Source organism: Callionymus lyra, chromosome 3, assembly GCF_982586985.1.
Source record: "Callionymus lyra chromosome 3, fCalLyr1.hap1.1, whole genome shotgun sequence".
Lineage (NCBI taxonomy): Eukaryota > Metazoa > Chordata > Actinopteri > Syngnathiformes > Callionymidae > Callionymus > Callionymus lyra.
In genome coordinates this window covers 12,467,289-13,044,004 of record NC_141820.1, presented here as the reverse complement: position 1 = coordinate 13,044,004, position 576,716 = coordinate 12,467,289, and the positions used below count along the sequence as shown (strand labels likewise).

The window sequence follows — 576,716 nt, the reverse complement described above, 5'->3', positions numbered from 1 at the left end:
TGAATGGCTGTTGGCACGTCAGGTGTCAATGATTCCTCAAAACAACTTTTAGGGCTTAAGCTTTAAGTTTATTGTTAAAAATAAATAAACCTAACTGGAAAATAAATGTGCTTTCCCCCTTTTTTTAATTATTTTGTTGGGGTATATATATAAAAAATATATATATATTATAATCCTATTATTATTATTGTTCCTATGTTTTTGTTGTTGCTTATGTTTCAAATGAAGTCACTTAACTCACTACTTAAATGTATATTTTGTGTCTATCTGTATGTTAGTAAGATATCTATTTTTTAATATATTTAAATAAAACTTTACATTTTATTGTTTTTCTGGAAACAATCAAATGATTAGATCTTAGCGTTGTCCTGGATTTCCATTTGGATGGTAGTGGTTGGTTTGATGAAACGTCATAGAGCCTTCATAAGCCATATGTGTCCTCTCATGAGGTTTAAGATCATTTAGTTAGAAACAATTATATTTCGTATTTATTTCAATTATTCATTACTAGTCTCTAAATATTAATGGACTAGAAAAGCATCAAGCTCCTCCCCCTTTCGGGACATGCATGTAATATGTGAACCATGAGGAAATGACGAAATGTGAACCAGACTGTCATGCCCGAAATAAATTATTAATTCAAATATTACTACAGAGTTTGTTTATATATTTACCATAAAGATTTAAGTGAATCAAAAATATATACATTTGGGAGAAAATGCTTTCATATAATATTGTTGTTTTTTTTCACATTTCTTTAGATAAAATAAATTAAATTGTAGCATATTTAGCCTGAATTTATTAATTTATTTTATAGTTTTACCTCACGTTATTTTCCATATTCTGATTCAAAGAATTGGACAATGTTCAATGAGGCTTCATCAGTCCATTGCAAAATTAAAGGCTCCACTCTCGCAACCTCTTGTTCGCCGAGATTTCAGATCGGGGGGAATTTATAACGTAATAATAATAAGTAGTAATAAAAGAAATCATGATGAGGGACTTACTGCATCTTGGAGAGGAAAACTTCAACATATGAAACATGTGAGAGAGTCAGGAGAGTTGGGTTTTCACATTAGTTTCCCGTTAAATTACATTTAATAATGAAATATTAAAGTTTCTCTTTATAAAACAGCATTTTTTTTAATCAAAAACTAGGATTATTCCTGGAGAAGTTATGTTCTTGTTTATTTAAAAGTCACATCAGTGATACACACTGTTCTTGTTTTGAAGTGTTCATCCCGATGAGATTAGAGGAAAGTGAATCAAACCAGGCATTAATGATTGAACATTTGGAATGAACTAAATGAAATAACTCATCAATTCTAGAGCTCATAAGCTGATAAGATTAGTCCCCCCCCCATTTGTTAATGCACATCATCAAGTACTTAACTTTATAACAGTAAGCAGATAATAACACAAAGCCACAGCTCTTCTATCTACACTTCATCCGACTCATCTCGGGTCTTAAATTTAATTTCGGGCTGGATGTGCTGTGTACACATCGTCTTAGCGTTATCGCTGTGCAAGTATAGTGTAGCTCATTAGATGGTGGTATTACAATATTCTAATAAGAGCCACCACAGCTAGGCGTGGAGACACAGTGTTTGATTATCTCCACTCCGCCTTCGCTCGCTCCACCCCCTGCACATCGCGTTCCCTCGCCTCAGGTTCAGAGAGCGCAGCGCGTCGCTGTGTTCTGAGGAAGGCTAGGTGGAAAAACAGGGAAGTGATCATTTACATCAAAGTGAATGCGGAAATTCACAGCAGGCGGTGACTTAAAGGGGATCTTTTTTGCTCCCACAGTTCCCATTTGGCGGCCAACTAATGATTTATACATGGACCTTGTAAATCACATGTTTGGCTCGATACGGGCCATGATAGAAATAAAGTCATTTTTGCGATCGAGTTGAAGAAGCATTTTCAATTGATTTTGTTGTTATGTTGAATAGAAATATCTATGTGGCACATGAGAGTGGTTGACAGATGAATTCCATTGGATGTCGATATTCATTTAGGTGAGAAAATGAAATCATTCTTGGAGTTATGTCACATTTTCATTGGCATTCAGAATCTGAATGAAATAAAAAAACATGTCACAAGTGAGTAGATGGACAGATGGATTGATATGGATATGGAAACAGGAGTCCGAGAACAAGTCCCAATCCAAATAACTGCCATTTGTGTTTTTGTTTTTTTTACTTATCTGTTCTTATAGTGTAACATTACCCCATTTAGAAAAAAACCAAACATTCACCATGTATTTACAAATATCATACTTTCACTGAGAGAATGTAACTTCCAATTAATAACAATTTGCCCCCCTATAATACTGACAGAACAAAGACAAGATGTATTACGTTTAAAACAGGTTCAGTGTTTTTTCATTGGTAAATCATTTAAAGGGGTTTTGTTTTTATTTAAAGCTCGTTTTGGGACAAATTTTGCATTTATTTATTAGGCACTGGCAACATTTAAATACCACTGTTGATGATACCCATTCATACCCTTGAATAAGACAATAAGACAAGAAAAGGAGAATAATTTTAAAAGCATTTGAGGGAGGAGGTTTTTCAGCATTTAAGTGTTTAATAAATAAGTAAACTCATCGAAAAAAAAGTATTTAAAATATATTGGAATATATTTAAACTAAATCATAGTTGATTTTTGTAATACAAAATAAATATAACAGATATAAACAGAAGTATCTATTATGTTTTCTAAGTTATTTTTTTATTGAAGCAAATCAGAAGTTATTTCATCTTATTTCTGCTTTCTAGACTTCAAATGGTTTTATCAGGGCCTTTTTTCTTGACCATAAAGTTCAGACATCCCAGACGTTGGTTTAACAGGCTTTTAGTTACTAACTAATAGCAGATGATTTCAAACACTTTGGCCTTTTCAAAAAAACTGTAACTGTCGGAATAGTGTCTCCGAACTTTTATAACTCAAAGGGAAGGTCGTCATTATCAAACTTCAGCTTCTACAAAGCCTTCTCTTGCTGTACTTATTGATCCCTGGTAACTAAAAGGCAGTGAGGAAACTGAGGAACTGAAAAAATAATTCAACTCCAAACCTGTTGACTTGGCCAGAGTGTAGGGAAGAGACAAAAAAAAAGGTATGTTTTATCTTATCTTGAACCCTAAGTTGTCAAAGGTGATGTTTAAATCGGTAACCAAAAGTTGGTATATGTTTTTTACGAGGGGTTCACACTAAACCTAAACACATTGACAGGCCAAATTACAGCACAACTTCCTGCGCAACACAAATCCATTCACTTGGGGCTGGATCTTTGTCCCTTACCCTCTACTTAAGGGTTCCAGCAACGCTTCCATTTCTTCCTGCAAAGGCCTCTGTGGTTGAAAACAAAACTACATTTTTTACTTTAAGCTTTGCTTCACCACAGAAACTACATATCACAAAAGTTAGCATATAAGCTAATTTAAGCACTAAAGTACCAGAAAAACAATACATGTGTCACGACTCCTGCTCCATCCTCCATCCCAAAGTCCAGCCCTCCTCATCAACACCACCTGGCAGCAATCTCAGACGGAGTACATGAACCCGCTCAGCACTCCAGTCCGCGCCGTCTGGCCGTCAAACGACTACGGTTTAAAGCCAAGTTCATCGAGCTTCATCATTGCCTGCACCGGTTTTCTACTTGCCTGCCCAGCCATTAATACCGTCCCTTCTCCCACCTCAGGACAATCTGCCTTCCACCTCTACCTGCACTTTAGCCCGGCCCATTACTACCATAACTCCAGCACGGCCAAGGTCACCTTGACCTCGATCGGCATGAAGAACTACTTGAATCACTTTTATTGTTCACTGAAGTCTGGTCTGCAACTAAGTCCTCTGTGTTCCCAAAACGTCACAAAACGAACGTCTACACGTACTAGGAACGCCGCTTTTCTTACTGACTAGGCTGCAGTCAAGACCCTTCCTCTTTCTGTATCGACAGAAAAAGCACTTAGTATTGTAGTATAGTAAGTATTATTTTCATAAAGCATCAAGATACCAGCATTCATGTTGAGTACTCCATCTGCAAGTAAGTAAGTAAGTAAGTAATATTTATTTATATAGCGCTTTTCCAGACCAGGGTCACAAAGCGCTTTAACAATCAAAACAATACTAAAAAAAGGATATACTTTAAAGATCAAGATAATACTGAGAACAACACAGGAGTTCAAGAAAATCAAGGAAAAGCCTGAACAAATAGAAACGTCTTAAGATGTTTTTTAAAAGAGTCAGTAGACTCCATCAAGCGCAAAGAGAGAGGAAGATTGTTCCAAAGCTTAGGAGCAACAGCCTGAAAAGATTTCTCTCCTCTGGTCCTGAGCCGTGTGCTTGGAACCATAAGTAGATTCTGATCCACAGACCTCAGAGCCCGAGCTGGGGTGTAAGGCTGGATCAGATCACTGATGTAAGTCAGTCAACTGTGTATGTTCTGATAGGCTAATAAGTCAGAAATTGACGCTACAGTTTAGATTTTCATCGCTCGATATGCCCCCAAATTTTACGACATTTGAACCAATGCTCAGAACGTTTGGTGTGAGTGATGGTGGATAAGGCTTCATGAAGTTATCATCATACAACGTCTTCATTTTTAACGGCCAGATCGACCAAAGAACACTTTTGGCCGATCCTCCATCAAAGACACAGGCTTCCTGTAGCTCAAGATGCTCCTCACCACCTGCAAAGCCCTAAAGAACCCTGTCATTTCTTCATCAGGACCAAATACCACACCATGAGGGACAGAGCCTTTGTCATCACCCACCCTAACCCTCTGGAACTCCACCCCCCTGGACATCCATAACACTGATTCACTGCCTTCTTTCAAAAGTAATCTCAAAACCCATCTCTTGAACAGCTCTTACAAGACCTGACAAATCATTTTCTAACCCTCTCTATTTCTTTTTTTTCTATCTATTCTCTCAAGGTTGTTGTTTTTGAGTGTTCTGTTTGTGAATGTACTGTATTTATTGTCCATCTGTATCCTTTTTGTTTTGTGTTCTTTTAAAGTGTCTTTTGGGAAAACGCTATTATTACAGCTAGTGGCCTTTCAAAATGAAGACACTGTATCACGATACCTCACCAGCTGTTTCATGAAGCCTCTTCAACCTATCCCTAGTCACGATGGCGAAATCTGCCAAGAGACATGAACTGTTTGTGTTTACTTGTTCTAGTTACATTAACTCCAGTAGCACAAAATATTCTGTGAGCCTCTGAGCCAGTTGTCAGACTATCTGTCTTTCAACAAAATCGTTTGTCACACAAAACAAGTGCAAAGCCGATGGAACTTTGCATTGTTAATGGAAAATTTGCGGCTCACCATAAGGGCTGTTTTCACCACTTGTGCCTTGAACAGCCACAGAGAAGAGCGGTCAGTAAAAGTTGGGAGGATGACCAAGTTTTTTTTGTGAATCTGTGTCCAAGTATCATTCATTTGTTTTCCCCAACAGCCCTTGACGCAGCAGAGTTGCGCCACTTTCTGCAGCTGCCATTTAGATTGGAGTTGGTTTGTAGGAATTTAATAGAGCATTGTCATTTCCACGTCGTAATTACTTGAGACCAGCTTTGCTCTTTGTTTACTGTGATTTGATTTTGTGGGGTGAACCTGAAATGACAAGAGCAACCATCTGCTACAAATGAAAAACAAAAATCAACAGCGAGCACGCTCGTGTCAAATAATGGGGAAAAGGAGGATTTGGATTCATCATTATACGCTTCAATTTTGTTATTGATGATGTTTGGGGATACATTTCTTCGAACCAATGTACCCCTATAGTGAGAGGATTGATCATTTGTAGCATACACTTGTCATAACTAGCAACACTAACTGTAGTGACGGTGATTCTAACATATTGTAGGGTTGTTGAAACTGAAACTTTGGTCATTGCTCATGATGATAAAGTTCCAGGGTTGAGTCAGTACTTGGGTGACTTAGGCAGTCTGTCACACTGAGCCTTTGAAACCTGGGTGTTGTATTTGATAAAGACATGTCTCTAGTTCAACGCTGTAGAAAACTGACAGAAACTGTTTCCTTCAACTGAGAAAAATGATCTGGATCTTGTAATCCATGTGTTTGTGTCTTCTCGTCTGGACTATTGCAACAGTTAGTTTTCATGTCTTAATAAGAAGTTGTTTCGCCTGCAGATGATAAAAAACTCTGCAGCTAGAAGCGTTCTAGTAGAAGAACTCACATTTCCCCGATCCTTAAAACTCTTCCCTGGCTGCCAGTTTCTTCAGGATCAACTTAAAAATTCTGGTTCTTACTTTCAGATCTATTCATGGTCAGGCTCCTCCTTACATCACTGATCTGATCCAGCCTTACACCCCAGCTCGGGCTCTGAGGTCTGTGGATCAGAATCTACTGATGGTTCCTAAACACGGTTCAGGACCAGAGGAGAGAAATCCTTCCAGGCTGTTGCTCCTAAGCTTTGGAACGATCTTCCTCTGTGTTTGATGATCTACTGACTCCTTCAAGAAACATCTTAAGACACTTTTATTCGTGCAGGCTTTTCCTTGATTCTCTGAGACTCCTGTGTTTGTCTCGATGTTTTCTTGACCTTTTAAGTATATATTTTTTGTCGGGTATTGTTTTGATTGTTTAAGTGCTTTGTGACTCTGGTCTAGAAAAGCGCTATATAAATATCACTTACTTACTTACTTACCTTGTGATTGGGATAAGGGAAATAAACTAGACATTTTGTGAGAATGGGCTGTGCGCTTTGCCCCGTGACAAAAAAACGATGAAAGCTACAAAAGAGTAAACCACACATTGATAATTTGGAAGTTTATCTACATTTTAAAGTTTAAATGAAATTTCTACGTAAGTGTATGCCAGAGGCTGCAGATGTTTGAAAAATGACACAGATTCGCCACTTTTTTGACCTCGTCCCATTCATTCCTTAAGTGAAATTTATCATATTCCCAGATATTAGAGCAAACATATCTTGTCTCATCACTTTGAAAAAAATCTTTATCAATACTGTTTCCTCCAGTCGTTACTGAATACAAACTTCTTTATTGTCTCTCAACTCACTTAAACACTTTCACTGCATGTTCAGTCGCAGCCATACGTCAGGAGCTGCGTGATATCATTTCATAGCCATCTGTAAAGCTCATATTTTTCTCAGACTGAGAGTGTTTATGTGTTTTTGATGGATATTGGGCTTCGACTGGGATTCAGAGGCAATCAAAAACGCCTTTACTATATTTACCTGAAATTATAGTGTTTGCTTTTTATACCCATACAGACATAAACCAGCACGCGCTCATTTTATATTCCTAATAAACCGCTTTAATGCACTTTATAGCAGATCTTTATAACGGTCTGAGTAACTGCATTTATCACGATCATCTCACCCAGCGCCTCTTTAACTCCTCTTAAGGCTGGAAATATGGTAATCATAACCACTCGGCATGTGTGGCTTTAAACTTTAATGGGAAAATACTTTGAGGACACTTTGACTTAGAAGCTAAAAGTCGAGTGATTGATCTTAATGATTTGGTGAAAGATATGTTTTTCAGAAATTACTTTTACTGTGATGATACATTAACTGACGGAGAAATATAGATTATTCCTGAATGTTAGCAGAGCTGCCCTCTTCCATCTCTGCAGGAGATTTTATTATATTATTAATCATTGGGTTTTTTTTTATCATGTATATGTTTTATGTTTAAAATTAAATTGTTGTATTTACAACACTGGCAATAAAAGTTTCAGTCTTATTTTTATATTAAAATTATAGATACATTTGCACATTTTAATTATCTGTACAAAACAGTTTAACAAATCTTTTTCAATCTGATGGGGTCACCGCTCATCCTACCTTGCCTAGTTAGTGAAGTATATTTCTAAAGCACTCAAAGATTTGTAAAAAAAAAAAATGATTCTCTGTTATTAAACTCTTTTTTTTGTCAAAATACTGACTCATTTTGTCTTTTCTTTTTGGTTGTCTTACATGTTGAATGCTTTCTTTTGGTTTGCTTGATTGAGTCAATTATTTTAGAATTATCTTTCAACCTTGGGCATATTTCTTTTTGTTTCATGTATGTATTATTATCATTGTTATGAATATTATTTTATTATTAAGGACCGTACCATAGTACAATTCAAAGTGAACAAAAGTGATATTGACGTACTGTAGGTTGAAGTTATTTACTCAGATAAAAAAAACATATTATATTTACTGTATATAAAACCTTGTATCTCTGAGTTATTTTCCTGTTCCTTATTTTGACTGGTAATGCAAAAGCAAATACTTAATTTAATGTTTCTTATTTAAAGCAGATAAACTGAACCAGACAAATTCAGGCACCTCAATTTCTCAAAATAAAAGCGAGAGGTTGATGAGGCTTCATGAAACCGTTATTGGGGTATCATGATACAGTGTCTTCATTTTGAAAGGACGTTAGATTCAAAAATGAAGCCAGGCTTCATTGAGTTAGTAGATTATAGCCAAATATTATAAAGCAAAGAGTAACATCTAGAGGTCTTTCGAAATAGAGACATTGTGTCACGATGTCTCATAAGGACTAAAGGGTCTGAAACTTTAAAAAAGATTGTTTCTCACATTCCAGTAGAACACATCAGTATCATCATCGGACGTGTACGCTAGAATCTTCCCATGAGCAATTGAAAACTTAGATATTGATTAGATCTGTGGTGAATTTGTTGGACCAAACTAAAAAAAAAGCAATGTTTGAACAAGACAGTTGAATCTCAAAGAGAATCATTGATTGGGATCTGACAAAAAACTATGTAGTCTTTTTTTTTTTTCTTTTGTCAAATTCCCCTTTGTTGGAGGTTGATAAATAAAAGCAGGTGCTGGTTGATATCTTTTTCATTGAGAGCTATTTTCCTTCACTTGCATCATTTGCTGAAGTGGAACGGATGGTAGCTTACATTCTTCTGCACCCTTGCGCGCATCAACCCAGTGGCACACTCCCTAAAGCCGCCCCTACGACACTCATCCTGATCCTGTGCTTTGAAATGGAGAGGGGGGATACCAGTGTGATTGAACCCCTCTTTTATTTTTCCTGCGTTCCCTCGTTCCCCTCTGATTGAATGTGTTTTATCTAGTCACGTGGGGGGCGGGGGGGGGATCCCAGGAGGCAACTGGAGGATTTCGCCGCACAAGTCCCAGTGATGAAAGGCGACTTTGACTCTTTCTCTCTTTTCCATCGTTCCTCTTTTCAGCCATTTGTGGCATCACATCAAACAAGGCTGAATAGCAGACGTGACACTATCGGAGGGCCGTCCCACCAGAACCTCCTCACTTCTTGGTATCTAACCAACGCATCCTTCTTTCCCTCCCTATCTATCCCGAGTCTTCACTATTCAACCACCGCATCCATCTCTCCATTCACGTTCTCACAATGCCCCTCACTGACCACTGACAATAGGCTTAAAATAGAAAAAAACAGATCTGGCTTTTTTTTTTCCTTATTGGTATTGCTTTGTCACACCTAATAGCGATGCTACGTGATGCCTGGAGATGTTTTGTATTGGATTATTATTAATAGACTGAGACCCACACCATGGGTATTAACACCTGTTCGAGAACAATGCCACATGTGTACAAGGAGCATTCATTACAGCTGCTTCGATTCTTTTCTAATCAATAGAGAGTAAGACAAAGGGCAGGAACGCACAAACAGAATATATGTATTCAAAAGTCTTGCATACTGTAATAAGGAGCAAATACTAAGAGTGTTGAAGATGGTTAAATATCATTATAAGTAGATACAAATGTTAGGATAAGGCCACTATATTTGCAATTTATGTTTAAATACAATATGTAATGGATATGTAATCCAATACAAGGCGAAAAGCTTAAATGTATAAATAATGTGTAGTTCAACTCTTGTGTTATCTCAGGGTCAAAGGGACACGAAAACAAAATGTTCGGAAAAACTCGGACAGAAGACTGTGTGCTCTCTGGAAGGACCTGCAATATTTACCTAGGAAAACTTCCTGTCTGTTGACAACACAAGGGATACCTCAAACACATTTGTTTTCAGGAAACCGGGTCACCTTGACCCAGAGAGGGTTAAATTATGAACAGTTAATTGAAGTTCCCTTATAAAAACATGGCTATTTCTACCATTCTCACCCAACATTGTAATATTGCGACTATTGTAAAATAAGCGCGCATATAGGGAAATATCACTTCTAGACACTTCTGTACATTAATCAGATTTGTGACTCCCAGCAGAAGCAGTATGAGTCGTTTCATAAAGATGTAATATAAGTCAATAATAAATATTAATCATATCTAATGTAAGGATATATCTAATATCGATAAGTATTAAATAGTTCGCAGTATCTGGGGTGGGGGGGGGGTCTTTTTTTGACGTGCACACAGACGCAGCAGAGGATCATGTTTACAAGCTGTGTTTTCTCTGATGCTAATGCTGGTGATTTGAAGCTTCTAAAGTCGTTTTTGTAAGTTGTTTTTTTTTCCTGTATGTCTGTGTTGAGTTCCGAAGTTTTATTAGATTCCTTCGATGTGGCGAATGAGGTGAACTGTCTTTTTTTATTTTATTATTTTTGTGAGTTTTAAATGAATGTGTTTGCTTATATGTCCTTTATTTCTTTTTGAATATATATACCATTGAGTTTGTCCTTTTGAAGTCGAGGGACGTCACCAGATGAATCCAGTCGAGCGAACGGAGGAATGTGGCTCGAAAAAATTGCACGTTTTGTGACGACACTCTAAGAGCCAAACAATAGGACCCAATAATTACGTTAATGTGGGTAAACCAAAGAATAAAAGTTCAAATTAAAAATGTTATTTTTTTTCAGGGGAAACCAACATCATTGTAATTCTGCAACTGTAAGTCTAAGAACCTGTCATTTCACAGCTTACTGCTCATGTTTGTACCTTAAACAGTAGCTATATTTGCTGTACTAATATACCTGGCAGTTCTTGGGTTACAAATGTCATGGATACTGTGACACAAATATTTATAAATTGTGTCTGATCAACATTGTGAAGTCTAGAACATAAAGTGGCTACGAAGATCAGAAAAAATGCAAACGGCAATTGTGAATGACACAACACAACAACATTAAGACACATAACAAATGCAACTTAAACTACTCAACAGCAAATGTAAGTAAGTAATTAAGTAAGAGATGTTTATTTGTATAGCGCTTTTCCAGACCATGGTCACAAAGCGCTTAAACAATCAAAACAATATTCAATAAAGTATATACTTTAAAGGTCAAGATAATACTGATAACACAACAGGAGTTCCAGAAAATCAAGGAAAAGCCTGAACAAAAAGAAACGTCTTAAGATGTTTCTTGAAGGAGTCAGTAGATCCATCAAGCGCAAAGAGAGAGGAAGATCGTTCCAAAGCTTAGGGTTTGAGTCAGAAAGAAAAACTTTACTTTGTTTGTTTGAAATCTTCTACTAAATCTGTTACTTTTTGCTTCGGTTAGTTGAGTTGTATCAGCGGAAAACGTTGACAAGCAAAGTTGACTTATCTAAATATTGAGGATTTAACATACTTTTCCAGCTTTATTTCATTTTAATCATCCCCTACTTTTCACTTTTTTAGTTGTGTTATAGCTTGATATTGTTATGTTGTAGCCTAGGTAGTGGTGGCTCTTTAGTTGTGTTGCAACCTAATGTTGTTATATTGTTTCTTTTTAAGTTGCGTTGCTGCTTAATCTTTTTGTGTTGTGGCTTTTACAATTATTTTGCATTTGTTGTGAATTTTATCACAGTATTTCTACAGTAGCCATTGCCAGTTTATTCAAACATTCCAACTTTAAGGTTCATGGAGGAGGTTGGTTATTTCATTTGGAAGGAAGGTGAGACTAGAAAGGTTTTCTTTCCAGAGACATATTAATGGACCCTACACCAAAAATGTGGTAAAATTACACCCAAGATTTAAATCCTACCAGCATGTGCTGTAGAGCCGTTAGCTTCAAGCATCAAAAACACTCTTCAAACTTGCATCTGCAACTTTCTTTTTAAATATCTCAAATATTTATGCTGAGTGTTGCTAAAACAGCCTTTGGGAATTTGTTGGAGGCCTACTGAGCTCTCATCCTCAAGATCAAACCTGGGATAAAGCAGGCATAAAGTGGCCCAAGGACGCTAACCTAAATCTTCACAACTACTTTGATCCGACCAGTAGGGACCTGGTTCTACAAGAAACAAAATTCCAGAGACCAAAAACGGACTTGTTGGCTTCACTTGTTGCTCTGTAAAGATCATGACAGTTCATGAAAAAGCAAGCTTGACACTATAGACGAGTATATTTGGTAGAAGAGAATTATAAACTTTAAAATCAGGAAAAAATCATCTGATTGAAATCCCTGAATGTTTCAATGTCTTGTGTTTAACATTAAAAACCTGTTTTTTAGGAGTCAGGTTAGGAATCTGACTTACAATTTAAATAAACAAATAGATTTGGTTTAAAATAACACATTTACTTGTATAAAAGTGAGAAAGAACAACACAGAGTTTACGTGTCTGTCTGAATCCTTTCTGAAGCACAGAGCTGTTAGTTCACTGTTATATGTTTGTAGCAGTTTCACAAGCTATTAGTTATCTTACTTCAAAGGTTTCCACCAAACACAAACTTGGGTGAGTTCTTATCCTCAAGGTGGCGTTTATTCCTCTGGAGATCTAATCCTCACGTTCCCTTTGCACACAAGCAGTGATAAAAACACGGTATCACTGATGGTAGTGATACCATTATAATAATATTGGTTAATCCTTGTTTAATCTCAGGGTCAAGGTGACCCGGAGGCCCGTAAACAAATGTGTTTGTGGTATCCCTTGTGTTGTCTCTGGGTCAAGGCGAAAGACCTCCACCAATTGCATGATAAGTATTAGTATTATAAGTATTTGATAAACACGATTTAGCCTTAGCGCTTTCCCATCACTTATATATAAAGAATAGCTTATGTAATTACAAAGGTACTCATGCAGTTCACACCTTTGCCAAGGACCACATTTTACATAATGTTACAACAACAAAACATGCATTTAAATGAATAAAGCTTTCATGATTCAGAAAAAACGTGGGTTTTAACCTTTGCCTCTTAAAGCACTGTCCACTGAACAATATTTAACATTTGCTACCATCGTCACAAACAAATTGTATTCATATTTATTTTTAAATCATATTAATTGTATGCTTTTTGCTTGGTCCTACAAGGGTCGACACACATTAGTTGTGCAAAATGTACCAAAACAAACCAGCCTAACGACAAAGCTAATGTTAAAAAGAAGAGAAGGAACATGTACTTTACTCTCTCCTTCATTAAGCAAAAGTGTCTTGAGCTCTGAGGTTAAAGCAATCAGTTAAAATGTCATGCTGGATTTCAGATTCTTTTTTGTCTTTCACAGAAGATCACATTCAAGATTAATTAGTCCATATAAGGTGGATTTTTGTACAGTAATATTTTTGTTTTTTTATATTGATAACTTTACTACATAATTCTTGAAAATAAGAATAAACCAGAGTAAATGTTAATGATTTAAAAAAGCAGTAGGACGTCAGGTTGACAGGAAAGACGGGCTGGCGAAAGCTTTTTAGCTCTAAGAAACAAATTGTTGGCCATTGGTGTGAAAAAAAAACAAAAAAAACGGGGGTTAGCAGATATGTTTAAAAGGGGTGCGGAGGAGATGGATAAGGGGTGGAGTGAAATGATAGAGGGTGAGAGATAATGAGAAGGAGGCGAAAAAAGAGAGCGAGGGGGAATGAGAAGATAGAGACGATTTCCTATTCTGTCAGACGAAGTGTGGCTCATTCATTATATTCCCCAGGCAATTACTCAGGCCACCTGCTTTGTCTCTTTCCTCATTGTTTCCATCTCCCTCAGCACGCATCTTTCTCTCCGTCTTTTAGTCTCAGTCGATCCTCGCTCGTCATTCCTCCGTCGCTCCCCCCTTTATGAATGTCGTGTGATCCGCAGTCTACCAACTGTTTGTCTTTTCAAAGTTTTTTCGACCATCGTTTCTTATTTGTGCTGGCTCATATATAAAGATGGAAAATACAGACAGACTGGTGTGTTTGCATGTCTTCTGTGGTTAGTTCTAATGAGCCCCGGCTTGGATTTCGCTGGCTGCCAGGTTTGCGCTATCTTGCCATTTCTTTTTTTTTTAAATTCACACCAGCTCCATATGAACAGACACTTCAATTGGCTTCGATAAAAACACTTCTCTGAATTAACAAACTAACTAAACACTACAAATGTTTTTCTCTAGCTGTAAGAACTTTGATAATTATATCTACAAATCTAATTTAGATGTATGATCATGGAGGAGCAAGTTGAAATACTTATCTTAATCTACTTATGGGTAATAATATTTCCTCCTATTTAAATATTTATTTTTAAATACAATTGTCATAACTTATGAAAAAGTTTCTCACAAGGTCTGTTATGGTCATATTTTACTAATAAAAATGGAAATAATAACGGTATACATCATTACAAGGGCACCACTGTGTTTATAGTGAATACAGTTATTGTTATTAATTTACACACGGCACGATAACTTCATTTTGTTTGTATATGTTTTAAAAATTGTGCACACACAACAACAAAAAGAACAGCTTTACCAGAAAAAAATAATGACATGCTTTAAAAATAAGACAGAAATGAACAACACAACATTGTGAACGATACGATTATGAAAATACAATCAACAAAAATGAATTGGTGCTCTTTGGGGCCCCCTGCGGTCACCAATGCTTCATATACAACGCATATTTTCTGTATTGTGTTCTTACTCTTTGGTTAACATACTTATAATTAGGACTAACCTAAACAATGTTGGCTACAAAAACAATATTTACCACAATTTCCTATTTTAGCAGATACTTTTGGGAACTGGAGCACCAAAAATGTCCATTTTTTTTAGACCCCAGAACAGAGATTACATTTAGTGAAGTTATTTTTTGTTAGAATATTTGGAAATTTTACTTTCATGATCACACTTGGACACGTTTACAATCACTTGTAACACTTACTTACAATTATTTTGGAAGTAAAATTCTATTTTGTGTAACCATGTTCATCATCTGAACCTGTATTCTATGAGAGTCTAACTTCAGAAAACTCTGGCAAATACCTAGTGTACTGTATAGTAACTTGCAGTGGTTTTTCATGTTCATTCACTTTATTTAAATTTTATTCAGAAACATCCGGAAACACAATACTTACGGCACTATGAGAGTTTTAGTTACAGAAGAGTTAAGTTGAAAATAAGAAACTGATGAATCACATTTCAACCAGATATTCTGATGTTACACATGACACAGTTCAGTCAAAAACAGTCCTTTGTGTCCCTATAGTTTCACATTTTATGACTGAAATTATGTTGATATAACACAACGCACTATAGTTTCGACAACTACAACAGCATCCTTAAGATGTCAGTCGAATCATATTGAACAGAAAGAACAATATGTTGTGTTGCTGTCTAATAAAATACACATATCTCCACTCTTTTAGGATTTTATCTTTATTCTCCCCCCTCAACAGGAAGGGTTGGATGACCAATGGACAGATGTTTTGCTAACACATTTCTCCATTGGGTGTCAGAAGTGCCCAGAAGTTCTCTTAGTTGAGGACAAAACAACGCACTTAAGTTATAATAATATTTTAAACTAATCATTTGTTGAGTCCTACATGTGTTTAATGACTGTATTTTGGCTTTATTTAAAATATTAAGTTAATTAAACAGTATTTTCTATGCCCCTTTTTCTTTATCAGACAGCGACGATATAGTGGCGTCAACATCAAGAAAGTCAGAGTTGAACTCACTGTGATCTTCTTCCAAACTCTTGCTAATTCCATTAAGAAGGAACCATTAAACGGTGTTTAAGGCACTACGTGTTTCCTGTGGCCTCGAGAGTAGAGGTGTCCACCTTGATCAGACGACTTTAACCAAGGGTCCAGGTCATTGGCTGAACTAAATGTATTCGATTGATCGTTCCATCACAGGAAATAAGGGAGTAAACAGGATGCACAAAGAGTCTAACTTTTAATTATTGGAGGCTGATGTAAGTCTTTAAGCCCGCACCTTAGAAACAAGAAGGTTGCAGGTTCCATCGCAGGCTACCTGCCACTTACCAGTGTAGAGTTTGTATGTGTAGGAATACTTCAGGCACTGCAGTATTATTACTCCTGGTGACCTTTTAAAGGTGTTTCCTGCCTCTCGCGCTGAGTAGCTACAGACCCTTAAACATAGATAGAGGAAATAAGTGGTAGAAAATGTCAAAATTAAAGCTGTGATCTAGTTTTTGATACACATACTGTATACTGGATCAAATGTCATTGTAAAGCCCTTTAAGAGCCTATACAGTATATCTGGCCTAAAACATAATGTTGTACTAAAATGGATTCAGACTTTTTATTTTGAAAGATCCAGAGGACCACCTTGACTTCTTCAACTATTAAACATTCAAACAGTGTTGGGCAGCCTTAATGTATAACAACAAACTGAAACAAATGACCTGTAAATGTGTAAATAAATAAGAAAACCTTCAACTATTATCCATTCAAACAGAGTTTGGTAGCCTTCAAGTATAAAAAAAAACATTTTTTTTTACATTTTCTTTGGCTTTCAAAGGCTTCTGTGACTCTTAAAGTTGTAAGGGAAAAGGAATTACATTTATCTAAAATATGAGTTCAGTAACACTCAGGAAACGTCTTATAATGTTACTTGAAATAACTGTATTGTCACATTGCTGTAATGTAATGTAACGTATTAGAGATGTGCACCTCTGTAGTGAAGAGTCTCTCGATCAAATAATGACGTTAAGTTTAAGGTAAATCAGACTGAAATTGATTCACCTTGATCTCTTTAAACATGTCAGGCTGTCTTTCAAGTGTTTCCTTTTTACATTTCCTGAACTTCAGACACACGTTTCCAGGTCTGCAAGGGGTTAATAATTATTCCACATTCATCCGCCTAAAATCTAAAGTACTTCAAAATGCTACTCCGACAGGCGGGTTTATCAATAAGTAAGTAAGTTAGTAAGTAATTTATATTTATAGAGCACTCCAGACGAGGGTCATAAAGTGCTTAAACAATCAAAACAATACTCAATGAAATAAATAATTAAAAGGTCAAGATAAAAATAAAAATGTAATAACGATCTAACCGTGTCACTACATATGGCATCATAAACCTGTCATCTTTGACAGTGTCACATGACTAAAATATGGTGAGTTAATTATTAATTTGTTAATTCTAAATATAATTTTCAATATATTCTGTGAAGGGCGTACGGTGGCACAGTGTTTAGTGGGATCGCCTCATACATAAAGTTAAAATATATTCTCTAAAAGATCAAGACACATAAGACAAACACAGGAGTCCCAGAAAATCAGAAATAAAAATGTCTTAAGATGTTTCTTGAAGGAGTCAGTAGATCCATCAAACACTGAGGACGATCGTTCCAAAGCTTAGGAGCAACAGTCTGGAAGGATTTCTCTCCTCTGGTCCTGAACCGTGTTCAAGATCCGTCAGTAGGTTCTGATCCACAGACCTCAGAGCCCGAGCTGGGGTGTAAGGCTGGATCAGATCAGTGATGTAAGGAGGAGCCTGACCATGAATAGATCTGAAAGTAAGAACCAGAATTTTGAAATTGATCCTGAAAGAGACTGGCAGCCAGAGAACAGTTTTAAGGATCAGAGAAATGTGAGTCCTTCTACTAGAGCGGGTCAGAATTCTTGATGTATGTAATACACATACTGTATTATAATAATAAGACAAGGTGTCTTGTTATTACCAAAATACTGTATACTGCCCCTGTCGGTTCCACCAAGAACAAATTTATTTTGTAAACACGGTACCAAAAAAAGGTGTTATCGTTGTATTTGTTGCATTCTGGTACTCTAAGTATTGGTTCTTGTGACGATAACACAGAGAAAGACTTTTTTCTGGTTAATGGGTAGGATGGTTGAGAAATCTTCAAATGGGATGGTAAAGTCAATCTGGGGATGCAAAATAAAGTCTGTCATGCTATGTATTTGAAAAATAAACAAAAAAAAACAAAAAAACATTCAGATTGAAGGTTCCCAGTCCAGACTAGTTGTCCAGGCTCCTGTCCCCTGCAACATGGTTCACATATTTTCCTCAAAAAGAAAATGTACGTGCAAATTCATAATGGCCAAATCCCCGCAGGCCGATCAAGCAAGGATAATGGCTGAGCCGAGATCCCTTCTCCTGGTGATCCACGGTAAAGAAAGTGAATAGCAACAGTTTTAATTATTCCCATTAGGTCACCAGTGATTATGGCTCCAGAACTCGGGGCGAAGCTAGTGATTACCGTCATCAGGTGACAGCTCCATTCAGCTGTGACTAAAGCGTGTGATGTATGTTCTGAGAGTCGATGCTTTTTCTGTTGGGAGTGGGTTTCGCCGATGTGTACTTCAATAATGCATGACATCGTTTGCACTGTGCAAAATACATTTATATACTTTAATTATGCGCAAGGAAAGGAACCAAAACCACCGTCAAAGTTCCAACTTCTAAAAAGCAACACTTTTTTGTGTGTTTGTGTTTCGTTTGGTAGGCAAAGTAAACAGTTTCTTTATTATAAAAATAATTAAAAAAAAATCAAATGTTGCCGCTCATGCACCTGATTTAATTCCTATTATGTTTTTTTATTAATTATATATTTTATTTATTTACTTATTTTGAATTAAATGTACAAGTGTATCTTGTTTTATTGTATTTCATTTATTTATAGTTTGAATTCAATATATTGTTCTGTGTACTGCCAAAAGTGAATAGCTGCTAAAAACTGAATTTAGTGATACAGCCTTTCTGGAGAACTCTGATGATAAATCCATTTTGGGATGCTAACATGGATAGTTTTAAATATTGCTTTAATCAATGAATACACAGCATTTTCTAGTTAGCATTCAAAATAACTATTCTTCTCTACTTAAGTCAGCCTGTTTAATAATGTGTCAGTAATATTTGATATGTTGGTTACATTGTTTTGTCCATCAACTTTGTAGTTTATTCAATATAATTGGTGCAAATTCCAATTTGGATTTTCATCCAAGACAAGGCATTTCTTATAAGACACGTTATGATTTGACTTAGGGATAAATCTCTATTAATATCAACCCTTTTTATTGACATTTTACAGAGTAGATTAATTCGTCTTTATTATTCTTTAAGATATACCATAAAAACCTCATAAAGTCTTGATCTTCAACTTAATAAGAAAATGTAGATATTTTATTATCATTAGTTTTAACTGCCGGCTTCTAGTATGTAATAGCTGCATTTAACTTAAATATTGGTTAATTATGGTACCTTTTTGGGCTCCTAAGTTTCACTCACTTGTTTCCTGTAGTACAAGATTGACTTCATTTAGCACTTGCTAAGCCTCAAAAGCTTTGACAAAGTAGACCATTTTGGTTTGAGAGACAACATCTTGTTGCTGTGATGTCGTTTTAAGAATCAGTGTCTTTCTAATAGCAGGAGGTGTACAGGTTACAGTTTGATCTATACACCTGGAGGGTGTTCATGAATCATGATTTATGATTTATTGGGAATGGAGAAAAATAGCAGAGTTGATATGCCTGTAGATGGCACCTGGTGAGGGTGTATAGTGTTTAAAGGCTAAAACACTCAATGAGCCATAGGAACACTACAGGTGACTGGTGTCCTATATTCAATTGACCTGCCAAGGAATGTTACGTAAAAAGACTCAGGGCGTGGGACAATGCAGAAATAATGTATCAATGACGAAATATTAAATATTTTCAAGTTCACAGAAAACATGCTACTAACAAATTTCTAGAAGTTGGTGCCGGAGTTCAATCTCATAGTCAGAGTCCAAATCTCAATAAATCCAAAATAACAAAAAAAAGGAGGAAGTCTGGACGGCCAGACTCAAGAACTACTGAAGCAAAAGTACTTGGGAAAGTAAAAAAAAAACAGGGAACTAGAAATAAACATCAATGAAGTATCGATAAACAAATTACCAGAGAGGACCATACTGGCAGAACTGTGTAACGAGCTGACACCGGTCTATGGAAAGTTTGGGGTAAAAGAAGGGTCGCATGATGGGCTGATTTGCAACAACAAAGATGCAATAAGTGGTCCTGCCTCTCACACCATCTGGAACAATCCAGACAAATACCAACACAAGAAAGATGAAGCCAATTGGTTCCCTGCCATGATTTGCTCCAAATATTGAAGTTTACTGATATATCTCAGAACCTTATCTAAATATTTTAGACATCGCTGCATTTTAAGGACCTTTTTTGGTCTCTTTCCTTAGGCTTAGTGACAAACTGGAAAAGCATTGAGAAAGGGCATACATCAGCCAAGGAACCCATTCCGTGTTACTTTAAATGAAACAACGTAGACCTTTTAATCAGCTCCGTTTGAAACTAATACCACGTTACATTGAATTAGTAGATCAGAGACAAGACAAGACAGGAAATAATCTTCTAAAAAAAAATTTGGCTTTAACTCAACCAAGATACAAATTAGTCTGAGAATTCTTAGTGAACATGAGGGTAAGAAGAAAATTAGTATTTGGTAAAGTAGAACTTTAAATACAGACATGTTACTCTGGAAAACCAGAAAAATGAACGGTTTATATTTTGGTTTCATGGTGGAAAAACATGTGAAGCATCTTTTTATCGAAAACAATATATTGTGACGTCAGCAGTTTCAACCCAAGTCACCCAAGGTGTGAAAGTGTAATGGAGTGGGATGTCTCTCAAAAGGTCAGATGTCAAATCCTGGCTGCTCGAGCCCCAGCAGGGGTTTGCAGCTGGAACGAGTGGGTTTGGTGATGGGACAGCTGAGGTGTCATTAGGACACAGTGGGCTCTAACATTAGACCTCATTAACGCTCTCTGATGGATCGCTCCAAATTACTTCCCTAGCAAAGACCGCATCTGCCACGGAGGACAATAACAACTCTAGGGCTCTCTCGCAATCCCATATTGGCGTTCCACCACCTCCATTTTTGGTAATTATTGTAAATAATGAGTTTCACAGAAGTAACAGAATAATGCCGGCCCACTCTACAAGGCAAACATCGCCACGGCGATAAGTTATATTTATTGTTTTCTTCTTTTCTCAGCGAGATGTTCTCAACATGAGTCCTCTATCCCCCTCTGGTCATACTCTTTTATCTCTTTTATTCAGCATGAAGACACATGCTGCATACATGCGGCTCTTCATGAATATTTCACGGGAAAAATAACGCGTGATTCATCACTCTAACGGTTACAAAGAATCCAAATAGTCACTGAAAGATGAAGCCAATTGGTTCCCTGCCATGATTTGCTCCAAATATTTAAGTTTACTGATATCTCTCCGAACCTTATCTAAATATTTTAGACATCGCTGCATTTTAGGAACCTTTTTTGGTGTCTTTCCTTAGGCTTAGTGACAAACTGGAAAGCATTGAGACAAAGCATACATCAGCCAAGGAACCCATTCCGTGTTACTTTAAATGAAAAAGGGTAGATCTTTTAATCAGCTCTGTTTGAAAATAATACCACGTTACATTGAATTCGTAGAGACAAATTGCTATATCTCAACTGTTTTATAAGGCCTCATCAACACATCACCAGAAGGTTCGACTAAGAGTCTGGATTTCTTTCAGAGTAATAGTTTTAGGCGAAAAAATAAATGTCCATTTTAACATAACTGGAGCTCAGGCTCATCTACCTCTAAAAAGAAGCACTTGAAAACATCCAATTACCTTCAAGGTGCTCATCTGTAATGTCCATCTTGTATTGAAGCCTCTACATTAGGATTTTTTCTGGCAAATAAACTTAAACATGTGAATATTTTAAGTTCTTTTTTCCTAGACATTGCTAGGCTAGCAGCCTAAATCTTGTGCACTGAACCTTGCAATGTGTTTCAATAAGAAGAGATGTCAGACAGGAACTGAGAGACTAATAATTTCTGCTACAAATAAACTTAAAATATAGACTTTTAACAGTATTTTCTGAACAATTATTCTCTTTGATTCTTCAATAAAAGAGGGACTTTGCAGATGAGCAGTATGGAGGTATTTGGATGTTTTTTTTTTGTCTTTTGGACAATGATAAATATAGGTTAGGTTAGGTAGAACTTTATTGATCGATCAGGAGGTCTCCTTCGGGAAATTGTTTTTTTTACCAATTAGCCACATCAAATACAGAAAATTTTCATTAAAAAAAAAAGAAAAAGTAAAAAGATGAAGACAACTGAGCTCCAGTCGCTACATAAAAATGAACAAACATTTTTGTCTATAACTCTAAAACATATTACTCTCATATATATTATTAAAATAATCCCAACCCTGAGTAGACCTAAGAGTGAGTAGAATATAAGTGAAATTTAAATGTTCCCTTAATAATAAAATCTTGAAAACCTGTAATCTTAAATACAAATGGAAGTACGGTGCAGGGATTTTCTGTATTTTTTAAGGTGATATTTTTAATAAATTCTTCAAAATATTCCCGGAGCCAGACGTTTATAAAGAACACAAGCAAATTTTTTTTTTCATTTATTGTTATAGAGATACATATTAACCTTAAAACAATTTAATTGAAATATTTTTATTTACTATTTTTCTAAGCATTAAAGAGCATAAACATTGACTTCTTTGGAGGTCAACAAAAAAATATACAAGTGATGAGCGGAAACATTGAATGATTTATTATTTTCGTGTTTTGCGTCACTTGAGTCCGACATCACGGAGAAAGATCTAAGATCAACGCTCTACCAATGATATAAGAAATTCATCATCATCTGATGACGACCTCATAAGGGAGATGTTTGTGTGTAATACCTCTGGTGTGCCATGAAAGGATTATTCACTGGTCATTAATAGGAAGCCAGGATCTTGCAAAGGCTCTGCCCACTGGGCCTCACGACTCGCACAACAGGCCACTCCACGTGGAAGACAGCCAACCTTTCCAATGCATGCATGCCTGTTTATACAGAGTCCATTTCACTCGGCAAGGCATAATAAAAAGCTGGCGTGGCAGCAATGGCGTCCGCTGGGGAAGCTGGAGGAAGAAAAACAATTTATTAGCTTCAAAATAGAGTGTCCATCAAGAGCGTTTTGGGGGAGCCATTTTTGTGTTTCAAAGCAGTGGGGGATTTGGAATATATGTGGTGGAGGAACTCAGGTTTTGGATTCTATTAGCGATGCTTAATGAAAAGACACGTTCGCAATCCTGTGTCGGTGAATACATGTTGGTTCAATTAATTATGCTCAACTTAATAAAATAAAGAGATTTTGCGAAAACCCAACTCTCCTGACTCACTCACATGTTTTAAATTAAGTTTTCCTCTCCAAGATGAAGTAATTTTCTCCTCATAACAATGTTTTTAACTTTATAAAGTTCTCCCCCCCCCCCCCCCCCCCCCCCCGCCTGAAATCCTGGCGGACAAAAGGTTACGAGAGCGAGTTCTTTTGACGTAATAATGGCTTCACTCGTCCTCCAGCCAGCTGTAATCAAACCCCGCTTTGTTCATACAATTCTTTCTTTTGAGGTGGAAGACTTCCGGGATTGATGATGTGCGGTGACAGACCTTTATTCTTGATTCAAGTTTTTTGGACATCCAAACTAAAGTCTCACCCATTCCTCGGCCATATACATGGTCTTGAAGAATACTGGGGGTGATTGTTTTTGATTTATTCATATACATGTATTGTTCCGTCCTTCAGGGAATATAAGTTGTTTCAGTAGTTCACAAGAAAAATATTATGAATGCATACACAGTATATTAGGAAATGCAGTACACAGTACAAATAAACGTAATATCCATGATAATAATAAAACAAGAATAACATCAATAATAACATACTAAATAAAATAAATACTTTGCACACACTATATAAGTACAGAAGTAGGGGAAGGTTAAAAACAGTGATTAAAAACTCATGTTATATTCACCTTCCACCTATTTATTAAATAGGATAAGGTTTTTTTAATGTTCGTACTACTTAAATGTTTCAGAGAATGAAGAACAATAGATATTAGTCAAAGACAAGACAAATAAACACAAATTCATTGAGCAATTAATTATTAAAGAGGCTGGCACACAACTTGACAGTGTCAAATGCTGAAAACATATGTATTCAATTAACTAATATCGAACCAGAAATAGAGACATTAAATTAAAAAGCGTGAGTCAGTTGAAACCTGAAATATATTTAACTGAAAGGAAATAAAGATGGTCAAATGAAAAATGGACAAATGGAAATGAAAAAGCTAGTGAAGTGCTTTCAGAAACTTGTATCTAAAAATGCACTTGTAAATCACAGTCAGTGCTGGAAGTGTTTCAAAATAGAACGTATCGTTCAGCAGATGATGTCTCTTACTCATACGTCTCGATATAACTGGATATCTAACCTCGCTGCTTTGAAGTGACTCATTCGTGGTCAAAAAGATGAATAAATATAGAATAATAAAAAAAAATAAAAACAGTTCAATTTTTTTTGCTTTTTTGTTAGCATGCAAGCGCTGCCATCCACGATCAGTTAAATATAACCATGTTTTTCTCTTGAATAGGATGGGAGTGGGTGTATGTGTTTTAGAATAAATTAATTGGTTAAATTTGAGTGTAAACTCGCATGTTATATAAATATAAAAACGCATTCATGACTAAAGTATGTACTTATTAAGTAGTCCTTTAATAAAAATAATTGTCACATTAATCTATGCTTTTACAGATATGTATATTATTTCATTTTTGGTAAACAAACAAAAAAAAGAAGACTCAGGAGTTAAGGACAATGCAAAAATAATGTGTCAATGACCAAATATTTAATTTCTAAAACTCCAGTTCACAGAAAACATCCTACTAACAAATGTACAGAAATTGGTGGCAGAGTCTTATCTCATAGTCAGAGTCCAAATCTCAATAAATTGAAAACAACAAATCATAAAAGGAGGAGGTCCGGAAGGCCAGACTCAAGAACCACTGAAACAAAAGTACATAGAGAAAATCAAATGAAAAAATGAGAAACTAAAAATGCCAGGAAAGGTCCAGCAAATCAGAAATCCAGCCTCAATTAACAAACCATCAAAGAGGACCCTTACGAGACAGAACTGTGAAAAGAGCTAACGCCGGTCTATGGAAGGTTCGGCGTAAAAGAAGGGTTGGATGAATGGCTGAAAAGATCCATTCTTTGTCTCATCATTAAAATTTTCTAACAGATGTCATGGAATTCAACTCAGAAATATTGAAGAGTGACAAATAATAACACAATAATAAACGTAACAATGGTCGGTCTGAGACGATCCTGTAAGCAACAAAGTTGTTCATTAATAACAAACCCTTAAAAGAATGTAAAAAGACACTTATTAATCCAAAAGAATCAAATAATGTTTCAGTAAATTTTTGGAGTGTGTTAATGGACACACAAACTTTTCTTTTTGGTGGCACACAAAATGAGAAAGTCTTCACTTTTGGTGGAACATTTTTTACACAGTGGCGGCTTGACTCTAACGACCTTCGAGAGTTCATCTCAGTTTTCTGGTTTCTGTCAGAGCTGTGAATAATTGATCAGGCCAATCGCTTAAGGCGCGTCTAAATCTGGTTCATCACTGGCCCTCAGCTTGATTTTTCCATAAGGTCGCTAAACTGCTAACGGCGCGAAGAACAACCCAACAGACGTCGTTCACATACTTGGCTATTGAATTATTATTATTGTCAGAAAGTTGTGAATTCAATGACTTTGGATAGGATAAAAATGGGCAGGGTTAAAAGTTTGGTATTTTCTACACGCAGCCTTCATATAGGAAATATACTTCTTGAGTTCTCAAGGTTGTTTGTCAGGTTAGGACAGAGTTAAAGCTCAAACTCAAAGAACAGATATTGGATTTGGTTTAAAGTCACATTAATTTCACTTGTGTAAAGTGAGAGAAGTAATACATTCTAATACTCTGTCCGATGTCTCTCTGTAGCCAAACGCTGTTAGGTCGCTGTTATATTCTCACTGCTTTTACACAAAACCCTGGTCTAGAAAAGTGCTCTACAAATATTACTTACAAGTAGTCAATTATCCTACTTCAGGGTTAGCATTCACTTCTTCAGCTCCTTTCCCTCACAAGCAGGTTGGTAAATATGAAACATAAACATTTAAACTTTATCTCAGAACTTTTCAATAACTGTTCTTGTTTGCAATCGATGGTCTTTGGTTCTTTATGTCTAGGCCATGATTATTAAAACCCTTCTTTATATTGTAATATCGGTTAATAATGTTATATAGTAGCATTTTAATGTGACAAAAACGAGACAAGATGCAACTTAAATACTGGTCATGTGACAATGACAATAAATGAGCGAATTTGTGACAAAACAAAAACTGAAAATCTCTTAATTTATGTTTAACAAAACATGAAAATACCTTATCAAATGCCACAAATCTTAAACTTTACCATGTTGAAACAAACAAGTTTGGTGAGTTAAGTATTGGGCATTCTATCATGCATCCCTAAATAATTAAAGTTGACTCAATAGAAGATTTACTGAATGAAATCCAACCAAAAAATTAAATAAAAAGACATTTGTTTTTCAACCTTGCATCTCGGTCTAGAACACTTTGACTGAAAGAGTATAAATATATTATTATGCCATGACAATTTATAAATAAGATACAGTTCTTATTTTGTTAATGTACAAAAAGAATTAGAATCTGTTAAAAGGCCTTGGTTTTTTCTAAATATTTCTTAAATTTCATTCAAAAATTTTTGAAATGACAGGAAAACGACAAACAAAAAGAAGGAAAAACATTTTCTTAACCATTGTGTTATCTCAGGGTCAAGTTGACCCGGATGCCCAAATAACAAACGTTTTTTGTAGTATCTCTTGTGTTGTCTCAAAGGTCAAGGGACATCTCATGGTGTTCTTATAAGTTTAAATGATTCAAAAGATTAAATAATAATTGTTAAATGGCTAACATAGCCATGTCTACAAGATCTCTGTCCTCATGGCGGCCACATCAATAACTCAAATCTAGAATAGTAAGAATTCTGACCTATAGCAACTGAAAACTTGACTAAACTGAAAAATAAATCTACATTAATAAATCCAGCTAAAAGGACAAAAAACATTTTCTTGTCTCAGTTTCTGTCTTGGTCTCAGTCTTGGTCTCAACACTTGTTAGTCCTGCATGATGCCGTCTTAACAATGTCTAGCAAGAAAAAGCAAACTACAGAAAGCTTAAAACCACGTATAAATCATCACAATACCAGATTAATATTGTTTATCCAACATTGTTTTAGGAGACTTGAGAGGGATTTATGGACTGCAGAGGACATGTTCCACCATGTCCCTGGTGGCCTGGGTAGCAGTTCCTAAAAAGGGGAACTAATTTAGATTATTTGTCAACACTATGCTAAACTAGTGGAAGTTGATTGAATGCAGTTGTATTTTAAGTAACATAGAAAGAAAAAAATCATTCTGGAAGCAGTGAAATTGTGGCGAGAGAGAGGAAGTTTTCGTACCAAGGAATGTGTCAAATATTGAAGCCGGCTCTGGTTCTTCTAAAGTCGGAGAAACTCTCTACGCTACAGCACACAGCTCTCCCTGTTCTGCCAAACGCTTCATTTTCCTTCTGACGTCCTCCTTTGTTACTTTCTATGAGGTGTTTTATCATACTGTATGTTCCTCCCTAAGTCTCATTGGACTCATTAGTGTCCTTTATAGACGCTACATCTGCACAGCAAAGCCTGATCACAGTGTTCTCCCCTCTTCTCATATGCGTAAATATATTTTGTTCTTTTTTTTTATCACAGGCTGACTATTATTTAGACTGCGGATTAAATGAGGTGCTACAAAAATACCCAAATAATGTGTTGAATGTAAATTGCCATCATATCGGGACAAGTTTGAATTCATTCAAACTAACAGTGATATTATTTAATATCTGGTTCACTATATATTTTGAGGGAAACAGCATCATGTTCATGACTTTTATATTCCAAAAGTTGTTCTGGATATCGTCCACTTGGAGCCACATTTTAGCCAATCATAGAAAATAAATGGTTACTTACAACAGTTCCCCAATTTTCAAAAAAGGACATTTTTTCAAAAACTCACAAAAAAGAGCTTATTTTATTCTGTAAGTAAGTAAAGGTTATTTGTGTCTTTCTAGACTAGGGTCACAAAGCACTTTAAAAAATCAAAAACAATACACACTTAAAATATATTCTTTAAAAGGTCCCAGAAAATCAGGGAAAAGCCTGCACAAATGCCGCCACCATGAAAAATTCTTGCCTTATTTAATAACCAAATCTAATTTAATATGTGTTTCCTAAATTGGTTTAAAAGTAAAAATGAGATATGCTTCAGTATTTCACACACTAATCTAGTTAAAACAACTTATTAGGTCAATCTGCCTTTTCTTTTGCTATTAAAGCAGCTCTGGGTAGTTTTGGGTACCTTAATATTTTTGTACTAAAATAACTTGTGATGACACATCTACTTAAAACTAGTTGAATGACTCATATATCGTGACCTGAGTTGTTATTGTTTTCACTGCAAAAGTTGTTGGGGATGGTGTGAACATGCTACATATCACGCTGGTTAAAGTTAAAGTTATGTTAATTACAAAGCCATCAAAACGAATATCATATTTAATTCTCCACAATCTGATTCATTACCTCATCTGTATCCATCCTTCATTCAGTCAATGGAAGTCTGGAAACAGAAAATTCTTTCAACTTCTTCAAACCGGGACATGGCAACTTTTGCGACGTTGAATGAGTGCTCATGGGAAATGTGGTCTCCCGTCGAGCTAAACACTACCACTTAAGTCCACTGACCTCCACTTCGAATCGCATTGAACTACTTAAAAGAAACGTTTAATAAATCCAAACATGTAATCATGTTATTAACCATTTAAAATGTTGGATTTTCAATTTTTTCAATAATGGTTTTAAGTTCCCAACTTTTATTCTGAAATGCCTACTTAACCGGCTTGCTCAATGTATAGACAAAATAATAAAACAAAATAAAATGATATTTCAATCTGATTTTTTTTCTTGTTCCGATCACACTCGGCCGGGGGTTATTTATAGGAACATAGCGGTGGCGAAGAGCCAGGTCCGTTAAGTGAGTGTTAAAGATAGGGGTAGACATTGATTGGCGGTCATTTATAAATCATAGTGCATAATGTAGTACATCCCCTCCGATGGCACTGACAGGCTCAATAAAACATGAAGCCCCTTGTCAAGGGGATGAAATATTCAAAAGAGGTTGAAGGATATAGGAGCCATTCCTCTCAGAGGACAATAGTGTATGTTGTTTGTAAGTGAGGCAAGGATCAGGCAATAAATAAAAGCAAATTGTGTCTTATATAAAGATGAGGACTGACACGCTTTTATTATGAGATTCAAAGAAATATATTGCGCAAAAGCAAGACCATATAAATGTATTTTAGAAGTTTGATATTAAAACTTTATGGTCATGTTTATTCTTATGTGTCTCCAATAAAAATAGGAAAGGTTCATTCCTTTCATCTTATGTGTATAAAAGGTGAAATTAAATGAATAATTAATGGAACTATACGTCAATACTAACTTATCAACCAGTACGTTGACTGGAGAGCTCAGGATACAACGACAATGTGTTAATGATGACTAAGTTATAAGTCTATAATCCTATTATTTATCTTTAGTTTGTTTTACCGAAACATCATCATCAACATTATCTTAATTAGCTTTTTAAATGTTGGAAGCTCGTAAAAATTGTATTTATGATTCAAGAGTTTTTGAGTAGCATTTGTAACATTCTCAGTAAAAACAACAGAAAAACGAATTATTCAAACACAGGATTAATATTATAATAAAATAATCGTTATTTTCTTTAATTCAAAATATGGTAAAAGCCATGTTTCTTGTAAATATAGCTGCAATTTACTGTTATATTTTGTAACTATAATGTCCTGTTTCACATCTTTTTCTGACCTATTTTTAACATTTTCTTCAAAGGTTTTCACAATTACTACTTTTGTCTTGTGACTTTTTGGTATGTTTTTGTATATAACACATGTCATTTCCTTTGTACTTTTTTTAAATTGGGGAAAAAAAGGATGTTACCTGCACCTGATATTCCGAAAATAAGGTATGCATTTCAAAATGTTAAATTTCTTCCCATGACCCTCCCTGGACTACTGCCTTAATCTTTACTTACATTATCATCCCCCTCTCTTTTCTCCATCCCTGTGTCTACAACCCACTCTCACCCTCCCAGCAGGTGGCCATACACACTGAGTCTGGTTCTGCTCGAGGTTTCTGCGTCATAAAAGTATGTTTTTCCTGGACACCGTCACACTGTGATTCACTCATTGTTGATTCACTTGGATATGTTCTTCTTTTCTCCAATATAAGCTTATCTAAACTGTAAAGTTTCTTGAGATAACTTTGTAAGGATTTGACACTTTGAATTAATCGATTGGTAGGTAAGTTGCTTTTATTTTAGTTTTGTTTTCATATTGTTTTACCCATACGTCACTCTTAGCTTTCCTAATGGAACGCACCTTCAATTGATTTAGCAATCAAGTCACCTGGATAAAAACAGTGAAGTCCCGATATTCTGTTGCTTGAGCTTGATGTTTGTTTCCATGAGCTACTTCCTGTTCTGCCTTTAGTTTCTCTTCTGATGCTTTTATATTCTCTCACTTCCACCAGCCATGTGTTTGATTCACTTACCTGTATTCTCAGTCTTTTTTCCTTTCTCTTTTTTTCTGCCTTCTCATTGTTTCTTTGTTGTCTTTCTTTATCTTTCTCTCTTTCATCCTGGTTCAGCGACTCCTCGGTTCTCCTTATGCTTCAATAATTGGTCTGCTATATGTTTTCATCAAATTGATAAAATAGACTCTTCTTGTATTGAGCCTCCATGTAACCTCTATGAACCACATGCACTTGGGTTCCACTCCACTCTGTATACAAAATGCACACTCTACTGATTCAAGTATATTAGCCACGTAGATGTCCAGATACTCTCAACAGTCACCACATCAAAAACATATAGCTAGTAAGGGCTGGTGCAGAAGGAAAAAAACATGACGATAATATTAATTTTGATGATAAAGAAAGAAGCTAAAGAGGTCGTACGCACCAAAATGCGAGCACATACTTTTCCACGTCAAAGTTCATATGTATCAATGATGAAAAGAGCGTTAAAAAGTCTGGACTTCCCGACAAGTTTGAAGGTGACATACGCCCTTATTTACTGCTCAGATGTGATCTCCTTGAAAAACACACTTATATAAATACACTTTCACATGATTTGTTAATATGTCATTTGTAAACAAAATGCTTTTATTTCATAAATGTAATAAGAATTACTAGCTACACATTCATATGAAGCTCAGACGATCAGACCATCATAACATCATCATCAATACTCGTCGCTTAAAGCTACTGATTTAGAGTTTTATTCTCGTTAAACTCATTTTAAAGATGTTTCAAATAAGCCCCTGATCGCCTCTGGAAATAAAGTATTTGCGTTAATAACCCTTAATGTAAATTATAAAACATTTACACCGGAGCTCGTCTGCACTCATTTCAATTTAAGTATGTGATACAGGTCAGAAATTTTTAAATGAACGATTATAAACTGTTAATCCAGTTTAACTCACAAACTCTGGTTAGTTTAAATATGATTTAAACATTTACATTAGGGCGTGGAAAGTGGCGGACAAGTCTGAGAATAATTCCACGTTAATTGTGCTGTAAGAAGTGCTTGTATTTGTGTGAACGCACAGATTCATACATCTGAATATTTTCATACGTGCACCATTTTCTGGGTTTGAGTGTACGACCATTTTTATTTGATATTCTACGAAACTTCTTTGTACATGAGGCCCCTTTTTTGAAATACCCATTTCTCCATATTCTCTTAACAAGGGTCAATGGATGGAACGAAGGTCCCAATTTCTCTCCGTGTCCAGAGCACTCATTTCACTTCTTGACAAATGTGTTGACTTTCTCCTTCTAACAGGTGCACCTGAGAGGAAGTGGAGCATCTTCTGTCGAAACCAAATTATCTTCTGTCAACATACTGTAGTAGGAAGAGGCGGATGTTGCTTTAGCCGGTCATGTTTTCTCATGTTAAGACTTGTATATTTAGAACTTGACCGTTACAGGTCAATGCCTGGGAAGAAGATGAAAAAAAAAAATCCTCCCTAATGTGTTTGCACATGTCAGTTGCTATTTGGGTCGTGTCAACCACTACATTTTCAGCAAACCTGACACGAACCAGAGGACCAATGCAGCGGCTAAATACTTCACTAGATCTTTTCTATGGAGTTGACAGGAGGAACTGGTTCAATGGTTACTTCTGAGGGCAGCACAAGTTTTCTTTTTTTGTTTTACATCATAAATCATTTTTCATCAATTTGTTTGATTTTTGAGTCGGGATTGTGTCAACCGTCAAATTAAAGTTATATGGAGTCTACTGACTCCTTTAAGAAACATCTTAAGACGTTTCTATTTGTTCAGGCTTTTCCTTGATTTTCTGGAACTCCTGTTGTGTTATCAGTTTTATCTTGATCTTTAAAGTATATACTTTTTTGAGTATTGTTTTGATTGTTAAAGCGCTTTGTGACCCTGGTCTGGAAAAGCGCTCTATAAATAAATATTACTTACTTACTTACTTACTTCCTTTATACAGTATAGAAGGCACCCAAGATTCAGAAAATGAGAAGATTGAGATTCGAGAGTAATGATGCGCACAGGGAAAATAAAAAATGTAATAACGATCTAACCATGTCACTACCTATGGAATCATAAACCTGTCATCTTTGACAGTGTCACATGACTAAAATATGGTGAGTTAATTATTCATTTGAGTGGTTAGCGAGATCGCCTCACAGCAAGAAGGTTGCCAGTCCGCTTGCCGTGTTAACTGGGTTTACTCCGGGCACTCCGGTTTCCTCTCATAGTCCAAAACCGTAAATAGGTTGATTGGGAACTTAGGGAAATTGTTTTGTAGGTATGAGTGTGTCTGGCGTCCTGTCCAGGGTGTCCCCCCGCCTCTCGCTTGAAGAAACTGGGATAGACTCCAGCCCCCCCAAAGGTCAAAGTGGAACAGAAATGAATGAATATTCTGTGGATATTGATGATAACTTGAGATAATGGTTTATTTATAGAATCATAAACCTCATCTTTGACAATCACATATACGTGACAGACCTAAACTAAGATTGTTTAAATGATCAATTTCTCTCAACTTCTTCATTCAAATGATGTGATTTTTTTCTGAGACAGTAGTCAACATCTTATAGTCAATGATCGTAACTCATGGAGTTTATCTTAAAGTTGCCATTTTGAATGATCTGAAACCAACTAACAAGATGAAAATCTTAATTTGTTTAAATATGCGATTTCAGAATCAAATCCTTTTTTTTTGCCTGTGTTGAAAACACGACATAGGAACCATTTGTGGTGTCAGTAAAGAAGAAATATGACAGAAACAAGCACCAAGGCAACCATATGCGATGCCTGAATATAAATAAATATAATGGGAAGTAATTAGGTAAAGGTAATTTGTAAAGCGCCTTTCTAGACCACGGTCACAAAGCGCTTGAACAATCAAAAACAATATACAGTTAAAAGTATAGTGCTATATAAAGGCCAAGACATCAGACAAACACAGGAGTCTTAGAAAATCAGAGAAAAGCCTGAAGAAAAAAAATATATCTTAAGATGTTTCTTGAAGGAGTCAGTAGATCATCAAACACAGAGGGTAAGTCTGGATCAGATCACTGATGGAAGGAGGAGTCTGACCATGAATAGATCTGAAAGTAACAACCAGAATTTTGAAATGGATCCTGAAAGAAACTGGCAGCCAGTGAAGAGTTTTAGGGATCGGAGAAATGTGAGTTCTTCTACTAGAGCAGCTCAAGATTCTCGCTGCAGAGTTTTGTATTAACTTCAGGCGAGACAGCTCCTTCTTGTTTAGACGCGAAAATAAAATGTTACAGTTCAAACGAGAAGACACAAACCCATGGATTACAAACTCCAGATCCTGTTTTGACAATAATAACAAACATTAATTTTAAACGGTAAAGAGTATGACCGTGATAATGAAGGATTACAGAAAAGGAAGAGCTTTTGTCTAATGTCGTGCTCTTAATTTAATTAATTAATTTAATTTCCTCTTGCTTAAAGACCTTTTGAAAATATACAGTGAAGTTTTGCGAGAGCAATTTGAGAGCAGTGGAGAAACGCAAACAATGGAGAGCTTGATTGCAGAACAATGTCAGTGCAGTTGTGTTAACATTTTAAGTAACGACAACACGTGTTGTATTATGAACGATAAAGACACCATTACCCGCCTTATGTCGCTTCTGATTGGTTAATAATGCGTGGTGCCTTCCATGATTGGATAGATTTAGTGCCAAAGAAAATAATAGAAGCTTAATAAAGAGTGGAACTTGTTAAAAAACGAGTGTTCAATTGATAAATATAAGCGTTTGGAATGTCAAGTTTAGCAAGTGATTTCCTGCTCATACATTGATCCATATATTTTATTTAAAAACATCGGTTCAATTGAAATCCCAGAGTCAACCATCCTCCCGCAGCTTCACACATGACTCTTCCTAATACGCCGAGTTTGTTTTTCCGAGCCGCCCGACGTCCGCGTCCGCCTGTAAGTGCATGTGTCACTTCATTCCGCGGCCGCATCTATTTTTCATGGAGGTAAATTGCACGGCGCCGCTGCGCGCTGAACTCTGCCTCTATCATCCACAGAGATGACCTCTAATAACTCTGGCCCTCCACCTCGCCAACACATCAACAGCTCAAAAAAAACCTCCACGTCAGTGCAGATAGAGCCAGGCTTTTTATTTTAATGTGTTTTTGCTGGAGGGTTTTACCTTTGCTCTAAAGGCTAGCAAAAGTCCTTTTTGTCTTTTTTTTTCTCCCCTTTTTTTTTTTTTTTAACTTCCTCTTTCCATCTCTAAATGGCCACAGGGTTAATGCAGTAGCTTTAGAAGAAATGTTACACGTTTTTTTTTGGATTGTTTCGACTAAAAATCATGTCAGTAAATAATAAAAAAAAAACGCCTTTAGTTTACATGAAATTCAATGAAAAAAATGACACAGTTTTATTACTAAATAAATATCCAGACCATCTGAATGTATTGTAGGAGTCATGACTCAAGACGCCATCGACAATTGGAGGTGGTAAAGTGAAAAACGTAAATGTGTTACCCTGAATTGTGGTTTATAAAAGGTGAAATTGAAAGTATTATTGGAACAATGAGACCGAAATGTATTATTTTATCGACCAGTACATTGACTGGAAAGGTCAGAAAAGTTAAAAAAAAAATGTGTTAAAGATGTTACTAACAGATACAGATTAAAGCAAATATTAAACCCTAATACTATGATCTAATATTTTCACTTTATTCTGTTTTACTGAAACATAATCAACATCATCAATGGAAGCTTTCTAAAGAGTGGAACCTAGCTAAAAATGATTTGTTCATTTAGTTTTTTTCACTGGTACTTGTGCTTTTGGAAAGAAAATAACATTAAATTAAATAAATATGAGAAAATATTGTGAACATTAATATTTTCTTTTTTTTGTTGAAAAACAAGTGAACAAAAACCCGTCACTTGGAACCTTAAATACATTTTAAAAAGGATGATTATATATTCTTGAAAAAGGCAAGATACTAGAATATAGTACAGATTACAACTGATGGTTTATAGGATGGGTTTTTCAAATGTTGGAGACTAATCTGAACATAAACTTCTTGTCACTTCACTCTTAGATTTGTGTGTCTACCTGAAAAATGGATGGATTTCTTTGAACTTTTGAATTTATTTTGAGGCACAAAAGACCCATAAAAAAAAAAAAACTAAAGCCTGTTCTCTTGAGCTTAGCCATAAATTATATCTATAAAAAGTTAAAACGGATGGTGGAGTCCAAACCTTTACAGAAAAAAAAAATGGTCAGACTCGAACCAGACATAAGAGGAAGAACCATCTTTGTTTCCATTAAAATCCCTTTGCATATGCAACCCTTAAACAAACAAAAACATCCAAATTATTTGTGGACATTAAAAATCTTTACTCAAGAGAAATTAGCTTTTTGAATGAAAAGAAAAGAAAAAAAAATCCAAATTATTTGTGGACATTAAACATCTTCACCCAATAGAAATGAGCTTTTTGGACGAAAAGAAAAGAAAAATATAAATATAATCTATGTAGGTTATGATATCAACATCTAGTGGAGGTCATGAAGTTTAAATGAAAAACTAAATTTCTACTCACCCTCATGTTGACCAAGGGTTTGAAGAATTTTCAGAGTATTCGAGCTACAGTTTGGGTCCATATGTTTACATATAACGGTTGTGAATGTGGCTAATTTTTCTACGTCCAAAATGACACTTAAAAACATCCAAAAACCTCCACCTAAACTTTACATTTTGGCTCAATTTTCCACTTTAAGATTAACTTTAAATCAATATTTAATTGATTTTATTCCACCAAATAAATGTTATAACTTATTTTTCAGGCCACATGAAATGAAATGACCTGATTCAAGGGATAGCAACGACTTGTCATCAACACATGCGATTCAAAAGAAATCCTGGATGTGTGTTATTGTCGAGTTGGAATCCATTTAGTCTAGTTTGTGCTGAATCAGCTTTCTGTAAATCAACCTTGTTTTAAGTGTTCAGGTGCCTTTTTTTTTTAATTTTTTTATTTCCCTCATGAATATGCAAAGAGAATGAAAGAAGATAAAGATGAAAGCGGCGAGTGTGTGTACGTGTGTGTGTACGCGAGACAGCTGCGTGATGATAAATGGACTGATAGCCGATCTAGCTGAGCTTACACCCTCTAATTAGTTTTTAATTGACAGCCATTAAAGATTCCCATTCCCAATCCTGATTATCTGTTGCCCAGTGCAGCGATCTCCCTGCCCCCTTCCCTTCCACTCTTATTTATCATCTCCAGAGCTGACTCTCATCATTTCACCGAATCATGATTTGTTTTTTTTTCCCTTGATTAAGAGAGATTAAAAAAAAAACAACATTGGCCTCTTGAATTTGTGAGGAAAATGGTCATGAAAGAACAAAAAAAAGTGACATGTTTTAGACAAATGAATCGAGATAAATATACGTATTATATTCGTCTCTAACTTATCAATTCAAACTACAGTTTTAGTAGTTATTTAAATCTTAGTCAGTCTTTATATATATATAGATAGATAGTAAGTATCACTAATAGTAATATACTAATAGACTAAAACTAGAATAAAATGTATCTTGAAAAAGTAGTAATGTAAAATTATATATATTCATATATTTTGGAATATGGTGTTTACAAACTTGTTATCCAGCATTTGTTTTGGTTTTATTTTTTGTAATCTCATTGAAAAACAAACGTCAGTCAATTTTGACTTACAATTACAGTATATATCAATATTACAAAAAACATTAGCAGATATTTAAAACCAAATTTTCATAAATATAGGATCTTGAAATTGTATGTTGATCTGAAAGTACTTTGCAACTGTATTCATTACAAAATTAATATACATAAACATATACATACGGACACAAAAGGAGCCTTTAGAAAAAAAAGCTTCTGCTCTAATATGTCGCATTTAGAAAAAAAAAATTGATTCTATTTATTTATTATAAAATGTGATTATATTTATGAATTGATTTTGTTTTATTAAGGCAGCTTTTAATTCTGCTCACCAGCATTGTGTCAACGTTTACTTTTTTTTTCTTTCTAAATGTAATCCAGGCTTGTAAACATTGTGTAACTGGTTACACACATTTGCGCTGTACAACCACTCGAGGGTCCTGTTTCAAACACCTCTAATCCCATTACAGAAAAGCCCTTCCAGTAGTTATCAGACATTTTCTTATTTTTTTTGTAGACCGAATTAAAATAGTTAATGAATTTTAGCAAACATAACAGATAAAGAACCAGCGTTACGGTAAATTATGAATTATGAAGTGCACTTAAACCTTAAATTATTACGTTATTACTCTTCAAGGCTCCACAGTAATATAAATCATGGAATCATTCTACAGAGAGGCACTATATTTATTTTGTAATTTAAGAAGCTTCTATCTACCGTATTTTTTTTCGCCATCCTTTTCAAAAAGCTTGTGTGTGTGAATTATTGCTGTCAAAGACTGAGTCCAACATCACAAGATCAAATCACACCTTAATTCTTAACGGCAGCTACGCTAGACCTGAATGGAGGAACGATTATTGATTTTTCGAAACGGTTTATGATGTGTTTCCATGTAATCATTAACACATTTAGATGTTAGCACCCCTACTGCCAACCAGAACTAAATTACTTACTGTTTTTTTGTTTTTTTTTATCTGGTTGAAATCACTGGTTTTCTTTTCACACAGCTGAAATTGTTTCGTGTCATCTTACTTATCAGTTTGACTTTCACAATGGTATCGTGGTTTTATCGAAGGTGTATATAAAGATCTTGTTCCATGCCCTTGACTCAAAGATTTATCGAGGAATGTAAATGAAGATTTCAGAAATTGTGTAAACAGGACAAAAAAAACAACAACTGATGATTAGGTTGTATAAAGATCACCATCTGGATACAGATATTTTTAGGGTAAAACACATTCTGTTTCAGAAGAAATGCACCAATTTGTAATGCCATTATGGCTTGATGATGTTTCATGGAAAAGTTGATGAGGTTTCACAGCGTCTCAATTTCTCAGTTTCATTTAAATTAAGTCAGTGGTTCACAGCCTAAGAATAAAGAGCAGAGATTGTCAATTACAGCACTGTATTAAACTGTATCATGAATCTTCATAAGTTGTTTTAAGAAACCTTGGTGCTGCATACTGGACAAGATAACACAACCGAATCAATAAAACATGTTGATCTTGACACAAAATGTTATTTTGTTAAAATCCCAATTTAGACAATTGTATGAAGAAAATATTGGCTGAATATACTCACTGAGTCACTGCCTATTATTGTCAGAGAAATGTTAGTAAGTAAGTTATTAAGTAATAATTATTTGTGTAGTGTCTTTCTCAGACCAGGGTCACAAAGTACTTAAAAACAAAACAACACACAGTCAACATACATCTTTAAAAGGTCAAGACAACTTAGAGACAAACAAAGCAGCCCAAAAAAATTAGGAGAAAGCCTGCACAAATTAAAAAGGTTGTATTAGATGCTTCTTGAAGGAGTCAATAGACTACATTAAATGTTTCATAGCTTTGTTGAGGACAATTATTTTTGTTTTTCATTTCAGGAATTTCTCTTAGAATGACTGACTGAATTTTGTTTAGAGTAAGTTTTGGCGAGTTATGAAGCTAATTTCCTGTATATTTTGCTCATAATTTGCAATACTATCAATATATATATATATATATATATATATATATATATATATATAACCTAATCTTCACAGTTCTAAAGTAACAGAGGATACGGTAGGCCATATGTTTTAAACTAAAAAAACAAAATGAAGATATGGCTTCTAATTTCATAAAGAAAAAACTGGTATTTTGAAAGCAAATATTGTTTCATAGCTTTATATATATATTTTCTGTATCATATTTGACAGTCATTTGTGTTTAAGCTCATAGTTCAACTTTATATTAACCAAAAATATGTTGTGTGTTTTTGCTCTCTTAAAAAAAACAACTAAAAAAACACAACAACTTGAGCTACTATGACTTATTGAGGGCCGCATTTGGGTTTCTTACTATCAAGTAATGATGGATTGATGAGGCCTCATGAAACACAATGAGGTATCATGATGCAGTTTCATGATACAGAAAATTTGGAAGACCATTGGATGGCACTCTCTGCTTTATTCTAATTTTCTCTGATCTACTAATTGGCATCATTTTCAAACTGAGAGTGACATCTAGTGGTCTTTCACAGTTAAGACACTGTATCATGATACCTCATCAACTGTTTCATGAAGCCTCATCAACACATCACTAGTAATTAGCATCAACTACAGATGAATAAAAAAATGCCCTCTCTTCAATCCAACATCCGCCCGGCATGTTAAGGTTTAAAAAAAAAAAAGACACACCATGAAAAAGTGAACTCGTCTGAGCATCTTTCAAAGGCTCCGCTTATGTAAAATGTTGACCCACTTCCACACAACACTTGTCAACTACAAAGTCTTCAAGTTGTATATGCTTTGAACTGCAGATGACTGGGGACTAGTCGGACAGTTAGTTAGAAACTGATTCAGGATACTGCTCCTTCTTGTTGCTGGCGTGATGCAATGTTGCATTAGGAGAAGCCAACGGAGCAATAAAAAGCGGGGCGTCACTTCTGACTGTATATGTCGTCTCCTACAAACCAATCCCTTAAGGCATGTGTTTTGAGTTGTTACAATTAGATCTTGTGTTGGCTTCAGTCCTGCTTCACGCTTCAAGTCTTTCTCCCGGCTCTTTTTTTTTTCTGTCAAAGAGATGTCATCGGTATAACTATAAAGTAGGACGTAATGAAAGTTGTAAAAATGTGGTGCCACCTTCATTCGTCTTGCTTAAAGGAGGAGGGAAAAGTCCGTAGGAACTGGGTTAAAGTGTTGGCTCCATCTGAAATTGGCCTAAATTATGTTGGAATTTTAGAGACGGTGGTTCCAAGTAGACAACCAATGAGGGTCATGGATGTGTCCAAGGAGAAGATTTCGGAGGATAGATGAGACTGAGAAAAAAAGGGGGAGGAAGCCGACTCCTGCCTGAAAATGTTGGAAGAACATGTTAGGTGTGAAGACGTTTTAAAAGTGTGTTTCACACATTACCAAAAAAAGATTGTCATTTGCTTTACTGGCGGCAATGTTGATGGTGTTAATGGTTGCTTGAGAAGAATTTTGCTTTAAAAAGTTCATGCCGTTTCCCCTCAGGCGATGATGTGTATTTACACACTCGTGGGACTCCATCGAAAATTGCGTATTTTCAGTGAAACCTCCCATTGTAGCAGACAAAGAGAGGTATTTGTCGCCCATTTGTCACAATAGCTGTGTGTGTCCGCTTGTGTCTAGACAGGAGAGGCCTAATCTGTTTTCCATGTTCCCATCCGGTTCTGTTGGAGCTGTTGAATGGCAGATAAACAGAGAAGGGCTAAGGCTGAGGCTTCATCAAGAGGATTAATTCTGTGAGTCTTATCTCCTGAGAAGCCGTCACTGCCTCCTCTTTCTCCATTTTTTCTCCCCAAAGGTACCCAGAGCTCTCCCCCGCTGGCTCCGGAGTTCACTGCAGGTTCATGCTCTTCACCGCGGCGGCCTCTCGGAATCACACGTCGGCAAACCGCATGGCTGTTTAAAAAATAAAAAGGCAAGATCGCCTGAGATTACGGAAAAACTGCATTCAAGCAAAGTTGGGACTTCTGTGCATAAATGAGTGATGAAGAATGCGGAAATCCCAGCACAGAAAACTTGTCGTTTGAATATCTGTTCTGAAAAAAAAGGCAACAATTCTGACAGTCATCTTAATTATTTACCAATTCCAGTTATAAATGTATGCATCACAGTCACTTATCACATCAATGCACCATATTCCAGATGTTTTATTGAAATACATTTTTTGCATTAAGGGACGCCGACGACGGTTTATTTTAATGGAAAGCTCGACTAGTTACCGGCAGTGTACGTTTCATAAGCAGATGTTTGCCTTTAATGCTGCAAACAGCAGCTGTAGCAAGTCTTCATTTACTCAAACAGTTAGCATTTAAGCCTCTGGCTGAACGGCAGAAGATGTTGTTATCGATGAATAAACAGGTGGCGGCGACTGCCACGATGGATGTGAGGTAACCAGGAAACCAGAGTAAAGTGGTTGAACTGCTGTTTACTGATTCCAAAAAAACTTTTCTTGAGTAAGAAAGTCTTGAACTTACATGAACTACAGTGAAGTCTTAGCTAATAATCAATGTTATTTATGCTTTTTTTACCCTTTTATTCACGGAATTAAAATTTTAAATTCAAGCCTGGCACGTGAACTGGTTCCAGTTGTTTCGTGCCGCTACTTTTAGAGAGCGTTTTTTTTAAATGTCAGGAGAAAAGATCAGATCGGAAAATATGTGTTTTTTTTTTTTTGTGTGTGGGACCTTCTGCACAATGTGAACTTCTGAGGCTAATCATATCTTATATATATATATATATTTTAGTGATCTTAATCCTCAGTCAACGTGTTCAGTGGGCAGCCTATGTATGTCTCGTAGCTGAGAGGCAACATCTGACGATAATCTCTCAGAGAGGTCGATGTCGTGGTTGTCACGGCAATCTTCCCGAGGCTGATGTTAGCTGACGGCTGGTGTCACCATCGCTTTTCATCACGGGAACACTGATGTCTCTTGTTTTTTCTTCCCTTCAGTGGGAGAGTATGCGTGGCGGTTACGTGGTGTTTTTTCAAGCAGTTTTTCAAAAGGTGAAGCCAGTTTTTTTTTTTTTTTTTCAAACCGAGCCTGTGGGTGGTGAACAGCCAAACGTGTCAAAGGTTACTTTGAAGTCATCTCACACGAGAGGAATATCTGACAAGACATGTTTGGTGTAATGTATCTAATAGTTTCAGTGTTTAATTCTGCCTGACTCGCCTCCACTGTGTCAATGTCTGTGTGTTAACGCCTCTGGTACATCTCGACGAGGACTCAACCGCTCACTGTTTAACTACAAGAAAGTAAATATAAACCAACATTTTTTACTTTACATTTTATGGATAACAATATTATGCTTTAGCTTATGTTGTGGTGGGCACCAGTGACACCACAGTGTTCATTTAAGTGTGTCTTAAATGTATCTCTTTGTATCACCAGTATGTGTCTGTTTGCACAAAACTATTTAAATTTCAATATTTACATTAGAAAATGGGCTTAACGCATTGTTTTTCTGGTGATTACTTCTTGTTCACCATAACCACACCCACTCTGCTGTGATTTGTCAAGCAAGCATCCTCAATCCTCGAAGTCTCCACTTCCAAGGGACTCGTTGTATAAACAAAGCGGGGCAGATTACAGCTGGCTGGTAGAGGAGTGAAGCCATTGTTACGTCATAAAAGACTCCGCTCTCGTAACCTCTCCTTGGTCCATATCTCAGATGGGGGAGAACTTTATAAAGTAATACGTTCAAACAAGGTCATGATAAGGGACTTACTGCTCTTGGAGAGAAAGACTTCAACATTTGAAACATGTAAGTGAGTCAGGAGAGTTAGGTTTTAACTTTCGTTTCCCTTAAAACACCAAACCGATGCCCCTTGAATTGTCGGTTAGCATGGAGGAGCTATGAAACTTTAGCATTGAGCTACATTTAATCATAGGGGTTGTAGCAATATCTTACCAGACATGAACAATATCTTAACTAAACTAAACCAAACAGGTATTAACACATCTAACAGGTATTTAACTACTGTATGTTAAAAAGTGGTGTCTGAAATAAATGTATCATTATTTTACTGGATATAGAGTAGACCTACATTCATTTCCATATATGAATCCAATCTTTTAAAAAAATATTTTATCATTAGCCTTAACTCAACAGACACAATTATGACGAGTAAGTAAGTAAGTAATATTCGTATAGCGCTTTTCTAGACCAGGGTCACAAAGCGCTTAAACAATCAAAACAATACCCAATTAAATATATACTTAAGAAACAACACGAGACAAGGACAACACTATGTTGACAATTTATTTACTGATATACAAAACACACTGACGTAAATACACAGAACCCGGTTACAATCCCAGAACAAAAATAAAAAAATAAATACTATGCAGGAGAAAACACAAAAAGACAGAATATCAAAAGTATGACTAAAAAAAATAGCTGTCAACACAAGCGCATGGATAGAGGAGAAAATGCATAGCGGTTCAAAAACACACTCAAGGAATACATTAAGAAAAGCTCAAAGGCACCAGGGGAAAAAAACATGAGATAAAAGTATCAATGCAGTAGATAAAAAGATCCAAAACCACGGACTGGAACCAGGAAGCCTATGTAGCAGTTGCTACCGTTTACTACAGATTTGTAGTAACGAAATAATGAATACAAACATGGATCATGACACATTTCAAGCTAGTGCATTATTACCTCCATAAAGGAGCTCATTTTTCAAGTTTGTAAAGAGCATATCTTACTTATGATTGTTTTTTTAATCACATAAAAGTCATTATTGTGGTGTTTTGTATTACCTTCTGGATATTGGTTCTTAAAGATAATTTTACTGTTGGTCATGTGTGATAACACATGAAAATAAATGTCTTGTGGTTCTATTAAGTTTACGTATACTTGTTTCATACAAGTTTTATTTTTACATTGTTGATTTCTTCAATGTGTTTCTTGTCTTTGTCTGCACCTCTTCACCTATGATCTACAGTCCTGTTCACCTTCACCTGTGTGTGGCTGTTTTCCATCCTGCCTCAAGCTCTTCCTTTTACTATTGTCAGTCTGCCTTGAACCTCACTTGTCTGCCTTTCATCTTTTTTTTCCTGCATTTGGGAATTGATCGTTCCTATTTTGGATGCTTGTGCTGGATCTGACCTTTTGCCCTTTGCTTTTTCCTACTTCGTCTTGTTTTTTTATTGTATTATTTACACCACAGCTTCGAATTTTTTGGAAAAAGAAATGGGATCATCCATGTTGTTTACTTTGAAGAGCTGTGAAGTGATTTGTTGAACTTAATCTTAGTTTTGCTTGAATAGCTGATAGAATTTTAAAAGAATGTGCTTCACATCAACTCTACCCTATCCTGCTCATTTCAGGGCATTTCAAAATGATATTTGAAAACTCTTGTTTTACTCTCCTAATCTGGTTACTATGTTTTTAAGATTCTGAGCAGATGTTGATCTAATAAATCAAAGACTGAGTCAGAGTCTAAGTAACTAGTACCATAAAGGTTTATTATTATTTTATTTTTTTTAAATATTATACTGAAATATCTCTTAGATTCTTTGGCAAAGCAAGTCAGCATTTTAAAGCAAAAATCATCATCAATCTGTCACGAGGGGAGTGTCAGAGAGTAAATCCAAAGTCAGAGTCTTTAATAAATTAAATCCAAAATGGGCTCCAGCATGGGCAAAAACAAAAACCGGAACACAGGTGACAGTATCTAAAAAAAATAGAGAAAATAGAGAAGTCTCGGGAATTTCCAAAAGGTAACGATCGGAGTAGAGCCAAACCTGGTTAGGAGACACGATCAACTGGCGAACTCGGCCAGTATATGTTAAGTAACACAGATTATCCCTCTATGGCAACCATCGAGACTTACTACGAGTAAAACTGAAAGGAATTGGTATGTCCCGTTAAATACTTTGGCCCCTTGTGTGATTGAGTTTGACACCCCTGATGCAAGGCATGAGTTGATGAATATTCAGGTACATTGGAAAAACAAGATAAAACACCTAGTGGTGAAGCCAGAAAACTTTCAATTTGATTGTTAAAGTTTGTATAGTTTCTCACAGATCTTGCATACAACTATCGTCAGTAAATCGATGTAGATGTAGAGGAGGAAGAATTTAGGACAAAAAAAACAAACAAGTAAACACACACACATCTATATGTCATGTGATTACTAACTTCTGCTGCGGGTACTATATAAACACAATATCATGTCATTTCTCATGATCTTATTTTGAAACTTGTTTTGTATCTTCTTCAGTTTTTAGTAAATATTTAGTTTTAGTTTTTTTGAGCTGTTACCTGTTGCTTTTACAGCAACTGCAGCTCGTCACACTATCACAGCAGCAGAGCTTAAAGCCACCTTTCTTGCAGCAACAGGCGCCAGATTGTAATCGTCACTCCCTGGTATGTATGTTGTCTATTCTCTCTCTGTGGATTACCTTTTTTCTTGTTCTTAGTATTCTTGTCCTCCTTTTGCCTGAGCCTATTTTTTTTTTCTTATTTTATCCGGCATGTATGCTTATTTTTCTACTCTGTTTTTTCAGTCTCCTTGAGTTTTGTTCCCATCCGACTTGTGGTGTGCTTTTAGTTCCTTTGGACTGTGATGTGGACAAGTGAACTTTGTTTTGATTTTTATGTGAACTATTGTGATTAATCCCTTTTTGATTCTTTCTGTTTTTGTCTATTTGGTTGTTTACATCCATGCTTGGGTCTAGCTCTAATTTATACCTCACATTTTTGAGTCATAAAGTTATAGTTTAAATATATTAATGTAATTTGACCTTGTGAGTAAAAGCTCAGGTTGTCCCTATTACAGAATACCCATAAAAAAAACAAAAAACAAACCCGATAAAAAAAATATGTGGGAAAAGGAAAACAAGATAAAAGTCTTTTGGATTACCATCTGGATCCACAAGTCCTTTGAGGAATTTGCAACAGCTGCATCACTTTCTTACTGACATCTATGTTTAAAAAAAAAAGTCTAATAAAGAGAAATACATTTCGAAGATAAGATTTTTGTAACCACTTACTGATATTCATAGTCGTCCTGTTGTTGGCTACTTGTGTTAGAAGATCATTGATCGCCGTAATGACTCAACGCCGCACATTGTTAATAAACACTTGACTTTTCTTAACATTCCCATTCATTTCTCCGACTCAAGAGGACTTGTTGACCCGCTACTCCAGTAAACACACATTAGCAGCCAGTTCCTTCCGCGTCGACTCCGCCGAAGCTAAGATAGTGTGTGTTTAGTTCTGCGGCGTGTCCACTCCTCGATGCCGAATGCATGAATAATAAACAATTTCATGAGTGCAATTTATTTTCTATGATGAGTTTTCTGATTTAATTAGACAGCTTTGTTTCGCTCTCAGCGGGTTCATCTGCGGTGTGTGTGAAGCTTCATGTCTGCGCTCAGTGTGTCTTCCCGCCTGTCGATTTGACTTGCCTGCAGATGGCAATGTGTTACATTTCTATAACGGCCTCTGTCAGGCACAAGTGGTGCAGATTTTCCTCCCGCGGCTCCGGCTTGTACGCGTCTCCCCCCCCATTCCTCCTTGATAAACCGACAGAGGGGAAAAAAGGGATTATTTCCCACTTTCGGCTGCTCTTAAACTTCAATTTAAAGCCGCTGAACTACTGTGGTTAGACATGATGACACCACAATTGAAAGAATATCCACGGTTGCTTCCATATTCAAAGCACCTTGTTAAGAGGGACTCAATAAACACCGGCATGAGCCTACGCAGCCGTAAATCAGTCGGAATCGGTTGAGAAGCTGTAAAATTTCAGTCTAATTTTAAACCTGTGAGCGTTATAGCAGCTGTCAGTGTCTGCAATAATCGATGTTCGCTCGGCTGAGCTCGTGTGATGGAACGCTTTTTTTTTTTTCTTTCTGTTTCTTGCTCGATAGAGAAAAAAAATGGAGACAGACAGAACAAGACAAAGGGAGCATATGGAGTTTTTTTTTCGATTTCTTTTGCAAACGATTTTGAAAACTGACTTGTGTTGCTTTTATACGTGTGTGTCCTCGCGATGGCAGTCAACAGATGGTGTGTAAGGGTTTCGTCTGCACAGAGTTTTAGTATGTCTTAACATGTCCAAAAAAAAAAGAAGAAGCCCACATTGTGAACGCCTTCCAGACAAGCTGTTTACTGGCATTACTGCGCGGGAAGAGTGCAAGATAGTCAGGGCTACATGCTCGGCAGCCATGTCCAATTGAAATAGATTGGAACCGTTGAGTCAGGGTAATGCTGGGTGTGTATGCAGCCCTGATGTCGTCACCTGTTCCCAACACTTTCTTTATATTTTCATTGGAAATAACCGTTGTTGGAGGGAGTGAACTTGTGACTTTTCTGTGTGGAGTTTGTATGTTTGTATGTGGCGTGGGTTTTCTCCTGTTTCCTCCCACAGTCCAAAAAACATACAAAGGTTAATTGGGAACTTGGGGAAATTGTCCATAGGTATGAGTGTGTGTGTGTGTGAATGGTTGTGTGTCTTTAAACCTCCAAGAGGAATTAAGCAGCATGGAAAATTAATGAATAAATAACTCTTATTTATTACTGAGGCTTACATATTTTGTCTGGATAATAATGTGGTGAGAAAAGGAAAGAAAAAATAAATCAAAACATAAATATGTCACATTTTCAGATGACATAAAATGTGCGCTATCTGAGTCGTGGTCATGTGACCTGTGATGAACGATCCTTCACTCGTGAGGTCCAAGTGTAACTGAGAGATTTCTTTTTGTGTCCAAAGTTTCTCTTGTTAAATGTAACAATGTGTTGAAGAAAACAATTGTTTCTCAATGGTTTATTTAACAATGTCTTGATCTAAATTATATGTTAGCTTGTTTTATGCTCTGTTCCTTTTTTAAAATCATAATAACATTCCAAATCAGAGGGTGAATATCATTTCCAAATTTCCTACTTTATGTTTTTTGTTTTCTATTTGCATTTTAACTCTATTTTAATTTACTGTTAATGCTGTAAAATGATCTTGATAAAATAGCTCATTATACAAAATGATCTAGTCAGTGAAATTATATATTTTATAATATATATTTTGGCCCATCATGACCCTGATGGTTTATAAATCAGCCCCACAGGGAATCTAACTTCGCACTCAAGCAAAAGAAAGTGGTTAATTTAAACGGTTTTGTAGAAGAAAAACATCAAGGGTGGAAATGATCAGGTAGTACCATAAGGACACTCAATGGATTCAAGCCACAATATTAACTAACTGGTCAGCAAATAAAGTGATGTCCAACGGTCAGAATAGTAGCATTAGTAAGGGGCCATATTTCAAACTCCTTTCAAATCAAAGGTTGTGTGTTGAATAAAAAAAGCAATAGGAACCAGACTCAAGGAGGGTTCACACCAAATGCACATATTCACGACTCAAAGTTCAGCATAAATCAACAGCTTTGGGGCAGATCTGTTCGTCACCTCTTTTCCTTTAAGTAAGTATCTGTTCCAGTGCTCGCTCTTGATTGGTTCCCACTTGGTTTTCTACTACCTGCCTGTGATTAGGGGGACCCCTGTTCCTGTTCACCAGCCCCAACCCCACTTCTACCTGAGACACACTTTATAAAAACCAAATATAAGGATATGACAACTTTACTGTAATCGATCATCAAGGTTAAAAAGACATTTCAAATAATCAATTGATTAACAGATAATCTTTCATATTTAATTCATATTAAATAATCATTGCCTCTCCTTAGAATCCACTTTCTCTGCTATTCGTCAGGTGAAGTCGACACTCACAATGAGAGATAAAAAACAATCTGTAGATGATGCCAGCAAGTCTGGATTCTCTCTAGACGACATCAAACTGCGGTAATTTTTCCACAACCACCACGTGGCAAGACTATCTTAGAAGACAAGTAGAGTTACTGACCAATAATACAAACTGTAATGACCAGAGGCATTTTGTTAGAACTTTGAACTTGGCACAGAGGAAGACATCTCTCCGATAGATCTTAGGTTAGGTTATGTTTGATAGAACTTTACTGAAATTGTTTTTTTTTCCAATTAGACACAGCAATAAAAATAAAATAAGAACAAGAACAAAGAGAAAGAACAAGATGATACAATCTAAGTCTAAAGATAAAGAACATAGATTAAAGAAAAATAACAAAGACAAGGATAAAAAGATTAACATAGAACAGAACATCATGATACTTTCACTCCACTCCTGCCCCCAAACTCAGAGTTGTACAATCTAATAGCCTGAGGAATTAATAAGTCATTGTTCAATGATCTCCTCTTAGCAACTGTCATCAGCGAGTCCAGCTTCATGCCAACCACAGAACCAGCCTTTCTTATCAACCTGTCCAACTTGTTGACACTCCTCTTTGACACATTTCCACCCAAACACACCACAGCATAAAACAGGGCACTGTCAACCACAGTCTGGTAGAACATGCAGAGGAGTTTCCTTCAGATGTTCAATGATCGAAGCCTCCTCAGAAAGTACAGTCTACTCTGAACTTTCTTATATACATGGTCTGTGTTGCAGGACCAGTCCAGTTTATTGTCCATCCACACACTGAGGTACTTATAGTTGTCAACTATCTCCACCTCGTCACCTCTGATGAACACAGGACGTGGCTTTGTCACCAGCTCCTTGGTCTTTGAAGTGTTCAGCTCCAAGTGGTTCCTCTCACTCCAGTCCACAAAGTCACGTATCAGACTTCTGTACTCGTCTTCGCTGTTGTCCCTGATGCATCCAACAATGGCAGTGTCGTCAGCGTACTTCTGGAAGAGACTCAGCTCTGAGTTGTAGCAGAAGTCTGAAGTATAGATGGTGAAGAGGAGAGAGGCCAGTACTGTCCCCTGAGGTGCTCCTAAATCCAACTCCATCTGATTACTTATTTAACTTCCCTTTCCCCAACGAGCTGGTGTCGTAACAACAAACATTATAATAAACATAATAATATACAGATGTAAAAACTCAATCAGATAAGCAAGTGTGACTCATTTGCTTTCAGGCAACATTTCTTTTTCTGTGCAGGAATATTTGGGCCTCAAAAGACTTGGTCATACATAACTATGAAATCTTGCTTCTAAAGCCCCCAAATCAACTTTTTTATCTCGCTTTATTAAAACCAGTCGCTTTATCCTTTTGATGTGAAGCCTCTTCAGGTAGGTAAGGGTTATAACAAAGTTGCATGATAGTATTTGAATCTTTGAATTGTAAACATGTAGCTCCGTATTACCTCGTCGATTCCTCAAACTGTTTGTACTCCGCTGTTGTCATCATGTCCTGTTTACCGTTATTAAACTGACGATGAACGCCGCGGATTCCAAACTGAGATGGGCACCTGATAAGATTTGATGTTTTTATCTTTTCCTGTGACTGACAGCCCTCCTTTTCTCTCCCCCTGTATCCCCATTCCTGTCATTCCGTCCTTCCTTTTCTATCAGTCCTCATCTGCGAGGACAGCTATTTCAAAAGCGGATCTAATGGGAACGAACGTGATGTGGATCTTCATTCTGATGATTTTTTTTTAGCCCATAGGTACATCGACAAAATTGTCATGGTCTTACAACTTTTTACAGCAAATGTTGTGGTTTAGACGTAGTGTTGCCCAGGTGTACTTATAAAGATACAACGTCTTAATGTACAGTACATTTATGCCTATAAAAGATAGATTTCCTTTATTAGTCCCACAAAGGGAAATGTTTGGAAAGAAAAAGTTGCTAAAAGTTTTGTTTTTTTTACACTAGAAATTTCTAATTTAGTGTCTCAGTTGTCCACAGTCTTAGAGGGACAATTAAATAAAAGAAAAAATCAGAGCTGCCGTAAAATCTGTCGTCCAATCGGTGCCATCTTAGGAAAAAAAACTACGGATTACACTGAAAATAATTCGACATGAGGGTGAGTGAATTTGTGATATTTAATTTTTGGTGAACTATATGACATATATTCGGGTTGATGTAATACAGAGCTATTATTCAGTTTAAAACATTCCTTATTTCAGGGTCATGGTGACCCGTAAACATGTGTTTGTGGTATCCCTTGTGTTGTCTCTGGGTCAAGGTGAACAACCTCCACCACTGGACATGTATTCATGGAGACCAGGGAGGTCGTTCACTTTGACCTATAGGCAACACAAGGGATACCTCAAACACATTTGTTTTCGGGTCTTTGGGTCACCTTGACCCTGGCACAAGGGTTAAAGCTATAGATAACTTTTTATGTCAAAATATATGTCATGACTTATTAATCCATCAGCTCTTTAATTCCCAAAACAAATCAAATCTGATAAATTCCAGGCAGTTAACATACCAGAGCCCACGGAAATGCAGCAACAAAACGTCACTTGTCCGTCTGATCAGCTGATGTTGTCAGCATGTGTGCTCCAAGCCTTCATTTTTTTGTTTTTTTTTCATAGGAGTCCACAGTAATTCAGCCCTGAGAAGCAGAGTGCTCTCCGCTAGCAGTCAGAGACACTCAGCTCTCAGTGGCAGACAAGAAGATGGGACGCTCGAGTGTTGCCTCTAAACCACATGAATCCAAGTGTTTCTGTTTTTCATTGTGATTCCTGAAAGTAGATGCTTTCAACAAGAGAGTCTGGAAACCTTGAACCTTGATCAAATACCGTTTTCGAAGCTGATGTGATCTCTGCTTTTTAACGGAAAGTGCACTCAAGGGAAAAAAAAAAATAGAGAGAGAAAAACCTTGCTTTGCTGCTCTAAATGTCATTAATCAGAATTGAAAATGGGAATAAGTACTTTATAAAAAAATGTTTTTTGTTTATCACTGAATTTATTCCAGACACCATCTTGAATATTTTCAGACCTTATGTGCTTTCAACGGTGTAAATATAGGTTAAAAGATAGATATAACAATCAATAATATTTTTTTAACAATTCAATAAAACAAATAATGTATGAAACATTTATACGTTAATATAATCCATTAATGTTACTATAAATGTGTTTTGACCCATACATTTTTTTTTTTTTTTTTTAGAAAAAGATGTTCAGGATGCATTAATAGTAGAAAATAAAATTGAAAGAAAATGAGATTACATGATGTCAAGTAGCTTCATGTGAGAATCATCCTTCTTAGATATTTGACTTCTGATGTACAGGATTTACGCAAAAAAACAGGGGCCTTTTTAAAATGGCATATGTTCATTTACGTGTAATTTTTTTGGTCAAGATGTGGTCACCATTTAAATGTGTATACTCTTTGAATCCAGTTTAAATGTATGGGATCTTTACTAATGTTATTTTGATTTAATAGTTTAATCTTCAGTTTTCTACCTGAGCGAGTTCATTGAACATTAGTTCATTAACTGGTTCATAATTTGGACGATTGTGACTGAAAGTCGTGTATTATGCCTCATGATTGTTCCTATGGATAAACTCATTCTGGTGTCTGGGAACATCACATTCTCTTTCTTTATCTTTCTTTATTATTTCTACCAAAATGAGGATGGAAAATATTAATGTATAATAATTGTTGACTTTGATAATAGCAGCATATAGAAAAAAATAACTATGAACTAGTTCTTTGTTGGACTGGTGAACATTTGATAATTTTTGAATTCAATTAAACTTTGAACTGTACTAGTTCATTTTTAAATTTCGGGACTTAACTTTGAACTTGTTTACATAAAAAGTGAACTTTCCCAACACTGATAATCTCAATCAAAAATTTTTTTATAATTCCCTAGAGTTCAATTTTATAGTTGCAGTTACTCTGTTCACATGGTAGTATGCGGTGTGTAAAGTAAAACTTTGAATTTTCTAAAATCTTGATAACTTAATGTATAATTTATATACATGTATATAAATATATATTTTAAATATGAGTGTGCATTCCAGTTGAACCACACACAGGTTATTAATGCACTTTATAATTATATTATTTTACTTTATCAGCATTAATTTCTTCCTGGATGAGACTTTTAAGATTGAAAAACTTTACTTACAAACATAAAAACTTTAACACAGATGCATCTCTAGCTAAATTTAGGATATGAATATTTTGAAAGTATGCTTCACATAACAAATCCTTGCAAACTTTGGATTGACGGAAAAATATGTGCATCTCGGTATTTTTTCCTTCAGCTAATGGTCCAGAGGTCAAGGGTGACACGCTCCCGTCTCCGCTGTGCCCTTTCTTTCCACACTGATCTCGTAGCTTCTTGGGTAATGCTAGCTGATCCCACTGACATTTACCACACGAAGGCGCACACATTCGTGGATAAGACTGGCCTCTCATCAGTAGAAAAATAATAAAGAAATGGTCTGTATTTAAAGGAGTTTTATACAGCAATACTTGATTAAGACCTGTGCCTGTGCACTCTGGATGCACCTCCTTCGTATATGCATGATGAAGAGATAACGCTGGAAAGGTCAATTCCATTAGAAGATCACCTTTTAATGTCACAGTGCCTGCAAAGATCAACTCCCCACCTCTGCGTCACATCACAGCAGAATCACTACAGTATTCTGTCAACAAGCAAAGGCTAACACTGATGTGCCGCTGATGACACACTCCACTTCCATCACACGCAGAAAAATACTTATTGCTTTTGGAACAGGTTGCCACATTTTAAGGCTACAAAACAACAACCTGCCCTTTCTTCTTAAGCGTAAAAAATGGCGAAAAATACCGACCAGGAATAATGAAAGTCATTAGTAATACAGGCATGTTATTATGGAGAGTGATGGCTTTGACGTATTACACAATGTTTACTGAAACAAGAAACCAAACCTTTTCACTATTCCATGTTTATCTCAATTTTCATCTATTACCATGATGTCAGCGAGAGAATCGGCATGTCGTGACTCATTTACTATCATAGTGGTGGCATTACTTTTTAAGAATCCCTGACACAATGTTGGAAATATGCAAAGATAATACATACAATTATGATCGGCCATTTACAACAGAATATAAATTATACTTCAGGTCGCACTACCCAATATTACTTATCGATTATAAATTGGTCCTACACAAAAACATTGAAGATTCAAATTCATAGTGTGGCCCAAGTTGTGCACTTGTGCACTTCTACACTTAATTGCGTCCCAATGGGCAGTGTGCGAAAATTCAGTGCGCAATGAGCACTCAATTTGTGCACTCAAATGGCCAGAAAATGGAGTGTGGATCGATGGACACTTTCCACCGTCATAGTGATGTAGATGACGCTAAACGGAAGCTACATCCCTGAAGACCCGTCTTCGCAGTAGATACCGACGTAAATGTCTCGAGAAAACACATTTTACCACAAAACAACACAAAAACAGTAATAACAAAATGTAACGCAACTTAACATCTTTCAATTGGCAAAAAAAAGTGCTGTCAAGTAAGTAAGTAAATAAGTAAGTAGTTGTTATTTATAAAATGCCTTTCTAGACCAGGGTCACAAAGCGCTTGAACAATCAAAACCAATACACAGTGTCGACGATAGTGTTGCAATGGTTGGTTGCAATCAACGTTAAAAACTAGTAGGAGAAGAAGCTGTCGAGTCATTTCCGGTAAGTGTGTAGCAACAGTGTTTGATTTGAGACAGTACTACCTGTCTCTGCAACAAGTAAGTGCACTGTCTTACAGTGTACTGTAAAGCAGTGTACTTAGAGAAGTGTGCGACTTGAGACACAGCAACAGTGAGATGCTGGTTATTACAAACTTTCCCAACCGCCTGAATTGCACTGGATGCATATTCGTTACGTCTCCGTTCTCCAACATCTTTGCCCTGTCGGTGCCGTCCGAAAATACCCACTGTCTACTTTTGTGGTATAGTCTCTATCGGACATCAGGAGTCGCGAGGATCCAGGAGCTCTCATGGTTTCACACATTATCATGAGATAGTATAAGATGTAGTTTCAACCCCAAATGAAGAACATTTTGGAACGCCACCTGCTTATATAGGGAAAGTACTTGTCCATTATCAGAGGACTGAACCCTTGCTATTCAAGATGGATTATATATCTGGGGATCCTGGAGCGAGTTCTTGGACAGAGAGCACTGGATCAAGCAAGTACTCTAATATCAACCACAGCAACATTTCATTGATTCTTTCTCTTTGAACACTCAGTACTTGAAGGGGTTTATTTAATTATTTTGAACTATGGGAAATTGGTTTAAGTTACAGCTAAGTTTTTTTTATTGCGTCTCTTTAAAGAATGGGTTTACTTTGTGGGTTTTAGATGTGAGGGTCTGAGCCGGACCGTCTTGGTTCCATCTTGTTCATTTGATACAGCATTTTATCACCATTCAAACCGCCTGATAATCGCTCACATCTTGTTCTTCTTTAAGTTAAATACTTATTTTTAGATTACACAAAATAGATGTAGTTTCCTTTTTACTTAGTGGTGACAATGATATGTTTGTGGGCGACGTATCACGCCAGTGGAAATTCACTCCTTGATTTTTATGAAAAAAACATCAATGGTGACGTAACATATACATATTCAGTGTATTTTCAAATTAGTTTTGGAGATAACAACAGTAGTTATTCGTGTCAATGTTTTTTTTGTTTATTCAAAAAATTTGACACCACATTGTCTGGGGAGCGATGTTGTGAAGATCCATCTTTGACTGGAGCCCATGAACCAATAGGTTGCTTTATTTGTCCATTATTCGGGTGCTCTAAGATTTTAGTGGCCGTCCAGTAAAACAGCTGAATTTGCATTGAAATGATCACTGGATTAAAATAAGGGAATGCTATGAGCGTGACTGCACATTGCATATTCACCCTGATACATCCAGTTTAGAGTCAAACTGGAGTTCCTGGAGAATGCAAATGCACAAATTCGGTTTTCCACGCAGTAATAATATTGTTAGTCCTGTTATGTTTTTACTTTTATTTTGTTCTCTCACTTCCTGTTCTGCTCCTTTCCCATTTCCCCCAGTTTACTAATTGCAAACGACTGGACCTCATTCAGAGCATTCAAGATACCTACTTCAACCACCTTCAGTTCAGAACTGTCTGCTGGATCAAAGGTTTTTCTGTGCTGGTTTGTAGTTGTTGTTCTTGTTCCCTTCTGTGGATTATTCCTGTTGGATTTCTTGTGTTTTTGCCTCTGTGCCTGAGTGCTTTATTTTATTCTATATTGACTGTTATGACCTCCTTGTTTTTTATAGTTTCCTATTGTTTCCTTTGGTTTCATGTTGTACTGTATTTCCCAGTCCGATGGAGGTTTTTACATTAAGAGATTTTGGACTCTGGTTTTCTTCGTATTTGTGGTTTTGTTGTTTATTAAATGTTTATTCCAATCGTAGAAGTTGTCTGCTGGTAACTATCATCTGCACTTGGGTTCGGCCTTGTATGTATCGTGACAAGACCGGGGACGTGACGTCAGCAGTGTTGACTTCATCAAATTTTATTGTGGAAGGTTTATATTGATAGACCATTCAGAGGACATGAAAGAATGTTTTCCTCTTACAACTGTGCTGAGGCTGATTGCTACAGCCATGACACCATTTCTTGACCGGTCAAATAAGCTCTCCCTGCTCTGGACGAGAAGACAATATAATGCAGTATAATGACGTGAATTTTGAGGTTAAACCTTTGTGTATAAATCTGTAAAATAAAATAGAAAAAAGTATATGTTTAGTCCAGTAGATATAGGCTTTGAAGGCCTCGACCTCACATCATTGGGAGCTGAAGGCCAATGTTCTTCACTTACAGACAGACAATTACGATTTCTAAACTACACACAAACACACAGACTCAGAAACATTTGCAAACATTACACAAAAACACAGGTGTTTCCTCTGCGATCCTGCCACATTGTCTGAATGTTAATTACATGCAGGAGGCATCTGGGCTCGTCCGCTGCTAATCCTCTTTTAATTATATGTGTCCTCACAATGACACAAGGTTTACAATGGTGATTACAGCCGTATAATACGTAGCAAAAAAAAAAATAGGTAGGAGGATGTCAAGGGAAATCACAATCATTGCAACCCAAAAATGTTTGTTTTTGCTATGATGGAGAGACAGTTATTTGCTCATGTGTACGTATGTTTGTTTGTTGTTGTTTCTCAGACCAATCCCATCTTCTCAAAGAGTGTTCTGATCCTGGTTTGGTAAGTTCTGGTTTGGTCAGTTGTGGTAAGTATATGATACTAAAACGTGTCTTAAATAGACACAGCTAAAGCACAAATACAATAGGTCCGTGCCTGGTATTTGCATGGAAACATTGTGCGTTTCGGAATTATTTTTACTCTCAGCGTTGCACGAAGGATTAGGAAAAAGAATTCAGACAAAAATCCACATCATTGACTTTGTAAATGTAAAGTCAAGTTAACTTTTGAAGTGTTCAAGGAAAGGCAGCAAGGAAGGTTACATTGTGGTATATGATGCAAAAAAAGGTTTGTATCCTACCTTTTACTGTGTATGATGCGAGTATTTGGCTTACAAGGCTGTAGATGAAAAGCTTTTTTGGGCTCATAAAGATTTCAAACATCTAGAAATCATTTCCATTCGGATATATGGAGATTCACACCTTACAGTTCACATGAAAGGTTTTCAGTACAATGCAGGACACATTTTAACACCCACACCCACTTACTCTTACAGATCTTTTTTTATCAATAGATACAATTACTAAATAGCAAAATACCGGTTATGGGTTTAACAGAACTTTATGAAGTCTTATTTACGGGGTTCAGAAAGTGACGCCCTTGGTTTGAAAAAATGGATGCCATTGAAATATTGGTTTGAAACTAAAATTATGTAGCCATCTACAGGTGTTCAGAGATACTTATGGGATGTATGAATGTCATAACTGATAGCAATGGGTTGTTGAGGCTTCATGAAACAGGTGATGAGGTATCATGATACAGTGTCTTCATTTTGACCACTAGATGTTACTCTCTGCAGTATAATCTTTGGCTTCAAATTCAATGAAACCTGACATCATTTAAAAACTGAGCGTGAAATCTTGTGCCCTTTCAAAATAAAGAAACTGTATCATGATACCTCATCCACTGTTTCATGAAGCCTCATTAACCTATCACTACTATTTTCTCTATCTTGATTGCCAAATTGCAAAAACAAGAGCTTTCCTAGTACTTGCACACAACCAGTTACTAAAAATAAACTATTATAAAAAATAGGTAGACTACTGAATTAAATTTGAGACCTTGTTAACCATATCTAAAGGACCAGCCCACAGAACACAACGGAGAGGCATAGAATGTGGTGCATGGGCCGGACAATCAACATGACTCATCACAAAGGCATCCAAAGTTAAGTTCGCTCTTGTAATTAAAATATCTTGTTCGCGGCTACATCTGTGGTCTGTTCTCAACAGATCCAGCTTTGTTACAGAATGATTCGTCAATTATCCGCCTCCTCACTAAAAGGGTATCAACGAAGTCCCTGAGAACGTTTCATATGGAATCCTTCCCTCTAGCTTTAGTCAGCATAAACCTAGGCTGAACTTTTAGCTCAATGTGGTCGTCGTCGTCGAACTTGTGTGTCGTTGAGCGCGGCATTGACACAGCCTGTTTTCTTCCAATGACATTGAATGAGGAAAACAACAGCTGGCGCTAACAGGCTGAACAATGCTCACACTATCAGCAGCTCCACCAGACTTTTGGGAGAGAAATTCACCAGGGTTTAAGTCTTGGGTATTCATACATGCAACCGTAGACACACAGCATGGACGGTGATTGTCACTGCCAGAAGGGAACATGAATATTTTGGGGCCGAAGTTGCTCCCAAGTGTGTGCATTCTGGAGGACGAAACCGTTTTCGCACACATATTTCCTCCCGCTTTAAAGTGCCTCCAGGGAGCTCCTCTCAGTCTGTAGGAAGAAGCCATGAATAAAACGCCCATTTGACCCGTGCTGCTATAAAGCCTGTCTTTGTTGGCCCTCACAGGACCCCCTTTATCCCTCCTACATCCTTTTGTCCCTGCTCTCGCTCTCGCTTAGATGAAATCTTTACCCTTTGTTTTCCACTCCATCCTGCCATGGCTTCATGTAATATTCAGCGGGTCTTTTCTCCTGGAGATGTACAGTGAACACCACTGTGGTGTCCGACGTTGAAGTGACCCTCGAGTTAACCTCCGACCACTGCCGATGGAGGGCAGCGTCTTTTCACCGTCGCTCATTAATCACGAAGCCAGAAGCGGTCTCCGATTTCAGTATTTCCAAAAGGGGGGGTGGGGGGGGGGCACTACATGTGGCAGTGGAGGGAATATGTGGAAAGCTGTGTGTAAAAATCTATCTTCTCTCGTGGCCTTTTCTTTTTTTTTTTCTTTTATGAAAATCGCCTCTGGCCTCTTTATTTTACTTAAGGTGAATGTGTTTGTGTGTGTCTCAAAATCCACTGGTGTCTCCGTGTGCATGGCTGAGCACCGCCTCGGAAGGTTTCAGCCGTCTTACTTCACACAGTCGGATCACATGCCTCTCGAGCACATGCTAAGTGTCAAACCCAGGTCACAGAACGATATCTCACTTCGTCTTTTGATAGAAATCACATGTCAGTGGGGGAGTCACAGGTTCGGAGCCCTCGCTAGCTGTTTCGTAATACAAATGTGGGTGTTCTTGACGGTTTAACTTCTTCTGACTGCTTTTAAAAGCTTTTATTGTCATTGTTTTTTTTACTAGATCTGATTTTTCTCTGGAGAACCTTCTATTAGCTTCTGTTACGTGTGTGTTTGTATGTTTAATATAGTGTTTATTGTTGATGAAGCCTCGTGAAACAGCCGATGAGGTATCATAGTACAGTGTCAATAATTTAAAAGGCCACTAGATGTCACTCTCTGTTTTATGATATATGATTCTGATCTACTAATTCAATAAAACTCTATCCTGATCACTCATCTGCTGTTTCATGAGGCCTCATCAACACATCACGAGGACCTGAACTCAAGGCATGGGGGGCCAAACGTGGTCCGCAAAGTTATTTTAGTGACATTAAGGAAAACTAAAAAAAAAATCGTGGGACCCTCAAAATTCAGACAGGTATGTTGTTGGCAATATATTAAACAAAAAACATAAAGATAATCTTAGTACGTGTTTCAATAATTTTAACTAGATTATAGATTTTCTTTTGGTAAACTTGACTTACTTAGTTCATTTTTAATAAACACCTTTCAGACAGTTATAATCAACAAAACAAATTATATACATTTTACTTCCATTCTGTTTGTCCTGGTAACAAATTCCTTACAGACCGGTACTGGTCCCCCCAATCAGGGTTGAAGACACCCTGCCTTTTGTGATAGAGTTTGACGCCTATGGTTGTATTAAAAAAATATCTACTTCTTATTAACTTAATTTATGTTATTTCGGGTTTATGTTGATACATTTCTGTATTCGATTTGATCTTAAAGTGCAACTGTTTATTTAACTGTCTCCTAAATAGAATTTAATACTCTATTGTATCAATAGTATGTGTCTGTTTGTACAAAACTCTCTTTTCATTGAAATATTAACTTGAAGACGATCTAAAGCCCCGCCCACTGAAAACTCTTTGTTTTTCTGGAGATGTATTATTTTTCATCATAACCACAACCACCCTGCTGGGATTGGTCAAGCATCAAGGTTTGTCATCAATCCCAGAATTATCCACCTCCAAGGGACTTGTTGTATAAATAAAGTAGAGCGTGATTACAGCTGGCTGGAGGAGGAGTGAAGCCATTATTATATCATAATGGACTCTACTCTCGTAACCTCTTGTTCGCCCAGATTTCAGACTGGGGAGAACTTTATAAAGTAATGAGTTCAAAACATGGTCATGATGAGGAACATGTTGGAGATGAATGCTTCAACATTTGAAACATGTGAGTGAGTCAGGAGAGTTGAGTTTTCACATTAGTTTCCCTTTAACTTTACAACTGTAATGAATGAATATATTAGTTTGTTATAGAAAAATATTCAGAGCACACTTGATATCCCTGGTCTCTTTTCAGCAATCCGATTATGACCTCGAATTCAAAACTTTACTCTAAAGATGAATTTTAAAGACGACTCAAGCCCTGGTGTTACAGTTTCATTATTATAGGTTTTACCGGAGATCTACTTTGAGTTTGCGATGCAAACACCTCAATTCCTCGTCTTTTCACAGCGGAAAATACAAGAATCACATTTCAATCTTAAGGAATTGTATGAGTTTGACCTTTTGTCGGGAAAATTTACACATGGAAATCATCATTTTCATTACTTTTTGCTGCATATTTATTTTTCTTGACGGAAGAGCTGGCAGTGAAATACACCCACGCCTAAACTGGAAAAAAAAAAAAAAAAAACAGCTCAATGTGTGTCGCATTCACAAATCCTTCCACACAACAACACAAGCACAGACTCATCATAATCCGCCTGGGGGTGGCACCGTCTCACCCATGACCCTGTCAGAGCGCCTCGAACTGAGCAACACCCTTCAGTGGAGAACAGCTCCGAGAAATGGAGGATGTTTACAGTACACTTGTGTTACTGTCTGGTGCTGTTTCCCATCACCTCGTAGCAGACGAACCTCGGCATTTCAAACTCTATCAACATCTGTCCTCACCTTATCTTGGAGGTAATGGAAATATTTAAAGGCAGAGTTTGATAGAGTCGACTCCTCTCGTGCTACAGCGTCTCCCCCTTTTTCTTTTTTTTTTTTACTCATTCTACTCCCATATATCAGCGCTCTACTCCCACACAAAATTCCTATCTTGCACAAAGTGTTCAGCCTTGAGGTCCAGAGTGAGTTTTAGTGAGTTGTCCAGGAGAGAGCTGGTTAAATTCTTGCAGGAAACGGTGCGAAAACAAATTAAAATAATACGTTATAAGCTGGAAAATAAGATTAAGTGGTTGCACGAAAATAAAACTTAATAACCAAGTAAAGAGTAAATTGTTTGTGGACCAAGATGCGTTTTTCTTTGGAGGCCATCACAAGGTGAATATCTCTTGAGGTTTTCTTTAGGTATTCTAAAAAAAAACATTGTAATCGGTTGATTATAAATAATGAGTACGTTAAATAATTTGCTTTTATTCTATTTAACAGGCAGAATATATAATAATGCATGAATAAATTAATATACTGTTAAACTCAGCAACTCAGCACAAGTCAGTTTGACTTGAAATAAGTTTCTATTTCTCCCTCTATTCTGCCATGTCTTGTCTACTTGTGTGTTTGTTTAGAACCTCGGCGCCTGTTGCCGCAACAGCTGTAGCTCTTCAGCAGTTACTCCATCAGCTGAAGAGTATGAAGTCACGCCTTTCCCAGCAACAGGCACCAAAATATAATCGACGCTCCATGGTGTGTCATGTTAGAATTCTCCTCTTGTTCAGCTTTCTGGATTACCTTTTCTTGTTGTTCTTACTTCACCAACTGCCAGTGCCTGCTTTTTGTCATGTTTATTAGCGTTTGTGCTTTTCCCTGACCACTGCTCCCTTTGTTTTCCGGTCTTTCTTAGTTTTTTCTCGGTTTGTGCTGTGCTTTAAATTATCTTGGCCTTTGATGTGGACACTGACGATTCTTTTTGGGACTTTTGTTTATTTCGTTTTGGTGGTTCTGGCTTTTAATAAATGTGTTTTTAAATTCCATTTTTGCTTTTAAATGGGTGATATCTCTCCACATTTGGGTCTTCCACATTCCCAGACATCACATATTCTTCTTTATCTGTATTGTCTCAACAGTTGCCGCAAAAGAAAGAAGAAGTTTTCCAGTCTCTTATCAGTTTTATCTTGACCTTTAAAGTATATACATTATTGAATATTGTTTTGATTGTTTAAGTGCTTTGTGACCCTGGTCTAGAAAAGCGCTATATCAATAAAAATTACTTACTTACTTACTTACTTATTGTTCTCAGGGCACCAGCACATTTTGCACCTTCTGTTCATCCTCTTTGCGCACAAATGCACAAATGTTTCATAATTATATGTATTTTCTTATATTTTCATATAATATCAAATCTTATTTTGTATAAAGATCTACAATTCAAACACTTTTCTCCAAATAATAGTTCCAATTTAAGGGGAAACACTCGTGCAGAACCTTTGGCAACAAAGCATGTCTCAACAGTGCTCACACCTCTGGATCCCTCAATTCCACAATCCTCCTCTTCCTCCTCATTGCTCCTTTTTCCACCAGCTGTGCTTGGCAGGGTCCCAGACTGTGCCGGGTTCTGCTCGGCTAGCTTCTTCACTCTGGTGACGCACCGCAGGTCCATCATGCTGTGTGAAGAGGGTGTGTGTGTGGGAATGATGTGAGTCCTCATTTGAAGATCCTATTCCAAGCATACGAAGATAAAGGGATGTTTTTTTATTTTTTATTATTTGGTGCCTTCCTCTCCAAGTGATAGAAGGTTGAATTATTTATTGTGTGCATATACATTTTAAGAAACCTGTAAAAGGTAACAAATGTGAACAATGTAACAAACAACTTTCCCACCATGTTTCAAATGTTGAAGTCTTCCTCTCCAAGATGCAGTAAGTTCCTTATCATGACCATGTTTTGAACTTATTACTTTATAAAGTTCTACCTCATCTGAAATCTCAGCAAACAAGGGCTTACGAAAGCAGAGAGCATGACGTAATAATGTACTTCACCCCACCTCCAGCCAGCTGTAATTACGCCCCGCTTTGTTTATACAACGAGTCCCTTGGTGGTGGAGACTTCCAGGATGACATGTGGTGACAAACCATGATGCTTGACCTATCACAGCAGAGTGGGCCTGGTTTTGGTAAACAAGATTTCATCTCCAAAAAAAAACCTTACCAAACAAACAAAGTATTTTCTTTGGATCTCAGTTGGTGGCGTCTTCAGTTTTAAATTGAATAAATAAATAAACTCTAAAAGTGTTGAATCAATTTTGTTTTAGATTGCATCAATAGCAGTTGATCTAAATATCTAATAAGACCACAAAACATTTACTGCTGCCTAAACTTAAAGATAGTAACCCACATCAAACTTCACCTGCTCCCCTTGGTGGTAGTTTCAAGTAAAATCACAATCCTTCAAGTTTTTGTCTTATTTTTCAACTAACTAAACTATTCTCAAAAGCCTCTTTAAGAAATTCTCAATGCGTGGTACCCTCAGATGCAAAACACCCACTGTGTTACAAGTAGAGATCGGCTGATGAAGCTTCATGAAACAGTCACTTTCAATTCAAACCTTTTGAGCTTTTTTAAAACCCAGAATGCAACCAATTAGGTTTTCAAAATGAGGCCAAATAAAAATCATCAGTAGTAATAGGTATACCGTGATCTGCTTTCCCCTTAAACCATAAACAAAATGTCTTAGTAGTTAAACTGTTTTTACCCAATCAAAAGTATTTCTTGCAGTATAGTATTTTTTCTTACTTTAAATTTAAATATCTTTTTTCTTTGTTTTACACATTTTTTAAGAGGCCTTTTTTTATATAGTATATATTCATATATACCGTATTTTCCGCACTATAAGTCGCATTTAAAAGCCTTTAAATTTCTCAAAAAACTACTGCTTGAAGCCTTTTAAACATCATTTGAACATCGTTACCATGGGAGTCAACGGAGTTGTCAGAATGCTTAATAAAGTTTGACTTTATCTGACTGTTTTGTGGACATTCCCTTTAGCACAGCTTTATCTAGTAGATGCATAACGCAACCCCAATCAAACGTTTGACTGTATCTTTTATTCTATGCGCCTTATAATCCGGTGCGCCCTATTAACGAAAACTAACATGGCCATTCATTGAAGGTGCACCTTATAATCTGGTGCGCCTAATAGTGCTGAAAATAAGGTACCTGTATGTATATGATGAGCCAATCATGGGTGACACAAAAATATCCTTCAGGAAAACAAGTACTAAATAATTCATTTATAATAAGCATTTTACCGTTGGCAATTCACCCACAAATGACCTCGAGTCAAACGAAACAAGGCGTTTTTCAGTTCATCAAAGTCAAAAATCAGTCAACTTCAAATTTGTTAGTGAGCCCCCCCCCCCTCGAGCACAAACATAGCCCCATCTCCTCTGAGAATGTGAACCCTTCCATAATTCTCTCACCCCTGTGCTTCACAGCCTGTTCATCCCAGCCCGGAGGGCCCTCAAACCAGGTGAAGAGCATGTGATTTTCCTCCTGTCTCGCCTCCCACGCCGGCTGCCACAGCAGTGACCCCGGCCGGCAGTTTGTTTACTTTGATAGAGTACTTTATTGTCCCCTCATTATTCTTGCCAGCTCCTGGTCTGACTCGACGTGGACAATGACAATTTGGCAGATTGTGCTTGTTTACAAGGCAAAAGTCTCTCCTGGCATCACAGCGGTGTAATTCCTGCAGCTTGTTTTTCCTTCAACTAGCATTTTTTTTTTTTTTTTAAACATGTTGTTTGTGCGAGAGAGTTATAAAAACGAGTGAAGACGAGTTGACCCCGAAGTGCATAACTCATTTAGAGACGAGGTAAATTGAACAGAATAAAAACATGTGAACGTGGCCCCGGAAGAAAAATGAAGAGAAGCAATTGTTCAAGTTCATTCAAATAAATTAGATTCTAAATGCGGAGAAGATTGGATGAAGACGAGAGCCAGTGAAGTCAGGCCAATAATTTTAAATTACATAATGGTTTAAGACAATAATTACCTTGCTAAGGGCTGGTTATTATTTTTTCTTTTCTTTTTTTTTAACTCACTAAAAGTTATATGTTTTTGGTTTTTTAAGAATAATAAAGAACTTTAATACAATTATCAATGAAGTATTATTTAAACTATTTCAAGTTTAATACAAAATTCATCAAGATTTGATAAAGAGAGTGTGTGTGTTAAAGTGTGTATGTGCGTGTGTGTTAAAGTGTGTTTGTGCATGTGTGTATGTGCGTGTGTGTTTCTGTGTGTATGTGCGTGTTTGTTAAAGTGTGTGTGTAAGTGTGTGTTAAAGTGTTTATGTACAATGTGTTATAGTGTGTATGTGCGTGTGTTATAGTGTGTATGTGCGTTTGTGTTAAAGTGTGTATGTTAAAGTGTGTATGTACGTGTATGTTAAAGTGTGTATGTGTGTGTGTTTTAAAGTGTGTATTTACTTGTGTTTAAAAGTGTGTATGTGCGCGTGTTTTAAAGTTTGTGTGTTAAAGTGTGTAAGTGCGTATGTGTTAAAGTGTATATGTGCATGTGTGTTCAAGTGTGTATGTGCGTGTATGTTAAGGTGTGTATGTAAGTGTGTATGTGCGTGTGGGTTAAAGTGTGTATGTGCATGTGTGTTGAAGTGTGTATGTGCGTGTATGTTAAGGTGTGTATGTAAGTGTGTATGTGCGTGTGGGTTAAAGTGTGTATGTGCCTGTGTGTTAAAGTGTGTATGTGCGTGTGTAAAAGTGTATGTGCGTGTGTGTTAAAGTGTGTATGTGCGTTTGTGTTAAAGTGTGTATGTACTTGTGTGTTAAAGTGTGTATGTGCGTGTGTGTTAAAGTGTGAATGTGCGTCTGTGTTAAAGTGTGTATGTACATGTGTGTTAAAGTGTGTATGTGCGTTTGTGTTAAAGTGTGTATGTACGGATGTGTTAAAGTGTGTATGTACGGATGTGTTAAAGTGTGTATGTACATGTGTGTTAAAGTGTGTATGTGCATTTGTGTTAAAGTGTATATGTGTGTATAGGCTTTGATTCAGAGTAACTCTTGTTTAATACCCTCTGAGAAATGGAAGTGATAATGAGTTTTACAGATTGTTTAAGGAGCTCTTAAGTCCTACGATATTCTTAGAAATGTGGGTTGTGTATCCAGAAATATTATATTTTTCATATAAGAAAGTACTAATCAAAGGCTAAGAAATGTATACTTACAAAAGTTTTTTTCTGTTTTTTTTTAAAACATACCTCAATGGTGAAGCGTAACACCTATGTGTACTAGTGAGGCTTCATGAAACGGCCGATGAAGTATCATGATACAGTGTGTTTATTTTGAAAGACCACTAGATGTCACTCTCTGCTTTATAATATTTGGCTCTCATCTACTAATTCAATGAAACCTGTAGTAACGTGTAGTGGTCTCTCAAAATGAAGACACTGTATCATGATACCTCATCAGCTGTTTCACGAGGCATCATCAATACATCACTACTGTACACTCTCGCCCAGAGCTGGGATCCACCTGGACTGGACCAAGCTGCAGGGAGGAGTCACATTTCTTCAGTAAACATCCATATTCATAACCTTTACTTCATCGCACCATGAGCGTCATATTAACTATCTGACAAAAAACTGTGGTCAAAAATACATGACATAGTATCAAAACTAAAAAATATATTCCAAACTGCCATACACCCCCCTCTACAGATGGTAGTGCCCAATGACCCCACTGATGACATCATCCAGGTGTTAAAAGCAGGAAGTAATCAACCTCTCGAGAATTTGCGTACTAGTTAGTACGTACATATGATGCATACTAACTTCTAGTATACTAAAAGAAGTATGTGATTTGAGACAGAGCACTGGTGAGTAAATCATCTTTACATTAATATACCTGCAAAATTAAGAAATTAAAAGAACAAGTTGTGTTGTTTCAAATACTTAGTCACTATGGCTACTTGGCTAAGCTGTGTGTGTGTGTGTGTGTGTGTGTGTGTGTGTGTGTGTGTGTGTGTGTGTGTGTGTGTGTGTGTGTGTGTGTGTGTGTGTGTGTGTGTGTGTGTGTGTGTGTGTGTGTGTGTGTGTGTGTGTGTGTGTGTGTGTGTGTGTGTGTGTGTGTGTGTGTGTGTGTGTGTGTGTGTGTGTGTGTGTGTGTGTGTGTGTGTGTGTGTGTGTGTGTGTGTGTGTGTGTGTGTGTGTGTGTGTGTTTGGGTTTAACTTTTAAATAAGATTGTGTGCTTGCATCTGTTTTTAAATGAAACTTAAATGAAATGATGATAACATGGTTTTCCACAACAGGAATTGTTGATCTTCACAACATTTTTAATACAAACGTTCATTAAAAAAGTTGACTATTTACGTGTTTGACTGATACTCGTTTATGGCGATAATAATGATACGTTTTCATCGTGAACAAAGAGACGTCCCATAAATCAAACATTTCTTTGAGTGTCGTTAAGAAATCGGTTGTGGATTATTTTTTTTATCCCTCGGTCTTGTGAAAATTCTGGTCTCTCTTGAAGCATCTGTTTCCTCTGAGGCCAAGACACACACACACGCACACACACAGATGCAGGTGCACACACACAGATGCACGTGCACACACACAGATGCACGTGCACACACACAGATGCACGTGCACACACACAGATGCAAGTGCACACACACAGATGCACATGCACACACACAGATGCACACGCACACAAACACACTGATGCACGTACACACACACACACACACACACAATGATGCACTTTGATGCACACACACACACACATATACATGCGTACACACACACACACACACACACACACACACACACACACACACACACACACACACACACACAGATACACGTGCACACACACTCACTCTCACAGACACGCACACATGCACGCACACCTACACACCTCTATACACACACACTAACGCAAAGGGATATACGCACATACGAATGCATGCATACACAGGCAGACAGACACGCACAGAGACATGCACTTTTACACACTCTCACTCTTGTACACACACTCTTACACACACACACACAAGTATATACACATACACACACAATGACACACTGACTGACTAACATGCACTCTCACACACACACGTATACACTCACGCACACACATACTGTATATACACAGATATACTTATACACAGAGAAAGACACAGTCATACACACACACACACACACATTTACAAGCACACCTATTTTCAAAGAGTGATTCCACTGCCCACAGATTGAGATCTTCAGCTTCTCTCTGACTCTGTGTGGTCATGTGTTGCTCTGTATGTATATAACCCTGATTACACACTCGAGTGTGAACACTGTTCTCTCATTTCTCCGCCTGTTTTTATTTCAAACCTTTTCCTTTCCATCCACGAGCCTGAATTCTTTGACTCTGGAAACACAAACGTGAAACTGATTAGCCTCGGGGCGTAACTCAAAACAGACGCAGAAAACCCTCGTAATGATGTTCAAACTTTGAAAGTGTCCGCTTCACACACAAACGCATAAACGCCGCGGTGGCTTATGTGGTCACATATGTGACCGACATGTCTTTTTTCTTTCTTTTTTTTTCCACTTTCACTGTCAGTCAAAGAGCAGCGTTTTGTCTTCGACCACATGATTATTACTGAGAACAACTTGGCTCTGGACCGAAGTCTCAGACCACAGTGTTTTGATGACATGTAGGATGTTTTTTTTTAATGTGATGTTTTAAAGGAGCTTTAGATTTCACTCTTAGTGGTCTGTGGGTAAAAAATAATCCAGTGTTTCATCACATGATGACATTAGATAGAATTGACTGTCATTTGATGGACATTTTTAGCCAAAATAAAGCTGAAAAATAACCTTTACTTTGTGAAGTTGTGAGTTAAGATGTATGTCTCATGTTGGCAATTACTTTTTCTAATGGTTCTTATTAGAAACTGTTACTTTTCTGAAGACTCATGAGCCAAAAGAGTGAATTATTTAATTTAAATAACCTCAATATAAAAGTAACAATGACGGAATACTAAAGTAAAAAGATTTCGGACTATTTAATTTTGTACTTTTTTTTAATAAAAAGGTATAAAATGTCTCCTGTAGAATAAAAATATGTTAAAAATGATGAAGATAAAAAAGTAAAAATATCATTTAAAAATGGCTGCAACTGTCTATTTATACATAATTCAAATTTTGCGAAATCATTTTGACAGAAAATAACGTTTATTAATTATATCCGTTACATAAATATTAAGCTGAATCTTCACTTGATATTCACGCATAACTACATTTTTTTTGTAGAATTTTTGGTGTAAAAATCTGTCTGAGGAATGTATTTTCAAACCAAAAGATCTTTCAGGTTTTTTAGTTCTTGTCGAGAATGATGATGTGAAAAACATCCAACTCTATCTGGAAACGTTCCAAGAACATGTCATGACAACGATAAGATAACACTTTCTTCAAAGAATATCACAGGACATGAAGTAAGTTTGCTATTTATTTTAGTCCCTGACATGCATCCATTTTAGTTTCGAGACATTTAAGAAGCTTCATGTTTTTCATTGGGCGTCGTGAAATGGCCGCCTTCTGTTTTTTTTTTCGTTTCTTGCTTTGTGTGTCGTCTTATTTCAATCCTTTATTCTGTACTGACGCCACAAGAAATCGGTCGGTTGTGTTAGCAATACTGGAGATAAAAGTTAATAATGATTAAATAACGGTGAACTAGAAAATAGTCGCTTGTGGTTAAATCTGTGGGTCACAAAGAAGGCTAGTGAGTTTTCAGTCCTGATAAAATTTTCTGTTTTTAAATTCTCAATCTGTCCTTGTGAATCTTGGAGACGCAGTATTTTGGTTAAGCCAGACTTGAGTCAAGAGGACAAGTTAGGGAAGGATGAATTAGAAAAAAATACCATTCATTTGAAGCTACAGCGGCTGATGCTATTAGCAATCTTACTTATCACTAAAGTCGACCATAATGTAAGCCCTTATTTTAGGAACTGGAATTAAAGTACAGGTATTATTTTTTTATTTGTTTGGCTGCGTGTTCACTTCACTTCTAGAGCAACCGGTCAGACTAAGAGCATTTTCATACAGTGTGAAATGACCGAAAGAGCACACAAAGTGGTCAAAGAACAAAAGGAATTGTAGTCTAGTGTTTATATGTTATTTTGTATTTTTTTGTATCAATATCTTGTAATTTAGAACTTTAGAAATCTGAAACGGACATAAAACAAAGATAAATTGCTGTAAAAAACACAAGATATTGATACAAAAATATAATGTATCAACACTAGACTACAATAATAGTGTAAACAAGAGAAATAGGAACCTAAAGTGTGTGATGAATAAGAATCAGGTAAGCAGCGTGAATAAAACACCATACAATAGGGAGGTCAATGTAACCAGCATAGGGCCTCAAAATGACACCACGGACTGGAGCCAGTGCTGTGTCTCAAATCGCATACTACTCTTAGTATACTAGAAGTTAGTATGCATCAGTTTAGTGTACGTACTAACTAGTACGCAAATTCTCCACAGATAGTATGTCTCAAATCAAACACTGCTGCAACACACTAACAGGAAATCACATGACAGCTTCTTCTTCTACTTCTATTTAACGATGTTTCAACCAGCTGTTTGACACCTGCTGGCAGCACGTTTTGCAACTTTGGAAAAAGAAATAAAGAAAAAATATGAGAATCGAAATATTAAGCTTGTATCAGCAGTGAAGACGTGTCATCCTTCTACTGCTGCGGAATATGCACCTGTAAGTATATGAATATATATGCATTTATATATGACGTAACTTCCGTTTAAAACGTCACTAAGATGGCGGCTGTTTAGGGTGGTTAGTTTCCATCGAACCATGCTAGTTTTGTGGACGTGTTAGTATGCCAATTTAGTGTGCATGGCGCACTAAATTTCGCATACTAAGAATTGAGACGCACTAACGCACTAAAAATTAAAAAAAAGAGTACGCCTGTATGCGATTTGAGACACAGCTCAGGAGCCTAAAGTAGTTGCACTGTTTATTGCAGATCGGTTTTCTGCTCGGTGTACAACAAATGAAAGCAATGCAAAAAATTGAAAAGTTTTCTTTTTTTCACTTTAATTTGTCAGTAAATTCAAGTGCTTTGTAATTCCAAATTTTTAAGTCGACAAATTATACGACCACACCAGTCTCGTCACATTAATGTACAAGGCATAAGCAAAATATGTTCATTCAAAGGTTTAGTTTCTGTCTTTTGCTTAATTGTTTTTTCAGAAGGTTTGTGCCAATTTCATGATTTAGCAACATCCACTTAAGTGGTTTTGGCACTGAAAATGTATTTATTGGCCGTTTTAGCTCATTAAAGGGGGTGGTTTTTATGTATTGTATAAATGAGTAGATTTTAAAACTTTTGTCAGGAGATTTTTTTTGCACAAACTTGCTTATCTATAAATTGAAGCTAGATTAAAATAAAACATCAAAACTGTCTTTTTTCAATGTTATATTTGTGGTTTTCATTCACATCAAATTCACACGTGGCTTGAGTCCCCATTGAGCTTTTTTTTTGGTTCCTTTTCATACCTGTGAATCAGGATTTTGGGCTCGAGCAACATTCACTACAGTCACACTTTGGTGTTTCCACTGGCTGGGCCGTAATGAGGCAGGTGATGGTTCGGGTCTGAGCGACGGTGGCTCTCGTGACACATGGTGAAAAGGACACAAAAAAAAGTCGCTGTAAGAAGAAGCGAGGAGTTTCAGAACAGTTGGACTAAAACCAATGGCCCAACGGCTCAACATACCAATCCTTTCTTTTTTTTTTATTATTCACATTTCATGTGAGGTGTGCAAGATGAACCAAAGTCTGAAAAACAGAGTTGGTGGGAAAAACAAAAACAACTTTCCATAAATGTAAAATTCCATCTCAATAAAGCCTATGTTTTGACATTCCCTGACTAGAGTCTCTCCGGTGAGATCGTTGGAAGGAGAATAAACAAATGTATCTATAAATAATAAGAATGGAATAAGAAACTTTGGTTTCATCTGGTACCAATAAAGTTACTTTTATATATTTATATATAATAAATTATATTGGAAAACACTTTTAGGGGACAGATTACAAGTCAGCCAATGATGGTTACTTAGAGTTTCTTGCTGAAACTCTGTTACGTGGACTACGATTTGTGTTTTGCACCTCCAGGTAACCATGGAATATACAAATCCTTTCCATTCAAAAGAACATTCGATTCCCTACAGAAGTGGTTTTTTTTTAAGTGTGGGGGCTCTGGTGGAACGCTAGCGGTGGCCTCGGAAATTTTTATTTATTGTAGAATATTAAATATTTGCAAACTTCCTTTGGATTCTTAAGGTTATTATTTTATCTATTGTTCCATGATTGAACTTAATGATTAAAATATATACATATTACTGAAAGCTTTGAAATACACTCTTAAAGTTGAATTTTTTTTTGTTGTTGTTTTTTTTAAAGTATATGCTGTGTTTTCCTTGGGAAAAAAACTACCTTCACTAGGATTTGAACCATAAATGGGGGGTAATATTGATGCCAATAAGTTAATATAATAATTGTTTTCCTTCTTTTATTCTTTATTGTAACTCTGGATGAACTGCAGCAGTTGCTAGCCATAAAAGTAAAACACATTGTTGTAATTTGTCCTGTCAACATCCTGAATATTTCATGTACATGTTAAAAATTGGGCTACTAGACAGATAAACGTAGGCATTCACATGACATCTTTGGCAGCAGTAAAAACCTATAGACACAAAACGGGAAACAAAGGCACAGCTGGTGATGGGGACCAAATACCAGCAAATAAAGACAAAAACTAAATTGAACCCAAAGTGCTGGCAGAAACAACAGTAACATTTTACAAGCAAGAGAAAGGGAGATTAGCCAACACCATGTCTTTAGACTTGATTATCCGTTGGTTTCTGCCAAAGCAGGAAGCTCCTTGACACGGAGGAAACGACTGCATTGATGCCATGTTTGCACAGATGTTCATGTGGTTTTTACCCCAAATTCTATTCCATGTCTTTCTTCAAACGTATTGTCAACTGAGAGATTGATGTTCTAAACAACCATTAGAGTCCCGTATATCACACTGTTTCTTTGCTTACAAATAAAATGCTGTTTTTTAATACTATGAAGCCCCATACTCGTTATTTTGGCCACACATGACATTTTTATTTTTACCATGTCATGTGTGGCCAAAATAACGAGTTAGCCTATTCTCCATTATTCCTCGAAATAATGTATTTTATTGTGGCAAATGTATAAATAGCCGCGTTATGAGATTTAAAAAATAATCATGAAATAATGACGATACCAAGTCAGGGATTTGGGGTCTAGAGCTGTGTGCTATGGCCATGAGTTATACAGAATGATGAAGTCATTGGGTAAACTGCCATCTATAAATTGAGTTGTTTTATGGAGTTGATGGTTTTTTTCTACCAAGTCATGTCCAGGGCTCCATACAGTAATAACGAAGCAAAGAAGGATCATTAAGGCTAAAACAAAAAACATTTCTCCGGGATAATCCTTGTCCAATGCAGGTTTTTTATTCATATATGTGTATGGAAGTAGGTCAGTGCCATTAGAGAATTGAGTGGTTGAATTTAACTATTTCAAATTTTGAAACCAGACATGTTAAAAATGAGCTTGATATTTATTTTTGTATTGTCTGGTGAAAGAATAAAGATGTTTCTTAAAGGAGTCAGTAGATCATCAAACACAGAGGGAGAAGAAGATCGTTCCAAAGTTTAGGAGCAACAGTCTGGAAGGATTTCTCTCCTCTGGTCCTCAACCGAGTGCGAGGAACCATCAGTAGATTCTGATCCACAGACCTCAGAACCCGAGCTGGGTGTAAGTCTGGATCAGATCATTAATGGAAGGTCTGACCATGAATAGATCTGAAAGTAAGAACCAGAATTTTAAAATTGATCCTGAAAGAAACTGGCTGCCAGTGAAGTCTTTTGAAGATCGGAGAAATGTGAGTTCTTCTACTAGAGCGGGTCAGAATTCTCGCTGCAGAGTTTTTTATCAACAGCAGGCGAGACAGATCCTTCTTGTGTTTTGTGTCAAACTATGTTTAACATTTTGAGAACATTCAAATTACCTGTAATTAATTGTTTAGAAAATTATTTAAACGTGAAATTTTATATAAAAATCAAAGTTTCAACATTTGATAAGTTGAATTTAACCGTTCAATATCGTGATGAAACTGATCTACTTCCATACTTCCTTCTACCAAATCGTTCTTTATTAATATCCACTTTTTTCTTCTTCTTCTTCTGGGACACATTCCCACCAGCGGTATCCATAAATATTACCGGATCTAAAAGACTCATTCTGTCAGCGGGCGACTAACTCTCCCTAGAATACGAGGCCTCCCTTTGCCAAAGCGCGACCACAGTCTGACCACGTGTTGAGCTCTAAAATAGAACTTGTACGATTTGCCTTTAATCACGTCTTTGTCCTTCTCCTTCAAGAAATATCTCCTGCTCTAGTTTCACTCGCGCGGCATCGACATCACCAGCGAAGCCTGCATTACCTGTCAGAATAACAGATTATAAAAAAGAAAAAAAAAGGCAAAGAATCAACACAACCATAAAAGTAATTGGTGTGAAATATGAGAGTGAATAATCCTAATCGAATGGATTATCCCGGGGTTTTGATACGTTGCAAATAAACCCACTGTAAATTGATTGTGTACAAGTCTTATCAGCTCCAACACAGGTTGTAGTGCTGCAATGTATCCTCCCTAACACCGTGTGTACACAAACACGCTCACATTCTCCAGCCGCGAGGGTCTCTCTATTGGGGGATCATCATTATCCTCCCATCTATAAATATCACTTTTTTTTTTCTCTTTTTTTTTTTTTTCTCCCAGCTTCCTTCTCTCCTTCCATCTCAGTCGGCTCTGTTTCTGGGTCACCTGCTTCGACTGAGCCCTGACTGAGATATATTCCAGCTGAGTTACAGTTTAGCGCGTAAGAAAAGAGGAAGATGCACAAACACTTTTGAGGCGATGCTTTGGATTCCCCAGTGAATGGATTATCACACTCGGTTACAGCTGACATACATATTGTAAGGATCCATGAGTTGAATACTACCTGGGGATTTACCATAAACGCTCCATATATTGAATACGGAGCAATATAATCTTGCTTTCATTCTTAACAATTTATGGATTTAATTCATGAACCGCAAATGTACATTTTTACAAGTATCAATAACTTGTAAGAGGGGGAAATACTTTGTACAAGGAGGAGAGAAAATGTGTTCTCTCCAGGAAATGGTATGTGCAGAGAAATAAATAAAAAAAATGCAACGTGAAAACGCAAACTTCAATTAAGGAACCCATTTATTGTGACTTCATGAAACGGCAGAAAATGAAATCGATAAAAACAACTTTCATTATTCAAGGATTGATTAAAAATTTCGTGCTCTCAACAGGAAACCACTCGACTTGGCGCCTTAATGGTGTCGATGATTTTATTTTTATTTATTTATTTAATATTTCGTTGATGTTGCAGCGGATCAAAATTGACAAAAAATCTGTTGGCGATGCCATCAAGATGCCACTTCAACACCAGACACAGTGGCAAACTGTATAGTCAACAAAATGGACTTAGATTTCATCCTAAAACTTTGGTATTTGGATCTAATAAATCAAAATTACAATCTGAATTATTAATCTTAAATATTGCCACTGCAATAGACAAAACACTAGATTTTTTTTTTGTGGTGACATTACAAAATAAAAAGAATGAAAAAATATTTGATCATTAAAATACTAAAAGTAAAATAAGGGACATCAATGACAACATAACATTTAATATAAATAATGAATAAATAAAATATTTTTTTATTAAATACTATGCAGAATTATTTCAACATATATTTAGTTGCAGTATGTTACATTTTACTGCCAACTTTTACATGAAAAGTCATTAAGCCTAATCTACATTTTTCTTTTTGTTGTGCATCAACCCACTTCCTTCTACTTAACCCGACTCTCAAGACGTTACAATTGCTTCAGAAATATTAAAATCCAGAGCGTGGTTGAAACTACTCCTGTGAACGTTTGTGACCCTCCCTGCTTGTGAAGCCAGAGGCTAGAAGGTCTTCTGATCAAAAGATAAAGGGAAAACAGCAGAATTTGCACTTCAAACAACATGTTTGGGTCTAAAGAAAAAAGGCAACAGGGGAATAATGAAATAAACACTCCAGGTTTGCTAGGTCAGTGCATACCGGGAGCAGCACAAGAGCCTTTAAACAGCAGATTAGGCTGATGAAGAAGAAAATAAATTAGTATTTAGCATCTCCATGAAAAAAATAAGGATTTTTCTTAGCTTATTTTTCCATGTCGAACTAAAAATGGTCTTTCTGGTGCAATTTTTAAGTTGTACAATTATTATTCGGCTACTAAAATCCACTAAACAATTACTTTTTTATATATATGTGTATTAAACATTTTTTTAAAACATTCTTGTTTATTTGTTGTTGTTTTTTTTAAAGACGTTTTGAATTATATGAGATTTGAAATTAAACTAAATTATTTCTTCCTCCTACAATAGTTCCTGTCATGGGTTGTGTGTTTCTTTGTGACACCTATTACTGTCTGCCTTCCATACTGTGAAGGATCCCAGGGCACACCAATTTGTGTGTAGTGGGGCAAAGAAAAAAAACTTTAAAAAAGAAATGACTGTTTGTAGCTGTCGATACAAGTATAAGGCAGAAAGTGGGAACTTAAAGCGTAGAAACGGGGACAGTCTGACACCACGGACTGGAACCTGGAAGTTGAAGTAGCAGCTGCAGGGAGCTGATCGCTGATTGGTTCCAACCAGGGAATTATTAACCTGTAGCAGGAGAAACGCAAGAGAGCAGTACAAAAATGAAATACTACAAAATAAAGCGCAAACTCAAAATGTATCATGACAGACAACATCAAAGGTCTTTTGTATTAACTTGATTTGCTTTATATGGGAGTATCAGTCCATGTACAGAATTATAATTTAATTTAATTTTCTATAGTTTGTTTATTGTTCTCCAAGATGTTTACCATCAGTCACAGTCTTTAATTTCATATTTTACATTTCTAATACACTTCGACGCAAGTAATGAAAAACGTAAAATGACTAATAATATTTCACTTTCTTTTGTAGAAGAGCTGCTTCTTCAGGACGAATCCATGTTGAAGAAATGTGTTATAAATAAGTTTAAAAGGGAAATAACCATGAACCTTTTTTTTTTCAGTTATGGGGGCCTTTTTATAACTTCCATAGTGTGTTATTTGAAACTATAACTGCAGGTACACTGTACAACATAAGGCCTGAAAAGTAAACCCTCTGGTATCCAAGAGGACGGTAATCATGCTGATTTTGTTTGTTAAAAATCAGTAGCAGGGGGGGAAAAAAAAAAAAGAATTGTAACAGCGGTAGAATGGATCACAAATGCAATCGCCAGCTTAATCTCGGTGTGCATTTCACTATTGGCCATGGGTCTACCACGGCGAGTCAAGTAGTCGTCGAGCCAGCCATCAGCGTCGAGTGCAACTTTACTCTTGCTCGCCTCTCAAATCGACCACCTTACAATCACCCCCGGTGCTGCCCTTCCACTTACTGACTTGGTCTAATCAGAAGTGAGTTTTGCATAATCAGAGATGTTTTCTTATTCTTTTTTCCGAGTAACACACTCTTATCAACAACCGATCTGCTATTTTAGCCTCACCATGAGAGAGTTTTAAAAAAAGAAGTCTGGGATGCGTATTCAGGCCATCTATGTGTCTTCTTTACTTGCCAATGAGTGTCACGGTTCCCACCAAAAAAAAACGATCTCAGTGCGTTACACACAAACTGCGATGTTTTTGACATCTTGTGGATAAAACGGAATAAGTTGAATAATACATCATATTTTAAGCTCAAGAAGCGTGTCTGGGAGTCTAGTTGCAAACTAGAGGGACATTTCATATTCTTTCTGAACACACATTTCAAGAGTCCACCAGACGGGAAAAAAAAAAAATCTCAAAACTATAATATTCTGATTTTCCAGAGTTTCTTTGGACATCAAAACTTTGATATACCAGAGATGAATTTCTATCCCATGACCTTGGGGTCATCGGGATGAGATGTAGACTTTTTCTTAAGACTTTCTCTGATAATTCTGCTGACTGAAATGTGTCTATTAAAGCCCAAAAATGTAATATTTTCTTCGGTTTATGACTTAGGAAAAGTTGCAGCTCAGTATCAAAACTGCAAGGCTTTCTCTCTGCACTTTAGGTTCCTTCTGGGGTTGTTGCTTTGTACCTTTTTGACTATAGTTTATAGTGTTTCTATTCATGTGAACTTGTCTACAGCTACTCATCCCCTGCATTATCAAGTCTTGTTAAAGGGATTAACCTTGAGGTACCGAAACCTGGCACCAAAAAACGGCATGTTTTTGGTACTACCGAGGCATTTCGGTCGGTACTTCCAAAGAACCGAAGTTTTGTACTCGGCCATCTTGATATCTGCAGTATCCATGAGAGCAATGTACTAACTAGAACTCTATTCAAACCAGAAGACTTTTGGGATAGTGTTGAACGGTAAATTTCCATCATGGGTCATAAGCATATTTCTGAAAAGGAATTAGTTCCAAAGTTAATGGGTTGACGAGGTCTCATGAAACAGCTGATGAGGTATCATGATACGTTGCCTTTTTAAAAAAAAATGATGCCAAGTTTCATTGAATTAATACAATAATATTATTATTCAGAGTGCGACCTAGTGGCAGAGTCTAGTCCAGTCTTTAAAATTAAGACGGTGTATCACGATACCTCATCAGCCGTTTCATGAAGCCTCATCAACATCATCACTAGTACTTTCTCTCCTAACCCATCCAACTTGCCTCTCTTTTATCTCGTTGAGCAATACGCGTTCATCTCCTGTAATGTCTCCTCCATGAAAGGGTTACATTTAAAATGTTTTGCAAGATTGTGTTTTATCAAAGTAATAATAATAATCCGGCAACCATTTCAACACAATATTGTCACTAATGAAAGAACATTTGAGGTGAACATACGAACAGAAAATGATTCAATATGTTCTCCCTCGGCACCATTTATGCGAAGACCAATATGCGGCGGCAAATCTCCGAAAAACCTCAACGAAGTTAAATGAAAAGCGGTAATATAACGGATAAACATAATTTTGTTTGAATCACAAGGTTGGCAGTATATTTTATTTTCTCACGCTCCAGCTCATAACAACTATATGAGATCGGAGTTTATTACATTAATCATGTAAACGTTGCTCCTGTGATTAAAGCAGAACCGCTGTTTATTGCCTGTAATTGTATTCGGGTCAGGCTTTGCTCCCAGGAATACCGCATGCAACATTAATATTAAATGAACTGACTCTGGATCAGGCGCTGGCTTTCTGTTCGGTGAGACGCGATGCGTGTGTTGTAGCCGATCTCTGGTACCTTCCGACATGTTGTAACACGATCTATAATGTTGGTGCCATTTGGTGAAGAAAAGAAGTGTACGTTTTGTGTTGAGCTAGAATAGATTTGGAATTACTTTAACAGGACAGGGCTGTACAATTAAATTCAGTTGCATCACTGCTTATAGAAAACAATACAGTACAAACAAAAAAAGTAAATAAAGGCATAAATAAAAATCCATAAGTAAATATAAAAAAAGAGTAAATATACAGTGTATATATACATACAAAGACGAGTAAATAAAAAGTAATTGAGATTATTAATGAAATGAGTGTATAAATGGATAACCATCGACACAATAATATATTTTATATATATATATACTGTATATATATATATAAATGATCAGTACCATCTGCTTATGCATGATGTAGTACTATGACCTCACAGTGCAATTTGTTTTTAAAATTGTGGTAGGTGTCAATTCAGTAACCATGACACATTAATGAAGCCTTATAAAGTCTAATTTTTAACTCCAAGACAATAACACTTTTGGCTATTATAGTGTTCATTACAAAACTGTTAAGATTAAGGAACAAACAAGTCCTTTATCAGGAGTTACACAAATAATTTCTTAACACAAACATCCAGAGATTTATTTGTGACTTTTGTAAGTGGTTGCCAGTCTTAATGCGTCCTCTATCTTACCTCTTACCCTATGGATCTGTAAAACCCTTACAACCCAATGAAGGCGTCTTCTAGATGGTGCTTTCTTTTCTATAGTCCTTGTTTCAGAGGAATAATTTTTGAAGCTACTTATTTTTTAACACTGAGGACCACAGAGCTTTGAAAACAAGGACACGGCTTTGTCTATTTCGTGACAAAGAGAGATTGAATGAAGAAAGGCTGCTGGCTGGTGTATGCTTAACACATAAAACTAGGAATTTTACATTTAATAATACTGTTGTTTTTTTTGTGTGGGAATGTACTGCCAAATTCTTAAAAACACTTTTCAAGATGGCTCTCATTGCTGCAGTCAGAATGCCAACTGCACACTTCCTGAAAACTTGTGGCATTGCATGACTAAACTGAGGTGCACAAGTGCATCCCAATCAGCAGTGTGTGGAAATGTAGTGTCCAATGGTGCACTCAAATGGGTGGAAAATTGAGTGTGGATCGATGGACACTTTCCACCCTTAATAGCCGCCATCTTAGTGACTCAGATGACGCTAAACAGAAGCTACGTCACTGATGGCGTTTTTTCAGAGCAGATACTGACTTAAATGTCTCAATAAAACAATAATTTTACACAAAAAAACACAAAAACAATGATAACGCAACAAAACACAACTTGATACCTTGTTTCTGTTGGTGAAAAGCGCTGTCATGTGTCAGTGAAAGTGTTTCAAAGACTGGTTGCAATCAGCGTTAAAAAGTAGTCGAAGAAGAAGCTGTCGAGTCATTTCCTGTAAGTGTGTAGCAATGCTGTTTGATTTGAGACAAACTATTTGTCAAAAATTTGAACACTGGCCAAGTGCGTGCACTGTCTTGATGTGTACTATAAACAAGTGCACTCGTAGAAGTGCGCAATTAGGGACACAGCCTACTGGTTTCTTTTTTTTTTTTTCTCCAGGTTTCTAATGCCATTTATTCTCCATTATCAGTCGGATAAAATCTGCCTCCACACATAAATTTGAGTGTTGTTTTTTTTTTTTGTATTTCATTATAGCACTTAAGATATTTTAGAGACTTTTGTTTAGTTTATTCTGAATGGAACGTCGTGAAACTTGTGAAATTCAGGCAATAATGTCAATGGAATGAGGAGATTCCAGTGGAGTTTTTATTTATTCACTGTTTCACGTAACTGTCGCCCGTTATCATGCACATGTTTAATAATGGATATGACTCATAAATAATGTCTACTCTGCACCACATTGAGTTTCTACGCTACATCAACAAGATAAAAAAAAGTGGGTTATAACTATTTGAAGCAAAGAACGAGTATCATTTCTCTGATTGTGTTTTTGCCCTGAAATAAAAAAGCTGATTTAGTAGAAGAAGGAAGGTGAGAAGAGAGAAACGTATGTAAGATACATCTGTTAAAATACAACATTGATCTTTCTATTTGTTTTTCTACTTCAACTGAAGTCTTCTTTAGAGACTTGGAAATGCTATTATCTGGTAATAAACTTCAAACACTGCACATAAAGTTCAACACTTACACATAAATCATAGCACAGTAAATTATATTGGTCCTTTCATGTGACATTGGATTTATTGTAGGCTTGGAAGTAAACACAAGACTTCACTGTGTATATATATAAAATCTTTAAACACATGTAGAAGAAATGAAAGATAAACTTGAAGCGTTCTTTTTTAAAACTGCGACCTTTTTAACATGAATTTAACAGCAACAATTTATTTTTAATCACTTTTCACACCTACAGAGTCATAAGCCACACAGATGGAAGACCAACGTTTCAAACAAGTTAAGTGCTGGTGCATTATTCTTGGATCAGTAAATAATATATTAACTCACAAGAAAATGTTTGGAATTAACATTCTTGTTCATCTTCAATAATTAAATGCTGCACTGGAGAGTCTATTTTAAGACCAAATCATGTATTGCAATTTGGCTAGGCTGCAGAAAAAAAGAGTAAAAAAAAAATTTAATTCAAGAAATAACAAATAAAGATTAATTATAAAAACATTCATTATATGCAGCTGTGATTGCCTTTATATTTGGTTATTTACTAGCTATAGTTTGATACCTCATGAAACAGCTGGTGAGGTATCATGATAAAATGACTTCCTTCTGAAAGGCCACTAGATGGCACTCCTTTGTTTAAAATATTTGCTTCTGATCTACTAATTTAATTCAACCCGGTATTATTTCAAACCGAGAGTGACATCTACTGGCAACTCTTTTCAAACTCTGAAATTGTAGTATGATATCTCATCAGCTGTTTCATGAAGCCTCATCAACCCATCACTACTACTGATTCACGGTGTCGGCCATGATGGAAATTCCAAAATAACTTAATTTTCACATATGCTGTGTCTCAAATCGCATACTTCTCTTAGTCGGTTAGTATGCATCAGGATAGTGTACGTACTAACTAGTACACACATTCTTAACAGGTAGTATGTCTCAAATCAAACACTGCTGCTACACACTAACCGGAAATGACATGACAGCTTCTTCTACTACTATTTAATGATGATTGCAACCAGCTGTAGGAACACTATCGACACCTGCTAGTAGCATGTTTTGCGAGTTTGGATCAAATAATATAAGAAACAAAATCTTCTGTCAGTGTCAGAACAAAAGACGTGTCGTCCTCCTACTGCTGGCTGAAAATGCACTCTATTTGAGTGGTATTGACATCACTTCCGTTTACAACGTCAACGTCCCTAAGATGGCGGCTGTTTAGGGTAGAAAGTGTTCATTGATCCAGTCTCAGTTTTGTGAGCGTGTTAGTACGCCAATTTAGTGTGCATGGCACACTAAATTTCACATACTAAGAATTGAGACACACTTATGCACTAAAAATACTAAGTTTAAGTATGCAAGTATGCGATTTGAGACACAGCTATAGTATAATGTAGAATAAACGTATTGCTTTGCTTCAAAGGACATTTCTAAATATCAACTTTAAAAGTATTTTCAAACTATCTAAAATGTGTGGCAAGTAAAGTTTAAAAAAAAAAATAGTAGTGGCTTCTGACATTAATTGGACAGGTGTCGATGCTGAGCCAAAAGGTGACAGTACTTTCCGTCCTTCCTTCTGTCTGCATCTCCAAACCTTTGGAGTCTTTGTCATCCCTAGCCTACGGACTTCTTGCTGTGTTCATCTTGAATGCTTAATCTCGAAACATCCCTTCTTCCTCATTCACATGTCTTTTATTGATGCATGCTTGTTAAAAGCTTCTCTTGAGAGGACTATGATGCAATTATACTCCATTCATCAATATTACATGGCCATCTGCGCAGACATTTTACCATCTACTACACGAGTATACGCTCAAACCACTTTTCTGTGTTTGCAATTAGGAATTTAACTCTAACATCCTTGTTTTTCGAAGAGTCCCTTTGATGCTTGGACGGTTTATTTCAAACCCCTCGCAAACATCAGGGAAGCTAACATTGTAACCAGTTGAATCATCAAATCTTCAAACTTGAATTAAGACTTTCACACTTCCCAGCATGTCTAGATTGACGCACTTAAAATCCCCCCCCCCCGCCCCCCCCCCAGTCTGCTGTTTACCCTTGTTCCTATTAACTTGGGAATTTTGGGGTTTCTGCACACGCAGATAGTGCCCACGTGGTCTCAGACAGCAGTGAAATGGAAGCTCCTGTGGAGTAGATATTCCAGATGCCCTGCAGGCATCATGTCAGAATATGCTGAATATCAGCCGGCGGCGGAAGTAGGCTTTTCTAATCTGAGCTGTATCCACAGCATCATTTTCTGACCACTTTGCATGTGCTTGAACCCGCCAAGCCACAGGTAGGCCTAGAGCTAACTAATGGACTTTGATGGTATTAGTCTTTGAACCTGCTTATTGTTTTTTGTTTTTGTGGTATGAATCTTGGAACAAAAAGGGTAAGAAGATTCCAGTGACATATTGAGGAATTGTAGATTGTAAAATTGTTGCTAGAGAATGTTGTAGTGTTTGTATACATGTGTCTACAGTATGTTGATAGATGTATGCATATAAGGTGTGAGCGGATGCGAGTGTGTATGTATGAAAGGTGGAAGGCGTGATGTAAAGTATGCAAGACGATGGATGGATGTGCAGATAAGACTGGAAAAAGTAGAATAACTATTATTTTAAAGTGGAATAACCATTTGTAAAAGTTGAATTCAACTTATTTGTTTTTTTTGTTTTTATTTTTTGGGAATGACAAAGTATTTTAATCTGAATGTCAATGAATAACTTGATGATTAAGAGACCCCTTTCCAGTTTTCTGTTATGTATTTTTATTTTGAGAGTTTTTGAAGGTTTCGTACAGTGGCCCTAAAGGGCATAAAACTATAAAAAAAAAAAAAAAGCTCAAACCCCAAAGCTAAAAGCATGCAAGATCTTTCCCCCAGTGTACCTTTACCCTGCTGGCACTCAGAGCACATCATGTGCCCGGGTACCCTGTATGAGTTGCAGTCCAAATTTCCAGGAAGATTTTGCTGGGGGAAGTCCTGGTGGGTAATGGCCTAGATCTGTCCTGGGATTGGTCAACTGGTGGCGGATCTTTTTGCCAACAAGAAGAATCTTCAAATGGTTATCCAGTTCTCCTCCAGAGCCAGTGACAAGAGGGTACCTATCTCGAGCGCTGGCTCAAACAAAGTGACCCAGCCGGGGTCCTCTTTACTCCAAAGCGGCTCCAAAGCACCACGATTTAGAAGCCCCTCGGTTACCTATCGTTACCACAGTTCTATGAATACTTTAAATCCCTCTCACCACACCCCTAGTCGGTTGCCCTTCTTGGCTGTGCTTTAATACATGGAAGTGTGGCAGGTACCCACTGCCCTCAGTTGCAGAGCCTTGATGATTATTACAGGGCTTTGGACTATTCGTAGAACTTGGGTTACGATTGGGTATCCTAAATGTGTGATGTTACAATATTTCACCACTGATTGGAAAAATTAAATTTGACTGATTTGAAAACCAAGCCGGGAAGTGTAAGCGTGAGTGTGTTGAGGTGCTAAGTTCGCAGTCCAGTGAAATGAACCTCAGAATGAACTGTTGTTGTGGTCTTTATATTTCACATGCATTGTGATGTTTATACTTTTTATATTATTATTAAGGAGAAGAGAAATCTAACTTCAACTCCTTAAAGGAGTTTTCTGTCTACCTTGTCACAAACTAGAGATTTGTACAGAGAGGAACTAAACACTGCGAGGCAAGTGGACGGAGGGAAGTTGGGTTTCGTGGCAGTTCAACAAAATTCCGATCAGATTAGAAACATCTGCTCTTTCTCTTACAACATCCATGTGTTTGCCTTTCTCTTACAATTTTATTGCTTGCACATTTGGATGACCAAATACTGTACTTTGGCAGGGTGACGACACATCGCTCACTTGGTATCTGTTTTTTTCAGGGCGCTCACCTCCCCCTCCTCTGTTCCTTCTTCTCCCATCCTTGCTTCTATTTCCTCTCCTTGGCCTGCAGCGGGTAGCACAGAGGTGAATGTGTGTGGGATGCCGTTGCTATTGGACTGACAGAGGAGCAACGATTTTCTGTTGCCAGTTAGACCAGCTCATGGTTGTCAGGAGTGGTACCAAATGTTATGAAACAATATCTTGGCAGGTTGTTTCCTCAACCCACCCACAGGATAGAAGTAAGAAGTCACATACCAAACTTCTAGAGACTTTCGTTTCTTCTCCGTGTTCTTATTACTGCTGCTCTGCTTAGTTACAAGCTGTTTTTAGCTGCCTTTGTCAGCCTCCTACTCTATCACAGACGTGTTATAGTGTTGTTCTTGCCAAGCTTTTGTAATTTGTTTGTTTAAAGACGTGCAACAAAGCCACAGAAGATATTTTAATTTTTGGACATGAAAGCTAACGTTACATGCTGGTGTACTGTCGTACCCTTGCCCTAAAAACGTTTTTGTTGGCCAAACTATAAATTTGTTGTAATAAAATATGTTTTATCACATTTGGGTATGGTCAAAAGATGCTGTAACCCACAGGGCCCCAAACCAGAGACGCATTTTGATTTTTCTTTTGATATATGCCTGACAAAAATATAGGACCAACCAATTTAACGGGGGAAAATACGTTTTTAGCGAAATAAAAATACTATACTATACAAAACAAAAATACCTACATACGTTTTTCGATCTCAGAAAGTCTCATTTGAAAGATGTTGACATTTTAGGGCCTTAAGAAAATTAATATTCAATGGGCTTTTTTCTGTGAATAACTAAGATAGAGTTGTTTGGTTATTATATATTTCCTGACTTTTTCTCCATGAAGAGGGTTATTTTTTGGTTTAAGTGCGGCTTTCTGGAAACGATGCATTTTGACATTTAGGCCCCCCCCTGCGATTGTCACACTTTTTCTGTTAAAAACCGAACCCAGCCCCCCGCCCCTCAACAGCGAAAGAAAAAGTTATGTGGCCCTCAAAGGAAAATGTGTGGGGACCCCTGCTGTAGCCGATTGATCGAGTCTTCTGTGAATGTTGTGGTTAGAGAACCGAGCGGCTGGAGGAAACCGGATTAAGTTAAAGTCCAGATTAAAACAACATAGGAGGACGAGGAGAACCACTAAGGTCACCAAACAGGAAAAGTAAACACAAACAAAAAACAAGGGGATATGAAACGGACAAACTAAAAGTCAGACACAGAAGAATCAGAATTATAATGATTTTACGTCATAATTGCATATACAAAGTGAATAAGAATATACAGTTCAACTAAATGATATATGATTAGAACGCGCAGCAGATCAAAAACTTAAGGAGTTAAAGGATCAATTATACAAATGTGAATAACGTAGCGGATTACACACATGTAAGACAGAAGGAGCAAATGTATAATAAACAGAAACTGTTCGGTGTTCTATGAAAAAATAAAGCAATTAGAAACCATTTAAAATGTCAACTTGATCAACATATGACATACATATGGACAGACAATGCTGTCAGGGGACTGGGGAATTATAGGTGGGGAACGGAAGGAACTGAACAAAAGTTATATTTTCTTTTTTTTTTAAAAACCAACACAAAAAGGTGTCATACATACCTAGACAAAAAAAGAAAAACTTGGTGTTTGAATCTTTATTCACAAGATTAAGAGGAAAGTTTAAATATGGGCAGAAATGATTGGTACGATATCAGGGACTTTATTTTCCAGGGTTTGGTCAACCACTCAAACAGAATTATTTTGTATTTATTTTTTAAAACAAATCATCATAGCTGTTCATTGGAAGGTGTGTACCTGAACACCCCGGCATCATATTTTTCATTCATCGCTTCTGATTAGATTGGATTTTCAAGTAGCTTTCTTTCTGCTTCCACAACCAGCACTTGTCTTCAATCCACCATCATTTAACTTTGAAAACACTTTGAGTCCCTTCGAGCACTCGTAGATCACTTGGCTGGCTTCTTGTTTGATGTAGTTTCTCAAGCAATGGAGGTAAACAAATAGCAGACATTTCAAAAATAGAACTGGCTCTTGGGTCATTGAAAATATGTTGACGGAAACTAAACTCTGCAAAACAACCAAAACACTAAAATGTAACTTATGTGAGTGTGTTGACACATTCTAGAGCTGCTAGTTACCAGCTTATTAAAGGAAGATAACATACCTACCTGTTGGTAAATGTAACACATAATCACATAAGAGGTGTGAGTTCAATTGCTTAAAAATAATTTCTCAGTAAATACAGTTAAGCCGTGACATTTAATCAAAACTGGATGTATTTACAATTTTCATTCTACCCCCCTTGTATAAAAGACAATAATGTTTTGAAAATTGTGTAATTTATTTATTTATACGTTAAGTTATGTATTCATACATTAATTTAATTATAATGATATCATTTATCATCATAAGATCAGGCGGACACACACACACACGGACCTATTTTATATCTATACATTAAAACATACACCTGATGAAGAGCATGACAGACTTAGAGGTTGGAACCACTATTGGGCAGATTAACATTTCAGTTTAAGGATAAAAATGCATTTTACCTACTCACCGACAAAACCTAACCAGTGTGATTCATGTATTTGCGTAAGAACTTCAAGAATACTCCAACTAAGAATACATAAAAGGTCATGTGAATTTGGAAATATACAGTTGCACATGACACCCATAATTGATCACCCTCAAATTGTATACTGACACATATTATATATACTGGATGAACGTGTGAGAATGAAATGATTTAAGGACAAGATACGATTCAAATTATAAATAAATTATAAATAATTAACATTGTAACTGGTGCCTCCTTGGATTAAATCGCCTGAAGTCGCTTGTTTCATTGTGTAGCACCTATTGACTCAAATCCCACTCAATGAATAATGGTCCACATATATGCTAGCAAATCAATAACTACCCATATATTACCATTACTCTTTCTTTTCATTCTTTGATAGTTAGTTGATAGTTGTGATAGAAAAAAAATCAATTGCCTGGCAGCCTTGGAAGGCGAACACAATGCAGACTTGGAATAACACCGTGCTGTCCTTGTTAGCCGATAACAATGTCCAAGATTCTATATGTTAGCTTAATAAATACTACAATTTACACACAAAGAATGGGATTCAAAGGAACAGCGGGGGAACAGGTGCTCCGACGTACATGCCCTTGTCCATGCGATGTACACTAGCAGCTATCGTCGACCGGGCCCTGAAGTCACAGGCCAGATGGGATTGCTGTTGTTTCATCCGACCGCAGTCCCTTTAATTGGCTGCTGCTCTATCTGACCTTTGACCTCATGGCAAAATGACCTAGAGCGCCTGAGAGAAGAGAGATTTCCCATCAGGTGTTTAGTGAATAGATTTTCTGAGCAGTTTTTTTTATCTTTTTTAATCAATGGGTCACCAGGGGGGGAGGAAGTGCTTTAACACTAACAGACTTAAATTAGCTTGATGCTCCTTTAAGTACATTGAGCTAAAGTATGTACATCAAATTTAATCACGTATAATATTATCCTTTCACTGATTGTTAGTTTTCGCCACTGCCTGTATGGTAGGTTGGATCTTTGTAGGAGTAAATGTAACCCCGACCTTGAGGGTAATGACTCATTCAAGCTTTCCTTTTTTCTGGAAAACGTCTGGATTAAGATAATTAAAGGTATGTCAAACTGAAATGAAGATATAAAAGGGAAGGAACAGCCATCTTTCCTTAAGAATTAAATGAATGGAAAACATGTGACTTTGAACCAGACCTGATTTATTTTCTTTGTTTGAGTAAAAACGTTTAGTCAAATTCCGAACTTGACAAAGATGTTTGTAATTTATGTATACATAGATATATGCACTTTCTAAAATTGTTATGTTATTGGATTCGATTAAGTATTTTTTAATTTTTTTTAATCTTATAATAATGATTATCTTTTATATACCGAATTTCCGCACTATAAAGCGTACTTAAAAGCCTTTTATTTTCTCAAAAAACATTGTGCCATATAATCCGGAGCGCCTTATATATGAACATTACCTGGTGGGTGAGTTTTTTACAAACACTTTCATGACACTGAGCCTAAACACCGTGGGCGGGATTACGTCACTGCGTCATCACGGGCTGGGATTTACGACGCACATAATGGCAGTCGTCTATGGAGTGATATTACTGCCACCGGTTTGAGCGAGTGTGTCTTGGTTGTTGTACACCCAAAATCACTCTGCTGCAGGCTCAACCAGTCATACACGTGCGTTCAACATGTCATACATGTGCTCAACTTGCTCGCTCTACATTTGTCTACTCACAACACCAGTCTCGCTGCTGCTTGAAGCCTTTTAAACATCATTTGAACAGCGTTACCATGGGAATGAACGGAGTTTTCAGAACGCTTAATAAAGTTTGTATTTAGCTGACTGTTTTGTTGACATTCCCTTTAGCACAGCTTCATCTAGTGAATGCATAACGCAACCCCAGTCAAACTTTTGACTGTATCTATTTTATGCGCTTTATAATCCGTTGCGCCCTATTTAACCGATAATCCAACTACTTGAAAAAACTTATTTTGACGTAAACTTTGTTTTAAATAATTAAAATCAAAGTTAAATTTAGATAGATACATTTGAATGGAATTTGTGACAAAAGGTGTTAAGATTAATACAAGTTTAAATACATAAATGAAATGATAACTGTGGACAAAGATCCTTATACAAAAACCTAATCCTATATCAATATTGAGTTTAACTAGTAATGCATTACTGATAAAAAATGTTTAGTAGTCAATATCATCTTTGACCTCTGCAAATGTATTTTTTGCATTTACCTTAAGTAGTATTTTTTTAAGGAAATGGTCTAAACTAGTTAAAAATGGTGTATACCTTTTAGGAAAAAAATGTTTCAGAGAATGAGAATTATTCCTTACAACATATGCGATGGAAAACTTTGGTGACTTTCAGTCACTGAAGGCGCTGGCTCATTCCATTTCCTCTGCGTGTCTGCAGACGGTTGTTCAGTCCAGTTGTATTTCATTCAAACTGATGGCGCTCATGATATTAGTGGCTAACATGCTGAGTTCATTGTTTTTAATTAGCCTCATTATATCACTTGCATTATCACGGTCAGCGTTCTGTCTGGCAGCCAGTTCCGCTAACACATTGTTGCCGTAATTGTTCTTGTTTTGTCCGCTGAATGGAATCAGGAACACATACTAGAACACTTTGTCCATATTTATCTACCTAGAAATGCAAGATGCTGATGAGTATTGAACTAGGAGGAGAATATATTTACTGACAATATGAAGGTTTTCATTCATTGATACATCTTTTAACAGAAACTATTTTTTTCTGTTATTTTATTCGCTTGCAATCCGGGACAGAAAGAAAAGTGAAAATATTGGCCCAATATATCTATCCTAAAAATACAGATATCGCTATCTGCTTTGAAAAAAACTCTTGTGAAACCCTGTTTAAGGCCCCGTGCGACTGGTAGCATTATTTTATTCATGACAAGAGTGAACCAGTGTGATGCATAATGCTTTTAAAGCTATTCACGCAGAGAGGAGAGATGGAGAGGAAATTGGGTGAACGGCATGAAACAGTCGCTGAGATGGAGAAGGGTTTTGAAAGTGTGGGAGTGAGAGACGACCACGTTGACTCTAGGACAAGGGGAGGGGAATAATGCGCTGGATTTATGCAGACGGCAATAATGTCGGATACGGCTGCTCTGGCCCGAGGCAGGAAGTCGGAGTCCGACCGCTTCCTGTTGAAAGGTTGACCAACAGCTTTTATAAACCCCTCTTCGAATCGGCGTTCGACTACAGTCAGCAAACGTGAGCCTGAATGCCAACGAGATCTTTAGTCATCAAACACTTGATTCATAATATTTTTCAAAGCTAAATCCACAGGCTTCTTTTATTGTACCTTCAAGAGTTTTAAAACGCACTAATCTTGACTAAATTTGATCAATCAGAATCAAGTTAATTGCCAGTTGTGTTAAAATCAAACTTCAATTTGGTCACACAAATGAGGAAAAGATCACATGAGAAATGGTGTGTAGGTGGAGAAAAAAAACAGGCATCATACCAAAAAGAAAAAATTGAAAAAAACGTTCAGATTCTGTGTACTTTGGTAATACGACGAAAGCTTTGATTCATTATTTGAAACCAGTTTTGTGCAGGTTGTGTTAAAACAAAAACAACCTTAAACTCAAACATGCTCTTGGAATAAAGTTTATATTTTAGTTGACACATGAATAAGTCTGAGAAATAATTATTCCCATACTGTTCTATAGCAAACCATTGGTGGTTTTCTCAAAAAACTATGGTGTATATCATTTGTGCCTATTAATCACACAGAGTCCAGGCCTTGTCATTTCAAAGGACAAAACGTTATTTGCAGATGTTAATTCATTTTTAACTCCATAATCATAACCGTTGTGCAAGCACCGACACATCATTTGTGGAGAATCTTGCTTTACTTACTTGACTTGAATAAGGGTCACAAGAACTGATATACTACAATACGCAAGAAATACAACGGTGCCAGCTCTTTTTAGTACCAATACGCAAGTTCTCAGAGGACAGTCGACGTGTGCTCTCTGTGAGCGCTGAAGAAGACCCTCTGCTATTGCGAGGGTGAATGTGACAACTCATCTTATTGAAAAACCTGCCACTCGGAGTCGCATTTATAAAAATCCCTTAAATGTGAGGGTTGTCAATTTTGTCTGTCACCAGGACAGGGAATCGGGAGCACGAGGTAATGCCTCATGGTCTACTGCAACTGAATTTGGCATGAGTACGGAGTCGGTCAATGCTTCAAAAAGGCTTTAGAAGTTTAGATTAACCCAATTGATCATTTTTTTCACGGATGTCCGAGTATATTCTAACAATGTTTTTTGGGTGATGTGGTGTAAAATAAACGGGGACGGCGAAAATGGATTCTCAAGACGGTACGTCTCAACTGGCGATTCAGAGGCACACTCCCACTAGTGTTGGTACATGAGAAACCAAAAAAAAGAGTCCCTATCTTTCGATTTTTAAAAATTAAAACGGCCATTTCGGGAATTCGGCTAATTCTAATTGAAACTGAGCCTGAGTAACCTGGGTGTTGTAATTGACAAAGACATGTCTCTAGTTCAACACTGCAGAAAACTGACCAGAAACTGTTTCCTTCAACTGAGAAAAATCCCTAAACTTAGGAAAATGTTGTCACAACATGATCTGGAGTTTATAATCTATTCGTTTGTGTCTTCTCGTCAGGACTATTGTAACAGTTTATTTTTGTGTCTAAACAAAAAGGAGCTGTTTCGCCTGCAGTTAATACAAAACTCTGCAGCGAGAATTCCGAGCAGCTCTAGTAAAAGAACTCTTTCTCCGATCCTTAAAACTCTTCACTGGCTGCCAGTTTCTTTCAGGATCAATTTTAAATTTCAGAGGTATTTGTGGTCACGATCCTCCTTACATCGGTTATCTGGTCCAGCCTTACACCCCAGCTCGGGCTCTTAGGTCTGTGGATCAGAACACAACAGCCTCATAAGCAAAGGACTCATCCAGAAGCAAAAAAATATTTTCAGAATTATTGCTTTAACGAACTAATATTTTGATTGTTAACAGGCTGTTGAATAGCAAAGTCTTGACTTCGATTTTATACTTAACCTTTCCAGGGTCAAAGAAACTAATAAAATTACTCGGCGGGTAAGTTTGACCTCCGGAACATTCCCGAAGCCAAAAAAAAACCAACCCATTCTCCCGGTCGCCTCCTACGAAAACCCACATTCCGCTTCTCTCAGGTGATGATTTCCTATCGATCAATGGTTTCACACAATCATTTGGTCAATGCTCTAATTGCCTTTTCGCTCTGTGAGGGCTTCCCAGGGAAGAGGATCGATCATCAACTAATGAGAGATGTTGGACGGAAGAGGCGGGAAAGAGGGATGAGGGTGTGTGGGGGGGAGAAAAAGGCAGGTGTCTTAAGAAAGACTACTGTATGGGAACAACGCCTCACCCGTTTAAATGACCTCGTTATCATCCCTGCATCCACATTCATTATATCCCACACAGTATTGACCAAGAGTCAGGCTTATCAATAGTTACACAAAAACAAACGTAATGCATGTGGATGATACAACAAACACACTGGGATTTGATTTTAAGTTTTGCCTCTGGCAAGTATTTATTTTCGTTGTAATATTTAGTTGGTTGTATTGTCATAGATAGATGGAGAACATAAGATAAAAGGATACAAAGATTAACATAGAATAATATCATCCTTTCACTCAACTCCTGCCCCCAAATTCAAAATTTTAAAGTCTAATAGCACAAGGAATTATTGAGTCCCTGAGTCTATTAGTGTTACATCTGGGGAGGAGCATTTGTCCACGTAATGCTCAATGCACGTGTATTAACGTACATCATACAAAACTAAACTTCATATAAAATGTATCCTTAGATGGGAGGTTATGTTTTTGCGAGTGTAATTAGCAGCATAACGTTTTATTCTTCTGTAAATGACACACGAAATGTATCAAGTGCTAAAAAGGGTTTCTAATAAAAAAGGGGTTTGACAAATATATTGCATTAAAATACAGGTATTTAACATTACAAACGTGTTTTTAAAACTCTCTCCAGGGCCCCAGAGAACATCAAGTTCATGCCCTCGTTCAGGAAAAGGATCATCCAGCGAGTGCAAAACGCAGAGATTTTGAAAAATCGCTGAATATATCGTGAAACTGACCTTTTAGAAATCCACAAATTACCATACTTTGATAATTCAGCTGATGCTCTTCCCCGAAAATGACTCATGAAACTGCATTAAAGCCTGAGATCAAAAACACAGGAGGAGAAGCAGCCGTTTACTATATCATAACTATGTTATAATTGATTCTATTTTTTTTTATATTAGAAACCGAACAAACGTTTAGTGAGAGTTATAGTCTGTTAATCAATTTCTATATCCTGAATGAAAGTGATTTAGATGGGATGGAAAGTAGGCAAACATTCAGTTTAAGTTTATTTATTTTTTTATTATCCAACATAAAACAAAAGGATAAAAACATCCCTCCTTTCTCTCTACTGCTGGGATTTTAACTCTTTTAACACATTGACGTAGAAAAAAGATCATTTAAAAAATAACGCAGTTAAATTAAACTAGTGGGTGTTCACTGTATCCATCACTTCCGTATGTCCATTCCGATGTTTTTTGTGTTTAGTTTTTTTGTCTTCCTCTGATCCATGGATGGTTTCAGTGAGCGAGTGGGCTGCATATTGATTTTTTTTTTTAGTGGTGAACTTGCGTGACTCTCTCTCTCTCACACACACACACTCACACACACTCTCCGTTTCACCCCCACAGACACAAACTGACGGAGAAGTTGATTAGGAGCAACTCTAAATATATCCACCACCTCTTCCTCCTCCTCCGCTTTTTTTTTTTTTCCTCCCTTCTCGCTGGTTTGGGAAGGCACCCACTCGCTCTCCCACACCAGTTCAATGGCTCATTCTCTCATTTTCTCAACCGATCTGCCTGGACACATCTTTGCCAAATACTTCCTCTTCCTTTTCCTGTTTTGGAAATGAATATATCTTGTCATTCCAAAAGGAAAAAAAAAAGCAGTAGACAGATTGTACTACATAGATTGACTGTGAAATATATGGTGATTTGACAATTTGTTGAATCGTTATGGTTTTTCTTTGAAATTGATTGTTTTGTTTTTGTCATTCAGATATTATTAGAATAAGCAACTGCACACAACACAAGGTATCATAACATTATTGAAATGGTCTTTTCTTATTTACCGTTTCCTGTTTTTGACGACTCAAAAAAATCTATGCGTTTGTGTCTTCTCGTCTGGACGATTGTAACAGTTTATTTTCGTGTCTAAAAAAGAAGGAGCTGTTTCGCCTGCAGTTAATACAAAACTCTGCAGGGAGAATTCCGAGCAGCTCTAGTAGAAGAACTCACATTTCTCCGATCCTTAAAACTCTTCACTGGCTGCCAGTTTCTTTCAGGATCAATTTTAAATTTCAGAGGTATTTGTGGTCACGATCCTCCTTACATCAGTGATCTGATCCAGCCTTACACCCCAGCTCGGGCTCTTAGGTCTGTGGATCAGAACACAACAGCCTCATAAGCAAAGGACTCATCCAGAAGCAAAAAAATATTTTCAGAATTATTGCTTTAACGAAAAAATATTTTGATTGTTAACAGCCTGTTGAATAGCAAAGTCTTGACTTCGATTTTATACTTAACCTTTCCAGGGTCAAAGAAACTAATAAAATTACTCGGCGGGTAAGTTTGACCCATGTGCTCCGGAACATTCCCGAAGCCAAAAAAAAACCAACCCATTCTCCTGGTCGCCTCCTACGAAAATGTGAAATATATGGTGAAATATATGGTGATTTGACAATTTGTTGAATCGTGATGGTTTTTCTTTGAAATTGATTGTTTTGTTTTTGTTATTTAGATATTATTAGAATAAGCAACTGCACACAACACAAGGTATCATAACATTATTGAAACGGTCTTTTATATTTACCGTTTCCTGTTTTTGACGACTCATGAAGGGATCGATTTGTCATCCAAAATGTGTGTACGTCCAACAAGTGTTAAATAAAACATACATACATACAATTGTGAATATTTTAAGAAATCCCTTTCAAAGATATTATCACCATCCAACCTCTAATGAGAATATTAACAATAAAATATTTTCTCATGAGAATTCAATATTCATGATACACTATGATGCAATGTCCTCATTTTTAAAGACCACTAGATGGCACTCTCTGCTATCATGTTTGGTATTTAACCATTTATTCAATTAAACCTCCAATATTTTCGAAAACAAATGGGTAACTACTATTAAAGGGTTGTTGAGGCTTCATGAAACAGATCATGATACAGTGTCTTCATTTTGAAAGACCACTAGATGTCACTCTCAGTTTAAAAATGATGCCAGTTCTCTTTAAATTAATAGATTGGATGCAAATTTTATAACACAGAGTGACATCTAGTGGTCTTTCAAAATGCAGACACTGTATCATGATCTGTTTCATGAAGCCTCATCAACACATTGCTAGTGGCAAATATATTTGATTGAACTACTAATGAACCCTTCGGTTACGTTCTGATGTTTCACCAGGTCCAGATGAGGGATCTGGAGGACGCTCTGTCCAGAGAGCGAGACACCACCCGGCGTCTGCTGGGGGAGAAGGAGAGGGAGATGGCAGAGATGCGGCAACAGATGCAGCAGCAGCTGGACGAATACCAGGAGCTCCTGGATGTCAAGCTGGCTCTGGATATGGAGATCGGGGCCTACAGGAAGCTGCTGGAGGGAGAGGTAATGGCTCTAGATCAAATGAAAGCTGATGATCGTGAAAGGTTATTGACGAGGCTTCATGAAACAGCCGATGAGGTAGCATGGTACAATGTCTTTAAAAGCCACTAGATGTCACTCTCAGTTTGAAATCGATGCCAGGTTTTATTGTATTGGTAGATCAGAGCCAAAGGTTATAAAACAGAGAGTGACATCTAGAGGCACTTCAACATGAAGACACTGTATCATGATACCTCATCAACTATTTCATGAGACTTCATCAACCCATTAGTCATTTGTAGTGGTGAAGTATTATGAAGCTTCAGGACATGAAACTTGTAGCCATCCTGAAACATTACAGAGAAAACCATAAAAACTACTGATGAGTTAATGAAGCTTCATGAAGCAGTGTGCTTAATTTCAGAGACCACTAGATGGCTCCCTCCTGTGTATAATGTATTTCCTTGAACAGTGGTACTATTGTAACCTTTAAAAACTGCAGGCATCACCTACAGAGCTTTAAAAAAAAAAAGCAGGACACTAGTTCATGCAACTTCAACATTTTGTAATGTAAAGTAATAATGGTCTTATTTAGGAGCCATGTTTACTTGATAAGCGCTCAAGGAATGGCTGGTTAAGTATCATGATACAGTGTATTCATTTTTAAACGCCATTTTTTCATTGAATTAGTAGATAAGAGACATCTGCTGTCATCTAGTGGCCTTTCATTGTTGTATAATGAAAGATAATCAGCTGTTTCATGAAGCCTCATCTACCCTTTACTAGCTTTGAGTGACTTTTATAAAAAGGACCTCACATTTGAAAAAGAGCATCACCACTATGCGTTTTAAAGTGAATGAAGCTTCATGAAGCTTCATTTAGCATTCATGTCTGAAAAAGTGTATTTTCGGGGCATAGAATAACACAAAATGAAAGAAAATGGAAAAGAGATCTTGGGAGATTGATAATGTTACACACATGACATTTTCTTTTATTTAAAATTGAAAGACTGCCTCTTTATCTACAGAATCGCTGAAACGTCAAAAGTTCAGGTTTTCGGTACAGATTGTAATTTAATCTAGATCAAGGTGGACTTCACCTGGGTCACAGTAATCTGGTCGTACCAAATGAAGCTTTGCAATCACATATAAATGAGCAACCCCAAAACACAAGCGCCGAAATCTAGCTTCCTCATCGCAGGGTGGAACAAACAAACGTTTGGATCGTGTGTGTGTGTGTGTGTGTGTGTGTGTGAGCCACTTTGCATCCCGCGATTTAAATCTCATTTAGTCTTTTTACGGGTGATACCGAACACAGCCGTGAGTTGCTGTGCCGGCACTTCATTGTTAAACGAAAGATGGGGGGGGGGGGCGAATATTCTCATAAACTGAGCATTTCTCAGACAATGAGCACGTGGGCGTGTGCCTTTAGGCATATTTGACGGGATCAAATGACTTGAGCGAAAAAGGAGAATTCTTCCGTTCATGAAATAATCCCTTTATATTTATTTCATCCACATCCTTTACTATGCTTATTTTTCCCTCTCATCTCCCACCCTGCTTAAATGCATCAAGGTAAAATCGGTATGCAGTGGGTGGTTTTAAGATGCGCCGACTTTGTTTCGAATTTGAAATGCACATCATATATGTATGATGACATAAACCTCAAGGCTTGTCCTCAGATCTGCCAGATTCCGGGAATAAATATGGCAATTGAGAACCAAGGTGTTAATGCTGATATTGTTTTTGCCCGGTGTGTTTTTATTTACCAATGCATGAGCTGGTAAAAATAAGCTAGTAAGCGTCTGAGGGGCCTTAAATTCTCTGCTGAATAACGGCTCATTGACTGTGTGTTTGCCAGCTCATTTTGCAAATCAAGTTCACGGAAGATTCTAGACTGGGGCGACACTTTTTCACCCCCTTTTCTTCTATCCCGAGGCGTCACAACATTCGTTAATGTTCCTTAACCACATTATTTATGCGTTCCCTCTGGGAATCATTTTTTCCCCTTTTCTTATGACACTTTTCTAATTTGCTAAACTTTTGTTTATTGGTGGATCTGCCCCACTTTTTTTCTTGATGTAACTTTTTTTAAGGATTTATATTTTAATCTTATAAAGGAATATTGAAGAAAAATACCAACCGAGTCCAGAGACTTGTCCCGGTCAAAAACAAGATTGTGACCAAAAAACACAAAAGTACGCTCTCATGTTCAAGTGAGTCTAGTCTTGGCTATATTTTAAGTTCATATCGGTTCCAGTAAAATGTATAATATTTTTTTTTCTTCTCCAGTTTTATCCCACTTAAAGTCTGAAGATATTTGTCCAATTTTTCTCGGATAAATCTGTGACTATTTGAATGTTTTAGTGAATTTTAGATTAATGTATTGAAGTGTGTATCAACAACTTTTTCATCTTGGTCAAACCCAATTTAAAACTTCAAATATATATATTTTTTTCATCATTCAAGATGGAAATTAATTAAAAAAAAAAAAATACAATTAATGGGGTGCTAATAAAAGCACTATAACCAATAAACATAACACACACACTGGTAAATATGATGAAGGAAAGTCTTTTCTTTTTTAAAGGTGTTTTTCAACCTTTAAACCTAGGAGAATATAATAATATAAAAATAACATAAGAACATTTAAAAATTGTATATATTTAATTTAATATAGTTTTCATGAGTCATCAATTTTGCTGTATAGTGTCATCGTTCTTATTTGTACGTGATAAAGGTTCTGATCGAGACTATGACGAGACTGAGACCAGAAATAAGTGGTCTCTAGAGGAACAGTAATATATAGACGTGGTAACATACGTCGAGGAAAGCCTTATAATGGTGTCAGGAGGGAGTGAGCTCCTTCACTATCTAAAGATCATTAAATAAAACTGTCGTATTTGTAACACATTTGTCAAATTTGAAAAGGTGAGGAAGTGACGCTTAATTGATTATTGGGAAGTCGTGACATGGAATTTGACCAAATCGATTTGTCCCGTGCAGTTACAACTTTCTCTTAATATATATATATATTTTTTAATCCAGACATTGAAAGAGTGAAGCAGCTTTGCTATAGTCGTGCAATTCTTGCTTTAAATCAATGATAAAACATAGAGTTCCCCCTTATTAAGAACAACCTTCTGGGACAGCCTGTGGAGGGCGGAGTACTGCATGAAGTAGAATCCCAGGGTTACTTTTGTAACCATGGTTCTACGAAGCCCCTCTACACATGTGGGCCACTTCCATTAGTAACATTTTCTCTTCTCTTCTCCACCACCTCTTCAAGTTTCCTCAGCACCTGGTTATGTCACCATCTGTATCCTGCCCTCAAATAGCTTGGTCTTGCATTCTGGCAGGGTGTGTTGAAGGTGTTGTTGTCGGTTGGTGGAAGTGTCATATGTGGAAGCGGAGTCAAGCCTGTTTCAGTTTCCAGAGGTTTGACCAGCTAACTACCCAATCCATAACCCCATCCCACATGGTCCAGCATACCTGCTCCCCCTGAGCCACTGCATAGGCCCTATATTCTTTCTCATAGATCAGAAGGTCCTTCCTCTACTCAACCACCTGGACAGGTCTACCTTTCCAAGGCCTATCCTGTACCCTGCCAACCTCCTCTTGGTTCTGCAGCCTGGCCACTGCCTTCTGCTCTCCTAAACAATCTCACCAACTAGAGTTAAGCTTTGTCTAGACTGTACCACGCCAGGTTTTCTGCAACAACTCTCTAAGGGACTTGTCTTTTTGCTCTTTGGACAATTGATCCTCATCCTCTGCTTTTACTCATTCAGGATTTTGGTCATTATGGCTTAACTGAGTTCTTGGCTTGCTTGTTACTTTTCAATTTTTTATGATGTCTCCATAACATCCCATCTGTGAGGAAATAAACGTTAGTCGACTGATGGTTATTCTTAATACAATGTAAAATGCGTAGTGGTCTTTTTAAAATTAACTCCACCGGGAATCAATGTAACATTAACTAGGGGAAAACCCCCAAATAAAGACCTTGAGATATAGAATAGTATAAAGAATACTTAAAACTGTTCTATGTGATTTGAAGTCGAGCGACTCCAGTGGACTAAAGTGTTTGTGTTTAGCCTGACGGGAGACTACATTTCCCATGAGCACTCGCTAAAGGTCGCAAAAGTTGCCATGTCCAGGTTCACACCATCCCCAAGAACTTTTAGAGTGAAAATAAAAATTACACAAAACACCTAAAACACAGTTTACGAGTCATTCAACAAGTTTTATCAAAATATTTTAGTACAAAAATATTAAGGTACGCAAACTACCCAGAGCTGCTTTAACATTGATTTAATTTTAAAGAGAGATTGATTTAATTAAAAAGAGAGTAAAATAAAAAAAATATTGATATAGCATGAAATCTATACTTTTAACATCCCAAAAAACATAATGAGTCAAAGGGTGAAAATTAAATTCAATTAATCAATATTTCAGATGTAAAAATGACAGACGACATAAAAAAACTTGGAATTTAAATAATCTTCTAAATACAGGAAGTCTATTATACACATTAAGTTAACCTGTGTTGTGTAAGCGGGAATTATTTCACCTTTTCCTTCACCTGGTTAAAATGCAAGCAGTGATCCACGTCTGTTTAAAGGTTTTTCTGGACAATAAGTAAGTTACCTAAGTAACTACTAAGTAAGTCTGTGTGGTCACTGGAATAAAACCAGAGAAACATTCACTTTGCAGTTAAGCTGGATGTTGTTTTGCTTCTATACAGGGAAACTATAGTGACTTTTCAAGACAAGTAGCTAGTTTAAAGCCATCAATTAAAAACCATTATTTGCTCTTCTTTAAGTATTCTTGAACTAACCCGTTCACGGTTAATACAAAGCTAGTCTTATTCTTCTCTTTTGAGCCACAATCCTCCTTAAATGTGGGTTTTGTGAGCACCATCACTCAGCATCCTCCAAATAAAGTACCTTTCAAAAGTAACAGCTACTTATAGTGGAGGTAATCCCAGACTCTCCGAAGATGTCACAGAATGATGGCGGTGGATGACATGGAGGAATAGATTTGGAAGAATTGCCTCAAAGTGGTTGGATTTTTATATTGAAACGTTATTGTGACATGTCCATGTATCAGAAAACAGGCAATAGCTATAGAGTGGCAACTTTTCACTACTAAATTAGAACTAGTACACCTTCAGTGCCTGTTGTTTTTGTGTTTAATTAAGATTAGAGTGTGCGATATTTCTTATTTAACTAGGTGTTTAGGGAGATTTCGATTGAGACGTCGAGAGACTAGGACAAAGTTAGGGAGACCAGATGGTTTGGACACATGCAGAGGAGGGACATGACACGTTAAATATGAAGACTGGCTGCCTTTCCAGGGAGTCCTATTCTCAGTCAAAATTAGTTTAAGTCTCTTAACAAAAGAGCTTACATTTTGAACATTAATCATTCTTGTAGACTTATATTGAGTTGAGTTGTTTTTGAGGAAGGCCACATGTGAAGAAGTGACAACAAGTGAGGGGGAATAGTGACATCATACCAAGAGTTTTCTCAATCAGGACTTTATATAAGCCCTGATGTCTGCAATCAGTTCAACATAATATTGACAACTTCAAGGAACAAGGAACATGGGAAAACAATTTGAGCTTATTCGATGACTCGTCCTAGACTTACACCGGGTGCAGGGCAGAAAACGAGTTATAAAAATTAAGTGTTTTCCGGCCAATTACCAAAATAAAACACTACATTAAATTTGCATGTGATGCAGACTGCAACGTAAGGATTATGTTATACCAGAGGAACTTCACCACCATGTGATATTTAACAAACTAAAATTGCTCTGCAACAGATGAAAAATTCAACAGGTTGTTTAATCACATCCCAAATGAACACAAAATTGTGGCATAGCAAATTTTGAGAAAAGTTCAAAGATATATTGCTGCCTAACGCTTGGAGTCAATGGTCCAATTTGTTGTCTTTTTATTACTATTATTTTTTTCTAATTTTTTTATCTTCTGGTTGAAAAATAGAGTTCATGAGGGAGAACTAAAATAACCATGATTAAGGGCCCAAAAATGGCCCCCGGAGCCTAACATACATGTGAAGGCGTAAATGCACGTCCGCTTCTTGAGACGAGAGCTTGATCGCTGAATTGTGTGAACAGGTCTTCAAGTAGAAATCACAAAAATAGATACTGGTAAAAGAGGAGTTTGATGCTGACACTTCCCTCCTCCCCCTCTGTCCTCCTCAGCCAAGCAGATGTCCAAGCTACAGTCTATTTTAAGTGCTGCTTGTGTGAAGAACATTTTGTCTAATTCTCTGGTTTTTCTCAAGACGTTTGTGCACTTTGGTCACGCTTAGATAAAGTCCAACCAAACATAGAGAATTTTTTATATTTTGGGTTTTAATTTGCTTGAATACAATAATTATTAATGGACTTCATTATCGTAGTACAGTTTGCATCTGCTAAAACATTTGCTGAAACCCACAATGGTTTGTGTTTTTCAAAGGGAACACATTCTGGTTAATACATTGTAATGAACATTTGTGGTGTTATAACACATTTAAATGTTTGGTTAGTTAAAGATTAAAGGGTTGGTTCACCCCAAATTTAAATTTCACTCATTTTCAAGTCAGCCTCATGTCGACTAAGGGTTGGGATTACTTTCAGAGTAATCTGTTCCTTTTAAGAGTTATAGACAAAAATATTTGTTCATTTTAATGTAGCAACTGTAGCTCAGTCGTCTTCATCTTCGTCCAAATACCTCCATACTGCTCGTCTTTAACGTCCATCTTGTATTGAAGCCTCGAAATCAGGAATTGTTACCAGAAAAATTGATCAAGTCTATATTTCAAGGTTGTTTTTAGCCGAAGCTGCCAGACCAACATCCTACACAGACAGAAAGTACTCTGGGTAAATATCTGGAGCGCTTCCAGTGTAGACGTTTTGAATTTTAGGTGAATTATCCCTTTAATTATAAATTGATATATTAACCGCTATTATACAATGTATCAAGCCTTTGCATGTACAAGTTTATTTATGTATAGTGTATATTTCATTTGTTTGCAAAAACCTTGAAAACATGCAAAATAAAGCAGACGTTTTTTTGTGCCATATTGTGTTGCAACAACGTCATGATGTAATATTTTGCAGATTTATTAAAAGATAATAACATACGAAAAGATAGTGATGTGTTCATGAGGCTTCATGAAACAGCTGATGAGGTATCATGATACAGTGTCATCATTTTTAAAAGACCACTAGATGTCACTCTCGGACCGGTTTGTAAAATGGTACCGGGTTTCATTTCAATAGAAGATCAGATCAGAGCAGAAAGTGCTATCACGTTGTCTTTTTAAAATGAAACTGTATCATGATACCTAAACAGCTGTTTCATGAAGCCTCATCAACCCATCACTTATTCGAACGACCTTTCAATGTCACTTGGAGAAGTAAATATAGGTGTAAAATACATTGGTAAAGCTATAATATGAATTTGTTTTTCAAATATTACATTTAAAGTGAGATTTTTGTGAATCCTAAACTAAACGGTATCACCCCATTAATCTTAATTCCAGTCTTTGATCGGTAATTTGTGCTTAATGGCACCCACTGTAGTATTTTAGCATCATCATTCACTCGGTTTATTTTCATCAAACGTGATGAAAAGAGATGATTTAGTTTGGACTGATCAACTACGGGGGATTCATTTACAAAGTCACTTTTGCCTGTTCCTGCATGACTGACTGATATCCCAGAATAACAAAGCACTTGTGCAACACTGATGGCTTTGGCAGAGATGTTGTGCGCTTCTCTGCTCTGTTGTCCCAGACAATTATGTGATACAGACACTGCTCTGACACTACCCTCGCTTTTTTTTTTTCTTTTTTTTCTCCCTGCTATCGGGGCTCATCTGGTATTTTTCCTCCCAATGAGGAAATAGATCAGAGCTCAGAATAGGCCGGATTTGGCGGTTGCCTTGTCCATCTAATCCAAACATGACACATCTGCTGCCCGGAGCAGAAGAGGAGAGGAAAAAAAAAAAGAGGGGGAACAACGTTGTCAATAGGATATGGCTGGGGTCGGAGAGGAAGTTGGGCAATAGCTTGCGAGTTGCTCCGCGTGCTCGTGGAGGCATCAGACTGTGAAACCGTGAAAAACACTTCCTGACATCGTGTCGCAGCTCTCGAGCGTGGAACACATGCAACACTCTTGTGCAGATGTTAATGTGAGGTTCGTACTTTGAGATTAATATGCACATTTGTATCGTGTCATTTACACACTTCTTTTTTTGATTTAATGTTTCTATAATGTACGATCTTAGTGTTCTTGATACCAGGACGTGTCGTCGAAACTGCTTTTTCTTATGAAACTTTTCTAAAGGATTTAATGAAGCTTCATGAAGAAGTTTCCTAGAAGGTGGCGCTCTTGAGTTAGAAATGACGTGAGGTTAAACTAGAGTAACTGGTTAAAGCGGTAGATTAAGAGCAGAGAGCGCCATCTAGCGGGCTTTGCAAATAGGGATGTTGCTTCATGAACCCATCAGAAGTTATCTTTACATGTAGGGTTGATGACGTTGCAGAAAGATTGATTTATTTGGTTCGAATATATTTTGTTAAAAAAAACCCCCACACATATAAGGCCCTATATCATCTAACATGCATTTTATCATTGTGATGCCTTGAGATGGGTTGATAAGGCTTCATGAAACAGTTGATGAGACATCATGATACACTGTCTTTATTTTAAAGGACGAATATTAATAGTAATAATATAAGGTTTTGATCTACTAATTCCATTCAACCTGGCGTCATTTTAAAGCAAAATGAAGACACTGTATCATGATACTTAATCAGCTGTTTCATGAAGCCTCAACAAACCATCTCTAGTGATGCCCAAAATATGTCCAATCCGAGGTCTGTCATGTAAGTAAGTAAGTAATTTTTATTTATATAGAGCTTTTACAGACCAGGGTCACAAAGCACTAAAACAATCAAAACAATATTCAATAAAATATATACTTTAAAGGTCAAGTTAACACTGATAAAAACACAGGAGTTCCAGAAAATCAAGGAAAAGCCTGAACAAATAAAAACGTGATGTCAATGGCAGTAGACGTTCCTTATTGAAACGGAATCTAAAACTTTTGTAAATTGGAAAAAAAAATAAAAAAAAATGCATATGCTCAACCCCTGGTTTCTGTTAGACAATACGTATAACCCTCTCCAAAAATTTAGTTGTTAACCCTTGTCAAATATCAAGTTCCACCCACCTTTTGATACAACAAGATGATACAAAGGACAGACATCAATGAATAAAAAAAATAAATAATAAATAAACATTACAGTGAGTGCGGAAAGTTCGAGGACATTTCTTTTCTTCAAAAGTTATTCCTCCCTTTGTGAATCACTGTTCCCAGAACAAGCCGCTCGCTAGAGTTCTGTAAAGGGTTGGTTCTATATCTGTGACGAACAGACAAGGGTGGGAAAAAATGGAACACATTTTATTTTTTTTCCACTTATGAAATATTCCAAACGAAGCTAGTTATGCCTGATTGGTTACATGTTGCAATTCATTTCAATAGTATATTCTTGTATGTAAAAATGTTTAATAGGTTACAGTAAAGTACACAAATCTATGACTATTTCTTGTTTCTGATGATGAGCATGACCCAAATACTTGGGATGTGGACTTTCATGGACTTTTGAAAGTAATGACTCGATCTCAATCTCTAATTATACATTTAAACTGTGATCCTTGGATATTTAAGATGACACGGATCAGTTAGAATAAACTAATTTGTTTCTTGTTACAATTAAAATGTAGTTTGAATGAGAAAAATAACGTTTCTTCCTTTAATTGTGTAGAAGACGATCTCAAGTTGCCACTGGTAAAACACTAACTCGATGCATGTTGGACTAGCTTAAGCCGGGGTAAATGTTCTTTAAAACATTGTGAGCAAGCTGTCAGTGGGGAAGGAGGACGGAACAAGTGGCGGCTTCAGTTTGATTGACATCACTCTTTCATTCCCATTAAGCCATTAAAAATGATTTTTAGCGATAGGAAATGGTGTTCCAGGAAAAGAAAAATCTTTTACCCTACTTAACCTTCTGTGTATATATATTTATATACATGATATCTAGCATTCTATAATTTTCATACTCGGAACTGAAGCATTTGAACACAACAAGTACAACTTGTAATTATTAAAAAGAATTGCATTGTAATTTGTTGTGCTATTGTTTTTTCTGTTGTTGTTTCTCTTGTTCCTGTTGTTGCTCTTTATGCCACAGTTGTTGTTGCTAATGTTGTTCTTGTTCTTGTTTCTGTTGTTGTTGCTCTTGTTTCTTTTGTTGTTGCTCTTGTTGTTCTTGTTACTTTTGTTGTCATTGCTCTTGTTGCCGATGTTGTTGGCATTGCTCTCTTTGTTGCCGCTGTTGTAGCTGTTGCTGTTGCTCATGTTGTTGTTGTTTTTATCGTCGCTGTTGTTGTCCTCACAATTGTTGTTGCCTTGGTTGTTGCTTTTGTCGCTGTTGTCACCGCTGTTGTTGTTGCTGTGGCTCTTGTTACTGCAGCTGTTGTCACTGCCGCCGTTACTGTTGCCGCTGTTGTTACTGTCGCCTCCGTTGTCACCGTAGCCACTGTTTTTAATGTTGTTGATTTTAATGTCGCTGTTGTTGTCGTAAAGTATTTTCAGCTGATACCGTAGCTTCGGTTTTTACTTTCGCCGCTGTTGCTACCGTCGCCGCCGTTTATACCGTCGCCACCGTTGTTACCGTCGCCGCTGTTACCGTCGCCGCTGTTACCGTCGCCGCTGTTACCATCGCCGCTGTTGTTACTGTCGCCGCTGTTGTTATTGTCGCCGCTGTTGTTACTGTCGCCGCTGTGGTTACTGTCGCCGCTGTTGTTACTGTCGCTTCTTCTGTTGCCGCTGTTGTTACCGTCGCCGCCGTTGTTACTGTCGCCGCCGTTGTTGCCGTCGCCGCCGTTGTTGCCGTCGCCGCCGTTGTCGCCGTCGCCGCCGTTGTCGCCGTCGCCGCCGTTGTCGCCGTCGCCGCCATTGTCAACGTCGGTGCTGTTGTTACTGTCGCCGCCATTGTTCCCGTTGCCGCTGTTGTTACTGTCGCCGCTGTTGTTACTGTCGCCGCTGTTGTTACTGTCGCCGCTGTTGTTACTGTCGCCGCTGTTGTTATTGTCGCCGCTGTTGTTACTGTCGCCGCTGTGGTTACTGTCGCCGTATTTTCAGCTGATACCGTAGCTTCGGTTTTTACTTTCGCCGCTGTTGCTACCGTCGCCGCCGTTTATACCGTCGCCACCGTTGTTACCGTCGCCGCTGTTACCGTCGCCGCTGTTACCGTCGCCGCTGTTACCGTCGCCGCTGTTACCATCGCCGCTGTTGTTACTGTCGCCGCTGTTGTTATTGTCGCCGCTGTTGTTACTGTCGCCGCTGTGGTTACTGTCGCCGCTGTTGTTACTGTCGCCGCTGTTGTTACTGTCGCTTCTTCTGTTGCCGCTGTTGTTACCGTCGCCGCCGTTGTTACTGTCGCCGCCGTTGTTGCCGTCGCCGCCGTTGTCGCCGTCGCCGCCGTTGTCGCCGTCGCCGCCGTTGTCGCCGTCGCCGCCATTGTCAACGTCGGTGCTGTTGTTACTGTCGCCGCCATTGTTCCCGTTGCCGCTGTTGTTACTGTCGCCGCTGTTGTTACTGTCGCCGCTGTTGTTACTGTCGCCGCTGTTGTTACTGTCGCCGCTGTTGTTACCGTTGCCGCTTCTGTCGCCGGTGTTGTTACCGTCGCCGCTGTTGTTACTGTCCCCGCTGTTGTTACTGTCGCCGCTGTTGTTACCGTTGCCGCTTCTGTCGCCGCTGTTGTTACCGTCGCCGCTGTTGTTACTGTCCCCGCTGTTGTTACCGTCGCCGCTGTTGTTACCGTCGCCGCTGTTGTTACCGTCGCCACTGTTGTTACCGTCGCCGCTGTTGTTACCGTCGCCGCTGTTGTTACTGTTGTTACTGTCGCCGCTGTTGTTACCATCGCCGCCGTTGTTACTGTTGTTACTGTCGCCGCTGTTGTTTCTGTCGCCGCTGTTGTTACCGTCGCCGCCGTTGTTACTGTTGTTACTGTCGCCGCTGTTGTTACTGTCGCCGCTGTTGTTACCGTCGCCGCCGTTGTTACTGTTGTTACTGTCGCCGCTGTTGTTACTGTCGCCGCTGTTGTTACTGTCGCCGCTGTTGTTACCGTCGCCGCCGTTGTTACTGTTGTTACTGTCGCCGCTGTTGTTACTGTCGCCGCTGTTGTTACTGTCGCCGCTGTTGTTACCGTCGCCGCTGTTGTTACTGTTGTTACTGTCGCCGCTGTTGTTACTGTCGTCGCCGTTGTTACTGTCGCAGCTTCTGTCGCTGCTTCTGTCGCCGGTGTGGTTACTGTCGCCTCTTCTGTTGCCGCTGTTGTTACCGTCGCCGCTGTTGTTACCGTCGTCGCCGTTGTTACCGTCGTCGCCGTTGTTACTGTCGCCGCTTCTGTCGCCGGTGTGGTTACTGTCGCCTCTTCTGTTGCCGCTGTTGTTACCGTCGCCGCTGTTGTTACCGTCGTCGCCGTTGTTACCGTCGTCGGCGTTGTTACTGTCGCCGCTTCTGTCGCCGGTGTGGTTACTGTCGCCTCTTCTGTTGCCGCTGTTTTTACCGTCGCCGCTGTTGTTACCGTCGTCGCCGTTGTTACCGTCGTCGCCGTTGTTACTGTCGCCGCTTCTGTCGCCGGTGTGGTTACTGTCGCCTCTTCTGTTGCCGCTGTTGTTACCGTCGCCGCTGTATTTACTGTAGCCGCTTTTATCACTGCCGCTGTTGTTGTCGTAAAGTATTTTCAGCTGATTTGGTATTATATGTTTTTTTTTCATTTTTAATTTATGATATCCATAAAAATAATACTTGGATCTGAAGCATTTCTTTCTTACAAAAACAACAAACTTTTTATGTGATCGTGTTATGCTGCTGTGCTATTTTAATTCCTCACGTAAGCCCTCTTATGAGATAAAAACACATCAATGCTATTCTTATTGTAGTGACATTTGTAAATGACTCATGTTTCTTTTTAAATGATGCTCTACTTTGTGACCACTGTCAGCTGAAAGGTGCTACATTAACACATTATTATTCCTTATTTATTGTAGTTGAAAGATCAACAGTTTACTTCTGATATTCTGCTTTCATGTGACCGTGTTGCTTCCAATAAATAAATAACATATTCATCTATCTATATTATATCTATTTTTATTTATTTTTCTCACATTCACAACCCAATTGGATGCATCACTTGATACTAAACAGAATCAGCTTTTATTTTAATGAGAAATAAGCTTAAGAGTTATAGATGGATACCATGCGATCATCGAACTCAGGGAGAATGACTTCACTCTCTCGGGCGCATCTGTAGCTCTGAGGGGGGAGAGAGAGAGAGAGGGTGGGCGGAGGGAGAGAGAGAGAGAGAGAGAGGGAGAGAGAGAACATGAAGAGGAAGAGAGAAAGAGAGAGGGAGCTCTGACAGCGCTCATCACCCACCGAACACAACCAGGACGGCTTGCATCTGAGCATTTCGCTGTCATTCGCAGACGGAGTTTACAGCCCTTTTTGCGTCGCCTTTTTCTTTGCAAATTCTTTTTTCTGTCGCACCCCCTCCCTGTCCCGGTGCCACCCTCCGAACCATGGTTTCTATAATTTCTGACCTGGACCCCCTCAAAAGCTGGAACGTATTAAGGTAAGAGCCCGGTCTCAGCCCTTCGGAACTGTAAAGATAGAACGAAAACAAGAGAGGGAAGAGGGAAGAAGAAGGAGAAGTTGCGCCAGATGGTGACGGTTAGTGCGCGTTTTTGCGCAACAACTTGTATTAAAGCAATAAAAAGTAAACGCACTAGTGTCAACCCCCCCCCCCTCCCCCCCAAAAGTACTTGACAAAAAATAAGTTACCCCGAGGGGTTGATTCATGTTGAGATCGCAAACTTTTTAATCATGAAAAAAAAAAAAAAAAACACCAGAAAAAAAGAGAAGAAACTCCAGCAGAGTTCAGAAATGACTATTAATACATTCACTGTCATTAAGCACCCCAGCAGAAAGAAATATCGCTCCATCCATCCCTGAATATTTCAACCATTCCATAAATTAGTCATTATTCCCGTGAGAGATTGGGTTGGCAGCGACCTCAAATTCTTCTTTCTTTTTTTTTTTACTCTCCACAATGTCCATATGAATGTTGAACTCCTATAGTTGATTTATTGTTAAGCTTGTTTTGTTTTGATAAGAGTTTTAAATAAAGTTTTTTGTAAATAAATTGAAAAAAATATCTTTTTTTTTAATTGTATACTTTCATTTTTATTATATTTATTTCAAATCCATCACTCAAAACAAAAGAGGAGAATAAACAAAAACAACAACAAATAGTAACATTTAAAAAAAGAAGATTTTCAGATCATCTAATAGTAGTTTTTATTACAGATTAATATCAAAAATCACGTTTAAATATTTCCATAGAGGGTCTTCATCGTTGCTCTGTCACTCATAGACCCCCCCTCTCCTCCAACCACCAACTGCACTGACGCCCACTTGTCACAGTGAACAGTCTCGGCAATAACAGCAGTATTTTTAATTTTTTTTCTTCTTCCAATGAGTCAAAATAGCGAGTTGCTGTCGTCGAGGCTTTTAATTTATCCTCTTGAATTATGGTTCACGTGTTTACGATCCATAGAAGACGCTCAAAAGGTTTTTAACTTGGAATAATACAACTAAATGTGAGGTTTTTGTTTAATTTTCAAATATCCTCCTGGACTGGACAATACATGTATGTATTCAAACCCCTTTTTTTTATTAGGGTTTGATAAATAAACTTATTTTTTTTATTAAGGGATAATATTGTCGCTCTCGTTCTGAATGAGCGCTTGCATATTGAAAACCTGCGTCACACGTGACATATCTGAAGTGCACTTCGGTTATTCCAGAATGAGAAACTGCATGCATGTTAATTCCATCTGATTACCCACACACACACACACACACACACACTCTCCCTCACACACACACACACTCACAATCAAGGTGCATTCAATTAGAGCCGAGGGAGCGCTCGTGACGCCGTCCTCGCCGCTTTTTAATAAAAAGAAAGATAGAAATGTAGTCGACGAGTTTAAGCATCAAATCTCTCCGGAGGGATCGTTATCGAAGCTTAAGGGAGGAAGCAAAAAAAAAAAAAAAAGGGCAGGATGAGGAGGATGACAATGAAGAGGAGGTTGACCTTTGACCTCACAAGTGTTCGTTTTAATTAATCTACTTACTTAGAGTCGCCCCCATCCTCACCCCCCCCCCCTGGATGCATCATGTGTCACTCTCTTATCCCGCCGGACCGAGCCGAACCCACAGACACGAATCCATCGGCCTAATTACCGCCGCGATTGTCCGGCTCTTAAATCCCTGATGATAAGAACGCATTCCCGGCTCTATCCACATATTTACATTATTAACTTCCTGGGGTTTGATAACGTTTATCAATAAATATGCAGTTTAAATTAATGTAAGCTTTTGGTTCTTCGCTATAAAGTGGATGTTTTTATCAATTAAATGGAAGTTTTTCTCCACAATTTCGAGCGTCGGCATCAGTATATCGTCATCCTTCTCTTTAAATACTTGTTTTTTCTTTTCGCAAATCAACATTCCTGACTGATATTTAACCCCTTTTTTAATCCCGTTTATTGTTATTGTTCAATTGAATTCCACATAAATGCGATTTCTCTTGTTTGTTTTGCTGGAAACCTTAGCGTTTGAATTCATAATTCCATTTTTTTTATTGTTTTTTTATTGGAAGTTTTGACATGATCAATAAACAAGTCAGAAATGTGTCATATACGAGCAAAACAAATGTATTATTATACGAGGAAAAGGCTGGTCAAGCTTCTTTTATACAATATATTTAAAAAAAACTCGCCTGAAGAGAACAATTAGAAATAGAAAACACAATAATACTAATAATCAAACATTTTAATTAGAATCTTTGTATGATACGAGTGCAAGTACTTATGAGACAAGTGAAAGAATAATTTGAATTATATTAACTTTACCTTTCAGTTTCTGGGTTCAGAAAAAATTGTGAAGTGAAACGTTTATCGGTAAAAGGATGTTCTTTTAACAAGACTTGTGAAGAGGGTTTTCTTGCTTGCAGACAACAGCTGCGGAATTCTTTCTCTGATTTTCTTTTTCCTCTCCTCTGTCCACCTCAATATTGCCCGTTTAACAAACCATAAAAAAGCTGAAAAAAAATCAGCTGCACATGTTCAATCGCGAAAAAAAAACAACCCAGATTTAAACAGGGCGACACCAGAGATGAATCATAATTAAAAACATGTTGTGATCGCCACAGTGTGTTAAAAAGCTGCGTTCCAGAGCTAATTCTGCAACGCTGACGTAAACAAGAGATGATGGCGATGGGGAGGGTTTTTGGAGATGCCACGGGACAGTTTTTTTTTCTAGATTTTCGCTTTTACACTTCCCAGTGCTGTCAGTCACAGCTCGCGGTAACAATGCATCGGCGTGATGGAGGCGGACAGCCCTAGCGGACGGAGAAAAGGGAGGGAGGGTTTGAGTTTTTTTTCTCCTCCTGGAAGCAGCGAGAGATAATGACAGTGGAAGTAAGTCACAAAAGAGATAAACGCACAATGAGAATCTAAAAACAAAGAAAAAAAAAAAGTTGATGAGGCGTCTCTGATTGTTCCACATTTATCGTTCAAATTTTGCGATCAGCATGTTACGTTGTGCGGAGATGCAGCCCCGGATTCCTTCCCTCTTTTGATCCGAATGCCCTTTCTAGCGATTTTCTTCTGCTCTGCCGAGAGTAAAATTTACTGAAGAAAGGGAATAAAAGAGTTTCTTCAAATGTCAAAGACTGGCGTGTGCATCTCCAAACTTCTAGGGCTGCTTTATAAGTCAGCCCTTGAGCCTTTCAAAAAAAAAAAAAAAAATCTTCACGGGGGGTTTGTGCGACCCTTGACCTCCTGCCACGATCGGTCGCTCGCACGACACGTTTCCCATCAAGTCTTGTCGCTCGCACGGATCCGGAAAAAAAACCACGAGATTCTCGTGACCTTCTAATCAGCGGCGAAGCCTTTTTGCTTTTAAATCAACTAAAAACTCCACTTGATTGTTTCTGTTTTCTTTTCATCCTCCCTCTTTTTTCTCTCTCTTTCATATTCCCCCCTCTGAAAAAAAAAAAGCGTCCGCTATGCATTAGCCCACCCAGCGCTCTCTCGCGCAAACACTCTTAACACCGATGGCACAAAGTGACAAATCTGTTTAATAATGCACCACCTGGAGCACGGGCGCTCTATCTCTCTCGCCTTCTCCTTCACCAAACCTCACGTTCTGTCGTTCCCTCTCACACTAATCATTCCCTCTGGCTGTATTTCAGTGCCGCGCTTTATATTAGTCTTATTCTCAAAGGGATTGCTGTCATGTGCGCGACAGCCGGTCCAATAAAATCGCTTGAAGACCTGTGAGTATGCGTTCAGGTGTAATGTCACACGGCTATCTTTTTTCGCTGCTAAGTATAGACTCGGCTCTCGTCCACATATTTTCTTTTTAGACTCCTACTTGTCTTTTCTTCTTTTTTTTTTTTTCTTTTTTTTTTTGACAACTCCACCTCCCTATCTTTTATCCCGTCGCTCTCCTTCAATGAGATCGAGAAGCGCTTTCTCTCTGAAGAATCCGTAAAGTAACCAAAAAAAAAAAAAAGCTTCGGGAATAAGAAGTAAAATGTAATAAATCGACTCGTCCCTGGCAAGAACTGTAGGGAGAGAAACGGCATGAAGGCATGACGGAGAGTCTGGCACGAACCCTCAGCTGTGTGTTATCGCATCAATCCTGAGAAAAACTGGCTGCACTTGAACTCACCATCCTTCAGTTTGCTTTTTAAAAATGACGATTTCTGTTTTTAGGTTTCCAGAGTGACTCTTTTAAATCACAAGTTTCCACTACTACATACAAATGGTGCTGTTTTCTTTAAACCCTTGTGTTATCTCAGGGTCAAGGTGACCCGAAGGCCTGAAAACAAATCTGTTTGCGTTCACTTTGACCTGGAGACAACACAAGGGATACTACAAACCCATTTGTTTTCAAGCCTCTGGTTCACCTTGACCTGGAATCAACACAAGGGATACCATAACACATTTGTTTCCGGGCTTCTGGGTCCCATTGACCTGGAATCAACACAAGGGATACTACAGACACATTTGTTTTCGTGCCTCTGGGTCACCTTGACCTAAGAGACAAAACAAGGGATACCATAAACACATTTGTTTTTGAGCCTCTGGGTCAACTTGACCTGAAGACAACACAAGGGATACCTCAAACACATTTGTTTTCGAACCCCTTGGTCCCCTTGACCTGGAGACAACACAAGGGATACCTCAAACACATTTGTTTTGGAACCTCTGGGTCCCCTTGACCTAGAGACAACACAAGGTATACCAAAAACACATTTGTTTTGACCCTCTGGGTCCCCTTGACATGGAGACAACACAAGGGATACCACAAACACATTTGTTTTCGACCCTCTGGGCCCCCGTGACCTGGAGACAACACAAGGGATACCACAAACACATTTGTTTTCGGGCCTTTTGGTCACCTTGACCTGGAGACAAAAAAAGGGATAAAAAGGGATAAATAAGGGATTAAAAAGTCAATTGGCAAAACTAACAAAAGCTGCAGTTCATAGAGTTTCCACTTGAGGCTGGCGGCAGGAAATACGTCATACACAGCAGTTTCTTGTAATTTGAATATGTTCTGTCCTTTACGTGTTTTTGAACTAGTAGTGATACTTCCATGTACACATTTTTAACCCAATATCTTAACCGCTACATTGGCAAAGTTGAATCTGTGAAATCTTAGTATGGCTGACTTCATTGAAACAGTTTTAATATAAAACTTTTCCAATTGGAGTAATAATATGATGTAATCTTCATTACATAAGAACAGTTAGATTACGAGGTTTTAAAGTAATAGTTCACCCAAAATTCTCTAAAATTTCTACTTACCCCCATGTCGAATAAGGGTAGGATTAATCTGTTCGTTTTTAGAGTTATAGACAAAAACATTTGTTCATTTTAATGTAGTGACTGTAGTTCACTCGTCTACATCTTCAACTTTGTCCAAAAAGACAAACTTTAAAACCATCCAAAAACCTAAATCAGTAGGTAGACTGTATGTATTCCTTGTCAAAGAACCTGGTTGTCAACACTAGTGTTAAATAACTGCCTTTTGTTTTAAGCAACAACAATTATTTGACCTTGTTTCTTTGAAAACAATATCAGAAAAATATAATTTATTTACCGATGTCTCACAGAAAGATAACTTACTCCAAATCCTGAGGTAAAACTAATCCAACTCAAATAGTACTCGAGACAACCTACTGATAGATTCTATTTGACCCAGAGCTCGTGTTTATTTCCTCTTTTAAGTTACAGTCACAAACAGTCTCTCTGACTGTAACTTGGCTTGGAAAATTCCCCAACTTAAGCACGTCGAAAGGCAGCAGTGTCAGCAGCTCCATTCCAGTAAACAACCAAGAGATCTTCCCCGAAACGTGCATCGGTCACAGTGCAAAGAGAGGGGAAAAAAAAGAAAAAAAAAAAGTATACGGGGAAGATGAAAGGGGAGGCTAATGAATTATGGTCGGCTGGTGAATGCAGGGGAAGTGTGGGGTCTCTCCTCCGTTGCTCCCTCCCCCGTGGGTTATGGAAGTGTCACGCTGCGAGTGTTGCCATGCAGATGGTGACCCTGAGGAGATGCAACAAAAAAATAAATAAAACGGAAGGAGAGTGTGAGGGGGGGGGGGGGCGAGAAAGAAAAATCTGTTTGGATATGCACGGTTTAACCTTCCAGATGAAAACGGGGGGTTCCTTGTGTCACTCCTGGAAACACTGGCAGGGACGTTCGGTGAATGATGTTTAGAGGAGCTGGAGAAGTACAAACTCACTCCCACACGGTTCGAAAAGGAAATTCATCGACATCATTTCCTGGAGACTATATGCATAACCCCCTTCCTTAGCTTAGCTCTAATCCTAACCTTAATTTTCAAGCAAGTTCCTTGGATTTATTAGTTCTTCCCCCCCCCCCCCCCCCCCAAAAAAAAAAGCCCAGACTGCAAGCGTGTAAACAACTGTCTGACTCTAGAAACATCCAGCACATATTAAAAAAAGGGATGTGCTGCGAGGTGGAGTCCAAAAAAAAAAGAAAAAGAAAGAGAAAAAAAAAGAGGGAATGTTTATGATGTAACAAGCAGAGCTAGTTGGTTCCAGATTTTCCTGAGTCATGGTGTGTTTTGCAAGTGACCAGAAAACCCCATTGTTGCGAGACTGTAGAAGACCATGAATCCCTAACTAATGCTTAAAAAGTCGCTTACGTTCAGTTTTGTGTCGGCTTTGGGTTCTTTGAACGTGTTTGAAAGTAGCAATGGTGATTTAAAACGTTCACCAAGACGTACTTTTGCTCCCTTTAAAACAGCTTCTCGGCAACAGAAGATGGTTTAATGTTCACTGAAGTTGATATTTAATCGTTAGTAACTGGAGGTTTGATTGGAAATAACAACAACACAACTAATATAACACTTTTGTGACGGTGGAACTTTTTTAAATGCAAAAAAAGTAACTGTAGACATCGATGCCTATAAATATTGTGGAGATAAATATATCCACTTGTATCACTTATGCATTATTTAAAAAAAATTGTATTTTTAATTTATTTATTTGTACATTTTAGTAAACATCTTAGTGATCAGATCACATTTGACTTTCTGAAAATGGGGAACTTCTCAAAAAACATGATGAAGATTAATTTTTATTTATTTATTTACCTATTTTTTTGTCATTAGAAGTATGATTTGATAAAAGATTAACTTAAAACATATTTAATTTTTTTTTGTATATTAAGGAGTACAGATATTTACTTACTTACAATTCTAAAACCTCAATAATACACTTTATAACACTGTATAATGTGACTGTGATGAGGGGCCGTCGAGCCAAAAGAGAGCTGCAAAATGCAATATGATGCAAACACTTATTTTTAATTTAAATTTAAAAAATAAAATGTATAAAAAATTTAGGAGACAAAAGTATTTAAAAAAATGTATAAAAAGGACAATTAATAAACATTGACATGCCAAATAGTTTGTTAAAAGGAAAATTATTTAAAATTAACAATGTTTTCTAAATATACTTTTAACATTTACTCAAATTATTTTGATGGGAAAGAAGTATTCACATAAAATGTACACAGAAATAAATGAACTCAAGTCCTAAACTGAAGAACTTAAAATTATATTTAGAGTTATTACAATAACAAATACAAAATAAAATAAATATCTGTCAGAAAGATTGTATTTAAAAGCCTATTTAATTATATTTGAATCTAGATTTTTTTTATTTCTTATTATTGGAATTATAATATAAAACATTATGTGTAAAATGAAAATATTCCATTTTTAAATTAAATTATTAATTTATAAAAATAATTAAATATCGATTCAATATACAATCTATTGAATTCAATTTAAAAAAAAAAGAATAATAAGTTGTCATTTTAACATGTTGAATTCAACCTTTCAATATATTGATGGCACTGATGTACTTTTCCACATGGTTTAATCTGACCTTATTAGGGCCTCATAATATAGTCCTAGGGCCGTATGTGGCCCCCGGGCCGCATTATTTCCTGCTGTAACTGTAATACTTATAATATGTTTGCCCCTTGCAGGACTTTAACGTCTCTGTTTTACAGGTATGAATATTTCAAACCGTGCTCTCATACTGTCCAGAATGATCCCGAGTAAAGATGATTTTATTCAAGAGGTAGACATGACAGTTAATATACGATTATAGAAACGTGGCTTTAGGTCAAAAAAACGCATTTGCACATCAGTGTCACCCGCTTTATGCACGCTTCATTTCCCCTCCGTCAGCTGACAGACCGTTTCCGACTCGCAACATCCGATCACGTTCCTGCTGCCGACTCGACCCGACACCTTCTCCCTGCTTATCCATTCTCGCCGACGCCTCGCCGCTCGGCGGACTCCGCCGGCCGCGGCCCCCGTCTCTCTGATGTAATTGACCTTATTCTAACTCTTTAATGTTCATGTTATGTTTTTGAAAGAGTTCTTGCTGAATCATCGGCAGCTGCTCAGACTACTCAAGAGCCTCTCCTCGAAAGCTCTTACAATCCTAGATTATGTGTCTCCAAAGACCCTTTTTGCACTGAATGCTGAAGGTGGCAATGCAGAGCTGTTATTAAACCGAGTCTGCGAGGCGATGCCGAGCTCAGACGCCGTTTTGAAAGATGTTTTTGAATGTTTTGGCAGTTGATAACGTCGTTGCCGCCGATTGGTTTCACTTTGTTTTTTTTTTTGTTTTTTTTATCGCCACGGACAGCGGAAAACTGCACAAGGAAAAGGTTGTAGCCGCGGGCTGTATTGATTTTTATTTGTTGTACAGTATAAGAACTACATGCAAGTGATGTTTGAAACGCTGTTTTCGCTTCATTATTGTTGCTGCACACAAAAAAACAAAGAGGCATAATCCGGCGTTTTCTAGCCGAGGTTCACTGACTGTTATGTATCTCTTAATGTACTCGCAGTAAAAAACATGAGGCCCCCTCAATTGTGCTGTTGTTTTACAGCCACAAAAGTTGACTGTTTCTTTGGATGGAAAATCCATATTTGGATATGTAACTGAATATTTCCATGGCTTTAGGGGAAACATTCACCCTGTTATTGCTTTGATATCTACACTTTATTAAACATTTATGTTGCAGTTAAGATGAAGTCCAATCCAAATCCCTCTTAAATCCTATATATACTGAGTAAAGTAGATTTGACTGTACTTACTTGGACCTCATATTTCCAAAGTCAAAGTATGTTGTCGTAGAATAAAAACACACATTTATAATATAATTAAATAATAATAATATAATATTTTTGAATATCAAACTGTCCCATACTGATGCTATTTCTGTATTTTTTATAAAAAAATAAATAAAATAATAATAATAAATAAACCTCATTGTACAATATTTCTAATACAACCAGTGATATATTTGAATTAAAAAATCGAATTTAAAGTTTTTTAATTTGAAATAAACCATAATTTTTAAGTCAGAAAATTAAAAAAACAATCATAATGAGTTTTTTTTTTAAATTTTTTTAATTTATGGTACATTTTCATATTTAATTTAATTTAAAATGACGTTTATTTTCATACAATTAAATGCAAAATAATAACAATCAAAAGAAGATTTTTAACAAACACAATTATATATATTTTTTGATTTAATTTCCAAAAATATCATGTTGTTTAAAATGTTGTTATGCATGTAATAAAATGTATATTATTTTTGCTATATTTTCTCTTTTAATATGCACAAATCTTGCAGAATTCGGACCAAATAATGAGGAAACAAGGTAGGACAGAAGAACTGAGGTACACGGTGTTACTGCATCTGCAAAAAAAACAACAATCCTGTTTCATGCGAGCGGACCTTTGCTGGATGTTCTGACCAGAGATGATTCAAGAAATACTCAGAAATATTGCTCATTACATCTCCGAGTGCGTGCATGTTTCAAAAATCCATACAAGATAAGAAGCAGCCATTGTTGTTCTTCTGTCGCTGTACTTGACCGTGAAGGGACTTGCAGACCTTCCGTGATCCATCTTAGAAGAAGAAGAAAGAACATACGATTGGCCACTTCATGGAGATACTCTTGTTCAGTTGCTTGGCAACACTCATTTCTAATCAACCAATCACATGGCAGACATCAGAAGGTCTGACTCTTCAGATGAATGGTGAAAACAGTAGAATCATAACAATAGAATTAAAGAAAATAAACTTTAATGTGGCTTCAAGATCATGAAGAACATGAGCGCTTGGTGTGGTGGGAAAGTACCAGAACATGGTCCAGTTAAAAGTGAACGATACATCAGGAAGTTTATTTAGTCCGTTCCCTTTGGTTGTTTGCTCAAACTTTCCCTTTTTCCTGGGTGACAATCATCGTGTCCATGAGGATAGTATCAACTGAAGTACTATATACTTTATCACTCTTGCCTGATTTGATACGGATATATTTTGTTTCAGCGTAAAAAAAGGGGGCAAAGTTTGCACACATTAAAAACTAACTGGATTCAATGTGTCTCACTTCTGACTGAATTATAAAATTCTTGTTCATTCCCAGTAAAAAGATTATGTAAAAATGTACTTATTATTCATGAATGACTCTACAAAGCAAAATACTTAATGAAGCTTCATGAAACAGCTGATGAGGTATCATGATACAGTGTCTTCATTTTGAAAGACCACTAGATGTCACTCTCAGTTTCATTGAATTATTAGATCAGAGCCGAAGATTATAAAGCAGAGATTGCCATCAATTAATATTACGACACTGTATCATGATACCTCATGAGCTGTTTCACGAGGTATCATGATACAGCGTCTTCATTTTGAAAGACCACTAGATGTCACTCTCAGTTTCATTGAATTATTAGATCAGAGCCGAAGATTATAAAGCAGAGATTGCCATCAATTAATATTACGACACTGTATCATGATACCTCATGAGCTGTTTCACGAGGTATCATGATACAGCGTCTTCATTTTGAAAGACCACTAGATGTCACTCTCAGTTTCATTGAATTATTAGATCAGAGCCGAAGATTATAAAGCAGAGATTGCCATCAATTAATATTACGACACTGTATCATGATACCGCATGAGCTGTTTCACGAGGTATCATGATACAGCGTCTTCATTTTGAAAGACCACTAGATGTCACTCTCAGTTTCATTGAATTATTAGATCAGAGCCAAAGATTATAAAGCAGAGAGTGCCTTCAATTAATATTACGACACTGTGTAATGGTACCTCATCAGCTGTTTCATGAAGCCTCATAAACCTATCGCTTGTTCCGAGTTGTGGTCCTTCTAAATGAAGACACTGTGTCATGATACCTCATGAACTTTTACACGAGGCCTCATCCACACATCACTGTAAGATGGTGTTTCCTGAGGCTTCAACCAGTATCTTTTGAAAAACCTTTCTTTCGTTCCAAAAGGTTTTTGTGGATTGGATGATAAGATGTGTTACAAAAGAGCCACGCTAGTGCATGCTGGGAAAGAAAGACAAATGAAGAGCATCCGTGGAAGCTAAAATAAGAGCTCATAGGCAGAACATGAATATAAGTGAATGTCTTATTTGTATTGTTTTAACAAAACGTATTTGATAAACTTGTATAAACCTTTAAAAATTACCCCCTGGATTCGACTCATGAACTTGTTAATGAGCTTTGACTCCTTTAAGGAGTCTTAACCTGATCTTACCTACAGAGAAAAACATGTCTAACTTTCACACAAAGTGTTTGTACTTATAGTTCGGGGACATGCTTTTTGTAGCTGTCTGGAACGAGAGAATTAGCCCACATTGATGTATTCACAGTGAGATTATTAAGACTGCGGCAGAAACGGCAAATCCTGCCCCTGTTGCTTTTAAGGCAACTTTAGCATTTATTTATTTTTATTTTTCTTTGTGTTGTTCTTTGACGGTAGTCCTGGTGTCTGTTGCCGTGGTAACGTCTTAACGCGCTATTGATGTGACTATATATATCACAGCTTTGCTCAGCTACATTTTTTTTTACTTTGATTTTCAAAGTACAAGTTTTAAGTTTTGGTTTTAAATTGAAAAATAGGAAAAAAGTTTTTAAAAAGGTTAAAAAGTACAACGGTAAAGATACATCACTATATAAACAGAAAATTTGAGCGCAAATCATTATGAGTATTTCTTTTTTCTTTTTCTTGTATTCATGGAACATTTTCATATTTAATGACATCCAAAATGACTGTTTTACCCAAATTAATCTTGTTTATTTTTTATCCAATTGAATGCAAAATAACAACAATAAAAAGAAAGATTTTAACAAACACTATTATCAACATTTCCTTTCACTATAAAATATCATGTTGTTTAAGTTTTACACTTATAAAACTATATATAAAACCACATAAATAACAGTACAGTAAAGTTTAATATTCAATATATATATTTCCTACTGATTCTATTGTGTGCCTGTAATACTTTAGTTTTTCATAATATATTATTGTATTCTTCATACTAAATAGTCAATAATACAAGTTTTTCTTCAATATATGTATTTATGTCTATATATATATCTATATACTGTATATATATATAGATAGAGGTATATTGTATCCTCCATATCTAATATTCACTGTACTGATATAAATGATAATAATGACGATTGAAATGAATAATATTTAATTCTAACATTATGTTTACGACAGGGTTCCAATCAAGCATCGTCTCCATGGAGAACTCCAGATTTTACTGTCTTTAGAAAGCCGCAGTAGAAAGTCTGAGATGTCTTCGTCCTAAGATAAATGGTGAAAATAACTCCTTTGAAAAGCTGTGGAGTGTCAAAATAAAGCTAAGGAGCGGAGGTGAAACGCTATACTGTTGGTTTGACAAATTTGAATCCAATGGAGTATTTAATGTAATCTAAGTGAGTGTAATGTCTTATTTTATTAGTCGGTGTCATATCTTCTGGCAATTTATAAACGGAATGTGAGGGCACTGAGCTTCACCACGGCAACATTATGACAACATTTTATCTCATCCCCCGGATGCCGTGCTTTGGAAGATGACGGTAATTTGGATGAAATGTTTCAAGGCCTTGGGTTCTCTCTCCTCGCTGTCAGTCGGTCCCCAGTGTTCTGCCACATTAAAGTGAGACTGGAGCGTGAAGGTATGGCCGGCTATTAAACGGCAATCACACACAGAAGAGCTCTTTTATAGACGAACACATTTCTGCCTAATGGCTCTCTGTACAAAGTCGTCCAAATATGGTGGTTCCAATAAAAGCTCGGCGAACATTAGCCCCTATTAAAATCTGATGAAATCTTTCAATTGGTCAGCTCCTTCCTCCCCAATGGAATCTTCTGCCTGGTTATACGACCGGATTTTATCAATTATACAAGCTTGCACGGTGCATCAGGGTCACCGACGATTCTCACTCCGGAAAAGGATGCATCAGCCACCGGCTCAGACCTTCTAAAACTTATTGAGTAATCCCGTCCTTTGGTTGGCGGAATCCCTTGCCCGCTATTGGCTGCTTAAGGGTGAACTTTGTGTCTTCACTGGGCCTAGCGGAGACCCGTGGGATTCTCATTCCACTCTGCCCCATTAATTTCAAGTACTACTTATAACCTTGGACCCCATATTTTCTATCTGGCAAACCCCCCCCCCCCTCCCGCCTTCCATCATCACGTTGATGGGCCCGGCCCAATCCCAGTACTCATTTTGAGCTGTAATTGGACAGGGTTCCCCAAGGAGGGTTGTCAGCACGCCCCAGTGCTTCGCGTCCCGTCTCCAGAGTGGAAACACGCCCGGTCCATGGTCGATAAGCCCTGCTCCCCGTCAGTTCAACATTCTCGTCTCCGCTGACTTTCAAGCAAATTCCTGTTGCTCCTATGGTCATTTTTTCCAACACTGACTTAAACACATGCGTCCGATAAAAGGCATCTTTAAGTTGTTTGGTGAGTCGTCAAATGGTGAATCTCGAGTCAAGTTGGCTGTTCCAAAAGATTGAAGAGAAGAAGAAAAGGACTCAACAGTGAGTCGATTTAGTTTTGTCCAAGATCGGGTTAGTCCAAGATTTGTTGGTTTGTTGTTACAAACATAAGACAAATGGTTCCAAACAATCAAGTCTAGTTTGAGAAAATTGGATCTTTGGATGGCATGGTGTCTAGCTTTTATAGGTATGTTGCTGGGTACGGATTATAGTCTTGACTTTACTGAGAGGAGCAGTAAACGGTGGCAGTTGTACCTGAAAAACTTTGGGTCTTGGGTTCATGAAGCCTCATGAAACAACTGATGAGCCACTAGATGACACTCTTGAAAATAATGCCAGGTTTTATCACAATAGTAGATCAGAGACAAAAAGGATAAAGCAGAGAGTTCCATTTTTCTCTGTTTTTTAAATAAAGACACTGTATCATGATGCCTCATCAACTGTTTCATGAAGCCTCATCGACCCACAATGATGATGAAGTTTCATGAATCACTATCCCAGATCCCCCTTGAAAGGCAATCTGTATTCTAAAGTAATGCTTTAAAGAGGTATTCTATTGAATTGTCACGTCATTTTTTTAAACCCATGGCGCCACCTACTTATCTACAAAGAATAGGATACTGTTTCATGAAGCCTTGTCAGCCAATCACTGGTATGTCGTAATGGTTTTACTAATTCTCGTGATTCGTGATACATGTGTCTTCATTTTAAAGGGCCACTTGACGTCACTCTCAGTTTGATGATGCCAAGTTTGAATAAGTAGATCAGAACCAAAGATAATAAAGCAGAGGGTGACATCTAGTGGTCGTTTGGAATTAAGACACTGTATCATGATACCTCATTTACTGTTTCACCATGCACTGCTGGTAAAAACAACAACAACCTTAGTAAAAATGGATGTATTAATTGTTAAATGAATTTGAAATTAAGTGTCACACATTAATAAACAGCATTAAAAACTCATATTTTTGGCTTTTTATACCCCCCAAAACTTGGATTAAGCTAGGAAATAGTCTGAACATTTACTTTCTGTTAATAGTAAGTACATTGATGCCAGAGGATTAATTCTAACTATATTAAGAGCTCCTTCCTACATTCATTGAGTATCGAGTCAGCACTTTTGACGTAAACATAGTAACGTCTATTAAAGTGGAATATTTTGGCAGTCTTTCAACTCTTTTTTTTTTGTTGTACCATATGGACTGTCTCTTTCACAACAGAGTGACACCCTAAATCTCGCTGCTTCTCCCTGATTGCCAGAAGATAAATCCCAAGCACTGTAAATCCCTCTTCTTATGTGCTTCGCTTTATTACTGAAGCCTGACGAGCACCTGACAGTCGAGGATGAATCTCCTAATTGGAAGTTGTGTCGCTTGTTATAGCATATCTTCAGCTCTCCCCAGAGCCCATTCGGATTCACATTGTGCAAAAAGCATTTACTTATCTTTTTTAATAGAGTTATTTTCTTATAATATTTTCTTATCATAATCTACAACTCTACCTACGGGGGACGTGGCTGACCTGTCCTTTCTCTGGGTTTTTCTGTGATAACGGCTCATTACTGCAGGTTTTTCTTTTTTTTCTTTCAAGAGGTGCCGTAACTGTATCGGCATCGGCATGCCAGCAGATGAAAAGCAGACGCCGCGTTAATAATTGAAAGTGTACTTAACGACAGGACGACTGCCCTCACAGGACGCCGCTTAATAACCAGGAAGGTCTCGTATTTCTACTTCCTTTTCTTTTCCCATGAACCCCTATAGCTCAATCTGTCAGCGTGTCACTAATTTTCGTGAAGAAACAGCTGTCTTCCTTCTAAAAACATTTAAGAAGACGTGGTTTGTGTGTTTGTTAAAGTAGCACACAATGCTTCTCCCGCTATTGATGATCCTGTTTATGGCATCTTATCCCTCCATCCCTGTCGTCTAGTTGAGAGATATGTATTTGTTTATGAAGAGAAGCGTCGGCTCCCGTCTTAATGTGCTTTCCGCTCGCCCTCATTAATTCACTTGATGATGTTTGATTTGCCGGGCATCACTAAGTCGCATTAAGAAATATATTTCCCAGCTCTTACTTAACGACGCTTCCAGAACCAACCCAATTAAATGTGCATTTAAATGCTCAAGGTTTTTCCCTTTAAATTCATGAGAGGAGACGATGCTTGATTGGAACCCCCCGTCGTAAATTATGCGGCGGCATGAAGGTGATGCTTTTATGGTAAATGTCAGTCAACGAATGCACTTTTTTTTTTTTTTTTCTGATAGCGGTGGTGATAAGACATTTTAATCAGGCTTACTTCATCTTCATTAGTGCGTTTTCCGCGACGTGAAGATCATGTCATTGGATTTAGGTTTGAGTGGTATGGAAGGAAAGCTTACATATCAAATATGCATTAAACTTTTTTTTTTTTTTCAATTAAGCGGGTACTCTTATTTATTTTTTTGCGCAGAAAAAAAGTGTGTTTTCCATTCATCTATTCATTTAAAAATATCTCAAACCGCTATCACAACATTATATAATTTAAAATTCTCAGAATAAAAGGCTATGATTTGCTACATACTTATCAATTTAGAAGCTACTATTGGGGGCGTCTTGTTTGATCTATTGGTCTCTAGTGCCGTCTGGATATTCTATTTATTTAGTTAAAGTGCGGACCCAACCGTTGGAAACCACTATTTAGAGTTTTGTCATTAAAGTAGACTTGAAACCGATTGAAAATGTAAGTATTTCAATGATAAAATGTATGTCCGCAACCTGTGTTGATACATTTTTTTAAGTACTTACAATGGCCCTTTCTTTTATTCTTTTATTCCTTTATTCTTTCCAGAGTGGGTTGCTTACCTCAAACTAAATTGCAACTTACTTTTTCCTGAAGAGTACAGAAAATTAATAATTACATTTAACGTTACATTTTCCAGTAAGTAGAGTAGTTTTAGAAAAACATTTCTTCTAAAATCTACTGTTTTTACCCTTCTGCTCTCCAGATCATGAATTTTATTGAATTAAATAATATTTGAAATATTTGTATTTAATTCCTGTGTTGTGTTTACAACTCTGGCAATTACGTTTTATATTCTAAAAATAATAAGGGATAACAGATTTTTAAATTGTAGTTTGTGTTCAAATCTTACCTTTTTCCAGTCTTTCACTTTTTCAGTCTCCAGTTTCTTCTGAGATGAACTGTTTAGACTAAACACAAATAGAGTTTCAACACAAATACAGTTAGTTAAACATGGGAGCAATTATTGGGTCTTTTTTTCAAATATTATACTTCAAATTATGTTCTTTATTGATTGAAAGGTGAAGATATATTGGACTATGATTTTTATTTGATGCTAACCTTGATTCTTCGGGGAAATTCAAGAATACAAGAAAGCCAACAGATATAGTAACTGGAACTGTTAACCCTTATGTTAGCTCTGGGTCAAGGTGACCCAGAGGCCGATAACAAATGTGCTTGTGGCGTCCATGGTGTCGTTTCTCGGTCAACAAGGTGAACAAACTCTGCCACTGCATATGTATATCTGGAAGCCAGGGAGGTCAGTCACCTTGACCCAGAGAAGACACAAGGGTTAAGGAATCCATTGTTAAGTTCATATCTAAACCACATTGATTCTGATTATCCATATAATAAATCCTTCTGTTCATTCAGTCTCCTGTGACGCTACACTTCCTCCTCGACGAATGCTTACTCATCTGATTTGCATCAATCTATATCTCTTGAGCTCTGGAGCTTGAATGGACCTAATTGAATAGTTGATCACATCGTAATTGAATTAGTCTGGTTCAGTCGTGGTCATTGTGCTGTGAATTCCTCCCATATTGTTATTCTATTCTCTATGGCTGGAGGCCAGCTTCTGGTCCCAGATGGTTTTACTGTAGTGATCGCCACTGATCTGACTGGAAGCCCTCCCGCTTTGACCACAGATCACGCCGCCATACCGCACTCTGATCACGCCCGAAAAAGACTGCACACAAAGGGTAGAGCAAGAGGTGTAAAAAAAATGTATAAAAAGAGGGGATTTTTCTGGGAGAAAAAAGAAGGGAATTGGGAAGGATGGGACAATTACCATTCATGGTGATCATCACCATTTCAGAGTTTTCCATGAAAAGGCAACAAGTGGAGTCTAATGGGAAATATGCAGATGTATGCAAATGGTAGCTTGATGCGTCGCCCAGAGGCCCAGTGGGGGGAGTTAAGCTCTCCGGTATGGAGAGGCTTGTGAAGCTGAGAGAAGTAGTGATGCTGTGTTGAACACTGGAGTGTTTTTTTATGTTTTGACAATCGTCTTCAACATCATTAGGCTTATTGATACGAATGCTGTTGTCATTGAACTGAGGAGAGGTCAAGCTGTGAGGGCTATGATTATGGATGGGATGGATACCATCGATTCCATCTTGTTTCTTCTCGTATCAAAGGATGGCTGACGCAGGAATCGGCCTAAAGAAGGAGAGGAAAACGTGGCAAAGATCTTAGGATCATGTTCGGGGTAGTCCATGGCGTCTCATCTCGGACAATACCTCAGCAGATAGACTTCTTTATTCTTGATGCCCATTCTTTCATAGATGGATTTTCTTGACGCAGAGCAACAACATTTTAAAATCTCATGGATAACCGAGCCTTTACCTCCAGAGAAGCCGAAATAACACAGCAGTAAACAGGTATAGCATCACAGTATCTAGGACTAATGCTAGACAATAACATGGGGATCGCTATTGCATATGTCCTTTTCTAAATTTGGGGGCAGGAGTGGAGTGAAAGGATGATGTTAATCTTTGTAACCTTTTCTTTGCGTTATTTCCTTAGATCTATTCTCTTTATATTTGCACTTTGTCATCCCTTGTACTGAAGGAGATCTCCAGGTGTATTAGTAAAATATTTATCCACAGAAATGAGACGATTCCTGAAGTAATACCAAAGAAAAAATGCTAAATAACCAAACCATTCATTATCATTAACTTCTATTCCAGCTAAATCCACAAAGATGGAATTGGCAGTTCTTATTGGGAAGGAAGTAAAATAACCTTTGGTTCACATGGCCAGTATCTATTTTCACGATATTCCATTTCTAAAGAGCAGAGTGGTAAAGAAAAATTGCATTAAAGAGTATTTTTGACACCTACACAGCTATATTCCTACCAGACAACTTGAGAACCACTTTGCCCGTCTGGGTTTATATTTCCAGGAGACATGATTTACAAAATAATGGGTGAATAAAAAAGCTTTTTTGCTTCTTAGTCAGTTATTCAAACTCAGATTTCAGTCCAAAATTGAAGTGATATTTCACTCAAAATGTGAGTTTTATTTTCTACTCACCCTCATGTCGACTTAGGGGTTTGGATTATTTCCAGAGTAATCTATTTCTTTTCAGAGTGATAGAAAAAAACGCTTCCACTAGACCTTAGAGCAGAAGTACTTGCAATGTTTACCCTGAGTACTTCCTGTTTGTGTAGCATGTTATACTTTAAACAACTGCTGCAAACAAGCTTAAAATATAGACTGTTTGAGGTATGTGGATGTTTTTTAAAGTTTGTTTTTACTGCCATTTCAAGCTCCAGTTGCTACAATAAAATGAACATACGTTTTTCTAATGTCCCTTTAATAAAGTAGTTATTATTGTTAGCATGAAATTTGAACTGTATTACAACTCTCAAAATATTCTATACATGTCCTTCCCAAACCGTATAGTGTCAAAGTCGGTGGAAAAAAAACATTTTGCACAAAACTATAGTGAAATGTAATCTATGATAAATGATCGCACTCTCCTACTGTGAAAATCCATTTCTCCGACCTCACCCAATGCATTTCTAGAATCATGTTAACTCCCCCGTATAAAGGTGTTCTACTCGGAGTAGGTGGTTGAGGTGTGGGTCTGGGGTGAGAGTGGTGGTGGGTGGGTGGGAGGTGGATCATGCCCCCACTGCTACGCCTCAGGAGGCAGAGCAGGATTAAAGGCAAGAAAGTGTGAAAAGTCAAAATTGCCACTCCGAGTACATTTTGATGAAAAGCGGCTTCCTTTTTACATTTTGATGTGTTTTATGATAAACTGCTGGACTGTTGTATTGACTGTTAGATTAGATAGCGACATTTTTATACTCCAGTGTCCAGAGCCTGAACGTCTCTCCTCCGCGGCAGGTAATGCATGCGTTAAAAGACTGTCCGGCAACTTATTTAACCCAGATTTTAAGATTATTTTCGGCATCTTATGGAGCTTCTCGAGATTCCCAGCCGTACCAGATCCAAGATATACCCGGCACTTATTTGATTGAATCGCAGTGGAAATAGACTTTTCTTTTTATTGTTTCCCTGTGATATCAGACGTGGCCCCTCCAGGGTCTTTCCGTGTGAACTTGATGGATGACATCTCGGAGGTGCTGTTCCACACTCCCCTTGTTTGATCCTCTATCTGAGGAGAAGAGGAACAGACTGCCAAGCTGTGTAGACTCCAACCGTCTTTTGGGGTTAATCTGTCATGTCGATCCACTCGGGTGTCGTAGCGTGACATGCAGAGAGGGTACAGTATGTCTAAGAAATGATGAGTAACTATTGCCGAGCTGCTCCGTGAGCTACTCGTGCTGCGATAACGGTCAATAAAAAACACAGTTAACAGGAAGTAAGCAAACCCTTTGACAGTACAGTAGTTCATAATTGAACATGGTTACATAACTGCAAAATGAAAATAAATGGTTGTATTTTGCAGGCTAAGAGAAATTAAAATGTCAATGCTAGCTAGACAAACTGAATAGATATTAGATCGGAGGACCAATCCGCACCTGCTCTCGCTTCTGGAGTAGCTGGAAAGTAAGCCTAGACACTGCACAGTTCGCCTGGTCTTTGTGGATATCAACTGAATTATTTTCAACCATTTCATTGTTGTTAGAATGGCCTATATGTAGATGTATATACAAGATCATTTATTGGTTCACAGGATCGTTGGATATACTGACAAACTCAAGTATCTCTTAATACAAACAAAACCGATAGAAAACATTCATTTTTATTCTAAACGCAACAATACATCTTTCCAAATTTGGAACATAAAAGTAAAGCAATAAATAAAAAAGATTTCCTATCATTTAAATTCAGTTTTGTTATTACAAAAAAACAATGTTTTGAGTTGTACTCCTCAGTATGTGTCAGTTTGTCTTTTAATTAAGTTTTTTTGGAGATTAAAATCTTTATTGTCCACAATCCACCCACTCTGCTGGTACTGGTCAAGCATGGAGGGTTGTCACCACGCATACTCAATCCCGTAAGTCTCCAACTCCAAGGGACTCATTGCATAAACAAAGCGGGGCGTGATAACAGCTGGCTGAGGGAGGAGTGAAGCCATTATCGCTCTCGTAACTTCTAGTTCGCCCAGATTTCATACGGGGAACTTTATAAAGTAATAACTTGATAACGTTCAAAAAATCCAAAATTGTTAATAAAAGCTCTGGAATTTAACTCTTGTGGGAAATTATCTACTTATCATTATAGCTGTCCAAACAAACGTACATCTCAGTGATACCAGACATTAAAGAAACATGAAATTAAAGAAAACAAAAGTCCTCTAATTGTTTTATCCATGAGTGTTCTTGATGAGTCAGCTAAATGAAATAACAACAACCGCGTCCGCCTTGGCCGAAACCTACTGTGAGCAGCAATATGGACTCACTCTTTGGCATCTCACTCTTTAAACTTGGCTTGGACATCAGGACAAGCCCAGAATGGGAATCTTGTATGGAAGATCAACAAAGAATGCAGTAAATTCAAAGCATTTTTGCATTTTTACTACTAGCTACAACCCTGTTAAACACTCAAAACTATCCCTTAAGTTGCACACACCATATTTAAATTGCTACATAAACGTTTGTATGACAAATTAATTCAGAGTACCGAGTACAAACCATCTACTGAACCTTAACCAAGTGGCTCATAGTAAATGTTTGAACTGTATGTACTTTCTTTTTTCATTACACCGTTCAAGGTACGACATGTCATGTGTTCACATCCCATAAAAAGAGCAGGATAAATCCATAGCCTACTGTTGGGTTTCAGCCCAGAGCAAACCTATAAATCATTCTCAGTCATGTTTAAAGGACCCTTACGGGCTATGGTTGCCTTTAAACTTTCTAAAGCACTCAGACGTGTATGAAATGAGAATCTAAGTCTTTTTAAAACTCAACACAGAGAATAATATGTTTGTTGGCTGATGTAGAGACTTTTGAATATAGCTCAGTTTAGTAGGTACAACTAAATTATTGAGATCATTTTTTTTTAATCTACTTTTTGACCAAGACATTTCTAAAGAAATAGTCAAGAGGAAAAAAACATCTTCTCCTGTTTATTTCAAAGTCGTTCAGCCACACTTCAACGCTCCTCTCTGTGTCACACAACAGCTGAACCAGGATGAAGTGAAACAAGATGTGATCAAGCCTAATGGGAATCTCATGTTCCAACAGTCGGCTCGGCTATGAACTTACATAACCGCTTTAAAAAAAGAAAAACACTGGACTTCGCGTATCCTAATTTTTTCAGGCATGTTCTCACGAAGAATGATGTCGGTGCCGTTTCCATGGCGAGAAACTAAACATTGTGATGAGGCGAACACATTCAGGCACTAGTCCACGGAGCTCTTACCTCACTGATAACAGTTTGAGATGGTGCGTCGTGATTAATGAAGGTGATGCACGGTTACCAAGGTGTTGCTAAACTTTAGAAAATGTTAACAGCATGAGAATATAGTACAGTTTTATGATGTGTTGATGAGGCTTCATGAAACAGTCAATGAGGTATCATGATACAGTGTCTTCATTTTGAAAGACCACTAGAAGTCACTCTCTGTTTTATAATATTTGATTCTGATCTACTAATTCAATAAAACCTGGCATCATTTACAAACTGACATCTAGTGGTCTTTCAAAATAAAGACACTGTATCATGATACCTCATCAACTGTTTCATGAAGCCTCATCACTTACATACTGATGAGGGTCACTATATACACTAGTTCTTTCACACTTGTGGTGTATTTTTAAGATCGAGCTTGACCATATTGTTTTAATCAAAGTACAATAACTGTAGTAGTACATTATTAAATGTAATATTTTGAACTCCGGATTGCCAACTACTATTTGGTGAGATTTGAAGAGAAATAACAAGTTCATAAAAACATAATTTTTTTTCTTTAATTAAGATGGAGTGCACTTGAAGAAAATGGCATTGTTTTGTATTTGTTTTGCTAGATTCAGTAGTGGGATAATTCTTTGTGAAGGTCGGCTTTCAATGTGAATTTAACTACATATTCTTGGTTTTTAAAATAACAGAACAGCTGGTAACTTTATTCCACCAGGGAAATTAGTGTTCAATTTAAGTTTTTGATGAAAATAACAACATAGCTTATTTTGAGTTATCTCTTATTCATATTCACTATTTTGTTCAGATAAATGTAGAAACAACAAAAATAAATCAGAGAAAAATCATGAATTGCTTTTCCTTATTTTTTATGTATCGGATATTTCCTGTTTTTGTTTGTAGGCCATATAGCCCAGCCCTTATTAGTAGTATTTTTGATCAAAGTTCTTTTGGCAAGTACTACAATAATTCTGGTTTAATGGGGCCCCTGCTGAAATTCTTCAACAGTATCTCGCACCTGTTTGGGCACTTAACTCAAATTAACTACCATAATATCATGGAATTGTATTTTTTTGTAGTAGTATTTTAGAGAAAAGTAGAAAAGGAAAAGATGGATTATAGCTACCTCGACTTCAATACTATCAGTTTTCACTGTTAAGTCATTCAAATTAATACAATTTAATGTGATCTTACGATTTCTTATTCACTTACTTTGTTCTAGCACTTCGAAGACACTTTAAAAAGGACTTTATTTTTGGATTTTCCCCCAGCTTTGTTTTTCCTTCATGATCCAACTCCCAGGAGTTTCTAAGGCCCTCTCTTTCTTTTTTTTTTACTTCAAACAGACTGTGAACAGAGGAAGGCAATTATTTTGGGATATGTACTATATTTGTGCTCCTTTAATGTCTCCCAGAAAAGAAAGTTTAAAAGCATGTAAGCAGCATCAGAAGGTAAACTTTTGATCACCTGTCGCAGGAATGTCATTCTTTGTAGTTCGTGTTCACCACTGAGAATACACTTTGGTCTATAAGAAAAACTCCACTGATGATTTGTCTACTTTAAAACATCCCTTTGTTGATCTCCAAACTCTTGTCGGTAGATCTTCAGAGAATGTGTTTTTTTTTTTCAAGTAACACTTTCAATGCTTAACTTAAATGTGTGAGAACCGAGTGTACTCTGGTCGCAGCAGATCTTTTAAAAAGTTGGAAGGGATTTCGGGTAACAGAGGCACGTTTCTTGGAAAAAAAAAGGAAATATTACCTGTTTTCTCTGACATGATTCTTGCTTGAGTCGGTAACAGGCATTCATCGCTCATTTCCACAACCACAGAGGAGTACAAAGTTGTTTTTAATGAGTGAATTTGTAAACTTTTAAGTCTTGTGGTGTTCTATGCAACATGTTTTTCCTTCATAAGCTTAAGTGGTTCTAGTAAAAGCCTCTAATAGATGACAAAGCTCCTCATCATTTCTCATAGAGATACGTTTTAATCAATCATGAATCGACAAAATAACATAATACACAAAGGTTGACTGTAATCCAGGTAGGTGCAGAGAACAGTGCGGGCTCTGTAGAAAAAGTGGAGATCTGTGAGTGATCGCATGATAGTCCAGTTCAGACAGTAGACCATAAACATTTGCGATATATATACCAACGGTACTTCCTGTCTGTGTAGGTTGTTGGTCTAACAGCGTCCAATAAAAACAAACCTTAAAATTTAGACTTTTTAAGTTTGTCCAACGATTATTCTCGCCGACGCTTCAATACAAGATAGACGTTACAGACGAGCACAATGTTTTAATGTCATTAAGTTTGAATTTTTGGACGATGAAGACGAATTACTTGCAATTAATCCCAACCCTTAGTCGACATGAGGGCAAGTAGAAATAGAGTGAATTTTGGGTGAACTATCACTTTAAACTTGGATTACCTACAAAACATGGTTTTAAATTAGGTTCAATGTAAAAAAAACTTGAATATTTGCGGTGATCAGGAAGATATACTGTCTCTTGTGTTAGTTAGTAGATGCTAACATGAGCGTAACCAGATTTAGTTTGAACTATTGACCTGGCATTATTCTCATACTGAGTTTCATAAGTTTCATGAGGCCTCATAAACCCATCACTTATTCGTCGTAAGTAGGAACAAAATTTAGTCGGTACACACTTGTTTTTTCACACTTGTCGTGTATTTTCTTATGATAGAGCTTCACCATATTGTTCAGATCAAAGTACAAAAAACTGTAGAAGTAAATTATAGGATTTGTAAAAGACCTATCGTATACATAATTTATCACATATTGATAATATCTTTAAATCCATTTACTATATATATAATCAAATATTTTACTCTACTAGTTGTTAGGATTTCGATTTTCAATTTTATGAAGAAATATAAGTTAAGATGGAGTTTGTAGAGAAGGTACCGAAGAAGAGGTAGTTTGGTCATGAGGAGAGAAAAAACGGTAAAAAGAATGTGAAAAATGAAAGGAGAGAGCACAAGACGACTTAAAAACCCACTGTATAAAATAGTCATTAGAGCCTCCTCTTCGTCTGAACTACAATTCAACTCTGTAGTTAAATTAGATTAGTTTTCTCTAAAAAGAAAATCCACTTAAGAAGAGTGTTTTATTCACACCAAAAAACAAAAACTTATCTTTTTGAAAGGCACAAAATGTGACTAATTCTGTCTCTAAAGAACATGGTCTATTTTATTTGGTTTCTGGTCCAATCAACCATGAAGAGACTTTAACTTTCACGAACTTTCCTAAAAAAAAAAAAAAAAAGCACTCTCATTCACTTGACATTTAGATTTCAATAATGTGAATGTCAGCGACACAAGTGTTTTTGTTCAGGGGCAGCTCTCCACTTTCGAACAAAACCTATGAAAGCAGCTCTTGTCTGATTGTCATTTGTTTTGTTCCCTCCTTGTACGTGGCCGACGGCGAATGCCGACGCCTACATCTCAAATGAGGGGAGACACTCACCGGGTCTGGAGAGGGGTTCTCGTAGAACCAAGTGGACCTGATTATGCAAATCCCTGCTTCATCCTCATTGGCCGATGTCAACCCTGTGATATTAATGATTAAGGAGCCAAAGAGTGACAGCGACGGGGTTAGAAAAAGAGAAACGCTGCTGCGCCTTTTCCAAGGATTAGAGGAAGACGTTTTTTTTTTTCTTCCGCAAAGTCTATTTCAGTGTGTGTGGGGTAACATCCCCCCTTCCTCTTTCCATATTCTTGCCTTTTTCTCTGAGATGTGTTCAGCAGGGGGAAGAATCAAGCCCTTTATCTCTCAGCAGTCGACACTTCCTGTTTCCACAGCGATGCACTGCTGCGTAGCTCGAGCATCTGGGTTGTATCTGTAGCGACCCCAGAACCCCAACAGGCCCTAATCTAAAGTCACAGGCTGCAGCCGCGCACATTTCCGTCGCTCTCTGTTTATATGATATTTAACTTCAGTTGTGGAGTGAGCCAAATACCTCAAGAGGGATTTAAAGGGGAGAAAAGCGGTGAACTTTAAACAACCTTTTGGGTGCAGTGTTATCGTACTTCAGAGCATTAACATATACATTGACCACAGACTGTTGTTTGCGATAATTTAACGGTGTATTTCTTTAAAAAAATATGTTGGTCTCGAACTCTCAAATTCAGTAGTTTTGCACAATATGGGCCCGTATTTCTTATAAGTAAGTAAGTACTAGTTTTTTGCAAAATGCCTTTGTAGATCAGGGTAACAAAGCGCTTGAACAATCCAAAGCAATACACAGTTAAGGATACATACGAATATAAAACTCTTAATGGCCAAAACAAACACAAAATAAGGAAAAAGCCTGAACAAATAAAAAGGTCTTAAGATGTTTTTTGAAGGAGTCAGTAGATCCATCGAACACGGAGGGAGAGGAAGATTGTTCCAAAGCTTAGGAGCAACAGACTGGAAGGATTTCTCTCCTCTGGTCCTGAACCATGTGCAAAATAACCATCAGCCGATTCTGATCCACAGACCTCAGAACCGAAGCTGGGGTGTAAGGCTGGATCAGATCACTGATGTAATGAAGGAGCCTGACCATGAATAGATCTGAAAGTAAGAACCAGAATTTTAACATTGATCCTGAAAGAAACTGGCAGCCAGTGAAGAAATTACAGGATCGGGAAAATGTGAGTTCTTCTTCTAGAGCAGGTCAGAATTCTCGCTGCAGAATTTTGTCATATATCCCTCATGAAGATGTGTAAAGAGCTCCTGACTTTCCTTGTGAAGAACGCACTTGAATAAGATAAGAAAACATGGTGGACTGTTTGGACTTTCTTTTCAATGGCTCATTGTACCAAAGGTCACACTTTGTGAATCAGGAAACTGTCAAACTCAAATATCTACAAATAAATTACAATGTTTATCTCATTCTTTGCGATCTAATCCTTGAGAAAAGGTAGATGTCTGTTTGACAGTCAGTGGCCTTGTTGGTCGCACGAACAATAAACGTCACCAATATTAGGACGAGCTAAATGAGTCTGTGTGGTGAGAACTAGTACCTAATATAGAGTGTACCATGAGGTTATTTCTTTTGGAGTTTACAAGGTGAATATAGTGGGCGATGGTTTTATAGAAGCTTGGTCGGACCAGATTTACCTTCTGTTCCAGAGCAGTTTAGCCGCTCACACTAAGTAACCAAAGTGTTCTCCTGATAAGATAGGCGCCATTTTTGTGATACCAATAACCCAGAGTTAACGCTGAAGCAATCTTGCCAAGACATTAAAGTTTACATTTCCCATTTTAAAGGACCCTTTTATTTTAATGTGAACTTCTTATGAAAATAAGGAGCTGTCTCACCTGCAGTTGATACAGAACTCGGCAGCAAGATGTCTGACCCCTTCTTGTAGAAGAACTCACATTTCCCCGATCCTTAAAACTCTTCACTGGCTGCCAGTTTTCTTTTCAGGATTTCAATTTTAAAATTCTGGTTCTTACTTTCAGATCTATTCATGGTCAGACTCCTCTTTATATCAGTGATCTGATCCAGCCTTACACCTCAGCTCAGGCTCTGAGGTCTTTGGATCAAAGAAAGAATCTCTGAAGTTGGATCTTGATATTACTTGAGATTGCTGTGGTTGTTTTGTTTCAAGGAACCGGATAAAGAGACTTGTGTTCGAGGTTCACCGGTACTTATTTGTATATGACAGGGAATCAAATGCAGACACTGAAGTGTTCGTTGAAGACGCAGATGTGTCTGGGTCCATTTCATTAGCTCTATAAAAATGTGTCAAATGTATTACGACCCTACAGGCGGTTTGTCTTTGTTTCTGCTTTCTGGTGATTCAAAGAAGCACTTTAATAACTTATTGTCTGAGTGGGAATTGGTGTCAGAATTGAGTTGCTTTTACTGAAATTGCCACAGCGGGCGTCCATCTTGGTTTGCCTGTCAACCAATTTATGTTAGTTTAGCAAATTACCTTCCATTACAAAACTTATGCTTGAAAATTGAGCACCAGATGACATCCATATTGGACATACGGGGACTGGTAATCATCTACCACAGGGCCACTTCTCCCCCAAATTCAGTTTTGATTCCAAACTAAGCCCTTTGTATATCATATTATGTGACAGCAGATCTGTTTGAAAGTCTCACACAGATGTCTCTCAGCTTCTCGAGCATCCCTGCATGTCGGTTAATAAGTGTGTAATGTCGTTTCTGCTGCGTAGGGATCGAGTGCAATAGAATTGTATCTCTAAGTTAGCATCGTTAGCTTGCAGCTGCCGAAACCAGAGCCGGTCTGTCAAACTGCCTCGTCCCTGAGAGGCCCTGGCGATCCTGCCAAAACTAAAGCTCCCCCCTTCCCTTCCCCGCCCCAAACCAACGCTTCATTCTACACCTCTTTCTACTTTATTCTCCATCAGTGCTCTTCCTCCTTTTTTCCCCTTCTTCTCCATTCCCCAAGCATGAGCAATTCACAGTTAATTCAATTTTCCCCCGGCTGGGCTCACATGGGACAGCATTGGAATTCCGGTTTGTCATGATAAAATGATTACACGGCATTGTGTTTCTCCGGGCGCCTCCCAGTGCATTTATTAGAATCTGTCAGTGTCGATGTAGATCGGGCGGCCAAAGTGCCTGTCTTTGCCGCGCCTCCTTGCCACATCGCTTCCCCTTTCCCTCCCTGAAACTGGTTATTCCTTATGAAATACGTCGCTCCTGGCAGACGTATAATCTGATTACATCCGCAAGATTAAAAATATATTGAATTTCCCTCCTCCTCTTCTCACATTTTAACCCATGTTTCCCTTCTTTCCCTTCACACACCTGCTTTATCCACGACAAGAGCCCCCTTTTTTTCTAATTTGATATCTAAGGTTTGACTGATGTGACTTTGCCCAATAAAGGGCTTATAAAAAATGCAATATCAGGTCAAAAGAAGGAAAAAATAATGATTGATATGTTTGATATTGCGATGTTATGATAGCGGCAGTAATGATTATTTTTAGCTCTCAAAGCAGAAGCTGTGACATCTGACAGCAAATCCAGAAGTTATAGCGAGAGAAAGGATATTTGCATTTCTGCACTTTATGAATTATTAAATGTTTTCTGCGCTAAAATTATCTTCTGAACTTGACAGGGAAGACAATTCTGATTGTATTCAGTGGTTGTGTTCTTCAAGCTAGTCTAGTTCACTGTGGAACATTTTTAAAATTTTACTTTAAATCAGTCCAGATATTGGAATATTTTGGTGTCTGTGGTGCAGTTAGTCTAGTGCAGGGGTCAATCCGACAAGGGGCCATTGACTTGTCTAAACAAGAGTCGGAACAGAATGTGAAAGCCCTAAGCAAGGGTCTCAAGGGACCAATACGTTAGACATAGCTTGTGAGGTGAACAACCTTTTTAGGTAGGTTTGACACAAAATGATGGGCATAAACATGAAAGCATGCTAAAAACAATGGGGTGAATGGTGTTTTTTGTACACTGTACAGTAGTATTTAATCCGTTTTTTTGACCCAACTATATATTTTTAAACTTATTGCAGGCCCCTTAAATACAAACTTGGCAGGATTTGGTCCCCGCGCCATGAGTTTCCCTCTTGCAGTTTAATGAGAAGACTTATTTTTATTTTATTTATCCAGGTTAGTCTCATTGAGATTAAAATCTCTTTTACAAGAGCAACCTGGCCAGGATGGAAGTATAAAAAAAAAAAGCAGAGGTAAAAGGAAAAAATAATGACTTTTAGTCACTTTTAAACATTCGATTGTAGCCACTAGCGCAACTGTCAGTAGGTTTACGTGACAATGAACTGGCAACATTACAACATTTATATCCCTCACACTTTAGAAATAAAAACCAGTAATCCTAAAATGTAAAAAATACTATTTAAAATGTAGTCTTAAATGACTGGTAAGAACAAAAAAGATACATTAATAACAATCACATAAACTAATGACACTTTTGTTTATTTATAGACAAAAAAATTGCATTTTTAAATTGTTTTTAATGCCATAATCTTTCATTATAAACAATTATCTTCTTTTAAATTGCTTTTGATGCTAAAAACTTCCCCAAAATGTATATTGATCTACGTTCAATATGTTTCAGTAAAACACTTGACTTGTTAAGGTAGTCCCTTCGTAAGTAAGTAATATGTGTATAGACCAGAGTCAATGGTCAACAATACCCTATAAAATAGATGCTTAAAATTTCAAGACAACACAGAGACCAACACGGGAGTCTAAGTAGCCTTTATACTGCAGCCTTGAGCACTATTGTTAAGAACAAATGTATACACTTAAATATACATTTGAATGAATTCTCTGCAAGAGTAAAATCTCCCAGAAATACATTCTAAATGTATGATCTGTGGTGTTTTTTCCCCTCTTTAGTGTGAATAAAAGTGCGACTCAAAGCCTCTACGTGGATAAGCCACTCTCACTCACTTCCCTTTTCTAAACGACACCACCTGCCTCACAACCCCTTCACTCTGCCTGGATTATATACAGCTTATTATTTTTCATATTTCCATCCCTCCCTGTGCCCATACCGGCCTGTCAGTCAAGCTGTCATGAGTGATTTGGAGCTGTCACTCCAGCTGTGAGGGTTTTTTTTTTTTTTTTTTTTGGCGTGCGAGGTCCAAGAGCTTGTTTACTGAGATGTGACTGGAGGTGTCACAGTGCATAAGCCCGCCTCACCCCTGTGGGAAGACCCTTTACTGGTGCAAGTGCTTGGGTGGCAGAGAGCTTGTGCCAGGTGGGATGTGGCTAATGACCATCCTGGAGTGCCATTGTCAATTTTGGGGAAGAGGGGTTTTTTGGCCTCAGGTGCGCACGTGTGACCGTGCATGTGTGTACGTCGGTCCTTTCAGCCAACCAATTACTGTCCCGAGGAGCAGACAGCTGTCGCCGCCATCCTCTTCTCCACCTCCGCCGTCTTGACAGAGGGAGTCTGAGGGGAGTCTCAGCCCCTGGTCTCTCTCTCTCTCTCTCTCTCTCGCCCTTTCCCTTGGGGTGTCATTACACCACTATGGGACTCCATCTCCCACACATGCACACTCTTGCATAGAACACATAACTGTCTCCATCTATCAGCATGTCGCTGGATTCTTCGATTCAGCTTCTGGGCCACGCTTTACGGATTTGAGCCAAATTCACACGGACGGACGTGCTTATCTTACCCTTAACGGCTGACCAGGTGACTTGCCACGATGTTGGAAACAAGTGCGATATTCGATATTGGTGTCTTGAATTGCGATGTCGATAGTAATGACAGTCTTTCACCTATAAATGTAGTCGTATCACTTATAACGCTCACTTTCCCGGGACTTTTCATCAGTTTCCAATGAAACTGAGCGACATCAGAGAGGAGCCGCCAGCGCGTCGCCATGGCAACCGGGCCTAGCAAGCTGCGTCGCACAGCTCACAGACAGACAGAGACGTAAAGGACAACGAGACATAGAAGTACACATTGACAACTTTACAGAAAGTGACACTGATTGGTCAATGTGCTCATTTAAGAGGTGCTTGATTAATACAATGAAAAATTACAAATTATCCCACAACTTTTTGATTATGCATATCGCACGTGCCAATACAGATATCGATAATTTTACGATATATCATGCACCCCTATTGCCAGTCAATAGCTAACTTATGATGAGTAAGTTATGTGTTGACGAGGCTTCATGAAACGGCTTGACGCAGTAGCACGATACAGTGTCTTCATTTTGACACTCTTACTTGATCTTTGGCCTCCTTTTCAATAGTTTCCTCTAGTATGAATCTCAATAAAGACACTGTATCATGATGCATTTCCTGCTGTTTCACAAATTCTCATCAACCCAACACTAATCTTGACTGTTTTTACCATAAAACAAATGTCATTAGTTTCTCCACTTCAACTAAAAGTAGTTAATCCTAGTGTTGTCTCAGGGTCAAGGTGACCCAGTGCCTTGAAAACAAATGTGTTTGTGGTATCCCTTGTGTTGTCTCTGGATCAAGGTGAATGACCTCCCTGGCTCCCATAAATACATAGGCAGTGGTGGAGGTCGATCAAGGGATACCACAAACATATTTGACTAGCACTTTGTCCCAAAGGTCCATGGCCAAGATAGAACAAGGTTGTTTTTTTTACCAAAAAAAAACAATGCAACTAGTTACTCTACTTCATTTATCCTAAATCTATTATTGACAGCCATGTCACCATCTATAGGATGTGTAATTGCCCATTTCAATAACAGTTTTATCTTCACCTGTAAGGACAGAACAGGTTGCCCATAGGATTCCTGAAGTAACGGCACAAAAAACTATACTTGTTTTTCAATAGAATAACTTCATACATGCATACATGATGAGTTCACTGGGAGGGTAATGTGTGGATAGAATTGATTGGTTAATAAGGCATCAAGAAAGGTGTCATGATGTATCATGATACAGTGTCTTTATTTTGAAAGACCACTTGATGTCACTCTCAGTTCGAAAATGATGCCTGGTTACATTGAATTACTAGATCGGAGCCAAAGTAACTGTCATTAAAAGCAGAAAAATGTGCACTTTCTAGTGAAATTTTTCATGTAAGCAAGACATGCAGAATACGGTTAAAAATCTTCGAACAACTTTAATACATGAGTTCACTGAGAGGGAGATGGAGGCATTTTTAGGCTACACATTTGTAGTACAGGAACTGTTTCAAGTCCTACCACACCAGCTTAAAACACTTGAACATTGAACCATTAAATATTAACAATAACAAACTATCATCGTGGGCTTTTATTATTCAGTTTTTTCGCCAAGTCAAAGTAACTTTTTTAATGTTAGACCTGAAAAGATTAATATAAATCAAATGTTTTTGGTCTTATTTTATATGTACTCATAACTCCAAGATATGGAAAAAGGGCCGAAATACTCACTAAATCATAATCTCTTATATAATCTTAGCAGTAAAAGTCTTCACAAGTGTTTCCTTGAGCGTCTCGAACCTCCCCAGGTGGATGAAGCAGAGGAGAGCGACGCCAAACTAGCGTTTTAGTGGAGAACATATTTCACTGAAGGAAGAACATTGTTCTCGCTTGGCTCTGGTACCATATCTCAGGTTGTTGCTTTTTTATGGGATCCTTGCTCGAACCAAAAACCACATTTTTGGCGAGTTCTCTCTGTCAGATGTTTCTTTTGTTTTCCTGTTTCTGGGATTGCTGACAAACTCTCACATAAATGGAAAATTCTCTACAAAAATACAAATAAACTGTGATTATTTAACGTCTTTCAGCAAAGTTTATGTACTCAATATGTCTCTATTTAGACTTTTTTTTAACTGGATTGTAGCAGGGTTAGTTTATGGAGGACATGAAGACACCGCCTGTTTACCTTTGTAATCTGTTGGCGTAGATGCCAGTCTCAATAACTTTTGTATCTGGTACTTGGGCATATAAAGAACCTTTTATGAGACAGTTCTGCACTTTTGGTCAGCCGTCATGAAGCTCAGTAGATGGCGCTCAAAGCAATAGACAATAAAACAGGATACTATCTGATGCAGGGTTTAATGTCAGATATTTAAAAAAACATATTCAAGACAGTAATAACCAATGGAACAGACACTATACTTTTTTTTCTGTCCCGGCCCAGTCCAAATATCTTAAGGACCGGTACTGGTTGGGGTCGACTGTTCCAATGGACTCTGATTGGTGAAGCCTCACCAATCAAAAATTAACTCTCTGTACAACCTTATTAAGTTTTTATGCTTTATTACTCCAATGAAAATCTTTCTGAACAATGACATAAGATTTTAAATAATAAGTCGGAGAGAAAATGTAAAATTCTGATGCTTATAAAACGTGCAGCTCCAAATACAAGCCAAGGGTCCCCAACATTGTTTGCACCCTGGCAACTATACCCTTTTTTTTTACAGACGACCTTTAGATCGAAATGGTAAAAGTAAAATAACTTGACCTGCAAAAGAAAAAAGAACATTAAGTGCATGAAATAAAATCTCACCATAACGCTGAATCAGCAGAAATTCTGGACTGGTGTGAGTTTGTTTTTCACTCATTTTAACTAGTTTAACAGCTTATTTTTGGGCAAACTTGACTGAAGAAATGTCTTTATAACACATGGTAATTTGATTTTCAAAATAAAACACTTTTCACTCAGCAATATTCAATACTACAGAAATTAAACACTTTTTTTTCCATGCATTGGTTTCTGTATTGAGTAAAAAGTTTAGTTTAAATAGTTGAAATGTAATAAGTGGGTTGTATACTGTAGGAGTTGCAAGGTTGTTTAAATGATGTTTTCCTATTCAACGTCTCCCTTTTAAAGCTCTCAAAGTCCCTTTGAAGTTTTCTTTCGCAAATGAATAGTCATTAATGTTGAAATGTACTTGTCTTTGGTGGATTTTTTTTCTTTTATTTGTATTTGTCGTCAAGACTTCGGCTTCCTTGAGTGAACGAGGCACCACACACACACACACCACACACACTTGCGCAACACCTCGCTATCTTCCCTTCACCACTCTTTCTTTATCAGAGACTGTAATACAAACCAGATTGGTCTTATCTTGCAACTCTCACCGAACACACACACACACTCCAACCTCCATGTATAATTCCCGCCCGCTTCCACGAGTAAACACACTCCTGTGAAGGAGCTAACGTATGATATCAGCCGAACAATCTGAGAGGGGATATGCCAGCTGTTTCACTTAACCACGGCGGGATGCTGACAGTTGAAGGAGGGTAAATCAGAAGAAAAAAAAAAAGAAAGAAAGTGGTGAATAAAATTCAACCATGAATGTGCGGGAAGATAAGCGGCAACTCTCCGAGTGTGTAGCGCCATATACGTCTGTGCATGTCAGTCTTTTGTGCACATCTACCTCCGACACTCCCGTTAATCACAGAATTCATTAGTCACAGACTCTCTAATTGTTTATTTTCCCCCGTGGCGGTACAACACAAGGTTGCTGGCCCTGCCTGCTCCCGTTTTGGAATAACGGTGATGAATGCATTTTTCCGAGTCGCTCCGATTCGATTAGTCATTTCTAAGAACAATCTATTAGCAGGAGAATAGTGTTCGGGGTCAATATGGTGAAGGATGGGTCGGGAAGAGGAGAGTTATACAGAAGAAGTCATGTTGGACAATAGACGTCATGGGTACAGTGCGGCCAGGGGCCCACGTTCGGCCCCTTTGACTTTATTAATGTGGCCCTTAAGATGAACAGTACAAATATGATTATATGTATGTCACAGTACAGATTACAATCCAGTAGGATCTGGAATCCTACTAGTACTGATTGGAATCCTAAAACTGAACTAGGATCTGAATATTGGAATTCTAATCTGTACTTGGAGGATTCCAGATTCTACGAGTGAATTCCAATCTGTACTAGGAGAGATTGGAATCCTACTACTGTATAGGGATTTAAATATTGGAAATTATTATTATAAAATATAAAATAAAATCAATATGTCAACATGTTGCCACCATTTTCAAGGTATTAATATTCGAAATTGTCCTTGTAAAAAATATAAAAACATGCATATATATTCTTTTATTTGGAAGTATTTATTTTTTTGTAGTGACAGAAAGATTCATATCAGCAATACATAATGGTAAAAATACTTTGGGAGTTGTTGTAGGGTGCTCGGAAAATGGATGGATGAAACATGTCAGGCAGTATAATGTTTATTATTTGGTCATGTGACGTCAATAAAGTTTTTGAAACTTTATTGACAGCGACGACTCACAAGCTTTTATGAACAATTATGGTAAGAGGTATGACAAGTACGAGTATTTTAATCATACATAAGTGTTTAAACAGGGTTTTTGTCAATTACAAATTAAATATAGTACTTTAATATAATACAATACTACGGAACCTCACAGAGTAATACTAGTGTGACCCGTGCTTTGGCGTTATACTTAAGCAGCATTTAGATTTTTTTGAGCTACGTGAACAACATAAAAATGGTTTTGTTTTGAGTCAGTAAGTAAATGCTGTTATTTCTTTTACAGACTAAATGATTTATAGTCTGTAAAGTATTATAAATACATTAAGTTATTTGATCTGTTATGTTGGCTATAATTTACTACCTATTTGTTGTGTTGTCTAACTACTGGAAGGGCTTTGCTTGTTTGGGAGGTGTTTTAATTGAGACAGAACCCTCTAGTGGTTATAAAGTGCAACTGCGTGAAACCAGTTACACAACTGCTCGACTACACGGGTAGAAAAAAGATTCTTGAGTGACCTGAACAGCATGAAATCAGTTTTAGGTCAGCAAAGTAAACCAGAATAAATGGGTAAGGCTTATAAGGTACAACATCGTTTGTTAGGAAAATTAAGAATTTGAATTTTGTCTTATAGTCTGGAAAAAACATGATTTATTTGTTATGTCAGCTATTATTTAGAATAATTTTTTTTCCCCCGCCTGATAACTACTGGAAGGGTTTTGCTGTAATGGGATTAGGAGGTGTTTGAATTGGGACAGAACCCTCTACTGGTTATATAACGCAAGTGCGTGAAACCGGTTGCAACACTTGCCTACACAGGTAAAAAAATAAACCTGTCTTTTTTTGGTCACAATAATATCCTTGAACCCTACATGAACTTAAGCAACATTTTGACAGAATTTCTAGTGACCTGAACAACAAATCGAAAACAAAATCGATTCAGGGTCATTATATAAAATTATTATATAAGGCACATTGCCGATTTTTGAAAAAAGTGTACCTCATATTGCGTGAAATACGGTAAATACAATAAACTGTTTGTTTTATTTTTCGTCTGATAACTACTTGAAGGGCTTTGCTGTAACGGGATTAGGAGGTGTTTGAATTGAGACAGAACCCTCTGGTGGTTATATAGCGCAGGTGCGACTACACAGCTAGAAAATATAGTCAACACGTCTTATTTTGCATCAAAAGCATCGTAGAACCCGACAGGAACTTTGAAAAAATAATCAAAGGCTTAATTGAAAATGGTAGCAAATCATCGGAGATTTAACAAGATGGATTAATGTTTCCATTTTCTGTCAGCACAGCAGTCAAAGAAGTGCTCGCCCGCTCGTGGAATATACGCTGACATATTCTGCCTCCTGGTGATCGCCACTCTTTGTGCTCTAGTTTTCAATAACGGAGACAAGAATCTGAAACAAACTGGTTTAATTGGCTTCTCCATGTCCAAGTGGAAAGTATATCCCCGGAGCCAAATCCTTTGCTTGCACGTCCATATGAAGCATGTATGGACGAGTTTTTTTTTCTTTTTTTTTTATGTGTCACAGCCCCGACTTGCATATGGATGAGCTAACGCGAGGTAATCTACGCTCTGAGGCTCATGCGCACTCGACGCAAACTCCTATTCCTAGTGTTCTGAAACACAGATGCAATATCACATGAATTTACACAAACTATGCATTATAGATCAACACTCGCTCTTTCTTTCTCTCTCTCTCTCTCGCACATAAACTCCTCCTCGTCTTCATTTCAATGAGGCCCAGCACGTGCTCACATGACACATCACAGATGATGGGATTTAAACACCAACAGTATGAAATATTCATGTTTCGGTGCCAGCAGCTCAGGCAGAACTAACACCAATGGGGATTTGCCTTCAGATCCGAGGATAGCTCTGCACAAGCCCCCTTCTTTTTTTTCCTTTTTCTTCACCCCCGTTGCGCCGCGGCATTCCGAGCCATTTTCACGGATTTGTGTTCCGGCACGTTCCGGCGTTTTTTTTAGTTTTTTTTTTTACCAATGGTCTACGATGGTGACTAATGTGATCTCGAGTTGTATCTCTGTTTAGAGGGATACAGTGAGGTCTTGAATTGAGTCTTTTGAAGCTTTTATTCTGAAATAAAAATGTGTCGTTCATTAAGAAAGTCAAATCATCAATCGGAGCAAGTAATAATGAAATATATACAGTATAAAGTTGTATCACCGTCTATTGTACTCATCAGTATGTGTATATATCTGTGTTTGTACATTGAAATATTGACATTAGAAAATGATATCAAAAGTTATGGCTGCCCAATGAAAACACTTCTGGAGATTAAATCTAGTTCACAATAACCACACCCACTCTGCTGTGATTGGTCAAACATCAAATATTGTCACTGTGCATCATTAATCCCAAAAGTCTCCACCGCCGTGGAATCGTTGTATAAACAAAGCGGGGAGTGATTACAGCTGGCTGAAGAATGAGTGAAGCCAGTATTACGTCATAATGGACTCCGCTCTTGTAACCTCTCGTTCACCCAGATTTCAGACAGACTTCATAAAGTAATAAGTTCAAAACATGGTCATGATGAGAGACTTACTGAATTGGAGAGGAAGACTTCGACATTTGAAAAATGTGAGTCAGGAGAGTTGGGTTTTAACGATAGTTGCCTTTTAAGTTATGAAGAAGACCCTCCTTTGATGTGATTGGATTGGAGGAAGAAATTTAAGCTCAATGAGGAAGTGGGAAGATACTTTACATTGCAACAAATAAAGTGAAAGACTTAATATGTGATGTGTTGATGAGGCTTCATGAAACAGTTGATGAGGTACCATGATAGTGTCTTCATTTCGAAAGACCACTAGATGTCACTCTCTATTAAAAAAAATGCTGGATTTAATTGAATTAATAGTTTAGAGCCGGACATTATACAGCAGAGAGTGACATCTAGTGGCCTTTGAAAACGAAGACACTGTATCATGATACCTCGTTAGCTGTTTCACGAGGCTTCGTTAACGCCAAAATGGTCCATCCTGAGCAGTATGTAAATTGAATTTACAACAACTATTTTTAATTTTACTTTGAAATGTTGCTGAGGCACCTACACATCAGAACCCATTATTTAAATAACAAGGGTCATTTGAGCTGTAAGGTCAAAGAAAAGCGTCTGTTTTGTAAGTCCTTTTTAAAAAAAAAAGTTAATTATTTCCTTAAATACTGAATTATCTTCACACAACTTTATTGGTAACCAGACTGAAGCCAAAAGACACACCAAATAAGCCTCTGGTTGATGACATCACTCCTATTATGTTTCTCTATTTACTTTCTCTGAAGAGAGCGACTAAGAGGTAGAAGTGGATGCTGGTCTCAAAAGACAAGGAATTGAGTGACAATGGCGCTACAGAAGCACTTTGGCAGGAAAAAAAGGTGACTCAGAATGTCATGAAATTAAGGACAATTTAGGAGAAGTTCAGTACATTTATCGCAGTTCAATCGTTCATGAGTATATTTTTCTTGTCACGTCTGGAATGGATTAATGGGATTCCAGTTTATTTCACTGTGAAATATTGATTTGAGCAAGTGGAGGCACCACTGTATGATTGTATTGATTGATAGATGTTTCTTTTAACTCCTTGTATGAAGCTAGACGTGGAATTTTCATTTCGTAGAAACCTGCTTATATGATCATACATAGCTGTGTAAATATATGAGCTTGTTTTTCTTTATAGAAAATTAAGATGGATTGTTGAAAAATGTAAACATGATGGTTACAATTTTTTAATTAAATTGCAGTTTGTTGCAAAAAGAGGTTCGATCGGGTTTTCTCAAGCTTGTTGAGCTAAAACTTGTTTTCTATTTCAGTGTATAAAGTTGCAATAAAAAGATGTTTCAAAGGAAAACCTCCCTTGAACTGACCTGTTTTCATTTACCAAAGCAGACAGTCATTCATGTACGAACATTTTACCCTTGAATGGTGCAATCGCTCGCTTGAAGAGACACTATGGGAGTCTTAAGCAAGAACTCTTTTGAGAGAAATACTTTGTCCCTGATTCAAAGAAGTCCGCTGATTCAAATGGCCCGGCTCTCAGACACACCATCTATCAGGGTCGGTGTGAAACGCATGCGACATGAACATTTCCATGCACAGACAGAAGGTCTTCTTCAGGAAGCAGTTTTCAGATCACAGAATAAGTGCCGGAATAAAGACGTCTTCTGTTCCCAGAAATGATGAAGATATGGCAGTCATTGTTTCTTTTTACGATTTATAGCTTTTATTTAAGTGTTCCCACGTTGTTTAATTTACTGCCAGTACTCAACTCTACTTGGAATGTTCCTCAACAATTGACTTTATTTCCTACTATATAATTACTTTGAGTGAATAGCTCCGTCAAGGGAGTCATGGGCAAATATATTAAAGTTTAAGTTTCGCCGAGAGGCGACTAACCCTCCGATCGCTTCAGATTGCAACACAAATTTTATCGCTTCAAGTCCCTACTTGGAGAAAAAAAAAAGGTATTTTATAGAACTGAAGTTTATATTTCCCTCTCTGGTTGTTAAAAATTGCAGTTTCAACTTATGTTTATTGACACACTTCACTCAACTTTGCCGCAAGACATGACGCAAGCTAGGCGTAAACATACAACATAAAACTTTTTTTTACCTAATTCAGATTTGTGTTAGGACAACTAACTGAAAAAATAAGAACTTGAAAGACTGAAGAACGAAAATAAAAAATAAAAATGTATAGCAATCATTTTCAAAACATAGGCAATACGTTTTATAGTCAAAACCAGATGTATAATGTGTGAGAGTATATAAAAATATATATAAATATCCCAATTTTCTTTCCAGCTTGATCTGAAGTAAGCGTTAAAGATAGAAGCCGTAGTGAGTAAAATAACATTTTTAACTTTCCTAATCACATGTATGCCTCTCAAATTCCACTAAAATGTGATTTTATTTTTATTTTCCTTCTGTCCATCCTTGGGATATTCTAAATATGTTTTTAAAATATGTTATACCACTTTATTTTGATAGATATCTTCTTGGTAGGGATGGTTATCAAATAGATCTGCCCTGGGCATTGTATTCTGTATATCGTATAAAAGGTATCCTGTATATCGTATCAAAAGTATCCTGTACATCGTATAAAAGGTATCCTGTATATCGTATTAAAGGTATCCTGTATATCGTATTAAAGGTATCCTGTATATCGTATCAAAAGTATCCTGTATATCGTATCAAAAGTATCCTGTATATCGTATCAAAAGTATCCTGTACATCGTATCAAAAGTATCCTGTATTTCCTCTCAAAAGTATCCTGTATATCGCTTTAAAAGTATCCTGTATATCGTATCAAAAGTGTCCTGTATATTGTATCAAAAGTATCCTGTATATCGTATCAAAAGTATCCTGTATATCGTATCAAAAGTATCATGTATATCGTATCAAAAGTATCCTGTATATCGTATCAAAAGTATCCTGTATATCGTATCAAAGTATCCTGTACATCGTATCAAAAATATCCTGTATTTCCTCTCAAAAGTATCCTGTATATCGCTTTAAAAGTATCCTGTATATCGTATCAAAAGTTTCCTGTATATCGTATCAAAAGTTTCCTGTATATCGTATAAAAGGTATCATGTATATCGTATTAAAGGTATCTTGTATATCGTATCAAAAGTATCCTGTATATCGTATCAAAGGTATCCTTTATTTCGTCTCAAAAGTATCCTTTATATCGTCTCAAAAGTATCCTTAATATCATATCAAAAGTATCCTGTATATCGTATCAAAAGTATCCTGTATATCGTATCAAAAGTATCCTGTATATCGTATCAAAAGTATCATCTATATCGAATCAAATGTATTTGGTACCTTATTTTTAAATTAAAGTTAAAATAACGTACCAAAATATGTGTCTATCTTTGGTCTGGTTAGTCGTGTTTATGTCAGAACGGGTCCAATACCGGCTCGTGTCGCGAAGCCTCTGGAAAGTTTTGGGTTGGGAAATTTTTTCGCTGAACCTTGGAATTGCTTCCCGAAAACAGACAAGACAGAGTACACAGAGCTACACACTCCTTGCCTATGGGAAAGAATCAGATCCTGGTCCACTGGTCATTCTTCCTCCTGAGATTCATCCCTTTTTTTTCCTTTTTTTTTTCCCATTTAAAAGATGTGATTACCACCGCGACAATGCGCACAGTCTCACACATGCGCTGCTGGCGCCGGTGATCCAATTTAGGAGGTTAGAAGGGTGGGATAAGGAGATGGAGGGGAGCAGAGTGGAGAGCGGCGGGGTGAGAGGCAGCCATGTAAGAGGCGCAATGAAAGAGTGGCGGCGAGAGGCTCCTCGCTCACCCTCGTTTGTCATTCTGTCAGCGCCATATGCAGATGAGGAGCTAATATGATATCTCTGCTGAGCTGATGGATGTTTAAAATGATATAGCAGCCGTGATCGGCCTCGCCGCACACACACACACTCACACACACACATGTTTGTGTGTCACACGTTCACATTTATTCAGATAAATGTCCTAAACTTTTACCCGACAGCACTTTTTGACACGGATAATTGGTGACCACGGGGTGAGAACGACCTCACAAAGACCAGGGGTTGTTAGACGCCCCCCCCCCCCCAAAACATGATTATCTGAGTCAGGGTGCTTATTATGGCTTCCATTAACACTCTTGCAGGTGACCTTTTGACCTCTTACATTTGTTTTTGTCAATATGTATGCGGTGGATAAATACCTTAATGTGAGAGAGCTCAAGAGACAGTTTTTGGCCCATTATTATTTTTTTTACTCAGCGATACGTTTTATAGTCTATTCAGATAAAAACCTGCTTATTCTTAAAACAAGTGTACTTAATACACATAAATGTTGTGTATGTGTATGTTTATATATATATATATATATATATATATATATATATATATATATATGTATGTATGTACTGTATGTATTTCAAGTTCAAGTTTTTATTTGCTAAATATACTATATGCACGACATACAGCACAGATCAAATTGAAGTCCTATCAGACCCACGGTTCAAAACAGGAAGTAAAAGTGATAAATCAAATTCTATAAGTACACATAAAGTATAAAAAATTAAACCCTAACCCACAACATAAACCCCAAAATTATATTTTACAATTATCAAAAATATTTACCCACATAACACAATTTTAACTTTTTTTAAGAAATATTGGTGTTTCAATATTATCCCAAAAATGTGTCTACCTATAATAACACAATATAATTTGCATGCTTGTTTTATTTTATTCATCTAGCATATTGTAAAAAATATATACATTTTAAAGCAACATTAGTGCTTAATGGGAGCAAAGAGTTGTTCTCCAAGGAGTAAATAATCCTTTAAAATACTTCTTGATACATACAGTAATATGGAACACACCCAATGCAAATACAATAATCATTTATTTGGTAGTAGTCACTTAACTGAATTAATAAAATAATTTTGCCGAGGAAAAACAAATCTCTAAGTAATGTTTAAATGAAAACAAACAAGGAATTTAATGTTAAAAAAAGTTTGGAAATGTACAGAAAAGATTTGTTGTATAAATTATATTTCTAAAAAATTTTAACATTCATTTTTTTTATTTCTCTTTGATATCTTTTTGTTCAGTATAAGAAGCTATTTTTTGAAAAATGTAAAAAAGGAGACTGTAGGAATTGTTCATGTTGACCTTAAATACCTCAAGTCCTATGGGGAAAAAAAGCCTGGCCTGAATTGGGGAAAAAAAATCCACATTAATAAAAATAAATAAAAATGTGTTCATTAATTTTGATGATTATCTTCATTATTCCTACTTATCGTCATGGTGCTAACCAGAAGTAAGGAGTACCGACCTGTGAATGAAAGGCAGAGGTTGGGACTGATCGGCTCGTCCACAGACTTCATTAGTTAAAAACAAAGCCAGTTGTCCGCTCAGGCTCCTCCTCGTCCTAATTGATATTGAACGACTGATTTGCTCGAGGGAGATTTTAAAGCTTGTTGTTCGAATCGGTGCCGTAACGATTAAAACGACTGTATTTCATAGATACCTGTGTCTTTCGGTATTTCCAGGTCAACTCTTTATTGATGAACCACACACAGAATTTGACATTTAGGATTAGTGAACACCTCAAAAGGTTATCCGATCTGGGGGAAAAAAAACAAAACACAAGTCGCATCGTGCTCTTCTGTTATATGAGACACATCCTGAACACAGACCAGGTCATCAAAGAATTACATTCAGGACAAAGACCTTCGAACAATCCCTGTGATTATAATAAACAAGCTTTCCAATCACGTCTGACATATGGAAGATGATGGTAAAAATCAGCTCAACGCATGAACGTACAGTGATGAGATCACAAACGTGAGTGAGATGAACAAAGAGAGGAATGGTCGAAGTCACACATTTCCTTTTAGTCCCAAGCCTTTATTTATTTATTTATTGTGATATAAGATCAGTTCAGAAATAGTTTGAAGTCCTAAACCAGCTCTAACGCTTGGAAATTGCTCTCATTTTGCAAAAAAAAAAGCTAAAAATTAAAATCCCAGGTGTTTTTTAAATTTAATATATTTTGGATTAAAGTGTTTATTGTTATTGATCATTACAGACCGTTTTTCTTTACAGAACGGTCTGTTCTGATCAATAACTGAAAAAGAAAAAAGGAGACAAATAAAAATAAACGCAGGATTTGTTTAGAAGCTTAGAGTTATCTCCGGAAGGCTTGAAAACAAAATGTATTGATGAATGAACGACCTCCACTACCGCATATGTATTCATGGAAGCCATGGAACTTGTTCACCTTGACTCAGAGACAACACAAGGGATGAAACAAATATATTTGTTTAAGGGCCTTCGGGTCCCCTTGACCCTGGGAAAACACAAGGGATGAAAAATATACATTTATTTTAGGGCCTTCGGGTCACCTTAACCCAGAGACATAACCAAGGGATTAAAAAAATACATAAGTTTTAGGGCCTTTGGGTCACCTTGACCCTGGGATAACACAAGGGTTGAAAAATATACATTTGTTTTAGGGCCTTCGGGTCACCTTGACCCAGAAACCACTCAAGGGATGTAAAATATACCTTAGTTTTAGGGATTTCGGGTCACCTTGACCCAAGGACAACACAAGGGATGAAATAAATACATTTCTTTTAGGGCCTTCGGGTCACGTTGACCCTGGGATAACACAAGGGCTAAAAAAAACATTTATTTCAGCGTCAATAGATGGTTAAATACGTAGTGGATTGTAGTAAGAAGAACGTTTCAAATGATGAATCTGTATCTAGCCGATGTGGGGGAAGGCGAATAACCCGAAAGAGAGATTCTGGGGGGGATGAATGGACGGATGATGAACGATGGACAGAATTAACAACAGATGGATAAACGATTAGAAAGGTTAATGACAGTTTAAATGTCACGCGACGAGGAAATGATGAAGAAAATAACAGGTGAAAGGATGGATGAAAGATACGTTGATGGTTATTTGATTGAAGGACGGACAGAAAAATCTACAGTTAAAGGAATATAAAGTGAGGAATGGATTGGATGAACGACAAACAAGCAGATTAATCAAGTCCAGGATACACACTTGCTATTGAATGATGCCAATAGGAATCTACTGCGAGATTGTATTGGTTGTATATTGACTGTATTATAGCAGTTTTTATCGTGATTTTATTTATTATTTAGTTAGTGTTAGTTCTTGTGGGTATTTTTTTACGGCACCTTATGTATTCCAATGCACCTTAAATCTTTTTACCTAACTTTGACTTGAGAAAAATGCCACAAAACCTTGTTCTGTAAGCACTTGTGGATACTTACATGACAATAAAGTATGTCTTGGTCTAAGTAAAATCAATAAAAGTATTTGATTGACAGCTGAAATAGATAAATAATCTATTAAAGGTATTTGAGACGGGTTACGAATTTCGGTTCTTTTGTGGCACCAACAAAAGTAGAAAAACATGCTTCGTATTTTGGCCATTTGCTCAACTATGGTATGTAAATAAATGCTCCACATACTTTAGCAATATATTTAAAATTGAATTAAAAAATGACCTTTTATGCCGACTTTGACCTGATTTACAATAGTACCAAATATTTAAGCTTAAAAATGTAACTTTGTCTTGCACATTTATTTTTATTTTTGTCAGAATTTATAGTAAAATAAAATGAATAATACAATTTAAACAGTATCATAACAGAACCAGGAAGTGAAGGTTTCAATGTATACCCAGCCCTAATTTATAAATATGTTATTATTTTATGTGACTTTACAAATGTACCACAAACGATGTAATTGTAACTTTTGTGAAAACGTATTTTATATTACCTGAAATGGGACTCTTTACCTTCTATCGTGTCCTGTTTCCATCGACTCTTCCCTCTCAAGTCACCTCCTTGTATACGTTTAAATCAACGTCGTATTGTTTTTTTACGACCTATTAGGAAATTAGTGAGTCAGATAATGTTTCCATCTCAACGTGATTTAACTTCCACGGCGAGTGTTTTCGAGACAGACAACCCCAGCGAAGAAAGATCCATATTTAAGCCATAACAGGATAATAATAGTTATCATTTACGGTTTGGAGGTTAGCTAAGCATTGAGATCAATGGAGGTGGTGTTGGGCATGAAGGAGGCCGTTTATCATCGTGATAGATGGCAGGCCTGTCTTTAATGTGACATGTTATGATCATATCAATTTGCTCTCAGTTCTCATCGACATCGCTTTATTGCCTCCGAGCCTCTCACAGTCCATCACCTCACACTGTAAATTCAAACTCGAAATGGCAGCGTGCCACGACGCTCCATAAACCAACCATTCCTCTTCTTCTTTTTTTTTTTTTTTTTTCCCCGGCTATCTCTCCTCGTCCTCCAACACATTTTCCCCCCCTCTTCATTGTTCTCTCTTGTCTTTCCCCCTCTTTAATCCACCTGATTGACTCTCTTATTTTGATGCCGGCGCACCTCTGCTCCTTGACTGGGCCGGGCCCTGGCGAAAGATGGAAGGAATAAGACCGGGATTAAAATGTAATAACAGACTATTAAAAGAGATTAGTGGTTGACATTTTCGCCGTCGGAGCAACCACCACCAAATTTGATGAACTGGCATTCAGGTTATTGATTCCGTCCCCGCGCTTTTATTGGTCCACGCGAGCGGGACCATAGATCTGATAGCGTCGTGGCCTTTTCTCTGCGGCACCTTGTCATCGTTGGCCTCGGCGCTAAGTACCTGCCGACCGGCTGCCAAAAATGATTGTTTTGAGCCGGCAAAACTTTATTCATCAAGTCCCCGGGTTTTGCGTATGAGCGGCGAAAAAAACAAGAGGGCGGAGAAAGACGCATATCCGTCTCTGGAATGGACATGAAAAAAAAAGAAAAAAAAGCCGCCGTCGGATTTTGTAATGAAACCTTCAGAGGGAACGGTTGTGTGCGCACAAAAGAGCCTTAATTATTTCCAATTATGACAAACTATCATTTCAGCTCAATTATTATGCGCATCTGTCAAGGCTAACAAGGTGGCGGAGCGTGATGGCGGTTCTCTATTAGTCAACGCCCACGGATTGACGGCCTCGGACAACATTCTGAAAATATCAGCCACGTTTTGGCTTTTGTTTCGCCGGTGCTGGTTTAAACCTGTTAACCAGTCATCCGGGGAGGTCCGGTCTCCAAGTGTTTTCACTAATTCACTCTTATCCTTAGAGCTTAGAGTTGTAGGCTGGAAAGAAAAAGTGTATTATTCTTTGTACTTGACACATGAATCATACCCCTATGTTTAGTCTTTGACCCTTGGGTTGCCACTGGGTCAATGTGAGCCGGAGGCTCGAAAATAAATGTGTTTGAGGTATCCCTTGGGTTGCCTCTCGGTAAAGGTGCTTGAAAAAAAATGTGTTCGAGGTAACCCTTGCGTTGTCTCTGGGTCAAGATGAACAACCTCCATCACTGCATATGTATTTCAGGAAGTCAGGGAGGTTATTCATCTTGACCCAGAGTCGACACAAGGGTTAAAAAAAACTAAATAGGCTTTACAAATAATACTTACTTACTTACACTGATATATTTTGATACTTTTCCATCATCGACAAATACAACATCATAGACTTGGCAAGAAACGTACCTTTTGGAGGAATTCGATAACCATACATCTATGGTTACATAGATGTGTGACTTAGTCCAAACAAAGAATACCCAGAAAAAGGCTTGGACATCAAACAACCTTGTAGTGATGTGTTGTTGAGGCTTCATGAAACACCTGATGAGGTACATGTAAACATCTCAAGAGATCACACTTCCAGTATTATTGAGTTCATCAGACAGGATTTACAAAAAAAAACACATTTAAAACAAACAAAACATTTAATAAAAATTGAAAATCTTTTGAAAAAATGGGTTGTTCTTCGCTCTCTTTAATGTTGTTTACGATGTTTAAAAAGCGTGGCATTAGTGAAGGTTGAAAAGGCCTCGATAGTGTATCATGATACAGTGTCTTCATTTTGAAAGGCTGTAAGATTGAAAATAGTTTTTTATTAAATTATTAGATCGGGCACCTAAAGTCTGAATACTGGTGATGAGGCTTCATGAAACAGCTGCTGAGGTGATACAGTGTATTTTATAAAAGGCCAATAGATGTCACTCTCTGTTAATTTCAAACTTTTGTACCGTGTCAGATCAAGTCAATAATTTGTGGTTTAAACTTTTCAAAATATATATTAAATGATCCATATATAAGTACAACTTTCTTGCAAAGAGTTCGGAGTGTACGGAGTTCACAGCTCTTAGATAATTTTGTCGCATAAAACCTAGATACATAAGACGACGTCACTTTGTATTCTTTCTGTGCATCTGTTGAATAGAATCAGAAATGCTTTAGTAAATTCTGCTGCACATATGAGATGATTTTTTTTCCCAGTCCTCACACACTGGGTTTTCATCTATGAACAAAATAATGTTATGATAAATGATGATGTAAATGGAAACATTCCATCTACAACAAAAAACACCAAACCAGATTTTTTATAAGCAGAAATAATTTTAATCTGGTTTAATACACAATCAGGACTTTTTGTCAGTTGGGGGCTAGTTAGCAACATACCTAACCTACCCAATATGTATGCACTGTTCTTAGGGTTTATAGAGAAGTATTGTTTTTAATCAATTCTAACTTGGTTAAACGCATATTAAGGATTCCCCAAAACACGCATAACCAGGCTATTTAGAGAAGAAAGTTGTGTTAATTAACAACATTTATCTAAAGCATTTTGCGACCAAATGATCTGCCTTCAATTTAAATATCCCTTGAATTTGAATTTGAGTTCTCCCTCTTGCACAGCTGTCTCTGCTCTTTGAGTGGCCATTTCAGTTGGTAAAGACTTTATTTGTCACGCTCACAAAACTGTGCCTACCATTTTGTATGACGCTAGCGAAAAATCTGGTACTTTTCCTGCATTTCGTATGTAAGTTTTTTTTTTCCACACATTGCCATGTCTTATGGGAGAGTAGCGATGGCAACTCTAGTATTATCAATGGTACTGTGGTGTTATTGTAACCAATAAAACTTTTTTGTCTTCAGTACAAACAACAAACCAAGAACCATTTAAGAAAATTTTAAAAACGTCATGAAACATTAAATAACATGTGGGTCTTGCCATTATTGACCCAAAAAAATTATAATACTTTGGGTTAGCGAAGCTTCATGAAACAGTTGATGAGGCATCATGATACAGTGTCTTCATTTGGAAAGACCAATAGATCTTATCTCTGATTCATAATGTATTTTCATTTTATCTTGTAGCATTTCTACATGAACACACTGTATCATGATACCTCATCAGATTGATGCCTCATCATACAATAACTAGTTATTACAATATAATGAAGTCTAAAAATCCTTTTTTTTTTTCTTTGTTGTTACACATAAATGTCGATATAATAATACCATTAATAACTGTAGCAACTAGTGGTGGGTTGATAAGGAATCCTCTGCTTTCTAATATTTGGCTCTTATTTACTATTTCAGAAAAATCTGGCATAACTTTTAAACTGAGAGCGACATCTAGTGGTCTTTCAAAATAAAGACACTGTATCATGATACCTCATCAACTGTTTCATAAAGCCTCATCAACACATCACTATATTGAACCTAAAAAAAAGTAGAGAATGAATAACTGTGTGTCATGAAGAAGAAGACAAGACACAGATCAATGACCAATTGTTGAATACACGGAAATAATTCATGTTATTAATGCCACGTTTCAAAGAATCGAGGACAGACGACTGATGGATCTACTGACTCTTTCAAGAAACATCTTTAGACGTTTTTATTTGTTCAGGTTTTTGCCTTCATTTTCTGGAACCTCTGTGTTGTTCTCAGTTTTATCTTGACCTTTAAAGTATATAATTTATTGAATATCGTTTAGATTGTTTAAGCGCTTTGTGACCCTGGTCTGGAAAAGCGCTATATAAATATAAATTACTTATGACTGAAAGTAAAACCGAGCGGACGATTCAGAACAATAATCCTGGCGTATAAGACGCGGTGATGCACAAACCATGATCACAAACATGTCTGTTAATTGTGTTGAATCCTACCTCTCATCAAACCTGTTTGCCCCCCCCCTCCCGGGGTCCCTTCGACCTCAATCATCCATCCATGTTCACTTTGTGTGATCTTATCAAGCTGGTGCCCCGATCCCGTCTCGCGCCGGCATTGTTACCGCCGTAGCCCCAATCAAAGCCCGGGCGCATCTCAATTTAAAACCGCTGTTGTTACACCTAAACGCGCATGGACGCGGTCACACGTACACACACACACACACACACACACACATGCATGGTGGAGGGTTAGCGTCGGTAATGCGTGACGCGTGTCGCAATAATGCCAGCCTCATCTGCATGTGTGAGGAGGTCTGGGCTAATGGAGCTGATCTGTTGTTCTGTTATTAAATGGAAGAAGAAGAAGAAGAGGCGAGGCGGTGGTGGTGGGGGGGGCGGGGAGAAAAAAAAAAAGGGAGTCACAAAAAGAAATCTTGTGTTTCTCAGAAGCATGATAGATGACTCGGAAAGGCAACTTCTTCTGGCGTAGAACACGCACACGTTTAACCGTGTGTGTGCACTTTGACTGTAAAAAAGGTTGAGTATCACGTGGTAAATGGGGCTGAACGTACCACGACCACTTTCCCCCCTTTTTTGTTCACCCTTTTGCCATACAGGTCGATTCTCCCGCTGCGTTTAATGTCCTCAATATGTCACGTATCTATGCATGAATGCGCACATTACCGGTAATGCATACGCACACACCTGAAGAACACAGTTCTACTCCCTATGGTCCCACATGAACCTTTTTTAGATGATCAGGTTCAAATGTTTCGTTTTTTTGATTTTGAACGAAAAAAGATTGGGAGCGTATCTTGTTGTTCGAGTGCATAACTATGTTTTACACTTGCATCACATGACCATAATGAGCCAATCAAACAGTTTGTCTACTGGAACAGATTTGTAGGATTGGTGTTACGACCTCACGCGCAATCTGGTTTACAAACTAACTGACTAAAGTACCGTGAAACTCTCAAAGTATACACCCATGGCTTAAAATGTACCTTTCTTTCTTGTGTAACTTTGAAGATGGAACAGGGATCCTTGTCTTGTACTAGTTTACTGCATATTTAAAGGGCAACTAATGTGTGGATTTAAGTGTGTCTTAAATATATTTTGGACCTCTATTGTATCATCAGTATGTGACTCTTATCATTGAAATATTTACATTAGAAAAATGTGCTTAAGCCCCGCCCACTGAAAACACTTGAACCATAACCACTCTGCTGGTCAAACATCGAGGTTTGTCACCGGTCATCATCGATCCCGGAAGTCTCCTCCTCCAATGCACGTTTATAAGAATTTCGTAACCTCTTGTTTGCCGAGATTTTAGACGGGGGTCGGACAACTTTGAAAAAGAAACAACTTCAAAACAGGGTCATGATGAGGGACTTACTGCATGTTCAACATTTGAAACATGTGAGTCAGGAGAGTTGAGTTTTAACCTTAGTTGCCCTTTAATTTATTGATATAACTGGTTTAATTTTTAGCTTGATGCAGAGCATCTGCGATAGAAAGATGGATTATGGGAGATCATAACTCGCCCTCGTTGTAGCCGGTTACACAACGGTTAGAAGCTTCGGGTTGAATGTTTTTTTTCCCCTAAAAACTCAAATAAATTTTGTGGAAAATCAACATACAGCTTGGATTTTATTTTAAGACACCTTTTCAACAAGATCCATGCGTAACATTATGACCACAGACATTGTAACCTGCATGAACCCTTTTTTTTATTATTCCCGGAAGTACATTTTTGTAAATTGTATTGTAATTCTATATTGTAGTAATTGGCTGGTTTCATAAATAGAGGAAAATAGAAGTAAACTTCTTGGTAATGAAGTCATGAAAAAATAAGAAGTCGGTCCAGGAACTGGTGGTATCGGGCCCTGGTCCAAGTGATTCTGAGCGGATGAAGAAACTCGCCAAAGACTAAACAAAGACAAATCCCTTTCCTTCTCCATAACTTAACTCCTCAGTTTCCACGACTGGCTACATATCCATATATATACCGTGACCAGAGCTGTCTCTTAAAAAAACATTTATGATCTTCTCATCATTCAATTTTCACATCAACCTCTGTGTCAAATCCTGCACAAACACCTAAAAAAAAAAAAAACTCTCTCTATGCCGGTAAAATAAGCGACGGCGCCACCTTTTTACTCGCCTGAATGGAAGAAGTCTGAAGCCTCTGGCTCTTTGACACGAGCCGTCTGTAGGAAGGCGGGGATGTAAACCAACGCAATCGCGCGCACATGTAAGGATGAACACTTCAGATGGCGATGTGAGAGGCAGGTGAGAAGTCCTCGCCAAAAAGGTGTGAGAGTCGGGTGTGTGAATGTATTAATCAGTGTTTAAATACGAGCGTGTTAACTGGCTGGGAATCGCGGCTATGTAAAGTCGTCAGGATGGATGGAAGGAGGAGGGAAGGTGTGAGAACGTCACAGATGGGCTGCTGAAAAGGAGGCAGACGAAGCAGAGAAAATCTCTTTTGTCTGAGCGAGACAATTAATATTTTCCTTTGAATGTGAAGCGAGGTGGTAAAAATTAACAAACCTGAATAAATGACTCGTTTGTTCGTTGGTTATGGTGGGAACTAAACGTTTACTTCTTCCTTTTATCTCCTTATTTTGTTTTTATCTTGTGCTTCTACTTATCAAGTCTTTCTTTCAATGTTTTCCTTTCTTACCTTTAACTTTTTTTTATGTTTTTTGCTTTTATGTTTCTACCTTTTTTCTTTTTTTTTTTACACTGGACCAGTTTAATGTCAACCAATTTTTTTTCACAAGGTGACCTTAAGATAAAAACAGGGAAAAATAAAATGGTACGACAGGAATAAATGGAAGTTATGGACATGAAAAAAGGAAAAACTCTGGAATTATTTGTCTGCAACAATATGGTCACATATAGAGTGACTTTTCGACCTATTTTCACTAGTTTTCATGGTTATTTATTGAGTAAACTGTACTGAATAAAGTATCTTGATGTGTCAACCGTCACACCCTTTTGTTACTTTGAAGAAATCCAGTCTTTTTTCAAAATAAAACACCATTCAACGAGTTAAAATTAATAAAACAGAAATTAAATCCTTTTTTCTATGTGATCTAGTATAAAATGTATTATTTATTTTAATGCACCTGACCATGGAGGAGCAGCTCCTTCAGTGGCACCCCCAGTGTAGGACGGAGCGTTATAGAAGGTCCTTCATCCCAACTGGTGTCAGGATATTTAACTCTCTACTTTAAATATCCTGATGCTAATCCGTAGTGTGTTTTTCTTCTTGTGTGTTTTATTTTATTTTTTGTTTTTATTTTTATTTTATTTTATTCTATTTTATTTTGTTAATAGTGTTAAATTTCTAATTTTGTAAATAATTTGTATATTTTTAAGATCGTTTTTATTTTATTTTGTATTATCTCTTTTATTATTTCTTTTTCCTTGCACTTTATTTTTTTCAACTGTGCTGTTGTGAAAGTGTGTTTCCCCTCTGGGGATGAATAAAGATTTTCTATTCTATTCTATTCTATTAATTAAATAGCCATTTTGTCTGTCAAAATATCCTTAATTTCCCCCAGTTAGAACTCAATATATACTAAAATTAAATTATTTTTACTTTCTAAATGTGTATACAGTGGAAATGTAGGGATTACTTTCTAGATATCTACATTTAAAAGATGTTTTTATCGTGTATTCATGACCTTTATGTCCAAAATCTCGACGTGATTTTGTAATGAAATGTCCCACAGTTGTTCAGTCGTCCTTCCGTCTACTTCCTAGTGACCCCCATGGCACGGCACAGTGTGTAACGTCGTGCACATTTGTCTGCGCTTGTGTCACATCATCCGCTAATCACGATGTGTCCAAATGTGCCCTTGGTACCGGGCTCTGCCACCTGCTCCGACTCTGGCAGAAGCACTCGAGGACTCCCTCACGCTTCAGCTTCGCTTTTCGTCTCCTAAAGACCTACGGCGTCTCCGGGCCAGCAAGAGTCTGAACTCCTGGGCTCACAATCGCCACCGAAGAAGAAGAAGAAAAAAAAAAGGAGCTTGCCATGTAGCATAAGTTTGGCTTGTTTCCACCTGGATGCTGTTTGACCATCTGCTGTCACCCCAGTGATCAGCTCTGACCCCGAGTCTTGCCAACCCGTCTGAGCAGGACCCGTTGATGAACTATCCTGTTTGCTTCTCAGAACCAATCGTTTGCCATTGATTTTTTTTTAACACGAGTTGTTTGAATAATGGAAAGAAACTCTCAGGGATGAAAATATTCAATTGCTCATAAAAGATACAAAGTGTAAAATGTCAGATAAGATCATCAAAGAGGACTCTCTGAAGATATTTGTTACTTTTGACATTTAATATTAATTTAAACTTTATTTTCTGTTCCATTTTCTTGTAATACATTGTTTCCACTTCAGTCTTGTCACTAATTAAAAAAAAGGATTATCTGAAAATAATCTACTGAGAGGTAAAATTATATAAATTGTTTCATAATTCAAATCAAATCTACCGATTATCAACTATGACTTTCTGAATATTTATTTAAATATATATTTTTATTATTATTTTTATTATTATTATTTCCATTTAATATTAATTTCAACTCATAAACCACTTCAGTCTAGGTCTAAACTATTTTATGAAAACTAAAATAATCTGAGTGGTTTAATAAAATAAATATATATATTCCAATAATTCTTATATACAAATACTGTTTATTCTCATTTATTCTTAAACACACACAAATATATATTTTTTTGATTTGTTAGTATTCTTTAGTTTTTGTGAATATTTAGATTCAAACAGAAAAATATCATTTTTGTTCAAAACTTAATGTTAGATGATCAACTTTAACTTTATTAGGATATTTGTTTGCTCTTTAAAATGAATATACATTGAAAACAACCTTTTCCAACCAGTTGTATTTATATTATTAATTCACTTTCCGAGTTCAGTCCAGTTAAAAAATATATTTTCAAATTTACCAAATAATTTTCTGAAATAGTCTACTTAATACTTCATGAAAATAATATAATAATTATTATATACATACTCTTTATATAGTCATGTATTAACTTGTCAATGGAATGTAAAATACAATATTTTTACTGTTTGTGTCCATCCCCTATGCTAAGGACAAGAACAACAAAAATAAATATATATATATATATATACACATACACACTAGTAATTTTTTTTTATATATTCAGCTTTTGATTCCTGCTGACTGACCTGTAAAAGCTCCCAAAATCCTTGAATATGCAGCTCTAATATGCAGGTATTAGGAAGTACTCAATGTAAGCAATTTGCCATGATAGAGATGGTTTGTGTAGTCAAGTTTTTTTGTGCATCAAAGTGTGTAGTGTGGCTTAATGTGTGTGTTTATGTGCGAGTTGGTAAACCTTTGAATGCGAGCAACGTGTGTTTGATGTTCCATTTACCCTTTTTCATAATTGATGGCTTGCTGAAGAAGAACGGAGGGGAGGGGATGGTTGTGTGTGTGTGTGTGTGTGTGTGTTTACCAGTTTGTATGTCAGGATATCAGGATGAGAGTTCTGTGGTCAGAGATGAAACAGACGAGAGTGTTTCTTTGAAATGCAGAGTGGTGGTCGAAATGATCGGTTGCAATGTTGAGGAAGATTTTACATTTTTTATCATGACTAAAAAAAAAAACACATGTTAACACCAACACGCTCGTTACGAACAACATGTTCGTCGTTAAATTCACAGGTAAAGTTTTCCTGGTGCAACAAACTCACGTAACTCGGCGTCTTGTAAAGTGTTGTGACTTTCACAAGCTGCCTGGGGACCTGTTTTATTTACATGAAGTGACGATAAAGGAGAGGAAGAGGGGCTGGAAAAAAAAAACAAAGTGAACGGAGAGAAAATCAGGGATTTTATGAGGAAGAAACATCCGCGGTTGCCAAGGACGGATGAGACCAATTAATTATTGTAATAAGAACGTGAAAGCGTTGCACGAAGTTCCCTTTAGTTACGCAGAATTCTCCAGCACTTTGTCCTTCAGAGGCAAATCTGTTTTAAAAAGGACATCATCAAACAACGGATTAATTTTGAAATATTTTCTGCTTTCTCGATCATTAAACTATGTATTAATCCAGTTGATCGATCGATACAAGCTCTGAGTTTTGGGTCGTAGGGTCAGCAACCCGGAGAAAAGAAACTTATACTTTTTTCTTTTATACTTTTTTTATCTTTAAAAGTCTATAGAGGTTTTATTAGGTCACCATTATTTCTTTAACTAGTCCTGGGTCGAACCTGAGGCCTCCTCCCAGTCGGGCATGGGCAAGGAGTTATCTGAAAATAAAAAAAGGTGCCAGATCTACTTTGAGTCTCTCACTGAGCCCTATTTATTTTCCTTTCATCACAATTTTTGCCTGATGAATTATAGCCTCTGTCCAATAACTACCCTAAATAACTACCCTGAAAGTATTGATTTCAAACTGAATCATTTTTTTGCTAGCTAGAAGTGATCAGCTAATGAGGTATCATGATCCAATGTCAAAGTTACTATAGTTATCAATAGTATCATTATATCAACTATTATATCAACAATACTTTGAATGTTTTACTGTGTAACTACAAAGAAAAAAGGGACCTTTGGATTTTTAGACTTAATAATATGGTAAAATCTAGTTATTGGATGAAGAGGCTTCATGAAACAGCTGATGAGGTACCATGATATAACGTCTTCATTTTGAAAGACCACTAGATGTCACTCTTTGTTCAAAAGTTATGCCAAGGTTTTGCTCAAATAGTAGATTAGAGCCAAATATTCGAAAGCAGAGCATTCAGAATGACGACACTGTGTCATGATACCTCACCAGCTGTTTCATGAAGCCTCATCAACCCATCACATGTTACTATACTTATCAATGGTATTATTATATCACATGACTTTAAATCTTTTACTGTGTAACAACAGAATACATTTTTAGAATTTATAATATGGTAATAACTAGTTATTGGATGATGAGGCTTCATGAAACAGCTGATGAGGTATCATGATACAGTGTCTTCATTTTCAAACGTCACTCTCTGCTTAATCTTTGGTTCTGTTCTATGAAATAAATGAAAACTGGAATCATTTTGAAGACACTGTATCATGATGCCTCATCAGCTGTTTCATGAAGCTTTATCAACACATCACTTACTAGCATTAAAATATACAGTATCTGACTTGGGTCAGATTTAATTTATATTCCAAAAAGAATAGTTTGTGATGACTTGTCACATCTCTTATCCACAAACCATGTTTTTAATTCTTCCCTTTTTCTTCTCGATTGACAGGCAGGACGCCAGTGACCTCTCTGGACCGATACAAAGGTACTGTTCAATTTTTCTTTTACCTCTCACTGGTTTTTAAAATCCTCGTATTCCGGCGCCACTTTTTTTCTAAGGCGTCTCGAGCTTTGGGCCAAACATCGCCTGTTTGGTTTATTCTTCTCACCTTCAACACCGGTTTGGTTGTCTGCGCTTTTGTCCGGGGCGACAATACGCGACGAGGAAGCGGAGATAAGACAGGACAGTGGGCAGGGAATCAGATCTGAAGGACCTGGGAGAAATTGGAGGAAAAAGAGATGGGATGTGCAGACGGATCTTGGGCCATTAAACTAAACCCTTTGGCGACAGAACGACAGATCAAGTGAAGGTAGAGGAAGTGAGAAAGAAGCTTTAAATGAAACGCCGGTCTTAAAATAGCCCCTCCTGTGTCTCATCCGAGGCAAGGTTAACATGAAAAAGATGAATCTCCCGCCGTGGAAAACCATCAGTCAATTGAAGGAGACAACGCGTAGTAAATCATAACTGCACTCATAAAGAGGTATAATAGTCCTATAATGCTTAATGAGCTGAATTGTAATTACAGCCAATGCATATTGTTGCAGCCATCTTATAATGGCGCAGTTGGCATGATAAACCACTGCGAGCGTTAATTATGGGCACAGCAGCTTCTAGTATCTGAACAATAATTAGCATTGATAGGATCAAGAATGGATCAGCAGGCAATTCCACGTGGTCATTAGCTGTCCTCGCGTCCAAATGAAGACGCGCAAACGCTGTCCGGACATCTGCTTTTGGAGGCGGCGATTGATTTGATATCAAGCGCCTGATTGGTTCTTGGCAGGAAGGGAAACATTGGATTTGATCTTGTACTTTAGATCTTTATGTTTGTATCTTGTATGTTATATGATGCGCTCCAGTATAGAGAGTGGTGTTTAACCAACTGGGAGAAGTCAAAAGTGTACTAGATTTCACTTTTTATAAAAGATAATGTGTACTCTTTTTTTTTTTTTTCAATTGGAAGTAAATAACATAAATGCTGGGTATAAGACTATGTTTTTATGATAGGTAAATAGAGTATTCTTTCAACTATATAGCAATAGATTTTGTGCTAATTGTGTCAAAAAGAACCAAATATTTATGGTCATTGAATTTATTATAAAAATATTTTGACCTGAAACCTTTTCAATATTGATTAATATGTTTTTTTTCTTCTATATTTTAACCAATTAAGTACATGCTAAATCAATAAATGAATACATTCAAAAATGTAGCACCTGTGGCAGGGGTACCCAATGTTTTTAGTCCTATGGTCTGGTATTACGCGGGCATTATATTCACGGACTTACCTTCAGGGAAAAACGGTTAAAATAAATTTTTATAGAGTTTGTGTTTCTCTTATTATTCACTAGCTTTCAGGTTCATTTTTTAAAATAAAAATGACTTAAACAGACCTGTCAAGAGCCACAAGCTTATTTTACTTCAGAGTAAATATCATATTTTTGTCAAAACGAAACCCCTTTCAGACAAAAATAATCAATAATACAAAGTGTTATTCTTTTTTGTACAGCTCGGTAAGAAATGCTTCACGGAGAGATATAACGGTCCCCGGACCACTGACCTGTGGGACAAAGAATACTAAATTTAAAAAAAAGGACAATTGAATGAAATAATCATCTTGTGTTTTCAGGTATTTTCTTGCCTCTTAGCAGTGAGTATGTTTAAGAAATCATGCTGTGCAGATCTGGAGTTATGACTTCAGAGGATATTCTGAGTAAAAAGGGCAGCACTATGTAATACAAGAAAATAATAAATAAAAAATGAGGTTCAAAGCAGTGATGTGTTGATGAGGCTTCATGAAACAGTTGATGAGGTATCATGATACAATGTCTTCATTTTTAAAAGACCACTAGATTGCACTCTCAGTTTGAAAATAATACCAGTCGAATTGAAGAAGTAGTTTAGAGCCAAACAGTATAAAGCAGAGACTGACATCTAGTGGTCTTTAAAAATAAAGACACTGTATCATGATACTTCATCAGTTGTTTCATGAAGCTTCATCAACACATCACTAATTCAAAGCAATGCACTGTATCAGTCAGTCTACAAGACTCAAAAGATCAGGATACTGCTTCATAAAACCCCCAGTAGTTGCAGCAGGATACCAGGTGGTGATTAAAGATGAATTGTGTGACAGGCAGGATATAGTATCAGTTGGAGCTACTTTAAGCTATAAATACTGTGAGCTAGTGATGTACAAATAGATGTCATGTTGTTTTAAATGTGTCCACTTGTGTAATAATCAGTGCAACAGTTTAATCATGTACAATAATAAGTGTCTTTATTTAGAGTAAAAAAAAGAAGATGATTGGCTGTTGAAGGAAATACAGCACTGTTTATTGTACTAAATAACGGCCTGATCAGTTTGCTACAAACAAGCTTTTATAAATAAAATAACGCCATTATTGTAGGAGAGGCAGTAAGTAGTATCTGTGATGGATTGTCGATGTTTAGCAAGATTAGTTTTTAGGGAGGTGAGAAATGAACTGAGGCTAATGGCTTCTCTGAAAACACCATTTAAGAACCTGCCGTGCTCTTTGGAATATGCCCACTAATGTAAAGTATATTAGATTTTAATAGTGAGCACGGTGGTCGGATCACGGAGTCAGAGATCCCAAGTATACTCTGGCGTTTAGCTCAAATTTTATTGAAAATTAAATTGCCCCACTAGGGGTATGAATGGAGAACACTGACTGTTTTCTATTCAATATTAAAGGGATAGTTTAACTCACGCTCAACTCTGCTAAGGGTAGGGATTATTTTCAGAGACATTTGATCCTTTTAAGAGTCATAGAGAAAAATGTTCATTGTTCAATGTTCATTTTAATGTAGCGACTAGAGCTCAGTTGACTTCATCTTCGTCCAAATAGACACTTAAAAACATTTAAATACCTCCATACTGCTCGTCTGTAACGTCCCTCTTGTATTGAAGGCTCAACATGAGAAAATGTTCCAAAAAAATCCATAAAAATCCATAAACAATTCAATATTTTAATATTTTTTGTAGCAGGAGATTCCAGGCTATCAATTATCAAGTGTATCCTCATTGAAAAGATCACATGGACCATATTTAAGCTAATGGGCTATTAGCTTTAGCTACAAACTAGCTTAAAATATTACGTTTTTAGGACAATACCTTATGTTTTTATTTCATAATACAGTGTATAATGACGAATAAAGCATTCCATGTCAAGGCTTCGGTACAATAGTGGCTTGAAAGACGAGCAGTATGGAGGTATTTTGGTGTATATTTTGGACGAAGATAAAGATGAAGACAACTGAGCTCTATTCGCTACATTAAAATGAACAAACATGTTTACCTTAACTCTAAAAAAAGAACAAATTACTCTGAAAATAATCTCAACTCCTAGTCGCCATGATAATAAGTAGAAAATGAGTGAAATTTTAATTTTGCTTGATCCATCACTTTAACAAAACGAAACATTTTCGGTCATCTACATGAAGACCACTAGATGTCCCTAAAAGTGATTAAAAAAAGCTTTAACCCAAATCTGCCGCCCCTGGAAGAAAAGGTCAAAAAAACGAAAAAAGAGAAAAGACGTAGCTGTGAAAAATGTAAGCCTCCCACTTTTTTGTTTCCCCCTCTTGATTGAAGAAAAACAGGCGACGCTGTGACTGTCACACGAGCCCACTCATCCACATGCAAACGAATGCTGTGTGTTTCACACTAATCCACCACACAGCTGCAATACTCCAAAATGTGTGTTTACTTCATCCACCACCAAATCCACAATCACACAAAGAAGGGAAAAACTCGGCACATAATTTGATCCTGTGTGCTCCCGTCTTCTAATGAAGCTCTCTGGCGGTTTGACTGACACCCGGCTTGTTATTTAAGTCTGTCTTGGGCCGAGAGATGGAAGACAAGCTGGAGGAGAGAAAAAAAAAAAAAGAAAAAAAGGAGACAGTAGAAGGTAAGGGAAGAAAAGTGAGAAAGAATAGGGGGATAAACAAGGAGCGGAAATGAAAACGATGGGAGATATTTAGCTGAAAATAGGGAAGAAGGAACCAATTTGGGAGGGAGAGGATTCTGAAGGAAACCGATAAAGGGGCGTGAAGGGATCATGTGTATATCCGAGAGTGTGTCTGTGTAATTGCGGGTCTTTGTGGTGATAATGTGCTTTGAAGGCGCCGCGCCTAATAATTTGTGCTGCTTTTCAGCAGTCGGTCATTATGAGGTGCAAACCCAGCATTGGCTGTGACCTCCTGCATCATGAGGATGGGGGGTGGGTGGGGGGGCGACACATAAGTGGGCGTAAACAAGTGTTGATTAGCGCATGAATAGCGTCAGCTCATGAAGGGAACGTACACTTAAAGGCTGTTTTTATTTATTTATTATTATTTTTTTTTTTCCTTCCCCCCAAGGCTGCAGGTGTGATGCTCACATTCACACACTTCCTGTTTACGGGCGGAGACGCACATCCACTGCAGAGAGTATAATTACAGACGTGCACACAATGTGGTGGTCCCGGTACGCTGCGTCCGTTATTGCCTCCCCCGTTGCCACATGACAACTGCGGTCCCTCGCCACAGCTACTGCTCGTCGTTTTTTTTTTTTTTTTTTCTCCTCCATTCCCACATCTGAATATTTATAAGATGGAATCAGGGGGGGCCCAGGATGAAGTGCCCCCCCACTAACACACACACACACACACACACACACATAAGGCTTCTTCCCCCTCAGACGGTTATCAGTGTTAAAGGATTCTACCTGAGCTTTAATTTATCCCCGAGTGGGGGGAAATGTCCGGCTAGTCTGAAGGACTCCAGGAAATGCTCTCCGTCAGCAAAACGGGCGGAAACTGTGCGGTCGTCACAGGCGGCTGGTTTTTAAAACGAAAGTTTCCGTTAACACTTGTGTGGTGTTTACTTTAAGATAAATGATAATAATAAGTGGTGATGGGTTGACGAGGCTTCATGAAGCATCTGATGAGGTATCATGATACAGTGTCTTTGTTTCATTGAATACCTATATTAGTCTGGAGCCAAAGCTCATGAAGCAGAGAGTGACATCTGGTGGTCTTTCAAATTGAAAATATTGTCATCAACTGTTTCATGAAGCCTCGCCAACACATCACTAGTAATCAGTAACATAAATAATTGTTACTCTACTCTACCCTAACTTTTACCATTTTCAAACTGAGAGTGACATCGAGTTGTCTTTCAAAATAAGGACACTGTATCATGATACCTCATCAACTGTTTCATGAAGCCTCGCCAACACATCTCTACTTATCAGTAACAGAAATAATTTTGATTGCAATATGCTTCAGCGTCAGGGATGAATTCATGGAGAGTGGAGGAAGAAAAATGTCGGAAAGTAAATTTAACCCTTTGGTGGTCTCAGGGTCAAGGTGACCCTTTGGGCCAAAACAAATTTATTTGAGGTATGCCTTGTGTTGCCTCTGTGTGAAGTTTAACCAGGTAGATTCAATTCAATCAGTATCAGCCAAATTGTGAAATAATGACAAATAATTCAAACGATAATGTTTAGTTATACACATGCACATTAATATTTTGAAAGGTAACTTGTTAACCGCTGTGCACGTCACAAAAGTTTTAATGCATTATACACCAGTACAGCGGTATACAATATTTTCTGTACGAACTGTCCTACTCTACCCTAACATCTAACATTTTATAACTGAGAGTTCCATCTAGTGACCTTTCAAAATGAAGACACTGTATCAGTTGGTGTTACAGGTGGTGTGAAGTATTATTCATATACATTTTTCTATCAAATACAATATACGTTTTTATTTTATTAAACATATATACTCATGCATTAACACCGCAGAAATTTTGTCTCCATAGCTTCTTGCCTAGTGCTGTGAGAATACACAACAAAAACATAAATTAGTTTAATAAATGAGTATTTCCACTGTTTATTTTTAGTGCAGTAATGTGCAATAGGGAAGTACTATTATGTATAGTAAGTAAGTAAGTAAGTAATATTTATTTATATAGCGCTTTTCGAGACCAGGGTCACAAAGCGTTTTAACAATCAAAACAATACTCAAAACAGTACATACTTCAAAGATCAAGACTATGATATAGTCATATCTTTGTTTTCGCTTTGTAAAATATATGCATTCTATGTTTACATTTTTTCTCCTGCGACTTTGATATGGGACTTTACTCATCTTATATTTAGGGATATATTTCTTTTAGAATGTGGTTCCGTTCAAAAGTAACCATTTTAAAATATTATGTCAAATGTTTTACTTTCCGTAAATGAGAAAAATCGTCTTTTTCTTGTCGTCTCCTCGTATTTAAAATGAAATTAAAACGTGAGTTTCTGTTTCTTGAACTGACCTACATACACCTTTCGATTATTTTCGCATCATGAAAACCGCAGGTGGAATCTGATACGTTCCCGTGAACGAGTCCTCGCAGGTGTCGACCGCGGCTCTTACGTTCGTTTACAATGAATTATGATGAAGCGCTAACGACTCCGAGGCGACCGCGGGGGGTTTCGCTTGGAAGGGTTGTTTTTGCTCGGAGCTCGGACAGACTTTTTAGGCGTCTTCTCTCTCCCTTCGCTTCTCCTCCATCTGTCATCCGTCTCCGAGGAGTGTTTTCGTTCCCTCTGAACGACACGGGGGTTCAATCATGGAGCAAAAGCGAGCGCTCGCACACACCCACGCGCCCGGCAACACACATGTACGCCTGACGGAGGCAGGTGAACATACTGTGACTCGAGAGGCTTACTTCTGTGTGTGATTCAAACCGTTGACCTGGAACACATTGGGTACTGAGAGAATAAAACTATTACACACAGTCGCACACACGGGGAGCCTCGATGCATGTTTACGAACCCTCTTATTGGCATCGCTGCTCCTATGTACATTCGGCCAAACGTGGTAATTACGGAGTTAAAAACCGATATTTGTTCGCTCAAGCGACGCCGATATTACACCCAAAGTATATGAACCACTAGGAGAAGCGAGTACGACCAGGATTGACGTCACTGTGTTGTGTCGTTCCTACAGAACTGGTGCCTTTCTTTTCATGAGCTTTAACCCTTGTGTTAACTCAGGGTCAAGGTGACCCGGAGGCCTGGAAAAAAAATGTTTGTGGTATCCCTTGTGTTGTCTCTGGGTCAAGGTGGACCTCCACCACACTTTATGCATTAATGTATCTTGTACCTTGGTCTTTATATTTGCAATTTGTTCTTTTTAATTGCACTTTGTTCTTTTAATTTGCTCTTTGTTATTTTTATTTACACTTTTTCTTGCTTTTATGAACTTATTTAACTTCTATCGTCTACTGTGAGTATTGTTTTGATTGTTTAAGCGCTTTGTGACCCTGGTCTGGAAAAGCACTATATAAATACAAATTACTTACTTACTAAAATCTATAAAAACTGACAAGCCAAGCATCACAAACTTCAAACAACTTCCAAAAAACTGCTCTTTTTGCACACTACTTTTGTAAGCATCCTGCCACGGTTCGCGATCCGCAAAAGTGTAACAGGATTTTGTAAACAAATGCATCAGCTGTGATGACACCGTCCCCCCAGTAGGGGGCGGATACACCTCCGTGCATCTGAATAGAGTTGACATGGACGATAAAGACGAACATGACATAGTAAAAAAAATGGAAATTAATTTGTTGCCACGAAATGATTATCGAGTGGTATCAGAAATGAATTTAAATCTTTTTACCCTGATGACATCGTCAGCCAGATTAGCTCGTCGCTACGCTATATGGCACTTCACTTCAAGATCGCGGGTTCGAGAACCATCTAGTTTTTGTCATTTTTACGTGATTGTTCTAAAAATCTTACTGTGATGTAAAGAATATTCAGGTAAGTAGGTTACTAACTTACTTACTTACTTACTAATCTAATCTTTATAGATGACAATATCCGCATGAACATTCATCTACTCAGCTTTTCAAGCATCTGATGGGCCACATTCAAAACTCGACAGGCCACACATGGCCCTCGGACCAGAGTTTGACACATAGTGACATAGAGTGTAAATATCAATAGAAGATCATGATTGATTATAATCAAGACTGAGACAAAGACAAAGATAAATAAACCAAAAAAAAGGGAAAACACATAATTTGTCGAATAACTTGCTTATATTGGAGTTGATTTTGATTGACACAATGTCAATAGAGACTGTTATGCTTGAGAGACCGGACGATACGGACAGACCACAAAAAAAGCGAAACCAAGGGGAAAAACGATAACAAAAAAAAGGAAGAAAAAATAATAAAACCGATAATTATTTTATAACTAAAAGTTGTGTTTGGGAGCCTGTTAAGCCACCGCTCCCTCGTCCATTACAATCATAATAAACGTCAGCAAACGGTGTCTCCCTGGGCAAAAAAAAACCAAATAAACAAATGAATAAATGCACAAGCAAATCCATTCAAATCTTGCCCATTATACCATCTTTTCCACACCCGTGTAAAAACGTGCATAATGAGCCACGCCATAGGCTCGTATGTAGCGGTCGACTGTAATGGTTTAAACGAGTGGATCATTTGTCATCGTTCCCTTACGATGCTACACGTTGTAAAAATCAATTCCACATCCACATCGATTCCGACAGCGTCGTGATGTTGACGTACTGATGGACTGAGGGACACATTACAGAAGGTAATGTAACAGTAGTGCAGAATCACTCTGAAATATTGTGTGTGTTTCTGTGTCGTTGTCGCTTCCCTGTCGGTGTGATGATGTTGCCGCGTAGTGAGACTCGCTAATTGGCTCACCTGTCTCTCAGCCATCTGGAGCCTCTCAAAAAAAAAAAACACAAACATACATAAAACAAAAAAAAACGTCACTCTGAGTCCCTCCCCCCCCCCGCTTCCTCTCGCACACACTTACACAAAAACACACACACACACAGACGTGAATGAGGGGGATCTAATGCCGGAGACAAATATGGAAATGTGTAAATGAGCGAATGTAAATGAGGCGAACGGCAAATTGAAAGATATTCTTCCACATCATGCTGGGGTTTCTTTATTTATTTTCTCCTAGGTTTTTTTTTTTTGGTTCGGAGAAGTGATTTAGAACAAGTGTTATTCTTCATTCTAAGTGCTCATCACACCCACAGCTCTAAATTTATGTGGTAATAATTAATCCAGACGATAACCAGAGTAGGAGCCTCTTCAGCTGCGGATGGTAATGACGAGAACGACGACGACACTGTTTTTTTTTTTGTTGTTGTTTTTTTGTTTTGCAATAAAATGTCGGCATACTTTTTGTACTCGCCCCTCCCACCCCTGAGGGTGTCAGCTGCAGAGAAAAGAAGAAGGAGGAAAAAAAGAAAAGAAAAACAGCATCCTGGAGATCATTTGTTCATAAATCTGTGAGCTAATGATGAAGGTTCGCTGCTGCTGTGGCAGATTTTCCAAGAGTGTTTTCGAAGATTAATACATATATTATAGTGTCCTTATAGTGTCCATACCATATATATCCATCTCCCTATAGTGTCAAAATCAAGGGGGTGAGGGGGGGGGGTCACAAAATCTAAAAGAAAAATGTTAGCTAAATTAAATTGCAATTGTCGATATAAGCGCTTAGGAAGATTACACAAGCTTTGGCAGTTCCATCGCGGCAGAGATTAGCAACGTCAATCACTTGGGCAACTTTGGAAAAGTCCAAACGGATGGAAAAAGAGGTTTAATGAAAGATATTAATTATTGAGGATGTGTGTGCTTCATGAGATAAAGAGTGTCTGCGATGAATCGCAGAAATAATAAATAAAAACATTAGCAACAAACAATTAAAATGGAGTCAGATATGGCCGCCTTCTTTTTTTTTGTTACAGGCTTTTATAATTATTTATAAATATTAATTTGATTCTTCAGGGTTTCAAGATAAGTAATAAGTAATCCTTTTCCTGCAATAACCATTGCCTTTATTTAAAAACCCAAAAGAAATGTGTGCTAGAATGTAAGGGCTATAAACCTCATTTTTGTTACAGAATTGTACTTTCGTGGGAGAGTTTTACCGTTTTTAAAATTGTTTTATCAACTTAAAAAAAAATCTTATGCGAAAACTTCCACTTTGGATTTCTTTCTTTCTTCGTCTCATTCCAAGGAAGGTTTTAAACTAAACTAGAGCTCTGCAAATGACTTATAAAATATTTATCAAGTTACAGCCTTTTAAATGTTTTCCAAACTTTTTGGCCTTAGTTCACCCAAAAGTTTAAACTTCACACACTTTCTACTCACCCTCATGTCGACTTAGGGTTTGGATTATTTTCAGATGAATCTGTTCCTCTTTAGAGTTATAGACAAAAAGGTTTGTTCATTTTAATGTCGCGACTGGAGCTCAGTTGTCTTTCATCTAAAAAGACTCCTAAAAACATCCAAATACCTCCATTCTGCTCGTCTGTAACGTCCATCTTGTATTGAAGCCTTGACATTGGGAATTGTTCCAAAAACCCATAGAAAATCTATATTTTAAGTAAGTTTGTAGCAGAAGTTATTAGTCCACAGCTGCTGCCTGACGCCTTTCCTCATTGAAACACATTGAAACAAGTGTCAGTGCGCAATATTTATGGTGCTAGCCTAGCAGTATTTGCTATAAACAAGCTTAAAATATAGATTTACCTATAGTTTTTGAAACAATACAAGATGGACGATACAGACGAGCAGTATGGAGGTATTTGTAGGTTTTTAAGTTTGTCTTTTTGGTCGAAAGATGAAGATGAAAACAACTGAGCTCCAGTCGCTATGTTAGCCTCGATTTTTTTGCGTATAACTCTAAAGAAGGAACAGATTACTCTGAGGGTGAGTAGAAAATGAGTGAATTATGGGTGAACTATCACTTTTGAAAGCTTCTACTACATTTTTCAGAACCTTTCGCGACCGGCCAAAAATGGCGCTATAACCTTTTTAATTCCATGCAAGCATGTTAAAGGGACAATAACATATTTAGAAACTTAAATGGTGTCTGCTTTTTATATAAATATATATAAATATAAATATACACACAAAAATGAACTAGTTTAAATTGTCAATGCTGAATGTATAAACAAATGTAGTTTGTTTATTGTTCATATAGCAATTACACAAACTTTATCTTAAGTGTTATATCATGTTAAAAGTCAAAAGTTTTTTGTGTCTCCCAGTGTTTTCTTCACGGTGGGAAACGGGTCCAAATGAATATCCAAGGTCTTAAAAAAATATCTTTATTAACGTGTAAAAATATAAAAATAAAACGATGTCGATGCATTGAAATCCAGCCTGTAGCATTTTCTCTCCATATAATGGGAGCCAAAGAAAGACAGTTTCAGGGTTAATATCATTTGCTCCTCAATAGTAAAGACGATTTAAGGGCTTCGACTGTGAAATAAAGGTTGGAATCGGCAAATCCCAGGAAAATAATCAACCCCGGGAAAATAAACCACTTTGCTCGCTACCCCTGCACCCGTAGAAACACACCTGGAATGTTTAGTCTTTGGAGAAAGGGGGCCCCGGGATGAATGTCATCCTATTTTCCCATCTTAATAGCCCGTGATCGCCGCCGCCGCTCTCTTCGGCTAAGCCTCTTCCCCGCGAATGACCTCCAGGGAAGATTGTGTTGCCGCCGTTGGAGTACAGAGGAGTTGATTACGAGACATTGCATGGGCTTTGTTCTAAGCATATGCCCGTCCTTGGCTCTGGAGTCGAGAGAGAGAGGGAGAGAAAAGATATAGACGTAGTAAAAGATGAAGAAGAGGAGTCTTATCTCTCCCATGTGGGGGGGGACGGGGGGGCGGGGGTCTCGATCCTTTCATTCCAGATTGTCTTGGTGACCTTCTGGCCCCGCCCTAGTTCATGTCGACCCCCCCCCCCCCCTACCTCTGCGCCCGCATCACTTGTTTACTGTCCCATAATGACATTGTCAACGGCAACAATACGTGGGCTTATCACGAGGTGTTGCTCGCCACAATGGATGAATGGACGCGTAATGGAAAGGCGGAATCGTTCCCGTCGTCGTCGTCGTCGTGTGAAAGTCTTCCCCGGCGCCGTCCTGCTCGGGCCCAGTGCGTGTTGGTGGAAGATAAGATTAATTCTTCATATCGCCCGCTGATTGCGGAATCTTGTATCTAATGCAATTTTTATTTTTCTCTCTCCCATGTCCCTCCTTTTCTTTTCAAACTGCAGAGTCAAGCCTTTTTTTTTCCCTCTCTCTTTAGGGGAAAAAAAATCTAAATAATTTATCTGTGTTTTGGTGCATTTTTATTCCCGGAAACTCCTGTGCTTAAAGTTAGGGACATACAGAAGAAATAAGGGATTTTTTTTTTTTTTTTTTTCAATGGGAGGAACGTGAGTGGCGTGTTAAGAAGAGAAGGGAGTGAAGGATGGCAGAACCCTCACTTCCAAGAGGGAGCTGTAGACTTTGCTAATCCCTTTTTTATTAACGTGAAGCTTCGCTCAGCACATTGCATGTTCCCGCTGTCTGCCACGACTCGTACGCAGATATTGACTCGCCCCGTTTCCCCCCCTCCGCACCCCCAAAAAAAACAAAATGTAGCCCTGGTCCAGTGCCCTTCCACCTGGCGAGTCAAGCCCTCGAAGTCCTCTGATCACATCTGGGTCTCTGCCCCGGTGTTTCGCCACGAAAAAGCATCCCGAGTCCTCGCTGAGCCCTGCATGTTGCCATGACAACTCCCTTACATCACTCAGTGCCCCCCATGCAGCCAATGGGCATTGACCTTTCGCTGTCAGAGTGTGTTAGGGAGCTCGGGAATAGTAGGGGGGGGGGGTGAAGCGGGTGCTCGCTGGAAACAACAAATAGGTCATTAAATTGTAAACACAATTTAACAGAAGTTGCCAGGTTTGAGTCCAGGGCCCCTCAAGTCCAGCAGACTGTTGGTTGGATTTCTTCTTTTTTTTTTTTTGGTGAGCGACAAAGTCAAGATGCTTCGCTGCTGAACATGTAATGTCAGCAGGAAGGTAATGAAATAGAAAAGCCAAGTCCTGTTTTGGACCCCATGATGTTACTCTCTTGTCCTTGATATCGAATATATAAATGGTCAAAAACCTCTGAAAATACATGCCAGACTTTTTATTTTTAACACTGTCTTGTCCTCCATTTTTTTGGCAAATTTCTTTGACACAACTAACAGCGATCTGATGTATTGTGTTTTACAAACAGTTAGATTTTTTGAATTTTCATCTATTTTTTTCAAGCTTAAGTACATTTTCAAGTCAACTTTTTCAACTATTTACAACAACAAACGTGACTATTTTCGCGTGTATCATTTAGTTCTTTCTTTAAATGATACTAATGACTCTTCATAAAACAGCTGATGGGGTATCATGATGCAGAGTATTCATTTTAAATTACCACTAGATGTCACTCTCACTTTGAAATTGATGCTGGGTTTCATTGGATTAGTAGAGCCAAAGATCATGAAAACAGAGAGTGACATCTAGAGGTCCTTCAAAATGAAGACACTGTATCATGATAACTCATCAACTGTTTCATGAAGCCTCATTAATTCATCAATGGTGATTTATTTGGCTGGTAACTGTAAAAAACAGTTGCCAGACGTAACCTAAACCAATATGGTTTTTAAGTGTCTTCGACTAAAACTTTAACTTTCTTTCCATCATTGTTCTCACTCCCTCTTAGTGAAATCATCCCTTAACCTGAACTCAAATGGGTTTTTGGAAAGTTTTCTTGTTTGAAATACAGTTTGAATAATTATTATTCTTAATTTCTGTAGTAGGTAGGTAGTGATGTGTTGATGAGGCTTAATGAAACAGTGGGTGAGGTATCATGATACAGTGTCTTCATTTTGAAAGACCACTAGATGTCAGTCTTTGCATTATAATATTTGACTCTGATCTACAGACTAAATTAAACTGGGCTTCATTTTAAAACCCTGTCCTCACATAACTGGAGGGGGATTGGTGGTGGAGGAGATAGCCGATGCCAAGGCGAGGACATGGATGGCCATCAGAAAAAGAAGGAAAAAAAAAATAACCACACATTCAAGCCAGCCAAGGACATGACATTGGTTGTGAAATGCATCACCATTATGTGAGAAATCTTGAAAGCAGAAGTGGTTGCTGCACATCTTGTCAGCAGTTTCTCTCCATCAGATTACTCCTCCCTAAAAAAAAATCCCAGAGTTGAGGAATCGCTGAAGCCATAGTGTCCATTTGTGAGAGAGGTTAGGAAATGAAGCAATGCTATCTTACCTCTTAAAGTGCTGTTTATAAAGTGATTTTCTCAAATTTCATATGCCTCTTCCAAGGTTAAGAGCATTTTAAGAACTATTTCAAATGTCTACAAAAAAAAAAGACACTCTTGACCCGTTGTAATTCATTTGTTTCTCAAAATCAAAGTGTTGGGTTGATGAGGCTTCATGAAACAGTTGATGAGGTATCATGATACAGTGTCTTCATTTTGAAAGACCACTAGATGTCACTCTCAGTTTGAAAATGATGCCCGGTTTCAACAAATTACTAGATCAGACCAAAATATTATAAAGCAGGGAGTGACCTTTCGAAAATGAAACACTGTACCATGATACCTCAACAGCTGTTTCATGAACCCTACTATATCAATCACCATCAAATTTTACCAATATGTAGCTGGTATAGACTAAGACAGTTGAAAGTTAGCTTAAACCAATTTTGCTTTCTCTTTGGCTTTGAGTGAGACGCTGATATATCGAGTTAGGAAGTTCTACATTTTCCAATCTTCAACTTGAATTTAAACATAGTCCAACATTTTTCTCACCCCCTCTCATTGAATTCATAAATGTAGCTAAATGAAAATGCATCTTTGAATATTTCCTTATTTTACATACCATTCGAATTACAGTAATTTTAGGAGTTAGGAGAAATAGTGATGTATCAATGAGGTTTCATGAAACAGTTGATAAGGTATCATGATACAATGTCTTTATTTTCAAAGGCCACTAGATGTCAGTGTTTACCTTATAAGATTTGGCCCAGATATACTAATTTAATGAAACCCGGCATCATTTTATTGACTAGAGTGATATCTAGTGGTCTTTCAAAATAAAGACACTGTATCATGATACCTCATCAGCTGTTTCATGAAGCCTCATAAATCAATCATCATCATCAAATCAAGTTTTTAACTGGTATGCACTGAGACAGTTGCACAACTGAACAAGCTTTTGTGTTTGTCTTTGAGTGAGACACTAGAGTAAGAACTGGAACTTAATATATCGAACATTTTTCTCGCCCCCTCTCAGTGAATTCATCTCTGAAGCTAAATGCAGATAGTCTTTGGAAAGTTTACTTAATATCATAGCTTAGCAATACGATTCTAGAGTCATCCTGGCTTATGAACAAACGTATCTCTGGTGGAATTTATTCCAAAAGTCTCTCAGTGAGTTCCTCGCCATCACCATAAACCAAATCAAAACTCATGCCGCGTCACATGACTTCCTGCCAGCGTGTGTTTAATATCCCCGAAAATCCACGAGTTCATTTGACGAGCGCTGGTGGCGTCAGCGGCTCAACCCCCGTCACCACTTCTTTGTTGACGCACTCGCGGCGTGTCAATATTTGTGACTGTTGCGCGCCCGCCACCGGTTTTTTTTTGGCTGAGTCAAAGAGCACGAGAGGACGATCCCATTTAAATGGTAAACAATGGGGATGGAAATGGGTAATTAAGTTTGAAGTTAGTCAACGTGTCTGCCGGATTTTAATGGCCAGCGGATTGCCGGGTAATTTTAATTGCGGTTGTTTTTTCGTGGAAAATGCAGGTGGTTTTTGTGCAGACAGACGATTTTCTCGCCATGCCAAACATTCTAATGAAGCTCACGTTCATTCCATAATTTTCACTATTCCCCACCTGCCAGCCACACACAAGTACACAAACTAGGATAGAAGCCACGGACATACACACAATATGCTTTAATGAAGCTGTTCTCTTTTTTTTTTTTTTTCCCTGGCTCAGTGGAACATGCATAAATCATAATAAACAGAGAGATGAATTTTTAATCAGTAGTTCGCTGCCTGTGTCTTCAGCCAAAGCTTCCTATTGCGAGCAATGGCTGCGATGTGCCAGGTATATAGAAGAGGATCTGGCAGCGGCTCCTCTGGGAAGGCCGTGCTTGTCTGGGCTCATGTACCGGACCGGGCCGGCTCTCCAGAGATGGGAGTGGAGTGGTCCAAACAGGCTGGTCGAGGACAGAGTGGACTTTGAAGGATTTGTAGGTAAAATAACTTATCTTGTTTTTATTTATTTTTTAACCTGAGCATCATCCCGAACTGAATTTTAGTTACTATTAGAAAACATATTTCTTGTTTTTACTGAGTTGGTATATTTTGTTTTGATTATTTCTGCTGTATTTCTGAGGTATTGTGACTCTATATAGATTTTCTTCTAATCCAAATTATATATATTTTTTAACGTACTCAAAGTACTACTTTAAAGTACTTTTTATTTTTGTTGAAGATTCAGCGAGGTATCATATTGAATAGATATAAATCATTAACTTTACTTTAAATAACACAGCACAGCACTATCGGTGGAAAAAAACCCACAGCAGCCCTGCAAAAAAAACAAAAAAACAAAAGGAAAATTCTCATAGAAAATATACCAACAGAGAAGTCCATTTTACAGTAATAAAGCTACACCATATCATTTTACAATGTGTGTTTAGCGTCTGTCTCAATTAAGAACCAAATATGTATAATTTATTAAATTTGCATTTAATAAAAATGTAATAAATATATGAATACATATTCTTTTAAATATGAATTGCACAGTCAATGCATATTCAGTCATATTTTATATAATTTTTCTCTCAATCCTTTCACCAATAAAAATAATTTCTTTTAAAATACAATTGTTTTTCTTTTATTAGGAATCATGATGTAATATTCCTTTGTTTTGCTGGGCTTCTTTACAAACGCTCTGACTGCTTGAATTCAAAATGATTGTGTTTGCTGATGACATAGGGATTTGTAAAGAGTTGAAATCTTTCTTTTCTTATATTAACTTTAGATTCAAATCAAAGGTCATCAAGTTATTGACCTTTCCACAATGTTTTAACGACATATTAAAAAAGTATTAAATATATTATAATAAATATAAACATAATATTAAATAAAGCTAAAAAGGAATCCAGTCTGCATTTGCGAACATTAAAAATAGCAGATTAAATACATTTATCTTATATAGAATATCCTTTTTCCTTTTTTTTTAGAAGCCTGTTCTTTTTTAATAAAGTGACTTTGCTCCATCTTTCTGCCCCATTTGTTTAAAACTCTAATGGATAGTTAGAGTTCGGCGGATGAGACGGCTAGTTAGGGTGTCATGGCTTTCTAATATCATGTTGCTGTACTGCCAAGTATGCCGCAAATAAAAGGTCAATCAAATTACGACGTGTTGTTTCCATCTGATATCATCCGATTATAGACACAAATGACTTCATCCGTGCATCCATACTAATCACTAAATAAAGATGCAAAGCGACATGTTTGGAAAAAAGGGAAAATAAAGGACGAGTTCGTCTCATGAAAAAACAAACGGAAGAGAAATAAATCTATGTTTGCATTATTATATCCGTGTCGATGGTTTAGCATCTTTTTCTTCGCTGTTGACAGGAAACATCTGTTCATAAGCTTCGTATTATTTCACTTCAGTGCTTCCAAAAAAAAGTTACCAAGCTGATGCAAATGATGTTCCAGTTTCTTATTATATTTTAGTCTTCAAGCTGCAATACACACTATTATTGTTTTTTTTTATTTTATTTTATTATTTGTTTGTGTTTAAAAAGTCATGACTCATGTAGTGGAATTATTTAGCTAGTATTTTACCTATGCTAAATATGTTATATTTGCTAAAGTACTTACTATTTTTATTTATTTATTCAATTTTACCTACTGCCCCTTTAAAGAAAGGGTTTTGAGCATAAAGTAGTGATGCGTTGATGAAGCCTCATTAAAAGGCTGATGAAGTATCATGATACACCTGGGGTTGGCGATAGAATTAGCTACATACTGTGACTTTTATAAGGGGCCCTCAAGAAGGGACAAATAAATAATTTGATATGATGGGAAAACAAATCTTAATCTTGTAATTAATTGTATGTAAAGACTCCTAAAGAAAACCAAAAAATGGATTAAAAATTAAATGTATATCAAGTTTCCAAGAATAGTCATATTTTATTTGATATATGTCACAGTACAGATTGGAATCCAGTAGGATCTGGAATCCTACAAGTACACATTGGAATTCCAATCCTGCTACTGAACCGGGATCTTAATATGGATATGGGTTAGGGTTTGATTACATCTGAATTTATCTTATTAGAATTAGAGATTGTCCTGGTAGAATTCCCATTTGTCCTATGGGACAGATTGGAATTCCAATATTCAGATCCCAATACAGTAGTAGGATTCCAAGCTGTACTAGTAGAGATTCCATATCCTACTGGATTCTAATCTTTACTCTGACATATACATTGATAAAAGCACTGCTAACAAAATAAAAACAATACCTATAAAAGCCATTGCAAACATTTATAAATGATCAGTTTAGTTCAGTAGAAGTATTATTTTGACCTGTGTACTTTGCCCAGGTATCGTGATACAGTGTCCTCATTTTGAACGACCACTAGATATCACTCTTTTTAAAAATTATGGCAGTAAATCAGAGTTGGCTCTGATATTATAGATCAGAGACTGACATCTAGTGGTCTTTAAAAATGAAGACACTGTATCATGATACCTCATCCACTGTTTCATGAAGCCTCATAAAAACTATATATTATACGGCCAACACATCAACATTATACTCCTTTATTTATGGACATATATTCAGGATATTAATAGAAACAAGCTGGTTCACGCTCGGCTTAATGTTGAGCTAGGATGTCAGAAGAAGTAAACCACGATGTGCATGATTTATTTACCCCATAAAAGCTGCATGAAGGGCAATCCGAGCCGAGTCGAGGGCAGTTCTCTTTCCTTCTCATGATGGCACAGCCTCAAAGAGAAAACACAGGGAGAAAAAAAAAGAAAAGAAAAAGTGAGTTCCATTGACACGCAGCCAAGTCAGACCCCGGCCAGACCCGAGCAGGAAGTCGAGAACTGCACTGGCTGTTTCATGGCTGAGATATAAAGCTCAAATAGGCCCACAACATAACAACATGAGCTGAGCTGTCACAGGGGATTACTTCAGCCAGGGAAGCCAGCAGGGTCTCCGCTGCTCGGCTGCTTGAGCAGAGAGGGTGGCGGGAGAGCGAGGGGCTTCTCAGTGAGTCAAACAAGGAGTGGAGGGGAAAAAAAAGGGGGAAAAAAAAGCTGATAAGTTACATTTATTTATGGCGATTTTTCTTAAAAAGAGCTTATTTCGGAATGTCAGCGGTAACCAGGACCTGGAGGTGGTCACGATGTGTTTTTCTTTTTGTTGTTGACCCACTTCCCAAATAAACGCATGACTTTCCCTACATGTATGAGGGAAACAAAGTGTAGGTGATTTGAGAGGATTTCATGTCTGCGGTTAACAGGTTTTACAGTTCCGCCTCCTACCTCGAGCACGCTCTCTGTGTTGTTGCACAACTGTCTGCACAGCCAAGTGTTACATCCTTCCAGTTTACATTTTCTCCTTTTCACTGCTCCGTCTTCCTCTTTATCCAACCTGCCGTGTTCCTCATAAATGTCTTTTCTTTTTTTTCCATTTCCAAACTTCTCCTTTTCCTTCATTGACTCTCAACCGTAAACATCCGAGACAAGCGTCCTGAATCCAAGTGTTAAAACTCCACCGTTTCTACTGTTAATTTCCATTTTATCCTCTGTTTTATTCCTCCCACACGTGCATGAATATGTATTATTCTTTCTTTCCTTCGTCTCAGCTGAAGACCAGCAGTGTGCCAACTGTTGTTTGGATAACATAAGTCACATCTGGACGACACACTTATCTTTAAGCATTAACTAAATCATGATAAGTTCCCATTCACAGTTTTGTCATTTTCAAGATTCAAATTTCAAGATTCAAGAGCAGCTTTATTCTCCACTACTTATTGCTATACATACGTGGAATTTTACCCTGGTTGTGGACGACTCCAGAATTGGTAACACAATTAGAATAGGATAAACAATATGTATGAAATATACAAGAGAATTTTCAGTAATGTTTTAAAATCTGTTGCAAAATACTGACTCCCAATCATTTGTGATGAAAGGAGTCGAAATAATTATATTTCATTTACATTATGTGACCATCACACTTATTATCCTAACTTTTATTTAAGCCATCTAATGTAATTTTACTATAATAATATAATATTATATGAATTTATTATTCCAACATTAGGGGAAATAAGGCAGTTCATGAATTAATTATTAATACAAACTAATTATATTAAAGACACACTTACAGTACACATATTAAAAATAATAACAAAAACAATAAATACATCAGAAATAATTCACAAACGAAATAGTACTAAATTATATTAAACACACACATACAGTAAACATATTAACAATAATAATAAAGTTGTAGAAAAGTAACAACTTTTATTAAAGAAACACATACAGTACACCTATTAGCAATAATAATACACTTATAGAAAAGTACCAAATTACATTAAAGACACTCAATTATAGATTGAGATGTATATCCTTATTGTGGAAGTTAATAGAGATGAAGGTTGTTTTATGTGCTCATCAACATGCACACTCCCCCTTATTTTGGATTGGCCAAAGGTAGAGAGAAACTAAATGTCTTTTTACCAAACTGTCCTTAAAATTAAGTTTGGATATTGATATCAGTATGAACTCTTAGTGGTCCTTTAATAATATACAGTAACAGTAAGAAAGTAAGTAGGTAAAGGTTATTTGTAAAGAGCCTTTCTAGACCAGGGTCACAAAGCGCTTTAATAATCAAAAACAATACACATTCTTTAAAAGATCAAGACACATAAGACAAACACAGGAGTCCCAGAAAATCAGGGAAAAGCACAAATACAAATTTCTTAAGATGTTTCTTGAAGGAGTCAGTAGATCATCAAACACACAGGAAGATCGTTCCAAAGCTTAGGAGCAACAGTCTGGAAGGATTTCTCTTCTTTGGTCCGGAGGCGTGTTCAAGAACCATCAGTAGATTCTGATCCACAGACCTCAGAGCCCGAGCTGGGGTGTAAGTCTGGATCAGATCACTGATGGAAGGTCTGACCATGAATAGATCTGAAAGTAAGAACCAGAATTTTAAAGTTGATCCTGAAAGAAACTAGCAGCCAGTGAAGAGTTTTAAGGATCGGGGAAATGTGAGTTCTTCTACTAGAGCAAGTCAGAACTCTCGCTGCAGAGTTTTGTATAAACTGCAGGCGAGACAGATCCTTCTTGTTTAGACACAGAAATAAACTGTCACAATAGTCTAAACGAGAAGACACAAACTGATGGATTATAAGCTCCAGATCGTGCTTTGACATAATTTTCCTACTTTTAGAGATTTTTATCAGTTGAAGGAAAAGGTTTTAACTACTTCAGTTAGCCATCTTTTTTTTGTTTGTCCAAAGTAATAGCGACTTTCTTTCAAAAATGAAAGAGACATTCCAGTATTCAGTTTTCTGGTCTTTATATATAAAAATAAATAAATAAAAAAGGAAGCAGGTTCAGAAAGGAGGCATCCACTCAAGCAGAGTACAATTTGACATTTTCCCCCAAAAAAAACTGTTAACTGGGCCTCAAAGGGTGATTTTTCTTTCCACAAACAGACGATGGGGGATTATTTCTATACTCTCCATGCCTTGGATTTTTCGAAAATAAAATGGTTAAAGAGAAAATAGGTTAATAAAGAGGAATGGCAGCAGGGGAAAACGAAACAATGCCCTGCAGGCTTGAAAACAAACAATAAAAACGCCCATCTCCCTTCAATTTGACTCCTGCTATGTATTTTTCTCCCCAAATGTTACATTGATACCCCACCGTTAGCAATTGCTAGTATAAAAAGATTGAGAGGAACAAGCACCTGATCCTGGAAGACAGTCATGCCCGGGTTGTCTTGTTTTTGCAACATATTTCATCAACGCTTCCAGGTAGTGATTCATTGCTCTGTAATTTACTGTTTGGATGGACAAATGCTTCATTGAGTGACAAATGAATCTGCTTTTGAGGCATGCACTTCATTTGCAATTTCCTGATGAGAAATGCGACTTTGAACGCTTTCCTGTGAGGAGGTGGATCACAGCGGATATTTCTCACTAGTTTATCAGTAACAGAGTTGAATTCATCGTCAGAAAAAAACATCCAGTGAAGTATAAAACTGTACAATGTGTCAATATGGAGGCTTGATGGTAACATATGTTGCTAATTCTATCATGCGTTTGTCGAGCCATCTTTCTCCAAATACTTGGATATGATACCATGTTATAAATAGGAAGATTTATTGCTTAATACTATTTTGTTTTTATGAAATATTTGGTTTAAAGGAGGCAAAAGGTCTGAGGTTTGAATCCATGTAGATGTGGCGATAAATAGGTAATCAATTAGAAAGATTTTGAATTGGTTTGGCCCTTCTAGGAAATTAACATGAGATCATATTTAGATAAGCTTTCTGCTTTCCAAACATTGACCAGATTCACATGGATATGTCAAGAGTTAGGCAGGTGTATTAATCAGAAAAAACTTGTTGGAAGTTCTTATAGTATTAAGCCACGATCTTTCTGTCAGGAGTTCTTCTTCTGTTTTCCCCTGTGCTTGCATGGCTTCTCAGGGCTCCACCAGCTCAAGACACCTCGACAGTTTCCTATTGAATAGTTCAAAGTTTGACATTACTCGCTCAGTTTGCCTATTCAGGTTATTTTCTTACTATGTTATACATGATACCTCATCAACTGTTTCATGAAACCTCATCAATCCATCACTAGTTTTTTGTTATAAACTTTGTATATTCAAAGTAATATTGATAGAATACAACTATTAATAACACAGTTTATAGTATAGTAAAACTGCTTTATACTTTTTGGCTCCAATTGACTATTTTAATGGAACCTGGCAGACATTATTTTACCTAAGAGGTATCATGATACCTCATCAGCTGTTTCATGAAGCCTCATCAACCCATTACCACTTCTTACCAATGGTATGAAGTTTGAAAATCCAATTGTTCTTTTTTTGAGTTGGTATTACACACTAAACATTCAAAGTAATGTTGATATAATAAAAGCATTAATAACTACAGTTACTTGTGATGGGTTGATGAGGCTTCATGACACAGATGGTTAGGTTTCATGATATAGTTTCTTAATTCTGAATGATCTGCTTTGTAACATTTTGGCTCCGATTTACTATTTCAGCAAAAGCTGAAGTGAGTGACATCTAGTGGTCTTGCAAAATGAAGACACTGTATCATGATACCTCATCAACTGTTTCATGAAGCCTCATCAACACATTACCACTTCTTACCTATGGTATGAAGTTTGAAAATCCAATTGTTCTTTTTTTGAGTTGGTATTACAGACTAAACATTCAAAGTAATGTTGATATAATAAAACCATTAATAACTATAGTTACTTGTGATGGGTTGATGAGGCTTCATGACACAGATGGTTAGGTTTCATGATACAGTTTCTTAATTCTGAATGATCTGCTTTGTAACATTTTGGCTCCGATTTACTATTTCAGCAAAACCTGAAGTGAGTGACATCTAATGGTCTTGGAAAATGAAGACACTGTATCATGATACCTCATCAACTGTTTCATGAAGCCTCATCAACACATTACCAGTTTGAAAAAACACTTTTATTACACAGTCAAAATGTACAATAATGTTGAAATAATAATACCATTTATCATTGTGGAGGCAAAAGGAGAAGAAGCCGGAATGTTCACAGAAAGTTTAAATCAAGGGTTCTTGCTCAAAGCCTCTAAAATCTGACAGTGTTTGTTTTTTATCTGTCGGCGTCACGCTCTTGGCGGCCTGGACGCCACCACTTCATTTTGAATATCTGTCTCTTCGCGAGTCCCCACGACACCCCAACCTCCCCACCACCCCCTTCACTTTTTGTGACAGTCTCCGGGAGCTCCTTTAATGTAAAGATTCACTCGGAGTCCAGTGTGCAGAACCAAAAGATCTGTCACTGTCGAGCGGCTGACGGAGTGTGCCCCGCATGTGTGGATGTACCCAGAGAAGTGGCTGAGATAATCAGCACATTTTCAGTGTCTACAGATATCGTGGCCTCCTCCTGCTCCGCCACGCCTCATCCCCCCGTCGGTTAAACCAAGCGTCTCTTCCCACTTACCCCGGGATCTAATGGTGTGGAGGATATTAGCCGACTATTACAGATATATAACTCGGATGTACACCCATTCCCACCCCCGGACGGGTCGCAGCTACTTCTCCTTCCTTTTCCACCCGAAAATAAAAGGGAAGATGTTTTAATCTGCCGGGCACCTTTTCAATCAAAAGGGGTGTCGGGCACTCCTTTTTTTCCCGCACGATACAATGCACGAACACATGCGTACAGGAAGTGAGGGGTCAAGTGAAAAAAGGAAAGAGCGAAGCGGCAAAATACTACAAGCCGGGATCGATACTCGCAATCATACAGGTGACAAAAAGGTGCACCTCGGCGTCATCGCCATTCACACAATTAGAGTTAGAAGACAGATGGGGAGACTGGGAGAATAAAAAAGAGTGGAGGGGAAACTGCGCACTGGAGCTCGCAGGTACATGAAATGTGTGAATATGTGCGTGAAATGAATTGAAATGGGTGTGAAAGTGCATCTATTTGGAAGTGTATACACCCATTGTGTTTATGGCGGGCGTCGGTGGTCGTGTGCATATTTTTTTTTTTTTTTTAAGAGGTGGTTTCTCTCCTTTATTTTTTTGTGGGAAGATATGCAGGTGTTGTGTGTGTGTGTGGGTGTGTGTTGGTTTGTTATCAGAATGACACCATCCTCTTTCTCTCTCCTGCAACCCTCAGAGGATCAGTGGAGCTGCAGCAGTTTCAAATGAAAATAAATGAGAGGCAGTGACCGCTACTGCCTGGGTCCCACTTTAATGAGGAAAAGGAGCAGAGAGAGAGAAAGAAAGAAGGGAGGGAGGAGTAAAGGGAGGATAGAGGATGGGACCCGGGCGAAAAGGGGGGAGAAATTGGAAAGCAAAAGGAGAGATTGGCCTGAACAGAGGGAAAGACGAATGGAGAATAGAAGAGAGGAGGTGGTGGTGGTGGTGGAGGTGGTGGTGATGGTGATGGGGGGGGTTGGTTGATGAATGGAGGGTCTTTCTCTGGCACTGATGCGACGGCCAATTACAGTTGGAGCGCACTCCAATGCACCGCAGGTGGAGCGGACAGTGTTTTTGAGTGGCCAGAGAATATCCCTCCATCCTCCATTTGGACCGAGAGGAGAAATCGCTGCTCTGTGTGGAACTTAAAGGCGCTGGAGGGAGGTTTCAGCGCGTTTCAATAGAAATCCTTTTTTTTTTTTTTTTTTTTTTTTGCAGTACCCCCCGAAAATTAACTTTTCCAGTTAGATTTAACAATCAAACGGTCAATTGAACGTCACCTGGCGATTATACTTTCACCTTCCGTGCTTTGACTCGAGGAGATCTCTCTGAGTGGCCGGACTTAAACCGGAAACTCAACGCTGTGTTACACTTTTTACAGGAAGTTCTTTTGCATTTTTTAGAACTGATGTCAACTGGCAAGATAAGACTGAGGTAAACAAACCAGAGTCAATATTTAGACAATTATAAACGAAGGTTCCAACATTGATTTTTTTTTTCTTTTTAATAAACAAGTGCATTATTTCTCAATGAGGATTTTGTATTCATCCTGTGCTGGTAAAAAAAAGAACCCAGTGTATAGTATAAATTATAAAATAAATATTTGGCTTGTCTTGGATCACATATGACAAACTTTGCCAGCCAGGTTAAATAATGTGGCCCCAAGTCAAAGTGGATGGTTGTTCCTGTTAATGTTTTACCCTATAAAGATGGCACTTTGAAAATGAGGAACAGAGATAATCAAAGATAACCACTCAGAAGAGACCAAGGTTTTCACAATACTCACATTTTCTAAATGATACCGATACACAGGAAAATATTCAATACCATTTCAGATACACTGATTAAAAAAAAAGTTGAAAAGAAAGAAAGATTCTAAAATTAACCTCTGAAAAACGTCTTGACAGGAACAAAAGTTAAAGAGGTAGCAAATAATTAATAAAAAACAGTTCACTGGTTGAAAAAGAAACTGCAACTACTATAACAAGGTCTGAGATGCAAAAATAGTTGGGTGGTTTGATACTATTGAAATTGGATGGATGGAAGGATAGATAGTCTTTATTAATTCCTCTGGTGATCTCCTTCAGGATATTGTGTTATTTTTCTTGGATCCATGTTCTTTATACTTACATATTGTGTCATCTCTTGAACTTTGTTCTTGTTTTTTATGAAACTATTGTCTGTGTTGCTGTGAGCTGAAAATACAATTTCCCAAAAGAGAGACCTCTAGAGGGATCAATAAAGTTTATCCATCTATCTAACTAGATTCCAGAGCACATTAGATATGTACAGCAAGTTTCATAAAGGCAAGAACAAAGTGCAAAGAGATAACCAAGTGCAAATATAAGAATGTAAAAATAAGTATTGTATCTGGACACAACATATTTGTATCAAAACTGTTTTGAGTTTCAATATTTTTTAAACAAATTTTGAAGTTTTTGGTAAAGAAAAAAACGACAATATCAAACTTACCAAAAAAAACATTCATATTTTTTAACATGTCAACTTGACTTGAGTTTGAACCCTTGTGTAATTGAGCTTGTACTTTATAAAAGTGTGTTTAAAATGTAAGGATATCACAATCTTAACTACTGTGATGCACTTTTTGTATAAATGTAATATTCACAATCCTTCAAAAAAGTAAAAGAGATTCTTTCTTATCAGATTTTCAAAGCAAGCAAACATGGAAAGTCCTGGTCTCAGCCATGAAACTGCGATGAAAGATTAAAAGTGATCCAGGCAAATGACCCGGGCCATCTCTTGTCTTGTCTTCTGACGCTAAACTTGTTGGTCTGATGTGTCGGGAGGTCACCAGATAATCTATGTGCATAAAAAAAAAAAAAAAAACGGGTCAAAGTCACGATGTTGTCAGTGAAGCAGCATCAATATGTCTGGTCGTCGTCGCAGCTGAGCGATGTCCACTTGAGTTTGGCCGCCGCCACTAAAAGGAAGAGACAACCGCTCGGTGACGCTGGAAGGCCTCTGAGAGTGTGTGTGCGTTCTTGTGTGTAGGTGTGTGTTTGTGTGTGTATGTGTGTGTGGTGGTGGGCGGGGTGGGGGGGGAACAAGACGTATACACTTAAAGTCATGTTCAGACCAGCAGTGCAGACATTAGCATGCAGGGGTCAGTGAACAGGTCAGGAGGAATTTGCTTGACAGGGTTTGACTTAATCAGAAAGCAACATGTGTTTGTGTGTCCTTTTAGTTACGTCAGCGATACATGAAACAATCCAAACAGAATTTTTTGTGTCTTTTATAAAACAGACTTGTGTTACACTGAGAAAAAATCCAACTTGTTGCCTTCATGAGATCAGGAGAGACTATTCTGCAAACAATAACTTGAAAAGATAGATAGATAGATAGATGGATGGATGGATGGATGGATGGATGGATGGATGGATAGATAGAGATAATAAATGTCAAGAATTAGAGTAAAACTTGAAAAAAACACAGAGAAAAATAAAATAAATTGAACCTCCAAGAATGACAAGTTAATAGCAAAATAAAACGTTTACACGTTTTGTTATGTACAGCAAATGTAAATTTGTTTGGCCCATGACTTGGCTCACATCTTAAGACACTTTTATTCGTGAAGGCTTTTCCTTGATTCTCTAAGACTCCTGTGTTTGTCTTGGTGTTGTCTTGACCTTTTTGAGTATCTTTTATTTGGTATTGTTTTGATTGTTTAAGCGCTTCGTGACCCTGGTCTAGAAAAGTGCTCTACAAATATTACTTACTTAACTTGTATATCTAAGTTTGATAACCCTGCCATAACGCATGAGTCATTCATTTTCTTTTGGTGAGGAATTGAAGAATATTATCTCGACAGTTAGTGGGTCTTTAACAATACCTTTTGTCGCCCAATAATAGGGTTATGCTGAGGTTTTTACAAAACCACTGAGAATGAAGTAAATACATGGCATGCCATGAGTTTTTAAAATTGGTGTTACTTGTACATTACATGATTCATTAATGCCAGCAAGAAAGTTAGTTGGAATCATTCTGATCTGATTCTGGTTTGAGAAAATGATTTCTTTAAAATTCATTTTGTGATTCTCTATTGAGCTTTTGCTCTATAAATCTTCTCTCTCCTCTCCTCCTGGTCTCCTTTTAATTGAACAAAAACTGGACCATTAATTTCCCTTAAATGACTGTGTAGAGTCAATAAAAGTTATATTCATGGCATTAAATACCAAAGTCAAAGCGCAGGCTGACCAAAATACTGTTACGGTTAAGGTTAATGTGACATGTTTAGTCTCTTTATTAAACATACATTTGACCAAATTCCCTTTTATTGACCAATTTATTTATTTTTCAATCATGAATTTATTGATTACTTCAAAATTTGGAATAACAGCAAATAAGAATAAACATAATAATAACATAGTAAATAAGCAATACATACAGCGACAAAAAGAACAACTCACAAAAAGACAGAACATTGTGTCAAAATAAATTGTGAAAAAAAAAATGTATAGAGCACTTTTCCAGACCAGGACAGGACAGGAGTCTCAGATTATCAAGGAAAAGCTTGCATGAATATCTTAAGATGTTTCTTGAAGGAGTCAGTATATCCATCAAACACAGAGGGAGAGGAAGATCGTTCCAAAGCTTAGGACTTTAGGAGCTTAGTTGTGCGAGGAACCATCAGTGGATTCTGATCCACAGACCTCAGAACCCGAACTGGGGTGTAAGTCTGGATCAGATCACTGATGTAAGGAGGAGCCTGACCATGAATAGATCTGAAAGTAAGAACCAGGATTTTGAAATTGATCCTGAAAGACACTGGCAGCCGGTGAAGAGATTTAAGTCTTGATTTATCGGAGAAATGTGAGTTCTTCTACTAGAGCAGGTCAGAATTCTCGCTGCAGAGTTTTGTATCAACTGCAGGCCAGACAGATCCTTCTTGTTAAGACAAAAAAAGCCTCATGTGCAAAAGTTTTTGTCCAACAGGTAACGCCAGCATCCATCGGAACTCTTTGTCCTGACTGAAGTCCAGCGGTTGACCTAAGTCGAACTTGGAAAAGGGGGGAGGGGGGGAGAGGGGTTCGAAATGGAAAAGCAGATCCATCATAAATATGGGAATGAGATTTCGAAGACGGAGCAGCGAGCGGCGTGGATGAAGTCGCGGAGCGGTACCGGTCCACTCCATCGCAATCTGACTTTCACTCCACACAGAACATGGAGGGAGAGACTAGATTGGATCACCTCAATCATCCTTTCATTTAGGAAGCGGTTCATGTGCAAACACACACGTATAGCCGCGTGTATGAGATCACAACATGTTTGCAGGGAGTGTTTGAGAAGGCAGGATGAATGGTAGCAGTCAGGGTCTGTCTGGTTCGGAGCTCCTCACATGTCCACTTAGACTCAAACACAGCTGCTTGCTTCACTGAATAATTCATAACCCTCCCATTAAATATTCACGTGTGAAAAGCCGGCACCATCAACTACCCAGAATGCTCTCCTCTGGGTGCAAGTAGGAAGCATCCAAAGGCCGAAATGATAGTTTATGTTGTCAACATCGTTGGCTGCTTTCGGATTTCTTTTTAATTTGCATTGCAATAACAACTATTTTCGTCCTCTTCTGCCGTTTCTAACCTCTTCTCTAAGTGATCGATTTGTATTGTTGGAGCAGCTGAGGCTCCCCAGCCCGAGGTGGTGAAGATGAAAGTGGAAGGGGAAGATAGAAATAACCAGAGCGAGGGAATGGCTGAGACAGACAAAAGTCTGAGAGCGAGCCAGGGCAGAGGCAGACCTTGCCAAGAGCCGGGTCTGGACAAACACGAGGCCTCGGGTGAAGTGATGGCAGGATAAGAGAGGTGATGGGTGTGATGGGAAGAGAACAACAGCAGGGAAAATAGTTCTACAACAAAGGACATGTATTGTTGGTCGGATCAAATCTCTGGCTCGGAGGAAAAGAACTAGACTGAATAATTATTAGAGTGTGTGTGTGTGTGTGTGTGTGTGTGTGTGTGTGTGTGTGTGTGTGTGTGTGTGTGTGTGTGTGTGTGTGTGTGTGTGTGTGTGTGTGTGTGTGTGTGTGTGTGTGTGTGTGTGTGTGTGTGTGTGTGTGTGTGTGTGTGTGTGTGTGTGTGTGTGTGTGTGTGTATATATATATATATTGTTTAAATTGGTGGACAAATGTCTGACTTATGATGTCAACAAATGCACTGCGACATCGATAAATCTGTTCATCATATTTAATATATATATCATATATCAATCATATTCATACCCTATTAAATACATGGAAATAAACATTGTCTATAATCTTATCTCGCTATGTTTGTTGATAATGCTGACCCAAAATCATAAAGAATGGGGAAAAGATGTAGGACATAAACAAATTCATAATTTGCGACTAGCTATCTACATAAGCTATTCTTTACTATATAAAAATACATTTTGTTCAATTGAAAATGTGGAAGTTTCAGAGATTATTGAGTCTTTCATTCAACTTTTTGAATATTTAAAAAGTTATACATTTGAGAACTGGTCCATATACAATAGATGCTTTTCTTGACCATTTAACTCTTGGAATTCTTTTTTTAACCATTTTTTTTAGACACTTAAGACTACTTATAGTTGTAACAGATTTAGTTTGTTCTGTCTATTCAATAGTTTGGTGCTATAAGGAAGTGACTTTCATTCCTGAAATAAATGTTAAGAGTTATATTAAGTAGGGTTTGTCTTCATGTCTTACTGAAATAACACAGAACACTTGTTTGTATCAACAATACAAACAGTTCCTCACAATCCTTGAATGAGAAATCTACGATTACATTCGAACATTGTTTATGACTTGACGTGTACGATTGTATGTAAAGCACAGATTCATCTTATTTTCCAACTGACATTGGAATAAACTTCTGGAACTTTAATTTAAAAACCTTAATATTATTAACTAGTATTTTAACAATGTATTTTCACACAGTCTTTTTAGTTTGTTTTGTTTGTACCCAAACCAACAATAGATTTATCGTCCTTCAAACCTGTGTTTGTTGTAGTTTTAACAGTTTTATTTTGTTCTTCTACTGATTCCCGAATTCATACTAGTGAGACTTTATCAATATTTGATTTGGATGATGTTTGGCAAACTGAATACAACTTTTCAATGAGCCAGAATTGACCCACATTTGGCACGGATTGCATAATCCTGATATGGAATTGTTCATATAGTTTGAGCATTTTCATATCTGTATCACATCCTTACATCCCGCATCCGCTAAAGGAAGCAAAAGATCGATTTCAAAGTGATTTTGTTTGCCTAAGATTTGAAGCAGTTCACTCACAGATTCTTTCTTAAACCTGAGAGCCAACTCTGCAAGCAAATCACATACCTTATATTTCATGCAATATTAAACAACCACCGCTCTAATTGCATATTAAAAAGTAGCCACATTTTACTCTGTAACCCATTCGTTTCACCTGGCTACGTTTGAAATTGAATACGATGATGTTTTATTAATGGCGGAATGTTTTCTGTTTGGCGAACAGGAGGGTGAGGATTTGTTCAGCGTTCAAGGCAAATGAGAAGATTTGATTGCGTGATTGTTTACCAGTCAGTCGTACCTGGGAACAAAAGCGAAACCCGCTGCATTTTCACAGAGGCTGACACGCCTGCACATGGCGAGACAGGTGTTAGTGAGCCGTAGGCAAACACGCTGGTTTAATGGCTCGCTACACAGATTATCATTACTAATGTTATTCCGCAATAATCATCCTCAGACGTCTCTGAGGGCGACACGGATAAAGTTTGGATCCTGGATGGTATTTGGCACGATGTTATCTCAAAGCAATGAATGTGCTTCAGATTGATTCATAGTTTAAAAATGTGACATTTTCATTACGGCTAATGAGGTATTTAGCTTGGATTAATAGAGCAACGGAATGGGAATAAGAACATCCACTCCTTGCATTGTTTTCCATCCATCCGAGGTCATGTTGCTGGGTAGGAATCGAAGCAAAGAATCCTTCCCTACCATCTTAAGACCATGTTTTGTTCACTGGAGCCTTGAGATTAACTCTAGCAGTTTGCCGGTTTGCTTCTGGCACAAATTTAACAAACTAGAAAAGTGCATACCCCTGACAAGGAGGTAATTTCACATTATGTTATAGAGATATAGGTGCCCCGAGCCCACTATTGTTCTTGCACTTTTCACGCCCAGCACTGTTGAGAGCACACAAACAAAAATTACATCAAAATGTTCGGCTCGATCAGACTCGCACTGCTATCATTTGTCTCACCAGATTATACATTTTTAGCCACACAAGTCGCGAAAAACTGGGATAAATTTCCGATAAGGAATGAATGGAATGAGTTCAAAAAGGTCGCAAATCTACAACGTTTTTTAAACATCTCCTGCTCTGGCATACATTCATGTAGAAACACCATCCAAACTTCAAAATGTAGATAAAAGTCCAAATTATCAACGTGGGATTTGACTCTTATGTAGCTTTCATAGTTTTTTTTTGTCACAGGGCAAAGTGCAGAGCCTGATGACAATTGGTTATTGTGTAAGGGATTCAAGTTTTATATCTTTTTAAACTCCTGTTTTTTCTTTTTCTAAACTGAGCTAGAGATGTGGACGGCAGCAGTTAGAAGCCATACAAGAGAATGATGCTAACATCAAAATTGTGGGTACTCCAGAAGAATCTCCAAAGTTCTTAAGATTTCCTGCATATTTTCTCAATAAGATAAAATAATGAATAATTATTTATTCATTAGAGGAAGGCTGGGATAGATCCCAGCTATTTCGGGCGAGATCCCTGAAAAGGTTACGAGTCTGTCTCAGGACAATGTATAGTTCCCTATCAACTTCTGTATGTTTCTTGGACTGTGGGAGGAAATCGGAGTGCCCTGAGAAAACCAACACGAACACAAGGAGAAAATACACACAGAAAGGCAGCAGGTTGTCTTAATCTGGAATGGAACCTGCAACCTTCTCCACCATACCACTACGTGACTGTGCGTCTTTACAGTATAACACATTGATTTAATTGTTCAAATAAAACTTTATATGCTACCTTTTTTGAGTAGTTTTTGCTAAAAAGGGGTTGTGTGGCCGACCCAGGTACAAGGGGGTGAAGGCAAGATAACCATTTCACATTTTCAAGCCATCGTAAAAGACAACCACCAGAACATTTTTGAAGTAAAACAGCTTATTTAACCATTCATGTTGACTAGGATTCTGTCGGGCCACAGTATAAAAGGACAAGTTTGTAGGATCTACATTCAGACAAGGTAATAAAATAGTATGTTTTTGTCGTTGAATTTTCATAGGTGAAATTGTTGACCATGACACGGTCTTGTCATATCTGACTCAGTTAACCATGGACAGCCCTGTAATGTGTACATTTAAACATGCATGTACTCGCAACAATACATCCATTATTTGTATTGTTGCTTTTTGTAAACCTCCCAACACTTTCTCTTTGTTGTGTCTATCCCTGCAGTGTGCTGTTTCCTTCACAGACCAGGGGACTGTACACAAAACAGCTCAGAGCTATATTCTGGTGAAATACATGAAACGATGAGGTTTATGCGCTGAATTGAATCTCTGAAAAAAAAAAAAAAAATGAAGTACGTTTTCTGCTGGACTATTTTCCCAGTGAAAGTTGACATTTGGTCACGCATCGTGATCCTGATATTGTTTCTGGAAAAGCTGTTGAGTCCGTGTTTTTTTTTTTTCCCGTTCTCAAAATGAATCTTATGTTTGCAGGCACCACAAACAAAATCCAATTTATTTATGCCGTTGTGGCAAATGCAGAAATCGGTGAGACAGGTGTCTCCGTGGGGGGAAAATGATAGCATCTAAAACACTATCTGCATGCTGGAGTCCCACCGGGGTAAATTTGAGCTGAATAGATTTTTTGATTGTGCAACAACAAGAGTGACGCCTGACATTCAGGGCAAAGAGAATCATGGGCGATTTTTTTGGGAAAGAAAGCTGTTGAACGACGCTGCCGTCTGTTGATAAAGGCGTCGGATTTTGCTTGCGGTAAGCTCTGGTATAAAAAGAAAAGAAAAAAAAACCTGCTACGTGAGCAGAACCGATTAGAATGCACGGGTTATATAATGTCGCGTACAGTCCTTGTTTCCCTTCGGTTGGGTCAAGCGCGGTGAAACATGCGAGCGCCGTCACCACTCCGGGGACACGGTTAGCCCCGAGGCGTCGATGTTGGATCAGCCTTTCCCATCCATACTTTTGACCCGGGTCCTTGCAAGTAAACAAGCTGACCCCCCGAGCTGAGCCGCGGGCCAAGTCCCACCCACGGCCATGCACTTACCCTGCTGTACGTGTGCATACTGAGCACTTTTTTTTTTCCCGCCTATTGACCCAGATACTCATATTCTTCCCCCTGAGATCCGCCTCACTCAGTCTAAGAGAGGCTCATTATTTTACTGAAGTGCCTTCCTTCGTTTTCTCCAATGGAGAAAGAAGGAAGTGGGGCAACCTGGTGCACAGGGGTGCATTCAATCCCACTTTGGCTCCAGGGGAGGCATACTGGATCCACACAATTAACGCAGCGTAAAATAGTGTCAGCAAATTTGCAGCAAATTATGGTTTGGTTCATTATTAGCAGGATATCCCCATGTGTAATTGCCCCTCTCGAAATTTGGCCAACTTATTTGATAGTAAATTATCTAATAGGGAAAGGCTTTCATTAAGTCGGCAAATTGAAGTACGTTATATTTTTATTGGACTGTTCTCAAATAGTCCAGCCAAGTATGATGCATGTTTTTTATTTTTTTTATTTAGGAAACAGTTGGCACTTAAGTATGTGATAACAAATTGAACTGTTTTTCATCAAGCCCACTTTTCAAGAGTTTCTTTTTTTTTTTGCAAGGCAAAGCAATCGAAGTGGTCATAATATTCATTACTTTTTAGGGGTTCTAAGAAATTTGAAAGCTGTCGAAGAGGTACTATCTTGTCAAATCCTTGGTCCAAATTAGGGACTTTATTTGGATTTTCTAGGAGAAAGTTATTGAACACTAAAATTCAAACATTTTGGTTCTTTAAGTGAGATTTTGTAACATAAAATGTAAACTAAATCACCCATTAGAACAAATGGCATAATTTGTAAAAGCAGCAATTTATGGTTTGGTTCATTATTAGCAGGATATCCCCATGTTTAATTGACCCTCTGGAAATTTGGCCAACGTATTTGATAGTAAATGATCTAATAGGGAAAGGCTTTCATTAAGTCGCCATTAAAGTACATTAAAGTACTTTGAATAATTTATTGGAATGTTCACCAGTAGTCCTGCCAAGTAAGATGCACAATGTTTTTCATGATTATTTAAGAAACTGTTTTTCACACTTAATATGTGATAAAATTTGATATATATATATATTTAGGGATCACTTCCTTTGGATACTTTAAATACAACTGTTTTTCATGAAGCCCACTATTCAATAGCTTCAGTTTTTTTGGCTACGCAAAGCAAAGGAATTGCTCATAATATTGGTTTCTTTTTAGAGATTATAAGAATTTTTAAGTGTGCCGTGGCGGTACCATCTTTTCTAGTCCTTGGTCCATGCTAGGGACGCCTTTTTTGTTATTTGAATTTTTTTAGGAGATGGTTATTGAACCCTAAAATTTAAATTGAGATTTTGTAACTTAAACTTGACACTAAATCACCAATTAGAACGAATGACAGAATTTGTAACGCAGCAATTCATGGTTTACTTCATTATTGGCCACAACTTATTTGATAGCAAATGGAAAGGCTTTAATTCAGTTGCCATAAAAGTATATTAAAGTACTTTTTATTGGCATGTTCACCAGTAGTCCTGTCAAGTTGGATACAACTCCCCTTGGATACTTTAAATATAACTGTTTTTCACTAAGCTGAGCTTCAGTTTTTTTGCTTCGCAAAGCAAAGAAATTGCTCTTAATATTGGTTTCTTTTTAGAGATTCTAAGACATTTGAAAGCTGCCATCTTTTCTAGTCCTTGGTCCAAGTCAGGGACAGCATTTCTTTATCTGGATTTCCGTGCCGATAATTAATTGAACACTAATTCCCTCTCACAATATTTGGCCGACTTATTTAAAAGTAGATGATCTGATGCTGAGGCTTTTATTAAATCGCTAAATTGAAGTTTGTTATATTTTTATTGGACTTTTCACAAGAAGGACGCATTATGTTTTTTCTGATTATTTAAGAAACAGTTTTCTGGCACTTAAGTATGTGAAAAATTGGATATTTATGTAGCGAATGCCTCGAATATTTTCAAGAGATTCTGTTTTTTTGTTACACAAAGTGAGGGAAGTGGTCATAATATTGGTTTCCTTTTAGGGATTCTTAGAAATGTAAAAGTTGTCCCCATCTTTTCTAAACCTCGATCCGATCTAGAGACGCTATTTAACTGTCGGTTCTCCAGGTGAGATTTTGTACCGAAAGCTTTTTAACTAAATCACCCATTAGCACGGATGGCAGAAGTCGCGTCGCGGCGCGACAGCTGGTCCGTCAGGAGCGAGCGTCTTGCTCAGGGACACGTCAACGTAAAGTGATCCACAGGTAGGATCGGAAAACCCAAAGGGAGACCACTCTACCATCTGATCTATGCTGCCCTCTGGCTTTTTGAGTGGAACTGGATTCAATGCCAGATCTATTTAAATCTCTTCCTGTGGGCTTCCACGCGCTCAGATCAGGGTAATTTATGGTCCTTTAATGACACTTTACCATTAGAAGTTGAAATGCTTGTCTTCCATCTTAACCTGGGAAGGACTTAGGGTGTTAAGTCTCCAGACAAATTGGTCATCGGCAAGACTAGGTTGTAGTATTCTATCAAAGTTCAGAAGAGTTTGTGAAGACGTGAAACCGATTCGCTAGACAACAAGCTAGTGTTCGCTAATACAGGGGTTTTAAACGTTAGCTTCTCAGCATGTTAGTCGCCGTTAATTGTCGGTATGTGTATGTTTTCCAGGGGATTATTTTTTTAGTGGCTGCCTCGTAAAATCTGTCTGGGCTTTTAAGTCGAGCCTTTGAGTTGATCTGCCTGTGTGCCTGGATTTATAAGAATTTTTAGTGTATATTTACAAACTCTCTGGTATCAAATTGAGAACATTTTAAAGACAAGTGAACATCTTATTTATCAAATGAATTGCATTTCAGTAAATACATATTGACATCTTTTTCGCGATAAAAAGGACAATGATAATAGTAGAGTCAAAAATAAAATATCAAACTTAACCCAACTTATTATACCCAAAAGTTAAATAACAATTGAGATTTTTGGGTGTGAAAAATAATTTATTAGTAGTATAATTTAAAAATATCACTGTGTTGGTTCCAGATTATGAATATAAAAAGGTCACATTTATCAAGTTATAATAAATTTGACTAAAAAAGAAAAACACGTTTAAGCTTTTATGGTGTGATTTTCTAAATACATATTGACATATTTTGTCACAATACAAATGAAAATGCTAATAAAAAATGTATCCCAGAGGTTTGAAAAATATAATAAAATATGAGATTATTAAAATGGATCATAAAACTGATGTATTACTTTCAATCATATGTTACAGCGACACATGAGGGTCACAGGTATCAATAAATGAATAAATGGAAAAAATGCAATAAACACATACACACACAAAAAAATCTTGGCTCGTATAGTGTGGTTAATAAATAAATGCATCATTATTGACACCTTTGTCAGGATAAAAAGGAGAATTATATAGATGTTGATAGTCGGAAAAGGAATAAGAAAACTTCATACAAATAAGACGTAGGAATGAAAATATTACCCTTTAAATCAATAACTTTCAAACATATGTCATGGGGACCCATGAGGGTTATAGATATTGATTTATTGATTCAAAGAAGCAAATCAACAAAAGAAAAAATGCCTTTATTCTCCCTACTTTGGGGAAATGTAGGTTGTCAGAGCAGCATACAAACACAAAAGTAGGACACGTATAAAAAAAAACCCAGATAAAATAATAACATCAATAAACAATAATAAATAAAGTAATAATAAATGTTGTAATACAAATCCCTGGTAATACTTACCTCTATGTGACCCCTTTTTAAAAATATTTTTTTTATTAATTATTTTTCTTGTTTGCAAACAAAGGTGTAGTATTTAAATGTGTACACTTGGCTTTTGATATAATCTCTTATTTTGTAGATGATGCTGATAATATTAGAGGCAGAAAAATCAATGAATGCCTGAAATACATTTTTGTTTATGACAGTTTTCTTACCTCGTGAATAAAGAATCGATAGAACCATAAAATCTCTTAAGAGAATAAAACAATAATAAATAAAGTAAAGATAATTAAAAGCCCTCATATATAATACTGACCTCAGTATTACCCTTTCATTTTATAATATGTTTTATTTGATTTTCTTATTTCTTAACCAAGGTATATTATATTACATTTGGAAACTTAACTATTGACATAATCTATTTTATCGGTGATATTGAAGTTTTTTTTTTGTTTATGGAATTAGAGGCAGAAAATGAATGAATGCCTGAAATACATTTTGGTTTATGTGACAGTTTTTCTTCCCTCGTGAATGAAGAAGCAATAGAACCATAAAATCTCTTAAGAGAATAAAATAATAATAAATAAAGTAAAGATAATTAAAAGCCCTGATATATAATACTGACCTCTGTATTACCATGTCATGTTTTTACTTTTTTTTTTAATGATTTTTTAATTTGATTTTCTTATTTCTTAACCAAGGCGTATTATATTACATTTGTTCACTTAACTATTGATATATTATCTTATTTTATCGGTGATACTGAAGTTTTTTTTTTGTTTGTTTTTTATGGAATTAGAGGCAGAAAGTAAATGAATGCCTAAAACATACTTTGATTTATGTGACAGTTTTCTTAACTCGCGAATGAAGAAGCAATAGAAAGATTACATCTCTTAAGAGAATAAAACAATAATAAATAAAGTAAAGATAATTAAAAGCCCTGATATATATTACTGACCTCTGTATATTACCCTGTCATGTTATTACATCTTTTTTTAATTTGATTTTCTTATTTCTTAACCAAGGCATATTATATTACATTTGTACACTTATCTATTGATATAATATGTTATTGTGTAGGTGATACTGAACATTGTTTTCCTTTTTGTATGGAATTAGAGGCAGAAAATGAAATACATTTTGGTTTATGTGACTCTCGTCTTCCCTCGTGAATAAAGAAGCGATAGAAAGATTAAATCTCTTAAGAGAATAAAACAATAATAAATAAAGTTAAGATAATTAAAAGCCCTGATATATAATACTGACCTCTTTATTACCCTGTCATGTTATTACATTTGTTTAAATGTTAATGAGTTTTTTTTGTTATTTGATTTTATTATTTCTTAACCAAGGCGTATTATATTACATGTGTACACTTAAATATTAATATAATATGTTATTGTGTAGGTGATACTGAAGATTGTTTTCCTTTTATTATGGAATTAGAGGCAGAAAATGAAACACATTTTGGTTTATGTGACAGTTTTCTTCCCTCGTGAATGAAGAAGCGATAGAAAGATTATATCTCTTAAGAGAATAAAAAATAATAAGTAAAGTAAAGATATTTAAAAGCCCTGATATATAATACTGACTGTATTACCCTTTCATTTTATTATATTTTTTAAAATGTTTTTTTAATTTGATTTTCTTATTTCTTAACCAATGGGTATTATATTACAAGTGTACACTTAAATATTAATATATTATGTTATTGTGTAGGTGATACTGAAGATTGTTTTTCTTTTATTATGGAATTAGAGGCAGAAAATGAAATATATTTTGGTTTATGTGACTCTCGTCTTCCCTCGTGAATGAAGAAGCTATAGAAAGATTGAATATTTTAAGAGAATAAAACAATAATAAATAAAGTTAAGATAATTAAAAGCCCTGATATATAATACTGACCTCTGTATTACCCTGTCATGTTATTACATTATTTAAAAAAAAATTTTAATAAGATTTTTCTTATTTCTTAACAAAGGCGTTTTATATTAAATGTGTACACTTAAATATTGATATAATAATAATATTATTTTGTAGGTGATACTGAAGATTGTTTCCCTTTTTTATGGAATTAGAGGCAGAAAATGAAATACATTTTGGTTTATGTGACTCTTGTCTTCCCTCGTGAATGAAGTAGCGATAGAAAGATAAGAAAAAAAAACACCTCATGGTGAGAATCTCTTCAATAAAAAAAATCGAGACTAAAAACCAAGACCAGCCTCGATCACGAGCGAGAAAACCGTCGTGCGTTCTGATGCCACAGAAGGAGAGACTGGAAGAGAGTGAGGAGCGCCAACAGTGGAGGATCAGCTGCTGCAGCCACGCCTCCTCCTCCTCTCCTCCTCCTCTCCTCTCCTCCTCCTCCTCCTCTTCCTCCCTCTCCTCCTCCGCTCGGGCACCTGGTTCTGTCTTCACACAGTCAGCCAGTTGTGCTGTTACGAGGCGGAATCCAGACACACACACACACACACACACAACACAAAAAAACCCGCCGCTAGAGACGCAACAAACGCGCATGGAGGAGAGGAAGAGGAGGATGTGACAACTGCTTGACGCGGACTGAGAGTGCGCGTGTATTTGCCTTTGGGGAGGCCTCGTCTCTTCTTTTTTTTTTTTGCACCTGTCCCTCTCCGTCTCCTCTTGGAAGAAGCCACGCTCCTTTATCTGCCCCTCACACACACACACTCTCCACCACACACACACACACACACACTTGAGCGCGCACACGCGGCACGAGCAGGGGGAACATGACTTCATCCTACAATCTGGATTTTCTGCCTGATATGATGGTGGAGAGCCGACTGCTTGTTCCCGGAGACAGAATGTGAGTTGTTTTAATCTTCTTTTTTTTTTATTTATTAAAAAAAAGATGTGTGTGTGTGAGGGGCTGCGTGTCCGACTGCCCCGCGCCGGGAAGATGGTGTTACTTGGGGGGGATGTTGAGATCCATCCATGCCGGTTTTTTTGTTGCGATGACTAGATCCTGCTCGTGAATATTCCACGTAGAAATCTTCTCTTTCTCACCTCGCTCCTCAAATACAAGTTGCGGCAGACGCCCATGTATTTATTTATTCCACCGGAGCTTGGACTTATCTGCGCCTTTTTACGCGTTGGTTACTTTGGGCACTTTTTTTTATTTGCGCCAGAAATGTGACCAACAAAAAAAAAAAAAAAAGCGACACAATGAGGGCTTAAGAGACGTGTAGGAATGCGTGATAAAAACTCTCTCTGCCAATTGGATTTGCTTGTAATTCAGTTACATACTCCAGGAATTTCTAGGACAAAGGGAGGTTTTCATCCCGACATCATGGTCATGCGGTTTTTCTCCTCCTCCTCTCCCAGTGCCTGTCCCACTTATGTCCCCTCAGCTCACAGAGCCAAGTTGTTGATGGATCGAGTTCTCTTTTTCACCCCCTTTTCTCTCTCTCTCTCCACTGCGAAGCCCTCCCTTTTATTCTGGGATGTAAGGTGCACTTAACTTCTTGTGACTGGTGAAGGATAAGACCATGTGAGTGGACTTCTTCAGGTAGTAGTGGGTTGGTGCCAAATTTTCGGAAGACATTTGTTTGGCGGTTGCCCCAGTTATCGCAGTGATCTTAAGTGGACCGGAAGCCTTGAGTTTTCAGGTTCTGTTGGTTCCTACCTTATCTTAAACTCTTCTAGACAAAGTGCAATGAAAGAAGCGATAAGTCATGAATGAAACCTGGTGATGACGATGCCTTTATTTATTTATTTTTTACTACTTACGTCACATTTTTTACCTGTTATATCATGGATCGACATCACCTTGACTTTCTTTTCTTCTCTTCCTTTATATCTAGAACAACATCTCTCGTTGTATTCTTGTGTAATTACACCTTAGTGAAAAGAGAAAGGATGAGTCTTCTCAGTGGCGGTCGTAAATAACACGATGAAGCTTTAGCAACGTCAAGCACTTAACAAAGAGAAATATAAGTAAGTAAGTAAGTAATATATATTTATATAGCGCTTTTCGAGACCAGGGTCACAAAGCGCTTCAACAATCAAAACAATACTCAAAACAGTACATACTTCAAAGATCAAGACAACACCGAGAACAACACAGGAGTTCGAGAAATTCAAGGAAAAGCCCGAACAAATAGAAACGTCTTAAGATGTTTCTTAAAGGAGTCAGTAGACTCCATCAAGCGCAAAGAGAGAGGAAGATTGTTCCAAAGCGTATATATAATATAGCGTCCTATTAGTCGTAACGTCGTCTTTTATAGTGTCTCTAATTTTTTGAATTGGAGCAAAATAACAAAACGCAATTTTTGGTGGAAAAAACGACAGTATTTTTGCAATAAACAAGTCTCACAGGTGGACTTTTATACATTATTATTAGTTACTGGTTCACCTTTTGTCATTTTCACCGAAAATTGCCGATATGTCTCAATATGAGTAGATTATGGTTCATTTTTAATTAATTTTAATCCTAAAATCCCTTTTTTTATTACCTCAAACCTTTATAGCTGTGAGAACTACCAAAGCACTCAGAGAGCGTAGACCCACACTAAATTCATGTCCACCATGTTTCTTTTACTTTTTTTTTGTCGCATTTTGTTAAGATAAAAAATGATTTGATACCTTTTTTACTTTTGAAATATTATAGGTTTTTAAGATTGGACGTTGAAATAAAGAAGAAAACGCTGCAGCTCAAATTGACAGATTCTTTGAAGAATCACTCAGAATTGAATCATCTTATTATAACATTTAATGTTTATATTAGATGAAAACAGACAAAATCGCTGTTGATCTTGTAACCAACTTGGTAAAGGTAACACCTGAAGAAGAGCCATACACGCTGGCTTCATCCTCAGGACGAGCATATGCTAGTGTCAGGAGAAAAAACAGGTACCTAACAATGCAAGGTATATGACATATAATGAATTGAATTCGTTGGTTAAAAGCATTTTCCTAGAACCAAGCACTTAAAACTAGTTAGTTAAGTAACTATGGATTAGGCTCTCGAAGTGCTGTCGATGATGATTCTCAAGGTCATTTGTCTATTTGTTTCTTTAAAGCCTTGCTGGCTCTCTGGCTTCGACCGACAGTGTTAGTCCTTATTGACACTCCCATGTCTATCTCAATATAGTCAACGTCTATATCTCTGGTACTGCCTTTTTTCATTCACCTAGCCGCTGCTTCAAGTGCACTCCCAGTATGCAGGAGCGTCAGAAGAACTTAAGAAGACGATGAAATGTACGTCGGAGACAGGCCTATCTGTGCCCTCTTAACCAGCTGCTGAGGAGGCGGACAGGCTGAACAGTGCGCTGGCTTATGGAGATGACGCCTTCTATTTACATGAACACGCCTCTTAATCTGAGCGAGCCGTGCTTCCGATTCGTGTCAGCCATGTTTAAGCAGCAATATTTTCCCAGGCTCCGAAAAAAAAAAAAAAACTTGATTCAACATCTGTCTGAAAAATGGCTAGATTCCCCCGAAGTAAGTTTCTTCGTTGAGCGCCTCTGACAGCATCAAGCTTGACAAATAGCGGAGATCATTTCAAACCTAAGTGAAACTAACGGTCTAATCTCTATGTATCCATCAGACGGGGAAAAAAAAGCTCAGAAAAAGGGGTGTGAGGGAGGAGAATCAGCTGAGCCGGTCGCTTGCCTTTCTCCCCTTTTTTCCACGGCGTATTGCGACTGTTCTCTGGGAAATATGTGACCCCCGTCACCTTTCGTTGTGTGTTGAATCCCCATTGATGCTCCGCAGGAGCTGTAATAATGGGTTTGTGAAATACCACGGGACCAACCAGGAATCGGGAGTAAACACAAACATGGGCTTGCTAGCTTTGACAATTACCCCGTGTGCACCGGTCACTCCAGGAAAAAAACGTACAGTCGCGTTTCCAATTGAATGTAAACCAACACGTCCTTGCGTTTATTTTTTTTTTGCACCCAGAGGGTACGTCGTGTTTATGACCGTCTCGATCCCACGCAACCAAATATCCCCCATAAAGCCCAATGGACACAAATCATGAGATCAACAGCTGGAGGGGAACCGAAGACGGGGAAACATATAGTTTACAAGAAGCGAGGAATGTAAAGGAAAGGATGTTATTGGATGATTTCTCTATTAACTTTTTATAAATCTTTATTGACAATCCTGTCCTCTCATTTAACAAGCTGTTGGCAAGTTTCTTTAAGTGCTAGTTCACCCCAAAATCCCTCGTTTTCTACTCATCCTCATGTCGACTAAGGGTTGAGATAATTTACAGAGTAATCTGTTCCCTTTTAGAGTTATAGACAAAAACATTTGTTCATTTTAATGTAGTGACTGGAGCTCAGTCGTCATCTTTGTCCAAACAGACGCACTTAAAACCATCCATACTGCTTGTAAGTAACGCCCATTTTGTATTGAAGCCTTGACATGAGTAATGGTTCAGAAACATATTAAACAAATCTATATTTTAGGTTGTTTTATTTAGCGGCAATGCTAGGACAACATCCTACTCAGACTTAAAGTACTCCGGGTAGATATATGGCGACACTTCCAGTATATATAGCAATATCTACCTGGAGCCTCTGCTAATTAACAAGCTTAAAATGTAGATTTGTTTAAGTTTTTCTGGAACAATTCCTCTTGTCGAGGCTTAAATACAAGATGGATGTTACAGACGAGCAGTATGGATGTATTTCGATGTTTTTAAGTTTGTCTTTTTGGATGAAGACAACTGAGCTTACTTTACTCTGAAAATAATCCCAACCCTTAGTCGAAATGAGGGTAAGTAGAAAGTGGGTGAAATTTGAATTTTGGGTCAATTACCACTTTAACTCCTAACAGGATCGTCATATATAGAAAATACATCTGAAAGAACAAGCGATTCAGCAGTTGGACCACCCAAACATAGACCAGGTTTTCCTGCACTTGCATCAAAAGCTAAGCTGGCTTCTCAGGACAATAACTCCTGGATGTTCAGACTGATAAAAATATACATATATATATATATATATATATATATATATATATATATATATATATATATATAATGATTCATTGCAATGCAAGATGACAGCGGAAATCTAGTCATCTGTGGGTAAAAATGTTGTACTTTGTGTTAAAAGTCTTTTTTTCTTTGGTCAAATCAAAATAAATTAATTTTAAAGTTGCTTCATTGCCTATGAAGATGCCAGCGTTTAAGATAAGTTGACAAAAATGACAACAATTATACAGAGACTTCCGATAAAAGTAAAGAATAATGTTGAAGGAAAGGAATTTGTTTGGATAGACAAGGACAAACACAGAGATAATTAAGAAATATTGAGACTCTTAGAATAAAAAAGACATGTGTCTTGTTACAAACGGTTTAATAAATATACAGGTTGAAGTATTTTAGTTCCTTGTGAGATGACACGTGTGCCACAAGGGATCAACAGTTGATTCTAAAACTATTGTATTCCCAATACAACAATAGAAGAAGCGGTGGTCTTGTGTTTTAACATTTATCTTTTGTACACTGTCAACTCTGTTTAACCACTATCACAGTACCTTTAAAATCACCTTTCCTTTGAAAGATCTCTTTAATAAACTGTAGTTTCAGCGGCAGGTCTAATCTCTGAATCTTCCTGGGCTCGAGTTTGATCAAACACAAGCTCGATAAAAGATTAAAATAAAACCCATGAAAGTCAATGTTGCGTACTGACAAAAGCCCCTACAGGAAGTTGCCATCTGGCGATCAAACGAATTAACACAGAATCCAGGAATCCCGGCGATGTTGTGTCACGGAGCAGATTGAAACAATTGCCAGTTTGACCCACTTAATAAAGAAAGGTTCGTTTTACTTAATGCTCAGCGCCGTTTCGGATGATTAATAGGTAAATTGAGCTGACGTAAAAAAAGGTTTTGTGTGTTTTTTTCGGGGGGGGGATGTGGTAAAGATGAAGGAGTGATGGCTTGACAGCTCACAGGTTTCATGGATGACGAGGAGTTGTGATGGGAGCAAATAAGAGGAAGGAAGAGGCAGCACAGCACTCATGGACGGGAGTTTATCTCACGCCCATTCTCCCGGCAGAACTACACGGAACAAAAATTGAGGGGGAAAAAAAAAAACGCTTCAACAAGCCATTTTTGCAATCATTGTTTTTGGTCCACATTATAGTTATTAAGGCGGGGAGAAAGCCCTACAGTATCCGAGATGTATGATGTGATGGAGTTGCATTCATGCATCACCGGCTACAATGTTGTTTTGTCGTTTCCTCTTGTCTCGGCCGTGTGTATGTGTGTGTCATAATGATGAATGTCTTTGCTTTGCCGGGGCTCAGGAACAGTTGTCTGCGGATGACACCACTCTGTGTAGGTGGTGATGTATCACGGCGATGTGTGTGTGGAGTGTGTGGGTTCCGGGGTGTGGTTGTGTGTCGGTAAGACGTGCAATGAGGTCACGCGACGGTGGGTAGGTAGGGTACGTCAAATACCGAGACACCTTGTTTCTTAAGAAGAAGATGATGAAGGGAACCAATGAAATATCCCGAAAAATAGTTGTTTTACGGACTCTTAAAGCAAAAAGCCTCATAAATCTTAAGTAACAATAATATTTTTTTTATTGGTACAAAGCTGTGATAATGTTGAAGAATTTTGTGCTGGGCTGAGAAATCTTTGTGAGTTCCCTCTAGTGGCGTTCCAAAATGGAGACACTGTATCATGATACCTCATCAACACATCACTGTGAAACAACAAAACTGGAATAGTGCGCTAAAAATCCCTGAGCCATCTATCAACATTTCATTTTTTTCTACCTCTGTACTTCAGGTTTGTAACTATAGTGTAACCATTCCCCTTACAACAAAGCCCTTCCAGTAGTTATCAGAACAAAAATGTATTTATTCTTGTACAACCAATTGAAATGGGTTCTTAATTCAAGCCAACAATAAAAGATTGATCACACAACTTAATTTTTCAGACTGTAACCGCAGTTATCCTATGATTATCTCGATATCGAGACTGTGCCTTATAATAAGTAAGTAAGTAAGTAATATTTATTTATATAGCGCTTTTTGAGACCTGGGTCACAAAGCGCTTAAACAATCAAAACAATACTCAAAAAAGTACATACTTTAAAGATCAAGATAATACTGAGAACAACACAGGAGTTCGAGAAATTCAAGGAAAAGCCTGAACAAATAGAAACGTCTTAAGATGTTTCTTAAAGGAGTCAGTAGACTCCATCAAGCGCAAAGTGTTAATTCTGGTTTTACTGACTGATCTCGAACCGATCTTTCATGGTACTATGTTTACTTTGTAATTTATCAGCATATTAAACCCTGTTAATTTCATTAAATACTTGTGTACTGAGAAAATTGTTGTATCTTTTATCATTCTTGCAATCTTGTGAGTCATCACATGTCTCAAAATGTACACAATAATACACACACGCCTCTTAGGTCAACAGCATCTTCTGTATAGTCGATTGCAATAAGGCGGCAATTCTATTGTAACCTCAAGTCATTTTTAAACTAACAGCGCCACCTACTGAGCTTCATTAATTATGACACTGCGTCATGAAGCTTCGCTGGTTCATCACTATTTAATCGAACAATTTGAGGGAATACAGTGCGAAAAAGCACATTTTTTAACGTGATTAATCCTGAAAATACATCCAAAGAAATGTTAATAATTTCCTCTCTCGCTTAAGTTGTATCTTCTTCACTCTTCATGAATGGAGACACGCAGTTTTCTGCATACTCTCATACCTTTTTTTTTTTCCGAACTATTTCATCACTCGCCCTTGAAACGACTGAAGCATGCACATGCTTTCATTGCTCCAAATACACATCGCCGCCCACGTAAATACGCAGAATATAAACCATGTGACAAACAAACACCACATTGGTGAACATCATGTCCCTGGGCTGAGAAGGGAGCCGGGGAGAAAAAAAAAAGAAGAAGAGACTATAGCACAATGATGATCTCTTCCCAGAATGTGTATATCTGTTGTCGTCTCCACTCCTGTTTATTACCCATCCTCGCTGTCGTTTTTGTCCCTGGGATCATCAATAGTCAGCCAATGTGTTAGCACTGTGCAGTGGCATTGCTCTCCGTTGCCAGAGGGAGAGCTTACCTCATGCATGTCTCTGTGGATTTCTTTCTTCTTCCCTCCATCCCTTGTTTTATCCCTCTTTGGCCTGTATCTTCATTGCTTCTCCGCTGCACTCCCACTCGCTTTCCCTCGTTCTCCATTCAAGCATGCTAAATGCTGTACCTCGGTCAACTCTCGAGTCTGAGAGGGGCTCATTATTTTGAAGACGGAGATGAATTTCGGGATTAGGGGCAATATTTTGGAGATCCAGACTTGCTAAAAAAAAAAAAAAAAGGTATCAAAACAACGGATTGAAAAGACTGTTATTGTTTTTCCAAAATTGCAGGTTGCAAATGACATTTGACGAAACATATTTCGTAGCAGATGTCGGGGAAAAATAAAGAAATATATATATATTTTTAAACGATATGCATTGAATTTATCTGAACACGTCCAGAGGGTCGGTCCAGATCGGTACCATTAGCAGAATAACAAGGTCCAGGACCAGAGTTCCACTGTTTCGTACCTGTGTGTCAAGAGGATTAAAAGCCACCTGAACACTGTTGGAACTCTTAAAGATGCTGTTTTAAATTCATGGAGCCTGCTGTATTCACAGAAAGACCCACAAGGCAGTAGACATAAGGCATTGTGAGTACAAACAAGAAACAAATGCACACACTCAGTTTTTCTTGCCAAGTACTTTTTACCTACGGGTTCTCTTTCTGATCAAAAACTATGGGGAATATTACGTGCTATTAGACTTTGATTATTCATTTTTGACACTGACTTTTTGCAGCATCAAAATCAGATTACAACTGGACATTATGAAAGATTACAGTTTACCACTATATTTATTATCCATTTGTTAAAAAAAAGAGGGTGAAAAAATAACTGCTTTTTTTATTTAAAGTCAGGTTTTTATACTATAAAACTTCAGTGTTTAAATGTATATAAATGCATATTAATTCAAATTTAAATTAATATTGAATTATTTATTAAGATTTATCTCACTGAATTTATTTATAATGAGTTTTACGTTTAATTTATTTTCATGAATATTTTTTACATTTAATTTTGACACTATATGTGTTTTCTTTTTATTATAAATATTGTACATTATCAGTCGTTTGTATACCAAATTTCTTTTTTCATTTAATGTTCTACATTAAATATTGTTTTTACATTAAAACATTTTGTTTACACAGAATATCTTGTGTTAGAAATGTCAAATTATACATATTTCAAGTCTGATGGCACACATTGACTTCCCTAAAAAAAACAACTCTTTATTACTTCTTTATCAGCTTATATGATCTTTGATTTCATATTAATGTCCGTCTGTTTTTGAAATAAGAGATTTTAAAAGAAATTTCAAACTAATTATTAAAATGTTTGACCATCTGGCTCCAAAAAAAAAGGCTTTTTTCTGCTTGAATTCCGCTTGATTTCGACCTCCAGTTTTGTATTTTCTTGCTGCTTCTGTGTGTGTGTGCGAGTGAGTTTCAGAGTGCTACCAACTCTTTTCCATTAAATCTATAATCAATAGCGCGACTTTAATAATGGATCAGCCTTGATATCTCCCCTTTGGGTTTTTTTTTCAACTAATCAAAGTGTTTTTTAAGGACTTAATATTGGATAAAATCCTTTTTTTTAATCACGCAGTGGGTCAATTAAAACATCAGTCAGTTCACAGTGTAAAAAGAAATAGAAAAAAAAAAACATGTACAAAAATATCCAAACCTCCAAGGCTTTGTTATAAAAGCAAGTCTGGACCCACTTTTCGAGCTTAATGGGTGAAGATCGTCTTCCATCTCCACAGAGATAGTTAGCGTGCAGTGACATCATCCGACTCCATGAGAGCCAAAGAACCCCAAAAAGGTCAACTCACTTCCTCTCAGTATGTTCAACAACAGCCAGACCTTTTTTTAAAATTTTGTTTTGTTTTCTATCAAGCTTTGCCAAAAGAGATCTTTCCAGTCACGTCTTAATCTCATTCTTTCATGTGTTACGAGGAAAAGTGGCACGAGTAATTGTGGCGTCTGCTTCGCGAGACCTTGAGGATTAAATGCAGCTTTTTATTGAAAGGAATTCATTGTTTTGTTTTTTTTTGGAGGATGCAAAGTTTTGCCTTGATCACGATTCGGTGCATCAGTATGTCTATATGATTGGCAGGTTGAGTCCCGGTTAAACAAGGTGGTTTGTGGGTAAACGGTTCCTGAAATAGATACGGTAAAGCGATGGTGATCGATTCAAGGAGGATTCTGAGGGGGTCAATCATTCATTGGAAAAAAAAAAAAACCTGTGAAATTGTGGTACATTTTCCCAATCATTGTAAATGCAGGAATCACAAATTGATCGCGTGTATGAATACATTTGTATTGAATACATGTAACCAGTGCGAGATGCCATTTTTAATCTGGACTGGCAAGTCATTTTATGTTCATATCATAATGATTCTAATGTTGGATTCAAGACTATAGATCATCAATGTCTACATTTGCTTGAAGAGTGGTGATAAAGGAGGATATTTGCAAGACATAATCAAGCCTCCAAGAATAAAAAGACAATATCGCAATGAAGCTTATGCTGCACGATAAATGTAAAGGTAGTTTATTCCTTTACTTAACAGGAACTAGTGTGAAAATCCAACTCTCCTGACTCACTCACATGTGTCAAATGTTAAAAAATTCCTCTCCAAGATGCAGTAAGTCCCTCATCATGACCATATTTTGAACTTTTACAAAATCTTTCCCCCCGTTATAATCTGGGCGAACAAGAGGTTACGAGAGCGGTGTCCATTATGACGCAATAATGGCTTCACTCCTCCTCCAGCCAGCCGTTATCAAACCCTGCTTTGTTTACACAATGAGTCCCTTGGAGGTAGAGTTATGGGATTGATGACGCTCGGTGAAAAAACTCCCTGCTTGACCAATCACAGCAGAGTGGGTGTGGTCATGGTAAACAAGATTTAATCTCCAGAAAAAACAAAATGTTTTCAGGGGGCGGGGCTTAAGACAATTTTCTTATGTCAATAATTCAATGAAAAGAGAGTTTTTTTTTACAAACAGACACATACTGATGATACAGTAGAGGTCAAAGGTCATTTTAATAGAGACTTAAATGAACACATTAAGGATTCTGTGGCTTGTATGAGTTTGACACCACTGTCTAAGCCTGTATTCTTGTTTTTAAAGACTATTTATATGAGTTATTTGTTCTACAATGTCTCCAAAATGAATCCGTTATTCCCTCAAATGTCTGTTTTAATAACAAAAAAAAATTAATTGAAAGCATTGAAGGTTCAATACTCTCATTCAGACGATTCTTTTCTAGTCGTGTTTATTTTTGTTTTTCCTCAAACCTTTTTTTTTTTCTATTGCCAAAACACACACACACACAGACACACAAACACACGTATCCATACACAGTTGCTGAGCTGTCAGGTCTAACCTTGACTCGCACAGTGAATGAATTGTAATGCAAAGGGTAGAGCGGGGTGCACAAACAGGATGTCAGAGAGCTGCTGCTCGTCTCTGCCCAACCTGCCTCTTTGTTCCCTGCAGAGTCCAACTCTGCACAATCTCTCTGTTAAAGCTTCTTCCCCCCTTTTTTTTTTTTTTTTACTTCCTGTGCCTCAACCATAACAGTTTCCACGTTTACATCTCACAAGTAAGAACTGCTCTGCAGATTAACATATGTTTGAAATACTGATAAGCAGCCGAGCCGGCTAAATGCAGGTGTGCTGATATCAGCTGTAAATATTGGAGTCCAGACCAAAGGTAAATATTAGATCTAAGATATCTTTGAAAAAGGTATACGTCGGTCAAAGAAGTATTTTTTTTTTCCACGTCATCAAAATGTCTCTTTATTGGTATTGCAGTCACAGCAGAACTGTACAGTTTGTATTCATCAATTCAGGATGTTTTGTGTGCTTGTTTTTAGTTTTTATTTTCTATACTATCTCGGGTTGACATGTTGTCAATCCCCCAGCCGCGTGTACTACACTCTCACACATACCCACAATGCATTTTTATGTTCCCCACCACTTGTCTTAAAACAGAATTCTTTATCAGTTGTGTTGGTTTTGAGACGTAAAAGAAACTTCTCTTGTTGTTTGATGCGGGTTCTCACATCAACGAGTAGTGTTTCGACCAGAGAGCGAAAAATAAAATCAATAAAAATACAATAATTGCAAAATAGCCTCAGAAAACTAGCAATTAAAAAAAAATGAAGTAAAATTAAATATGTATTTTTAATTAAACGCATGTACACTATTATAAAAAGACTAAACTGACATTTTCTCTGCGTATTATCAGAGGTCTCTGGGGATCTCCTTTGGGAAATTAGGTTTTCCAGCTCACAGCAGACGATAGTTTCATAAAAACAAGAACAAAGTGCAAACAAAAATAACAAAGCGTACGGGGTGAAAAAGTGCAAATATAAAGAAAGTAGATAAAATAAATAATAACGCAAAGAAAGGTATACAAAGATTAACGTAGAATAACCTCATCTGTTCAGTCTGCTCCTGCCCCCGAATTCATAGTTATTATATTATATTATCTATGGTTTTGTTATGGTTACATATGGTTTCCTTTAAATCTTTTAGTTTGTCATAAAATACAAGCGAATCAAGTGAATATTTGCACGTTAATCATAAAAAAATTGATATCGTGGATTTGATAGGCAAGAATCTGGCGATATAATACGTATCAGAGGCAATGACACGATATGTTAGATACTTATAATGTCTATGGATACTGTAGTAACAATGATATATGTGCAGTATTGTCGAGTACTTGACTCTGGTGTTCAGAATTTACAGAAAACATGACTCTTGATGAAGTCATAGCTACTTTCATTTGTTTTAAAACATCAGCTTTAAAAGCTGCTGGTGTCAACTGTATCCTCTCGTCCTCAGTCAACGCCGGGATCTCATTGGATTTCATTGTTCTTTTATGTTCTCTGAGGACGTAATGACTGCTGCCATCTAAGGGCCGGAAGTTAAATTAAAATAATAAAAAATAAACAAACATGGTGAATATCAGCGTGTGAATTGTTACCTGAATTATTTCATTTCATTGTACACAATATTTTGTACACAATATTAACCTTAAAAAAAGATTTTAAAGCCTATTTATCTATATATATATATGAAATAAATATATTTATAAAATTATAAAGGTAAAAAACTATATTTACAGTGCTTTTGAATAGTAACTTGATCATTTTTTTTTTGTTTTTAAATAAAATTATTTTTATTTTTTTAAATAAACTTTTTTAGAATATTTTAAGATTGTGTATCACACATCTAGTGGATGGAAGTGTAATTGCTACAAAAAAATTAACTAGCTGTGAATATTACAATGTTTATTAGAAATAAAATTAAAATAAAAAAATTTTTTTATACACGTTTATTGAAATACCAACCATAAGATAACTATGGTAAAAATACAATATTTAAAATATTTAAATCGATACATTGCTGTTGAATAAATATATAGTACATTTAAAAAGAAAAAATTTAATTAAGTGTATCAAACTCCCAAGTAAATTTTTTCGAATTTTTTAATGAAAATGTAATTTTTGCAGAATTTTGTTGTCTCCTGAAACAAAAGGTAGCTGAGTTGACTTGTGTGGAAAAAAAAAATCACCCAAAATGTACGACAATACAACTTCCTGTTCCGGCAGGAAGACAAAACGTGTCACAAATCTGTTCCGCATCATTTCCGCGACACATCCGTGCGTCTCGTAGAGTTGGTGGAAGACGCGCAACAAGACATCGGGCGGACACGCAGCCCGCGGTGAAAAAACCTCCCAAACAGTGATAGATGCTCGCGCTGGAGGTCGCCCGGTGATCGATGGGAGCATTGTTGGGTGGAGCGCTCAAAGTCGCCGTTATTGTGTTTCGGGGAGTCGGGGTGGAGCTCGGTGAGGAGAACTTGACGGGTTTATTGAGAAGCGTGATTTAGTGCAACGCCCTGGGACTCTTAGATGTAGTTAGAGAGGGCAAGGGAGGGAAGAAAAAAAGGCCTCGCTGTGTGAATGGAAGTTCAAATCGGAGAAGAGTAGAGGCTGAGCAAATAGAGGAAGAGAGAATGGTGCAGAGGTGGGAATAAATGTGCAGGTTATCTATTGATGTTTATCTACTGTGTCCTGGGGGCTCGTGCAGTCATAACAGTGATCTAATCTCCAACTCTGGAGAGGTGAAGAGGACACATACACATACACATGCGCGTTCGTTCCTATGCCACCAATCATCCATTTAAAATATCATCATCTCCATCATGGGGCCTCCAGTCAAGTCATAGTTTTTAATTCATTCCCCATTTCCGTGCAACTCAGGACCTTCCGTCACTTCCGCTGTTGACTCCATCTCTTTCCTCCCAGCTCTTCACATTCATCTCCTTTCACAGCTTCTCTTTACTCTTCATAGCAGGTCGATTCGATTTAAACAGGGGCCACATTATATACCGGGGCCATCAAGCCTAAAGACCGAATGAAGGCAAAAAATACAGTATATTGAGTTTTCTATAACAAAATAAACAAATAAAAATAACATCATAATGTTATTTTATTGCATTTCTCTAATTTGTCTTTACATTTATTTAAACATCCTTAAAGAAAAGCTTTTTATATATCCTGTAAGAAAAAAAATAGTTATGCCATAATATTATAAAATAAAGCTCAATATTCTTATGTTGATAGTTTACTTAGTAATATTTCTTTTTTAGAAGCGTTATATAAAAACCAAAATTTTCAAAAATAGTCACCCCCTTAATAACAAACAAAAGAAAGAAAACAGATATCATCAAATAAAGATCTGTTATGGCCTAAATAAGATATATAATAATATTGTTAACCATAAAAACATTTAGACATGAGCCTTGACTTCATTTATGCTTTGTTTTAGTGTTCTTTGTTCATATAATTATTCTTTCAACGCTCTTGGTTTCGTATTCAGTATCTATACTTTGTCGACATATATTCATAGATCAAGCCACACTTATGAAGCATCATAAACATCAAATTAATAATTTAAGAAGTAGACATTTAAGACAGTATTTCATTATGTATTTACTTATGCACTATGGTACCAAGGTTTCTACTTTTTATTTATTTATATTATTTTTTTTATTTTTATTTTTCTTAAGAAACATCAATACAAGTGTGAAGCATGTTAAATATATATTTCTCTCAGACAACTACTAAAATTACCAATATAAGTTCATGATTATTATTAGGGTGCGAGAAAATATATTGATGTATTACACTGATGTATCGCAATGTTTTATTCATTTTCTTTTAGATTTTTTTTTATCATTTGTGTTTTTTTTACTTTCAAATTAGATTGTTATCATAATTATTTCATGGTTTACATTTCACATTTCAAGAATGGTTAAATCGAAATAATTTGATTCATTATTTGCAATTGACGTGCAAAATTCACGATGTTTGTTCATATTTGTGTTGCAATTGAAACGTCTGAAACTTTTGGCCACAAGATGGCAGCGGTCATCACGTCCCCCGCAGCCAATGGAACAATGAAATCCGAACGATTGAGGACGAGAGGATACAATCTACTTGCAATATTTTGCCATTTATCTTTTTTTAAAAAAATGAATAAAAGGAATAGCGTTCTGAAATACCATTGAATGCAGTAAACGTAATGCAATAGCAGGGGAGAAAAAACGTATGACACAGTAATTAATCCTTCAATGTATTCCTAGGATCCAGATGGTAGAAACCCCACGAAAATTAATCATCTTTTCCTTCTCCCATCATCAACATTTCATGAAAATATGATTGTCAAATGTGTTTGGAATAAAAAAAATAAAGCCAGGCATTAGTTGTGAAAAATAATAACATCTCCAGGTCTCTTAACGCATCTAAATCTGCTTGAAACTGCCAAACATGACGAAAATGATGGCACCACCTAATCAAACAATTAGTTTAACTGCGTACCCGTGTGACTACACTCGGCGATGCCAGGGATCTTAATAGTCTTATTTTTAATCACGCTTTTATTAAACGCTGGCTTTTTGGCTGCCTCGCCGTGTGACGCACGATATATATCGGCTCAAATAAACCCATTTTCCAAAATAAAAGAAAAAAAATCTAAATAAAACTAACAGATTGCCGCGTTTTTCAAAAGAACAACCCACTCATTAAAATAATCGAATCATCGGCGTGAAATCGCATTGTTCCGTCGGCAACCCACGTCCTACTGTATGCCTGTGACGACGAAGATAGAATCTTAAATAGGTGCCTTCGTGCACTCCCCGGCTGTTGCTCCATGCAAATGAACGTACCCCTACCGTTGTCACATGACTTGAAGGTGCACGATAAGTGGGGCGGTGGAGTTTATATGTAGGCGGCGGACGAGATACCGTATGTAATGAGACCTTCCCTTCGCCCGCCTGGGGAAAATTGTGTAGGAGTGCGGGGGCCAGAGAGAGCGTTAAGGAAAAAAAAAAGTGTGTTTTTCCAACATTAGCCATTCACCTCTCTCTTGTATTCACCTCAGGGAGATTACAATATTCCTGTTTATGAATGCTGAGCAAACAGGCGGTCATAATAGAGGCAGTAGTGTCTTTTTTAACTTGTGCGCATTCAGGACTTGCCTGGATCGTTGGCTTTTTTTTATTTATTTTTTGTCATGTCTCTTTGTGGCACCTACATTGTGCAGAGGTCAGAGAGCTGAATGACAATAATGGCTCGGCTAAAAACTTAATGTGTAGCTCTCAGTCCACTCCAGACCAACAAAAAAAAACTCTCCTCCAGAACCGCCACTTAGGCTAGGTGGCGAGACCGGCGGGTGTCATTTGAGCCATCGATTTCTCTCTGCCTTGTTGTTTTGTTTTTTTTCCGGTGTTTTTGACAAAAAAACAAAAAAAAAATCGCATTTTTACCCAGAAAGAAAAAAAAGACGGTGTGAGTGTATGGAACATGCCTGGTGGGTGTTTCTGCTTATCCATGCGTGCTCGTGCATCCAACAGTGTCGCCTGTAATAACCTGCTACGAGGCAGGAGGAGGAGAAACGGCCTCTTAACCCCCGTCGAGCGTCGGATCTTTGTTCGCTCACACCACGAGCTGGATTTGAATAGTTGCCCGAATCATAACAGAAGTTATCTCACGGCACTTGTTCATATAAAGCTTCTCTCTAAACTTCTGGAGACCCAACACGCGTGATCAAACACTCGATGGCGACACGGAAAAAAAACCCCCAAAAAAAACATTCCCATGCGGATGGAGCCCCTGGAAAGACATTAACAAGAGAGGGAAAGAACCTTAAAGGAGGATAGTGGCAATCTCTCCTCCTCGGCTCATTTCACTCAGCACAGATAAATTTCACGACGTCTCAGACCATTTCCCTTTTTTTTTCTGGATTCTGGGAGAGTGTGATTTCTGTGTTTGTATGTGCGATGATCGACAGCGCTCCCTTCGGTCGGACCGCCTGACTCGTTCTGAAGCGACATTTTGAAAATGTTTTCTCCTTTATTTCTTTCCGATTATGACCAAAAAAGATAAGTTATTGAACAGAGAATAGATGTTGTGCGTTACTATGTTATAGAGGTGTTTACTGGCAATAAATCTGGTGATATGTATCGCGATACAGGGGCAATGATACGATATCATGATACTGTAGTAACAAGGATATACTTGTAGTATTGTCGAGTACTTGACTCTGGTGTTGCAGAATTTACAGACCACATGACTCTTGACGAAGTCGTAACTGCTTTCATTTGTTTTGAAACCAAAATATGTCCAAGTCAGCTTTAAAACCTCCTGGAGTAGCCTGTATCCTCTCGTCCTCAGCACCGTGAGGATCTCCCAAGATTTAATTGTTCCTTGAGCTGTGGAGGCCCTCATACCGGCTGCCATCTGTTGGCCAGAAGTTTAGTTGCGTAACAAAAACGAACAAATTCTGGATTTTATATTTCATACATACTTTATTGAAAATATAAACCATAAATTAACTATGATAGTTTGAAAGCCAAAAGGAAAGCAAAGTTGAAAATGCGAACTTTGTCAAAATAATGAAAGGAAGAAGTAAACGTAGTTCGAATGCACTTTGTAATTACACTTTATTTGTAAATAGAATATTTACCCAACAGTTACGGCCTATTTTTTTTTTAAATAACTTACCATGTAATTGCATTTAAATTGTATAATTTTGCACTAAAATCTATTTACGTATACTTTTCTTAATATATAGTTCGAATGTTTTCCCAAATACCAGATATAATTGTGATTAATAATCAAATAAACTCCAACAATAACTAACTATTTTTATGTCATTTCTGAAACTGGCGAAATGTGTCAAACAAAAACAAAAATAAACACTAACTAGTTCTGCACGATATTGGAAATGTTTGCGATATTGGTTCATCATTGGCCATATTGTTTTCTTTCAAAGCAAGACGCGTCGCCATAGCTACCATGCCTAGCAAGCTGCGACGCACAGACTGACGGAGACGTAAACGACAACGAGACAAAGAAGTACAAATTGACAACTTTACAGAACGTGACACTGATTGGTCAAAGTGTGCATTTAATAAATGCTTGATTTATACAATGAAAAATTACAAAATATCGCACATGTTAGCTCTAACACTAACCGTAAAATAATAGCAACTTCAAATCTGACACAAGAACATCTATTTTGAAACATTTTATGTTTCATAATCAAGCTCTGTTACGTTAGTAATAGGCCTTGAGAGCAAGGTGAAAATCCTTTTAAGTTTTTCACTTCTCATTTCCTCTAGCCTGTTTAAACTTTTCTTACCCTGCCTTGCATCAGATCCTATTTTTATAAACTTGTTTTTTTGCTGCCTTTTTTTTTTTTGCAAGTTGTTTCTCAAGTTGATCCTCTTTAAACCTCTACAGCTCATTAAACGTGCGAAAAAAAAGTCTTCCTGATAGTATTCGGGATGTATCCGACTTCATGTCATATGAAGCAACATGTTTATCTACTTCAACCTCCGAAAATGTGTTGTTCTGCAGCAAATCTTTTTTTTGTTTATATTTCATCGCGGCGTGTGCGCACAATAATTTACAAGCGCCGACTGGCAACCCGCCATCAACGCTGTCACCCGATAAGAGCCGCAAACCTATTTTTCACCCAACGCAGAGGCATCATTTTTGTTTCAACGAATGATTGTTCTGGTTTCATGAGACGATCCGTCACTGAAATTGATGACACAGAGTGGCAGCGGCTCGAAGGCTGAAAAACACGGTGGTTTCTCTCAACCACGGCCTGGCAGACACGGAAGCGTCTGCAATTATCGTGTTGTGAAAGGTTCCTATTTCATCATGAACATGCTTATTTTAAATACCGTAATCTGGCTTTCATGTGGAGTTAATTGAGCATTCAGATGATGAGCGTCGAGTTTTCCTTAAAGTAGACTCGTTAAAAGTCTATTTTTGCCGGCAAATATTCTTTAAATGACAAGAAAATGACTGAGGAAAAACTGAAATACACCTCCCTTACATTCTTATTATTGTTATTTTTTGTGTCTTTAAAAGCATAGTTTTCTTTATTAAACATTGTTTTTCTAAAAAGATTTCATACTCTCATTTGAAGTAATAAAACAATAGAAGATGTCGTATATATCAGACCTTTTTTCCCCCTCAAAAACATAACTATTATTTCTTTATTTAATTTGATACCTTTTTTGTTTTAATCAATGGATAGTAGTAGTACTAGCTTACCTAAAGCTGGTGCTGTCATCTCAGTCTTCACCACAGAGCGTGACACATCTTCAAATGATTCGTGGATCCAGATGGTTATTTAGAAAATCGCCATTTGTTGTATATTCATCAGTGTTTACAGAAGGGATGTAAGAAAATACCGATACACAGATATATTGCGATGTTTTTTTTCCGACACTGTATCAAATTCTTTTTTTGGGCTTTCAAATCACATTGAATTTTTACCATATTTTTTTCATGGTTTATATTGTAATGATGGTTGAGTAAAACAAAATAATTAAATATTTTATTTACAAACAACATGCAGATATAAGTGTTTGTTAATTATTTGTGTAGCAATTAAACTTCTTGCTTCCGATCATTACATCCTCCGCAGCTAAATGACTGAGGACGAGAGGATACAGTCTACTCCTGCAGCTTTTAAAGATGATATTTGGACATGTTTTGGTTTCAAAACAAAACGAAAAACACTTATGTGACGAGTCATGTGTTTACAGCACCAGAGTCAAGTACTCGACAATACTACAAATATATCCTTGTTACTACAGTATCATATAACCAGATGCTTGCCAATAGACCCCCCCTCCTTCCTAGATGCCGAGGTAATAAGAGAGAGACGGGTTCGAGTTTCTCTGGCGATGTTCAGTCTCAGTCCTAGTTAAGAATAATTTTAAGTATTTTAGAATAGGTCAACATTAATTAGGTTTTTATTCTTTTAGTCTCAAAACGATTTTGCCTTAAAAGAATATTATGCCACAGAATATTGTTTCGACAAATAGCCCCAAAACTTTAGCATAAGCAGGGTGTGTTCAAGTGGCTTCTGGCCATTTTATGATTCTGTTTTGGACCGGTGCCTTCATCCTGATGTCAGCAATCGACTCTCTGGCCTACATGGGCGAGCACAGGCCATCCTTTTTTTTTTTTCCCAGAGCAGGTCGATATAGACGAGGTCTCTCTGGGGGGAGAAGTTACAAGCTTTTGAACACACTCTCTTTGCACGTGCACACACACACACTAACACTTAGACCCTCCAGAGCTGTCATGTTCCTGGAAACATCTGGGAAGCAACCAGTTAGTTTCGGTACTGATGTGAGGTTAATTCGAGTGTTAGTGTTATCATGTTTTTTTTTTACGTGTCAAAGTCAATTAACTTTGTGTAACTTAAACAGCTGATGAGGTGTTTTTCATTTTGACTGACCACTAGATGTCACTCTCAGATGGAAAATGATTCCAGGTTTGTATTGAATAAGTAGATCAGAGACAAAGATTATGAAGCAAAGAGTGACATCTAGTGGTCTTTCAAAATTAATACACTGTATTATGATACCTTGTCAACTGTTTCATGAAGCCTCATCAACACATCACTAGTTTCTGGAACATGAAGTAGAACTCTGACTTATCGGAAGCCTTTGTATCATCGTAGATATCAATATTTTGAGTCACTTATCTTTTCTTAAACTCATAAACATGTTTATAAGTCCTGATATCAACATGATCTACTTGATTTGCCTTTGGTTCGACACATGCGATCTCATGTATCACAGTCGTATGTCGACTGTACTTGTTCTCCCAGGTATAAAGAGGAGCCTCCTTCATGCAAAGAAGCGCCTCCGAGTAGATATTCCTGTCCCCGTGGAAGACTTATATTATGCAAACCATCCACACATTTTCGAGTTAGATATTTATGGAGCAGCTTCAGTTCAGCCCTTTCTTTTTCTCTGGTTTCCTCTGTTACCAGATGTAGACATTGGAATAGAACTGACTCAACCCAATTCACAACAGCAAACATGTACAGTGATGGTCTTATTATCTTCAAACTAAGATTGTTCAATTTATATCTCCTTTAAGTCACTGCAAACTTAATGTTTATTTACTAGACAGGTTGATGAATCCTCATGAATTGGTTGATAAAGTATCATGATACAGCGTGTATGATTTCAACCCCTAGATGTTTATATTAAATCATTTAATTTAATTTAATAAATAAGCTATAATAAAATAATTAAAGTTGATATCAACTCTCAGACCACTTGTGATGGGTTGTTGTTGAATCTTGACACAGTTGAGGGAGTATCATGATGCAGTGTCTTCAATTAAAAAAGACCACTAGATGTCAGATGCCAGGTTTAAAAATGATCAAAAGACAATTTATATTCTGGCTTAATAGGATCTAATTCACCAAAATTTTAAAAAAATATAAAACGCATATCTAGAAAGTGTTAATATTGGGGTGAAAAAATTAATTGAAATATTCCCCAAAAATACTTACTCCTTTGTTTGTTTTCTGCTCAAATCATTATTTGAATTTGAATCAGGTGTATCAGGTGAAATAGTATTTTGTTTTTGTCTTTAATGTCTTAACAATATCTGATTATTCCAACAATCTATGACATTTTCAACGAGATACTTGAAAATAATAAATTTCTTTTACTTTTATTTCCTGACAAGATAAATCAACTGGTCAAGTGACTCTACAAAGGAGGAGGTGTGAAAACTGATGATGTGAATTATGAGGTCATAATGGTTTATGGGGACATGTGTAAACTGGATTTACCTTTTAGCATCATTTAGGGGTGAATTTGGCTTCTATTGCACAAAAAACTTGATAAGTTTGGTTCAGGAAAAGGAAAGATAGTGTCACCTGTGTTAGGAGACATCGTAGCTTCTTGAGACTGAAAACATCCTGGCTTCTGTTTTACAGCGACTCTTGTTCCTCTCCTTACGCCTTCCTTCCTCCTCTCGACTCTCTTTCTTCCACACCCCTCCTCTCCCAGCCTAACAACTACAGCAGTTATTACTACTTAAAGTACCGCGCTTGCTGACAGAGAGCTTTGTGGTTTTGTGTGTGTTTACGGTTGATGTGTGTTTGCGCTGTAAAACACTGGTCTGATGGCTCCCGTGGGGATTCCAGAAGCTGCAGTCGCTTCTCTAAAGTTCAAGCAATTACATTTTCCAAAGGGGTGCCATTTGCCAAACACTTTATAGCAATGTGTGTTTGTTTGTTTGCCTGTATGGGACCATGTGTGTTTGTCGACTCGACCATGTGAACGTATCAACATTTTGATTCTTTCCGACTCATTTGTTTGGGTTTGTAGTGAAGCTCACGTCGGCAGGCGTGTGTTCTAAGGGGGGAGTAAACACGAGCTACGAGGATTGCAAATTCAAGTCGGCATGTTGGGTGCGATGCAAAATTGTAGCATATTCTGCCCTACTTAGTGTGGGGTTGATAATAATCACAACAGAGGAGCTGGCTGCTAATAAACACTTGCATCACAATAATAAGCTTAACATGAACCACAAATAAACCAAAAAAATATTTAATACAATCATTTTAATTATTTTATTATTAATGTTAATGTACTACATATATCCTGCTGTGAAAGCTCTAAAGATGTTTTTTTTGTTTACTTTTGTTTTCATTTTAACAAAAAATAACAATTTATTTATTTTATTTTTGTATTTTTTATTGTATGTTTCTTTCCCATTAGAAGAAATATCATTCCATTAATGTTTAGTTTCACAAATTCCTCTACTAAAAAGCTAATTTTCTTTAATATAGAAGTAAACAAACAAAACATTAACAAGTAAAAAAGAGGAAGTAGTCAGAATATAAACTTTCTTTAACTATTGTCTCACACTCTAGTTGTAAGTAAGTAATTAAGTGAAGAAAAAGTAATTTGTAAAGCGCCTTTCCAGACCAGGGTCACAAAGGGCTTTAACAATAAAAAACAATACACCGTTAAAATATAGACTTTAAAAGATCAAGACACAAAATCCAAACACAGGAGTCCCAGAAAATCAAGAAAAAAGCACAAATAAGTCGTTAAATAGAGCAACGTGTTCAGGAACTATCAGTAGATTCTGATCCACAGACCTCAGAGCCCGAGCTGGGGTGTAAGGCTGGATCAGATCACTGATGGAAGGAGGAGTCTGACCATGAACGGATCTGAAAGTAAAAAACAGAATTTTAAATTAATCCTGAAAGAAACTGGCAGCCAATGCAGAGTTTTAAGGATCAGGGAAATGTGAGTTCTTCTACTGGAGCGGCTCAGAATTCTCGCTGCAGAGTTTTGTTTTACAATAGTCTAAACGAGAAGACACAAAGACATGGATTACAAGCTCCAGATCGTGTTGTGGCATAATTTTCCTAAGTTTAGAGATTTTCTGGTCAGTTTTCTGCAGTGTTGAACTAGAGACATGTCTTTGTCAAATACAACACCCAGGTTTCTCAGGCCCAGTTTAAAAAGACTGTCCTAAATCACCCTAGTACTGACTCAACCCTGGAACCTTATCATGCAGCCAAAACCGTGTTTTATTTTACCTTTATTATTTGATCATATTCTGGTATATCTTTCATCTTTTTGTCACAGTGATCAAAAGGTAATAATCAAAGATACTATTTTCTGATGGAACATTAGATTCTGTGATTCAAAAACCTTAAGACAGCCGGTTCTGCAGACCGTGCTGTTTTCTAAAAAGCCTGAAATTCAGCAGAGTCAGATTTTAAGAGCAGTAATGCAGGACTGGGTCAGAGGAGTGCGGCGATGTGTTTGGTATGCTGCAGTAGATTGTGGACATGACCGGAATGTGTCTCAGCAGCAGGTTTGTGAAGGGATGGAGTGGAATTACAGACTAGGATTGCACCAATACGGGCAGTTAAAGGCGAGCACATGTAATTTGAAGGGACAACTGTCGATGTCCTCGTTTTTCCGTCACTGACATCTGTTATATAACGGGCGAGTAAGTGTCTGAAATTGCTGGTTGGCGTTTTCCGGCTGTAACTTGACACATCACACTGACCTTGAGCTGAACGTGCTTAAACAGGTTCGGTGTTTAATTCAACTTCATCAACCCAAAATATTTCATTCATCGATTCAAAGTTACATTCATTTATTTTCACTCCGTGACTTCATTTACGAACAGAAATTGTTAATTTTATCAATACACTTAAGAGTAATAGTGAGTTAAACTAAACTGTCTTTAAATAATTCTCACACAAAGTGATTAATTGAAACTAAAACATTAATGCTTGCTTTTATTTTCCCCCTTTTTCAAAGTTAAACCATTTAAAATGTAAGATGGTTAAAAAGTATTTCCCTAAAAATAATAAATAACATGTATTTTTTTATTTATTATTAAAGCCCTTCTATGAGACTGTTGCCACTTTGCTATTTTCAAGGCTATTTAATGATTGTATCTCATATTTTGAAGATTACGATCTAATCTCCAATAACAGAAAGTGGAAGATAGTGGAAACAAATTAAATAACTGTAAGTGTGAATATATTTAAAATATAATAAACGTTTCGTTATACATTATGGGCTACATGATCTCCATCTATCCACCACAAGGGCACATAAATCACACTAAAACTTGATGCATTGCGTGGTAACTTGCCTGCTGGAGACCTGGGCTCCTGCAAATGTTTGAGTGATTTTGTCTATCTATATATTTTGAGGGCAGAACAAAAAAAACAACAAGTTTAAACAAGTTTCAATAAAAGGAATTGGATAGGATCATGTTGGACAGATGGGATTGAATAATTAAACTAAAAATATTGACCTACCGGATTTTAAATGATTCCTACCGACAGTACTGTAAATAGTTTTTTGTATATTTATATATTGCTTGGCAACTAAACTTCCTGCCGCTAGATGGCAGAACTCATTACGTCCTGAGAACTATGAAACCCACAAGATGACTGAGGACGAGGGGATACAGTCGAGAGTCAAGTACTTGGACAATACCACAAATATATCCTTGTTCATACAGTATCGCTCAATACAGTATATTGCAATATATCATATTGCTGCCCCTGTATCGTGACACTTGTCACCAGATTCTTGACAATACACACTCCTAATATTTTCACAATACCTTATCAACAGCACTGTTAATAATTATTGTTGTATATATGTATATATATATATTTCTTAGTTTTGGTTTGGTAACTTATCTTCCTACCACCAGATGGCAGCACTCACTACGTATTTCACAGCTTAAGAATAATAAAACCAGCAAGATCCCAACGATCACTGAGGACGAGAGGATACAGTCAACAGTCAAGTACTCGGACAATACTACAAATATATCCTTGTTCCTACAGTATCGCCAGATATCGCAATACATCATATTGCTGCGCCTGTATCATGACACTGGTTATGTCACAATAAACACGCCTTATATTTCACGATACCTTATCAACAGCACTGTTAATAGTTATTTATGTGTATATATATATATATATATATATATATATACATATCTTATTTTTGCTTGACAACTAAACTTTATGCCGCTATATGGCAGCACTCATTACATATTTCACAGCTTAAGAACAATAAAACCCACAAGATCCCGACGATGACTGAGGACGAGAGGATACAGTCGTGAATCAAGTACTCTATACCGCAAATATATCCTTGTTCCTACAATATCGCTAAACCCTTGTTGTCTCACCAGATTCTTGACACCTACACGTTCCTAATATTCTAATAAAACATGTATAACATGTAACAGTAATCATGGGGCCAGTAATTCCTCTACTAAGGGTTCACGTGAAGTCTGGGGCGGTCTGACCCGAGCTGACGGGTGCTTTGTGTGAAGTACGGAGGGCGGATCCGCGGCGGCTGTTAAGTTTTTTGCGAGGTGGTATGTATGTGTGTGCGAGTGTGTCAGCGAGCAGAACGGGCTGCCAGATCTGCCGTGGCTGCCATAGGTCTGACAGGATGACAGCTGTCACCAAGGAAATAGAGAGAGGCGGTGGAGAGAGGCCGCCTCCAGGGAACACACACTCTCTCTCTCTCGCTTAGACAAGAAGTTGAAGTGTGTGTGTCTCGAGTTTACTGTTGCATGATCGCCAAAGAATAGCTGCGGCATAATTGGTTTGTGTTTCACTAATGTACACACTTATCTTCACATCAGCCATTGTGGCGGTGAGGGGGAACAAAAGGGGGTATTGTTGGCATCCGTTTACACAATGTGTGTGTGTGTGTGCGCGTGAGTGTGTAGTGTGTGTGTCGGGCCGTGCTATGTATCGAGTTCGGTCTGCTTCATTAGTTTATATTGTAAAATCAATAGTGCCCACCGTGGTACTACCTGCCTTGGTTTCTGGATCTCAGCAATAAGTGTTGTGTGCACGCTCACTGATACCGACCCCGAGGTGAGAACATGAGGGGAGGAGCCCCCTTAAGTGACCCGGAAAGCAGACCCATCCATCAACCTCCTTCCTTTCCCTTCTCCTCTTCTTCTCTCTTGTCTTTCTTCTCTCTTTTTATGAGGCTTTTTACAGCAATGGCTTCGCTCAGAGCCCGGGTTAAGTGTGTGTGTGTTCAATTGAGTGTGTTTTTTTTTTCGGAGCCCGGCCGTTTCTCCTTTATAGCAGCATGAGGTTATGTGTATTTAACCTGAACTAGCTGGCCCCGCTAAGCCTAATGGAGTAAGATGGAGAGAAGAGTGAGGCGGAGTGAAACAGAGGACTGAAAGAGTGGAGACAAGCATGAGTGGAGGCAGTGGGAGGGATGCAGAGGCAAAAAAAAAAGAGATTTATTGTTAAGTAAACTCATCTAAAAGCCAGTGTGTTGCAGTAAGTGGAGGATAAATCAACGTAAATTAGAAATAACAACAAAGTATGGCTGTATCCCTTCAAATATTTACTAAGCCACCAAAACACAAAAAGACATGCCTTGTTCGAAACGCTCTGAAAATACTCAAACTTTGAGAGATTTCACTGACTTGTATGGCTTCTATTATTTCATATTACATGTCCTGTTCCTTTCAGAGCATCACAAAGGAAGCACAGTGTCATTCCAATGACATGACCTAGGTCGTGACAGTTTGCTGCCACAGTTGCCAAGTGAATTTGCTTGTCATACGATATGTATCACAATACAGGAGGCACTGATACAATGTATTGTAATACTGTAGTGACAAGGATATATTTATAGTGTTGTCACAGTGCTTGACTCTGGTGTTGCAGAATTTACAGACCGGATGATTCTTGACGAAGTCGTAACTGCTATCATTTGTTTTCAAACCAAAATACGTCCAAACGTCAGCTTTAAAAGCTGCTGGAGTCAAATGTATCCTCTCGTCCTCAGTCACCGCAATATTTTAATTTAACGTAGGATGTAATGACTGCTTTCATCTACCAGCCCTGAACTTGATTGTAAAAAGAAGTATATTCAATATATTAAAATTGAAATGATGAATGCTATTCTTAAAATAAAATTATTTAGTATAGTATATATAGTAATAGTAATAAAGTTATTTTTTATTTTTTTTACCTTAGCTTTTAAAAATGAATAAGGTGTCCTAAAAAAAATTAAATAAATATTAATGATTTCTTACACATTTTCTAAGATATCAGATCTGGTTTAAAGTCACACATTTTACTTGTATACAAATGAGAAGAATACAGAGTTTACATGCCTAAGTCCTTTCTAAAGCACAGAGCTGTAACTTTGCTATTATATCTTCATCCCAGTTTCACAAGCCATTAATTATCTTAATCTTAAGGTTTCCACCAAAAACAATCTCCGAGTTATTATCCTCAAGTTCGGGGGTGGCGTTGGCACAAAGTACTGCCACATTCCTCCCTTACACAAGCAATTACAAGAAATACAATCAGTGGAATAATAATATTATATGTGGTTAAGTACATTTTCTAAACATACTTTAGCTCAAGACTTTTCGATCAGACAGTATGATTATCATTTTATTTCTCAGTTTATATTGACTTTAATACAATGTTTAAAAAAAATTGTAATACAACATATTAAAGACAATACGATCCAATTATCAACAACATTTTCCCTTCATCTAAAAAGGTGTTTCATCTACAAGACGAGACAGACATCTGCAGACGGTGAATAATAGAAAGACTCCCAGGACACTGTGACGGCACAAGATTTCTCCTCTGATATTCTCCCATCACAGCTGGAAGTCGCTCGCTGACGTGAAATTCATTTGGACGCTCCGGCTCAGATTGTGAGCTCAGGTATTCTAATTTAATATCAGCAGAATGGACTTTAAAAGAAGTGTCACATCACACGTCGCCTTCATTTCGAGTGTTGAAATGTGCTCTGGGAGCGCGTTGTTGTGGTCGTGGAAATGCAATTTAAAAAAAAAAAAAATGACAGTGATGGTGAAGAGCAAACTTTGGTCTATTGAGACTAGATCTGTATTTTTTTCCTCTTCGATGTTGTGTTAACAAGCGAGACAAACAAACACTAGTGAAGTTATTGTGCACTTATTTTACCTTTTTTCGGACGTTGATTGTAAAACATACTTGGGCTCGTGGCGAATCGAAATCAGGATCACGTTTCGCTCGCCCAGGATGTTTCATCCTGTGAGGATGCGGGTGTGAAACTCTTGCAGAGTTTGGGGTTAAAAAGAGATGATTAAACAAGGGGGGGGGGGGTTCAGTGTGTGTGTGTGTGTGTTCACGGGGTGAATGGGGGTCTGGCATCCAAGCGGCGAGGTAATGAGTGAAGCCACAGTGTATGTGGACCTCTAGCCTCTGCAGTGGGAGAAAAAAAAAGGGGGGCATGAGTGGAATACAGAAAGGAAGCAAGGATCACTTCCTGATGGCTCTCTTGGTTATGGATGAAACCGCCTCCTTCTCCAGGCGTCCCGGTATCCCACTGTGGTCGGACAGATTTATGTCTCTCATCAGCATAAGAGATGCATTTCTCATTTAACAAGCATTATTACACATCTTTGCCATGTTGGGTTTCCTCAAATAGTATCAGAGATGCTTCATTTACCTCACTCGCTGAGGGCGTTCCGAGCTTCCACTCGCATGTTTTAGCTCATTCTTTTGAGACAAAGCCTCAGCAGAACTCGTTTTCTTCACTCCCCCCCCCCTCCCATTATCTTGTCTTTTTTCTCATCTAAATCCATCCAAATGGACTTGGTTAAATTATACCTTGCTAATTTGTATTCTTGATGATCAGTTGCAAGAATCACAAATACAAATTAATATTTACTTGTTTTTAGCTTATGCAAAGTATGCTAGAAACACCTTTGCCCCGTGAAAACCCAAATAGACACAAATGCAAAAGGAAAAATAAGTGTGTTTTTTTTAAATGTGATGTTTTAGTACGTTTTTAGAGAATTGTTTTAATATTGTAACATTGGGCTTAGTTGGGAGCAAAATCTCCTGTATTTTCTCAACAGCCGTACAGAATTCAGGATTCATTTTCAGGGTTTTTTGTTAAAAAAAACAGTACACAAATACACTCAAAACAGTATATACATTGAGTCAGTCATCCAACTTCACCTCAATACTTTTTCCTGGGCGATATTTTTTCTATACCAATACCGTAAGATTAAATGTAACGGGAAAAAATGACATTACACATAGTACAAAGTTACATTTTTCAGCCTTGGAAGGTTTCCAGGTGTTTTCGTGTAAAAAAAACAACAACAACAAAAACAACAAAATATCTCCAGTACAAAAGAACACTTGCTATTTAGGTAACAAATTAATCTAATGTTTATTGCCTTCATAATGTACCAGTTTTTATTCAAAAATATGAAGTTATATTCTTTATATATTTAATAATATTTACATTTAGGTGTTGTGCACACCTGATATATCTATATATATCAATTCATTTATTTATTTGGTTGGTGTGGTCAGCAAAATCAAAACTCTCCCCACTCTGTGTTGACTGATACACTTGGTGGGAAAAAAAAGCTTTAAATAGAACTGGCCCTCGAGTGTAACCGTCTTAACCAGGGTTAAGATCTGGCGGGCCACAGAAATAACTTGGCGGGTCCGGATCTGGGCCCTGAGCCATTTAGTTTGAGACATGTGGTCCAAACCTTTAAGGCAGGGGGGTGTGAACGGTGACATCATATCAAGAGTTATCACATCACAAATATTAAGCTTTTCTATCTGCAACCATCTAAGTTTGTGTGTGTTCTGGCTACGATGGTTGAATTGTTTGGTTTATTAAAAAAAAAAATTGCCTCTGGGCTTGACTTTAGACATTCCTGCTGTGACGGAATTAATAAAATATTCCTGGATAATGAGTGCAACGATCAGCGACGGCATGCTGTGAGTGGGTTTGGTAGGCTACACAGTCGGAGCACCTAGCTACCCGGGGGAAGAGACATTAATATGAGATCACACACAAAAGATTAAGATAAATTCTTAAGTTACGCAACAATAATATCTATTATGTTCCAACACAAGCTGAGATATTTCAAAAATAAAAGTAACACAGCTACCTAAAGCTAGTTAGCATTCAAGCCAACCCAGAGCTGAAAGTACTCTTTACAGGATAAAAAAATCCTCAAGTTGTATTTCATTTTAGAAACGTAGCTTTAACCAAAAATATATATTCCTTGCTGAGAATATTGGTGTTCCACTGCGAGATGTTTATAATCGCGTTAGGGTGAAAAAAAACAACAAAAACAACATTGAGTTTGTTCAAACTATTTCAAACGACAAAAAAAGCCAGACTAACACGGCGTGGAGGTAAAGCTCCATCCTCGCATCAAAAGTCTGGGCCTTTGAAGATTGTGGGATGCAGATGGAACTGGAGAACAGGTCACCCCTTGGTGATTACTCGCTATTTGCTACGGTCATGCTGGAAAATTTTCTGTTCACATAAGTGGGAGAACCCAAGGGATCTGTGTGTGCTGAGAACGCAGCGTTATTAACTCCCCCAGCCTGTTCTGATCTGTTCCCACTTGACATTAGCTGGAGAAAATGACATGCTTTTAGCTGCCGCCGCTTACGGGAGACGCTACCTCTGTCATTTAGAGTCCAACGTCGGCGAGGAGGCCCTGGTCCTCGAGAATAGACTAGTTCCGAAAGACATAATGGAGCCGGTGGGCGGGGACAGGAGACAATGTGCAGCATACCATTGGAAAAAAAAAAAAGATGTCCGTGATGATGGTGGATTCTTGGAACTGGCCCACTTGGCCTTTTCTCTAAATGGAAAACGTTTTCTTCTAACACCCTTCCTGACATCGCCGTTTCAGATTAAAAGAGTTGGGCTTAAGTGCTAGTGGTTAACATCTTACTGCAGTTATTTTCTAAGAGTGTTCGAGATGTCGTAGTTGAGATCTTTTTTGCTGTAGCGTGTGTTTATCCAGTTGAAGAAAAATCAGCCGGAAAGTGACTCTATTTTGGAAAGAACCTCATTGCATTGTTTCACAACTGTGAGTGTCACTAGTCCAGACACTGGAGACCAAAAAATAACGTTCAAAATAACTTTTATTATTTGTTTTATTCAGGTTGATTTAGAGAAGTTACAACATCTTAATAAATAACTGCATTTAATGTATAGTAATGAAGTAGATATTATGTACTAGAGGTATAGGAAAACGAAATAACCACTGGAGGGCTCTGTCTCCGTTCAAAAATTCCCTAACCCCATTACAGCAAAGCCCTTCCAGTAATTATCAGACACAAATCTTTATTGTTGTAGATCCACAAAATCAAAGCCAACAAAACAGATAACTCCTGTAACTTTAATAACTATATTTTAAATACTATTTCCTAAACCAAAGTTCGTGTTCATAGCCTAAGTCACCAGGGTATTACTTCGCAAGACACCCTAGTATTAGTTTACGAGTTTCCAAGCATAACTACGCAAGTCACCGTAATCTTAGTTGGCGAGACAGCGTAATATGACTCTGCTGTTCCCCTAAGTATTACTCTGCAAGTCACCTTAGTATTACTCCTTGATTCACCTTAGTATTACTCCGGGAATCACCTTAGTATTACTCCTTGAGTCACCTTAGTATTACTCCTTGATCCACCTTAGTATTACTCCTTGAATCACCTTAGTATTACTACACAAGTCACCTAAGTATAACTCTGCTAGACACCATAGTATTATTCCTTAAGTCACAGTAGTATTACTCTGCAAGACACCGTAGAATTACTCTGTGAGTCACCTTAGTATAACTACGTAAATCACAGTTTTATTACTTTGCGAGGCGCCAGAGTTAACTCCACAAGTCACTTTAGTATAACCCCATAATTCACTGTAGTATTACTCAACGAGGCTCCCTATTATTACTTTGTGAGTCACTCTAGTATTACTCCAGGATTGACCAAAGTATTACTCCTAGAGGCTCCATAGTATTACTACGGGAGTCATCATAATATTACTCTGCAATTCTCTTAGTATTACTTACTCACCTTCATAGTAATACGCCTGGAGTATTACTAACCGAAACAGCACTATATATTTATTTTGTCATTTACTAAAAATGTAAACCCTCTATAAGTACAATAAACACTTGCGTATGAAATTAATGATTGTATCTGTCTTCGCACAAAACTTTATTGACACCCTTGTATAAAGTCCCACATCACATGACCAAAACACACATGCCGCATTGGTCAACAGCAGTTTATATTAGAGAGAAAAAAACACTAAGGAGGAGAGAAAAAAAATGTTTATTGATTTTTATAAACCCTTTTTGTTATTTGTGTAACCTTTGGTTTGGACGCCGACACACCTATTATATAAGTAACTATATATAACTGCTTTCTAACGTTTCCTAAATCCTCCCTGATTGCAGAGATACCGGCGGAAAGGCGAGAGCGTCTTAACCTGAATCCCTTAAATTGAGCATTTTAGGACGACTCACGAGAGATCTCTTCCCCCCTGTTCTCTCTTTCGCCAAAGCAATCCAGGATGAACATGCTTAAAATCGATCCCGACTCTAATTGGGCCCCTGCCTCGCCTCACCTGGCCTAATGATGCCGCCGGCCTCATAAAATAAAATAAAAAAGCTTCCACTGCTTGTTTCCACTTCAAAAAAAAGCCGTCCTCCCCGAAGACCTTCGCTCGGCCGCCATTTAGCGGGAGGTCTTTAGGTTTTGTTGGTCGTCTGTTTGTTTGGTCATTAAAGTTGTCACACTCGGTTTCCATCAAAGGGGGCTTCAAAAGCGGCGCGAATTAACGCCCTAAATATTTGCGCTGACACCTTGTTAATGGGATGTTGGAGGCTTTTTTTTTTTCACCTCCTCCTCCTCGGGTCTTGTATTTATATTTTCCTCTGGATGCGGCGGAAGTACATTATGTCAGGTTGTGGTCGAGACTTGTAATTAGCAGCGCTGGCTGGGTGCTGCCAGACTTTCTTTTTTTTTTTTTTTCCCTTTTTTGCAGGTTGTCGTCTGGTGGGTGGGTTTGCTGATAAGTGATTGACGGTTAGTGGGCACAGCGGTGGGCATTGTGGCTGCGGCGGGTTTTGCCGGAGATTGGCAGGCAGTTCTGTGGAAGTGCTTTTCTGACTGGCAGACATTATATCCTTTTCGTGGGTTCTCAGGAGTGCTTTCACACAACTATCACCTGTTTGTGAGTGTATGTCAGCGCCATAATCCCTAAGAGGCAGGTGGTTTTCTCTGGAAAAAAAAAAAATCTTTCTGCAGGCACATGTTCCAACACACTAATGGATGAACGCTTGTGTTTACCTCGACTGTGTTTAAAACTGCGGCGACTCCCCGACACACACCGCAGATGCACTAATGAGAAAAGCCAGAGGATTTTCGTTTAATGAGAAGGTCACAGCTTTGTTTCACCTCAGCTGGTAAACAACAAAAACTCTTTCCATGTGTAAAGTAACTTCACGCGGAGAAGTTATTAGCCGAGAACAGACACCCGCAGGATGGTGTCTTGGCAGACTGAACTTTTTTTTTTTACGGTCTTCCCGGGGATAAGAGAATTCACAAATATTAGTTTTATCCGTCAATAAAATTGTTAAATGTTCTGTTTTTCTTAAGATGAGCTAGCCAGGAAAAAATGTAGTGAGTGTAGGGAAAGATTTAGGAAAATAAATCATCCTATTCAAGTCATTTTATAGTATAGGGATGTAAAAATATGTATTTATGTCATGACATTTAAGTGACAATGGTTATTGTATTATGTATAGAAAATAATACAAAATATGATGAAAGTCACATTCTTCCAAATATTTATTCAGTTAAATACGCAGAGAAATGAAAAATAATAAACTTTTAAGCTTGATTATTAACAATGCTTATTTTATTATATGAAGAAAATAATATTAAACATGAGAACATATTTTAAATATTTCTTCAGTAAAATACTTAATAACAAATCTAAAAAAGAAGGAGAAAACCATGTATTTGTGTTGACTTTTTACATCTAAACTTAATAAGCTACAATGCTTATTTTTTTATAAAAATAAAATAATATTAAATACGATTAAAGTATTTTGTCCAAAGTATTATTTCAGTTAAATACTCACAAAGAGAGAAAAAGATGGAAAAATCGAACACATTTTCAAAAGTCTTAAAAATGTGAACACCAGATGAATAAGATTTAATAATTTTCAAGTAATTTAGAGATTCTTTATTTCTTAAACTCAGGTTTTCTGGATTGAAAGTTTTTCACTGGGCAAAAAAAGTAATGTTTTAATGTTATAATAAACATCTGGGTAAAACACAGTAACACTGTGTAATTGACATTCTTTTAGGTTAATTTTATTTATTTATTTGTTTCATTGTCAAGTTGTTTTTAAATGTATGGCTGAATGACATCAGAAGTCAAAATTGAACTTGCCTTAAGCTGTAGGAAACTAAAAAACACATCAGGTATAGACAATGTAACAGATATTTATAAATATGTTAATATACGTTAGCGTGTAAAACCGTGAATGAAAATAAATGACACATACTTTATTTTATTTTAGTATTAGTTTTAGTATTGTCTATATATAAAAATCATTTTATTAAATAAGAGAAATATCAGGAGTTTGGGATGATTTGATCAATAAAAATTAGCTTGAAAAGTCTCCTCAACAGTCAAAACTGAGTAATCTTGCATTAAAACTAACAAATAAACATGCATTAATATCAATCTTCATCTTCCACACGTCCAAAAACCCACAAAACCTCAGCCTGTGGTCGGGGGGAAGCACGGGCGCTGAGCGAGTGTGACACCGCATTAGCATTAAACTTCTTTTCCATCCCCAAAGCATGGTTGTCAGTCCACACTTAGCTTTGCGTCTTCATCCGCCGATGATTAGCATGCAGCGCTAGCCGCCCGCTAGGAGCCGAGTCTCCCTCTCTGATTATGTCTGATGCATTTGAAGCCTCGGCGGTGAAGAGAGGACAGCGCTCGCTTTGCGTTGCTTCGGCGTATCGGCTCATTGTATTAAGCCGTGTGTGTGCAGGATGTTAAACAGATGTTTTGTGAAGTCAGCTTAGTCGAGAGCACCGCGGCTGACAGCAGGGAACCATCCGACTGGCGTTTGTGTTACTGTGTGTTCTTCTCACCCCGAGTACGGCTTTTAAATACCAAATGTTTACCGAAAATAAAGGGAGCCATGAGTCCTTTAGTACCGCAACTAAAATGTTGGAACTATAAGGATATATTTAGTACGAAATTAAAGACGTTCAAAAGTATTTAGATGTGAATTAAAATGTACTTTTACGTTTCACTACGCGATATTTCGCAACACGCCATCATGAAACATCGTACAGAAGATTGAGGACTTTGATAAGTTATCAATTTACCTATAATTGTATTGCTTTGAAATCATATTTTACTAGTATAATAGTCATTTTATGGTTAAAGATTAAAATAACTCAAGAGCGTTTGTTAATTTCTGTGTTGCAAATAAACTTCCGGCCTCTAGATGGCAGCAGTCATAACGTCCATCGCAACTGAAGGATCGATACTCCAAAACCTAGGCGATGACTGAGGACGAGAGGATACAGACGACCCCTTTTAAAGCTGATATTTGGACATATTTTGGTTTAAAAACAAATGAAAGCAGTTACGATTTCGTCAAGAGTCATGTGGTCTGCAACACCAGAGTCAAGTACTCGACAATACTACAAATATATATACTTGTTACGACAGTATTGTTGTATATTGTATTGCTCCCCTTATATCGTGATACGTATGTGATCGACCAGATTCTTGTTTAAAATGTTTAATTTAGAAAGAAATCGGTTTTACTTTGTCTGTAGATGCTTCAACGTGAGTTGGAAGTACGCGGACAATACTTCATAAATATTCTCCTTCCTACAGTATCATAATATAATATCGTATTGTTGGCCCTGTATTGCGCTATTCAAATAAAAATTACTTACTTACTTACTTACATGTCATATTTGCCAGATTTTTGCCAATACACGCACCTACTAGAAAGCAAGAAATATTGCAATACGCAATATCCTGAGACTTGTCTTCATGAAACATCGTACAGAAGATATTTCAGGTTATTCATTCATTTTTAACGCAGAAAAAGTAGTTCGGATTCCATATCGGTGAAAAGAATACTGGCCTCTTTTGAAGCAGCTGAATATTCCAATGGCTCCTGTGAACATATAAGCTTTTCTCAATCTTCAAATTGTACAATCTTTCTAAATAATGACCCGTAGTGTGTGTACTCCAGAGAGCTTGTGTTACTATTTCACTCCTCATTTTGATCACACCACAAGTATAAACAAACCTATTGGGTAGTTTTCTAAGTCATCTGCGCCATGTAGAGCCATGTTTTTGAAGCGATGCCTTCAGGGCTAAACTCACGTTCTTTAAGGACACTGACACAGTTTTATATTCAGCAGCCCAAACACAACTAGATTTGGTTTTTGTCACATCTTTTCTCTCCATACCCGAGCTGAGCCGCACACACATTGAAATGATCTTTACAGGGAACTTACGATTGAGTCAAAATTGCTTCATATTTGAACAGTATTTTTGGGGGATAGAGAACACGTTTATAGATTCACAGAGGCTACAAAACATGTTTGTGTATCTTGTGGATAATGTAAACGTTTTTAGCAAATTCAACAGAACAAACTTGGTGGACGATACAAAGTAACCTCATACTAAATATTAATGATCCAACATTGTGTCAAAGACCGTAATTAAATGATTGTATTTATGGTTCAACGATAATTAAAATATTCTAATTGTGATAATTTTTCCTAAATATCGCGATTAAATATGCGATTTATTTTTCAACGACCTCCTTTCATGTATTTTCTTCTCTAATACAATACATAATTCACTTTCCAATAAAATGTATTTTTTAGTGATTGTTAAGACGAAGTTATAAAGCTTTTTTTAAGATAAAGGCAAATTAAGTGTACATTGAAATAAACGGAGAAGGTTTGTTTAGTTTCTTTAATTACAGTGATAAACAAACATACTATATTCACTGCAAATGCAATATGTATATTGAAAACAATATAAATCAAGCATTTCTTAAATGTGCATCATGAACCATAAGTGTCACGATCTGTTAAGTTATCAGTTTGTACTTCTATGTCTTGTTGTCGTTTATGTCTTTGTCTGTCTGTGAGCTTTGTGGCACAGCTTGCTAGGCTCGGTTGTTGCGCATGCTCGCAGCTACGTTTTTAGGTGAAGGAAAAATTATCGCATTAATATATCGCAATTCAAGACACCAATATCGAATGTCGCACATATTTCCTATATGGTGCAGCCCTAATTTATTGTAAAATATATTAGTTTGGATTGTGTGATTAAACAAGCTAATACAATTTTGAGTAGCACACACTTAAAAACACGACAGAAGTTGTTTTTTTTTAAACAAAATGTGATTAATCGTTCAGCCCTATAGTTGAAGATGAGTCACTCGAAAAATCTTTTCTTAAATATTTAATATTTAATGTTTCAGTCTTTTGCTGAACAGAACGTGTTTGTAAAATGTACGTAAAAGTGAAGGTTGTTTATGCAGGAAAGACACTTTCTGTCAATACCCTAATAATTGATGAGGCCAATGTTGTTTATCGCGACTCTGCGTGGTATTTAAACGGCATTCTCAAGCCTGATGACAAATTACATGATTAGATATGAATGATATGCATCTCCGGAGACCGGTGGTAGATGTAGGCGCAGAAGGTGAGTGGGATGTGAGCGGGGAGAAGCGAGAGAAATGGCGATGAAGCGAGTGGTAGACGACTCTTTTTTTTATTTTTTCGTTGGCACCCTTGGGTGGTGTTTGCTGTCTTCGTCTGTGTGCGCCGCGAGATGAGTAATGGCCTCTGACGTGCGTGACTCTCTTGTCTCGTCCTCCATCCGTTTCATCATTACACGCCATCAATCTCCACATCTTTCCATCCATCTCTTCTCTTCGACTCCCCCCTTTCTTTTTGTTCAACCCCTTCCCTCCTGAACCCTGCTTATTATAAGTCGTCCGTAAATTCCTCCGGGTGTTTAACTCCTCATTGCCACTTTTTTTTACCCCCCTTCCTTCGTTGCTGAGGCGTTGCTTTGTTTCTCACCTGAGTCCCAGTTTAATTTTGCTTCTGGAGCGCTGTTCACGCGTTCAATCATCCACTCACATCCCTCCTAAGCGCAAACATGCGCTCCCTCAAAAGAAGCGATTAAGTGTAATGATCTATAGTGTAATTCACTGTATGACGCCTGAAAGAGACATAATGGCGGAGAGATATTTTCTGTCGTATATATACGGTGACAACATGGGTTTTGAGAGGTAAATGGGACCAACGTAAGCCGGGCTAACTAAGTGCTTGTTAGCCTCCCTCTCTTGGCTTAAATCCATGTCCATTACTTTTAACAAACCAGGATAGATCCCAGGTATTGATCCGTTGGCAGGAAATGCTTGTTTTGTCGGAGAGAAGGCCAGAGTGTGCAGTCATGTTGGAATTAAGCCTTAAATATGGTTAGACGAAAAGGCCCTGGTTAAAATTGCCACTGTGTACTTCCTGGAAAAGATTAAACATATTTTTTTTACTTCCAGTGAGCGATAGATCACTGGACATGTGGACGAGCGACACTATGAGCAGAGAAAGAGATGGTTAATGACTTTCCTCGCTACAGTATGTATGATCAATTTGGGGTCATACTGTAAATTAACTTGAATTCCAAGACGGCTGACAGAATACTCACTGTCTTTTGATTGAATATAATTCAATTTACTTCGCTTTTACTTATGTATTTGGATTTGTTGTGACTTAACTGGTACTTCCAGGTACTATATTTTCTGTTGCTGGCCGCCCCCGTAAACATATCCATGGAAATACACAAAGAAATGTGAGGTTTTTGTTGTACACTCAATTGTGTTGATCAGAGCAGGAATCTTTTTTGAATTAAATTTTTTTTCTGATACAAAAAACTATTCTCATAATTTAATACAGATATTAAATTGTTCAAGAAAAGCTATAGTGTCCATATTAACTACTGGGCAATACACTTTTTCTCCATGAAAACAAATGTTTAGAGTCAATTGGGATTTGATTTATAACCCCATTCAAGTTCAACTTTAATCTCAAACAAATGATGACATTTTCAATTAGAGAAAACACAAACAACACCCAAAACCTTCTGGTGACACCAGGAAAATCAAAATACATAAAAATAAATAAATGCATCAAACATTTACAGTAGTGTGTTGCACTTTCTCCTCCAGTTTGTGATACATTAAGTCCCAGTCTTTAGTTGTTTTTTACAACATATTTTACACAATGTTAGCCCTTGTGTTGTCTCAGGGTCAAGGTGACCCGGATGCCTGAAAACAAATGTGTTCGTGGTATCCCTTGTGTTGTCTCTCGGTCAAAGTGATACCTCAAACACATTTTTTTTTTTTAAGGCCTCTGGGTCACTTCGAACCTGAGATTACGCAAGGATTAAGCATAGAACATGTACATTTTTTCATTTTTTAATTAAAACTTAATTTAGTTTTCAGTGTGACGCATGGCCATCAGTACACTTTGATTAATTTAGAAAAAAAAAAAAGAATACGATGAGCATCTCAGAAAATAAACAAACAGATTGGAATAACTATTTGGACCCGTAAATGATTTGATGATTCCTAAGTCTCTGTGGTGCAGAAGGAGCTGCCAGTTCCCTTTTTAAGTGATCCCAACATGCTTTTCTAGATGATCCATTTGTTCGCAAGGTTTTGAAAAATTAGAAATCTGATGATCTGGGATGACAACCAGCTTTGAAATTGGCAAAAAAAACAAACATTTTAAATGTCATTATTTGAAGTTAAAATAGCTGATAATTGCTCATCACAGCTTCTCATTGTTAGCTTTTCAACCTGAGCACAGAGACAAACATGCACTCAAACACTTGAAAAATCGATTTAAAAAAAGCATATAATTCAATTGTGTGGTCAAATCTCCGACTTGTCCGTGTAGTTTTCATTTAAAAAAAAAAAAAAGCAATCTTAGCTTTGTGATGGGGGGAAAAAAAAAAGAATGTATCCATGAAGCGAGTTTAATATCACTTGTGAAATGAGTAATAAATAACGTGTAATGCTGCCAGGTTCCGGCGTGATGGAGTAATTGACTCCTCCGTGGTGCACCGGGGTCATTACCTCCCATGCAATGATTCATGTGTTCTCTAATTGCTCTGACATCACCAGTACTGGATACTGGATCATGTATTTATGTATCCCGACTCCTGGCTCAGCAGGAAGCATTCCAGCCTCGCTTGTATCTGAATTTACAGTGTTTTATCAACAACTAGTTTGCCAGGTGCCTCGCTTTTTTTTAAATCCACCACCCGGTCCGACTGTTCATAAGACCGTTAGTTAGAACAGTATCCCGCTAATTAACACACAGCCACTTTCACTTCCTCCCTGGCGCACACACACACACTCACTCACACACACACACACTCGCTCCCTCAACACTTCACGTTTGAGTTCCGTTTAATGCACCCGGTTTGATTTGCCCTGCGAAAGTAATGAGTTTGGAAAGCAGACAAAATTTCTGAAGTGTGTTTTTGGAGGGGCCTCGGGATAATTTGAAGTCCTGTGGCTGGGAGTTGAAGCACGCTCTCTTGCTCACAATCACTCGCCGTAGAACAAACTGGCAACTCGCACGCCCCCGTGTTTGAACGTCGTTTTTTTTGAGATTCTGGACTCGTTTTCGAGTTCCTGATACTTTTGTCGATATGCAATTTTCGCCCGAGTTGTCTTGACCTTTTCGAAAGTTTTTAAATTTGTATGATTTTTATCCGTTTATTGTTCTGTTGTTCAAGCACTTTGTGAACCTGGTCTGCGAAATGTGCTTTACTAATATAAATGATTTACTGATGTACAAGATCAATTCTAGCAATAATACTATTTTATTTCACATAATACTTATATTGAGTTGAATTTTTTGATTTGATACATTGACAACCGTCTTGTATCACAACCAGCCGTAGGAACTCTGATGTCGACACTTGACAGCGCTTTTCGCCGATTGAAACAAGTTATTAAGTTGATTTTAATTTTGCTATTATTGTTGTTGTGTTGTTTTGTGGCAAAATGAGTCTTTTTCTCAAGTCATTTACGCCGGTATCTGCTCTGAAGACATATCATCAGTGACGTAGCTTCCATTTAGCATCAACAATCTAGCCTTAGACGAAGCATCTTTTGCTACTAGCGTAGCATTTCGGTCGGTGCCAGGAAGTAAAATGAGGTTAGCTGCTAAAGCCCTAAAACTGTGAGACATGGTCTGTCCGGCATGTCCTTGGTTTCCCTCGTGGTCTAAATGCACTGGAAAAACTACCCATCAAGTTGTCTGAAACGGGTCCGGAGACCAGTACCAGTCCATGAGGTATATGGTACCGGGCCACACAAAATATCTGTTCTAATGATTATGAAGACATTTTAATCCCCTACGCTTGTTTCAGAAAAATTTTATCCAAAAAATAAACCTTTTGATGGTCTGTCCGTGGATTTAATGCCGACCTTAAACTGGTCCGTGGTGCTACAAAGGTTCCTGATCTAGGAGACATCCTTATCAGATGTCCAAGCCACCTCGACTGACTTCCTTTCCATGCGAAAGGATCAGCGTCCTCTACTCCGAGCCTCTCCCAGATGACCTTCTAACCCAATCTCCAAGAGAGTGGCCCGGCCACTCGCCAGGAGAGAACAGCTCTAGACTGTCAAGTGAAACAAATGTTTTAAGGCTTAACCATTTTCTCCAGTTTCTCAATATTATTCCAATGTTCAAAATCTCCTGAATAAATCACCAAATGTCTTGTGGTAAGATTTTTAATTGCGGCAATTAAAAGGTCCCACTCTGTGCTTATTTCAAGTCTTTTCAAATTGATATCCCAGAGGAGGATCATTGTAAGTAAGTAAGTAATGGTTATTGCTAAAGCGCCTCTAGACCAGGGTGGTACACGCCTATTAATAAAAATACACAATCGATCTTAAAGTAGACTTTTCCCTGCTTTAGGCTCTGATAAGATACACACATTTGAAACTACCGAAGCTAAATAGTCAGTCAAAGCGATGAATACATTTAAGGCTTTAAGTAATAACTAGTGATGTGTTGATGAGGCTTCATGAAACATTTGAAGAGGTATCATGATACAGTGTCTTCATTTTTGGCAATCGCTGATTCAGTATATTTGGTTCTACTAATTCAATGAAACCTGGTATCGTTTTCAATCTGATAGTGACATCTAGTGGCCGTTAAAAAAGATGACACTGTATCATGATACCTCATCGCCTGTTTCATGAAGCCTCATCAACTATACTTGGCGTTCATTTAACATGGGATCTTTAAATCAATCATAGCCGACCTTGACTTTTTTTAAATCCCTGTTATTCAAACGTTGGCCGTGAAGGACTTACACTGTTTGCCTAAATAGGATTAAAATGATTCCACTCGATCATCATTTCCGTGAAGCTGGAGAGACTTTCTCTCTTCTCTGTGGAAGTTTTACAACCGTTGTTCTCTTGTCTTGATCAACGGTTACCTTCTCACTTTCCCCCCCGCACTAGATAGAGAATCGCAATTGAACATGTAAACAATGTACTTAGAGTAGATTAGCAGCTTTGCCAGAGCTGTTAAACACATCAAAGCAGCTTATTCCGAGCAGGTAAAAAAAAAAGAAGAGATCGAGATGCGGCGTCTTCGGAATTAAGAGATAAAGAAGAGTGCAGTCGATTAGGCCTAATAAAACCGAACAGCACTCATGCAGCGCTGCCAAATATTGCAGTCTGAACAACAGCTGGAACTGTTCGCATGCTTCATGCCAGAAGAATAAATAACAAGATTCCAGTAACGTTCCAAGCATTTAGAATCTGGATCAAACCTTTCCTCCTGTGGTTAGCGTTAAAACAGACTTGAAGATACTGTCAACTGCAACCACCGGGGGAGTGTGCAGCCTCAGATTTCATGATTACAAACATGAAGTTTCAAATTCACCAGCAAAACTGAGTTTTTAACCAAAGGCCAACAGGGATTTATGGTAGGATTACTTCGATTAAAGTTCGACCCTGAAAACAAACTGGAATTAAACTAAATGCTCTATTTGTGTGATACTAGTATTAGTGAAAGTTTAGCTCTTTGTTAGCAATAATTTAAAGAAGTATTTTTTGTTACATTTGAAACATAATACAATACAATATATTAAAGTGTTGAAAAATGTACTATTTTTTTGCTTCTTTAACTCTTTATTATGAGCTACCAATGCTTATCAGTTAGCATCAATGCTACCAAATTAAATAGCTCTTTCATAAAGCAAAGTGCTGTTATATATATTAAGTATTAGTAACAATAAGAGTGACATCTAGTGGCCTTTTTGAAATGAAGACACTGTATCACGATACCTCGTCAGCTGTTATTATCAAGTTTACGCTTACTGTCTGACTGAGATAGTTGCTATCGATCCCCAAAAAAACGTTTATTGAGTTCATTGCACAAAGAAATACGAAGTGAAAGTAAACAGTTGGCTCTCTGAATGCTTCATTAGTTGTATATACATTTTCCCAGTAAAGTTTTACTGAAAATGTTGTATTCACTTTTATTTTATTGTTGTTTTTTTTATCACGAAGTACAAGGAAAAATTAGGTTGTTTTGATTTAACTTATACATATAATCAAATCTTGTGTCGTGTATTAGAAAGAATCTGATCGATATGATATGCATCACAATACCGGGGCAACAATACAATGTATTGCAATATTGTCGAAGTCGTAACTACTTTTATTTGTCCTGAAAACAAAATATGTCCAAACATCAGCTTTAAAAGAGAGTCGACTGTATCCTCTCGTCCTCAGTCATCGCCAGGATCTTACATAATTTACAGACCATGTGACTCTTGACGAAGTCGTAACTGCTTTCATTTGTTTTGAAACCAAAATATGTCCAAACATCAGCTTTAAAAGAGAGTCGACTGTATCCTCTCGTCCTCAGTCATCGCCGGGATCTTGCAGGATTCGATATGATATGATTTTATTTGTTTTAAAACATAGTACGTGACACATTTTACTAGGCTGTTTGATTTGAATACTTCCATGGATCGAGGCTGTCTTCATCTCAACAGATGACGTGTAGACGAACATCTGCAGTTCGGCTAAATTAGGAGTCGACGATGACGCAAAGAAAAAAATGAGTCCTGGTGGTGCGAGGAGTCAGATTTGGAGAGGAAGCCGAGCAGGAGACACACCAAGAGAGATGGTTCATTAAACATTGAGAAGGATGGCAAGTCGACAGGGCCTCTCCATTTCTCTCCACTTACTCTTCAGGAGATTTAATGTAGGGCTGTCTGTGTGCCAAAATACACCATCGTTACTCATGTACGTGAGCGCTCGTGTCCCCGCGGGTTCCAAGAAGGACTTCGCCTCGTCCTCGCTTCCACCGTAATCCAGTCAAAAAACAAACAGCAGATCTAAGGTTAGCCAAAGGAAGTACATGTTAGCTTTCTTGACATGTACCCTTTGTGAACTAAAGTGTGTTTACTCCGCTACACACCTCTGTGCATTGTCCCATTCCGCCGGGCTCCCGCTCATGCATCCTAATGGCCCCCGAGAGCCGGGGCAGTCCCCGCTGTCAATTATCAGTGAGCAGTGCCGATCAATGTGCTCCGGGACCAGAGCGCTCCACTGTTAGCGCTTAGCTATTCAGGAGCAGTGAGCCGTGGCTAACGCCGCGGCGAAAAAGTGTTTGCGAGCGTAAAGTCTTCAAAGTGGGAGGGAGGCGCACCTGTACCGACCCCTGCACAGGCAGATTTAAGACTTCTTAAAGCCGGGGCGAGGAGTGAGAGGATGACTGAGGAGTTGCACAAAAGGCCCTTTTGATAGGATGGTGTTTGGCTTTAAAGCTCGGTTGAACACGTATTACAGATTTGTTTTTGGTGTTGTTTTCATCTGTCATCTCTGCAGTGTTGCAGGTTAAAACAACACAACCTTTTATAACCCTTTCTTTTAATGCTAACACCTGATTTTTAATGATATCCTAGTGGGGATTTTGTCAATGTAGTTTGTTTTTACATACTGACAGACCATCCTATATAATGACTCCATGCTACTGATGTGTTGATGAGGCTTCATGAAACAGTTGATGAGGTATCATGATACAGTGGCTTTTATTTGAAAGACCACTAAATGGCACTCTTTGCTGTATAAAAATGTGTCTCTAATCCAATAATTTAATAAAAACTGGCCCTAATTTCAAAATTGAGAGTTGCCATCTAGTGGTTCAAAATGAAGACACCGTATCATGATACCTCATCAGCTGTTTCATGAAGTCTCATCGACACGCTGTCAGTAATTATTGATTTGCTGGTTGAAAAAACGTCCACTAGACATCTAAAATAAAAATGATTTGTTACTAAATAAATACAAATAAATTACAAAAAACTGACTTAAGTTAAGGTTTGACAAATTTGAAGTGACTTATATCTAATTAAACCTAACTTTCATCCATGGAGCTGTTTTGACATATTATTTTAGATTTTAACTTAAAAAAAAGGTTTCAAAATTGTTTTCACATATTTAATTGATCATTTTCTTGTCTTATTGGTATTGGTTTGTGAATGAGGCTTCATGAAACAGCTGATGAGGTATCATGATACAATGTCTTTATTTTGAAAGGCCACTAGGTGTCACTCTCAGTTTATAAATGATGCCAGGTTTCATTGAATCATTAGATCATAGTCAAATAATATAAAGCAGAGAGTGACATCTAGTGGTCTTTCAAAATGTCACTGTATCATGATACCTCATCAGCTTTTTCGCAAAAATAATATAAATAAATACGTTTTTAAGTCTGTTTTCTTAAATTAGTATAGAAATTTAAGTCACAAACATTTAAAAATCATTAATGTGTTTTTTTTACTACTGTTTCTTTTCATCCTCCCTCTCTTGTATAAGCGTATGAGCCGTTTTCATGTCCAAAACTCTACACAAACCTCCAGTCCCACAGCCAATAAGACGGATATTGAAGAGATGATTGATACAAATCAAAGCCAAACAGCGGTGAATATTAGTGCTCATCAGGTAGAGAAAAACATAATAGAATTGAATTACACTCCATTTATCCTCATGGCAACTGCTTGCTGAGGCATTTGTCTCATAAGGCGGAAAATTGAGTCTGGCAGCCTGTTCTTGATGACAACTTATGGGCAACTGATGATAGTGGATTGACTCCTTTTATCAACACAGAGGCGGGTAAATTGATTAAACATAACTTTTTCTTTTTTTTTGCTCTCTTCTCTTCTCTGTACGAATATGCTGCACAACTTGTTTAATAACCACGATTAGCATCATTATGATGTACAAAATGGTCCTATTATCTATCGCTTAGCACGGGTCTCTTGACAACAAGACTGCTGTTTAAGAAGCTGCCAAGAATTGAGTTGCGAGGGGGGGGTGGCAAAAACAAGCGAACGCGGACTCCAAAACATGAGGAATGAGACGTCGAATTAAACGTATTAAAGTGTGAAAATGTCACCAAGAAACAGCTCAAATGTCACTTATAGCCCCCTTTTTTCGGAAAAAGTCCATGTGGGGCCGAAACTATTGCATTAATTCGGCAATGTTTGCATCTGGGATCTCGCGGCACGCCGACAAACGCCGGTGCATAATGAGGCGCCGCCGCCACTTCATCAACATATGTCAGCATATGGTTTCCTCCTTAGAGACACTGTTCAACAGACTGACGCTGGCTTGCTCTGGAGGTCCTGACCAAGGATGCATACCCGGTAGAAGAGGTAGAAGTCGGCGGAAGGAGTGGAGAGGGGGTGATTGGAGCGGAGCGAGGCTCCTGCTCCCTTCAACCACTCCTGTGCGAGTGTGACAAAGCACACAACCGTATTGAACCATCTGTTCCACCGCTAATTGGTATGCATGACAATGTTTTTCCAGCCCATAAAACCTAATGAAAATGAGCTCCCCACCCGCCCTAATATCCCCTAATGCTATCACCCACTCGACGCCCCACCTCTCACCCCTCCTTCTGTACGACATTATAAGCATAATCACGCTGTAGTGGACTTTAGAGACCCTCTTCCGCGGGGCGAAGACGCCCCACTTCCCCCCTGCGTTTCCTAGGCTGAGATTACGCCTATAAACGCGGCGCTGAGTGGGAATCGTTTCGGCTTTTATGGAGGGAGGACACCCTGAGCTCGAAATGTGCGAGTGATTTCCTTGTTATTGCTGACGGCATGCTGAAGGAATCAGACTTCGCTGGGAGAGCCAGGAAGTCAAGATTTGTTTGTGTGTGTGTGTGTGTGGGGGGGGGGGGGTTCGCAACCCAAGTTGGGTATAGTAGGAAGAGAAACTATGGCAAAAGACAAAGCATTCTCGTATTGTATTGCAATTTTTTGACGTTTTTAAACTCACATTTGCGTTATAATTTAAATGACTAACAAGGGCATTCATATAATTATATTAGCGGTCAAATACACTGTTTTTTAGGGACGAAAAAAAAAGGTGGTTTGTTACAGTACAATTCTGACCAGTGTCATCAAGGTATAGTAGGTGAACCCCATATTGAAACATGGTGCCTTAAATTGTTCTACTTCGGGGTTAACAGACTCTATCGCACTAGAAGCCAAAAAAACTATTAAATCATGGGCTGGACAAAATGTGCCATGAAGTAAGAGTGCGATAATATCTTTTTATTCTTGAAGGGTTGATAAGTCTTAATTATATCTGTGTTTTTCTTCCTATGTCAAACACTCGCTAACACTCACTTTATTTTCTTCAATATTAGTTTTCCTCATATTGAGAGTTTCTCTATGATGCTTGACTTAACAAAAAACAATCACTTACTTTGTGTTTGTCACCTTTTCCCCGGACAAATCTATTCCCTTAATCTCACCTTTTACTCTTATTGAAGCTTCTGTATTGATATATATATATATATATATATATATATATATATATATATATATATATATATATATATATATATATATATATATATATATATATATATATATACGTAAATATTCATAGTCATTTATTTTATCTTAAACAAAGGCATATTTAAAGGCCATTATTTCATCGTGAAAATTGATCTACTTTGATATGAACCAACCATCAGGCGGGCCACATAAAATGACTCGGAAGGCCAGATTTGGCCCGCGGGGCAATGACACAGTCTAACACGTGTGTTCTACAGTAGTAGAATTCATAGATTCCTTGGGTTCCGATTTTAGTAAGTTCACTATAAAGAAATGTATATATGGCTAATTCTAAGAAGGATTAGCAAAGGTTTCTACTAGTGATGTGTTGATGAGGCTTCACGAAACAGTTGATGAGGTATCATGATAAAGTGTCTTCATTTTGAAAAGGCACTAGATGTCACTTTTAAAAATGATGCTTGAGACTTAAGACTTGAGAAATGAATATTCAGAAAAACATGGATGTATTACAAACTCAAATTGAAAAACCCCAGGAAAGCAATTTTGTAATTCTGTTTTTTTAAACCTGCAGGAACACTTGGTTGTTAAACGTGTAATTTAAAAAAAAAAAAAACTGCAAAATTGGTCTTGTTCAACGAGAAGTCAGTTATTTCCCGATGAGAAAATGACAGGTCTGTGTCGTGCCCTGAAGTTTGAATAAAATAACCACAGTTGGGATTCTTCTGGGCACTTTCTGGGAGTTATTTGTTGAGTAATTTCTAAGTAGTTCCGATGGATGCAGAGAGAATGAAGGCGCCTTGAAAAACACATTGTCTTATTGTTTTTCATGATTCTTGTACATTTTGTGCTGCAAATATACATATTTTTTATCTAATAGTACACCTGACAATTTCGTGCAGTGTCCAATTTTAGGCGTCTTTGAACTACTTAGCAAAAAACTAATGAAACCTGAGCTTAGTTTCTGCGAAATTGGTAACACATTTAGTGTTTTGCGCGGCAGTGAAAGGAATCATGAAATGGAAAAGTGGCAAGACAAGAAGGAAAACAATGGAGAGTTGGCACAGCGCTGCTTCTTTCACAAGAATCCCTGCAGGAAAGAGCTGGATAGCGGCATGAGCGTCTGTCCGACGACGTCACGATAGTGGCCAACGGAAAAAGCAGATTTTTCGGTCGACGACCAACGCCAATGATCGGTAAATGAAGCTACCATCAACGGCGTCCGTTCTTATTTAAACGTTGCGATCCTGACACGAGCTCCTGGCGTGCTCGCCCGCTAATCCACTTCCTACGATTATCAAAGGGTTTTAAGAATATAGGCAGAGATGTTGATGTGCACGTACAACCGACTGTCCTCTTTTCATCTCCTCCTGTTTCTCTGTCTGTGCGATGCCATTATTATTCCATTTTCACTCTCCACCCTGTGGTTTTCCGCTCAGCAGTTCCCTTTGGAGGTGCCACGACCAATGTGCCTGAACCCACCGGGGACAGTCATTGTTCAAACGGCACCCAGCTATTTGGGTTCTTGCATCAGAAGACACTCGGGGTTTAAAAAATGATTAAAGTTAAGACTGACCAGTTAAGACATAGTCCCAGAAATCCCTTGTAAGTCAGTTATTATATGACCTATTTTCTTCTTTTACCTTAAAAGTTAAGGCCTGGGGACTTCATTTTTTCCGCCAACTAAATTATTTATTTAAACAGGAATAGATTTCAGTAAATTTAACTCATTTTTATATCCTCACCAATGAGGATTCATCTGTTTTCTAATCAGCAAATGTCTTTTTTTTATGATTTTGAAACTCCCAAAAGCCGATGTGTTTAGGGTTTTCCGCAGGTCCTTAAAAAGTCTTGTAAGACGTTGTATTCATGAATCTGAAAACGAGGCCTTAAAATATATGGTAGCATTTATTTATTTTAAAATAAATTTAAATACAGATTGACTCTCGTGGCAACATCATACAATGACAAAAGAGAAAGTGTGTTTTCAGATGAGACTCTACTTGTACTGCGGTTTCTACTTAATGTGTTTTGACGTGTCGAAAAGAGACGTTTGCTTTGGACCCCATGGGAAGGTTCAAATTAAATTGGCTTTTCAATCAGCATTATTCTCCATGGATAAAAGTGGTACCAGGCAACATGTATGGAAATAGTAACATTTTACTTAACCCTATGTTATTAACTTGGTGGTATTTTTGTGGGGTTATTTTTAACTTCCATTTATTCTCTACTCGAATGGGTCTTAAATTTAACATCAAATTTGATTAAAAAGTCCTGAATGTATCTTGGTTTAAACTGTCGGAACCATGTATTTGTTGGAGGAGGGAAATTCAGGAATCAGAAGATAATAGAGTCTAGGGTTATATTTCAATAATTAAAATATAGATGATATATCAATTGAAACTTTGGTCCGGCCATTTGCAGTGATTGAGGTTGACACCCCAATTTTAAGGGGTTCCATTTAGCTTCAAATCATTTCTAATTTGAAAGATTCAATTTGGATTCTTAACAATTTTTTTTTGTTTCAGTTAATGGCAAGCGCTGCTTTAAACGGAGCATGTCTCAGACCCATCTCTTAACCCATGGTTTGTTTGGACCCTTCCGTGGAGTTGCATTAGTCAAATGGGCCGTCCTCCCTGTTGGCGGGTCAGTTGATGACTTTTGGCAGAATACAACGGAACGGAGATGCCAGACAATCAGAGCAGTTGCCATTCCATCTCACGGGCATACCAGCACACACAAACAAGCTGTTTCTCATTAGGGCCGCAGATATGAACGATTGAGTGCGAGGGGGCGAGGGGGCCGACGAGAATTTAGAGAGTTTTGAGGGAAACGGAAGAAAAATGCATGAGTCATCACAATTCTTAGAAGTTTCCTCGGTCCAAATATATACCGCTGCCTATCACACGCGGAGAAGTCTACCATCCCCATGGCCCTCCACCATTTCTGTTACCATAGCAACAAGATACAGCGAGGAAACAGGACAAGGGGTGAGGAAGAGTGTTTAAAGATTATGCAGAAATTCTGCTGCTGTTGCTGCCTGCGTTTGACCAATCTGCTGTTGGGTGGTTTTTTAGATGCTCTAATTTTTGCTTCCCTTTATTCCTTCTATCACAGCTTTCCATGCAGACACTTCAGCTTGCTAGGATGGTGGCCACTTTTTTTTTTACATCAGGAAACTGTTCTTGAATATGACTTCAAACTATCTAGGCACGTCCTGCCAAACGTAGCGAAAAGCTAGTGCCAAGGAAGGGATAATGGGAAGGTTTTATGTGAGTCCAATTGGAATGTTCCCAAATATAGAATATTTGACACGTGGAAGAGACTGATTGTTTGTTTGTGACTAAGTAAACTTCACTTGTAGTGCCAATAAGTTGTGTTTTTAAATTCAGATAGGGACTTCACTGTCTCTTTTTTGGTGGCAGGGTTTTATTTTTTATTTCTATGACATATTAGTGTGAAGTACAGCTGGGGCTCAAACCAGCTTCTCCAACTTTTGGCGCTTTTCTACTACACATATCAAAACCTACTAGACTTGACTCGACTCTGTGTTTCCAATGACCCCGCGACGTACCGACGGTGGGAAGGGCCGTCATAACATAACGCCACGAAACTTGGAAGCGATGGTGTACTTGCCAAACACAAACCTCGTCCACAGATCATGGAACAATTATTATATTTGGTCGAAATACCGTACTCCTTCTTGCTTAGTTTTTTTTAATGGCGTTTTCGTTTTAGTGTTGGGATTTGAATCTTCAGTCTCCGACCAATCAGGGGCCGTAAGACGTTCTGCCGGCTTTTAGTGCCGAATCGACTCACCTGGAACCAGACCGGAGCATGGTACCTGCGTTAACGTATAACCTTGCTGAAAAGGCAAAATAAACCAAGTAAAGTATATGTTCTAGTAGAAGAACTCACAATTCTCCGATCCTTAAAACTCTTCTCTGGCTTCCAGTTTATTTTAGGATAAACTTTAAAATTCTAGTTCTAACTTTCAGATCTATTCATGGTCAGGCCTTCCATCAGTGATCTGATCCAGCCTTACACCCCAGCTCGGGCTCTTAGGTCTGTGGATCAGAATCTATTGATGGTTCCTGAACACAAATCCTTCCAAACTTTTATTTGTACAGGCTTTTCCTTGATTTTCTGGAAATTCTGTGTTTGTCTCGGTGTTATCTTGATCTTTAAAGTATATATTTTATTGAGTATTGTTTTGATTTTTTAACAATTGTTTGACCCTGGTCTGAAAATGTTCTCTATAAATATAAATGACTTACTTACTTACTTACTTAAAGTCTGGTCAAGTAGAGAAGTGCTAAGACTTGCCAGAGCAAAAAAGGGCATTAACTTGAGAAAAAGGCTGATTCCCTACTTGTGCAACAACCTTGAGGGGTCACTTATGATAAAATAAATCATCCACAAAAAGTCAGTGTACCAAAATACTTGGGTTAGATAATCACAACTCTATTCTATCGATAGTTTCTGTCAGCAGCCTACTCGGGGAAAGTGTTAATCCCAGAAGTGTTGTGACTAAACAAGCATGAAATTCCACTTGGCCACTCAAAGTTCCAGGTGATTTAATATTGCTTCTCGGGACATATTGACCTTTTCCAGCAGATGGGCTGATTTAACCCTCGGCGTTACGGGACATGACGATGTTGATCATCGGGAACTATTCGGTGATATATTATTGCAGTGTACGCGGAATAGCATTAGGTGTTAATGAGTTAGCAGCTAGCTCAAGTCAAAAGGAACAACGTTTATGTAATTTATATGTGATTATAATGTATATACTTTTTTCTTTTATTGAATATATAGTCTTGACATTAAGGTCAGTCTGGGTAGGAGTCCACTGAGATTTGAAATGAGCGTCAGGTGAACTGTGAGTGATTCAGATCATGTGGATCGACTAATCCACATGTGACTTTCAAGGGCTTTTTCTATTAATATCTTTTTTATCATAAATCCTAACACAAACATATAGTGGGTTAAAGTACAATATACGAATGATCAAATCAAATAAAAAACTATTATTATTACTACTTTAGAGTTTTCCACTCAAGATGTTCTTGTTGGTTCTCAAAGGATTTTGCCCGACAGAACAATTAAAAAGCAGCTCTTGTGATAATGGCTGAGAGGCTGCATAGAGCCATCTGATAACTTTTTGCAGAATTAAATATAATTCAGTTACAGCTTTCTTTTAGAGGCGAATATTTTAATCATCAAAATAAAAGACGTCCAACATATGGCCGTGTCTGGTATCCACACGATCCATACCGTACCTTTTTACATATAGGAGCCTTATTCATTTGCGATTTTTTTGACAGTTTTATTTTTTTTCCCCGTAAATCCGAATGTGCCGCTGCCGTCAAGAAGGTATGTGTCTTCTCTCATTAGCTGGCGGCGGCGCGCAACAGCTCGTTAGCGCCGAGCTAGCTGAGCGTCAGGGCACAGGAGCAGCTTCATTAGCTACTGTGACATTTATCTGATCGTTTCCTGGCGTCGCCTGCGCCGCCACGTCTCCTTGGCAACCACCAAGTGTACACACACACACACACTATAGTCCTACTTCCTTTATCTGGTTATTCATGCCCTGCCTTTGTCAAAAAAATTGTAGAAATAATGAATATACTGAACGATCACAGTTGGCTGCCAGAAGCTCGAGTCAAGATGGGTGGTTTGTTGCCTTTTGTAAGTTTTAAGTGAATCACAATCAGCGAAGAGAAGCACTTGAGCTGGAAATCGACGACGTGCTAAATAAAGTTACAGACGAAGACGTAGGTAGTAGCCAAGTCACAAAGTGTTCTCTTTAATGTTTCAATGATTTTTGTCTTTTGGACTTATAAAAGATGAGGTGGCTGCACTTGAGAATTCTTGTCTGGCTTCTTGTCAGGATGAGTCACAAACTGTTTTATAATGCTGTCTTTTTTTTAAAATTGTTTCCTAGGTGATTGCCAACTCCTTTTTATTGTGTCTTCTTGTTGATCCGCAATTGTTGAAAATATTTTTTTCTATTTAGGTCAATATTGCTTCTCCATACCAAGGCTATTCAAACAATATGGTTCTTAGGGACAGATTCTCTGAAAAGGATGTCAAGTCGGTCAATCCCGCTACTACTATTTCTGGTTCAATGTTAAAGTAACGGATACAATACTAATCTATAAATAACTTATGTAGTATCTCCTCTCATTCTAATCTTTGTCGATCTTGAATCTCAAGTTCACTTTACAATACAACCAGTCGTTTGGTTCACATAATACAATAAAATCACTTAATATAAAATGACAAAATACAATAAAACAGCATTATTAAAAGGGTGTAGCATAAATAAAACACAATTGAACATGGTAAAAATTGATCAAATTGGTATTTTTCGATAGCTCAAACATCATGACAGGAGAAGGCTCTTGATCATGTTCTTTGTGTAGATATTTTTTCTTTCCGTTGAGCGTTAAATCTTCTGTTTTTCATTTAAAGTTCACCTTTTTTTTGAGAGGCTCATGTTGCATTATCTATTATCTATGGAGCTTCTCTGCCACCGATAGGCTTCCAGTAAAACTAGACTTTTAGTTGCTTTTTGATAACACAATCGTAGTTTATGGGTGTATACCAACATTACAGGTTTTTGGGTATCAACCGATATCAATCCGATACTGATGGAAATGGCTTAATTCGTCATTATTTTCTTCATCCAAATATCTAAAAATACTAATGTGACAAAGTATGAATAGTAAACATCCAGTATATCCTCCACTTATTTTGTCTTTTTGACCATTTTTTCGTCCAAAATCAAAACTATCAACAGTGCTGTCTGCGAGTAAAGTTGGATGCAAGCTGTAAAACCAACGACCATTAGAGATAACATTGCAAACTTGAACCGTAGTCATAAAGGGAACCAATGACATCATGACCATGACTCGAGTTTGACAGTAATCACGTCCATTTTCTTTAACCATTTTTGTGTAAATTGGACCTTTTACCGATTCAAAACATTGCATTTGTTGGTGTTCTTTGAGTTGTCGTACTCGATAGATTTCCATCCCAACCCTTGGGTTTTGGGGCTACAGCCGTCAACCATAAAACCTAATGATATTAGAAAAGTTACTTCTAGTTTCAAATAGAAACGTTTGTATCGCGGACACATTATCTTTCGGTCAGCAGGGATTCCTAAACGAGTTTGGAGATGTCACGTCGTCCCGCAAAAACAACATCTCTTCTCATTGGAATCTTTTTTTTGTTGTCACGGTGAGAGCAGTGAGTCAGATTACACCTGATGTGTCACTGACAATTGTTAATGAGCTGGAATTATCTTCCTCTCGCACACGTCCAAGGTTGAACCTTGTCTGAAAACCCTCTGAAGCATTTTGTTGTATTTGACAAAGTCCGGTGTGATAACATGTCAGGTGTTTGTGTGTGTGTGTGTGTGTGTGTTTGGAGCTGACCTTGTTGGTGCACCTCCCCTCGGGGACATCGGATGTTTCTCACTCCGCTTGTCAACAGCATTAATTCCCCTTTGGGAGTTTGACACACCCTGCGAAAAAAAACACTGTGCCAACGAGAAGATGCGTGTGTGACAGCTCGGCCCGACCGCGAACCCACTGAAGTGTGTGTGTGTGTGTGTGTGTGTTAGTGTAAAGCGGAGGGTTTTTTTTGCGCATGTGCTGCGATCGGGAGTTAAGGGAATCAGAGAGGATGTGTGTTTTAGAGCAGAAACAGAAGGGGGAAACAGCAGGAGGATGAGCGCAGCCAACCTGAACTCTAACTTGTGTGTATGCATGCGTAATTCATGGCTGTGTGCATGCGTGATATGTGTGTGTCTGCAGGTTTTTTTTTTTTTTTTTGACAGAGCCCACGCTGAGCTCTGAGCAGTGCTTACTCTTTAGACCTGCCTCATCGGCAATCCACTCCACCTCCCCCTTTTCTCTTTTTTCTTCCTTACACTCTTTCGCTTGGCTTTTTTTTTCGCTCAGATCAAATCGGGGTTGTGTTGCGGAGATCCTGCTGCGAACAAGGAAAACTATCCGGAAAAGCACGGGCGTTAATGTAGTGAAGTTGTCTCTGTGAACTTCGGGTTCTGATGCCGTATTTGAGGAGATGACTTCCTACAGTAGAGATGCTTTACCTCCGGGGTTTTTCTTTCATTGTGCGAGTTTACTGAACTTTTACGGGTCATTTTTCAGAGAAATATTTGAACAATCTTAGTGAAATTTTGAACTAAATCAGACCAAAAAAAGTTTATTATAACTTCCACCATTAGAAAGCCTTACAAATATATGAATTTTACATTTTTAAATAGTTCTTCAATTGGCATTAAAACGTATAAAACATTGGTTTTAAAATCTACAATATTTTGGTGTATTAATTAAACCATATATACTGACATGCATACGATAAGAGAACTAACAAAAGTGTGAATCATTGACTTAAAAAGTCATGTTTGTTTTATTTATAAATTAACTTATGGGTAAAATTGTCTATAAAAAATCTCAAATTTGGATTCAAATGTCTTAAAAAGTATTCAATGTAACTTTCCTCAAGTTGTAGGAATTGTGTCTTAACATTTTAAGTTCTAAATGTAAGATAATATTTATACATTTATTGTACTTAATTATGTTTTATTCAGTAATATTCAATATAAATGGGGAGTTATTTAAAATAATGAGGTAGGAAATGTGCGCATAAACACACTTAATTATATGTTTTTATGAATTAATTGAAATTCTCCTGCTAATTCACTTGTTTTTTTGGATAAAAAAACAAACATCTGCGTACTTTGGAAAACATGGGGTGAAACCTAAGGGTAAAGAAGAATATTCAATCCACACTGAAAGCATCAATGTTCATTTTTATGGTTGCCTCAAGCTGATAATAGATTTGAGTTTGAAACCTTAAGTATTTGACATTCAAATTTGTAATTAACCTGCCAAACTGTTGCTCTGTATTCATAGGAAAAAAAAGAAAAAAAGAAGGAATTTATGGCATTGTTGGGCTTCATGAGACCAGTAAAAGGAAAAGTCTTTCCAGGTCACATGTTCAAAAAAGTCTGAACTCTTGAGTTCCGCCCCTGGACTTCCAAGATAACCTGAGGAACCTCATTTCATCAGCTTGTATCCTCCATCGTATTCTATGAATGTTCTCAAACCTCCCGGCGGTTCAATCTGATGGTTATTATTTATGAAACGACTCTCTTGTGACGCTCTAATTCCCCAATCAAGCGTTGTACCTCGGTGACCTCGAAAAACATCTCCGCTGTCGGGAGCAGCATCTACTCCAAGATAATTCAACCATGTTTTCAAAGTGTTGGTTCATTCGACTAAAAATGGTGCCGTTTCGGAAAATAATTCAAGTCACGCATTGACGTAGAATTATCCTCCCACTTAAAAGACTATCCTGCTTTGAGAGAAACGATACGCTCCCTTCGAGATGTAATTGTTGAATCTATGGTACTATAACATAGTAAAACATAACATAGTAGAAAACGGCGGTTGCTAGTACAGTTATTGTTTTAGTTAAGCTGACAAGTATGCGAGTTTAATATGTCATTTACTTCAAATTAAATATGAAACCAACAGTTTTCTTTTCTATTATGCTTCAGATTGTATGGTCGAAGAAATACAATTTAAATAAATGAAAGTAAAAAAGCCTTTATATTATGTTTATCTCGCTTTCTATGAGGAAATACTGAGAGTTAAGTTAAAAATGTCAAATTTGCAGTGAATATTGAGGTTGGTTAAAACTATGCAGAATAGTCATGATACTTTAATCGCAAATAAAATGTCGATACTAGGGCTTGGTATCGAATTTCGGTTGTTTTGTGGCAAAATACTTTGCTAGTATCGAGTGTCGAAATATGCTTCACCTTTATCCAAACTTGATAACGTGTGGATTTATCTTTTTGATTGATTATTGATTATTTAACATTGATTGCATTTTTTCGCATTATAAATTATTTCTTATGTATTTTTCTGTAAGATAACAGTTTTAAATGGAATTTGAACAAAGCTAAAAGATTTGTACTATTCGTAATATAATTACATTTTTGATAAAATTAATCTTGTGACATCTTTATACTAAAATATAAAGTGTTGTACAGGAAACGGTATCAAAGTAAAGGTATCGGTATCAGTAACAGTATCAAAAATGTAAGATCGATACACAGGAATATATTAAATACTTAATACCATTTTAAATTTTCCTACAAAAGCGTTAAAAGGTTTGTATTAATATTTAAAACTGAACGACAGACAAATAATAAAATTAAAAAAATATGTGATATAAATATGTAAATAACAATACAAATAAAATAAATGTAAAACTAGAAAAAAAAAGCTCCATTTAATTCCAAAGCTTTAGTAGACTTGGTCATATTTAACAAAAAGTTGAATTCTTGGCAAACTAAACACAGATTACTATGGCCAACAACACAAAAGCCATCATTCATTGAGCAGGAAGCTAACGTGCTACAGTAGCTAGCTAGCCACAGCAAATATACCAAAAACAACCAATATTCGTGAGGGGCAAATTGCCAGCCACATTTTTTTTTTTGACACAAGAACCAGAAACTGGTCCAGACTCTTTATGCTGCCATATTTTTTTTTCTCCTTGTGGGTAATCATTGTAGCATTCATGATTAATTGTATTTCAATAATTTGTCTGGATCAGGAGGTTTTGATAGCCACTTAAATGCAGCTGCGGTTTTGAATGTAAAAAAAAATGAAAAAAAAATGAGCTGAATGTGAGAGCGACTTGGGGGAATAACAAACCCTCCGTTGCAGCTTCAAAGATATCTGAAGCATTTTTTTTTTTCGGCAGTCTAACCAATCGCACACACACACACACACACACACACGACATCAAGCCTCCGTCACAGCCCTGTGCTGCAGGGACACTGGAGTGATGGAAGCAATAGTTAAGCCATTAAGGCAAACAATTGGCTCAAATTGAGAGGGAGAAAAGAAGAAGAAGAAGAGAGGAGGAGGAAGGGGGGGGGGTAGACGGCGAGTCTATGGCAGGAGTGGATCCACTCAATGACTTAATCCAGGCCCCAGGACACTCTCCCGCTGAGCGTCGCACACTCACACAACATCCACACACATGCTCCTAAATCTCCCGACTGCTTGCAATAACACCTTGTCAGTCTTGGCCACGGGGCCCTGGTGGAACAGGAGGAACATTCCTTTGTAGCCCAGAAAACCTCGAACCCACCCCCGGGGGTGGAAAAAAAAAAAAAAAACAAGCCGGCGAGCAACACTGCGAGCGTCCAAACGCCTTATGGGTGTGAAGCCAGTCATTGTCTTAAGCCCGAGGCCAGAGTGAATGGCCGGACGGGTCGACACTGTTCGCTATTATGCAAAAACGCCAACAATGGGAGATTGTCTTTTCGCCCTGTTCTTCTCTCGCCCTTGTCGTGGACACAAGCTCGTCAGATACCAGGGGCATCCATCACTCGTGCGTCCTAGACAACGAGTGGAGATCGGGGCCCTCGCTTCTTCTTCCTCCTCCTCCTCCGTCAACGAAGGGGCGACCCCCTCGCGGGTCTTCCCCCCTTCTCCACGCCGCCCTTTCGCCATTTATCGGGACAGCTTAGCGGCGGACTCTCCCCGAGGACTGTTAACACACTCGCCGTGGCTCGTTGACTCTTTTCCTCGGCGCCGGGCGTTTTTTTTTTTTTATTTGACATGTCCTTTAAGTCTTTAAAAGAATTGGGCGGTTCTGCCGAGCGCCTTGGCTCTTTCTGCAAAAGATGGATGGCCCGTGTTCAAAGGTCTGCATGCCTCACCACCACCCTCCTCTTCCTCCTCTTTTTTTTTTTATTCCCCTTCGCTTTTTTTCTCTCTTGCTGAGCTTCATGTGCTGGTATTAGTGCTGTCAGCTAACCAAGCTCCGGATTTGGCTTTGTTTTGTTTTTTGCCTCTTAAGATAATGCGCTTTCTCTCTCCTGCCGAGAATAACAAAAGAGGAAGAGGAGCAATAAAAAAAGGGAGCACGCGTTGACTTCGGTTTCATTAAATTGGGTTTTTTTTTCATCCCATCTTTGGGAGACCACCACCACCGACGTTGGTTTTGACGCTTGTTATCGAGGGTGTGTCTCGTCCCCATGTCGGTTGCTTTTAATACAATAACCGCTCTTTTGTCCCCAGAGAAGAGAAAGTAAGGCGCCGTAAGAAGTCTTTTTTATACCGTCGTGGTGCCATTGTTGTAGTCGACCCGGTACGATCTGCTTAAATTCAATAAGACGGACAGAAAAACGATGGAGGTAGTAGAAGAAAGCGGGACCGGGAAATGTCAATATTGTTCATTTATTCTCTTTGATGCTCGGTCAAGTCGTTTTTGTGTTCTTCTTTAGACGGCGTCCTGAATTGTACACACAAATATCTGGCAGGTGACACATCCCTGTAGATCAGTTCTCTGTTATCTTGATGTGTTGATAGTTGGGAGATCAACTGAACGATGACTACAAGTAATATTTACAAAGATTAGACAGTTTTGCTTTTAACCTTTCCATAAAAGGTTGTAAAACTCTTAGAATATTCAATATCGACACTTGGTTGATAAACCCTGTTGCAAACCCTTAACCCTTGTGTTATATCATGGTCAAGGTGACCCGGTGGCCTGAAAACAAATGTGTTTGTGGTATCCCCTGTGTTATCTCTGGGTCAAGGTGACCCGGTGGCTTATAAAAACAAACGTGTTTGTGGTATCCCTTGTGTTATCTCTGGGTCAAGGTGACACGGTGGCCTGAAAACAAATGTGTTTGTGGCATCCCTTGTGTTATCTCAGGGTCGAGGTGACACGGTGGCCTGAAAACAAATGTATTTGTCTTATCCCTTCCGTTGTCCCTGGGTTAAAAATGAACAACCGCCAATACTGTCTATGTATTTCTGGAAGCCAGGGAGTTCATTCACCTTGACCCGGAGTCGACACAAGGGATACCACAAACACATTTGTTTTCAGGCCACTGGTTCAACAACACGGGGGGGTAAAATAATTGGATTCTACAGCTTCTCTAACCGGCTAAAATGACCAGGTAAAGTGTGATTGTGTAGAAGTTCCAGAGGTATTTTTTAACGGGAGCTTTTCAATGCGCTGTTTAGATTCCTAACATTTCCAGGGGTTGTTCAAAACCCCGGCCAAAGGAATTTCACTTCAGGGTTTAGAATGCTTTCTACATGCATTTTTTTTTTTTACAAAAAACCAACCTACTCAAAGCTTTTGCTGTATAATAGAAATAGTTAATGTTAATTTGAAAAACTTTAAAACCGTTCTTTGCTGATCAACATGAATTCGAAAGACATTCCAAATGTCATCGGGTTCGCGCCGACGGACACAGATATTCCTTGGTTAAGTAAGGTTGACTTCATGTTCTCTCTCCTCTGCTCTCTCGACAGTAACGGCACAGCCGGGAAGATGAACGGGGCGCTGGAGCATTCGGACCAGCCCGACCCGGACGCCATCAAGATGTTCGTGGGTCAGATCCCGCGCTCTTGGTCAGAGAAAGAGCTGAAGGAGCTGTTCGAGCCGTACGGCGCCGTCTACCAGATCAATATCCTGCGAGACCGCAGCCAGAACCCTCCACAGAGCAAAGGTACCATCTTCAGTAGCTGTTTCAAAAGCCTCTTTTTCTTTCACCTCCATTGGATCTGGTTGTTAAGCATAAGCGTTCTTTCACTTCTTTTCTTCATTGTACTTTTACTTAGAAACCTTTTTCTCTCGTCCCTTTTAAAGTCTTTTATTTTCCTTTAAATAACCGTCTTTTAGTAGCTTTCTGATTTCTCCTCATCTGTTCCAATTGCTTATATTTCTTTCTTGCTTTCCTATTCTATATTTTTCTAATAATTTCTGTTTTATTATTTTGAATCAACTTAACATTATTTTTCATTAATACCCTTTTAGGTTTTGAAGACCCTCTTCAATTATTTTCGGTCTTTCATTCCATTTTTACCTACAAACCCTTTTCTCTTATCCCATTGAAAGTCTTTTTTCTTTCTTTAATTTTCTTTCTCTCATTTATTTTCCCCTTTCACTGACTTTTTCTCATCTGTACTTTTTTCTTTTTACTATTTATTTTTACTTTTCTGTTCCTATTCATTTTTTTCTTTCCTTTTCTACGATTTTCCTTTCTGTTTTATTCTGTTGAATAGCTTTTATATTTATTTTTACTTTTTTTACTTTTATGTTTTTCAGTCCTGTTCAGTCTTTTATTGTACTTTCACTTAAATACTTTTTTTCTTTCATCTCTTGTAATTTTCTTTATCTTTTACTCTTACGTTTTCCTTCATCTTTATTTATTTTCTTTTCTTTTTTTTTAATAGATTTTACATTTATTTCCCTTCCTTATCATTTATATTTTTAACTGTTGTACTTTAAGTTTTTCCTTTTTCTCCAAATTCTCCTCATCATTTCCTTTTATTTTTCCTATTCTGTTTTCCTCCTTCTTACTTTCTTTTCCTTCCTATTCTACAATTTATCTTTCTGTTTTATTTTTTGGGACAGCATTTACATTTTTGGTCCTAATCAGTCTTATAGTCCTATATTGTATATTTGCTTTATTTCCGTTATTGCTTTCTATTTTTTCTCCTAATTCGCTTACTTTTTTATTCTTTTAAAAAAAAAAGATCTTTCTATTTGTTTCCATTCAAATGCTACTCCTCGATAGTACTTTTACGTTTCATTCTTTTCATTTTCATCTGTATTCCTCTTTCAAGAATTGAAAAACAGATCAATATGTTGTGTTTTTACCTACAAAACTTTAACGGCGACAATGGCGACACAATGGTACACGTTTAACTTCCCTGGATGACGAACCGAGTGGTTCTCGGCTTAAAGCGATGAGAGACGTGAGAGTAAATGGACCAACAGATGATTAACGCTCAAAAATTACACGAGCAAAACAAACGTGTGCAACACTGAAGACAAAAGCTCGCCTCAGCAGATTTGCGCTTTCAATTGTGCAAGAAGAAAAAAAAACAAAAAACGCCAGAATTGCAGCTATTCGCTCCCACTTGCTTTCTTTTCTCACTGTGATGGATTCATCAAGTGTGAGAGCAAACAATAGCGACAGCAGCGACGATGGAGCCGACAATAGCGCTGCCATATTAACAGGCATCAACCGCAGTGGAGGCTGATGACTCTCCTGATGAGACATGGGGAGTGGGAGGAAACAGGACGGCGGGAAAGAGAGACACTTCCAGTACATTTCAGGCAAAACTCTTTTGAGTGTCACTCCGAGCATAAAGAATAAGTGGGTAGGAACAAAGTGAGTTAACACTCGAGTTCTTGAGAATGAAATTGGATTAGTTATGCCACTGTTTTTATTGCCAACAAGGTCTTTCACAATAGTTATTGACGTTCAAATGCAGCAGAAAAACGCAAACTTTAAAAGTGGATACAATGAAGCGCTTGATTTTTCTCAGGAAAGAAATAACTGTTGTTGATATTTATTGACTCTTTAAAAATGATGTTCACATATTGTCCCAGCATATGAAAGAGACGCTTTACAGTTGTAAAACAACACACACAAAAAAAATGTACTTGGATTTTAAGACATCAAGATATCACAGTGCAACACAAATTACAGTGATAATTCAATGGTGGTGTTGCAATCAGGGCCCATAAAATAATCTGAAGGATCCAACGCTCTTGTAGAGTAATACCGAGCCATCAATAAGACAATATTGGGTGATCATATAGTTGAAAATGTGTGGCCAACGGACGTCTGCCCTCTTTTAGTGAGGAGAAAAAGCGAGGATTAAAAAGAAAGAGGGAAGGAAAAACTGAGCAAAGAAGAACAAGAGTTAAGGATGAAAGTGAACAAAGAAGATGGAGAGTAAGGAATAGAAGGAGCAATAAGGAGATATAATAAGGGAGAAAGAGAGCAAGGGGAAAAATGAGTACGGAAGAAGATAACTGAGGAAACAATACATAAAGGAAGAAAATAAGGAAGAAAGGAAGCAAGGAAGAAATATGTTGAGGAGGGAAAGGTAGCAAGGAAGAAAGCGAGTAAGGAAGAAAAGGAGTATGGAAAAAAGACAGGGAGGAAGGAAGAAAGTAAGTGAGGAAGGAAAGGAGAATGTAAGAAAGAAAGGGAGCAAGGAAGAAAGATAGAAAGAAGGGAAAAGTTGCAAGGATGAAAGCTAGTAAGGAAGAAAAGGAGTATGGAAGAAAGAAGGGGGGCAAGGAAGAAAGATAGAAAGAAGGGAAAAGTAGCAAGGAAGAAAGCGAGTAGGGAAGAAAGAAGGGGGGCAAGGAAGAAAGATGGAAAGAAGGGAAAAGTAGCAAGGAAGAAAGCGAGTATGGAAGAAAGAAAGGGAGCAAGGAAGAAAGAAAGATGGTGAGGAGGGAAAGGTAGCAAGGAAGAAAGCGAGTATGGAAGAAAGAAAGGGAGCAAGGAAGAAAGATAGAAAGAAGGGAAAAGTAGCAAGGAAGAAAGCGAGTAAGGAAGAAAGAAAGGGAGCAAGGAAGAAAGAAAGATGGTGAGGAGGGAAAGGTAGCAAGGAAGAAAGCGAGTAAAGAACGGCCTTTAAGTTAATTGTTATTTGAACCAGTATCTATAGTGATGTCTACCATAGTAGTTATAGTTTAACTTATCAATACTTTTGAAACCCATCCATATACAAACATGTATGTATCAACACATTTTCTTTTTTAGTTTCAATACTTTTGAACAACTCTAGTATCTTTGGATATGGACCAAATCAGATTGAAGTGATGTAAAAAAAAAGCTTAATAAAATATCAGTATTAACAGTGTTATTAGAGGATGTTCAAGGTTGAACAGTGACATACTTTAGCGTCTTCAAGAGGGAAGAGATTTGACATCGAAAAATTAAAAAAAAAATCCACATAACTTTCGATAATTATCCTCAGAGGGGCGACGACGACATCATCGTCCACGACCTCCTCTGTCGCGCCTGCATGCCTGGTCCACTTCTGTTTTTAGCTCTTCCCCAATTCCTCATTTTCATTTCTATGTCTCTCTCTCTCTCTCTCTCTCTCTCTCAGGCTGAGTCATTTGAGCTTATGAAAGCCCGGAGACAGTGTTTTGCCAAGACCCAAATCAACTCATATTTGCACACCAACACACTTGTCACGCGCCTTGTGTTTGTGCGCTCTTAGCCTTGAGATGCCTTCTTCTCCACTCTCCTCCCTTATCTGCCTCTCTATACCAGACGCAGGAAGGAGGGAGGGAGGGAGGGAGGGGAAGAAAGAACGAAAAATAAAAAAGGGGCTAAAGTTCCATCCACTGTCCTTCACTTCCATCGAATCAACCGCTTTATTTTCCAGTCAAAAGAGTATCACTTCTATGCCTACCTTCTATGCCTTTTTTTATTTCTCCCTTCCTTTTGAAATCGCAAATTCTCTAGTGTTCTTACGACGGGAGATTTCGGCGTTCGATTGAGCTCTTATTGGCCTCGTGACTCGCTCGCTCTGATGTGTTTTTTTTCCTCATCGTCTCGGTAACTCGTCGGCGCTTCGCCTCACCTTCGGGGGGGCGAATCGGTGGCCTCTTGTCCGCCGGAGCCGCCGCTAATTTTCGCCGGTGTCATAGGAACCGTGGCCTCTCGCTCGCCCCGGCTGTGTTTACTTTGAATCGGGTATCGCTTTCAAAAAGCGGCGCCGGTCCTTCGGGGGTAAACGATGACACCCGGTTGTTGACCCAGAACAGTTGTTTTCCCCCCTTTTTTTTTTGTCTTCACTATGTTAGTGGCAACCCCTGATAACGATTTCAGTTTTCGGCGCTTCCGTTGTGTTTGTATCCTCATTAGCTGACACGGTTCGTCCCAAAAATACAAATCCGAACAACAACAACAACAACAAGAAGAGGAAACAACATGGTGGATTAATTGACAGCAAGTGTCTAAGCAGCGGGAAATCTGAGATCGTCAAATGGCAAGTTGGATAGGAGTAGAAAATAACCCTGTTTTCATTCACTTCCTGTGAACTTGTGACGTTTTTTTCTTTTATCTCCGTCGATAAGACTCTGCGTGTCGTTTTCGGCGGAACAGTTGTTCCTCTCGATCCGGGGTTTTTTCAAACTGTAATCTTGTCCTCGGCGTGAGGTGTCTCGGCAGCTGGATGGAGTTGAAGATAGTATCGCCGACAGATAAGGGGGGGCGACAGAGAGAAATATAGGTTAAGAGCACCGCAGTTCGAAAAAAAACGTCGCAATCCACTGCCCCGGAGTGTGCTCGGTGATCTGTGATCCGAGGGCAGGTCGGGGATGAAGGTTGGATGAAAAGTGAGGGAAACGCCCCACGGTAGCTGTGGGGTCGCTTTAGTCTCTCTGTGGTCTGAAAGTTTGCCGAGCTGGCGAAACAGAAGGGGGGCAAATCTGACTCCTGGTTTTAAGGTGGGGGATTTATTTTTTCCAAAGGTTCCCCACTTGTTAGACTACTCTGGGCAATCTGGTTTCCTCTGCTTATTGTTCCCTTATTTGGGTTTAAAGGGTGGCCAGCGCTCTCCGACTGCTTAGGGCGACGATGGGGGACACCCTGGGATGGTTCATTTTGATTACATTTTGATTACACAAAAAGTAAAACTAACAATCGTCACCATTTAAATATAAATTGCATTCCAATCAATTTAACCAACACATTGCAGTGATTGGATTGGTTCACATATCCATCAAACTCAAACGTCTCTACACTGTTTAAGCCTTTTGTTAGCTCAGGGTCAAGGTGACCCGAAAACAAATGTGTTTGTAGTATCCCTTTTGTTGTCTCTGAGTCAAGGTGAATGACCTCCACCACTGCATATGTATTTCTGGAAGCCAGGGAGGTCGTTCACCTTGACCCAGAGGCAAACACATTTGTTTTTCAGCCTTTTGGGTCACTTTGACCCCAAGATGACATGAGGGTGAAGTATCGTTGTGCTAAGCAGTTCTTACGATATTACTCGCTGTTCACCTCTGAAAACGGGACCTGACGGTTAAGTATTTTTATTCTGAATTTTGCTCACGATCACCTACCCTTCCTTTAGACAAACTTGCTAAAACTAGAATTGAATGAATAGAATAGAATGGAATGACTGAATGAACACATTAAAAGGTAAATGTTAGCCATATATACCAGTTAGCTTGTACTAAATAGTACTGGCTAGATCTCTGGGGAGCTGAACCTTCTTCAGACTATTGGTGAAAGTTAAAGTGTGGAGAGGAAAAAAACAGGTATTTCACAATACTGCTTTTAAGAACCTCTTCTGAAAAAATAGGATTATGAAAAGTTGCCTGATTCATGAAAAAAATAAATAACTGGCGGAAACATTGCATAATAAAAAGTCCATCAGCTAAAGTTTGTTTTTTGCAAATACGCAAAAAAAAGATTGTGTCTAGTTGCTTATTTTATTTGCTTTATTTTTTTGATTGTTTCTTTTTGACCCCTGGTCTGGAAAAGCGCTCTCTAAATATAAAGTACTTACTTACTTAATGATTTGTGTTTTAACTGTTTTATAAAGTGTGTATTTAAACTGTGGCCTTAAGTCGAAAACTCACATTATTTTAAATGACAAAAAAGTAAATGCTAATAACAACATAAACAGTGATTCATTCTGTATTTTTAAATTCAGAATGTCACGGAATAATAGACGCTGAGAATACAAGGCTTCTACGCTGGATCATGAGATGAGATCACTGGATCTATGTAATCCCTCTTTTTTTTTTTTCTGTCACATGATGGACTCAGAACTGAATCTTCGAGCCTCACGTTAAGAATATTCCACTCCACTCCATCATGTCCTGTAAGTCACAACGGAGGAATATCAATCCTGATCCAATCATATCGCACGCTGAAAAAAAAAATCCATTTAGCATGTTTTAGAATTGATCCGTCTTTGGGTTCAGTCACCGGCCGAGAATCGATAACAGAACCGAAGCTTAGTTGACCAGAAAATACATTGATTGAGAATTGATTAGTGTATTAAGCGACTGAACGGGTTGCTTTACACCTTCTGGGCGGCGAGTCTACTGCGCAAAAAAAATTTTTTTTTTGAACCAGGTCCGAACATTTGTGTGTGTTTATGCTGACGGGGGCAGCGCAGGGAATATCATGGCACCGCTGTTTGGTTTTTATGCGTTAGAAGTTATTAACCAGATGAGTGTGTGAGCAGGGGTGCGGGGGGGTTGGTGGAGGTGAGCGGCTCGGAGGAAAAAAAAAAAAAAAAGCAAGCGATTTGGCGTTTTGTGCTGAAAGAGAGATGGAGATGGAGGAAGAGATAAAAAGAGAATGAGACAAAGAGAGCCAGAGGGGTAAACAGAAAACGGTCCTTTTGTAGAGACACAACCTTAAGCGCCTTGACGGGTCTGTTGCAGTCAGCGTGTGTTTGTGTCTGTGGCGGAGAATGTACTGTGTCATTTATCTTAATGATAGCATTCCCACGTGTGCCTGAGACACATTCACACACACACACACACACATACATTTTTTAATTCTGCTCGAGACAGAATGTGTCTAATGGGGTCATTAATGGGCCTTTTTACAGCATTTACAGGGTGGTAAAAGACTATGTTCTGTTAAACGCCCAATAGAAAGCATGTTAGAATTACTAATTAAGTCATTAAATTGCCTTTGATATTCCGAGCCACGTAATATAATGACAATGGGAGAAAGAAAAGTTGATAATAATTTGGTGTTTTTTTCTGGATTTTTCTGTGGCTTTAAGAAAGTATATGTTATTATAGTTCTAAAATACAAGCTCAAACATGTCCTCTTGTGCAAGCGAGCTCCCAAATGCAAAAGCAACCTGCTGTTAGGGTTGCGTATTGTCGTTACGATACGTCACATGATAAAGGGGCAATGATACAGTACATTTTAAAATATTAATATTATTTTAAAGACAATATTTAACATTTAAACCATGAAATAACTTTGATAAAAACATGATTTGAAAGGCTAAACATTTTTTATGTATTATTATTGATACAGTGCTGTTAAAAATTGATTCTATATCATGAAAAGGAATATCACAATAAATCAATATTTTCTTACAAACTGGAATGCACCCTGCCTCATCTGCTAACCCGTAACCTTACTCACTCGCTGACTAGGACTGTGATTAGTAATAAAAAAGTGACTTCCTTGACTTTACGCAAAGCTTCAAAACACTGTCAGAAACAGTATTGAGGCCTCATCAACCTATCACTAATGAACTGAGTGGTAAGCATGGCCAGTGAAGAAGAAAGAGAATTTGGTGATATGTCAAAGATAAAAGTTAAATTCAAGTTCAGACTGGATTAAACGATCAGTTCTTGAATACACCTTGTGGTGTGACGTGGACACATGGTCAGTGATGTTCCCAGGCTCATAGAGTTTTTCAGGTCTTACAACTGACCCACATAACCGGGCGACCCAGCCAGGGGTTATCCAACTTTTGTTCCAGCTAGTGCTCTAGGCCATGTGTCCAGCCTCCCTAACCAGAGCTTCCATGAAGCTCTCTCAGCAACTTCCAGGATATTCTTGATAGCCTTTGCGAATCCCCAAGAGTCCTTGGTCCAGGTAAACAGACTTGCCTGTGCTCGATTCAATAGGGTCACAGCTAGTCTTCCAACCATTTTTGACACTTTTCCACCACTTTGTCCTCTTCCTTTCCTGTGCTTCCTCCATCCGATCTACCTGCTTAGGTCTTTTTTTCTTCACCTGATGTCCCTAGGTTACACTAATCCAATCAGAAGAGGCCTTACAAACGTAAGAAGTTAGAGTTCCAAGCATCATTCCTACATGTCTGGTATTCTGAATGAAGTGATAAAAATCTTGCCGAAAGATGTGCAAAGGTGTACGCCATAGTTAAGAGATTCATACCAACCAAAACTGTTTTGTCATCCCTTCATACAACACTCACTTCAAGCTCAAACTTTCCTCTTTAATTGGCATTCGCTCCCCGTGGACGAGCAGGAGCCGCAACACTTCCTGAAGTGCCGGGTTCAGCTTTCCGTTACTAATACAAATAAAACTGTGGCACCTTTGAAAACAAAAAGCAGAATCAATATCTGCACCCAAGAGGCGATTTGTTTTCCTGACACTTGTCGTTATAAACCTCCAAATGTCATCTTGATGGACAGAACACCAATAAAGGTGGAGGGGCTGGGCATGTACCATGGGATGACAGGATTGTATTTTGATGTCTACTTTGATAGAGAAATAAGGGGAGGTGTGTGGGGTGGGTGTGTGGGGGGGTATAATCCCAGTGCTGGAGTTACATTAATGCCACATCCAGGGTGCTACAGCTTTGGAAATGCAAGTCAACTGTATCCTCTCGCTCAGCTGTGGCAACGCCAAGCAAACGCTTTGCTGTCCAAGGCAATTATCTGCTCTAATGGATTCAGTTGCGACGGGGCCGACCTGAGACGCAGGACCAATTTATTTCATTCTTTCCTAAAGCAGAGCGGCCAATTATATTGCTTTAACTAGATGTTAGCTTTTTCGAGCAGCCTACCCAGGCCCAATTAGAGTGCACCTGCAGGTGGAATTTAATAGGAGATGCGGCGGATTCTCATCACTTTTCTCTACGTTTATACTTTTGCATGCCTCAGCGACAGACAGAGTAGCTTGGTAAAAGTTGCAGAGCTGGATGTTTCGCTTTCTCCCCCCTCTCTCTCTCTCTGTGAGTAATATGGGGTCATCCAGAAAGCTGCTTTGATTCCCCCCCCCCAACCCCTCAAAAAAAGGCGCTCTTGTTGTTTGTGCAGAGAAGTAGGGATTTAGAAGGGTGACATTGGTGCTTTTCTAGCAGACTAACTAGTGGATTGTGTATATTTGTGAAGTGCTGCAAAGCTTAGCTGATTCCGACGTTAACAGGATTAGAACAGCAGCCAAATGCCTGTCAGAAACCAGCTATTGTTTCAAGCAATTCACTCCTTTGGTTTGTTTTTTTTTATTTAAAAAACATGCTTCGTAACTCAATCCTCTGTAAGATTCCCAATATGCATCCTTTTGTCTTTTTTTCTCACCCCCCTCTCCGCCGTCACTCAGCAGTTTTCTGACACACTTAAATTATACACTTTGAGAGAGAGAGAGGGAGTCAGAATGGTGAGAGGCGGATCGGACCAAATGAGGCGAGCTGGATGACGTATGCTCTTTAGCCCGGAGGCCGGAGCGAGCAGTAATTGCAGTTGAGTGTGGTTAATGTGGGTCAGCGTTTGAGGACGACTCCAGAGGTCAGTGGAAGTGTTGGGGAATAAAAAAGAGGATTGAGTGACAGGAGAGTTAGAGGTGTTGTCCAACCTCAGGTGGAAAAAGCGCTTTGGGAATAAACTTTAAACTTTGTTTCCCTTTTTCTTTTTGTTAACGAATCACACTTCTGCAGCTCGGTGTCCATGAGCTCCACCCGTCCCAGACATCCCGAGGGTTTTATCCGATAATTGTTGCGTAAAGAGTCATCGAGACGATTAGCTATTGGACATTCAGTGGTTTTTCACGACCTAGTTTTTAAGATAGTTTATTGGTTTAAAAATCATTTTATATAGTTTTTGGTTTGTTATGAAAGTTCTAACTTTGTTAAAGTTTGGAATATGTTTTTTTCCCCTTTGTTCTGATCAGAAAAGAACCTTGGTTATGTCAATACGGGAAGTTTACAGCACCATCTCATTGACTTCTATAGTAAATAGAGTATAGAGTGATTTTTTTTCGCTTCATAGGAGTTAAGGATGAGCCAAAAACTTGAGAATAATGGAAGATATTTTCAGCTGAACTGCTATGACCTCTAAACACAGTAGATGAGAATCTCCTTGAGAATCTTTCTGAAGCAGAAATGTACGACTACGTCTTCAAAACCGATCGTCATAAATGATTCTTATGAAATACTAAGCGCACACTGAAGAGGTGATGACTCATTAAAGATCTGTGTGAATTTTTTAAAAGAAGGAAGTTAAGTTGTTTTCGAAGTGCTGCGAAATTATTTTCATTTGTAATTAGCAGCAGTGTGAAGCCATTAGACTCCATTAACTCCATTGTACATTCTTCCAATATTAGGACATCAGGGATGTTTCTGGACTGTTCATGATAGAATATTCCTGAGGTAGGGCATCTATTGTACACGATCTATTGTATTCAAAATTATTTAACTTTCTCCAGTCCCATAGGATAGGGCATTGAACCAGTGAAAGTCAGTATGATTTATTACAAAAGATTTAAGTATACCACCTGGGTGGAATAACGTCCATAAATATTTTTGTTTTAAGTTATATCCCCCATTTCTCCCAAACTTGGCAAAATAAAAGTGACTTTAAATTACAACCATTTTGACAATCCCAACGGTGGTCACATAATTTGTTAATGTGAATATCAAACCCTGACTTCTTAAAGGTATAGCTATCTAGATAATTTTAAAAATCACGTTGTGCTCATTCAGCTGCTGTTACCATTGCCTGTGGCACTTCCACAGTTGGTCCGCCAAAACCCAGAGCAGCCTCTTCTGCCAATGCAGCCCTAGTTACTTTGGCTTCTCGTGAAAAAGCACATTTGGGGTGCAGGTCGGATAGTTTTGATTGAGTCGTAAACTGATTTCATTTGAGTTGCAAGACAAGTTATGAAGTATTGTTTCAGCCTTTGTGCAGTAAGTGTAATGTAATACCATGCATAAAGCAACATTGCATTTGTCAAATTGCAAGAACTATCTTTAATAAAATGAATTGATAGAATATTTCGTTTTTTTATCTAGTTTTAAAAATCAATGGATCTTCAACTAGTAGTAGTTCCTGGAACTGGAATTCATGCTGTAAAACCTAGTTGACCTTTGTGTGGTGAATACTTGACGGTATATTTAAATGTTACTTAAATGTTAAATGTCAGTAGTACAAGCTATTACTATCTTTAGTTTGCTGCTCTTTCCTGGTATCCCAGGGTCATGACAAGGTCACCCCTAGAAAGGTCGACTAACTATAGGTCAATATGTGTTAAAATGCATTTGATAGTAAAAGAGCTATATTAAAGGTCAACTCATGTGATAATTCAATTGTGTCTTTAATAGATGTTGGACTCTATTGTACTCAACAGTATGTGTCTGTTCTCCACCTCTGAGGGTCATGTTGTATAAACAAATATGATCATAGCTGGCTGGAGGAAGAGTGAAGCCATTATTATGTCATAATGGGATTCGCTCTCGTAACCTCTCGTTCACTGAGATTTCAGACGGGGGAATTTTAAGGATTGGGGGAATGTGAGTTCTTCTACTAGAGCAGGCTCAGAATTCTCACTGCAGAGTTTTGTATTAACTGCAGGCGAGACAGCTCCTTCTTGTTTAGACACGAAAATAAACTGTTACAATAGTCCAAACAAGAAGACACAAATGTAAATGTAAATAAGTAATAACAAAAAAAACGTTGTATCCCAAAATATGTAAGTGGAATTCCTTATAATGTAGGATTGAATAGATTCACTTCTTAGTTTGCTTGTTTTTGTCAACTTCCTAACTAACATAATTTGCAATATCCTGTCCTTGATCATCAATTTAATTGATCTGACTCCTTTAAAATGCAGCACATCGCTTGTGTGGTTTGTCTGAAGCTGAATTATAAACCACCCTCTTCTCACATACATTCATTCGATGTCTCCTCCAAGAACACCCTTGAGAGTTTGTGTATGATAACCTCCCCTGAAATATTCCTATCACTTTGTACCCTCTCAGCGCTCAGGTAAATATTTGCGCTTCAACAAAATAAAATACATCTCATGCTAGCGTGGAGAGCATATTCTTCACTTGTTCAAGGTTGTCAGCGGCGTGTTTGCTGTAAATAAAACACACAACAAGAGATACGCTTATTTACTTTAAACAGCTTTGTCAGAGCGCCGACTCCTTCAGAAAGAAGAAGGTGGAAGTGGTGAACGGCGGGGAGTGTTTTGTGCGTGTGAGGTCCACTTCCCCCTGCTCTTTGATCCCCATCTTGACAGCTCACCACCTGGGACGATCCGCCACACGCCGCATGGCTCTTTTGCCCGGGCTACGCCACAGGAATCACAAGGCGGGTGCGTAGCTAACGCGGCATTAACAGCCGACACCTCTCCACCACCATTTTTATGCCTCGGGAATGTTAACAGCCAAAACCAAAGCTGCCATACACCACATCATAATTCACTGTGTTGAGCGTGGAGCTTACTCTCATACGGTGCTATTGGAATTGCTAATCACACACAGGGGGGGCAAAAAGATTGAGCGCAGGTGCAATTGGAATTATAATGGAATTATATCGTACAATGGTGAGGCCGATGCTGAAAGGATCCCTCTTGTGTACACGTTCCGTACTCATCAGGCATGCAGCAGGTATCCTGAAGGCACGCCTCACAAGAAATCATGATAGAGGGAAGTGATTCGAACCTGCAGTATATATCCCGGTGTCAAGCCAGACGATCAACATAATTACATATACCGACATCAAGCTATTGAACAGCCATGCTGGAGTACATTTATGGCCTTAGTAAACATTGATCCGGAACTTGTTAAATGTTACAAACGCACTCTCAATACTTGTGCAGTTTAATAGATAAAAGAATGCATCCAGGAAAAAAGGAAACTAAGCAGAGAGAGATGACCAAAAAAGGTTCAGATTTAGTTACCGTTTCATGCGTATTGTCCTCTTTTATAAACCTCTGTTCTTCTATATTCACGAGTTTTAATGGCAAAGTTGTACATCAGCAACTACAGTTGACACTAGTGTTGGATCCATACAGTGATATTATTATTATATATTATATTAACAGTTGATGAGGCTTCATGAGACCAAGTCAGAAACTGTTAAGTTTGAAAATTAAGGCTACATTGAATTAGTAGGTTATAACTAAAGATTATAAAAGAGAGAGCGCCATCTAGTGGTCTTTAAAGATGAAGACACTGTATCATGATACGTTACCAGCTGTCTCATGAAGACTTATCAACCTCTTAAGTAAGTAAGTGCAAAATCAAACTTTTTAAGTTAAACAAGACGACCAATAGGTGGTCAAGCAAAACGGCAATTGTTTAATTTCAAATAGATAGAATCACACTTAAACATCAATGATAACACTAAATGGAATCAATAAAAACGAAGGTACATAGAAGAATGTTACGGCAAAAGAAAGAAGAAAGGAAAAATGGATTGTAAATATATTGGTCTTTAAAATGTGCTTTGTATGGATATTGAAAAGTGTAACTACGCCATGACATTATAATAAAGCATGCTTAAATTGATTATTTCATATTTAATTTTTTTCATTTAGAGTCTTAATGTAAATCAAAAAATGTATAAATAAATATTTAGCTCACTGAGTAGCAACGATAGCTTTTGCTGCTAAGTAAAACAACGTTGGCGTTACGATGAAATTACTTGGATATTGCCAGTTGCTTTGGATAAAAGTGTTTGCAAAATAACATGTTTTTATTTCGTTATGTCATTTAATTTCATCACATAAACTTTTCCTGTTCCTCCTCAGTCATATTAGATGGTACTGAATTGTATTTGGTGGATGTATATCACGATATTGTTGCTCTATTTAAAAAAATAATGTTTAATTGTATAGGGTCTTTTTAGACCAGGGTCGTAAAGCGCTTTAACAGTCACATTCCCCCATTCACACACACAATCACGCACTGATGGGAGTAGGCTGCAACGCAGTATGCCAGCTCTGCCATCAGGAGCAAATAGAGTAAAGTGTCTTGCTCATGGACACAACGCCACAAACTCGACCGGAGCTTGGGATTGAACCCAAAACCGCTAAGACCGCAAGCAACCACTCTACCATCTGACCTAGGTTTAGTGTAAGTATTTGCGCTTGCTATTTAATGTACAGCAATAGCATACGTTTTATATTTCTATACTTTTTTGTTGACAAAGCTACTCACACACTTTAATTGTAGCTCCTGGATGTTGAGAAAATCTTTGTAATAATTCCATGGCTCTCGGTGCAATCGCAGCACAGACCAGAAAAAAAAATCTCCAGCCATTATTTTAAAACTCCAATTAGTTCCTGAAGTGTTATGTGACCCCAAATAACTTTTCTATACACTAGCTCAACTCTGTCAACCTGAGCTGAAGTCAAATGAGCCTAATTAGCCAGCTTTGAGAAAGAGCTTGGTCGGAATGTTAAAGTTTGGTTTTGAAATGTTTGCGATTCCTTTTTCTTGTTTATATTAACGATCGCTTTTATCTTCATTTTTTTTTCTTACTTTCTTAAACATTCACTTTTCACTTGATCTAAGAACTTTTGATCAAAGCCGTTGAAATGTGTCACAGATCTTTCCATTAAAGTAGAATTGAGAAAGTTGAATAAGTCCAGAATACTATATTTGTTATAGCAGGGCTATTCCTGAAAGAGGTTTTATTTTTTAACATTTAATACTATATTTACACTTTTATTACATTCTCAACCCCTTTAATATACTCCAGTATTACAAGTCCTTTGGTCAAGATTCTTCATAAGGTATAATAGTCGATACATAAAGCAACTGCATAATGTTGCTGCTTTACATGCAAGCTTCTGTAGTTGAAAACGACTGTTTCCACAGATCTGTCCTTTCTTAAAACTAAAATGTATTTGTTAGCTCTAGTAGGAAAGGTTCCCAAAAGCCATAGGGTAAGAGTAAAAGGGAAACAATTGGTAGGGTACAAAATACTAGTGGTGGATTGATGAGGTATCATGAAAGAGCTATCATGACACACTTGTTTGTGAAATGCCACTAGATGGCACTCTCGGATTAAAAATGGTTCCAGGTGAATTGTAGATCAGAGCCTAAATATCATAAAGCAGGAAGTACCAGATAGTGGCCTTTCAAAATAAAGACAGCTGTTTCATGAGGTCTCATCGACCCATCATTACTAGCAACTTTTGCTTTGAAGTGCAATTATTTTCTCAAAATAAGGGCATAACTTTCTGAGCACCAAAAAAAAGAGGACAGTACTTCATGAAGATTCATCAGCCCCATCAAATACTCAAATCAAATAGTGGAGACTCACTGAAGCTCACTAAGTGTATCTAGTAAAAATAGACATTGTGATACAATAACAATGTGGACTTATCAGGTAAGTCTGACATCAACAGTGAAACCTTGTATTACTACTTTATTGAAATAGAACTGTCGACTAAATAAAAACTATTTTGTCCGTAACAGTAGGCCAAAACAGTTCTCAAACCTTTACTTAACAGCGTGGTACTCAATAGGTTGAGTAAATCTCCTTTAATGGTCCCTTATTACTAAGACTTATTTCCACAACGCAACACTCCACATTTCAGTACTAAGAGATGTTTACTGATAGAATAAGCCCGATATTGGACGGGGCTAGCTGAGCCATTTGTCAAATACACAGGCTCTCTTTGAACCACAACACCAATCATGTTGCTGATGCTAGGCTAACGGCCAACTATTCAATCGCACTGGCACCCAGAGGACACACAGGAATTCAGACCCATTACACGCCCAGCCTCATCAAAGAGACTCTGGGATTGGGATGCTAAACCTTCTCCAGATGCTCACTGTTGGATTCCACTAAGATACACTGCAGCCCCCCCTGATGTCTGTGATATTAGCAACAAAAAACAGAATCAGCCGGCCTCTCTCACATTGAGCTGGTTGGTGTCATAAACACAATGGGGGAGGCCGACCGAGCAGATGTGACCGTTAGAGTAGATGCGGAATATAAGTACAGGTGGAAGGTGTTAGCATATGTGCTGCCAGTAAATCCCATTTACAGGTTGTAACCCCTTCGCTGTCATGGCCATCCTCTGTAGAACTTGTGTGTAAATTGAAACTTGTGAATTTCTATGGCATCTAGTAAAAGTACCTTAAACATTTAAACACACTTTAGCTCATCCTGTTGGACCAGATAAACACAAGATTACAGATACACTGTCAGGATTGTGATCCTTCAGGATTGTATCCATCCATCGAAATTTAATATTTGGTTGATTTTTTTTGGGAAGTCGGAATTTCAGGCTCGTTGCAGCTTTCCTGTGTTCCCTGCACTCAGCAGGGGTAAGTCCTGTTTTGGTGGTCCTGAGTAGTGCAGCTTCCAGTCATATTTGAACTTCTTCAGCCTCTCCTGACTCTATTCCAAAATTCCCTCTGAAGGTTTTTTCGCCAACAGCCCATATCCAAAACACTTCTGTCTTCGTTACAGATGCAGATACAAAACTCTGCCATGGAAAATTCCTTATGGAAAAGCAAACGGGTTGGTGTAGAACCTCATGGAACATCATTTTTTTGAAGGGTCAGGGCCTGACAAGTAACGAATCACTCAACGCCCAGTCCCTCTCTAGTCTCTGCCAGCATTCCTACACAAATCAAATGATTGAGGAAGAGAAAAGTTCCTCCGATACTATCATGCCAAATCTTCTTTTCCTCACTCCTTAATCGAATTTTACTCAAGGGAACCTCAAGACGTCCCGACTGCAATGTAGAGATATATTTTCCGCCACTCGTTCCCCAGTCTGCCCACTGGTGTTCTTTCTTGGCAGTTCCAGTAAGATGAATAAAGCACTCAGTCTGAGCACCTTAACTGACTGTTTTATCTCCAAATAGCAGAGACCCTCCCTTAAAACCTTCTCCCTATCTCCCCGAGAGTCTGCCCGAGAGAGAGACTGGTTTCAATCCACAGTAAAGGATATCATTTTGAAAGCACAGAGGCATATTTCTCCAAAAAGGTGAAATAAGAAAAATACATTCTTGAACCTTGCCTAGAATGTGATAGGAAGTCTCAATACAGGAGGAGTTTTCTTGTTAACTTGTCATTTTGTTAGGGTCTTATGTGTCCTCAATGTGAGCTGTTACACACTTTGTGTGGAGACGGATACAAAAAAGATCGATGAGTTTTTCCACCCCAAGAATTGGCTCTTTTGAAGAAAAGCTTGGTCATCTGTGAGAGGCAGTGGTTGAGCCTTTTAAGGGTTAAGGTTTCCTCACTGGTGAGGTCTTCTTGGTGTGTCCTGCTGATGTTTCACCAGAGGCAGATCCAGGACATGCTGGAGTGATTTCGACTAAATTGAGCCTTTTTATTGAGTTTTATTGAGGCTTATCGGCCCTTCCAGGGCAACTAATGTTACCTTTTTACTCTGACGTATGACTTTTCTCCCCTGTCTGAAATCTCAACGAACGAGAGGTTACGAGAGTGGAGTCCATTATGATTTAATAAATGGCTTCACTTCTCCTCCAGCCAGCTGGAATCACACCCCGCTTTGTTTATACAACGAGTCCCTTGGAGTTATCGGCTTCCGGGATTGATGACGTGCTGTGACAAATCTTGATTTCTTCATCAATCACAGTAGAGTGAGTGTAGTTATGGTAAACAAGATTTTATCTCCAGAAAAAGAAAATGTTTTCAGTGGGCGGGGCTTAAGCAAATTTTCTAATGTCAATATCTTAATGAAAAGAGAGTTTTGTACAAAAAGACATAGTGATGATACAATAGAGGTCGTAGATCTATTTAAGACACACTTAAATCAACACTTTTACACTTTAGTTTCCCTTTAACTTGCTCTGCAAAAGTTTTAAATACATTTGACATTACAATTCCACATCCTTGTTGGGCTTTCAAGTTAATAATATATGATGGAAAAACTAGTCCATCATGTATTATAAATCATGTAAAAGGCTCTGACCACATGGTTGGTCATATCCTGGAGATGGAACATTTTGAAACCATGTTCTAGATAGATAGATAAATATAAACTAAAAATGCCGATTCCCTGTCCTTGTCTTTACAGCCAACCTCTATTATGAACTATATTTGAAAACAATAAAGTGTCTTCACAAAAACAATAATTGTTGATCTTACTGGAAGTTTTCACACTAAATCTTTGTCTACTTTCTGAAAAAACAGAAAAACAACTGAAATTCGGGTTCAAAAGTACAGACTCAACCGAGAAGCTAGACAAGATCATTATTTGAAGAATTTATTTTCCCAAATGTGAACACTGACAGAATAGTCTCCAAGGTAACTCCGGAACTATTGATTAATACACCTTTTTTTACTTTTTGCAACAGAACATTAAATCGATCAGCCGTAAAGAATGTTTCCGGAGAGGTTAAGTTGGCGTTGAGTTGTCTGGTATTTGAGCTTACGCCATAATACGCAAACCACTGAACAAATTGCAGTGTAATACTGTGGGGTTTTTACAAAGAATGACTAGAATTCTGTGTGAATTCGAATTAATGTTCTACTCACCAGGGTTGGGATTATTTTCAGAGTAATCTGTTCCTTTTTAGAGTTATAGACAAAAATGTTTGTTCATTTTAATGTAGCGACTGGAGCTCAGAGCTCTTCGTCTTTATCTTTGTGCACAAACTTAAAAACATCCAAATACCTTCATACTGCTGGTCTTGTATTGAAGCCTCAACATGAGGAATTGCTCAGAAAAAAAATAAACAAGTCTATATTTTTAAGCTTTTTTGTTACAAACGATCCCACCTACGCTTCAAGCAAGAGCTATAGGGACAGGGAGTACCTGCTACAAACAAAATACACACTTTTTAAAGCTTTTTTTTTTCGGAACTATTCCTTACATCCAGGCTTTAATACTAGATGGACGTTACAGACGAGCAGTATGGAGGTATTTAGATGTTTTGAAGTGTCTTTTTGGACGAAGATGAAGACAAAGACAACTCAGCTCCAGTCGTTACATTAAAATGAACAAACATTTTTGTCTATAACTCTAAAAGGAAACAGATTACTCTGAAAATATTCTGAACCCTTAGCCAACGTAAGGGTGAGTAGAAAATTAGTATAATTAGAATTTTGAGTGACTACTGGAAAAAAGAAGTCGAATACTTGTGAAGGGGCATAGTTGGGCTTGAACCTGTAGTGAAAGGTAATAAATAATACAATTATAATAGTTAAAAAATTAAAAAAAATGTTCTTGAGTGGTCATTTGGATTTGACTCATGGGTGAGAGTTAAAGAGTCTGAAATACTCGTCCATCGGACTCTGCTGAAGGTCCTGAAGCACGAACCCCCTCATGACAATAAACGCCTCTCATCGTTCGTTCAAACAAGCGTTTAAAAGTCCAATTCTATCCTCGTCACTGGAAATGACATCATGTATTCCATTCTCACTGCATCCTCCTCTTTTTTTCTTTTTTTTTTTAAACTTAACTCATTCCCTGTGGCTCGCAAAATAAGGGGGTCATCAATCCAGGCTGGAAACCTGACCGAGAAAGATATTTGCGAGGCAGTGTTTGACATAAATCAAATTACAGCCGATGTTCATGTGACACAGAGAGAGGAGTCACCCCTGTGAGTCTGGCCTAAATGGTTCTCCCGCTGCGTTTTCACCAGACCGGGCAGATTTGCATGCTGACTGAGATTGGCCTCACAGTGTTTCGGCTTCACTCTGCAGGGATTATGGACAGATTAATGAAGATGCTAAATCCCACTCTTCTCCAGCTCTTTTTTTTTTTTTTTTTTTTCACTTTCCACGTTTAAGTATGCGCACCGACCGCAGCCTTGAGTGAGTCAGCAACATTGGTAAGCTCTGATCTCAGTGATTTGTAGTTTCATTGGATAGGAAGGTTAAACGTACTCACAGCTTCCGCGCTGGTGCAAAGAAAAAAGTGTATTGGACAGAAAACGCTTTTATTTTTCTTTCAATACATTTCCTGTTTTTCTCTTTTTCTTCCCCCACTTCATTCTTGCTAATCATGAAAAGGCAATTGAATGGTAAAGTCAAGGCCTCTTTACTACATACCGAAAAAAATGTTCTGCTAAACTATCGTTTCCATAGCTTCCCATGCTTTCTGTGTATGCTTCACCGAGCTGGTCCTCTGTCTTAAACACATATGAAAAAATCAAAGAATAGATGGGAGACAATTGTGTTTATTCCTAACCCTAATGTCGTCTCAGGGTCAAGTTGTCCTGAAGGCCCGTAAACAAACGTGTTTTAGGTATCCCTTGTGTTGTCACTGGGTCAAGGTGAATGACCTCCCTAGCTTCCATAAATACATATGCAGTGGTGAAGGTCGTTCATCTTGGCCCAGAGACATTACCAGGGATACCACAAAAATATTTGTTTTCAGGCCACCCTTAAGTAAATAGGTAAGTAAGTAAGTAAAGGTTATTTGTAAAGCGCTTTACTTTGCCAGGGTCACAAAGCGCTTGAACAATCAAATATAATTCACAGAAAAAGTAAGAACAACACAGGAGTCCAAGAAAATTAGAACATTTTACAAATAAAAATGTCTCAAGGTGTTTCTTGACAGAAACTGGCAGCTACTGAAGGGTTTTAAGGATCTGGGAAATGTGAGTTCTCCTACTACAGCGGCTCAGAATTCTCGCTGCAGAGTTTTGTATTAACTGCATGACGAGACAGCTTCTTCTTGTTTAAACACGGAAATAAACTGTGTAAGTGTTGAATTGATTTGTAAGACCACGGCAAAGTCCTGTAGAGTAGGCTTAAGAGTTTTTGATGGTAATGGATAAAGCTTCAAAGGGAGTTTGTCAGAATCGACTTGAAGATTCCCTTCTGTGGAATCATCAGGACATTTTGACCTCGGAAACATCACCCTAATATTAAATTGAGTGGCTCAAAAGAAGGTCTTCACCAAGCGTATCCTTATCTGTAAATACATAGTCAAAGATCAGGTCAAATGTCTGAACTATATGGGAGCGAAAGCTTGTCAAGTCATTAAGGGTGACTCGCAAAGTGGTCGTCTCAGAGTCAACTTAGATTAATGTTCAATTTCATTTTGAACTGATTGACACAAGAACATGTTATTTTCTCAGTAATCTTCATATAGACACAGCCTCTATACAGCCTTTATACTCAAGTGTGATTTTTGATTGAATCCTGTGGAGAAAAAAAAAAGGGAGGGAATTGTATTGTAGCCACGACTCATTGTTATTATATCACGTGTGTTCAACGTTCTTTCACTGCTTGAAACAGTTTGTCTCAACTGTACTCACTCGTCACCACGTCCGTTTGTCATCATTGCCGTTTTAATTGTTCATTTCCCGCAGCACAACGTCCTTGGACAGACGTTATTAGACGATTTCAAAAGCGCTCTCCTCCTATGCAGGAGTATCTTCCATTTTGAAAATATCACTCGGCACATGCCAGTGTCGACAGGTGGTGCCAAGTGGATGAATAGAGAAATTTGCTCTTTGTTGCTCCTTATGCTCATCTTCCTTCTCTGTTTCTATTTTTCTCTCTCTCCCCAGGCTGCTGTTTTGTCACGTTTTATACAAGGAAAGCTGCCCTTGAAGCCCAGAACGCACTGCATAACATAAAGACCTTAACAGGGGTGAGTGCGAATCCTCCGAACTCTGCCGCAGACTTTCTTTTTCTAATCATACATGAACAGCCCAGCACCCTGAGGCGGGCGTCCACCAAACCTGAGCTCGTGCACATGGGACCAAACAGTGTCGAAGCGTAGCATTTGTTGGAATTAGTAAAGTTGAAGATTTGGGAAGCATGTCAAAATCAAGTCCGGCCCACAAGGTCATTCAAATGTGTCCTGCTGGATGGTTGTATGAAAATTAAAGTTCATTAATGTTCATTTTGATATGTTGACCTTAAAGATGTTTTTTAGATAAGATAAGGTTCAGATATGATGGAGGATAAGATTCAAACTGAAATGCGTTTGGTGAACTAGAACAAACTAAGGTAATTTAAGGTCAGCTAATGTGAAAACTCAACTCTCCTGACTCACTCTCATGTTTTAAATGTTGAAGTCTTCCTCTCCAAGATGCAGTAAGTCCCTCATCATGACCATGTTTTGAAATAATAACTTTATAAAGTTATCCCTCTGTCGTAATCTGGGCGAACAAGAGGTTACGAGAGCGGAGTCCATCATGACGACATATTGGCTTCACTCCTCTTCCAGCCAGCTGTAATCATGGCCCGCTTTGTTTATACAACGAGCGCCTTGGAGGTGGAGACTTTCAGGATTGATGACACTGCATGAAAAAGCCTGATGTTTGGCCAATCAAAGCAAAGGTGGTGCGGTTATTGCAAACAAGAATTAATCACCAGAAAAGGGCTTACGCACATTTTCTAATGTGAATATTTCAATGAAAATAGAGTTTGTTACAAACAGACAATGATGATACAATAGAGTCCAAGATCTATTTAAGACACACTTAAATCAACACATAATGTTCTCTTTAAGGTAAATCAAGCCTCAAAGAATCAAAAAACTATTTCAAAACCAGACTTCCCGTTCTCATATCTATGTCACAAAGACAATGAACCAGTCACCTACCAACAGTATAGGGTTCTAAAGCATGTGAAGAACATACCAAAACCACTTAGAAAGGGCACAGGATGCCTCAAGCTGGAAGTGAACTAGCAACCTTCTGGTTGTAAATGAGATTGCGCTAAAAATAGCATGTAACGTTTGAAGATTCAAATTTTTTTGTCAAAATGTTTGTCGTCAAATCAAATCACAGCAATAAGTTTCAACCTGAGGATTCATGAGTCTCAGATCCAGTCATTGAACTGGATTTACGACCAGAACCTTCTCCAAGAAAACCAGCAGAAGGATATTTGTTCATGGTAAAATAAATACAATTTGGCTTTGTATACGGTTTACGACTGTTTACAGTGTTGACTTGCGGGTTGCAAATTGGAAGGCCATGTTTACAAATGGGAATGAAATGCGTATCCCACAGCAAAGTGTTTGTTTGGATCACCATGTTTATTGCCTCCTGTTGGACCATTAAAACCTGGCAACAAGGTTGAGATTCAACCCTTCGGCATCTTGCTCGGAAAAATAATTTACAGTCATTCTTCTTCTTGAATAGATGCTAAGCACGTCCATATTTCCATGTATACAAATGTGTTTTTATCCAAGAAATTCCAATCCACGAACGGCACAAATTTTCCATTATCGGATTTATATTTACAAGCAATCGGATACTTTACTGGGTAACAACAATGACCCAGATATAGAAGTTTATGAGTTTATAGGTTCAATCTAGTGTAAGCTGCGTTGGTTAAAAGTGTTTCCTAAATGTCACATGATACAGTGTACGGAGGAATAATGCGAAATATATATAATATAATGACGTGTTAAGGTGAAAAATACAGTATATGATGAAAAGATGTGTACATACAAATAGCACTTATCCAGATATGGGCCAAAGAAAGTATAAACAACTAGAAATACTACACAGTGCATACCTTTGCCAAAAAAAACTTCCATGATTTCCAACAACTTCAGAAGTTGTGTTGGCTAAAACCAAAAGCTAAAGCTAAGATACATATTGAATATGTCCCACCTACTCCACTATTACATTAGTTATTCATTTTTGTGATTAGAATTTTACTTTATTGTGATTTATTCACGATTTTTGAGCAGTGAGAAGACAAAAGTGTCAAAACATTCCTAAATCGAGGTAACAAACTTCAGATCACCGATTTCTTATTAATCTCAACTGATATAACAAAAATCTAGGTTTGAAATGATGGGTTATGATGCATCCAAAACAGAGGAAACAAATTTATAGCAGAGATAAAAATGATTTCTGTCCTGTATGGTTTGAAACATTTGGGATTCCTTGATTTTATAAAAAGGTTTGGGTTCCCAGACTTTAGACTAAACACACCTTGAATGGATTACCAGATGGTGTTCTTTATTAAATTATTAGATATTAGTGTTCCACCTTTAACCTTTAAGAATTGGAATGATCTTCCTCTCCCTCTGTGTTTGATGATCTACTGACTCCTTCAAGAAACATCTTAAGACGTTTCTATTTGTGCAGGCTTTTCCTTGATTTTCTGAGACTCCTGTGTTTTTCTCGGTATTAGCTTGACCTTTTAAGTATATATTTTAGTGAGTATTGTTTTGATTGTTTAAGGGCTTTGTGACCCTGGTCTAGAAAAGCGCTTTACAAATACAAATGACTTACTTACTTACTTTGCTTTTGAACAATTTATTTTGCCTTATAGAAATGTTAATCTGGAAAGGTACACCCCAAAAAACGAAATATTGACATGAATGTAATGGAATTTAATCAAAGTTAGTACTTGGACACAGACATAAAAATGGATCGAACAGATCAACAGCATATTTGTTTAAAAAAGAAAACAAGATATACACTTTACCTATTACCTATTAAATGAAGAAATAGACGAATCTCATGAGTAAAACAAAAAATATTTCTTGAATATTCATGATGTTTTGAATAAATTGTTAAAATAATATGTTTATATCTTATATTTTCATGAACTCATAATGTATTGCGGTGTAAAGTTTATTATGGTAAATCCCCTTTGTTATATATATATATTTTCATATTTCTTTTCTTTTATTCACTAATAATAGTAATAGTAATTAAATTGAGGGATTTGAAATATGTATTTAGAACACATTGAAAACTATCAAAAAGTTATTAATCGTTAGTTATTCTAAATTAACCTTTAATAATTAAATTATTATAAATTATTCTGTCAGGATTTCAGGGCCAAACTCCTGCTATTATAGAGTTATTTATGTTTTGTATTCCTCAGTAACTGTTCTTTAAGGATCTCTCTTCATTGTTCCGAGGTTGTGTGGATTGGGTGAACAACAATTGTGGCTATATCAGTCTTTTGTCATCTTAATCCAATGTCGTTGTTTTTTTTTCTCTTTGGAATCTTTCTCGTCTTGACACCCAGGAGAACAATCGAAGAACTGGGCTGCAGATTACTCCTGCTCTCCTAGCACTGGGTGGGTTTTTTAAAGGGGCCCCAGATCCTTTCTGATCTGGCCATGGGCTACTTCCCTGCTGCTCTCTTTGGCTCCAGCAGCAAACTGGAACCTCATCAGTTGAGTGCCTTCGCCCGCTTTCTTCTGTCAGTTGGATCAGCGGATAACCCTCCTGGGCACGACCGGCTAGATACCACCGATCCCCCCCCCCCCCAACCCCCCAAGAGCCGGATGCAGAATTTGTCTCTGAGCTTCCAATTCGAAAGTCGAGCTTGTTGTTTTTTGCACAGAGTCACTGTGTTAATTGCTCGTGGAATAAGTATGTTAAAATGGGACCGCTTTCCTGCGCCATGAGACTTACTCGCTTATCCTGTTGTGGAGGTGTGAAATGGCCCGGGGGACGCTGGTGGTGTTGTGGGGGGATTACAGAAACATGAAATTGCCTTCTTCTACACTTTTCATTCTGGTCAACCTGCTTCTTTGTGCATCTCATTGTCATTTCTTGGCAGTTTTGAATGTTTTTTGGGGAGCAGACCGTCTCAAAAATGCTTAGTTGAAGTCGATATATTTCAAAATTTGCAAAGATAAACAGCGTGAAATGAAGGGATTTGTATTAGCAAGAACCTGGCGATACAATACGTATAATGATTCATGGCCAATGATACAATATGTTGTGATACTGTAGTAACAAGGATATATTTGTAGTATTGTCGAGTACTTGACTCTGATGTTGCAGACTTTAGTGACCACTTGACTCTTGACAAAGTCGCTTAAATTTGTTTTGAAACCAAAATATGTTCAAACATCAGTTTTAAAAGCTGCAGGAGTTGACTGTATCCCAGGGCCGGGTCTAGACAGGCATGTATGAGGGGGCAGCCACAAATCTTGAGGGGGCATTGTGCTGTTACTTACTTACTTACATGTAAGTTTGAGGGGGCACAACATTTATTTGAGGGGGCCAGGCCCCCTCTTGCCCCTGCCTAGACCTGGCCCTGCTGTATCCTCTCGTCCTCAGTCATTCCCCGGATTTCAGTATTCCTTTAGCGGCGGAGAACGTTATAACTGCTGCCATCTAGTGGTTGCCAATTTTAATTGCAACACAAAAAAGAACAAATGACGAAAATATTGTCTAACTAGTTATAACTGAAAAAACAACAATAATAAATAATGTCCTGTTGAATATTGAGTCAGTATCGTTAAACAAATATTGCGATATATCGGGAAACAGTTAATGTATATTTTCTTTAAGAAATGTAGTCATTTTCAAAGAAAATGTGTTGCTAATATGGTGGTTCATGGTTTTTAAGTTTCTCTTCTTTGGCCATTTTAGCTCATTTCAACTGACAGATCTGTATGACATCACTGGCCTCAGCCTCCATCTGGTCCCTTTTCTGCCAAACAGTTTCCTTCCATCTGCGCTAGAGACGTCCAAATCAAACGAGTCATTCTGAGGAAATCATGGAAAATCGCTCAGATGAGCTTGTGTTCAAATAATCATTGTTGGCGTTATAGTTATCGTACATTCTAAATAGGGATTAATGACCTCTTTTGAAGGATTGAAATGAGACTAATGAGGAACTGACATGTAGATCATGATGAGTGATGTGTCTCACATTAGTTAAACCTGGCCAGAAAACAGGTCATCCTTGATAGATCCTTGATTTTATTTTCCCCGAAAACTCCTAAAATCCATCCAGTGTGTGGTACAACCATTTAGAGTGGGATCATTATTATTGTTACTTTAATGTCCGCATGTATTTCTTTGTGCTTTCTTTGTTTAATTTATTTTGAATGGTTTAAAGTTTAGTACATTTTCTTGTGGTTTTATCTGTCAATCAAACATTTTGACAGACTTTAGGTGTTTTTTCAAGTAATTATCCATCTTTATTATACTATCAAAGCAATATAAATGATTTCATGTGATGGGATTTCATGTTTCCTTTCATAACAAGTTAGAAATCAAATGGGATTATCACTTCACGGGCTGCAAATGGAAGTAGGTGGTTCTACATCAAAAATCGATTTTAACTACTTGTTTTTTTGGTGTTACTATGACATCTATAAAATCACTCATAGATGTCAAACCTCTGCTAAACCCCTGATTTAACTTTTTTTTGATGTATAAGAAAACAGCTTACAATTAATAAATAACTACCTAAGTTTAATGAAATACTTTCTAAACTTTTTAAGTACATTTTCGCCCTATTCAAAAATATTCTTAAGAAAACTAGATAAATAGACATAAGAACCAAAAAAGACAATTGTAGAATTTAAAGACCACATGACCCTTAATAAAGTCGTATCTGCTTCCATTTGTTTTGGAACCAAAAGTATGTCAAAACGCTTTAAAAGCTGCTGGAGTCGAATGTATCCTCTCGTCCTCAGTCATAGCCTGAAATGAAGGGATTTGTATTTGCAAGAATCTGGCGATACAAAACGTAAAACGATACATGGCTAATGGTACAATATGTTGTGATACTGTAGTAACAAGGATATATTTGTAGTATTGTCGAGTACTTGACTCTGGTGTTGCAGAATTTACAGACCACATGACTCTTGACAAAGTCGTAACTGATTTGACTTGTTTTGAAAACAAAATATTTGCAAACATCAGCTTTAAAAGCTGCGGGAGTCAACTGTATCCTCTAGTCCTCAGTCAAACCCTGGATTTCAGTCTTCCTCTAGCTGCGGAGCACGTGATGACTGATGCCATCTAGCGGTTGCAAATTGTATTGCAAAACAAAATAGCCTGAATCTCGTGGGAATTTACTGTTAATTTGTCAAAGGAGTAGACATTGACTGTTGCCATCTAGTGGCTGAAGGTTTAATTTGACAAAAAAATTGAGAACATTTATCGATTGATAAACCATAATATAGCTCTGAAATAAGCGAAACTTTAAAAAAACATTAATATAACAATGTCCTGTATGCCTAACCATCCGAGTCAAGTTGATGCACTGACTGACAACATTGTGTGTAATCTAATTTCAGTATTGACACAGGGATCTAATAAGAAGCCCCTGGAGGGAAGACTAATAAATAGAGGACAAACTCAAAATATGAAATCGATTGTGGCTTACAGACAGATCAGTGTGTGCTCGCTGCTATTTGTGCTCGGAGAATGTTCCGGCGCGAGGAGGGGAAATTACCGGCTAAAAATACAGATGAAAATGCACGGGCGAGGACGATGAATTAATTACGGAACGATGTGAGCGGAGACAAAAGCAAGCGCTGGCGAGAGAGGGGAGGAGATATCGAGAGCGGTGAGTCAAGGTGACGGGCAGATGGACAGAAAAAAAAAAGGTGGAGTACAACACTCAAGCACGCTTGAGGGCAAAGCAATAAACGGGTCACAGTTAAAAACCAATACCTGCTTATTAACTTCCTCACTCTCCTGGCTTGTAAAAAGCTGGCGGAACAATGTTTGCATTGGCTCACGTCCTCGCGCTCCGTCTCCGCGGCTCCGGTACCGAAGGACCTAACAGCGATAGATGGAATCGGGAAGTGGAAAGCTGGGCCGGGGCCAAAATTTGTCGAAAAAAAAAAACCATATTGGCAGCCATGTTGAGCGAGAAAAGAGTGGAACAGCTGCGATTGTTTAGTCTGGTATATGGCGAGTGGCCCCGCTCTTCATGACACTTGAGAGGAAACACTGCGGGGAAAAAAAACCAAAAAAACAAAACGTATCGAGGATGAGGTTCTTGCAGGTGACACACCAGAGGAAACAGACGACACAACAAAACTCGGCTTTTTTTTTTGTTTTCTCCGGCAGCATCTCCGTCTTTCCAGCTCACTCGGCTGAACATTTGTCAGTGATCTGACGGCGCATGTTTACCAACTGCATGCATATCTGATGCTGTGCATAGAGGAAGTGAATATTTATGTCTCTCAACTCTTCTCTTAGGGCCATGAAAAAAAAAGAAAAAAAATGGATGATATGAATGAATGGATGGATGATAAAATCTTGGATTCTCACAGTTGATTGACTTCTGGTTCTAAGTGGTGACTGCTGTCGACTCACGGCTAGAAGACGAGAGGAAACTTGGGAGTTTTTGAGGACTTTAGGTCATGGTAGTGCAACTCAATCACACTGAGAGCCAAAAGTTACTTGCATCACGGAATATTGCGTCAATATTAGTGCCTTTCATTGTTCCCATCAATTTAAGCAAGCTTTTATAGAAGCAGAACATATTGAATTTTTGAAAAATTGTGAATAAATTAAGTTATTTTTTGTAGTAAGAATAAATTGCCTCGACAGAATAAAATGGAGAATTTGAAAAGGTCTCTTTTTTCCTTAGAATCCTTTTTGAATCCTTTTATTTTAAATTTATTTTGTAAAAATTGTACTGGCCTTCGCAAGCTGGTCATCAGGATATATATTAAACATACTTGATTAATATTGGGATTAACTTTTTGGGAATAAAACGAATAAAGAATGTAATATTATGTGCAAACTTAAAAAATAAATGATAAATACAATGGAAAAAATAAACTTTTTCTCTTTCAGTTGATTTTATATTATTTTATTTTATTTTATTCTGTTGATTTAAAGTTTCTAATTAAAAAAGAAACATTGTTTAGTTCAAATATTTTAACAATTTAAATCCATCAAATGTGTACTTTTTCCATAAAATATTTTGTATGATATTTAATGTTATGTATTTCATAAAAATATATATAAATAAATGCACTACGAACAATATGAAGCTAATACCAATTAAATTGACGAATGAAAGAAAGAAAAGAATATAAAAAAGGTTTTAAAAAGAAGTTGCATGTAGAGTTTAACTGGTAATAGGATTCTTAAATAGCCATGGGGAACATTTCTAATTGGTCAGTTTTCAGATATTATTTTAACCGACCGCACTTTATCCTTGACTCGTCTAAAGTCTTTCACCCTGCAAGTGGAATAAGGAAAGTAAAAAAAAAACACACACATCTCTTGAATTTCCTTAAAATGTTCAATAGGTTTTCAACGCAATGGACAAGCTGCGTGTTTACGACGACTCGCATCTATTTCCTGTGTGGTGCAGTGAAGGAGGCGCTCGTGTTCCTGGAGCCGCCTGCAGCGCCGAGTGTTCATGTCTGCGGCTCTAATGGCACTAGTTTGTTACCAGCTGTGACTTCATGTGGCTGCTGTTGTTTTCACCTTGTGAGTCGGCATGTGTGTTATCTTGGCAAAATGTGCTTCTTCAGACTCCTGTCATGGGAGTTCTGGAGCGTTCTGTGTGTGTGTGTGTGTGTGTGTGTGTGTGTGTGTGTGTGTGTGTGTGTGTGTGTGTGTGTGTGTGTGTGTGTGTGTGTGTGTGTGTGTGTGTGTGTGTGTGTGTGTGTGTGTGTGTGTGTGTGTGTGTGTGTGTGTGTGTGTGTGTGTGTGCGCGCGTGTGTGTGTGCGCCCGGAGGACCGGGTGTTACATCAGTAGAAACATTTTGGCCGGAGTGAGGTTAGACTAGAGTCAGGAATTGAAAACTTTTTTACGTAAAGAAGCAGCAACACTTTTGAACCGAGATATATATGAAGAAAACCAGGAAAGCACTGAGACAGTACGTACCTCTGCCAAGGAGCAGATTTCCAGTCAAATCATGACACAACAACACAAATTAAAAAAGTTAAATAACTATTGCGTTGCTCAGAACATAAACAATTTGATGGAGCATTCCAGATTACAACTAAAAAATAGAAACACACACAAAACAGCAACATAAACGCACACACAGATCCCTCCACAAAGAAACACAAACACAATCCCAACGAAAAAAAACAGCCACACATCATCATAACATGGGAACAAAAGACCACAAAAAACATCCCAACACATAAAGAGTAACACACAAGGATTTTTTTGTGTTCATTTTAACATAAACACAAACACACTTCCCCAACATGGAAATGGTAACATACACACAAACCACCCCAACAGGGGATAGAAACACACAATACTACGTAAAAACAGGTGAAACATAATACACACATCAAAACAAAGATATACAAATGCAAACAATCCACTTCATCACATAATGTAAACACATGCAAACTACCCAAACACAAAAATACAAACACACAACACCTCCACAAGAAAAAACAGAATTACACAGATCAACACACTACCTCCACACAGAAACAGAAACACACACAATCTCAACAAAGAAACACAAACACAGATATAGAAACACAAACAAACCACCTCAACATATAATATAAACACAAACACACAACACCTCCACAAGAAAAACAGAGTTACGCAGACCATCGCAGAAATAGAAATACACACAAACCACCTCAACCCAGAAACACACACTGCACCCAGCCAAGAAGAATACACACACCACCTCAATACAAAAGACACACACACACTACCTCCATGCAGAAACGGAAACACACACAGCACCCCAACCAAGAATAATAAACACACACAAACCAACTTAACACTGAAGTAGAAACACAGACACACACAAACATACAGACATACACATCATGCCCAACAAAAAATAAAAAGTGTACAAACGCATCCTCACTATAGAAAGTGCACACACACACAAAGTCACACATCATCCTGGTACACAATAATCAGCTTTTTAACAACAGTTGCTAGATTGTCGTCAGTTTTGTGCAGTCAAACTCATGTAATCTTTTTAGCGGCAGCAGTGAGAAGCCATACAAGTTACTGGAGTAACCTTCAAATTCCTGGACCCAGATGAAACCACTAAGATATAATATTTAGGAGGATTTCTAACCGAATCCCTTTGAATAATTATAAAACTACCATCATTTTCATTTCATTTTGACTCGGCGAATCAAATTGACTTGTGTAAATAAGACGTAATTATGATTGACGGCCCGTCCCGAGCCAAAATAGCCTCACGTTCAGACGTCTCTCTCCGGCCCCTCGACCGTAACACGTTTATCAACAAAAAAGCATGTGTCGGACCCCCGCGGCGGGTTTGAAGCTGCGAGACGTGACCCCCGCTGAACGGACTGATCCACGCCCGCCGCCAGACTCCGGGAACACACCTCAGAAGTAGTTTATTACATTACTTTTTCTTTTTTTTTCTCACTGCCCTAAATAATTTAATATGTTTTCTCCCGTCACACACACACACACACACACACACACACACAAGACAAGTTAAAGGCTGTCAGCTTCGCTGTCAGACAAGGTTGTTTGAGATTTTCCACTAAATTGAACTCTTTCATTAGTGGCTGACAGATGTCTAAAGGCCCGTTGTCTCCATCCCTTTCTCCCGCCCGACGGTGCCCGACCGCCCCGCAGACCCTTTTTGTCGTTTGAAGGAAGCGGGGAGTGCGAGGGGAAAATGATGAAGGAATGGTTGAGAGCTAATCGAGGATGCGTCCTCTAGTGTGCCCTCCAGCTCACACACACACACTCCCTTCATCTCCATGTTTACTCCTCGTTCTATGTCCTACACAGTTTCTAGGGCTCAGACTTGCAATTATTGCGAGAGTCGCTTTTGATACGGACTTCCTTTTGAAATGCTCATGAAAGATAGAAGTTAGCTTTACATGTGGTGTGTGATTAATGAGAGCTCTAGATCTGACGTATGGATGAATTGGAATAAGTACATGGATGACTTTGGAATGACATTACGTCCATCCATCATTTGTCTCTTTGGTGTTGAGCAGAACTAGCATACCGGCGCCCAAACTCAAGATTAAAATACATATAGTACGCTTGGGAAAATCAAAAATGTGGTTCCCAGAAGTACTGTTAAACCTTGGCCAATCCCCAACCATCTTATAGATCTTTAAATTCTACAAGGAATCTGTAAACTTAGAAGAAGATGTATTACTATAAAGGACATCAGAGGTAAAATGAAGGTGTTTTCTGTGTACAAAGGATGAGTTCCCATTAAACACTAGACTACAAACTTGAAAGTTATGCTTCGCAAAAGGATTCTAGAGTTACTACAGTTCGTTTTCGTCGTCTTCTCAACTTCAGGAGGGAAGACGAGACTTTCCGCTCGACATAGTCCTGGGCTTTCTGGAAAACCCTGAAAGGACATAGTCCATCCGTCATGTCATGGGTTGCCCCCATGGTCTTCTACTGGAAAGGTATGCCATGAACTTTCAGGCGTCCAGAAGAAATCGTAAACAGACGCCCAAGTCCCTGAAAGTCCTCTCGATCTGGAGGACCACTAACTCTATCGGAGAGTCCAGCCACACTGACTACCCACTGGTCTTGAGCATAGGTGAGGGTGGGGACATAGATCTACCAGTATGCCAAGAGCTTTGCCTTTTGGCTAAACTCTCTTTCACCACCAGCGATAGGTACAGTGACACAAAACTAGTAAACCTTCCCCAGCACTCTTTACTTAAACTATTATAAAAGGGTCTGATATCAGACTCTATAAAAAAGTTAAAAAGGGTCAGTTTTCCCACTGACTTGGAGATGGCTGTTTATGCGATTGTGACAAACCTGTAGACTAGGCACCAAAACGTAATAGTGAAGTTCAATCAATACATAGGTGCTCATTGAGATGCTTCTGTTGGTGAGTCTTAGTCTGTCCTAGCTAACAAGGTTAGATGGCATGTTTTTAACTAACTTTCCTTTTCCGTCATACGATTACCTGAGAGTTTCCAGGTAATTTCTGTTTTCATGGAGAGAAATCCGGAGGTCCCAGAGGTAACTCCAGAACAAAAATACACAACCCACCTCAACACAGACATAGAAACACACAAAAACCACCTCAGCACAGAAGTAAAAAACACACAAACCAGCAGAACACATAAACAATATCATACCCAAACACCTCAACAAAGAAACAGAATTACGCACACAAACCAACACAGACATAGAAACACACACAAACTATCTCAACCTACAAATAGAAACACACAAACCACCTCAACACAAAAAGAGAAATACACACAAACACCTCAAAACGGAAATAGAAAAATACACAAAACATCTCAACACACACACCACCCCGAAACAGTAATACAGTAAACAGCTCCACAAAGAAACATCATTACACATACAAACCAACACAGACATAGAAACACACACAAGCACCTCAACAAAGACATATAATTTTACACAAACCACCTCAACACAGACATAGAAACACACACAAACTGCCTTAACAAATACATAGTAACACGCACACACCAACACAGACATAGAAACACACACAAACCACCTCAACACAGAAATAGAAACACAAACAAACAACAACAACAAATACATAGAAACACACACAAACCACCTCAACATAGACATAGAAACACACACGAATCACCTCAACAAATACATAGAAACACGCACAAACCAACACAGACACAGAAACACACATAGAAACCTTATACAAAAGTTGGTATTCTATAGAATACTCAACATTATTTCAATTTTCATTCCACTAGTGGAACTGAGCCCATAATCAAAAGCATAGTTTTTAACGACACACTTTAATTCAAAATTACTTAGTAGTTTAACTTCCTAAAGCAGAGGAAACGTCCACGGAAACGAGGACGTCTGGTTGCCCGAACCTAAATCCATCCTCGATTTTATTTTTCCTTTGAGACGACTGAATTAATCACAAATATCCTTCCCTACTCTCTTATCTCAGCGGAATAATTATTAGTGGGTCTCAAGGCTTTTACTTTTCTATCCGTGTGTCTCGTGTCATTAAGAGTGTGCTGGCTTTTTTTTTTTTTAATCATTCATAATCCTCGCCTGAAAAAAAAGAAGTTATTCCTTTCCTTCCATCTTCTCAGTTTCATGATGGAATTCACATTTTGCTCGATGGCCGTCTTGATATCTCATGCGTCACCTTGTTAATATCAGGACTGATCTTGGGAATATGAAAGAAAAGCTTCAATTAATGACAAACAGCAAACAAACACTAAAGAAAACAGTCCAAAAAATGGAGAAAAATGCTACGTAATACGGTGAAACATTAGGGACATTTTATGCAACACGTTTTTTCTCCACTTTGGGTTTATTATCAAGAACACGCAATTGTGTAATATCTTTTTACAGCCATTTAACAACCTGAGAATAGAAACATACACAAAAACAGTCCAACACAGCAACAGAAAATCTCCTCCTCAAAGAAGCAGAAACACACAGACAATCCCAACAAAGAAACAGACACACCATCATAACATGGGACTACAAGAGCACAAAAAAACATCCCAACACAAAAAGAGTAACACACAAGGCCCTTTTAACAAAAACACACACACCACCCCAACACGGAAACAGTTACATATGCACAACCTCCACACAAACACACAATAAAAACCAACAGGAGATAGAAAAAGTACACAATACTTCTACAATGGCAACAAAATACACACACCAAACACAGATATAGAAACGCAAACAAACCACCTCAGCACATAATGTAAACACACGCAAACTACCCCAACACAACATTACAAACCCACAACACCTTCACAAAAAAATAAAATCTGAATTACCCAGATCAACACAGAAATAGAAACACACTCAGCACCCCAACCAAGAACAATACACACACCACCTCAACACAAAATACACGCACACTACCTCCACACAGAAACAGAAACACACACAATCTCAACAAAGAAACACACACACCATCATAACATAGGATACAAACACACAAACAAAATCCCAACTTAAAAAGAGTATAACGCACAACCTCTTGACAAAAACACAAACACACACACCACCCCAAAGTAATAACGTGTTTTTATATAGATTTATTCATCAGCTTTAGAAGCTGCTGGAGTCAACTGTATCCTCTCGTCCTCAGTAATCGCCAGGATCAACGCCCTAGTTTCTATAGTTGCGGCGGATAAAATGACTGCTGTCATCCATAATGAACAAACTGGATGAATAAGTAAGGATAAGAAATAATAATAAAAAATAATGAAACTTTATGTTTGATGATTCAAATAAAAGCGACATTTATTATCAACCTGCACAGATAGAGAAATTGAATAAAATATTATAATTAATGCCTAAGTGGTGTTTCATTAAGAAAATGAAAACATATTTTCTCTGAAATGACATAAGCATGTGAACAACACTTCTGTTTCAGAGTCAGCATTTCATATTAATACACAAACACAAACTCACACATTGGCACAAAGTATCTAAAATTGAGGAGACACACATACAGAACAACATCGTCGGCATACAATCAAACATACTTAGATGAATACACCAATCCAGAGGTTTTGCTGATTCTGCGTTATGGTGAGTTTGTTTTATGCACTTAATTGTGTTTTTTTGCATGTTGCACAATTGTATCTTTACTTGTGACCGTGAATATAACCCTGACGTTTGCAAAAAAAAGGTCGTGGACCCCTTCTTTTAAGGATATGATTATCGAAAGACGCCCGCTTTTTTGTAACCCCGCTTATAAACCCACATTTGTTCGTAATCAATGTTGTGCCGAGTGTAGACTCATTGTTGCGACCCGAACCCCTCTCTCCTCCTGCCGAATCTCTTCATCTTTCTCTCTTTCTTTCTCTTTCTCACTCTCTCCTAGAGGATGAAAAAGCCCTTTGATTCACGGTTTCTCTCAAGGATATTTTATTCACATGGAGGTGATGATGAGGAGGGGAGGATAAGAAGGGAGTCGGGAGGAGAGCGAGGCGAGGTGGGGCTTCAGACGTGAGCCTCCTCGTCCTCCATGTGGGCGGATCAGAGCGTTTGTTGAGCGCCTGAGCTTGATAAGAAACACGGGGCTCATTAAAAACTACCGTCGAGCGGGGACCCCACACACACACACACACACACACACACACACACACACACATACACACACACACACACACACACACATAGGTCTCCACCTCCCTTACCTTTCCACTGGTGAGATAATTAGTGACGCTCCGCTGCCGGAATACAAGTTTGTGTGTCTTCCCCCCCGCACATGAAAGCCGCTCATCAAAGCCAGTGTGATCTCGAGCAAGGTTAAGGTTTAAAAGGAGACGTTTATAATCCACGGACAGAAGCCGTTCTAATCGGTCATTTCTTATTTGGAGTTGTCCGACAGAGCCGGGGCGACGGAACGTGGCAAGCGGTAATGGGGGGCAATAACGTTCTCAATGACGTGGGAAATTGTATTCTTTCATTTCCAAAAGAGCCGCCGACGGTCTTTGAAGGCAGCACGGAGAGTGCACGCCGAGAAGTCTCTTCCCGATCTTATCGACGGAGAAACAACCTTTTTAAATCCGCTTGTTAGTTTTTTATCGGGCGATGCCGAGCAGGTAATGAACGTAATCACCTGTGTCCGAATATGATTGCTTTCCTCTTTAATTCATCGACACAAACAGATATATAACGTTTTTTACTTCAGCTCGTGAGTTCAGTTTAGTCCTTGATTTCTTTTTTTTACTGATTTCTTGCTCCGTCGCTCCAAAGATTTTTCCTTTCAACACATCCTCTAATGAGGGATCCAGTGCTGCAACTTTTTATTTGAAATGATAAATATTGGAAAAACAGTACAATCAAAGCATCTTCACAACAAAGTTCCCTTTCTCGTACAAAGGGGTGTGTATGGGCAAGAATCTATCACGATACATGGGCAAATATATTTCAACATATATGATATATTTGTAGTATTTTGTTGAGTACTTGACTCAGGTGTTGCAGAATTTACAGACCACATGACATTGACGAAGTCGTAACTGCTTTTTTGAAACTAAAATATGTCCAAACATCAGCTTTAGAAGCTACTGTAGTCGACTGTATCCTCTCGTCCTCAGTGATCGCCAGGATCCATGTCCTAGTTCTTGTAGTTTGGGAGGATGAAAGGACTGGTGCCATCTCTGGCCACAGGTTGATCACAAAACAAAGTAAACAAACATTTATTAGTTATAAACAGTTATTAACACATTATTTCTTAGTTAAAATGAAAGCTACTCATTTTTTGCAGGCTTGATTAAAATATAAACCACAACCAGATCTATGATAGTTATAACAGAGATTTGATTCATATATGTATTTATTTAAATACCATAAATGTACACATATTTGTACTACTTTAACTCTCTTGATGAGGTCTGGGTTTTTCTATGTTAATTTTATTTAGGTTTGATTAATGTATTGATGGTTATTGATCGTTCTTAAGGACGTATAAAGGCACTTAAGTTGGATTCGATTAAGAAGGAGGACTAGGTTTCCGAGGTGCATTCCTAATTGCCTTCTTAGGACTTTAGGATCAAGCCAATGATACCTGAAATGCCACAGGGTTGTTGATGTGTTTGTATGTGGATTTGTTATAAATCCCGTATTTGTATGTTTTATTTGGTTCATTGGATTGAAAACAGACGACTTATAATCTTTTTTTTTCATTTCATTATGTAATTCCTACGTCCATGAACGCATCATTGCGTATAATGATCGGTGCAGCAACAGTTTAAGGTTGTCTCATTGATTTATTACAGTGTATAAGTACAAAATGGTGAGTTTCAAAGTTGTTTTAAGGATCTTTAAGGTTTTAGGAAGGTTTTTGTCCTTCATTAAGAATTGTTTAATTATTTAGAAAAGTAAGTAATTAATTACGTAACAGTTATTTGTAAAGCAGAGGATATGAATGTCCCTGACGATTACTGAGCATGTGGTTGCTAAGAAGGCTCTTAAGAGTGGGTCAGCGCCTTCTTGCATTTCCTTCTTAGTGAAATACCTTCCTTAAGATCAAATATAGAAAACATATCCTTCATTCACAGCGTTCTCAAAAGCGCTCTTAAGAAGATTTTCGGCCGTCTTAACCAATCCAGGAGAACCGGCCATTGACGGTGAATGTATTAAAAGAAAACTGTGATATAAAGAAGGTGATTCTCTATGATTTCACTTCACTTCACTACCGACAAGTTGTGATAACAGTTATTTATCATCCCTGCTCCGGGAGCACTGACAAGTGAATCCCTGCCTCGCAGCTACAAAGAACACAAAAATCAGAAGCGTACAGATATTCTTTGGTTCGGCTCGGCGGCTCAGTGACATGTTTAGAAGTACATTACAAGTGTGTGATGGAGGTTTAAGCGAGTGATTCTTCACGGCAGCGCTCGTCTGTCGATATGTTGTTTGTTCAGGTGCGGGACGATTACTCATACCAACGCTTTATCACAACGGCGCTCAGCACGCCAATGGCGGGAAGAAGAGATGAAGAAACTCCCACCAGCTGACTAGACCAGCTGATGTATGCCGGGCCCGTGTAGCCACCCGGGAAGTACTCGCCGGTATTGCGCAACCTCCCCGCCCCGCAAAAAAAAAAACTAAAAAAAACAGCGTCCGTTTAGGATGTTCAATTTATCATGTACTAAGCTGCTCGTCATCAAACATTCATGTGTTATAGCCTGGAGGAGATTATGCAAGAGGCGGAAAAAAAGGTTAGACCTCGGACAAGTGGAGGATCGCGATTAAAGCACTTTTTTTATGTGCGGGTTCCAGGATCGTCAACGTTGATCATTTAAGGAAGGAAAAAAAAACAAAACAACTATAGCTCATTCATTGCGCACATCACGCTCATGTACACACACACACACCGCCATTCCCACAGCGGTGTCATTACAGAGGCTCATTATCGAAATCAATTCAATTAAAGGCTGTAATTGCCGTAGTGAAACCCAAACGCTATCGCAAACAGGGCTGAAGGAAAGCGAACCTCATCGATGCACAGCCGCCATCGCTCGCTCGTGTGTGTGTGTGTGTGTGTGTGTGTGTGTGTGGGCTCTTATTTAACGAAAAGAAATATGAATCGCTTCTTTCAAATTAACTTCGCTGACCCCTCTCGTCTCTGTACATTTATTGATTCTCCGGAGGTGCCAGTTAAAAGTGTGGGGGGTGAGGGTTGAGGCAAAGCTAACTACGTTAAACCGTTAGCGTCGGAGACGCGCCGCGGCATAGCTAATGCCAAATCCCTCAATCACTCTTGTAGGGCCGCGCACGCGCCGCTAACGCACACGCGGCGGGTTAATTGTTTACCGAGGTAAATGAAGTGAGGATAATGCAGGCTAACTGTGCACTAAGCACCGCTAAGACGACGGATAATGTAAAGGGGGCAATTTGATTGCCGGAAGACGATTGCTTACCAAATAAGTAGAGTCACTCTTTATTTGCATCGAGGAGCTTCGGGGGAAGGTTTGTCGGTCTTTTCAGTTTGTGGTTAAAGCACGGCATCTTGAAGTGATTGCACACCCGTTTTCTACTCACCCTCATGATTGTAGGTAAGTTAGTGAAGGTTATTTGTAAAGCTCCTTTCTAGACCAGGGGAACAAAGCGCTTTAACAGTCAAAAACAATACACAGTTAGAATATATACTTTAAAAGGCGTGGAGACGTAAGGCAAACACAGGATTCCCAGAAAATCAGTAAAAAGGACAAATAAAAATGTCTTAAGATGTTTCCTGAAGGAGACAGTAGATCATCAAACACAGAGGAAGATCGTTCCAAAGCTTAGGAGCAACAGTCTGTAAGGATTTCTCTCCTCTAGTCCAGAACTAGCGAGGAACCATCAGTAGATTCTGATCCACAGACCTCAGAGCCCGAGCTGGGGTGTAAGTCTGGATCAGATCACTGATGTAAGGAGGAGCCTGACCATGAATAGATCTGAAAGTAAGAACCAGAATTCTAAAATGGATCCTGAAAGAAACTGGCAGCCAGTGAAGAGTTTTAAGGATCGGGGAAATGTGAGTTCTTCTACTAGAGCAGCTCAGAATTCTCCCTGCAGAGTTTTGTAACAACTGAAGGTGATACAGCTCCTTCTTGTTTAGACATGAAAATAAACTGATAAAATTGTATAAATGAGAAGACACAAAAGCATGGATTACAAGCTCCAGATCGTGTTGTGACATGTTACAAAAATGCAAGTCAATTTTAAAGTAGCAACCGTTGTCTTCATCTTTGTCCAAAAAGAGACACATAACTTCACATAACATCTTATATTGAAGCCTCAGCAAGAGGAACTATTTTTCGAAAGGAAGAAGATTGTACCAAGTTTGCTTTTAGGTTTTCAGTTTTTGTCCGAAATAACTACTTGTAAACCACAGGTAAAATGCTATAAAAGACTGCAATCATATTCTTACACCTAGTAAAGATTCAGAGAGGGTTTCTTGAACTGTGTTCTCTGCGTGTAAAACTGGATACACTGCTACTCCTTTTGTAAAAACAAAATAAAATAAGACGGCTGCAACATTGTTGCAGCTGTGTCTTACTCTTATCCTCAAACTAGCATGAAAATCTGTACAAATGACCATGAATTCATGCAAACTCCGTTCCAGTTATTATCTCATGTTTGTCCTATTTTGTTGTCCAGCCTGGAGCCTATCCAAGTTCCACAAACAAGATTTATCTTCAGTCCATCATAGGGCATGTTTTCCCATTTCAAGTCTGAGTCATTATTTATGTTTGTTTGCAAAAAATCTTCAATATTTCAATTAAATTATGAAGAAAGATGGGACAAAAAAACAATTGGATTAGAAGTCATATCTCTCTGCACCTACACAAGTATAAAATGATACTGTTGTGGTATTGTTGCTCATTTTAAATTGTTTTAGTGTTGCTAGGTACGATTGGTTGAGCCTAGACTACTAAGGAACAGGTAAAGAAAAAAAACATAAATTTAGAGGCCAATTTTTCTAGATTCCAAAATAGTCATTATGAAAATAGGCTAAAAGAAGAAAAGGTGGTAGGCCATAACAAAAGAGCAATAGTGGCGGTCAACACACATCCACCAAAACAACTGATAATTAGTGAAATTATGAATCAATAAAATGGGAGCCATAAAGAAAAATTGAAAAGTAAAAAGCAGAATGTGAACCAATATGGCAGATGTTTTTAATGAGTTTTAAGCCACATGTGTAACTGTCCTAGATAATAACAGGCAGGAGGTATTTTTTATAAAATATAATCAAGTAGTGCCCTTGGTTTGATTCCCAGTGTTTTTTTTATCAACCGGTAGAACGCTTGAATGAAGAATTAAAAAAAAAAAAAAATTATATTAAATTATCTTAAGGATTCAAGGTCCAGTTCAGTAATATAAAAGCAGTCAATATCCCCATTCATATTCAAGCTACCGAGATCTGCATCATACTAGTAAAAAATTACTGCACATTCATTAATAATAATAGTAATAAAAATCATCTTGCAGTAAGAATACTTAATTGAATCAAGCTTTACAACTCGACCTTTTGTTGGCTTTTTGATTCAGCGAGTAACGGTGATGTGTTGATGAAGCTTCATGAAACAGCTGATGAGGTATCATGATACAGTGTCTTCAATTTGAAAGACCACTAGATGTCACTCTCTGTTTGAAAACAAAGTCAGGTTTTATCGAATTAGTTGATCAGAAATATTATTAATCAGAGAGTTTTTTCCAAAATGAAGACACTGTATCATGATACACCATCAGCTGTTTCACCCACCCATCACTAGTGAGCACCGTAGTTATGTATACAACTTGCCTAGTTACTTTTTAAACATGTTGTCCTGATCCAATCCAGACATAACCTATTGAAATCTTCTGTTTTGATAACCTGATTTTATTTACCTTATATACAATGATTTCTGGTCTCTATGGCGATAAATATATATGCAACTGATCCCTGCTGCCGCCACACACACACACACACACATTTATTAAAAATGATCAGTCACAGGGAAACGTATAAAAAAAAAATCAACTTCCACATCAATTAACACAGACATTCCACATCATCCGTCCTGTTGACTCCGTCTTTTCTTACGAGCGCCGGCGTGACCTTTGTAGCATCTTTTCATTGCGAGCGCCGAACACTTCCCACACTGATTTCGCGCGAAGCTTTGATTACTCCCAATGTCACTCGGCGCGATTAAATTCAGCATGAAGCAAACGCCGCGGATTTAAATAATTTTATTCCGGGGCATGACATGGGTGGCCAAGTGCTGTCGGTGTAATCAGATGGTTACCAGTTTGATCCTCGAGAGACAGTGTCCTTGAGATGACACCGAACCCCCTAATTGCTTTTGATTAGCAGGGGGGCCGCGATAGTGGGCTCTCCATGAAGGCGGATTTATAAAACACTCTACAGGATGTTTCCTAAAGGGTCGGGGAGTATGTGAGGAGCAGGGACGACTGAGAAATACTTGAGATGATGTCTGTTACGTATGTTGTTGGGTTGATGAAGCTTCATGAAACAGTTATTTTTAAGAGATCAGAAGTTGGTGACTAATGTTTAAACATGACTTGACAATAAAACTATAGATTATAGAGCAGAGAGTGCCATCTAGTGGACTCTGAGAATAAATATGCTAATGATGAGTAATGATGTGTTGATGAAGCTTCATGAAGCAGTTGATGGGGTATCATGATACAGTCTTTATTTTGAAAGACCACTAAATGACACTCTCTTTAACATATTTGGCTCTTATCTTCTAATGCAATACCTGGTATAATTTTTAAACGTACAGTGCCATCTAGTGGTCTTTTAAAATTACACAACTGTATCATGATACCTCATCAGCTGTTTCATGAAGCCTCACAACTACTAATGACCATTGTTTCTATAATATTATCGTATATTAATTTAACATATTATTTTTTAGAGTATATTCCTTTTAACCTGGCATTTAATTTTTTACATATTACAATGTTTAAAAATAACCTTTTAGTAAAAATGTGTTGAAAATAAAGTGATTATATGATCAAATATTATAATACACAACAGTACTTTAAATTTACAAGACTAATATTTATTTTAAACCTTGTGATTTAATCAATCAATAATCATTTAATAGGTGAACTATATATATTGAAACCAAAAAGTAAATGTGAAAAAATATATAATTACATATAATTAAGCATGCAATACAACAATATTTGTTTAACATGAAGGATTAAGCCAAATGTTAAAGGTCAAACTTACACACTGAAAATTGAAATAATAATATAATATTTAATTAAAATATAATTGAAAATATGTATAAATATTACAATTGAATAATAATATGACTATGAAAACAAAGATACAACTATGAATTTAGATCATAACCTTCATAACCTATGTTATGCTTTTCTAAGCTGTTCATATTTCCTTTAATTAAAACAACATGTGTGACGAACATCATGTGGACCATGTCTGGAGGTCACGCGTCTGCACCTCACGTCTGCACATGTGTTGGAGGTCGATCGTATGGTCTTGGTCAGTGGATCTTGGACCCTGGCTGTGAAGACCATCTGTCTGAAGTTGGCGCAGCAGCGTCCCGTCACACCTCCAGACAGAGGGGTGGAGAAATGTTGTGCTCCAGTTCTTCCTCGTGATGGCTGTTTATTACTCTAAAATAGATACCAGGTCACGGCAACAACAACAGTTATTATTTTGCAGGTCACAGGAAGCAACTAACTTTAGAATTATTCAATGGAACACAGAAAATGTAGTTAACTTAGATGTATTTCAGTTATAAAATTGAATTTACTCTTGTTTTACTTCTCAGCAGACAACATGACTTTTATGTAAAAGATGATGATGTATAAATATTCTCATTGTATGTTCTCTGAACACATTCTGGTCATTTTGCATTTTCTTATCATATTATTTATGTTTGTGTTTCTTCTTTGTATTTGTTGTAAAAAATAATTATATGATTTATTATTATTATTATTATTATCTTGTTCTTCTTTTGCTTTTTCATCTTCTTGTTCTTCTACTTTTTGCAATTGTTCTTCTAGTTCTTGCTCTTGTTCTTCTACTCCCTGTTCTTGTTCTTTTTGTTCTTCTCCTTTTTGTTCTTGTTCTTTTTGCTCTTGTTCTTCTTGTTCTTTTTCTTGTTCTTAATGTTCTTCTTCCTCTTGTTCTTCTTTTTGTTGTTATTTTTCTTGCTCTTGTTCATCTTGTTCTTCTTTTTGTTCTTGTTATTCTTGTTATTCTTCTTCTTGCTCTTGTTCTTCTTCTCCTTTTTCTTCTTCTTGTTATTCTTTTTCTTCTTGTTCTTCTCCTTGTTCTTGTTCTTTTTCTCTTTCTTATTCTTGTTATTTGTGTAGTTCTTTTTCTTGTTGTTGTTCTTCTTCTTCTTCTTTTTCTTCTGCCCATTTATTAATTTATTATTAATATCATGTTACATATTTTTAACCCACATTAGTCTGTAATCCTGGTGCTCATTTAGTATTTGTGGAATCAAGCACCTAATACCAGAATTAATTATTTAGTATTATTCCTACAAAATCACTTTTATTAATTTTTTTTATCGTATTTTGCATTTATTTGATCATTTTTTGACAGAATTATACCTACTTTTATGTTTTGTTTTTTTTTTAATATGAATATAAATTAATATTGTTATTACTTATATATTTTACATTTTGTTTCCCCTGTTATTCTGCAATAATTAAAATAATATTTAACAATATTTAATTTAATATCCACAATTATTCAATGATATTAATAGAATTTTCCCCTTTTGAGTCTTGGTTTTGTCAAATAAACCACCCTTTAAAAAACGCGTTTTATTACATTCAAATGACTTAAGCCTGAGGAGCTCTCGTAAGTCATAGCACTGTATTACGTCAGCGCGTCTAAAAAGAGGCTTTAAAGGTGCTAACAGGTGTTTGGGGGTCACACATGCTACGCTTACACTCCTCCTATTCCCTGCTTGAACTTCAACTCGGTCCCTGCTGGCTCTAAGACAAGCCGCCCTTCAACCCCCTTTAAGCACCCGCACATTCCTGGAAGATGTCAGAGTGCAAAAGGAGGGATATAATGTTAACCCGGTTAACGTTCAGAAAGTGTAGAATTTCCTGCACGAAATGTTCCGGGGGAGACAATTTCACAGTGAGCTGAGCAGGCAGATTCCCACCAGCGCCCGGTCGTGAGTGCAACGGACATGATTGGGATATAAAGATGAAACGGCTTAAGGGTGAAGAGAGAGGTTGTCGGGTGACATCTTATCAGTTCGTACGACAGATAAACACCTCGTCACGGTCGGGTGGGAGACGAGTGAAGACCCGTTCGTACACTCGAGTCGAGTAATAAAACTTTTATTTTTACAGCCAGAGTTAATGAATTAAAAAGCAAGACCAACATTTCTAAACAGATCCCTCTGAGTGGATTATATTTGTCACGCTATCAATAAAAAAAAAACAACTTTGGCCACAAAAAGGTCAGCCAAGGTCGTGGGTAACAGAGCCACTCTTGGCTGCTCCACGGATTTGACGTCCTTGTTAAACCTGAGCCTCTTAAGCAGATAATTGATTGATTCGATGTTTCAAATTACCGTAACGCATCGCATGGTAATTATATCTGGAAGATTCAAACACCATCTGAAAGTAGAGTGAAGCGGAGCATAGAGTCTTCACAGTAGTACTGTCCAAACGTACTGTATTTTCACAGGTGGGGTTACGTGGCTTCTTCAGTCCCAGTTCAAGGTGGATACCTGAGCAATCATCTGGAGTGATGAGTTCACTGAGAGGGAGTAAGACAAATGGAGAACAGCGTGTGGATTTCGGAAGTATAGTTTAATAGTTTAATTTCACATTTCTGAGCTTGAGTCTCACTCCATACTAGTGATGTGTTGATGAGGCTTCATGAAACACTTGATGAGGTATCATGATACAGTGTCTTCATTTTGAAAGACCACTATATGTCACTCTCAGTTTGAAAATGATGTCAGGTTTCATTGAATTAGTATATCGGAGCGAGAGATTATAGCATTGAGTGACATCTAGTGGTCTTTCAAAAATAAAAAGACACTGTATCATGATACCTCATCAACTGTTTCATGATACCTCATAATCTTTTAACACATCACTATGAAGAAACAAAAATAAATTGTGGTTGTACAGCACCTAAGTACGTATCATTTATTGTATTTAGATGGCATAGGTCTCAATCCAAACTAGTGATCTGTTTATGAAGCTTCATGAAACAGCTAATGAGGTATCACGATACAGTGTCTTCATTTTTGAAAGACCACTAGATGTCACTCTCAGTTTGAAAATGATGTCAGGTTTCATTGAATTAGTAGATCATAGTCAAATATTATGAAGCAGAGAGTGCCACCTAGTGGTGTTTCAAATCAGCTCAATCAATTTCATAACAGCCTGATAATGAAAATGTAACTTTTCTTATGAATAGGAAAAATCGACACTTTCTGGAACTCCTGTGTTTTTCTCAGTATTATCTTGACCTTTAAAGTATATTTTTTATTGTTTTGATTGTTTAAGCACTTTGTGACCCTGGTCTGGGAAAAGTGCTCTATAAATTCTAATTACATAGTTACTCATTCAATGAAGCACTTTTTTTTAAACAAATCTACACTATAAAAATCAAATAAACCCAGATGACCTCTATATAATTGAAGCTTTTAAAGGGTGAGCTGACAACTTAAAACTGAAATACAGATTTTCTCATTGTGTAGCCATGAGAGACACATTTATTAACGGAAATATTGCTCTTACACCGAGTGTTTCGCGGCCTCATCAGTAGCCGGCGACTCATTATTAGCAGAGCAAGTGGTGACTTCCCGTTAAGCACATTAACATGTAAATGAAATGTTAATCGATTTTCAAAGGTGTGCATTTATCATGTATTTTACTGCACGCCCGGCGCGACTCAGTCAATCAGGGACCCAAGTATGCAATTTGTAATAAGGCAACGGCAAGTGCTCCGAAAAAAAAAAAAATGATTAAAAAACAAATGGCGACACTTTAGCTGGAGTGGATGCTGTACAGGCGGGTGATAAAAAGGCACTCGAAAAAAAACCAAAAAAAAACGCTGGCAAACTTTAGCCAGAGATTAATCATCATTGTTCCATTTAACTTTTGTGTCATTAGCTTGTTCGGCTTCTCAAATTGTTTTCTCATTAATTATCATTACGTCGGCGCTTTTCGAGTGGTTCGTCATACCGCCGACCCCCGTCGGAAACCAGAGACGTTTTGAAGACGCGAGGAGAAGCGGCTTTTATGTACGCAGGTAAACAGGAAGTTGTTAACCCCGCCGACAGATGCGCTTGTAAAGCGAAAATGCCAGCGCGGCGGCGGCGTCGTGCCGGCTGGCACACATGTTGTCGGGGTTTTTAGTTTCTCCCTGCGTTTCTTATGAGCCAGAGCGACTTAGCGTTTTTTTTTTTTTTTCGTCGGGGCCCCCTGCTGAGCGCATAATGAATGGCAGGCTGCTGGTTCTCGGGCCTGCCAGGCAAGAAGAAGCGGCGCTGTGGAATGGTGGGATGGCGAAAGGAGAGGTTTTTTTTTTGGCTTTGTGGGTCTCGACGGGAGCTCACCCCCGGATCAAACGCGTCGACAGCACCGTCGCTCCCACGAGCGTCCAGGGGAGACAGACCTAAGAAGCGACAAAAACCAGACAGTTGTTGTAACCGTCCATGTGTGTGTGTGTGTGTGTGTGTGTGTGTGGCTCTTTTTTCAAGAACGTCTTGGTGGTGGCTGTCAAGGCTTTTTTTGTTGTTGTTTTGTTTGGGTTTTTGTGTCGTCAAAGGACAGGCTCTGAAAGGGATTAACTGAGAAGTGACATGATGTGACTCGCAAGGTTTTCTTTGACGGCTTTCCTCAGAGCGTTTGTACACGTTTTACAAACACACACACACACACTCACATTAGCTCATCCATGACCCAGCGACTTTAAAACCCAGACTGGTCCTCCAGGGTCAGTGTCTGTTCCTGCATCAACTTCCATCTGCTGCCTTTTTGAAAAAACAAAAAAAAACCTTTGCTGGCGTTGGTTTGTTTGTTTGTGAACCTTAAAAATGCGTTTATGGATAATCGTGAAATCTTTAAGTTGGTACAAAAAATTGGAAACTGAAAAAAATAAATACATAATAAATGGTTCTTCCAACTCTAATGTACTGTTGCATTTATATATATATATAGATATATATATCTATATATATATCTATATATATATATGTATTTACTGTATATATATATATGTATGTGTTGTGAAATATATATATTTTTACGATACTGTATCAATATACTACTGCACCTGGTCTGGTCTGGTCTAAATTACCTACTAACTTACTTACTTTATTGATTTATATATTTATTATTTACCCTTTAAATCATTTTACTTTAATATAAACATATTTTTTTTATTTATTTGTTATGAAAGGGTGTGTACAAAAAAAAAAAGATTTACAATATGCTCAGCGTTTGTTCATTTTTGTGTTCCAATTAAACGTCCGGCCACTAGCTGGCAGCATTCATTAAGTTTTCTTCTCTTCTCTCTTAAGAAACAATTGAATCAGGCAAGATCCCGAAAATTACTTAGGACGAGAGGATACAGTCAACTCCTGTTTGGATATATTTTGGTTTCAAAACAAATAAAATCAGTAACGACTTCATCAAGAGTTATGTGGTCTGTAAATTATGCAACACCAGAGTCAAGTACTCGGACAATACTATAGATATATACTTGTTTGTACAGTCATATCACAATATATCGTATTCTTGATCAGATTCTTGCCAATACACACCCATAATGTTCTCCATTATAAGAGATTATAAGGAGGTTAAGAAAAGAATAATTATTTTAACAACTGGATAAACCATTTCCCAAGTATTCTTTCTTTTGCTTTACTTTCACCAGCTTCAGCCTTTTCGCTGAGAAAAAAGTTTTTCATCTGAATCACAGTCAAGGTAGTCTTTAGGTATACTATAATAACTTGTGTATATGCAGATGAAAATGTCATCTTTTAATGTATCACTTGTGTAAAGTCTGTAAACTCTGCAAAACGCCAGAGTCAAGTACCCGGGTAATATTACAAATATACTTTGTCCCTACAGTATTGCAATATATCGTATTGTTGCCCCTGCATCTTGAAACGTATTGCATCGACAAATCCTTGGCAATACACACCACTAGTTTTAAATATTTTGTCATTCTCTTGTATGGCATATCTCTACTGCTGTACATGTTCCCAGAAACAGCAAGTCTCTAATGAAAGAAATAACTTTTCATGAGATATCAGCTTCAAAATACGTTGTAATTGTTCATTCTCCAAAAGGTTTCAAAAACTTGATGACAACAGTCCATTTGTGTGCCACCTACCCTAGCTACCCGGTGAGGTGGCGTTTCAGACAAGAGCAGAGTTTGATATCGTTATCTAACCGATACAAAAAGTGAAGTGATGGCTAAATGAGGTAGAACAGAAATGAACCGCGAGTGCCATAGCACAGGGATCGCAAACTCTGGCTCCGGACGTTAAGTTTGACACGATAATTGGGCTCATCCAGGTGTTCAGTGATTCACTCCACCTCTGCGAAACCTTTTAGCGGTGAAAGCTACAGCGTTGGCAACAATAGCGTCCATCGCCATTACGTGTTCGGAGTCGTCTCTTTTGTCCGTTTTATTGATTTGGGGAGTTTATTTTCTTTTCTTTCCACCAGAGTCAAATTGAAGCACTCCTCCTCTCTTCACAGGTCAGTGCCCCCTTCAGGCGTGGTTTGGTACTAAAATATTGGCAGGGCAGCTGAGGTTCCTGTCTGTAGTGTGTGAGTAGATATATATATATAAATATATATAGACGTGTGAGGACTTCTAGGGGCAGGTTTGGTTAAAGAAAATAAAAAAAAAGAGAATGATAAGGAAGAGAGCAGGAGTGAGGGAGCGAGAAAAAAGGTTAGAGATAGAATTGGAAGATCAAAGCCTTCTGTCACGGCGCTACTGAGCCCAGGGGCATTATGGGTAAGACGGGTTGCGCTCACGCTCGCTGGTAGACACACACACACCGACCCTCTCGGCTGGTATTTGACTCTGAGTGTGATTGATACAGGGCTAGATTCGGAGAATCACTGTCATTCGTCTTCCTGCAGATCAAACAGCCACATAATCTCCCATAAAGGAACCAGAGATGAAGGGGAATAAAAGGGGGGACGTGTGAGGGGAGTGGAGGAGAGGAAGGTGCTCGCTCTTACAGAAATGTTTGCTTGTTTTCCAATAAGTATGCCCACCTCCATCAAAGACGCCCATCGCCCGCCTCTCCCCGTCCTGATTGTTCCTCTCAAAGGATGACAAAAAGTTATCAAATCGAGGTCAACGAGGACACAAAATAGGTCTGAGATGAGCCGGTTAAAATCCTCTTTGATCTCGCCGCTAGAGTTATTCTTCACATCATAGCCTGAAAACTATGTTTGCTCCTTGAATCGGTGAGTTCGGATTGTCGGGTGAATAGGTCAAAAAAATAGCTCGAGACACATAGGAATCGGACTCAGTTTCCACCAAAAGAGTCTTTGGGGAATTTAAAAGTTATTTAGCAAGTACGACACATCCTCGCTTTTGGTTGGATTAATCTTTTTGACTTTTCACCCATGTTTTTACCATATTTTAGGTTATAAGTTAAGGGTATCAATCGAAAGGTTTTTACAGTACCTTCAATTGGATAACACGAACTGAACTACACTTTATTCAAGACCAATATAATGAGATTAATTCTAATTTCTTCATTTAAAAAGACAATTTAATTTCACAGTTGAAATCTTGAGTTCTGTTTTTCAAATAAATAGCAAATATTAACCAGCCTTTGTGCCATGTATATGTCACAGTACAGATTGGAATCCAGTAGTATATGGAATCCTACTACTACAGATTGGAATCCTGCTACTGAACTTGGATCTTAATATTGATATGGGTTAGAGTTAGTGTTAGGGTTTGATTACGTCATGTTATCCAAATTTCTACTATAAGAATTGGAGATTGTCCTGGTAGAATTCCCACTTGTTGTAGGAAAGATTGGAATTCCAATATTCCAATACAGTAGTAGGATTCCAATCTCTTTTAGTAGTGATTGGAATTCACTCGTAGAATCTGGAATTCTCCTAGGACAGGTTGGAATTCCAATATTCAGATCCCAGTTCAGTAGTAGGATTCCAATCTGAACTAGTAGGATTCCAGATCCTACTGGATTCCAATCTGTACTTTGACCTATATATGATTCAAATTAGGTCATTTATTTTAAATGACATTTTATCCTTACTTTTACTATTACTAGCCACATATTTTTCCCCGAATACAGTCAATCATCGCTTGGTACCTTATTGAAAAATGAAGCATTCTTTGATACTCTCTACTAGAGTCGTCAGTGCCACAAAAGAAGTGATGTTCGATACCATACATTACATACGTAGTAAGTGGTGGTGCATCTCTCTACCCCCAAGATAAACGCCTCGTTGTTCATGGTATCAAGTGAGATGGTGTTATAGGTGTAGCTTAGTGCCACGATCTATTAACTAAATGTCCATTTAGAACCTTTTAATTGATCCACTTCAATCGACTGACTTTCTTTTAGCGTGGGTGGGGGGAAATAAAGTGGCTCTCACTTCGGCTTCTTGTACACCACGGCTAAGCTATTGTTAGCTAGAACTAACGGGGGAGTGTCCGCTATTGTCAGAAAGGTTTTGAAGCCAATTTTCAGTCGTGATGGTTGGAGTCTGGTTTGGCCAGACTCCAGTAAAAAGGGCCAAGTTCAGGCGACCTGGCCATTACTTGACGGTCAAGCTACTATTACGGGAATGTAGTAACAAGAGAAATGTCGGAAAATTATTCATGGTACAAATACAGTGTTTTTGCTGTTGAAATAAGTGTTTAGGACACGGAATTATTTTTTATTAAAGCTTTAAATATGTTTTTTAATGTCGAAAAGCCGTTTTTTGTGACATGCATTTTTTTCTGTTGCCAGCCTCTAGTGGACACTTGACTAACTACAGCTTTTTGTACTTCTGCATTGACTTTTCTTTTATAAACTGGTGGATGCCCTTTGCTTAAAGGCTCTCTCTGATCCTTCAGCCAAATCTTCTTCACCCTTTAGTCACCTCCCTTATTAATAGAATTAGCGCCCCCCCTTATGGAACAGGAGAAATAAGGTATTGGCGACAGAGAGATGAATCCAATTCTTGATGATATATCGCACTGATTTCCTCCCACAGATGCATCTAAAATTGTCTATCCGTGTGAGTATTTGCTAGATTGCTTATTGGGAATAGTCACTGTTCTGGCTGTCCCCCGTGTAGCTGGGAAAAAGGCACCAGTCACGTCAATACCTGAGAAGAATAAAAAAAATAACGTTTTTGTTCCCAGAGATCTGACGTTTTATTTTTGTCCTTTTCATTCTTGTCTTCCAGATGCACCACCCAATCCAGATGAAGCCTGCAGACAGTGAAAAATCAAACGGTAAGTTGCCTCATATACGAACGTGCATCGATATCACCCACGTCAGTCAATAGTCTTTTTCTTTTCTTCCGCTGGTAGTCGCTCTCTCAGCCGAATGTAATCCTGCTGCTTGACTGACAGATGGGACAACGGGGGGGGGGGGGGGGGTCTGTGATGGTGGGGGGATGAGATTGAGCACAACAGAACAAGAGAGAATACAGGGGGAAATTCTGAAGCATGCGAATGTATTCTTATGTGATGAATTATTAAGGTGCTTCAGAAGGAGGTCAGGGAAAGTTGAATCATTTTGGCCTGGTGGTGAACCAGCTTGTCTTTCCCCCCGTGGCGGCAAACAAACCAGGCGGTTTTTTACTCTTCCTCCCGCCCCGGCCTCGATTCAGCTGTCTCACTCACTCTGTCCTCACGTCACCTCTCTCTTTTTTCCCGAATCATCATCGTTGCGAGAAAAACGCGATTTGATTGATTCATCCGGGCTGGAATCCTCTGCATTGTTGCGGCGGAAGCCGTCGGACTAACACGCTTCTACGCGAGAAAGGACGGTGTTTTTTTTCGTTTTTTTTTCTCTAAACAAATCCCATGAAAGGAAGGTCTTGCGTGTGTTTGCGCCGCTGTTAATACTTCATGATTCCTGTCTGAGGCGAAGCCGATTCCTTCGGAATCTTTGACTACAGGAGCAGAAAAAGGAGGGTCTTTTCCATGAAGGTCGAAGGAATTTCGCTGGGTGATTCCTGCACATGATGCGGCGTAAATGAAATGTTTAGTCAATATCTTTCGACCGTGTTGAACAGACTTGTCATCGACATGAACTTCAGCCGATACATTATGATAACCTGCCAGGTAGCCTCAGGTTTTCTATATCCCGGGTAACAAGGTCAGCAGAGCTAATGGCTACATTACATTTTAAACAATGAATAAGATTCAAACTCCTATATATTAGTCACACACATTGATTTTCATCAGAAATAAAAGATTGTCCACATCTGACGCGTAAGTATGGGAGAATAATTGAGGCAGTGCAGACTCTCTTCTCACTAATACAATCAATTTAATAAAACAGATCATTTGACTCAAGAGTTATATCGTTTTATTATCTACCATCTCTCAAACAAGTTGTGAAAAGAATAACATATTTTTTCCACTATTACCTCATGCACATTTTTATTGTGAATTTATTGCATGTTTAATAATTCATTTTTATTTTCATGATTCATTTTTTTAAGTGCATGAGCAGCATCAATGAGAAGGTATACAATTGAATGTTTAAGCATTTTAAACTTTCCCTAATCCAGATAGAACGGTAAACTAACCATCAATCAACATATACTTAAAGTTTAGTTTAAATATGTATGCTCTTTATTAAAAAAAATGTTATTTATACCGATTTGGTAATAAAAATACACACAAATAATATGTTCCATCCATTTTTGAGCTAATTTGCCAACAGACTCACATATAAATATAATAAACAATCTTGTTATAAGGGTCCAATTAAAACGTTGGTACAAAATGTATCTTGGCAAAAAAATCGACTGAAAATAAGTCAAATATTTGTTCAAAAAAGCCCACTTTTTGTCATAATATAAATCCTTTTTTTTTTTTTAACTATTGTGAATTTCTTGAAGCAGTATTATTCTTTAAGAAAATGTATTATTACAAAAATACAACTAGTACTGTTGCATTTGTTTTGCACTATTACTCTATTTTTACATATTGTAATAGTGTATTATGATTATTATATTTATTAAAACGTATTTATTATTGGTTTCTTATCATTTTAAGTATTTGTACTGTATGTTGAATCTAATGTTTACGTACGTTTAATCTTTCTTAGTAGACTTTGACAGCTGCTCAACTCAAATATTAAATCTCCAGTCTTAAGGCTTTTTCGGACTATTTGTAGTTCAAGAAAACCAACTATTTATGAGATTTCAATTTTTTTCTAGTTCCTGTTTTCGTTCCTTTCTATTCATGAAGTATTTAATAGTCATTTATCAACGTCAATAATTTAAAACCCATCCTCTTTTACCATCCGAATATCGCATATAAACTTCAACCACTGCCCACCAAATTGATACAACTCCCTGGGAGTGTTCATAAAAGTGACACCGAGGCGATGGAGTGACATTATAAACCACTCTGCAGTGTCACTGCCCACTGCGGGGAAATGCAATAAAATGGCAATATCTCGCGACACAGAATAGGAATGTTTATAAAAGCCATCAGCTCCTCCGCTGAAATATGGCAAAATACGACTTTATAAGACATAACCGTCAGGGTAACGACGGCGGAACTTAATAAAGCCGCGGCTGCCGACAGCCAGAATGTTGAAATATAGAGCAGACCATACGTAACGTATCCATCCACTTAATGGTAATGACCTTCAATAAACCAAGTGTTAGAGTCACTGTAACAGTGATGAATGGCTTCTCTGAGGTTTATTCATTTAGTCTGCGGGGGGAACGAGACAGAGATGTACAGTATAACAGCCAGATAACATTATTGCTTTTTTTTTTTCTTTCTTTCTTTTATCCTGCTCCTCCCTTTTGTTCTCTTTGGGTTCCTTGTTATAACTTTGAACTCGCCATGTCGCCAAATTTGCCGCTTTTCATCCCAGAATGCAAAGGGAGATCATCCCTGAGCTTTTACGAGCGTGATCAACCGTGCGCCCGCCTGTGCCGCCTCATCTGGAAAACAGAAAAACATCCAATTGTAGCGATATCTGCTCGCTTTCTTTTCTATCGACACACACTAAATTAATTACATTGCTGTTAGTCTTGTACTAATCTTCCTCTGGAGTGATGTGAGCTCACGCACACGCTGAGTTCCAGAGGCGGCTTCTTTCTTTTTTTTTTTCTTCTTCTTCTTCTTCTTTTTTTTTAAACACTTATCTTGGCAAAGAATCCCGATGGTTTGTGTTGTTTTCTTTTAAACACACAAACAATTTAAACAGTAGAATAAACAAGTGTGCTATTGATTTCCCAGAGTGCAACAGACCGCTTATCTCTTTCGCCTCGCAGTAAGAGCTGACAGTTCCCTCATTAAAAATGAATTGGATTAGCATTACGTTGAATGGTACACATGGATTCGGTTGAAGGATCGCACACGTTCATAACCTCACCAAAAGTTTCTCATCATTATCTTCAGCCCTTGCTTCGGTTTAAGAGCAGAAAAACAGAAATTATATCTGATGTCAGCGGTTCAGCGTTTGGATAGGATTCTGGAGGACATGTTGAGAAAATTCTTGTTTCCTGATACCTAATGACTAGTACAATGTGGTAACGGGTTGATGAGGTATCATGATACAGTGTCTTCATTTTTGAAAGACCACTAGATGTCCCTCTCAGTTTGAAAATGATGCCAGGTTTTATTGAATTAGTAGATCAGAGTCAAATATTATAAAGCGGAGAGTGACATCTAATGGTCTTCAAAAATGAAGACACTGTATCATGATACCTCATCCGCTGTTTCATGAAGCGTCGTGAACTTATCTTTCCTGCAGTTAATTCATTAATCTAACATAAAGTGTTAATTTGCATTAAAATGTTTTAAAGTTTCCTCAAGTCTTATATTAAGTTTAAAAATATTTTAATGTCTTAATGCCTATTTTATATTAACGTTGAAGTAGTATACTTGAAGTTTACTTCTGGAAACCCTTAGCAAAAATTATTTTAGTGTACTATGAGTATACTTATTTCATACAAAAGCTAAAGTAGTATACTTGAAGTTCACTTCTTGAATCCCTTAGCAAAAATGATATTTATTACTATGAGTATACGTATATTATACTGAAGTTGAAGTAGTATACTTGAAGTTTACTTTTGGAAACCCTTAGCAAAAAGAAGAATATTTAAGTGTAGTATGAGTATACCTATTTTATACTAACATTGAAGTAGTATACTTGAAGTTTACTTTTGGAATCCCTTAGCAAAAAGAAGAATATATTTAAGTGTACTATGGGGTATATTTATTTTATACTTAGATTGAAGTAGTATACTTGAAGTTTACTTTTGGAATCCCTTAGCAAAAAGAAGAATATTTAAGTGTACTATGGGGTATATTTATTTTATACTTAGATTGAAGTAGTATACTTGAAGTTTACTTCTGGAAACCCTTAGCAAAAATTATTTTAGTGTACTATGAGTATACTTATTTCATACAAAAGCTAAAGTAGTATACTTGAAGTTCACTTCTTGAATCCCTTAGCAAAAATGATATTTATTACTATGAGTATACGTATATTATACTGAAATTGAAGTAGTATACTTGAAGTTTACTTTTGGAAACCCTTAGCAAAAAGAAGAATATTTAAGTGTAGTATGAGTACACCTGTTTTATAATAACATTGAAGTAGTATACTTGAAGTTTACTTTTGGAATCCCTTAGCCAAAAGAAGAATATTTAAGTGTAATATGAGAATAGTTAATTTATACTAAAGTTGAAGTAGTATACTTGAAGTTTACTTTTGGATTCCCTTAGCAAAAAAAATAATATTTAAGTGTACTATGAGTATACTTAATAAATACTAAAGATGAAGTAGTATACTTGAAGTTTACTTTTGGATTCCCTTAGCAAAAAAAAGAATATTTAAGTGTACTATGAGTATACTTAATAAATACTAAAGGTGAAGTAGTATACTTGAAGTTTCCTTTTAAAATCTTGTAGCAAAAATAAGTATATCCAAGTGAATACTTATTTTGTACTAAAATTTAAGTTGTATACTTAAGGTTTACTTTTGACATACTAGACTTCAAAAGAGTACACTGATGTACACTTATACTCACGTATACTTTATGGATGGTGTTTTAATTGTGTTTAATATTATATGTACACATGTTTTGCTTAATTTAATTGTGTTACTTATTAAACAATATCAATCAAACATTGTTTTTAATCATGATTTCATGACATACTTACTAATTTTAATCAACATTGCTTGGATCAAATTCAAATTTAATTATCCATTTTTGCCTAAATTTATGCAAGAGTCAAGACCGATATCTGCAGGTGTGTCTCAGGATTTGGTCGTAAAAAGCTTCACTTCTTCTTCATGACGATCACTCAAAGACGTATTGTGGACATTTTTCTTTAAACACTGGGACTCAAGTGAAAGAGGCTAATTCGGTTTCATGAGCATTTGGACTCGATGAAGAGGAACTCCGAGTCCAAGAGGGGGAGACAGATGAACGGTGGCGCCTCAGTTAGCATTGTGCATCGAAGTAATAATAAGACGAGGATCCGAGTCTCACAGATGGCCGTGACGAAAACACACCAACTCTGTCCGTCTCCATTTCTTTCTCTCTGCCTCTCTTCTTGTGTGTTCTTCTTGTCTTCTCTTCTGATGACTGTTTTGTCGCGTCGCCTTCCATTTTTCCACTCGTTCTCTCCTCGTATTTTTGCTTTAATCTTACCTCTTTGTTCTCTCCGTTCCTTGTTTGTTGTTTCTTTTTTTTTTTTTTACCATTCTCTCTATCTGTCACGTTAGAGCCAGTCAAGTTTATTGTTGCAGCTTCACAGAAATCAAATGAAAGAATACCGCCTCAACTCCCTCTCGGGTCTCAGCGCTGCCTGGCAATATAAGAAACATAAAAATGAGAGGGATAGTAGACCCAAACTTTTCTTTCTTTTCCTGTGGTTGTGTGTCTTTATACTATATATACATATATATATTTACAACATATATCTACACTATACAGCACACAGGATTATGAAAGCGCACTGTCAGTGAATGGTCTATCTTCCAACTTTTTTGACATATAAAGCACATTAAATGAAACAAAAGAGTCGTATAAGTCAATCAATCAAACTGTATCAAACATGTTTACAATCACTTTCAACCTTGTTCAGTTGTACCACGTGAATAAACACCACCGTCTGCTAAAACAACTGTAGCATATTCCCAAATAACTCGATATTTTTCAGTTATAACACATAAAATACAACACAACAGTGTAACTCTGAACGCCCTGTTGACCCCAATGTTTAGCAGCCGGAGTTCTTTGGTTAATCCACCCGGAATGATGTGTTGCACGTTGTTATGGTAACGGTTAGTAACGCAAGGTCAAAGTTGGTCATCCAGCGTGTTGTGTTTTGTGTGTTTTGATGGTGATATGCACGGCAGGAACGAACTCCATCGGTTGTTGGGGGCCAAGAACACTCATTATAACTCCGTCTACTTCTTAAATCCTTCACACAACAACGGCAGACATTACAGTATATATATATATATATATATATATACATTACTAGCAAGGCAGCCGTATTGCTGCGAGCAGTACAACTCTGTGTTTTACCAAAGTTTTACTAAAACATTTTTGACAGATCGCCTTGACAAAAACGCTTCTAGGTCAGCAAGCACAACTCTAATGAATTTATTGATTGATAGGTTGACTTATTAATCCCTCTGGAGCTTCTTCTGGGAAATTGGGTTTCCAGTTCATAGCCGACGATACAGAAGGTTCATGAAACACGAACAAAGATCAAACAAAAGAACAAAGTTCAAGGGATGACAAAGTTCAAGTTTGAAGAACGTAGATCAAATATACGCAAAGAAAAGGATACAATGAGTCGCATATAATAATATTAATAACATTATAATAATAATATCATATATAAAGGCTTCGGATTATAAGGTGCACCGTCATTTATTTAAGAAAATTAAATGCTATTAAAGTGTGCCTTATTCTCCGGAAAATACTGTATACAGATCAAGGGGGCAAAAGGGGGGCAAAGGTCCCCCATGGAAATGAAAACATGCAATTTTTTATATATTTCAACTATATGTATAATGTAAAGAATAAGGATTATTTTTTAGAATTGTTGGCCTATTGTAAATTGGGTGCAAAGGGCAGTAGTAACTTGAACATTTGAAATAGTGTCTACATGTATTTTCCATAGCCGGGTATAACTTGGTATTTAAGTTAGTATATATTGTGAAGAAATTACAATTTTACTGTAATTAAAACCCCAACAATATCTCTATAGATAGAAATATATTAGTGATGGTTGATGATGCTTCATGAAACAGTTAAGGTATCATGATACAGTGTCTTTTTTTGAAAGACCACTAGATGTCACTCTCTGTTTGAAAAATAATTCCAGGTTTCATTGAATTAGTAGATCAGAGAAAAAAAGAGTATAAAGCAAAGAGTGACATCTAGTGGTCTTTCAAAATAAAGACACTGTATCATGATACCTCATCAGCTGTTTCATGAAGCCTCGTCAACACATCCCTATGTTTCCACACACTTGTGTACAGACTATACTTGTGTACTAAACATGTTTGTTTCATTCCTCTGTCCTTCTCTTTCGTCACAGCGGTGGAAGACAGGAAGCTGTTCATCGGCATGGTGTCTAAGAAGTGCAACGAGAACGACATTCGGGTCATGTTTTCTGCGTTCGGGCAGATCGAAGAGTGTCGGATCCTCAGAGGGCCTGACGGACTCAGCAGAGGTGTGTGTGTGTCTCTTTGAATCACTTCTACACTATCCCCAGCACTTGAATATCGTCACCACAACCGCCTCCAGAAAGTACTCTAGTTAGTTTTTTTTCTTTTAGAATCAACCCTCGAGGCCTTTTACAAAATAAGTATTTTACTACATGAAGGATTGGTCTGGATTTTTATTGGAAGGATGGTTTCAAAAATCCATTTAAATCAAATATTGGGTGATTCCAAAAAAAAGCAGAAACGGCACCAGTTTCGAAGAATGAATGTATTAGTATGTCTTACTATTTCTTACTATTTCCCTCTAGCAGACGAGCTAGAGCGCCATCCTGGGGCTGTTTTGGTGTAAAAAAAAAAAAAAAAAAGTCTTTCTCTCCACTATATCTCCTCTGCCTTTCTCTTTTTTTTTCTTTCCCCCTTCTATTGCTCTCTCAGCCTCAACCTTCCAAACATCTTCCCTTTTGTCTGACCTCCGACCCCCCATTCATGTCTTCCGCCATCCCTGCCGCTTCAGTTTAGCCGCCCTGTAAGCCGAGCGAAAGCTCTCTGATACGATCGCGGCCGAAGTCGGGGTGAAGTGTCCGACCCCGACGAGACATCTTTCCGCATCGGGTTGTCTGAAGGAGTTTAGTCAAAGGCTGTTGTTGGAAAATTTCAACCTAAAATGTTGGATTTCCTGAAAACAAATACGGATTTAAATAATTTGGTTTAAATTGTGTTGTGTTAAATTTTATGTTACTTTAGCCAAATTAAAATTATCTTTAAACAGCGGCCATGTTGGATATGTTTGGGGGATAATAACCTAATAAATACCCCTTTTTTTTAAAGTACTTTTGAGATAGTTATGGAAAAAAAACACCTGATAAAATAACTGTATGATGTAGGTGTGCAAATTGTACAAACAATTACCACTGATCAACATATAGTATGAAAAAAAGGTGTCAAAAAATTAAAATCCTTGCTAAGCTAAATATTTTCACAGTTTAACTTTCTTTAATAAATAAACAAGAACTTATAATTGAATTTAAGGTCTTAATCACATGAACATAGTATAACGTTATACGATACTCTAAAAATAAAATTACACCAGGTCGAACAAAACAAATTTGTTTACGTCAAACAAAAAAAAGCTTTGATTTTAATGGTTTTTTTTCTTATCGGAAGAAGTCACATGACAAACAAAGAAATATTAACAAAAAAAAAAGTCATGAATTAGTCAAGAAATTAATTATTTTAAAAAAGAAAATCGTTTTGCAAGTCTGGTTACTTTTTTTTTTTTTTTAAATATGATCGGAACACACACAAAATTAAAATGAATTCATTAAATTCCCAAAGAATATATATTTTTGGACTCAGAGAAGCATCTGAAAAATAAATAAATCTGATGTTTTTTTGTGAAAAGAAAAACATGTGGTGAACTGGTAAGACCCAAATATTACATTACATTACCATTAAAACTATTTTGCGCCAACATTTTCTACTTATTTTGTTATATTTTAGTTGACAGTAATGTTCTGAGTATTGGGTTAATACCAATAATATGTATTTTTATTAAGCTTATTGGGGTTGAAGATAATAGTTTTCCTTTTCCATATTTGCTGCATTTACTTACGATTGAATGAAAGAAAAACTTCAATTAAAAGAAGACACAGTCTCAGTGGAGAAAATGTCACTTTACTTTTTGTCGAGCTCATATTTCACAGCACAGATAAGTCGGTGTCCGTTCATGAAAACACCTTTTCCATCGCCCTCATTTGCCCTCCCTCGTCCTCCCCCTTGTGATTTCTATGTGTGTCCTCTGCCTCCTCCTCCTGTCATCGTCCACAGGTTCGATGTGTCGTGTTCCTCTTTTTCTCCGGTTGTCAGATGTTCTGGATGTTTTCTCGTCAGTCGATTTTTTTTTTTTTTTTTTTCTCATTCATCTCTTCTCCTCAAGGTTGTCTCTAACTAAAAACCAGTCAATGATTTTCTTTTTCCTTTTTTTTTTTTCAAGCCATGCCAAACTGTCCCAGAATCCTCTCTTGCATCAATTTGTCCTCTTTTTTTTTTTCTTTTTTTTTTTTTTTACCCAGACATCCCACATTCCTCCATCCCTCCCTCTCCGGCGCTCTCTTTTGTCCTCATAAATATTTCAGATGTGTCAGCCAAATTCCTGTAGAACTAATATAAACCACTTAACGAGTGATGCGAGTCAAAAAGGGAGAAAAAAAACGCCGGTTGTTGATCTTAAAATCTGGCTGGTAACCGATGAATTCAGCCGGAAATAAATAGGTCTTATAGGGGTGTCTATGTTCTCGCGCGTCCCAGAGGCCTTCACTCCCACCTAGCTCTGATTAAACTCCAGTATCAATCAGAGAAGCTCCTCACCATCTCACTATTAATAAAATATGGATCACACCACCAGTGGAATGGCTGGGCCTGGGGAGCTACCCTACTTTCATTAAAGGACTGTTTGGATCTCCTCTGACGACAGAATGCGGCCCGTGAGATATTTTTGGAGCTCCATCGCCGTCCTTTCTCTCCAGCCAAAAGGAGTTTCCACCTTTCCACGGCGTTCATCTGCTGTGGGAAGCTTTATTGCAGGAGCATCAATTGGATCATCGGGCTAAAGATAGGAAGCGGATCCAGTTTGACAGCGCACGACTTTGCAGCCGTCCGGCTTATAAATAGTTCTCCTAAGAGCTGAGTCTAGAGGGGTTCATTCATATCAAAGAACTGGTCCAGTTCTGGGCTGCGTAGACAAGGTCGAGGCTTCTGATGACCAGAAGAGAAATGACGGATATCATCCAGTTTAAAATAAGTGACCCTCTTTATAGATGAAGGAGCACTGCGCTAGTAAGTGCACTGTCTTACAGTGTACTGTAAAGAAGTGCACGATTTGAGACACAGCACATGCTACTTTACGAGCTCTAAACTATCCTACGTGTTTAAGATGAACCAGCAACCGGGTACTTCCTTGAATATCAACGGAAGATTGATTAAATCAATGTTACTAGTGATATTGAGACTTCAAACTAAGCTTAGAGACAGAGATTGTCCATTTCAATTATCAATAAACAAAAGAAACTCATGTGGAAGGAAGCACATTTAAAAACATTTAAAGTGATAGTTCACCCAAAAAACTTCACTCACTTTCTACTCACCTTCATGTCGACCAAGGGTTGAGATTATTTTCAGAGTAATCCAAGTGCATACAGTCTACTGTCTACACTGGAAGCACTCGCTATATTTACCTCGAGTACTTACGGTTTGCATCGCTTGTTATTCTTTAAGTGTCTGCCACAAACAAGCTTAAAATATAAACTTTTTCTTTTCTTCCCCGAAACAATTCTTCTTGTCGAGGCTTCAATAAAGGAAACTACAGACGAGCAGTATGGAAGTATATGGATGTTTTTAATCACCTTTTCGGAGGAAGTTCGTCCACTGAGCTCCAGTCGCTACATTAAAATGAACAGACATTTTTTGTCTATAACTCTAAAAAAGAAAAGATTACCCTGAAAATAATCCCTACCATTAGTCAACATGAGAGTGTGTAGAAAATGAATTAAGTTTGAGTTTTGGGTGAACTATCACTTAAAATGTGAGTGTCATAACTATGAAGGAAGGAGATAATAATGCTATATTTAGTCTCTAAGTAGTACAAGACAGACTTACAGTATCTTGAAATTGGACCAATTTTAGGCTGTTCTATTTGTGGTCGGTGTTTACAAGCTCAATGTTCAAGCTTCACTCATGTTCTTCTCCGCCTCACGTCAATTTTCAGAGTAATCTGTTCCTTTTTAGAGTTTTAGGCAAAAATGCATGTTCATTTTAATGTAGCGACTGGAGCTCAGGTTCATCTTCTTCCAAAATGATGCAATTAAAAACATCCAAATACCTTCATACTGTTTGTCTGTAACTTCCCTCTTGTATTGAAGCCAGGAAAAAAGTAATTGTTACAGAAAAACTTAAATAAATCTATATTTTTTAAGCTTGTTGAAAGCAGAAACTAAAAGGCTAACATACCACAAAATATAGAGGTTAAAGTTTTTCAATTCAAGTTCAACGTTACAGACGAGCAGTTGGGAAATATTTGAATGTTTTCAGGTGTCTTTTTGGATAAAGTTGAAGACAAATACAACTGAGCTACATTAAAATGAACAAACATTTTTGTCTATAACTCTAAAAAAGATAAATAATTCCAACCCTTAGTCGACAGTAGTTTAGTTTTAAATATTCTATATTCCCTTCAACCTGCTTGCTCAAAGAGATCCTGAAAAAATTATGTTAAAGCTGCTAAAGGCTGAACAGACGGCTGAAAATGTGGAGGACTTTTAAAAGTCTCTAACTTGCTTAATATTAGTTTGAGGTCTTAGTTTATCACCATCTTTGGGATGAGACGAATAAAATACTAATAATAAGAGAGTAGTTCTTGCACAACTGTTTCGACTAATAAGGGCAAAAAGGAAAAATCAGGTTAAGTCCAGACAGAGCCGTTCATGGAGGTCGTTTTGAGTCCACGAAGAGTCTTTGTAGACCCTGTAAAAGAACCAAGCTGACTAAATATAGATGGAGATAAAGTGATTATCTGTACTCCCTGATATCACCCAAAATAATCCTGATGAAAACAAGGTGTGTTTGGATCTTAAGTACAAAGACAAAGATGTTAGAATCCCAAGTCAATGTCGAGCTCTTCTCTTGAATGACCCCAACATATAAAACCCTGTTAGGCAGAAGGAAACGACCATCAGTCACTCCCAGCCCTTCTTCTCCCGCCGCCACCGCTAGATTTGATAGAGGTGGAAGAGGACAATCACATCAATTCTTCAAAATGTCAGTCCTTCACTTTCAAAATGTCTCTTATTTGCACCGTCTCTTCACTCTCTGTTTCATCACCTTCCTCTCCTCTTTCCCATTCTCTTCTCCTCCGAAATCATGTGGACTCGTTTTATTACTCCATCTTTCCCCCTTCGTAGCCAGGCCGAAACCTGAACGTGCTTGTGTGTGTGTGTGTGTGTGTGTGCATGTGTGTGTGTGTTTGCATGTGTTCAGGACTGGCGGCACTAACGTGGTTCGGTGAGTTGGTTAGCATATTATTAGCCCGAGGGTTGTTGGAGCACTCCTCACATCATCTCCTCTAATCACTCCCTAACCAACTAGACAAACACAACCTCCATTCACCCCCGACCCACAAAAAAAAAAACCAACACAATAACATCTCCTAGAAACAGCCCCCGGGGGAGCGTCCGTTCTTCGTTGGCTAGAATCAGTGTCAATCACTCCGGCTGTCAAACTCACTTCCCTTTTATTTGCACCAATCACGTCATGACGGCGCTAATGGGATTCTACCCGGCAACCAATCTTATGATGTGTGTGTATCGGTGTCATGTATTCCGTAGTGTACACAGTCAGCCACTCCAACAGTACAAACATGATCCAAAAAAAAATCGTCAGCACTTTATTAATGAAGCTTTAATTCAAAGTAGAGCCAAGAGATTAAAATGGGGGGATTTAAAAACAAAATATTCAATTTAAAAAACAGCTTGGAAGAGACAGTAATACCTCTCTAAATGTCGCCGTACATCAAATAATTTTCCTAATTTAAATATGACATTTAATTGAGATATTGTAGAATTCTGCAGCAGGTCGTGGTGTTACTTAGTTTGTCTGAATTATTCTGTACGAAAAACTTCAATACCCAAAAATACCCATTAAATATCACTAAAAAAATGAATGCTTTCATGTAGGATTTATTTTTAGAAAATCAAGATGTTCTTCAGAACCTCCACTGCCTACCAGTGAGACAGAGTTTATGTTATTAAAACATTTTTTAAATAAGCGAGAAACAAACAACTTAAATCTAATGTAAAAAATGTTCAATAGCTCATGCAGGATATAAATATTTCTCAAGAGCAGTTCAAAAATCAGATAAGGGACACTTTAATACAATTTTAAAGTTTTATTTAATTGTATTTAAATATTAGTTTTTATATGCCTACTTTATTTTACTAGTCCCTTTTTTTATTTTATTTATATCTATTTATTTATCATTATTGTTTTATTCTATTTATTTATTTGTGTAGTCTTGTTTTATTTATTCATCATCATTTCTTTCAGTCTATTTTATACTGAATCCAAAAGACCCTTTTTGTAAAGGGTCTCAAGAGAGGACGCCTGTGATACAGTACAATACAATAACAATTTCCTTATTATTATTTTTAATTATTTGTATTAAGAGAAAGTGTTTCTGTTCACAAAAACCTTGTTTTTTTCAAAGAATTAAAAAGCATAGCCATCCTAAAATGATTCCACTTTCACTTTCATGATAACTTAAACTAAAAAAAAACAACAATAAAGTCATGTCAAAATGTATAAAATAAAACTTAAATAGTATATGTATAACTATAAATGTTTTTGACAGACACTTCATCAAGACAGTCAGTGCAAAACAAACTTAACAGTCTGATTTTTCTGTCTCTTCCGACTAAAAGTGTCAGCTTACCGAAGAAAATAAATAAGCAGAATCCCATGATGTAAAAAAAAAAAAAGTAGATAAGTTTTACATGTACTAATGAATCAAATTTAAACTATTAAATAAAAATATCTCACCCACTACAATATGTGCAATATATCACCAAAGCCTAAATTCTGCTCCCTTTTATATTTTTATAACAATGTCTAAGTCATTTATTTTGAGTTTCAAATTTGAAAATATCCTTACGATGTAGTGGGAAAGGGTCAGGGAGGGCTGTGGTCGTCGTGACGTTGTCCCTTTTTTTCTCCGACTGTTGTTACAGCAACTGAGAACACTGTTGTCTGCCTGTTCTCTGTATCAATCTCTGTTATATGGGTCTGTTTTGGGTTATTTTTATAACAATGTGTCCAACCCTTTTGTCTTGTTTTTGTTCTTTCTCGTCTTCCCTCCTTCTCCTCCTTCCCCTTCCTCCCGTCCACTGTCCCTCCATCCCCTTCCTCCCCCTTCCCCTTCCCCTCCTCCCCCACCTACAGGATGTGCGTTTGTCACGTTTTCTACAAGAGCTATGGCACAGAATGCAATCAAAGCCATGCACCAGTCTCAGACCATGGAGGTACTGTACTCTTGTCCGTTCTTCTCGCTCTTTCTTTTGTTGTTGTTGTTGTTGTTGTTCTTTGAACCACCTGACACGTCATTCCAGTCCTGCCTCACACTCTCTGACAATCACATTCCAACCGAACACAGCAACACGTGGTACGTTGCTTGAACCCAAAAAAAAAAAAAAGGTCGCTGATGCCAGCAGTACAGGCCAACGGAATTGACAACCGTGACCAATTAGCATCTTGTTAGCGTTCCCCATTTTTAACTCTATTTGGAGTTGACACAGATGCTAACGTCGGGTAAAAGAAAGGGTGCCAACAATAATGTCTGCTCAGCGAAATAAAGATACCAAAACGCAACACTACATCAAAAATCCACTGCTCGAACTGTATTATTACATTAGCTTTTGAAGTGTTGGCAAGAAAACAAGCTTTTGTTGTTTTTTAAATAAATCCGTTTAATACTTTAGATATCTAAGTTGGATCTTTTTTTTAATGTACATTTGTCTGTTGTTTGCGTCTTTAGCTTTATTAGCATTTGCTACCAATACCGCGGGTATATCTTAGCTATTTAGCTTACTATTTAGCATAGATATTTAATATTTTCAAATGTATTTTTGATTTTAAGGATTTAGGATTCAGGATTTTGACAAAAAAAAGTCTTCTTTCTCTGTGAAAGAGGAAGAATCAAACAAACTACTTAATTGTAAACATCTTTTAATACATTATTTACAGCAATTATTAGCTTGAAAATGCTAATTAAAAGGGTGAAAACTAAATTGAATTTCAATTGAATTAATTCAAATTATTCTGTAAAATAAGATGAGTTGATATGTGTGGTGTTGGAAATTTTAGAACATTTTGAAAATATTGTTTAACGCTATCTGATTCTTTTCTTTATTCTGTATTTATGTTCTGTCCATGTGGGTCATATTTTCAAAAAGTCCCAAAAACACAAATAGCAACATTGCCAATCTTACAGAAAATCCTTTTTCAAAATAGGCAAGCAAATTATGCTTATGCTCCTTCAACAAACTTCCTATGGCCACCAAGTACTGGAAATATTAGTATACAGGTATGTCTAAACATTCTGACCTGCTCTAGTAGGAGAACTCACATTTCCCCAATCTGTAAAGGTCTGCATTGAGTGCCAAATTTGCAACAATCTTCCTCTCCCTCTTCGTTTGATGGAGTCTACTGACTCCTTCAAGAAACATCTTGAGACCTTTTTATTTGTGCAGACTTTTTCTTGAATATTTTGGGACTACCATTTTTGCCACTGTGTTGTCTTGACCTTGTAGTTTTTAAATGTGTATGTATTTTAACTGTGTATTGTTCTGTTGTTCAAGCGCTTTGTGACCCTCGTCTAGAAAGGCGCTTTACAAATAGCTACTACTTACTATTGCTTACTTACTTACTTTCAGTCCCTCCAAAATGCCTTCTGGGAAAGAGTTTACAAAATTATTCATGATTATTTGAATGATGGTGATGCAGTTTTACTACGTCTACTCTTTAATAACGCTAGTGATCATGATGCAAGGAATGCTTCTTGGCTCTTTTAATAATTCATTGCATAAATAAAACTGTATTTTGGACGTTTTAAACTGAATATCTGAGCTACAAAGTATATAAGTAATATGGTATCATCAGCATAGAATGAGGGATTAGCTATTTAAAAGCTAAAATGTTCTTTAAAGGACGTCTTGGATAAACAAAAGAGGTAGAATCCTCAATGTATTTGCACTCCTTAATATTCATAGGGAATGATGGTACTTCCTGCTCGTACTCACCACCCAAACAGAACTAATTTTAAGGTCACTTGCAGACGTTTCGCATTTAAAAAACTGGAGAAATCTGTGTGTGATATTTTTAGTTTTATTCAACTAGTCAAGGCAGATGGCCTGAGTCCAGCGCGCCGCAGAGGTTTCCTCCTGATAAAACAACATTTCCTCACCACTGTCGATAGGTTTACACTCAAGGGAGAGTGTTCTGGTAAATTTGTAAAGGTCTTTTAGAAAAGTGCCCTGAGATAGCTAGTTTTTTATAACTATTTTGTGCTCTGTTAATAGTAGGAAAATGAATTTAAATTGCCTGAGATAACAAATTTATCTTGCCGGTTTAAAAACCTCAACAACATACAAAAGCAATCACCTTTCAACACTCGATTTGAATAAGAAAATTGTCTGTGGTGGGAAAAAAAAGTGCTCCTAGTGCAGGAGTAAACATGCAGCTGATGCCCATAAATAGAAGGAAATTACCATGTGCCGAAATGAAATAACCGTATGTAGCATTTATCAGTCTGGAAATACAATCTTACTAAATCACCAGTAGTAATATTAAGTGGCAATGTTTCAGAACAGGAGGTCTTTTTTTTTGCTGGATAGTTCAGGCTCAGACAGATTTGGATGTACTTATTGCTAAAAGGATATTTTTCAGTTACAGCCAGTCGTTTTGCCAACAGCTCGCATTGTTGCACGGAATGTGTTTTAAGTAGATATGCAATACCCAAGGAGAGAAGGGTTTAGTGATGGAAAAGCATTCAGTGCGACGTCGGCTGGCTCTCGATAATTCCATAAAAGTGCCCATAGAAATTCTGTATTTAAAAATGGCTTTTCTGATGTTGACATGCAGGGTGTGTGGGGGTTTGCTCAGGGGGTGGTGGGGGGGCAACGATGACTAGATGCAGGTGAAGCAGTTATTCAACCCGTAAAAAAAGGAGGACTTTGTGTTAAGCTAGTCCCTGATTCACCTTGTGTTGTTGCCGACAGCTAATTTGAGGCGACAGGAATAAGACTTTAAATTGCTGTTTGTGTATTCAATATGTGACAGTGGTGCCAATTAAGCGAAAAGAAAAAGAACCCCACCAGCCACTACTTGTAGTTTGGTTTTTAAAGAATAAGCAGAGCTAAGAAAAAAACCCTTGTTAAATCCTTAAATGGACTAACAAAGATCGTTTGAATTGCATTGAATGCAAGGCATTATAATGTATCATTGTAGTAATATGCGACCAAACTACTCCAGTTAAAGCAAGTGGAAATACAGAGCACAAACTGGCGCTCTGTCATTTGATGAAGCCACTGGACAGTTAGCGCAAATGTAGATGTAAATATGGCATTGTTTAAAGTGATAGTTCACCCAAAATCCACTCATTTTCTACTCACCCTCATGTTGACTAAGGATTGGGATTATTTTCAGATGAATCTGTTCCTTTTTTAGACAACATTGTTTGTTCATTTTAATGTAGCGACTGGAGCTCAGTTGTCTTCGTCCAAAAAAAGCACTTAAAAACATCCAGATACCTCCATACTGTTCGTCTGTATTGCCATCTCTTATAGAAGCCTCAACATGAGGAATTTTCCAGAAAGAAATTAGTTTGTAGCGAAAGTTCCAGATATCTCTGCTCCAGCTACGTTTATCTTCATTTAAACACATTGCAAGCTTAATATGTGTTTAAACTTGTTTAGCCTTTTTAGTTGTTGGACAATACAAATGGAGGTGAACCAATACTTAAAGATAAGATAAAGAACTGCGATAATGAATGTCAACAATTTGACTTCTGATAAGAGTACAACTGATATTTGTGTAAAGTAACACACTGATCATTAAGATTAAGCATCCAACACACTCCCTGACAGTTTGGTGAATATACACATTTTTGGTTAGTGCTCAAAACTGTTCTAAGATGTTGCATGACTGAGTTTGACACACACGAGTTACTTGAAACCATCTTTCTAGCATGTACAATGGGGCTGTTTTTACAAAAGAAAGAACCATAAAATATTAAGAAATGGATGAATCCCCTGGTCTTGGGCGATATCTGTATTTTGGATTAATGAAAATGCAATATATTTTGTCACCTAGCCTCTTATATAAGCCTAGTTTTATTTTTTTAATAAATATAATTTGTTTTCCAGTAATTTTGTCTCCAGTTTTTTTATATTTCTACTGTTTAATGTTGTTGTTTTTTGTTATACTAAAGAATTTTAATCCGAAAATGTGCAAAATTATATTAATTTTTTAGCAATAGAAAGAAAATAGAGAAAAAATGTGGCTCTATCTCCAAATGGAATCAACCCACATTTATACAATGTTGTTCTAAATAACTAAAATAAATGCGGTTGTTTACATTTTAGTCCAGAAACCGGTTTCTGCTAGTTCTAGAATGGTGATCGCTTTGTTTCGTTAAGGCGCCATTTTTGGACATCTTAAGTTAAACAGGACGATCATTCTGTACTTTTGCAGTGTACCGACCATCTGAATCTGGGTCGTCTGATTAAGCAGCTTTTCAAAAAGAGAAGGAAAATTAAAAAAAAAAAATCTAATTACAGGGTGTCTTACTGAAAGTGAACTTGTCAGACATGGTTTTTATAATCATACGACCATTGATGTGAAACGACCCTACGCGCCGGCGCCGCTTCTAGGACAGGTCGTGGGTGTTTAAAGTGCCGCATTCCAATCGGAGAAGGACGTTCGTTTTCAACGGTGTTCGTTCACGCTATGCCATAATGAAACTTTATCCTCGCTCCCGAGCGTTGTTCGGCACAATGGTCCCGGTTAATACCGCAAGTGGCTTTTATCGGGTGCACGAAAGAAGAAAGAGCCTTAAACTGTAACACGGTGATATTGCAGTGGACAAAAAAGCGAAACACCTTCATTTCCATTTGAAAACAAGCAGTCTAGCCCCAGGCGAACTTAAATTACCGCATCCGTTTGTTAATGTTCCTCCGTTTTGCAATTTAAAAGTAATTACTTTGAGTCCGAATGAGTGAATGAGGTCTTGTAAATAGAGTTCGGTTATTGTCTTGGCTCGATTGCCCCCCGCTGTCTCGGAAAAAAGGGGCGAAATGGCGTGTCTATGTTCGGGTCGTTTTTTTTTCTGTTTTGTTTTTTTTTCTCGCATGGCTCTATCGGGGGGGGTGCAAGATACACTGATGGCCCTGTCACTGTCATATCCATTCTCATTACGGCCTGACATTCAGGTACACGCTGGCACACAAACACACATGCTCACTGAATGTCAGAGCGTAATGAAAGTGGATATGAGCCAGACAGGTAATTCACTGCCGAACCTTCTAAAGACACGCACAGAAAAAGGTTGTCTGTTTTTTTTTTGGGGTTGTTTTTTTTTTTTTTCCTTCCTCATACAAACTCATTTTTCTTTCCCATCAGCGCTGATTCCCAGTCCCCCCCCCCCCCGCCTAACGTCCCGCCCGGACATTATTCCTCCGTCAAACACATACACAATCCTTCAAGTGTGGTTGAGTGAGAGCTTAAGTAGAGCGTGAGAGAAATTAGAGCTGTTTAAGTGGTGAACAAACACATCTGTCAACATCGGTAAAGAGAGGTGGATTTTTCAGTCTCCCCACTCGGCCGCGACGGGAAGATATAAATTAGAAAACGCTGCCGCGGCGCTATACGGTGCAGGGGCTGTTATTTGGGGCTCCTTCAAACCTTGCTTTAATGTGGGTGGACAGTTCGGGCGCAAACGACCGTAATTTCACCGGCTGTCGTTGTAAAGGTATAGCGTGTCAAAGCCGTCAGTCCGTCTGTCAGCGAACAGGGGGCACGGATCTAATATCAGGGTTGCTTCACAACATGCTGTAATTTTAGTCGCCTTCAACTTTGGAAAATATGGCCGAGAACTTTTGAAAAAGAAAATAATAATTAGTGATATTTCTTTCAGGAAAAGTTCAAGAAAGTCTTAAAAGTGTTTATTGAAGTGTTCCTGCTACTGAAAACTCTTTGTTTTTCTGGAGATAAAAGGTTGTTTACCATAACCACACCCACTCTAGTGTGATTGGTCAAACATCGAGGTCCTACATCGATCCCAGAAGTCTCCACCTACAAGGGACTCGTTGTATAACCAAAGCAGGGCGTGATTACAGCTTGCTTGAGGTGGAGAAAAGCCATTATTACGTCATAATGGACTCTGCTCTCGTAACCTCTTGTTTGCCCGGATTTCAGAGCAACTTTATAAAGTAATAAGTTCCAAACATGGTCATGATGAGGGACTTGGTGCATCTTGGAAATGAAGACGTCAACATTTGAAACATGTGAGTCAGGAGAGTTGGGTTTTCCCATCAGTTGCCCTTTAAGGGGATTTTAGGTGGATTTTAAAATATACTTTGGTTTTCAATTTTGCTTATCACTATCACAAAACTGCTTAATGGCAGAATGAAAGTATGACTATCTTGTTTTTTTTCATAAAACTGTAATAATTGTTCTAAAGTTAGTGAGCCAGGGAAAAATATATTCAATCTAATGAAGTGCAGCTTTAAAGTGATAGTTCACCCAAATTTCAGATTTCACTCATTTTCTACTCACCCCCATGTTGACTAAGGGTTGAGATTATTTTAAGAGTAATCTGTTCTTTTTTAAAGTTATAGACATACATGTATGTTCATTTTAATGTAGAGACTGGAGCTCAGTTGTCTATATCTTTGTCTAAAAAGACACTTAAAAACATCCAAATACCTCGAAACTGCTCGTCTGTAATGTCCGTCTTGTACATCTCGGAAAAACTTCAATAAGTCTATATTTGAAAGTTGTTTGTAACATAAGATCCCAGCAGATCAGCGTAAATCTTGCATGCACACTGACAATTGCAACATGTTTCAATAGCACGCTCTCCCTTTAAGAAGAGCCCAAGACTTTGAGCAATGTTGAGTCATGGAGGCAGCGATTCTAGCCAAGACTCAGAACCCCCTTTACCCAGCTCCCAAGTATCCCCCTCCAGCTAATCGCTGGCAGCATACAAGTGTTTCCAGGACATGATCTGCTCTGTGTGTCCTGGGGTCTACCCAGGGGCGTCCACGAGTTGGACTTGCCCAGAAGACATCTGCTCTTGTCATGGCAGACGTTTCCATTGAAGGATTCAAGTTAGTTCAAAGAAGATTTCTTTATTGTCTTTCCATTAATTGGGTTAAGATCATTTTTAAAAGATCAACCTCACAAACCAATGATAATTGGATATCAGTTGGATATATATATTTGGATAATTCACCCAAACTTCACTCATTTTCAACAAACAACATGAACATAGCTATTGTTGACTCTAAATTAAATCCAATTCTGATTGCATCTCATGTTATTATGGCGCAAAAGGTGTTTTTCAAGGTTTCCAAATCTACTGTTTGTTTTATAGCAATTACAATTACAAAATGACAAATGATGAAAGAAAAATGGATAATATGATTTTGCTTCAAGGAGAAAAACAAGTGTTTACGAAAAAGTGTCGACGTTGGAGCAGGATTATTTTTTGTATTTTGAGACGGACCATTGAATTTGATAAAAACTCACATTCAGTCTAGACTCTTGCTTCCCGTTAAAAAAAAAAAGCTCCAGACAAATCAATAGAAATTCAGTTCAGACTTGGCCTCAGTTTAAAATTTTGGCCCTTTACATGATTGAGTTGGAGACCCCTGTCTTAGACTGTTTTATCGGGTTACTGCACCCAACTTCCACTGCACTTAAAGCAGTAACCAAAGTGAGCCAAGAGTGATACCTTTTTCAACGATTTAATGTTGTTTTTTGGCTTGTTTGGTACGTTGTACTTGATTCTGTCTCGCATGAAGACAAAGATATGGAGGACATACAAGGGTTTGGACATGGTGGGAGTGTAGACAGGAGGACATTTGCTACTGGGTCAAAAATAAAAGAGGATTGGACAAAGGTAGGTAAGTGAGCAATGGTTATTTGTAAAGTGCCTTTCCAGACCAGCTACACAAAGCACTTTAACAATCAAAAGCAATTCACAGTTAAAAATACTTACAAATTTAAAAACTCTAAAAGGCCATAAGACAACATAAGACAAACACAGGAGTCCCAGAAAATTAGGAAAAAGCAAGAATGTCTTCATATGTTTCCATGAATAGATCTGAAAGTAAGAACCAGAATTTTAAACTTGATCCTGAAAGAAACTGGCAGCCAGTGAAGAGATTTAAGGATCGGGGAAATGTGAGTTCTTCTACTACAGCAGGTCAGAATTCTCGCTGCAGAGTTTTGTATTAACTGCAGGCGAGACTTGTTTAGACACTAAAATAAACTGATACAACAGTACAAACGAGAAGACACAAACGTCCAGTATACTACATTCATATCTTGACCTTGAATTTAAGCCAACTTGTGAGCCACGTAAAATGACTGTTAGGGTCTGATTTGTCTTGCGGTTCTAGAGTAAGATCTGGAGCCATCGTCTTCATAGTTAGTGTAGTTGAACGACAGTTCTCACCTGTGTATCTGTTGGTTTCTCTGCTTAGTTTGAGCAATTGTTTGTTTACTTTACATACATTGTAAAGTACTCACTATGGCAGAAGTAATCGTAGCTCTGATATTGTTTAAATTGTGTAAACAGTTGGATGTAAACTTGTTTTTTGTCGTAATCTGCCTTAAACTTCAGCAGTTACATTTCATTTTATTTCCTTTCAGATGGATATGTAGCTAATTTTGTATTGTTTGTGCAACATTTTGCACTCAGCAGCAGTTCTTGTTACACACAGCAGTTCTTGTTTTTCTAAAAGAAAACTTTCTTCAACGGTCATTATTAGCAGTGACTGATACTTTAAACAAGACGGGGCTCCTTCTCTTTTTTTCTTCTCTTTTTTTTTTTTTCCTTCCTTTGGGGTTTTAGTACTTGACGGTGGTAAGCAAAACTCGTATCAGCCTTAAAAGCCTCAGATAAGGATCGGTTCAAGCTGTGTTTCCAAGAAGTTGTGTGTCGCTAACAATATTTAAGGGGTAATAAGTTTGAAGATAACAATTTAATGTCAGAGATTAATCAGGTTTCTGCTGTTGATAATAATCTTATCTTCACTTTTTTATTGAAAATTCCATTTATTCCCCAGCAGCCTCACATCCCACCTGCGTTGTTCTGATATTTTACAACTTTGGCAATTAATTCAGGGTTTTTAGTTGTTAGCCAATTTTACCAGTCTTTATAATTTATATAAACATCCACAAATGTTAGTAGTTATTTCTCCCAAATCAAACTACTACTTCCAAAACTCATTCTGATGCCAAAGCTCAGGAAATAAATACTGATGTTTGGATGATTTGAAAATACCGTCTTGACGATTAACAATGAGCATCATAAGAACTTTATTGATGTATTTCATCCATTCAGTTATATCTGTACTGTTGTTTAATGCAAAGCAATGAACCTGGAATTAGTTAATTTAGGATAAATTTGTCGAAGTCGAGCAGATTAACTAAAAACCTGGCTTGATAGCATTCCTTTGTTTTCACAAGTTATTTAAAAACTCTTGATATTAAAACTTACAAAATAGAAATAGATAAAGAATCAGATCAATGAAAGAAAAACATATATTTTTAAAGGGATTATTAATGTGGAGTTTGACTCGCTAGTTTTCTGGAAAATTTGCAAATTTTGTTCAATAAAAAGATACTTTAAGATCAATATATCTACATTTTTTATGACATTTAAGTGCTCATAAGAAAAACAACATTCATTTAATGTTGATGTTAATTTGATGGGAGGACAGACACAAAAAAAAACTATTCAAATGTCTTTAGTTGAAAATTTTCTTTCCTTTCCTTTGTTGCAATATTACCCAAAATTATAATCTACAGAAATTATACACTATGTCCAAATTAGCTAAAATTCTCTTCTTTAAAATTTCTTATTAGTGTTTTTTAAATAAAAAATGTGTTTAATAATAAAAAATGTTTTACATGTTTGTTTTTTTATCAGTCATTTAAATTATAAAATATAATAAAAACAAGGTCAATATATATACATTTTTGACGACACTGAAGTGCAGATAAAGACAATATTAACTTAATTTTGATGCTACTTTGATGGGAAGACAGACAAGAAACAAAGAGAATTTAAATGTTTTTAGATGCTCATCTTCTTTCCTTTTTTTTTAACAATGTAGCCCAAAAATATAACTTACTGGATTTTGCTTTCCCATTATGACTTGTATCATCCTAATGTCAAAGTTAGCCAAAACACTCTTCTTTAATATTGTTTATTTGATTTTTTCTATAATGAAAACATTTAGTTTCTTAACAAAAAGTAACATTTTAAGCAATCAGTAATTAAAATGATAATAAAATACAATCTATTAAATCTTGCAAGATGATGTTTTCTGTGAACCTTAAATATAAAGTAATTTAAAAACTTTTGATATCAAAAACTTCCAAAATAAAAAGTGATAAAGAGTAAGATCAATGAAAGATAAGGTACATTATTATAAATTATAAATGTGGTAATTGACTTTGGACATGTTGTCTTATAATAAGATACTTTAAGATCAATACATGTACATTTTAGACCAGAGTATAGTGGACGAGGAAGACAAAAATGATTTAATTTAAATTTATTTTTTAACAATATTGTCCTAAAAATTGCATAAAGTTATCCAAAATACTCTTCTTTAATTTTGTTAATTTTTTTTTTCTTTTATAAGAAGTTACATTTTTTAACCACCAGTAGTTCAAATTATGATAAAAACAACGTATTAAATCCTGGAAGACGATGTCAGTTGCACATATTTCATATTTTCCTGTTTTCAAAGAGACTGTTTAGTGACTTAAGGGGCGAATATGCCATGAAAAAGTTGAAGCTCACCTGTCAATTACAAGTTGTTTTTTTTCTCTAAACTTCTAATTGTAAGTTATTTAACAACTTTTGATATTAAAAACTTCCAAAAAATAAAAACTGATAAAGATCAATGAAAGAAAAGTACATTTTTACAGGGATTATAAATGTGGTTCTTGTCTTTGCAAATTTAGTCCTATAATAAGATATTTAAAGATGAAAATAAATTCAAAATATTCTTTAATTTTAATTTATTTTTTAACAATATTGCCCTAAAAATATAATCCACATGATTTTATATTGTTAATTTGTTTTTTCTTTAATAAAAAGTTGCATCTTTTAACCATTAGTAGTTAAAATTATAATAAAAACTATGTATTTAATCCTGGAAGACGATGTTGGTTGACATGTTTCATATTTTCCTGTTTTCAAAGATACTGTTTAGTGACTTAAGGGGCAAATATGCCTTGAAAAAGTTCAAGCTCACCTGTCAATAACAAGTATTTTTTCTGTGAACCTCAAATCACAAGTTATTTAAAAACGTTTGATATTAAAAACTTCCAAAAAATAAAAACTGATAAAGATCAATGAAAGAAAAAGAACATTTTTACAGGGATTATAAATGTGGTTCTTGACTTTGCAAATGTTGTCCTATAATAATATATTTTAAGATAAAAACTATTCAAAAAATGTATTTAATTTTTTAAGAATATTGCCCTTAAAATATAATGTACATGATTTTGCTTTGCCATTATAACTTGTATCATCCTAATTTCGGTTGCATAAAGTTATACAATATGTCAAAGTTAACCAAGTACTCTTCTTTAATATTGATAATTAGTTTTTTCTTAAATAAAAAGTCAAATTTTTTAACCAGTAATAGTTCAAATTATAATAAAAACGATTTATTAAACCCTGGAAGACGATGTCGGTTGCACATATATCATATGTTCCTGTTTTCGAAGAGGCCGTTTAGTGACTTAAGGGGCGAATATGCCTTGAAAAAGTTCAAGCTAGCCTGTATATAACAAGTATTTTTTCTGTGAACCTCAAATCACAAGTTATTTAAAAACGTTTGATATTAAAAACTTCCAAAAAATAAAAACTGATAAAGATCAATGAAAGAAAAAGTACATTTTTACAGGGATTAGAAATGTGGTTCTTGACTTTGAAAGTGTTTTCCTATAATAAGATATTTTAAGATGAAAAAAATTAAAAATATTCTTTTAATTTTAATTTATTTTTCAACAATATTGCCCTAAAAATATAATGCACATGATTGTGCTTTGCCATTATAACTTGTATCATCCTAATTTCGGTTGCATAAAGTTATACAATATGTCAAAGTTAACCAATATACTCTTCTTTAATATTGTTAATTTGTTTTTTCTTTAATAAATAGTTTCTTAACCATTAGTAGTTTAAATTATACTAAAACAATTGATTTAATCCTGGAAGATGATGAAAATGATGATGTCGGTTGCACATATTCCCTATTTTCCTGTTTTCGAAGAGGCTGTTTAGTGACTTAAGGGGCGAAATATGCCTTGAAAAAGTTCAAATGCTTTTTCAACCAGAACCCAGTTTTCCATCCAGAGCCGAGCACCGGAGAGGCCGCCGGCCCTCGCTCGCCTCTCCGGGGGCTGAACTCTCATTCTGGGTTGCGTTTCCTCCACTCACCGCGTGTCAGCTGGAGTAATGAGATATTTAGCAGCGAGGGATGGGAAGCGACTGTCTCATGGGGAATTGAGTGCAGCGACGAGGCCCCACACTGACACTCTTGCTCCGAATGCAATTCTCCCATCATGTCTCCGCTTTCATCTGACGGCGGTCAGATTAAAGAGGCGAAATGACTGGTGGAGCGCCGGAGTAAATATGTCCGGACTCGCCTTCAGACGCCCAGACGTGTCGGAAGATAAAGATGACGCTGGCTTTCACAGTCGGGAGAATAAATATCTCAAGTCAAACATGCTCGTGGACGGAGAGGTAGATACTAATCACTGTCGGGGAGTTCTTAGGGAATGTGAGACGATCCCGACGGCTGCCGTTTATACGTTTAAAGGATGGATTCTTCCCCCATTTTTTCGCCATTTCGCTTCAGGATCGCGAGAGTTTTTATTAAATCTTTCTGTCGCTCGATTTCGAATTACCGAGACGAATCAATCGACTTTAGGTTTTATCTGACGGTTAAACTGGTTTTAAAAGATAGTCGTAATACTTATTGGAAAATTATTACAATAATCTAAATGACTGCAACTCCATGAATGCGGCATCATAACAAGCATTCTAATTATTACGGATTTAATGCCGCTCTACGATATGAATGTTGTGGAAGCGATAAGGTCGTAATAATAGCGGAAAAGAAGTTAACTTTTGGGTCACGACCTTCGATTTGTTATGTTTATTACAATTTAAACTAAGTCCTTTAAAAAATAATCCTCTTTTTTATATTGTGGAGTAACTTCAGATTTCAGGTTTACTTCCTGCTGTATATGTCGAGTTGTGATGTTTGTACAAAGATAAACTACTATTACAATTTTCCCACAAAATGCTAAAAACTGCGATAATCTAAAGCGATTCCCCATAATCCTTTGCTTCAACATCACTATTACTACAATTCAATGTTAAAGTGTCATTACATAAAGATATCTTAAGACACTTTACAGTTTGAATAACATTATATACGAGGAGAGGCGACGGTGGCGAGGAAAAAAACGTCCTTTTTGCGGGCAGAAACCTCGAGCAGAACCAGACTCAGAAATCGAACGACCTGATCGGAGGAAGAAGAGATGGAGAGAGAAGAGAGACTAGTGTAGATGAAGCAACATTGTTCAGAGCGGGTCGTTTTTGGGTTTTAGTTTGTTGCGCGGAGTAGAGTGCGGACAGGGTGGAACGTTTGGATTCAAACTTTATCAATGTTAGAGTATTAAAGTCAAAGTTAATGGTAAATGTAGAATTATTAGGAGTAGAATTAGTAGAAGCAGTAGTATAGTTAATAGTAAAAGTACAAGTAGAATTAGTAGTATAAGTATAAGTAGTAGAAGCAGTAGTTTAATTAGTTGTAAAAGTAGAAGTGGTATAAGTAATAATTTTGTAAACCTAATTGAATATTATCATAAAGGTTAAGAAATCAAAGCTAAATACATTTAAAGTGTGAAAGTGGATTTTTCTTTTTTTGTTAAACCAAAAAAAAAATTCTGTTGAACACAAACTGTTTACAGCCTTTTTTTAAAGTAAAGTATTTTCTTTTAATGCAGGAAACTTTTTTAAGCTTCTTTAAGTTTCTAAATGAAGACACTGTATCGTGATACCTCAGTAGCTGCTTCATGAAGCCTTGCCATTATTTTCTTACTTCGAAAAAAAGCAAAATTGTTCTTATTTTTATTTTAAGTTCCTTATTAATGATATTGTTTCACTTTACACATTTTTTAATTAAAAACATGGTAAAAAATGATATGAGAAAATAAGCTAAAAGCAATAATTTGATTGCATATTATATAATTTCTATCTCATTTTATATAAAGATTTTTATGAAAAATGACATTTTCAACAGTTCATTTATTTTCGAACGACAACAAAAAATCTAATGCGAACATAAAAATGTTCCATGACATTAAAATATGAAGCCAAAGGAGCGAAAGTTGATATTTAATTGTGTAATATCTCCTTATAAATACATCTTATTTAGAAATATAATCTAAAAAAACCCTATAAAATATATATATTTTTAAGTCCTCAGATAAAGATCTTTAATGACTTAAACTAATACAATTGTTAGTCAGTAAGTACAGTTAGATATTCATTTATATTTAAATAAAAAATAGTGTTTAACTTTAATTGTGTTTCTGAAGTGAGCTTTTTTTAGTCTTTTAATATTTTATAATATAATATATTATTTATTTTGTTGAAATAGGTCATAATATTGACTAAAGTATTCTATATTTTTTGCACATGTCATTCTATACCTTCACGCTCAGTTTCCACACAACCCGGTGCTCGACTTCTTACAGTCGGCGGTTAATTTAAATGTTTTAATTTCGCTCCAATAGCTCTTCCGATCCCTCTCTCCCACGCCGAGTGCCCCCTGTGCCTCGACAAAATGTTTCAATCAAAAGGTTTTTGTTCTCCAGTGGCAGGTTTTCTTTTGTTTCCGAGCGTCTCGCCCCCAGTAAGGCTTTGATTGTGGTGTGTGTGGAACAGTGTGATGTGATAGATGATGATTTTCTCCAGCCCGGGCTGCTGTTGCAACCTCGTCCAGCTGCTTTTGTTCCGTTCGCACAAGTGTGTGTGTGTGTGTGTGTGTGTGTGTGTGTGTGTGTGTGTGTGTGTGTGTGTGTGTGTGTGTGTGTGTGTGTGTGTGTGTGTGTGTGTGTGTGTGTGTGTGTGTGTGTGTGTGTGTGTGTGTGTGTGTGTGTGTGTGTGTGTGTGTGTGTGTGTGTGTGTGTGTGTGTGTCCTGCCTCTAGAAATCTCCGACAATTAGATGCCGCTCTTCCGATTGTCCAAATCTTCTAAATCTTCCCGGTTGCCCTTTCAACTTCTGTGGCTGGTCAGCCCCAATTTTTGGGCAGCCGTGCACGAGCGTCGTGCGCCGCCGCCGACACGATACAAAGAAGTCCCTCTTCATACGCGCTGATGAAATAGTTGGAGAAGTCAGGAAATCTCATTCTGGTTAATGCCGCTCTGGACTGGGAGATAACGGAGTCCCTGTAGGGCCGAGAGTTTCCTGTGCCACTCTGAGTGTGACCATCAAAGTTGAGGCTTTTTTTTTTTTTCCACTTGTGAATTTTTTGGGGTTTTTTTTTTATTTGTTGTGAGTTCAAAAATGTAGTGAAATATGGGTTGGGTTGTAGGTTCTTATTATCGGGTGGGATGGCTTTAATGTACTGTTAGGAGAATATATATTTTTAATTGAAAATAATTCAATAAAATACCAAAAAACCCCACTGAAAACAAGAACTCTGAATGACAACGACTGCTGTATTGATGAGGCTTCATGAAACAGCTGATGAGTTATCATGATACTGTGTCTTTATTTTGAAAGACCACTAGATGTCACTCTCTACTTTTTAATATTTGGATCTGATCTACTAATTCAATGAAACCGGGTATCATTTTCAAACTGAGAGTGACATCTAGTGGTATTTCAAAATAAAGACACTGTATCATGATACCTCATCAACTGTTTCACGAAGCCTCATCAGAAAAGACCACTCTCAGTTTGAAAATGATGCCGGGTTTCATTGAATTAGTAGATCAGAGACAAAGTTGATAAAGCAGAGAGTGACATCTAGTGGTCTTTCAAAATGAAGACACTGTATCATGATACCTCATCAACTGTTTCACGAAGCCTAATCAAAAAAGACCACTCTCAGTTTGAAAATGATGCCGGGTTTCATTGAATTAGTAGATCAGAGACAAAGTTGATAAAGCAGAGAGTGACATCTAGTGTCTTTCAAAATGAACACACTGTATCATGATACCTCATCAACTGTTTCACGAAGCCTAATCAAAAAAGACCACTCTCAGTTTGAAAATGATGCCGGGTTTCATTGAATTAGTAGATCAGAGACAAAGTTGATAAAGCAGAGAGTGACATCTAGTGTCTTTCAAAATGAAGACACTGTATCATGATACCTCATCAACTGTTTCATGAAGCCTCATCACTCTATTGTTCCCATATTTATTTTAAAGTTACATTATATACTATTATATGACTGTCGTAAGGGGCCAAAAGAAAGAATGTACAATTAAAAGGAGCTTCAATATAATGGGAAAACTTAAAATATTTATTCTTAGACTACAAATGACTTTATAAAACAAGATTAAGCGGTAATTTTGTTGCAAATTATATCATTTGTTATCTTATTTTATTTTCCGATTGTTTTGAAAAATGACATTTTTACATTTCATATATTTTCTAAAAACAACAAAAAAAAAGTTTTACATCATAATACAAAGCCAAATGAGCTTATTGTATTGTGTACAATTCATTTTAAAACCATTTAATTTAGAAATATGACCCTAAAAAAAACTACATTTTTAAGTATTTCCCCCTAAAATAACAAATGAAAGAAAAAAGCTCTCAAACTATCACTGTTTTATGGCTTTTGTGGGTCACCTTGACCCTGAGATAACACAAGTGTTAATGCCTTAATGAGTTAAATAATACATTTATGTGACCTCATGACAGCCACATATACTATTCCCTTGTTAATATGTAATGAAAACACACTTGTTAGAATGTGTTTCTGAACTCTAGTCAAATGTTTCATTGATTTTTGTTTAAACGATGTTGACTAAAAGATATTTTTTAGGATACGTTATACTTATAACTTCACCTGCGCCTCAAACCTTCTTCTTAAATCATGGCAAACTATTGTGTGACGGGCAGTAAAACAAAGTGTCATCTGTTCCTAACTTGTCGTGATCGTGGACTAATTGTTCGCTCTTGTAATCACCACTGACCTTCTCTCTCTTTCTTTTTTCTTTTTCCTTTCACTTATCTCGACGTTCTCCCGCTCACCGCCGTCTCCTCTCTCTTCCCTCGGCAGGGTTGCTCGTCTCCCATCGTGGTGAAGTTCGCCGACACGCAGAAGGACAAGGAGCAGCGGCGTCTGCAGCAGCAGCTGGCGCAGCAGATGCAGCAGCTCAACAGCGCGACCACCTGGGGGAGCCTGACGGGCCTGGGCGGCCTCACCCCGCAGTACCTGGCTGTAAGTGAAACGCTTCCAACTTCCGTTGATCCCTCGCAGTGTGGCCTCTCTCTCTCTCTCTCTCTCTATCTCGGCTCGATCTCACCGGCTCCGACTCCGAATCATGTCGTTTGATGCACTTGTTCTACTTCTTATATACGAATAAAATGTAAGCCTGGGGCCACATTTTATTCGATTTTAGTCCATTAAATAGTAAAAAAGATGGATCTAAGGAGCTCAGAATAATCAACATTCTCTTGTTAGTTGCGTGCGGAAGACAAAAGCAATCAATTCACGAGACATCGATCTCCTTCACTTTATCAAAAATAAACTTACATAACTAGATCTACTAACTCAATGGTTCCCACACACTGGTACCAGTCCATTAGACATGTGTTACTGGAAAGAAAAAATAATAATAATTCTAATATATAATATACTGTATATATATATAATATTCTATTGATTATTACTGTCTGGAAGGTGTTTTATTTAAAAAAAAAAAAAAAAGAAACTGAATTTCTCTAAAATAACATTAGCAAGTGATTCTTGACTAGTGAAAATGAACGATTTTTGGAAAATAAACTTCTGGTATCGAGTACTCAATCGATATAAATAATGACAAAATACAAACGCACACATTGGCATAAAGTCTTGAAAAGCAGGGAGACACAAACACACATACAGAACACTATCATCAGCATACAATTACTGTACATAGATGCCAAAGCATCTTTTTGTAATCAGACCAGAGCTATTTGCTGATTCAGCATTATGGTGAAATGTATTTTTCATTCATTCAGGTTTTTTTTGCAGGTTACGTTATTGTATTTCGACTTTTTTTCTATATGAACATCGTTACATAAATATAATCGGTCGCAGCAACATTTAAGCGGTCCGTGGTTTGGGACCCCTTTTAAATCGACCACACAATGCTGTCTTTAACCAGGTCTTTTAATAAATAATAGTCAAAATTAGTCTCTTAAATTATGTTTTATACATTTTTATGTGTATGGTTCATTAAAATTGAGTGATTTGTTTTATTCATGCAATTGCATCACATCAAACAAAACAGATATCAGGTGTTGTATGCATTTATATAATAATATATATATATATATATACAGTATATTATGTATTTAATTGACTTTACCAAGAAGGGAAATGTATGTTGATGAGTAGTAATACACTAGTAGAGATCAATATGCTACTTGAGTAATCTGCAAATACAAATAAAGCTTATGAATGAATAATTTGGAGTTTATTCTCCATGTGGTTCATGAAGCTTCATGAAACAGCTGATGAGGTATCATGATACAGTGTCTTCATTTTGAAAGACCACTAGATGTCACTCTCTGGTTTACAATCTTCTTCAGTGACATCTAGTGGTCGTTCAACATGAAGACACTGTATCATGATGCCTCATCAACTGTTTCATGAAGCCTCATCGACACATCACTAGTTGCTAGTATTTTTTTAAGGTACACAAGGTAGTGTCTTCATGATCAGTAGGTGTCGCTTGTGGTTAAATATTAGGTTTGAGTTGTATACAATAGCGAAATATTATCAGGCTGACATGTAATCCGCTCTAGGACGATGCTTCATGAAGCCCCGTCACTCTTTGTAAGACCAAAAATTCCATCATAAACAAAATAATTAGTTTGAACAAAATTTATATTCACCCAGTGTGTGTGTGTGTGTGTGTGTGTGTGTGTATGTGTGTGTGTGTGTGTGTGTGTGTGTGTGTGTGTGTGTGTGTGTGTGTGTGTGTGTGTGTGTGTGTGTGTGTGTGTGTGTGTGTGTGTGTGTGTGTGTGTGTGTGTGTGTGTGTGTGCGTCATTTGAGTCAAACGAGCCGTAAACGCATTTTTATGAAACTACTTTCATACAAGAATCAATTCTAAAAAGCTCTTTTACGGCTCTAATCAAATGACGCCCCAGATTTCAATAAATGTAATTTATGACATCATAAACCCCCTGTTGTGTAGTTGTTTTTGTAATCACCACCTCAATATATTTCCCCGCACACACACACACACACACACACACACACACACACACACACACACACACACACACACACACACACACACACACACGACCGGAAGAGTCATTATTCACGCCGTAACTTTATTCTTCTCGGACTGTCATCGCTTCCAACGGAAGGCAGTGATCACCCGTGTGTGTGTTTGTAATATATTCACTAATTATGAAAAATCGACTCTCTTTTGTAATATTAAACCAAATCTTATTTAGTTTGGGACGGCGTCGGGCGCTCTCGGGATCGTTAAAATTGAGGAAGCGAGGCGGGCGAGGACGCCGGCTGCACCGCCCCTCATCAGCACTTTTCGAAAATCATTTGCCGCCGCTTTATTGTGCTTTGTTCACAAAAAAACCTCATTCCCCGGCTCATCCGTGTTCGCCATTCTTATAATCTTAAGCGGGGAAAGAAATAGATTTAAATGCACGTTAAGATTATTTTAATTCTTAAAAAAATCAATCAACCGCTTTAATCAGAAATTAACCAAGAGCTTCTTAATTATTTTTCTTTATAAAATAAAATATGTTGTTTTACAATCATCAGTTGATTTAAAGAAGAGGATTAAAACAAGAAGCTTAGAGAAGAAAAGCAAATAAGAAATCAGGGACTAAGCTGATTTAATGTTTTATTAATTAGAGCAGAGATTGATGTTCATGAACAGGACTTTAAATAAAGGTTTGCATTCAAATTGACGAGATATAAGTGAAGACATTTTACTAGGAAATAAAAGATGGTTAAAGTAATTCACTGAGAGACGGTGAAGTCTCCGTCGCTCGATAAAATACTTTTTTCGATCAGGTTACTGATGTTTTCTACGACGTTTGAATCCAGAGACTCTACTGTTTGTGATGTGTCGATGAGGCTTCATGAAACAGTTGATGAGGTATCATGATACAGTGTCTTCATTTTGAAAGACCACTAGATGGCACTCTCTGTTTGAAAATGATGCCTGGTTTCATTGAATTAGTAGATCAGAGTTAAATATTATAAAACAGGAGTGATATAAAATGAAGTCACTGTATCACTGTATCACTGTCTGTTTCATGAAGCCTCACCAAAACATCACAATACAAACAAACTATATCTATATTTATTTACACTCTATTTGGCCGTTATTTTACTATAATCCACGTGTATTATTACAATTTTGAATTTTTACTTAGTTTATACTTGTTATATGGTTTGACTGTGTAAAAATATTTCATTGATAGTTGACCTTGTGTGGTGGAAAAGCGTCTTACAATAAAAAAAAAATCAGACATAAATTCATTCATGTAAATATCAGGATTTTCCCATAAGAAAAAAATATGAAAAAACTCCATTTTTATGAAAATATATTTTCGAATTAGTTTGTGTTTATGTGTATGCATATTCATTTTAGTGTTTTGTTTTTTAATTATTTCCCTGCTTTGGCTTTTTGTTAGCATTAGCATTTCCTCAAGTGCTAGCTTTGTAAGTTCATGAGTTTATCTACATTAATAAGTTTCCAGGAATCTATTTGGAAAAGTATTTCTTTCTTATTATAGCATTAAGAAACAACACAGAAACTAATGGGAAAAGCAGGATTTAGGTCATCACCTAGAAAGTCATTCAATTTATACAGTGCAATAAGTACTGTAGTAACAAGGATATTATCGTAGTATTGTCGAGTACTTGACTCTGGTGTTGCAGAATTTACAGACCACATGACCTTTTGACGAAGTCATAACTGCTTTCATTTGTTTTCAAACCAAAATATGTCCAAACATCAGCTTTAAAAGCTGATGGAGTCGACTGTATCCTCTCGTCCTCAGTCATCACCAGGATCTTGTAGGATTTCATTGTTCTTTTAGCTGCCATCTAGCGACTGGAAGTTGAATTGCAACACAAAAATGAACAAAAGGCTGTGATTATTTGGAATTTAATATTTAAATTCGAATTATTTAATTCTTTTGCAATCTTTATTGAAATATTAACCACAAAATAACTATGATCAAAGTGATTTGAAAGCTAAAAAAAGCAGTGCTGTTGAATATTGACACAGTATTGTAAAAAACAACAACTATTTTCTTACACCTCACGCACAAAAACTGTCGAAGCCGATAAATCACTTCCTACTTTCACACAAGTGCGACTTTAAAAAAGAAAGTAATCCGTTCTTAATCGGACATTAGAAACCAAATGATTTCTCTTCCTCCGCGTGACGGTAAAACAAACGACTAATACCCAACAATGGTTTGTGCCAAACAGTGATTATCATTGTCATTTATTTCGCTTCCCAACCCAAAAAGCGCACAAACATCCAATCAAACAAGATGTTAATTTGCTGTTATTTCACGGCTTTGAAGGATGAGGTTTTTTTTTTTCTTCTTGACGGCATCAGTATTCCGGTTTTGTTTTTGAGGGAATCTAATTAGTCGGCGAGATTAGAGCTTTCATGCTCAACTTATCTGCCAGAATCGTGTCGGAATACAAACGGGCGAAGAAGAGGAGCTGGAAATATGTGAGCGACTTGTTTGCTCGTGGGCGCAAGTTTTTTTTTTTCCTGGAGTATCTTGTTTGAAGCTCCACTGACACTTCTTCTTCTTCTTCTTCTTCTTCTTCTTCTTCTTCTTCTTCTTCTTCTTCTTCTTCTGCAGCTCCTCCAGCAGGCCACCTCCTCCGGTAACCTGGGAGCCTTCAGCGGGATCCAGCAGATGGCCGGTGAGTCAAAATCCAGGCCCTGAACTCCTCCCCCCCCCCCCCGAAAAAAAAAAAAAACCTAGGGTCGATCAGTCGTGGCCCCCGACGACTCTTTGTTGCACCTCTTTGTTATTTTTCTTTTTCACAGACTTCTAAAGAGGACCAAAGAGCATAAGAGATGAACTCGCGTGGTGGAGCAAAGAGAGATCTTTGCCCTGAAGATTTATTAACTCTCGCTAAGATTTGTCTTGATCTTTTAATGAGGCCAGACAAGAGTTGTGCCCTGGGCGTGTAACAGTAGCACCGCGGCTTTGTCGGGGATGAATTGCAGGGAGAAGAGGAAAGAAATAAGAGAAAATGGTTAATTGTGTCGTTTTTTTTTTTTCGAGGTGATGTTGGACTGCGCGGTGGCGCCCTCTACTGTTGAGGTTTTGAAACGGCTCGTTTAGTTTTAACAGTCTGGAGCGATTGGGAGATATTTTTGCTTCTGCCTGCTTTGAAAAATGTGCATTTTTGCATCCTTAAATTACAGAAGCTTCACCTTTGCAACCATTTGATGGAAAAATTAAAAAAAATCAACCTGTAAGTGTGAATAATGAAAAATCTAATATATGAGAGTGAATTTATAATCATTAAATAATTGAAATCCATATTAGAAATCCGAATTAAATAAAAGCGAATTTAAAAGAATCAAATAATTGATAAAAAGACAAACATTAAAATCATGATTTAGAGAATAACCATTGATTGTGTTATTATATTCATTTAATTTTCATGTATTTTTCCACTTTTGCCTTATATATTTTACCTTTATTAATAAATGTGTCTAATCCAACGATGAACAACTTATGTCTCAATAATTATTAATGTATTGAACAACAGTTGCTGAAGTAAATTAAATTATAGTATATTTTATTTATTTAAAATTCAACTATAGACAATTACTAACACTGCTTTTTTCACATGGGAAAGTCTCAACAAATTTAATTGGACACACAGTCACAGCAAATACACAACCCACCTCCACGATACCACCTCCTATATACACTTGCTAGTGGGCATTGATAGCATTATTGATATTGGCTAATAAGCTCTTTACAGAGTTATTTTAGGAGGTTGAGGGTTCTAATCCCTCTGGTTAAACTAGTGCGATACGAATGTTTTGAAAAAATAAATGTATTTTTTCATGAATTTACGATAGAGTTTGACTTTTTCAAGTCAAGTTAAGTCATGAAATAAGCCTGTAAAAATGATAGAAATAATACACTATATCATTTAATTTTACTATTGCTATCTAAGAGGTCAGTCTGTCAGTATGATGCCGACATTAAACTGGTGCTTGTGGCCAAAAAAAAAAGGTTGTCGACCAAATCTCTAAAGGACCTTAAAAAGAGAATCGTATAATCTTTTCCAGCAGCTTTTTGAATGACACTGAGAATTATTCACACAGTTCCTGCCTGAGTCACTTCAAATCAATGGAAACCGATGATTATTGTTTTTTATAACAAGTTTAATTTGATGAAAAAGTGCTTCAAATAAATGAAACGCGAGGAAAATCATAATTAAAAAGCTGAATAATGAAATAGATTTGCTGCTTGAGCTAATTTTTTAGTTTACCTTCATTTTGGCCCAGTTAGGTCAGGATTCAAGTTTTTTTTTGGTACTTTCCCAAAATTCTTTTGACATTTTCCACCTTAAAACCACCAGTAAAGTCACGAGGAAATCTTTAAAATAAACTTTAAACATAACAGTTTTCCATGAAGAAAGAGTTCTTTAATTTACAGCCACAAAACAAACAGTAACAAACAATTCAATTGGCAATTTAATCAACCTGAGCTTTCCCTGTGTTGCGTTCAGGTACGTGGTAATTCCTCTGGTGGTGAGTTCAGGAAATTAGTTCATTGAAGGAGCAAAGTTTTTTCTCAGATTTTGCAGCAAAACTTCGAGTCACATCTCCAACTAGCGTTGATGAACTGATGAACTAGAAATATTAAGAATTAATGCAACATTTACACACAACTTTATTACGTATCTTATTGTCAAGAGAAATAATCATATGAATAATAATGTCTGAGATTTAAAATCCTTGATTCCTACACACAGCGATGAGGGATCGTCTAATTCTCTTAAGTGAAGCTGATAAAAAATGCAAAGAGTTCTATATTAAGCTCAGGGAAAAAAGCCTCCAAGTTACTCTGACCAAGATGAAAATCTTGAGGAGCTGTAATGTCTTTTTGGAGGCTAACCAGGATCATTTTCACGTCTTTTTTCTTCTCTCGAGCTTTGTTTCTATCACTCTTTCTCCAGCTTCACACGTTTCTTTTCTACACCTTCATCTGTTAATATTGATTCTCAACCAGGTTTATTTTTATCAACCACAATGCTTATTATATATTTTATTTCTACATGTATCCTCCATTGTATGTAAATGTATCCAATACCAATACATTTTTTTTCCATATTATCAATTTTGTTAGCAAAAATTGATGTATTTTTATTAATAATTTTGTACCGTTTACATGAATATAGATATTAAATAAAAAGATATATATTTATAAATAAGAAAAATATTCAGATTTCCAACCCCAAAAAAGCTCAATAACTTAAAAGTCGTCTCCCAAAATGCAATTTTTTTTGCGATACATTATCATTATTATTATTAAACATTTTTACTTTTTTTTTTCTTCCTTTTATATTGATATAGATGTACATTTTAATGTTAAACATAAGTATAAATGATATATTCTCTATATCTAAAGAATACAAACGTTACATTTTTATTTTATTTATTTTTTAGAAAACCCAAAATTTATACCCAGTACCTACATTTTTTCTATACTTGCAATTTTGTTAGTATATTTGGATACATTATTGTTATTATTGTTATACAGTTTTACTCTAACTTATTTATTTGGTACCTTTAACATGAATATAAATGTATAAATCAAACATTATACATAGATATGAATAACATATGTTCAATATATATTTAAAAAAAACACCAAAATATAGATAATTTGTATCAAAGACGTGCAGATTAAACAACCTCCTGTGGCCCTGTCTCGCTTAGAATTGTCCTCCAGTGGCCCCCTGACCAGTTGAGGCCCCATATTATGAATTTATTTTGAACGCTAATCTATATGAAAGACTCCATAGTTATTGTTTTATTATACCAGACCGTAATGCAATTTTTATTCTTAGTTGTTGCTCTTGTTATTTTAGCGTATTTACATTTGGTAAATACAAGGTTAGTAGATCAGTGCGTGGTAAAGAGTCTCTAAGTACTTCATATAAAACACAACCTCTGACCCTTGACCCCCATCGTTTAAATCAAAAGCGATAGTTCTACATGACTCATGACTGAAAATAAAAATGGATTAAATTAATGACAAAATCTTACTTATTGTTGCTTTAATACAAACGAAACTTCTCTCATTATCGGTGACTAATATAGATTAAAAAAAAACAACTGAATTGATGTTATTTTTCACATAGTTGTTTACAGTCCCACCCACACAAATGTACACACAATAGCTATAATTTCCCTTTAATTATTATTATTATTATTATTGTTATTTTGTTTATATATAACTGTAAATATTATTTTGGGATATAGATGCCAAAGACCACATTAATTTGTTATTTGTGCAGCCAATACCTTTACAATTCATAACTTTTTTTCCTCTCAAATATGATTTGTTGAAGCTGTTCTGGGGGTCAAATCCTCACAATAAGAATAAATCAAACATGACGTCGATAATATTCTTCTGAAAGTGTAAAAAAATGTGTAATTTCTTTGCTCGATCCATCCCAGGTGCCAAAGTAAGACACGGTAAATAGATATTATCTTGGATTTAAAGATTTCTCCTTCCTGTCACTGAGATCCGTCTCAGGATTGAACGTTGGAAAAAAACTAGCCTGTGTTTTTCGGGGGCTGGAAGGATCTGTCGGTCGTCCATCTGCGCCGAAGCGAGTGTGTGAGCGAGTGTGTGAGCGAGTGTGTGAGCGAGCGTCAGTGATTGGCGAGCGATGAGAGACATCTGAATGACATCTGGTCTCCGTCTTTAACGTGATGAAACGCAGAGCAGAGAGGCTTCAATTACACCAATGAGCATTCAATTAGACGACGCCGGCGTTTCAATGCAGACTGCAGACCACCAAACACACACACACACACACACACTCGCTCGCTCTTGCCATCTGCACGGCTCGAGCACTACAACTCCATTGTGGGAAGTAGATTTTTGCCTCAATAGTGTCTCTCTCACAGTGTGCAGCTTCATCTTCACTTTATTCCCATCTAACCCAGTTATTTTTATCTTCCGCCTGCTCCATCTTCCCTTTATAACTGTCCCGAAAATGTAAGTTCAATGAGAGATAGCCTTTGACAAATGTGGGGAAGAATCGGTGTCGGGCGGCGGCGGAGCAGAGATGTTGAAACACAAAGATATTTTTGTCAGGAAAGATTAGTCTGGAAGAACAAAAAAAATAACAACAAGTTTTTTTTATTTTGCCGTTAAACATATGGAGGTGTAAATACATTTAATTAAATCAAATCAAACACTGTTAAATACAACAATAATAATAATAATAATAATCATAATAACAAAAATACAATGAGAAAAACATGAAAACAGTTGCTAGGGAATGTATAATCATTAAGTGATTGAAATCCATACTAGAAATCTGAATTGAATAAAAGCAAATTTAAAATAATTAAATAATTGATAAAAAAGACATTAAAGAACATTAAAATCATGATTTAGAGAATAACCATTGATTGTGTTATTTTATATATATATATATATATATATATATATATATATATATTTATATATATATATATATATATTTATATATATATATATATATTTTTATATATATATATATATATATATATATATATTTATATATATATATACATTTAATTTTCATGTATTTTTCCACTTTTGCCTTAAATATTTTAGCTTTATTAATAAATGTGTTTAATCCAACGATGAAGTCTGGAAGATATATATATATTTATATATATATATATATATATATATATATATATATATATATATATATATATATATATATATATATATACATTTAATTTTCATGTATTTTTCCACTTTTGCCTTAAATATTTTAACTTTATTAATAAATGTGTTTAATCCAACGATGAAGTCTGGAAGAACAAAAAAATAACAACATTTCTTTTTTATGGAGGTGACATAAATTAAATCGAATCAAATGAACACTGTTAAATACACAATAATAAACAATAATAATAACAAAAATACATTGATAATAACATGAAACCAGTTGAAAGTTTAGGGACTGAATTATTTATATATTTTTTTAGTATGTGGTTAGTTATTTATGAAGTACAAGTTGGTGTAGTGGAAAAAAAGAAAAAACAAGGAATGAAAAAAGTATCCAACATTAATATGTCGTCTTCAATTAAGATAAAAATCATCCCTTTTACCATGTTCAATTGAGTCAATTGAAAACAAAAAATATATATTCACAAAACAGGGTAAACGCATATAAGGTAAGGTAAGGTAAGGTAAAACTTTATTGATCCCTCAGGAGGTCTCCTTTGGGAAATTGTTTTTTTACAATAGCCAGCAATTTTTCATAAACAATAAAAAATAATACATAAAAAATAAAATAAGAAGAACATAAAGAGGAAGAACAAGATGACACATATATTTTATTTTGAATTTCATATTTAATCTGGAATATTTAAAATTAATCTGTAAAATGTAAATTTTAAAATTAAAATTTAAGATGGATACAATGTTAAAAAGAAGGGAAAAAACAGTATTTTATACCTACCTGACAAGTCAATCTTTGCTTATCAAAGTTTCAATAATTAATTAGGAATTTCAGGATATTTTATAACGCAGACCTCCGCCAAGCAGCTCCCATGTTGTGGCTTTTACTAAGTGTGTGTTTTCTCTACATAGAGGCCTATTAGTCCCTTGAGTAAGTTACATTTAAAGGTTTTATTCTACATTACTGTTGTTGTGTCGTGAAAGTTTAACTGGATAAAATGAAATAAAAATAAAAAACACACAAGTTTTCCTCTTTATGACACTAAACTGACTTGAAAACAAACAAAGATTCCAAATTATTTTACTTATTTACAATAACTTTCACTCCTGTTCTTTTACTAAATAGTTTCCGATTGTACCCTTTTCCGCCAGAACAAATGTGGAATTATCTTTTACTGTATCTGTTGTGGTAGGACTTGAAACAGTTCTTAACCCTTGTCTTATCTCAGGGTCAAGGTGACCCGAAAGCCAGAAAACAAATGTGTTTGTGGTATCCCTTGCGATTAAGTCGATCAGTTACATTATTTGTTAGTTTCAATCAATTTAATCATTTAATAAATCAGTCATTATTATATTTTATTATTTTGTTCTTACATACAGTATATCACTTAATGAATTTATCATTTAATAAATGCCTGTATTTACCTTCTTATCAGTTCATTTATTTAATTATCCACGTAATATAAATGAAATCACTTCTCTAGTTCTCAATATATTTATATTTTATTTAAAAGTTTATTCAAGAAGCACAAAATCATCGCATTCAACAACTTAAAATAATAAAAATAACCTCTAGTTTCTCACACACTGTCGCCAGTTATCAATTTAATCATTTTTATTATTTTTTAACTTATTTAACACTTAATCGGCTGAATAAATTGATGCAAATAAACACATTTATATTTGTAATTATATTTCTAGCCTGACACCAGCTAACATCTAAGAAGAAAATCAGTATAATGTGGCGCCGTGGCCCCAAAACTACAGAGTCTGCAGTCTGACACCACCGCTATTCTGAGCTTGAGGTCTCTATTATGGAGAGAAAAAACAAATGAATCACTTGGATCTTTAATACTAGCATGTATATGTAGAAGAACAAACACATTTAAAGATGAGCAATGATCCCAGAATACAGTTATGCATACATTAATACATATTTTCTAGATTAGGAAACAATTGAATGAACATAATTTCCCTTTGAAAAGTTTAAAAAATCTTCAGAACCATTTTTTTTCCTGTAGAAGAATAGAGCTGTCACTCAGAGTTCATGTTGTTTTTGCAATCAGGACGGTTTGATTCTAATGAAAGAGGAAAACAAGTCGACTGATGCCAGCAAAAGTTTAAGAAAATAGGGGGAAAAAAGCAGGTGATGTTTTGATTGGAAAATTGAATGACTCTGTTGAAAGGTGAGAGAAATGACAGCGAAAAGCTTGATAATTAAAAAAAAAAAAAAAAAAAAGAGGGAAGGAAATTGGAAACGACAGAGGGAGGATTAAAAATAGAACAGGTAAGAAATGGAATTCGGAAGAGAAGAATTACGATAACGCGGAGGGTGGCTAAGAAATGAAATTGGAAGTGAAAAGAGAAAAGAGCGGAGCTGCTGAGAAATGGAATTGGAGAGGTTGGAGATGAAAGATTGTGAACGGGGGAAGGATCGGACACAAGTGGAGGAACTTAAAGAAGTAAATCCAGACAAACGAGAGGGAAGGGAAGAGATGTGGTTTTTTCGGTTGTGAATCTGTGGCGGTTGACGGCCCGTCAGAGGAGAAATGACAGTGACGGGGAATTTCATTCCTGGTCCGAGGAGAACGTGAATCACCACTTTTGAAGTCTTTTATTTTTGGGTGAAATAAGTGAGACACGAGTGGAAACAACGGTTTTTCCTCTCCTTGTATTTTATGTGTGGTCGAACGAAAAAATACCTGTCGACCCCTCCGTGGCCGAACTTTTTTCATGTTGTCCTGTTTGTGGGCGTCTTTGTGTGTGCGTTTGTATGCTCATGGTTGTGTATATACATCCCGCTGTATATACGACACATACACCTCAGTGTCATCCCTCTAACGTCTCTTCTCTCGAGTGGATTAAAGCAACTTTTTCATGGGAATATGAGCCATAAAAAAACAAAGGTCTGCCAATCGCTTGATGGTCAATGGATATCAATGGATGGTTTAATATCACTAGAAATCGGTTCATTCTAAGGAGATTAAGGTGTTTTGTTGCAATTGAGGATTATTCATTATCTAAACTGGTAATAAAAAGGATTAACAAAAATGTTCTTTAGCCATTAAAAAAGGATGTTGCAATCGGTTTACTTCTTCTTGAAGTATTTAAGTAGATATTTCTTTTCTTTGGAACATTTTTAACTCGAGAACAAACTGGTACTTTATTTTATATTTTTAAAATTCAAGATAAATACTACCAATGAAAGAGATCTTATTTAAAACAGTTTTAAAGTTAAATAAACATAATTTCAATGTTTATTTTTGATGCATTTATTATTTTGGTTTTAGTTTGACCTCACAAATATATATATATATATATATATATATATATATATATATATATATATATATATATATTTTTATATTATTATTGCAGACACCAGTGCACCCCGTTTAAAAAATAAATAAAAATATGAAAAGATGATTCATTTTTTTATTCAAAACAAAATCATACAAATGCTAATAGCTAAAAATAATTTAGAATATTTCCTGTTTTTGAATCAACATATGAACTAAACATTACCATGAATTATTGATTGATTAACTCGTTAAATACTAAAACTAAAAGTGTTTAAGTAAGAATTCCACGTTTGTGTTTTACATTTTAGCCGTAATGGTAAGTTAGCATGAATGCTAATAGCATCTTGTGTAAAAGTAGATCCTGGTTGTTAAAATGACTTTCTATAAATGAATGAAGAAGATCAAGATTGATGAGTAAAAATAAGATGTTTCATCTTTTCTGATGCTAATGCTAGAGAGAAGATTAGAAAAATAAAGAGCTTCAATATGAGTAACAATATGTTGCTAATATTCCACCTCGTTGGAATCGGAGTCGTATTTCCTTTGAGTTAACTTCTGGAATGATTCGACTTCTACTTCGGTTCTAAACGTTTCCGCTTGAAAAGAAAAAAAAAAAAGGAGGCAGTTAAACGGCAGAATATAGACATTTATTTGCTTCCTAGTGCCACTTAAATTACCCGTTTGTCGAGATCTACAATGTCTTGTTGTTTTTTTTCCAAGAGCGCACAAGTGTTCTCCAAAATGGAAAAATCCATACTGACACATGTTGAGCCATTTGGGATCCGAGAGCTGCGATAAACTCGCTGTATTTTGTCTGACGGCTCGCAGCTCAGGTGCACGTCTTGTTTTCTCAAAACATTTTGTTGAATTTTGAGATTCATAAATTATAGATTCAATATCAAAATGTATTAATAATGGCTATAAATGCACTTAAAAAAAAACTTGTTTAACATATCTGTGACCAGATGTGTTTTCAAGAGGATTAATAAAGTTTATTTATATATTATTAATTGATTAAATATTAAAGTTTTAATTAAAATACAAAAAAAAAGTTTATGTCTTTGAAGAAAACACTTTTTCTAAAAAACATATTTATTTTAAATGCACCGATTTTGTCTCTGAAAACAACAGCGCCCCCCTCAGGCGTATTGTTACAATCACGCACAAGATCAAACCATTAATGATAAAATTGATATGATGTAACTTTTTTTATCAAACAAAATCTTGTTTTTATTAAAGGAAATTATCTACAAAAATTATGAACAATTGTCTGGTTTAGGATCTCATATGTAAGACGCTTCTTTTAGTCGAGTTTTGAAGTTTTTAATTATTTTTATTTTTTTATTCAGAGATGATGGGACCAGGGTTTGGTTTACGATCTGCTTTTACTGATTTTGGATACTTATATATTTTTTTCAGCTTGTTGTATTTAAATGCTGCATTCAGGGCATATGAAAAAAAAGAATTACAACAAGCTGGGTTTTCATTAGAGAGACGATAGATTCATTAAAACAAGAACAAAGTGCAATAAAAAGAAACAACAAGATGACACAATCTAAATCTAGAGATAAAGAACATAGTTCAACTAAAAATAACAAAAACAAAGGATTCAAGGATTTACATGGAATATCATCTTTTCACTCTACTCCTGCCCCCAAACTAAAACAGTATAATAACACAAGGAATGAATGAGTCCCTGAGTCTATTAGTGTTGCATCATGGGAGGAGCAAATTAAAAAAAAATACAAAACAAGAACTAGTTGAAGTTGCTATTTCAGACATGAGTTGTTTTATAACAGTGTCCGTTTTGGGTTCATTTGCGTTTGTGATGAATAAAACAAAATGGTTTTTTTAGGATAAATTCGTTCAAAATGTAGTGACAACCCAGCTAATGTGAAGTTAAAACACTTTTAGAGGCGACCCTGAAGGCAGCATTTGCATCAACCTTTATTAAATCTTTTACGATGAATTAAAAAATAAATTAAAAGCAGACGATGAAACCAAACATCCAGAATATTTCTTCAAGTCTTTGACTGATGGTTGATCGAAGGTCGTTCACGCTCTTTTTAGTCTGAAAGCATCTTCTAAACTTCTCCATTGAAGTCGTGAACTCTTCACTAAACATGGGGTGCAGTTGGGACTCGCTAAAAAAAGAAAAAGAAAAAAAGAAACAGATTTGACTAAATCACAGAGATTACTGAAGCCTCCACGGCAGCAGCTGCTCCGACTGACTCGCACACGTCCTGGGACTTATTAAAGAAATCAGCTGCTGTTGCATCTTCACACACACACACACACACACACACACACACACACGGCGGTGCCTTCATGGTGTCGAAAGTTACAGTTTTCCAGGCTTCAAACTTTCACTCCCTTCCCTGCGGGAACCGCTAACGCTCGTTGATTTCCGGCTGTCCCCCGTTCCCCCCCCCCCCCCCGCCCGAGTCCACCAGCCGGGCCCTCCGGGCGCGCCTCGCTCCCCAGGTCTGACACCAAACCTCTCTGGCTCCTCTCTCCAGGTATGAGTGCTCTGCAGTTGCAGAACCTGGCCACTTTAGCGGCGGCGGCTGCGGCGGCCCAAAACTCAGCCAGCCCGTCCACCGCAAACCCCCTGTCCTCCAACGCCGCCTCCCTGGGAGCATTGGCCAGCCCAGGTAATGCCGCAGCCACTCCGGTTGGGTGAGGGAGGGGGGGGGCGCCAACGCCTTGCCTTTTGCTCTCCATCGTAAACCATCACCAGTGTTGTCGCCCATGACCCCCGGCACGCCACCAACTCCACCACCACCACCACCACCACCGCCAAAAAAAAAACCCATCAGCGAGTCATTGTCGGTGTCGTTGACTCCGGTGTGTGTATCTTCCATTTTCATTTTGGTTGTTGTCGTCGTTGTCGCGCCGCCCTCTTGTTTGTGATCAACACCCGCGTCACACACACACACCGTATACGTGTGCATGTTTCTGTGTGTACTTGTGTTGGTTTCTGTGTGTGTGTGTGTGCCTCACTTCACCTTCTTGGAAAAAGGTAGTTGTTCATTGGTGGAACTTTTTTTTTTTTTTCTTTTTTTTTAACCAGTTGGTCTCAGAGTCTACGAGACGTAGACGACAAGCAAATCGTTGTAGTTCACGTGTGTCCGGATCCAAGTGGTTTCCATTTATTCCTGCATGTTTATCATACGCCGCTTCACGCCACCATCTTTGTCCTCATCAGATAAGATATTTTCACTTTCTATATTCAGTAAAATAGGTATATATACCTTAAAGTAACCAATTATTTGTATTTGAACTATAGAAAAATATAATTAACTGGTTAATTTTATCATATTTAACATTTAAAAAGATTCATATTTTGTATATTATGTGTATATGATGAAAGGATATACACTGAAATTACATTGTATTATCACCATTTAAGGGCATCATTACTTTTTTAAGAGAATTTATTCTGATGTTATTGATCTATATTATATTGTCCTTTCTTTGTTTGGGTTTAATTGCCCACCCCTATTCTAAACTAAATAATTGAATTACCCGTCTACTCAAGGTTTTACGGTAAACCCAATTGTGAACACATTTAAGTAAACACTTAAATCGATTTTATTTTGTTTTGTTAATACACTAAAATATTGTTAAATCAGTAAGTAAATAAGTAAATAAATAGTTTTAAAACACCATATGTGACAGGCCGTAATGCTATGAGTAGAAGGGCAGGTTATTTATTTAATTTCCAAAGGTTTAAATATGTGTCTTAAGCTTATCTTTAAAGAGATTGTGATTCAAACTTTAATATTAAAAAAGATTTATACAATAATTGAAATTCCATTGGCTGTCTACTGGAGGTTTTATGGTAAAGCCAACTGTGAATGCAATAAATAGTGTTGTATCAATTTAAACAGGTATTTTAAAACATGCTTACCAGACTGTATTACTAGGAATAGATGGACAAACTTATTTTGAATTGTGTTAGGCTAATAAATATTATAGTTTTTTTGTACCTCAGAATTTACTTTTTTAAGTTTATAACGTGTGTCTTATCGTTCTGATACTACTGTCAGACTTTTTATTTTTTAATTTTGAATTAAAATAAATAAAATGTGATTAAAAATTTTAAAATCCTTAAATCAACCATTGGTGAACATATTTCTCAATGTTATATTTTCTCCTTAGATTCAAGTAATTCTGTCTTTAAAGTGAAATATCTTTTAATAACTTTCCCCTCAACTTTGTTATTTATTTATTTATCCTCCATTTTTTTCTCCTGCCTCATCCTCCTCCCTCTCCACTCTCGGGCCTCGCTCCACCAGCCGTGGTCTTCTTTTTCTTCGGAGCTCACTTCCCCGACTGAGCATGACTTTGAAAAAAACGCTCTCACCAGACTCTAAAAAGTCCTTCTTTTCTTTCTCTCCTCCTCGACATGAACGCCGCTTCCATCTCGCTTTCCACTGAGCTGTTTGGCACTTGTCTTTTCTTTCTCGTCCTCTCTTCCTCGCTCGGCTTCTCAGTCCTTCTTCTTTTTTTTTTTTTTGGTTTTCTTCTCTTTCTCTGTGAGAAACGGCAGCTCCGACTGTGCTGCATGTGTCGCTGAAACACCACCAATATTTTTTTTGTTGTTGTTGTACAACTCGGGGTCTTCAGCTGCTTCAGTTGTTCATTTAGATGATTTAAAGTACATCACAACTGTGTCTTTTACGTTTTTGAAAATGTGGTACCATTAAAAAAAAAGAAAGATAGATTCATGGGTCAGAACAGGACTAAGATGAATGGATATTATTTAATAAAATAATATCAGAAATTAAAGTTCAATGAAATAAAGGATTGAAGATAATAAAGAGTAATAAATAGAATTGTTCGAGACAATATACTAAAAAAAAAAGTATATTAAAGACATGTCAGTTGAAGTTGAAAAAAACAACAACCTTAAAATGTGTTCAGTAAGAACTAGTGATGTGTTGATGAGGCTTCACGAAACAATGTGATACAACATCTTAAAACGGCCACAAGTCTAGGCTCCGATCTACTAATTCGAATTGAATAATTTAATATGAGAGTGCCATCTAGTGGCCTTTCAAAATTAAGTCACTGTATCATGATACCTCATCAGCTGTTTCATGAAGCCTCATCAACACATCACTAGTAAAAACTATGAATAGCTTTTAAATTATTCATTAATTATTTGTTTGTGTTGACAAACTAACCAAAATTTAATAAAACGTATTTATTTAATTGAAATAAATAATTAAAATGTTGAATTATTGGTTATATATGTGTCATGGTACCAAATCTTCAAACTATTTGTTTTCTTATTGGAATGTTCATCATCTGCTATGAAATGTTGGAGTATATTAAAGACATGTCAGTTGAAGAAGTCGGTGCTACAAAATACTTTTTTAATAATTGTGTTTACTAAGAACTGCTGATGTGTTAATGAGACTTTACGAAACAGTGTATCATGATACAGTGTCTTCATCTGAAAACGGCCACTAGACTAGGCTCCGATCTACTACTTTAATTTAATAACTTTGAACTGAGAGTGACATCTAGTGGCCTTTCAAAATAAAGACACTGTATCATGATACCTCATCAACTGTTTCATGAAGCTTCATCAACACATCACTAGTAAAAAACTCTGAATTTCTTTGAAATTACTCATTTATTATCTTTATGTGTCTTGAAAAACTAACCAAAATGAAATAAAATATATTTATTTAAATAGAAAACTGGATTAAAAGGTTGAAATATTGGTATTTTTGCGATGTGTTGCCTATTTAAAATGTTTTATGGTACCAAATCTTCAAACTTTTTAATTTGTGTTTCCTTATTTGAATCTTGATAACATGCTATGAACTGTTTGAAATGCAACATATGAAGCGCTCTGCATGTAGACAGGCCGACGCTTTCTTTCTTTGTGCCCACATAACGCTTCCTTTATCACCCATTTCTTAATATATTCAGCGGCAATCCTGCTTTGGCCTCGCTTTGATGAAACCAAGGGTAAATGAATATGTTAAGTCTTATATTTATATCTGGACTAAAAAAAAAGAAAAAAAAAAAAAAAAAGACCTCCTTAACCGCCATCTCACCAGCAGTGTTGCACATCAGTGTGTGTGTACAGGTGTATGTGTGCGTGTGTGTGTGTTCAATGTGTATTGTCAGTGACGACCACGGTTTTGATTTAATTTGACGTGCATTGTTTGCTTTAGAATGCCACTTATTGTACTTGTGTGTGTAGCGCATGTCTCTGCTTGCGTTGGTCTTTTGTGATTTGGACGTGTTTACAGCCGCGAATCTCTCGCAGTTATCCGTGAATCTAACATGTGACCTGATAAATCCGGAGCACACGCTCAAGCTTCTTTTTTATTTATTTATTTGTTTCCCTCCCACAGTCTATACTGCAGCTCTTTCTTATTCAATAAAAGGAGTTTATGTTTAAGTCTTTCCTGCTAAACTGACAGAGTACGAGGATAAAAACCTCCACAGAGAAAGTGTTAGCCTTCAAGTTCAGATTCCTCTTAAATTGCTTCTAGTTTTCCTCCTTCCACTTAAAAGATGAATTTATTGATATTGTGATTTTTCCATTAGCCTCCCAGCCTCCGCAGCGTTAATGTCGTGGCGAAGGAAGCTTTAACTGGCGGTGGAAGGGTATTGGCCCGACACTTACTGATAAGGCAAATGAGAAGAGCGCGTCTAGCAAGGACGAGCGCTTTCCCATTATGATAGCGGAGAAAGTTCCGCTGAATATACGCCACGTTCCACTTTCCACCCCTCGGAGGTCTGGTGGTCTCCCAGTAGGACGGCCTCGCCGCCCGGTTCACGCTATTGTTTAAAACGCCCCAAATCTAATTTAAAGCCACATTATCTGAGCACGTTTTTAAAGAGTAGTTATATATGTCAAAACTCTTAAATGTGGAGTTAAAGCAGCAACGCGTAGAATTGTAAATATAGGTTCTGTCTCCCCCTAATGTCAGAACAATGTAACTGCAATTTTGCAGCCCCTCAAATGCGCTGTTGCCACGTACCACATGTTTATATTATAACTTTCTGCATTTCTTGTTTTTATCCTTCTGGTAACTTTAAAAATATATAATTTTTCTTTTTTTTTTTGCTGCTGCTTTAACAGGATGAAAAAATAAAAGTATTTATTTACTGTAATTGTTAAAAACCTTTGTATCTACTATTACATTTTGCTAATAAATGTTTATTTATTTATTTTATTTTTATCTTATTTTATATTTCTAAACTAGTAAAGCACTTGACCAGTGCATACCCCTGTCAAGGAACGTATATCACATGACATTTAATAAGTACTATGAACTTGAGTGACCACAAAGGATCCTCAAAATAAAATTGATTATTATTATTATTATTTAAAAAACAAAGAATTTAATTCCCAGATTCAACCATTGTTTTTTTTTTGATAAGAAGTTCCCTAAAGTCGGAAAAAAAGCAGGACAAAGTCAGAGCGAGACACGTAAACCGTGGAATTAAGAAGCCATGAAAGTAAAAAAAAAAAAGTTTGTAAATCCAGATTAAGTCTAAAATTCTTACATAAGCCCATTTTCTTTCAGTGAAAGTTTCATTGAAATATCTTCACGACAGATAAAACAATCAGTGTGTGTTATTATAATTGTATATACGTTTATACTTTACCTGCTTCATGTTGATCTGACATGTCCACTTTGTTTCTCTCCTACTATCCTTCCTTTCCTTCCCTACCCTTCCTTTTTTCGCCCATCTTCTTTCACCACCAGGAACCACGGCGGGTTCCAACGCCGGAGCGATGAACTCGTTGACCTCTCTGGGGACCCTGCAGGGCCTGGCGGGCGCCACCGTAGGCCTGAACAACATTAATGCACTAGCAGGTAGCGTCAACAGTGAGTATTCACCCTCCCATCCGCCACATCTCACCCCCTCCACCGACCACATCGCCTCAGGGACGAGGCGCAGAACTATTACAATTAACAATTTCCCGAAGGAGACCTCCTGAGGGATCAATAAAGTTCTGCCTATTAGTGACATCGACAGGTCTGTAGGTCGAATCCCTGTCACTCTATATTTACATTTTACTCATTCATTCATTCTACCACGTGCTTTCTGTCTCCATTTCTTATGGCGTGCCTTAGATTCTGGCCGTAACTTCGTGCAGCTCCTCAGCAAAACTTTGGATACGAGTCTTTTTTTTCACTTTATAATTCTGTCGTAATGAAAGGATTATTTAGAATTTTGATAGAAAACAAAGATAAAATGCAACAATAGATGTCTACATAAGTGTTCATAAATATTGTATTCATGCTTTATTATAAATGAATGAATCATAACTTGATAATGTATATGTACATATGTACTTTTTATATATGTATAGAATATTTAATAACAGAAAAATAAAGATTCCTTTTGCAATTCTGCATTTAGGAGATCTTATGTCACAGAGTCACGATCAAAAAAGTTAGCATGCTATTGTCGCTAGTTAGCGCAAACAGTGTTTTTTTAATAAATAAATAAGTTATAAAATCTATGGGAAACACGAGTTTGTTACAATGCTTTACTGCACAACAATACTGCAAAGTATTTTAACAAGAGGAAAATCAAAGAAAAACATTTTGGTTCAAAGATATCGAATGCTTTGTGTCGGCCATTTTGAATGAACTTTATGTCAAGGGAAAATTCTTTGGTTGATAATTGATCATCAATTTTAACCCTTCAGTTTTATAGATCCTTTAATTTTATGTGGATACTGAGGTCTTTTTTAGCTGCTACATGCTAGAAAAATAATCACAAAAATGGCCCATACAGATAAAAAGACAGTCACAAACCTAAGATAAGCTGCAATCTTTGTTGCCTTTTAGCATCACAACTAGCTCAAGATCAAATGTTTTAAACCTATGGCCTAAACAAGTCTTTATATTTGGCCAACTCAATTGACTCAAAATTAAAGTAAAAGTCATACTGATATAGTGACCTATAAGACGATTTATGTCAACACTTATAAAGCGAATAACAGAAAAATGGTTGTTCTTACTTAATAACTTTAGGATAGTTATGATAAATTGAGCCTCAAGAATTAAAGATAATATCACAGTCAGACTCATACTTCCTGTTACACGATACGATACATAGCAGGGTATCAGGGTAGGGATATGACTTTTTGCCATACTGTAGTAACAAGGATATATTTACAGTATTGTCGAGTACTTGACTCTGGTGTTGCAGAATTTACAGACCACATGACTGTTTACGAAGTCTTAACTGCTTTCATTTGTTTTCAAACCAAAATATGTCCAAACAACAGCTTTAAAAGCTGCTGGAGTCGACTGTATCCTCTCGTCCTCAGTCACGCAGGATTTCATTGTTCCTCCATCTGCGGAGTAACGACTTCTGACATCTAGTGGCCGGAAGTTTTATTGCAACACAAGATTGTTGTGATTTATTTTTGAAATGTAAATATTTTATTTTTACCAAACTTGAAAGGAATAGATACACTAAGTAAGTAAGTAAGTAATTTTTATTTGTATAGCGCTTTTCCAGACCAGGGTCACAAAGCGCTTAAACAATCAAAACAATATTCAATAAAATATATACTTTAAAGGTCAAGATAAAAACTGATAACACAACAGGAGTTCCAAAAATTGAATACAGTGCAGTTGAATATGGATACAGTATCTTAAAGAAAGATATTGCGATACATCAGTACACTGGTTGATTTGATTTCCTCCCACCCTAGTAAATATACTCTTTTCTGTCGCCCGTGGCCCTGGTCTGGTTAAATACTTTTTTGAGGGAAACACAAATATATCAAGCCATTTAACAGGAAGTACATTTTACTTTAAATCTAACTTTCAAGGGCAACGTTTTGTCATTTCAATACAGTTTGTGTTGGCGTGTACCTCACATATAGGGACTATACTGTACTGTATATAGAAGCGCTTAAAGCGTTTAAACACGGACTTCTCTGCTGGAAAACGGAGCCTCGGTTCGGGGGTGTTTACCTAAGTACAGCATTTATCGTGGAGACACAGTCTCACTTAGCCTCGCTCCGTGTCCTGCCGCTCACCTCCGGGGAGACGAGTCTGGGGGTCTTAATCAGGCCTGTTATGACAGCGCAGATCCTGTACTCGCAGCCTCTTCCGCCACATTATTCTCCTCTGACCTTTTACAGCTCGGCGCTAGAGTAGCTGTATCCTCTGTGTAAATCATATATGCTTCTAGTCGTGCGCACGCCGACGACGACGCGCACACATCCTCTCAAACAAGAACCCACCACCACCACCACCAGCACCACCACTGCCCTCAGTTAAACACATCTAAGCCTTAATTGAATTGCAAAGGTCACCGGTGCAATTATTCCTGAATAAATGAGTGACCTATAATCCGGGAGCTCTGCGCTGATCATTTATTTCACTGTGTCTGACGGCGAAAAGCGACAGGACGCCCCGGCCAATGTCAGACCCCCCCTCGTGAAAAGTCGCCCTGCGTCATGATATTAAACTGTTACATGTGGCTAATGAGCGTTTGTGCGACGTTACATCTCCACACACACACACACACACACCCTGCGGGTCCAGTTTTTTTTTTAACCCCCAGAAGGGAAACGTCACAGGCTGTAAAAGCAAAGATAACAACGGCAATTGTGGGTTCAGCTTCTCTAAATATTTGGCAAGATGGCTGCCATGGCGGAGAAATGCGAACACGATGACGGGATGAAGACAAGTGTGACTCGATGTCCAAGAAAGGAGGAGTCAGAATTGACAACCCGGATCGGAAATGCCAAAAAAAATACTGACTCTATTCCAGAGAACACCTACTAAGGCTATGATTCAATATAAAACTTAATAAATACAGTAGCATGTTGATGGTAGCTCATCTTTATTTAACAGTTATTGCCAAATTGTTTTCTTTCCCAAACCATTTCCTAAATCTGAGAGAAGGCGTTTTTAAAGACTTTCACACGTAAAATCTGCAAAACAAATGGTTATTTTTCATATAGAAAATAAATACATATATAATGATATATAATTCATGTATTTATTTAAATACATATAAGCATATGTTTTCTATTTATTTTGAGGTTTACAGAGTTAGAATTCTGTGTGTTTGCTTTCTGTGAGATCACAATTTACCCCAATGTGGGACGTAAAAAGGTGTATCGACCAAATAAACCGTGTCTTTGTAATAACCACACTAAGTCATTGGTGTTAAAAAATTAAATATTAACTCATAAAAGCGGCACAAGAGTAGGGGAGTGTGTTTTCAAGAATCTGGCGATACAATACATGGACAAAGATACAATATATTGTGATACTTTAATAACAAGTATATATTTGTAGTATTGTCGAGTACTTGACTCTGGTGTTGCAGAATTTACAGACCACATGACTCTTGACGAAGTCGTAACTGCTATCATTTTTTTTTTTAAACGAAAATACGTCAAAACATCAGCTTTAAAAGTGGTTGGAGTTGAATGTATCCTCTTGTCCTCAGTCATCGCTGGGATGTAATGGTTCCTTTAGCTGGGTACGATGTAATGACTGCTGCCATCCAGTGGTTGGAAAGTTTGATTGCATTGAAATATAATCCACAAAAAAGCTATGATACATGGTGTATGGCTATTTTATAAAACTCTTCCCAGAGAGCTAACTGAGATCAACAGTTATTATATTTATCCACTGAAGAGTCAAACCAAAAACTGAAGCGTAACAATCATGTCATTGTGTTTTATATCAACAGTGGGTCTTGCATGCTTCACGCTCTCATTCGCTTTGACCATATTTTGAAGTCGTGTGAAACGAATGTTTTGTTGATATTGTTAGATGTTGTAATTCGTCGGATATTATTGTGTGTCGTGTCTGATCTGGAGTCCTTTTTACCGATTTGATTGTTGGATCAAAACATGGAAACAGATACTTGTGGGTCGATCAGATTACAGGAGTTAGATTAACCCTTGTGTTATCTTTGGGTCAAGGTGACCCGAATGCCCAAAAAAAAATGTTTGTGGTAGCCCTTGTGTTGTCTTTGGGTCAAGGTGAACAACCTCCACCACTGCATATGTGTTTATGGAAGCCAGGGAGGTCGTTCACCTTGACCCAGAGGCAACACAAGGGATACCACAAACACATTTGTTTTCAGGCCTTCAGCTCACCTTCACCCAGAGAAAACACAAGGGATACCACAAACATATTTGTTTTGGGGCATTCGGGTCACCTTTACCCAATGATAACACAAGGGTTAATCTTATTGGGGTCACATCGACCCAGAAGCAACACAAGGGATACCAAAAACACATTTTGATTTTCGGGCCTTCGGGTCACTTGACCCTGAGATAACACAGGCGTTAAATAAAAGTGTAAAAGGGGCTTTAAAGTCAGATCTGTTGGTGTGTTGTTGTTTGTTTTGTCGACATGTGTTGAAAAAAAAAGAAAAGACTTTTACTGACGCGTTAATGAATAAGTGCATTTTTCTTCTTTTTATTGTTGGGTTTTATGTAAAGTTGCTCAAATGCTCTCAGGTATGGCGGCGCTCAATGGAGGCCTAGGCGGCGCCGGCCTCACCAACGGGACGGCGGGCACCATGGACGCGCTGACGCAGGCTTACTCAGGGATCCAGCAGTACGCCGCCGCCGCGCTGCCCACCCTCTACAGCCAGTCTCTGTTGCAGCAACAAGGGGCTGCAGGCAGCCAGAAAGAGGGTCAGTAGCTCGTGCAGGTTGACCCTCTGTTGACCTTTGAACCGACAATTCTCAGGTCACAGGAGACTTTGTGATTGTGCAATCTTTCCCACAATTGTTGATCTTAGTTTAAACTTGCATGGGAACATAAACGTTGAAACAAAAAAAACTAAATTAAATCAAGTTAACTATATTGTTGTCCCTTAAAGTATTTGATTTTCCAGGTTCTAATTTTCCCTGTAATAGTCACACCAACCCTGATTGTTGATGAAAATAATGATAAATGACAAAATGTTTCGCTCACGTGAAGAAAGCGAGATCAGCCACAAGATTAATTTTTTGTACAAAAGCTATGCGAAATATTTATTTTACAACTGTAATCCAACCATTTACAAATGTAATCCAACATTTTATAACTTTAATCCAACAATTTACAATTTTAATCCAACATTGTATAACTTTAATCCAACAATTTACAGCTTTAATACAAAAATGTACAATTTTAATCCAGTAATTTACTATTTTAATCCAACAATTTACAACTCTTTTCCAAAAATGTACAACTGTAATCCAACAATTTACAACTGTAATCTAACAATTTACCACTTTAATCTAGCAATGTACATCTTTATTCCAGCAATTTACAACTTTATTTGAACAATTAACAATTATAATCCAACCATTTACAACTGTAATCCAAAAATGTACTATTTCAATCCAACAATTTACAACTTTAATCCAACAATTAACCACAGTTATCCAGCAATTTATATCTCTAATCAAGCAATTTAAAACTGTTATCAAGCAATTTACAACTGTTATCCAACAATTTACAATTTTAATCCAAAAATGTAAGACAGTAAGTAAGTAAGTAATATTTGTAGAGCGCTTTTCTAGGGTCACAAAGCGCTTAAACAATTATGTACAACTGTGTAGGACGGAGTGTTATAGAAGGTCCTTCATCCCAACTGGTGTCAGGATATTTAACTCTCTACTTTAAATATCCTGATGTTAATCCTTAATGTGTCTTTCTTCTTGTGTGTTTTTATTTTTTGTTTTTATTTTATTTTATTTTTATTTTATTTTATTCTGTTAATAGTGTTAATTTTTTAATATTGTAAATAATTTGTATATTTTTAAGATCGTTTTATTTTATTATCTATTTTATTTTTTATTTTTTCCTTGCACTTTATTCTCATTGTGCTGTTGTTTCCCCTCTGGGGATGAATAAACGTATTCTATTCTATTCTATTCTAACTGTAATCCAACAATTTACAACTTTAATCCAACAATTGGTTTAACTTTGCCTAGAAAAAGACAAAAATATACTTTTCTGCATCTCAAAGACCCTGAATACTTGTGTGTACAAAATACAATTGAAATCGAACTAAATCTGCACAGATCATTTTTATTAAATTTAATATTTCAAGCGTTTCTTCTCCTCTTGTGTGCTCTCAACTTAGACGTGTTATTAAAGATGATAAAAACCACCACAGTTGCGAACCAAAGCCTCTCAAGAGAAAGAACAAAGTGCTGATATTCCTTCAATAAGTGTATTTTAGCAGCTTTTATCACGACTCTCTTGTTGCACCCGTCACTGAATACAAGCCACATGATAAAGAATAACCTGGCAAAAATAAACGTTATTCAACACCGTTAATATTTCTAAAGACCTTTTCTCAAATACGAGTTTAAAGCCTTTCATGTGGACTAATGCTCAGCGGTTTTCGAACACATTACTGGTAATAACAGGTGTGATGTAGGGTTACATTGACCTTTGAACCGCGTCTTTAGTGCGAATACATTTGGTGAAAGAACAAACGAAAGAATAGGAACAATAATCCAAACAAAATACTTTAAATGAAACGGACGCTTTCATCTCTTTGAATGTTTAGTTGGGCGGTGTGTTTAGCGGAGAAAGTGTCGCACGGGTCGTCAGATATTGTGCTCATGAGTTTCTAATGACGGCAGCACAATGGAGCTACTTTTTCCTTTCATAAGAAAAAAACTGAAAAAAGTGTTCATTTCATCCCGTCAGGTCCAGAAGGTGCCAACCTGTTCATCTACCACCTCCCGCAGGAGTTCGGAGACCAGGACATTCTGCAGATGTTCATGCCTTTCGGAAATGTGGTTTCTGCCAAAGTCTTCATTGACAAACAGACAAACCTGAGCAAGTGCTTCGGTACGACTTCACTCCGACAAACATCGTACACTTCGGCGACTTCTCTGTATCTCTACTGACTGTCCTTTTATTAACAACGTTTAAAGATTGAATCATCTTTCGACTTTTTTCTATTCTGTTACCAAAAGCAAGAGAAATGTAATCTTGAAGGGAAGTTTTCTTTTTTTGTTTTTTCATTCTTATCTTCTCCTACAAGTAAGAATAAGTGAGTAAGTAATAGTTTTTTTACACAAGCATAGAATTTATATCTAATATCAAACAAGTAATGAACTGGAATGAAACAAATTTCAGATGAAATCCAACACTTAACAACTTTAATCCAACAATTTCCAACTATAATCAAATAATTTACAATTGTAATCCAACAATTTACAACAGTTTTCCAACTATTTCCAACTCTAGTCAAACCATTTTCACGATTATAAAACAATTGACATCTTTAATCCAACAATTTACATCTTTAATCCAACAATTTACATCTTTAATCCAAAAATGTACATCTTTAATCCAACAATTTACATCTTTAATCCATCAAATTACAACTGTTATCGAACAATTTACATCTTTAATCCAACAAATTACAACTGTAATCCAACAATTTACATCTTTAATCCAACAAATTACAACTGTAATCCAACAATTTACAACTATAATCTAACAATTTGCTAGTATAATTCCACAATTTGCAACATTATTCCAACAATTTACAACTAATACATAACTATAATCTAATCATTTTCAACTGTAATCTAAAAAATGATTTTTATGTCCCCTGCAAAGTTTTCAAATATTTGATCTAATCTGTCTTCAGTTCATAGTTAAATAATCCGATGAGAACATCAGTTTTACTGACGGTTTTTCAGAGGTTCTTCTTAAACTGCCCTTTTGTCGATCCTATGTGTAAAGTGACACCTTTTCTAGAACCTATGACCCTAAATGTACTTTAGGGGTGCAATACTGAATGAACCACTTCCACTGTGTAGTGGTGAGACGCATATATATGATGGATTAGTAATCCCATGACCTACAGTTAACTGTACATAAAGGTCTGAAAGTACGTTGAAGGCTCTTTACGGTCTGTGTAGAATTCCCCACAAAGCAACAGCAATTTTCAAACGCTTCCAGGAACTTCTCATTCTGAATCTTCGCTATAATACATCTGAAGTCGATATACCCTTGGAGTTGGAATTGCTGCACAAATATAATCTCATGCTGGAGCCACTGCTGCTGCTGTTGCTGCTATTATTCTAACCTGTAATTTCCTTTATAACAAGTGAACCATGTTATTTGTCCTTTAAGCTTTCTCCCACACAAGAATACACACTTTTCTTAACCAGACTTGCCACTGCCACTTTTAAAAAAGTATACAATTAACATGGAGTCAGTTCACGACAACACAAAAACATGATGTAAGGCCATCAAAAGAAAGAGGCGTATGTTGGTTTGGACCAACAAACCTTTGTTTTTACTCACACTTTTGACACATTAAAGCAGACAACAGAAAGTGTAGACCAGGGGCCACATGAGGCCCCTTTGACTGTATTTAAAAAAAAAGTATATATGTCAAAGTACAGATTGCAATGCAGTAGAATCTGGAATCCTACTAGTAGAGATTGGAATTCGAATTTGTACTAATACAGATTGGAATCCTACTACTGAACTGGGATCTGAACATTGGAATTCCAATCTGTACTAGGAGGATTCCAGATTCTACTTGTGTATTCCAATCTCTCCTAGTAGAGATACTACTACTGTATTGGGATCTGAATATTGGAATTCCAAACTGTCCAAGGACAAATTCTACCAGGACAATCTCCAATTATATTAGGAGAAATTAGGTTACATCATTTTTTGGGGGAAAATAGACTGAATTATTCCAATCTATCTGTACTAGTAGGATTCGAGATCCTACTGGATTACAATCTGTACTGTGACATATACATTTTGTTTTTATTATACTTTAATTTAGGTTGTTTTTGTTGGTACTTTTTACTTCAATTTTATTTGATTTTTACTTGTTTCTGAATTTTAGCTTAATGGCCCCCACAACAGTAAAAGTATATAAGGTGGCCCCTGAGGAAAGTTTAATTGCCCACCCTTGTGTTATAGAGAGTGTTGACTGGGATTCATGTCAGTTGCATCTTTGTCTTTATAACCAAATATTTTCCACTGCATCCATTTCCGGGCTAGGTTACGAAAAGTTGCGTCAGTTTCTCGGACACAAAACATTTATCGTCTTCACGTCTTCACATTTGCCCATATTGAATTCACAATATTATAATTGATATCAAAATGTCGAGTAATACTGCATGTCCTTGACGGTAAAAAAAAAAGATCTGTAGAGTCTTTTTCAGCTACCACTGTACTAACCATCTTACCAAATGCTAGTGTGGGGTTGATGAAGCTTCATGAAACAGCTGACGAGGTATCATGATACAGTGTCTTCATTTTGAAGGGCCACTAGATAGAGTTTTAAAATGATGCCAGGTTTCTTTGAGAATCCAGATCCAAAGATTGTAAAACTTGAGTTCCATCGAGTGTATCACGATACCTCAATAGCTGTTTCATGAAGCCTCATCAACCCGTCACTACAACACTCAATGTAGACATACACCTTTTTGTTTCAAGCTTTCATACATTTTCTCTCTAATCTCCTGTGTCGTCCTCCGCAGGCTTTGTCAGCTACGACAATCCAGTGTCGGCACAGGCAGCCATCCAGGCCATGAACGGCTTCCAGATCGGCATGAAGCGGCTGAAGGTGCAGCTGAAGCGCTCCAAGAACGACAGCAAACCATACTGATCTTAGCACTAGGGTCTATCTGCTCCCCATGTTAGCACTGCTAGGGTAAGTCCCCCCACAGTAGAGAGCAAAAAAAAAATGACCAAAAAAGAAAAAAAGACAACAACAACAAACAAACAGAAAAACAAACCGAGCCACGACCTCTTGACAGATAGTGAAGGTGGGGGGGGGGGGGGAGGCGGGTTGGGGGAGTTGACCTACAACCACCCTGTGGGAGAAACACACGCCTTGTTTTTATTCTTTTTTTTGTTTTAATCAAACTTTCTTTAAAACTTAATTTATTATACTGTATTGTTTGGACACACATGAACACTTCCATTTCCGTCATTACTTTGTGCAATTATGAATGAACTTTTTAGCAGCTTTTTTTTTTTATTATTGTTCATGCCGATGGTTATTTATACATTTTTGATGACTTAAATAAGTCAGAAAACAGGTTTAAAGATTTTTTTTTATTATTATTATTATTCTCAAGGCCTGGTGTAGGGTTTTTGTTTATTTAAATATGTTAACCAATTTTTTTATTTTATTTTATTTCACCTCCTCGGTGTTGGTTGCAGACCCCCGCTGCTTCTCAAGATAAAAAAAAAAAATACAAACCTGCGAAAAAAAACCCGGGAGCGAAAGTGGCGAAAACATCAGTGGCCTCTGGTTTTGTGGCAACGTCAGCTCGACCACACAGCCACTAGTTTAAAAGAAATTAAACTCCTGCCTATTATTTATGTTAAAAACCTTTTCTTTTTTTTTGATGACGAACATTCGCAACGACTCCTCTTTGGTCAGATCACATTGGTCTGTGTTGCACAAGGGTATCACAGCATGTCAGACATTTTACTACATCCGGGAATTGCTTGATTAATTATTAACAAGGGGGGGGAAAAAAAAAAAAAAGCGATGAAGGGGTAACTGAAAATACTTGACGTTTGTTGCAAGAGTTTAAGAAAAAAATCACGTACAGAATGCCACAGGCCTGTAAATTTTATTTGTAAAAAAATGCAGTTCTATTTTTATACAACATTTTTACTGCCTCAGATGAAGAAAAAAAAAGGATTTTATTTATTGCCTATTGTTAAGTTATTGGACTAAATATTCCGTATCATTAAATAGAACCCTCGTCCAAAAGTCTCGTGAAAATTCGGTTCTTTGGCGTTTTTTTTTTTTTTCCGTGTTTTTTTTTTTTTTTTTTTAAATCAACGCAGAAACCTTGATCATAACTGAACCCACTGCCGTTGACTTCTACACACTTCCAGCTTATCCATCCAATCCCTTTTTTTTTTGTGCCGTGCTAGTAACTCATCCCTTTCTATACCATACGCTGTCTTTTCATCATGGGGCCAAATCTTGTGTCAAATATTTGCTTCATGTGTTTTGTTTGTGTCGACCCTTCCAAAGATTTAAGTGAAAAAAAAACAAAAAAAATCTTCTCCTTTAAGATACTTCCCCCCCTATATCTCACTGAAAGATAAATCTTTGGTCTGTCGTGTTTGTGCTAAGTAGTCGAAAGCTGTTGTTTCTATATCACTAGAGTTAAAAACCTGAAACGTAAATGTTGTTGTTTGTTGTTCTCTCTCCTGATTTACAAAAGAAATGCTTCAGTGGTGTGGTGTTCTGTGTGTAACTTTCTCCTCTCCCTTGTTTTTCTTTCCCTTTTTAGAACAACCCATCTCCATGCCTGTTAGCTCATCGTCTGCCTAGCATGTCTCAATGGTGTCCAAAAAAAAAACTTTGTCAAAAACCAACAAAAAATAGTAAGCCCCACCCCTTCCAAAAAAAAAGTGGCCTCCTTCCCCCGTCATTGTTTTTTCCGATGTCTTTTTCCGAGCTGATCAAAAAAAAAAACCTGGTTCTTCTTCGCCACCTACTGATATTTTTTTGGACTCATTCGATGTTATTTTTCTTTCGCCTAAATGTTGTTGTTTTTTTTCTTGTTATTTTTGTTTGTTTTATTTTGCATGTGACCTCATTTTAAATCCAGGAGGGATTCAGGGAGGTAGGCGACGATTTAACGGGGTACGTACGAATCAATGTGAAATAGATTGAGAGAAAAAAAAAACGCTGCATTCATAAGAAAACCTGAAAAAAAAAGACTGAGATTTTTAAGAATTCTTTTTTTTTTTGTTTTTGTTTTGGAGAAAAAAAAACTGTGGCAAAGTGTCCATTCAGTGTGCATTTTTTCTTGACCTTCTTCTTTCTTTTTTTTTTTTGGAAATCTCTCTTTTTGTTTTTCATTTTGTGTTTGTTCATTTAAAGTAAACTTGAAAGTTCACAACAGGAATTGGCGCCTCGTCTTGCTTCTGGTGCCGCGAGGAAAAAAAAAAAAAGGAGGAAAAAAAAACACAAAACAAAGCCGTGCCAGAAGCAGTCGGCGCCAGTTTCTCTGAGAAAATAAGACTACTTCCAAACAGTTTTGAATAAAAACTGTCTGATCAATATTAGACTCTCTCTCTCTCAGAGCTCTCTAATGGTTTTTACATTTTTCAGGCAGTGTAAAGTTTTTTGATAAGGCCATTTTAAGTGGCTCTGTTTCTCATTCAAAGTCTATATATAGAACCACTTTTCTAGTAGTAGTTTAAAGGTAAAACAAAAAAGAGACATTTGCCCTGTTTGGGGGGGAGAAATGCTACCTACTTGTGTCACCTTTTGCTGAACTGACTCACAGATAGACAATCCATGGTTTAAATGCACATGATGAAATGACCTATATTTTCTACTGTTTAAATGTATAGACGAAAGAAGAAGAAAAAAAAAACAGATACGTGTAAACCTGCGTTAACGTCAGTGCTTCTCGTGAGTTTAAGTTGTGGTTCATCACAATACTAACGGTCTTAAATGTCTCATGTTTTTTCAAGAGAAGACTTAAAAAAAAACAGTTTACTTGAATAATAGACGAAGCCTTTCATATTACTATATCTGCGTTGATTTCTTTTTATTTTGCCTCTTTTTTAAGGAGTCCCTATTTGATAAATTTCCTGTTTGTTAATTGCCTATATAGAATTACTAAAAATATATATGAATATAAGTATATATATATCTATATATATATATATATATCTATAAAATGTCGGCTTGTGAAGCATCAATGTCATTATTTTATTTCTCTCGTGGGAAACAATATTTAGATGTGTTTTTGTTGTTCAGCGAATTTGTCTTATAATGAAAAAAGACGAGATCAGTGGATTTTAGTGCCAAATTCTGAAGGTACTTCCTGCCTAGCGCGTCTGTGTACTTCTTGTGAAATGATTTGATAACATGGGTATTTTATTATAAGTGTTTTGTATGGATCCCTCATATTTAAAATATAGATTTAAAAAAGAGTTTGTTAACTTGCTATTCTGTGGTCTTGTTGCCTGAAAAAAAAATGTCATGTTTGCTTTTCTTTCTTTGTAAAGATGTAAAAAAAAAAAGAAAAAAAAGAAGAAAAAAAAAAGTGCCCATGTGTCATAAACATATATATAAATATATATCTATATACACTCACACACGGACACACACTCTCGTGCAGACCTCACAGTTTACTTTATTGTGGTACATGAGAGCCCCTGAGTGTGAAACGCCACTCCAGCGATTCGACCGAACCCGCGACCGTTGCGCACTCTTTACAATGCACACACACTCGAAAAAATCATGCACTGATATTTTTAGCCATTGTACAGCCGATCTCTTCATCAAAGCCTTACCACGAATCTTTGCACTCCTCTCTCTATTCTAACTCACCGACGTACATCCGACCTCGGCATGCATCGTTTTTTTTTTCCGTGGAGGCGAGAGTCTTATTTCGCCTTATTTCTCTGGATCCTCCCGTTTTTTTTGTTCGAAAAAAAAAGATTTTTTTGCGTCGTCGTCGGCTCGGTGCCATTTGTCTCAAACGCCGAAGGTCATTATGTCTTTTTTTTTTTTTTTCACCTCAGTCCAGATTGCTTTTTATGATGTAAGCATAGGGCAAGACCCGCCGCCCGTTGAGGGGGGAGAAGCACAGGGGAACGGTCCCCGTTTTTTTTTCGTTTTTTGAGAACGTTTGAACCTTTTAAGTGATGTTGTTAGGGGCCAAAAATCATGTGAAATGCCAAAGTGTGTTGTTCTCATAGTCAAACGGTTTACATGGAACGATACTGTCAGTCTATTTAACTGCCCCCCCCCCCCACCACCACCACCAACCCCCCCTTCCCTGAGAGACTATTTTAGGGTCTGCAAAAAAAAAACTTAAAAAAAATCTAAAAAAAAAAAGACAACATTATTTTCTACAGAAGCTCACCAGTCGCCTTAAACAGGGAGTGTCGTACGACGTAGATGTTGTGAGTCCGTCAGTCCAGGTTTCACCCTTCGTGTATAGTTTCTTACATTTCGTCCGGTCGACCCCCTCACCCGCCCCCCCAGAGCAGGGAGGTCCAAACAAAAACCAGTGCAGTGTTGGAAATAGAAATTAAAAAAAATACAGGGAAAACAATCCCTTTTTGAAGGATGCCCTTTTCCGTCCTGCTTGTTGTCTCCCAGGCTAAGCGCGGTTATTAGAAACCGGGCGATGTGGGGAGACATCTTATTGGAATAGCGACAGGGGAAATAAAGAGCCTGTTGGACGGGGGAAAGGAAGGGTCACGTTCGAGGGGTGGGTAGGGGGGCCACACACAGACGAGATGAAGCCAATACCGCTTTCATTATCTTCTCGGAGAGCGAAACCAATAGCTAAGTTCAAGTGATCTCACTGCCTGCAGACTTTTTATTTAGGGGGGGTTTAAAGTACGTACAGAAGAGCCAGATGAATGAGTTAAAGCTGTTTAAATGACAAGTATTAAAGCAGATTTTAAAACCACTGCAGTATTATTATTTGAACAATGGCGCCGATGCCCTGTTAGCATTAGCACAATGTCAAAATTCTAACTACAAATATAATTGCTTTGATGAGCACAAAATGCACAACATTATCATTGCAATAAAGGACAAGGACGCCCATTTATTAGAAGCACATCTGGGCGACATTAGGGCATCATATGAGTACGCATCAAGATAGGCCGGGTAGCTAGCTAACAGTACTAAGCACAATACTTCTTAATTTCAGCCTTAACACTGCATAGGCTAGTGCTAACATATCCAAACACAATCGTTGCCAAAAGTAGTTATTTTCCTTTGTCAGAAAAATATCAAGAACGTCATTGATATTCAAGCTAGGCTACTCGGAACAATCTTTCTTTACGTAACCTAGCATTGAGTACACAGCGGTAGCAACTTGGTCTTAAAGTGCCGTAATTATCAAAATATCACAAGTTTACATAACTTTGGAGAAAGGTCTCGTGACGGGCGTAAAAAGAAAAAACATCAGGGCAAAAATCGCAAACAATGTGAATCAATCTGTGACTAGGTAGTCATAGAAATACTTTCTGTCTTAATATTAAAGATAGCTTACTCGGTTCCCGCAAGGTACACCTTTTTAACCAGTTGCAAAAGTAGATCTTGTACGTAAACATCTAATAAGAACAGGATTTTACTTTCATTTTTAAATCGATTTTTCCCGTCTTGAATTTCTAGATCTCAGATTCTTATGCTACGTTCCATTAGCGCTTGAAACTGTGAAGTGAGAGGACGCCTGATAGTTTAAGAGATTCCTCATTTGTCGCGTCAAAAAGAAGCACAAAATAAACTCAACTGGAAGAATTATTAGGTTCAATTATTTGATGATTTACATCCTTGACGCCACCGTCGCTGAGTTTAGTACACAAATTTAAAAAAAAAAAACACACACAACTGGAGGCTACTGACGCCAAGCTGCTCGCTTTCTCCGCACCCGTCTCGTCTTCTCAACACATTTCTCACTTTTTTTCCGAAAAACGACGTCGTGAATTGCCAAAATCTCGCGCTCAGTCTGAAGTTTGCACAGTCTCGTGTGAAGCATCTGTCTTTGTTTCAATGTCGAAGCACAAACGGGGTCGTAGATCCGGCGGTTCCTGTCGAGCGGCTCACCTCAGGGGCTGTCATCACCAATGCTTGTTGTAATCTTTCTATCTTGTCACTGTTCACTTCTATGTTCTCCTTTCTTAAGTGCTATTTATCAAACAATGAAATCTGAAAGGATAAAAAAAAAAAAACAACAACAAAAAAAAAAAAGAACTTGTCGTTTCTTTGCATTATGGCTTATGTCAAGTTTTTTGGAGGAAAAATGTTTGCGTGTTTTCTCTTTTCTGTGCCGTGAAAAAAGAGCTTGTCGTCTGTAGAAATTATCAATTTATTCTGTTTGTTTTCCTTTTTTTTTTTTTTTTCCAACTCTCAAAATATATTTTATTTTCTCAGTAGTTTACTGTCTTGAGAGAAGCCAAAGTCAATGCATTTCAGTGGATCCTGTAAGCGTGATGTATGTTTGTTTGACAACACTTGGAAATCTGTCACTGGATGGGATTTAAAAAGAACAAAAAATGCAGGCTTTCCTATTTCTACAACTGATTGTACTTATGCATTTTGTACCAGTGGAATTTTTTATACTGGAGATTAAAGGATACAAGAAAAATCTTAGAAAAAAGCTGTGTGGCCTGGTGGGTGTGGCCTGAGAATGATTTCGAGCTGGCATCAAGAACGTTGGCTTTTGATATAAGATTTTCTAGAAGTTCTTTGGCTTTATTTCTTTATTTTTTCTTTTCCTCACTCAGTGTTACTTTCCACCTTTTTGTTCGGTTTCCAAAGAGAAAAAAAAAATACACAAAACAAGAATTTTTCTTTTTCTCTGTGACTAGCAAGTTTGTCTATACAACAGCGGTAAGTTTCATTTGACTTCTGTATTGTGCGTCTACACGATAAGACACTTATAGAAAAAGAAGGAATAGTTAATATTTAGTCACCTTCAGTGGATTAATGTATTAGTTTAATAAAGAAATCGACAAATTAGATTTTACTTTTTTTTTTTCTTTTTTTTTTTTAACTTTTTTGTTTTTGCTTTAGCTATTTAGATTTTTCCGGTTTCTCTGTCCTTCTCTGTGTACTAACTGTGTAGCTGAAGCAGTCAGAATTATTTTTGTAAACGTATGTTCTTGTGTGATGCAGTTTTTTGCTTCTGTCTCCTATATTAAACCATTTTTCCTAATACTTGTCTCTTTGTGTTGTTGTGTTACGGTTTTGTAGTCTGATGTCGTATTGTTCTACAAACCTTCTTCCCCTCCATGCTCTTGTTTTTTTTTTTATTTCATAGACTTGTGTGTATTATAATTCTATTTGTTTTTTAACCACCGAGTAAGTTCAGCTCATCACAAGTGACGACTCACTCACTGCTCTGTTTCAACTTATCGTCGTAAATATACATCCAGATTTTTGAATGTATATTTCTGTGTAGCCCAAGTGTGACAGTCGAATAAAAATATGAAAAAAACAGAATTAAACAATTAAAGTACAAATTGTTCTGTTTAGCGAGAGGCTTAAATGAATCTGTTAATAATAAAAACTTCATTTAATTTTACCTAAAAGTTTTGTTTTGCCAATGAATTAGGAATTTTGGTGGCTGGTTAGGCTAGCTAACAATAAGCAGATCTTGCTAGCAATAGCTTTTCAGGCATAACAAACTATTTAGAAGAAACAGAAATTTGCCAAATGTTAGAATTCTTAGCAAACTTCACCGAAATGTCAGATGTTTTCGCTGTTCCGTGAGCCAGGAAGTAAAAAATACTGTGCCATTGTTGGTTCTAGTCAAAGTTAGCTAAAGCTACCGCTGCATTTTATTATCATAGCATCATTAGCATTAACAGTTTTAAGTTTATTCTGACAAGAAAACAAGTAAAACTTAGTTAGTATTTACTTCACCTTTATCCATGACTGGCGAACAATGAAGGCTGGTTCTGTCCGCTGTAGTGGGCTACACTTTTGTACTTTGTTTGTTTGTTTGGATCCACTTCAGTCTGTCTCGACGTCACAACTGCATCACCTGTAGAGATGAAAGAGAAGTCAAAGGTTCACTGGTTAAAATAGGCACTTTCAAATATTAAATATACAGTATATATTTATGTATATATATGTATATATATATATATATATATATATACACATATGTTTCGCTTTATATATTACTGAATCTAAAAAGAAAAGCTTCAGATTTTAGTACTTGGGTATTTTTTTTTTGTTTGTTTTTTATACACTGTCATGACCTGGAACCTATGCCCGTGATTAACGTAACACTAGCAAACACCATCCATCAGTGTATATGTATCATGCTTGAATACTTCTATTTTAAATATTATATTAGAAAGATTTTGGGTCGGATTTTTATCCCATCTTAAAAAGTTACAAATGTAAAGAAAATACCAGGATTATTTATAATTATTTATTTATTAATTCCAAATTGTGTTTATTAAGTAAACACGGAAAAAAAATGATGTCAATTAATCACTCCTTATGTTCATCAACTCGATAATTGCTGCTTTCAATGTTTCTTAAATACACTCCTGAGTTTAAATGCACCTAAATTCGGACGTTAAAAATATTTATCTTGAAAAGAACAGAAGTAAATAATAACCATGAGGCTTCATGAAACAGCTGAAGATGTATCATGATATCATGATTCATTTTGAAGGATTTGTAGATGATGGAAATAATGCAATAATCAGTAGATCAGATCCAAAAATAATAAAGCAGAGAGTGATATTTCATAAATGAAGACACAGTTTCATGATACTTCAGCTGTTTCATGATGCCTCGTCAACCCATCACTAGTTCCAGACAACATTTTGCATTATTCGATCTATGTTTCACTGCTTTTCAAATCTCTTAAATATACTAAGTAATGACAAAGCTTCATGAAACGGTGTCATTATTTTCATTGTCCACTAGATGGCACTTTCTGCTCTACAACATATTGCTTTAAACAGCTATTCTGTTGAAACCTCACACTGTTAAAACTACATCAAGCTTCACAGGCACATGAATACAAAGTAACTCCAAAAGGTTAAGGATGTTCTGGACGTGTTTTTCTTCAGTGATATTGGCGATAGTGTCATGATCTACGATCTATAGACCATAATAATACGGCTGTCAAATGTGTGCTTACGGTGCATCATACAACATGTTCCTTTAATTGCAGCTCCAGCTCTGATATTAAATATTGATTTGAAGATTCAGGCACGCGATAAAATAAACTGCCCTGAGCGTGTAAAGGCTACACTTACAATGATACCTCGATTATTGGCAATATCTTCACGGAGAGTCGACTGAATAATAAGAAATATGGATGCGATTTCACTTTTCGCTCTCTCGATGGTTTATTATTTTTAATCCCGCCGTCTTTAGAGGAGCTTTAAAAAGTTGTTGAAATTTGAGAAAACGGCTGAACACAAGAGCGCATAACCTCCCGTTGAAAAGGTGAGTGTGAATGGAAGACCAGGACACATCAGCTGTTGCCCCGGACTCAAGGTAAGGTGTTTATAGTTTGCTTGGAACCAATGGAAAACATTCACCATAAATCCAGGGACAAACATAGAGTTTTAAGATTTCAAACAACACAGAGTGTGTGTCCTTTGGTTTCACTGAATAATGTGTGAAAGGATCCATTTGTGTCGTTATTTTATTTGGTTTTACTCTAAAAAGGTGTGTTGAGTAGTAACAAAAAAACAAAGCGATTTGCAAAAATGAAAAGCTTGTTTGAGATTAAAGTGTTAGTTACACCAAAATTGAAATGTTATACATTTTCTACTCACCCTCATGTCGACTAAGGGTTCGGATTCATTTCAGAGTAATCTGTTTCTTTTTAGAATTATAGACACAAAATGTTTGTTCATTTTAATGTGGCTTAACTGTCTTCGTCTTCATCTTCTTCCAAACAAAAACAACTTAAAAACATCTAAATACCTCCGTACTTCACGTCTTTAATGTCCATCTTGTATTGAAGCCTCGATATAAGAGATATTTTGAAAATATTTTAATATTTTAAGCTTATGTGTAGCAAAACTCCTAGACCTTCAGCAAATATCTTGGGCATTTACACACTGACACTTGAATGAGCTACAACCGAGTTTAAATATAGACTTGTTTAAGTTTCTTAGCAACACTTTCTCCTGAAATATGTGTTTTTGGATGTTTTTAATTGTCTTTTCGGACGAAGATGAAAACGAAGACTATTGAGCTCCAGTCGCTACATTAAAATAAACAAACATTTTTGTCTATAACTCTAAAAAGGAACAAATTACCCTGAAAATAATGCCACATGTTAGTCAACATGAGGATGAGTAGGAAATGAGTTAAGTTTAAATTTTGGGTGAACTTTCACTTTAACTCAGGGGTCGGCTATTAAATTTACACATATAATATATATATATATATATATATATATATATATATATATATATTTATATAGTGTGACTGTTGTGAGGGGTCAAAAAAGAGGAGTGAAGAGCTAAAATATGATGGAAAAAAAAAACAAGAAAGTAAGAATAGTAAAGAAAGAAATATCAACTTGATGGAAAAGGGACCTTTACCTCTAAAATTTATGTCAATATTTTCTCAATTATTTGTAGGGGCAAGTAATTTTCCTAAAAGTTACAAAAAAAAAGTGAAAGAAAAATGAAAGAAAAAGCTGAAAGTTGTATTTAGATGTGATAAAAAAAATAAACCAAAACAAAAATTGTAAGCTGTTGAAAAAAAAAGGATATTCTACTACGACACATTTCATAAACATGTTTGCAAATAGCTTATAATATATATAAAGAGATTCCAATGAAAATATTAAGAAAACGAAGTTAATAAGATCAGGAAATTATGATTCCTGATTCAACATTTTTCTACAGCGTTAAGGGAGCGAGTTCCAGAACTCTACTGCCACCTGCTGTTCCAGTTAGCTAATTGGAATGACTAGTTTGTTATTTCACATACAAAAAGATAACCACCTACTCCATTTAAGTAAATATAATATGAGGCTAACTCAGCTGCTTGGCAGAGATCTGTGCTTTTTGGGTGAGAAGGTCTTAGTTCACTCTTGTAGTTAATGAAACCACTGTATTATTACCTCGGCTAATATAATCGTCTGCTTGTCAATGTATTAGCAAAATCACTCATTTTCTGAAAATGTTGAATGGGTCAAGAAGCAGATCGATGTACCGGGTTTTTTCTGGCTTTTTGGCGCACCCGATTTAAGGCCCAATAATCTTTTAATGGGTCTATTTTCAGATGCGTGTCCTGGGTGCTGATCGGCTCATTGAGCACTTCATATCACCTGGCCAGACACTTCGCTCCTACTTTAGGAAAATGTTGTCACAGCATGATCTGGAGCTTATAATCTATGAGTTGATATAGCGAGACAGCTCCTTCTTGTTTGGACATGAAAACAAACTGTTGTAATAGTCCAAACAAGAAGGATCTGTCTCGCCAGCAGTTGATACAGAACTCTGCAGCGAGAATTATGACCTGCTCTAGTAGAAGAACTCACATTTCTCCTTAAAACTCTTCACTGGCTGCCAGTTTCTTTTCAGGATCAATTTCAAAATTCTGGTTCTTACTTTCAGATCTATTCATGGTCAGACCTTCCATCAGTGATCTGATCCAGACTTACACCCCAGCTCGGGCTCTGAGGTCTGTGGATCAGAATCTACTGATGGTTCCTAAGCTTTGGAACGATCTTCCTCTCCCTCTGTGTTTGATGATCTACTGACTCCTTGATGAAACATCTTAAGACACTTTTATTCGTGCAGGCTTTTCCTTGATTCTCTCAGGACTCCTGTGTTTGTCTCGGTGGTGTCTTGACCTTTTAAGTATATATTTGAATGGGTATTGTTTTATTTGTTTTAGCACTTTGTGACCCTGGTCTTGAAAGGCACTCTACAAATATTACTAAATTACTTATAAAAAAAGGGTTCAAATAAAACTGAATATATGTGGAGCTATATTATTACGATAGAAATAAAGTTCCGTGTGGAAATATTTTGTTGGAAGTTTGTACTCTCTAAGGATTTACTAGCTATAATTCGTTTTTTTAGTTTTGCATTTTTCCATAATTTATTTGATGTTTTCAACTTTTTTTTTTATCATAAATTCTTCTGTTATGTTTTCTCCAAACTAAAGATCTAACCAGATAAATCCAGTTTCATCCATATTTGAATTTCGAAAAAAAAAGTTTTTAAGCATTTGAAATTTTAAAAAGCCTCGTGTCAAATTACGGTTCCAGAACTCAATCGAACAACAACAGTAGACGAGCAAGAACTGCAGCTAGTGCTGTCGCTCGTTCTGCACCACAGAGAGTAACAAACCTTCAAAGGATTCACTGATCCAGATGGTAACTTACCGAATACCGAAACCACCTCACTATGTAATGCATCAATCTTTCAACATTCTTTCCACCACTTTGGTACTAACTGTGTTTTCCAGAGTTTCAAGAATAGAATAGAATAGAAGAACTCCAAAAATGAAATATAATTTTCATATTATATTATGTCAAATTCTAAAACATGCTTCTGAACTCATTCATTAGCAAAGGGAACATATTTCCTTTCGTAACGTGGCTCACGAGGGGCTTCAAGCGTCTCACAAGGATGTCAGTGATGACACCAGGTAAGTGGAGGAGGATTGGATGATTGAAAAAAACCTGATTTACAGACGTAGATATTCATCTTCCGCTGAAAGATCATCATCTCGCTCAAGAGGCCGACTCGAACGGCACTGAAGAAAGTCGTGGTTTAGCTTCTCTTAACCTTTCAAATGGAGCTAATTGAGAGTTGCCGCGAGTCCCTTAAACTCCGGGAGACGAATCGCGGGGTCCCTCGGCTACACTGGATCAATAGAACGGACACAAACGGACTGTTCTCAAGAAGCTACAACGCAACGTTTACGCTGCATAAAACATCTGAAGTAGCCTCTTTTTTCCGCGGGTGCACTGAAGGTTATTGAGCTCTTACTCCGGGACAATATTCAGGTGAAATATCGATGCATTATTCAGTGGGCTCAGCAGGCTATTTGTTGTCACTCTGATTTTAACTTTTGATGATATAAAAGGCTCTTGCCACCAATCCACACAGCTAGTTTATTATTCACGCCTTCACAAGAGAAACAAGGCTCGCCGCGGGGGCCGAGAACACGTTCGCACATCGCTCTTTTTAATCTGCCGCGATCCCGACGGAACCAGGAGAAGCTGCTTTTCCACCGAGGAGACTTTTCTTTTTTTTTTTTCGGGCAGGATGCTCGGCTGCTCACCGGAGAGGTGGATGGAGTGGGCCGGCGAGCAGGAAATAGTCGGGACGGTTGAGGAAGGATGAGAGGGAAGGGAAGTGTTTGATGTGAGCAAATGAAAATTAACAGCTAGCAGCTGATTGTCAGATCAGAAGATGGATTTGTTCGAGTTGAGACGAGGTCAGGCTTGACTCGTTTGAAGCCGAGGAACAGATTGAAAGAAGTGCCTTTTCACATGGGAGCTTCGGTTCTGAGGGTTTGGTTTGGTGAATAAATGGACCTTGAATAGTTCATTTACCAGTGATTTAATAATTTCTAGTGATGTGTTGATGAGGCTTCATGAAACAGCTGATGAGGTATCACGATACATTTTTAAAGACCATTAGATGTCTCTGCTTTATAATCTTTGGCTTTCATCTACTACTGAGAGTGAATGAGAGTGACATCTAGTGGTCTTTCAAAATGAAGACACTGTATCATGATACCTCATCAGCTGTTTCATGAAGCCTCATCAACACATCACTAGTCATCTGGATTGATTCAGAGCTATTGCGGTGAAACCAGAACCAACCAGAACAACCAACAAGTCCCTCTTTTAACCTGCATATGATACATTTATTTTAATTTTTCCAGCTTTATATTGAAAAGAAACAACATCTAGTCATGTTTTATACTCTCACAATACGTACTGTATGAACTGCTTCAGACATAAATAACTTTACATTTTATTTTTATCGTGATAAGCCTTCCTTTTTTAGGAGATCTAAGCGTTTTCCAGTCCCCAACAGACTAGATCCACTAAAGCTTTTTTTAAGTTTAACATTTCTTTCAATTTACATTACATCATTTTAAACTGCGCTGTTGTGAAAGTGTGTTTCCCCTCTGGGGATGAATAAAGCTTTTTCTATTTTTTCTATTTCTATTTTTCTATTACAGTGGTTGAGTTCACCTTGACCCAGAGACAACACAAGGGATACCACAAACACATTTGTATTCGGGCCTTCAGGTCACCTTTACCCAGAGACGCCACACGGGATGTCCCAAACACATTTGTATTTGGGCCTTCGGGTCACCTTGACCCTGAGATAACACAAGGATTAAAGAAACAGTGTCTTTGTAAAAGCCAAAACAAAATGCCAGAACAAAATGCAGGACAGAAAAAATATTATTATTATTATTATTATTTATTTGAATTATACATATATTTGTTGCTAATTCTGTGTCTTAATTTCCATGTAATGTTGATGTTTTCCTCAAAAATTAAAAAAAATGAGTATGAATACTATACATATATACAATGTGATTTAAATTCATATTTAGTCATTTTTATACATCTCAAATAGAGCACATGACATGGACCGGACACAATGACCCGTCAACCTTAAGCAGAGCCACGTCCAGAGCTACTGAGGTGGACAAAGAAAGACGAAGTTCTAAATCTCTAGATGAACCTGATCCGTGTTCAACAAGCAGGTGTGTGGCCCCAGTTACACAACTAAACATCCAACACACTCTCTGTTTTCATTTGTTATTTGTGTTAATCCATCAGAGAGACGAACTTTTTTATTCTTCCACTTCTTAACTTTCCCCTCATGGAGAGAAAACACTTCTGAGAATAAAACGGTGAATAAAGAAAGTATAATTAACTTATCATAATGATCAAAGGGAGACGTTTTCCTATACATTTCTTTGAAGAACAGCAGTGACTCATCTCCCTTTTTGGAAGAGGAATTACATTGAACACGCTGAGATTGGTGGCGTCAGGAGGTGGACATGATACAATGCTGCCATCTTCTGCTGAGGTTTGAGGTGCCATGAAGACAGAGATGTAGTTCGGAATCATTACGTTTATCGCAAAACGATAGTAGTCTCCGAATATTATGATGGGAGAATAATATGTTTACAATAAATAAACAATACAGTTGCCTATAATAGTGGATCTCAATATCATGAAACCCGATTATTCTAGCATTTATTTACTAAATCTATATTTTCTATATCTTGAAAATGAGAAACAATTAGGTGTATATGGCATGCAGTATCATTTTATTGGTCAACCGGTATTACAGGACATTTAAAAATATATATATAAAAGAATTGAATTTATTACCTCGACTTTTTGGACTTTTTGGACTGTAAAACGAACTCAAATTAAGTCTGAATTCATTGTATTACACTTAACTTGCCAAATAAAATTAGGTGTAAAAAGGTAATAACATATGTGATATATTCAATTAAAGTTGTTTTTCAAATGTTTAGATTCTACTGCTAACATTGGACTCACACCAAAATAAAATAATAAAATAAAACGTTTTTTAGGCACCTTTTCTAACCAGTCCAAGACTTTGGCTTGAATAATTGCAGATTAATTAAAAGAATATTGTCCATTAAATTGGTTTATTATTTATTTTGTTTTTTTGTTTTTTTAAGTATTATTATTAGACTTGAACAAGATAACTGTCGATTAAAATTGTAATTAAAATTTTATTTTATAAATGAATTCTATATATGTATAGTTTTTTCTTTTATTTCGAATATAATTGTATTTATTAGAATTGAATGTGTGCAATATGAGCTTTGTTTTTTCGTTAATGTTTGAACTTGGCAATTTTTTTTTTATTAAATCAATTTTGGCTCACGACTATGTGCAAGTTTTTATTAAAGTTTTAAACTCTTAAAACTTTAATAAACGTTTAAAACCACTAAACTAAATAATTAAAAAAAAAAAAAAATGTATTTTTATTCAAAAAGCACCCAGAGAGCGCCACAGTGTGGGCAAAACTCTTCACAACAGGGGTCCGGATTTGGAGTACCGTTTCGATTCCAGGCCCAGCCAACCTTTCTGTGTGGAGTTTGTATGTTCTCCTCATGTTGTGTGGGTTTACTCTGGGCACTCCGGTTTCCTCCCACAGTCCAAAAACATACCAAGGTTGATTGATAACTTTGGGAAATTGTCTGTATGTATGACAGTGTGTGTGAATAGTTGTCTGTCTTTGTGTGCCCTGCGACAGACTGGCGTCCTGTCCAGGGTGTCCCCTGCCTCTTGCCCTATGATACTGGGATAGGCTCCAGTCTCCCTGCAACCCCGGTAAGGGATAAAGCAGTAGACAATGAATGAATTAAGTTTAGATGAAACATAAATGGACAACAATAAAAGCTTAAAATAAAAGAAAAAGCATTAAATTCAGTTTAAACCACTTAACAAAAAATTAAGAAACAAAATATTAAATGAAATTTGGATCAAAGACAGAAGAAAGACCCCTAATCCGACATCCAAGTCTCGACAATCATTTACTTCTGGTGCGATCGCTTGTAGATGGAACTCAGCAAAACAACCAGCACCTGTTTCTTGATATCTTTCTTTATATGTCATCGACTTTTCCTGAAGCTCTTATTGAAATCCTTTACTTAGTTGTTGGCAAACAGACAGATCTACACCAGATGAAGCATAATCTCCTTGGCGGAGGTAGCTAAAGAGTTGGATTGGAGCGTTTCTAACACCTGAGGAAATGTCTTTGCTCACCCCCACTTATCTCCGTGTTGGACACAAACTGGGCGCGTTGGATTTCGCTCTTGTTGCTGGAACTGATGTAGAATTTGTCGCAGACGGCAGCCGCACAATCAGCGACCTAATAGACCGTGAAATCACTTGCCGCCGTCTGAAGTCGGAAACCTGTTGCTCGGGCGACACTCCATCCAAGCCACCGGACTCCTTTGGGTCATAAACGGGGCGTACACTATTAACAAGCCGTTGCAGTCCAGCCACATCTTTAAGTATAAAAGACTCGCGCTGTCACCTTTTTCTCTGGCCCCGCCGTGAAGCCATTTCCTGAGAGTCAAGTGTAAATGTTCACCTGAGTGAGAGCTCATCGATCGCTTAGCTTTGTTTAAATTGGTCGTTTGTTTGTGTGTTCCGCTATTTGCTCTTCCTGTGTTTTACTGCGCGATTCCCTGGAAACATGGATCCCTGACAACTGACGGACGTGTCCGATAAATGAACTCAACACGCAGCAAATGAATAAATCAATGAGCGACTCTCGCAGACTGTTGTTGTGGAGAAAAGTCAATAATCTGTCCCAGTGAAAAGCCCAAGTGCTCGTGCTATTTAAGAAACAGTCTGAGACCTTGTTGCGCTGTGGTGTTCATCTATTAAAGATATTTTCTTTTTAATAATAATAATTACGAATCTTTTAAGTTTAACTTTTTAAGATGTCTGAACAGGGTACATAACTTGGTTTGGTCAAGTAGAAAACTGCAAACTAAAGGTTTGAGTGGTAACATGTTGGGTATAATGGTTACTAGAGACTAAAGATGAGTTGATGAGGCTTCATGAAACAGTTGATGAGGTATCATGATACAGTGTCTTCATTAAAAAAAAAGCCACTGGATGTCACTCTCAGTTTAAAAATGATGCTAATATTAGTAGATCGTAGCCAAATATTGTAGTGAGTTCCATTTAGTCGCCTTTAAAATGAGAGTGCCATCTAATGGTCTTTTAAAATAAAGACACTGTATCATGATACCTCATCAACTCTTTCATGAAGCCTCATCAACAAGCAGTGAGTGATTATCAATCCTCACATTTTTCAGAGATTTCTAGTCTAGTATCAAATCTCTCCTACTCAGACTCTATGCTTCATTCCAGGATAAAAAATGAAGAGTATTTTGGCTGATCTGTCGAGTGGACCTATGCCTGGTTTGCCCGCTAATAAAAGTTGCAATGGTGTATTGTATGGTTTAAAGCAGGGCTGTCTAAACTTGTTTTGAAAAGGGCCACATTTGATAACATGAACAGTAACATCAGTTAAGTCATTAATAAGTTTGACAAAAAAATGCTTCACGTAGAGATGGATTTTTTTTTCTCAAGGAATTAGCTTCGACATTTTGCAGCTCGACCGTCTAATACAGGACCATGATCTTCCAGACATTTTTTATGAGATGAAGAAGAACACTAATCATTGACTTTGCCTATATCGGCTGTCAGTGTCACTGTACAGTTGTGAGTTTGTGTCGAGTAACGTAAAGAAATAGTTTGTCCTTGCAAAACTTGGAAGCTCCCAGTATACAACACGGTAAATAATTGTGTCATGTTTACAACCTAGGAGACAAATCCTGATGTTTATAGTAAATATACACAAAAACTCAATCATTTGTTTCTCTTTTCTTTTATAAAACTGATTCTTTGAGATTAGAAAATACATTATATTCTTGGCTATATTAATAAACTACACTTTTCCAACACCTATATTCAGTATTCGTCTTTTGTCCAAAGCGGTTTGCTATAAAAAAAAAAACATGGCAATTCCAGACATTTTTTCCACACGTTTTTGCGCAGATTTCTATGAACATATACTCACACCTTTTCATCCCAACCACAGCCCACTAACTGGAGCAGATACTGGTCAGATCTAGCTACATCTGGGTCATTACTGGGCCTGGGAAGTTCCCAAAAGTAATGTTAGAGCTGAGCCAGAAGATGAGAAGAATACATTTAAAGATGACAGATGATGTAGACCAGACACAGAAGGAAGATCAGAATGATGTAAAAAGTTTATTATAAAAGTGTTGCTAAGCTCAAACACAGTGACGCAGCATGCTAAAGCTAGCTTGAATAGAGGCCATATTTGTGAGGAGTAAGATCCAACTTCGTTCTGAATTACACAAAAAAAATACAAAAGGAGAACAAAGTATTTAAACAAAAGTAGTAAAGTCACAGGACTGGAGCTACATCGACGATGGCGAGACCACAATCAATTATTTCGAGACTTTATCGACGGTGCACACATTGGGCCGAGAGGTTTCACTCCAACTCATAAACGTGACCTACGACCTGCTGGACACAGAGCCAAAGAAGCATTTTAGCACCATGGAAAAAAATAAAACATTATTGTTTTGTCGCAGGTGTAGGACACAACTGTTAGCTTTTCCGAACAAGTACGCAATCAAATCACTACCAATAAATGTTCTTACAGTATCGCAATATATCGTATTGTTACTCCTGTATCGGGATATGCATGGTATCCCCAGATTCTTGACCATACACACAACAAGTGGGAGTTACCTTGTTGTTGTCCTTCTCATGGGCTGGGTCAGCAGGACCCCCGGTGAGATTGGAGGTCAGGACATCGTCTACCTTTGTTCGTTTCCCTGAGCGAGGGAAGCATACAGGTTAACCCTTGTGTGTTGTCACAGGTCAAGGTAACCCGGTGTCCTGAAAACAAATGTGTTTTGGGTATCCCTTGTGTGGTCTCTGGGTCAAGGTGAACGACCTTCATAACTGCATAGGCTTTTCTGGAAGCCAGGGAGACAACACAAGAGACACACACATATTTGTTTTCAGGGGTAACACAGGGGTTAAGGTCATTTACTGGATGTCCAGACTAGACTTTTCCAAACCTTTCGATCCTCTCCATTTAGCCAGTGAAACCACGAGGACCAGCAGAGTCAGAGCAGCTGCTTTAGCAGCAGCGTACACCCACCACCCGCCTGGAAGTCAGACAACCAGCTTCAAGGTCTCAACACACTCTTTGGTTATGTTCAAACTGCAGCCTGAAGTGAGCCTTACACCGGTATCTGATCTATTGGTGAATTTCTGACCGAGACGGATCCAAGTAAAATTGGAATTTTGGGTGAACTACCGCTTTTAGCTCTGCAGTTTGAACATAGCCTTTGAATTTGCTTCTATTACAACGACCAATGTTTCGACGCATCACAAAGTTTCTTACCTCCTGATGGGTTCGTGGCAGGTGCTATGGTTGTTGTTGCAGTAACAACAGGGAAAGAAGTCCAAAGATTAAGAGTAAGTAAGTAAGTAAGTTATATTTATTTATATAGCGCTTTTCGAGACCAGGGTCACAAAGCGCTTTAACAATCAAAACAATACTCAAAACAGTACATACTTCAAAGATCAAGACAACACCGAGAACAACACAGGAGTTCGAGAAATTCAAGGAAAAGCCTGAACAAATAGAAACGTCTTAAGATGTTTCTTAAAGGAGTCAGTAGACTCCATCAAGCGCAAAGAGAGAGCGCAAGAGGTGTGTATCCACCGTCTCCATGAACATCTGGACTCATGCACACACTGACTCACAAACGACTTAAATGACACAAGAAAGACTCACCTGCTGGTCTGAAATGGAACTTGTGAGTGTTGTTGTCTTCCGAGACTTCACAGGTGGCCCTTGCTTTGTTAAGGTTGGAAGATGAAGAAAAGTGAGCAACAGCTGGTTCGCAGTAGTTCTTCGACGTGGTCTTCTCTTCTTTGGGTTTTTCTTGACCATCAAAAAGCCACTGGACCTTCTTAGGAATGACACAAGGTGTGAAGATCTCACAAGTCAAAGTCACATTGCTTCGATTCTCCACACGAGTCACTGAACAAGACACAGAGAGAAGAGAACCAACAGTGAAAAGACAGTTTCCAGGCGATGTGTGTGTGCTGAGAACCAGCAGTGGCCCAGAGACTGAGCAGGTGAAGCAGCAACGTGAAGGAGGAGAAACAAAAAATGTGATGGACACTCACAGCGGACCACGATTAAAGATCTTTCATTGTCTTTAGAATATGATTCCTTTCCATTTTCCAGTTCACAGAAGTAACGTCCATTATCTTCAGTCTTCACCTCCTTGATGACCAGAGAGCAGTCTGGTTCTAAACTCAGTCGCTTCACATCGACGTCGTTCTTAAATTCTGTATCCTTGAACAAAACTTTGTATCCTTCATCTATATTTTCAAAGCGTGTCCATCTGATTCCATCACAGGACAGCTGGTCTGGTGTCTTGGAGGCACATGAGAGAGTGACATCGTCTCCCTCCAGAACGAAGACAGAAATTCTCCCATTTGCTGCTGTGAAGACACCAGTCCATCATCCATGAACATTTCCAAACAGGTGTTGGACGCTCTTACCTGCGCAGGTCAGCAGAATCAGCAGAAGAATAAAGAGTTTGTCTGACATTGTTCTCAAGCGTCTTTCTCTTGTGAAGAAATGACTCATGAGAAAAGTTTCCCATGTGATGTAATGTTATTCTATGATTTTAAAATGAGGAAGTGAGCAAATACTTCTTCTTCCTGTGTCGTTTTCTTTAACCAATGAGCAGCAACTATCACCACCATGACAGGCGGTTTGACAAACAAACTGGGTCTAAAAGAGTGAGAACTGATACTGGTTATTATTTATACCCAACATGCCGTTTCCACATTTTAAACCAGAATGTTGGACTAAAATGACTCGTAAAGAGTAATTTTATGGCAACCTGAAAAATTTCCAAATAGGAGAATGATACACAATCTGGGAAATCACCTAGAAGAATATTCCGTCTCAAAGTATACATACTTTCTAGGGAAAGGTTCTACTGCTCTGTATCCAAGATTGACTATTTGCCTTTTAGATTTAACCAATAGTAATGCTTGGCAAGAGGGCTACGAACTTTTCTTAGAACCTGGAAAAATTTGGTAATTTGGGGATTCTACTACATGGTGTTATGCCTTTCACCGAGCTTCGCTGTTCCTTAATCCTTGATGGCCAAAGGCAGAGCTCGGTTAAAATTATTGCACCATTCATACAACCTGGATTATATTAGATTTTTCCGCATGTCCGTTTATTGGAGAAAAAAAAAAAACGTGAGTCAAGTTGGTTTGTTCTGTGCATCGTAAAATTGTTTGCCCCTGCTAAACGGTGGATGATCCCAGAACATCACGGGGCAAATAATTGTTTCATGTTTTAGCTCACTGTACATAGAAGACAAAATATCCTGATGTGAAAAGGTAAATATCATATTTTGATAAAATTACTTATATTTTACAGTTGTTGTTTTTTTTACTTTTTGACACACATTTCAATAAAACACTCTAAAAACGAAATGTAATTTTATTTTTGATCAAGTTAACGTTTTCGTCCAGTAATTTGATGAGAGTGCAAGCTAGAACGTGTCAAAAGATTGTTCACTTGGAAGAAATCTGCAGGTAAAACACGCCATTGCAGGGGAAAAGTTGTCATTGGAGAGTTTAGAGGTTATGTAAAAAATGTTTACAGATTATGAAGCACGACTATTGAAAGAAAAAGAAATTCAGAAATCTGTGGCAGTGAGTGTTACAGCCGACATGTTATCCTCTTTAAACATGTCACTACATTAATAAAAACATGCAGTTGCTAAACTTTCCTCAAAGTCAAACATTTAATCGTTAAAAGGCATTTTCACGAATGTGTTACATATTTCAGTTTCGGCACCACAGCAGAGAGAAGCTTGCTCAAAGTGCAGCAACAGATGGATGGCCACTCCTTAAGTGAGCTAATGAGGTGCCCACATGTTGGTACGGCACATATCTGATGCTAGCAAGGATAGATGATGATGTCGAACCACTTCAGCCTCATTTACAGACACGACTTTGAGGCTTTTTTGTTTGTTTGTTTTTTTACACTCACACTGTCTTGCCTGCAATTGTCAATGTTCTTCAAATACTCAGCTGGTACCAGTGATGAGAAACAACAACATCAAAACACATTTCTTATGGCGGAAGGAAGACCGAGAGAATTAACGTGCATTGTTAAGAAATTGCAGAGAAACTACTATGGAAAGTTCAAGCACCTAGAAAAAAAGAAGAGTATGGACGATCTGACGCACAATGGTGGAATTGAGAAGCTTAAGCAGGTGACAGGATTAGTTCCAGCTGTTTGTCACTAGCAAAGAAGTAAATATAAAAAAAAGCACATGGATAAAACATATTACAACCCTATGGTGTGGCAAGAAGGCTGTATATGAATCTCAGAGATACAGTTGGTAATCACCACCTTTATAATAATGTATTCGTTGTCTAACGTTAAAATACTTGTTTTTCCACAGACAAGCAACATTTTCCTGGTATTGTCGTTTTTTTTTAACTACTTGCACTTCTTTTATTTTATTGAGGCCATTTCTGGGAAACTTGCAGGCTGAATTCAGAATTTCTGAGGGCTGGACGTCAAAGACAACATTATAACTCACATACACATGAACAGATACATTCAATGTTATCATGCAAACCTTGGCTCTGGAATTTGAATCCCTTCAATCTAGATTCAGTTTGGGTTTTTTTCTTTTAAGCTTCCAGTTGCCTTTTTCGTTCTAAACAATTGATAGCACTGCAGTTACTTTAACCCCTCGATGTTATCCGTTTCTCTTCTCTTCTAATTGATGTTAGTTGTTGTTTTATGCCGTTTAACCCAACTTGGTGTGTATTCCAAGTATTAACTTCTAGTCATTGTATGTGTCACTATTGTACATATTTACATTATCAAAAAAAGGCTCTTCATCTTCCAGATTATGAAGTTCTTAAACAGCAATGACATCGTAAATTCAATACAATTTAAGCAGCAGAGGTCGCTGTGGGACTTTCTCCACCTCAATGTCCTGCAGATCACCGGATAGAAACAACTCACGGTAAAATACAAATGGTTCACAGCAGTTGAAGGGGTATCACTACACTAACACTACCATTTTATAACTTGATAAACACTTTCAAGTCCATTAAATTATCTTTAAAACTCAACTTTTGACATCACAATATTTAAAGGAAAACTCTTTATTCTTGTCACACAAAAACTAGATAGATTTGGTTTAAAGGAACTGACACTCAAACGCATTATTAAACAAGCTGATTGAAAACCCTCGGAAATTGTCCATAGGTATGAGAGTGTGTGTGAGTGGTTGTCTGTCAGACTAGCGTCCTGTCCAGGGTGTCCCCCGCCTCTCGCCCTATGATACCTCGACCACGGTAAGGGATAAAGTGGTAGCAAAATAAATAGATTAATGATTTTATTTGCTTTACACTTTCAACATAACCTTAACTGGGACTGCCACCAGAGGGCAGTGAACTCAACACGCAGCAAATGAATAAATCATCGCAGACTGTTGTTGTGGAGAAAAGTCAATAATCTGTCCCAGTGAAAATCCCAACTACTCGTGCTATTTAAGAAACAGTCTGACACCTTGTTGCGCTGTGGTGTTCATCTATAAAAGGTATTTTCTTTTTAATAATTAATTACACATTTTTTAAGTTTAACTTTTAAGATTCTGAACAAGGACATATACTTGGTTTGGTCAAGTAGAGAACTGCAAACTAAAGGTTTGAGTGGTAACATGTTGGGTATAATGGTTACTAGAGACTAAAGATGAGTTGATGAGGCTTCATGAAACAGTTGATGAGGTATCATGATACAGTGTCTTCATTAAGAAAAGCCACTAGATGTCACTCTTAAAGATGATGCTAATATTAGTAGATCGTAGCCAAATATTGTAGTGAGTTCCATTTAGTCGCCTTTAAAATGAGAGTGCCATCTAATGGTCTTTTAAAATAAAGACCCTGTATCATGATACCTCATCAACTGTTTCATGAAGCCTCATCAACTAGCAGAGAGGGATTATCAATCCTCACATTTTATGAGGTTTCTAGTCTAGTCGTTTCTAGAGTATTTTGGCTGATCTGTAGAGTGGACCTATGCCTGGTTCACCCGCTGTTAAAAGTTGCAGTGGTGTATTGTATGGTTTAAAGCAGGGCTGTCTAAACTTGTTTTAAAAAGGGCCACATTTGATAACATGAACAGTAACATTAGTTAAGTCATTAAGAAGTTAGACAAAAAAATGTCAAGGAATTAGCTTCGACATTTTGCAGCTCGACCTTCTAATACAGAGCTTCCATGATCTTCCAGACATTTTTTTTAAAGATGAAGAACACTAATCATTGACTTTGCCTATATCTGCTGTCAGTGTCACTGTACAGTTGTGAGTTTGTGTCGAGTAACGTAAAGAAATAGTTTGTCCATGCAAAACTTGGAAGCTCCCAGTATATAACACGGTAAATAATTGTGTCATGTTTACAACCTAGGAGACAAATCCTGATGTTTATAGTAAATATACACAAAAACTGAATCATCTCTTTTTTTTTAAAAACTGATTCTTTGAGATTAGAAAATACATTAGATTCTTGGCTATATGAATAAACTACACTTTACCAACACTTATATTCAGTATTCGTCTTTTTGTCCAAAGCGATTTTCCATAAAAACATGTCAAATCCAGACATGTTTTTGCTCAGATTTCTATAATCATGTACTCACACCACTTCATCCCAACCAGAGCCCACCAATGGGAGCAGATGCTGGTCAGATCAAGCTACATCTGGGTCATTACTGGGCCTGGGAAGTTCCCAAAAATAATGTCAGAGCTGAGCCAGAAGATGAAAAGAATACATTTAAAGATGACAGATGAGGTAGACAAGACACAGAAGGAAGATCAGAATGGTGTAAAAAGTTTATTATAAAAGTGTTGCTAAGCTCAAACACAGTGACGCAGCATGCTAAAGCTAGCTTGAATAGAGGCCGTATTTGTTAGGAGTAAGATCCAACTTCATTCTGAATTATACAAAAAAATCCAAAGAGAACAAAGTAAACCAGATATTAACAAAAAACTAAAATAGTGAAGTTACAGGACTGGAGCTACATCGATGATGGCGAGACCACATAAATTATTGCGAGACTTTATCGACGGTCGCATAGATGGTGCACACATTGGGCCGAGAGGTTTCACTCCTCACCTCATCATAAACGTGACCTTCGACCTGTTGGACACAGAGCCAAAGAAACATTTTGGTACCATGCTAAAAAAACAAAACATTATTGTTTTGTCGCAGGAGTAGGACGCCACTGTTAGCTTTCCGAACAAGTACGCAACAACAAATCACTACCTATAAATGTTCTTACATTATCGCAATATATCGTATTTTTACTCCTGTATCTGGATATGCATGGTATCCCCAGATTCTTGACCATACACACCACTTAGTGGGAGTTACCTTGTTGCTGTCCTTCTTATAGAACACAGAGGTGTAGCCGGGTTCGTGTCCAGGATCGTCCTGAGTTAGACAACATCATCATGACACGCCTGTCAAGTACCCAGAGAGGAACGCAGCAGCACCATGTGTCTTTTTTTACAGGGTCAAATCATTCATGGTGTTGACTTACCGGGTTGTGATCCGCCTGGGCTGGGTCAGCAGGACCCGCGGTGAGATTGGAGGTCAGGACGTCGTCTACCTTTGTTCGTTTCCCTGAGCGAGGGAACCATACAGGTTAACCCTTGTGTGTTGTCACTGGGTCAAGGTAACCCGGTGACCTGAAAACAAATCTGTTTGTGGTATCCCTTGTGTCGTCTCTGGGTCAAGGTGAACGACCTTCATAACTGCATAGGCTTTTCAGGAAGCCAGGGAGGTCGTTGACCCAAAGACAACACAAGAGACACACACATATTTGTTTTCAGGGGTAACACAGGGGTTAAGGTCATTTACTGGATGTCCAGACTAGACTTTTCCAAACCTTTCGATCGTCTCCATTTAGCCAGTGAAACCACGAGGACCAGCAGAGTCAGAGGAGCTGCTGCAGCAGCAGCGTACACCCACCACCCGCCTGGAAGTCAGACAACCAGCTTCAAGGTCTCAACACACTCTTTGGTTATGTTCAAACTGCAGCCTGAAGTGAGCCTTACACCGGTATCTGATCTATTGGTGAATGTCTGACCGAAACAGATCCAAGTAAAATTGGAATTTTGGGTGAACTACCACTTTTAGCTCTGCAGTTTGAACATAGCCTTTGAATTTGCTTCTATTACAACGACCAATGTTTCGACGCATCACAAAGTTTCTTACCTGCTGATTTGTTCGTAGAAGGTGCTATGGTTGTTGTTGCAGTAACAACAGGGAAAGAAGTCCAAAGATTAAGAGGTGTGTATCGACCGTCTCCATGAACATCTGGACTCATGCACACACTGACTCACAAACGACTTAAATGACACAAGGACGACTCACCTGCTGGTCTGAAATGGAACTTGTGAGTGTTGTTGCCTTCCGAGACTTCACAGCTGGCCCTTGCTTTGTTAAGGTTGGAAGATGAAGGAAAGTGAGCAACAGCTGGTTTGCAGTTGGTCGACGTGGTCTTCTCTTCTTGACCATCGAAAAGCCACTCGACCTTCTTAGGACTGATACAAGGTGTGAAGATCTCACAAGTCAAAGTCACATTGCTTCGATTCTCCACACGAGTCACTGAACAAGACACAGAGAGAAGAGAACAGACAGTAAAAGGAAAGTTTCCAGGCGGTGTGTGTGTGCTGAGAGCCAGTAGTGGCCCAGAGACTGAGCAGGTGAAGCAGCAACGTGAAGGAGGAGAAACAAGAAATGTGATGGACACTCACAGCGGACCACGATTAAAGATCTTTCATTGTCTTTAGAATATGATTCCTTTTCATTTTCCAGTTCACAGAAGTAACGTCCATTATCTTCAGTCTTCGCCTCCTTGATGACCAGAGAGCAGTCTGGTTCTAAACTCAGTCGCTTCACATCAACGTCGTTCTTAAATTCTGTACCGTTGACCAAAACTTTGGGTCCTTCATCTATATTTTCATAGCATGTCCATCTGATTCCATCACAGGACAGCTGGTCTGGTGTCTTGGAGGCACATGAGAGAGTGACATTGTCTCCCTCCAGAACGAAGACAGAAATTCTCCCATTTGCTGCTGTGAAGACACCAGTCCATCATCCATGAACATTTCCAAACAGGTGTTGGACGCTCTTACCTGCGCAGGTCAGCAGAATCAGCAGAAGAATAAAGAGTTTGTCCGACATTGTTCTCAAGCGTCTTTTCAATAGTCTCTTGTGAAGAAATGACTCATGAGAAAAGTTTCCCATGTGATGTAATTTTATTCTATGATTTTAAAATGAGGAAGTGAGCAAAGACTTCTTCTTCCTGTGTCGTCTTCTTTAACCAATGAGCAGCAACTATCACCACCATGACAGGCGGTTTGACAAACAAACTGGGTCTTAAAATGGTGAGAACTGATACTGGTTATATTTATACCCAACATGCTGTTTTCACATTTTAAACCAGAATGTTGGACTAAAATGACTCGTAAAGAGTAATGGAACAATTTCAAAATAGGAGAATGATACACAATCTGGGAAATCACAATATTCAGTCTTAAAGTATACATACTTTCTAGGGAAAGCATCTCCTGCCCTTGAAGAATTTTTTCATGATTTAGCTCACTGTACATAGAAGACAAAATGTCCTGATGTGAAAAGGTAAATATCATATTTTGATAAAAGTACTTATATTTAACTGTTTGGTTTTTTTTGGCACACATTTCAATAAAATACTCGAAAAACTAAATGTAATTTTATTTTTGATCAAGGTAACCTTTTCGTAAAGTAGAGTGCAAGCTGGAACGTGTGAAGAGATTGTTCACTTGGAAGAAATCTGCAGGTAAAACACGCCATTGCAGGGGAAAAGTTATCATTGGAGAGTTTAGACGTTATGTGAAAAATGTTTACAGATTATTAAGCATGGCTAGTGAAAGAAAAAGAAGTTCAGAAAGCTGTGGCAGTGAGTGTTACAGCCGACATGTTATCCTCTTTAAACATGTCATTACATTAATAAAAACATGCAGTTGCAACCCTTTCCTCAAAGTCAAACGTTTAATTATTAAAAGGCATTTTCACGAATGTGTTACATATTTCAGTTTCAGCACCACAGCAGAGAGAAGCTTGCTCAAAGTGCAGCAACAGATGGACGGCCACTCCTGAAGCGAACTAATGAGGTGCCCACATGTTGGTACGTCACATATCTGATGCTAGCAAGGATAGATGATGAGGTCGAACCAGTGTCGGCATCTCTAGTCTCATTTACAGAGACGACTGTGAGAAATATATATTTATTTTTTTTACACTCGTGTCATTGCCTGCAATTTTTTTCAAAAATCCAGCAGGTACCAGTGATGAGTAACAACAACATAAACCCAGCGATCAAAACATGTTTCTTATGGCAGAAGGAACACCGAAGGGAATTAACGTGCATTGAGGTTAAGAAATTGCAGAGAAACTACTACTAAGCACCTAGATATGATAGTAAATACTAGAACGATCTGACGCACAATGGTGGAATTGAGAAGCTTTTGAGCAGGTGACAGGATTAGTTCCAGCTGTTTGTCACTAGCACAGAAGTAAAAATAAAATAAAAAAATCACATGGATAAAACATATTACAACCATATGGTGTGGCAAGAAGGCTGTATATGAATCTCAGAGATACAGTTGGTAATCACCACCTTTATAATAATGTATTCGTTTTCTAACCTTAACGTTAAAGTACTTATTTTTCTACAGACAAGCAACATGTTCCTGGTATTGCCTGCTTCTTTTATTTTATTGAGGCCATTTCCGGGAAACTTGCAGGCTGAATTCAGAATTTCTGAAGGCTGGATGTCAAAGACAACATTATAATTTACGTATACATGGCCAGATACATTCAATATTATCATGCAAACCTTGGCTCTGGAATTTTAATCCCTTCAATCTAGATTCAGTTTGGGTTTTTTTAAGCTTCCAGTGGCACATATCGTTCTAAACAATTGATAGCACTGCAGTTACTTTAACCCCTCGATGTTATCCGTTTCTCCAGTCTGGCATTGTTGAACTGTTTTTGTTTAATTGATGTTAGTTGTTGTTTTATGCCGTTTAACCCAACTTGGTGTGTATTCCAAGTATTAACTTCAAGTCATTGTACTGTATGTGTCACTATTGTGCATATTTACATTATCAAAAAAAAAGCTCTGCATTGTCTAGATTATGAAGTTCTTAAACAGCAATGACATCGGGAAATTAAATACAATTTCAGCAGCAGAGGTCGCTGTGGGACTTTGTCCACCTCTGTGTCCTACAGATCACCGGATAGAAACAACTCTCGGTAAAATACTTTTTCAACATGTCACTCCAAATGGTTCACAGCAGTGAAGGGGTATCACTACACTAACACTACCATTTCATAACTTGATAAACACTTTCAAGTCTATGAGATCATCTTTAAAACTCAACTTTTGACATCACAATATTTAAAGGAAAACTGTTTCTTGTCATACAAAAACTAGATAGATTTGGTTTAACACTAAAACGCACTATTAAACAAGCTGATTGAGAACTTTGGGAAATTGTCCATAGGTATGAGTGTGTGTGTGAAAGGTTGTCTGTCTTTGTGTGCCCCAGACAACCCTGTCCAGGGTGTCCCCCGCCTCTCGCCCTATGATACTGGGATAGGCTCCAGTCTCCTTGCGACCCCGGTAAGCGATAAAGCGGTAGAAAATGAATGATTGAATGATTCCATTTGCTTTACACTTTCAATATAACCTTAACTGGGACTGTCACCAGAGGGCAGCATATATCAGAACATGGTTAACAGCACCTCCCTTACACAACTCAATTTAACACCATATTACACCTTAGAACGTTCTCTACCTTTTGTTCAAGACTGTGGTCAGCTCCACGGTGGATATAACAGGAGTCCCATGTGGCTTTTGTTGATCCATGAGAGATACAACTTCTTTTTTATTGAGGATTTCTGTTTAAATCACAGATAAATGTCACAACGGATGACAAGAACTGTGCTCTTGAGTCTGTCACGTAGATGGAAAACCCATCTAGATGTCCAGGCTGGGCATCTCCAGAAAGGTATGTGCAAAAGACCTCAGCTGCATAATTTCCATGCCATATAGAAAGGGCTTCAGGATTACTAAAATACTAAAATACGTTAAGTCACGAGCCGAGGTTGCTATGTTCCCAGTTAGCTCATGGCAGGTCCCCATTCTAAAATGCCCGGAATCGTGAAACATGTCCCATTCATGGTAGTCCTGGGAAAGAACATGGGCTATATTCACCATCAAGGCCAGCCTAAACTCTTCTGGAGCTTTTGTGGAGAGCATGAGAACCTGGTAGTGGCGTGTGAAAGAGTAGCCGGAAGAGCAGAGAAATGGGGCATAGTTTTGAGGAATGTCACAATGGCAGAAGGTTCGATCTCAGTGGTGAAGCCAACCATTGCTCTGTCTCAAAGTGAGCACTATAAGTAAACTGCTTTACAGTAGACTGTGAGACAGTGCACTTACTCGCGCAGTGCTCAAATTTCGACAGGGTAGTCTTAACTCAAACTCTGCTGCTACACACTTACAGGAAATGACTCGACAGCTTCTTCTTCTACTATTTTTTAACACTGATTGCAACCGTCCATTGAACTCTATCGTCGACACTTGACAGCACTTTTCTCTAATTGAAAAAAGTTATAAAGTTGTGTTTCATTGCGTTATTATTGTTGTTGTGTTGTTTTGTGGTAAAATTAGTGTTTTCTCTACACATTTATGCTGGTATCTGCTCCGAAGACGTGTCGTCAGTGACGTAGCTTCAGTTTAGCGTCATCTACGTCACTAAGATGGCGGAGGTTGAGGGTGGAAAGTGTCCATCGATCCACACTCAATTTTCTGGCTGTTTAAGTGCTCACTGTGCACTACATTTTCACACACTGCCCATCGGGCGGTTTGGGACACACCCATAGTGTTTAAGTGTTGAAAAGGCACTTGACAGCCTGCATTAATGTTAAAAATCCAGCAGGTGCCAGTACTGTGTAACAACTTAATCAACCCATTAATGTTAGCAGTCAACACACACTTGTAGTGACATAAATAACACAAAGAGAATAAACTGTGCATGGAGGTTAAAAATGCATATTGCGGAAAAAAATTACTAGGAAACACTAAAGCTCCTATGAATTTTATAGAAATGACTAGGAAAACATTATAGGTGTGAGTTCATGAAATTAAGCGACTTGGTTTAACCCTCAAACAAACCTACCATTAGCAGTATTTGGGTAAGAACCTTGTGCAGCAGTAAAGGGAGTGTATTTTTAACCATATTAGAGTCACATGATAATAAGTGTTGTCTCATGTAAAATTGTGGGTCTAATCTGTCCATGTACATTAAAAGAAAAAACACATAAATGTTGCACTGTCAAGGCTGAATCATTCAGATGGTAGTCTTTTGGCTAAAAAGTTAATTTTAGCCTGATTGTGTGTCGACATAATGTGACCGTTTGTGTGAATGGGGAAGTGGGAGATTTACAGTAAATTGCTTTGAGTGATGAAAAAATGAAAGAAAGTTCTACACGGAAGAACAGAGAATCTTTACCACACAAGTTCAGGTTAAACAATTTATCTGACAAACATCAAAGCAAAACTTAATGTGTCAACAGAGTCAGACAAACACTATATCCAGGTAAACACAGCAGTAAACACAAGCATAGAGCAAAAAGAATGAATAGAAGAATCAATAATAAAACATGTGGTTCACAAACACTCACACGAAAGTGAATAAAGAAAGAGAAAACATAAAGAAGATCAATAGGAACAAGCTCAAACACCAGGAACTACAGTAAAGGAGACCAAAAGCCACATTATCAACAGAGTCAGGTCGATCTGAAACACAACGCCGGGGCTGAGAAGCTAAAAAGCAGGTGGAAGCTGATTGTAGAATTAGTTCCAGCTGAGAGTCATTATCCGTCTAAACAAGAGACGAAGAGAACAAACGGAACTGAAGAAAAATGAAGGAACAATCTTTCTTTGAAAACACTCAACCCTATGATCTTAAAGAATGAACTCAAACGATACAGTTCAGGCGAAAGGTTTGGAAAAAGTATTTTTTATTTAATATATTTTCTTTGTTTGACTTCTGAAGGCATCAGAACTATAGGTGGACACACCTGAGCTGTGTCTCACATCGCATACTTGCAACTTAAACTTAGTATTTTTAGTGCGTCTCAATTCTTAGTATGTGAAATGTAGTGCTCCATGCACACTCAATTGTCACTAAAACGCCCACAAAACTGAGTATGGATCAATGGACACTTTCTACCGTAAACGGCTCCATCTTAGTGACGTTGATGTTGTAAACGGAAGTGACATCATATATATATATTTTCAGCCAGCAGTAGGAGGATGACACTTCCGTGCTGATACCGGCGTAAATATGTCACGAATAATTTGGTTTCTCATATTTCTTGATTCAAACCAAACGTGCTGCCTGCAGGTGTCGATAGTGTTCCTACAGCTGATTGAAATCATCGTTAAATTGTAGTAGAAGAAGAAGCTTTCGCGTCATTTCCGGTTAGTGTGTAGCAGCAGTGTTTGATTTGTTACTAGTTAGTATGTACACTATCCTGATGCATACTAACCGCCAGTGCAAGAGAAGTATGCGATTTGAGACACAACAATGGAATAATTGGTGTGTCCCAAATCGCGCACTTCTGCACTTACTCTTGATATTTTCAGTACACAAGTGCGTTCACACTGAGCATTGTGCGAAAATGTAGTGCGCTATGTGCACTTAAATGGCACACTCAAATGGCTAGAACATTTCCACCATTAATAGCCGCCATCTTAGTGACGTAGATGACACCAAACTGAAGCTACGTACTATAAACCAGTGCACTCAGAGAAGGGCGCAATAAGGGACACCGATTTTAAATTGATACTCAGTGATGATTGGTCTACGAAGGAGCACCTGTTGGCAGTTAGAGTGACGAAGGGAATGACTAGAGAGAGGCTGTGTCCCAAATAGCGCACCTCTCCGAGTGCACTGATTTACAGTACACTGTAAGAAAGTGCACATACTTTCCCAGTGCGCAAATTTTCCACAGGGTAGTACTGTCTCAAATCAAACACTGTTGCTACACACTTGACTCGACAGCTTCTTCTTCTACTACTTTTTAACGCTGATATCATCGACACTTGAAAGCACTTTTTCGCAGATCGAAACAAGTTATTAAATTGTGTTTCATTGTGTTATTATTGTCGTTGTGTTATTGTTTACGCCGCTATCTGCTCCAAAGATGTGTCGTTTGGAGCTTCAGTTTAGCGTCATCTACATCACTAAGATGGCGGACTTTAAGGGTCCATCGATCCGCACTCAATTTCCTGCCTATTTGAGTGCTCATTGCGCACTACATTTTCGCACACTCGCAACTAATTGGGACACACTTGTACTCTCAAAATACTAAGTGTAAGTGCATAAGTGTGCCATGGCCCTGGACAGAAGTTTAGGATTTGAAAAAGAAAATGTTTTTATATTGTGACGTAGCAAAGTAGCTTTGGTAGTTCGAACCTGATGACTGAGGATCACAAGTGGTTCTGTTATCTGTGTATTGGTTATACTTTTTTACTCATTATGAGTTAACTAGAATGATTTAACCTACACTAATCTAAGGAAAACAGGTGCCAGCAAATCACAAGATCAACTGGCGAGGAAAAACTGCCGGTGAGGCAGAAACTTCAAACAGAACCAAACATGGGAGTAGAGGGAGTTTTGAGAGCAGAGCAGCAGTCTAGACGCTCTAGAGCAGGGGTCGGGAACCTATGGCTCGCGAGCCGGGTGTGGCTCTTTTGATGATTGCATTGCAGATCAACCGGTCGATCGCGAAGCTGTTGCGAGTAGATCGCGTGATTTAATAAAATATGATATAAGAAAATAGTAAAGAGAGCTCTGATTGGCTGCTGTGCATGTCAATGAAATGGTTATTGTGCCGATTGGTTGAAAATGTGATTGACATGCACAGCAGCCAATCAGAGCTCCTGCCTCTTCCACTGAACGCACGAAAAATGATCATATGAATCGAGAATAAAAAGAGCAAAACGTGCGTCATTTTACGCAATTCAGAAAAACGATATAGAATTATAAGCTTGTTTTTTTTAAATAATATATCGAACAAAATAATGCGCGTTTGATCGCTTCAGGTTCTTCTCTAGAGTCACAGAAACATGACGTCAGGTCCATCAAAGTTAAGCTGCAGGTTTCAATGAAAGCGCAACAAATGCTGGTTTTCCTTTTGTGATCGCGTCCTTAAAACACACTTGCATTAATACACCATCACATGATGACTATTTGTAAATTACCTTTATCTCACGAATGTAATAAGAATACGCAGAAACACAAACACGTTAAACAGGTGCAGGTGAACCACACATTCTAATGACGTCAGAGACGATCAGACAAAGCGATGATGATGTGAAGTTACTGATGAACAGTTTTATTCTCGTTAAACTTCATCTGAAATTTAATTAATCCACTTGTGTGATTCATATCAGACATGTTTAAAATTAACAAATATAAACTGTTAGTTTGAATTCATGTTTTCATTTGTTTTTGTTTTTCATGAACACAGAAATGGAGAAATTTTAGTCTTGAGCTTCATTTAAATATGATGGACATATTGAAATGGAGGCATGGAAAGGGATGAACCCGTCTGAATTCTTTGTTGATTTTGATGAACAAAGGAAAAGGGCTTGAATTCATGTCAAGCACAGATTCTTACATCTGAATATTATTTATATGGCTCTCACTGAAATAAATTTCCAAATATTTTGCTTTCATGGCTCTCTGAGTCAAAAAGGTTCCCGACCCCTGCTCTAGAGAGAGATCTTGAATCCATGAGGGCCCGTCTAGGGTTTTGAAGATGACTGCAGAGAGGAGGATCAGAGCTTCAACCACGAGGACTGGAGGTTCACAGGGAGGAGGGATGTGTTGCGCACCTGCAAGAGTGATTGACAGTTGGTGACACAGAATTAAATTTGACAGTCAGGGATGATTGGTTTACGGAGAAGCACCTGTTGGCAGTTAGAGTCCCAGCTGAGTGAAAGAGTTGTGTCTTCCTGATTTAACTTTTATTTAGTTTCATTTCTCTTTTCTCAGATGATTAGTTGTTTTCAAAAAATGTAAATGTCTGTATCAACCCATTGAATGAGCAAGTGTGTAAAAAACCCTTTAAATGGGACGGAAAATCCTGAAATGAATCACATTATTTTACACCAGTAAAACAAAACCTTCCACATTACCGTATCTGCGAAAACCACCAGAGGGCAGCATGGATCAAAAACAAAACTTCATGAGCAGGTCTAAACACTTAACAATTAAAATCAAGAGGTTTTTTTTCGATTTGTGCAAATAAATGTGGCTTAATTAAGGTAAAATTATAATTTTTATTATTATTAAGAATCATTTTGCTTTTTAGTCACTTTAGCTTTGATCAAATTAGTTTGGGTTAAGTTAAGTTAAGAAAAATGTCACGATAATGTGATAATATTCATGTAAAATCCAGTCTCAAATAATATTAATATTTAAAAAATAAATATTTTAATTATATAAATACGAATATGTAGTTTAACAAAATAGTTCATTATGAATAATAATAATAAAATATTATTCCTTTTTTTATTTTCAATAAAGAACATGAAAATTAATTAATAAATGTGTTTTAGATTCTGGCTACAAATAGCACCTATTTTATTGGGGCAAATGTATTGTTAAAATAATAGATTTAATTTTAAAACTTAAATTGGAAAAACAACACACATGTTGCTGCTAGAGTTAAAGTTGTAAAAAAGACCTCAGTGGGAAGTGATGGAGGAACAAGAAGAAAAACATGACTTTATATGATCTTATGTGATATTGTTCAATATTAAACTGCAGTAGCCTCGTACACCACAAGGGGTCAGTGTCTACAGTTAACATTTAATTCCAATCTGTCAAAATCATCTCAAATATTTTTTTCCATGAATATTTCTCTTCTTGAAGCAAACCACAAACTGTCCAAAAGATTAAGCGACTGATGATTGAAAGAGATTATTTATTGACAAACATGTATTCAGACTAATAAAAAAACAACAACTCTTTGGTAAACATGTCGTCCTCTCCAGACATTAAGACTCATAAATATATAGACTTTTAAGCGCCTTCGGGAAGTACAGGGACCACAGTGAGCAGGTACAAAAGAAGCTCGACGATAAACATGGTTGGACTGAGCGCATGCGTTACGAATAAATATGGATAACAAAGATCAAAGAACTGAAATGAGATGAAGAAAATGTTTCCCTTAAGTTTCTTTTTACAAAATGTAATCTTTGGATTGTTCTGCAGCCAAAATAACGCAGTAAAAAAAAATCTTGAAAGCTGGTTTAAGAGCGGAGACCCCTGCCAAGCAGCTCACTTTCACCCATACTGTTCATTTCACGCAACATATTTTTTTCGACATTATTTTATTAGCATAATAAAATACTTATTTCGTGCAAAATTACTGAATATTTTCAAATTGAAATGATCTTGTAGAAACTAAGCAATACAGCAAAACTGTCTAGGATCCAGATGGTAATTGCACCAAGATATTATCAGCAGAAAATGTAATTGTAATCTATTCATATACGTTTTGTTTTGGCTTATTATCAAAGACAAAAATTGTATCTTCCATTAGGGAATACATTTGTTAAGCAGACGAAAAATGTATAAAATAAAAATTGGACAATATCCGTCATACTTTTTTCCACCTGGTCTTCTCTCCTCGAAAGAAAACAAGGGATAGATATTCAAGGATTCTTCATTACTGCCAGTATTCACAAGTCTTTTCTTTTTCATTCATATGTATTTTTGTATGTCATTTATCTCTCGGCTTGTTCCGTCTGCTCGAATATAACTTCTGTTTTTCCGTGTCGAAGACTATAACGGAAGTTTTACTTTGTGGTTTCACTTCCATCGCTGGGTCTCCATCCTGTTCTTGTTTTTCGCCTGCTCACTACTATGACCACGAATCTCATAATGCACTGCAACAATTGATGCTCTCACAACAGAGTCAAAGGTTTAAATTAGTATTGCTGATGGTCAGTTATGAACTTACAACTTTCAGAACTGACTAGTGTATATATATATATATATATATATATATATATATATATATATATATATAGTCACAGTACAGATTGGAATCCAGTAGGATCTGGAATTCTACTAGTACATACTAGAATTTCAATCTGTCCTAGGAGGATTCCAGATTCTTCTAGTAGAGATTGGAATACTACTATTGTATTGGGATCTAAATATTGGAACTCCAATCTGTCCTAGGACAAATGGGAATTCTACCAGGACAATCTCCAATTCTTATAGGAGAAATTCGGATTACATCAAAATGTTATTTTGATGTAGTCAAGTACAGATTGGAATTCCAATCTACTACTACTAGTGAACTGGGATCTGAATATTGGAATTCCAATCTGTCCTAGGAGGATTCCAGACTATACTTGTGAATTCCAATCTCTACTAGGAGAGATTGGAATCCTACTACTGTATTGGGATCTGAATATTGGAATTCCAATCTGTCCTATAGGGCAAATGGGAATTCTACCAGGACAATCTCCAATTCTATTAGGAAAAATGCAGGTTATTTTGATGTAATCAAACCCCAACCAACCTAACCCATATCAATATTAAGATCCCAGTTCAGTAGCATTAGAATTCCAATCTGTACTAGTAGGATTCCAGATCCTTCTGGATTCCAATCTGTACTGTGACATATATATATATATATATATTTATATATATACATTGATTTGCTTTACCTGACTTAACATATCCAGTTCCACCCTTTATGTTACACAAGAAGGTTTCTCAACAGTCAAAGAAATATACATTTGAAGCTGGTGTGTTACCAAAGTAAAGCATTACATCATCAAAGGCTGTGGCTTTTGGACATTAAAGGCACTTTTAAAAATAAAAAAGATATGCAAACTGAAGCCCTCTAGATAGTGACAGTGTAAATAGTTAGGCACTGATTCATGAAATATTTGCACGTACAAAACATAGCTTGGTCCTCTTGATGCTACACATTCAATTTGTACACGTTCAAAGTCTTTCGGGGGGGGGTTGTTTTTTTTCGTATAAAGAAGAAGAAAAACAAGGCACACGTTGGACCCTGGTCCTCTTTGATCCGCACACTGGTTTATAAAAGCCTGCAAAGTTCGTCTGGAGTTTGTTTTTGTTTTTGTTCGTCTCCTTTGCAGGGAACTACGTGTGACTTTGGACGGAGATGCTGGAGAGGTCGTTCCTGATGATCTCGTTGACTGAAAGAGAAGGAAAAGAAAGGTTGACATGTGGATAATGAGTCATAACTTAACATTTTTTTGGAGACCCTGGAAAGGTTAGAACAGACACATGTGGAATATCTAACTGACTAAATAGATGTTTGACTCTATTGTATCATGAGTATGCATCTGTTTGTACTAAACTTTATTTTCTTTGAAATATTTACATTAGAAAATGTACTCAAGCCCCGCCCACTGAAAACAAATCTTGTTTACCATAACCACACCCACTCTGCTGTGATTGGTCAATGTTTGTCACCGCGTGTCATCAATCTCGGAAGTCACCCACCTCCAAGAGGATTGTTGTATAAACAAAGCGGGCGTGATTACAGCTGGCTGGAGAAGGATCAAAGATTATTATTACATCGTTATTGACTCTCGCAACCTCTTGTTCGCCCAGATTTCAGACGGGGGAGAACTTTATTATAAAGTGATAAATTCAAAACATGGTCAGGATGAGGGACTTACTGCATCTTGGAGAACCCTCATTTTCTGCCCACCCTCATGTCGACTCATGTCGAATTTTTAGAGTAAAGACAAAAATGCTTGTTCATTTTAATGTAGCAACTTGTGTTAAGAAAGTCGCTACATCTTCGTCCAAAAAGACAAACTTAAAAACATCCAAATACCTCCATACTGCTCGTCTGTAACGTTCATCTTGAATTGAAGCCTCGACATTGATAATGGTTCATGAATAAATTGAATAAGTCTGAAATGTGTGAAGCTGGAGCTGAGAGCCTGGGAGCTTTCACTTCAAACAAGCTGAAAATATATAGATTTATTGAAGTTTCTCTAGAACAATTCTTCTCCCTTTTCGAGGCTTCAATTCAAGATGGATGTTACATTCAATCAGTATGGAGGTATTTGAATGTTTTTAAGTGCATCTTTTTGGAAAAGTTGGCGCCAGTCGCTATATATTCTTGGACATGCATATTTGTCTATAACTCTAAAAAGGAGCAGATTACTCTGAAAATAATCCCAATCCTTAGTCGACATGATGGTGAGTAGAACATTTGATGAGAGTCAATCTGAACACTGTCATCTGTGAACAGAGAAGCAGATGGCGCACGAATACTCCTCCCATGATGCAACACTAATAGACTCAGGGACTCTATTACTATTAGATTGCACAATTCTGAGTTTGGGGGCAGTAGTAGTCCATCTAAAGTCTGTTATGTTACACAGAGTCAAACCATATTTGAAATTCTGTGACCTCATCAGGACCATCCAGAAGTTTCCTTTTTTTTTTCGTTTCGCCCATTTTTTTTTTACAACCAAATTTGAGCTTTGAATTTTCATTATTTGGTCTTTGTGATTCACAGTCCCTCATAAAAACCAAACCAGTCTCTGTGGTTTTCGAGTTTTACTGTCTGTTTCTTAGTCCTCTCTCTGGGAAACACCGTAAACATGTTTGAATCCCTTCAGCGGCTGAAAGTGTTTGGATCCGTGACTTCATGACTCCGTACAGTGCGATGATCAGAATCTCATCCCGAGAAGAAAAGCCCCGGTCTATTGTTCCGAGCAGGAAGAGCAGGAAGGGAAGGGAAACACGCTATATGCGATTGTGTGCCAACAGGCCAAGGGAGGAATTCCCTCCGAGTGAAAACACCCGGAAACCCGAGATTCCCCTCCACACAATTGTCTTGTTATTTTTTTGTTTCCCCCCTCGTTTTTCATCACTCTGCTCCCGTCACGACCCGGCACCTTCGGCTTTTCCCCTTGAAGGAACAGCGTCCGTGCCGCCCTCGAGAACAAAGACGTGGGAAAGTTGACCATAAATATGTCGTCGACAGGATAAAAGTCACAGCGACGGCAGCTCTCGCTATAATCATATGTTTAGAAAAAAAAAAAAACCCTCCACTGAGACTTCAGGGTGATAAAGCATGAGTGGACATGAAGCTCGATCAGTGTTTGCAGGTTTTAATGTCGACGATAAACCATCGACCGTAGAGAGGAAATTAGAGGAGACGTTCTGGAGGAGCTAGTGTTAGAACGACAGGAGGTATTATGTATCTGGATGAAATATTATTGGAACTATAACTGATTTACTTTGATTTATGCTTTAAAATATTATTGTTTGTTTTATTTATTCTATCTACAGAAGGACAGATGGAAGAAGAGAAACTTGTCTAAGAAAGTACATCATTTCATCGAGATTTGAAATGTTTCTAAAACGACTCAGACCGGTACCGGTTTTCGAGGCATTTAATATCAGGAGAGAAAGTTAATTTATTATGTATTAACTATAACTGTCTTAAAACATGTCATAAAGTCATACTAGCATGAGATTTTTGACACGTCAAGATGTTAGTTGGTCAAGTTTGCTAAAAAACACTAAAGTAGAGGAAAAGAGTAAAGTATAAACTCTATATATGACCAGGTTGTTGCAGAGAAAATCAGCTAAGATGCATTTTTATGCATTTAAAAGTTTGGTTTCTGCAGATTGAACCATTTTTTGTTTTTTGATTTTATCTGTGGAAAATAGTGCCGACATTTTACTGGTGCAAGAGAAGGTTGGAGACATCTGGATCAAACTCAATTTTCGTATTTGAACCTTTGATGTGTCGCCATTCCATCGCAAGATAAAAATGTATTTTTAAGGATGTTCACAGTACTGACCAAAGGTTTAGACTCTTCCATTCAATGTATTTTCTTTATTTTCATGACTCTTTAGATCACAGATTATCAGGCGTAATAAAGGCATCAAAACTATGAATGAATACATGTGGAATTATGTTCTCAACAAACACATTTGAAATAACTGAACATGTCTGATATTCTATTTTCTTCAAAGTAGCTTTTTAAAACTTTTTTTTAAATAATTATTGCTCTATTGTGTGTGAGATTCTTGACTTTTTAATGGAGTCACTGCCTTCAGTTGTGTTGAACAGAAGTCAGTTTGTAACACAGACGACATCTTTATTGGACCAATCAGCTAAATTAAGAGAAACCAGTGACAATCTTTACTTTAATAAACAAAGGTCGGACCAGAAAATTGGCAAAAAACTTTGAATGAGCCTGTTAGGTGTGTCCGAACTTTTGGCCTGTATTGTAATGTTTTCTGAGAAAGATGTTACTCATTACACTCAAACCTTTTATCAAATATATAATTATTTGTCATCAATGGTTCACACGAATTGCACCATCAGTCGAATTCATACGTTGATAGTCATCCTCCCTTTGTTTCCAACCCACGGCTTTCTCGGCCACATGTGTAAAGTAAAAAAAAATGTGAATTAAAAAGTAGTTGACTGTGAATGAGTGAAGTTTCTTCAAAGATATTTCAATGAAACCATTTTTTTTATTATTTTTTTCTATCCACAAAATTCCCTCCCAGCATTATATGTTATTGATTAAAACAAACGCTTGAGTTTAGCTCTTGATTTTACAGCTTTGTGTGAGTGTTAATTTGGCAGGTGACGGGCAGTTCTTTACACGATAAATGTTCCAGATACCTCGTCTAAGACTGTTACTATATCCACAACACAAAATCAAATAAGCTTTTGTGTGTTTGCTAAGCTAAGTGTTTTTTTGTGGGTAAGATCTTGGTCGTCTGACAAGAGTGACTTTTGTGTTTCCTCAATTTTGAGTCACATTTTACTTTTTTATAGCATATTTTGGATTATTTACTTCATTCTGTGATACACTGTATATCAATACTGTGTCGTAGCTCAACAGAGGAAGACTACAGTATTGATATTTGTTGAATTTTGAGTAGATTTCCTAACAAAATAATGGAAGTTACTTGGATCTCCATCAATTTGTTTCGCCATCCGGTCCAAGAACTATTTCCGTCTGCCCTACTATTTGGTTACTATGTACTTGATGACGTCAGACGCTGCAAACGCAAACGACTTATCATGATCTTATTTTGAGTGAACGAACCCGAACAATTAAACATTTGTATCAACAAAAAGACAAACGTGAGCTTTACCCCAAGAAGGCTTCATCAGATCCTATTCTACTTTCTTTTTTTTACCCACGTGCTTTCTCAGGGTCAGGTTGACCCAGAGGCCCAAAAACATGTTAAAAAACGTTCACCTTGACCCAAAGACAGCACAAGGGATACCACAAACACATTTGTTTTCGAGCCTTTGGGTCACCTCGACCCTGAGACAACACAAGGGTTTAACTTATGAATAATAATTTCATTTATTTTTAAGCGGCATCACCAAATGTAGCCTTAAGTGAAAGTCAACAGGAAGTGATAGATGGATGTTTGAAAAAAAAACGGTCCAATTGACAGAGATTATCTTTTTGTAAACATAAACATTTCATCCGTGGTACAAACTGTCCTTCCATCATTTACTTGAAGTTTCGTTTATTTTAAAAGTTGTTTGGCGTTTGCAGCATGTGAAGTACTTCATCATCAGGAAGTTCCCGGTCAGAAAATCACACACACCAATAACAGTCAATAATCAGTTTTACTGTTTTAAGTATAATTGTTCAAGTCCATTATATACGTTACTTAACTTATCTCAAACACTGACTTATAGGCCACGATACTAACATGAACATTAATGTACTTTAAATCTGAACCAACCACAGGGGTCACATAAAATAACTTGTGTTTGTCTCGAGTCCACACCTTCTGATACCATCAAATGAATCAGCCGACAACAATCCGTCTTGTGGTACCGTCGAGGAGGACAGAAGCGAAACATCGCACACTGATGCGAACGTTGGCCCACTTTTCGTTGTGCCTCCGCATGTGGCGCCGAGGGTCTAATTGAAAAGGCGAAGTCGATGTATTGATCCCTAAGTGTGTTGCTCCTAAAAATAGGGGCAGAAACAGCGTGACATCCGTGTCGGGCTCTCTGGTCACGTCGACCCCGATCGGTCCCGACGCGAGTGATGCTGTAAGCCGTGGTTACCATGGCGACGCAAGCACTCAGGAGAGACGAGGAGAGAGGGATGATAACCAGGAATCTTTTAAATCGATTCTTCTTCTCAACTATTAGCACCGAAAACAAAAAAAAAAATGATGGTAAATAAAACGCTTGAGTCGGCAGGATTTTAGTCGGCCTTGAGAAACTTCAGCCTGACCGTGATTCATACTTGGGAGCAGAGTGTGAGAACGTGGTGAGCAACAGAGGTCATGTAACGTAGCCCTGTCAGGACCACTTAGTCAAAGAGCCGTGTTCAACTTCTGCTCGTCTCGGCCATTAAACTGTGAGCGTTTGAGCTTCGGTTCGAGCAGCGAGTGACGCACAGGCCGAAAAGAGTGAAAATATGAAAGAGAAAAATATTCTAACCTTTACACCCACAACAAGTGAGGCGATGAAGTTTAAACCTAATCCACTAGTTGGTGACATTCTTGGATTTTACACCAAACGAGATTTTGACGACACAACCGGCGCTACGGGGCTGACGACAAAGAAAATGTTTTCTTACCTCAAAAAGAAAGAGAAGTCATGTAGCCTTTTTATCTGGATGAATTGAAATAGAATGAAAGAGATGACAAATAAAATCTAAAATAAAAGAAGAATGTATTTCTGTCCATCAGATCATTTGTCATTAAAAAGTTACGGGGCGGAATGTAAAACCACTGGGTGAAAACCATTGAAAAATATCAGAGAATTCATTTAAAAAAAATGAGAATTCTGTTTTCGTATATTATTTGTTGCTAATTGTGTTGCTAATTCAACTTTTCAAACGTGAAGAAATGTGTCTATTAGTATTCTTACTTAAATAAAAACGATAAACTATATATTTGTATTTGCAATGACTTTGAAACATCATGATGCAATTTCCAAGACTTCAATGTAAAGTTTGTATTCTTTAAAATAAACCAACTATTAACATGTTTTTGATGCAATTAAGCATTTTCAAGAACTAATGAACGGATCCGAAACAAAAGGTCAAAATTCAATAGAATGACCCGCCAGTTCGTAACATGGGATTCCAAGATGGTAGCGGTGGAATCTGACATGTGTTTATAATCTGCTATATCAGCTGTTTGAGACAGACTGGAGCTAGTCTGTTGAAGATGCAACCGAACACACCACTGACTATCACAAATGTTAGTAGTAGTGATGTGTCGATGAGGCTTCATGAAACAGTTGATGAGGTATCATGATACAGTTGAGGAGGTATCATGAAAAAGTTGATGAGGTATCATGATAAAGTTGATGAGGCTTCATGAAACAGTTGATGAGGTATCATGATAAAGTTGATGAGGCTTCATGAAACAGTTGATGAGGCTTCATGAAACAGTTGATGAGGTATCATGATAAAGTTGATGAGGCTTCATGAAACAGTTGATGAGGCTTCATGAAACAGTTGATGAGGTATCATGATACAGTGTCTTCATTTTGAAAGACCACTAGATGTCACTCTCAGTTTGAAAATGATTTATTGAATTAGTAGATCAGAGCCAAAGATTATAAAACAGAGAGTGACATCTAGTGGTTTTTCAAAATAAAGACACTGTATCATGATACCTCATCAGCTGTTTCATGAAGCCTCATCAACACATCATTTGTAAGCAGCGTTTTCATTTTCGTAGCTCAGTTGGTGACGCTCTTAGTTTAAAAAATGATGTGAGGTTTGTTCCAAAGGTACTCAATGCAAAGAGAGTGCCATCTAGTGGAATTTTGGAACACTTAATGATTCCTAATTAAGCTCTGTAACTACAAAGTCGTCAAAATAAAAGTGAATCATATAGAAATCAGGCGTCAAACTATCACACACTTTTTGATTCTGGAGTTTTCTTTTCTTTAACTGGTGAAGTGCATCATGGGACTCAATAAAATGTGTAATTTTCTTTCATCTCTGAACGCAACAAGAAATAAATTAATCTTAATATCGGCCGTTGTCCAAGTCTGAAAAAAAAAAACGTTTGACCAAAGCCGGACTGAGGCCATAAAGCATAACCAACCGAGAGACGTTTATGACGTGAGAAGCCACATGAAGATTAGTCTCTTCGGGGCGATCTGCCAAAGAAAACAAGTCGAATTTTCAGGCTTCAGCTTTTATTTCCATTACCGTTACGCAAGCGTATTTAAGGTTTTAAGGAATTGAAAAAACATTTGGAGCGGTGCGACACCTACTTTGACTTAAGAACACAGTCGCAAATCCAATGACATAACGAAGAAAAAGCAGCGACGCTCAGACAGAACTAACGTGTTAATGGATCTACCCAGACGCCGCCGGGAAAGACGAAATAACAGTCTGTGCTCCTACAAAAAGAGTCTTATTCAGCAGGCGACACGCTTCAGTGGCTGATCGAGGCATGACCGCCTCCGTCTCCGATATCTATCGCTGCTCCCATCAGAGGGACTTCTTGCAAGATAACTGCTGTCTCTTCGGATCCAAGAAGACAATTAATCCAGTTTATTTGGAGTCAGTACACAGCAGCGAGCGGACGCCAAACCTCAGCGGTGAGGCCTGGCGTCCCAGAACAGTGAGCTCATACCGTTTTGAGACCCGAAAAAACTCCTGCAACAGCATTTCCTCTGTGACTGATTAAAAGCAAAAGGTTACATTTGAATCTGATGTTTAATGGCTCTCTTGACCGAAAGTTCTGAAGCCGTATATCAAAGATGGGACCACCAACTTTTCTTTAACCATGTTACCACAGGAAGGGTTTGTGACAGGAGAAGCAGAGAATCCCGAGAATATTTTTCCATCACAACCTCGGGCGTGCGGCCAAGCTGCCGCTAACATCTCACTGTCTCAACATCAATTTTGTTTTCCTAAAGCGGGACAATCTTGAGCTGTATCATTTGGCCGGTTTCAGGATCCAATAAATGCGATCGATTAAAGTTGATGGAAGGTTTTGCCCGACTCACGGGTTACCTCAAGTTACCATTGATGGGACACATTATAATGGATTATAATTTTGAAATGGGTTTACCAGCAATCTTAGCATCAAGGCGTCAAACTCAATCACACGAGGGGCCAAAATGTCTACCAGAATCTGGGTCAAGGGCCAAACAAAAAGTACCGTATAATTTGTTGCAAATACAAGTAAATAACTTGCCACAAGTCCTTACGTAGATATCTTGATTTCAGAACTTTATCATCTATGTGGTTCCATTGTCTCTGTCACAATGCCATGGTATATAAAAAAAGTGTGGGCACGAAATACTTGTTTACAATACACGAAAGACATATTTGTGGCCAAAATGCTATTTATTCTTTGTCTTAATTTTATTTTAACATTATTTATTTGTTCTATTTTAAAATACATTTCACTATTTTCAATTTTAATTTATATTTATACTTCTATATACATTCATTATATGCAATATTCAAAACATTTATTTATTCTGTTTATATTATATTTCACTTTATTGCATTTATAACTTATTAATATTTATATTTATACAATCCCCCTATGCTGTGTTTTTTAAAAGGTTGCCAAGCAACGAAGTTTCATTGCCAGTTTTCACTGCTGTGCTCTTCTGTGCAATGACAATAAAGAAAGTCTAAAGTCTATTTATTAGGCGTTATTTATCCATTTGATGCTCCAGTCCAGATAGCTTAGAGCCTAGAGCACTCTGACCCGAAACTCCAGAGTCGGCAATCTTTACCCTGTATTTCGAAGTATTTCGTGACCACAATTATGTTTTTTTATCCATGTCATGTACAAACAGAAAGTCTAAGACAACCGTCAAGAAGTGAATTTTTGTTTTGGAAATAAGAATATAAAGAAAAGCGCCGCGTTTCCCAGTTTGTAACTTTTTATGCTCAACTTGTTTGCCTGGCCATGGACAATTAGTCGGCTACCATGGTCTTGGTTTTAAAGTAACATCTGGACCAATGATTAAGGAAGTTTTGGCTCTACTTTCCGCCAGTGAGTCATGTGTCTGTGTTCGCCCTGATTAGCAGCGATAATGACTCATAAATTGAGCCGCTTTTGTCTTTTTCTAAAAATATCTCCTTCACTCACCGTCATCAAGGTACATCTGGTCCAGCTCCTGCGGTTCTTGTTTAATGCTGACGGCGAGTGCAGACGGGCTACTGTCCTCCTGGAGGTCTGGCGCTTTCGGCGCCGAAGCGACCGGACTGCTGCTGCCGCTGACGGGCTGCGCCGGGGTGACGCAGTGGCTCGGCGAGAAGGACGTCTCCGGACCCGCTCCGGGCGTGGACGGCTGCGACACCGGCGAGGACGAGGCACTGCTGGGCGGGAAGAGGCTGGGGGTCGGCTGGTAGCATCCGGGCGTTTCCTGAATGATGGAGACGTGCGGGACCGGAGACGGTGCGCCGACGTGTTGGACCGCCACGCTCGCCGAGAGGCACTTGGAAAAAGGTGGCGGTGAAAGGTCGTGCAGTTTAGGGCTGGAGTTCGGGGAGGAGGAAGGGGGCAACGGGGAACCGGGCTTGGGCACCAGTCTCGGCTGGCTGACGGCGTAGGCTCCGCCGACGATGCACTGCCGTAGGTCCGAGGCCATCCCGGGGGTCAGGACCTGCGTAGGAAAGTATGGCTTGGGGTTCAAAGACAGGGCACGACTCTGCTGGGTGCAGACCAACGAGGCGTCGTAGTCGTCATGTGGCTCCGTTTTTATCGTAGGAACTGATGGAGGAGAAAAGAAAAAGCTAAATAAACAAACTTGTATTTTATGGAGGTGTGACTGAGCGAGCTCGTGGCTAGGATACACACTTTCAGCCAAACAAACACATCAGTGAGACGGGGTTTCTGAGCACGTTTTGCCCAAAGTATTCCAAAAAAGTTAAAAAAAATAACAGGGAGATGACTCATCAACACTAGAAACAACCAGCTGAAACAATACTAACTATTTTCTTTGGGTATTTCTCTTGTGTTAATAGCCACCGAAATGTGCAGCAGGAAATCTAAAACCAACACAGTTTTACGCTCACAGTTAAAACATGTAAATTGTTATTTTCCCAAGTTGTGTTGTTTCAAGCTCGGTACTCGTTTTTCTCGATCCGAGTAAAGCAAGAATCACTTTGGTCGAACCCTTTTTTTTTTTTAGGTGTCACCACTTATCCTACTTCTGCTTCTGAAATTACTAATACGTATAGAAACATTTGCTTTCAGAAAAAGTGTCTGGTGCTGGTGTGAAATACATGTTTTTTCTAGATCTTGACATCATTAAAGTTAACAGCCTATACTTTCAAACTCTTTGGCTGAAGAACCTGGTTAAAGTTTGGCTGAATGATCCAGGGACGGACTATGACAAAAATAGAAACTCATGTGGCATTAGAAGGAAATAGATTCTATTTAAAAAAATAAAAAAATAAATAAAAAGCAACAATCGAACTTGAGCTCATTGATTCCTTAACAACCATCTAAATAATTCAGTTGCCCTTTTAGCAGCACTTGCTATCGTCTATTTCAGAAAACTCACACTACAAATGTGTTGGAATCACTTCCGGTACCTTTAAAAAAAAAAAAAACAACCTCTCAGTTGTTTTACGACCACACAAAAGAAAAACTGTGAAACAGAAATAGCTCACAGGGTCCTATTCTGGGTGTTTTGGGAGGAAGTGTGTCGGTGGTGTCAGGCAGATGCTCAGTGGGAGAAGACGTGTAAAGCGAACCACAACAAAGAAGCCACTTCTGGTTGACAACAGATGACAATAATGAGTTGTTTTTTTCCCCCCTGTGTGCCGTGTACCTGTTGCTGGAGAGGGCTATATTGACCTGAGAACATCAAATCAGTGATGGTGACGCATCAAGTTAGTAACTAAATTGTTCAAAAATATATAATTGAATCTCCAGGCAATAGCACTGACTGGTGCCCACTGTTTTGGCGGCACCACTGGTGCCACTTCCAGAAGTTAACGCTGCCCTGTCTCACTTTAAAGGATTTTTTATATACGTTTTCTTTCCCTTCGTTTTTTGGAGGTCCCTGTTTTTAAGAGACTGAGAGCAGACCAGCAGACCCCGAGTGTTTCCCACCCCAGAACCGGAGGACAATGGTGCACTGTCACAGCCGGGTTCTCTGTCGCCCACGTACAGGGCCGGGCCAGCTCTGTTGAATCACAGCTTTGAACCACCCACTGGATGCTCACTCCTAGCCAGCGGTGCAATTAGCAGTGGTTTTTTTTTTACATTCTGGTTGATGGGTCTATGTTTATATTTAGCTTGGCAACCTCGCTTTCTTTTTTCAAATAACATGATTTTCCCATGACCCTCTTCACGCCATGGTGTGTCCACTTGCTTGCCCCGGCAGACGCAGGTACGGAAAAACAACAAGCTTTATGGATTTATTTTGTTCTTTTGTTTTACAGTTTTACGATGGAGGAATGGTGTTATTGCTTTGTTCCTCCCTTGCAAACCACGAGACATCACAGAGGACAAACAGTGTTTGTTCTCTTTTTCAGATGCCCGACTTCATTGAAAATGGTTTAAATTAGTCCAAGAAGATAGAGGTGATGGTAGAAGAGGAAAACAAAACGAGAAAATGCCACAAGGAATTTTAAAATCTTGCCTCTTTCCATCGAGTTTGTCTTGTAATTGCAGAGAAATGTTTCACACATTCAAGCCAAAACATTACACATTTTAAGCTTGTTTTCTTTGTGTTTTTCTGTGTGTGACTGCATGTGTATACTCAAAGCTGTTCAAACTGAAGTTCACTGCTGACAAACTACATGTCCACGCTAAAAAACTCTGGACGTATAGTAGGAAGACAATCTACATCTACAATGTATCCAAAAGGACAATTTGTTGAAGGGCACACGGCTGAGGGTACATCAAATAGCTTAAGCAGTGGTACTATTCAGACAATTTGCGTACTGTAATGGCGGTCTTGCAGATTATTTGGAAAAGCCTTATAGCTCGGACCATGACATTCGTCTTTATTATCCAAACTTTCAGAAGGCTGGTCAGTTTGTTAATAGTCAGTCGGCCAAAAGATGTGGCCATCTGTGGCCATCGCTTGTCAATGTCCAACACACCTTAAGTTTTGACAGAAGGTTGTGTAGTACATCTCTCTGTTGCCATTCCGACTCTTTCCACTGAACTTCAAGAACCTAAACATCAACTTTAGCAGGAAAGGGGAAAATATTAACAAGATGTTTTGACTTCTAACATTTTGAATAAAGGTTTTGGAGGAAGCTTTTTTGACTCATTACTTGATGTTTAAATTACTGAAAGTTCTTATGATTTCTGAACTAACACTAACTGTCAGTGCAACACACCTTTGCCCCAAACATCGAGACAATAATGGCAAATCATTTAAAAACATGTTAACTATCAATTCAATTCAATTCAATTTTATTTAAAGTGTCTTATCATAACAAAGTTATCTCAAGACACTATACAGTTGAAATAAGACTACAGTTGATTAAGGAAAAATAGATCCCAGCAATTCAACAAAGAGCAAGAAACAAAACACTGTACAGTGAGCTGTACAGTGAGCAATGGCGAGGAAAAACCTCGAGCGGAACCAGACTCATTGTTGACGGCCTGCCGCTTTGACCGGCTGGGAGGAAGGATGGGGGGGTAGACAGATGGATAAGGAGAGGAGTGAGGGAGGATATAGTGAGAGAAAAGAGGAGAGTATCAGCTCAATGTGGTTCAAAAGAGGACTTACCCGTCGACGGTACGTAGGTGAAACGCTGGTACTGGCTTCGTTTCCTCTTGCCGTTGCATACGTAAAAGTTCACTTGGACCGGAGTGGATAGTCTTTGGTTCCGGTAAGGAGGGATCTCAACCAAGAGAGAATTCTTCAAACAAGTAAAATAGAACAAATGATTAAGACCAATAAACGTTGTAGAGGAATCATGGAAGATAACTGCTTTAGAATAGGGAGATCTTCTGGAATAATACTAAAACGTATCTCACCTAGAGTGAATCATCTTTGGTGGTATGTTATTTTAATGTGCAGAAAGAAAATATTGAATAAGATAACCCTATTCAAGGTTATAACAGTCAAGATTCAAGAGCAGCTTTATTCACCAGTACACATACATGGAATGTATTATACTTTCCAGAATTGGTTTTAACAAAAATTAGAAGAGAAAATTAGAAATATATAAGCAGTATATACAAAAAATAGTGCAGCGGTGTCTGCATTAACCCTAGACTCACACCAATAGCAATCGTGGCACTGCATGCTTTTGTTACCTGGAAAATAGAACTAAAGCACATTTTCCATGTTGCTAGAATACGATAACTTTTCATTTTTTCTGTGTCATGGGCAGATGTCAATTCATAACATTACTTCATAACTGGCGCGTTCGCACCAACACATCCCACCGTGACGGTCTCGCCTTCTGGACAGAGAATCGGCTGTTTAAATAGACAGCTGGCGGATACAATGAAATATTCTTGCACTCTGACTCGATAGTAATCAGTAGTCAGTAAAGTAAAAGTCCTTGCAATGAGACAAAATACCAAAAGTGCAAAAGTAGACAAAATTGTTATGTTTTACGAGGATAATGTAAGTGAGTTAACGGATAAGTGTGAAGCCTCATCTCTGTACAGAAAATATAATTTTGGTGTGAGTCCAGGTTCATTTTTGTTTCCAGTGGAGAATGGGGTCCTTCAAGCTACGATTCTTTTGTTGTGAGTCTGTTGTAAAGTCTATAACTTGTTTAGTTGGCTTCATCCTAAATATCATCTTGCATCAAAAATCATTGTATCATTGATAGTTCAGTGAGACAGAAGTGATCTTTAGCTCTATGACGTTTACAACAAATCAAGCTAATGTAAATTAAGCTAATATGTAAATGGAAAAGTAGTGAACAAATGTACGATTCAAATGAATGTTAAAGCCTCATAATCCCTCCCTGCACTCTTTATAAACCTTTTAACTTTCATCAGTTTTTATATATTTACTAACAGTTTTATACACACTCCAAACCCCCCATCAAGTAAATATAAAATTAAGGTCTAAATTGAGATTTAACATATTTTTGTCATGCAAACCTAACATTGCATATAAAGGAGACCTGAACAGATCCTGCAATGCTTTGCCGCCCAGCCAATCAATCGCAGCTGTCGATGACTTTCGATACATAGACCAATCAGCTGTCACTTAATAGAGCAGTGTGTCGAAAGGCATGATGGGAGTTTACCGTTCTGACACTTGAGCCATTGCTGGACCTGCAACAGTTGGTTCTTCTTCTGATAATGTAAAAGCTAAAAGTGTTTGTTTAAAATGAGGGATCAGACAAGAGCTTTAAGGTCGGTTCTGGTCTTGACAGAACCGGCCCATGGCGTTATAAAATGAGGTAGCCTCATCCGATAAAGGTTATCGTTCACGTCTACTTGTTTCATATCGTCAGGACCACTGCTGGTCATTTCATTTTACTACTATTCCTCCTTTCCGTTGAGTGTTTCTCAGCAGATGACCACACCAGAGTGTTTTTAGGTCAAGACGTTGATGACATCAGAGTGATTAACAACAGCTGCGGTGTCTTCACTTTTAATGTCGAAACAACTGCCAGTTTGCACTTACAGGTTTGGAGGCGCCTCTGTCAACCTTGGCCTCCGTCTCCCAAAGATGGTGACCATCTGAAGGAAAAGAGACAAAATACAGACGGTGACCTTTGAGTAAACATTTTTGTGTTTAAATAATCACAGATATTTATTTCTGTAACGTCGTCAGAACCACGTCACTGTCGGGCCGACATCCCTCTCGGAACTAATCTGAGACGGTACAGTCTGATGCAATGGTGAAAAAAACAAGGTTCTGAGTCATACCAGAGGGATGAGCAAGGCAGTGGTGGATGAAACCTCGCGGCTGTGCAGACTCTCGACACTCCGGAGCAGCTGCTGCCCTCATTAGACCAGAGCAACCTTCTCCAAGAACGACGGTCAAACCATAATTGACCATTTTGGTGATAGATAGATGTTTCATGTCTCAGATCGTGGGATCCTTGCGTTGTTCGAACTAGAACGTTAGCCTTGCTCATGATGTGGGGTTGCAGGTGTGAATCCTCTCAATACTGGCTTAAAATCAAAGCCCAAGGATAAGAAAGAAAAAACTAAATAGATTTAATCAGTTGATTCTGTTAATGTTCGTGTCCTGGCTGTTATTTTACAGTGTTTTGAAGATCAAAGTACTGTTAGTACTAGACAATAGTTAGTATTAGTAGTAGTATTTGTTGACTTGAAGGAAAGTGAGCTGTTGTTACAATAGTAGTACAGTTATTATAGTAGTAAAAGAAGCAGTATTTGTAGTTGTAGCATATGTATGTAGTAATTGTAAAAGTAGTATTATTAGCCGTAGTAATTATACTTTGTTTTTGTAGTCTTATTAGTGAAGTAGCAGCAGTAATCGTAGTAGTAGTATTAGTATTATGGATTTTTTTTATTTTGGGACCTGCTGTTAATGAAGTAGTAGTAGCACAAATAGTAGTAGTAGCATTTGAAGTAATAGTTAATGGAGTAGTGGTAGAACAAGGTAAGAACAAATTGATGTTGTAGTCGTAAGAAAAATAGCAGTAGTAGTGATATAAGTAGTACAAGTAATAGTAATTGAAACCATAGTACTAATGGAAATAGTAGTAACAGTAGTGGAATAAAAAGTAATTTTCATTATTTTAGAAATAGAAGTATTAGTAGATATAGTATTAATGGTTGCTGTTGTAGTAAATGTTATATTGTATATATATTACATATCTACAAACAATTTCCCGAAGGAGACCTCCTGAGGGATCAATAAAGTTCTACCTATCCTACCTATTGTATTATAGTATTGCAATTGAACTTGTAAAATCTCAATCTAAATAATAGTAGTAATTGTTGATGATGTTTCAGTAATAGTAGTTATAATAGTAGAATACATTTTTGTTCTAACAGTAGTATCAGTATTAACATTAGGTGTTTTGTTTTTTATTTATTTGCATTAATTAAGGTTATAGTAATAATATTAGTATTAATTGTTGTTCTAGAGTAAGTATCGGTATCAGCATTAGTTTTACACAGTATAATTAAAACAAGAACTAAGTATTGGTAATTATTAGATAACTCAATATAAATAATAATACGGTTAAAAAGGTTGTAGCAGAAGTCACAGTTATGTAGTAATAATAGTAGTATTCACTTTCATTGGAGTTGAAGTAGTACCAAGAGAATCAAATCCAGAGGGTCTTACACAAGAGGAAGTGGCTTCTGTTGTTCCTCGACCTCAGATAAACACACGAGCAACATGGTCCAACCGTGAACGTAGAAAATTGACAAAATCCTCATTGTTCGCCAGGAAAGTTGCAAAGCGCTGAGGCAGCACCTCAGAACCTTTCGGGCCGTGTTTGTTTGAAAACAGTACGTCGGATAATTGATAACCGCAAAAAAAAGTAATTGATAACCACAGAATGTTTCCAGAGTCACGAGGCAACATCTGCACAAATCGACCAGTGAGCAAAAGCTTCGCTGCAACAAAAAAAAAAAACCCAAGGTTCTGGCCCATCTCCAGCACCATCCAAGCTAAACAACTCAACCCTTTAAAAGAAAAAAGTGCCATATAAACTCGGTACCCCTCTCCAGCGCTCACCGCTCACCTTGGCCGCCTCCCAGCTTCTCTGAACTCTGGCAATTCACATGGTTAGTGACGGTCTATACAAATCATTACTTTCCCAGGGCAGACATAACACAGTCCAGCCAGCGACACGGCGGCGGTGCGTTGCACCGGAGTCAGGGCGGCCGGAGGGGATCAAACAATATACAATACGCTTATTTGTCATGTCGGGTTTGTAAAAAAAAGCTCAAACAGCTCCTTGTGCTTCTTAAGTGGAGCTGGGTGGAGTCGCTGCAGTGCCCACAGTTGAGCGTGTTGGCCCGGAGCGCTGCTAACATACAGTAAATATAAACACATGCTGAAAGACTTCCCTTGTCCTCGCCCCGTTGATCCTTCCTTCCCAAGTCCTTCAAAAAGAAACCTGGACTTTTTTTTTTAGGGGTCTCTTACACACCGTCACAGCTTTTTGATTAACATTTCTAAACCGTGTTTCATTCATGCATCCGACGGCTCGAGGCTCCATCAGGGAGTTGTCACTTCCCCCTCGACTGTGCGACTTTATTAACAACAAACGAATGCCCCCCTCGCCCCCCCACTCCTTTTCACGGACCGGGTACTTGGACCTTCTGCTCCAAACCTGACTCACTTCTCTCGACCTTTTCCAACAACGCCAGAACTGCACATTCATCACCGACACCATCTCAGCTGTAACCATGCCTTCCCAGTGAAAAGTTTCCTGTAAAGTTCTGTTGGTTTAATTACTTTTAAAGGCAGGCTCCACGTTTTATTCGTCTTTATTTATTTTTTTTATGAACGCCAACATTGTCCCAAAAAAGCCAGCGTGAGGAATGACTCATTGTTTCATTGTTCTCATCAAATTTATTTTGTTGGTGTTTCCCGTCCTCCGTGAACCCAAATGTTTTTTCTCATCTTTTGTTCTCCAAATAATATATATTGTCAGCTCTTACTAGATAGATGGATCAACTTTATTAATCCTTTGAGAAATTGGGTTCCCAGTTCACAGCAGAAACAGACGATAGTTTCATAAGAACAAGAATAAAGTGCAATTAAAAGAACAAAGTGCACACATTCTGTAGTAGAAGTATAAAGAACGTAGATCAAAGAAAATAAAGAAAGGGACACAGAGATTAACATAAAATAAAATACATCATCTTTTCACTCTACTCTTTGCCCCCAAATTGAAAGGTATACAGTCTAATAGCACAACGAATTAATAAATCCCCAAGTCGATTATTCTCACTTAACAGTATTATTAATGCTACTATTACTGATGCATCATCAAAAATTACTACTATTATTTATTTTGACTAGTACAATTGCAATTTTCATATTATTTTATACTATATATAATATAATATAATATAATATAATTTAGTATATATATATAATATTACATTTACTGCAACAATTAATACTGTATCTACCAATACTGCCATTTCTAAAATAATGAAGGAGGTTCTGGGAGATGGGAAGGTTGGCAAAGTCAAGGATGTAGGCATAGACTAGTGAAGGGTTGATGAGGCTTCATGAAACAGCTGATGAGGTATCATGATACCGTGTCTACATTTTAAAAATGCCACTAGATGTCACTCTCAGCTTGAAAATGTGTAGATCAGATCCAAATATTATAAAGCAGAGAGTGACATCTAGTCTTTCAAAATGAAGACACTGTATCATGATACCTCATCAACTGTTTCATAAAGCCTCATCAACACTTCACTAGTCTGTGCCTACACCCTTGTCTTTGCCAACCTTCCCATCTCTGTCCAGAACCTCCTTCATCTTCAGGACAACCCTCCGTCCCTCTGATGTAACTCAACCATCATTTTGTCGCTGATGTCAAAAAGTTAATTCCAGATCATAACACCGCTGGTCCTTTTCACATTTTGAGTTCCTCTCGCCGGCTTAAGCCAACAACAATTAGACATAATTGTTGGGGAGTTCCATTTAGACGTCCAGGCTTAGTCAGCTCAGAGTTCAGGGCCCCGGAGTGATGGCCAGGATCCAAAGAACACGGACAAAAGGGGCTCGTTGGAAACGGCTATTTGTAGGCAGCTGATGTCCAGTTGCCAGGCCAGATGTTAAAATTGCTCTTTTTTCTTCCGGGAATTCCTGCTCCGTGAAGTTTTTTTTTTCTTCTTCAGAATCTCTCGCTGTATTCGACACGTGACTCAAACACAAACACAGGAATGTACGTAAAGTAAAAGTGCAGAGATAACTGCAGCAGATGTTTTTCGTTAACGAAAAAGAGTTATAACATTAGCACAAATTGAGTTCTCAAGGACGCACCCTTGTCCGCTCATCTCTAGCGTTTTCTTATGTGGGGGCCTGGACACTATCCCGGTGACTAAGGATGAAAGAGGGGTCAACCTTAACAGCTTATCACGATAAACCTATGAAACACCATTACTGCACACACTAGGATAAATGATTAACCCACAAAACTTCAGGAAATCCACACAGTCAATGAGATAGCCAGTGCTACTCAGGTATTCACTCACTATGGTACACTGTAGTCTATGGTGCTTCATGAAGGTATCAGCGGTAGGATTGATAATAAGGAGGGCAAAATACCAATCAAATGCATTAAGCAAAATAAAGTGCAGTATTTTAAAAATCTAATCCTTTATTAAAGGACAAGAAAGAGGGCACAGGGATTATGAAAACAGGAAACTACAGTTGCAAACTCATAAAGATGCCTGACAAAGTTTTCAAGAATCCTCCATGACCAGGTCAGGAGCAATGCACCTTACCATTTGGTAGAAGAAGCATTGGTGACCTTTGTTTTCTAGCCCTTTGCCATAGAACGGAAATGAGGATTTTAGAAGTTGGAAACCGAGGTTCAAGGGCAAATGAGAGGAAGAGAAAAGTTATCCTTCCATTGGATGTTGGATGGTAATGTTGGAAAGGGAGACAAAAAAGCCTTTAGAATTCACTTGTACCAATCTCTTTCTATAAAACTCTGTTGCTCTTTTTGGGAGATTGGATTTTGATATAACACTCAAATGGTTTAGGCACAGTTGATACAAAACTCTGCAGCGAGAATTCTGACCGCTCCAGTAGAAGAACTCAAATTTCTCCGATCCTTAAAACTCTTCACTGGCTGCCAGTTTCTTTCAGGATCAATTTTAAAATTCTGGTTCTTACTTTCAGATCTATTCATGGTCAGACTCCTTCCATCAGTGATCTGATCCAGACTTACACCCCAGCTCGGGCTCTGAGGTCTGTGGATCAGAATCTCCTGATTGTTCCTGAACACGCTTCAGGACCAGAGGAGAGAAATCCTTCCAGACTGTTGCTCCTAAGCTTTGGAACGATCTTCCTCTCCCTCTGTGTTTGATGATCTACTGACTCCTTCAAGAAACATCTAATGACATTTTTTTTTCGTGCAGGCTTTTCTTTGATTTTATGGAACTCCTGTGTTGTTCTCGGTGTTATCTTGACCTTTTTAGTATATATTTTATATTGAGTATTGTTTTACTTAACGTATTGTTTTACATGGAGAGAAGAGGGCGGGGGGACATATTGGCTGACGGTAGAAGAGAGGAAGAAGACTATTGAGGATGAATGAATGTGGTGAATAAGAACATGACGGTGAAAGACTTTCTATTGCAACACCTGTGGTCAGGTGAACAAAAATGCTGAATCTTAACATGTTTATAGGTTATTAAAACAACATGTCCACATTAGATGAAGACTATTTTGACACTCCTGTGCTTGGACTGTAGAGCGTATGTGGGTCTCCTCGCTGAAAGAAGGGATTATTTCCTGGAGATAGAGTGAGTAAGATACCTACGAGATGCTATCAAAAGGGCAGTGGGGGGGTTAATAACAGCCTACTGAGAGCAAGGCCAGGTTTAGATTACAGTCTGATTGTCTGGACACTGGAGGTCGTAGAGAGAGACGACCCATTGGCTGCAGCCAGGCAACGCTTGCGGTACAAGGATAACTAAAGAACGACATGAACGAGACAGTAGTTTTACTTGTGATTGATTTGGGAGAGAGAAAAATAAAGCAGCCTAAAGCTAGTTCAAGTTTAGTTAGCAGGCAGCGGTGAGACTTTAGACAAATCAATTTCCAAAGTATAATGTTCACCATTAGCTGCAGAATTGAAGGATGCATTTAAATACAGCTCAGGTATTGTGACACATTGAGCGACAATGCAGCCAGCACACATGTAATAGCACTAAAGCTACAGCGCTAAAATGTAAAATACTCTGGTTATTGTTCAGAAACTGTTAAAGAATTTATGTTGCTTATAGTTTTATCACATTAAGCATGTAGTCATGTACATGGAATGTGGCCAGTTAGAGTCTCGTTTCCCGAGAAATGACAGTTTGTGCATTAAGATACAGTGACCTTCAGCAAGATAAGGGAGCGTCCAGGCTACGCTCACTGACTCATACAGAAAACAGGTTCTTTGCTGGCTGCGTCCAGCAACAAATGAACAAACTGTTTGTATTCAATTGTGTCGTCATCTGAACTATGGAATAAAAAAACAGCAAGAAAACTGGATTCTGACTCCGTTTGTTATCCTAACACTTGTCTCTGTTCTCATTCCGATCGTCCGGGAGAAAATCCCTGACGTAAACTCAGGATACCATTAAAGAGCAGTGACGGGATTAAAGACGGAGACCATGATTACAGTAACACGGTGCACTGCAGCGTTTTGTTCTCCTCGGTTCCTCCCCTTTAATAAACCATCCAGAGCAATCACAGCAAACAAAAGTTTCAAGTTCACTGGCAGCGTCTTCAAGCAGGGAGACCCGTCTTTCCTGGTTATAATTGCAGGGAAACTCTGACAAACACACACATGCACACACACACACACACGTAATTGTAATGCAAACAACTTCCACGCTCACATCTGCCTGGGCCCACGTGTTTGGAACCACAGCCTTTGGGAGCTTTCCTTTCGTAGTGTTTGTTGGAACGCCCGCAGGAAAAATTGTCCATTGGTAAAATTAGCTGAATGGGCAACAAAAACCAACCGTTGGGGATTAACAAGCGTGATTGTTAAATGTTTTCTCACAGCTCTGGTGCAAGTGGAAACTCGTTGGCTTTTTTTTTTTTTTTTTTAGAAACATTTTTTCAGGAAAAAAAAGGTTTTTGACGATGATTGTTGTTGACACGTGTGTATTAGAAACGTTACATCAGGACTGTGTCCCCGTCCAGCTAGAAACTCTGTTCCTTAAACAGGAATTATGAGAAACAACAACACTTTTTTTTTACTTTTAACTTATTTGCTTCCAGTATTTAAAAAAAACAAAACATTAAATGTTAGGATTAGTTAGTTCTGAACAGTCATATTTCGCTTTGTAGAACTTTCTATTACTTTGACGGTGATCTTCACTACTGACTCAAAATAAAGACTCTGTATCACGATACCTCGTCAAATGTTTCATTAAGCCTCATCAATTAAGGGACCTATGACGTGTCACAACTGCTGAATCAGGGGGTTTTCCAAAGATGGGGGCCAAATATGACAGTAATATCACAATAAGAGTGATCTATATCTACATCTTCATCCAGTTTATACATCAAACAGCCTTACTGGAGATGGCGCCTGCATTTATTTCCATAAAGTCTGGAGTACTCAGAGGGCTTTTGATAACTTTAACAGATACAATCATGAACAAAACAAAAGTCTCTTGTTTACATGAAATGCAAGTGTTTATATCTTGAATTTAAGTTCAGCTAGTGTGGACACTAGTGATGTGTTGATGAGGCTTCATGAAACAGTTGATGAGGTATCACGATACAGTCTCTTGAAAGACCACTAGATGTCACTCTCAGCTTGAAAATGATGCCAGGTAGCATTGAATCGGTAGATCAGAGCCAAAGATTATAAAGCAGAGAGTGACATCTAGTGGTCTTTCAAAATGATGATCTAGAGGTAAGCCCAGAAGCTGTTGCTGGTGTAGATGGTGCAGATCTTTCAACTCCCCATCACTTTTTCCAAATCACTTCATTTCACTTCTCAACTCTCTTCTTGAAAACAGAAGGAAAACCCAACATGAGGAAGAAAAAAAACCCCTGCAGTTGGTCACGTGTCGAATGATTTTGAACCTTGGACTTTAGACCCGGGTTGACCTCGGCCAAGTCTTTGAACCGAACACACCTGTCCCTCTAGGAGCAAGACGAATTATTCTCCAAGGTTTTGCAGCTGTGAAGACGACACCTCCCCTAAGTCTGCAGCTCGCCAGCAAAAAAGCTGATAAATGTAGAGTTGACGGGGTGAAGAAGAGGAGGAGGAGGCCTGGCTTCTTGTTTTTTTTTTTCCATACTAGGATTACCCTGGAATCCATTTGCTGGAGCCAGACTTGGGGAAACCCTTGTCAAAAACAAAGAGCCATCAGAAATAGAGTTTGAGAGTTGTGCCAGATCTGATCGAGAAGAGCTTCTGGTTTTGAAGAAAACCGCAAGAAACAATATTTGCGTTTGGACGGTTACCAATAAAGAATGGTCTTTAAGTTTTTAACGCCGGATCCCTTTCTACAGGTACCTGGTTTGGTCCAGCGTGGGGGTATTGAAGGAGAATTCACAATGTCTTGCCCTAGATAGCTCCGATAATGAAGCAGAAAAGGCCAAATATCGCCCCAAGAAATCTGTGGACTGAACCAAAATCCAATAAGCCTCGATAAGGTTAAAACGTCTTCAGGGCATCGGTGGGTTCTTAAATACTTCCTCTCACAGGTGCAACGATGAATCCACTTCCTATCTTCTTTTTTTTCTTTCCTTTTTTCGGGATGAATGAGTCAGTGGGATGATGGGCTCACATGTGTTTACTCTGCTCGGCCCCGAAACTTCCAGCTCACGTTGCTTCGCTGAAGCTAATCAAGGGAAATTACTGTTTGTAAACCTCCTCGTACCAACATCTGGGAGCAGTCCCCCCACCAACCCCTCTAATCCCCCGCCTCACCCCGAACCCCCAGCAGCTTCCATTTAAGAATAAGAGAAACAAAAATTTCTGACACACAGAAACGGGGCAGCCACACACACGTTTTGTGATCCAGACCTGCGTCCAACAGGCAATGGAAACTTGTGCAAATGTAAATCTGCCGGGTTAAAAATACAGTGCATTAATGTGCAACACATGTGGCGCTCTGGCAGGGCCCGGGATATTTTGACGGCTGAGGAGGGAGGAGGACGGTGGAGGGGTGGGGAGTAGTCCTGGGGTTTCTCCAAAAAAACAGAGCGAGGGAGACACACACACACATGGGCTGAGACACACCAGCTTCCTTTTTTACCTTGAGCCTTTTCCACGAACACCACCTTGGAGTCGTGCTGGAAGTTGTGTCCGTCCAGCACCATGGTCTCCCCTCCGGGGGAGGGACTGGTCTCGGCGCTCTGCTTGTCCACCAGCGGCAGCTCCTGGGCCGATCGCTGAGCTGTGGGAGGGAGAGAGTCGGGATCAGCCACTCGGGTTCCCGACACACACCCACTCCCCATGCAGACCTGAGCATCCAGACTGACTCAATAGCTTCGCAGAGGTCCCGCGCAGCCCTGAATTACGTGCTGTTTATTTTGTCTTTCCCTTTGGACTGGATGTTTTTGGTTTGTGAGATTGAGTTACGAAATCTCTGTCTTCTCTCCGTCGGACTCCGGAGAGACACTTTAGCCGCTATTACTGTCCCTTTATTTATGAGTTAAATCAACCTCAAGTTAGTTACTATTTGATTCTATTAGCTCGGGACTCTCCTCGACAAGCTACTGTGGCGACTAGATCTTGGTCCACCAGAGCTAGCTTTAAACCATCCTAAAGATCTTAGTTTCAGGGTTAGAAAGCAATACAGCAGTTCCAAAAGTCGACACAGTTCGCTACGTTTTTAATTTGACATTATTTTCATCTATTCACGCCAATGCAAGAAATGGGTTGATCTCTCGCTCTCTCTCTCTCCACTATTTCTTCATCCAGGGAAATTGAGGAAAAAGCATAATTTCTACGGTTTGGTTTAATTTTAAACATAATGACTCATGTAGTAGAACTCTCTAGCCGTTATTTTAACGGTGCTCTTCAATACAAAACTGTGTCTAGACACTCTTCCAGCAAACTGCTTTCTGGGTCAGACAGAGGAGAGAAATCCTTCCAAGCTGTTGCTCCTAAGCTTTGGAACGATCTTCCTCTCCCTCTGTGTTTGATGATCTACTGACTCCTTCAAGAAACATCTTAAGATCTTTTTATTTGTGCAGGATTTTTCTTAATTTTCTTGGGGCTACTATGTTTGTCTCAATGTTGTCTTGACCTTTTAAAGTATATATTTTAACTGTGTATTGTTTTAAGTGCTTTCTAACCCTGGTCTGAGAAAGGCGCTTTACAAATAAAAATAACTGAATTACTTTTTGTTTTAAGTAAGAGCTTTTATCTTGTTTTGTAAAGAAATGTACATGCAGAACATTCTGAAACCATAAATGAACCTTGCTGTTGCACTGATCCAACAGAAACACTATTTAAAAAACTATGAATAGGGTTTTACAAAACTATTAAAGGATTTAAGGATTTCTTTTTTTTAATCCATTCAATATGAATGAAGGGAAATTAGTTTCTGAAGCCCAACATTCTTCCAAGCCACACAATCTTTTTGACTACTTGGATGAAGATCACACTTCAAAATTGTACTTTTTTAGTCACTTAATCAGAGTTTAAAATACAAAATGAATTGTTTATTTTTACTATAAAAACGCTAAAGTAATGAACAAACAAAATAAAGTGCTTTGGTACTTGTAAATGTTTGCCACGCTAAAATAATAATGGAGGTCTATTTGGGACTTTTAAGGCAAACACATCGTAATATTTTACAGCTGCAACCAGTGATGTGTTGATGAGGCTTCATGAAACAGCTGATGATGTATCATGATACAGTGTCTTCATTTTGAAAGACCACTAGATGTCACTCTCCGTTTGAAAATGATGCCAGATTTCATTGAATTAGTAGATAAGAGCCAAATAATATAAAGCAGAGAGTGACATCTAGTGGTCTTTCAAGATGAAGACACTGTATCATGATACCTCATCAACTGTTTCATGAAGCCTCATCAACACATCAGAAGCTGCCACTTAAAGTTATTTTTTATTATATTCAAATATTTTGCTGAACCTCGATTTGTTCCTACCATCATTCAATTATTGAATAGACAAAATATTAAAGCAAGTTTTGTTTAAAAGTCGTGCGTTGGTGGAAGAATGTTGGAGAAGGAGAGATAGAGGCCAGAGGAGGGATCATGGTTGTGGTGGAAGAAGAAATGAAGACTGGATCAGGAGGACCAGGATAAGGAGGTATAGCAGAAAAATGTTATAATAATACAAAATCATCACAGAAAGCGGAGATATTTGAATGTCGATCATAAACAAACCGTGAAAGACCGTTTCAAAATCAACATGTTATTGTTGTGTCACAGACGTCTCTGAGGTTCACGTCTTCGTCGACACCTCGTCTCACTCGGCGTCTCTCTCTCTCACTCCTTGATTTCTTTTCCCCCCCAAAAGTGTCTGTGGTGGCAGCTCCAGATTCTGACAATGCTCTCTATTCCAGGGGTCTGAGCTCATGCTTTTAACGACCCTCTTTCATTGACCTCACAGACTTAATCTCGATGGCATCGCTCGCCGCCAAAACCCACAAGAAGAGGCGAGTTTATTTCACTGCCACCGGGTTCAGACCCAGTTCACTCGGCGAAACATCGTCCACGACTATTGATTTTTATTGTTGAGGAACCACGAGGCGTTACTTTCATCATGTTTGAAAATAAGAAACGTATTTCTTAATAACTATATATATAAATAAATATTAGTTCATAATAACTTTCTTAACCTTCCCATTATTACTTAAATAAAACATTCCTGACTGTTTGACACAACTACAGGAAATTAAAGAAATTACTTTAATTTATTTTACACACATTTATCTTTAATTATTTATCTATATTATCTGAATTTTCTGAGAAAAAAAAAGAACGTTTTATGTTATTATGTAAATACAGTTTTCTAAATTTGTCTTTACATTATTTTCGATTGCATTTATTTTTTAATTTAATGATTTTATTAAATTAATCATCGACATTTTGTATCATTTTTGTTTAATTCCTAGTTATAGAAATAATTGTTTAATGTAGTTGATGTATTAGGATCTGATTATATAGTGAAAATAACTGCATATTATTACAATTTAAAGGTTTTTAAAGATGTAAACAGTTGTTACTGGAGAAAGAACTTAAAAAAACTCACAGCACTCGATGGGGTTGGAGGCCACCTGCAGTGACACGGTTCGGCCTGTAGGCTGGTTGAAGTGAACTCTGAAGACCATCCGCACTCTCGTGTTCTTGCGACCGATGTCCGTCTCTCCCTTCCGCAGCTCTATGTCGGAATTCCGCAGCTTAAGGATCCCGGCACAGTCGATTCTGGATGAGAAAAAAAGGAATATCTTTATTTAAAAAGATTCACAAGAGACTAAAATTGTGAGTAATTTCTGAAAAGATACTCTTGATGCCGTTTGATGTGAAAAATGAAATGTTGCGCCTTATCTACGACTAAATGTACGTCTATGATTGTGTAAAATGTGGACTCGTGTGAGCAATGCTGGAGAAAAATATGAAGGCTCTTATGCATCCGGAGTAACCATCAACACCCTCTGCATGACACTATGGCAGCTCAGAAGAGCAACAGGCTCCTCTCCACGCACTGCAGAATGGAACGTTTTAAGAATTCTTTGTACCTTTTCAACCTTATGCTTTACATGCACTTTTTACTATTTGTTGGCTACTTTTTAATTATTTATTTGTCTTTTTACATATTTTGAATGTGTTTATTTGATTATTTTCACATGTATTTATTTATGGATGTTTGTACGGATGTGTCATTACTGCAGGACAAAATAATGTATCCTCTGTCTGTCTGTCTGTCTAACAGGATTCTGATTCATGGCAGTTTCCTTTGGGTTTATCTGAATCACCAGAGTTGGACCTTTTCAGGCCCTTTGGCTGAAACTCTGTGGCCCTCATGAGGTCAGATTTCAAAAGCCAACCGTTTAAATGTTGTGTTTATTTCCATAATTCATTCTAGTCAGGAAATGTGTGGCCTCAAATGAATACTATAAAAGTGACCATTAAGAAATGTATCACTAGTTCAACTCTAAAAGTTGTTCAGGATCTTTTATACGACATATTCTTATTTTATTTTATTCCTTTTAAGTGTCTGTTTGTTTCTTATTGCTTTTATATTATACTTTTAAATTAACATATTTATATAAAATAGAATATTACACAATTTATCTTATAGCACAATAACAGAATTTTGTGTGTATTTTTATTTTGAATCGTACATTAAAATATATATGCTTGTTCCTTTAGAATGCATGTAATAATGTGAATTTTAAAAATGAGATTATATTCAACAAAATAAAAATGTAAGATTATTTTTATTTATTTTTATGTTTTCCCATCTTATAAAATACTTTTCAGGGCTGGTCTGTTATTAAAAACATCGTTGAAAACGATCGTCGTAACAACCACACATAAGGATGTGAGATCACGTGAAAGGGATTTAAAACAAAATGTTAAAAATATATAACACATTTGATATAATGGATCAGGGACGACAGAGGAGCGTAAAAAAGTTGCTTTCCTTCTAAATAAAACAGTGAAATTAAAGAGTAAACACAGAGAAATGTTTGTCTTAAATACTGTTGGAACAAACAAATGATTCTTCCATGACTTAAACTCCTGAAAATGTTTGGGAATGTCCATTACATCATAAATAACTGTCCCAAAATATTGCCCCCCCCTCTCTCTCTCCTGTTCCCTCCTTTTTTTACTTCTGGATTTTCCATCACTTTGCTACTCGACGCCGCATTCCAGGCGCCGGACTTCACGTCGACTTTACGCACATTATGAGGACCCCCCCCAGCCCCCCCGACATTCTTCTCCCCAGCCCTGGCGAAGTCATCAGGTGGCGGAGCCGAGGACCCGGGCGGTTCCACCTACGCAGACGGACTGAGCGCAAAACCACATTGTAAAATAATGTGCCTCCAGCTCGAGGAGGAAGCGTCTTGGATAACTCGGTTCTATTGAGTCACGATTGTTTCATGAACCTGAAATAACTTTGTTTTTTCAATCCTTCCAGCCATCGTTCCATTAGTTAACCAGCATGCAGAACCTTGATAGGCTGGAGGGACACGACGATGATGATGATGATGATGTAAAGGATGATGGTTTGGATATAATTAAGATCTATATGGTGAAGAAGATGAAGATGATGTTCAAGATTACCATGACAGGGAGATTGAAGGTGATGCTGATGATATTGAGGTAGATAACGATGATGGATAGAATGATGATGGGGATGATGAAGATTGAGATGAAGTAGATGAATATGATGATGAAGATAAATAATGAAGATAGGGACGTGTTTAATGATGATGAAAGTGGTGATGACGATGGCGGCGGCAGCGGCCACCGATGAATAAGATAAAGATTGAAGATGATGAAGATAAAGATTGAAGATTATGAAGATAAAGGTGATGATGAATAAAATAAAGATGAAGATGATGAGGATAAAGGTCATGGTAAAAATGATGATGAAGCTAAAGGTAACGATGAATAAGATAAAGATGATTATGATGATGATAAAGATTAAGATGATGATGATAAAGATTAAGATGATGAAGATAAAGATGAGGATGATGATGAATAAGATAAAGGTGAAGATGATGAAGAAGATAAGGTTAAGATGATGAAGATAAAGTTGAAGATTATGAAGATAAAGATGATGATGGAGAAGATAAATATGATGATGAAGATAAAAATGAAGATGATGAAGATAAATATGAAGATGAAGACGATAAAGATGAAGATGAAGATGAAGACGATAAAGATGAAGATAAAGTTGAAGATTATGAAGATAAAGAATATGATGAAGAAGATAAAGATGATTATGAGGAAGATAAAGGTGATGATGAAGAAGATAAAATGAAGATGATGAAGATAGAGATGATGATGAAGAAGATAAAGCTGAAGATGAAGATAAAAATGATGATGAAGATGAAAAATAATGATAATGAAGATAAAAATGATGACGAAGATAAAGATGATGATGATGTTGATGAAGATGATGAAGATAAAATGATGATGAAGATAAAGATGATGATGAAGATAAAAATGATGATGAAGCTAAAGATGATGATGATGTTGATGAATATAAATATGATGATGTTGATGAAGATGATGAAGATAAAAAAGATGAAGATAAAGATGATGATGAAGATAAAAAATAATGATAATGAAGATAAAAATGATTATGAAGATAAAGATGATGATGATCAGGATGAATATGATGATAAAGATGAAGATGATGAGGATACAAATAATGATGAAGATAAAGATGATGATGAAGATAAAGATGATGATGATGTAGATAAAGATGAAGATTCTCTGTTGGTCACAACAGACTGACTGATTCTCCCAGACACCTATCATGGTCTCAGATTTGGAGGAGCTGATACTCGTCACAGAAGCTTCACACACTGATGTACAGTATCTCTCGCCAGAGTCAGTCTATGGTCTTCACTTGTACAGCAACAGAGTCAATGCAACAACTTAAACCTTCCTCACAATGTCTCTGGAGTCCATACATATTTCTGACAAATCTTCCCAAATTCTGCCTCCATTAACAGTTTCTTCTTAATCACAGCAGACGTTGGTCTTATTCACACTTTGTAACCCACACCTATGAATCATCTTCTTCATGTCCGAGCCGATGACGCCCCTTAAATCCTGAACCCATTCTGTAAATACCCCGAAGTTATTCCTGCGTTAAAAAAAAATAAAAAATCTCTGCTTGTTATATAAGAAGCACTTTTGTGGTTCGACCATTTAAACACAGAGAAAGTGCTGAGGTGAGCAGGAAGAGCGTCTGCAGCTCAGACACAAACACTCACACACACGCCTCCACGGTAACATGATCGCTTCGCACACACACACACACACACTCTCACACACACACACACACACACACACACACACACACACACACACACACACATGGACGACACATTAGATAACTTCACCAGGACACATTGATTTACACCAACACTTGATTTGTGTTGAACACAGCACTTGATCATTTGATCCTCGGTCATGATTGTTAATCTTCTTCATAAATACGTTTAGAAATATTTCATAAAAACATGTCATGACTTATTAAGTAAATCATTTCCGAGGTCATAGAAAATACTTCTTAAAGGTGCATATTTCCTGCAAAATGTCAGACTATTTTTTCTGTTTGTTTTAAGTTTACTTTTCTTTAATAAAGAACATTGTTTTCCACAGTTTTTGATTGGATAACCGATAGCAGCTTTTTTTTGCTTTTATTATTTATTTATTTTATGACATTTTTAGGAAAAATACTCCAGTGACATGATTGAAATATACGTTTGCAAATTGCATCTGGATCTTTGTACAATACAAGTCAAAAATATGCAACTGTATTTTATTAATTTAACATGTATTTTATAACTCTATATTTAACTGGATTTTAAACATTTATAATACTGAAGACAATAAACATTATATACACTTTCTTGGGATTAAAAATAACTTTTGTGTGTCAGCAAATGTAATAAATCTAGAACTTGCCAACATGTGCGCCTTTATACATTTGTTTACAGGCCTTCGGGTCACCTTGACCCTGATATAACACAAAGGTTGAATAGAAAAGAAGAAAAATCCCCCTAAAGATAAGTCATCATGAAGCTGAACTTTTTTTGCTGAATGTGTGTGTATAGGAGGTTTTTGGGAGACTACAATTGGGTCACAGTGAAAAAGGTTATAGTAAAGGATGATTTTATATATACTTAGGACAAGAGGGGTCTCGAACTCAACTGGTCTAAGGGCCGACAGAGGTCAATTCTAGGAGATATTTTATTTTATTCAGCACTTCTTTGATCTAAAGTTGATTTATATTTTGTATATTTTTTATTTATTTTGATTTGGTTTCACTGTGGATTCGGGTGATTCTCTGTTTATTTTATGTGTGTTTTTTTAGATTTTGGTTCCATTTTAACTAAATAAAAACATTGAATGATCTTTATTTTTTAACCATGTAACGTTGCACAAAGATGGATTCCCACGCTCGGCCCTTGTTATAATATAGGAGGGCCACTGAAAATCATCCGACAGGCCTCAAATGGTCCGCCGGCCTCAAGGCTGTCGCTCTGCTCACAAAATAAATAACAAGTACTGCATGTGTTGGGGTCGTGGAAGGAAATTTCAGACCCGAAAAACCATCTGATTTAAGAACGAGCTCATCATCATCTCTATGAATTTCGTAATTTCAACATTGAAACACAGAAGGAACTCTCTGGGACTCACATGGCCCTCATGTTGTTCTCGGGCAGCAGGGCGATCTCCAAGATCTTGGTGTTGTTGTGGACGGCCTCGTGGCTCGGCGTGGACACCGTCTTCCCGGTGATACGGTGCACCTGGTAGAAGGCGTGAGGCCTCAGCAGCCGGTCGTCCGCGGTGCCGATGAAAAGCTGGAGGGTCAGAGGCTCGTTCTCCATGTAGCCGTGAAGCTAGTGAGGGGAAGAGAAGCAGGAAAGTTCTTAGACGTTCTGCTAGCGAGAAGAGACGCGTCACACATGCAGTACCGACCGACTCCGGCTGAAAAAGACATCTTTTGATAATAATCGGTAACTTGATCGGTGTGGGTGACTTTGTTTTCTTCACCCTTGGACCCTCAAGTGCTCCCAGACCGCCGGAGGTGTGAGCTGACAAGAGGCCTCCTGCCACCGTGACCTCAGCCGCCCGGGCCGAGTGCCGGCGAGGAGCCCAAAACCCGGCGGGCGGAAACCTGAGAACAGTGGCGACTACTGTGTGAGCCAGAGAGAGTGTGTCGGGAAGACGGCAATGCGGTCCAGCTCAGATCAGACGGAGAAGGAATCCGCCGAAAAAAAACCTCGGTGTCGGCTACGACGCTCTACAACTCTACCGAACAGAACTTCAGGAGGAGCACCCATATTTTTTCTCGAGACTGTAAAATGCATCGACCGCAAGGCGCAACATGTGATTTGGAGGAGGATCCTGGTCAGGGGTTAGAAGCCTTTTAGAAGTGACGTTTGTTTGTGCAAGGAAGTGTGTCGCTGCCTAGCAATGCTGTTTATTCAGGCAGCGACTTCTCGAAGGTTCTCGTCTGATTATTAAACCATCATCGGCGTATGAAAGTCTTTGGGTGTCTTGACGCCCCACACATACGTTCGCTTTATAGAAAATCTGTTCTCCATTAGGGGGGTTCTCGGGCTTCTGAAGCAGCTGCAGGAACCGCAGAACGGTTTGTCGATACGACTGAAGCGATCCAGTTAACCCAGAGGATCCCCACCCAAAGAGTTGGACGTTGGCAACGCAGCCGGCCCCTCCCAGCTCATTTTTATCACCCACGGGAGGAATGCCGAGACTCCAGCAGCACAAGGCACCGAAAGAGGAGGGAGAAAGAGGTTCCTTATCATCTAGAACAAACGCTGCAGCCGCACTTTTCACAACATAAACTCTGAAGAAGAAACACTCGGGCATGTATTTAGGACCACCCGTAGAGAAAGCTAAGCTGGTCCCACTTCGTCAGCTCAAGTTTCATTTCTTTATCTTCTCCAACTTCACATATTACTATTAAGTTTTAAAATGCACGTTGCAGTACCCCACTCTGAGCTGCAGGGGTGGACACTTCCGGTCCTTAAGGACCGCAGTGGGTGAAGATTTATGTTGCAACAGATCAAGCATATGTTTAACCAATGAGGTTTCAACTCAAACAAGCAACACCAGATTGACAATCAACCGAATACACTCCTAAGACACCTGATTGGTCAAAAAGTCTCCCTATTGATTGGTTGAAACGAAAAACCTGCACCCACTGTGGCCCTTAAGGACCTTAATTGCCCAGCCCTGTTCAAGGAGGTTAAACTTACACAGTACACAACCCGAATGTCTTCATCAAACAGTCGATAACAGGAAGTCTACATGGGATGTTATTTCATTCTTTGTTTTTATTGCTAATTCGATGCTAATCTTAGCACAAAGCATCTCCATGGTTGTTGCCATGATACGATGTTATTGTATCACCCTCCTTCAACTGCTTTCAAACGCTCAAAGCACTTTGCATTAAAGTTTTTTGTTGAACTCGCCTCCAACTAGTCCATGTTTATTGCTAGCATCAAGCTAGGAAACAGCCTTTGGATCGGCAAAGCTGGAATTCTGTGTGTCACGATATCGATATTTAACTCAGTGTTTTCTAGATTGAATTTAAGTGGATTAACTTACTCACTTTTGAACGTTTTCATTAATGTACTTAATATGATGCGCTAGGCTTTTAAGAAGAGAATTTTTTTTTAACTATATTTGAACTAACCTACTAATAACTACCGTTAAACTCTTAACTGGCTGCCAGTTTCTTTCAGGTTCAATTTTAAAATTCTGGTTCTTACTTTCAGATCTATTCATGGTCAGGCTCGTCCTTACATCACTGATCTGATCCAGACTTACACCCCAGCTCGGGCTCTGAGGTCTGTGGATCAGAATCTACTGATGGTTCCTGAACACGCTTCTGGACCAGAGGAGAGAAATCCTTCCAGGCTGTTGCTCCTAAGCTTTGGAACGATCTTCCTCTGTGTTTGATGATCTACTGACTCCTTCAAGAAACATCTTAAGACAATTTATTTTGTGCTTTTCTAATAATCTGGGGCTGCTGTGTTTGTCTTATGCCCTTTAGAGTTTTTAAATTTGAAGGTATTTTTAAAGGTGATTTGTTTTGATTGTTCAAAGCGCTCTGGTCTAAAAAGGCTCATTACAAATAAAGATTACTTACTTACTCACTATTTAAAAAAAAAAAAAATCATGCACAATCGTTTCTAAATAAACTTTCGGCTTCTATTTACCTGAAAATTATTTACATTTGAATATTTTTTTGGTGCATTTTTTTTAGCTGCGTTAAACTCAAACACACAAGCGGCCAGAATATTAAACAGAATCTACAACTCCAGTTGGAGAATAATTAATCAAAATACAATCATTGAATGATAAATGTTTACCTTTAAATTCCATTTTTTTTTTTGTATCTTTTTGAAAGTAACAGAGCGAATACTTGGCATATATTCTCTTCAAAAAAACTGCATGAAAAGAAAAAGCCTGCTGATTTAATAGAGTGTTACTCGAGGTCCACATAAAAACCAGGAGAATTGACCCCCTGAGTCTGGAGTTTGACGCACAAGATTCTAGATCAAAGAAGAGTCTAAGTCGACGAGACAGACGAGTGTATTTTGACTTAAACAACAGCAGTTGCCGTCCCTGGTCTCATGATTTTCTTTTAATTATCTTCAGATATTAAATTGAATCAGAAAGAACGTCAGCAGAGCTGGGCAGACACTTGTGATTCTAGTTAAGGAGATCAGGTCAGATATAAAAGAAAGTGCAGGACGAGCAGAGAACTTTGGCTGTGGTTTAAAGAAAAAAAAAAAGAGGGCATTTTTGAGTCTTTCGGAGAGGGTGTGGTGGAAGGGGGGAGGCGGGCGATGAAAAAAGAGGAGGCAGAGCGGCGTACAGCGGCGACCGCACCGAGCCGAGCCTTCCAGAATAAACGCTGTGAAGTCAGAGAACAGAACCGGAGGGACGGCCTACGCTGCCGCTTTGGTGTCATCAGGAAGTCGGGTGGAGATGAGGCGACCCGGGTTCTAGGGGCCCCTACGCTCCAACATCTCCAGCGAGGGGTGCTGCCAAAAACGTGTGTGGTTGAGCCACCGTTGGATGATGATGTCAGACCAGCACACAGGAACGTTCTCTAAACAAAGAGAGTCTGTGTGGGTTTTTTTTTTTGGGGTGGTAGCTGGCGGTAGAGGAAGGGGTCGGGTTTAGAGAACACACTCCCCTCTATTTGAGAGGCTGAACTCACCCCTCCTCACCCCTCGTCATTAAATCATTAACACCTTCCCCTTGACAAACATGTGCTCCGAGCGGAGATGTCAAGTATGGCAGCAACATCTCTGCTCTCTAACTCAAGATCGGACTCTCGACTCTTCACATCCCAATCCTGATGTCTCGCGGATGAAATGTCTGGAGATGAAATCTTGTTTATCATAACTCTGATAACCACTCTGCTGTGATCGGTCAAACATCAAGGTTTGTCACCGCGCGTCATCAACCCCCGGAAGTCTCCTCTTCCAAAGAAGCTGGCTGGAGGAGAAGTGAAGCCATTATTACGTCATAATGGACTCCGCTCTTGTAACCTCTCGTTTGCCCAGATTTCAGACGAGGGAGAACTTTATAAAGTTCAAAACATGGTCATGATGAGGGACTTACTGCATCCTGGAGGGGAAGACTTCAACATTTGAAATATGCGAGTGAGTCAGGAGAGTTGAGTAAGTCGCCCTTTAAACTGACAGGTTTAAAAAATAAATAAAAACAGAGTCAACTCTCTGTTTCGTTCATTTTCCACTCCATGCCGGTTAAGACAGTATTTTCTTTTGGTGTTTTTTTAGAGAAAGAAAAGTGAGTTTCGGTTACAACCATCATATGAACCTAAATGTATGCCTTTTACTTCAAAAAGACACGGATTACTCTGAAAATAATCCAACAACAACCCTTAGTCGACATGAGGGTGAGTAGAAAATGAGGGAAAATTTGAATTTTGGTTGCACTTTTTCTCCTATTCCATATGTCAAACGCATGGCCAAAATCAAAGTAGATCAATGTTTATGTTTTGACTGATAAAGATCCCAGTGTTTAGGAAAAGGGGAGTATCATCAACACATATACAGTGACTTCCAATCAGAGTAACGCGGTAGGAAAGGAATTTGATTAGAGTAGATGGATCGAGCCTCCAAGAATATACATTTTGTTTGACCCGTGACTAAATCTGCTAAAGTATTTTGCTCCCTTTTGTCATTAAGTTTGTTCTACTCCTCTAAGAAAAAAGCTGCCAAGATGAAAAATATGAAACTATATTAAAAGCGCAATTCAAACATAAAATGGCGCCTAAGAGCTGTTAACACTCGTCGTTGACATATTCATAAAAAATCCGAAGGTCATAATTTAACTGACAACGGAGCTTAACCGCTCACTTAAACCAACTGCTCGCTGCAGAGCTCTTATTTATCCAGTCTGGAGTTCAAGAGAATCAAGGAGACCATATGGGTTTCATAACTAAAACATATCTTGGGCCCATTTTTCACTCTCTCTCTTCTCATCTCGACCACCGGAGCAACTGTGGTCAAAGCTTATGACTAAGCTCTTACTGGCCGCGCTACATCACTGTGTAAGTGTCTGTGCAGCTCTGGAAGGACGCAATGGAAAAATCTGAGTCACCGCGTCTGGACAAGGAATGGACCCGACCTGGACCCGTCTGTCTATCACGGTGAAGGTATTCCATTCAGAAATGTTGCACCTTTAAATAGCGCCGCGGACGGGTCAGGCGGGCCAGAAGTCATTTGAAGATGTGAGAGATATAACTGGTTGTGAAAACTCTTGGGTCACGTCTCTGGTGATGGAATCCAAGACGGCCACGAAGTAGTCCGAGAAAACCTGAAGAAACTATTTTAAAATGATCGATGGCACCAAAAGAATGTTTCACGCTGAGCTCGTTGGCCGTAAATCTGTAGACAGAAGCTGACGTATCAAAGAGAAAAATGAAGTTCTGGTGGGCACCTGCACAACCGGGTGTCCCGCCGACAAAGCCTTCACGGCTCCTCTGCTGCCCTCCGTCTCGTAGTGGGCGCGGTGGTGGGACTTTGGCTGGACCTCAATCTGCAAGCTGTATGGACCCGAGCTGGACGGCAGCTGCCAATCCAGAGCTGGCACCGATGGGCTGTGAAGAACAAAAGATACACCTCTTTAGCTTGATGCTCATGCTAACCTTATTCCCTTATCTGGGGGTTGCTAGAGTACGCACTCACTCCCAAGAACAGTTTTTTGTACCTTGGGAGGAAACCGGAGTGCCTGGAGCAAACCACTGCAACTGGGGAAAACATATAAACACCTCTTAAAAAGGTCTGAGATTCCCTGAAGGTAGAAGTTAACCAGCATCTACTTGTGTCGAGCCAGCAGTGCATGGTAAAGAGTCATAATTTAAGAAATTCTTAGTCAGTACAATCATGAAGAACGGTTCAATTATATCCAATTCCAGGGCATCTGGTCAAAGTCAAGACACGAGGTTCATTCAATGAGGCCGAAAAGAGCCAAAAGATGTATTGTTTACTTTTTAACGTATCTCAGTTCGCTCAGGAGGTGTCTAGAACCGAGGTCCTTTCAATTGTAAAAAACAGGCACTGAGTGCACCAAAACCTAGATGACGTTAGAGGACTTTGCAGTACACATTCGCTCATGAAGGAGTAGGGTCATGAAGGGGACCATGTTAGAGTCTGACAACTCTGTCTCCTAAGGGAAAAAAAAGTAATCTCACCTGACATATTGCTTTGGCTTGGACCAGGAGTAGGGGTTGTGCGGGACGTCCAGATAACCGCCACAGAATCCTTCTTTCTTTAAAGACAGTCTGTTTGAGGGGTGCTCATCGTGGCCGAGATCCCCTTGGGTTAGCTCTTCGCCCCCCGGCTCCATCTTCAGGCTGACGGTGGCGCTGTGGTCCATGCTGGTTTTTCGGGCCTTTATCGGTATTCCCTCTCCGAGGTCCACCATTCCATCGGTGGTCAGAGCGTTGATGGCCGCCAGGATGGCAGAGTTGGTGTACTGGTTGGTGTTGGGCAGCCAGGATTCTTCGGTGACACTCAAGCGAGGGGAGGTCTGCGGGGATAGACCCGGGGAGTGGTTGGGGGAGAGCTGGTAGTGCTTCTGTAACACCCTCCCTCCGTTCAAGCTGTACTTTCTCTTTGCGCCGCAAGGAGAGTTGGGCCTGGAGTTCCGGTGACCCATCCACGTGTCGTCCGTCACGCTCGTGCGAGGAGAGTTTGAAGGGGAGTGTCGCGGCGACCCTACGGAGCCGCCGCCGCCGCCTTCGCCCGGTAACGCAAGGGTGGACCCCCTGGGGGAGCCGGACGGGGACTGCCACGGGGAGTTTTGCGGCGAGTTATTGTAGTTATACGAGAAGGTGGACTCGTAAGACGCATCGGAGTGGCAGCTGCGGGAGGAGATACTGCTGGCTGGACTCAGGCAGCTGGGGTCACGGTAACCGTCAGCACTCGGCAGCGTCAACGTCACTATGGAGTTCATTCGCTTGGCAACAGGATGGCCGCCTTCCTCCGCGCCATCCTCAGGAAACTGACCGTACGCCGTGATCTCGATGCGAGGGCTCTCCAGGGTCGGGGCTCCATTCGGTCGAACGCCCGGAGATGAAAAGTACCCGGACGTCCTCATGTCGTCCTCCGTGTCGTAACTGTTGGGCTCGCTCACCGACACGGATATGACAGGGCTGGACTGGAGGCTGTGATACTGGGAGGGAAGACAAGGATTTCCCAGCGGGAGAGAGAGACTGACGTTTGGCGTGTAGCCATATGCATCTGGAGGGGAAAAAAAACAGATTGAGTTTATTAGCGTGATAATCGGACACACATTCCATTGCTTCTCCTGGCCAGAACCGCTGCGTTTTTTGCGAGATCTTATTAGAGCTGGTGAAGAGGTGTCTTCTGTTAATGGCACCGGCCAAGTTGCCACTGGACGCGGTCCAGGCTATTTCCTGGAGCAATAGGTATGCACATTAGAGCTTAATGCCTCTCCAAACACATTTACAACCCTGCCAACCGAACGGCACTGGGAATACATGAATGGCTTACATTGTGTAAAGAAATTAGGTGCGAATAAAAGAGCCAAAAATAAATCCAGTCTGGTAGAAGACCAGCTGCGTTTCTTCTCCAGCGCTTTATAGCGCACGTTCGCTCCGGCAGTTTCAACTACCAATCCCCAACCAAAAATAAACACTTGAAGATTCTACTCAAGTGGTTTGTTTATCTGTCATCTCTACAAGGAGTGCTCGCTTTGCTTGATTGAAATGAACCTGTGATCCGTTGCCAAGACTCCCGCTGGCAAACGCAAGACGTAGTCGATCACTAATCCGGATATAAATTGAAAATAAAATAGCCATATTTCAGTCCACACAATGAAAAAATTTAATTATATTTAAGGGTCAATAGGTTGTTGGTCTTCAGTGACTTCCTTTCGTAGCAGTTTGCAGGTGAAGATACTAGATGTTCTTGGGTGGAACGGGTATCATGATACAGTGTCTTCATCTTGAACGACCACTAGGTGTCACTCTCAGTTTGAAAACGATGCCAGGTTTCATTGAATTAGTAGATCAGAGTCAAAGATATAAAGCAGAGAGTGACATCTAGTGGTCTTTCAAAATGCAGACACTGTATCATGATACCTCATCAGCTGCTTCATCACTAGTTCTCGGGGGTTGGATCACTAATGATGATGTTGTCAAAACTATAGTTTCTCAGAATAACATCTGGAATAATCATCCGCGTTGTCCTTTAGATTTTTCAAAAGGTCAAAAACAACTATTAGCTCTAAATTTCAAGATTCATGGCTCAAATGTTCTACTTTAAGCATCATCTGATGTTGTAAAAGTCAACAACTACCATGGCTACAGGACAGAATTGTCAAACGGGAAAACCTGGGTTTTTCTTAACTTAACATGTAATTTTCTTCTCTTGCTCGTGCTCGTAAGTTGACTGGTAAGTTCCAACTGCTATTTTTACCTTTTACAGGTGTTGTGGTATTTGTAATATGCATGTATATGTCTTTATATTTTGATATTATTATATCACAAGTAGAAAAACCTCAAGCGACAACACTTCTCTAGCAAGTTATAAATGTTATCCATGTATATTTTTACAATTTAAGACAGAATTTTTTTTTTTACAAAAAAAGGAAAAATAACGACTTTCTATTTAATAAGAAGGTTCCAACTCTTGATAGCTTCCCTGCCTGCTGTTCATTTAAGACTCGGGGGCCCCATCATAAAAGTCTATGACATCACCATTGCACCATATGACTCCCTGTCATAAAAGGAAATCATGTTTAGATTGAACACAGCCTGCGGTGTGTGACACACCGAAAAACATAACAAACACGGCTGCTAAGAATTATGTGGAAGGAGAAAAAAAAAAAAACAAGCTCCTGGATCAGCGTCTTGGATAAAGAAAAAAAAAAGGGGGATTAAAAACTGCGAGAATAGTCTTGTTTTTTAGTGAGTAGTTGGTTATTAATATGTGTTTAAGTGTGTAGTCAGGAGTCAGAAATTGTCATCTTCAACACTGGAGTTTTTCAGTTGTACACGTAGAAGAAAAGTTGCGCCACTATAGATTTTTCTTCACTTTTCTTATTTAAAATTCAATACTTTTTTCTTTTTTTTTTTGGAGAAGTTGACATTAAACAGTTATACAGCACCGGGTCGATCATACGAGTCTGACTCATGCTGCCTAAAGTCAGTCTCTGATGCCATTCCACTATTTTTGGGATCACGAGCAGGACCACGCCCACCGACGTGTCCTGTTTAAACAGCATCACTCGTTCAAAATATATATATATATATATATTTAAAAAAAAAAATGAAACTCACCTTCTTCTGCAGATTTCATCTTGTTCGTCCGGATCAAACTTCAGAACGAAGAGTTTTCTTCATCCATCAATTGGATTTTAATATTCCATAAAAATGAAGGGGATTCGAGTGAAAAAACGCTCGAATTGAAATCTTTCAGAATAAAGGCATGGCAGTGGTGTGGTCGCCCGTCTGAGGTTCTCCTGGAGGGGTGAAGGTGAGGAGGGGTTTCTCCTGCCTCGTTGGCCGTCTGTGACGCACTGCTCCGGCGCGCCGAGGACTCCTGCGCTTATGAAGGCGGGGAAACCCTCCTCAGCGCCGGGGCCCGCCCCCTCTGACGCAGCAGCAGGGGATCCTGCTCAGAGTCGCTCACCATGGAGAACCAGAGACAAACATTTGTCTTCAGCGACAAAACCTCTTTTTCTTTTGGACCAGAGACTGGCGAGGATGTGTGAAGTAAACTTGGAAAAAAATTTAAAAAACAAAATAAAAAGATTAGAAACTCTGGATTGTTTTGTGGTGGCAACATAAAGTAAAATAAAAATAAAATGTAAATAATTAAAAAAAAAAACACAAAAAAAATTAAATAAATAAATAAAATAAAACCAAAAAATTACATCAAATCTAATTAAATCATTTTCGTGATCCAGACAGAAGACGGGTGTAAATAATTCTTAAACCGTGATGTTCTGGTCTGTCCTACAATTAGAGTGTGGGAATAAATCCTGATATTCAGAAGCTAAATTTCTTGAATATGACTCACAAGAAACAGTATTAACAAAAAAACAACAAAAAATAAGTTATAAAAAAGTGGAACGAACCACCAAGGCAGCCATCAGCGTCGCCATCTTGAATTCCAGATGTGCATCTCTGTAAATATTACTTGCATAAAACAAAAATAAATAAATAAACAAAATACAACATAATAAAATGTCGTCATTGAGGCCCTTGTGTCAATTTGTGGTCCATAAGATGATTTTTCATGCGACCCCTCTGTCATCACATGTATTATTTAAAATAAGATGTTCATTTAATCGTCCCTCGGACAGGGGTATTTGAGTCGCCAGAAAATAAAGTTCAAAGTTCAAATGGAAAAAAAGATTCAACATAAACACATGTTAGATTAAACATACGGTGCAAATAAAACTAAAACACTATAATAATAACACAATAAGTAAAAGATACCACACTTATTCTTCCCCACATTGATGACAATTAGGTAGTCACAGCATAACAATGATTAGCAACATCACTTTACGTTCAGAAATACAGAACATATATAACTACACAGCAGTAAATTAAAAATAAAACATGAATAAATAATTATATAAATAATGATAATAAAATAATACAAATGAAAAATATAAAGTAAACATGATTAATATATAAACAACTACATTAGTACACATACATGTACACAAGTAAAGACAAGGGGAGGAGCAAGTTACAAAACTAATTAAGAATATAATATAATTACATAAAAATAATAACAATAATAACAACACAAATCATAATAATAATAAACTATTACACTAGGGCAATATATATTAATAGTGCAAAAAACTATACAAATACAACAATAAACAGTAGTAGTAGTAGTACGTTTGTGGCCAATGTAACTCCATTTTTTCTATTGGCAGGGCTTCAGTTACAATGGAAATTAATGAAACCGCCATCTCCCGAAAATGTCATAGTGAAGAGCAACATTAAAATAAAACCTGAAGACTTTTAATTCTCACAAAATATGAAGTAAAACTTGCCCTGATATACTGTCAAGGCCAAGTCAAATCATCAAACAAATAATCAGTTAAGTACGAAGTATTCTGTAACATCTCTCCAATTATTCCACCCCATCTGCACTCTTCTCTTTTGCTTTCCAAGAATAATAGTGGCTTTATTGTGAACAAATATCAACAAACAATGAGCACAACTTGCCTTTTTCTAGTTTTAATTAAAGTTTAAATCAAAGTGGACCATGTAACCTTGTTTCTCTGTAAGGGTTTGCCACTATCTTTGTCTGGTCGTACCTTTCAGCAACCGGGTCCAACGATGACAGCAGTCACATGGTGGCTCTGGAGAGGCTGCTTCATCTTATCAGTTCTTTTGGTGCGAGTTCGCAGTCGAGGGTGTCCATGAGTGGGACTCTCTATTTAAAGGTTGTCCTTCAGGTCAGTGTCCATAGGACATTCTCGCTCATTCGGTCTTTGTCGTGCTGCTACAAACGTTTAGAAAGTTTCTGAGGAAGGTGGAATCATGGGAGAGGTAAAGTGGGTTATATATAGTAATGAGGCTTCATGAAACAGTTGATGAGGTATCATGATACAGTGTCTTCATTTTGAAAGACCACTAGATGTCACTCTCAGTTTGAAAATGATGCCAGGTTTCATTTAATTAGTAGATCAGAGTCAAGGATTATGAAGCAAACACTGCCATCTAGTGGTCTTTCAAAATGAAGACACTGTATCATGATACCTCATCAACTGTTTCATGAAGCCTCATCAACACATCACCTAGTTTACGTATACAAGTTCTTCTAGAAAGTCAATATCTCCCAGAAGGTTATAGGTTTCTTGTCTCAAAATCAACATGTACTATTAAAATCTGTTCACTACTTTTTTAATAATTACGCTTACAGAATGCTAGCATACATTTCCAAGCTGTTAGCATCAAAGACACGGGTCCTGGAATATTCATGTTGAAGTTCAATAAGGTAGTCGGGAAAGTCAAACTCTCACCAGAGTGTCACTTTTGGTTTGCCGGAAATGTCGCCAGTTCACAACAACACAGAAGTCACAACATCCTCTCACAGGTACTCGCTCAGAATCTCTTTGTACCAAGAGGCATCTCCAGCGACTACAGGAAGTGACAACACTTGTGAAATCATATCTGTGTGTCCGTGACGTGGACCAGCGGCTCCCTGTCGTCAACTGGTGTCATGGAAATCCCTCACGGTGGGTAGGTGGGCGGGTGGGTCCATTGCCATGTGTAACTGACACATGTGAGCAGTAAACACTTTCGCCCGCGAGCGCCTCATAAATAGCTTTGATGACGATTGACTCGTGGACCCTCTGACGTCAACAGCGTGTCGCAGGGGTCCCACTTTTTTTTTTTTCCAGATGGTTTAAACATAGAACAAAACTGGGTTCAAAACATCCAAACGTAAGCCTGATAAAATGAGGTTTCCAACAGATCATTAGAGTCCATTTGGTGCATTTTACCAAAAGGTCCGCGTGAAAGGCTCTTCTTCAGGTGCTACAGTAAGAGTCAGTTGCATCTTCCTCCCCTGCAACGTCTATCCCTTCAACTTTCACTGGATCTTATTTTCACTTACAGGCAAGGACAAGCTTATTTGAGAGGTAAAAAGTACTAGTAAACTAAAAAAAAATGAGGGTACCCTTTAATGTATGCTAAGCTAAGACACTAGGCAAGCTTGTCTCTTGCTTTCTTGCCTTCCAGATTTGGGTAGTGGCAGGAAACGCCTGATAAATAGCCTCAAATTTACTCTCCCCGGCTACTTCCTCAAGATCACCAAGGGGGTCTCCAAGGTGTTCCCAAGCCAGTTAACAGATGTAGTCTCTGCAGCAGGTCCCAATGGTCTTGAACCATTTGAACCTACAATGAGTACCTCACCAACAAGGTTGTCTAGGAGATATAGTGATCAGAAGTCCACGCAACCTCATCTTAACACAGAGAAGCAGTGGCTCTACTCTTTGCTTAGCAAACCCATAGAAGGTAACAAAAAAAAGTAGAAGCATATTTCGAAACGCAATGACACACACAATGATTAGGTTGCTGGAGAATGGATTCCAGATAAGGCCATACACACTTGGTGAGAAAAAGCGTAAAAAAAAAAAAACGAATGTAGAGAGAAGAAAATCTATAAAAGAAGGGGTCCCATGAATCTGATCAGGAACCCTTGAACATCAGGAGGCCAAGACTCAAGACTTATCCTTGAAGTCAGTTTCTCCTTGACGTTCATTTATGACATTAATCCGTAGGAAACGATTCCAAACTCCAAACATTTTCACCAGTGTTCAGTGTTCTCCTCACTTATCTCTCTCTCTCTCTCTCCACATTCTCCAACTAAGCTGGACTCTTGGAGGGCTGAGAATCAGAGCGGGGTTCAGGCCTCGCCGTCACTTAAACCCACACATTCTTGCCTTCTGCAAAAAAAACCCACATGTGACTGCTGCCACAACTTTCAAATACCCTGCCTGGTATGATGCGGTTTTGGCCACGCTGGGATGGAAAAGACCTCGATCAGCTTCTCTTTTTCCACCATTTTTTCGAAAAAAAAACCTCAGAATCCGACGTCTGGCTCCATTTTTCATCGAACAAAAACATGATGGAACATTGGAGGACTTTGTGAGCGAATCCATGCACTGAGATACACAAGCGAGGCCAAGAAAACAACAGAAAAAACGTGGTGTTCCTGCTGCTGAATCACCTGCTTGTTTTGGAAAAACCAGCGGAAAGTTGAAAGAAAATAACAGTTTCTTTGTGTGCGCCATGAAAACCTGCACGTTTGGAGCGTTGGCCGCGAAGTCATAGAACGTGTCGTTGTCGCTTTTTTTTTGTTTGGCTTTAACAAGACGGTTCTCCTACTAGACCTTTAACATCTCACGAGGGAGGCATCCAGAGGGTATCTTGAACAGATGGACAGGTCACGTGCACTACTCTACCAAATATGTTAGTAGAATGTTGATCAACTACTCATGAGCTATAGTAGTGACGGTGTAAGTACCATTTCTGTCCACTGTGTCAGGAGATACTTTAGAAAGTGTATATTTCTTGTCGTTTTCTACCAGAAGGATTTTTTAGCATTCCAGCCAAATTCAATATTTCTTAAACTTCATATTTGTGTTGCAGTTCAAACAAGGTTTTATGTCGTCAAACGTCACAGTACGAGACAGGAACTCGAGGCGCAGGAATCTTCTCGCCTGAACTACTGTAACAGTTTGTTTTCATGTCTTAACAAGAAGGATGTGTCTCGCCTGCAGTTAATACAAAACTCTGCAGCGAGATTTCTGAGCCGCTCTAGTAGAAGAACTCACATTTCTCCGATCCTTAAAACTCTTCAATGGCTTCCAGTTTATTTCAGGATCAACTTTAAAATTCTGGTTCTTACTTTCAGATCTATTCATGGTCAGACCTTCCATCAGTGATCTGATCCAGACTTACACCCCAGCTCTGGCTCTGAGGTCTGTGGATCAGGATCTACTGATGGTTCCTGAACACGCTTCAGGACCAGAGGAGAGAAATCCTTCCAGTCTGTTGCTCCTAAACTTTGGAACGATCTTCTTCTCTCTTTGCTCTTGATGATCTACTGACTCCTTCAAGAAACATTTTTATTTGTTCAGGCTTTTCCTTGATTTTCTGGAACTCCTGTTGTGTTATCAGTTTTATCTTGATCTTTAAAGTATATACTTTATTGAATATTGTTTTGATTGTTTAAGCGCTTTGTGACCCTGGTCTGGAAAAGCGCTATATAAATAACAATGACTTACTTACTTACTTACTTCTTCCAACTAAACTGGTAGATGACTGGAGACCTAGTATCTCCAAATGTGTCCTGGGTCTTCCCTAATGTCTCTTCCGAATTGGACAGGCCCACAATATCAGAGGGAATTGTCCAGGAGTAAAAAAGGTATCGAGCCGAATCAACTGGCAGATTCCAGATCAGGGGCAGAGAGCAGATGCCTTGGAATAACAATCCCCGGATGCAAATGGTCTTTGCCAGTGATGTGTTGATGAGGCTTCATGAAACAGTTGATAAAGTATCATGATACAGTGTCTTCATTTTAAAAGACCACTAGATGTCACTCTCAGTTTGAAGCCAAATTTCATTGAATTAGTAGATCAGAGCCAAAGAGTATAAAACATCAAGTGGCCTTTCAAAATAAAGCAACTGTGACATGATACTTGAATTAAGGGCTGGTGGGTCCGCTTCCATATTCTTCCCCGGGATCTCCGAAAGGGAAGTCTCCTCAGTTCCATGATCCCTGGATCAGGACACCCTAAAAGACCGTCACGTCTAAATATAAAGTCACTCAGTCAGAAAACGTGCCTGTCTCGAGCCAGAGGAGATGCTGTGGATATTTCCAGCGCACAATAGGGGCACAGATGTTGGAGCTCGTCCCGACACAAGTTCATGTGTGAACGAGAAACGTGATCGGAAAGGACGGCCCAGGAGTTGCCGTGCAGCCTTTTTGTTTGTTTGGTGAGTCAGCCGTAACTCATTTAGGAAGCCAGGGGTCAGCGACCTGCTAGTCTGTGGTCAAGAATTGCCTTCTCTGATGTTTCAGGGGAACTGAAAAAAACAAACGTGTTGTCATTGAGGTTGTTGCTTTATACCTCGTGACCCTGACCGCCCACCCCTGCCCACTGCCGTACAGTCAGACTTCCTGTTTCCCATTAACGCTGCCGTCTTTCTTTTTTTTTTTCAGAGCCGCTGTGACGGAATTCCCTTTCTCTGTTTCCTGTTGTGAAAGTGGTCGCCTGGCAACGGGCCGTGGGAGGAGTTTTCGGAGCCGTTGGCCGGTTAGAGGTTGAGTTTCTCTACAACTGACGGTCGGTCAGAAACACTGAGCCGGGAATAAAAGACCGGACTGTCTTCGAACAGATGTTCTGGAGGTCGCTTGCATATGTTACGGAGGGAGGTCGGGTGGCTGAGGACGTGCGGAGAACACGAGCAAAATGATTGAAACATCGTTAAAAACTCAACTTTCTGTGTCTATGTTACGAGTAAGTTAGTTATATGACACTAAGATACAAGTACTATAGTTGAAGTGAGTTTTATCAGATGTACTTAAGTAAAAGTATCCTAAGATATATTTACTCGTGGTGTACTAAAAGTACACTTTTTTGATTGATTTGATTCAATTGGAACAGCTTACAAAATTATACTTTAAAGTTTACTCATCGTTGTACTACCAGTGAACTAGGTATACACTCCCAATTCTGTAGGTCAGTTCACAGAAGAATACGTTCACGTATACTTGTCTCTATACTACCAGTGTACTAATACATTCTGATTATGTAGTTTAGTTTAAAGAAGTATACTTTTAAGTCTCTCGTCTCTATACTACCAGTGTACTAGGTATACACTCCGATTCTGTAGTTTAGTTTACAGAAGTATACTTTCACATATACTCGTCTCTGTACTAACAGTGTACTAACTATACACTCAGAGTTTATAGGTTAGTTTACAGAAGTATACTTTCAAGTATACTCGTATCTGTACTACCAGTGTACTAACTATACACTCAGAGTTTATAGGTTAGTTTACAGAAGTATACTTTCAAGTATACTTGTCTCTGTACTACCAGTGTACTAGGTATATTCTCAGATTCTGTAGTTTAGTTTACAGAAGTATACTTTCACATATACTCGTCTTTGTACTACCAGTGTACTAACTATACACTCAGAGTTTATAGGTTAGTTTACAGAAGTATACTTTCAAGTATACTTGTCTCTGTACTACCAGTGTACTAGGTATACACTCTGATTCTGTAGTTTAGTTTACAGAAGTATACTTTCAAGTATACTCGTCTCTTTACTACCAGTGTACTAGGTATACGCTCTGATTCTGTAGTTTAGTTTACAGAAGTACACTTTCATATTTACTCGTCTCTTTACTACCAGTTATCTAGGTATACGCTTCGATTCAATAGTTTAGTTTACAGAAGTATACTTTTAAGTATACTCGTCTCCGTACTACCAGTGTACTAGGTATACACTTCGATTCTGAAGTTTAGTTCACAGAAGTATACTTTCAAGTATTCTCGTCTCTGTACTACCAGTGAACTAGGTATACACTCCAAGTCTATTGTTTAGTTTATAGAAGTATATGTTTCTAAATATTTGTATATAACAATAACATCTGCTTTCTGCCACCACCCATCACCCACTCCCATAATCCTTTGCACTGTTTACGTCTGTATCATCACAATCATACAGTTGCCCAAATAAATATTGTACTTGAAGTACATTACAAAAAGTATACTTGAGTATATTATATACTATTTTAAAGTATAGTATGTAAAAAGCCTACTACTTCAATTTTAGTATAAAGAATCTCATAGTACACTTAAACATCCAACTTTTGCTAAGTAGACCTTCAACTGTTGAACTGCATTATGGGAGCTCAGTCACTTCCTGAATCCATATAGGTTTCTAAACACGAGACGGATCCGAGCCGATGGACGCGAGTCAAGAACCGCTAAACGAAGGCAGACATGTGGCATCGCTACGAGACACGCAGCACTTTTAAAAGCCGCAGATCCTCAGCATCACTTCGAAAACTCGTCCACAGCAAACAAACACAACTTTTTTTTTCGGGCGCAGGAAGGACACGTGAGCCAAGACAAACCTCATCTCCATTATGGCGGAGGAATCATCATTACCAGCCAATCTTTGGAGCCGTTGATGCGTCTCCTGAATCCACTCAGCGGGCCGAGAAACTAGATAGCTTAATGGCACCAGTAAAAAACACCCGTTAATGTTTCCCGATGTGTTTTCGACAGAGTGATGCACTTCCAGGTTCTGAATGTTAGCACACAAACAAACACCTTCAAAGGCCCTCGTGACCAAAAGGGGGGGTTATTGAAGTCACATGACCACGGCTCCCGAAATTAGCCACGAAACAAAAACCCAGAGATGATGATCCTACATCAGCGGTTCAAGCTGCACAAATCTATGGACTTGGAGATGAAAGTGAATCCATCGGACCATCACACCCGGGGTCCGTGGTCCACAGAGAACTTCCTGTTTAAATTGATAACACATTATTTACCTCAATTACACACTCGAGCTTTTTTTAAGGAGGACGATTGAGCTGCAGGTTGGTTGCGTGACTACAGTGACACTACGTGGTCACTTTTTGCATTACACTTAACGTCTGTATATATGAGAAAACACATGAATTCAAGTACAGAGACAAATATACTTGAAAGTATACTTCTGTAAACTAAACTACTAAATCGGATTGTTTACCTAGTACACTGGTAGTACAGAGACGAGTATACTTGAAAGTATACTTCTGTAAAATAAACTACTGAATCGGAGCGTATACCTAGTACACTGGTAGTACAGAGAAGAGTATACTTGAAAGTATACTTCTGTAAAATAAACTACTGAATCGGAGCGTATACCTAGTACACTGGTAGTACAGAGAAGAGTATACTTGAAAGGATACTTCTGTAAAACAAACTACTAATCGGAGCGTATACGTAGTACACTGGTAGTACAGATAAAAAGTATACATGAAAGTATACTTCTGTTAATTAAACTACTGAATCGGAGTGTATACCTAGTACACTGGTAGTACAAAGACGAGTATACTTGAAAGTATACTTCTGTAAACTAAACTACAGAATCGAAGTGAATACCTAGTACACTGGTAGTACAGAGACGAGTATACTTGAAAGTATACTTCTGTAAACAAAACTACAGATTTGGAGTGTATACCTAGTACACTGGTAGTAGAGACGAGTATACTTTAAAGTATACTTCTGTAAACTAACCTACAGAATCGAAGCGTATACCAAGTACACTGGTAGTACAGAGATGAGTATACTTGAAAGTATACTTCTGTAAAATAAACTAATATTGTGTTCATGATCGCAATGAGGCGCAAACATTCTAATTATAACTAGTAGTACGAGATAATAGTAGTTCTGTAGGTGTTCAGTACAATGAAGGGTATAATAGATGTTATTTACACAAATATCAAAATCATTTTTGTTTGTTTTTAAAGCTACAAATCACTTACAAACGCTCAATGATGATAAAGAATGAGGATGAAATGCAGAAGAAGACATTAGTCAAAGCACATTTTACATTCATATAACAACATTTTCCTCCCTATTAATTGTTGAATAATATATATTAATAGAAACTATAATAATTAAACAAGATCACCTACTATTAAAACAGAGTGGGACATAATGTTCACAAGTTAAATCAAACTAAACAGCTATAATAATGTGAAAAATATGCCTTTTTTTTAAATAAAAGTAAACTTTTGGGTCAATTTAAAACATGAATGATGAACCAATTTAAATTAACATAGTATTTTTATAAATCTCGAGCGAGAACATGTTCATTTGAGTTTTAAAACCTTATTTATTTACAAAAAAACGTTACAAATAACAAAACATTCCGGTAGAAACAAGTTGAGGACGACGACCATGAACAGCAGAACGACGATGAAGGCGTTTGAACAGAAAGACGTCCGGATTGTGTAAAAAACATTCAGCAGCTCGACTCGACATCATCTTCTGACCCTGAACCCACATTTGACCTTCTCGTTTCCCAATACATTTTCATTTTGTGCCTTTACATTTGAGCCACACGGGGGCGCAATTTCAAATCTCTTCATTTTAAAACTGTGCTTTTCCGGAACGGAAGGAATGATAAAACTGATTCCTTCGTTGAATCGAGGAGGAGTCATTGTCAACCAAAGTGCTTCAGGGTCTTTCGAATACAATCTTAACACAAAAACATGAAAAAAAAACACTTTTTTTTTTAAAGCTCGACACGAGGCACAAAAAGAGTGGTCACACGTTGATGATGTCATCAGCGCAGTTCATGATGGAGACTGGAACTCAGTCTTGTGGTGTTAATACTTCAGAGACACGATTGTTGTGGCGGCAGGTGGAGGGTTCAATGCCATCACTAGGGTAAGGCAGTGAGCAGGTCAAAGGTCAGCAGGTACTTACTTACTTACAGGTCACCGAGATTTAAATCCCAGTTTAATGTGTTTTTTTGTTGTTTTTTTTATGCAATAATACAATCCACCACTAGGTTTCGCGGTTGATTGAGTATTTGGATTGTGGTTGATAAGAGGTCAGTAGTACGAATCCGTGTAAAAAAAAAATCTAAAAACGCAGTCAAGCTAAACACCTGGAATGTAAAGTTCAAAGCTACAATAGCGCCAAACTTGCAGGGTCCATTTCGAAAAAGCGACACTTAGTAGTTTTTCTCCGTTCAAGTTTTTTTTTTCGAAGATAGAAAAGTGCTGGAGAGAAAGGTCGCGGGCTCACGAGGACAGCTTGGAGTAGCTGGGAGGAGAAAACTTGCGCTTCAGGTACTTGATGATGTAGAGAGGAAGACAGCTGACCAGCGTGATGGACGACACCTTCCACAGGAACGGCCACGTGATGATGAAGGACAAGTCTGGGAGGACGAAGCAGTTGGTTGAAAACTTGAATCGTGTTCGAAAATCACAATCTAGCAGAACATCCTGCGTTCATTTAACAAGTTTAAACTTGCAGCCTGTTGTACGAATGCTACATGTTAGCATTAAAAGCTAAAGAAGCTAAAAACACTGTATTTGTTTTTCATGCTTTGCTGATAACCATGCGACAGAAAACAGACCAAAGAGTGACATGCATTGACGAAAAAAAGAAGCAGAGGAAATAAGATAAGACTAGACGACAGGAACACAGTCACGTCACAGCGCCACCTACCAAGAAAAGCTCCAAAGGAAACTCTTCCTATACCTAAAGTAGACACGGACACAAGAAGTGTGGCAGAAATCAAGTGGAAGCGAAGACAAGAGGATGAGGGGGAAGACTCACACACTCACTCACACACGCGAGCACACAAATGTAGCACAATGCTAACAAAGTTGCTAACATAATAGGTGCTAATATAGCATAAATGATAGCCTGTGAAAATATGGCATAATGCTAAGAGAGTTGCTAACATAAGAGGCGCTTACATCACATAAATATTAGCCTGTGACTGTTGTAACACAATGCTTAGATAGCTGCTAACATAGCATAAATGTTAGCCTGTGACAACGTAACATGATGCTTACATAGTTGCTAATATATACGTCGCTAACATAACATAAATGTTAGCTTGTGACAAATGAAACACAAGGCTAACATTGTTACTAACATAATAGGTACTAACATAGCATAAATGTTAGCCTGTGACAACGTAACACAATGCTAACATAGTTGCTAATATATACCGTGCTACCATAACATAAATATTAGCTTGTGACAAATGAAATACAATGCTAACAGAGATGCTAACATAAAAGGTGCAACCATAGCATACATGTTAGCCTGTGGCTAAGTAACACAATGCTAACATTGTTGCTAACATAATAGGTCTTAACATAGCATAACTGTTATCCTGGGATAAACAAAACACAAGGCTAAAATAGTTGCTATCATAACAGGAGATTCCATAGCATAAATATTAGTCTGTGACAAAGGTATCAGAATGCTAATAGATATGCTAACATAACAGGAACTAACATAGCATAAATATTAGTCTGTGACAAATGTATCAGAATACTAATAGTGTTGCTAACATAATATGAGCTACCATAGCATAAATATCAGTCTGTGACAAATGTATCAGAATGCTAATAGCGTTGCTAAAATAATATGAGCTACTTTAGCATAAATATTAGTCTGTGACAAATGTATCAGAATGCTAACAGAGTTGCTAACATAGCATAAATCTTAGCTTGTGACAAATGTATCAGAATGTTAATAGAGTTGCTAACATAGCATAAATCTCAGCCAGTGACAAATGTATCAGAATGCTAACAGAGTTTCTATCACATGATAGAGCAGTTGCAACATAGCATATATAAATAGACCATGATGTTACTAACACGAACCTTGGATTAGATCTAAAAAATGATTGACAGCTGTCACTTGAAATTTGTAGATTTGAAAAAAAGAGGGAAAAATGCAGAACATTATTTACCAAAATACTCGTTGAGGAAGGCCAGCGACGCCAGGTAACAGCCCAGACTGGAGAATTCCGCCACAACCATCAAGTAGTGCCAGGTGCGAATGGTCAGTGCCACCATCAGGAGCTCGGTCAGGACCAGAGCCGTGAAAGAAATGGCCACAACGTGCACGAACTCTGACTCGAAGAGCACCAGAGCGCCGTACATCAGGATGCCCCCTAGTGAGAGACGAGCGTCATTACGGCGAACGTTTTTATGGCTATTAACACACATGCATGTTATGATATCATCCTTCTTATCTCATTAATACTTTCTAAAATGTAAAAACTTAGATACAATTGGTTTCTAATTTATCAAAGTCTTTTTTTTAAATTGTGAATAGGACTTACCTTGATAGATGCTGATCAAAACCCAAACGAGGAAGGTTTTGAAGGACAGTGAGCGACCCTGAAAGAGAAAACATTACGTTTTATATTTATTTATCATTTAAATTAAGGAAATAGCCAATAATTTGCATTGATGGACATTGACACATCTATCTCAATATCATAGCAAATATAACTATTATTGTTATGATATAAAATAAATAATAAGACAATTAAAAAAACAGTTGAAAATAGAAACAAAGTTTACAATAGTTTTTTCCTTTTATTTTTTGTCTAGCAGTTACACACCGATTCATATTTAATGAAAAAAATCATTTGATTTAAAACTTCTTCAATAATAGGACTTGTCTCTTCATTTTAATAATTTACTTTACTTACTTACTTTTTGTAGTGTAGTGTGTTTTTTTGTTAATAAATCAATTAAATAAATAAAAACGAAAACAACATTTCATCCAAAAAAATCGCTTGCCATTATTCTAAGTTTGGTAGAAAGAATCTATCAAGCGACAAGCGTCTAAGTTTATATTATTTTGAGTTTGAAACAATTGTAAAAATGAAAAATATTGCTAGAAATAGAATTAATGTCAAAGAAAAGTACATTCTGAAGCAACAATAAAGTACAACAAAGTATAGCTGTGTTTAAGGAGAAGCTCTTACTTTTGTCATATCCTTGTACAGCTCGGGGTAAAGAAGGGCCATCTCCGGTTTGACGTCCTGATCCAGGACGAGGGAGAAGACGGGGAACATGGTGTAGAGAGTGGCGTACCTGCACACAAGTGGGTTCATTGAGGACAAACATGTCACCTGCATAGTCTTTGCTTCCGATGTAATAGTAACCGGCGAAAAGTAAAACACTAGTTACCCGACCATGAGGAATCCCTGGTACAAGGGGACGGAGGCGAAAAAAAAGATGGAGGAGAAGACGGCCTGAATGGAGACGAAAAGACAACAAGAGTATTGAGAGTCAAAATGTTAAGAGAGGAATATCTGTGACTTTACCTGCATGGTGGAGATGATCATCCCCCGGTGCATGACGAACTGACCCAGAGCCGCCGAGCGCTTGTAGCTGTTCCTGCCGTGAACCATCAGCAGTCGGCCGATGTGTTTGAACTGAGTGATGGAGAAGTCTGCGGCGAGCGACGCCTGTTTCCCCTCCTGGTGGACGAGACACGTCGACCGTCAAGAGGCGATTCAAAACATTTCTATATCTATTGATTATTGATCGACGAGACGAACCTTTCCTTCTATACCGATGCCACAGTCTGCAGCCTGGATCATACTGACGTCGTTCCCTCCGTCACCTGTCAGGAGAACATTTCAAAGAGTGAAGATTAAAGCAGTAAGGATATGGCTAAAAACTGTAATTGTGCACCAATCGCTTTTTAATCTAGTTTAAACAATGACTAAAATAGCAATTGACTGTCAAAGATATTTCTTACCTGCTGCAGTTATATCTCAATTTTACACTACCCTTGTTACCCTCAATTTAAAAAAAATATTGCCGACAAAGAGCAGGAAGTAAAGCATAAAACCAGTTTAAAGTCTCAATGCAATGTTATTAAAGTATTAAGAACTTTGGGTTGTATCTGAAATATATATTCAACATTTATTTTTAAAGGGAAAGTTAAGAAACTTATTTACCAAAATACTTTATTTTAATTATTATGAGGCCATTTTTTTAGAAGTTTTAATTTCCCATGTAAAATACACATATTTATGTTATTGAAAATAAATAAGTCATAAAAAATAGGATTCAAATATAAAAGAAAATCACATTAGAAGTCGATCTCCTCATTATACGTTATTTTGTTACTTTGATCGCCATCTTGTGGTTATAATAATAACTACAAGTGGATTAGACGAGGCTCACCTTTTGCATGAAGTGAATTTACCAAACAAATACTTTTTTTTTATTTTGTTCGTTATAGTTTAATTTAAATTTGTTGGATTATAATGTCTTGTAGACAGATTTAACCATATTGACGTGCAGTAAAGGTTAATCAATTTGACCCGCAAAAAATAATTTAATGTAAAATAAATGTAAAATAAACTTGTTAATATCTACAAAAATAATGCCTAATGTGTAAATAAAAATCTAAAGCACTGTATTAAGCTCTTGAACGTTTAACCTAAGATTAAAATATATTAGGTTTTTTCTCAGAGAAAAACGTCCTCCTCGCTCACCGATGGCACACGTCCTGTTGGCCGTGTGCTGCTGCAACAGGGTCACGATCTGGGCCTTCTGAGTCGGGGAGCAGCGGCAGCAGACCACAGCTGGACACTGACAGGCCAGCTCCACGAACTCGTGCTCGTAATACCGCAGACAAACCTTAAAATAAACAAAACAGAAAAAGATGTTTTCATGTTTGTGTTTGAGGACCTTTTACGTTTTTAATTGAAAAAGGCTGTTTAAGAAGTGGTGGAACGCAGTGGCGAGTTTAGAGTTGCACTCCATGTCTGAGATGTACCTCTAAGGAGTCCCCGGAGATGACTAAGGCGCAGTCGTGCTTCCTCCTGAAGGCGTTCAGCTCCAGATGGGCTTCTTCTCTGCTCGAGACCTGCTCGAGGAGCCGGACAACATAATTAAACACGATCTTAAGATCGCTCATAAACAACGCTGGCGTACCGGTTTGAAAACGTGGATGTTCTGGGTCCTGGAGACCAAGTGGGAACTCTTGGCGATGCATGTCGCCGTTTCAAGCTTGTCCCCCGTCAGCATCCAGATCTGGATTCAATACAGTCAGTTAAAAGGTGTCGATGGTTCGATGTGATCGTTGGGCACAACCTTGATGCCGGCGTTCCTGAGCAGCTCCAGTGTGGGTCTGACATCAGCCTGGAGCTGGTCCTCCACACCTGTGAGACAGAGAAGCTCCATCTCTCGCTCCAGACTTTCCACAACTGCAGCGACCTTGAGGGATCGATCGTGGATGCTGAGCTTCGCCTGGTTGTAGCGGTTCTGTCAGGACCAGACAGAAAACCATCATTTGAAAACTTTTACTTCTGTCAGTGACAGTTTCTATAGTTTTAAAAAAAAAAATGAATGCAAGCAGATGCTTGGCTAAAAATCAAAGTTGATCCTTGTTAATATGTTGATATGGTGAATAATAAAAAGCTGATGGATGTCAACAATACTAGTAAAACTGTTGTTTGTTTGGTAAGAGAACAAATATAATAATAATAATAATAATAATAATCTCTATTTATATAGCGCCTTTCTAGACCAGGGTCACAATTGTAATAATAATAATAATAATAATAATAATCTCTATTTATATAGCGCCTTTCTAGACCAGGGTGATAATTAAAATAAATTAAACCTTAATGAAAATAAAAAGACAATATGAAAAGTTGACTCCAATAACCTGTTATGTAAAAACACTTCTTTTTTTTTGTTTGAACTGAGAAAAGATTTGGGTCTTTAATGTGAACTTGGGAGTTTGAAAACCCTGACTTAGACTTTAACACAATTTGGGATTATGTCCACTTAAAGGGCAACTCATTTGAAAACCAAAGTTTCCTGATTCCCATGATTCAAATGTTGAAGTCTTCCTCTCCAAGATGCAGTAAGTCCCTCATCATGACCATGTTTTGAATTTATCACTTTAAAAAAGTTCTACCTCATCTGAAATCTGGGCGAACGAGAGGTTACGAGAGCAGAGACCATTATGACCTAACAATGGCTTCACTCCTCCTCCACCCAGCTATAATTACACCCTGCTTTGTTTATACAACGAGGCCCTTGGAGGTGGAGACATCCAGGATTAATGACGTGTGGTCACAAACCTTATTGTTTGACCAATCACAGCAGAGTGGGTGTGGTTATAAAAAACAAGATTTCATCTCCAGAAAAGTGTTTTCAGTGGGCGGGACTTAAGATAATTTTCTAATGTCAATATTTCAATGAAAAGAGAGTTTTGAACAAACAGACACATACTGATGACACAATAGAGGTCCTGGATCTATTTTAGACACACTTAAATCAACACAGTAGTTGAACCTTTAAGGAAAAACTCCAAAGTTAAACAAATCATCAAATATTTAAAAAAGTTAAGGAGAGTCATGACTTGCACAGAAGATAATGTTTTGAAGTTATAAGGGGGGATAGAAATGGACATTAAAGCAAGAAGAGATTTTCTCTTTTTTGAAAATCCAAACTGTGGTCTTCCCCCACCATTGCAATGACACTGATTTAACACTAGGAGGAACCAAAAACAAATATGTTAAATCTTCGGTAGTGTCAATTTAATAATGCTTAGTAGTGGTGAAAATGACAATTTTCCATAAATTAACTCACATCAAGAGCACATCGGAAGTGATGGGTTGATGAAACAGGTATCACGATACTGTGTCTTCATTTTAAAGACCACTAGATGGCACTCTTAGTTTGAAATAAGGCCAGGTTTCATTGAATTAGTAGAGAAGCAGAGCAGTTAACTAGTGTCTTAAACAAAGACTTACCTCAAAGTCCTGGTACTGCTCATCAGAAAGTGACTTCTTGGCCACGACCAGGGTTCTCAGACCTTCTCTGGCCATGTTCCCACACTGAGAAGAGAAAAGTTTGCATTTGTAAAATTGTAAACTATAATGAGTCGAGCGGTAAATAGGGCAGATCATTTCATCTACTGAGGATTAAGTACAGTATGAACGAAGCGGTCAATAGCCGCGTACAGTTAGCAACCTCGCGAATGAATCAATGGCGTATAACAGCCTCCGGTGAGACACAGAGGGCACGGTTAAACAAGGCAACGGACGGCCGTTTATTTTTGATATGAAAACACCGATGGGGGGCGAATCTGTGCTGCTGATTGGTTATTGACGAGCGGGGCGAGAGTGCGGGCGAGGAGCGTTTGTGACAGCAGGATATTATAGCCAACAGGACATCATTAGCACCGTTGTCGGGGAATATGACATACTGTAATTACTTTATCTGGGTCACTAATTAAATCAAAAGCTGCCCCCGGTGCCGCATGACTCAATAATGCCAATATAATTATGAACGTATGCACACGAGACCGTCCACCATCAAACTGGTGTAGACGTTCAGGGCCTGTTGATCGCTCTGGATTGTCCTAATTACAAGTTTGGAGCGACGATCGTTAATTATTTGTCTCTTATCTTCCTCTCAATACTTGTGTTTGACTCATAATAGAAATGTATTGAATATTTGTTCTTTGCAACCAAACACATTTGCTTTATCTTTATTCTTTTCTCTATGTGTTCAAGGTATTAAAGGTCATAATGAGATATACTGTACGTTATGTATTGTTAAGAGTGTCTATATATGATGTGTTTTTATGAAGATCTACTTAATAAATGCATAAATTTAATCACTGTTTGATGGAAAATTGTGTAATATAGAATATAAAAGACAAGATATACGTTATGTATAGCTATGAGTGCTTATATATTATGTATTATTATTAATATCTACTTAGTAAATTCATATATCTTATACAAAATAAGGTTATATTTGTAATATGAATAATACGAGACCCAATACATGTTATGTATAGCTGTATAGAGTGTCTATAAATGATGTATTGTTATGAAGATCTACTTAATAAATGCATATATTTATTTACTGTTTGATGGAAAATTGTGTAATATAGAATATAAAAGACAAGATATACGTTATGTATAGCTATGAGTGCTTATATATTATGTATTATTATTAATATCTACTTAGTAAATTCATATATCTTATACAAAATAAGGTTATATTTGTAATATGGATAATACGAGACCCAATACATGTTATGTATAGCTGTATAGAGTGTCTATAAATGATGTATTGTTATGAAGATCTACTTAATAAATGCATATATATTAAATATATGATTGAAAATTGTGTTATATAAAATACAAAAGATATATGATATGTATTGCTATGAGTGCTTATATATATTATGTATTTTTATGAAAATCTACTACAAGTTAATGTATATTTATTTTACAAAATCATGTTATATTCTGTAATAGATAAGATAAAACAAGATGAGATACACGTTTCATTTTTTATACGAATGCTTATATATTATGCATTTTTATGAATAACCACTTAGTATATTCATATATGTTATACGAAATCATGTTAAAATGTAAGTAAGTAAGTAAATAATTTATATTTATAGAGCGCTTTTCTAGACCAGGGTCACAAAGCGCTTAAACAATCAAAACAATACCCAATAAAATATATACTTAAAAGGTCAAGATAACCCAGAGAACAACACAGGAGTCTCAGAAAATGTGTTATGTAGAAAATAAAATATGAGGTATACGTTATGTATTTGCTACAAATGCTTATATATTATGTATTCTTTTGGACATCTGCTTCGAAAATGCAAATATATAATACGAAACCATGTTATATTCTGTAATATTGATAATACAGGAAGAGGTATATGTTATGTATTGCTACATAGAGTTCTTATATATCATGTATTTTTGTGAATATCTACTTATTAAATTAATATATATTATACAAAATCGTGTTATATTGTGTAATATAGATAATACAATACGAGATGCATGATATATAACTATGACTGCCTATATATATATTTTTTTTCATAATACATGTGGCGCGTTTAGCAATTTGGTACTAACGGTAACTAAAAGGTGTAGGACATAATTAAAAAAAATGTTTTAGTTCCATTTCATTTCATTTTAATTTGTACTCCAAATGTTGTACATATTGTAAAAAATTATTGATTTATTCAGCTACAGAATGTAAGATGTAAAAAAGGAAACATATCTTGTCTATCAGACAATACCTCTTCTTCCAGCCAATCATTGTACTGGACGATGCTCGCCATGGCAACATCTGCCCCTTTCATATAGAAGGTGATCTCGCCAGACGACTCATCCTGATCAAAGAACGAGAAGATGCATATTAGTTTAATCACGATTCGTTTAGAAAACATGAAACAAATCTAAATCGTTAAGTAAAAAGATGAAAAATCCCTTGCCTTCAGAATGATGCCCATTCGCTTGCTCTCTGACGTGAAGGGAAAGATCTGCAGGATGTGGAAGGAGAGGATCTGTCCTGATGCCGTTCTAAGTTGAAGGGAGTTCAGGTCTCGGTTCACCAGGGTGAGGCCCACACTCTCAGTCCACCGCACCAGCGCAACCTGCAGGACAACAACAGGCAGTCAAAGAATCGCTAACTTAAAATAAAATCTTGTTTTTACATTCTTCTAGGTCAACCGATGTTGAAATTATTATTAAGCAAGGGTTCCTACAGCTTCATTAAATAATGTTAAAGGCTTTTTTTAATACCATTTGAAATTTAAGAACTTGAAAATCTACCAAAATTGAAATAATTTAAATAAAAATTATATTATAACATTATTATAATAATTATTGCAATCAGAAACTTGTATTGCCGGTGTTGAAATTATTGATTTGTAAACATGTCTTTCAAAGAAGTTCTTAACAATATTCACATTTCAATTCAATAAATCTTGGTTATTCAGCCAATTCTCATAGATTCACATGAACCACTTGTATCTGCTGTGAGTAAGAAACTACTTTTTTTTTTACCCTTTCTTTAAGTTTAGTTTGTTGCTTTTTTTTTTTAAGTTTAGTTTTGTAATGGCGTGTCGATCTGTACATTATCTTGTAGAAAATCAATAAATAATAATAATAAATATAATAATAATGCTTTATAAATAATTAAACATTTACGTAAACATAAAATCATACTGATCGTGTGTTGACATTTTTTAGACTTTTATCATTTTGGTTTAAAACATTTTAATGCCAATTAAGGCCTTATTTTTTTTAATTCATTATCATGATGCCATGTGAAGGATATTTTTAAACTCTTCTGATAAAATACCTGAGCTCCCCAGAAGTTAATAACATCTTAACAACAACCATTAAGAATTAAAAAGGTGACGTATTTATCAACTTAGTTCACACAAACATCATGTAAAAAGACAGCTTAGTTCTCAGACAATCATGCTTTGTTTATAAAAAAAACGAGTGATTTTCTTGTTCAATTAAACCGTATTTGGATTGAAATATCAATATTCTGAAACAGAGGAGAAACATGAGCAGTTTAATGAACTTCATTTGCAGTTGAATGCATCAGCGTTTCGACACCTCCATACCACAAGATCTCTGGACCTCATTCAGCTCCAGATAAGTGTTTTCTGTTCCTCTTCCTCCCCCCCCTTTTTTTTTTCTTCCTCCTCTCCGCTGCAGGAACTGCACCCCCGCGAGAGCGTTCAGCTGCACACGACTTGATTCTCAAAGGCTTCATTTTCAATTTGCTGGCTCAAAGGTTGTTATTATACTGTGACCTACAAATTGGGACTTCCTGTTAATACCCCGTCATTTCTTCTTCTTTTTCTTTTTTTTTCGCCCCCTTTGAGCTCCGTTAAAGACCGTCTATCTGGGTGTCATTATCCCGTCGAGAGAGAGTTTATAAGGCGACAGACATGTATGAAGGGTCTTTAGAAATCTCCGCTGCCTGAGAAACAACTCACTGCTCAATACACGACACAGGTGAATCTCTACTGAAACAATGAGGTTTGGAAAGTTGTTTTGAAGCTTCTTAAACAACTGTGAAAGCCTTTTCTGGAGACTCTTGAGTCGCGTCCAGTGAACCCAACAGAAAATCAATCTAGTGTTTCAACACTTTCCCTCTGATGTATATTTATTTATACCTTCTCTCTTCTTTTCATTGCTTCGCCCGTGTCTTGATTGATCAATATTTAATTTGCTCTGGACAATGAAACGAACAAGTCTGTGATTATCTGGCTCCAAATAAACTCTTTATTCTACTCTTTGTTTCACGCGTTCACGGCACCGAAATCGACTTTCCAGTCAGATCGCAGGGAAGACAGGAGCTCCTTCAGGTCCGTCGTCGAGTGAATCATCAGAGCTTCGAGTGTTTTCATCTGACCTCCCAGAGTCCCCCCAGAGAACCTTTGACCCTCTTGATGTCAAGCAAAAAGGCAGCGCATTTAAAACTTGAGGGGCGTCAGGGTGCAGGTGGTTTATCATCTTTGAGTGGCTCGGGCCGACAGCCGCACAATAACAAGTTATTCAAGATGCCAATTTTAGTCGGGAGGTGACAGTTACTTTTGAAAGTGGTTACCAGGCTGGTAGCCAAGCAATCCGGATATAAATATTTTAGGGTGGATATATCAAGGCGTTTGTATTCCCCTCCAACGATTCCCACTGTGTGAATAAACGCAGTTTATAGAACTCTTTATTATGTAAATATATTCTCCCCGTGCTTCTGCAGGTTTCCTTCAGGCACTCTGGTTTCCTCCCACAATCCAGGAACATGCTTAGATACCGAGCTGAACAATTGAACAAAGAAAAGTGATTGTGATTGTTTTACCAATATTAAGAGTGTGATTAAGAAATGTGATTTTACCTTATTCTATAATAGGACCAACACAACATGATTACATTAGATTAGTTTATGACATAATTGGGTATTAAGGAAATATCTTGACTTATGAATTGTAAAAATAAAAACTATTATTTTATACTTTTCATTTTGGTGATATGCTGAGTTTGTTTTTGGTTAGCGCAGTATGAGGCACAGAGCTTCACTGCCTCACATTTCCTGACGACATTAGGAAATAAGCGGAAGAAGATAAATGGATGGATGTATATTTACTTATTATTGATGGGTTGATGATGTTGATAAGGTATCAAGATACAGTGTCTTCATTTTGAAAGGCCACTAGATGGCACTCTTTGCTTTATAACATCTCCGATCTAATAATTAATTGAAACCTAGCATCATTTTCTAACCAAGAGTCGAAAATAAGACATTTCCAAGTGGGTTTCTCACAAGAACTTTGGTCCCAGTACGGTACCAACATGCAAAAAGTAGAACTTTTTTTGGTACCACAAGTACCGAATAGACGAGTTCTTAACCGTACAAACAGGGGCGGTAAAAGCGTGAGCACACTGTGAGCGCTGAAGAAGAAACGCTGCTTTCTTCGAAACACTTCTTTCATTTAAAGTTATTAACCTTCAAAAACCCAACATATGCGTCTGAAATTTGGCGCCTAACGAGGGAAACACAAAGAATCCTGACTTGTTTAAAGAGTTACAGCAAAACTCCCTAAACACGCCCGTTTCTAATAATTAACATTACGTTAACGCAATGTGACAATACACTCCGTATGTCATGTAACATTATGAGATGCTTTCAGGGGATTTCTAAACTGATTGTATTTGAAATATAAAAGGAAAACATTTTTTTCCAGTATGAGCCGGCTGACATTGACAAGAAGCAAGAATCTCAAACTGCAGACCAGAGTCTCAGAAGTCTTTGAAAGCCAAAGAAAATGTGTGTTCTTTTGATACTTGAAGGCAGCTCATCATCACTGTTTGAATGTATAATAGTTAGAGGTTTTGTCTTTTTGTGCATATATCAGGAAACAAAATTGTTAATGTCACAACTCATTTAATGTGAAATTATTTATTGTTGGTTTTCTTGAAACATTTACTCGTATTGGTATTGACTACTGTTATCTCATGACAACCCTATTACCAACGACAAGCTATACTAAAATGTAACTAGATGGCATCTGGGACAAGTAGTACTATATTTGAAAGAGATGTGCTCATGGCCTTTTGAATATAATTCTCTAATATAAAAGCAAAAAACAATATGCTTCTTTGAAACAAAGAAGAAGAAGAAGTTATGTCTTTGTCAACGTTTTAAACTAAATATTTTGTTGTTTGTTGAAACAAATGTTGAAATATGGTCACTTCAATGAAGGATTCACTAAAGGAAGACAGAAAAGATGAGCCGATCCTTACCTCATCGGGACTGGAGGCCTGGTAGGTACGGTTGTCGTCGCTGAAGTCCTGGTCAGCTTCTGCGGTCTCTGTCTCTCCGTTTACAATAGTGGACGACTCGTAGACCGGGGTGACGTTGTGGCACAAGGCGATGGCCTTGACGGCCTCATGAATCCGACTGCTGACGCTCTTACGAACTTTTGGACCCGATATTTGGCCTTTCCGAAGTGGCGTGGTGCCGCTGGTGCCGCTGGTGCCGCCACTCGGGGGCTAGATCGACGCAAGACAAAAAGGAAATTCCCTAAGTTACAATAAATCTCCTTAGTGTTTCCATTAGACGTTTGGTAAACGCTCATCCATTGCTACTGAAATTGCAATGGCATTTTTTTTACAGCTCAAATTACACATGAGGGCGTCGGGGCAGATGGTTTTCAAAAGCACGAGCAGCTGTTTGGATCAGGCTGAGCGGAGACACTATCATTCTGTCGAGACCAGTCGAGCCACCCAGTGAGAAAAACACTTGCTGAGAGTACAGTCGGTCGCTGAGGGATGACACATGCTGAATGAACAATGAATTTCCTTCGCTGAACACAAAATCTGACTGAAAAGTATTGAGTTAGAAACTTGATTCAAACATCATAATGACATGTACGGCTGGTTAGAATAACAATATATCACAACATTTAAGGGTTACATTAATATATAGTAAAGACTCACCATCGCATACGACTGGACAATATGACTCTGTATTTCGTCCATGGTGTCTGTGCCGTAGGAAACTGTTCCCAAGTGCAGCCGCTTGAAGATCATTTCATTTTGTGTCAATGTTCCTGCAGGTCCAAACAGAAACTTTAACATCTTGGATTGATTTTGCAAACTGTACCGTTCACTGTTCTTAATATTTTTAAATAATCATTCACTTTACGGATAAACTACTGATTGTACTATAAAAGTATATCAGTGCTATCTGTATATTAAATGGTTAATTTTTTATTAATTATATTTCATATATATATATACGTTTTAATTGATTTATTTAAGTATAAAAATGTAATTTAATAATTTCTCTATTGAAATGTTTGAATCTGTTTTTATTATATAATTTGCATTGTAATATATTTATTTGGTTAACTTTATTTTTATTAATAATTGAATAAAATAAAACTAAATATTTGCTAAATTTAATTTATTAAACATTGAGTTTGATATTCGAATTACAATGATTCAAAAATAAAGGGCCTTAATTCAATATTGTTAATCTGTAACCTTTTAAATTCAGTAATATCATGTGTCAATATATATATTGTTTTTATCTTGAATTTAAAATTAAATTGGAACATCAAACTGTGTAAAAATGAGCATCCCTCTTGAAAATGTGTTTTAATAAAAATAAAATAAAATTCATTTAGAATAAAAAAAATAATAATAATTTAATTCCAAGACCATATATGCATGTCAAAGGCTGGGGGGCCATATTCGGCACCACCATTATACGATATGTGGCCCGCTTAAAATCAATGTTCATTATTGTCCATGTTGATATTAGGACCTATAAAGTAAGTTTTTAAGATTATATTAGAAATAAAGCAATTATAGAGATTTCCAATAGGAGCAAAATGTGATAGTTCACCAAAAATTGCTAGACTGAATGACTAATCTGGGTTGCGATTAACATAGTGATGATGATGTAGTAGTTTTACTTGAACTTTAAACTGCTACTAAAGGACAACTTTTTATTTTAAGAACTCTGTGACTTCTCTTCATACCCAAACTCTTACCCGTCTTGTCTGTCAGCAGATAGACCAGGCGTCCCAGTTCTTCGGGGATGGTGCTTGTTCTCACAACAGTCCCTGGGATGTTTTCATCCTTCATGATCATCCAGCCGTACGCCGACTTTCCCATGTCCAGATTTACACGCAGACTGCACAAAGAAAATATATATGGAGTCGTTATCCCTCAGAAACATACATTCATTCTGAAGTCAAAATGTTTATGAAAAGAAATGCATCAGACGTATATGCAGAAGGTCAGGGAGGCACAAAATGAAACACGTGTTTTATTTAGTGGCTTTTTTTTGTGTTTGCACATACGTTTTTCTGTGAAATAAATACGTCAAAGGTTCAAGTAGAATTTATCGCTAACTCAACTAAAATGGAAAAAGGAATAAAGCTCAAGCCGTGTAACAATATAAACAGTATATAATCTTTTTAGAAAAAAAAGAAAACATAACCTGGACTGAAAATGGCCTGAAAATGTGAATAACATGATGTACATCAAGTACAAATACATCAAGTACAAATACAGCAGTTTGATAACAAAGTTGTGAATCACCTGATTGGGATGATGTAGGAGAAGAGCACAACAAAGCGAAAAAGGTTGCGGAACCAGGGACCAACGAACCCCTGAAGAGCCACCATGACCACTGACAAAACCACCTGGGCCAAGAACAGCGCCTTGGTGAGGCGGTTCAACTCCATGTCCAGAAGGCCAACCTGGTGACGACAAAAGCGGTCATGAACAATCCATAAAAGATGATTTATATTGAGTTAATTCATGTTAGTTAGTGATGTGTTGATGAGGCCTCATGAAACAGCTTTTGAGGTATCATCATACAAAAAGACCACTAGATGTCGCTCTCTGCTTTATAATCTTTGGTTCTGATCTACTTATTCAATGAAACTTGGTATCATTTTTCAAACTTAAGAGTGATAGTTAATTCGATTTTGGTGGTGTTTTAGATCTGATTACTCAAATTCTTTGAGGGACTCTATAACAGAGATTCACTCTTCTTTGTTTCACTCACTTCATTTATCATTTATCACAAGTAAATAAAGATAGGGCAATGTTATTTATCCAATATGATAACTTAATTTACTTAGTCCAAGAGAATCTCGACATTACTTTTCTTTTGCCCTCAGTAGCTGGGAAAGGCTCCAACTACCCCATGATTTAAATAATTATTGAAATTCATGAGTGTTTTTTATGAATAACATAAAAACATACAATATAGGATGGAATAAAGTTGAATTGTCTTTCACATTTACCAACTAAATATTGTGATGTGTTGATGAGGCTTCATGAAACAGCTGATGAGGTATCATGAAACAGTGTCTTCATTTCATCTTTAAAGGTCACTCGATGCTTCATAATGTTTGGTCCTGATCTATAGTTCAATGAAACCTGACATTATTTTAAAACTGAGAGTGACATCTAGTGGACTTTCAAAAAGAAGACACCGTATAATGATACCTCATCAACTGTTTCATGAAGCCTCGTCAACCCATCAATAATGTTAATTCATGAATGTGCATAAAAAGGAGGAAATATAATATATGATAAATAAATGAAATAAAAGTGTTAAAACCTTTTCTCTATTGAACCATTTCTCCCTCAAAAAAGTTACAAACAGCCTTAGGCGATGTGGTTTTATGATGAAGCAAAAAAATCTAATAAAAAAGTCTCTTCTCCTTGAAAAGCTGGGCCCACAAACAGAAGGATAAATAAGATATTTTCTCACATTAATAAAGTAATCCGTAAAGAGAAACAGAGGGAAAATGCATAAGTATAAAGAAGGATAAATTCCTCTATTGCCTCACCGCCCAAGAGTGTTCCCCCGAGAACTGCGAGAACTGATTTACAATAGAGAAGGGTACGAGGACCAAACTGGTGGTGGGACCCCCGCCCGACTCTAGAGATGTAGAGGGGCCTTCATGCTTCATGGTTGAGTTATTACAAAAAAAAAGGGGGTTCGGGTGGATTGAAATAAAGAAAAATTAACACAGAGTGTGCAGTGTCTGCCCTGAAAAGCAAAAAGGATCCCCGTCTTCGTGAACAATGACTGGTCTAGATTTTCAAAGCCTTGCCGAGGATCAGATGCAGACATTCAGTCAAGAGGGGCAAGAAGGACTCAATTACCCAAACCACAAGATCTTATCAATGAATAAAAGTGCATATTTTACCACGATGACCTTACGAACATTAAGGAGCGAATCGTCCTAGTGGTTTGTATCACAAATATACAGTGTTGCGTAAATTAGTAGAAAATGTCAGCAAGATTTAACAAAATAAAAAAATCACATTTGGAATGTTGATTAAAAAAAATGACTTTAAAGTCCTGAATTAGAGATTGAATCATTCTATTCATCAATTGTAAAAAAAATATGGCACAATAAAACTGAAAGAGATGGGAAATATAACTAGTGATGTGTTGATGAGGCTTCATGAAACAGCTGAGGAGGTATCATGATACAGTGTCTTGATTTTGAAAGACCACTAGATGGCACTGTGAGTTTTGAAAAAATGATGCCAGGTTTCATTGATTTTTTTTTTTTTTAACATTTTTAAAAGGAAGACACTGTATCATGATACCTCATCAGCTGTTTCATGAAGCCTCATCAACCCATCCCTATGAAAAACAGCTTGACAGCATTAAAAAATGAACATGTTTTGCTTTGAGTTAACATTTTTCATGCAGCATCATATGAGAAAGTAGCTAAAACTCTAATTGTTTTTTTAACAACTGCTGGAGAGATATTTAGTAGATCAGTCCAGTATCAGAAGCTGGATATGCAATATAGTTATTGCTAAATGACGTTTTTCTTCTACACTCAAACTGATTTCTGGCTCAAATGCCACGAGCGAATCAATGTTCTGGCGGTTTATCAGCTTGATCAAGTGCAGGTATTGTCCTGGCCGGTGTCACAACAGATTATATGAGGCCAAAAGGATCTTGCGACTTCAGCTGCACCCTATTGACTTTCTCTCCCGATCTCCAGGCTCCGTATTGGCATTTCTGACATCATCTCCTTGAAATATTGAATTCCTCTCAGCTGTCAAGCTCATACAAAACACAGACCTGCATCAGTGTTCCTTAAAAAAAAAAACGCGGGCGTGTAAAAACGCATGAGAGGATTTAGAAGCACAAGGTTGGAAACAAAAGCGCAAAAATATAGATTTATCCTTTTCTTTCACATCTCCGTTTATCAAGATCAACTATTATCCAGGTTCAATCTGATATTTGAAATTCTCTTGAATGCTTTAAATCTGTAGGAAAAAAAAATTGAATAGGGATTCACATGGACTAACATTTAATGGCGGACTATCTAATTAAAATCCTTGTATTGTTCATTTCTAATAAGCATCAGGCTCCGACCTTTCAAATCGATATATTCAGCTTCCTTGTAAATGACCTGTACATAGAAAGATCATGGGTGTGTATATAGGAACCAAAAAATAAAGCTAATAAAAAACAGAATTCAATCGGTATTCAAATGATTCTTGTCATGCAATAAGCGAAGAAAAGTCAAATTCTCCTTTAGGTTTTTTTAAATTTGTATGCGAGGGGCAATTCAATAATCATCATTAAAAAAAATCATGAAGTAGTCCTTTCATTGATAATAATTACAAATAAATAAATAAGTATAATAGTAAAAAGATAAGATATGATAAAAAAAAGGCCATAATAAATAAATTGTTCATTATTAATTATGCCTTAAGTGTTGTTGATACAAAATAACAATAATAAAGATACTAAAGAATTGTACATTAAAAAAGAAAATGAATCCATGAATAAAATTCCAAACAAAATTAAAATATTATTAATTATTATGAAAATGACATGGACTTTAATTTAAATAAATAACACAATGGCATGTATCCACAATGAGTAGAATTTTTAAAATGCCAAATAAATTAGGTATTTTTACTCATATAAATGTCTTAATACATCTTTAAAAATAATTTAAATAGGTAAATACAAATAACTGACTGAAACCATAAATGACTGAACCCCTGCATCTCTTCTTGAGGGGTCGACTAAGGCCGATTTATTTCCAAATGCATTGACGTAAAAAAGAAAAACCTTTCCAACATTACAAGGTCAGGTGTTGTGTCCTTGAGCAAGACTCTTATGCCCGATCCCTCCTGATGGTGAGCTAGTGCGTTACAGCCTACTGCCATCAGTGTGTTGTTGGGTGAGAATGGGGGGAGAAATAAAATAAGGGAAGTCTCTTTTTAGAAGTGTTTTTTACATGAATTTAAAATGGGAAGTTACATTTTATTTACGGACTTATTAACAAATAAACAACATAAGATTATTAAAACGTGTTTAAGAATCACCTTGTTTTTGGCGAAGGAAGTATTCAGAACACTCCTGGTTTCTTTCCCCGTGTAGATCACCACGCCGATCACTGTGCCTGCAAACAACACGGAGCGGGTAAAGTAATGCTGCTCATTCGACATCACACACACACACAGACACACAGACACACACTCAACTCAAGTAAGATGAACCGCACGACAGAAAACACAATAAGGCTGAAGAGGCAGCAGTTTTGTCTTGATGTCACTCAGGCCAGTTTAATACGAGCAGACTTTTAGGTAACCTGGGGAAGCTCATAAAACCCAAATCAATACGTGGCCATCTTTATTCGCAAATTCATTACGGTGGCCTTAACACTGATAATTGATGAGTCATTAATAAAAAATGACCCGGACGGGTGTGAAATGGACCTTGTGAACCTCAACACACACCGTGAGGTCCTTAAGCCATGAAGTCACACAGAAAAGAAGCCAAAGAAAAAAGGAAGAGTAATTGAGTTTCGGCCCAAAGTTAGACAAATAAATAATAATAATAATAGAATAATTTGACAAATTGTTTGTAGCTCAACATGCCGAGGGAGCTATTTTCTTTTCACAGCTGGACGGCGGCTTGATCCAGGGCCTACAGCGGCTAATTCATCCATCAGGAGCTCCACCATGCGGGTGACGACATTCCTGAGCGAGGATGATGTAAGCAGCCAAGTCAGGCTTTTGTGCATTTGTTCTCCTGGTCAAGGTCAGGCCAAGGAGCCGAGCGACACCGCGGATCGATGGCGCAGCCGTCACTCGGGGTGTCACAAACATTCTCAACTGACATCAACACTTGCGTTGGTGGTGAGGGAAGATTATCTCCAGCCAGACTTTTGAATTATACACCGTTTAAAACTAGCCACGCTGTTGGAAGACATATTTTTAATGAAACGATTTGAAGGAGAGGAGTTTACTCACCTGACGCCACCACTGTACTGGCCCAGAGAGTGTTGTCAATACTCAGGCTTTCGTGTATCTGAGGGTCTGCATCTTCCTGCAGCAGAGACAAACAAGTAAAAGAAGTTCAGTCTTGGCTTCTTTGAACTGTGTTTGAAACGATCAATCACTGCGATCTTTATCAAGGGCCGGACAAAATGTAACATAAATAAACCTTCCAATTATTTAATAAAACTTTTTAGATTTCAAGATTATTCTTGCCATTTGAGACAACACAAGGGATACCTCAAACAGATTTGTTTCTGGGACTTGTCTCTGGGTCAAAGTGACCCGAGACAAGACAAGAAATACCGCAAACACAATTTATTCTGGGCCTTCGGGTCACCTTGACCCAGAGTCAACACAAGGGATACTTCGGACACAATTTATTCTGGACCTAAGGGTTAAGAATTGAATCATTTTATAAAATAATTTAATTTAATCATGCCTTTATTGAGTAAATGCATTTTTGAATGATAGAAATTAGAATATCAAACTCTTTGTGTAAAATAACGAATTAATTTTGAAAATATACAAATTTGACCTTTAAAATTAATGTAATAAATTGTTCAATAAAAGGTAATTTAAACTGTCCATACAGAGATTATTTACTTAAAGAAATCCTTTAAAATATTTATAATTATTAATAAAATAAAATAAAAAAAATTAATCAAAGTTTGAAATATTACATTAACAGCTGTTACAGGTCACATAAAGAGTAGGCGAGCCCCAAGTTTAACACATGAGGGAAAAAGACTTCTATTAACTTTTAGAGAGGTCAACAAAGTAAGAAGGCAAAAGAAGTTTATTAAATATTGTGAAACTTAAAAATATATCATTTAAAAAAGAGAGAGGATGAGAAATTGTTTTGTTAAATAAATCAAAAATACATTTTTCAATATACATGTCATTCCTCACATAAAAAAGGTATAAAGATAAGACTAATTTAAAAAATGTTGAAGGACTAGAAACAAATGTTTCGAAATTGTTAAAATATTTATAATTTCTATAAATATTTTTAGCCGTAACAGCAAATAAATATTAAAAAACAAATAATGGTTTTGCTATGTACTTTTTAACCATACATTACTATAAGAGTTTCATAATCATGTGCACAAACTCAAAATGGAGAGAAATTTTAAATAAACAAAACCAGTAGAAATGGTTTTCTTTAAATACTAAAAGTAACACATATAATAGTAAAAGTTCACATATTATACTAAACAGACTTTAGTGCCTCAGCTCGATTTTAAGCCTCAAACCTCGTAGTGTTATTGTGTTTTTATTACTAATTGCATTTAAATTAGTGTTATTCACACTCTATTTATTCAAAGATCTAAAGTGCTCCTCTGTAAACGAATAACAAATGAACGGACAGTATAATACAGGACCTTAAAGTGTGAAATATTTAATAAACCCATCAGCAAATTGTTGCTGAAGCCCCCTTAAAACGAGCAGGTCCTGAACCACTATTAAGAACTGGATAAGAACTAAAGAAGCTTCTCCATATGCAGCTCTCAAGCCTTGGTGAGTCCAAAGTGGCTTCTTTAAAAAGGGCAAACAGATGAGCGGCTGTGATAAAAAAAAAAAAAAGAAAAAAGCCCCATGAGGGTCTCTCGTTTCACCCGCCTGCCCTTTTTTTTTTCGCCGTCCCCTTAAATAAAGATGAACGCAGCGTCGGGAGTGCAGAGTCGAGGCTCCGGTTCCAGCTCAAATTCTCAACATGATATGATAATTATGATACCCAAGCGCTTGCATCCTGTCCAAATAAGAGCATGAAAAAAATCACTCTGACATTGGCATCATAACCGTCGAAGCATCTCCCCAAGAAACGAGCGACTCAAAAGAGAGGAAGAGAGGAAGAGAGAGAGAGAGAGAGAGAGAGAGAGAGAGAGAGAGAGGGCGGGCGAGGGGGGGAGAGAAAAGAGCCTCATAAAAAAGGTAAGTTAATTTGCTGTCGATCTGTGGGAACGCACTTTTTTTTCTCATCCTGCTCAGACTAAAAGCACACACTATGTAAAGGAAGGCCGTGGAGGATGAATGAGCGGAGGAAGTGCTTGCTCACTAAGCCTGGTGTGTGGCCAAGAGTGAAGACGGACCACAAAGCCTCCCTTTGTAACGCAGCTCTGCTCTCTGTGGGGGCTTCGCTAATCTGCTATTAATAAAAAAAAAAAGAAGAAGAAGAAAAAAAAAAATCACTGAGCAAGCAGCACAGGAGAGACGTAGCTGAAGCTGGGGGGACCTGCCTGTGATGTAAGGGGTTCGCCCGCTGCTGACAACAACAGGCCCAGATGGACACAGAAGGGCTTTTTGTCACAACTTGTCAACACACAAGAGTGATACACAATCCGTGTACACAAGCATCTGCACCGTTGGGGAGCCTCTGTCAACATTCGATGCATCTACAGTATATATATACATAAACTACCCCCCCCCCCCCCGCCCTCTCTTCTTTAACCCTCGTCTTACACCCCTTCAATTAACACAACTTCAATTTCCTGCCCCGACTGTGGGAACCCACTGATACGGTGTACAGTTGAATGGGCAGCTTACCCTCGTAAAGTTTCCCTCGAAACTGTGAATGTCCAGTTGAGGCTTCTGGGCGTAAACGAAGGCTTTGATGGAGAACAGGTCCTGGGAATCGAGAGGATAACGTGTGTCAACATAATAATAATAATGATAATGATGACAAAAGTTTGATTGACGTCAGGACCAGTTTGATAACAGTCCTGTTGCAGTGATGGTTTATATTTTTTTGTATTTTTATATGTAGGAAATAAAGATAAAAAGATATTACAGGAGTAAGAAAATGTCAGTAAACTTAAATTATTTTTCAATACATAGTATCAACATTGATTGTTTCAATTAACTGTTTAAAAATTAAAATAGTTTGTCTTTTTTTTTTACAATTAACATGTAAATATTTACAGCTTTTGTTAATTTTTGTGTTTCAATTAAACTTCCGGCAACTAGCCGGCAGCAGTCAATCCACATCTCAAGGATGGATAATAAAATACTGCTAGATCCCAGCGATGACTGAGGACGAGAGGATACAGTCAATTTCAGTAGCTTTTAAAGCTGATGTTTGACATTTTTTGGTTTCAAAACAAATTAAAAGCAGTTAAGACTTCATCAAAAGTCATGTGGTCTGTACATTTTTGCAACACCAGAGTCAAGTACTCGGACAATACTGCAAATATATCCTTGTATCATTGCCCCTGTATCATACTACACATTGCCAGATTATTGCTAATCCACATCCCTAAAAGATATAGACGAGAAATCAAACGTAAAAAAAATCAAACATACATTTTAAATAAATAAAAAATGATATTATATTAAGACGAAGAAGCTTAAATTGACCATAGTTTCATCAGCAGGACAGAAAACTAAAGTCTAAAGATGACAAACGTTTGGTATCAATTTCCTGTTGCGCAGGGAATTTCATCTGATAGCGATGCGTTCAGGGACATCAGGATACTTGTCTCTGATTCTCTGACATTCACTTCAGTGTCACGAGTCTCACCCCCACTGCTGGAAGCCTCTGTGTGCAGCTGACGGCTACTTTCAGCTTCCAGTCCGTTTCCCCGTCCAGCTGATCCGTTCTGATGAAACACGAACCTGGAAGAAGCGAGACGAGAGAAAATACGATGTGACGCGTGCATCCTCCACACCTGGATTTATTCAGTCAGAATCACACGGCTGACGGCAGTTTTAGTGACAACCGTACCTTGAATATGTTTAATAAAAATGATACGAGTAGGTTTTACACATGCTACAGGTTTGGGGAAACATGTTTTAAAAGTGCAACATCCATGTCATAAGGCCTTATTTACAAGGTTTTCATTGTTAATTTGACACAAAAACAAGCTTCACGAGGCAGAGGAATTGTGTTTCACGCGTCATCTACATGTTTTCTAATGCTACTTATATTCCTATATAAGTATCATAGAAATGTCAGAGTTAAGGTTTAAAGTAGGAGGAAAAAAACTACATTTTTAAGCATCACATTGGTGTAAACAAGAAAAAAAACGTTTTTCTGGTAGTTTTTAACTGTAAATAAAACAATTTAAAGCTCATTATGGATTAATATAGTATCGTATCATTGATATAACGTAGATAAATGATCTTATAGGAAAGGCTACGAGGGTTTAAACATAAATATAGATGAACAATTAGCCGTCGTGCAGCTGTGGTGTCCGCCAACCATTGAGCGAGTCATGACCTGTATTGATCTACAGTAATATTACATAAAATATGTGATTGATGAGATCAAACATTGGACAGCTGGAACAAAGGTCAGCTCTAAACCATCTCTGACGATTTATGGAAAACATGAAGACGATAACTCATGGATCCCTGCAGTAGATACTGGAGTATCGATAAGATCTATGTGCAAGTACATGTGTGTATGGAAGAGATGTGTGCGTGTGTGTGTGTGTGTGTGTGGGAGCATAAAGACATCCACTCGCCGCCGCGTTTATTGGCACATCAAAGATTGATGGACAGACTGTCCTTAAGATTGTTTCTTCACAAAAAGCCCTCACACAAAGAAACAGCCTATTGATTAACCACAACTATGTGCTGTAACTCATCGGAAATTGCGGGCAGTCGTCAGTGTGACACCGGAAGACTGTCGATTGAGTATGACGAGAAACATTTAACAACCAAATGATCTTGACAGAAAGTCAGAGGTGAGCAAATCCCCAACACAGAAAACAAATAAATCTTTTTTTGCTGCCATTTTTGCCATAGATATGAAAACCTAAATGTAGTAAAACGGGGAACATTAAATCAATCTGCTGAAGATGTCTAAAAGACTTAAATATATGAAGTAAAGTAAACTTTGGAAAATGCTTAAACTGTATTTTTATTTATTTTTAACTGTTTCATTTCCTCTGCAGGGAATTACTTTTGTGTTTCATTTCTCTTGCACTTAGATCTCCTTATTCTCGAGCATTTACACAAAAGCCAGCATTACAAAAAAAAGAAAAGGAAAAAGTGTAAATAAAATAATTTACTCACCAGTTTTCTCTGACGTTCTAAGAAAAATCATGTCTGCAGGAATCCTCTGATTCTGTAGGAAAGGAAAAGATGGAAGAAGAGATAATTGTGTTAAATATTATATAATTTACACACTATTAACAACCTTCAAACACTTTCATTGAACCTTAAATTTAAAGAAAAACAACTAAAAAAAAACAAAATCACTCTGAAATATGACATTTACAAATTCATTGTAGTGTTTGGAGAAGATACAGGATCAACAAGATCCTACCAAATAGACTCAAAAAGAGTTTCTTCCTGTAAGAAGTCAGGACACAGAAGAACTGATTTAGAATGTCTTACTTGTCAATTGTGTAAGTCAGTAGAACTGTGTATGCAACGATGTGGTTTATTATGTGCAGCACTGTTTCTAAAATGGGTCCTTGATGTTTTACCCTTATTGTATTTTCATTATGTAGCGCTGATCGTTTTTCTGTTTTAAAAGCACCTGTAGCTCTTGTTAATTGGGTTGAACTTAAAATTAAACTTTCTCTAATGTTGATCAAACGTTATGGATCATGAATATACATTTACAGTTTATATAATTTACAGTATAAATCATTTAATAATTCAATTTCTTTCCATGTAACCTTTTTTCTATACAACATTATTCCTACATTTTAATCTAAAATACATACAACAAAATATATATTTTAAAATATAATATTTATGGCCATTCCAAGACATAAACATGTTTATATTGAGTAAATAAGGGATCGGTTCTTATTATGTTTGATGAAAAAAAAATGCAAATAATTTGTAAATATTAATTTCAATAATATATTTTATGGCTTGGAAATGAGCTCTTACAAATCCATATTATTTTACAGGTTGTTATGGTAGTTTGTACAATGTAAATAATGTGTTTAACAACTAAAATAAGGGTATGACTTCAATTTCCATTTAAAAAATATACATATTGTTGACCTACCTTCTCAACGATGATCATGTCTCCGACTTGAATATCGGAACTTTTCACTTGAATTTTACCTGCGGAGAAAAATCAAGGAAAAGGTCATTAATAGATAATAAGAAAAATGAAATGACATTGACACATACAGTATATGCTGATGATATACTACTGTCGTTTGATGATTATGTGTGCGAAGGGCAGCAGTTCTGGTGCCATTTTTTCACGCATCACCTTTACTTTATGAGCTCCTCAGAAAACGTGAGTAACAATAATAATGATTCGTATATGGAAATAACTTAATTGTTACCTACTTTTAAAGAGTTCATTCTTCAGTTATAAAAAAAACAATAAAATGTTTATACTATCTATACTGGTGAACTCAAGTTGACTAAAACCATGACATACTTCAATAAAAACCTAAATGTTGATGTTTGTAAACTTGATAACAATGTCATCGATTGACCAAGAGACTCGTATTGTATGTTCCCAGAGACCATTAAGAGGATGAAGCTTTTGAAAAAGAGGCTCTTTTTAACAGGTGGGAAAATAGATGAGGAAATTGATTTTGAGGACTTGGAAGGTGACGTCTGCTCCTTGAAACCCGCAAGTCGGTTTCGCTCTTCCATCTGTCTTCTCGCCTTCTAACGGATTGATTACCAACAAGGTGATAAAGTAATACCCTTCTGTTTTTGTCTCTGGTCTGAGGCTCAGACAAAAACAACAGCACACAGGGTCACTCCGGCTATATTGACTCGGAGAAGTCTCTTCTTACAAAGTTCGTATGCAATCACAAGAGCAGATATAGAGGGTTGTGAGAGCGACATCCTCAGCACGGGTCATTGATATCACACAAGAGGATTGACCACATTCAACAAAAGGGACAGATCTTAGATCATAGAGTCCCAAGAAAGGGAAGGAGGGGAAGAAAATCAATGCAATTACAGCAAGAGGAACGACTTCTGTTACTAGCGAAGGTCCAGCGGAGTGTCGTCTCTTAATTGCATGGCGGTGAGAAAAGAGGGGGGCCGGTGGCGAGGAGTGTCACTAAACACTCGACTATCTATTATCATAATGTCAGCAAACACTCACTGGTGTGCGGTGGATGGATTTCACTCCTTTTCTCTCACTCACCTCGTAATGTCAGTTTGCTGTAGAGTTGAGAGTTCATCTCTTTGTCCCGCTGGTAGCGCCGGATTTCATCTGCCGCCTCACGGATCATCGTGACGGCTAAAACGAAAGCCTGTCAAAGAGAAACGTTGGATATTAAAGGTATGTTATCATGTAGTTAACTGTGGAAATTTATATTTTTACTAATGAAGTGTTGATGAGGCTTCATGAAACAGTTGATGAGGTGGTTGATACAGTGTCATCATTTTTAAAAGACCACTAGATGTCACTCTCAGTTGGAAAATGATGCCTGGTTTTATTGAATAAGTTGATCAGAGGCAAATATTATTAAGCAGAGAGTGACATCTAGTGGTGTTTCAAAATAAAGACAGTGTATCATGATACCTCATCAACTGTTTCATGAAGCATCGTCAACCTTTCACTAATTTGGCAAAAAAAAATTGCAGCAGATATGCAGGAGATCAACAATGACAACAGGACAATCAAAATTATTTATTTAAAAAACAATAACATGAATTCATTTAAGAGGATAAAATAATGCAACAAGAGATTAACCAAATAAAACGATCAAAGAAACGAATGAAATTATAGTTAATAAAATGCCTCTCAACATAATATCAACGCAGTAAAAATATAGCAATAAGCAATCAACCGGATTTAATACAAAATATAATACTTTACTATACTCATATATATATATATATATATATATATATATATATATATAGTAGAATAATAATAATCCTATTCCTGACTTCTTATTATGGTAGACTAGGTAAGTATCAAAAATAATTTTCAGTGTTGTTTTTTCTAACCAGGAAAAAATAAATAAACCTTAATATATACTAAGCAAAGGTGTAAATCAGGGGTTTCAATTCATTCACACAAGGGTCAAGTCAACAGTTTCTCGATCAAACAAAATGCTTATTTACCAAACTGTCTTCAACAAAAAGTACGATTTTTGAATCTTTTAATTCTTGGAAGCTCAATCTTTAATAATACTGTGTATCTCCTTCTTAATCAAACTCTTTCATCAAATTCCTTCAATGATAGTTTTACTCTTATTGGAAATCTCTGTATAATTGTGGAAAACAAAATCTCTTATTACTTATCGTACCTTATACACTGGCATATTTTATCGACATAAACAGAACAAACTTGAATTTTGAGCCAAAAAATCCAACAGACCAAACTGAATTAAATGACTTGGCGGACCTGATTTGAGTTCGACATATTTGTAGCGTTAAAAAAAGAAAAAAATATGGACTTACCAGTGGTGCCCAGTACGTGTACAAATATCCGATCTTGAGTGAGGGCACGAACTGGGAACAGGCCACCACCAGGAAGTAGAGATTGAGAAAGAACTTGAACTGCTGATAGAGAACCTGTGAGAAGACAGAAAAAAAGGGGGGAGGAGGAGATTATTTATGAACTCAATAATCTTGGGTACAACTTTCAAAAAACTTATCAGAGACAAAAAGGATCAATAGACTTTCGGTTAACGAACTTTCCAACATTAAGAGGAAATGCATGCTAAACTCATTTGGTCTGTATTTAATAATTCAGTGTGAAGGGAATAGAAACCCAACATCGACAGGAATATCTACTTCGCCAGAAGAATGGTAGCCTTTTATAGCTCAGGGAGAAAAGAGACTCTTAATTATAGAACCATTCGTCTAAATAAATGTGATTGATTTCTTTAGTCCCCTGCAGTGCAAATTCTTAATGACAGAATAATAGGAATAGATCCAGGGAGAGATGGAGTACTCATAAAACAGTTAAGCTATTTGAGACTAACATATTTTACACACTTTCAACGTGGAACATTAACCAACCCCAATCCAAGGAAGTTGGAAAAAAAAAACCTCATATAATATATTAGTTTCATGAGCCAAAACGTGAACTAAACGAGAGCAAAAACCTACCCCAGGCACGAAGGTGAAGAAGTTGTACTTCTGGTTTTTGATGGAGTTTTTGGGATATTTCTCCTCACATTTCTCAGGATAGCCGAGCCAGACCGTTCTGGCCTTCACCTCCTTCCTCCTCCGACACACTCGAGTGAGGCAGTCACAGCAGCTGACACACGGGAGAGAAAGAAGGTCAACCAAAAACCTTTAAAAAAAATGAACACTAGATTTACCATATTAGATACCGTTTGTATTTTCATTTTGACAGTTTAGAATCCCTTTAAATTTTGCTCAAGGGTACATTTTCTGTCATTGGTTCATTTGGTTTTTGTTTGTTAACTCAACTTAATTTTTAAGGGGGTTGTCACAACACTACCAACTAGCAACCACAGCATTCATTAATACATTAAACTTATACTTGTATGTGGGTTTGGGGTGTGTCGCTATTGGCTAAATAAAAAAACATTAAGTCACAGTTTTTGGGTAAAAATTGATAGAACTGAAAATCAAGGGAAAAGCAACTGATTTAGCTGCGTGGTTTTGTAGTTGTTAAAATACTTAAGCTAGTGATGTGTTGATGAGGCGTCATGAGACAGCAGATGAGGCATCATGATACCTCCTTCTTAGTTCTTTACTAGGAATAAATCAAACCACAAGTGTCAACTTTCAAACTTTGTTTCCTTTTAACATCTTATCCTCTTACACGTTTTCATGTTGTCAATACAACTAAAGAAGATTACAGTGAAAGAATATCATAAAACCTTATAATGCTTAATTTCCTTATAATGCCTTATAATGCTTAATTTCCTAAAACCTGTTCCAGAAGATCGAGCCCTTATACAATAAGGAGCTGTCTCGTCTGCAGTTAATACAAAACTCTGCAGCAAGAATTCTGACCTGCTCTAGTAGAAGAACTCACATTTCCCTGATCCTTAAAACTCTTCACTGCCTGCCAGTTTCTTTCAGGATCAACTTTAAAATTCTGGTTCTTACTTTCAGATCTATTCATGGTCAGACTACACCTTACATCAGTGATCTGATCCAGCCTTACACCCCAGCTCGGGCTCTGAGGTCTGTGGATCAGAATCTACTGATGGTTCCTGAACACGCTTTAGGACCAGAGGAGAGAAATCCTTCCAGGCTGTTGCTCCTAAGCTTTTGAACGATCTTCCGTGTGTTTGATGATCTACTGACTCCTTCAAGAAACATCTTAAGAGATTTTTATTTGTGCAGGCTTTTTTCTGAGACTCCTGTGTTTGTCTTATGTGTCTTATAGCTTTTTATAGTATATAGTTTTAATTATGTATTGTTTTTGATTGTTAAAGCGCTTTGTGAGCCTGGTCCAGAAAGCAATTTAGAAAGCAATTACCATTACTTACTTACCTGCTTAAGAGTTCTAATCTAGGCACTAAAACACATAAAATATCCTCACATTGGACCAAGTTTGACTCAATATATTTTGTCTCCTCAACAAAGTTACACAACAAAGAATTAGATATTCTAATTCATCGCTCACTTTTGCAACAGATATTTGACTTTCCACCAGCTTACTAATGACTACACGGGGGCTTATGCCGGATCCCTTCATGAAAAGCAAACATGGCGACGTGTGGAGGTAAATTACAAAGTGAACTGACCTGAACTGGCACCTGTTTGAGAGCGCGGCAGTGTATACCGTCATGCTCATCAGCTTGGCTTTTCCACTTTTTAAGCAAGTTGGCAAAACATAAAGCTAAATAAATCAACTTTGGTAAACGTCGTGTTTGTATTGGCTTGGTGCTTCTCTGCCTCTGTACACTCTGCATGCAGATTCATAAGAGAGATTATTTGAGCAAATGAATGCTATTTAAATAATATGCCATTTGAACAGTCGGGGTTTACGGAGTGTGAATTATTTGTGTTTTATAATCCCGCACAAAAGCACACACAAAATTACTGGAAAGCATCAAACTGGTCAGCTGTGAAAAATCCGATTTGTTCATTAGTTGAGGCAACCGGGGGGGTGGGGGGGGCGATCAATACGTGACTTCGACGGACGACGCACCACTAACCACAAAATTAAAAAAATTCAAGACTTTTTTATGACATCGTTTCATGTAGAACTGCTTGAACATAATCCCGGGACGTCAATAGAGGGGGGATTTCTCGAGAGGAAACAGAGTCAAATTAATTATAAGATGATAAAATGCACAGTTTTGTTGAAACAGTAAATCTTTTTAGAGCTGATTATGTGCTTCGTGGCGCTCCAACCAAAACACGACCTCATCCTCCTTTTGCACTTCATGCACAACTACCAGAGCGTGGGAAATCCAGATTGATAGCAGTAATCATGATTATAAATAATATGTGAGACACCAATATTTACTTGTAAAAGTGTGACCGCGAGAATATTAATCATCCAGACAAATGCTAAAGAGCAACATTTATTTGGATAATAATGAGAAAATAAGAAGGGAAAAGTGCTTCATATAAGTGTTTACTGAACGTGGATAGTGGACATGGACAAGTTATTTCAGGTTATTGGGTGTTACCTTTCAAAAATCAGAAGTATGGACAGGTATTGCCAACATCTATCACAACAAAAAATTATAGGTTTTCTATAGCTATAATAATAAGAATAATATTTATTTAAAGGCAACTTTATGGTCACTCAGGGTCACCATACAGATATACTGTATTTAATAAAGCAAAACACGTTAAAAAAAAAAAAAAATTAATCAGAAACACATTCATCTTAATTTTTAGCTAAACATCTCAAAAACCTACGCTTAAACTGTTTCCGGATCCGAAATTATACATTTATATAGTAACTAACATAAACATCTGTAACATGGTTTTAAATGCAGTTCTGACCAACAGGATCTACTTACAGGATGAACAAGTCATCATTATTTTATTTACATATGTTTTCCTTTAATAACAATTAATATAACGCAGTTTTTTAAAGTATTTAAAAGGTGAATTAAAAATAGTACATATTTGTACCCCTAAGAAAAGTGGGTACGTTGTTTGAAAAGTATCTGTGAAATAGTGTATGCTGCTCTATTTAACAAACAAAAAAAGTTGTTCCAAAATGTATCAGATCCAGCCGTCAAAAGTTTTTTCATACCTGGAACAGAGAACCTTCCAGCCTCCACAGAGGAACCAGCAGAGGCCTCTTTGTCTTTGGTTGACTCTGGCCCTGGGCAGAGTCTGGTAGTCGCTCTCATCGTTCTCAAAGGCTTCCTCAGACATCATGAGAGGCATTTCATCCAGGTTTGAGGGCTCATCGTCTATAGAAAATCTGTCAAAGAAGTTCATCAATTAGAGGGTTGAAGAACAAAAGTTTGTCCCAAACATTTGTTTTAGTTCCAAATCCAGCCCAACAAGTCATTTTACGTGGCCTGTGGATGGTTTGCTCCAAATGAAAGTAGATTAATATTTATATCGTATTAAGGTATCAGTATTTAACTAAAGCAAGGAAAAGGTTATCATTCTAAACTACTATACAAAGACTTTCAATAAGAGGAAAACTGATGTTGAAGGAAAGGAATTGGATGGTGTTTGGTGATAGCGGACAAAGAAAAAGAAAGTTAAGATAGATCTAGCAACCAAGAATGAAAAGACATTATCGCAATCAGACTGTAACTTCCTGTTACAGACAGTTTGGTCAGTTTACTTTTTGGGCCCCTGTGGCCTACAAGGGACTCCAAGGGGTAGCTTAGAAAATCTGAGGGATGGGGTGTAATATTTATTGAAAACATAATATAATTTTTTTATTTCTTTTATGTATTATGCTCAAAAAAAAAGGAAATATACCAAACGCATTCCTAAAAACACATTTTTAACCCTTCTGTTATCTCAGAGTAACCCGGAGGCCCCGAAAACAAATGTGCTTGAGGTATCCCTTGTGTTGTCTCTGGGTCAACGACTTCCCTGGCTTCCAGAAATACATGTGTAGTGATGGAGGTTGTTCACCTTGAAGCAAAACAAGGCTCAATTATTCCCTATTCCAACAAATAAAACATACTGCAATATGAATAAAATGAAGGAAATCCAAAAGAAAAGTTGGTCTTTCATTATTTATTTTAAAGCATGTTCTGTTTCGCTATTGCAAATGGAGTCCCTGGCCATAGGCTATTGGTGTTTGAAGGGCCTGGGTATGTAGACATTTGGAAACACCTGACAGAGACTGCATAATAATAATAATAATAAGATTTTGGTCTCTTGGGTGATTTAGTTTGACACCCCTGCTCTATATGATTATAGTAACATTCAGGGGATAAGCAATGACACAATCTTTTTTCCTTTTTATACATATGTTTTAGTTTATATTTAGACTTGCATGCTTCTTATGTTTCTATCTTGTAACACATTCAGGAGCTGCTGAACTGTGAATTTCTCTGTGAGATGAATAAAGTATCCATCTATCTATCTATCTATCTATCTAACTGCAAAGACAAAAATAGCAATACTGTAGGATCAATTGATGGATGTGGTAGACATCAACATTTAAGTGGATAGGTATAACTGTTTAGCAGTTCTTGAACTATAAATGAGCAATGTTTCATGTATTTTTACTGTAGAGATGTTGATTAGTGTCCACTAGTGAAGAGTATATATGTCACTCTTCATAAAACACAATATATTTCAATTAATATATAGAAATCTAAAGAAACCTTAAAAGTTGACAAAAACCTTTCTTGATTTCTATACTCAAGAAGTAAGTAAGTAAGTAAGTAATTTTTATTTATATAGCGCTTTTCCAGACCAGGGTCACAAAGCTCTTAAACAATCAAAACAATACTCAATAAAGTATATACTTTATACTTCCGCTTCCGGTGAGCCTTTGATCGGCTGCTTGAACGTGAGCTCCTGCAATAATTGCCAAAAACAGTCGTTTTAACGACTACTTGTCCGGATATTATGCTCATATCACTAAAGATATGTCTCAAGCATCTCGGATCTATGATCGTGATGCTCTTTTCAACATCAGAGAGTCGATGGAGGATTATAATCGCGACCGTTTCCAACGTCCGGTGAACGTGTTTCCGGCTCCGCTTCTCATCGACTCAGACTCTGTGGAATATCGTTTGATCTCTCGGGTACCGGGCGATTTCCACAAGCGATCGAGTCGGTCTGGAGTTCAGTTGAGGATGAGACGCGCATTCGCGATCGCTCGGAAGAACTCTGACGTCATCGATGTTTGATCGACATTCCTCTCGCTGAAGAGCATGACAACAAGTCAGCGCTGCCGTCTGCCCAGACCTCAACGAAAGGTGGTAAGATTTTTTCATTTCCTCTCTTTATTTCGGCTTTTACTACCGAGTTGAACGTGAGTGACAGCCGTCACCCACGTGACCGCTGTTCGCTTCAAAAGATCCCGCTCTGCGCGCCTGACAGTGACGCGGCGTCGTCAGTGACGTCATCGATGCTGAACGTAGGACTTCTAAATGTTCGCTCCATTACTAATAAATCCTTTATTCTTAATGATCTTTTCACAAGAGTTAATTTGGATGTATTATGTCTTTCTGAGATTTGGCAGAGAGAGGAAGAGTTTATTCATCTGAACGAACTCTGTCCAGTAGGGAGCGCTGTCCTGGGGAAGCCTCGCCTCTCTGGTCGTGGAGGAGGTCTTGCTACCGTTTTTAGGGAGAGTTGTTCTTGCAAAGTGATTCAGACACAGGAATTCACTTCTTTTGAGTCTCAGATGATCTTGGTTGGTTCTACAAGACCTTTCTATTGTGTGTCAATCTACCGCCCGCCTGGTCCGGCAGCGGTGTTCTTGAAAGACTTCAGTGACTTCCTATCTTCCATTATTCAAATGGAATCTGTTCTTATTCTTGGAACTTTAATCTTCATGTTGATGACTTCAAATCTTGTTCTGCTAAAGAACTTTTAACTTTAACAGAAGCCTTTAATTTTGAGCAACATGTTTCTGAACCCACTCATCAAAAAGGCCACATTTTAGACTTAGTTTTTACTCTTGGCCTGGACATTTCTAATGTATCTGTACATGATGTCCATCTGAGTGATCATTCTCTTGTCTTGTTTAACCTGGACTTCATCCCTGAACCTAAGCCTTTGAAAGTTAGGTCTCAGAGACGTGTCATCTCAGCCGATACTGCAGACAGTTTTTCTGCTATGTTTGACGCTCTTTCCTTTGCCCAGACGTGGACAGTTTGGTTCACTGTTTCACTACTCATTGTGTTGAAATACTGGATCAAGTGGCACCTGTTAAATCGAACTTGAAAATTCAGAAAAAACGGTGCCCTTGGACAAATGAAGATCTCCTGAGTCTGAAGAGACTTTGTCGAAAGACTGAGCGTCTCTGGAAGTCCACTAAACTTGAGGTGCACAGACTTCACCTCAGGGATCTGATGTCTTCTTACAATGAGATGGTAGAAACTGCTAGATCTGATTACATCAGAAAACTGGTAGCAGCAAATAAGAAAAACCCCAAAGTTTTGTTTGACACGATTAATTCACTCGTGTCTCCTGCTCCTCAAATCACGCCTGTCTTCTGTGAAGCTGACAGCAATGCATTGTTGAGATTTTTCGTTGACAAAATTAAATTGATCAAAGAGAAAATCTCTCCCCCTTTGTTTGGAACCCCTACTGTCTCTGAGCCCCTCTCCTCCTCTTGGTCCTCCTTCACTGCTGTATCTTTGGGTGATATTTCAGCACTAGTGAACAAGATGAAACCCTCCTCTTGCTCAGATGAGCAAACTGATAACACAAAAGGAGTTCCAGAAAATCAAGGAAAAGCCTGAACAAATAAAAACGTCTAAAGATGTTTCTTAAAGGAGTCAGTAGACACCATTAGTGAGCAACGTTTTATGTATTTAAACAGTGGAAATATTCATGAATTGCACAGTAATTACAGTGAAACGATGGCACTATTTATGTTGCATAATGCATTTTAATTCATATTAAAAAAAAACGTATAGTTGACAAAAATCTGACCTCATTTTCATGCTCAGCAGGTCTTGAACTGCAAGCGAGCAATTTTATAAAGTATTTACCTGTGGAAAAGTTGGTTATTGTCCTCTAAGTACAGTATATTGATGTCACTCTCCATGAAACACAATATGTTTATATATAAATATAAAGAAACCTTAAAAGTTGACAGAAATCAGGTCAGATTTTAATGTTTACTTCACCTATAACTAAATGAGCCATGTTTCATGTATTTTAAAAGTGGAAATGTTGATTTATTGCCCAGTAGGTATGATGAAATAATATATCTATATTGCAACATGCATGTTCATTCATATTTTTCTTAAACAAAGATGACCGTTCAGGAGTTCTCGAACTATACATGAGAACATTTTAATGTATTATTACTCCGAGTACTGTATTTTGTTGTCATTCTTAATAGAAACAAGATACATTTTAAATTCATATTTAAAAAAAGAGCTAATAGTTCCGTCTAATCGATTTTGACATCAACAGATTCCAGTAATACTTGCTATTCCAGGGAAAGTGAAAGCAACGTCACTCGTTTCTGAAGCTTTTGTGTTTCCCCGAATTTCGAAAGTAGTGAAATTCACGTGATTGACAATCTGATTCAATAACACATCCTTGTTGTCTCTATTAAACATTATCAGTATTTGAAGAATAGTTTAAGCTTTTTTTTAAAGCTCAATAACAACACAAAAACGAGGTTTACCTGATTTTCTGTGTGTCATCCAACTGACACTGTCATGTGACAATAATAAAACGACTAAAAAGGGAATACGGAGTTATTGAAGATGCTTTTAATATACAATAAAATATATTGTATCGATCCAATCGTCCATGGAAGTTCTGAGAAGGCAGGGAAGTAAACAAGAGTCAAGGATGTGACAGGGATGCGAAGGCTCTGACAGCAGCAGCAGCATTAGCTAACACATGCTAACATCAATAACAATGACTTGCAAACACAAGAGCGAGACAAAATGTCACTTGATAACGAGGCAGTTACAGTTCACGGTCGGGAAAACGAGTCCAGCGAGGTTTCTTACCTCGAAAGTCTTGCTCTGTTGTAATAGGGGAGCCTTTTCGAATTCTTCCGCATTGGACCTAGCGGAATGCTGTCAGCCATGATGGCTGGGCCGTACTATGGGTGACGTCAGAGACAGGGATTTGTGGTGCGTTCACGGCCCACTGAAAATACCACGTCCATATTATTTTCTGTGATATCTGTATTTTTTTTTAAGGTGAAATAAGATACATTTTTTTATTATAAGCACTGCGGTTGAATAGATACTTAAACTGTTTATTATTATTATAATAAGTATTATTAGGATTATTGTTTTTATTAAATAGTAGTAGTAGTAGTAAGCAAGTAAGCAAGTAAGTAAGTAAGTAAGTTAGTAGGTAAGTTAGTAAGTAAGTAAGTTAGTAAGCAAGTAAGTAAGTAAGTAAGTAAGTAAGTAAGTAAGTAAGTAAGTAAATAAGTAAGTAAGTAAGTAAGTGAGCAAGTAAGTAAGTAAGTAAGTTATATTTCTAGAGCGCCTTTCCAGACCAGGGTCACATTCGTTTGAGATCTCTATTTTTTTAGGTAAAATAAGATACATTTTTTTATTATAAGCCCTGCGGTTTAATCACTACTTAAACTGATTATTATTATTATAATAAATATTATTTGGATTATTGTTTCTATAAGATAGTAGTAAGCAAGTAAGCAAGTAAGTAAGTTAGTAAGTAAGTAAGTGAGTAAGTAAGTAAGTAAGTAAGTAAGTAAGTAAGTAAGTAAGTAAGTAAGTAAGTAAGTAAATAAGTCAGTAAGTAAGTGAGTAAGTTAGTAAGTAATTTATATTTTTAGAGCGCCTTTCCAGACCAGGGTCACAAAGCATCAGAGTCTCAGAAAATCGTGTGTAAGTAGTAGTACTAGTAGTAGTATTTATTTTAATAATATTGTTGCTGTTGTTATTATTGTTGTCATTATCATCACAGCACTCAAGGACAAAGTAGAGACAGATTAAAAAGTAACATTAAAAAAAGACAGAGTTATAAAGGTAAAGAGAGAAACAACACGTTTCTAAGTACATTTCTAAAAGGAAAAAAACTACAAAACATGAATTACAGTGAATAAGGTTGTTTTAAAAGTTGTTTTTTAAGTGAGTTTTAGAAACAGTTATTGAATTGATGTTACAGATGTGTTACTATCATTATCAGTGTTATTTGTATTAATATTATTATTATTATAGTGAAGTCATCATTTTATAATGACTATTTGGAATCTTTAAAAAACTATTTTCATTCACAGCTCAAACACTGCCCAGTTTAACTACTGTATCTTAGTAAGTTCAGACATGTTTATGTCTGTGAGGCTGTTTATGCATCATGTGAAGACTGACTGATCGAGTGTGAGGTGGTTATCGGTCTCAAACTTAACGGAGGTCAATTCTTGTCAAGTCTGGGCCACAGTTTCAGCTGTTTTGTATGTCTTTGAACCAGTAATGAACTCAAAATGACTGATGTGGTAAATGTTTCAGGTGCATGTCAAAAGAAAATCCACTTGCCCATCAACAGATCTTATAACATTAGTTGATTCTGAAGTTTAACTAATTTATTAATTAATTTTTATTCTACTAATTACCTTCTCGAGGTTAAGTTGAGTTGAGCATCTCCAGCATGGGGACAGTGTTGATCCATCACAGTGCACAACACACTCACACACCACGACCTTCAATTTAGAATCAACTTGTCACTTTATGTCCGTATGTCTTCGAACCGTGGGAGGAAATCAGAGTGCTAAGACGAGCGACACACAAGTACAGAAAGAATGTTTAAACTCCGACCGGGCTTTGAAGCAGGAATCAAATCCAGGACCTTCTTAATATTAGGCTGTCACACTAAATATAAATACTACACCTAAAGTATATGTACAGAAGTTTAAGATAAAGAAGACACTCATTTAATAGTAAAAATGTGGTATAAAGAAAAGAAAGGGTAGAAAGAAGGGACACAGAAAACACTAAAATGGCAAAGAAAAGTGAGAGAACACACAATAAAAAGTGTTTCAGGGTTACTGGGTTAGGGTTAGAGTTCGGGTTCGGGTTAGGGTGAGGGTTAGGGTTATTTAATGGTCACGGACAAATCTTTAAGTGTACAGTGTACACCTTATCACAAATGCATGAGGGTCTTGGAGGGGGAAAAAAAACGATTTGTTCACTTTTCTACCTGTCAATCTTTGTAAAAATGTGATGTAATGTTGGATATGATTTGAAATGATAGTTGAATGAATTGATTAACATGAATATAAAGGAAACAAATGTCTTAAGTCAATCAAACATACTGAGAGTGACATAGAGAATTCATTCAGAAGGCTTAAAAAGTCAGGTACACTGAAGATCTTTATAACATGTCAATAGACAATACAGTAAACAAAAATAATCTTTTCCTTTCTTTATTTCTTCCAAACATGGAGTCATCGCTACAGCTTTGACACGACAACAGTTAAGGACTTGAAACCATGTGCGTACACTGTCTGTGCTTTGCACTGCTGGGCAGCATTAAGAAGCTGTACATAGAATAAAGTGGTTTTTTTTGCATCTTTAAATAACATTTTAATATTTTTTAGTTCCAACAACATAGGAATTTTCAGGTACACAGATACTTAAACAAAAGGAAAAATCACATCCGCCTCTTTTTTTTAAAATTCCTATTGTTTCAAACAAAGTCTTTCTTTTTATTCCTACATCACATAAACTACCGAACAAGACATTTACAAGATGTCCGACATGTTCGCGTAAGTCCAGTTTAATTGATTCCGATATCCTTATTGTCATCTATTAGCTTAGAGAAATGTCTATTGTTCCCCAGGTCCATCCCATTTTTGTTCAGGTTGGGACTCCCCGCCGTCATCTGCTGAAGCGAGGAGATCCCTCGGTTCTGAATGACGGAGATTTCGTTGTTCTTCATGGATAAGCTGTTGGTGATCGCCGTCGCGTATCGGTTCCAAAATCCCGCGTCGACGTTCATGGCTCTCGCGGCCAAGTCCTTCTGGAAGATCTCCCCGAACTTAAGCGCCTCTCCTCCCAGGAACGCCATCGGGTTGTCCACGGAAAGTCGTCGGCCTCTTCTTGCCGGAGCGTTATTCCACATGTGGATTCCCATGTGAACCTGGAGCGAGAAGCATTGGAAATATAAAGATTATTTCTTTCCTGAAAATATCTCACTTCTACTTTTGAGTCTTTCAATAAACTTGGGGACATGTGAGGCCCTCTGAATGTATATATGTGGCCCTTGTGAGCTCACAATAAAATTATAAAAATTATATAAAAAATATATATATATATATATATATTTATATATATATATATATATATATATATATATATATATATATATATAGTTTTTCCTTTGGCCAACAAATGTATTATTTAACAAATTTAAGTTATTAATTAATCCCCCTTTATTCTTTGTTTTTTTTGGACCTCTGGGGTAAATAAGTGTTTTTAATAACATATTGCAAATTGAAATGTATTTAAAAGGAAATATTAAAAAATAAAATTAGACAACTTTCGTTTATTTAGCTTTATTTTACGATTTAATTGAATCTAGTGTAATTATTTTTCTGTTTTTGAAAGAAACTTGATGAAATAGTAATAATAATAATAATACAAAAACATTTTTTAAATCAAATTAAATGAATAAAAATTATATAATATGCCATCAAATTACAACTTCTTTATAATCTCGTTTTTCAAACTTTTTATTTATTTATTTTAAGTATTATATTTAAGCTCCTCTTATTCATGCATTTTTTTCTTTTGGCTTCATGGCCCCTAGCAACACCCACAGTATATAATGTGACCCCTGAGAAAATCAAATTGCCCGGCACTGCTCTTAACCAAATGAAAAATAAATCGAGATTAAAATCATTTTTTTAAACAAATGAAAATACCGCACCTTCAGGTTTCCTTTTGTCGTGAAGGCTCGGCCGCAGATGGAGCACACAAAAGGTTTCTCTCCGGTGTGAGTTCGCTCGTGGATCTGGAGGGCGCTGGCCGACGAGAAGTTCTTCCCACAGACGTTGCAGTTGTGCTGCCTGGCCGTCCGTCGCGAAGGCGCCGGCCCGAAAAGAGACGTGATTTCTGTGCTGGTTGTGACCGATGGATATGAAGGTGGGATGTGGACGTTAAACGCTGGATACATGTTTTCCGAGTTTGATTGACAGTACATGTCGGATTTTTCGGACGTAATGTTCATTTGACCTGAAAGTGAGAAGAAAAAATATTGTAAACTAGTACTTAATTTAAATTTAAATGCGTACATATAAAAATGCTTAATTGTATTTTGGGCTGAAACAATAAAGCAGATCGCTAAGACAATTGCATTATAGAAATAGTTTTTTTATATGTCTTTCTGTGAAAATGTATTTGTAAAATCTGTTTCATGTGTTTCTGTTGCGAACTTTGCATTTTCTACAGAAGACTTAAGCTTAAGCTTAAGGAAGAAATAAGCCTAAAACATTATAAAATATTTCAACATTAGAGTTAGTCCATGGTCAGGAGAAATTATGCTTATCTAAAGGATTTTGTTTTGACATGAGTTTTAGTGTAGGTTTTTGAAGGGCATGTTTATACTTTAATTGAGTTCACCTAAATTTCTATCATTTTTTACTCACCCTCATGTCGACTAAGGTTTGGGAGAGTATTTTCAGAGTAATATTTTCCTTTTCTAGAGTTATAGACAAAACTGTTTGTTCATTTTAATCTAGTGACTGGAGCTCAGTTGTCTTCGTCTTCATCTTCATCCAAAAAGACACTTAAAAGCATCCAAATACCTCCATACTACTCGTCTGTAACGTCCATCTTGTATTGAAGCATCAAAAAGATGAATTGTTGCGGAAAAACTTAAATAAATCTAGATTTTAAGATTCTTTGTTGCTTAAGATTCCAGGCTACCAGCGAAAATCTTTACACTTTGAATGTGTATCTATTAAGATAGAATAGCATCTGGAGTTGATAGAGCTGGAGCTTCCGCTACAAACATGTTTAAAATATAGAGACTTATTTAAGTTTGTTCAGAACATTTCCTCATGTCGAGGCTTCAATACAAGATGGACGTCACAGACGAGTAGTATGGAGGTATTTGGATGATTTTAAGTGTCTTTTTGGACGAAGATGAAGACAAAGTTAACTGAGCTCCAGTCGCTACATTAAAATGAACAAACATTTTTGCCTATAACTCTAAAAAGGAACAGATTAGTCTGAAAATAATCCCAACCCTTAGTTGAGGGCTTCCGTCTAGGTTGGATCACATCGAGCATGTATTTCATACGTTCACTTACAATCATCCTATTAAAGTCGGGCATGAAAGGCAACAAGTGAGCGTAGGACATTTGAAAACCGTTCAAGAGTGACAACATCAACTCACCTCTTTCTCTCGCCGATGATGACAGACCGAAAGGATTCTCTTCTTTTACGCGTAATTTGGCAGTCAGTGTTCCCTTCAGCTCCTGGGTCGTAGCAGCTGCCGGAGCGATTGTTGGCGAGTCAGACTCCTCTCTCTTCACCGAAGCAGTCAAGGCCTTGTCGTAGTCAGGTCTGTGGTCTCCCAGTTTGGACTTTGATGTTATGCTTTCGGAAACATGCTGAGCTGGTAGCGCTGACTCATGAGGTGAACGTGGAGACTCGGTGGCGTCTACGCCGCTTGTGCTGAGCTGTCCCTTTTTTCTTTTGTCGGAGGAAGAAGAGAGCAGTTTGTCAGGGTCGGTCCATCCGTTAGTGAAGGGGGTAAGACCAAAAGAGGGGTACAAATAATCTTTAGAGTCGACCAATCTTGTTTGGATTTCCATTGACGGAGGGGAGTTAAAAACACATCCTGATGTAACCTGTAACGGACTCGGACAATCCTCATCATTCTCTCCATCCACTTCTTCGGTATTCTCGCCATCGATGGACAGATCGTCCATGAGGTCGTTGTCATTGCTGCTCAGGCTGTTTTTCTCATGAACGGCCATATCGCCGTAGGTTTCTGGATGACTCTCGTCGGGAAACGGGCCTGAGACCTGGCTGACCATGTGCATTCGAATATGTTGCTGGAGCACGAGCGCATTGGTGAACTTCTTTTGACAAATGGGACACGAGTGTTGGACTTGAACGGCGCTGTCTTCTCTGTGAACGCTGACGTGAGTCTTCAGGTTGCCTTTGGTCGTGAAGGCCCGACCGCACACCTTGCATCTGAAAGGGCGTTCCCCCGTGTGAATCCGATAGTGCATCTTCAGTGCACTTTGACAGCTGAGGACACGGTGACAGACGATGCACTGATTTGGGTCCGTGATTTTCTTGTCGATATTCTCGACGAAATGCTGTAGCTTTGAGGTTTCCGACGTTTGCGTGGGATCCAGGAAGCCGGGTGTGATTTTCGCCTCTTCTGATGTTAGCGACACTGGTGGAGACAGAGAGGAAGGCGATGCTAAAGTCATTGGATCCTGTGAACTGACCATCGATTGGATTGTGGCGTTGAACGCTTCAGTTTTAGGAACATCTTTTGACCTTGTGTTGGAGTTTTGTTGGTTGAATGTAAAAGAGAAACTTGCATCACCGCCCTTTTGGTCGGGCGATGCTGATTCAGGGGACGGGGACAACCCAGATGTATTTACATTTAGAGGGACATTTGAGCTTCTGATACTGTTAATAGTAGGGGTTAGTGGAAGACCTACAGATGCAGGTAGCGTTGTACCTACAGGTTTACTATCGACCCAGTTAGAAACAGGTTTTTCAGGGGGGAAGGTCATTCCATATGGGATTCCATTGGTAGTTGGCACACTGTCTAGATACTCTGGCACTGGGTAAGGGTTCATTTGGACATGAGGGTACTTGTCTTTGTGCCTCTGGAAGTGTACCTTTAAGTTCCCTTTCGTGGAAAAGCGATTGCCACAGATATTACACTTGAACGGACGCTCTCCTGTATGCGAGCGCAGGTGGATCTGCAGGGCGCTGTCGCTGCCAAACACTTTGGCACAGAACCGACATTTATGCTTGAAGAAGGGCTCTTCTTGGCTGGGCTTGGTTTCAAACAAGGACACGTTCTGCAGCTTCCCTCTCCGGTTCTTCATGAAGGCGGCTAACGGGTCAAGTGCGTTCGCGGTGGCTGCAATGCTCGCCAGGGGATTCGGGAAAATGACACTGCTGGTGGGGCTTTGAGGTAGAAACGGTAGATTAGGAGATGAGCTGAGGAAACTATTCTGAGCATAGGAGATGGAGCCTGAAGAGCTTGGTGTCGGGGTGCCACTGACGCTCGTACAGCTTGTATAGGGAGGTAATAATGTGTTGGAAAGTGATTGAGTGGATATTTCGGAAGAAACTGAGGTACCTGTGTTTTTCTTAAATAAGTACTGCCCACAAACAGGCTGTGCTAACTTCTCAGACGTGGACGTCAAAGCGTTGTTGCCGTCGATGACCGAGGGGATCGTACCAGACAGGGGTAATATGGGATGCGAGATAATGCTATGGAAAGGATTTAGACCCAGAGACCTGGTCGGTGGATATACCGCCTCCTCTGCCGGCTGCTTGTTGATAACAGACACCTGGTTGCAGATCTGTTCAATGAGCTGTAATTGGTGAACCTGCTGCTGTTGCAAAGCTAACAAATGTTCCAGGATCACCGGGATGACAGCGGACGCACCTTTTCCTCCTGCTCTGCTGTTTCTGATCCCCTGGGAAAACTGAGCGACGGCCACCCTGGTGCTGTGAAGGATCTCCAGGGTCACGTTCGTGCTCGGGATGGCGTAGTCGGGTGGAAGCGGCGGAGACAAGGAGTCTGTTGGATCCAACTTCTGTAAAACGGAAGCAACGTTGTTGTTCTCCTTTGGACCGATTTGAACTTCCATAGGTTCCTCCAAGTCTCCTCCTTCCTCCAGATCAACCAGGAATTCGTTATCATTGTCGTCCAGGTCAAAGCAACCGTCCAACGACTCCGACACGTCACTGGAGGCGAGGCTAGGTCTCGTCGGGGATTCCTTCAAAACGGGCGTCCCGTTACCCTCTTTCACGATCAGAACCAACGGATCTTCCACGCAGAGGCGCTGATGCTCCCTCAGCTCGGTCCAAGTGAAAAACTCGGCACAGCATTTGTCGCAGACGTGCGACTCCTCGCCGCTGGTGGAACCATCGAGTTCAGTCAGCTCGTTTAAGTCCATGCCTTCCAGAGGGTCTGGAAACAGACGACAAGATCATGTTAAAATACACATAAATGGCGACTGATTTCGAGGGGAAGACAAGAAGATGTCGGATAAAAATGAATTTAAGGTTCACAATGTATTTTCTGGTAAAGTCTAGAAGTCCCTGGTACCTTTATACTATGAGGTATATCTGAAATACCAGATTTATTTAATAGTTACTCGCGGCACAGAATCGTTTATAAAAAGTTAATTTTCTGATTACTACAGTATGTGTCAAAACACAGAACTTAGATATTGTTCACATCAGCATCACAGCATCGATTCATCTGTTCAGGATTTGCTCCATTAGGAAAACAGACAGCGATACCAGATGGAGAAATCTGCAATAAATCAATAGAAAATGATAGACTCAGGCTTCTCCAAAGTCACATTTAACTTTAAACTGGATATTAAATTCAAATGTATTTTTGATTTGTTTTGGGTTAATTGTGTCAGAAAATCTTTATCAAAAGGGAATACATAGTTGTTATGGGAACCCCAAACGAAAGAAAAAATGACCCTTGATTTAATCTTTTAATGTCATATTGACATAATTTGCACGTTAATAACCAAAAATGTAAAGTTTTTAAAACAGTGTATTGCTAATTTTGCTTTATTTGCACAAAAATAAAAGCATTTATCTACACCAAGGTTGGGAAATTAACGTTCCTCATGTGCCACAATTTATTCTGTAATAGTCGTTATTTTCATTTCTGTATAATAAAACGTGATAAAAGGCATGGTTTTTTTTTTAAATATATATATCTTCAATTAACGCCAAAATGATTTTGAGGAAAAATAAATACCCACAAAAAAGGACAAATAAAAAGAAGCAAAAGTTGTAAAACAAAAAAAAAGACGTGGTTGTGGTGTCGTTATATGAAATAAATACAAAATAAAACTCTTAAAAAGCATCATGACGTCTTGAGCGTCACATAAAAACAGTCAAGGGGCCACATGTGGTTTGATCTATAGTCTAACTCGGGGGTTTTTTGACAGACCAGTATTATGTCGACGTCACATTCACGTACCGACCTTCAGATAAAAACGGTAAAAATAAATAGTTTAGAGTTTGTGTTTCACTCATTTTCACTTGTTTACAGGTTGATTTTCTTTAAAATAAATTTCACTTAAACAAGCATCTTGATGTGTCAAGAGCCACAAGCTAATTCTACTTCCTTTTTGTCAAAATAAAACACATTTTTAGACAATAATAATCAACAATTGTTATTTTTTCGGACCCTACATTTAGCTGTTGTAATGTTTTTAAAGCAAAAACTTGTTTTGTAAATATATATCCTTAACATCAGTTTTCCCCAAAACCCTGGTACGGGGATCGGTACTGGTCCGTGAGGCATTTTCTATCGGGCCGAACCGAATAAAAGGAAATATTTACCTTTGTTTTAGACGAAATGAAACCGATCTCTTAACTAACATTAACATGTGCCTCTTATAATCGTCTAAGTCAAAGTAGCTCAAAAACTAAACATGAAAACTAGTAAAAAGGAGGGGGAAAAAAAACTCTTTTTGATTTATTTAAACAGTTTTTTTTATCAGAAGACGTTCCGTGAATAAAATGCCGACATTAAACCGGATCCCTGACTTACACTGTTTCTTTTTTTTACTGGCTTTGTTTATTTATTTACAAACTCTTTTCAATCAAGCTTCGAGTTTGGTGCGATTTAATTAAAATGCAAGGGCAAATAAACTTTTAATTTCAAAAGAAACTTGATGTGGTTTAAAAAAAAAAAAAAGAAAAAAATCCTTTTGAATAATCAGAGTTACTGTCTCACCGAGTGGGTGGTCTGCAGCTCGCCGGGGCGATACAGCAAACACCAGAACAAAAACAGCCTCACTGTTCAGAGCTGAGGTTCGTATCCACGTAAATCCAGGGAAAACACTGACAAAGATTGAATCGTGAGCTTTTGATCATCGACCCAAAAGAAACAGCGCCGAAACTGAAGTTTGTTTAAAATTTGCACCCTCGTTATTCACTCCGTCCGGGAGGGTAGTGGAAACAGATTTATGTCCGTTTTTTCTCTTCTTTTTTTTTTATCGCGTTGTGTGGTTTGGCAGCCGGGACGAGGACAGAATCATCATGGCTGCAGCTCGACAGCAGAAGCGACGCTAAGCTTCCCTTTTTTCGCCGAAGGGCCTCGCAGGGGTCGACCTCCAGGGGTCAAGCGTTCAGATGTACTAATTATGGGATGTAGACGTGGGGGCACTCGGCCCTCGGTGACAAAGGTTAAGTCAGCTCGCTGTATCAAAAGGCCTGAGACCCTGAGTGACGGAGATCCGTCGGACCTTGAGCATATATCAGCAGGGACGACTGCAGGGCCTGTTGTTTTTGGTTTTTATTCTCTTTTAAAACCTTGTAATTGATGAATAACTCAATGATATTAGTGGCTTTAAAACCCTAACATCTTGTTTGGAAGTTACTGGGTTTATATCAAATAGGGAAGTATACGTTTACGTTTATTTTAAATAGTATACTATTACTACTAAAAAGAAGTGACACGTTAATATTTATTTTGATTCTAGTGTGACCAACTGAACGGACAATGACGTCGGGAGGATTTTTAATCTGATATAAAACAACAGTTATATATTCTGGTGTCGAGTTGAGACAATATAGAACAATTTCGCTTGTTGGGAAAAGTTTCAAATGTTCAAAAGTATGTGGAAAAAAAGGCACAAAAAGTAGGAAATGTATGTTTTAACGCTTGAATTATGTGATAAAATAAAGTAATTATTCATTAGAAATGAAGAAGCAGGTATACCAAGTCAAAAACGTCGCAGTCAATTAATTATTTGATCAAATGAAGTCATTTATAAGAAAAAGTAGAGTAAATATAACAATAAGATAACGCAATTGTCCAACAGAAACATCTCAGAGGGACTACAATAGGGTCATTTGGTTTCTTGTTTTTTTTTCACTTACGAACTGTCTAAAAACTTTTAGTTTCAGAGTTTTTTCAAGTTAATAAATGACTAATTTATATGAATATCTTTTAAACTGCATCTTGTTTTGAAGTTACTGGATTTAGGTTAAAAAAAAATGAAAGCAAACTTTCACTTTTATTTGAATAGTATACTAATCCGGGTTACAAATTAATTAATAAATTAATGTTTAACTCGACTGTAATGTGTCCCATGGAACTGGAGGATTTTTAACTTAATATTAAATCTGTAGTGTAAAGGATTTACATTTTCTGATGTAAATTAAGACGAGAACTTAGCTTAAGCTAGCTAAGAAAATGTATTACTGAATGTGAATAAAAGCATTAAAAGGTATAGAATCATGTTTTAACGTCTAAATTATAAGATAAAATAAAGTAATTCCAACAGGTTTTCCACTAACACTGCAGACAATGAATTGTATAATCCAATGAAGTCATTTATAGAAAAAAAGGGAAAGTAAGTATAAGAGAAATTCAGATGAGTCTGCATTAAATACGACACCAGACGCTGAAATAAATTTGATTCTTCATCAATTAGCAGCCATAGCTATACGATCCAGCTAGTTATTACCATTCTACATTATGACATATGAAGATGCTACAGATTGAATTGCTACTGCAGAGATTCTATAATTATATTATATTTATTAAATAAGACGCACAAACTTGTGGGGATGGAAAAAAAAAACTGCTGTATCTCTGAACAATTTGATTTTTTTCATGTGATATTAGTGTCAAAGGAGGACGTACGAGTTGATAAATAGAACATTCGAGTGATGAAAGTTGAGAAATTGATATCATCCATAATCTGATAGCTGGTGTTAGAAACTATCAATAAATCAAATTGCTCTCAAATAGAGATGTTTAAAGTGTTTTTTAAGAATTCATTGTGCAGTTTACAGTTATAAGAAAATGCATCTGGTTCATATCGTTCTTTTAAATACAATAATCACTTGCTTTTTTCGGTTTATTAGTCAATATAACTGTATTACAAAAATGAACACAGACGACAAAGCAGATATTAGTTAGATAATACTATAACGGTGTGAACTATCGATTCACTTTTTTGTCAACTACTCAACTTTTTTTTTACGTTTTCTAAGCATCAAATATTGTATTTAATAATACATTATTATAGAAAACGAGTCTTATAGACTTACAGTATCACAACTTACATAGTTTACTTTTAGAAATATTAGTCTATATAAGTTGACAAGCTGTAAATATAAATAAGTTTACAATTTAGGTTTATTTGTTGTGTCGCATTTATTACACATTTTTACATTTTTTTTTAATTTAAATGATTACTTTTACTATTTTCCATCTTTGATGACAAGTTCGACATTTTTAAAACCGTCGTTTGAATAAAAATGCTACTCAATAAAAACTATATAGAGAAAAAGAAAGTAAATAAATGTTTATATACTGTATATATTATAACATTTCATTAGTTACTGTATTCGCTATTTAAATGAAAAAAAAATTTAAGATGCATGGAAGAATTTGTACATCCAAATATTAACATGAAGATAAGTTGTAATAATGAAATAAATGTTAATTAAGTGGTGGTAAAAAAAAAGCAAAAAAATAGCACAGTGTGTGTGGCTCCAGGACACGTACCTTCTGGACGCAGCGGTCCACTCCGAGGCTCCTCGTGGCCGGACCAGTGCTGCCGGGGCTGGGCTTGTTTCCTCCGGGACATGTCGAGCCCTTTTCACCCGCGAGGAACCATCAACCAGCCGCCGTGTTGAGGGGAAGGATGTTGCGAAGAAGAAAGGATGGAGAGAACACTTCGATTTTCAAATAAGTCCCTCCTAAAAAAAAATAATAATAAAGTCCTGACGCTGTACTTTAAAAAAAATACTTTTATTTATTTTTGACTCCACTAACTATTGATGGTTCAGTCAATCCAACGAGAGTAAAGTAATCCTCGCAGCGTCCAGAAGAAGAAAAAAAAAAAGGAAAAAGAAAAAGTGTAAAGTTGAGCTTCCGTGTGTGTGTGTGTGTGTGTGAAGCTGGTTGTGATGCAGTTGTGTTGTTGCCTCCGTTGTTGCCTCCGCCTCCGGTGGATCCGTGAGGTGCGGCTGCGATAGGTCGCTGCCAGGAGCCTCCACACCTCCCACCGCCACTCACTGGAGGATGGGAGGATGAAAGTTTTTCATTGATGGATTTATTCTCCATAAATACTCACCAGAAACCATCTTTGACGTTAGAGACATTTTTGTCCCAGTTAAATTAATTTAGTTTAATAAGAAAAAGAGTGAAATGAAAACTATATTTAGTAGAATAAAACTGATATTCAGTGCTTTTTATTTCCAATTCAAGAGCTGTCACAATATGTCAAATAGATTAAAAAAGGATCTAAATTATTAGATAAAGTGTCAAAATGTATTTGATTTAAATGGGGTGAAAAACATGGTCCTTTTATTTACACTATTTTGAGTCATTGTTCATATAAATCTACATTTTTGGAAATGTATACTGAGAATATTCTCGTTTTATTGTAACAATCTTTCACTAATTGTCATTAGATTATTCAATTTATATATGCATATTCGATGTATACATTTTTTTTTATTACGTCACCATTCCGGGCCCTTGTGGTCTTACAAAGACACTGTTTCTTTTATTTACATTAGAAAAAACAGGTCCCGCAAACCAGGGGTGAGGAGTTATATTTCCTCAGGGGCCACATTATATATATATATATATATATAGTTGTGAGACTGTTGTGAGGGCCATCAATGTTTAAAGAGAAGAGCCAAGAGCCAAAATATGTTGGAAGAACTTTTAGAAAAGAAGAAGACAAATAAAATATTTATAAATAACATTTAAAAATGAGATATATAATAATTGTTTTCTTGATTTTAACTCAATCGTCCAGGGGAAATACATTTTAACAAAGAGTCATAATGAAAAAACTTAACAAAGAACTTGAGCAAGAAGAGTTTGTAAAATAATGAGTAATAATTAAAATTGTTCGCTGTCATTGTCACTGTTTTACTCTGACCTCATGAGGGCCACGTAAATACAGAAAAAGGGCCACACTTTTCACCAACATGTTGCATACTAGACAGAAAATGTTGAAATGATTATAAATTTGATGTAAATTGAAAAGAGTTTTCAACTGAATGTTAGCTTAGCTAGTTGCTAACAATGCTAGCTGTCGCCAATTTAATGTAAAACAATTCATTCGCCCTGTAACGTTTTGTAACTTTGTATGTTGTAAAGATAAGAGTCGAGTCTTTCATTTCTAAAATCAGAATGAGGACATATTGATGACAGCAAAATCAATTTAAAAAAAGTATGTTATTGGATGAGAAAGGTTTAAATCAAGGTGTAGAAATATTTGTTGTGTCATAATAAAAATGTTTTTTTTTCTTATAATAAAATTACATTTAAACACATATTTCTTGTGTCCAATATAATTTAAACTTTTCTTTTTATTATTAATTAAAAGAAAATGCTATTTTGTTTTAACCAAAATCAAATAAATATGCATATTTTTAGTTCATTTGTAGAATTATATTGGCCTATAATATTGTCTAAGGTGCTTAAATATGTTTTTCTTACCAACAAATAACTAGATAAATATTAATATTTTAGGCAATAAGCAGTTGATTCTTATAATTTTATGACTATAGTTTTCAGCAAAATATTGATTTTATTTTAATGCATGTATTGTGACTCAACTATACGTGTGTTGTGACTGTTCTTGTAAGGAAAATATGACATATTAAGTTAATAAAAATGAATTTAAAAAATGTTATATTAACAGGGATTCATGGCTCAGGTGTTAAAATATGTATTGTGTCTTACATAGAGTAACATAAATGTATTTTTTAATAAGAAAATTGGTGGTTCAAAACCCACCTTTTTTCTAACCAAAAATAAATAAATAATAAATATTTTAACCAATAATTTTCAGCAGGTTCTCCAGGTGTGAGGTTCAAAGATGAGTGAAGAAGAAACACATTTCAACAAAGCTGTGAAGCTCCAAACCTGTAATTACGTGGCATTAAAAAGAGGTGGAAACAAATTCATCTGTTGATAATAGCAAGTACACAGTAAACTATTGATCGGGATCTTCTGCAGTGAGGAGATAAGACCCCCCCCCCCACACACACACACACACACACACTCTCTCTGCTGCTGGAATATCATTTCTACAGACTCTCAGGTTTCCACACACTTATGATGAATAGCACCCGCCGCTTATCTAGAAACACAACCCTCCTTGATTTGTTATTGATTCTTTCTCCACCGGCGTCGCCACACAAAGTCAGACCAGGATCCGTGTGCAGGGAATCAAGCGCCACTTGAATTAAATAATCTGTCAGCGTAAGAAGAACACGAGGCTGTGAGGATTCAACCAACAGGCGTGTTTGTAGAAGTTGTTATTGGAACGCCGCCTTTTCAGATTTGATACTAATTTTTTATAATTCATGTTTAACCCTCAGGGTCAAAGTGACCCAAAGGCCTGGAAACAAATTTGTTTGTGGTCAATCACTTTGACCCAGAGACAACACAAGGGATAAGACAAACACATTTGCTTGACCAAGAGATAATAAAAGGGTAATGCATGGGCGTCAAACTTAATCGTACCAGGAGACAATTATTTATTATTAAATTATGTTCAAATCCCTGTTGTTTGATTATAGTTAAAAAGAAAAATTATTTCAGTTAAAAATGGTTTTATTCCAGTTGAAAATTATTTAATTATATTTCAAAATTGTCTGATTATAGTTGAAAATTGTTGGATTACAGACGAAAATTGTTTGATTATATTTGACAATTGTTTGATTATAGTTGAAAATTGTTGGATTTTAGTTGAAAATTGTTTGATTACAATTGAAAATTGTTAAATTATAGCTAAAAATTGTTTGATTATAGTTGAAAATTGTTTGATTATAGTTGAAAATTGTTTGATTACAATTGAAAATTGTTAAATTATAGCTAAAAATTGTTTGATTATAGTTGAAAATTGTTTGATTATAGTTGAAAATTGTTGGATTATAGTTGAAAATTGTTTGATTACAATTGAAAATTGTTAAATTATAGCTAAAAATTGTTTGATTATAGTTGAAAATTGTTAAATTATAGCTAAAAATTGTTTATTATATTTGAAAATTGTTTGATTATAGTTGAAAATTGTTTGATTATAGTTGAAAATTGTTTGATTATAGTTGAAAATTGTTTGATTATAGTTGAAAATTGTTGGATTTCAGTCGAAAATTGTTTGATTATAGTTGAAAATTGTTTGATTATAGCTGAAAATTGTTTAATTACAGTTGAAAATTGTTTAATTATAGTTGAAAATTGTTTGATTGTAGTTAATAATTAGTTGATCATAGTTAGAATTTGTATAATTGTAGGTATATAATGTATACAAAAGAAAAATGAAAGGACAACATGAGATTGAAATAAAAATGAAACAAAATAAATCAAACAAATCACAGAACTTCACCAGCGTGTGTTCTCAGGACCTACAATACTTAATCAAAGTCGATCCAGCCACTGCTGGGATCTGCTCCTCGGGGGGGGGCCACATGTCAGCTCCAAATGATATTCCTGGTCCAGAGAAAAAGTGAGTCCAGGTGTCAGAGCGAACAGTCGGGGTCAGAACCACCACCACAGCCTCCTCAGATTAGAACCAGCCTCTTATTGTTGTTTGATTTACGGTTCCGCCGCATCATAACACACTTCCGTTGAAGATACGGCTCCTGTGGGGGCCTTCGGGGGGTTCGCGGGTCTGATACCCACCTCCACCTCCGCCATAGATCTAAGAGAATTACACTCGCTCAGCCTGTGTTTCCTCATATAATCACACAAAGGGATTTTCCCTGAAAATGACCATAAATCACAGGCCGGATCAATAGTCCGGGCGAGGCTGCGCTGGCCTGATAACACAATCAATACCTGCTATTTGGATTTTAATTAATACGTGACGACACCGCGGTCATGAAAGGGTGAAATATGACCATGACCTCTTTGGAAACGTATCCAGGCGAGCCTCGCACGCCCGCCTCACATCAGATGTTCCTTTGATTTTGGCCCCTGAACCAGTTAACATTTCAATTTAATTTTTTGTATTTAAACACTTTCCTTGTCGTCGCTTCCTTCTGTAAAAAACGTCTCAGTTTTTTGTAACTGAGATCCATCAACGGTGGCTTCATCGTCTGTTGCCGGTTACAAACTGACGGCAGTAGGCTGCAACCTAGCGTCGCTAGTTAGCGTTAGCGTCAGAAACATCTTATCACATGGTTGCTTAGATTTAGATCTGGCCAAAGTGTGTCTATTTTCTGTATTTATTTGTATGATTTATTTTGCATGCTTTTATTTATTTCTCTTTTTTAACTTCATTTAATACTTCTTTATATTGTTATATTATATTGTTATGTTATTATAACTTCTTTATTTTTATGCGTCCTTTTTGTTAGTTTTTCTTTCTCCTAAAAAAAGGTTTCATTCATTTGATGTTTTAAAAAAATGTAACATATTTTGCTTTAAACACATTTTATTAGGGAAAAATACATCAATCATACTCATGGTGCGACGGATGTTTGGTTAAAATCAAAGTCGTACGTCAAAAATTATACAAAGACTTCCAAGTACGTAAACTGAAGATAAATGAATAAGATGAATTGACCATGAAACTAGGAAAAGGCTTTTGTTTGGCCCCTTAACATTAAGATAAGTTGTAATAATGTAATATATTACAATTTACTTGGCCCCTAAGAGTTTGGATCCTTGTGTGATTGAACATATATAGACAAAGGGATAAAAACACAAGAAAGCCAAGGCCTAATAAACAACAAGAGTTTTATTTTGAAGGGGTATAGGAGGAAATGTGAAATAATAATCTAGTCACGCCAATGAAAGATTGTCAAATACAACTTCCTACAACATTGATGTTGAAGAAATGGAAAACACACAGATTGTAAAGATAATTTGAACCTTAAAGAAAATAAAAAGACAATATCAAAATCCTGTTAGACCAGGAAGTACGAGTATATTAAATTTCCTCAGGGGTCACGTTTATATTGTGACTTTGAGGAGCCGTCAAGCAAATAGGATGAAGAAAAAAAAATGTCATTATGCTATAAAAGGTTATAACAAAGTTGAAAAAAGCTCTGTTTTCTTTTACTTAAAAATGTAAAATAGTACAAAGCAATTTTCTGCGGCCTGATATATATCAATATATTAAAAAAACAGTAACTTATTTTCTTATGTTTTGTAGGTAATTTTCAATTTTTATTTTTCCCAGTATTTCTCCTTTATTTATTTTGAAATAACTTAAAGAAATGTTTTTCAAAGCTTTTATTATATTTTATTAATCTTAAAATATAAAATGTTGTTTATTTGGCTAATCCCCAAAGGACAGTTCGGAGAACGTACATACCAGGGAGACTGTTATAATCTGGCGCCTGTTGCTCTCCCAGCAAACGCTTTGTGAGCCTGTTCTAGAAAGGCACTTTACTTTATAACCTTTACTTACTTACTTACTTACTTACTTAATCCGTGAGGCCAGTGTAGAGAACATACATATCATTATAATCTGGCGCCTGTTGCCGCAGCAGAGGTGGCTTTAAGCTCTGCTGCTGAGTTGGTGATTGTTGACGAGCTGCAGCTGCTGTGACAGCAACAGGCGCCGTGGAACTCAGGAAGCAGAAAAAGACAAGTTTCAAAATAAAATTACAAGACAAGATATGATACAACATATGATTATATATTTTAGTTTTTTATCGATGTTGAAGAAAACACCATCGCTCAAATTCTTAATTTATTTAATTTAGCTTTATTTAGTTCTTAATGTTTATTATTTATTTGTTCGAGGAACAAGAAATACTCAAATAAAAAGGAAAAAATTCAACATGTTATGTTGTTGTTACTTATATGTTATTCAATTCTATCACATTCTTACTTTAAACCTTTTGAGGGCCACATAAATACACACAAAGAGGCGACTCAATCGATCCCAGATCAACATTTAAATAAAAACCAACGATTATTGCGAGACGTCCTTTTTATGCCAGGAACTTCCACGGCACCTGAACAGAACCGGGCCCTTCATCACAAAACACAAACAGACCAGATCAGAATTTTCTGATCTCTTCACTTCAACTCCACCGAACTGGCCCGAGTGGCTTTTATCTCGTTGCTGCGTCTCCACATCGATTCCTCTCTTTATCTTCCAGTCGGGACCAGAGGAGGAGAGCGACGGGAGAACTTCTCCTGATTATTGCCTCTTGTCTTCTCAAGCTTCTCATGTCAGTGTCACTAGAGGCTGGGATTGAAGGAGGAAATGAAGCTGCCTGGGTCAAGACTCGGAAATCTGAGGACGTTAAAGAATTGTAATTTAGTCCACCTGTGTATCTGAGATTGTGTCCTTTTAAAAAATGACAATCATCTAGATTTTTTTAATAATTAAAGGACTTGTTGTAAGGTTTTGACTAGAGCTGGACCCAAGTGTAGATGCAACACACTGGATAAAACAACCAAAAGTAGTCTCAAGCATGAGGAGGACAAAAAATAACTGTAAACCGTTTATTTTGGTGTCTAAATAAGAAGGATCTATCTCGCCTGCAGTTAATACAAAACTCAGAATTCAGAATTCTGAGATGCTCTAGTAGAAGAACTCACATTTATCCGATCCTTAAAACTTTTCATTGGCTGCCAGTTTCATTCAGGATAAATTTTAAAATTCTGGTTCTTACTTTCAGATCTATTCATGGTCAGACCTTCCATCAGTGATCTGATCCAGACTTACACCCCAGCGTGTTTAGAGAAAGTACAAATCAGGGAGTAACCATTATAATCTGGCGCCTGTTGCTGCAGCAGAGGTGGCTTTAAGCTCTGCTGGAAGCAGAAAATCTATCTATCTATCTATCTATCTATCTATCTATCTATCTATCTATCTATCTATCTATCTATCTATCTATCTATCTATCTATCTATCTATCTATCTATCTATCTATCTATCTATCTATCTATCTATCTATCTATCTATCTATCTATCTATCTATCTATCTATCTATCTATCTATCTATCTATCTATCTATCTATCTATCTATCTATCTATCTATCTATCTATCTATCTATCTATCTATCTATCTATCTATCTATCTATCTATCTATCTATCTATCTATCCATCCATCCATCCATCCATCCATCCATCCATCCATCCATCCATCCATCCATCCATCCATCCATCCATCCATCCATCCATCCATCCATCCATCCATCCATCCATCCATCCATCCATCCATCCATCCATCCATCCATCCATCCATCCACCCATCCATCCATCCATCCATCCATCCATCCATCCATCCATCCATCCATCCATCCATCCATCCATCCATCCATCCATCCATCTCTATAAAAAGTACAAATTGACAATACTTTTATTTGTATAATTTTTTATACAAATTGTTTTATAAAACAAAAGAAATCTGATGAAGAGAGATTTTATTTTATTTTTAACTCGACGATGATTGAAAAGCAGCAACTATCTACTATTCTATTTTGACGTGTTCCTCTGGCCTAACATGATGGATCTTACACAGCAAAAAAAAAAAACACAAAGTCAATAAAACCTTTAAGTTGGAACCATAAAGACGAGGATCGGTGATGAAATGCCGTTGGAGTCCGACTGCGACTCACAGGAAGTGTATTTACACAGATCCACATAAAAATTCTGTCCTTTTTTTTCTCTTCCTGCTCATCCTTGTGTTTGTGTATCGTCGGAGATTTACGGATCTGGAAACAACAGGTTTATTTGTTCGGAGGATCTTCGCGAGGTTTAACTTTCACAAGGATCCGCAACTTCCTGCAGACATAAAAAGTCTGAGCTCAGCCTTCAGAATTTACGACGTTGCTGTCGCACTCCGTTGATGTGGCCTCAATAAATATCTCTCTTTTTTCTGCTCTTGTAAATAAGTGTTTCCAAAAGTGTCATATTGGTGATGACGAGTGACACACTGTTGTTTCAAGGCCGTGGAGCTCGTTGAAGAAACCAGAAGAAAGTGGAAAAGATGATAAACAGAGTTGAATCACTGGAGGAAGTGTCGGGTTCTCATGAGTGAGTGGATCAGTTACACTTTCTGTAGTTACTGTATCACTGATCTAGTTTATCATCACAATACTTGTCATTATTGACGTGTTGAAACTGGAATTATTACTGGACTTGTTATACTATATTTGTGTTTTAGTTTTTGTGTTTCCATTGATCATTTTATTGAACTGTTAGTGCTACATTTTGTTTATTTTCATGTTGTGTATTTTTCATTTTGTATTTTTTATTCATTTATTTATTTGTTTTTTTGTGTGTTTTTATTAACTAATACCTGATAATACCTGGCGAAATTTGCTATTGTTTTTGCTATTCAATTTCATTCTAAAATTTATTTAAAATTTAATTTATTTTTAATTCATTTTTATTCTTGTATTTATTACTTTTGGCTTCCTTACAATCCTCACATGATACATGTTTAACTTCGGTGAAATTCAGGAAATCAATCTTAACTTGATACCTGACAAAATGTACTTTAATTTTCAATTTTTTAATTTTATTTTGAATTTGAATTTGAATTTGAATGTTATACTTCCTTACAATCTTGTCAGGGGCTGAAATTTAGGAAAACAATATTAATATGATACTTGAGAAATGTTTTAATGTTGTGTTTTTGCATATTTATATTTCTGGATTTTAGTGTCTCTTTTTGCAATTATTATATCATGATATCTTGGCTCTATACATTTTGTCTGTGACCCTACCATGTAACATATATTTTATAGGTATTTGTCAGTTTTTTATTTATGTATCCCATATGAAAACAATACATCTTTATTTTCTATTTCATACATTTTGAGTTACTTTTATTGTGTCTACTTGATTTAATATTCTTTATTCATGTACCATCATGCACACAATTGTGTTACACGTGAACATTTTGTGTGATTGTTTTTCCTTAAGTCATATCAGACTATCAGTCTCGGTAGAAAGATGTTCAAAATAAAAGACATTTTGCTGTAACATTCCTGACTTGAGGCCTCCCAGGAATTAATGACGCAACACAATATCAGTCTGTGAGTCGAACTTCATGCACAATTGAAGGGTCACGGTCTGGTGACGCGTCGGTGTTTATTTGATTAACCCGAGGTCCGATGTCGAGAACGTGCTTCTGGGCCAAGAGAATGGTTGATGACGTTGCGGTGACGGGAGATCAAGCGTAAAATCTTGAAATCATTTTTTTTAGGGATTCTTTTTTTTATTTATTTGATTTATTTTTGGCCTTTTTTTTTAGTGTCTCTGTGGTTTACCTTTCAATTTGAGTTTTGCCTCCAAAACAAGAATGCTAATATGCTAATGAGTGTTTTTATTAAAGCTAGAAAATAGATGATATACAATATTTCATGTCCAACCTGCAATAATAAATATATATAAAACACAAATATTCACGAGGGGATGTGTAACAGGCTAGTAGTGATGCACTAATCTCACGATACAATTCAATACGATACTATCAGCTCACGCTAAAATTAAAAACATAAATATTCATAATTTATTTTGGGGGGGAAAATAGATTTTTGTGATTTTTGGTTAAATTAATAGAACTGAATATAAAAAGAAATGTCCAAACATCAGGATTATAAACAGCTGGAATCGACTGTATCCTCTCATCCCCAGTCATGGCCAGAATCTTGAGTAATGACTGCTGCCATCTAGCGGACGGATGTTTAATTGCAACTCTAAAATGAACAAACGCGGTGGATATTTGCATGGTAGTGGTTAATAAAAAGATTTAAATATTTTTTCCGCTACACACACACGTGTTTGAAATATAAACTTTGAATGATGTTGAAAACCAAATAGCCCCGAAAATAATATATATACAGTATATAAAAAAAAATGTTACAGTAATGTGAAAAATATATCGATAAATATATATATTGGTATATGGATTTTTTTTTTTTCTAGCCCTATGTAACACATGTAGTAAAGTATCTGGGAACCGTTTTCATTGTTGTTTTCTGTAACAGTTTTCTATTAAGAAGCTTGAGCCGAAGTGGTCGCAGAGATGATTATTGATCAACCGCAACCACTTGAGAAATAATCCATAACTGCAGCCGCGGCCGAAACGAGGAGTCGTGAAAGATATCAGCTTCCATCGGACTAACAAGGCTCATGAAGTGTCGCGTAATCGATCCGTGACCATCAGGTCATAACTGCATCGACGACAGAGTTAGACGGGGTAATTGCTGAGGACGCCCCGGATGTCCATCACAGGGAGACAGATTTGAAGGTAAAAACTCTACGGATGAAGGACCCTGGTTTACCACACACCGAGAGTTGCCTCCCTACAGAATATTTATACCTTTAATGTTTGTTTATTTTATAAAAGAATGGAGGTTTAGATATGAATAAAAAAGTACTACGATTTTTTTCCAAAGGCTTTTCAAACACATTCATAGACAAGATGAAACTTTTAATGGAAGGGAGAGCTTTTTAAGAAGTTTTTTAAAGGCTTTAAATATCTCAAAATAATGGAAAATATATGGTTTATAATTCATACCTTTTTTTCGTAGGGTTCTCGACTTTAAAATAGTTAATGGAAGATGTGAGTTGGATTTACCTTCTAGTTATTTGCAAAATAAAACCTTTTTTTTCACCTAAACAACAATAGATTCTCCAAACCTTGTAATATAAAGTCAATTTTAAAAATGAATAAACAAGAAAAAAAGTTGGAAATATTTTTTAAATGTCATGTTTTGGTCAGAAAAAAATGAAAAAATGTCAAAACAACAGAGATACAAATACTCACACCACATACCACAGTGCAAATGACAAGATAATACTTGCTTTTGTCAACATTGAATCTTGAACAGGCACATTTAGTTTAGAATACAAGACCAAATATCTTCAAGTCAGTGCTTGGCTTGGTCTCCTCCTGCGTATTTTCACAGGTAATGGAACGCCAGCTCTATTAGTTTTATCTATCTATCTATCTATCTATCCATCTATCTATCTACTAAGGAACAGAAATCAGATGAATTAGTGGATTATAATCATATCAAGCTAAATGATTTTCAGGAACTAACCGGACAATTCTCGAAAGTTGCACTAATATGAGGGAATCTTTAAGTCATCAGCTATAGACAGATTACATATTCTCATATTCACGGTGACTTGCAGTGTAATACTACACCGACACACAGAGTTATGCTACTGTGAATCAAGGAGTAATACTATGGTAAATTGAGGAGTAATACCATGCAGAATCACGCATTAATAGTATTACTTGCTGAGTAATACTAAATTCACTGATAGATAGATGGATGGATGGATGGATGGATGGATGGATGGATGGACGGACGGACGGACGGACGGACGGACGGATGGATGGATGGATGGATGGATGGATGGATGGACGGACGGACGGACGGATGGATGGATGGATGGATGGATGGATGGATGGATGGATGGATGGATGGATGGATGGATGGATGGATGGATGGATTCTTTATAGAATTATGGAAGATAAATTATTTTGTCCAGCAGCAATAACCCATCCATCAACACAAGTTAAAACAATACAATAAATACATACATACAATAGATACATACAAAATCTATAAAAACACTTAAAATATATAATTCACCAAGTAAAAAGTGCATGTGTAGCATGATAGTAGCACTGTTGTAGCATCTTATGGCAGAAATAACAAAGTACGTCTTATAGCATTCTGTCGCATTCCAACTAGTGTAGTAATACTACAGTGACTTGCATAGTATTACTACTGTCAATCGTGGAGTAATAATATGATGACTCGCAGAGTAATTCAATGTTGACTGGCGGAGTAATACCATGGAGAATCGTGGAGTAATACTACAGTGAATTACGCGTGAATACTATGGCGTCTCACAAACTAATACTACACTGACTGGTGTAGTAATACTAGGGCGACTTGCATAGTAATACTATGTCTTATAGATTGCACTGTCCAAGGATTTTACGAGTACATAATACTCTGAAAAATATGGTAAATGGAAATATGTGACTATCTAACTAACAATATCTGTTATGTTAGCTATAATTTAGTACATATATGAAATGGTTCTACAAGACCAAAGTTATGTTGTCTGATAACTACTGGAAGGGCTTTGTTGTAATGGGATTAGGAGGTGTTTGAGTTGAGGACGAACCCTCTAGTGGTTATAGAGCGAAACTGCATGTAATCAGTTACCGAACGGTTACAACCCTGGACTACACGTGTAGAAAACATTTTAAACTGGCAACTCTTGCATCTGACAAAGGAAAACAAAACGTTAAAAAAAAACTTGAAAGTCAGTTAAGGATTGAGATGATAATATTGTATTTTATATCTACCGCCGTAGAGAAAACTATTTTTAACTAAAGTCCACTCAGGAAGAGTTCAGTTGTGTGAGTGTGTGTGTGTGTGGGGGGGGGGGGGGTTCCTGTGAGTCCAGGGATGAGGGTCACAAAAGCTTCAGTGAGTTTGTACATCTGTGAATTTGGAAAAACAAAGCTTTGTTTGTGAGTCTCCATCACTTGTGCTCATGAAAGCAGACACTTACATGAAAAACTTTCTTTTCCTCCTCTGGGAAGGGAGGGTGGGGGAGGAGGATGGGGGAGGATGGGGGAGGATGATGGGGGGGCAACTCTAAACCTACATCCTGGTATAAATTTGCAAAACGTAATACAGGCCTGATTGTGTGAGGAGCCGACGCAGGATGCATACAAATAGAATCCCCTCTGAAATGTCCCCTTCCCTGCATGGCTCAGTGGCGGACGTACAATAAATCAACAATAGGGGTCTTTAATAGCAGCGGCGGGACACTGTCATTTTATCTTTTTACAGTATTTAATTGGAACTTTTCCCTGAAACGTTACACCCAGCTTTCAAATGGCTTTCGCTCAAATCTGAGAGGAGATTGATAAGAATTTCTCCCGCCCCCCCCCGCCCCCCTTCGCTCCTCGCCACTCTTTCTTAAAGTTTTTTTTTTTTTTTTTTTCTTCCCAAACCCTTTTCGCCCTTTCAGGGAGTTTTTCGCCGAAGGGAGACTAAAGTTACAAGTGTGTGGCATTTTGTGGAGGGGGGAATGAAATTGGAGGCTCGGAGGAACGGATAAGGACCGGCTGGGAAAAAGGGAAGTTGGCAGTGTTGGCGGGTCACTGGTGCGCCTCTGAGCTTCACCCACTGCACCAGGTGTCCACTTAATTCAAATGATACTATTATTCATAGACAGAGGAAGAGCATTGAAACACCCCCTTCGCCCCGTCAACCCCCCCCAGCCCGCCGCCGCTGCCGCCACCCAATGATTTGCAACTGAATACAGATATAATCCTGGAAATATAAGTCTCCATTAAGGCTATCCCGTTTAGCTAACAAGGCGGCTATTGTGCGCCTGTTGTTTTTATAAATCAGAGACACGGAGAGAAAATAAAAGACATTCAAGAATCGAGTCCCAGTTAAGAGGTTTGATGGTTTTGACTTGTTTTTAATCCAACAACGAGGTAAAGTTTGAGCATTAATTCATAAACAATCGTGATTTATGTTTTTTTTATTTGCTGCTACTATTCATAGACGTATCCTTTCATGAGGTTCCTGACTACTGAGCTTCGCAGAGTAATACTACAGAACCCTGTGGAGTGATACTAAGGAGAGTCTTGTGGAGTAGTACTGCGCAACCTTGAAGAGTAATAGTACGGAGCCTTGTGAGTAGTACTATCGAGCCTCTCGGAGAAAACTATGGAGAGCCTTGTGGAGTAATGATACCGGGCCTCTTGTGGAAATACTACAGAACCTCACTGAGTATACTTCAGAGAGTTTCGTGGAGTAATAATACGTAGTCTTGTGGGGTAATACTACGGAGCCTAGTGGAGTAATACTACTGAGAGTCTTGTGGGGTAATACTACAGAGCCTAGTGGAGTAATACTACTTAGAGTCTTGTGGGGTAATACTACGGAGCCTAGAGGAGTAATACTAATTGGAGTCTATCCAAGTAATACTACTTAAAGTCTTGTGAAGTAATACTACTTAAAGTAGGACTATGTGGAGCCTCTTGGAGTAATACTAAGTAACCTCGTGGAGTAATACTACTTAGAGCCTTGTGGAGTTATACTACTTAAAGTCTTGTAAATAAATACTTCTTAGAGTCCTGTAAAGTAATAGTGTTGAGGAGTAATACTACTAAGAGTCTTGTGAAATAATACTTAGAGACTTGAGGAGTAATACTACTTAGAGTCTTGAGAAGTAATAGTACGTATAGCGTCTAGTAGTAATACTATGGATCCTAATGGAGTAATACTACAGATTCTCCAGAGGTAATACTGCATAAAATGAAATGATCTGAAGTTCTTTGTAGCCTTATACTCCCAGAAATACACTATTGTGGACTCACTCATACAGATGCATAATTAAAGCCCAGAGAAATACATATGAGTCATATATGCTGAAAAACACAGTACAAGATTTATAATCCCTCCCAGAATACAACTGGAGTTATATACAGTAAGTACTCCATCATCACATCAAGGGTATCCGGAAACCATTTATTGTATTATTTTTGTATATTTTGAGCCTTGAAAAAAAAACCAAGCACACTCTTTCGAAGCTTTCCCACGCTCTTCCTTGATTCAAGACGCTAAAGGGGTTCAGTGCCAAGACCCTTAGGGGAAGACCCCTTGCCGAATGTTCAAGATCATAGTAATGTTCGTGTAGATATGTTGACCTGAAGAGATTATGATAGTTTAAGCTTCTCCTTAAAGTAAGTAAGTAACAAAGTAATGACCTTTTTTTATTTGTAAAGCGCCTCGACTTCGTCGAACCAATCAGCACGCAGGACACTGAACAGGATGCTGTGATTGTCACGACCAATCGCTCGTTACTTACTGTAGTATAAAAATAAAATACCATTAGATTTTCCAAATACAAAATAATAATACTAATAATGATACGATACAATATAAGAAAAATATATATAAGAAAAATATGTGTCTTACTTAGTAATACTACTTAAAGTCTTGCCAAGTAATGCTACTTAGAGTCTTGTACATTATTTCTACATAGAGCCTCTTGGAGTAATACTAGGGAATCTAGTGGAGTAATACTACTTAGAGCCTTGTGAAGTGATACTACTTAGAGCCTTGTGAAGTACTACTATGGAGCCTAGTGGATTAATACTATGTAGAGTCTTGTGAGGTAATACTACGGAGCCTAGAGGAGTTATACTACATAGAGTCTGGTGGGGTAGTAATAATATGGAGCCTAGAGGAGTAATACTATAGAGCCTAGAGGAGTAATACTGCTTAGAGCCTTGTGAAGTGATACTACTTAGAGCCTTGTGAAGTACTACTATGGAGCCTAGTGGATTAATACTATGTAGAGTCTTGCGAGGTTATACTACGGAGCCTAGAGGAGTTATAATACACAGAGTCTGGTGGGGTAATACTATGGAACCTAGTGGACTAATACAATGGAGCCTAGAGGAGTAATAGTACTTAGAGTTTTGATGGGTACTTACTTACTTACTTCATCCTCTGCCATCCTACTTTTTTTTTACATTTCTGAACTTCATCTTGAACTTGTAAAATCCCACCTCCCCCCAAAAAAATAATTTTGCACAAAAAAAAACTTAAATCTAAGTATCCAGTCATTAAATTGAATTTGTAATATAGTAATTATGATTAATCTCTTGTTAATTCATTTATAAAACACCATTATTAGAGTTTAAAATACATTCAATAATTCAGTTCCCTTTTTTGTAACCCACTAAACAACCTCTTAAAAACTCCCTAAAGTAAGAGTTCAAAACTAAATCGCGAACTCACTATGAATAGTGAGTAAATGTAGTGTATATAAAACATATTTATGCCAATTTTCCATCTTCATTTTTATCCTCTCAAACTTAACGCAGCTTTGTCGTCTCCTGGCCGCCCCCCTAGACTTCTCGGGGCGGCAGTCGCCAGTTCCCATGACCCGTCACAATACAGTGATGATGTATTCAAGCAGCGATGTATGAAATTTGGGCAAATACAAACCTTTGTCCTCCCACACTGGCTAATTATTTGACAGATTGGAAGCCTGTTGTGTGTGGACACTGTGAGGAGCCCCTCCCCCTCACAATAAAGAGGCCTCCTGCAGGAGGAAAAAAAAAAATTCCTCTGTAGCCTCCCCCTTTCTATTCTTTGTTCAAAGATTACATTTTTTTTTTTCACCAGATTTTGGAATGACTAAATGGGGAAGAGTAGTGTTTTTTTAAATGGTGGGTTTGGGGGGTGGGAGGGGGGGACCCCGAGCGCTCCAGCAGTGACAGAGGGGGCCGGGACAGCAGTCAGTGACGCTTTAAAAAGATTTTCTCATGCAGAAATATTTAATCTTCTCAGGGAAATAAAACAGAGAGGACAAAAAGAAGCTAATCATCCACAGGTCCCCCCCGCCCCTCGTGCTCACCCCCTGTACTTATCTGTATAAAAAAAAAAAAACAACAACAGATTATATAGAAGTGATAGAATAAATCTGCATGTATAATTATGACTGTTCCCACATTTGCTCTATTCATGGGGTAGATTTTAAGACAATGATTTTCGGGGGATTTTTGAGCGCCCTAAAACATGCAACACCTGGTGTGATTGTAACAGTTTCCAGTGGATCCAGAAATATACATTAGAAAGATCCACATTAAGATGTATTTATAGCAGAAGAAATATTGACCCAAGCAGAACGTTTACCCGGCTGTTGGCAAAATAACTCGAAACTGAACATGTTTATTTTCGGAATATGCTCAGAGAATGTCGGAACTAGTACAAGGAATAGATGATGGATTTCTGACGGTTCTGACTTTAGATTTATGGATTCGTTTTAACACGTGTTATCTCAGGGTCAAGGTGACCCGAAGGCCCGAAAACAAATGTATATGTGGTATCTTTGTAAATCTTTGTACGTAATATCCTTTATAAATACCTACACATGTGGAGGTTGTTCAACATACAGATTTTTCTTCGGGCCTTCGGGTCACCTTGACCCAGAGATTACACATGGGATACCACAAACATATTTGTTTTCAGGTCACCTTGACCCATAGATAACACATGGGATACCACAAACATATAAACAAGCAAACAATTAATTGTGTTGTTTATTCAACTTCCCGTTTTAGAGGACAGTAAAGGTCAGTTTAAGGTCAGGAAGCTCAGGAAGATAATTGCTTGGAGGTTTACTGTTTATCATCAAACCGTATCAGTCCCAAAATTTGTTGTGACCCAAAAGAAATGGAATATGATTTGGAATGGACCTGAACGAAGTCAACTTTTGCGTTTGTTTCTATAACACACAAATAAACTAATGGCTCTAGGGCCAAATCCTGTCCGCAAATTATTTTATATGGCCTGGCAGATGGTTGGCTCAAAATCAAAGTATGTTAATGTAGATGTTGATATGTTGACCTTTAATGATGTCTTTAAGATAAGATAAGGGACAGAGATTATTGATGGAAACAAAAAGAGCAAAACTGATGTTTATAAAACGAGACCCTTGGAGGTGGAAACTTCTGGGATTGATGACGTGTGGTGAGAAACATCAATGCTTGACCAATCACAGCAGAGTGGGTGTGGTTATGAAAAACAGGATTTCATCTCCAGAAAAACAAGTGGACGGGGCTTAAGATCATTTTCTGATGTAAATATTTCAATGAAAAGAGAGTTTTGTACAAACAGACACTAATGTTACAATAAAGTCCAAGATTTATTTAAGAGACACTTAAATCAACTCAGTAGTTGACGTTAATGACCATGATCTGGAGACTTTGTTTTGAGCTCTAACACGTTCTTCTCTTCCTCAGATGTTGCTGGGTTCGTACACCTCGTGCCAGCTTAGATCCCGACCTCTCCATGACTGATGTCACCTGCTCCAGATTCGGACGCAACCTTGATTCCGAGCCTCCCGCGGGCGACCAGAGTCGGTCCTCCTGACATCTGGCTGTGGAGGCAGAGAGGAGCATCTGTGGGGGTCTCGTCCCTCCCTCCCTCTTGGCATGGTCCCAGCAACAAGGTGGCTGGAGGATTAACGGCACAAGAAGGTTTGAAAACCACTCCCCGCCTCGGGAACTAGACATTCAAAGGAAACAAACGCGAAGTGACCAGACACGTGTGAGTCGCCTATTTTTGTTCAAACCTAAACCGTCTGTCTTTTCCTGGATCCATCAAAGACGGAGTGAAGGAACACTATCTCAATTTTGTTCTAAGATTAAGTCCAGGATCTCAGCAGAAGACCAGATCCTGAAGAGGCGATAAAACCCACCAGAGGGTCTCGAGCCCCACTGTCAAGGAGACACCAATGAATGTAGTCCAGGACTCTATGGGCGTCCATTACACTTGGTCGTGTTCAGATTTATGTGAGTTTTAGTGTCAGCTCATGCGTTGTCAGTGAGATCCATAGAAACTAGACCCATTCACGGCGCTCGGAGAAGAAACCTAGACCCCCCGTGATTGGCATATGGCTCGGTGTTGTCCTTGGCCACCGAGCCAGAAGTGATGCAATTTGTTGGCATGTCTTGTCATTTCACAAACTACCATCCCATTGAGGCCTCACCAAAACAACAACACGACACACCAGAGGGCAGCCAAGTGCACTTGAAGGGAAAACCAGAAATTACTTCAAACACCCTGGTGACCTCTGATCTCTCACACAGATGCATTCTGGGATGCACCGAAAAATGACTCACGCTGTACGTCTTCTTGTTTATTTGGAATCATGTTTTTTGTTCTTAAATGATCTAATGTCTAGTTATTTTTGGAAGTCAAGTTAATAAAAAAACATTAGTATACCATTTGATAAAAGAAAAGAAAACTACAAACAGGCCCCAAAATACGCATGCAGATAGTGGAAGTTCAATACCGTTCAATTTTCACAACATCTAGTTGTAATTACACTGTTATTACTGTGGCAGAAACAAATGTATCCAATTGTCTGTAGTGTGGCTCTAACCACAACGGATTTCAGAACCAACAACAATAGTTGAATTCCTTGAAACAAAGACATATAACATGGAAACAAACAAATGAAAATCCTGGGAGAACCCTTATGCAATTTAAAGGCCCAATCTGTAGGGTTTCAAATAGTGTTTTGATTCCCCCAGTGGCAGAATAGTCGTACTGCATCTGGTAAATTTCTTCGATTTGCCGTTAAATCTTCTTGTGTCATTAACTAGTTTCCGTCGTAGCTTAAAAAGAAAGCTCTCAGTACTTTATATGTATATAAGTACGAATATAAATCTGTTTAAAATATATATATATATATATATATATATATATATATATATATATATATATATAAAATATATATATAAGTATATGGAAGATGAAATGTGAGCACCAACGATGAAAGTAATAATGTACATTATGTATATCATGTGTATTCATACCTATTTAGTATATGCTAATATATTGCACTATATTATGTTATAGTGTTTATATATACATATATATGTATTGTATGTGTATGTGTAAAAATAACAAAAAACTATTAAAAAGTGTAGGATTTTTTTTTTTGAGTTACAGGGTTTTGTTATGTTTTCTTCTTTATTCAGATTTTTTGTTTAATTGGTGTGTTTTGTTATTTTTTATGTACAATAATTTGTTTTGCTTTTTTAAGTTCATTCATTCATTCATATGAAATAAATAATTACAATATTTGAATAACTAGAAAGATCTACTACATACTGTAGACTGTTTAGGATTTAAACCAATAATAACAGAACTAATGAGAAATTAAAGTCAACATTTTACTTATTGTTGCTTTGATATTAACAATACATGTACATACAAACATTTTTGATAAATTATGTTTTTATTTTTCTCATTTTCATTTTCAAAACAGCCTTTTTTTGGCATAAACTTTATTTTTTCTGGTCGTTCTTAGTACAAGATTCACCAGTCATTCCCTTAAAAATGTTTCCTAATTTCAAGTTTTTTCAAGTGGAATTTTGAAGGTGATCCAGTGTAAGAGTGGTAGTCATCAAGAGTCTGGACCAGAACTTGTGTATCAGGGCGGGATCTACACGTTATGCTTGAAGTGAACCCATGAATTTCTTCGCCCTCTTTTCGCTTCCAAAAAAACAACATACATGGAGACTCAACCTTGACTAGTCCGTTGGTGAGAACTAGTCAAGGATATCCTCTTCCTATTGCCCAACATCTCAGTTATCGGCTTTATTTCCCTGAATCCACAAATCATCCATAAACTTACATCCTATTATGACGCTTTTTTATTTTTTTTTACTTTGAACTAAAGCTTGACCTCAAGCTGTCCAATGTTTAATTAAACTCTCACAGTCCCGACCAGGAGGATAAAATCTTCAAAAGAATATGAACCACAGCTTAGTGACGCGTCAGATCCAGCTCTGGATCCTATTGAGCGGAGTTTGCTCATAGTTGACCTCACCTTCTGTTGGCACATCCTGTTGAAAGACACCACGGACTCGGACAAAGAGGACTTCCCTGCGGGGAGGCTCTGAGCTGACAGTGGGAGATGCTGCCGCCGCTTCTGTTTCACACATCTTTTAGCAAAATGCCCGGAGACTATTGTGTTCCCCCGGTTTGTTTGGTCTGCATTCGGTTTGCCAACATTTCCCAGCAATCATCACTCGGGTTAGTCAGTGGCCAGAAAAACTAGACTGAACTGGACTAAACTGTAGCATCGTTCTATTATTATACAATGGTTTAAACTTAATAACGTTCATTTCTCATTCATTTTCTATGCCACTTAATCCCTTTAGGGGTTCGTGGGGGGCTGGAGCCTATCCCCGTTTTCTTAGGGCGTCAGGTGGGGGACACCCTGGACAGGAGGCCAGTCTGTTTCAGGGGTTGTTATCTGAACCCATTAAAGGGTTAGTTCACCCAAAATTCAAACTTCACTCACCCTTGTGTCAACTAAGGGCTATTTTCAGAGTAATCTGTTCCTTTAGAGTTGTAGACAAAAATGTTTGTTCATTTTAACGTACTGTCTGGAAGTACTCCGGATAAACAGTGCTCTAGTAGAAGAACTCACATTTCTCCGACCCTTAAAACTCTTCACTGGCTTCCAGTTTCTTTCAGGATCAATTTAAAAATTCTGGTTCTTACTTTCAGATCTATTCATGGTCAGACTCCTCCTTACATCAGTGATCTGATCCAGACTTACACCCCAGCTCGGGCTCTGAGGTCTGTGGATCAGAATCTACTGATGGTTCCTGAACACGGTTCAGGACCAGAGGAGAGAAATCCTTCCAGACTGTTGCTGCTAAGCTTTGGAACCTCTGTGTTTGATGATCTACTGACTCCTTCAAGAAACATCTTGAGACATTCTTAGTTGTGCTTTCCCCTGATTTTCAGGTTTGTCTTATGTGTTTTAACTGTGTATTGTTTTTTATTGTTAAAGCAAATTTTGACCCTGGTCTAGAAAGATCTTTACAAATAACCTTCACCTACTTACTTACTTACTTACTTACTTACTTACTGACTACACTGGAAGTGCTCGCGATATTTACTACTTCTGCTACCCTGAAAATAATCCTTAGTCGAGTAGAAAAAGACTGAAGTTCAAATTTTGGGTTAACTATTGCAAGTGAATAATAACGGTATCAGGTATGACCATGATAATGAAGAACTACAAAACAGACAAGTGTTTCGCTGCTCTTAATTTGAAAGCGGGAAGTTTATTCCCTACTCCTGAAAGGCATTCCGGTAATTTATGGTATAGTTAAGCAAGATCTCTCCAGATTAAAGTGTGGCTCATTTGACTGTAGATTCCCAAACGATGTAAAGTTTGACCGCAGTACATGTCGGCACTGTTTATGGTGTCAAGCTACGATGGCTTAAAGATGCTTCTGATTGGTTAATATTCCGTGGCTCCTCCTGTGCTTGACTAGATTTAGGCATAAGGACAAAAGTTCATTATAATAAACAAAGAAAATATATGAATAGTATTAAATGGGTAAATATAAGCGTGAGAAATCTATTGTGTGGCGTTAGAACCCCCCTTAAACACTACAACAAATATCCTTTGTAAGGCAAAGACGACTCAAAGTAGATTTCGTGTAGACGTGTTGATGAAGCTTCATGAAACAGCTGATGAAGTATCACGATACAGCGTCTTCATTTTGAGAAACCAACAAGATGCCTTAAAATATTTGTCTCTGATCTACTAATTTGAGTTCAATCTGAGAGTTCCTTTTCTAAATGAAGACACTGTATCATGATGTATCACATCACAGAAAGGCCACTAGATGGCACCCTTAAGTAGGACCACTGCAATACGACGGAAAAACAAAGGAAACTTAGGAGATAACTCAGCCCTGAATCACACCAAGAACCCCCAAGGCGATAGTTTCAGTTGTATAAATAAAGTTTTTTAATCAAGCTATATGAACAAATGGATCACTGATGTATTGTCACTGATATACTGTTCTATAGAAACCTGGAGACCCTCCAGAGAGGCCGTAGATTTCCCAGCTCATGGAAAGTGTAAACATTGAATTAATCTTTTCTAATTCTGATCAACAGGGTCATCTGAGCGACAACCAGACAAGTATCTCTCCATCAATTAGTAAATGTGTTGGCATCGCCCCCCCCCCCCAAAAAAACAAAAAACAACAAAAGGGTTGAGTAACGCTGATGATGTCATCGACGCAACCCTGCAGTTTACGAATCACGATCAAAAGCGTAAATCATCTCCCAGATGTCCGCCTCATTGGATGAGCGCTGCGCCCATATGGCCCGCCGTCGTATATCCATCAACGGAATATGGCGGCGGCTTCACCTCGACGGAGGGCGGGTGTTAATGAAGAACCAGCGGGGTTTTTCGGAACCCTCGCCATGTCTGTCGTCAACCGTCAACCTGCCAGAGCTGTTCCGACTGTCATCTTTTATTTGTTTATCGCCGACTCTCCTTGTTTTTGTCTGCGTTTTTATCCTTTTTTATACGAGAATCCAATTTGCAAGATGCAGTCATTTGCATTTCCTGTAAAGCCGGAGGTCTCGACGTCCGCCCGGGCGCTAATGGCGGCAGGTTATGATAATTTCATACACAATACATCTGATCAAACCTCTCCGCACTTCAAAAAAAAATCCACGTTTTGTCGCAAACTTTCATGTGAAGATGGTTCTCAGGTATCTGCCGGGAGTAATGAAGGGATATCAACGCCGCTGATATGAGCTCCGTGTTTCTAATTATGAACGTGTTTCAAGTTCTATTTGGAGGTAGTAGCCTCTTAATAACATTTCCTTTCATGTGGCTGCGTCTCATCTCCATAAGTGTATAAAGACCTTTGATGTCTGCGGATATGATTTTCACGTTTGAGCCGAGCATTTAAACCAGGAAGTCTTGTCGACTGATCTGAGCACGCTCTCTATTTACGATGGATTTGTATTCCTTTGTTGGTGTGTCAACAGAGCAAATGAATATTAACTGTATATTCCTTTAATGTGATACATGCATCTTAATAACTATCTGGGCCTTCAAAGCACAACAGTAACTAAGTAAGTTATAGTTAAAGTAAGTGTCTTTCTAGACCAGGGTCACAAAGCGCTTTAACAATCAAAAACAATACACAATTAAAATATAAACTTTAAAAGGTACAAGACAACATAAGACAAATATAGGAAATCAGGGAAAAGCACAAATAAAAATGTCTTAAGATGTTTCTTGAAGGAGTCAGTAGATCATCAAATACAGAGCGTGTTCAGGAACCATCAGTAGATTCTGATCCACAGACCTCAGAGCCCGAGCTGGGGTGTAAGTCTGGATCAGATCACTGATGTAAGGAGGAGCCTGACCATGAATAGATCTGAAAGTAAGAACCAGAATTTTAAAGTTGATCCTGAAAGAAACTGGAAGCCAGTGAAGAGTTTTAAGGATCGGAGAAATGTGAGTTCTTCTACTAGAGCGGGTCAGAATTCTCGCTGGAGAGTTTTGTATTAACTGCAGGCGAGACAGATCCTTCTTGTTTATACATGAAAATAAACTGTTGCAATAGTATAAACGAAAAGACACAAACACATGGATTATAATCTCTAAATCGTGTTGTGACATCATTTTTCTAAATTTAGAGATTTTTCTCAGTTGAAAAAAAACAGTTTCTGGTCAGTTTTCTGCAGTGTTGAACTAGAGACATGTCCTTATCAAATACAACACCCAGGTTTCTCAGGCTCAGTTTGACAGACTGACCTAAGTCACCCAAGTACTGACTCAACCCTGGAACTTATCATCAGGAGCAATAACCAAAGTTTCAGTTTTGTCCACATTTAGTGTTTTCTGTGACATCATGACATGATATTGTGACGTTTTATTGTGATGTCTTTAAAAGCACAATGTGCTAAAATAAATATTAGATCATCAAAATGAAAACAGAGAGTTTATATGTATGATCACTTTTTCTTATAAGTGTCCTGTTGGCCCTCAAAGTTAAACAGTTGGTCCCTTGCACGGTGAAGTTTGACAACAGATTTTTAGCACATAAGAAGATCTTAGAACAGAAGAGACATCATAGTTCTCGCCAGTCAGTTGCAGCTTATAACCGAACAGTGATGTTTACAACAGTGTAGGGCTGCACGATATTAGAAATATGTGCGAGATTCAATATTGGAGTCTTAAGTGCGATATCGATATTAATGCGATATTAATTTAATTAATTTCCACACTTCGGTGCCGACATGATTGTAGAAAAATATCACTTATAACGCTCACTCTTGCGGGACTTGCATCGGTTTCCCGCGAAACTGCGCGACATCAGAGAGGAGCCGCCGGCGCATCGCGATATCACCAAATCAATAATAAATCCTTGTACATGCACGCATTACACTTTATAAATGACCTGACGCTAACAACTTAGCTTATTAGCATACGGCGAAGACGGACAGGTTTACTCTTGTTTGGAAGTTCCGCGATCTTATAAGAAAACTTAGAAACTGAGACGAGATGAAAAGTTCTTACAAAATGTTGCTTTAGCAAAGGAGGTTGAAAGAGATAAGTAACTGGATCACTAGTGTTTGAGTAGCGCTCACTAGTTAGTCTTACTTCCGTGTATATACTTAAGTGCGCCGGCAAGACGCGTCGCCATAGCAAACGAGCCTAGCGAGCTGCGCCGCACATCTCTAGACGGACGGAGACGTAAACGACAACGAGACATAGAAGTACAAATTGACAACTTTACAGAATGTGACACCGATTGGTCAAAGTGTGTATTTAAGAAATGCTTGATTTATACAAAAAAAAATGATAAATTATCCCACATGTTTTCCATATGCATATCGCACGTGCCAACATCGCGATATCGATATTTTTCCGATATATCGTGCAGCCTTACAACGGTACAATAAAACTGATTCATTAATGCTACTAATGCTACTGATGCTACCAAGTCATTAGTGCCACAATAAAAGCAGATAAGAAACAAACTGCGTCGGCGAGAGCTGGTTCCGACGGTGGATTAACTACAACTCATTGTGGGCCTGATCGTCGTCTGGTGTGTGCTTGAAAGTGCATTAACCCACAAACTAGCCGAGTAAAGCAGGCAAAGGTCTTGAGCCAGTGAACCCATTAACAGGCCCTGATCGGAGTGTTTACGAGGGTCTCCACTTCATCCTAATGTAGCTTTTAGATGAAGCTCATAGATTACAGGCCAAATAGGTAATGGACCTTTTTTCTTTTTTGTAGCGGCTGCTAAGTGTGGCTCCGGGGGGGCCACGCGCATATATGCATGTAGACACACACACACACACACACACACACACACACACCGCTCTAATTAGTAACGATCAGTCTTCGCTCAAACACTCGCCCAATGGAACAATAAATAGTTTTACAAGTGAACTGAGACAATCTCAGCTAATCATTCGCAAACAACGTCGACTCATCGTTATCGCGCCGTGATGCGTGGACGACTGATCCAAGGTCAGCGCTTTCAGGTCACTTCGCCCGCCGCGTTTCCAGCTCTAATCCCAAATCAAGTAATTAAACTTTAGAGGGAAATTAATGGTGTGATTGATTTTAACAGCTTTTCAGCGTTTACTGTAATTTATGTGTGTGTCTGAGGTTTGGCTCCTGTGGCTCTCTAGCGCCGCCTATGGGTATGTTTTCACAATATTCAGAATGCTAAACTTTTTTATTTAAACATTGTTTCATTAGTCTGTCTTATGAACAAAATATTTGACTTTCTAATTAAAAATCTGTTTCGAACCAACGCAATTGATCCATTTTTATTAATTATTATTTTATTAGCTATTTATTCATATATTCTAAATGTTGTGTTTTAGATACATTTTGAACATATATAATCTCCTAACTTTTTATCTTCATTACTGCAGCAGCTTGAATCAAAATAAAAGTTTCAATAATTTGTTTCTCCTTTAATCTTTCGAAATTGTATTACATTTACTAATAAAAGTAAACGAGAAAATATTCAACTTGTCTGCTGTAATCAATATAGAGGTTGTCAGGACTAATGTGTGCATTTAAAAAAACTTTGAATTATAATATATAAAAAGCCTCAACTAAAAGGTATAAAGAATAAAAGTTTGTATTGTTTTTTTTAGTGGAAATCAATCAAAAATCAAACGTATTACAATGAAAAAAACGTAATTTATCAAATGAAAATATTTTGTTGAATTTATATTAAAAAAACGTGTTTTTCGTAAACTCTTTCTTAAATGTTTTTATGTTTATTTTAACTTTTCAATCCTACTTTTTCAATCTAATCAGAACTTTGCTAACAAATGAAGAAGGGGGGAAAAGTCTGTCGTGATTATGTTTATTTATCTTGTTTTTATCTTGTAATTTAATTACATGATAGATTCACAACAATATTTACTTTGAACTTGCGAAGATTGAAAATCGTTTTTTTCATAATCATTTTGGACTTTTTTCGGCAGTTGTGAAGTAAAAAATCAACAATTGAACACGACTTTTAATTTACTTAATAAACTTTATTTTATTGTATTCTTCATATTATATGTCAATTAAAATCTCCATGACAAGGACATTATATCTTAATGGGTAACACGTCATAGTGACGAAGTCTCCTCAGGTGCTGCAGGTTCTTCCTCTCAGGGGCCACGACTGTCCTCAGAAGCTCGTTGATCAAACGGAAAAGATATAAAAAACGAGATCAATGATGGTGATTGTGATCAGAGTTCGAAGCCCTCAGATGTGAAACTCTTACTAAACGTAGATCTTGAAATGAATGTCATTCGTTTTCATTCACGGGTCACAGTCAGAGAAGTAACATTCAATGGAACACTGCTATCTAGCGGCAATATGTTGAACTGCAGTAAAAGAAACTGCTTTTTAACTTAAGTTTGAATAATTGTTTAAAATGTAGAGATCTGGGCTGTTAGATTCCTTCAGGGGGCCACGTTATATAATGTGAATGTTGTTAGGGGACATCAAGCAAAAAAAATAAGGGATAAATAAAATGAAATTTTATATGAAAAGGATACGTAAAATAAAACTAGAATATAAAAAGGATGGTATAAAATCATCTTGAGCTGTCATTTCATTGCATATTGTCTTTTCTATTGACTTTATTTGGAGATGCTCAAAAATGATGTTTTGTAGTTATGTCATATCATATGTATTGTGTCATATTTCGTTTTAAATACAATTTAAAAAATATGACCCAAAAACCCTCTAATTCTTCCCAAAAAGGACAAATTAAGGACGAACAAGAGAGAGGGAGAGTCCGAAAACTCGATCTTAAATATCTTCAATTAGTTTAAAAAACTAAAATGTTCTCCATTAAAAACATGTATAGATGATGATTATATAGCCTCAGTCTAACCTCCGTACTATGCTCATGTTCAAATTGAAATTAGGAGGTTATTTTACATTAGACAGAGAGTCAAAGATAGTTAAAAACAAGCCTTTTTGGTCAAAGCAACTACATTTATCTTTACCTTTTGCACAACATAAATATAGAAATGTTTCTACGAGAGCAGCTGCAAATGCTAGCCTCGACGCTATATGTCGTATAGAAGACATCAGTCAAAATAAAAACGTTAAACCGAGGACCCGAAGTGTCATCGGCTTCACAGCGTTGATGTCAGCAGAAACCACAACAGGAGGGGAAACTGAATCCCATTCCATCCTCCTGGTTCTGATGAGATCCCATCGGTTGAACGGAACAATCGCCCGCTAAGTGGGATGAAGATCTGCTACACGGCGCCACCACCAGGCGAAGAGTAATCTCCCTTTGATTGACACTTCATTTCACAAATCAATATTTACAATTTACTCCTTTTCAAAGTTCATCCTGGGAGAGAGCCGCTCCGGTTCTATTCCCTCCCTTAAATAAGCTGATCATATCTGAGTCGGGCCCCCGGAATGAGCCGCTGATCCCCCTCCTCTTTTGTCTCTTCTTCAAAGAAATCAATGTGCTGTAATCTGGACCCTTGATGACAGTAAATCTTAATCCCGTTCACCGTTCCCCATCTGAACCACGAGACGGGCCCTGAACGGACCGAGATACACGGAGATTCCAACTCTGGCCCCGGACATGATTCCCGGAGAGTCATAAATCAGAGGCGGTGGCAGCTCCAGGACCTTTTCATCCTCCGAACAAAAGACATCAGTCCTGGCTGGTGTGATGATGTCACATCCTGAAGGAAACGGGGTTCTTTAAAGGAACATTTACATCGAGTCACTCAGCCTGCTTTCCATTACTTAGAAAGAGCCCGAGAGCAGAACAGCTGGGACTATATCTCCATAGATTTTGAAGTCCTATTTTAATTTAGAAGCTAAATTTTGAGTTTAATGATCCATTTTTACGACCTTGTTGTTTTATGTTGTGCAACAATGAAACATTGAAATTCTGCAGGACTGAGGACGAGAGGATACAGTGACTCCAGCAGATTTTAAAGCTGATGTTTGGACATATTTTGGTTTCAAAACAAATAGAATCAGTTACGACTTTGTCAAGAGTCATGTGGTCTGTAAATTCAGAGTCAAGTACTCCACAATACAACAAATATATCCTTGTTCTTACAGTATCGCAATATATTGTATTATTGCTTTTTTATCATAAAACGTATTGATCGCCAGGTTCTTTCCATTAAACATCACTACTAATGATGTGTTGATGAGGCCTCATGAACCCATCACTATCATCTTTACAATTTTTTCCCTTACAAAGACTACTTTTTCTTAGATAATCATAAAATAAAAAAAATATTGCTGCTTAAAAAAATCAAGGACCTGACGAGGTACAAGCTCCTGTTTAAGATACATTTTGAACCTGTATAACCTCAGAAAAATACAACTTTTTATTACTGCAGCAGCTTGAATCATACAATTTAACTACTTAAAATAAAATAAAACTTCTTAACCTTTCAAAATTGTATAACATTTACTAGTAAGTAAGTAAACAAGAAAATATGCAGCTTATCTGCTTTAATTAATATAGAGTTTGTCAGTGCTAATGTGTGCATTGTTTTATATTTAAACTTTGAATTGTATTATATAAAAAGCGTTAACTTTAAAACCTGTTTAGAACAAAAATGTAAAAAGAACAAAAGTTACACAAATGTTATCTTTCAACTAGTTGTTTTTTTTGTGAAAAGATGTGTTGACACTAACAAATTATGATTATCAACACAGTAGGTGTCAAAGATATTAGAAAAGATCAAATGTTCTTGTCCTTTAATTGAAATACTTCTTGTAAATCGATGTCTGCAATAACAACAGTGGAGTTGCTCCTGTTATATCCTCGAAACATCCAAGTGCTGGTGGAACATTTCATGCTATGATTTTGCTTGAAAATTAGTTGTTTTTTTAAAATCACCACTAAACGCGCAACAATACCAGCGAGCGATGTATCGATTTCTTTGTTGAACTACGTTTAGTGCTTATCGTGGCTGTTGATGTTTGTTAAGGTTCATGCAAATAATATTATGTTACTTTTGTTGTCGTTTACTAAAAGGTTCTCAGCTGACTCAAACCGATTAATTTTGCTTTTTGGATAAAGTACATTAACGTGTCATTTTCCGATCGTTGTGTGTGTAAATAAACGTTGATTTTGCGTGAATAAGTTTTCCCATTTGAAGGCTGTATGACATTTCATTTTTGATCAAAAGTATATCTAGTCTAAAGTTAAGTGTTTTACAGCCTTTAAAGTATTTGTTTTATTAAACGAACCAAGAGGGGCTTAAGAGAGGAAGTGGTCTGCTGCTGAGCAAGATCATGACAAGCAATTTTATGTAAAGATGTATTCTCAATTTTTTTTTTTTATTAGAAAAATAGCATTTGAATGTAAATATTTACATCTTGTCAACTAGTAGTTCGAACAGATCTAGAAAACGCTCCGTCTTGGCCTCGCTCTCCTCGTGTCTTCTCTGCTCTCTCTTGGCCTCCTCCTTAAGAAAGTCCAGCACAGGGTTCGTCGATAGTCTTTGTCTTTTGGCCGGCGGGCTCGGACACGGTGATGCGGCCCCCGACGCGCTCGCACCTGGAGACTGTTGACAACTGGATTCCGGCGTACTCGGTTCTGCTTCTTCCTGGAGACCATAGATCATGAAGACCATGATCCAGAAATGAAGATCATTTGGGTATGATAAGGATATGATAAAGTGTAATAATGAGCAGCATTTTTATGGAGTACCTTTACCAGCAGTGGCGTGGAAGGTGGAAACGATGAGACCACGACCGACGGGTCCACAGCAGGACCATCTCCCAGCACTTGGTGCATTACCTCGAAGTACTGCCAGGTACCGATCGTGGTCTGGTCCTGTCGCACAAGTACAGAGAAGCGAGACACAAAACACGTCAAAAGAAATATGCAGACATGGAGAAAAGACGCACAAATACACATCACCTTTATCAATACAGTAGGAGTGTTAGAAAATATCAATGTAGCGATATTTTTATTCATGATACTGTATCGATATTCAATAGCACTGTATCGATATTTTTAAAAATATATATTTTTGAGGAGGACAAATCACACCACAATATTCAACACAACTAACTTTATTAAACATCTAAAGACGCATCACGACAAAGAACACGAGCGGATCGAAGAAACAAGAAAGACGAAACAAAACAAAGCCGTTAACTTTGCTGTTCTGTAGAGACGATAGAAACTTTCAGTCGACGTCGTGAAAGTGAAACAATAACAAACGTTCTTTGTTAGTGTTAATGTTGACTTCATCAATGGAATCTGCTGCATATAATAAATAGAGAGTTTGTGTTTATTACTGGTTGAATAAAGAATGACAGAGTTCCGTGTGTGCGACGTCAGCGCTAAATCTAAAATCCATAAACTTTACGGCGATCAATGACACAAAAATAACAAGTTTAGTTTATCATAACACAGTTAAATGCTTTACTAACTTACTTTTAAATCGTGTCAAATCAAATCAATTCAGTTTTTTTACAGAAGACAATGAATAAAATAACTTTGAATTAAAGAAAATGTAATTTTAAAAGACGTTAAAGATGATTTTGTCTTTAAAACAGAGTTTGAAGTTAAACAGTTAAACACTGACAGATACTAGATATTTCATGTTGCTCCAGGTTGTTTGTTAATGCACTTCATTGTTAATATAAGTTTACATTTTTGTTAATAATTTAAGAAGCACTTTCCCATCAAGTAATTTCATGTTTAATTTAAAAAAGTATTTACCCCATTTATTTACTGTAAAAGCCAGAAAAAGTAATGCATCTTTAAAAGAAACAATATATCGTTGTTACTTCAGTATCACAATATATCGTATCATCAACACATGTATCATGATCAATACACAGCCCTATAATACAGCCTCAATAATAATGATGTTGACATTCCTTGTTGTCGTTTTTACTGAATGTATACGTTTAATAATCATATATAAAAACGTACCTTATACTTTTTTTTAAGGTTCTCCCACTTTTTGGAGACTTGTTTGGCTGTGACCTTGCCTTCCAGGCCCAACTCTTGCACCAGTTTCCTGAAATAGACATCGTATTTATGTTCTTTCATTTGGTTGAATCTGCATGTTTACGGCTATGCTGTTGTACGTTGAACAAATAACTCACATCCAAAGTATTTTGGCGTTAAATTTGGACTTGTGAAAGTCCTGCTCATGGTCAGCACGGAAGGTGATGAGCCTCTTCGTTTCCTGAGGCGTCCCTGTGTGATTTCGGATAGTTTATGAGCGAGGAGTATTGACAAAAAAACAAGGCTTTCACAAATAGCATCAGCATCTTCACCGTGTTTACTCTGGTTTATAGTTTAATAACATGGAATATTGGCAAAAACAGGGCTTTCACATGAATAGTCACTAATCTTAAAAGATAAAGATGAGCATCTTCATCATGTTTACTCTGGTTTATAGTTTACCAACGTGAAATATTGGCAAAAACAAGGCTTTCACATGAGTTTCATGACTAGTCACTCATATTAAAAGATAAAGATTAGCATCTCCACTATGTTTACAGTTTATTGAAATTAAATATTGGCAAAAACAAGGCTTTCACATGAGTTTCATGACTAGTTACTAAGTTTAAATGATAAAGATTAGCATCTTCACCGTGTTTACTCAGGTGTTGTAGTTTATTAACATGAAATATTGGCAAAAACAAGGCTTTCACATGAGTTTCACGACTAGTCACTCATCTTAAAAGATGAAGATTAGCATCTTTACTGTGTTTACTCTAGTTTATAAACATGAAATATTGGCAAAAACAAGGCTTTCACATGAGTTTCACGACTAGTCACTCATCTTAAAAGATAAAGGTTAGCATCTTCACTGTGTTTACTCTAGTTTATAAACATTAAATATTGGCAAAAACAAGACTTTCACATGAGTTACATGAATAGACACTCAGTTTAAAAGCTAAAGATTAGCATTTTCACCGTGTTTACTCTAGTTTAGAGTTTACCAACAGGGAATATCGGCAAAAACAAGACTTTCACTCGAGTTTCACTACTAGTCACTCATCTTAAAAGGTAAAGATTAGCATTTTCATCGTGTCAACTCTAGTTTATAGTTTATTAACATGAAATATCGGCAAAAACGATGCTTTCACGTGAGTTACATGAACAGTCACTAAAAGCTAAAGATTAGCATCACTAGCATCCATTGTTTTTGCAATATTACTAACAAATTAAAATCGTTAAATACTCACATCTGTATGCCAAAGCGTTTCTGCCTGCCATTTTGGGTCGCAATAACGCATTTATTGGAAAAGCATTCATAACCCTCCGATTCAAGTGTGCGTCCTTCATCCTACGGAGAATTGGAACGCCCCCTAGGGCTAGGGGGAAGGGCTAGTATTCACACGAGCGTGCGCACTGCCACCCATACGCATGCGCACTGTTCTCTCTCACTCCGTCAGCAACCAAACAGAAACAAGTTTAGATCGCATTACAGGATTCACAACCAGGAAGTGACGATATTTTGAAGGATGTGACGTACACAAATATAACTTTATGGGGAAAAAAACTCAAACTTACATTAAACGTTTTATAGTGATCAACGATCGTTTTGTGTAAGTTTATTCATTTACAAAAAAATCTTTAAATGCGATTGGAATATATGATTAACTATTTACTGAACCAGTAGCTTTATAATAACATTTAAGTATTTAATGACGTGTAGTGAGGTTTATGAATTAAGTCAAATATAAAAAAAATTTAAAAAAAATTCACATTATTTAATTATTCATCAAACAACATGCATCTCGTAATGGTTAGTATAAAACCATCATAATTCCTCTTATAATTAAACACACACAGAGGAACACATTTGTTCAATAAACAACGTTTATTTCATATAAATGAATAGATCCCCTTCTTGTATCTTTTTTTTATTATTATAAATGAATTAAAGTATAAAGATGTGTCCAACATTTATTAAAACATCCAGTAAAGACATAGATATATATTTATTTATTAACTTTAAATTCTAGTGATTTAAACCATTTTAATCGAGATTTTCTATCAGAAATATTCGGGACTTTATTTTTAGGAGCACATCTTTTCCTGTAGGGGTCGCTGTGGTATTAGTCTTGGGGGGCCCGGAATTTCCTTCATGATTCTGTGTGTCCTGAGCCATCAATCAACTTTAGCAAGGGAAAAGTAGTAAAGTAAATATTTTTTTATTGTGTTTCTACCCTCACAGATAAACCAGAGTTTCAAGGATCTTTGCTTTTTAAAAATCAAGTCTCTCTGCAAAGTGTCTTGACTTAGTGACAGTGAGAGTTAAGTGAAGCACTTCAGCTACATGAGCACACCATAAGGAACTGGAACTATAAAGCTAACAAATTATAAGATCCAAGAGAAGCTTGACCGTGAGTTGTAATCGACTCTCCCTCTGTTCATCCTGGGCTGAGCCTGGTAAACAACTCCATGCAAATGTGTCTGTGGTCATAAGCTGATGATTCCATCCTCAGTTGGCAGCGGCGCAAAGACTCGAAGCACAAAGACTCAGTTTGTTTTGATTCCTCACTACATCATGCACTCTTTTTTGCAACACTGCGACAGAGACGAGAGGTTTAGGATCAACAGAAGAATTTATGTATATTTCAACTAAAAAAAAACAAACAACAGATAAAGGTTAAAAGAAAATTAATACCTTGATTTTGTTATGAACCAACAGAGTGAATTCTCATTCAGGGGATGATATTTTCATCTTCAACTTTTCAACCTTTAATGGACCAGCATGTACTGACTTCTTTAGAGTCTTTTACAAGTATATAAACCCAAAAGGGGTAACTTATTAAATTGGATACTGGTTATTTCATATCACAACATTATTCTTCACACACACAAGCACACACACACACACATGCACAAGCATGCTCTTGGGTGAAATTTTTAAAACACGGTTTCTATGATTATATTACTGATTTCCTCACCTCCTTGCCAGTTATAGCATAAACCTACCATCTTTCACAATATATTTTATATATTATATATTTAAAACATTATTTATTTGTTCTATTTATATACAGGTATATATTGCACTATTTTTCACTTATTTATATTTATACTATTATATACATTTATTATATGCAATATTTAAAACATTTATTTTTTCTGTTTATAACTTATTAATATTTATATTTATACAATCACCCTATGCTGTGTTTTTTAAACGGTTGCCAAGCAACGAAATTTCATTGCCAGTTTTCACTGCTGTGTTCTTCTGTACAATGACAATAAAGAAAGTCACATGACTAAGATAGTTTAAAAAACATGATTTGATAAATTATTTCTCCAAAAGTCTATGCGTCTTTCCTTCGCCACACAAACCTCTGTTACTTTGTTGTAAAAGTTCACCTTATTTTCTATAGTTTTAAAAGTCTCTAGCCCTCAACGTAGATGTGAGGTAGCTTGAGGAGGCACAGTAAGGTAAGGTAAGGTAAAACTTTATTGATCCCTCAGTAGTGTGTGCCTCAAGCTTTGCCTTCTCATTGCGTTTGTATTTCCGATCAGCATTACTAAATAAGACCCTTACGAACATAAAACTTTAATGGTTAAATACATCAGCCAAACTTTTTAAATCAAGCCAAATAATCGTATCTGTGAGCATTATATTGGTGACATTCAGAGATACGGCAACCGGCTTGCGTCAAATTATGTATCAATGCAGTTTGTGAGGCACTGCCTCCTCAGACCGCATGTCTCTGCTCATAGGAGAAACTTCATGAAACAGTTGATGAGGTATCATGATACAGTGTCTTCATTTTAAAAGGCCACTAGATGTCGCTCTCTGTTTTATAATCTTTAGTTCTGATTTACTAATTCTATAAAACATGGCATCATTTTCAAACAGAGAGTGACATCTAGTGGTCTTTAAAATGAAGCTGTTTCTTGAAGCCTTTAACTATCCATGGAACCAGATCGCCTGTCTTTGAACCTATTTTTTTCTGGTACCTTCCAGGTATTAAGGTATTATGAATTATATTTTTTTCTACACTCAGTATTATCTTGACCTTTAAAGTATATATTTTATTGAGTATTGTTTTTGATTGTTTAAGCGCTTTGTGACTCTGGTCTGGAAAAGCGCTCTATAAATATAAATTACTTACTTACTTACATTCCGAGTTAAGGGAGAGCAAAAGATAATTTCCAACATTCTCCATCCTCCTCTTTATGTGTCCAAACCATCTGGGCTTTGTCTCCAAACTACTCAACATGTACTAGTTCACGGACAATATCGCTTGAACTGAAGTAATCCCTGAAATTAAATAAGAGCAACAAATTTAGAATCTGACTCATATATTGCTTGCTGATGGAGAGGGTTCAATTGTATCAGTTCATTATGGGACACAAGCGGTTCACGCTGGGGCAGGCCACCGTCCAATATGGCCCATAAAAAAAGAACATGGAGATGTTTAATTTGTCTAGTTTCCTAATATTTGTGTCGAACCGCCGCATGTAGCCGTTTCCTGGTCGAGTCGATGAAGGACTTCATTCATTGTCCAGATGCAGATATTCAGCTGGCTCTCGGGTGGGTGTCTTGGTTTGGATCAACATTCCTGCAGGGGTTCAAAGATATCTCCAGTGTTCGTGTCCCACAGCTCCCTTGCATGGTGGCCATTGTTCCGGCCGCTCTCCGTCTTCGCCCCTCAGTGCTTCGGGGGACAAATCCAAGGCTCTTCTGGACGAGAGGACAACGGCGGTATGGTCAAGCCCACGGTACGCATTCCTGCACGGTACTTGTGCTGGACACACCGTGGGTGCTGCATGAAGGCTCGACCACTCCCAGTGAAACAGAGATCTCACTGTGTACATATCGGCGGATAAACATGTAGCCCTATATATGTGCGCACTGGTGACCCGGACCTCAGTGATAGTCCCCCACATGGAGATTGTTATCGGTTGATTCGGAGTCTTCGATATCTTCGCAATCGCCTTCTTCCACTTTCAAGGTCAAAGGGGAAAGAGGTTCAGCAGGGGGGCAAAGACTTCCCTCTTCCCACCTACATCAACAAGCTCTTCCCAGAGACATAGTCCAGCATGACTACTTTTATATTCTTTTAAACTCATATATGGCCCTTCCACAGCAGCTCGAATTCTAAAGCATATGTATTAAAATGTAGGGTAAAAATACATTTTTCTCGGCCAATGAAATCGATCGCTAAAATATCTCTGGCCCCGGTGAGGTTTAGTTTAGAAACCCCTGATCTAAAGGGTGGATAGTGGGTAGAATTTCCTTAGTGGGTTGGTGAATGGGGCTCTTTGTTGTAGGCAAACACCCTCTTGGGTGTAACAGGGCAACAACCCTAACACAATATTATCAATGTCTTTTATTAATACAAGTATCATTTTAGCCCAGAGTATCTCAACAAAATTTTTGTTTTGTTAACCAAAGGTTTTTCAAGTTAAGGTTAAGGACACCAGACAGGAAATTAATAAGGCAAAGAAGAAAGTAAGTTTGGTCAGCACTAGTCAGCCTCAGTATGTTCAACCGATATATGACCTTTCTTGTTTTTCATGTACAGAGCTCCTAAGAATCGTAAAAATCTCTCGGAAGTAACGTCTTCCTGGAACTCTACACAGTCCAGTTGACTCGCCTTTGAACCACTGGGACAACACTGACCTGGATGAATGAGAACCTTCACGGGCGGGTTCCTAAGAACATTCATTCTTTGAGGCTCTCTGGCAGTTAAGGGTGTCCTCCTGAATCCATGCAGCCTCATCTAGGGACCACTTTGTCGCTCCCAGTCCCACATTCTTACGCAACCCTAACGCCATTAAATCATAGGTACTATGATGGAGCTTGACCACAAATAAGACTTCAACTATCCTGAGGATCCTAAAGTAAAATGTAAACTGGTTGAAACGTAGTCCTTCGAAGTGGATACACAAGGCTTCTGTTTCTGTCATCTGCATGAGTTCAGGTCAGTTCAGCGGTAAAGGAAGTGGCTGCACAGCACATGAAATAAAAGCATCAATTAAAAATAAGATCTGTTCCTAAAGTTATAAGAGTTCACTTACATCTCCAGAAAAATATCTTTCAACTTTTCTGTGTGGGTAGTACTCATATACAGTTTGTGTTTGACAAACAAAAGTTTTCGGTCTTGGGCCTGCAGGGTTAAGAATGTCTTATTTTGATCTGCATCTCCTCGTGTCCATTGAGAAGATCAACACAACGAACCCAACAATGGGACTCACAGAGTCTTCTTCCTCACCAGCAGTGAGTTCAGACTTATAAGATAACTCTTGTTGTTCGGGGGTCAGGGTGAGGCAGACGCAAGGAAGAACAAAGGCCCGGGTTCCATTCCGAGGGCGGCAGAGACTGACACAATCAGGGAATATGACAAAGACTTCTTGGACATCGGCCAAAGACCTCAGTTGCCCTCCCTCTTGACCCGGGCCCATGTTGAGGATTGAAAACCTTCAAAGACAGCCCATAAAGATCCAGAACCAGTCTGAAGGAGGAGCTGAGGTTTCAGATTACAGAACTACTGGCATGGCTACACCGGGCACCTCTGGGCAGAAAAGCTTTGGGCTTGGTAGGAAAAAGAAGAACCCGGGCGTCATGGATTCACTAAGCAAGATCTTTGGCGGCGAGAAGAAGAAAAGGAGTAAAGTAAGTGCTGGATTCAAGCCTTATAGAAGGAGATGCTTCAAATGTAGAATTTTGTACCTTAACTAAAAAAACATTTTCGACCAACGATACCTTAATCCAAGATTTATCGTATTAAAAATGGCACAGACGGTATAATTGTTTCGTCGGAGGGTGGCTAGTTTGATGCCATTTGTTTGAGTCACTGTGCCCCTGAGCAAGAACACTTTACCCCAATTGCTTCAGTTGGTGCAACTAACGATTGAGTTTTAGCCGTTTGCAAGTATAATTAAACCACTTTGTCCATGACCAATAGTATTGTTGGAAAGTTCGTTAGATGTACGTTTTCTTTAAATACGATTATTGGAACTTAACTCAAACAAAGATTGCAAAAATATTTTTTGCAATTTTGTGAGTTTTTCTTCCTTGATATTGTTAAGTTTTCACTGACTAATGTTAGCTTACCACAAGAAAATATTGAGAAGGATAAATAATTTAAAGTAAGTTTTCTTAAATTCAAGTATAACATAAACATATCAACTCTAAATGTCTGTCGCACACATCACGGTCGGTGTTTCCTGTCGGCAGGGCTCATTCCGGGGTCAACACTCCACCTCCGCCAAGGAGTCCGCGGCTCGCCGTCGTGCTAATGAAAACGCAGTGGTTCAATTCTTCAGGAGCATCGTGAGTAGACTAACAAAACTGCTGTCAACTCATTATAGGTTTGATTCTTAGAAAAAGTGAGATGGAACACAATCTTAGTTTCTAACGATCACAAACCTCAAAACAAAAATATGATGTACGACCTTATAGATGGCAGACAGACAAACTTTCTAACTGTTCATTTGCTCTGTCTTTGTGGCGCTCAGGTGTCATCTCCTCGTCCAAAATCCAGGGTAAGTCCTTTTCTAAAGTTTTTTTTTTTTTGCTCAAGAACTTCCTGTGACATCGTGGGATGTCGTCCAATTATTCTGTGTTAAATCATCCATCTGATTCATCCTTATCCACCATTTTTCACAACTCATCATGCTTTTGTTTTTTGTTGTTTTTTCTTTCATGTCCAGTGGAGGGAAGTCTTTGGTTTGGTACGTCACACAACTTCCCTGCATGACTACAACAAAGTATACCACACACTCATGAGCTACCTCTGCAGGGACACTAGTGGAAATTCTTTGCTATTTTGGTTTAAAAATGCAGGATTTTCATTAGACCAGAAACATGTATTTGGAAACGATTTTGCCTGATAAAATAAAAGGGTCTTTCCCGCATAAACATGGATAGTAGCAATGTAGCAGGAAATTACAAAAAATATTATATAGATGGTAATTTACTAGTGATGGGCTCAAGTGGCTTCATGAAACAGTTGATGAGGTATCATGATACAGTGTCTTCATTTTGAAAGACCACTAGATGTCACTCTCTGCTTTATAATATTAGGCTCTGATATACCTATTCAACTAAACCTGGCATGATTCAAACAGAGAGTGACATCTAGTGGTCGTTCAACATGAAGACACTGTATCATGTCACTCTCTGCTTTATAATCCTTTGCTCTGAGCTTCCAATTCAATGGAACCTGGCATCATTTTTAAACTTTGAGTGACATCTAGGGGCCTTTCAAAAGAAAGTAAGTAAGTAAGTAATATTTATTTATATAGCGCTTTTCGAGACCAGGGTCACAAAGCGCTTAAACAATCAAAACAATACTCAAAAAAGTACATACTTTAAAGATCAAGATAATACTGAGAACAACACAGGAGTTCGAGAAATTCAAGGAAAAGCCTGAACAAATAGAAACGTCTTAAGATGTTTCTTAATGGAGTCAGTAGACTCCATCAAGCGCAAAGAGAGAGGAAGATCGTTCCAAAGCTTAAGAAAGACACTGTATCATGATACCTCATCAACTGTTTCCAGAAGCCTCATGAACCTGTCACTAGAATAACAAATTTTTTGGCCAGCTATCTAAAGCTCTGGTACCTTTACTTCTGAATGGCCACAAAAAGAAGGAATTAAAATCCAATGGTCAACATCATACAAACATCTACCATGTGTCGACCAAACCGTCGTCACAGAGCTTTCATACGATTGGCTTGATACCCCGGTGAACCTAAAGAAGCCGCTCTTGAGTGTGTCACACAAATGTTATTTGTCTCATATTCTGAACAGGAAGAAAATGTTCCTAACTCAACTCGCATTTTGCTTTAATCCAGAGCGACTCTCTGCTCCTGGATGACTTTGAAACTGCGCGGCTATTTATGACCCCCACTCGGTAAACATCTACTCTCAGGACCTTTAGTTCTGCCCCCCCTTTGTTTCAGCAGCCACTGATTTAACCGTTTTTCTTCCTTTTAGTTATTCTCATGTTTGTTTTTCAGCTTTGTTCACAATTGATCCTCAATATCAATGAAGAATCAATCTAGCTTGTAGAATGAACCGAGTCAAAAACGCCCTCCTTGCTCTCTCTGGGTTTGTGTGAAATTAGCAAAAGGTTTTTAAAAAAGGAGTGAGGACTGAATGAGAATTTAGGCGACGAAACAGTGTTTTTAGTGCCCTTCAAACTTTTCTGTGTGACTCCCAAATCACATCAGAGCCATTGGCAAAATCATTTTTGTTGTTCGTGAAGATAATGTAAAGGGTTGTGAAGAAGCTCTTAGATAGTGAGATAGTTGAGATGGTAGACATAAAAACGTTTCTAAGAGAAGTCGAAACTTATAAAAATAAAGGGATGTATAGATAACAAGCCTTCTCTTCATCTGGTCCAAAAAACACAAATCCAGTTCTTAGATGAAATATCAGTAGAGACCCAAATATTTGGAGTTGAGTGCTAGTGTATCCCTTCAGATTTTGCCAGATGGAATCGGAAATAAAAGGGTCCGTCAGATAAATGTTTGCTGTCAAGTTTCTGTTGGTCACAGAGATCAAACCCTAATTTTAAGACTACAAGGTGTACCCAATATGATTAAAAAAATGAACGGTGAGTCTTATTAACTAGAGCACCTTATGTAGTAATTCTGGTTGTGCTTACTGACCTTGAACTGTTTTCATTTGGTTCACGTTTTAGTAAGACTTTGTTAAGCTACGAAACTGCACCATGATGCTCCGTAGTATTAGTCCACAAGACTCCCCACTATTTGGCCAAAAGGTTAAGGAAAATTAAACTGAAATCAACTATTTCGTATGAATAAGTGATCAACCATGGATCTTCAAAAGTGACATCTGATGAGTTAAACAACTCAAGGATTCAATTGTTACTTTTCTTTCCATTTAATATTCAGACGAACCTTCTGTTCCCAGGTTAAATCGCCCAGGCCTGACGGCGCTAAATCTCCAGTCAGACGACGCAGAGAGCAAAACACACTGTCAAGACTCTTCAACCTGGTGAGTTCCATCAACAGCAGACACTTTTAAAAGCTGCCACTACGGAGATTCTACCCTCAGAGATCAGCGAGTGATGAACAAACATGGTCGTCCTCCATTTTTTATTATGGCTATTTTATATTGTGTCATTTCGATCAGTGCTTCAGAATAGTCCACTATTATTGGTGAAAAGCATCATGCCTTAGTGAGTTTGATTCCCATGAATCAAAAGTTTGAATCTAATATGACGCCAGAAAGAAGCAAAAGAATGACTTTGAGGTCTTATCAATTCAAAATAACTGCCAACATGTTTGAGTTTTTCTTCAAGGCAAAATCTGAGTCTGTGATGACATAATATTGATTTCCATCACTGATCAGAATCAGAAATAGAGGTCCTGCGACAGTTAAATCTCTGTTTTTTCGCAACAAATGATAAAGAATTTGATGCGACTGAATAATTTTTTTCAATAACTGTTTTATATTCAATAATTCAATGTGTGTCATACAACTGTAAAATCGTTGACACATTGACTTCAACCAGCCTTCTGCACTTTTCTGAACTTCCAGAACTTCACCTCTGATTCTTCCTTTGCTACAAATACTCAATAAAATATATACTTAAAAGGTCAAGACAACACCTAGACAAACACAGGACTCCCAGAATATCAAAGATCCACAGACCTCAGAGCCCGAGCTGGGGTGTAAGGCTGGATCAGATCAGTGATGTAAGGAGGAGTCTGACCCTGAATAGATCTGAAAGTAAGAACCAGAATTTTAAAATTGATCCTGAGAGAAACTTGCAGCCAGTGAAGAGTTCGGGGGAAATGTGAGTTCTTCTACTAGAGCGGGTCAGAAATTCAATAACTCAAATTATTACAGATAATGGAGGACAAATGATGAAACAATTTATACAATATCTAAAATCCTCTTCAATCGTCATCCAATATCTTCCATATTTCTCTTTGGAGACCCCGATTACCTCAGCACCTCCTGCCCATGAGACTACCAACAACTAGAGCCTTTCAACAGTGATGCTGTGTTTTCAATCGGTCTGATATTTTATACGGCTTTAATTACTCAAATGTATGTTTTTAGCACCATTTAGGTTGGATTTGTTCAACCTAGAGATGTGTTTAACTCAAGTATAACCACAGATTTTAGTCCCGTTGGAATTCCCCAGGACTTCTACCTTTATTGAAAAGGGTCTTGGAAACAGGTAATGCTAATATACAAAACTTATGTTTAGCCTAAAACAAATGGTTTCCTCTTTGGTCAGATTTCTACCCTTTTTTTAAACATTTTTTTGTCATTTACCTACGATATCAGGAAGTAGCGTATGCACGTGACAGCAGAAGGAAACAACATTGCATTGGTGCGTTGAACGCTCCTGCTTTACTGAAATTGTTCGACATTTGCGAATTGATTTGAAGTTATTGTCCATGAGTTACTAGTCCAATCCAAATACCACTCTAAGTATCATCAATCTTATTGTGATATTAATACAAAAAAAAAATACAATTATGCATGATTTTGAACAATCTATTGCATAGAAAATGTTCAAAATGCATCAAGGCCAGTTTCCAGCCAGTACTGAGTACTTTGAAATGTGATCTTGTATCTTAGGGAGAAACCAAGTCCCGCCCTCCTCCCAAACGCTGGAGCACCATCTTCTGAAAGCCCCGCCAAGGACCCGCCACTAGATACGACCCAATCGGGACCACAGGAAGCAGCAGAAATGGACTCACAACCTCCAGAAGTGTTAACTAACACGTGAATATTTTTGACCCAAGGTGCTCGTCAGTTGTGAATATCTTAATTTAAAACTTCATTTAAGGAAGTCTGTTGCTGTCCGAGGCGTGTCCCTACAAATGTCTTCTCCTTATGTTGTTTTATATATTTATATATAAATATAAATGTCGGGACTCACCCCCCAAATTGTCTCTTTGCTATCTTAAATGTTTTGACACCATCGTACAAGTCCAATGATTATTATTAGTGATTAATGTATTTCAATGTTTACAATGAAAAGTTAAATGCCCTTTAAATGCACTATTTTTATTTAAACTAACATGTGCAGTTTAAATGTATGTAAAGGTGGAAGAAAAGAAGGTGGAGATGGTGAGAGACTGGCAGGATTGTAAAATGGAGAGAGGAAGAAGGAGCGTACTAAAGCCGGAAGGACTTTTTGTGGTAATAAGCAGAAAGACAAAGATTATAATTTCTCTCAACATTGGTTTTATAACAAGGTTTGTTGTCAGAACGTTGTGTTTTTGCTGACCTGATGTGTTTATAACTGACTAAGATGTGCTTGATCTTCATTGTGTTTTCCTTGGACAGTCTAACTTGCAATAAACATTTTTGGTATCTCTGTCAATCTCCTGCTTGACATTTACTTGTAAGCATTTTGATTTTTGAACTGAAAAAAAAAAGTAAGTAAGTCATTTTTATTTGTATAGCGCTTTTCCAGACCAGGGTCACAAGGCGCTTAAACAATCAAAACAATATTCATTAAAGTATATATTTTAAAGATCAAGATAAAACTGATAACACAACAGGAGTTCCAGAAAATCAAGGAAAAGCCTGAACAAATAAAAACATCTTAAGATGTTTCTTAAAGGAGTCAGTAGATCCATCAAGTAAGAAAATTGTTATTGAACCTTTATTTTAAACTCACATGGGCCACAAAAGTTGATCTTGGCCTGTAGGTTTGATACAGATGGTAAAGAAATAGTAATGGATTTGAGCAGGTTTCATGAAACAGTTGAGGTATCATGATACAGTGTCTTCATTTTTAAAGACCACTAGATGTCACTCTCAGTTTGAAAACAATGCCTGGTTTCATTAAATTAGTAATCCAGAGTAAAATATTATAAAACAGAGAGCACCATCTAGTGGTCGTTCAAACCGAAGACACTGTATCATGATACCTCATCAACTGTTCCATGAAGCCTCATGATGTATCATGATACCGTGTCTTCATTTTGAAAGACCACTAGATGTCACTCTCAGTTTGAAAACAATGCATGGTTTCATTGAATTAGTAAACCAGATTCAAATATTATAAAACAGAGAGCGCCATCTAGTGGTATTTCAAAAAATAAGACACCATATCATGATACCTCATCAACTGTTTCATGAAGCCTCACCAACACGTCACTGGTCTTGATCATAGCTTGGAGAAAGAAAAAAAAAAAGTACCAACATGGTTCACAATGACACATTTGCTTTATATGAAACAAGCCACAACGATACACAGTAAAACACACACAGCTTTTAATATCATAAAACACAAATACTCACAAGTGAATACATGATGTGCAAAGTGCAAGTTTCCTTTACATTCATAGCACTTACACACCACCCAACCAAATCTGGTATTAGTAAAAGTGTGATTAATCTCTTCAGAGAAACACTGGTGAAAGGTTTAAAAAAAAAAGTGCCTCGAGTAAACAACATGTTTCAAACCAAACGGCTATTTTTACTCAACATATAAAAAAAAGTCAGCAGAGGGAAAATGGTATTTGGGATAACTATAATGAAACTGGTGGAATGAAGCAGCATTTATTTTTCCTATACACACCTTTTTTTTTGCTATGTTTTGTGACATCGGTAATCGTAAGAAGCAATGTGGTGACGTAGCCCTATTATACATCGGTTCAAGATAATAGTTTGACACACATAGTATTACTCCGTGTTGGGAAAGTAGGTATTTACCTTTTAGTCCTTATGATCTCCGCCCGAGACACAGTCTACTTTACTTAAGGCAAGCCCATGTTGGTTCGACATTTCCCTGGATATTTCGATCGCGATCCTAATGGGTGAGTTCCTTCGCAGATACCTAGGAGGGCGTTGTTCACGGTCAACATCAGGCTGGTGACAAAAGAGAAAAGCAGCTTCTGGAGCTTCACCAACTAAAGCTTTGATTACCTCCTCGTCTGTAAACATCTGGACCAGCGTGACGTCCGTGTTTTTTCCTTCACACGAAAGCGAATAAAAGTTCCTCTCAAAAAGACTCACAGTTTTTAACTGGTGCAGAAGCGCTCGTTGGCCTCCTCTTTAAAAACGTGGTTGTTCATGTTCTGCGACTGGGACCTGAGCTCGTCCACGATCCCGGACACGCCCCCCAGAAGTCCGCCCATGGCCTCCTCCATCTCGCCACGGAAGTCCACCTCCTCCACTTTCACCTGCCCCCCCATGGCCATGAACCCTTCCTCCTCGAACCCGTAGCCGTAGCCGCCCTCGTCCTCGCCCGGCGCCGAGGCCGCGTTGCCGCCGCTGTTGGACCCGGCCGCCTGTCTCTGACACCGGGCCTGGTGCCTCAGGAAACTGTCCCTCCAGATCACCTTCTTGCCGCACACGCCGCACTCGTAGGGCCGCAGCCCGCCGTGAGTCTTCAGGTGCTTGGTGAGGTGGTGCTTCATCTTGAAGGACTTGGTGCACACGGGGCAGACGAAAGGTCGGAGGTTGAGATGCTGCATCTTCACGTGTCGGTCCCGCATGCTCTTCAGGGTGTAGGCCTTCCCGCAGTGGCAGAAGTGGACCTTGCCGGAGTACACGGGGCCGGCCAAGTTCACCAGGGACGAGGACGATGGAGTCGGCGGAGAAGATGATGATGGCGGGAAAGCGGCAGAGGATGGGGACAAATGGCGGCTATGAGAAGGGGTCAGCGAGCCCCCTTGTGTGGTGCTGTTAGAGGGCCAGTTACTCTCCGAGCCCACCATGATGACATCAGGCGACTCCGGCAACAGTGGCCTCTGAGAAACTTGTCCGGTTCCGTCTTCTATCTCATCGTACGTGTCCCTGTTAAAAGCCCCTTCGGAGAAACATTCAAAGTCCTCCTCGTTGTCCTCGTCCTCGTCCCTGCCCGCCTCCCCCTCCTGCTGAGACCACTGCCACGGTCCTCGTGCCGAAGCTTGGATCGGGGGTCCGTCGCCCTTCTGGGCATCCAAGGAGGTTTCAGGTCCAGGCAAGGTTCTCGGAAACTTTTCTTTACCGTCGTCCACGCCGCTCTTGTTTTCAGCCTGACTGCGGTCTACGCCGTCGGTCGCCGCGGGGTGGAAGTCTGCAGGTGACAACACACGAGCGGAAACAGGAAGTGAAGTGAAGCAACCGAGAGCACCGCAACACAAATGTCTGAACATCATTACATAGTCATAAACACATTCCTTCCCAAGTCTTCTATTCAATAAATATATGAAGTACCTGGCTTGTAAAAGCAGTGACAACCAATTCCACATTAAATTGAAACACCATCTGGGTCATTCTATGAACCTGGTGCCTTGTTTTTCCAAGGCCAGTACATTTCATGAGTTCTGGAAAATGTTTTAAAAGGATTCAAACCGATAATGGAAAAGCTGTTAATGAGGATTAATGTCAATAAAAGGCTACACTTTTTATTAGTCATTTTTGTTTCTAGAAAATTGGACAATTTTCAAAAAAGCTTGGCACAATTTTCATTAAAAGTTCCAGTTTCTTTAAACCACATTTTCATGAATTCCATGAATAAAATGACGCTCTAGAAAGCAGGGGTGTCAAAGTGGTCCAGAGAAGGGCCGAGACGGTGAAGGTTTTTGTTCCAACCAGTCCAGCACACATGAGTTAGCGAATCAGGTGTGAACTTAAACAAGCAAAACCTGATTGACCATTAATTGATTACTGTCTGCAGACGCCTGATTGGTTCAACTATATATGCTGGACTGGTTGGATCCAAAACCTGCACCGTCTCGGCCCCTTTCTGGACCACTTTGACACCTGTGCTAGAGAGACAGGCAGAATTCTATAAGTCCCTTAGACAGCTTCCTCTGGAGATTTAGAATTTCTGCAATTGCTGATCGACAGTTAAACAGATGAGCGTTCAAATAAATAAAAGAACAGATCAATAGATTTGCAGTTTAAGTCTAAATTATTAACAGGAAAATCTTAATTTATGATCTATCATCTACTTATTTGAGTATTTGAGGTTGTACATTTCGTCATATATAAAAAGAAAAAAACGCTAAAATGTTACAAAGGCTACAGTTTGACAATGAAAATAGATAACAGATAAAAAGGGGAAATGGCAACAGTTTTATCTTATAGTTATAAGAAAGAAGAAAACTAATGATGGAGATCTGGGTTAATGACGAGGATATGTGGGACTAGGTAGTGATAAAGAAGGTTTAATGCG

The 576,716-nt window shown here is 37.5% G+C and overlaps 9 protein-coding genes across 21 annotated transcripts in view; 2 read left to right on the top strand and 7 right to left on the bottom strand.

Moving 5' to 3' along the window:
* The first annotated feature begins 111,220 nt into the window (after positions 1-111,220).
* Positions 111,221-394,849, top strand: celf2 (cugbp, Elav-like family member 2). 6 transcript variants are annotated; one of them, XM_087786512.1, is made up of 15 exons: positions 111,221-111,444; positions 169,562-169,597; positions 272,061-272,257; positions 293,775-293,857; positions 325,303-325,351; positions 332,666-332,800; positions 339,780-339,859; positions 356,959-357,120; positions 361,758-361,821; positions 372,667-372,801; positions 377,893-378,015; positions 382,644-382,823; positions 384,841-384,984; positions 387,657-387,829; positions 389,439-394,849. In XM_087786512.1, the coding sequence occupies exons 1-14, from the start codon at positions 111,392-111,394 to the stop codon at positions 387,782-387,784; spliced, it is 1,569 nt and encodes a 522-aa protein (XP_087642638.1). In that variant the 5' UTR covers positions 111,221-111,391; the 3' UTR covers positions 387,785-387,829; positions 389,439-394,849. The 6 variants fall into 6 exon arrangements, with proteins under 6 accessions (XP_087642638.1, XP_087642639.1, XP_087642637.1 ...); XM_087786513.1 differs by lacking the exon at positions 389,439-394,849 and having other exon boundaries at positions 377,893-378,003; positions 387,657-387,901; XM_087786511.1 differs by lacking the exon at positions 389,439-394,849 and having other exon boundaries at positions 387,657-387,901.
* Positions 394,850-406,444: 11,595 nt separating this feature from the next.
* Positions 406,445-409,693, bottom strand: LOC148083316 (uncharacterized). 3 transcript variants are annotated; one of them, XM_087786491.1, is made up of 7 exons: positions 408,801-409,693; positions 408,420-408,737; positions 408,022-408,270; positions 407,626-407,649; positions 407,297-407,386; positions 406,962-407,047; positions 406,445-406,733 (listed from the first exon to the last, which is right to left on the bottom strand). In XM_087786491.1, exons 1-7 carry the CDS (start codon positions 408,886-408,888, stop codon positions 406,701-406,703), a joined length of 888 nt encoding a protein of 295 aa, XP_087642617.1. In that variant the 5' UTR covers positions 408,889-409,693; the 3' UTR covers positions 406,445-406,700. The 3 variants fall into 3 exon arrangements, with proteins under 3 accessions (XP_087642617.1, XP_087642616.1, XP_087642615.1); XM_087786490.1 differs by having other exon boundaries at positions 406,445-406,730; positions 408,420-408,740; positions 408,801-409,692; XM_087786489.1 differs by having other exon boundaries at positions 408,420-408,740; positions 408,801-409,691.
* Positions 409,694-413,167: 3,474 nt separating this feature from the next.
* LOC148083315 (uncharacterized) lies at positions 413,168-415,592 on the bottom strand. The gene is made up of 8 exons (XM_087786488.1): positions 415,490-415,592; positions 415,109-415,426; positions 414,726-414,959; positions 414,567-414,668; positions 414,238-414,327; positions 413,890-413,972; positions 413,721-413,780; positions 413,168-413,486 (listed from the first exon to the last, which is right to left on the bottom strand). The coding sequence occupies exons 1-8, from the start codon at positions 415,536-415,538 to the stop codon at positions 413,394-413,396; spliced, it is 1,029 nt and encodes a 342-aa protein (XP_087642614.1). The 5' UTR covers positions 415,539-415,592; the 3' UTR covers positions 413,168-413,393.
* A 10,872-nt stretch (positions 415,593-426,464) lies between these two features.
* nfatc1 (nuclear factor of activated T cells 1) lies at positions 426,465-467,742 on the bottom strand. The gene is made up of 10 exons (XM_087786487.1): positions 467,623-467,742; positions 464,509-465,559; positions 463,755-463,914; positions 458,442-458,644; positions 453,304-453,476; positions 450,332-450,472; positions 441,060-441,115; positions 439,191-439,323; positions 435,581-436,204; positions 426,465-426,663 (listed from the first exon to the last, which is right to left on the bottom strand). Exons 1-10 carry the CDS (start codon positions 467,639-467,641, stop codon positions 426,608-426,610), a joined length of 2,616 nt encoding a protein of 871 aa, XP_087642613.1. The 5' UTR covers positions 467,642-467,742; the 3' UTR covers positions 426,465-426,607.
* A 9,964-nt stretch (positions 467,743-477,706) lies between these two features.
* Positions 477,707-515,619, bottom strand: atp9b (ATPase phospholipid transporting 9B). 2 transcript variants are annotated; one of them, XM_087786484.1, is made up of 30 exons: positions 515,529-515,619; positions 510,653-510,826; positions 507,562-507,712; positions 506,908-507,021; positions 505,640-505,748; positions 504,527-504,585; positions 503,575-503,626; positions 502,076-502,170; positions 501,103-501,183; positions 498,532-498,607; positions 497,602-497,678; positions 493,816-493,976; positions 493,263-493,405; positions 492,202-492,314; positions 491,506-491,754; positions 487,677-487,838; positions 487,482-487,574; positions 485,167-485,250; positions 483,494-483,664; positions 483,335-483,433; positions 483,177-483,266; positions 482,893-483,037; positions 481,945-482,009; positions 481,708-481,863; positions 481,571-481,635; positions 481,366-481,474; positions 480,712-480,769; positions 480,337-480,540; positions 479,073-479,105; positions 477,707-478,779 (listed from the first exon to the last, which is right to left on the bottom strand). In XM_087786484.1, exons 1-30 carry the CDS (start codon positions 515,606-515,608, stop codon positions 478,643-478,645), a joined length of 3,405 nt encoding a protein of 1,134 aa, XP_087642610.1. In that variant the 5' UTR covers positions 515,609-515,619; the 3' UTR covers positions 477,707-478,642. The 2 variants fall into 2 exon arrangements, with proteins under 2 accessions (XP_087642610.1, XP_087642611.1); XM_087786485.1 differs by lacking the exon at positions 479,073-479,105.
* A 2,439-nt stretch (positions 515,620-518,058) lies between these two features.
* Positions 518,059-528,644, bottom strand: LOC148083312 (sal-like protein 3). Its single transcript, XM_087785715.1, has 4 exons — positions 528,262-528,644; positions 520,894-523,674; positions 519,424-519,728; positions 518,059-518,634 (listed from the first exon to the last, which is right to left on the bottom strand). The coding sequence occupies exons 1-4, from the start codon at positions 528,341-528,343 to the stop codon at positions 518,272-518,274; spliced, it is 3,531 nt and encodes a 1,176-aa protein (XP_087641841.1). The 5' UTR covers positions 528,344-528,644; the 3' UTR covers positions 518,059-518,271.
* Positions 528,645-558,920: 30,276 nt separating this feature from the next.
* On the bottom strand, positions 558,921-561,945 carry LOC148083311 (uncharacterized). 2 transcript variants are annotated; one of them, XM_087785714.1, is made up of 5 exons: positions 561,804-561,945; positions 560,712-560,805; positions 560,536-560,623; positions 559,303-559,422; positions 558,921-559,192 (listed from the first exon to the last, which is right to left on the bottom strand). In XM_087785714.1, the coding sequence occupies exons 1-5, from the start codon at positions 561,901-561,903 to the stop codon at positions 558,956-558,958; spliced, it is 639 nt and encodes a 212-aa protein (XP_087641840.1). In that variant the 5' UTR covers positions 561,904-561,945; the 3' UTR covers positions 558,921-558,955. The 2 variants fall into 2 exon arrangements, with proteins under 2 accessions (XP_087641840.1, XP_087641838.1); XM_087785712.1 differs by having other exon boundaries at positions 559,297-559,422; positions 561,804-561,940.
* Positions 561,946-567,009: 5,064 nt separating this feature from the next.
* Positions 567,010-572,919, top strand: mbpa (myelin basic protein a). Of its 3 annotated transcripts, XM_087786481.1 has the most exons (7): positions 567,010-567,217; positions 567,782-567,877; positions 568,063-568,089; positions 568,258-568,278; positions 569,404-569,462; positions 570,488-570,571; positions 572,174-572,919. In XM_087786481.1, the coding sequence occupies exons 1-7, from the start codon at positions 567,098-567,100 to the stop codon at positions 572,322-572,324; spliced, it is 558 nt and encodes a 185-aa protein (XP_087642607.1). In that variant the 5' UTR covers positions 567,010-567,097; the 3' UTR covers positions 572,325-572,919. The 3 variants fall into 3 exon arrangements, with proteins under 3 accessions (XP_087642607.1, XP_087642608.1, XP_087642609.1); XM_087786482.1 differs by lacking the exon at positions 569,404-569,462 and having other exon boundaries at positions 567,011-567,217; XM_087786483.1 differs by lacking the exons at positions 568,258-568,278; positions 569,404-569,462 and having other exon boundaries at positions 567,012-567,217.
* An 834-nt stretch (positions 572,920-573,753) lies between these two features.
* Positions 573,754-576,716, bottom strand: part of zbtb22a (zinc finger and BTB domain containing 22a) — a 6,042-nt gene continuing 3,079 nt past the window's right edge. The window contains exons 4-5 of one of the 2 annotated variants that reach the window (XR_015710737.1): positions 574,478-575,612; positions 573,754-574,388 (exon numbers count right to left, since the gene is read on the bottom strand). Coding sequence is in view for 1 of the 2 variants with exons in the window: in XM_087786479.1 (XP_087642605.1) it covers positions 574,573-575,612 (1,040 nt within the window). In the remaining variant the exon portion in view is untranslated. Of the gene's footprint in view, positions 575,613-576,716 lie in introns of both variants that reach the window. The other variant, XM_087786479.1, reaches the window with a different exon arrangement.

What these genes read in the sequence shown, in the direction of transcription:
- mbpa (XM_087786481.1), top strand. Translation starts at nt 567,098, where the DNA reads ATGGCTACACCGGGCACCTCTGGGCAGAAAAGCTTTGGGCTTGGTAGG. An exon ending in GGAGGGAAGTCTTTGGTTTG is followed by an intron (nt 568,279 to 569,403) that starts GTACGTCACACA and finishes GCTTTAATCCAG; the next exon opens with AGCGACTCTCTGCTCCTGGA. An exon ending in TGTCAAGACTCTTCAACCTG is followed by an intron (nt 570,572 to 572,173) that starts GTGAGTTCCATC and finishes CTTGTATCTTAG; the next exon opens with GGAGAAACCAAGTCCCGCCC.
- LOC148083316 (XM_087786489.1), bottom strand. Translation starts at nt 408,888, where the DNA reads ATGAGTCATTTCTTCACAAGAGAAAGACGCTTGAGAACAATGTCAGAC. An exon ending in ATCTTTAATCGTGGTCCGCT is followed by an intron (nt 408,271 to 408,419) that starts GTGAGTGTCCAT and finishes TGTCTTGTTCAG; the next exon opens with TGACTCGTGTGGAGAATCGA. An exon ending in GTTCCATTTCAGACCAGCAG is followed by an intron (nt 407,650 to 408,021) that starts GTGAGTCTTTCT and finishes CAACAACCATAG; the next exon opens with CACCTGCCACGAACCCATCA.
- LOC148083315 (XM_087786488.1), bottom strand. Translation starts at nt 415,538, where the DNA reads ATGTCGGACAAACTCTTTATTCTTCTGCTGATTCTGCTGACCTGCGCA. An exon ending in GATTCTGCTGACCTGCGCAG is followed by an intron (nt 415,427 to 415,489) that starts GTAAGAGCGTCC and finishes TCTTCACAGCAG; the next exon opens with CAAATGGGAGAATTTCTGTC. An exon ending in CCCAGGCGGATCACAACCCG is followed by an intron (nt 413,781 to 413,889) that starts GTAAGTCAACAC and finishes TGTCTAACTCAG; the next exon opens with GACGATCCTGGACACGAACC.
- LOC148083312 (XM_087785715.1), bottom strand. Translation starts at nt 528,343, where the DNA reads ATGTCCCGGAGGAAACAAGCCCAGCCCCGGCAGCACTGGTCCGGCCAC. An exon ending in TGGACCGCTGCGTCCAGAAG is followed by an intron (nt 523,675 to 528,261) that starts GTACGTGTCCTG and finishes GTCTGTTTCCAG; the next exon opens with ACCCTCTGGAAGGCATGGAC. An exon ending in CGACAAAAGGAAACCTGAAG is followed by an intron (nt 518,635 to 519,423) that starts GTGCGGTATTTT and finishes TTCTCGCTCCAG; the next exon opens with GTTCACATGGGAATCCACAT.
- celf2 (XM_087786512.1), top strand. Translation starts at nt 111,392, where the DNA reads ATGGTTTCTATAATTTCTGACCTGGACCCCCTCAAAAGCTGGAACGTA. An exon ending in ACCAGTCTCAGACCATGGAG is followed by an intron (nt 339,860 to 356,958) that starts GTACTGTACTCT and finishes TTCCCTCGGCAG; the next exon opens with GGTTGCTCGTCTCCCATCGT. An exon ending in AAACCTGAGCAAGTGCTTCG is followed by an intron (nt 384,985 to 387,656) that starts GTACGACTTCAC and finishes CGTCCTCCGCAG; the next exon opens with GCTTTGTCAGCTACGACAAT.
- atp9b (XM_087786484.1), bottom strand. Translation starts at nt 515,608, where the DNA reads ATGGCTGACAGCATTCCGCTAGGTCCAATGCGGAAGAATTCGAAAAGG. An exon ending in CAGCAAACTGACATTACGAG is followed by an intron (nt 504,586 to 505,639) that starts GTGAGTGAGAGA and finishes TTTTCTCCGCAG; the next exon opens with GTAAAATTCAAGTGAAAAGT. An exon ending in CTTCCTCAACGAGTATTTTG is followed by an intron (nt 479,106 to 480,336) that starts GTAAATAATGTT and finishes TGTCTACTTTAG; the next exon opens with GTATAGGAAGAGTTTCCTTT.
- LOC148083311 (XM_087785712.1), bottom strand. Translation starts at nt 561,903, where the DNA reads ATGAAGGACGCACACTTGAATCGGAGGGTTATGAATGCTTTTCCAATA. An exon ending in AACGCCAAAATACTTTGGAT is followed by an intron (nt 560,624 to 560,711) that starts GTGAGTTATTTG and finishes TGTCTATTTCAG; the next exon opens with GAAACTGGTGCAAGAGTTGG. An exon ending in CCACGCCACTGCTGGTAAAG is followed by an intron (nt 559,193 to 559,296) that starts GTACTCCATAAA and finishes TATGGTCTCCAG; the next exon opens with GAAGAAGCAGAACCGAGTAC.
- nfatc1 (XM_087786487.1), bottom strand. An exon ending in GTTCGTGGAAAAGGCTCAAG is followed by an intron (nt 441,116 to 450,331) that starts GTAAAAAAGGAA and finishes CTTTTCCTTCAG; the next exon opens with ATGGTCACCATCTTTGGGAG. An exon ending in CACCTACGTACCGTCGACGG is followed by an intron (nt 436,205 to 439,190) that starts GTAAGTCCTCTT and finishes CTCCTCCATCAG; the next exon opens with TTCCTACGATAAAAACGGAG.